Raw genomic sequence first — 558,598 nt, 5'->3', positions numbered from 1 at the left:
GCCCTCAATCAGACCCAGTGTTGACACGTGGCAAGACGCTCCTTGGGGCACGTCTTGCTTGGGCCTCTCTCCTGGAGGCGCTCAGTCAGAACCAGAGGTGACATGTGGCAAGACGCTCCTCGGGGCGCGTCTTGCTAGGGCCTCTCTCCTGGAGGCCCTCCGTCAGACCCAGTGTTGACATGTGGCAAGACGCTCCTCCGGGCGCGTCTTGCTTGGGCCTCTCTCCTGGAGGCGCTCAGTCAGACCCATTGTTGACATATGGCAAGACGCTCCTCGGAGCGCGTCTTGATTGGGCTTCTCTCCTGGAGGCCCTCAGTCAGACCCATTGTTGACATGTGGCAAGACGCTCCTCGGGGCGCGTCTTGCTTGGGCCACTCTCCTGGAGGCGCTCAGTCAGACCGAGTGCTGACATGTGGCAAGACGCTCATCGGGGCACGTCTTGCTGGGGCTTCTCTCATGGAGGCACTCAGTCAGACCCAGTGTTGACATGTGGCAAGACGCTCCTCGGGGCTCGTCTTGCTTGGGCCTCTCTCCTGGAGGCGCTCAGTCAGACCCAGTGGTGACACGTGGCAAGACGCTCCTCGGGGCGCGTCTTGCTTGGGCCTCTCTCCTGGAGGCGCTCAGTCAGACCCAGTGGTGACATGTGGCAAGACGCTCCTCGGGGCGCGTCTTGCTTGGGCCTCTCTCCTGGAGGCGCTCAGTCAGACCCAGTGTTGACACGTGGCAAGATGCTCCTCGGGGCGCATCTTGCTTGGGCCTCTCTGCTGGAGGCGCTCAGTCAGACCCAGACATGTGGCAAGACACTCATCGGGGCGCGTCTTGCTTGGGCCTCTCTCATGGAGGCCCTCTGTCAGACCCAGTGTTGACATGTGTCAAGACGCTCCTCGGGGCGCGTCTTGCTTTGGCCTCTCTCCTGGAGGCCCTCAGTAAGACCCATTGTTGACATGTGGCAAGACGCTCCTCGGGGCGTGTCTTGCTTGGGCTTCTCTCCTGGAGGCCCTCAGTCAGACCCATTGTTGACATGTGGCAAGACGCTCCTCAGGCCGCGTCTTGCTTGGGCCTCTCTCCAGAAGGCCCTCAATAAGACCCAGTGTTGACACGTGGCAAGACGCTCCTCGGGGCGCGTCTTGCTTTGGCCTCTCTCCTGGAGGCGCTCAGTCAGACCGACTGCTGACATGTGGCAAGAAGCTCCTCGGGGTGCGTCTTGTTTGGGCTTCTCTCCTCGAGGCCATCATTAAGACCCATTGTTGACATGTGGCAAGACGCTCCTCGGGGCGCGTCTTGCTTGGGCTTCTCTCCTGGAGGCCCTCAGTCAGACCCATTGTTGACATGTGGCAAGACGCTCCTCGGGGCGCATCTTGCTTGGGCCTCTCTCCAGAAGGCCCTCAATCAGACCCAGTGTTGACACGTGGCAAGACGTTCCTCGGGGCGCGTCTTGCTTGGGCCTCTCTCCTGGAGGCGCTCAGTCAGACTGAGTAGTGACATGTGGCCTGACGCTCCTCGGGGCGCGTCTTGCTTGGGCCTCTCTCCTGGAGGCGCTCAGTCAGACCCAGTGTTGACATTTGGCAAGACGCTCCTCGGGGCGCTTCTTGCTTGGGCCTCTCGCCTGGAGGTGCTCAGTCAGACCCAGTGTTGACATGTGGCAAGACGCTCCTCGGGACGCGTCTTACTTGGGCCTCTCTCCTGGAGGCGCTCAGTCAGACCCAGTGGTGACATGTGGCAAGACGCTCCTCGGGGCACGTATTGCTTGGGCCTCTCTCCTGGAGGCCCTCTGTCAGACCCAGTGTTGACATGTGGCAAGACGCTCCTCGGGGCGCGTCTTGCTTGGGCTTTTCTCATTGAGGCCCTCAGTCAGACCCAGTGTTGACATGTGTCAAGACGCTCCTCGGGGCGTGTCTTGCTTGGGCCTCTCTCCTGGAGGCGCTCAGTAAGACCAAGTGCTGACATGTGGCAAGACGCTCCTCGGTGCGCGTCTTGCTTGGGCCTCTCTCCTGGAGGCGCTCAGTCAGACCCAGTGTTGACATGTGGCAAGACACTCCTCGGGGCGCGTCTTGCTTGGGCCTCTCTCCTGGAGGCGCTCAGTCAGACCAAGTGCTGACATGTGGCAAGACGCTCCTCGGTGCGCGTCTTGCTTGGGCCTCTCTCCTGGAGGCGCTCAGTCAGACCCAGTGTTGACATTTGGCAAGACGCTCCTCGGTGCGCGTCTTGCTTCGGCCTCTCTCCTGGAGGCGCTCAGTCAGACCCAGTGTTGACATGTGGCAAGACACTCCTCGGGGCGCGTCTTGCTTGGGCCTCTCTCCTGGAGGCCCTCTGTCAGACCCAGTGTTGACATGTGGCAAGACGCTCCTAGGGGCGCGTCTTGCTTGGCTCTCTCTCCTGGAGGCGCTCAGTCAGACCGAGTGCTGACATGTGGCAAGACGCTCCTCGGGGCGCGTCTTGCTTGGGCCTCTCTCCTGGAGGCGCTCAGTCAGACCCAGTGGTGACGTATGGCAAGACGCTCCTCGGGGCGCGTATTGCTTGGGCCTCTCTCCTGGAGGCCCTCTGTCAGACCCAGTGTTGACATGTGGCAAGACACTCCTCGGGGCGCGTCTTGCTTGGGCTTCTCTCATGGAGGCCCTCAGTCAGACCCAGTGTTGACAAGTGTCAAGACACTCCTCGGGGCGCGTCTTGCTTGGGCCTCTCTCCTGGAGGCCCTCAGTCAGACCCATTGTTGACATGTGGCAAGACGCTCCTCGGGGCGCTTCTTGCTTGGGCCTCTCTCCTGGAGGGGCTCAGTCAGACCCAGTGATGACATGTGGCAAGACACTCCTCGGGGCGCGTCTTGCTTGGGCCTCTCTCCTGGAGGCCCTCTGTCAGACCCAGTGTTGACATGTGGCAAGACACTCCTCGGGGAGCGTCTTGCTTGGGCCTCTCTCATGGAGGCCCTCAGTCAGACCAAGTGTTGACAAGTGTCAAGACGCTCCTCGGGGCACGTCTTGCTTGGGCCTCTCTCCTGGAGGCACTCAGTCAGACCCATTGTTGACATGTGGCAAGACGCTCCTCTGGGCGCGTCTTGCTTGGGCTTCTCTCCTGGAGGCCCTCAGTAAGACCCATTGTTGACAAGAGGCAAGACGCTCCTCGGGGCGCTTCTTGCTTGGGCCTCTCTCCTGGAGGCGCTCAGTCAGACCCAGTGTTGACATGTGGCAAGACGCTCCTCGGGGCACGTCTTGCTTGGGCCTCTCTCCTGGAGGCGCTCAGTCAGACCCAGTGTTGACATGTGGCAAGACGCTCCTCGGGGCGCTTCTTGCTTGGGCCTCTCTCCTGGAGGCGCTCAGTCAGACCCAGTGGTGACATGTAGCAAGACGCTCCTCGGGGCGCGTCTTACTTGGGCCTCTCTCCTGGAGGCGCTCAGTCAGACCCAGTGGTGACATGTGGCAAGACGCTCCTCGGGGCACGTATTGCTTGGGCCTCTCTCCTGGAGGCCCTCTGTCAGACCCAGTGTTGACATGTGGCAAGACGCTCCTCGGGGCGCGTCTTGCTTGGGCTTCTCTCATTGAGGCCCTCAGTCAGACCCAGTGTTGACATGTGTCAAGACGCTCCTCGGGGCGTGTCTTGCTTGGGCCTCTCTCCTGGAGGCGCTCAGTCAGACCCAGTGTCGACATGTGGCAAGACACTCCTCGGGGCGCGTCTTGCTTGGGCCTCTCTCCTGGAGGCCCTCTGTCAGACCCAGTGTTGACATGTGGCAAGACGCTCCTCGGGGCGCGTCTTGCTTGGGCCTCTCTCATGGAGGCCCTCAGTCAGACCCAGTGTTGACAAGTGTCAAGACGCTCCTCAGGGCGCGTCTTGCCCTCAGTCAGACCCATTGTTGACATGTGGCAAGACGCTCCTCGGGGCGCTTCTTGCTTGGGACTCTCTCCTGGAGGCGCTCAGTCAGACCCAGTGTTGACATGTGGCAAGACGCTCCTCGGGGCACGTCTTGCTTGGGCCTCTCTCCTGGAGGCCCTCTGTCAGACCCAGTGTTGACATGTGGCAAGACGCTCCTAGGGGCGCGTCTTGCTTGGGCCTCTCTCCTGGAGGCGCTCAGTCAGACCAAGTGCTGACATGTGGCAAGACGCTCCACGGTGCGCGTCTTGCTTGGGCCTCTCTCCTGGAGGCGCTCAGTCAGATCCAGTGTTGACATGTGGCAAGACGCTCCTCGGTGCGCGTCTTGCTTGGGCCTCTCTCCTGGAGGCGCTCAGTCAGACCCAGTGTTGACATGTGGCAAGACACTCCTCGGGGCGCGTCTTGCTTGGGCCTCTCTCCTGGAGGCCCTCTGTCAGACCCAGTGTTGACATGTGGCAAGACGCTCCTAGGGGCGCGTCTTGCTTGGCTCTCTCTACTGGAGGCGCTCAGTCAGACCGAGTGCTGACATGTGGCAAGACGCTCCTCGGGGCGCGTCTTGCTTGGGGCTCTCTCCTGGAGGCGCTCAGTCAGACCCAGTGGTGACGTATGGCAAGACGCTCCTCGGGGCGCGTATTGCTTGGGCCTCTCTCCTGGAGGCCCTCTGTCAGACCCAGTGTTGACATGTGGCAAGACACTCCTCGGGGCGCGTCTTGCTTGGGCTTCTCTCATGGAGGCCCTCAGTCAGACCCAGTGTTGACAAGTGTCAAGACACTCCTCGGGGCGCGTCTTGCTTGGGCCTCTCTCCTGGAGGCGCTCAGTCAGACCCATTGTTAACATGTGGCAAGACGCTCCTCGGGGCGCGTCTTGCTTTGGCTTCTCTCCTGGAGGCCCTCAGTCAGACCCATTGTTGACATGTGGCAAGACGCTCCTCGGGGCGCTTCTTGCTTGGGCCTCTCTCCTGGAGGCGCTCAGTCAGACCCAGTGTTGACCTGTGGCAAGACTCTCCTCGGGGCGCTTCTTGCTTGGGCCATCTCCTGGAGGCGCTCAGTCAGACCCAGTGTTGACATGTTGCAAGACGCTCCTCGGGGCACATCTTGCTTGGGCCACTCTCCTGGAGGCGCTCAGTCAGACCCAGTGTTGACATGTGGCAAGACGCTCCTCGGGGCGCGTCTTGCTTGGGCCTCTCTCCTGGAGGCGCTCAGTCAGACCCAGTGTTGACATGTGGCAAGACGCTCCTCGGGGCGCGTCTTACTTGGGCCTCTCTCCTGGAGGCGCTCAGTCAGACCCAGTGTTGACATGTGGCAAGACGCTCCTCGGGGCGCGTCTTGCTTGGGCCTCTCTCCTGGAGGCTCTCAGTCAGACCCAGTGGTGACATGTGGCAAGACGCTCCTCGGGGCGCGTCTTGCTTGGCTCTCTCTCCTGGAGGCGCTCAGTCAGACCGAGTGCTGACATGTGGCAAGACGCTCCTCGGGGCGCGTCTTGCTTGGGCCTCTCTCCTGGAGGCGCTCAGTCAGACCCAGTGGTGATGTATGGCAAGACGCTCCTCGGGGCGCGTATTGCTTGGGCCTCTCTCCTGGAGGCCCTCTGTCAGACCCAGTGTTGACATGTGTCAAGACGCTCCTCGGGGCGTGTCTTGCTTGGGCCTCTCTCCTGGAGGCGCTCAGTCAGACCCAGTGGTGACATGTGGCAAGACGCTCCTCGGGGCACGTATTGCTTGGGCCTCTCTCCTGGAGGCCCTCTGTCAGACCCAGTGTTGACATGTGGCAAGACGCTCCTCGGGGCGCGTCTTGCTTGGGCTTCTCTCATTGAGGCCCTCAGTCAGACCCAGTGTTGACATGTGTCAAGACGCTCCTCGGGGCGTGTCTTGCTTGGGCCTCTCTCCAGGAGGCGCTCAGTCAGACCCAGTGTCGACATGTGGCAAGACACTCCTCGGGGCACGTCTTGCTTGGGCCTCTCTCCTGGAGGCCCTCTGTCAGACCCAGTGTTGACATGTGGCAAGACGCTCCTCGGGGCGCGTCTTGCTTGGGCCTCTCTCATGGAGGCCCTCAGTCAGACCCAGTGTTGACATGTGGCAAGACGCTCCTCGGGGCGCGTCTTGCTTGGGCCTCTCTCATGGAGGCCCTCAGTCAGACCCAGTGTTGACAAGTGTCAAGACGCTCCTCAGGGCGCGTCTTGCCCTCAGTCAGACCCATTGTTGACATAAGGCAAGACGCTCCTCGGGGCGCATATTGCTTGGGCCTCTCTCCTGGAGGCGCTCAGTCAGACCCAGTGTTGACATGTGGCAAGACGCTCCTCGGGGCACGTCTTGCTTGGGCCTCTCTCCTGGAGGCCCTCTGTCAGACCCAGTGTTGACATGTGGCAAGACGCTCCTAGGGGCGCGTCTTGCTTGGGCCTCTCTCCTGGAGGCGCTCAGTCAGACCAAGTGCTGAGATGTGGCAAGACGCTCCTCGGTGCGCGTCTTGCTTGGGCCTCTCTCCTGGAGGCGCTCAGTCAGATCCAGTGTTGACATGTGGCAAGACGCTCCTCGGTGCGCGTCTTGCTTGGGCCTCTCTCCTGGAGGCGCTCAGTCAGACCCAGTGTTGACATGTGGCAAGACACTCCTCGGGGCGCGTCTTGCTTGGGCCTCTCTCCTGGAGGCCCTCTGTCAGACCCAGTGTTGACATGTGGCAAGACGCTCCAAGGGGCGCGTCTTGCTTGGCTCTCTCTACTGGAGGCGCTCAGTCAGACCGAGTGCTGACATGTGGCAAGACGCTCCTCGGGGCGCGTCTTGCTTGGGCCTCTCTCCTGGAGGCGCTCAGTCAGACCCAGTGGTGACGTATGGCAAGACGCTCCTTGGGGCACGTATTGCTTGGGCCTCTCTCCTGGAGGCCCTCTGTCAGACCCAGTGTTGACAAGTGTCAAGACACTCCTCGGGGCGCGTCTTGCTTGGGCCTCTCTCCTGGAGGCGCTCAGTCAGAACCATTGTTAACATGTGGCAAGACGCTCCTCGGGGCGCGTCTTGCTTTGGCTTCTCTCCTGGAGGCCCTCAGTCAGACCCATTGTTGACATGTGGCAAGACGCTCCTCGGGGCGCTTCTTGCTTGGGCCTCTCTCCTGGAGGCGCTCAGTCAGACCCAGTGTTGACATGTGGCAAGACGCTCCTCGGGGCACATCTTGCTTGGGCCACTCTCCTGGAGGCGCTCAGTCAGACCCAGTGTTGACATGTGGCAAGACGCTCCTCGGGGCGCGTCTTGCTTGGGCCTCTCTCCTGGAGGCGCTCAGTCAGACCCAGTGTTGACATGTGGCAAGACGCTCCTCGGGGCGCGTCTTACTTGGGCCTCTCTCCTGGAGGCGCTCAGTCAGACCCAGTGTTGACATGTGGCAAGACGCTCCTCGGAGCGCGTCTTGCTTGGGCCTCTCTCCTGGAGGCTCTCAGTCAGACCCAGTGGTGACATGTGGCAAGACGCTCCTCGGGGCGCGTCTTGCTTGGCTCTCTCTCCTGGAGGCGCTCAGTCAGACCGAGTGCTGACATGTGGCAAGACGCTCCTCGGGGCGCGTCTTGCTTGGGCCTCTCTCCTGGAGGCGCTCAGTCAGACCCAGCGGTGACGTATGGCAAGAAGCTCCTCGGGGCGCGTATTGCTTGGGCCTCTCTCCTGGAGGCCCTCTGTCAGACCCAGTGTTGACATGTGGCAAGACACTCCTCGGGGCGCGTCTTGCTTGGGCTTCTCTCATGGAGGCCCTCAGTCAGACCCAGTGTTCACAAGTGTCAAGACACTCCTCGGGGCACGTCTTGCTTGGGCCTCTCTCCTGGAGGCCCTCAGTCAGACCCATTGTTGACATGTGGCAAGACGCTCCTCGGGGCGCTTCTTGCTTGGGCCTCTCTCCTGGAGGGGCTCAGTCAGACCCAGTGATGACATGTGGCAAGACACTCCTCGGGGCGCGTCTTGCTTGGGCCTCTCTCCTGGAGGCCCTCTGTCAGACCCAGTGTTGACATGTGGCAAGACACTCCTCGGGGCGCGTCTTGCCTGGGCCTCTCTCATGGAGGCCCTCAGTCAGACCCAGTGTTGACAAGTGTCAAGACGCTCCTCGGGGCGCGTCTTGCTTGGGCCTCTCTCCTGGAGGCACTCAGTCAGACCCATTGTTGACATGTGGCAAGACGCTCCTCGGGGCGCTTCTTGCTTGGGCCTCTCTCCTGGAGGCGCTCAGTCAGACCCAGTGGTGACATGTGGCAAGACGCTCCTCAGGGCGCGTCTTACTTGGGCCTCTCTCCTGGAGGCGCTCAGTCAGACCCAGTGGTGACATGTGGCAAGACGCTCCTCGGGGCACGTATTGCTTGGGCCTCTCTCCTGGAGGCCCTCTGTCAGACCCAGTGGTGACATGTGGCAAGACGCTCCTCGGGGCGCGTCTTGCTTGGGCTTCTCTCATTGAGGCCCTCAGTCAGACCCAGTGTTGACATGTGTCAAGACGCTCCTCGGGGCGTGTCTTGCTTGGGCCTCTGTCCTGGAGGCGCTCAGTCAGACCCAGTGTTGACATGTGGCAAGGAACTCCTCGGGGCGCGTCTTGCTTGGGCCTCTCTCCTGGAGGCCCTCTGTCAGACCAAGTGTTGACATATGGCAAGACGCTCCTCGGGGCGCGTCTTGCTTGGGCTTCTCTCCTGGAGGCCCTCAGTCAGACCCATTGTTGACATGTGGCAAGACGCTCCTCGGGGCGCATCTTGCTTGGGCCTCTCTCCAGAAGGCCCTCAATCAGACCCAGTGTTGACACGTGGCAAGACGTTCCTCGGGGCGCGTCTTGCTTGGGCCTCTCTCCTGGAGGCGCTCAGTCAGACTGAGTAGTGACATGTGGCCTGACGCTCCTCGGGGCGCGTCTTGCTTGGGCCTCTCTCCTGGAGGCCCTCAGTCAGACCCATTGTTGACATGTGGCAAGACGCTCCTCGGGGCGCATCTTGCTTGGGCCTCTCTCCAGAAGGCCCTCAATCAGACCCAGTGTTGACACGTGGCAAGACACTCCTCGGGGCGAGTCTTGCTTGGGCCTCTCTCCTGGAGGCGCTCAGTCAGACCCAGTGTTGACATGTGGCAAGACGCTCCTCGGGGCGCCTCTTGCTTGGGCCTCTCTCCTGGAGGCGCTCAGTCAGAACCAGAGGTGACATGTGGCAAGACGCTCCTCGGGGCGCGTCTTGCTAGGGCCTCTCTCCTGGAGGCCCTCCGTCAGACCCAGTGTTGACATGTGGCAAGACGCTCCTCCGGGCGCGTCTTGCTTGGGCCTCTCTCCTGGAGGCGCTCAGTCAGACCCAGTGTTGACATATGGCAAGACGCTCCTCGGAGCGCGTCTTGATTGGGCTTCTCTCCTGGAGGCCCTCAGTCAGACCCATTGTTGACATGTGGCAAGACGCTCCTCGGGGCGCGTCTTGCTTGGGCCACTCTCCTGGAGGCGCTCAGTCAGACCGAGTGCTGACATGTGGCAAGACGCTCATCGGGGCACGTCTTGCTGGGGCTTCTCTCATGGAGGCACTCAGTCAGACCCAGTGTTGACATGTGGCAAGACGCTCCTCGGGGCTCGTCTTGCTTGGGCCTCTCTCCTGGAGGCGCTCAGTCAGACCCAGTGGTGACACGTGGCAAGACGCTCCTCGGGGCGCGTCTTGCTTGGGCCTCTCTCCTGGAGGCGCTCAGTCAGACCCAGTGGTGACATGTGGCAAGACGCTCCTCGGGGCGCGTCTTGCTTGGGCCTCTCTCCTGGAGGCGCTCAGTCAGACCCAGTGTTGACACGTGGCAAGATGCTCCTCGGGGCGCATCTTGCTTGGGCCTCTCTGCTGGAGGCGCTCAGTCAGACCCAGACATGTGGCAAGACACTCATCGGGGCGCGTCTTGCTTGGGCCTCTCTCATGGAGGCCCTCTGTCAGACCCAGTGTTGACATGTGTCAAGACGCTCCTCGGGGCGCGTCTTGCTTTGGCCTCTCTCCTGGAGGCCCTCAGTAAGACCCATTGTTGACATGTGGCAAGACGCTCCTCGGGGCGTGTCTTGCTTGGGCTTCTCTCCTGGAGGCCCTCAGTCAGACCCATTGTTGACATGTGGCAAGACGCTCCTCAGGCCGCGTCTTGCTTGGGCCTCTCTCCAGAAGGCCCTCAATAAGACCCAGTGTTGACACGTGGCAAGACGCTCCTCGGGGCGCGTCTTGCTTTGGCCTCTCTCCTGGAGGCGCTCAGTCAGACCGACTGCTGACATGTGGCAAGAAGCTCCTCGGGGTGCGTCTTGTTTGGGCTTCTCTCCTCGAGGCCATCATTAAGACCCATTGTTGACATGTGGCAAGACGCTCCTCGGGGCGCGTCTTGCTTGGGCTTCTCTCCTGGAGGCCCTCAGTCAGACCCATTGTTGACATGTGGCAAGACGCTCCTCGGGGCGCATCTTGCTTGGGCCTCTCTCCAGAAGGCCCTCAATCAGACCCAGTGTTGACACGTGGCAAGACGTTCCTCGGGGCGCGTCTTGCTTGGGCCTCTCTCCTGGAGGCGCTCAGTCAGACTGAGTAGTGACATGTGGCCTGACGCTCCTCGGGGCGCGTCTTGCTTGGGCCTCTCTCCTGGAGGCGCTCAGTCAGACCCAGTGTTGACATTTGGCAAGACGCTCCTCGGGGCGCTTCTTGCTTGGGCCTCTCGCCTGGAGGTGCTCAGTCAGACCCAGTGTTGACATGTGGCAAGACGCTCCTCGGGGCGCGTCTTACTTGGGCCTCTCTCCTGGAGGCGCTCAGTCAGACCCAGTGGTGACATGTGGCAAGACGCTCCTCGGGGCACGTATTGCTTGGGCCTCTCTCCTGGAGGCCCTCTGTCAGACCCAGTGTTGACATGTGGCAAGACGCTCCTCGGGGCGCGTCTTGCTTGGGCTTTTCTCATTGAGGCCCTCAGTCAGACCCAGTGTTGACATGTGTCAAGACGCTCCTCGGGGCGTGTCTTGCTTGGGCCTCTCTCCTGGAGGCGCTCAGTAAGACCAAGTGCTGACATGTGGCAAGACGCTCCTCGGTGCGCGTCTTGCTTGGGCCTCTCTCCTGGAGGCGCTCAGTCAGACCCAGTGTTGACATGTGGCAAGACACTCCTCGGGGCGCGTCTTGCTTGGGCCTCTCTCCTGGAGGCGCTCAGTCAGACCAAGTGCTGACAGGTGGCAAGACGCTCCTCGGTGCGCGTCTTGCTTGGGCCTCTCTCCTGGAGGCGCTCAGTCAGACCCAGTGTTGACATTTGGCAAGACGCTCCTCGGTGCGCGTCTTGCTTGGGCCTCTCTCCTGGAGGCGCTCAGTCAGACCCAGTGTTGACATGTGGCAAGACACTCCTCGGGGCGCGTCTTGCTTGGGCCTCTCTCCTGGAGGCCCTCTGTCAGACCCAGTGTTGACATGTGGCAAGACGCTCCTAGGGGCGCGTCTTGCTTGGCTCTCTCTCCTGGAGGCGCTCAGTCAGACCGAGTGCTGACATGTGGCAAGACGCTCCTCGGGGCGCGTCTTGCTTGGGCCTCTCTCCTGGAGGCGCTCAGTCAGACCCAGTGGTGATGTATGGCAAGACGCTCCTCGGGGCGCGTATTGCTTGGGCCTCTCTCCTGGAGGCCCTCTGTCAGACCCAGTGTTGACATGTGGCAAGACACTCCTCGGGGCGCGTCTTGCTTGGGCTTCTCTCATGGAGGCCCTCAGTCAGACCCAGTGTTGACAAGTGTCAAGACACTCCTCGGGGCGCGTCTTGCTTGGGCCTCTCTCCTGGAGGCCCTCGGTCAGACCCATTGTTGACATGTGGCAAGACGCTCCTCGGGGCGCTTCTTGCTTGGGCCTCTCTCCTGGAGGGGCTCAGTCAGACCCAGTGATGACATGTGGCAAGACACTCCTCGGGGCGCGTCTTGCTTGGGCCTCTCTCCTGGAGGCCCTCTGTCAGACCCAGTGTTGACATGTGGCAAGACACTCCTCGGGGAGCGTCTTGCTTGGGCCTCTCTCATGGAGGCCCTCAGTCAGACCCAGTGTTGACAAGTGTCAAGACGCTCCTCGGGGCACGTCTTGCTTGGGCCTCTCTCCTGGAGGCACTCAGTCAGACCCATTGTTGACATGTGGCAAGACGCTCCTCTGGGCGCGTCTTGCTTGGGCTTCTCTCCTGGAGGCCCTCAGTCAGACCCATTGTTGACAAGAGGCAAGACGCTCCTCGGGGCGCTTCTTGCTTGGGCCTCTCTCCTGGAGGCGCTCAGTCAGACCCAGTGTTGACATGTGGCAAGACGCTCCTCGGGGCACGTCTTGCTTGGGCCTCTCTCCTGGAGGCGCTCAGTCAGACCCAGTGTTGACATGTGGCAAGACGCTCCTCGGGGCGCTTCTTGCTTGGGCCTCTCTCCTGGAGGCGCTCAGTCAGACCCAGTGGTGACATGTAGCAAGACGCTCCTCGGGGCGCGTCTTACTTGGGCCTCTCTCCTGGAGGCGCTCAGTCAGACCCAGTGGTGACATGTGGCAAGACGCTCTTCGGGGCACGTATTGCTTGGGCCTCTCTCCTGGAGGCCCTCTGTCAGACCCAGTGTTGACATGTGGCAAGACGCTCCTCGGGGCGCGTCTTGCTTGGGCTTCTCTCATTGAGGCCCTCAGTCAGACCCAGTGTTGACATGTGTCAAGACGCTCCTCGGGGCGTGTCTTGCTTGGGTCTCTCTCCTGGAGGCGCTCAGTCAGACCCAGTGTCGACATGTGGCAAGACACTCCTCGGGGCGCGTCTTGCTTGGGCCTCTCTCCTGGAGGCCCTCTGTCAGACCCAGTGTTGACATGTGGCAAGACGCTCCTCGGGGCGCGTCTTGCTTGGGCCTCTCTCATGGAGGCCCTCAGTCAGACCCAGTGTTGACAAGTGTCAAGACGCTCCTCAGGGCGCGTCTTGCCCTCAGTCAGACCCATTGTTGACATGTGGCAAGACGCTCCTCGGGGCGCTTCTTGCTTGGGACTCTCTCCTGGAGGCGCTCAGTCAGACCCAGTGTTGACATGTGGCAAGACGCTCCTCGGGGCACGTCTTGCTTGGGCCTCTCTCCTGGAGGCCCTCTGTCAGACCCAGTGTTGACATGTGGCAAGACGCTCCTAGGGGCGCGTCTTGCTTGGGCCTCTCTCCTGGAGGCGCTCAGTCAGACCAAGTGCTGACATGTGGCAAGACGCTCCACGGTGCGCGTCTTGCTTGGGCCTCTCTCCTGGAGGCGCTCAGTCAGATCCAGTGTTGACATGTGGCAAGACGCTCCTCGGTGCGCGTCTTGCTTGGGCCTCTCTCCTGGAGGCGCTCAGTCAGACCCAGTGTTGACATGTGGCAAGACACTCCTCGGGGCGCGTCTTGCTTGGGCCTCTCTCCTGGAGGCCCTCTGTCAGACCCAGTGTTGACATGTGGCAAGACGCTCCTAGGGGCGCGTCCTTCTTGGCTCTCTCTACTGGAGGCGCTCAGTCAGACCGAGTGCTGACATGTGGCAAGACGCTCCTCGGGGCGCGTCTTGCTTGGGGCTCTCTCCTGGAGGCGCTCAGTCAGACCCAGTGGTGACGTATGGCAAGACGCTCCTCGGGGCGCGTATTGCTTGGGCCTCTCTCCTGGAGGCCCTCTGTCAGACCCAGTGTTGACATGTGGCAAGACACTCCTCGGGGCGCGTCTTGCTTGGGCTTCTCTCATGGAGGCCCTCAGTCAGACCCAGTGTTGACAAGTGTCAAGACACTCCTCGGGGCGCGTCTTGCTTGGGCCTCTCTCCTGGAGGCGCTCAGTCAGACCCATTGTTAACATGTGGCAAGACGCTCCTCGGGGCGCGTCTTGCTTTGGCTTCTCTCCTGGAGGCCCTCAGTCAGACCCATTGTTGACATGTGGCAAGACGCTCCTCGGGGCGCTTCTTGCTTGGGCCTCTCTCCTGGAGGCGCTCAGTCAGACCCAGTGTTGACCTGTGGCAAGACTCTCCTCGGGGCGCTTCTTGCTTGGGCCATCTCCTGGAGGCGCTCAGTCAGACCCAGTGTTGACATGTTGCAAGACGCTCCTCGGGGCACATCTTGCTTGGGCCACTCTCCTGGAGGCGCTCAGTCAGACCCAGTGTTGACATTTGGCAAGACGCTCCTCGGGGCGCGTCTTGCTTGGGCCTCTCTCCTGGAGGCGCTCAGTCAGACCCAGTGTTGACATGTGGCAAGACGCTCCTCGGGGCGCGTCTTACTTGGGCCTCTCTCCTGGAGGCGCTCAGTCAGACCCAGTGTTGACATGTGGCAAGACGCTCCTCGGGGCGCGTCTTGCTTGGGCCTCTCTCCTGGAGGCTCTCAGTCAGACCCAGTGGTGACATGTGGCAAGACGCTCCTCGGGGCGCGTCTTGCTTGGCTCTCTCTCCTGGAGGCGCTCAGTCAGACCGAGTGCTGACATGTGGCAAGACGCTCCTCGGGGCGCGTCTTGCTTGGGCCTCTCTCCTGGAGGCGCTCAGTCAGACCCAGTGGTGACGTATGGCAAGACGCTCCTCGGGGCGCGTATTGCTTGGGCCTCTCTCCTGGAGGCCCTCTGTCAGACCCAGTGTTGACATGTGTCAAGACGCTCCTCGGGGCGTGTCTTGCTTGGGCCTCTCTCCTGGAGGCGCTCAGTCAGACCCAGTGGTGACATGTGGCAAGACGCTCCTCGGGGCACGTATTGCTTGGGCCTCTCTCCTGGAGGCCCTCTGTCAGACCCAGTGTTGACATGTGGCAAGACGCTCCTCGGGGCGCGTCTTGCTTGGGCTTCTCTCATTGAGGCCCTCAGTCAGACCCAGTGTTGACATGTGTCAAGACGCTCCTCGGGGCGTGTCTTGCTTGGGCCTCTCTCCTGGAGGCGCTCAGTCAGACCCAGTGTCGACATGTGGCAAGACACTCCTCGGGGCACGTCTTGCTTGGGCCTCTCTCCTGGAGGCCCTCTGTCAGACCCAGTGTTGACATGTGGCAAGACGCTCCTCGGGGCGCGTCTTGCTTGGGCCTCTCTCATGGAGGCCCTCAGTCAGACCCAGTGTTGACATGTGGCAAGACGCTCCTCGGGGCGCGTCTTGCTTGGGCCTCTCTCATGGAGGCCCTCAGTCAGACCCAGTGTTGACAAGTGTCAAGACGCTCCTCAGGGCGCGTCTTGCCCTCAGTCAGACCCATTGTTGACATAAGGCAAGACGCTCCTCGGGGCGCTTATTGCTTGGGCCTCTCTCCTGGAGGCGCTCAGTCAGACCCAGTGTTGACATGTGGCAAGACGCTCCTCGGGGCACGTCTTGCTTGGGCCTCTCTCCTGGAGGCCCTCTGTCAGACCCAGTGTTGACATGTGGCAAGACGCTCCTAGGGGCGCGTCTTGCTTGGGCCTCTCTCCTGGAGGCGCTCAGTCAGACCAAGTGCTGAGATGTGGCAAGACGCTCCTCGGTGCGCGTCTTGCTTGGGCCTCTCTCCTGGAGGCGCTCAGTCAGATCCAGTGTTGACATGTGGCAAGACGCTCCTCGGTGCGCGTCTTGCTTGGGCCTCTCTCCTGGAGGCGCTCAGTCAGACCCAGTGTTGACATGTGGCAAGACGCTCCTAGGGGCGCGTCTTGCTTGGCTCTCTCTACTGGAGGCGCTCAGTCAGACCGAGTGCTGACATGTGGCAAGACGCTCCTCGGGGCGCGTCTTGCTTGGGCCTCTCTCCTGGAGGCGCTCAGTCAGACCCAGTGGTGACGTATGGCAAGACGCTCCTTGGGGCGCGTATTGCTTGGGCCTCTCTCCTGGAGGCCCTCTGTCAGACCCAGTGTTGACAAGTGTCAAGACACTCCTCGGGGCGCGTCTTGCTTGGGCCTCTCTCCTGGAGGCGCTCAGTCAGAACCATTGTTAACATGTGGCAAGACGCTCCTCGGGGCGCGTCTTGCTTTGGCTTCTCTCCTGGAGGCCCTCAGTCAGACCCATTGTTGACATGTGGCAAGACGCTCCTCGGGGCGCTTCTTGCTTGGGCCTCTCTCCTGGAGGCGCTCAGTCAGACCCAGTGTTGACATGTGGCAAGACGCTCCTCGGGGCACATCTTGCTTGGGCCACTCTCCTGGAGGCGCTCAGTCAGACCCAGTGTTGACATGTGGCAAAACGCTCCTCGGGGCGCGTCTTGCTTGGGCCTCTCTCCTGGAGGCGCTCAGTCAGACCCAGTGTTGACATGTGGCAAGACGCTCCTCGGGGCGCGTCTTACTGGGGCCTCTCTCCTGGAGGCGCTCAGTCAGACCCAGTGTTGACATGTGGCAAGACGCTCCTCGGAGCGCGTCTTGCTTGGGCCTCTCTCCTGGAGGCTCTCAGTCAGACCCAGTGGTGACATGTGGCAAGACGCTCCTCGGGGCGCGTCTTGCTTGGCTCTCTCTCCTGGAGGCGCTCAGTCAGACCGAGTGCTGACATGTGGCAAGACGCTCCTCGGGGCGCGTCTTTCTTGGGCCTCTCTCCTGGAGGCGCTCAGTCAGACCCAGTGGTGACGTATGGCAAGAAGCTCCTCGGGGCGCGTATTGCTTGGGCCTCTCTCCTGGAGGCCCTCTGTCAGACCCAGTGTTGACATGTGGCAAGACACTCCTCGGGGCGCGTCTTGCTTGGGCTTCTCTCATGGAGGCCCTCAGTCAGACCCAGTGTTCACAAGTGTCAAGACACTCCTCGGGGCACGTCTTGCTTGGGCCTCTCTCCTGGAGGCCCTCAGTCAGACCCATTGTTGACATGTGGCAAGACGCTCCTCGGGGCGCTTCTTGCTTGGGCCTCTCTCCTGGAGGGGCTCAGTCAGACCCAGTGATGACATGTGGCAAGACACTCCTCGGGGCGCGTCTTGCTTGGGCCTCTCTCCTGGAGGCCCTCTGTCAGACCCAGTGTTGACATGTGGCAAGACACTCCTCGGGGCGCGTCTTGCCTGGGCCTCTCTCATGGAGGCCCTCAGTCAGACCCAGTGTTGACAAGTGTCAAGACGCTCCTCGGGGCGTGTCTTGCTTGGGCCTCTCTCCTGGAGGCACTCAGTCAGACCCATTGTTGACATGTGGCAAGACGCTCCTCGGGGCGCTTCTTGCTTGGGCCTCTCTCCTGGAGGCGCTCAGTCAGACCCAGTGGTGACATGTGGCAAGACGCTCCTAGGGGCGCGTCTTACTTGGGCCTCTCTCCTGGAGGCGCTCAGTCAGACCCAGTGGTGACATGTGGCAAGACGCTCCTCGGGGCACGTATTGCTTGGGCCTCTCTCCTGGAGGCCCTCTGTCAGACCCAGTGGTGACATGTGGCAAGACGCTCCTCGGGGCGCGTCTTGCTTGGGCTTCTCTCATTGAGGCCCTCAGTCAGACCCAGTGTTGACATGTGTCAAGACGCTCCTCGGGGCGTGTCTGTCTTGGGCCTCTGTCCTGGAGGCGCTCAGTCAGACCCAGTGTTGACATGTGGCAAGGAACTCCTCGGGGCGCGTCTTGCTTGGGCCTCTCTCCTGGAGGCCCTCTGTCAGACCAAGTGTTGACATATGGCAAGACGCTCCTCGGGGCGCGTCTTGCTTGGGCCTCTCTCATGGAGGCCCTCAGTCAGACCCAGTGTTGACAAGTGTCAAGATGCTCCTCAGGGCGCGTCTTGCTTGGGCCTCTCTCCTGGAGGCCCTCAGTCAGACCCATTGTTGACATGTGGCAAGACGCTCCTCGGGGCGCTTCTTGCTTGGGCCTCTCTCCTGGAAGCGCTCAGTCAGACTCAGTGTTGACATGTGGCAAGACGCTCCTCGGTGCGCGTCTTGCTTGGGCCTCTCTCCTGGAGGCGCTCAGTCAGACCCAGTGTTGACATGTGGCAAGAGACTCCTCGGGGCGCGTCTTGATTGGGCCTCTCTCCTGGAGGCCCTCTGTCAGACCCAGTGTTGACATGTGGCAAGACACTCCTCGGGGCGCGTCTTGCTTGGGCTTCTCTCATGGAGGCCCTCAGTCAGACCCAGTGTTAACAAGTGTCAAGACACTCTTCGGGGCGCGTCTTGCTTGGGCTTTTCTCCTGGAGGCGCTCAGTCAGACCGAGTGCTGACATGTGGCAAGACGCTCCTCGGGGCGCGTCTTGCTTGGGCCTCTCTCCTGGAGGCGCTCAGTCAGACCCAGTGGTGACGTATGGCAAGACGCTCCTCGGGGCGCGTATTGCTTGTGCCTCTCTCCTGAAGGCCCTCTGTCAGACCCAGTGTTGACATGTGGCAAGACACTCCTCGGGGCGCGTCTTGCTTGGGCTTCTCTCATGGAGGCCCTCAGTCAGACCCAGTGTTGACAAGTGTCAAGACACTCCTCGGGGCGCGTCTTGCTTGGGCCTCTCTCCTGGAGGCGCTCAGTCAGACCCATTGTTGACATGTGGCAAGACGCTCCTCGGGGCGCGTCTTGCTTTGGCTTCTCTCCTGGAGGCCCTCAGTCAGACCCATTGTTGACATGTGGCAAGACTCTCCTCGGGGCGCTTCTTGCTTGGGCCTCTCTCCTGGAGGCGCTCAGTCAGACCCAGTGTTGACATGTGGCAAGACGCTCCTCGGTGCGCGTCTTGCTTGGGCCTCTCTCCTGGAGGCGCTCAGTCACACCCAGTGTTGACATGTGGCAAGACACTCCTCGGGGCGCGTCTTGATTGGGCCTCTCTCCTGGAGGCCCTCTGTCAGACCCAGTGTTGACATGTGGCAAGACACTCCTCGGGGCGCGTCTTGCTTGGGCTTCTCTCATGGAGGCCCTCAGTCAGACCCAGTGTTAACAAGTGTCAAGACACTCCTCGGGGCGCGTCTTGCTTGGGCCTCTCTCCTGGAGGCGCTCAGTCAGACCGAGTGCTGACATGTGGCAAGACGCTCCTCGGGGCGCGTCTTGCTTGGGCCTCTCTCCTGGAGGCGCTCAGTCAGACCCAGTGGTGACGTATGGCAAGACGCTCCTCGGGGCGCGTATTGCTTGGGCCTCTCTCCTGGAGGCCCTCTGTCAGACCCAGTGTTGACATGTGGCAAGACACTCCTCGGGGCGCGTCTTGCTTGGGCTTCTCTCATGGAGGCCCTCAGTCAGACCCAGTGTTGACAAGTGTCAAGACACTCCTCGGGGCGCGTCTTGCTTGGGCCTCTCTCCTGGAGGCCCTCAGTCAGACCCATTGTTGACATGTGGCAAGACGCTCCTCGGGGCGCTTCTTGCTTGGGCCTCTCTCCTGGAGGGGCTCAGTCAGACCCAGTGATGACATGTGGCAAGACACTCCTCGGGGCGCGTCTTGCTTGGGCCTCTCTCCTGGAGGCCCTCTGTCAGACCCAGTGTTGACATGTGGCAAGACACTCCTCGGGGCACGTCTTGCTTGGGCCTCTCTCATGGAGGCCCTCAGTCAGACCCAGTGTTGACAAGTGTCAAGACGCTCCTCGGGGCACGTCTTGCTTGGGCTTCTCTCCTGGAGGCCCTCAGTCAGACCCATTGTTGACAAGAGGCAAGACGCTCCTCGGGGCGCTTCTTGCTTGGGCCTCTCTCCTGGAGGCGCTCAGTCAGACCCAGTGTTGACATGTGGCAAGACGCTCCTCGGGGCACGTCTTGCTTGGGCCTCTCTCATGGAGGCGCTCATTCAGACCCAGTGTTGACATGTGGCAAGACGCTCCTCGGGGCGCTTCTTGCTTGTGCCTCTCTCCTGGAGGCGCTCAGTCAGACCCAGTGGTGACATGTGGCAAGACGCTCCTCGGGGCGCGTCTTACTTGGGCCTCTCTCCTGGAGGCGCTCAGTCAGACCCAGTGGTGACATGTGGCAAGACGCTCCTCGGGGCACGTATTGCTTGGGCCTCTCTCCTGGAGGCCCTCTGTCAGACCCAGTGTTGACATGTGGCAAGACGTTCCTCGGGGCGCGTCTTGCTTGGGCTTCTCTCATTGAGGCCCTCAGTCAGACCCAGTGTTGACATGTGTCAAGACGCTCCTCGGGGCGTGTCTTGCTTGGGCCTCTCTCCTGGAGGCGCTCAGTCAGACCCAGTGTCGACATGTGGCAAGACACTCCTCGGGGCGCGTCTTGCTTGGGCCTCTCTCCTGGAGGCCCTCTGTCAGACCCAGTGTTGACATGTGGCAAGACGCTCCTCGGGGCGCGTCTTGCTTGGGCCTCTCTCATGGAGGCCCTCAGTCAGACCCAGTGTTGACAAGTGTCAAGACGCTCCTCAGGGCGCGTCTTGCCCTCAGTCAGACCCATTGTTGACATGTGGCAAGACGCTCCTCGGGGCGCTTCTTGCTTGGGACTCTCTCCTGGAGGCGCTCAGTCAGACCCAGTGTTGACATGCGGCAAGACGCTCCTCGGGGCACGTCTTGCTTGGGCCTCTCTCCTGGAGGCCCTCTGTCAGACCCAGTGTTGACATGTGGCAAGACGCTCCTAGGGGCGCGTCTTGCTTGGGCCTCTCTCCTGGAGGCGCTCAGTCAGACCAAGTGCTGACATGTGGCAAGACGCTCCTCGGTGCGCGTCTTGCTTGGGCCTCTCTCCTGGAGGCGCTCAGTCAGATCCAGTGTTGACATGTGGCAAGACGCTCCTCGGTGCGCGTCTTGCTTGGGCCTCTCTCCTGGAGGCGCTCAGTCAGACCCAGTGTTGACATGTGGCAAGACACTCCTCGAGGCGCGTCTTGCTTGGGCCTCTCTCCTGGAGGCCGTCTGTCAGACCCAGTGTTGACATGTGGCAAGACGCTCCTAGGGGCGCGTCTTGCTTGGGCCTCTCTCCTGGAGGCGCTCAGTCAGACCCAGTGGTGACGTATGGCAAGACGCTCCTCGGGGCGCGTATTGCTTGGGCCTCTCTCCTGGCGGCCCTCTGTCAGACCCAGTGTTGACATGTGGCAAGACACTCCTCGGGGCGCGTCTTGCTTGGGCTTCTCTCATGGAGGCCCTCAGTCAGACCCAGTGTTGACAAGTGTCAAGACACTCCTCGGGGCGCGTCTTGCTTGGGCCTCTCTCCTGGAGGCGCTCAGTCAGACCCATTGTTAACATGTGGCAAGACGCTCCTCGGGGCGCGTCTTGCTTTGGCTTCTCTCCTGGAGGCCCTCAGTCAGACCCATTGTTGACATGTGGCAAGACGCTCCTCGGGGCGCTTCTTGCTTGGGCCTCTCTCCTGGAGGCGCTCAGTCAGACACAGTGTTGACCTGTGGCAAGACTCTCCTCGGGGCGCTTCTTGCTTGGGCCATCTCCTGGAGGCGCTCAGTCAGACCCAGTGTTGACATGTGGCAAGACGCTCCTCGGGGCACATCTTGCTTGGGCCACTCTCCTGGAGGCGCTCAGTCAGACCCAGTGTTGACATGTGGCAAGACGCTCCTCGGGGCGCGTCTTGCTTGGGCCTCTCTCCTGGAGGCGCTCAGTCAGACCCAGTGTTGACATGTGGCAAGACGCTCCTCGGGGCGCGTCTTACTTGGGCCTCTCTCCTGGAGGCGCTCAATCAGACCCAGTGTTGACATGTGGCAAGACGCTCCTCGGGGCGCGTCTTTCTTGGGCCTCTCTCCTGGAGGCTCTCAGTCAGACCCAGTGGTGACATGTGGCAAGACGCTCCTCGGGGCGCGTCTTGCTTGGCTCTCTCTCCTGGAGGCGCTCAGTCAGACCGAGTGCTGACATGTGGCAAGACGCTCCTCGGGGCGCGTCTTGCTTGGGCCTCTCTCCTGGAGGCGCTCAGTCAGACCCAGTGGTGACGTATGGCAAGACGCTCCTCGGGGCGCGTATTGCTTGGGCCTCTCTCCTGGAGGCCCTCTGTCAGACCCAGTGTTGACATGTGGCAAGACACTCCTCGGGGCGCGTCTTGCTTGGGCTTCTCTCATGGAGGCCCTCAGTCAGACCCAGTGTTCACAAGTGTCAAGACACTCCTCGGGGCACGTCTTGCTTGGGCCTCTCTCCTGGAGGCCCTCAGTCAGACCCATTGTTGACATGTGGCAAGACGCTCCTCGGGGCGCTTCTTGCTTGGGCCTCTCTCCTGGAGGGGCTCTGTCAGACCCAGTGATGACATGTGGCAAGACACTCCTCGGGGCGCGTCTTGCTTGGGCCTCTCTCCTGGAGGCCCTCTGTCAGACCCAGTGTTGACATGTGGCAAGACACTCCTCGGGGCGCGTCTTGCTTGGGCCTCTCTCATGGAGGCCCTCAGTCAGACCCAGTGTTGACAAGTGTCAAGACGCTCCTCGGGGCGCGTCTTGCTTGGGCCTCTCTCCTGGAGGCACTCAGTCAGACCCATTGTTGACATGTGGCAAGACGCTCCTCGGGGCGCTTCTTGCTTGGGCCTCTCTCCTGGAGGCGCTCAGTCAGACCCAGTGATGACATGTGGCAAGACGCTCCTCGGGGCGCGTCTTACTTGGGCCTCTCTCCTGGAGGCGCTCAGTCAGACCCAGTGGTGACATGTGGCAAGATGCTCCTCGGGGCACGTATTGCTTGGGCCTCTCTCCTGGAGGCCCTCTGTCAGACCCAGTGGTGACATGTGGCAAGACGCTCCTCGGGGCGCGTCTTGCTTGGGCTTCTCTCATTGAGGCCCTCAGTCAGACCCATTGTTGACATGTGGCAAGACGCTCCTCGGGGCGCTTCTTGCTTGGGCCTCTCTCCTGGAGGCGCTCAGTCAGACCCAGTGTTGACCTGTGGCAAGACTCTCCTCGGGGCGCTTCTTGCTTGGGCCATCTCCTGGAGGCGCTCAGTCAGACCCAGTGTTGACATGTGGCAAGACGCTCCTCGGGGCACATCTTGCTTGGGCCACTCTCCTGGAGGCGCTCAGTCAGACCCAGTGTTGACATGTGGCAAGACGCTCCTCGGGGCGCGTCTTGCTTGGGCCTCTCTCCTGGAGGCGCTCAGTCAGACCCAGTGTTGACATGTGGCAAGACGCTCCTCGGGGCGTGTCTTACTTGGGCCTCTCTCCTGGAGGCGCTCAATCAGACCCAGTGTTGACATGTGGCAAGACGCTCCTCGGGGCGCGTCTTGCTTGGGCCTCTCTCCTGGAGGCTCTCAGTCAGACCCAGTGGTGACATGTGGCAAGACGCTCCTCGGGGCGCGTCTTGCTTGGCTCTCTCTCCTGGAGGCGCTCAGTCAGACCGAGTGCTGACATGTGGCAAGACGCTCCTCGGGGCGCGTCTTGCTTGGGCCTCTCTCCTGTAGGCGCTCAGTCAGACCCAGTGGTGACGTATGGCAAGACGCTCCTCGGGGCGCGTATTGCTTGGAACTCTCTCCTGGAGGCCCTCTGTCAGACCCAGTGTTGACATGTGGCAAGACACTCCTCGGGGCGCGTCTTGCTTGGGCTTCTCTCATGGAGGCCCTCAGTCAGACCCAGTGTTCACAAGTGTCATGACACTCCTCGGGGCACGTCTTGCTTGGGCCTCTCTCCTGGAGGCCCTCAGTCAGACCCATTGTTGACATGTGGCAAGACGCTCCTCGGGGCGCTTCTTGCTTGGGCCTCTCTCCTGGAGGGGCTCAGTCAGACCCAGTGATGACATGTGGCAAGACACTCCTCGGGGCGCGTCTTGCTTGGGCCTCTCTCATGGAGGCCCTCAGTCAGACCCAGTGTTGACAAGTGTCAAGACGCTCCTCGGGGCGCGTCTTGCTTGGGCCTCTCTCCTGGAGGCACTCAGTCAGACCCATTGTTGACATGTGGCAAGACGCTCCTCGGGGCGCTTCTTGCCTGGGCCTCTCTCCTGGAGGCGCTCAGTCAGACCCAGTGATGACATGTGGCAAGACGCTCCTCGGGGCGCGTCTTACTTGGGCCTCTCTCCTGGAGGCGCTCAGTCAGACCCAGTGGTGACATGTGGCAAGACGCTCCTCGGGGCACGTATTGCTTGGGCCTCTCTCCTGGAGGCCCTCTGTCAGACCCAGTGGTGACATGTGGCAAGACGCTCCTCGGGGCGCGTCTTGCTTGGGCTTCTCTCATTGAGGCCCTCAGTCAGACCCAGTGTTGACATGTGTCAAGACGCTCCTCGGGGCGTGTCTTGCTTGGGCCTCTGTCCTGGAGGCGCTCAGTCAGACCCAGTGTTGACATGTGGCAAGACACTCCTCGGGGCGCGTCTTGCTTGGGCCTCTCTCCTGGAGGCCCTCTGTCAGACCCAGTGTCGACATATGGCAAGACGCTCCTCGGGGCGCGTCTTGCTTGGGCGTCTCTCATGGAGGCCCTCAGTCAGACCCAGTGTTGACAAGTGTCAAGACGCTCCTCAGGGCGCGTCCTGCTTGGGCCTCTCTCCTGGAGGCCCTCAGTCAGACCCATTGTTGACATGTGGCAAGATGCTCCTCGGGGCGCTTCTTGCTTGGGCCTCTCTCCTGGAAGCGCTCAGTCAGACCCAGTGTTGACATGTGGCAAGACGCTCCTCGGTGCGCGTCTTGCTTGGGCCTCTCTCCTGGAGGCGCTCAGTCAGACCCAGTGTTGACATGTGGCAAGACACTCCTCGGGGCGCGTCTTGCTTGGGCTTCTCTCATGGAGACCCTCAGTCAGACCCAGTGTTAACAAGTGTCAAGACACTCCTCGGGGCGCGTCTTGCTTGGGTCTCTCCTGGAGGCGCTCAGTCAGACCGAGTGCTGACATGTGGCAAGACGCTCCTCGGGGCGCGTCTTGCTTGGGCCTCTCTCCTGGAGGCGCTCAGTCAGACCCAGTGATGACATGTGGCAAGACGCTCCTCGGGGCGCGTCTTACTTGGGCCTCTCTCCTGGAGGCGCTCAGTCAGACCCAGTGGTGACATGTGGCAAGACGCTCCTCGGGGCACGTATTGCTTGGGCCTCTCTCCTGGAGGCCCTCTGTCAGACCCAGTGGTGACATGTGGCAAGACGCTCCTCGGGGCGCGTCTTGCTTGGGCTTCTCTCATTGAGGCCCTCAGTCAGACCCAGTGTTGACATGTGTCAAGACGCTCCTCGGGGCGTGTCTTGCTTGGCCCTCTGTCCTGGAGGCGCTCAGTCAGACCCAGTGTTGACATGTGGCAAGACACTCCTCGGGGCGCGTCTTGCTTGGGCCTCTCTCCTGGAGGCCCTCTGTCAGACCCAGTGTCGACATATGGCAAGACGCTCCTCGGGGCGCGTCTTGCTTGGGCGTCTCTCATGGAGGCCCTCAGTCAGACCCAGTGTTGACAAGTGTCAAGACGCTCCTCAGGGCGCGTCCTGCTTGGGCCTCTCTCCTGGAGGCCCTCAGTCAGACCCATTGTTGACATGTGGCAAGACGCTCCTCGGGGCGCTTCTTGCTTGGGCCTCTCTCCTGGAAGCGCTCAGTCAGACCCAGTGTTGACATGTGGCAAGACGCTCCTCGGTGCGCGTCTTGCTTGGGCCTCTCTCCTGGAGGCGCTCAGTCAGACCCAGTGTTGACATGTGGCAAGACACTCCTCGGGGCGCGTCTTGCTTGGGCTTCTCTCATGGAGACCCTCAGTCAGACCCAGTGTTAACAAGTGTCAAGACACTCCTCGGGGCGCGTCTTGCTTGGGTCTCTCCTGGAGGCGCTCAGTCAGACCGAGTGCTGACATGTGGCAAGACGCTCCTCGGGGCGCGTCTTGCTTGGGCCTCTCTCCTGGAGGCGCTCAGTCAGACCCAGTGTTGACATGTGGCAAGACGCTCCTCAGGGCACGTCTTGCTTGGGCCTCTCTCCTGGAGGCGCTCAGTCAGACCCAGTGTTGACATGTGGCAAGACGCTCCTCGGGGCGCGTCTTGCTTGGGCCTCTCTCCTGGAGGCCCTCTGTCAGACCCAGTGTTGACATGTGGCAAGACGCTCCTAGGGGCGCTTCTTGCTTGGGCCTCTCTCCTGGAGGCGCTCAGTCAGACCAAGTGCTGACATGTGGCAAGACGCTCCTCGGTGCGCGTCTTGCTTGGGCCTCTCTTCTGGAGGCGCTCAGTCAGACCCAGTGTTGACATGTGGCAAGACGCTCCTCGGTGCGCGTCTTGCTTGGGCCTCTCTCCTGGAGGCGCTCAGTCAGACCCAGTGTTGACATGTGGCAAGACACTCCTCGGGGCGCGTCTTGCTTGGGCCTCTCTCCTGGAGGCGCTCAGTCAGACCAAGTGCTGACATGTGGCAAGACGCTCCTCGGTGCGCGTCTTGCTTGGGCCTCTCTCCTGGAGGCGCTCAGTCAGACCCAGTGTTGACATTTGGCAAGACGCTCCTCGGTGCGTGTCTTGCTTGGGCCTCTCTCCTGGAGGCGCTCAGTCAGACCCAGTGTTGACATGTGGCAAGACACTCCTCGGGGCGCGTCTTGCTTGGGCCTCTCTCCTGGAGGCCCTCTGTCAGACCCAGTGTTGACATGTGGCAAGACGCTCCTAGGGGCGCGTCTTGCTTGGCTCTCTCTCCTGGAGGCGCTCAGTCAGACCGAGTGCTGACATGTGGCAAGACGCTCCTCGGGGCGCGTCTTGCTTGGGCCTCTCTCCTGGAGGCGCTCAGTCAGACCCAGTGGTGACGTATGGCAAGACGCTCCTCGGGGCGCGTATTGCTTGGGCCTCTCTCCTGGAGGCCCTCTGTCAGACCCAGTGTTGACATGTGGCAAGACACTCCTCGGGGCGCGTCTTGCTTGGGCTTCTCTCATGGAGGCCCTCAGTCAGACCCAGTGTTGACAAGTGTCAAGACACTCCTCGGGGCGCGTCTTGCTTGGGCCTCTCTCCTGGAGGCCCTCAGTCAGACCCATTGTTGACATGTGGCAAGACGCTCCTCGGGGCGCTTCTTGCTTGGGCCTCTCTCCTGGAGGGGCTCAGTCAGACCCAGTGATGACATGTGGCAAGACACTCCTCGGGGCGCGTCTTGCTTGGGCCTCTCTCATGGAGGCCCTCAGTCAGACCCAGTGTTGACAAGTGTCAAGACGCTCCTCGGGGCGCGTCTTGCTTGGGCCTCTCTCCTGGAGGCACTCAGTCAGACCCATTGTTGACATGTGGCAAGACACTCCTCTGGGCGCGTCTTGCTTGGGCTTCTCTCCTGGAGGCCCTCAGTCAGACCCATTGTTGACAAGAGGCAAGACGCTCCTCGGGGCGCTTCTTGCTTTGGCCTCTCTCCTGGAGGCGCTAAGTCAGACCCAGTGTTGACATGTGGCAAGACGCTCCTCGGGGCACGTCTTGCTTGGGCCTCTCTCCTGGAGGCGCTCAGTCAGACCCAGTGTTGACATGTGGCAAGACGCTCCTCGGGGCGCTTCTTGCTTAGCCTCTCTCCTGGAGGCGCTCAGTCAGACCCAGTGGTGACATGTGGCAAGACGCTCCTCGGGGCGCGTCTTACTTGGGCCTCTCTCCTGGAGGCGCTCAGTCAGACCCAGTGGTGACATGTGGCAAGACGCTCCTCGGGGCACGTATTGCTTGGGCCTCTCTCCTGGAGGCCCTCTGTCAGACCCAGTGTTGACATGTGGCAAGACGCTCCTCGGGGCGTGTCTTGCTTGGGCCTCTCTCCTGGAGGCGCTCAGTAAGACCAAGTGCTGACATGTGGCAAGACGCTCCTCGGTGTGCGTCTTGCTTGGGCCTCTCTCCTGGAGGCGCTCAGTCAGACCCAGTGTTGACATGTGGCAAGACACTCCTCGGGGCGCGTCTTGCTTGGGCCTCTCTCCTGGAGGCGCTCAGTCAGACCAAGTGCTGACATGTGGCAAGACGCTCCTCGGTGCGCGTCTTGCTTGGGCCTCTCTCCTGGAGGCGCTCAGTCAGACCCAGTGTTGACATTTGGCAAGACGCTCCTCGGTGCGCGTCTTGCTTGGGCCTCTCTCCTGGAGGCGCTCAGTCAGACCCAGTGTTGACATGTGGCAAGACACTCCTCGGGGCGAGCCTTGCTTGGGCCTCTCTCCTGGAGGCACTCAGTCAGACCCAGTGTTGACATGTGGCAAGACGCTCCTCGGGGCGCTTCTTGCTTGGGCCTCTCTCCTGGAGGGGCTCAGTCAGACCCAGTGATGACATGTGGCAAGACACTCCTCGGGGCGCGTCTTGCTTGGGCCTCTCTCCTGGAGGCCCTCTGTCAGACCCAGTGTTGACATGTGGCAAGACACTCCTCGGGGAGCGTCTTGCTTGGGCCTCTCTCATGGAGGCCCTCAGTCAGACCCAGTGTTGACAAGTGTCAAGACGCTCCTCGGGGCACGTCTTGCTTGGGCCTCTCTCCTGGAGGCACTCAGTCAGACCCATTGTTGACATGTGGCAAGACGCTCCTCTGGGCGCGTCTTGCTTGGGCTTCTCTCCTGGAGGCCCTCAGTCAGACCCATTGTTGACAAGAGGCAAGACGCTCCTCGGGGCGCTTCTTGCTTGGGCCTCTCTCCTGGAGGCGCTCAGTCAGACCCAGTGTTGACATGTGGCAAGACGCTCCTCGGGGCACGTCTTGCTTGGGCCTCTCTCCTGGAGGCGCTCAGTCAGACCCAGTGTTGACATGTGGCAAGACGCTCCTCGGGGCGCTTCTTGCTTGGGCCTCTCTCCTGGAGGCGCTCAGTCAGACCCAGTGGTGACATGTAGCAAGACGCTCCTCGGGGCGCGTCTTACTTGGGCCTCTCTCCTGGAGGCGCTCAGTCAGACCCAGTGGTGACATGTGGCAAGACGCTCCTCGGGGCACGTATTGCTTGGGCCTCTCTCCTGGAGGCCCTCTGTCAGACCCAGTGTTGACATGTGGCAAGACGCTCCTCGGGGCGCGTCTTGCTTGGGCTTCTCTCATTGAGGCCCTCAGTCAGACCCAGTGTTGACATGTGTCAAGACGCTCCTCGGGGCGTGTCACGCTTGGGCCTCTCTCCTGGAGGCGCTCAGTCAGACCCAGTGTCGACATGTGGCAAGACACTCCTCGGGGCGCGTCTTGCTTGGGCCTCTCTCCTGGAGGCCCTCTGTCAGACCCAGTGTTGACATGTGGCAAGACGCTCCTCGGGGCGCGTCTTGCTTGGGCCTCTCTCATGGAGGCCCTCAGTCAGACCCAGTGTTGACAAGTGTCAAGACGCTCCTCAGGGCGCGTCTTGCCCTCAGTCAGACCCATTGTTGACATGTGGCAAGACGCTCCTCGGGGCGCTTCTTGCTTGGGACTCTCTCCTGGAGGCGCTCAGTCAGACCCAGTGTTGACATGTGGCAAGACGCTCCTCGGGGCACGTCTTGCTTGGGCCTCTCTCCTGGAGGCCCTCTGTCAGACCCAGTGTTGACATGTGGCAAGACGCTCCTAGGGGCGCGTCTTGCTTGGGCCTCTCTCCTGGAGGCGCTCAGTCAGACCAAGTGCTGACATGTGGCAAGACGCTCCACGGTGCGCGTCTTGCTTGGGCCCCTCTCCTGGAGGCGCTCAGTCAGATCCAGTGTTGACATGTGGCAAGACGCTCCTCGGTGCGCGTCTTGCTTGGGCCTCTCTCCTGGAGGCGCTCAGTCAGACCCAGTGTTGACATGTGGCAAGACACTCCTCGGGGCGCGTCTTGCTTGGGCCTCTCTCCTGGAGGCCCTCTGTCAGACCCAGTGTTGACATGTGGCAAGACGCTCCTAGGGGCGCGTCTTGCTTGGCTCTCTCTACTGGAGGCGCTCAGTCAGACCGAGTGCTGACATGTGGCAAGACGCTCCTCGGGGCGCGTCTTGCTTGGGGCTCTCTCCTGGAGGCGCTCAGTCAGACCCAGTGGTGACGTATGGCAAGACGCTGCTCGGGGCGCGTATTGCTTGGGCCTCTCTCCTGGAGGCCCTCTGTCAGACCCAGTGTTGACATGTGGCAAGACACTCCTCGGGGCGCGTCTTGCTTGGGCTTCTCTCATGGAGGCCCTCAGTCAGACCCAGTGTTGACAAGTGTCAAGACACTCCTCGGGGCGCGTCTTGCTTGGGCCTCTCTCCTGGAGGCGCTCAGTCAGACCCATTGTTAACATGTGGCAAGACGCTCCTCGGGGCGCGTCTTGCTTTGGCTTCTCTCCTGGAGGCCCTCAGTCAGACCCATTGTTGACATGTGGCAAGACGCTCCTCGGGGCGCTTCTTGCTTGGGCCTCTCTCCTGGAGGCGCTCAGTCAGACCCAGTGTTGACCTGTGGCAAGACTCTCCTCGGGGCGCTTCTTGCTTGGGCCATCTCCTGGAGGCGCTCAGTCAGACCCAGTGTTGACATGTTGCAAGACGCTCCTCGGGGCACATCTTGCTTGGGCCACTCTCCTGGAGGCGCTCAGTCAGACCCAGTGTTGACATGTGGCAAGACGCTCCTCGGGGCGCGTCTTGCTTGGGCCTCTCTCCTGGAGGCGCTCAGTCAGATCCAGTGTTGACATGTGGCAAGACGCTCCTCGGTGCGCGTCTTGCTTGGGCCTCTCTCCTGGAGGCGCTCAGTCAGACCCAGTGTTGACATGTGGCAAGACACTCCTCGGGGCGCGTCTTGCTTGGGCCTCTCTCCTGGAGGCCCTCTGTCAGACCCAGTGTTGACATGTGGCAAGACGCTCCTAGGGGCGCGTCTTGCTTGGCTCTCTCTACTGGAGGCGCTCAGTCAGACCGAGTGCTGACATGTGGCAAGACGCTCCTCGGGGCGCGTCTTGCTTGGGGCTCTCTCCTGGAGGCGCTCAGTCAGACCCAGTGGTAACGTATGGCAAGACGCTGCTCGGGGCGCGTATTGCTTGGGCCTCTCTCCTGGAGGCCCTCTGTCAGACCCAGTGTTGACATGTGGCAAGACACTCCTCGGGGCGCGTCTTGCTTGGGCTTCTCTCATGGAGGCCCTCAGTCAGACCCAGTGTTGACAAGTGTCAAGACACTCCTCGGGGCGCGTCTTGCTTGGGCCTCTCTCCTGGAGGCGCTCAGTCAGACCCATTGTTAACATGTGGCAAGACGCTCCTCGGGGCGCGTCTTGCTTTGGCTTCTCTCCTGGAGGCCCTCAGTCAGACCCATTGTTGACATGTGGCAAGACGCTCCTCGGGGCGCTTCTTGCTTGGGCCTCTCTCCTGGAGGCGCTCAGTCAGACCCAGTGTTGACCTGTGGCAAGACTCTCCTCGGGGCGCTTCTTGCTTGGGCCATCTCCTGGAGGCGCTCAGTCAGACCCAGTGTTGACATGTTGCAAGACGCTCCTCGGGGCACATCTTGCTTGGGCCACTCTCCTGGAGGCGCTCAGTCAGACCCAGTGTTGACATGTGGCAAGACGCTCCTCGGGGCGCGTCTTGCTTGGGCCTCTCTCCTGGAGGCGCTCAGTCAGACCCAGTGTTGACATGTGGCAAGACGCTCCTCGGGGGGCGTCTTACTTGGGCCTCTCTCCTGGAGGCGCTCAGTCAGACCCAGTGTTGACATGTGGCAAGACGCTCCTCGGGGCGCGTCTTGCTTGGGCCTCTCTCCTGGAGGCTCTCAGTCAGACCCAGTGGTGACATGTGGCAAGACGCTCCTCGGGGCGCGTCTTGCTTGGCTCTCTCTCCTGGAGGCGCTCAGTCAGACCGAGTGCTGACATGTGGCAAGACGCTCCTCGGGGCGCGTCTTGCTTGGGCCTCTCTCCTGGAGGCGCTCAGTCAGACCCAGTGGTGACGTATGGCAAGACGCTCCTCGGGGCGCGTATTGCTTGGGCCTCTCTCCTGGAGGCCCTCTGTCAGACCCAGTGTTGACATGTGTCAAGACGCTCCTCGGGGCGTGTCTTGCTTGGGCCTCTCTCCTGGAGGCGCTCAGTCAGACCCAGTGTCGACATGTGGCAAGACACTCCTCGGGGCACGTCTTGCTTGGGCCTCTCTCCTGGAGGCCCTCTGTCAGACCCAGTGTTGACATGTGGCAAGACGCTCCTCGGGGCGCGTCTTGCTTGGGCCTCTCTCATGGAGGCCCTCTGTCAGACCCATTGTTGACATGTGGCAAGACGCTCCTCGGGGCGCTTCTTGCTTGGGCCTCTCTCCTGGAGGGGCTCAGTCAGACCCAGTGATGACATGTGGCAAGACACTCCTCGGGGCGCGTCTTGCTTGGGCCTCTCTCATGGAGGCCCTCAGTCAGACCCAGTGTTGACAAGTGTCAAGACGCTCCTCGGGGCGCGTCTTGCTTGGGCCTCTCTCCTGGAGGCACTCAGTCAGACCCATTGTTGACATGTGGCAAGACACTCCTCTGGGCGCGTCTTGCTTGGGCTTCTCTCCTGGAGGCCCTCAGTCAGACCCATTGTTGACAAGAGGCAAGACGCTCCTCGGGGCGCTTCTTGCTTGGGCCTCTCTCCTGGAGGCGCTAAGTCAGACCCAGTGTTGACATGTGGCAAGACGCTCCTCGGGGCACGTCTTGCTTGGGCCTCTCTCCTGGAGGCGCTCAGTCAGACCCAGTGTTGACATGTGGCAAGACGCTCCTCGGGGCGCTTCTTGCTTGGGCCTCTCTCCTGGAGGCGCTCAGTCAGACCCAGTGGTGACATGTGGCAAGACGCTCCTCGGGGCGCGTCTTACTTGGGCCTCTCTCCTGGAGGCGCTCAGTCAGACCCAGTGGTGACATGTGGCAAGACGCTCCTCGGGGCACGTATTGCTTGGGCCTCTCTCCTGGAGGCCCTCTGTCAGACCCAGTGTTGACATGTGGCAAGACGCTCCTCGGGGCGTGTCTTGCTTGGGCCTCTCTCCTGGAGGCGCTCAGTAAGACCAAGTGCTGACATGTGGCAAGACGCTCCTCGGTGCGCGTCTTGCTTGGGCCTCTCTCCTGGAGGCGCTCAGTCAGACCCAGTGTTGACATGTGGCAAGACACTCCTCGGGGCGCGTCTTGCTTGGGCCTCTCTCCTGGAGGCGCTCAGTCAGACCAAGTGCTGACATGTGGCAAGACGCTCCTCGGTGCGCGTCTTGCTTGGGCCTCTCTCCTGGAGGCGCTCAGTCAGACCCAGTGTTGACATTTGGCAAGACGCTCCTCGGTGCGCGTCTTGCTTGGGCCTCTCTCCTGGAGGCGCTCAGTCAGACCCAGTGTTGACATGTGGCAAGACACTCCTCGGGGCGCGTCTTGCTTGGGCCTCTCTCCTGGAGGCACTCAGTCAGACCCAGTGTTGACATGTGGCAAGACGCTCCTCGGGGCGCTTCTTGCTTGGGCCTCTCTCCTGGAGGGGCTCAGTCAGACCCAGTGATGACATGTGGCAAGACACTCCTCGGGGCGCGTCTTGCTTGGGCCTCTCTCCTGGAGGCCCTCTGTCAGACCCAGTGTTGACATGTGGCAAGACACTCCTCGGGGAGCGTCTTGCTTGGGCCTCTCTCATGGAGGCCCTCAGTCAGACCCAGTGTTGACAAGTGTCAAGACTCTCCTCGGGGATCGTCTTGCTTGGGCCTCTCTCCTGGAGGCACTCAGTCAGACCCATTGTTGACATGTGGCAAGACGCTCCTCTGGGCGCGTCTTGCTTGGGCTTCTCTCCTGGAGGCCCTCAGTCAGACCCATTGTTGACAAGAGGCAAGACGCTCCTCGGGGCGCTTCTTGCTTGGGCCTCTCTCCTGGAGGCGCTCAGTCAGACCCAGTGTTGACATGTGGCAAGACGCTCCTCGGGGCACGTCTTGCTTGGGCCTCTCTCCTGGAGGCGCTCAGTCAGACCCAGTGTTGACATGTGGCAAGACGCTCCTCGGGGCGCGTCTTGCTTGGGCCTCTCTCCTGGAGGCCCTCTGTCAGACCCAGTGTTGACATGTGGCAAGACGCTCCTCGGGGCGCGTCTTGCTTGGGCCTCTCTCCTGGAGGCGCTCAGTCAGACCCAGTGTTGACAAGTGTCAAGACGCTCCTCAGGGCGCGTCTTGCCCTCAGTCAGACCCATTGTTGACATGTGGCAAGACGCTCCTCGGGGCGCTTCTTGCTTGGGACTCTCTCCTGGAGGCGCTCAGTCAGACCCAGTGTTGACATGTGGCAAGACGCTCCTCGGGGCACGTCTTGCTTGGGCCTCTCTCCTGGAGGCCCTCTGTCAGACCCAGTGTTGACATGTGGCAAGACGCTCCTAGGGGCGCGTCTTGCTTGGGCCTCTCTCCTGGAGGCGCTCAGTCAGACCAAGTGCTGACATGTGGCAAGACGCTCCACGGTGCGCGTCTTGAATGGGCCCCTCTCCTGGAGGCGCTCAGTCAGATCCAGTGTTGACATGTGGCAAGACGCTCCTCGGTGCGCGTCTTGCTTGGGCCTCTCTCCTGGAGGCGCTCAGTCAGACCCAGTGTTGACATGTGGCAAGACACTCCTCGGGGCGCGTCTTGCTTGGGCCTCTCTCCTGGAGGCCCTCTGTCAGACCCAGTGTTGACATGTGGCAAGACGCTCCTAGGGGCGCGTCTTGCTTGGCTCTCTCTACTGGAGGCGCTCAGTCAGACCGAGTGCTGACATGTGGCAAGACGCTCCTCGGGGCGCGTCTTGCTTGGGGCTCTCTCCTGGAGGCGCTCAGTCAGACCCAGTGGTGACGTATGGCAAGACGCTCCTCGGGGCGCGTATTGCTTGGGCCTCTCTCCTGGAGGCCCTCTGTCAGACCCAGTGTTGACATGTGGCAAGACACTCCTCGGGGCGCGTCTTGCTTGGGCTTCTCTCATGGAGGCCCTCAGTCAGACCCAGTGTTGACAAGTGTCAAGACACTCCTCGGGGCGCGTCTTGCTTGGGCCTCTCTCCTGGAGGCGCTCAGTCAGACCCATTGTTAACATGTGGCAAGACGCTCCTCGGGGCGCGTCTTGCTTTGGCTTCTCTCCTGGAGGCCCTCAGTCAGACCCATTGTTGACATGTGGCAAGACGCTCCTCGGGGCGCTTCTTGCTTGGGCCTCTCTCCTGGAGGCGCTCAGTCAGACCCAGTGTTGACCTGTGGCAAGACTCTCCTCGGGGCGCTTCTTGCTTGGGCCATCTCCTGGAGGCGCTCAGTCAAACCCAGTGTTGACATGTTGCAAGACGCTCCTCGGGGCACATCTTGCTTGGGCCACTCTCCTGGAGGCGCTCAGTCAGACCCAGTGTTGACATGTGGCAAGACGCTCCTCGGGGCGCGTCTTGCTTGGGCCTCTCTCCTGGAGGCGCTCAGTCAGACCCAGTGTTGACATGTGGCAAGACGCTCCTCGGGGCGCGTCTTACTTGGGCCTCTCTCCTGGAGGCGCTCAGTCAGACCCAGTGTTGACATGTGGCAAGACGCTCCTCGGGGCGCGTCTTGCTTGGGCCTCTCTCCTGGAGGCTCTCAGTCAGACCCAGTGGTGACATGTGGCAAGACGCTCCTCGGGGCGCGTCTTGCTTGGCTCTCTCTCCTGGAGGCGCTCAGTCAGACCGAGTGCTGACATGTGGCAAGACGCTCCTCGGGGCGCGTCTTGCTTGGGCCTCTCTCCTGGAGGCGCTCAGTCAGACCCAGTGGTGACGTATGGCAAGACGCTCCTCGGGGCGCGTATTGCTTGGGCCTCTCTCCTGGAGGCCCTCTGTCAGACCCAGTGTTGACATGTGTCAAGACGCTCCTCGGGGCGTGTCTTGCTTGGGCCTCTCTCCTGGAGGCGCTCAGTCAGACCCAGTGGTGACATGTGGCAAGACGCTCCTCGGGGCACGTATTGCTTGGGCCTCTCTCCTGGAGGCCCTCTGTCAGACCCAGTGTTGACATGTGGCAAGACGCTCCTCGGGGCGCGTCTTGCTTGGGCTTCTCTCATTGAGGCCCTCAGTCAGACCCAGTGTTGACATGTGTCAAGACGCTCCTCGGGGCGTGTCTTGCTTGGGCCTCTCTCCTGGAGGCGCTCAGTCAGACCCAGTGTCGACATGTGGCAAGACACTCCTCGGGGCACGTCTTGCTTGGGCCTCTCTCCTGGAGGCCCTCTGTCAGACCCAGTGTTGACATGTGGCAAGACGCTCCTCGGGGCGCGTCTTGCTTGGGCCTCTCTCATGGAGGCCCTCAGTCAGACCCAGTGTTGACATGTGGCAAGACGCTCCTCGGGGCGCGTCTTGCTTGGGCCTCTCTCATGGAGGCCCTCAGTCAGACCCAGTGTTGACAAGTGTCAAGACGCTCCTCAGGGCGCGTCTTGCCCTCAGTCAGACCCATTGTTGACATAAGGCAAGACGCTCCTCGGGGCGCTTATTGCTTGGGCCTCTCTCCTGGAGGCGCTCAGTCAGACCCAGTGTTGACATGTGGCAAGACGCTCCTCGGGGCACGTCTTGCTTGGGCCTCTCTCCTGGAGGCCCTCTGTCAGACCCAGTGTTGACATGTGGCAAGACGCTCCTAGGGGCGCGTCTTGCTTGGGCCTCTCTCCTGGAGGCGCTCAGTCAGACCAAGTGCTGAGATGTGGCAAGACGCTCCTCGGTGCGCGTCTTGCTTGGGCCTCTCTCCTGGAGGCGCTCAGTCAGATCCAGTGTTGACATGTGGCAAGACGCTCCTCGGTGCGCGTCTTGCTTGGGCCTCTCTCCTGGAGGCGCTCAGTCAGACCCAGTGTTGACATGTGGCAAGACACTCCTCGGGGCGCGTCTTGCTTGGGCCTCTCTCCTGGAGGCCCTCTGTCAGACCCAGTGTTGACATGTGGCAAGACGCTCCTAGGGGCGCGTCTTGCTTGGCTCTCTCTACTGGAGGCGCTCAGTCAGACCGAGTGCTGACATGTGGCAAGACGCTCCTCGGGGCGCGTCTTGCTTGGGCCTCTCTCCTGGAGGCGCTCAGTCAGACCCAGTGGTGACGTATGGCAAGACGCTCCTTGGGGCGCGTATTGCTTGGGCCTCTCTCCTGGAGGCCCTCTGTCAGACCCAGTGTTGACAAGTGTCAAGACACTCCTCGGGGCGCGTCTTGCTTGGGCCTCTCTCCTGGAGGCGCTCAGTCAGAACCATTGTTAACATGTGGCAAGACGCTCCTCGGGGCGCGTCTTGCTTTGGCTTCTCTCCTGGAGGCCCTCAGTCAGACCCATTGTTGACATGTGGCAAGACGCTCCTCGGGGCGCTTCTTGCTTGGGCCTCTCTCCTGGAGGCGCTCAGTCAGACCCAGTGTTGACATGTGGCAAGACGCTCCTCGGGGCACATCTTGCTTGGGCCACTCTCCTGGAGGCGCTCAGTCAGACCCAGTGTTGACATGTGGCAAGACGCTCCTCGGGGCGCGTCTTGCTTGGGCCTCTCTCCTGGAGGCGCTCAGTCAGACCCAGTGTTGACATGTGGCAAGACGCTCCTCGGGGCGCGTCTTACTTGGGCCTCTCTCCTGGAGGCGCTCAGTGAGACCCAGTGTTGACATGTGGCAAGACGCTCCTCGGAGCGCGTCTTGCTTGGGCCTATCTCCTGGAGGCTCTCAGTCAGACCCAGTGGTGACATGTGGCAAGACGCTCCTCGGGGCGCGTCTTGCTTGGCTCTCTCTCCTGGAGGCGCTCAGTCAGACCGAGTGCTGACATGTGGCAAGACGCTCCTCGGGGCGCGTCTTGCTTGGGCCTCTCTCCTGGAGGCACTCAGTCAGACCCAGTGGTGACGTATGGCAAGAAGCTCCTCGGGGCGCGTATTGCTTGGGCCTCTCTCCTGGGGGCCCTCTGTCAGACCCAGTGTTGACATGTGGCAAGACACTCCTCGGGGCGCGTCTTGCTTGGGCTTCTCTCATGGAGGCCCTCAGTCAGACCCAGTGTTCACAAGTGTCAAGACACTCCTCGGGGCACGTCTTGCTTGGGCCTCTCTCCTGGAGGCCCTCAGTCAGACCCATTGTTGACATGTGGCAAGACGCTCCTCGGGGCGCTTCTTGCTTGGGCCTCTCTCCTGGAGGGGCTCAGTCAGACCCAGTGATGACATGTGGCAAGACACTCCTCGGGGCGCGTCTTGCTTGGGCCTCTCTCCTGGAGGCCCTCTGTCAGACCCAGTGTTGACATGTGGCAAGACGCTCCTCGGGGCGCGTCTTGCTTGGGCTTCTCTCATTGAGGCCCTCAGTCAGACCCAGTGTTGACATGTGTCAAGACGCTCCTCGGGGCGTGTCTTGCTTGGGCCTCTGTCCTGGAGGCGCTCAGTCAGACCCAGTGTTGACATGTGGCAAGGAACTCCTCGGGGCGCGTCTTGCTTGGGCCTCTCTCATGGAGGCCCTCAGTCAGACCCAGTGTTGACAAGTGTCAAGACGCTCCTCAGGGCGCGTCTTGCTTGGGCCTCTCTCCTGGAGGCCCTCAGTCAGACCCATTGTTGACATGTGGCAAGACGCTCCTCGGGGCGCTTCTTGCTTGGGCCTCTCTCCTGGAAGCGCTCAGTCAGACCCAGTGTTGACATGTGGCAAGACGCTCCTCGGTGCGCGTCTTGCTTGGGCCTCTCTCCTGGAGGCGCTCAGTCAGACCCAGTGTTGACATGTGGCAAGACACTCCTCGGGGCGCGTCTTGATTGGGCCTCTCTCCTGGAGGCCCTCTGTCAGACCCAGTGTTGACATGTGGCAAGACACTCCTCGGGGCGCGTCTTGCTTGGGCTTCTCTCATGGAGGCCCTCAGTCAGACCCAGTGTTAACAAGTGTCAAGACACTCTTCGGGGCGCGTCTTGCTTGGGCTTTTCTCCTGGAGGCGCTCAGTCAGACCGAGTGCTGACATGTGGCAAGACGCTCCTCGGGGCGCGTCTTGCTTGGGCCTCTCTCCTGGAGGCGCTCAGTCAGACCCAGTGGTGACGTATGGCAAGACGCTCCTCGGGGCGCGTATTGCTTGTGCCTCTCTCCTGAAGGCCCTCTGTCAGACCCAGTGTTGACATGTGGCAAGACACTCCTCGGGGCGCGTCTTGCTTGGGCTTCTCTCATGGAGGCCCTCAGTCAGACCCAGTGTTGACAAGTGTCAAGACACTCCTCGGGGCGCGTCTTGCTTGGGCCTCTCTCCTGGAGGCGCTCAGTCAGACCCATTGTTGACATGTGGCAAGACGCTCCTCGGGGCGCGTCTTGCTTTGGCCTCTCTCCTGGAGGCGCTCAGTCAGACCCAGTGGTGACATGTGGCAAGACGCTCCTCGGTGCACGTATTGCTTGGGCCTCTCTCCTGGAGGCCCTCTGTCAGACCCAGTGTTGACATGTGGCAAGACGCTCCTCGGGGCGCGTCTTGCTTGGGCCTCTCTCCTGGAGGCCCTCTGTCAGACCCAGTGTTGACATGTGGCAAGACGCTCCTCGGGGCGCGTCTTGCTTGGGCCTCTCTCCTGGAGGCGCTCAGTCAGACCGAGTGCTGACATGTGGCAAGACGCTCCTCGGTGCGCGTCTTGCTTGGGCCTCTCTCCTGGAGGCGCTCAGTCAGACCCAGTGTTGACATGTGGCAAGACGCTCCTCGGGGCGCGTCTTACTTGGGCCTCTCTCCTGGAGGCGCTCAGTCAGACCCAGTGTTGACATGTGGCAAGACACTCCTCGGGGCGCGTCTTGCTTGGGCCTCTCTCCTGGAGGCCCTCTGTCAGACCCAGTGTTGACATGTGGCAAGACGCTCCTAGGGGCGCGTCTTGCTTGGCTCTCTCTCCTGGAGGCGCTCCGTCAGACCGAGTGCTGACATGTGGCAAGACGCTCCTCGGGGCCCGTCTTGCTTGGGCCTCTCTCCTGGAGGCGCTCAGTAAGACCCAGTGGTGACGTATGGCAAGACGCTCCTCGGGGCGCGTATTGCTTGGGCCTCTCTCCTGGAGGCCCTCTGTCAGACCCAGTGTTGACATGTAACAAGACACTCCTCGGGGCGCGTCTTGCTTGGGCTTCTCTAATGGAGGCCCTCAGTCAGACCCAGTGTTGACAAGTGTCAAGACACTCCTCGGGGCGCGTCTTGCTTGGGCCTCTCTCCTGGAGGCGCTCAGTCAGACCCATTGTTGACATGTGGCAAGACGCTCCTCGGGGCGCGTCTTGCTTGGGCTTCTCTCCTGGAGGCCCTCAGTCAGACCCATTGTTGACATGTGGCAAGACGCTCCTCGGGGCGCTTCTTGCTTGGGCCTCTCTCCTGGAGGCGCTCAGTCAGACCCAGTGTTGACATGTGGCAAGACTCTACTCGGGGCGCTTCTTGCTTGGGCCTCTCTCCTGGAGGCGCTCAGTCAGACCCAGTGTTGACAAGTGGCAAGACGCTCCTCGGGGCACGTCTTGCTTGGGCCTCTCTCCTGGAGGCGCTCAGTCAGACCCAGTGTTGACATGTGGCAAGACGCTCCTCGGGGCGCGTCTTACTTGGGCCTCTCTCCTGGAGGCGCTCAGTCAGACCCAGTGTTGACATGTGGCAAGACGCTCCTCGGGGCGCGTCTTGCTTGGGCCTCTCTCCTGGAGGCTCTCAGTCAGACCCAGTGGTGACATGTGGCAAGAGGCTCCTCGGGGCGCGTCTTGCTTGGGCCTCTCTCCTGGAGGCGCTCAGTCAGACCCAGTGTTGACATGTTTTAAGACACTCCTCGGGGCGCGTCTTGCTTGGGCCTCTCTCCTGGAGGCGCTCAGTCAGACCCAGTGTTGACATGTGGCAAGACGCTCCTCGGGGCACGTCTTGCTTGGGCCTCTCTCCTGGAGGCGCTCAGTCAGACCCAGTGTTGACATGTGGCAAGACGCTCCTCGGGGCGCGTCTTGATTGGGCTTCTCTCCTGGAGGCCCTCAGTCAGACCCAGTGTTGACATGTGGCAAGACGCTCCTCGGGGCGCGTCTTGATTGGGGACTCTCTCCTGGAGGCGCTCAGTCAGACCCAGTGTTGACATGTGGCAAGACGCTCCTCGGGGCGCTTCTTGCTTGGGCCTCTCGCCTGGAGGTGCTCAGTCAGACCCAGTGTTGACATGTGGCAAGACGCTCCTCGGGGCGCGTCTTGCTTGGGCCTCTCTCCTGGAGGCGCTCAGTCAAACCTCACTGTTGACATGTGGCAAGACGCTCCTCGGGGCGCGTCTTGCTTGGGCTTCTCTCCTGGAGGCCCTCAGTCAGACCCATTGTTGACATGTGGCAAGACGCTCCTCGGGGTGCGTCTTGCTTGGGCCTCTCTCCTGGAGGCGCTCAGTCAGACCGAGTAGTGACATGTGGCAAGGTGCTCCTCGGGGCGCGTCTTTCTTGGGCCTCTCTCCTGGAGGCGCTCAGTCAGACCGAGTGCTGACATGTGGCAAGACGCTCCTCGGGGCGCGTCTTGCTGGGGCTTCTGTCATGGAGGCACTCAGTCAGACCCAGTGTTGACATGTGGCAAGACACTCCTCGGGGCGCGTCTTGCTTGGGCCTCTCTCCTGGAGGCGCTCAGTCAGACCCAGTGGTGACATATGGCAAGACGCTCCTTCGGGGCGCGTGTTGCTTGGGCCTCTCTCCTGGAGCCCCTCTGTCAGACCCAGTGTTGACATGTGGCAAGACGCTCCACGGGGCGCGTCTTGCTTGGGCCTCTCTCCTGGAGGCGCTCAGTCAGACCCAGTGTTGACATGTGGCAAGACGCTCCTGGGGGCGTGTCTTGCCTGGGCCTCTCTCCTGGAGGCGCTCAGTCAGACCGAGTGCTGACATGTGGCAAGACGCTCCTCAGGGCGCGTCTTGCTTGGGCCTCTCTCCTGGAGGCGCTCAGTCAGACCCAGTGGTGACATATGGCAAGACACTCCTCGGGGCGCGTATCGCTTGGGCCTCTCTCCTGGATGCCCTCTGTCAGACCCAGTGTTCACATGTGGCAAGACACTCCTCGTGGCGCGTCTTGCTTGGGCCTCTCTCCTGGAGGCCCTCTGTCAGACCCAGTGTTGACATGTGGCAAGACGCTCCTAGGGGCGCATCTTGCTTGGGCCTCTCTCCTGGAGGCGCTCAGTCAGACCGAGTGCTTACATGTGGCAAGACGCTCCTCGGGGTCCGTCTTGCTTGGGCCTCTCTCCTGGAGGCGCTCAGTCAGACCCAGTGGTGACATATGGCAAGACGCTCCTCGGGGCGCGTCTTGGTTGGGCCTCTCTCCTGGAGGCGCTCAGTCAGACCCAGTGGTGACATGTGGCAAGACGCTCCTCGGGGCGCGTCTTACTTGGGCCTCTCTCCTGGAGGCGCTCAGTCAGACCCAGTGATGACATGTGGCAAGACGCTCCTCGGGGCACGTATTGCTTGGGCCTCTCTCCTGGAGGCCCTCTGTCAGACCCAGTGTACACATGTGGCAAGACGCTCCTCGGGGCGCGTCTTGCTTGGGCTTCTCTCATTGAGGCCCTCAGTCAGACCCAGTGTTGACATGTGTCAAGACGCTCCTCGGGGCGCGTCTTGCTTGGGCCTCTCTCATGGAGGCGCTCAGTCAGACCCAGTGTTGACATGTGGCAAGACACTCCTCGGGGCGCGTCTTGCTTGGGCCTCTCTCATGGAGGCCCTCAGTCAGACCCAGTGTTGACAAGTGTCAAGACGCTCCTCAGGGCGCCTCTTGCTTGGGCCTCTCTACTGGAGGCGCTCAGTCAGACCCATTGTTGACATGTGGCAAGACGCTCCTCGGGGCGCGTCTTGCTTGGGCTTCTCTCCTGGAGGCCCTCAGTCAGACCCATTGTTGACATGTGGCAAGACGCTCCTCGGGGCGCTTCTTGCTTGGGCCTCTCTCCTGGAGGCGCTCAGTCAGACCCAGTGTTGACATGTGGCAAGACGCCCTCGGGGCACGTCTTGCTTGGGCCTCTCTCCTGGAGGCGCTCAGTCAGACCCAGTGTTGACATGTGGCAAGACGCTCCTCGGGGCATATCTTGCTTGGGCCTCTCTCCTGGAGGCCATCTGTCAGACCCAGTGTTGACATGTGGCAAGACGCTCCAAGGGGCGCGTATTGCTTGGGCCTCTCTCCTGGAGGCCCTCTGTCAGACCCAGTGTTCACATGTGGCAAGACACTCCTCGGGGCGCGTCTTGCTTGGGCCTCTCTCCTGGAGGCCCTCTGTCAGACCCAGTGTTGACATGTGGCAAGACGCTCCTCGGGGCGCGTCTTGCTTGGGCCTCTCTCCTGGAGGCGCTCAGTCAGACCCAGTGTTGACATGTGGCATGACGCTCCTCGGGGCTCGTCTTGCTTGGGCCTCTCTCCTGGAGGCGCTCAGTCAGACTCAGTGGTGACATGTGGCAAGACGCTCCTCGGGGCGCGTCTTGCTTGGGCCTCTCTCCTGGAGGCGCTCAGTCAGACCCAGTGGTGACATATGGCAAGACGCTCCTTCGGGGCGCGTGTTGCTTGGGCCTCTCTCCTGGAGGCCCTCTGTCAGACCCAGTGTTGACATGTGGCAAGACGCTCCTCGGGGCGCGTCTTGCTTGGGCCTCTCTCCTGGAGGCGCTCAGTCAGAGCCAGTGTTGACATGTGGCAAGACGCTCCTAGGGGCGCGTCTTGCTTGGGCCTCTCTCCTGGAGGCGCTCAGTCAGACCGAGTGCTGACATGTGGCAAGACGCTCCTCGGGGCGCGTCTTGCTTGGGTCTCTCTCCTGGAGGCGCTCAGTCAGACCCAGTGGTGACATGTGGCAAGATACTCCTCGGGGCGCGTCTTGCTTGGGCCTCTCTCCTGGAGGCCCTCTGTCAGACCCAGTGTTGACATGTGGCAAGACGCTCCTCGGGGCGCGTCTTGCTTGGGCCTCTCTCATGGAGGCCCTCGTTCAGACCCAGTGTTGACAAGTGTCAAGACGCTCCTCGGGGCGAGCCTTGCTTCGGCCTCTCTCCTGGAGGCGCTCAGTCAGACCCATTGTTGACATGTGGCAAGACGCTCCTCGGGGCGCGTCTTGCTTGGGCCTCTCTTATGGAGGCCCTCAGTCAGACCCAGTGTTGACATGTGGCAAGACGCTCCTCGGGGCACGTCTTGCTTGGGCTTCTCTCCTGGAGGCGCTCAGTCAGACCCAGTGTTGACATGTGGCAAGACGCTCCTCGGGGCGCGTCTTGCTTGGGCCTCTCTCCTGGAGGCGCTCAGTTAGACCCAGTGGTGACGTATGGCAAGACACTCCTCGGGGCGCGCATTGCTTGGGCCTCTCTCCTGGAGGCCCTCTGTCAGACCCAGTGTTGACATGTAACAAGACACTCCTCGGGGCGCGTCTTGCTTGGGCTTCTCTCCTGGAGGCGCTCAGTCAGACCCAGTGTTGACATGTGGCAAGACGCTCGTCGGGGCGCGTCTTACTTGGGCCTCTCTCCTGGAGGCGCTCAGGCAGACCCAGTGTTGACATGTGGCAAGACACTCCTCGGGGCGCGTCTTGCTTGGGCCTCACTCCTGGAGGCCCTCTGTCAGACCCAGTGTTGACATGTGGCAAGACGCTCCTAGGGGCGCGTCTTGCTTGGCTCTCTCTCCTGGAGGCGCTCAGTCAGACCGAGTGCTGACATGTGGCAAGACGCTCCTCGGGGCGCGTCTTGCTTGGGCCTCTCTCCTGGAGGCGCTCAGTCAGACCCAGTGGTGACGTATGGCAAGACGCTCCTCGGGGCGCGTATTGCTTGGGCCTCTCTCCTGGAGGCCCTCTGTCAGACCCAGTGTTGACATGTAACAAGACACTCCTCGGGGCGCGTCTTGCTTGGGCTTCTCTCATGGAGGCCCTCAGTCAGACCCAGTGTTGACAAGTGTCAAGACACTCCTCGGGGCGCGTCTTGCTTGGGCCTCTCTCCTGGAGGCGCTCAGTCAGACCCATTGTTGACATGTGGCAAGACGCTCCTCGGGGCGCATCTTGCTTGGGCTTCTCTCCTGGAGGCCCTCAGTCAGACCCATTGTTGACATGTGGCAAGACGCTCCTCGGGGCGCTTCTTGCTTGGGCCTCTCTCCTGGAGGCCCTCTGTCAGACCCAGTGTTGACATGTGGCAAGACGCTCCAAGGGGCGCGTCTTGCTTGGGCCTCTCTCCTGGAGGCGCTCAGTCAGACCGAGTGCTGACATGTGGCAAGACGCTCCTCGGTGCGCGTCTTGCTTGGGCCTCTCTCCTGGAGGCGCTCAGTCAGACCCAGTGTTGACATGTGGCAAGACGCTCCTCGGGGCGCGTCTTACTTGGGCCTCTCTCCTGGAGGCGCTCAGTCAGACCCAGTGTTGACATGTGGCAAGACACTCCTCGGGGCGCGTCTTGCTTGGGCCTCTCTCCTGGAGGCCCTCTGTCAGACCCAGTGTTGACATGTGGCAAGACGCTCCTAGGGGCGCGTCTTGCTTGGCTCTCTCTCCTGGAGGCGCTCCGTCAGACCGAGTGCTGACATGTGGCAAGACGCTCCTCGGGGCGCGTCTTGCTTGGGCCTCTCTCCTGGAGGCGCTCAGTCAGACCCAGTGGTGACGTATGGCAAGACGCTCCTCGGGGCGCGTATTGCTTGGGCCTCTCTCCTGGAGGCCCTCTGTCAGACCCAGTGTTGACATGTAACAAGACACTCCTCGGGGCGCGTCTTGCTTGGGCTTCTCTAATGGAGGCCCTCAGTCAGACCCAGTGTTGACAAGTGTCAAGACACTCCTCGGGGCGCGTCTTGCTTGGGCCTCTCTCCTGCAGGCGCTCAGTCAGACCCATTGTTGACATGTGGCAAGACGCTCCTCGGGGCACGTCTTGCTTGGGCTTCTCTCCTGGAGGCCCTCAGTCAGACCCATTGTTGACATGTGGCAAGACGCTCCTCGGGGCGCTTCTTGCTTGGGCCTCTCTCCTGGAGGCGCTCAGTCAGACCCAGTGTTGACATGTGGCAAGACTCTCCTCGGGGCGCTTCTTGCTTGGGCCTCTCTCCTGGAGGCGCTCAGTCAGACCCAGTGTTGACAAGTGGCAAGACGCTCCTCGGGGCACGTCTTGCTTGGGCCTCTCTCCTGGAGGCGCTCAGTCAGACCCAGTGTTGACATGTGGCAAGACGCTCCTCGGGGCGCGTCTTGCTTGGGTCTCTCTCCTGGAGGCGCTCAGTCAGACCCAGTGGTGACATGTGGCAAGATACTCCTCGGGGCGCGTCTTGCTTGGGCCTCTCTCCTGGAGGCCCTCTGTCAGACCCAGTGTTGACATGTGGCAAGACGCTCCTCGGGGCGCGTCTTGCTTGGGCCTCTCTCATGGAGGCCCTCGTTCAGACCCAGTGTTGACAAGTGTCAAGACGCTCCTCGGGGCGAGCCTTGCTTCGGCCTCTCTCCTGGAGGCGCTCAGTCAGACCCATTGTTGACATGTGGCAAGACGCTCCTCGGGGCGCGTCTTGCTTGGGCCTCTCTTATGGAGGCCCTCAGTCAGACCCAGTGTTGACATGTGGCAAGACGCTCCTCGGGGCACGTCTTGCTTGGGCCTCTCTCCTGGAGGCGCTCAGTCAGACCCAGTGTTGACATGTGGCAAGACGCTCCTCGGGGCGCGTCTTGCTTGGGCCTCTCTCCTGGAGGCGCTCAGTTAGACCCAGTGGTGACGTATGGCAAGACGCTCCTCGGGGCGCGCATTGCTTGGGCCTCTCTCCTGGAGGCCCTCTGTCAGACCCAGTGTTGACATGTAACAAGACACTCCTCGGGGCGCGTCTTGCTTGGGCTTCTCTCCTGGAGGCGCTCAGTCAGACCCAGTGTTGACATGTGGCAAGACGCTCGTCGGGGCGCGTCTTACTTGGGCCTCTCTCCTGGAGGCGCTCAGGCAGACCCAGTGTTGACATGTGGCAAGACACTCCTCGGGGCGCGTCTTGCTTGGGCCTCACTCCTGGAGGCCCTCTGTCAGACCCAGTGTTGACATGTGGCAAGACGCTCCTAGGGGCGCGTCTTGCTTGGCTCTCTCTCCTGGAGGCGCTCAGTCAGACCGAGTGCTGACATGTGGCAAGACGCTCCTCGGGGCGCGTCTTGCTTGGGCCTCTCTCCTGGAGGCGCTCAGTCAGACCCAGTGGTGACGTATGGCAAGACGCTCCTCGGGGCGCGTATTGCTTGGGCCTCTCTCCTGGAGGCCCTCTGTCAGACCCAGTGTTGACATGTAACAAGACACTCCTCGGGGCGCGTCTTGCTTGGGCTTCTCTCATGGAGGCCCTCAGTCAGACCCAGTGTTGACAAGTGTCAAGACACTCCTCGGGGCGCGTCTTGCTTGGGCCTCTCTCCTGGAGGCGCTCAGTCAGACCCATTGTTGACATGTGGCAAGACGCTCCTCGGGGCGCATCTTGCTTGGGCTTCTCTCCTGGAGGCCCTCAGTCAGACCCATTGTTGACATGTGGCAAGACGCTCCTCGGGGCGCTTCTTGCTTGGGCCTCTCTCCTGGAGGCCCTCTGTCAGACCCAGTGTTGACATGTGGCAAGACGCTCCAAGGGGCGCGTCTTGCTTGGGCCTCTCTCCTGGAGGCGCTCAGTCAGACCGAGTGCTGACATGTGGCAAGACGCTCCTCGGTGCGCGTCTTGCTTGGGCCTCTCTCCTGGAGGCGCTCAGTCAGACCCAGTGTTGACATGTGGCAAGACGCTCCTCGGGGCGCGTCTTGCTTGGGCCTCTCTCCTGGAGGCCCTCTGTCAGACCCAGTGTTGACATGTGGCAAGACGCTCCTAGGGGCGCGTCTTGCTTGGCTCTCTCTCCTGGAGGCGCTCCGTCAGACCGAGTGCTGACATGTGGCAAGACGCTCCTCGGGGCGCGTCTTGCTTGGGCCTCTCTCCTGGAGGCGCTCAGTCAGACCCAGTGGTGACGTATGGCAAGACGCTCCTCGGGGCGCGTATTGCTTGGGCCTCTCTCCTGGAGGCCCTCTGTCAGACCCAGTGTTGACATGTAACAAGACACTCCTCGGGGCGCGTCTTGCTTGGGCTTCTCTAATGGAGGCCCTCAGTCAGACCCAGTGTTGACAAGTGTCAAGACACTCCTCGGGGCGCGTCTTGCTTGGGCCTCTCTCCTGGAGGCGCTCAGTCAGACCCATTGTTGACATGTGGCAAGACGCTCCTCGGGGCACGTCTTGCTTGGGCTTCTCTCCTGGAGGCCCTCAGTCAGACCCATTGTTGACATGTGGCAAGACGCTCCTCGGGGCGCTTCTTGCTTGGGCCTCTCTCCTGGAGGCGCTCAGTCAGACCCAGTGTTGACATGTGGCAAGACTCTCCTCGGGGCGCTTCTTGCTTGGGCCTCTCTCCTGGAGGCGCTCAGTCAGACCCAGTGTTGACAAGTGGCAAGACGCTCCTCGGGGCACGTCTTGCTTGGGCCTCTCTCCTGGAGGCGCTCAGTCAGACCCAGTGTTGACATGTGGCAAGACGCTCCTCGGGGCGCGTCTTACTTGGGCCTCTCTCCTGGAGGCGCTCAGTCAGACCCAGTGTTGACATGTGGCAAGACGCTCCTCGGGGCGCGTCTTGCTTGGGCCTCTCTCCTGGAGGCTCTCAGTCAGACCCAGTGGTGACTGGTGGCAAGACGCTCCTCGGGGCGCGTCTTGCTTGGGCCTCTCTCCTGGAGGCGCTCAGTCAGACACAGTGTTGACATGTTTCAAGACACTCCTCGGGGTGCGTCTTGCTTGGGCCTCTCTCCTGGAGGCGCTCAGTCAGACCCAGTGTTGACATGTGGCAAGACGCTCCTCGGGGCACGTCTTGCTTGGGCCTCTCTCCTGGAGGCGCTCAGTCAGACCCAGTGTAGACATGTGGCAAGACGCTCCTCGGGGCGCGTCTTGATTGGGCTTCTCTCCTGGAGGCCCTCAGTCAGACCCAGTGTTGACATGTGGCAAGACGCTCCTCGGGGCGCGTCTTGATTGGGGACTCTCTCCTGGAGGCGCTCAGTCAGACCCAGTGTTGACATGTGGCAAGACGCTCCTCGGGGCGCTTCTTGCTTGGGCCTCTTGCCTGGAGGTGCTCAGTCAGACCCAGTGTTGACATGTGGCAAGACGCTCCTCGGGGCGCGTCTTGCTTGGGCCTCTCTCCTGGAGGCGCTCAGTCAAACCTCACTGTTGACATGTGGCAAGACGCTCCTCGGGGCGCGTCTTGCTTGGGCTTCTCTCCTGGAGGCCCTCAGTCAGACCCATTGTTGACATGTGGCAAGACGCTCCTCGGGGTGCGTCTTGCTTGGGCCTCTCTCCTGGAGGCGCTCAGTCAGACCGAGTAGTGACATGTGGCAAGGTGCTCCTCGGGGCGCGTCTTTCTTGGGCCTCTCTCCTGGAGGCGCTCAGTCAGACCGAGTGCTGACATGTGGCAAGACGCTCCTCGGGGCGCGTCTTGCTGGGGCTTCTGTCATGGAGGCACTCAGTCAGACCCAGTGTTGACATGTGGCAAGACACTCCTCGGGGCGCGTCTTGCTTGGGCCTCTCTCCTGGAGGCGCTCAGTCAGACCCAGTGGTGACATATGGCAAGACGCTCCTTCGGGGCGCGTGTTGCTTGGGCCTCTCTCCTGGAGGCCCTCTGTCAGACCCAGTGTTGACATGTGGCAAGACGCTCCACGGGGCGCGTCTTGCTTGGGCCTCTCTCCTGGAGGCGCTCAGTCAGACCCAGTGTTGACATGTGGCAAGACGCTCCTGGGGGCGTGTCTTGCCTGGGCCTCTCTCCTGGAGGCGCTCAGTCAGACCGAGTGCTGACATGTGGCAAGACGCTCCTCAGGGCGCGTCTTGCTTGGGCCTCTCTCCTGGAGGCGCTCAGTCAGACCCAGTGGTGACATATGGCAAGACACTCCTCGGGGCGCGTATCGCTTGGGCCTCTCTCCTGGAGGCCCTCTGTCAGACCCAGTGTTCACATGTGGCAAGACACTCCTCGTGGCGCGTCTTGCTTGGGCCTCTCTCCTGGAGGCCCTCTGTCAGACCCAGTGTTGACATGTGGCAAGACGCTCCTAGGGGCGCATCTTGCTTGGGCCTCTCTCCTGGAGGCGCTCAGTCAGACCGAGTGCTGACATGTGGCAAGACGCTCCTCGGGGTCCGTCTTGCTTGGGCCTCTCTCCTGGAGGCGCTCAGTCAGACCCAGTGGTGACATATGGCAAGACGCTCCTCGGGGCGCGTCTTGCTTGGGCCTCTCTCCTGGAGGCGCTCAGTCAGACCCAGTGTTGACATGTGGCAAGACACTCCTCGGGGCGCGTCTTGCTTGGGCCTCTCTCCTGGAGGCCCTCTGTCAGACCCAGTGTTGACATGTGGCAAGACGCTCCTCGGGGCGCGTCTTGCTTGGGCCTCTCTCATGGAGGCCCTCAGTCAGACCCAGTGTTGACAAGTGTCAAGACGCTCCTCAGGGCGCCTCTTGCTTGGGCCTCTCTCCTGGAGGCGCTCAGTCAGACCCATTGTTGACATGTGGCAAGACGCTCCTCGGGGCGCGTCTTGCTTGGGCTTCTCTCCTGGAGGCCCTCAGTCAGACCCATTGTTTACATGTGGCAAGACGCTCCTCGGGGCGCTTCTTGCTTGGGCCTCTCTCCTGGAGGCGCTCAGTCAGACCCAGTGTTGACATGTGGCAAGACGCCCTCGGGGCGCGTCTTGCTTGGGCCTCTCTCCTGGAGGCGCTCAGTCAGACCCAGTGTTGACATGTGGCAAGACGCTCCTCGGGGCATATCTTGCTTGGGCCTCTCTCCTGGAGGCCCTCTGTCAGACCCAGTGTTGACATGTGGCAAGACGCTCCAAGGGGCGCGTATTGCTTGGGCCTCTCTCCTGGAGGCCCTCTGTCAGACCCAGTGTTCACATGTGGCAAGACACTCCTCGGGGCGCGTCTTGCTTGGGCCTCTCTCCTGGAGGCCCTCTGTCAGACCCAGTGTTGACATGTGGCAAGACGCTCCTCGGGGCGCGTCTTGCTTGGGCCTCTCTCCTGGAGGCGCTCAGTCAGACCCAGTGTTGACATGTGGCAAGACGCTCCTCGGGGCTCGTCTTGCTTGGGCCTCTCTCCTGGAGGCGCTCAGTCAGACTCAGTGGTGACATGTGGCAAGACGCTCCTCGGGGCGCGTCTTGCTTGGGCCTCTCTCCTGGAGGCGCTCAGTCAGACCCAGTGGTGACATATGGCAAGACGCTCCTTCGGGGCGCGTATTGCTTGGGCCTCACTCCTGGAGGCCCTCTGTCAGACCCAGTGTTGACATGTGGCAAGACGCTCCTCGGGGCGCGTCTTGCTTGGGCCTCTCTCCTGGAGGCGCTCAGTCAGAGCCAGTGTTGACATGTGGCAAGACGCTCCTAGGGGGCGCGTCTTGCTTGGGCCTCTCTCCTGGAGGCGCTCAGTCAGACCGAGTGCTGACATGTGGCAAGACGCTCCTCGGGGCGCGTCTTGCTTGGGCCTCTCTCCTGGAGGCGCTCAGTCAGACCCAGTGGTGACATGTGGCAAGATACTCCTCGGGGCGCGTCTTGCTTGGGCCTCTCTCCTGGAGGCCCTCTGTCAGACCCAGTGTTGACATGTGGCAAGACGCTCCTCGGGGCGCGTCTTGCTTGGGCCTCTCTCCTGGAGGCGCTCAGTCAGACCCAGTGGTGACATGTGGCAAGACACTCCTCGGGGCGCGTCTTGCTTGGGCCTCTCTCCTGGAGGCCCGCTATCAGACGCAGTGTTGACATGTGGCAAGACGCTCCTAGGGGCGCATCTTGCTTGGGCCTCTCTCCTGGAGGCGCTCAGTCAGACTGAGTGCTGACATGTGGCAAGACGCTCCTCGGAGTCCGTCTTGCTTGGGCCTCTCTCCTGGAGGCGCTCAGTCAGACCCAGTGGTGACATATGGCAGGACGCTCCTCGGGGCGCGTGTTGCTTGGGCCTCTCTCCTGGAGAACCTCTGTAAGACCCAGTGTTGACATGTGGCAAGACACTCCTCGGGGCGCGTCTTGCTTGGGCCTCTCTCTTGGAGGCGCTCAGTCAGACCCAGTGTTGACATGTGGCAAGACGCTCCTAGGGGTGCGTCTTGCTTGGGCCTCTCTCCTGGAGGCGCTCAGTCAGACCGAGTGCTGACATGTGGCAAGACGCTCCTCGGGGCGCGTCTTGCTTGGGCCTCTCTCCTGGAGGCGCTCAGTCAGACCCAGTGGTGACATTTGGCAAGACGCTCCTCGGGGCGCGTATTGCTTGGGCCTCTCTCCTGGAGGCCCTCTGTCAGACCCAGTGTTGACATGTGGCAGGACACTCCTCGGGGCACGTCTTGCTTAGGCTTCTCTCATGGAGGCCCTCAGTCAGACCCAGTGTTGACAAGTGTCAAGACGCTCCTCGGGGCGCGTCTTGCTTGGGCCTCTCTCCTGGAGGCGCTCAGTCAGACCGAGTGCTGACATGTGGCAAGACGCTCCCCGGGGCGCGTCTTGCTTGGGCCTCTCTCCTGGAGGCGCTCAGTCAGACCCAGTGGTGACATATGGCAAGACGCTCCTCGGGGCGCGTATTGCTTGGGCCTCTCTCCTGGAGGCCCTCTGTCAGACCCAGTGTTGACATGTGGCAGGACACTCCTCGGGGCGCGTCTTGCTTGGTCTTCTCTCATGGAGGCCCTCAGTCAGACCCATTGTTGAAAAGTGTCAAGACGCTCCTCGGGGCGCGTCTTGCTTGGGCCTCTCTCCTGGAGGGGCTCAGTCAGACCCATTGGTGACATGTGGCAAGACGCTCCTTGGGGCGCGTCTTGCTTGGGCCTCTCTCCTGGAGGCTCTCAGTCAGACCGAGTGGTGACATGTGGCAAGACGCTCCTCGGGGCGCATCTTGCTTGTGCCTCTCTCCTGGAGGCGCTCAGTCACACCGAGTGCTGACATGTGGCAAGACGCTCCTCGGGGTGCGTCTTGCTTGGGCCTCTCTCCTGGAGGCCCTCTGTCAGACCCAGTGTTGACATGTGGCAAGACGCTCCTCGGGGCGCTTCTTGCTCTGGCCTCTCTCCTGGAGGCCCTCAATCACACCCAGTGTTGACACGTGGCAAGACACTCCTCGGGGCGTGTCTTGCTTGGGCCTATCTCCTGGAGGCGCTCAGTCAGACCCAGTGTTGACATGTGGCAAGACGCTCCTCGGGGCGCGTCTTGCTTGGGCTGCTCTCCTGGAGTCCCTCAGTCAGACCCATTGTTGACATGTGGCAAGTTGCTCCTCGGGGCGCGTCTTGCTTGGGCCTCTCTCCTGGAGGCACTCAGTCAGACCGAGTGCTGACATAAGGCAAGACGCTCCTCGGGGTGCGTCTTGCTGGGGACTCTCTCCTGGAGGCGCTCAGTCAGACCCAGTGTTGACATGTGGCAAGACGCTCCTCGGGGCGCTTCTTGCTTGGGCCTCTCGCCTGGAGGTGCTCAGTCAGACCCAGTGTTGACATGTGTCAAGACGCTCCTCGGGGCGCGTCTTGCTTGGGCCTCTCTCCTGGAGGCGCTCAGTCAGACCCAGTGTTGACATGTGGCAAGACGCTCCTCGGGGCGCGTCTTGCTGGGGCCTCTCTCCTGGAGGCGCTCAGTCAGACCCAGAGTTGACATGTGGCAAGACGCTCCTCGGGGCGCGTCTTGCTTAAGCCTCTCTCCTGGAGGCGCTCAGTCAGACCCAGTGTTGACATGTGGCAAGACGCTCCTCGGGGCGCGTCTTGCTTGGGCCTCTCTCCTGGAGGCTCTCAGTCAGACCCAGTGGTGACATGTGGCAAGACGCTCCTCTGGGCGCGTATTGCTTGGGCCTCTCTACTGGAAGCCCTCAATCAGACCCAGTGTTGACATGTGGCAAGACGCGCCTCGGGGCGCGTCTTGGTTGGGCCTCTCTACTGGAAGCCCTCAATCAGACCCAGTGTTGACACGTTGCAAGATGCTCCTCGGGGCGCGTCTTGCTTGTGCCTCTCTCCTGGAGGCGCTCAGTCAGACCCAGTGTTGACATGTGGCAAGACGCTCCTCGGGGCTCGTCTTGCTTGGGCCTCTCTCCTGGAGGCGCTCAGTCAGACTCAGTGGTGACATGTGGCAAGACGCTCCTCGGGGCGCGTCTTGCTTGGGCCTCTCTCCTGGAGGCGCTCAGTCAGACCCAGTGGTGACATGTGGCAAGACACTCCTCGGAGCGCGTCTTGCTTGGGCCTCTCTCCCGGAGGCCCTCTGTCAGACCCAGTGTTGTCATGTGTCAAGACGCTCCTCGGGGCGCGTCTTGCTTGGGCCTCTCTCCTGGAGGCGCTCAGTCAGACCGAGTGCTGACATGTGGCAAGACGCTCCTCGGGGCGCGTCTTGCTTGGGCTTTTCTCCTGGAGGCGCTCAGTCAGATCCATTGTTGACATGTGGCAAGATGCTCCTCGGGGCGCGTCTTGCTTGGGCCTCTCTCCTGGAGGCCCTCTGTCAGACCCAGTGTTGACATGTGGCAAGATGCTCCTCGGGGCGCGTCTTGCTTGGGCCTCTCTCCTGGAGGCCCTCAATCAGTCCCAGTGTTGACACGTGGCAAGACACTCCTCGGGGCGTGTCTTGCTTGGGCCTCTCTCCTGGAGGCGCTCAGTCAGACCCAGTGTTGACATGTGGCAAGACGCTCCTCGGGGCTCGTCTTGCTTGGGCCTCTCTCCTGGAGGCGCTCAGTCAGACTCAGTGGTGACATGTGGCAAGACGCTCCTCGGGGCGCGTCTTGCTTGGGCCTCTCTCCTGGAGGCGCTCAGTCAGACCCAGTGGTGACATATGGCAAGACGCTCCTTCGGGGCGCGTGTTGCTTGGGCTTCTCTCCTGGAGGCCCTCAGTCAGACCCATTGTTGACATGTTTCAAGACACTCCTCGGGGCGCGTCTTGCTTGGGCCTCTCTCCTGGAGGCGCTCAGTCAGACCCATTGTTGACATGTGGCAAGACGCTCCTCGGGGCGCTTCTTGCTTGGGCCTCTCTCATGGAGGCCCTCAGTCAGACCCAGTGTTGACAAGTGTCAAGACGCTCCTCGGGGCGCGTCTTGCTTGGGCCTCTCTCCTGGAGGCACTCAGTCAGACCCATTGTTGACATGTGGCAAGACGCTCCTCGGGGCGCGTCTTGCTTGGGCTTCTCTCCTGGAGTCCCTCAGTCAGACCCATTGTTGACAAGAGGCAAGACGCTCCTCGGGGCGCTTCTTGCTTGGGCCTCTCTCCTGGAGGCGCTCAGTCAGACCCAGTGTTGACCTGTGGCAAGACGCTCCTCGGGGCACGTCTTGCTTGGGCCTCTCTCCTGGAGGCGCTCAGTCATACCCAGTTTTGACATGTGGCAAGACGCTCCTCGGGGCGCGTCTTGCTTGGGCCTCTCTCCTGGAGGCGCTCAGTCAGACCCAGTGTTGACATGTGGCAAGACGCTCCTCGGGGCGCGTCTTGCTTGGGCCTCTCTCCTGGAGGCGCTCAGTCAGACCCAGTGGTGACATGTGGCAAGACGCTCCTCGGGGCGCGTCTTACTTGGGCCTCTCTCCTGGAGGCGCTCAGTCAGACCCAGTGGTGACATGTGGCAAGACGCTCCTCGGGGCACGTATTGCTTGGGCCTCTCTCCTGGAGGCCCTCTGTCAGACCCAGTGTTGACATGTGGCAAGACGCTCCTCGGGGCTCGTCTTGCTTGGGCTTCTCTCATTGAGGCCCTCAGTCAGACCCAGTGTTGACATGTGTCAAGACGCTCCTCGGGGCGTGTCTTGCTTGGGCCTCTCTCCAAGAGGCGCTCAGTCAGACCCATTGTTGACAATTGGCAAGACGCTCCTCGGGGCGCGTCTTGCTTGTGCTTCTCTCCTGGAGGCGCTCAGTCAGACCCAGTGTTGACATGTGGCAAGACGCTCCTCGGGGAACGTCTTGCTTGGGCTTCTCTCCTGGAGGCCCTCAGTCAGACCCAGTGTTGACAAGTGTCAAGACGCTCCTCGGGGCACGTCTTGCTTGGGCCTCTCTGCTGGAGGCGCTCAGTCAGACCGAGTGCTGACATGTGGCAGACCGCTCCTCGGTGCGCGTCTTGCTTGGGCCTCTCTCCTGGAGGCGCTCAGTCAGACCCAGTGGTGACATATGGCAAGACGCTCCTCGGGGCGCGTGTTGCGTGGGCCTTTCTCCTGGAGGCCCTCTGTCAGACCCAGTGTTGACATGTGGCAAGACACTCCTCGGGGCGCGACTTGCTTGGGCTTCTCTCCTGGAGGCCCTCAGTCAGACCCAGTGTTGACAAGTGTCAAGACGCTCCTCGGGGCACGTCTTTCTTGGGCCTCTCTCCTGGAGGCGCTCAGTCAGACCCATTGTTGACATGTGGCAAGACGCTCCTCGGGGCGCTTCTTGCTTGGGCCTCTCTCCTGGAGGCGCTCAGTCAGACCCAGTGTTGACATTTGGCAAGACGCTCCTCGGGGCGCGTCTTGCTTGGGCCTCTCTCCTGGAGGCGCTCAGTCAGACCCAGTGGTGACATATGGCAAGACGCTCCTCGGGGCGCGTCTTGCTTGGGCCTCTCTCCTGGAGGCCCTCTGTCAGACCCAGTGTTGACATGTGGCAAGACACTCCTCGGGGCGTGTCTTTCTTGGGCCTCTCTCCTGGAGGCCCTCTGTCAGACCCAGTGTTGACATGTGGCAAGACGCTCCTAGGGGTGCGTCTTGCTTGGCTCTCTCTCCTGGAGGCGCTCAGTCAGACCGAGTGCTGACATGTGGCAAGACGCTCCTCAGGGCGTGTCTTGCTTGGGCCTCTCTCCTGGAGGCGCTCAGTCAGACCCAGTGGTGACATATGGCAAGACGCTCCTCGGGGCGCATATTGCTTGGGCCTCTCTCCTGGAGGCCCTCTGTCAGACCCAGTGTTGACATGTGGCAAGACACTCCTCGGGGCACGTCTTGCTTGGGCTTCTCTCATGGAGGCCCTCTGTAAGACCCAGTGTTAACAAGTGTCAAGACACTCCTCGGGGAGCGTCTTGCTTGGGCCTCTCTCCTGGAGGCGCTCAGTCAGACCCAGTGGTGACATGTGGCAAGACACTCCTCGGGGCGCGTCTTGCTTGGGCCTCTCTCCTGGAGGCCCTCTGTCAGACCCAGTGTTGACATGTAGCAAGACGCTTCTCTGTGCGCGTCTTGCTTGGGCCTCTCTCATGGAGGCCCTCAGTCAGACCCAGTGTTGACAAGTGTCAAGACGCTCCTCGGGGCGCGTCTTGCTTGGGCCTCTCTCCTGGAGGCGCTCAGTCAGACCCAGTGTTGACATGTGGCAAGACGCTCCTCGGTGCGCGTGTTACTTGGGCCTCTCTCCTGGAGGCGCTCAGTCAGACCCAGTGTTGACATGTGGCAAGACGCTCATCGGGGCGCGTCTTACTTGGGCCTCTCTCCTGGAGGCGCTCTGTCAAACCCAGTGTTGACATGTGGCAAGACGCTCCTCGGGGCGCGTCTTGCTTGGGCCTCTCTCCTGGAGGCGCTCAGTCAGACCGAGTGCTGACATGTGGCAAGACGCTCCTCGGGGCGCGTCTTGCTTGGGCCTCTCTCCTGGAGGCCCTCTGTCAGACCCAGTGTTGACATGTGGCAAGACGCTCCTCGGGGCGCGTCTTGCTTGGGCCTCTCTCCTGGAGGCCCTCAATCAGACCCAGTGGTGACATGTGGCAAGACACTCCTCGGGGCGAGTCTTGCTTGGGCCTCTCTCCTGGAGGCCCTCTGTCAGACCCAGTGTTGACATGTAGCAAGACGCTCCTCGGGGCGTGTCTTGCTTGGGCCTCTCTCATGGAGGCCCTCAGTCAGACCCAGTGTTGACAAGTGTCAAGACGCTCCTCGGGACGCTTCTTGCTTGGGCCTCTCTCCTGGAGGCACTCAGTCAGACCCATTGTTGACATGTGGCAAGATGCTCCTCGGGGCGCGTCTTGCTTGGGCTTCTCTCCTGGAGGCCCTCAGTCAGACCCATTGTTGACACGTGGCAAGACGCTCCTCGTGGCGCTTCATGCTTGGGCCTCTCTCCTGGAGGCGCTCAGTCAGACCCAGTTTTGACATGTGGCAAGATGCTCCTCGGGGCGCGTCTTGCTTGGCCCTCTCTCCTGGAGGCGCTCAGTCAGACCCAGTGGTGACATGTGGCAAGACGCTCCGCGCGGCGCGTCTTACTTGGGCCTCTCTCCTGGAGGCGCTCAGTCAAACCCAGTGGTGACATGGAGCAAGACACTCCTCGGGGCACGTATTGCTTGGGCCTCTCTCCTGGAGGCCCTCTGTCAGACCCAGTGTTGACATGTGGCAAGACGCTCCTCGGGGCGCTTCTTGCTTGGGCTTCTCTCATTGAGGCCCTCAGTCAGACCCAGTGTTGACATGTGTCAAGACGCTCCTCGGGGCGTGTCTTGCTTGGGCCTCTCTCCTGGAGGCGCTCAGTCAGACCCAGTGTTGACATGTGGCAAGACACTCCCCGGGGCGCGTCTTGCTTGGGCCTCTCTCCTGGAGGCCCTCTGTCAGACCCAGTGTTGACATGTGGCAAGACGCTCCTCGGGGCGCGTCTTGCCTGGGCCTCTCTCATGGAGGCCCTCAGTCAGACCCAGTGTTGACAAGTGTCAAGACGCTCCTCGGGGCGCGTCTTGCTTGGGCCTCATTCCTGGAGGCGCTCAGTCAGACCCATTGTTGACATGTGGCAAGACGCTCCTCGGGGCGCGTCTTGCTTGGGCCTCATTCCTGGAGGCGCTCAGTCAGACCCATTGTTGACATGTGGCAAGACGCTCCTCGGGGCGCGTCTTGCTTGGGCTTCTCTCCTGGAGGCCCTCAGTCAGACCCATTGTTGACATGTGGCAAGACGCTCCTCGGGGCGCTTCTTGCTTGGGCCTCTCTCCTGGAGGCGCTCAGTCAGACCCAGTGTTGACATGTGGCACGACGCTCCTCGGGGCGCGTCTTACTTGGGCCTCTCTCCTGGAGGCCCTCTGTCAGACCCAGTGTTGACATGTGGCATGACGCTCCTAGGGGCGCGTCTTGCTTGGCTCTCTCTCCTGGAGGCGCTCAGTCAGACCGAGTGCTGACATGTGGCAAGACGCTCCTCGGGGCGCGTCTTGCTTGGGCCTCTCTCCTGGAGGCGCTCAGTCAGACCCAGTGGTGACGTATGGCAAGACGCTCCTCGGGGCGCGTATTGCTTGGGCCTCTCTCCTGGAGGCCCTCTGTCAGACCCAGTGTTGACATGTAACAAGACACTCCTCGGGGCGCGTTTTGCTTGGGCTTCTCTCATGGAGGCCCTCAGTCAGACCCAGTGTTGACAAGTGTCAAGACACTCCTCGGGGCGCGTCTTGCTTGGGCCTCTCTCCTGGAGGCGCTCAGTCAGACCCATTGTTGACATGTGGCAAGACGCTCCTCGGGGCGCGTCTTGCTTGGGCTTCTCTCCTGGAGGCCCTCAGTCAGACCCATTGTTGACATGTGGCAAGACGCTCCTCGGGGCGCTTCTTGCTTGGGCCTCTCTCCTGGAGGCGCTCAGTCAGGCCCAGTGTTGACATGTGGCAAGACTCTCCTCGGGGCGCTTCTTGCTTGGGCCTCTCTCCTGGAGGCGCTCAGTCAGACCAAGTGTTGACATGTGGCAAGACGCTCCTCGGGGCACGTCTTGCTTGGGCCTCTCTCCTGGAAGCGCTCAGTCAGACCCAGTGTTGACATGTGGCAAGACGCTCCTCGGGGCGCGTCTTACTTGGGCCTCTCTCCTGGAGGCGCTCAGTCAGACCCAGTGTTGACATGTGGCAAGACGCTCCTTGGGGCGCGTCTTGATTGGGCTTCTCTCCTGGAGGCCCTCAGTCAGACCCAGTGTTGACATGTGGCAAGACGCTCCTCGGGGCGCGTCTTGATTGGGCTTCTCTCCTGGAGGCTCTCAGTCAGACCCAGTGGTGACATGTGGCAAGACGCTCCTCGGGGCGCGTCTTGCTTGGCTCTCTCTCCTGGAGGCGCTCAGTCAGACCGAGTGCTGACATGTGGCAAGACGCTCCTCGGGGCTCGTCTTGCTTGGGCCTCTCTCCTGGAGGCGCTCAGTCAGACCCAGTGGTGACATATGGCAAGATGCTTCTCGGGGCGCGTATTGCTTGGGCCTCTCTCCTGGAGGCCCTCTGTCAGACCCAGTGTTGACATGTGGCAAGACACTCCTCGGGGCGCGTCTTGCTTGGGCTTCTCTCATGGAGGCCCTCAGTCAGACCCAGTGTTGACAAGTGTCAAGACACTCCTCGGGGCGCGTCTTGCTTGGGCCTCTCTCCTGGAGGCGCTCAGTCAGACCCATTGTTGACATGTGGCAAGACTCTCCTCGGGGCGCGTCTTGCTTGGGCCTCTCTCCTGGAGGCGCTCAGTCAGACCCAGTGGTGACATGTGGCAAGACGCTCCTCGGTGCACGTATTGCTTGGGCCTCTCTCCTGGAGGCGCTCAGTCAGACCCAGTGGTGACGTATGGCAAGACGCTCCTCGGGGCGCGTATTGCTTGGGCCTCTCTCCTGGAGGCCCTCTGTCAGACCCAGTGTTGACATGTAACAAGACACTCCTCGGGGCGCGTTTTGCTTGGGCTTCTCTCATGGAGGCCCTCAGTCAGACCCAGTGTTGACAAGTGTCAAGACACTCCTCGGGGCGCGTCTTGCTTGGGCCTCTCTCCTGGAGGCGCTCAGTCAGACCCATTGTTGACATGTGGCAAGACGCTCCTCGGGGCGCGTCTTGCTTGGGCTTCTCTCCTGGAGGCCCTCAGTCAGACCCATTGTTGACATGTGGCAAGACGCTCCTCGGGGCGCTTCTTGCTTGGGCCTCTCTCCTGGAGGCGCTCAGTCAGGCCCAGTGTTGACATGTGGCAAGACTCTCCTCGGGGCGCGTCTTGCTTGGGCCTCTCTCCTGGAGGCGCTCAGTCAGACCCAGTGTTGACATGTGGCAAGACGCTCCTCGGGGCACGTCTTGCTTGGGCCTCTCTCCTGGAAGCGCTCAGTCAGACCCAGTGTTGACATGTGGCAAGACGCTCCTCGGGGCGCGTCTTACTTGGGCCTCTCTCCTGGAGGCGCTCAGTCAGACCCAGTGTTGACATGTGGCAAGACGCTCCTCGGGGCGCGTCTTGCTTGGGCCTCTCTCCTGGAGGCTCTCAGTCAGACCCAGTGGTGACATGTGGCAAGACGCTCCTCGGGGCGCGTCTTGCTTGGCTCTCTCTCCTGGAGGCGCTCAGTCAGACCGAGTGCTGACATGTGGCAAGACGATCCTCGGGGCGCGTCTTGCTTGGGCCTCTCTCCTGGAGGCGCTCAGTCAGACCCAGTGGTGACATATGGCAAGACGCTCCTCGGGGCGCGTATTGCTTGGGCCTCTCTCCTGGAGGCCCTCTGTCAGACCCAGTGTTGACATGTGGCAAGACACTCCTCGGGGCGCGTCTTGCTTGGGCTTCTCTCATGGAGGCCCTCAGTCAGACCCAGTGTTGACAAGTGTCAAGACACTCCTCGGGGCGCGTCTTGCTTGGGCCTCTCTCCTGGAGGCCCTCTGTCAGACCCAGTGTTGACATGTAGCAAGACGCTTCTCTGTGCGCGTCTTGCTTGGGCCTCTCTCATGGAGGCCCTCAGTCAGACCCAGTGTTGACAAGTGTCAAGACGCTCCTCGGGGCGCGTCTTGCTTGGGCCTCTCTCCTGGAGGCGCTCAGTCAGACCCAGTGTTGACATGTGGCAAGACGCTCCTCGGTGCGCGTCTTACTTGGGCCTCTCTCCTGGAGGCGCTCAGTCAGACCCAGTGTTGACATGTGGCAAGACGCTCCTCGGGGCGCGTCTTAATTGGGCCTCTCTCCTGGAGGCTCTCAGTCAGACCCAGTGGTGACATGTGGCAAGACGCTCCTCGGGGCGCGTCTTGCTTGGGCCTCTCTCCTGGAGGCGCTCAGTCAGACCGAGTGCTGACATGTGGCAAGACGCTCCTCGGGGCGCGTCTTGCTTGGGCCTCTCTCCTGGAGGCGCTCAGTCAGACCCAGTGGTGACATGTGGCAAGACGCTCCTCGGGGCACGTCTTGCTTGGGCCTCTCTCCTGGAGGCCCTCAATCAGACCCAGTGTTGACACGTGGCAAGACGCTCCTCGGGGAGCGTCTTGCTTGGGCCTCTCTCCTGGAGGCGCTCAGTCAGACCCAGTGTTGACATGTGGCAAGACGCTCATCGGGGCGCGTCTTACTTGGGCCTCTCTCCTGGAGGCGCTCAGTCAAACCCAGTGTTGACATGTGGCAAGACGCTCCTCGGGGCGCGTCTTGCTTGGGCCTCTCTCCTGGAGGCGCTCAGTCAGACCGAGTGCTGACATGTGGCAAGACGCTCCTCGGGGGGCGTCTTGCTTGGGCCTCTCTCCTGGAGGCCCTCTGTCAGACCCAGTGTTGACATGTGGCAAGACGCTCCTCGGGGCGCGTCTTGCTTGGGCCTCTCTCCTGGAGGCCCTCAATCAGACCCAGTGGTGACATGTGGCAAGACACTCCTCGGGGCGAGTCTTGCTTGGGCCTCTCTCCTGGAGGCCCTCTGTCAGACCCAGTGTTGACATGTAGCAAGACGCTCCTCGGGGCGTGTCTTGCTTGGGCCTCTCTCATGGAGGCCCTCAGTCAGACCCAGTGTTGACAAGTGTCAAGACGCTCCTCGGGACGCTTCTTGCTTGGGCCTCTCTCCTGGAGGCACTCAGTCAGACCCATTGTTGACATGTGGCAAGATGCTCCTCGGGGCGCGTCTTGCTTGGGCTTCTTTCCTGGAGGCCCTCAGTCAGACCCATTGTTGACACGTGGCAAGACGCTCCTCGTGGCGCTTCATGCTTGGGCCTCTCTCCTGGAGGCGCTCAGTCAGACCCAGTTTTGACATGTGGCAAGATGCTCCTCGGGGCGCGTCTTGCTTGGCCCTCTCTCCTGGAGGCGCTCAGTCAGACCCAGTGGTGACATGTGGCAAGACGCTCCGCGCGGCGCGTCTTACTTGGGCCTCTCTCCTGGAGTCGCTCAGTCAAACCCAGTGGTGACATGGAGCAAGACGCTCCTCGGGGCACGTATTGCTTGGGCCTCTCTCCTGGAGGCCCTCTGTCAGACCCAGTGTTGACATGTGGCAAGACGCTCCTCGGGGCCCTTCTTGCTTGGGCTTCTCTCATTGAGGCCCTCAGTCAGACCCAGTGTTGACATGTGTCAAGACGCTCCTCGGGGCGTGTCTTGCTTGGGCCTCTCTCCTGGAGGCGCTCAGTCAGACCCAGTGTTGACATGTGGCAAGACACTCCCCGGGGCGCGTCTTGCTTGGGCCTCTCTCCTGGAGGCCCTCTGTCAGACCCAGTGTTGACATGTGGCAAGACGCTCCTCGGGGCGCGTCTTGCCTGGGCCTCTCTCATGGAGGCCCTCAGTCAGACCCAGTGTTGACAAGTGTCAAGACGCTCCTCGGGGCGCGTCTTGCTTGGGCCTCATTCCTGGAGGCGCTCAGTCAGACCCATTGTTGACATGTGGCAAGACGCTCCTCGGGGCGCGTCTTGCTTGGGCCTCATTCCTGGAGGCGCTCAGTCAGACCCATTGTTGACATGTGGCAAGACGCTCCTCGGGGCGCGTCTTGCTTGGGCTTCTCTCCTGGAGGCCCTCAGTCAGACCCATTGTTGACATGTGGCAAGACGCTCCTCGGGGCGCTTCTTGCTTGGGCCTCTCTCCTGGAGGCGCTCAGTCAGACCCAGTGTTGACATGTGGCACGACGCTCCTCGGGGCGCGTCTTACTTGGGCCTCTCTCCTGGAGGCCCTCTGTCAGACCCAGTGTTGACATGTGGCATGACGCTCCTAGGGGCGCGTCTTGCTTGGCTCTCTCTCCTGGAGGCGCTCAGTCAGACCGAGTGCTGACATGTGGCAAGACGCTCCTTGGGGCGCGTCTTGCTTGGGCCTCTCTCCTGGAGGCGCTCAGTCAGACCCAGTGGTGATGTATGGCAAGACGCTCCTCCGGGCGCGTATTGCTTGGGCCTCTCTCCTGGAGGCCCTCTGTCAGACCCAGTGTTGACATGTAACAAGACACTCCTCGGGGCGCGTTTTGCTTGGGCTTCTCTCATGGAGGCCCTCAGTCAGACCCAGTGTTGACAAGTGTCAAGACACTCCTCGGGGCGCGTCTTGCTTGGGCCTCTCTCCTGGAGGCGCTCAGTCAGACCCATTGTTGACATGTGGCAAGACGCTCCTCGGGGCGCGTCTTGCTTGGGCTTCTCTCCTGGAGGCCCTCAGTCAGACCCATTGTTGACATGTGGCAAGACGCTCCTCGGGGCGCTTCTTGCTTGGGCCTCTCTCCTGGAGGCGCTCAGTCAGGCCCAGTGTTGACATGTGGCAAGACTCTCCTCGGGGCGCTTCTTGCTTGGGCCTCTCTCCTGGAGGCGCTCAGTCAGACCAAGTGTTGACATGTGGCAAGACGCTCCTCGGGGCACGTCTTGCTTGGGCCTCTCTCCTGGAAGCGCTCAGTCAGACCCAGTGTTGACATGTGGCAAGACGCTCCTCGGGGCGCGTCTTACTTGGGCCTCTCTCCTGGAGGTGCTCAGTCAGACCCAGTGTTGACATGTGGCAAGACGCTCCTCGGGGCGCGTCTTGCTTGGGCCTCTCTCCTGGAGGCTCTCAGTCAGACCCAGTGGTGACATGTGGCAAGACGCTCCTCGGGGCGCGTCTTGCTTGGGCCTCTCTCCTGGAGGCTCTCAGTCAGACCCAGTGGTGACATGTGGCAAGACGCTCCTCGGGGCGCGTCTTGCTTGGCTCTCTCTCCTGGAGGCGCTCAGTCAGACCGAGTGCTGACATGTGGCAAGACGCTCCTCGGGGCTCGTCTTGCTTGGGCCTCTCTCCTGGAGGCGCTCAGTCAGACCCATTGTTGACATGTGGCAAGACGCTCCTCGGGGCGCGTCTTGCTTGGGCCTCTCTCCTGGAGGCGCTCAGTCAGACCCAGTGGTGACATGTGGCAAGACGCTCCTCGGTGCACGTATTGCTTGGGCCTCTCTCCTGGAGGCGCTCAGTCAGACCCAGTGGTGACGTATGGCAAGACGCTCCTCGGGGCGCGTATTGCTTGGGCCTCTCTCCTGGAGGCCCTCTGTCAGACCCAGTGTTGACATGTAACAAGACACTCCTCGGGGCGCGTTTTGCTTGGGCTTCTCTCATGGAGGCCCTCAGTCAGACCCAGTGTTGACAAGTGTCAAGACACTCCTCGGGGCGCGTCTTGCTTGGGCCTCTCTCCTGGAGGCGCTCAGTCAGACCCATTGTTGACATGTGGCAAGACGCTCCTCGGGGCGCGTCTTGCTTGGGCTTCTCTCCTGGAGGCCCTCAGTCAGACCCATTGTTGACATGTGGCAAGACGCTCCTCGGGGCGCTTCTTGCTTGGGCCTCTCTCCTGGAGGCGCTCAGTCAGGCCCAGTGTTGACATGTGGCAAGACTCTCCTCGGGGCGCTTCTTGCTTGGGCCTCTCTCCTGGAGGCGCTCAGTCAGACCCAGTGTTGACATGTGGCAAGACGCTCCTCGGGGCACGTCTTGCTTGGGCCTCTCTCCTGGAAGCGCTCAGTCAGACCCAGTGTTGACATGTGGCAAGACGCTCCTCGGGGCGCGTCTTGCTTGGGCCTCTCTCCTGGAGGCGCTCAGTCAGACCCAGTGTTGACATGTGGCAAGACGCTCCTCGGGGCGCGTCTTGCTTGGGCCTCTCTCCTGGAGGCTCTCAGTCAGACCCAGTGGTGACATGTGGCAAGACGCTCCTCGGGGCGCGTCTTGCTTGGCTCTCTCTCCTGGAGGCGCTCAGTCAGACCGAGTGCTGACATGTGGCAAGACGCTCCTCGGGGCGCGTCTTGCTTGGGCCTCTCTCCTGGAGGCGCTCAGTCAGACCCAGTGGTGACATATGGCAAGACGCTCCTCGGGGCACGTATTGCTTGGGCCTCTCTCCTGGAGGCCCTCTGTCAGACCCAGTGTTGACATGTGGCAAGACACTCCTCGGGGCGCGTCTTGCTTGGGCTTCTCTCATGGAGGCCCTCAGTCAGACCCAGTGTTGACAAGTGTCAAGACACTCCTCGGGGCGCGTCTTGCTTGGGCCTCTCTCCTGGAGGCGCTCAGTCAGACCCATTGTTGACATGTGGCAAGACGCTCCTCGGGGCGCGTCTTGCTTGGGCCTCTCTCCTGGAGGCGCTCAGTCAGACCCAGTGGTGACATGTGGCAAGACGCTCCTCGGTGCACGTATTGCTTGGGCCTCTCTCCTGGAGGCCCTCTGTCAGACCCAGTGTTGACATGTGGCAAGACGCTCCTCGGGGCGCATCTTGCTTGGGCTTCTCTCATTGAGGCCCTCAGTCAGACCCAGTGTTGACATGTGTCAAGACTCTCCTCGGGGCGTGTCTTGCTTGGGCCTCTCTCCTGGAGGCACTCAGTCAGACCCAGTGTTGACATGTGGCAAGACACTCCTCGGGGCGCGTCTTGCTTGGGCCTCTCTCCTGGAGGTCCTCTGTCTGACCCAGTGTTGACATGTGGCAAGACGCTCCTCGGGGCGCGTCTTACTTGGGCCTCTCTCCTGGAGGCCCTCTGTCAGACCCAGTGTTGACATGTGGCATGCCGCTCCTAGGGGCGCGTCTTGCTTGGCTCTCTCTCCTGGAGGCGCTCAGTCAGACCGAGTGCTGACATGTGGCAAGACGCTCCTCGGGGCGCGTATTGCTTGGGCCTCTCTCCTGGAGGCCCTCTGTCAGACCCAGTGTTGACATGTAACAAGACACTCCTCGGGGCGCGTCTTGCTTGGGCTTCTCTCATGGAGGCCCTCAGTCAGACCCAGTGTTGACAAGTGTCAAGACACTCCTCGGGGCGCGTCTTGCTTGGGCCTCTCTCCTGGAGGCGCTCAGTCAGACCCATTGTTGACATGTGGCAAGACGCTCCTCGGGGCGCGTCTTGCTTGGGCTTCTCTCCTGGAGGCCCTCAGTCAGACTCATTGTTGACATGTGGCAAGACGCTCCTCGGGGTGCTTCTTGCTTGGGCCTCTCTCCTGGAGGTGCTCAGTCAGGCCCAGTGTTGACATGTGGCAAGACTCTCCTCGGGGCGCTTCTTGCTTGGGCCTCTCTCCTGGAGGCGCTCAGTCAGACCCAGTGTTGACATGTGGCAAGACGCTCCTCGGGGCACGTCTTGCTTGGGCCTCTCTCCTGGAAGCGCTCAGTCAGACCCAGTGTTGACATGTGGCAAGACGCTCCTCGGGGCGCGTCTTACTTGGGCCTCTCTCCTGGAGGCGCTCAGTCAGACCGAGTGCTGACATGTGGCAAGACGCTCCTCGGGGCGCGTCTTGCTTGGGCCTCTCTCCTGGAGGCGCTCAGTCAGACCCAGTGGTGACATATGGCAAGACGCTCCTCGGGGCGCGTATTGCTTGGGCCTCTCTCCTGGAGGCCCTCTGTCAGACCCAGTGTTGACATGTGGCAAGACACTCCTCGGGGCGCGTCTTGCTTGGGCTTCTCTCATGGAGGCCCTCTGTCAGACCCAGTGTTGACATGTGGCAAGACGCTCCTCGGGGCGCGTCTTGCTTGGGCCTCTCTCCTGGAGGCGCTCAGTTAGACCCAGTGGTGACGTATGGCAAGACGCTCCTCGGGGCGCGTATTGCTTGGGCCTTTCTCCTGGAGGCCCTCTGTCAGACCCAGTGTTGACATGTAACAAGACACTCCTCGGGGCGCGTCTTGCTTGGGCTTCTCTCCTGGAGGCGCTCAGTCAGACCCAGTGTTGACATGTGGCAAGACGCTCCTCGGGGCGCGTCTTACTTGGGCCTCTCTCCTGGAGGCGCTCAGTCAGACCCAGTGTTGACATGTGGCAAGACACTCCTCGGGGCGCGTCTTGCTTGGGCCTCTCTCCTGGAGGCCCTCTGTCAGACCCAGTGTTGACATGTGGCAAGACGCTCCTAGGGGCGCGTCTTGCTTGGCTCTCTCTCCTGGAGGCGCTTAATCAGACCGAGTGCTGACATGTGGCAAGACGCTCCTCGGGGCGCGTCTTGCTTGGGCCTCTCTCCTGGAGGCGCTCAGTCAGACCCAGTGGTGATGTATGGCAAGACGCTCCTCGGGGCGCGTATTGCTTGGGCCTCTCTCCTGGAGGCGCTCAGTCAGACCCAGTTTTGACATGTGGCAAGATGCTCCTCGGGGCGCGTCTTGCTTGGCCCTCTCTCCTGGAGGCGCTCAGTCAGACCCAGTGGTGACATGTGGCAAGACGCTCCGCGCGGCGCGTCTTACTTGGGCCTCTCTCCTGGAGGCGCTCAGTCAAACCCAGTGGTGACATGGAGCAAGACGCTCCTCGGGGCACGTATTGCTTGGGCCTCTCTCCTGGAGGCCCTCTGTCAGACCCAGTGTTGACATGTGGCAAGACGCTCCTCGGGGCGCTTCTTGCTTGGGCTTCTCTCATTGAGGCCCTCAGTCAGACCCAGTGTTGACATGTGGCAAGACGCTCCTCGGGGCGCGTCTTGCTTGGCTCTCTCTCCTGGAGGCGCTCAGTCAGACCGAGTGCTGACATGTGGCAAGACGCTCCTCGGGGCTCGTCTTGCTTGGGCCTCTCTCCTGGAGGCGCTCAGTCAGACCCAGTGGTGACATATGGCAAGATGCTCCTCGGGGCGCGTATTGCTTGGGCCTCTCTCCTGGAGGCCCTCTGTCAGACCCAGTGTTGACATGTGGCAAGACACTCCTCGGGGCGCGTCTTGCTTGGGCTTCTCTCATGGAGGCCCTCAGTCAGACCCAGTGTTGACAAGTGTCAAGAAACTCCTCGGGGCGCGTCTTGCTTGGGCCTCTCTCCTGGAGGCGCTCAGTCAGACCCATTGTTGACATGTGGCAAGACGCTCCTCGGGGCGCGTCTTGCTTGGGCCTCTCTCCTGGAGGCGCTCAGTCAGACCCAGTGGTGACATGTGGCAAGACGCTCCTCGGTGCACGTATTGCTTGGGCCTCTCTCCTGGAGGCGCTCAGTCAGACCCAGTGGTGACGTATGGCAAGACGCTCCTCGGGGCGCGTATTGCTTGGGCCTCTCTCCTGGAGGCCCTCTGTCAGACCCAGTGTTGACATGTAACAAGACACTCCTCGGGGCGCGTTTTGCTTGGGCTTCTCTCATGGAGGCCCTCAGTCAGACCCAGTGTTGACAAGTGTCAAGACACTCCTCGGGGTGCGTCTTGCTTGGGCCTCTCTCCTGGAGGCGCTCAGTCAGACCCATTGTTGACATGTGGCAAGACGCTCCTCGGGGCGCGTCTTGCTTGGGCTTCTCTCCTGGAGGCCCTCAGTCAGACCCATTGTTGACATGTGGCAAGACGCTCCTCGGGGCGCTTCTTGCTTGGGCCTCTCTCCTGGAGGCGCTCAGTCAGGCCCAGTGTTGACACGTGGCAAGACTCTCCTCGGGGCGCGTCTTGCTTGGGCCTCTCTCATGGAGGCCCTCAGTCAGACCCAGTGTTGACAAGTGTCAAGACGCTCCTCGGGGCGCGTCTTGCTTGGGCCTCATTCCTGGAGGCGCTCAGTCAGACCCATTGTTGACATGTGGCAAGACGCTCCTCGGGGCGCGTCTTGCTTGGGCCTCATTCCTGGAGGCGCTCAGTCAGACCCATTGTTGACATGTGGCAAGACGCTCCTCGGGGCGCGTCTTGCTTGGGCTTCTCTCCTGGAGGCCCTCAGTCAGACCCATTGTTGACATGTGGCAAGACGCTCCTCGGGGCGCTTCTTGCTTGGGCCTCTCTCCTGGAGGCGCTCAGTCAGACCCAGTGTTGACATGTGGCACGACGCTCCTCGGGGTGCGTCTTACTTGGGCCTCTCTCCTGGAGGCCCTCTGTCAGACCCAGTGTTGACATGTGGCATGACGCTCCTAGGGGCGCGTCTTGCTTGGCTCTCTCTCCTGGAGGCGCTCAGTCAGACCGAGTGCTGACATGTGGCAAGACGCTCCTCGGGGCGCGTCTTGCTTGGGCCTCTCTCCTGGAGGCGCTCAGTCAGACCCAGTGGTGACGTATGGCAAGACGCTCCTCGGGGCGCGTATTGCTTGGGCCTCTCTCCTGGAGGCCCTCTGTCAGACCCAGTGTTGACATGTAACAAGACACTCCTCGGGGCGCGTTTTGCTTGGGCTTCTCTCATGGAGGCCCTCAGTCAGACCCAGTGTTGACAAGTGTCAAGACACTCCTCGGGGCGCGTCTTGCTTGGGCCTCTCTCCTGGAGGCGCTCAGTCAGACCCATTGTTGACATGTGGCAAGACGCTCCTCGGGGCGCGTCTTGCTTGGGCTTCTCTCCTGGAGGCCCTCAGTCAGACCCATTGTTGACATGTGGCAAGACGCTCCTCGGGGCGCTTCTTGCTTGGGCCTCTCTCCTGGAGGCGCTCAGTCAGGCCCAGTGTTGACATGTGGCAAGACTCTCCTCGGGGCGCTTCTTGCTTGGGCCTCTCTCCTGGAGGCGCTCAGTCAGACCCAGTGTTGACATGTGGCAAGACGCTCCTCGGGGCACGTCTTGCTTGGGCCTCTCTCCTGGAGGCGCTCAGTCAGACCCAGTGTTGACATGTGGCAAGACGCTCCTCGGGGCGCGTCTTGCTTGGGCCTCTCTCCTGGAGGCTCTCAGTCAGACCCAGTGGTGACATGTGGCAAGACGCTCCTCGGGGCGCGTCTTGCTTGGCTCTCTCTCCTGGAGGCGCTCAGTCAGACCGAGTGCTGACATGTGGCAAGACGCTCCTCGGGGCGCATCTTGCTTGAGCCTCTCTCCTGGAGGCGCTCAGTCAGACCCAGTGGTGACATATGGCAAGATGCTCCTCGGGGCGCGTATTGCTTGGGCCTCTCTCCTGGAGGCCCTCTGTCAGACCCAGTGTTGACATGTGGCAAGACACTCCTCGGGGCGCGTCTTGCTTGGGCTTCTCTCATGGAGGCCCTCAGTCAGACCCAGTGTTGACAAGTGTCAAGACACTCCTCGGGGCGCGTCTTGCTTGGGCCTCTCTCCTGGAGGCGCTCAGTCATACCCATTGTTGACATGTGGCAAGACGCTCCTCGGGGCGCGTCTTGCTTGGGCCTCTCTCCTGGAGGCGCTCAGTCAGACCCAGTGGTGACATGTGGCAAGACGCTCCTCGGTGCACGTATTGCTTGGGCCTCTCTCCTGGAGGCCCTCTGTCAGACCCAGTGTTGACATGTGGCAAGACGCTCCTCGGGGCGCATCTTGCTTGGGCTTCTCTCATTGAGGCCCTCAGTCAGACCCAGTGTTGACATGTGTCAAGACGCTCCTCGGGGCGTGTCTTGCTTGGGCCTCTCTCCTGGAGGCACTCAGTCAGACCCAGTGTTGACATGTGGCAAGACAATCCTCGGGGAGCGTCTTGCTTGGGCCTCTCTCCTGGAGGTCCTCTGTCAGACCCAGTGTTGACATGTGGCAAGACGCTCCTCGGGGCGCGTCTTACTTGGGCCTCTCTCCTGGAGGCCCTCTGTCAGACCCAGTGTTGACATGTGGCATGCCGCTCCTAGGGGCGCGTCTTGCTTGGCTCTCTCTCCTGGAGGCGCTCAGTCAGACCGAGTGCTGACATGTGGCAAGACGCTCCTCGGGGCGCGTATTGCTTGGGCCTCTCTCCTGGAGGCCCTCTGTCAGACCCAGTGTTGACATGTAACAAGACACTCCTCGGGGCGCGTCTTGCTTGGGCTTCTCTCATGGAGGCCCTCAGTCAGACCCAGTGTTGACAAGTGTCAAGACACTCCTCGGGGCGCGTCTTGCTTGGGCCTCTCTCCTGGAGGCGCTCAGTCAGACCCATTGTTGACATGTGGCAAGACGCTCCTCGGGGCGCGTCTTGCTTGGGCTTCTCTCCTGGAGGCCCTCAGTCAGACTCATTGTTGACATGTGGCAAGACGCTCCTCGGGGCGCTTCTTGCTTGGGCCTCTCTCCTGGAGGTGCTCAGTCAGGCCCAGTGTTGACATGTGGCAAGACTCTCCTCGGGGCGCTTCTTGCTTGGGCCTCTCTCCTGGAGGCGCTCAGTCAGACCCAGTGTTGACATGTGGCAAGACGCTCCTCGGGGCACGTCTTGCTTGGGCCTCTCTCCTGGAAGCGCTCAGTCAGACCCAGTGTTGACATGTGGCAAGACGCTCCTCGGGGCGCGTCTTACTTGGGCCTCTCTCCTGGAGGCGCTCAGTCAGACCGAGTGCTGACATGTGGCAAGACGCTCCTCGGGGCGCGTCTTGCTTGGGCCTCTCTCCTGGAGGCGCTCAGTCAGACCCAGTGGTGACATATGGCAAGACGCTCCTCGGGGCGCGTTTTGCTTGGGCCTCTCTCCTGGAGGCCCTCTGTCAGACCCAGTGTTGACATGTGGCAAGACACTCCTCGGGGCGCGTCTTGCTTGGGCTTCTCTCATGGAGGCCCTCAGTCAGACCCAGTGTTGACAAGTGTCAAGACACTCCTCGGGGCGCGTCTTGCTTGGGCCTCTCTCCTGGAGGCGCTCAGTCAGACCCATTGTTGACATGTGGCAAGACGCTCCTCGGGGCGCGTCTTGCTTGGGCCTCTCTCCTGGAGGCGCTCAGTCAGACCCAGTGGTGACATGTGTCAAGACGCTCCTCGGGGCGTGTCTTGCTTGGGCCTCTCTCCTGGAGGCACTCAGTCAGACCCAGTGTTGACATGTGGCAAGACACTCCTCGGGGCGCGTCTTGCTTGGGCCTCTCTCCTGGAGGTCCTCTGTCAGACCCAGTGTTGACATGTGGCAAGACGCTCCTCGGGGCGCGTCTTGCTTGGGCCTCTCTCCTGGAGGCTCTCAGTCAGACCCAGTGGTGACATGTGGCAAGACGCTCCTCGGGGCGCGTCTTGCTTGGCTCTCTCTCCTGGAGGCGCTCAGTCAGACCGAGTGCTGACATGTGGCAAGACGCTCCTCGGGGCGCGTCTTGCTTGGGCCTCTCTCCTGGAGGCGCTCAGTCAGACCCAGTGGTGACATATGGCAAGATGCTCCTCGGGGCGCGTATTGCTTGGGCCTCTCTCCTGGAGGCCCTCTGTCAGACCCTGTGTTGACATGTGGCAAGACACTCCTCGGGGCGCGTCTTGCTTGGGCTTCTCTCATGGAGGCCCTCAGTCAGACCCAGTGTTGACAAGTGTCAAGACACTCCTCGGGGCGCGTCTTGCTTGGGCCTCTCTCCTGGAGGCGCTCAGTCAGACCCATTGTTGACATGTGGCAAGACGCTCCTCGGGGCGCGTCTTGCTTGGGCCTCTCTCCTGGAGGCGCTCAGTCAGACCCAGTGGTGACATGTGGCAAGACGCTCCTCGGTGCACGTATTGCTTGGGCCTCTCTCCTGGAGGCCCTCTGTCAGACCCATTGTTGACATGTGGCAAGACGCTCCTCGGGGCGCATCTTGCTTGGGCTTCTCTCATTGAGGCCCTCAGTCAGACCCAGTGTTGACATGTGTCAAGACGCTCCTCGGGGCGCGTCTTGCTTGGGCCTCTCTCCTGGAGGTCCTCTGTCAGACCCAGTGTTGACATGTGGCAAGACGCTCCTCGGGGCGCGTCTTACTTGGGCCTCTCTCCTGGAGGCCCTCTGTCAGACCCAGTGTTGACATGTGGCATGCCGCTCCTAGGGGCGCGTCTTGCTTGGCTCTCTCTCCTGGAGGCGCTCAGTCAGACCGAGTGCTGACATGTGGCAAGACGCTCCTCGGGGCGCGTATTGCTTGGGCCTCTCTCCTGGAGGCCCTCTGTCAGACCCAGTGTTGACATGTAACAAGACACTCCTCGGGGCGCGTCTTGCTTGGGCTTCTCTCATGGAGGCCCTCAGTCAGACCCAGTGTTGACAAGTGTCAAGACACTCCTCGGGGCGCGTCTTGCTTGGGCCTCTCTCCTGGAGGCGCTCAGTCAGACCCATTGTTGACATGTGGCAAGACGCTCCTCGGGGCGCGTCTTGCTTGGGCTTCTCTCCTGGAGGCCCTCAGTCAGACTGATTGTTGACATGTGTGCAAGACGCTCCTCGGGGCGCTTCTTGCTTGGGCCTCTCTCCTGGAGGTGCTCAGTCAGGCCCAGTGTTGACATGTGGCAAGACTCTCCTCGGGGCGCTTCTTGCTTGGGCCTCTCTCCTGGAGGCGCTCAGTCAGACCCAGTGTTGACATGTGGCAAGACGCTCCTCGGGGCACGTCTTGCTTGGGCCTCTCTCCTGGAAGCGCTCAGTCAGACCCAGTGTTGACATGTGGCAAGACGCTCCTCGGGGCGCGTCTTACTTGGGCCTCTCTCCTGGAGGCGCTCAGTCAGACCGAGTGCTGACATGTGGCAAGACGCTCCTCGGGGCGCGACTTGCTTGAGCCTCTCTCCTGGAGGCGCTCAGTCAGACCCAGTGGTGACATATGGCAAGACGCTCCTCGGGGCGCGTATTGCTTGGGCCTCTCTCCTGGAGGCCCTCTGTCAGACCCAGTGTTGACATGTGGCAAGACACTCCTCGGGGCGCGTCTTGCTTGGGCTTCTCTCATGGAGGCCCTCAGTCAGACCCAGTGTTGACAAGTGTCAAGACACTCCTCGGGGCGCGTCTTGCTAGGGCCTCTCTCCTGGAGGCGCTCAGTCAGACCCATTGTTGACATGTGGCAAGACACTCCTCGGGGCGCGTCTTGCTTGGGCCTCTCTCCTGGAGGCGCTCAGTCAGACCCAGTGGTGACATGTGTCAAGACGCTCCTCGGGGCGTGTCTTGCTTGGGCCTCTCTCCTGGAGGCACTCAGTCAGACCCAGTGTTGACATGTGGCAAGACACTCCTCGGGGCGCGTCTTGCTTGGGCCTCTCTCCTGGAGGTCCTCTGTCAGACCCAGTGTTGACATGTGGCAAGACGCTCCTCGGGGCGCGTCTTGCTTGGGCCTCTCTCATGGAGGCCCTCAGTCAGACCCAGTGTTGACAAGTGTCAAGACGCTCCTCGGGGCGCGTTTTGCTTGGGCCTCTCTCCTGGAGGCGCTCAGTCAGACCCATTGTTGACATGTGGCAAGACTCTCCTCGGGGCACGTCTTGCTTGGGCTTCTCTCCTGGAGGCCCTCTGTCAGACCCAGTGTTGACATGTGGCAAGACGCTCCAAGGGGCGCGTCTTGCTTGGGCCTCTCTCCTGGAGGCCCTCTGTCAGACCCAGTGTTGACATGTGGCAAGACGCTCCTCGGGGCGCGTCTTGCTTGGGCCTCTCTCCTGGAGGCGCTCAGTTAGACCCAGTGGTGACGTATGGCAAGACGCTCCTCGGGGCGCGTATTGCTTGGGCCTCTCTCCTGGAGGCCCTCTGTCAGACCCAGTGTTGACATGTAACAAGACACTCCTCGGGGCGCGTCTTGCTTGGGCTTCTCTCCTGGAGGCGCTCAGTCAGACCCAGTGTTGACATGTGGCAAGACGCTCCTCGGGGCGCGTCTTACTTGGGCCTCTCTCCTGGAGGCGCTCAGTCAGACCCAGTGTTGACATGTGGCAAGACACTCCTCGGTGCGCGTCTTGCTTGGGCCTCTCTCCTGGAGGCCCTCTGTCAGACCCAGTGTTGACATGTGGCAAGACGCTCCTAGGGGCGCGTCTTGCTTGGCTCTCTCTCCTGGAGGCGCTTAATCAGACCGAGTGCTGACATGTGGCAAGACGCTCCTCGGGGCGCGTCTTGCTTGGGCCTCTCTCCTGGAGGCGCTCAGTCAGACCCAGTGGTGACGTATGGCAAGACGCTCCTCGGGGCGCGTATTGCTTGGGCCTCTCTCCTGGAGGCCCTCTGTCAGACCCAGTGTTGACATGTAACAAGACACTCCTCGGGGCGCGTCTTGCTTGGGCTTCTCTCATGGAGGCCCTCAGTCAGACCCAGTGTTGACAAGTGTCAAGACACTCCTCGGGGCGCGTCTTGCTTGGGCCTCTCTCCTGGAGGCGCTCAGTCAGACCCATTGTTGACATGTGGCAAGACGCTCCTCGGGCGCGTCTTGCTTGGGCTTCTCTCCTGGAGGCCCTCAGTCAGACCCATTGTTGACATGTGGCAAGACACTCCTCGGGGCGCTTCTTGCTTGGGCCTCTCTCCTGGAGGCCCTCTGTCAGACCCAGTGTTGACATGTGGCAAGACGCTCCAAGGGGCGCATCTTGCTTGGGCCTCTCTCCTGGAGGCGCTCAGTCAGACCGAGTGCTGACATGTGGCAAGACGCTCCTCGGTGCGCGTCTTGCTTGGGCCTCTCTCCTGGAGGTGCTCAGTCAGACCCAGTGTTGACATGTGGCAAGACGCTCCTCGGGGCGTGTCTTACTTGGGCCTCTCTCCTGGAGGCGCTCAGTCAGACCCAGTGTTGACATGTGGCAAGACACTCCTCGGGGCGCGTCTTGCTTGGGCCTCTCTCCTGGAGGCCCTCTGTCAGACCCAGTGTTGACATGTGGCAAGACGCTCCTAGGGGCGCGTCTTGCTTGGCTCTCTCTCCTGGAGGCGCTCAGTCAGACCGAGTGCTGACATGTGGCAAGACGCTCCTCGGGGCGCGTCTTGCTTGGGCCTCTCTCCTGGAGGCGCTCAGTCAGACCCAGTGGTGACGTAATGCAAGACGCTCCTCGGGGCGCGTATTGCTTGGGCCTCTCTCCTGGAGGCCCTCTGTCAGACCCAGTGTTGACATGTAACAAGACACTCCTCGGGGCGCGTCTTGCTTGGGCTTCTCTCATGGAGGCCCTCAGTCAGACCCAGTGTTGACAAGTGTCAAGACACTCCTCGGGGCGCGTCTTGCTTGGGCCTCTCTCCTGGAGGCGCTCAGTCAGACCCATTGTTGACATGTGGCAAGACGCTCCTCGGGGCGCGTCTTGCTTGGGCTTCTCTCCTGGAGGCCCTCAGTCAGACCCATTGTTGACATGTGGCAAGACGCTCCTCGGGGCGCTTCTTGCTTGGGCCTCTCTCCTGGAGGCGCTCAGTCAGACCCAGTGTTGACATGTTGCAAGACTCTCCTCGGGGCGCTTCTTGGTTGGGCCTCTCTCCTGGAGGCGCTCAGTCAGACCCAGTGTTGACATGTGGCAAGACGCTCCTCGGGGCACGTCTTGCTTGGGCCTCTCTCCTGGAGGCGCTCAGTCAGACCCAGTGTTGACATGTGGCAAGACGCTCCTCGGGGCGCGTCTTACTTGGGCCTCTCTCCTGGAGGCGCTCAGTCAGACCCAGTGTTGACATGTGGCAAGACGCTCCTCGGGGCGCGTCTTGCTTGGGCCTCTCTCCTGGAGGCTCTCAGTCAGACCCAGTGTTGACATGTGGCAAGACACTCCTCGGGGCGCGTCTTGCTTGGGCCTCTCTCCTGGAGGCGCTCAGTCAGACCCAGTGTTGACATGTGGCAAGACGCTCCTCGGGGCACGTCTTGCTTGGGCCTCTCTCCTGGAGGCGCTCAGTCAGACCCAGTGTTGACATGTGGCAAGACGCTCCTCGGGGCGCGTCTTGCTTGGGCCTCTCTCCTGGAGGCGCTCAGTCAGACCCAGTGGTGACATGTGGCAAGACGCTCCTCGGGGCGCGTCTTACTTGGGCCTCTCTCCTGGAGGCGCTCAGTCAGACCCAGTGTTGACATGTGGCAAGACACTCCTCGGGGCGCATCTTGCTTGGGCCTCTCTCCTGGAGGCCCTCTGTCAGACCCATTGTTGACATGTGGCAAGACGCTCCTCGGGGCGCGTCTTGCTTCGTCCTCTCTCATGGAGGCCCTCAGTCAGACCCAGTGTTGACAAGTGTCAAGACGCTCCTCGGGGCGCGTCTTGCTTGGGCCTCTCTCCTGGAGGCGCTCAGTCAGACCCATTGTTGACATGTGGCAAGACGCTCCTCGGGGCGCGTCTTGCTTGGGCTTCTCTCCTGGAGGCCCTCAGTCAGACCCATTGTTGACATGTGGCAAGACGCTCCTCGGGGCGCTTCTTGCTTGGGCCTCTCTCCTGGAGGCGCTCAGTCAGACCCAGTGTTGACATGTGGCAAGACGCTCCTCGGGGCACGTCTTGCTTGGGCCTCTCTCCTGGAGGCGCTCAGTCAGATCCAGTGTTGACATGTGGCAAGACGCTCCTTGGGGCGCATCTTGCTTGGGCCTCTCTCCTGGAGGCCCTCTGTCAGACCCAGTGTTGACATGTGGCAAGACGCTCCAAGGGGCGCGTCTTGCTTGGGCCTCTCTCCTGGAGGCGCTCAGTCAGACCGAGTGCTGACATGTGGCAAGACGCTCCTCGGTGCGCGTCTTGCTTGGGCCTCTCTCCTGGAGGCGCTCAGTCAGACCCAGTGTTGACATGTGGCAAGACGCTCCTCGGGGCGCGTCTTACTTGGGCCTCTCTCCTGGAGGCGCTCAGTCAGACCCAGTGTTGACATGTGGCAAGACACTCCTCGGGGCGCGTCTTGCTTGGGACTCTCTCCTGGAGGCCCTCTGTCAGACCCAGTGTTGACATGTAACAAGACACTCCTCGGGGCGCTTCTTGCTTGGGCCTCTCTCCTGGAGGCCCTCTGTCAGACCCAGTGTTGACATGTGGCAAGACACTCCTCGGGGCGCGTCTTGCTTGGGCTTCTCTCATTGAGGCCCTCAGTCAGACCCAGTGTTGACATGTGTCAAGACGCTCCTCGGGGCGTGTCTTGCTTGGGCCTCTCTCCTGGAGGCACTCAGTCAGACCCAGTGTTGACATGTGGCAAGACACTCCTCGGGGCGCGTCTTGCTTGGGCCTCTCTCCTGGAGGCCCTCTGTCAGACCCAGTGTTGACATGTGGCAAGACGCTCCTCGGGGCGCGTCTTGCTTGGGCCTCTCTCATGGAGGCCCTCAGTCAGACCCAGTGTTGACAAGTGTCAAGACGCTCCTCGGGGCGCGTTTTGCTTGGGCCTCTCTCCTGGAGGCGCTCAGTCAGACCCATTGTTGACATGTGGCAAGACGCTCCTCGGGGCGCGTCTTGCTTGGGCTTCTCTCCTGGAGGCCCTCTGTCAGACCCAGTGTTGACATGTGGCAAGACGCTCCAAGGGGCGCGTCTTGCTTGGGCCTCTCTCCTGGAGGCCCTCTGTCAGACCCAGTGTTGACATGTGGCAAGACGCTCCTCGGGGCGCGTCTTGCTTGGGCCTCTCTCATGGAGGCCCTCATTCAGACCCAGTGTTGTCAAGTGTCAAGACGCTCCTCGGGGCGAGCCTTGCTTCGGCCTCTCTCCTGGAGGCGCTCAGTCAGACCCATTGTTGACATGTGGCAAGACGCTCCTCGGGGCGCGTCTTGCTTGGGCCTCTCTTATGGAGGCCCTCAGTCAGACCCAGTGTTGACATGTGGCAAGACGCTCCTCGGGGCACGTCTTGCTTGGGCCTCTCTCCTGGAGGCGCTCAGTCAGACCCAGTGTTGACATGTGGCAAGACGCTCCTCGGGGCGCGTCTTGCTTGGGCCTCTCTCCTGGAGGCGCTCAGTTAGACCCAGTGGTGACGTATGGCAAGACGCTCCTCGGGGCGCGCATTGCTTGGGCCTCTCTCCTGGAGGCCCTCTGTCAGACCCAGTGTTGACATGTAACAAGACACTCCTCGGGGCGCGTCTTGCTTGGGCTTCTCTCCTGGAGGCGCTCAGTCAGACCCAGTGTTGACATGTGGCAAGACGCTCGTCGGGGCGCATCTTACTTGGGCCTCTCTCCTGGAGGCGCTCAGTCAGACCCAGTGTTGACATGTGGCAAGACACTCCTCGGGGCGCGTCTTGCTTGGGCCTCACTCCTGGAGGCCCTCTGTCAGACCCAGTGTTGACATGTGGCAAGACGCTCCTAGGGGCGCGTCTTGCTTGGCTCTCTCTCCTGGAGGCGCTCAGTCAGACCGAGTGCTGACATGTGGCAAGACGCTCCTCGGGGCGCGTCTTGCTTGGGCCTCTCTCCTGGAGGCGCTCAGTCAGACCCAGTGGTGACGTATGGCAAGACGCTCCTCGGGGCGCGTATTGCTTGGGCCTCTCTCCTGGAGGCCCTCTGTCAGACCCAGTGTTGACATGTAACAAGACACTCCTCGGGGCGCGTCTTGCTTGGGCTTCTCTCATGGAGGCCCTCAGTCAGACCCAGTGTTGACAAGTGTCAAGACACTCCTCGGGGCGCGTCTTGCTTGGGCCTCTCTCCTGGAGGCGCTCAGTCAGACCCATTGTTGACATGTGGCAAGACGCTCCTCGGGGCGCATCTTGCTTGGGCTTCTCTCCTGGAGGCCCTCAGTCAGACCCATTGTTGACATGTGTCAAGACGCTCCTCGGGGCGCTTCTTGCTTGGGCCTCTCTCCTGGAGGCCCTCTGTCAGACCCAGTGTTGACATGTGGCAAGACGCTCCAAGGGGCGCGTCTTGCTTGGGCCTCTCTCCTGGAGGCGCTCAGTCAGACCGAGTGCTGACATGTGGCAAGACGCTCCTCGGTGCGCGTCTTGCTTGGGCCTCTCTCCTGGAGGCGCTCAGTCAGACCCAGTGTTGACATGTGGCAAGACGCTCCTCGGGGCGCGTCTTACTTGGGCCTCTCTCCTGGAGGCGCTCAGTCAGACCCAGTGTTGACATGTAGCAAGACACTCCTCGGGGCGCGTCTTGCTTGGGCCTCTCTCCTGGAGGCCCTCTGTCAGACCCCAAGCAAGAAGCGCCCCGAGGAGCGTCTTGCCACATGTCAACAATGAGTCTGACTGAGGGCCTCCAGGAGAGAAGCCCAAGCAAGACGCGCCCCGAGGAGCGTCTTGCCACATGTCAACAATGGGTCTGACTGAGCGCCTCCAGGAGAGAGGCCCAAGCAAGACGCGCCCCGAGGAGTGTCTTGACACTTGTCAACACTGGGTCTGACTGAGGGCCTCCATGAGAGAAGCCCAAGCAAGACGCGCCCCGAGGAGTGTCTTGTTACATGTCAACACTGGGTCTGACAGAGGGCCTCCAGGAGAGAGGCCCAAGCAATACGCGCCCCGAGGAGCGTCTTGCCACATGTCAGCACTCGGTCTGACTGAGCGCCTCCAGGAGAGAGAGCCAAGCAAGACGCGCCCCTAGGAGCGGCATGCCACATGTCAACACTGGGTCTGACAGAGGGCCTCCAGGAGAGAGGCCCAAGTAAGACGCGCCCCGAGGAGCGTCTTGCCACATGTCAACACTGGGTCTGACAGAGGACCTCCAGGAGAGAGGCCCAAGCAAGACGCTCCCCGAGGAGTGTCTTGCCACATGTCAACACTGGGTCTGACTGAGTGCCTCCAGGAGAGAGGCCCAAGCAAGACACGCCCCGAGGAGCGTCTTGACACATGTCAACACTGGGTCTGACTGAGGGCCTCAATGAGAGAAGCCCAAGCAAGATGCGCCCCGAGGAGCGTCTTGCCACATGTCAACACTGGGTCTGACAGAGGGCCTCCAGGAGAGAGGCCCAAGCAATACGTGCACCGAGGAGCGTCTTGCCACATGTCACCATATTGAGTTGTAAGTGATCTGAACGTTTCAAGATGATCGCACATTCCTATAGGGGGTCAAACCATGTCCCAAAGGTCACCGGGCCAAGTGTCACTTTAAAGAAGTAGTCCAGTTACACCTTTGTGGGCTTATAACTTGGCTTCTGAATGTCCTAGAGAGATCAGGTTTGTTTTAATTTACTCCAATCAACAGCCCCTACAACCACAAAAAGGAATGGAGTCATTAGCACTTATGATTTGTAAATGGCACCCAGAATTATGTTGCACGAAGCACAATTTCACATCATTCTGGGTTCATTTGTGTGAAAACAAGGTCCAATCAGGCTGAAATGTTACAGGAAGGTAGAATCTATTGAGTTGTAAGTGATCTGAACGTTTCATGATGATAGCACTTTCCTAAGGGGGTCAAACCATGTCCCAAATGTCACCGGATCGGGTGTCAATTTAAAGAAGTAGTCCAGTTACATATTTGTGGGCTTAAAACTTGGCTTCTGAATGTCCTAGAGAGATCAGATTTGTTTTAGTGTACTCCAATGAACAGCCCCTACAACCACAAAAAGGAATGGAGTCATTAGCACTTATGGTTTGTAAATGGCACCCAGAATTATGTTGCACGAAGCACAATTTCACTTCATTCTGGGTCCATTTGTGTGAAAACAAGGTCCAATCAGGCTGAAACGCTACAAGAAGGTAGAATCTATTGAGTTGTAAGTGATCTGAACGTTTCAAGATGATCGTACATTCCTATAGGGGGTCAAACCATGTCCCAAAGGTCACCGGGCCTGGTGTCACTTTAAAGAAGTAGTCCAGTTACATCTTTGTGGGCTTATAACTTGGCTTCTGAATGTCCTAGAGAGATCAGGTTTGTTTTAGTGTACTCCAATCAACAGCCCCTACAACCACAAAAAGGAATGGAGTCATTAGCACTTATGGTTTGTAAATGGCACCCAGAATTATGTTGCACGAAGCACAATTTCACATCATTCTGGGTCCATTTGTGTGAAAACAAGGTCCAATCAGGCTGAAACGTTACAAGAAGGTAGAATCTATTGAGTTGTAAGTGATCTGAACGTTTCATGATGATCGCACAATCCTATAGGGGGTCAAACCATGTCCCAAAGGTCACCGGGCCTGGTGTCACTTTAAAGAAGTAGTCCAGTTACACCTTTGTGGGCTTATAACTTGGCTTCTGAATGTCCTAGAGAGTTTAGGTTTGTTTTAGTGTACTCCAATCAAAAGCCCCTACAACCACAAAAAGGAATGGAGTCATTAGCACTTATGGTTTGTAAATGGCACCCAGAATTATGTTGCACGAAGCACAATTTCACATCTTTCTGGGTTCATTTGTATGAAAACAAGGTCCAATCAGGCTGAAACGTTACAGGAAGGTAGAATCTATTGAGTTGTAAGTGATCTGAACGTTTCATGATGATAGCACTTTCCTAAGGGGGTCAAACCATGTACCAAAGGTCATCGGATCTGGTGTCAATTTAAAGAAGTAGTCCAGTTACACATTTGTGGGCTTATAACTTGGCTTCTGAATGTCCTAGAGAGATCAGGTTTGTTTTAATGTACTCCAATCAACAGCCCCTACAACCACAAAAAGGAATGGAGTCATTAGCACTTATGGTTTGTAAGTGAAACCCAGAATTATGTTGCACGAAGCACAATTTCACATCATTCTGTGTCCATTTGTGTGAAAACAAGGTCCAATCCGGCTGAAACGCTACAAGAAGGTAGAATCTATTGAGTTGTAAGTGATCTGAACGTTTCAAGATGAACACACATTCCTATAGGGGGTCAAACCATGTCCCAAAGGTCACCGGGCCAAGTGTCACTTTAAAGAAGTAGTCCAGTTACACCTTTGTGGGCTTATAACTTGGCTTCTGAATGTCCTAGAGAGGTTAGGTTTGTTTTAGTGTACTCCAATCAACAGCCCCTACAACCACAAAAAGGAATGGAGTCATTAGCACTTATGGTTTGTAAATGGCACCCAGAATTATGTTGCACGAAGCACAATTTCACATCATTCTGGGTCCATTTGTGTGAAAACAAGGCCCAATAATGCTGAAACGTTACAAGAAGGTAGAATCTATTGAGTTGTAAGTGATCTGAACGTTTCATGATGATCGCACATTCCTATAAGGGGTCAAACCATGTCCCAAAAGTCACCGGATCTGGTGTCAATTTAAAGAAGTAGTCCAGTTACACATTTGTGGGCTTATAACTTGGCTTCTGAATGTCCTAGAGAGATCAGGTTTGTTTTAGTGTACTCCAATCAAAAGCCCCTACAACCACAAAAAGGAATGGAGTCATTAGCACTTATTGTTTGTAAATGGCACCCAGAATTATGTTGCACGAAGCACAATTTCACATCATTCTGGGTCCATTTGTGTGAAAACAAGGTCCAATCAGGCTGAAACGTTACAGGAAGGTAGAATCTATTGAGTTGTAAGTGATCTGAACGTTTCATGATAATAGCACTTTCCTAAGGAGGTCAAACCATGTCCCAAAGGTCACAGGATCTGGTGTCAATTTAAAGAAGTAGTCCAGTTACACATTTGTGGGCTTATAACTTGGCTTCTGAATGTCCTAGAGAGATCAGGTTTGTTTTAGTGTACTCCAATCAACAGCCCCTACAACCACAAAAAGGAATGGAGTCATTAGCACTTATGCTTTTTAAATGGCACCCAGAATTATGTTGCACGAAGCACAATTTCACATCATTCTGGGTTCATTTGTGTGAAAACAAGGTCCAATCAGGCTGAAACGTTACAGGAAGGTAGAATCTATTGAGTTGTAAGTGATCTGAACGTTTCATGATGATAGCACTTTCGTGAGGGGGTCAAACCATGTCCCAAAGGTCACCGGATCTGGTGTCGATTTAAAGAAGTAGTCCAGTTACACATTTGTGGGCTTATAACTTGGCTTCTGAATGTCCTAGAGAGATCAGGTTTGTTTTAGTGTACTCCAATCAACAGCCCCTACAACCACAAAAAGGAATGGAGTCATTAGCACTTATGGTTTGTAAATGGCACCCAGAATTATGTTGCACGAAGCACAATTTCACTTCATTCTGGGTCCATTTGTGTGAAAACAAGGTCCAATCAGGCTGAAACGCTACAAGAAGGTAGAATCTATTGAGTTGTAAGTGATCTGAACGTTTCAAGAAGATCATACATTCCTATAGGGGGTCAAACCATGTCCCAAAGGTCACCGGGCCTGGTGTCACTTTAAAGAAGTAGTCCAGTTACATCTTTGTGGGCTTATAACTTGGCTTCTGAATGTCCTAGACAGGTTAGGTTTGTTTTAGTGTAGTCCAATCAACAGCCCCTACAACCACAAAAAGGAATGGAGTCATTAGCACTTATGGTTTGTAAATGGCACCCAGAATTATGTTGCACGAAGCACAATTTCACATCATTCTGGGTCCATTTGTGTGAAAACAAGGTCCAATCAGGCTGAAACGTTACAAGACGGTAGAATCTATTGAGTTGTAAGTGATTTGAACGTTTCATGATGATAGCACTTTCCTAAGGGGGTCAAACCATGTCCCAAAGGTCACCGGATCTGGTGTCAATTTAAAGAAGTACTCCAGTTACACATTTGTGGGCTTATAACTTGGCTTCTGAATTTCCTAGAGAGATCAGGTTTGTTTTATTGTACCCCAATCAAAAGCCCCTACAACCACAAAAAGGAATGGAGTCATTAGCACTTATGGTTTGTAAATGGCACCCAGAATTATGTTGCACGAAGCACAATTTCACATCATTCTGGGTCCATTTGTGTGAAAAAAGGTCCAATAAGGCTGAAACGCTACAAGAAGGTAGAATCTATTGAGTTGTAAGTGATCTGAACGTTTCAAGATGATCGCACATTCCTATAGGGGGTAAAACTATGTCCCAAAGGTCACCGGGCCTGGTGTCACTTTAAAGAAGTAGTCCAGTTACACCTTTGTGGGCTTATAACTTGGCTTCTGAATGTCCTAGAGAGGTTAGGTTTGTTTTAGTGTACTCCAATCAACAGCCCCTACAACCACAAAAAGGAATGGAGTCATTAGCACTTATGGTTTGTAAATGGCACCCAGAATTATGTTGCACGAAGCACAATTTCACATCATTCTGGGTCCATTTGTGTGAAAACAAGGTCCAATCAGGCTGAAACGTTACAGGAAGGTAGAATCTATTGAGTTGTAAGTGATCTGAACATTTCATGATGATAGCACTTTCCTAAGGGGGTCAAACCATGTCCCAAAGGTCATCGGATCTGGTGTCAATTTAAAGAAGTAGTCCAGTTACACATTTGTGGGCTTATAACTTGGCTTCTGAATGTCCTAGAGAGATCAGGTTTGTTTTAATGTACTCCAATCAACAGCCCCTACAACCACAAAAAGGAATGGAGTCATTAGCACTTATGGTTTGTAAATGGCACCCAGAATTATGTTGCACGAAGCACAATTTCACATCATTCTGGGTCCATTTGTGTGAAAACAAGGTCCAATCAGGCTGAAACGTTACAAGACGGTAGAATCTATTGAGTTGTAAGTGATCTGAACGTTTCATGATAATAGCACTTTCCTAAGGAGGTCAAACCATGTCCCAAAGGTCACAGGATCTGGTGTCAATTTAAAGAAGTAGTCCAGTTACACATTTGTGGGCTTATAACTTGGCTTCTGAATGTCCTAGAGAGATCAGGTTTGTTTTAGTGTACTCCAATCAACAGCCCCTACAACCACAAAAAGGAATGGAGTCATTAGCACTTATGGTTTGTAAATGGCACCCAGAATTATGTTGCACGAAGCACAATTTCACTTCATTCTGGGTCCATTTGTGTGAAAACAAGGTCCAATCAGGCTGAAACGCTACAAGAAGGTAGAATCTATTGAGTTGTAAGTGATCTGAACGTTTCAAGAAGATCATACATTCCTATAGGGGGTCAAACCATGTCCCAAAGGTCACCGGGCCTGGTGTCACTTTAAAGAAGTAGTCCAGTTACATCTTTGTGGGCTTATAACTTGGCTTCTGAATGTCCTAGACAGGTTAGGTTTGTTTTAGTGTAGTCCAATCAACAGCCCCTACAACCACAAAAAGGAATGGAGTCATTAGCACTTATGGTTTGTAAATGGCACCCAGAATTATGTTGCACGAAGCACAATTTCACATCATTCTGGGTCCATTTGTGTGAAAACAAGGTCCAATCAGGCTGAAACGTTACAGGAAGGTAGAATCTATTGAGTTGTAAGTGATCTGAACATTTCATGATGATAGCACTTTCCTAAGGGGGTCAAACCATGTCCCAAAGGTCACCGGATCTGGTGTCAATTTAAAGAAGTACTCCAGTTACACATTTGTGGGCTTATAACTTGGCTTCTGAATTTCCTAGAGAGATCAGGTTTGTTTTATTGTACCCCAATCAAAAGCCCCTACAACCACAAAAAGGAATGGAGTCATTAGCACTTATGGTTTGTAAATGGCACCCAGAATTATGTTGCACGAAGCACAATTTCACATCATTCTGGGTCCATTTGTGTGAAAAAAGGTCCAATAAGGCTGAAACGCTACAAGAAGGTAGAATCTATTGAGTTGTAAGTGATCTGAACGTTTCAAGATGATCGCACATTCCTATAGGGGGTAAAACTATGTCCCAAAGGTCACCGGGCCTGGTGTCACTTTAAAGAAGTAGTCCAGTTACACCTTTGTGGGCTTATAACTTGGCTTCTGAATGTCCTAGAGAGGTTAGGTTTGTTTTAGTGTACTCCAATCAACAGCCCCTACAACCACAAAAAGGAATGGAGTCATTAGCACTTATGGTTTGTAAATGGCACCCAGAATTATGTTGCACGAAGCACAATTTCACATCATTCTGGGTCCATTTGTGTGAAAACAAGGTCCAATCAGGCTGAAACGTTACAGGAAGGTAGAATCTATTGAGTTGTAAGTGATCTGAACATTTCATGATGATAGCACTTTCCTAAGGGGGTCAAACCATGTCCCAAAGGTCATCGGATCTGGTGTCAATTTAAAGAAGTAGTCCAGTTACACATTTGTGGGCTTATAACTTGGCTTCTGAATGTCCTAGAGAGATCAGGTTTGTTTTAATGTACTCCAATCAACAGCCCCTACAACCACAAAAAGGAATGGAGTCATTAGCACTTATGGTTTGTAAGTGGCACCCAGAATTATGTTGCACGAAGCACAATTTCACATCATTCTGGGTCCATTTGTGTGAAAACAAGGTCCAATCCGGCTGAAACGCTACAAGAAGGTAGAATCTATTGAGTTGTAAGTGATCTGAACGTTTCAAGATGATCGCACATTCCTATAGGGGGTCAAACCATGTCCCAAAGGTCACCGGGCCAAGTGTCACTTTAAAGAAGTAGTCCAGTTACACCTTTGTGGGCTTATAACTTGGCTTCTGAATGTCCTAGAGAGAACAGGTTTGTTTTAATGTACTCCAATCAACAGCCCCTACAACCACAAAAAGGAATGGAGTCATTAGCACTTATGATTTGTAAATGGCACCCAGAATTATGTTGCACGAAGCACAATTTCACATCATTCTGGGTTCATTTGTGTGAAAACAAGGTCCAATCAGGCTGAAATGTTACAGGAAGGTAGAATCTATTGAGTTGTAAGTGATCTGAACGTTTCATGATGATAGCACTTTCCTAAGGGGGTTAAACCATGTCCCAAATGTCACCGGATCTGGTGTCAATTTAAAGAAGTAGTCCAGTTACATATTTGTGGGCTTAAAACTTGGCTTCTGAATGTCCTAGAGAGATCAGATTTGTTTTAGTGTACTCCAATGAACAGCCCCTACAACCACAAAAAGGAATGGAGTCATTAGCACTTATGGTTTGTAAATGGCACCCAGAATTATGTTGCACGAAGCACAATTTCACTTCATTCTGGGTCCATTTGTGTGAAAACAAGGTCCAATCAGGCTGAAACGCTACAAGAAGGTAGAATCTATTGAGTTGTAAGTGATCTGAACGTTTCAAGATGATCGTACATTCCTATAGGGGGTCAAACCATGTCCCAAAGGTCACCGGGCCTGGTGTCACTTTAAAGAAGTAGTCCAGTTACATCTTTGTGGGCTTATAACTTGGCTTCTGAATGTCCTAGAGAGATCAGGTTTGTTTTAGTGTACTCCAATCAACAGCCCCTACAACCACAAAAAGGAATGGAGTCATTAGCACTTATGGTTTGTAAATGGCACCCAGAATTATGTTGCACGAAGCACAATTTCACATCATTCTGGGTCCATTTGTGTGAAAACAAGGTCCAATCAGGCTGAAACATTACAAGAAGGTAGAATCTATTGAGTTGTAAGTGATCTGAACGTTTCATGATGATCACACAATCCTATAGGGGGTCAAACCATGTCCCAAAGGTCACCGGGCCTGGTGTCACTTTAAAGAAGTAGTCCAGTTACACCTTTGTGGGCTTATAACTTGGCTTCTGAATGTCCTAGAGAGGTCAGGTTTGTTTTAGTGTACTCCAATCAACAGCCCCTACAACCACAAAAAGGAATGGAGTCATTAGCACTTATGGTTTGTAAATGGCACCCAGAATTATTTTGCACGAAGCACAATTTCACATCATTCTGGGTTCATTTGTGTGAAAACAAGGTCCAATCAGGCTGAAACGTTACAGGAAGGTAGAATCTATTGAGTTGTAAGTGATCTGAACGTTTCATGATGATAGCACTTTCCTAAGGAGGTCAAACCATGTCCCAAAGGTCACCGGATCTGGTGTCAATTTAAAGAAGTAGTCCAGTTACACATTTGTGGGCTTATAACTTGGCTTCTGAATGTCCTAGAGAGATCAGGTTTGTTTTAGTATACTCCAATCAACAGCCCCTACAACCACAAAAAGTAATGGAGTCATTAGCACTTATGGTTTTTAAATGGCACCCAGAATTATGTTGCACGAAGCACAATTTCACATCATTCTGGGTTCATTTGTGTGAAAACAAGGTCCAATCAGGCTGAAACGTTACAGGAAGGTAGAATCTACTGAGTTGTAAGTGATCTGAACATTTCATGATGATAGCACTTTCCTAAGGGGTCAAACCATGTCCCAAAGATCACCGGATCTGGTGTCAATTTAAAGAAGTAGTCCAGTTACACATTTGTGTGCTTATAACTTGGCTTCTGAATGTCCTAGAGAGATCAGGTTTGTTTTAGTGTACTCCAATCAACAGCCCCTACAACCACAAAAAGGAATGGAGTCATTAGCACTTATGGTTTGTAAATGGCACCCAGAATTATGTTGCACGAAGCACAATTTCACATCATTCTGGGTCCATTTGTGTGAAAACAAGGTCCAGTCAGGCTGAAACGTTACAAGTAGGTAGAATCTATTGAGTTGTAAGTGATCTGAACGTTTCATGATAATCGCACATTGCTATAGGGGGTAAAACCATGTCCCAAAGGTCACCGGGCCTGGTGTCACTTTAAAGAAGTAGTCCAGTTACACCTTTGTGGGCTTATAACTTGGCTTCTGAATGTCCTAGAGAGATCAGGTTTGTTTTAATGTACTCCAATCAACAGCCCCTACAACCACAAAAAGGAATGGAGTCATTAGCACTTATGATTTGTAAATGGCACCCAGAATTATGTTGCACGAAGCACAATTTCACATCATTCTGGGTCCATTTGTGTGAAAAAAGGTCCAATAAGGCTGAAACGCTACAAGAAGGTAGAATCTATTGAGTTGTAAGTGATCTGAACGTTTCAAGATGATCGCACATTCCAATAGGGGGTAAAACCATGTCCCAAAGGTCACCGGGCCTGGTGTCACTTTAAAGAAGTAGTCCAGTTACACCTTTGTGGGCTTATAACTTGGCTTCTGAATGTCCTAGAGAGGTTAGGTTTGTTTTAGTGTACTCCAATCAACAGCCCCTACAACCACAAAAAGGAATGGAGTCATTAGCACTTATGGTTTGTAAATGGCACCCAGAATTATGTTGCACGAAGCACAATTTCACATCATTCTGGGTCCATTTGTGTGAAAACAAGGTCCAATCAGGCTGAAACGTTACAGGAAGGTAGAATCTATTGAGTTGTAAGTGATCTGAACATTTCATGATGATAGCACTTTCCTAAGGGGGTCAAACCATGTCCCAAAGGTCATCGGATCTGGTGTCAATTTAAAGAAGTAGTCCAGTTACACATTTGTGGGCTTATAACTTGGCTTCTGAATGTCCTAGAGAGATCAGGTTTGTTTTAATGTACTCCAATCAACAGCCCCTACAACCACAAAAAGGAATGGAGTCATTAGCACTTATGGTTTGTAAGTGGCACCCAGAATTATGTTGCACGAAGCACAATTTCACATCATTCTGGGTCCATTTGTGTGAAAACAAGGTCCAATCCGGCTGAAACGCTACAAGAAGGTAGAATCTATTGAGTTGTAAGAGATCTGAACGTTTCAAGATGATCGCACATTCCTATAGGGGGTCAAACCATGTCCCAAAGGTCACCGGGCCAAGTGTCACTTTAAAGAAGTAGTCCAGTTACACCTTTGTGGGCTTATAACTTGGCTTCTGAATGTCCTAGAGAGATCAGGTTTGTTTTAATGTACTCCAATCAACAGCCCCTACAACCACAAAAAGGAATGGAGTCATTAGCACTTATGATTTGTAAATGGCACCCAGAATTATGTTGCACGAAGCACAATTTCACTTCATTCTGGGTCCATTTGTGTGAAAACAAGGTCCAATCAGGCTGAAACGCTACAAGAAGGTAGAATCTATTGAGTTGTAAGTGATCTGAACGTTTCAAGATGATCGTACATTCCTATAGGGGGTCAAACCATGTCCCAAAGGTCACCGGGCCTGGTGTCACTTTAAAGAAGTAGTCCAGTTACATCTTTGTGGGCTTATAACTTGGCTTCTGAATGTCCTAGAGAGATCAGGTTTGTTTTAGTGTACTCCAATCAACAGCCCCTACAACCACAAAAAGGAATGGAGTCATTAGCACTTATGGTTTGTAAACGGCACCCAGAATTATGTTGCACGAAGCACAATTTCACATCATTCTGGGTCCATTTGTGTGAAAACAAGGTCCAATCAGGCTGAAACGTTACAAGAAGGTAGAATCTATTGAGTTGTAAGTGATCTGAACGTTTCATGATGATCGCACAATCCTATAGGGGGTCAAACCATGTCCCAAAGGTCACCGGGCCTGGTGTCACTTTAAAGAAGTAGTCCAGTTACACCTTTGTGGGCTTATAACTTGGCTTCTGAATGTCCTAGAGAGGTCAGGTTTGTTTTAGTGTACTCCAATCAACAGCCCCTACAACCACAAAAAGGAATGGAGTCATTAGCACTTATGGTTTGTAAATGGCACCCAGAATTATTTTGCACGAAGCACAATTTCACATCATTCTGGGTTCATTTGTGTGAAAACAAGGTCCAATCAGGCTGAAACGTTACAGGAAGGTAGAATCTATTGAGTTGTAAGTGATCTGAACGTTTCATGATGATAGCACTTTCCTAAGGAGGTCAAACCATGTCCCAAAGGTCACCGGATCTGGTGTCAATTTAAAGAAGTAGTCCAGTTACACATTTGTGGGCTTATAACTTGGCTTCTGAATGTCCTAGAGAGATCAGGTTTGTTTTAGTATACTCCAATCAACAGCCCCTACAACCACAAAAAGTAATGGAGTCATTAGCACTTATGGTTTTTAAATGGCACCCAGAATTATGTTGCACGAAGCACAATTTCACATCATTCTGGGTTCATTTGTGTGAAAACAAGGTCCAATCAGGCTGAAACGTTACAGGAAGGTAGAATCTACTGAGTTGTAAGTGATCTGAACATTTCATGATGATAGCACTTTCCTAAGGGGTCAAACCATGTCCCAAAGATCACCGGATCTGGTGTCAATTTAAAGAAGTAGTCCAGTTACACATTTGTGTGCTTATAACTTGGCTTCTGAATGTCCTAGAGAGATCAGGTTTGTTTTAGTGTACTCCAATCAACAGCCCCTACAACCACAAAAAGGAATGGAGTCATTAGCACTTATGGTTTGTAAATGGCACCCAGAATTATGTTGCACGAAGCACAATTTCACATCATTCTGGGTCCATTTGTGTGAAAACAAGGTCCAATCAGGCTGAAACGTTACAAGTAGGTAGAATCTATTGAGTTGTAAGTGATCTGAACGTTTCATGATAATCGCACATTGCTATAGGGGGTAAAACCATGTCCCAAAGGTCACCGGGCCTGGTGTCACTTTAAAGAAGTAGTCCAGTTACACCTTTGTGGGCTTATAACTTGGCTTCTGAATGTCCTAGAGAGATCAGGTTTGTTTTAATGTACTCCAATCAACAGCCCCTACAACCACAAAAAGGAATGGAGTCATTAGCACTTATGATTTGTAAATGGCACCCAGAATTATGTTGCACGAAGCACAATTTCACATCATTCTGGGTTCATTTGTGTGAAAACAAGGTCCAATCAGGCTGAAATGTTACAGGAAGGTAGAATCTATTAAGTTGTAAGTGATCTGAACGTTTCATGATGATAGCACTTTCCTAAGGGGGTCAAACCATGTCCCAAATGTCACCGGATCTGGTGTCAATTTAAAGAAGTAGTCCAGTTACATATTTGTGGGCTTATAACTTGGCTTCTGAATGTCCTAGAGAGATCAGATTTGTTTTAGTGTACTCCAATGAACAGCCCCTACAACCACAAAAAGGAATGGAGTCATTAGCACTTATGGTTTGTAAATGGCACCCAGAATTATGTTGCACGAAGCACAATTTCACTTCATTCTGGGTCCATTTGTGTGAAAACAAGGTCCAATCAGGCTGAAACGCTACAAGAAGGTAGAATCTATTGAGTTGTAAGTGATCTGAACGTTTCAAGATGATCGTACATTCCTATAGGGGGTCAAACCATGTCCCAAAGGTCACCGGGCCTGGTGTCACTTTAAAGAAGTAGTCCAGTTACATCTTTGTGGGCTTATAACTTGGCTTCTGAATGTCCTAGACAGGTTAGGTTTGTTTTAGTGTAGTCCAATCAACAGCCCCTACAACCACAAAAAGGAATGGAGTCATTAGCACTTATGGTTTGTAAATGGCACCCAGAATTATGTTGCACGAAGCACAATTTCAAATCATTCTGGGTTCATTTGTGTGAAAACAAGGTCCAATCAGGCTGAAACGTTACAAGAAGGTAGAATCTATTGAGTTGTAAGTGATCTGAACGTTTCATGATGATCGCACATTCCTATAGGGGGTCAAACCATGTCCCAAAGGTCACCGGGCCTGGTGTCACTTTAAAGAAGTAGTCCAGTTACACATTTGTGGGCTTATAACTTGGCTTCTGAATGTCCTAGAGAGATCAGGTTTGTTTTAGTGTACTCCAATCAACAGCCCCTACAACCACAAAAAGGAATGGAGTCATTAGCACTTATGGTTTGTAAATGGCACCCAGAATTATGTTGCACGAAGCACAATTTCACATCATTCTGGGTCCATTTGTGTGAAAACAAGGTCCAATCAGGCTGAAACGTTACAAGAAGGTAGAATCTATTGAGTTGTAAGTGATCTGAACGTTTCATGATGATCGCACAATGCTATAGGGGGTCAAACCATGTCCCAAAGGTCACCGGGCCTGGTGTCAATTTAAAGAAGTAGTCCAGTTACACCTTTGTGGGCTTATAACTTGGCTTCTGAATGTCCTAGAGAGGTCAGGTTTGTTTTAGTGTACTCCAATCAACAGCCCCTACAACCACAAAAAGGAATGGAGTCATTAGCACTTATGGTTTGTAAATGGCACCCAGAATTATTTTGCACGAAGCACAATTTCACATCATTCTGGGTTCATTTGTGTGAAAACAAGGTCCAATCAGGCTGAAACGTTACAGGAAGGTAGAATCTATTGAGTTGTAAGTGATCTGAACGTTTCATGATGATAGCACTTTCCTAAGGAGGTCAAACCATGTCCCAAAGGTCACCGGATCTGGTGTCAATTTAAAGAAGTAGTCCAGTTACACATTTGTGGGCTTATAACTTGGCTTCTGAATGTCCTAGAGAGATCAGGTTTGTTTTAGTATACTCCAATCAACAGCCCCTAAAACCACAAAAAGGAATGGAGTCATTAGCACTTATGGTTTTTAAATGGCACCCAGAATTATGTTGCACGAAGCACAATTTCACATCATTCTGGGTTCATTTGTGTGAAAACAAGGTCCAATAAGGCTGAAACGTTACAGGAAGGTAGAATCTATTGAGTTGTAAGTGATCTGAACATTTCATGATGATAGCACTTTCCTAAGGGGGTCAAACCATGTCCCAAAGATCACCGGATCTGGTGTCAATTTAAAGAAGTAGTCCAGTTACACATTTGTGTGCTTATAACTTGGCTTCTGAATGTCCTAGAGAGATCAGGTTTGTTTTAGTGTACTCCAATCAACAGCCCCTACAACCACAAAAAGGAATGGAGTCATTAGCACTTATGGTTTGTAAATGGCACCCAGAATTATTTTGCACGAAGCACAATTTCACATCATTCTGGGTTCATTTGTGTGAAAACAAGGTCCAATCAGGCTGAAACGTTACAGGAAGGTAGAATCTATTGAGTTGTAAGTGATCTGAACGTTTCATGATGATAGCACTTTCCTAAGGAGGTCAAACCATGTCCCAAAGGTCACCGGATCTGGTGTCAATTTAAAGAAGTAGTCCAGTTACACATTTGTGGGCTTATAACTTGGCTTCTGAATGTCCTAGAGAGATCAGGTTTGTTTTAGTATACTCCAATCAACAGCCCCTACAACCACAAAAAGGAATGGAGTCATTAGCACTTATGGTTTTTAAATGGCACCCAGAATTATGTTGCACGAAGCACAATTTCACATCATTCTGGGTTCATTTGTGTGAAAACAAGGTCCAATAAGGCTGAAACGTTACAGGAAGGTAGAATCTATTGAGTTGTAAGTGATCTGAACATTTCATGATGATAGCACTTTCCTAAGGGGGTCCAACCATGTCCCAAAGATCACCGGATCTGGTGTCAATTTAAAGAAGTAGTCCAGTTACACATTTGTGTGCTTATAACTTGGCTTCTGAATGTCCTAGAGAGATCAGGTTTGTTTTAGTGTACTCCAATCAACAGCCCCTACAACCACAAAAAGGAATGGAGTCATTAGCACTTATGGTTTGTAAATGGCACCCAGAATTATGTTGCACGAAGCACAATTTCACATCATTCTGGGTCCATTTGTGTGAAAACAAGGTCCAATCAGGCTGAAACGTTACAAGAAGGTAGAATCTATTGAGTTGTAAGTGATCTGAACGTTTCATGATGATCGCACATTGCTATAGGGGGTAAAACCATGTCCCAAAGGTCACCGGGCCTGGTGTCACTTTAAAGAAGTAGTCCAGTTACACCTTTGTTGGCTTATAACTTGGCTTCTGAATGTCCAAGAGAGGTCAGGTTTGTTTTAGTGTAGTCCAATCAACAGCCCCTACAACCACAAAAAGGAATGGAGTCATTAGCACTTATGGTTTGTAAATGGCACCCAGAATTATGTTGCACGAAGCACAATTTCACATCATTCTGGGTTCATTTGTGTGAAAACAAGGTCCAATCAGGCTGAAACGTTACAAGAAGGTAGAATCTATTGAGTTGTAAGTGATCTGAACGTTTCATGATGATCGCACATTCCTATAGGTGGTCAAACCATGTCCCAAAGGTCACCGGGCCTGGTGTCACTTTAAAGAAGTAGTCCAGTTACACATTTGTGGGCTTATAACTTGGCTTCTGAATGTCCAAGAGAGGTCAGGTTTGTTTTAGTGTAGTCCAATCAACAGCCCCTACAACCACAAAAAGGAATGGAGTCATTAGCACTTATGGTTTGTAAATGGCACCCAGAATTATGTTGCACGAAGCACAATTTCACATCATTCTGGGTCCATTTGTGTGAAAACAAGGTCCAATCAGGCTGAAACATTACAAGAAGGTAGAATCTATTGAGTTGTAAGTGATCTGAACGTTTCATGATGATCGCACAATCCTATAGGGGGTCAAACCATGTCCCAAAGGTCACCGGGCCTGGTGTCACTTTAAAGAAGTAGTCCAGTTACACCTTTGTGGGCTTATAACTTGGCTTCTGAATGTCCTTGAGAGGTCAGGTTTGTTTTAGTGTACTCCAATCAACAGCCCCTACAAACACAAAAAGGAATGGAGTCATTAGCACTTATGATTTGTAAATGGCACCCAGAATTATTTTGCACGAAGCACAATTTCACATCATTCTGGGTTCATTTGTGTGAAAACAAGGTCCAATCAGGCTTAAACGTTACAGGAAGGTAGAATCTATTGAGTTGTAAGTGATCTGAACGTTTCATGATGATAGCACTTTCCTAAGGAGGTCAAACCATGTCCCAAAGGTCACCGGATCTGGTGTCAATTTAAAGAAGTAGTACAGTTACACATTTGTGTGCTTATAACTTGGCTTCTGAATGTCCTAGAGAGATCAGGTTTGTTTTAGTGTACTCCAATCAACAGCCCCTACAACCACAAAAAGGAATGGAGTCATTAGCACTTATGGTTTGTAAATGGCACCCAGAATTATGTTGCACGAAGCACAATTTCACATCATTCTGGGTCCATTTGTGTGAAAACAAGGTCCAATCAGGCTGAAACGTTACAAGAAGGTAGAATCTATTGAGTTGTAAGTGATCTGAACGTTTCATGATGATCGCACATTCCTATAGGGGGTCAAACCATGTCCCAAAGGTCACCGGGCCTGGTGTCACTTTAAAGAAGTAGTCCAGTTACACCTTTGTGGGCTTATAACTTGGCTTCTGAATGTCCTAGAGAGGTCAGTTTTGTTTTAGTGTACTCCAATCAACAGCCCCTACAACCACAAAAAGGAATGGAGTCATTAGCACTTATGGTTTGTAAATGGCACCCAGAATTATGTTGCACGAAGCACAATTTCACATCATTCTGGGTCCATTTGTGTGAAAACAAGGTCCAATCAGGCTGAAACATTACAGGAAGGTAGAATCTATTGAGTTGTAAGTGATCTGAATGTTTCATGATGATAGCACTTTCCTAAGGGGCTCAAACCATGTCCCAAAGGTCACCGGATCTGGTGTCAATTTAAAGAAGTAGTCCAGTTACACATTTGTGGGCTTATAACTTGGCTTCTGAATGTCCTAGAGAGATCAGGTTTGTTTTAGTATACTCCAATCAACAGCCCCTACAATCACAAAGAGGAATGGAGTCATTAGCACTTATGGTTTGTAAATGGCACCCAGAATTATGTTGCACGAAGCACAATTTCACATCATTCTGGGTTCATTTGTGTGAAAACAAGGTCCAATCAGGCTGAAACGTTACAGGAAGGTAGAATCTATTGAGTTGTAAGTGATCTGAACGTTTCATGATGATAGCACTTTCCTAAGGGGGTCAAACCATGTCCCAAAGGTCACCGGATCAGGTGTCAATTTAAAGAAGTAGTCCAGTTACACATTTGTGGGCTTATAACTTGGCTTATGAATGTCCTAGAGAGATCAGGTTTGTTTTAGTGTACTCCAATCAACAGCCCCTACAACCACAAAAAGGAATGGAGTCATTAGCACTTATGGTTTGTAAATGGCACCCAGAATTATGTTGCACGAAGCACAATTTCACATCATTCTGGGTCCATTTGTGTGAAAACAAGGTCCAATCAGGCTGAAACGTTACAAGAAGGTAGAATCTATTGAGTTGTAAGTGATCTGAACGTTTCATGATGATCGCACATTGCTATAGGGGGTAAAACCATGTCCCAAAGGTCACCGGGCCTGGTGTCACTTTAAAGAAGTAGTCCAGTTACACCTTTGTTGGCTTATAACTTGGCTTCTGAATGTCCAAGAGAGGTCAGGTTTGTTTTAGTGTAGTCCAATCAACAGCCCCTACAACCACAAAAAGGAATGGAGTCATTAGCACTTATGGTTTGTAAATGGCACCCAGAATTATGTTGCACGAAGCACAATTTCACATCATTCTGGGTTCATTTGTGTGAAAACAAGGTCCAATCAGGCTGAAACGTTACAAGAAGGTAGAATCTATTGAGTTGTAAGTGATCTGAACGTTTCATGATGATCGCACATTCCTATAGGTGGTCAAACCATGTCCCAAAGGTCACCGGGCCTGGTGTCACTTTAAAGAAGTAGTCCAGTTACACATTTGTGGGCTTATAACTTGGCTTCTGAATGTCCAAGAGAGGTCAGGTTTGTTTTAGTGTAGTCCAATCAACAGCCCCTACAACCACAAAAAGGAATGGAGTCATTAGCACTTATGGTTTGTAAATGGCACCCAGAATTATGTTGCACGAAGCACAATTTCACATCATTCTGGTTCCATTTGTGTGAAAACAAGGTCCAATCAGGCTGAAACATTACAAGAAGGTAGAATCTATTGAGTTGTAAGTGATCTGAACGTTTCATGATGATCGCACAATCCTATAGGGGGTCAAACCATGTCCCAAAGGTCACCGGGCCTGGTGTCACTTTAAAGAAGTAGTCCAGTTACACCTTTGTGGGCTTATAACTTGGCTTCTGAATGTCCTTGAGAGGTCAGGTTTGTTTTAGTGTACTCCAATCAACAGCCCCTACAAACACAAAAAGGAATGGAGTCATTAGCACTTATGATTTGTAAATGGCACCCAGAATTATTTTGCACGAAGCACAATTTCACATCATTCTGGGTTCATTTGTGTGAAAACAAGGTCCAATCAGGCTGAAACGTTACAGGAAGGTAGAATCTATTGAGTTGTAAGTGATCTGAACGTTTCATGATGATAGCACTTTCCTAAGGAGGTCAAACCATGTCCCAAAGGTCACCGGATCTGGTGTCAATTTAAAGAAGTAGTACAGTTACACATTTGTGTGCTTATAACTTGGCTTCTGAATGTCCTAGAGAGATCAGGTTTGTTTTAGTGTACTCCAATCAACAGCCCCTACAACCACAAAAAGGAATGGAGTCATTAGCACTTATGGTTTGTAAATGGCACCCAGAATTATGTTGCACGAAGCACAATTTCACATCATTCTGGGTCCATTTGTGTGAAAACAAGGTCCAATCAGGCTGAAACGTTACAAGAAGGTAGAATCTATTGAGTTGTAAGTGATCTGAACGTTTCATGATGATCGCACATTCCTATAGGGGGTCAAACCATGTCCCAAAGGTCACCGGGCCTGGTGTCACTTTAAAGAAGTAGTCCAGTTACACCTTTGTGGGCTTATAACTTGGCTTCTGAATGTCCTAGAGAGGTCAGTTTTGTTTTAGTGTACTCCAATCAACAGCCCCTACAACCACAAAAAGGAATGGAGTCATTAGCACTTATGGTTTGTAAATGGCACCCAGAATTATGTTGCACGAAGCACAATTTCACATCATTCTGGGTCCATTTGTGTGAAAACAAGGTCCAATCAGGCTGAAACATTACAGGAAGGTAGAATCTATTGAGTTGTAAGTGATCTGAATGTTTCATGATGATAGCACTTTCCTAAGGGGCTCAAACCATGTCCCAAAGGTCACCGGATCTGGTGTCAATTTAAAGAAGTAGTCCAGTTACACATTTGTGGGCTTATAACTTGGCTTCTGAATGTCCTAGAGAGATCAGGTTTGTTTTAGTATACTCCAATCAACAGCCCCTACAATCACAAAGAGGAATGGAGTCAATAGCACTTATGGTTTGTAAATGGCACCCAGAATTATGTTGCACGAAGCACAATTTCACATCATTCTGGGTTCATTTGTGTGAAAACAAGGTCCAATCAGGCTGAAACGTTACAGGAAGGTAGAATATATTGAGTTGTAAGTGATCTGAACGTTTCATGATGATAGCACTTTCCTAAGGGGGTCAAACCATGTCCCAAAGGTCACCGGATCAGGTGTCAATTTAAAGAAGTAGTCCAGTTACACATTTGTGGGCTTATAACTTGGCTTATGAATGTCCTAGAGAGATCAGGTTTGTTTTAGTGTACTCCAATCAAAAGCCCCTACAACCACAAAAAGGAATGGAGTCATTAGCACTTATTGTTTGTAAATGGCACCCAGACTTATGTTGCACAAAGCACAATTTCACATCATTCTGGGTTCATTTGTGTGAAAACAAGGTCCAATCAGGCTGAAACGTTACAGGAAGGTAGAATCTATTGAGTTGTAAGTGATTTGAACGTTTCATGATGATAGCACTTTCCTAAGGGGGTCAAACCATGTCCCAAAGGTCACCGGATCTGGTGTCAATTTAAAGAAGTAGTCCAGTTACACATTTGTGGGCTTATAACTTGGCTTCTGAATGTCCTAGAGAGATCAGGTTTGTTTTAGTGTACTCCAATCAAAAGCCCCTACAACCACAAAAAGGAATGGAGTCATTAGCACTTATGGTTTGTAAATGGCACCCAGAATTATGTTGCACGAAGCACAATTTCAAATCATTCTGGGTCCATTTGTGTGAAAACAAGGTCCAAGAAGGCTGAAACGCTACAAGAAGGTAGAATCTATTGAGTTGTACGTGATCTGAACGTTTCAAGATGATCGCACATTCCTATAGGGGGTAAAACCATGTCCCAAAGGTCACCGGGCCTGGTGTCACTTTAAAGAAGTAGTCCAGTTACACCTTTGTGGGCTTATAACTTGGCTTCTTAATGTCCTAGAGAGGTTAGGTTTGTTTTAGTGTACTCCAATCAACAGCCCCTACAACCACAAAAAGGAATGGAGTCATTAGCACTTATGGTTTGTAAATGGCACCCAGAATTATGTTGCACGAAGCACAATTTCACATCATTCTGGGTCCATTTGTGTGAAAACAAGGTCCAATCCGGCTGAAACGCTACAGGAAGGTAGAATCTATTGAGTTGTAAGTGATCTGAACGTTTCAAGATGATCGCACATTCCTATAGGGGGTCAAACCATGTCCCAAAGGTCACCGGGCCAAGTGTCACTTTAAAGAAGTAGTCCAGTTACACCTTTGTGGGCTTATAACTTGGCTTCTTAATGTCCTAGAGAGGTTAGGTTTGTTTTAGTGTACTCCAATCAACAGCCCCTACAACCACAAAAAGGAATGGAGTCATTAGCACTTATGGTTTGTAAATGGCACCCAGAATTATGTTGCACGAAGCACAATTTCACATCATTCTGGGTCCATTTGTGTGAAAACAAGGTCCAATCAGGCTGAAACGTTACAAGAAGGTAGAATCTATTGAGTTGTAAGTGATCTGAACGTTTCATGATGATCGCACATTCCTATAGGGGGTCAAACCATGTCCCAAAGGTCACCGGGCCTGGTTTCACTTTAAAGAAGTAGTCCAGTTACACCTTTGTGGGCTTATAACTTGGCTTCTGAATGTCCTAGAGAGGTCAGGTTTGTTTTAGTGTACTCCAATCAACAGCCCCTACAACCACAAAAAGGAATGGAGTCATTAGCACTTATGATTTGTAAATGGCACCCATAATTATGTTGCACGAAGCACAATTTCACATCATTCTGGGTCCATTTGTGTGAAAACAAGGTCCAATCAGGCAGAAACATTACAGGAAGGTAGAATCTATTGAGTTGTAAGTGATCTGAATGTTTCATGATGATAGCACTTTCCTAAGGGGCTCAAACCATGTCCCAAAGGTCACCGGATCTGGTTTCAATTTAAAGAAGTAGTCCAGTTACACATTTGTGGGCTTATAACTTGGCTTCTGAATGTCCTAGAGAGATCAGGATGGTTTTAGTGTACTCCAATCAACAGCCCCTACAATCACAAAAAGGAATGGAGTCATTAGCACTTATGGTTTGTAAATGGCACCCAGAATTATGTTGCACGAAGCACTATTTCACATCATTCTGGGTTCATTTTTGTGAAAACAAGGTCCAATCAGGCTGAAACGTTACAGGAAGGTAGAATCTATTGAGCTGTAAGTGATCTGAACGTTTCATGATGATAGCACTTTCGTAAGGGGGTCAAACCATGTCCCAAAGGTCACCGGATCTGGTGTCAATTTAAAGAAGTAGTCCAGTTACACATTTGTGGGCTTATAACTTGGCTTCTGAATGTCCTAGAGAGATCAGGTTTGTTTTAGTGTACTCCAATCAAAAGCCCCTAACAACCACAAAAAGGAATGGAGTCATTAGCATTTATTGTTTGTAAATGGCACCCAGAATTATGTTGCACAAAGCACAAAGTCACATCATTCTGGGTCCATTTGTGTGAAAACAAGGTCCAATCAGGCTGAAACGTTACAGGAAGGTAGAATCTATTGAGTTGTAAGTGATCTGAACGTTTCATGATGATAGCACTTTCCTAAGGAGGTCAAACCATGTCCCAAAGGTCACCGGATCTGGTGTCAATTTAAAGAAGTAGTCCAGTTACACATTTGTAGGCTTATAACTTGGCTTCTGAATGTCCAAGAGAGATCAGGTTTGTTTTAGTATACTCCAATCAACAGCCCCTACAACCACAAAAAGGAATGGAGTCATTAGCACTTATGCTTTTTAAATGGCACCCAGAATTATGTTGCACGAAGCACAATTTCACATCATTCTGGGTTCATTTGTGTGAAAACAAGGTCCAATCAGGCTGAAACATTACAGGAAGGTAGAATCTATTGAGTTGTAAGTGATTTGAACGTTTCATGATGATAGCACTTTCCTAAGGGGGTCAAACCATGTCCCAAAGGTCACCGGATCTGGTGTCAATTTAAAGAAGTAGTCCAGTTACACATTTGTGGGCTTATAACTTGGCTTCTGAATGTCCAAGAGAGATCAGGTTTGTTTTAGTGTACTCCAATCAAAAGCCCCTACAACCACAAAAAGGAATGGAGTCATTAGCACTTATGGTTTGTAAATGGCACCCAGAATTATGTTGCACGAAGCAAAATTTCACATCATTCTGGGTTCATTTGTGTGAAAACAAGGTCCAATCAGGCTGAAATGTTACAGGAAGGTAGAATCTATTGAGTTGTAAGTGATCTGAACGTTTCATGATGATAGCACTTTCCTAAAGGGGTCAAACCATGTCCCAAATGTCACCGGATCTGGTTTCAATTTAAAGAAGTAGTCCAGTTACATATTTGTGGGCTTATAACTTGGCTTCTGAATGTCCTAGAGAGATCAGGTTTGTTTTAGTGTACTCCAATCAACAGCCCCTACAACCACAAAAAGGAATGGAGTCATTAGCACTTATGGTTTGTAAATGGCACCCAGAATTATGTTGCACGAAGCACAATTTCACTTCATTCTGGGTCCATTTGTGTGAAAACAAGGTCCAATCAGGCTGAAACGCTACAAGAAGGTAGAATCTATTGAGTTGTAAGTGATCTGAACGTTTCAAGATGATCGTACATTCCTATAGGGGGTCAAACCATGTCCCAAAGGTCACTGGGCCTGGTGTCACTTTAAAGAAGTAGTCCAGTTACATCTTTGTGGGCTTATAACTTGGCTTCTGAATGTCCTAGACAGGTTAGGTTTGTTTTAGTGTACTCCAATCAACAGCCCCTACAACCAAAAAAAGGAATGGAGTCATTAGCACTTATGGTTTGTAAATGGCACCCAGAATTATGTTGCACGAAGCACAATTTCACATCATTCTGGGTTCATTTGTGTGAAAACAAGGTCCAATCAGGCTGAAACGTTACAAGAAGGTAGAATCTATTGAGTTGTAAGTGATCTGAACGTTTCATGATGATCGCACATTCCTATAGGGGGTCAAACCATGTCCCAAAGGTCACCGGGCCTGGTGTCACTTTAAAGAAATAGTCCAGTTACACATTTGTGGGCTTATAACTTGGCTTCTGAATGTCCTAGAGAGGTCAGGTTTGTTTTAGTGTACTCCAATCAACAGCCCCTACAAGCACAAAAAGGAATGGAGTCATTAGCACTTATGGTTTGTAAATGGCACCCAGAATTATGTTGCACGAAGCACAATTTCACATCATTCTGGGTTCATTTGTGTGAAAACAAGGTCCAATCAGGCTGAAACGTTACAAGAAGGTAGAATCTATTGAGTTGTAAGTGATCTGAACGTTTCATGATGATCGCACATTCCTATAGGGGGTCAAACTATGTCCCAAAGGTCACCGGGCCTGGTGTCACTTTAAAGAAGTAGTCCAGTTACACATTTGTGGGCTTATAACTTGGCTTCTGAATGTCCTAGAGAGGTCAGTTTTGTTTTAGTGTACTCCAATCAACAGCCCCTACAACCACAAAAAGGAATGGAGTCATTAGCACTTATGGTTTGTAAATGGCACCCAGAATTATGTTGCACGAAGCACAATTTCACATCATTCTGGGTTCATTTGTGTGAAAACAAGGTCCAATAAGGCTGAAACGTTACAGGAAGGTAGAATCTATTGAGTTGTAAGTGATCTGAATGTTTCATGATGATAGCACTTTCCTAAGGAGGTCAAACCATGTCCCAAAGGTCACCGGATCTGGTGTCAATTTAAAGAAGTAGTCCAGTTACACATTTGTGGGCTTATAACTTGGCTTCTGAATGTCCTAGAGAGATCAGGTTTGTTTTAGTATACTCCAATCAACAGCCCCTACAACCACAAAAAGGAATGGAGTCATTAGCACTTATGGTTTTTAAATGGCACCCAGAATTATGTTGCACGAAGCACAATTTCACATCATTCTGGGTTCATTTGTGTGAAAACAAGGTCCAATCAGGCTGAAACGTTACAGGAAGGTAGAATCTATTGAGTTGTAAGTGATCTGAACGTTTCATGATGATAGCACTTTCCTAAGGGGGTCAAACCATGTCCCAAAGTTCACCGGATCTGGTGTCAATTTAAAAAAGTAGTCCAGTTACACATTTGTGGGCTTATAACTTGGCATCTGAATGTCCTAGAGAGATCAGGTTTGTTTTAGTGTACTCCAATCAACAGCCCCTACAACCACAAAAAGGAATGGAGTCATTAGCACTTATTGTTTGTAAATGACACCCAGAATTATGTTGCACGAAGCACAATTTCACATCATTCTGGGTCCATTTGTGTGAAAACAAGGTCCAATCAGGCTGAAACGCTACAAGAAGGTAGAATCTATTGAGTTGTAAGTGATCTGAACGTTTCATGATGATCGCACATTCCTATAGGGGGTCAAACCATGTCCCAAAGTTCACCGGATCTGGTGTCAATTTAAAGAAGTAGTCCAGTTACACATTTGTGGGCTTATTACTTGGCTTCTGAATGTCCTAGAGAGATCAGGTTTGTTTTAGTATACTCCAATCAACAGCCCCTACAACCACAAAAAGGAATGGAGTCATTAGCACTCATGGTTTGTAAATGGCACCCAGAATTATGTTGCACGAAGCACAATTTCACATCATTCTGGGTTCATTTGTGTGAAAACAAGGTCCAATCAGGCTGAAACGTTACAGGAAGGTAGAATCTATTGAGTTGTAAGTGATCTGAACGTTTCATGATGATAGCACTTTCCTATAGGGGGTCAAACCATGTCCCAAAGGTCACCGGATCTGGTGTCAGTTTAAAGAAGTAGTCCAGTTACACCTTTGTGGGCTTATAACTTGGCTTCTGAATGTCCTAGAGAGGTCAGGGTTGTTTTAGTGTACTCCAATCAACAGCCCCTACAACCACAAAAAGCAATGGAGTCATTAGCACTTATGGTTTGTAAATGGCACCCAGAATTATGTTGCACGAAGCACAATTTCACATCATTCTGGGTCCATTTGTGTGAAAACAAGGTCAAATCAGGCTGAAACGTTACAGGAAGGTAGAATCTATTGAGTTGTAAGTGATCTGAACGTTTCATGATGATAGCACTTTCCTAAGGGGGTCACACCATGTCCCAAAGGTCACGGGATCTGGTGTCAATTTAAAGAAGTAGTCCAGTTACACATTTGTGGGCTTATAACTTGGCTTCTGAATGTCCTAGAGAGATCAGGTGTGTTTTAGTGTACTCCAATCAACAGCCCCTACAACCACAAAAAGGAATGGAGTCATTAGCACTTATGGTTTGTAAATGGCACCCAGAATTATGTTGCACGAAGCACAATTTCACATCATTCTGGGTCCATTTGTGTGAAAACAAGGTCCAATAAGGCTGAAACGCTACAAGAAGGTAGAATCTATTGAGTTGTAAGTGATCTGAACGTTTCAAGATGATCGCACATTCCTATAGGGGGTAAAACCATGTCCCAAAGGTCACCGGGACTGGTGTCACTTTAAAGAAGTAGTCCAGTTACACCTTTGTGGGCTTATAACTTGGCTTCTGAATGTCCTAGAGAGGTTAGGTTTGTTTTAGTGTACTCCAATCAACAGCCCCTACAACCACAAAAAGGAATGGAGTCATTAGCACTTATGGTTTGTAAATGGCACCCAGAATTATGTTGCACGAAGCACAATTTCACATCATTCTGGGTCCATTTGTGTGAAAACAAGGTCCAATCAGGCTGAAACGTTACAGGAAGGTAGAATCTATTGAGTTGTAAGTGATCTGAACGTTTCATGATGATAGCACTTTCCTAAGGGGGTCAAACCATGTCCCAAAGGTCATCGGATCTGGTGTCAATTTAAAGAAGTAGTCCAGTTACACATTTGTGGGCTTATAACTTGGCTTCTGAATGTCCTAGAGAGATCAGGTTTGTTTTAATGTACTCCAATCAACAGCCCCTACAACCACAAAAAGTAATGGAGTCATTAGCACTTATGGTTTGTAAGTGGCACCCAGAATTATGTTGCACGAAGCACAATTTCACATCATTCTGGGTCCATTTGTGTGAAAACAAGGTCCAATCCGGCTGAAACGCTACAAGAAGGTAGAATCTATTGAGTTGTAAGTGATCTGAACATTTCAAGATGATCGCACATTCCTATAGGGGGTCAAACCATGTCCCAAAGGTCACCGGGCCAAGTGTCACTTTAAAGAAGTAGTCCAGTTACACCTTTGTGGGCTTATAACTTGGCTTCTGAATGTCCTAGAGAGGTTAGGTTTGTTTTAGTGTACTCCAATCAACGGCCCCTACAACCACAAAAAGGAATGGAGTCATTAGCACTTATGGTTTGTAAATGGCACCCAGAATTATTTTGCACGAAGCACAATTTCACATCATTCTGGGTTCATTTGTGTGAAAACAAGGTCCAATCAGGCTGAAACGTTACAGGAAGGTAGAATCTATTGAGTTGTAAGTGATCTGAACGTTTCATGATGATAGCGCTTTCCTAAGGGGGTCAAACCATGTCCCAAAGGTCACCGGATCTGGTGTCAATTTAAAGAAGTAGTCCAGTTACACATTTGTGGGCTTATACCTTGGCTTCTGAATGTCCTAGAGAGATCAGGTTTGTTTTAGTGTACTCCAATCAACAGCCCCTACAACCACAAAAAGGAATGGAGTCATTAGCACTTATGGTTTGTAAATGGCACCCAGAATTATGTTGCACGAAGCACAATTTCACATCATTCTGGGTCCATTTGTGTGAAAACAAGGTCCAATCAGGCTGAAACGTTACAAGCAGGTAGAATCTATTGAGTTGTAAGTGATCTGAACGTTTCAAGATGATCGTACATTCCTATAGGGGGTCAAACCATGTCCCAAAGGTCACTGGGCCTGGTGTCACTTTAAAGTAGTAGTCCAGTTACATCTTTGTGGGCTTATAACTTGGCTTCTGAATGTCCTAGACAGGTTAGGTTTGTTTTAGTGTACTCCAATCAACAGCCCCTACAACCACAAAAAGGAATGGAGTCATTAGCACTTATGGTTTGTAAATGGCACCCAGAATTATGTTGCACGAAGCACAATTTCACATCATTCTGGGTTCATTTGTGTGAAAACAAGGTCCAATCAGGCTGAAACGTTACAAGAAGGTAGAATCTATTGAGTTGTAAGTGATCTGAACGTTTCATGATGATCGCACATTCCTATAGGGGGTCAAACCATGTCCCAAAGGTCACCGGGCCTGGTGTCACTTTAAAGAAATAGTCCAGTTACACATTTGTGGGCTTATAACTTGGCTTCTGAATGTCCTAGAGAGGTCAGGTTTGTTTTAGTGTACTCCAATCAACAGCCCCTACAAGCACAAAAAGGAATGGAGTCATTAGCACTTATGGTTTGTAAATGGCACCCAGAATTATGTTGCACGAAGCACAATTTCACATCATTCTGGGTTCATTTGTGTGAAAACAAGGTCCAATCAGGCTGAAACGTTACAAGAAGGTAGAATCTATTGAGTTGTAAGTGATCTGAACGTTTCATGATGATCGCACATTCCTATAGGGGGTCAAACCATGTCCCAAAGGTCACCGGGCCTGGTGTCACTTTAAAGAAGTAGTCCAGTTACACATTTGTGGGCTTATAACTTGGCTTCTGAATGTCCTAGAGAGGTCAGTTTTGTTTTAGTGTTACCCAATCAACAGCCCCTACAACCACAAAAAGGAATGGAGTCATTAGCACTTATGGTTTGTAAATGGCACCCAGAATTATGTTGCACGAAGCACAATTTCACATCATTCTGGGTTCATTTGTGTGAAAACAAGGTCCAATAAGGCTGAAACGTTACAGGAAGGTAGAATCTATTGAGTTGTAAGTGATCTGAATGTTTCATGATGATAGCACTTTCCTAAGGAGGTCAAACCATGTCCCAAAGGTCACCGGATCTGGTGTCAATTTAAAGAAGTAGTCCAGTTACACATTTGTGGGCTTATAACTTGGCTTCTGAATGTCCTAGAGAGATCAGGTTTGTTTTAGTATACTCCAATCAACAGCCCCTACAACCACAAAAAGGAATGGAGTCATTAGCACTTATGGTTTTTAAATGGCACCCAGAATTATGTTGCACGAAGCACAATTTCACATCATTCTGGGTTCATTTGTGTGAAAACAAGGTCCAATCAGGCTGAAACGTTACAGGAAGGTAGAATCTATTGAGTTGTAAGTGATCTGAACGTTTCATGATGATAGCACTTTCCTAAGGGGGTCAAACCATGTCCCAAAGTTCACCGGATCTGGTGTCAATTTAAAAAAGTAGTCCAGTTACACATTTGTGGGCTTATAACTTGGCATCTGAATGTCCTAGAGAGATCAGGTTTGTTTTAGTGTACTCCAATCAACAGCCCCTACAACCACAAAAAGGAATGGAGTCATTAGCACTTATTGTTTGTAAATGACACCCAGAATTATGTTGCACGAAGCATAATTTCACATCATTCTGGGTCCATTTGTGTGAAAACAAGGTCCAATCAGGCTGAAACGCTACAAGAAGGTAGAATCTATTGAGTTGTAAGTGATCTGAACGTTTCATGATGATCGCACATTCCTATAGGGGGTCAAACCATGTCCCAAAGTTCACCGGATCTGGTGTCAATTTAAAGAAGTAGTCCAGTTACACATTTGTGGGCTTATTACTTGGCTTCTGAATGTCCTAGAGAGATCAGGTTTGTTTTAGTATACTCCAATCAACAGCCCCTACAACCACAAAAAGGAATGGAGTCATTAGCACTCATGGTTTGTAAATGGCACCCAGAATTATGTTGCACGAAGCACAATTTCACATCATTCTGGGTTCATTTGTGTGAAAACAAGGTCCAATCAGGCTGAAACGTTACAGGAAGGTAGAATCTATTGAGTTGTAAGTGATCTGAACGTTTCATGATGATAGCACTTTCCTAAGGGGGTCAAACCATGTCCCAAAGGTCACCGGATCTGGTGTCAGTTTAAAGAAGTAGTCCAGTTACACCTTTGTGGGCTTATAACTTGGCTTCTGAATGTCCTAGAGAGGTCAGGGTTGTTTTAGTGTACTCCAATCAACAGCCCCTACAACCACAAAAAGCAATGGAGTCATTAGCACTTATGGTTTGTAAATGGCACCCAGAATTATGTTGCACGAAGCACAATTTCACATCATTCTGGGTCCATTTGTGTGAAAACAAGGTCAAATCAGGCTGAAACGTTACAGGAAGGTAGAATCTATTGAGTTGTAAGTGATCTGAACGTTTCATGATGATAGCACTTTCCTAAGGGGGTCACACCATGTCCCAAAGGTCACGGGATCTGGTGTCAATTTAAAGAAGTAGTCCAGTTACACATTTGTGGGCTTATAACTTGGCTTCTGAATGTCCTAGAGAGATCAGGTGTGTTTTAGTGTACTCCAATCAACAGCCCCTACAACCACAAAAAGGAATGGAGTCATTAGCACTTATGGTTTGTAAATGGCACCCAGAATTATGTTGCACGAAGCACAATTTCACATCATTCTGGGTCCATTTGTGTGAAAACAAGGTCCAATAAGGCTGAAACGCTACAAGAAGGTAGAATCTATTGAGTTGTAAGTGATCTGAACGTTTCAAGATGATCACACATTCCTATAGGGGGTAAAACCATGTCCCAAAGGTCACCGGGACTGGTGTCACTTTAAAGAAGTAGTCCAGTTACACCTTTGTGGGCTTATAACTTGGCTTCTGAATGTCCTAGAGAGGTTAGGTTTGTTTTAGTGTACTCCAATCAACAGCCCCTACAACCACAAAAAGGAATGGAGTCATTAGCACTTATGGTTTGTAAATGGCACCCAGAATTATGTTGCACGAAGCACAATTTCACATCATTCTGGGTCCATTTGTGTGAAAACAAGGTCCAATCAGGCTGAAACGTTACAGGAAGGTAGAATCTATTGAGTTGTAAGTGATCTGAACGTTTCATGATGATAGCACTTTCCTAAGGGGGTCAAACCATGTCCCAAAGGTCATCGGATCTGGTGTCAATTTAAAGAAGTAGTCCAGTTACACATTTGTGGGCTTATAACTTGGCTTCTGAATGTCCTAGAGAGATCAGGTTTGTTTTAATGTACTCCAATCAACAGCCCCTACAACCACAAAAAGTAATGGAGTCATTAGCACTTATGGTTTGTAAGTGGCACCCAGAATTATGTTGCACGAAGCACAATTTCACATCATTCTGGGTCCATTTGTGTGAAAACAAGGTCCAATCTGGCTGAAACGCTACAAGAAGGTAGAATCTATTGAGTTGTAAGTGATCTGAACGTTTCAAGATGATCGCACATTCCTATAGGGGGTCAAACCATGTCCCAAAGGTCACCGGGCCAAGTGTCACTTTAAAGAAGTAGTCCAGTTACACCTTTGTGGGCTTATAACTTGGCTTCTGAATGTCCTAGAGAGGTTAGGTTTGTTTTAGTGTACTCCAATCAACGGCCCCTACAACCACAAAAAGGAATGGAGTCATTAGCACTTATGGTTTGTAAATGGCACCCAGAATTATTTTGCACGAAGCACAATTTCACATCATTCTGGGTTCATTTGTGTGAAAACAAGGTCCAATCAGGCTGAAACGTTACAGGAAGGTAGAATCTATTGAGTTGTAAGTGATCTGAACGTTTCATGATGATAGCGCTTTCCTAAGGGGGTCAAACCATGTCCCAAAGGTCACCGGATCTGGTGTCAATTTAAAGAAGTAGTCCAGTTACACATTTGTGGGCTTATACCTTGGCTTCTGAATGTCCTAGAGAGATCAGGTTTGTTTTAGTGTACTCCAGTCAACAGCCTCTACAACCACAAAAAGGAATGGAGTCATTAGCACTTATGGTTTGTAAATGGCACCCAGAATTATGTTGCACGAAGCACAATTTCACATCATTCTGGGTCCATTTGTGTGAAAACAAGGTCCAATCAGGCTGAAACGTTACAAGCAGGTATAATCTATTGAGTTGTAAGTGATCTGAACGTTTCATGATGATCGCACATTCCTATAGGGGGTCAAACCATGTCCCAAAGGTCACCGGGCCTGGTGTCACTTTAAAGAAGTAGTCCAGTTACACCTTTGTGGGCTTATAACTTGGCTTCTGAATGTCCTAGAGAGGTCAGGTTTGTTTTAATGTACTCCAATCAACAGCCCCTACAACCACAAAAAGTAATGGAGTCATTAGCACTTATGGTTTGTAAATGGCACCCAGAATTATGTTGCACGAAGCACAATTTCACATCATTCTGGGTTCATTTGTGTGAAAACAAGGTCCAATCAGGCTGAAATGTTACAGGAAGGTAGAATCTATTAAGTTGTAAGTGATCTGAACGTTTCATGATGATAGCACTTTCCTAAGGGGGTCAAACCATGTCCCAAATGTCACCGGATCTGGTGTCAATTTAAAGAAGTAGTCCAGTTACATATTTGTGGGCTTATAACTTGGCTTCTGAATGTCCTAGAGAGATCAGATTTGTTTTAGTGTACTCCAATGAACAGCCCCTACAACCACAAAAAGGAATGGAGTCATTAGCACTTATGGTTTGTAAATGGCACCCAGAAATATGTTGCACGAAGCACAATTTCACTTCATTCTGGGTCCATTTGTGTGAAAACAAGGTCCAATCAGGCTGAAACGCTACAAGAAGGTAGAATCTATTGAGTTGTAAGTGATCTGAACGTTTCAAGATGATCGTACATTCCTATAGGGGGTCAAACCATGTCCCAAAGGTCACCGGGCCTGGTGTCACTTTAAAGAAGTAGTCCAGTTACATCTTTGTGGGCTTATAACTTGGCTTCTGAATGTCCTAGACAGGTTAGGTTTGTTTTAGTGTAGTCCAATCAACAGCCCCTACAACCACAAAAAGGAATGGAGTCATTAGCACTTATGGTTTGTAAATGGCACCCAGAATTATGTTGCACGAAGCACAATTTCAAATCATTCTGGGTTCATTTGTGTGAAAACAAGGTCCAATCAGGCTGAAACGTTACAAGAAGGTAGAATCTATTGAGTTGTAAGTGATCTGAACGTTTCATGATGATCGCACATTGCTATAGGGGGTCAAACCATGTCCCAAAGGTCACCGGGCCTGGTGTCACTTTAAAGAAGTAGTCCAGTTACACATTTGTGGGCTTATAACTTGGCTTCTGAATGTCCTAGAGAGATCAGGTTTGTTTTAGTGTACTCCAATCAACAGCCCCTACAACCACAAAAAGGAATGGAGTCAGTAGCACTTATGGTTTGTAAATGGCACCCAGAATTATGTTGCACGAAGCACAATTTCACATCATTCTGGGTCCATTTGTGTGAAAACAAGGTCCAATCAGGCTGAAACGTTACAAGAAGGTAGAATCTATTGAGTTGTAAGTGATCTGAACGTTTCATGATGATCGCACAATGCTATAGGGGGTCAAACCATGTCCCAAAGGTCACCGGGCCTGGTGTCAATTTAAAGAAGTAGTCCAGTTACACATTTGTGGGCTTATAACTTAAGTTAAGTGGGCCTCTCTCCTGGAGGCGCTCAGTCAGACCCAGTGGTGACATGTGGCAAGACACTCCTCGGGGCGCGTCTTGCTTGGGCCTCTCTCCTGGAGAACCTCAGTCAGACCCATTGTTGACATGTGGCAAGACGCTCCTAGGGGCGCATCTTGCTTGGGCCTCTCTCCAGAAGGCCCTCAATCAGATCCAGTGTTGACACGTGTCAAGATGTTCCTCGGGGCGCGTCTTGCTTGGGCCTCTCTCCTGGAGGCGCTCAGTCAGACTGAGTAGTGACATGTGGCCTGACGCTCCTCGGGGCGCGTCTTGCTTGGGCCCCTCACATGGAGGCGCTCAGTCAGACCCAGTGGTGACATGTGGCAAGACACTCTTCGGGGCGCGTCTTGCTTGGGCCCCTCTCCTGGAGGCCCTCTGTCAGACCCAGTGTTGACATGTGTCAAGACGCTCCTCGGGGCGCGTCTTGCTTGGGCTTCTCTCCTGGAGGCCCTCAGTCAGACCCATTGTTGACATGTGTCAAGACGCTCCTCGGGGCGCGTCTTGCTTGTGCTTCTCTCCTGGAGGCGTTCAGACAGACCCAGTGTTGACATGTGACAAGTTGCTCCTCGGGGCGCGTCTTGCTTGGGCCTCTCTCATGGAGGCGCTCAGTCAGAACTAGAGGTGACATGTGGCAAGACGCTCCTCGGTGCGCATCTTGCTTGGGCCTCTCTCCAGAAGGCCCTCAATCAGACCCAGTGTTGACACGTGGCAAGACGTTCCTCGGGGCGCGTCTTGCTTGGGCCTCTCTCCTGGAGGCGCTCAGTCAGACTGAGTAGTGACATGTGGCCTGACTCTCCTCGGGGCGCGTCTTGCTTGGGCCTCTCTCCTGGAGGCGCTCAGTCAGACCCAGTGGTGACATATGGCAAGACACTCCTCGGGGCGCGTCTTGCTTGGGCCTCTCTCCTGGAGGCCCTCTGTCAGACCCAGTGTTGACATGTGTCAAGACGCTCCTCGGGGCGCATCTTGCTTGGGCTTCTCTCCTGGAGGCCCTCAGTCAGACCCATTGTTGACATGTGGCAAGACGCTCCTCGGTGCACGTCTTGCTTGGGCCTCTCTCCTGGAGGCGCTCAGTCAGACCGAGTGCTGTCATAAGGCAAGACGCTCCTCGGGGCGCGTCTTGCTGGGGACTCTCTACTGGAGGCGCTCAGTCAGACCCAGTTCTGACATGTGGCAAGACGCTCCTCGGGGCGCATCTTGCTTGGGCCTCTCTTCTGGAGGCGCTCAGTCAGACCCAGTGTTGACATGTGGCAAAACGCTCCTCGGGGCGCATCTTGCTTGGGCCTCTCTCCAGAAGGCCCTCAATCAGACCCAGTGTTGACACGTGGCAAGACGTTCCTCGGGGCGCATCTTGCTTGGGCCTCTCTCCTGGAGGCGCTCAGTCAGACCCAGTGGTGACATGTGGCAAGACACTCCTCGGGGCGCATCTTGCTTGGGCCTCTCTCCTAGAGGCCCGCTGTCAGACCCAGTGTTGACATGTGTCAAGACGCTCCTCGGGGCGCGTCTTGCTTTGGCATCTCTCCTGGAGGCCCTCAGTAAGACCCATTGTTGACATGTGGCAAGACGCTCCTCGGGGCGTGTCTTGCTTGGGCTTCTCTCCTGGAGGCCCTCAGTCAGACCCATTGTTGACGTGTGGCAAGACGCTCCTCGGGCGCGTCTTGCTTGGGCCTCTCTGCAGAAGGCCCTCAATCAGACCCAGTGTTGACACGTGGCAAGACGCTCCTCGGGGCGCGTCTTGCTTGGGCCTCTCTCCAGAAGGCCCTCAATCAGACCCAATGTTGACACGTGGCAAGACGCTCCTCGGGGCGCGTCTTGCTTGGGCCTCTCTCCTGGAGGCGCTCAGTCAGACTGAGTAGTGACAAATGGCCTGACGCTCCTCGAAGCGCGTCTTGCTTGGGCCTCTCTCATGGAGGCGCTCAGTCAGACCCAGTGGTGACATGTGGCAAGACACTCTTCGGGGAGCGTCTTGCTTGGGCCTCTCTCCTGGAGGCCCTCTGTCAGACCCAGTGTTGACATGTGTCAAGACGCTCCTCGGGGCGCGTCTTGCTTGGGCTTCTCTCCTGGAGGCCCTCAGTCAGACCCATTGTTGACATGTGGCAAGACGCTCCTCGGGGCGCATCTTGCTTGGGCCTCTCTCCAGAAGGCCCTCAATCAGACCCAGTGTTGACCCGTGTCAAGACGTTCCTCGGGGCGCGTATTGCTTGGGCCTCTCTCCTGGAGGCGCTCAGTCAGACTGAGTAGTGACATGTGGCCTGATGCTCCTCGGGGCGCGTCTTGCTTGGGCCTCTCTCCTGGAGGCGCTCAGTCAGACCCAGTGGTGACATGTGGCAAGACACTCCTCGGGGCGCGTCTTGCTTGGGCCTCTCTCCTGGAGGCCCTCTGTCAGACCCAGTGTTTACATGTGTCAAGATGCTCCTTGGGGCGCGTCTTGCTTGGGCTTCTCTCCTGGAGGCCCTCAGAAGAACCCAGTGTTGACATGTGACAAGACGCTCCTCGGTGCACGTCTTGCTTGGGCCTCTCTCCTGGAGGCGCTCAGTCAGACCGAGTGCTGTCAAAAGGCAAGACGCTCCTCGGGGCGCGTCTTGCTAGGGACTCTCTCCTGGAGGCGCTCAGTCAGACCCAGTTCTGACATGTGGCAAGACGCTCCTCGGGGCGCGTCTTGCTTGGGCCTCTCTCCTGGAGGCGCTCAGTCAGACCCAGTGTTGACATGTGGCAAGACGCTCTTCGGGGCGCGTCTTGCTTGGGCCTCTCGCCTGGAGGCGCTCAGTCAGACCCAGTGTTGACATGTGGCAAGACGCTCCTCGGGGCGCATCTTGCTTGGGCTTCGCTCCTGGAGGCGCTCAGTCAGACCCAGTGTTGACATGTGGCAAGACACTCCTCGGGGCGCGTCTTGCTTGGGCTTCTCTCCTGGAGGCCCTCAGTCAGACCCATTGTTGACAAGTGGCAAGACGCTCCTCGGGGCGCATCTTGCTTGGGCCTCTCTCCTGCAGGCGCTGAGTCAGACCGAGTAGTGACATGTGGCAAGAAGCTCCTCGGGGCGCGTCTTGCTTGGGCCTCTCTCCTGGAGGCGCTCAGTCAGACCGAGTGCTGACATGTGGCAAGACGCTCCTCGGGGCGCGTCTTGCTTGGGCCTCTCTCCTGGAGGCGCTCAGTCAGACCGAGTGCTGACATAAGGCAAGACGCTCCTCGGGGCGCGTCTTGCTGGGGCCTCTCTCCTGGAGGCGCTCAGTCAGACCCAGTGCTGACATGTGGCAAGACGCTCCTCGGGGCGCGTCTTGCTGGGGCCTCTCTCCTGGAGGCCCTCAATCAGACCCAGTGTTGACACGTGGCAAGACGCTCCTCGGGGCGTGTCTTGCTTGGGTCTCTCTCCTGGAGGCCCTCAGTCAGACCCATTGTTGACATGTGGCAAGACGCTCCTCGGGGCGCGTCTTGCTTGGGCCTCTCTGCAGAAGGCCCTCAATCAGACCCAGTGTTGACACGTGGCAAGACGCTCCTCGGGGCGCGTCTTGCTTGGGCCTCTCTCCAGAAGGCCCTCAATCAGACCCAGTGTTGACACGTGGCAAGACGCTCCTCGGGGCGCGTCCTGCTTGGGCCTCTCTCCTGGAGGCGCTCAGTCAGACTGAGTAGTGACATGTGGCCTGACGCTCCTCGGGGCGCGTCTTGCTTGGGCCTCTCACATGGAGGCGCTCGGTCAGACCCAGTGGTGACATGTGGCAAAACACTCTTCGGGGCGCGTCTTGCTTGGGCCCCTCTCCTGGAGGCCCTCTGTCAGACCCAGTGTTGACATGTGTCAAGACGCTCCTCGGGGCGCGTCTTGCTTGGGCTTCTCTCCTGGAGGCCCTCAGTCAGACCCATTGTTGACATGTGGCAAGACGCTCCTCGGGGCGCGTCTTGCTTGTGCTTCTCTCCTGGAGGCGCTCAGACAGACCCAGTGTTGACATGTGACAAGACGCTCCTCGGGGCGCGTATTGCTTGGGCCTCTCTCCTGGAGGCGCTCAGTCAGAACTAGAGGTGACATGTGGCAAGACGCTCCTCGGTGCGCATCTTTCTTGGGCCTCTCTCCAGAAGGCCCTCAATCAGACCCAGTGTTGACACGTGGCAAGACGTTCCTCGGGGCGCGTCTTGCTTGGGCCTCTCTCCAGAAGGCCCTCAATCAGACCCAGTGTTGACACGTGGCAAGACGCTCCTCGGGGCGCGTCCTGCTTGGGCCTCTCTCCTGGAGGCGCTCAGTCAGACTGAGTAGTGACATGTGGTCTGACGCTCCTCGGGGCGCGTCTTGCTTGGGCCTCTCACATGGAGGCGCTCAGTCAGACCCAGTGGTGACATGTGGCAAGACACTCTTCGGGGCGCGTCTTGCTTGGGCCCCTCTCCTGGAGGCCCTCTGTCAGACCCAGTGTTGACATGTGTCAAGACGCTCCTCGGGGCGCGTCTTGCTTGGGCTTCTCTCCTGGAGGCCCTCAGTCAGACCCATTGTTGACATGTGGCAAGACGCTCCTCGGGGCGCGTCTTGCTTGTGCTTCTCTCCTGGAGGCGTTCAGACAGACCCAGTGTTGAAATGTGACAAGACGCTCCTCGGGGCGCGTCTTGCTTGGGCCTCTCTCCTGGAGGCGCTCAGTCAGAACTAGAGGTGACATGTGGCAAGACGCTCCTCGGTGCGCATCTTGCTTGGGCCTCTCTCCAGAAGGCCCTCAATCAGACCCAGTGTTGACACGTGGCAAGACGTTCCTCGGGGCGCGTCTTGCTTGGGCCTCTCTCCTGGAGGCGCTCAGTCAGAAAGAGTAGTGACATGTGGCCTGACGCTCCTCGGGGCGCGTCTTGCTTGGGCCTCTCTCCTGGAGGCGCTCAGTCAGACCCAGTGGTGACATGTGGCAAGACACTCCTCGGGGCGCGTCTTGCTTGGGCCTCTCTCCTGGAGGCCCTCTGTCAGACCCAGTGTTGACATGTGTCAAGACGCTCCTCGGGGCGCGTCTTGCTTGGGCTTCTCTCCTGGAGGCCCTCAGTCAGACCCATTGTTGACATGTGGCAAGACACTCCTCGGGGCGCGTCTTGCTTGGGCTTCTCTCCTGGAGGCGCTCAAAAGAACCCAGTGTTGACATGTGACAAGACGCTCCTCGGTGCACGTCTTGCTTGGGCCTCTCTCCTGGAGGCGCTCAGTCAGACCGAGTGCTGTCATAAGGCAAGACGCTCCTCTGGGCGCGTCTTGCTGGGGACTCTCTCCTGGAGGCGCTCAGTCAGACCCAGTTCTGACATGTGGCAAGACGCTCCTCGGGGCGCGTCTTGCTTGGGCCTCTCTCCTGGAGGCGCTCAGTCAGACCCAGTGTTGGCATGTGGCAAGACGCTCCTCGGGGCGCATCTTGCTTGGGCCTCTCTCCAGAAGGCCCTCAATCAGACCCAGTGTTGACACGTGGCAAGACGTTCCTCGGGGCGCATCTTGCTTGGGCCTCTCTCCTGGAGGCGCTCAGTCAGACTGAGTAGTGACATGTGGCCTGACGCTCCTCGGGGCGCGTCTTGCTTGGGTCTCTCTCCTGGAGGCGCTCAGTCAGACCCAGTGGTGACATGTGGCAAGACACTCCTCGGGGCGCATCTTGCTTGGGCCTCTCTCCTGGAGGCCCTCTGTCAGACCCAGTGTTGACATGTTTCAAGACGCTCCTCGGGGCGCGTCTTGCTTTGGCCTCTCTCCTGGAGGCCCTCAGTAAGACCCATTGTTTACATGTGGCAAGACGCTCCTCGGGGCGTGTCTTGCTTGGGCTTCTCTCCTGGAGGCCCTCAGTCAGACCCATTGTTGACGTGTGGCAAGACGCTCCTCGGGCGCGTCTTGCTTGGGCCTCTCTGCAGGAGGCCCTCAATCAGACCCAGTGTTGACATGTGGCAAGACGCTCCTCGGGGCGCGTCTTGCTTGGGCCTCTCTCCAGAAGGCCCTCAATCAGACCCAGTGTTGACACGTGGCAAGACGCTCCTCGGGGCGCGTCTTGCTTGGGCCTCTCTCCTGGAGGGGCTCAGTCAGACTGAGTAGTGACAAGTGGCCTGACGCTCCTCAGGGCGCGTCTTGCTTGGGCCTCTCTCATGGAGGCGCTCAGTCAGACCCAGTGGTGACATGTGGCAAGACACTCCTCGGGGCGCGTCTTGCTTGGGCCTCTCTCCTGGAGGCCCTCTGTCAGACCCAGTGTTGACATGTGTCAAGATGCTCCTTGGGGCGCGTCTTGCTTGGGCTTCTCTCCTGGAGGCCCTCAGTCAGACCCATTGTTGACATGTGGCAAGACGCTCCTCGGGGCGCGTCTTGCTTGGGCTTCTCTCCTGGAGGCGCTCAGAAGAACCCAGTGTTGACATGTGACAAGACGCTCCTTGGTGCACGTCTTGCTTGGGCCTCTCTCCTGGAGGCGCTCAGTCAGACCGAGTGCTGTCATAAGGCAAGACGCTCCTCGGGGCGCGTCTTGCTGGGGACTCTCTCCTGGAGGCGCTCAGTCAGACCCAGTTCTGACATGTGGCAAGACGCTCCTCGGGGCGCGTCTTGCTTGGGCCTCTCTCCTGGAGGCGCTCAGTCAGACCCAGTGTTGACATGTGGCAAGACGCTCTTCGGGGCGCGTCTTGCTTGGGCCTCTCGCCTGGAGGCGCTCAGTCAGACCCAGTGTTGACATGTGGCAAGACGCTCCTCGGGGCGCATCTTGCTTGGGCTTCGCTCCTGGAGGCGCTCAGTCAGACCCAGTGTTGACATGTGGCAAGACACTCCTTGGGGCGCGTCTTGCTTGGGCTTCTCTCCTGGAGGCCCTCAGTCAGACCCATTGTTGACACGTGGCAAGACGTTCCTCGGGGCGCATCTTGCTTGGGCCTCTCTCCTGGAGGCGCTCAGTCAGACTGAGTAGTGACATGTGGCCTGACGCTCCTCGGGGCGCGTCTTGCTTGGGCCTCTCTCCTGGAGGCGCTCAGTCAGACCCAGTGGTGACATGTGGCAAGACACTCCTCGGGGCGCATCTTGCTTGGGCCTCTCTCCTGGAGGCCCTCTGTCAGACCCAGTGTTGACATGTGTCAAGACGCTCCTCGGGGCGCGTCTTGCTTGGGCTTCTCTCATGGAGGCCCTCAGTCAGACCCATTGTTGACGTGTGGCAAGACGCTCCTCGGGCGCGTCTTGCTTGGGCCTCTCTGCAGAAGGCCCTCAATCAGACCCAGTGTTGACACGTGGCAAGACGCTCCTCGGGGCGCGTCTTGCTTGGGCTTCTCTCCTGGAGGCCCTCAGTCAGACCCATTGTTGACGTGTGGCAAGACGCTCCTCGGACGCGTCTTGCTTGGGCCTCTCTGCAGAAGGCCCTCAATCAGACCCAGTGTTGACACGTGGCAAGACGCTCCTCGGGGCGCGTCTTGCTTGGGCCTCTCTCCAGAAGGCCCTCAATCAGACCCAGTGTTGACACGTGGCAAGACGCTCCTCGGGGCGCGTCTTGCTTGGGCCTCTCTCCTGGAGGGGCTCAGTCAGACTGAGTAGTGACAAGTGGCCTGACGCTCCTCGGGGCGCGTCTTGCTTGGGCCTCTCTCATGGATGCGCTCAGTCAGACCCAGTGGTGACATGTGGCAAGACACTCTTCGGGGCGCGTCTTGCTTGGGCCTCTCTCCTGGAGGCCCTCTGTCAGACCCAGTGTTGACATGTGTCAAGACGCTCCACGGGGCGCGTCTTGCTTGGGCTTCTCTCCTGGAGGCCCTCAGTCAGACCCATTGTTGACATGTGGCTAGACGCTCCTCGGGGCGCGTCTTGCTTGGGCTTCTCTCCTGGAGGCGCTCAGACAGACCCAGTGTTTACATGTGACAAGACGCTCCTCGGGGCGCGTCTTGCTTGGGCCTCTCTCCTGGAGGCGCTCAGTCAGAACCAGAGGTGACATGTGGCAAGACGCTCCTCGGGGCGCGTCTTGCTTGGGCTTCTCTCCTGGAGAACCTCAGTCAGACCCATTGTTGACATGTGGCAAGACGCTCCTCGGGGCGCATCTTGCTTGGGCCTCTCTCCAGAAGGCCCTCAATCAGACCCAGTGTTGACACGTGTCAAGACGTTCCTCGGGGCGCGTCTTGCTTGGGCCTCTCTCCTGGAGGCGCTCAGTCAGACCCAGTGGTGACATGTGGCAAGACACTCCTCGGGGCGCGTCTTGCTTGGGCCTCTCACCTGGAGGCCCTCTGTCAGACCCAGTGTTGACATGTGTCAAGATGCTCCTTGGGGCGCGTCTTGCTTGGGCTTCTCTCCTGGAGGCCCTCAGTCAGACCCATTGTTGACATGTGGCAAGTCGCTCCTTGGGGCGCGTCTTGCTTGGGCTTCTCTCCTGGAGGCGCTCAGAAGAACCCAGTGTTGACATGTGACAAGACGCTCCTCGGTGCACGTCTTGCTTGGGCCTCTCTCCTGGAGGCGCTCAGTCAGACCGAGTGCTGTCATAAGGCAAGACGCTCCTCGGGGCGCGTCTTGCTGGGGACTCTCTCCTGGAGGCGCTCAGTCAGACCCAGTTCTGACATGTGGCAAGACGCTCCTCGGGGCGCGTCTTGCTTGGGCCTCTCTCCAGAAGGCCCTCAATCAGACCCAGTGTTGACACGTGGCAAGACGCTCCTCGGGGCGCGTCCTGCTTGGGCCTCTCTCCTGGAGGCGCTCAGTCAGACTGAGTAGTGACATGTGGCCTGACGCTCCTCGGGGCGCGTCTTGCTTGGGCCTCTCACATGGAGGCGCTCAGTCAGACCCAGTGGTGACATGTGGCAAAACACTCTTCGGGGCGCGTCTTGCTTGGGCCCCTCTCCTGGAGGCCCTCTGTCAGACCCAGTGTTGACATGTGGCAAGACGCTCCTCAGGGCGCGTCTTGCTTGGGCCTCTCACATGGAGGCGCTCAGTCAGACCCAGTGGTGACATGTGGCAAAACACTCTTCGGGGCGCGTCTTGCTTGGGCCCCTCTCCTGGAGGCCCTCTGTCAGACCCAGTGTTGACATGTGTCAAGACGCTCCTCGGGGCGCGTCTTGCTTGGGCTTCTCTCCTGGAGGCCCTCAGTCAGACCCATTGTTGACATGTGGCAAGACGCTCCTCGGGGCGCGTCTTGCTTGTGCTTCTCTCCTGGAGGCGCTCAGACAGACCCAGTGTTGACATGTGACAAGACGCTCCTCGGGGCGCGTCTTGCTTGGGCCTCTCTCCTGGAGGCGCTCAGTCAGAACTAGAGGTGACATGTGGCGAGACGCTCCTCGGTGCGCATCTTGCTTGGGCCTCTCTCCAGAAGGCCCTCAATCAGACCCAGTGTTGACACGTGGCAAGACGTTCCTCGGGGCGCGTCTTGCTTGGGCCTCTCTCCAGAAGGCCATGAATCAGACCCAGTGTTGACACGTGGCAAGACGCTCCTCGGGGCGCATCCTGTTTGGGCCTCTCTCCTGGAGGCGCTCAGTCAGACTGAGTAGTGACATGTGGCCTGACGCTCCTCGGGGCGCGTCTTGCTTGGGCCTCTCACATGGAGGCGCTCAGTCAGACCCAGTGGTGACATGTGGCAAGACACTCTTCGGGGCGCGTCTTGCTTGGGCCTCTCTCCTGGAGGCCCTCTGTCAGACCCAGTGTTGACATGTGTCAAGACGCTCCTCGGGGCGCGTCTTGCTTGGGCTTCTCTCCTGGAGGCCCTCAGTCAGACCCATTGTTGACATGTGGCAAGACGCTCCTCGGGGCGCATCTTGCTTGGGCCTCTCTCCAGAAGGCCCTCAATCAGACCCAGTGTTGACACGTGTCAAGACGTTCCTCGGGGCGCGTATTGCTTGGGCCTCTCTCCTGGAGGCGCTCAGTCAGACTGAGTAGTGACATGTGGCCTGACGCTCCTCGGGGCGCGTCTTGCTTGGGCCTCTCTCCTGGAGGCGCTCAGTCAGACCCAGTGGTGACATGTGGCAAGACACTCCTCGGGGCGCGTCTTGCTTGGGCCTCTCTCCTGGAGGCCCTCTGTCAGACCCAGTGTTGACATGTGTCAAGATGCTCCTTGGGGCGCGTCTTGCTTGGGCTTCTCTCCTGGAGGCCCTCAGAAGAACCCAGTGTTGACATGTGACAAGACGCTCCTCGGTGCACGTCTTGCTTGGTCCTCTCTCCTGGAGGCGCTCAGTCAGACCGAGTGCTGTCATAAGGCAAGACGCTCCTCGGGGCGCGTCTTGCTAGGGACTCTCTCCTGGAGGCGCTCAGTCAGACCCAGTTCTGACATGTGGCAAGACGCTCCTCGGGGCGCGTCTTGCTTGGGCCTCTCTCCTGGAGGCGCTCAGTCAGACCCAGTGTTGACATGTGGCAAGACGCTCTTCGGGGCGCGTCTTGCTTGGGCCTCTCGCCTGGAGGCGCTCAGTCAGACCCAGTGTTGACATGTGGCAAGACGCTCCTCGGGGCGCATCTTGCTTGGGCTTCGCTCCTGGAGGCGCTCAGTCAGACCCAGTGTTGACATGTGGCAAGACACTCCTCGGGGCGCGTCTTGCTTGGGCTTCTCTCCTGGAGGCCCTCAGTCAGACCCATTGTTGACAAGTGGCAAGACGCTCCTCGGGGCGCATCTTGCTTGGGCCTCTCTCCTGCAGGCGCTCAGTCAGACCGAGTAGTGACATGTGGCAAGAAGCTCCTCGGGGCGCGTCTTGCTTGGGCCTCTCTCCTGGAGGCGCTCAGTCAGACCGAGTGCTGACATGTGGCAAGACGCTCCTCGGGGCGCGTCTTGCTTGGGCCTCTCTCCTGGAGGCGCTCAGTCAGACCGAGTGCTGACATAAGGCAAGACGCTCCTCGGGGCGCGTCTTGCTGGGGCCTCTCTCCTGGAGGCGCTCAGTCAGACCCAGTGCTGACATGTGGCAAGACGCTCCTCGGGGCGCGTCTTGCTGGGGCCTCTCTCCTGGAGGCCCTCAATCAGACCCAGTGTTGACACGTGGCAAGACGCTCCTCGGGGCGTGTCTTGCTTGGGTCTCTCTCCTGGAGGCCCTCAGTCAGACCCATTGTTGACATGTGGCAAGACGCTCCTCGGGGCGCGTCTTGCTTGGGCCTCTCTGCAGAAGGCCCTCAATCAGACCCAGTGTTGACACGTGGCAAGACGCTCCTCGGGGCGCGTCTTGCTTGGGCCTCTCTCCAGAAGGCCCTCAATCAGACCCAGTGTTGACACGTGGCAAGACGCTCCTCGGGGCGCGTCCTGCTTGGGCCTCTCTCCTGGAGGCGCTCAGTCAGACTGAGTAGTGACATGTGGCCTGACGCTCCTCGGGGCGCGTCTTGCTTGGGCCTCTCACATGGAGGCGCTCGGTCAGACCCAGTGGTGACATGTGGCAAAACACTCTTCGGGGCGCGTCTTGCTTGGGCCCCTCTCCTGGAGGCCCTCTGTCAGACCCAGTGTTGACATGTGTCAAGACGCTCCTCGGGGCGCGTCTTGCTTGGGCTTCTCTCCTGGAGGCCCTCAGTCAGACCCATTGTTGACATGTGGCAAGACGCTCCTCGGGGCGCGTCTTGCTTGTGCTTCTCTCCTGGAGGCGCTCAGACAGACCCAGTGTTGACATGTGACAAGACGCTCCTCGGGGCGCGTATTGCTTGGGCCTCTCTCCTGGAGGCGCTCAGTCAGAACTAGAGGTGACATGTGGCAAGACGCTCCTCGGTGCGCATCTTTCTTGGGCCTCTCTCCAGAAGGCCCTCAATCAGACCCAGTGTTGACACGTGGCAAGACGTTCCTCGGGGCGCGTCTTGCTTGGGCCTCTCTCCAGAAGGCCCTCAATCAGACCCAGTGTTGACACGTGGCAAGACGCTCCTCGGGGCGCGTCCTGCTTGGGCCTCTCTCCTGGAGGCGCTCAGTCAGACTGAGTAGTGACATGTGGTCTGACGCTCCTCGGGGCGCGTCTTGCTTGGGCCTCTCACATGGAGGCGCTCAGTCAGACCCAGTGGTGACATGTGGCAAGACACTCTTCGGGGCGCGTCTTGCTTGGGCCCCTCTCCTGGAGGCCCTCTGTCAGACCCAGTGTTGACATGTGTCAAGACGCTCCTCGGGGCGCGTCTTGCTTGGGCTTCTCTCCTGGAGGCCCTCAGTCAGACCCATTGTTGACATGTGGCAAGACGCTCCTCGGGGCGCGTCTTGCTTGGGCCTCTCTCCTGGAGGCGCTCAGTCAGAACTAGAGGTGACATGTGGCAAGACGCTCCTCGGTGCGCATCTTGCTTGGGCCTCTCTCCAGAAGGCCCTCAATCAGACCCAGTGTTGACACGTGGCAAGACGTTCCTCGGGGCGCGTCTTGCTTGGGCCTCTCTCCTGGAGGCGCTCAGTCAGAAAGAGTAGAGACATGTGGCCTGACGCTCCTCGGGGCGCGTCTTGCTTGGGCCTCTCTCCTGGAGGCGCTCAGTCAGACCCAGTGGTGACATGTGGCAAGACACTCCTCGGGGCGCGTCTTGCTTGGGCCTCTCTCCTGGAGGCCCTCTGTCAGACCCAGTGTTGACATGTGTCAAGACGCTCCTCGGGGCGCGTCTTGCTTGGGCTTCTCTCCTGGAGGCCCTCAGTCAGACCCATTGTTGACATGTGGCAAGACGCTCCTCGGGGCGCGTCTTGCTTGGGCTTCTCTCCTGGAGGCGCTCAAAAGAACCCAGTGTTTACATGTGACAAGACGCTCCTCGGTGCACGTCTTGCTTGGGCCTCTCTCCTGGAGGCGCTCAGTCAGACCGAGTGCTGTCATAAGGCAAGACGCTCCTCTGGGCGCGTCTTGCTGGGGACTCTCTCCTGGAGGCGCTCAGTCAGACCCAGTTCTGACATGTGGCAAGACGCTCCTCGGGGCGCGTCTTGCTTGGGCCTCTCTCCTGGAGGCGCTCAGTCAGACCCAGTGTTGACATGTGGCAAGACGCTCCTCGGGGCGCATCTTGCTTGGGCCTCTCTCCAGAAGGCCCTCAATCAGACCCAGTGTTGACACGTGGCAAGACGTTCCTCGGGGCGCATCTTGCTTGGGCCTCTCTCCTGGAGGCGCTCAGTCAGACTGAGTAGTGACATGTGGCCTGACGCTCCTCGGGGCGCGTCTTGCTTGGGTCTCTCTCCTGGAGGCGCTCAGTCAGACCCAGTGGTGACATGTGGCAAGACACTCCTCGGGGCGCATCTTGCTTGGGCCTCTCTCCTGGAGGCCCTCTGTCAGACCCAGTGTTGACATGTTTCAAGACGCTCCTCGGGGCGCGTCTTGCTTTGGCCTCTCTCCTGGAGGCCCTCAGTAAGACCCATTGTTGACATGTGGCAAGACGCTCCTCGGGGCGTGTCTTGCTTGGGCTTCTCTCCTGGAGGCCCTCAGTCAGACCCATTGTTGACGTGTGGCAAGACGCTCCTCGGGCGCGTCTTGCTTGGGCCTCTCTGCAGAAGGCCCTCAATCAGACCCAGTGTTGACATGTGGCAAGACGCTCCTCGGGGCGCGTCTTGCTTGGGCCTCTCTCCAGAAGGCCCTCAATCAGACCCAGTGTTGACACGTGGCAAGACGCTCCTCGGGGCGCGTCTTGCTTGGGCCTCTCTCCTGGAGGGGCTCAGTCAGACTGAGTAGTGACAAGTGGCCTGACGCTCCTCGGGGCGCGTCTTGCTTGGGCTTCTCTCCTGGAGGCGCTCAGAAGAACCCAGTGTTGACATGTGACAAGACGCTCCTTGGTGCACGTCTTGCTTGGGCCTCTCTCCTGGAGGCGCTCAGTCAGACCGAGTGCTGTCATAAGGCAAGACGCTCCTCGGGGCGCGTCTTGCTGGGGACTCTCTCCTGGAGGCGCTCAGTCAGACCCAGTTCTGACATGTGGCAAGACGCTCCTCGGGGCGCGTCTTGCTTGGGCCTCTCTCCTGGAGGCGCTCAGTCAGACCCAGTGTTGACATGTGGCAAGACGCTCTTCGGGGCGCGTCTTGCTTGGGCCTCTCGCCTGGAGGCGCTCAGTCAGACCCAGTGTTGACATGTGGCAAGACGCTCCTCGGGGCGCATCTTGCTTGGGCTTCGCTCCTGGAGGCGCTCAGTCAGACCCAGTGTTGACATGTGGCAAGACACTCCTTGGGGCGCGTCTTGCTTGGGCTTCTCTCCTGGAGGCCCTCAGTCAGACCCATTGTTGACACGTGGCAAGACGTTCCTCGGGGCGCATCTTGCTTGGGCCTCTCTCCTGGAGGCGCTCAGTCAGACTGAGTAGTGACATGTGGCCTGACGCTCCTCGGGGCGCGTCTTGCTTGGGCCTCTCTCCTGGAGGCGCTCAGTCAGACCCAGTGGTGACATGTGGCAAGACACTCCTCGGGGCGCATCTTGCTTGGGCCTCTCTCCTGGAGGCCCTCTGTCAGACCCAGTGTTGACATGTGTCAAGACGCTCCTCGGGGCGCGTCTTGCTTGGGCTTCTCTCATGGAGGCCCTCAGTCAGACCCATTGTTGACGTGTGGCAAGACGCTCCTCGGGCGCGTCTTGCTTGGGCCTCTCTGCAGAAGTCCCTCAATCAGACCCAGTGTTGACACGTGGCAAGACGCTCCTCGGGGCGCGTCTTGCTTGGGCTTCTCTCCTGGAGGCCCTCAGTCAGACCCATTGTTGACGTGTGGCAAGACGCTCCTCGGACGCGTCTTGCTTGGGCCTCTCTGCAGAAGGCCCTCAATCAGACCCAGTGTTGACACGTGGCAAGACGCTCCTCGGGGCGCGTCTTGCTTGGGCCTCTCTCCAGAAGGCCCTCAATCAGACCCAGTGTTGACACGTGGCAAGACGCTCCTCGGGGCGCGTCTTGCTTGGGCCTCTCTCCTGGAGGGGCTCAGTCAGACTGAGTAGTGACAAGTGGCCTGACGCTCCTCGGGGCGCGTCTTGCTTGGGCCTCTCTCATGGATGCGCTCAGTCAGACCCAGTGGTGACATGTGGCAAGATACTCTTCGGGGCGCGTCTTGCTTGGGCCTCTCTCCTGGAGGCCCTCTGTCAGACCCAGTGTTGACATGTGTCAAGACGCTCCACGGGGCGCGTCTTGCTTGGGCTTCTCTCCTGGAGGCCCTCAGTCAGACCCATTGTTGACATGTGGCTAGACGCTCCTCGGGGCGCGTCTTGCTTGGGCTTCTCTCCTGGAGGCGCTCAGACAGACCCAGTGTTTACATGTGACAAGACGCTCCTCGGGGCGCGTCTTGCTTGGGCCTCTCTCCTGGAGGCGCTCAGTCAGAACCAGAGGTGACATGTGGCAAGACGCTCCTCGGGGCGCGTCTTGCTTGGGCTTCTCTCCTGGAGAACCTCAGTCAGACCCATTGTTGACATGTGGCAAGACGCTCCTCGGGGCGCATCTTGCTTGGGCCTCTCTCCAGAAGGCCCTCAATCAGACCCAGTGTTGACACGTGTCAAGACGTTCCTCGGGGCGCGTCTTGCTTGGGCCTCTCTCCTGGAGGCGCTCAGTCAGACTGAGTAGTGACATGTGGCCTGACGCTCCTCGGGGCGCGTCTTGCTTGGGCCTCTCTCCTGGAGGCGCTCAGTCAGACCCAGTGGTGACATGTGGCAAGACACTCCTCGGGGCGCGTCTTGCTTGGGCCTCTCTCCTGGAGGCCCTCTGTCAGACCCAGTGTTGACATGTGTCAAGATGCTCCTTGGGGCGCGTCTTGCTTGGGCTTCTCTCCTGGAGGCCCTCAGTCAGACCCATTGTTGACATGTGGCAAGTCGCTCCTTGGGTCGCGTCTTGCTTGGGCTTCTCTCCTGGAGGCGCTCAGAAGAACCCAGTGTTGACATGTGACAAGACGCTCCTCGGTGCACGTCTTGCTTGGGCCTCTCTCCTGGAGGCGCTCAGTCAGACCGAGTGCTGTCATAAGGCAAGACGCTCCTCGGGGCGCGTCTTGCTGGGGACTCTCTCCTGGAGGCGCTCAGTCAGACCCAGTTCTGACATGTGGCAAGACGCTCCTCGGGGCGCGTCTTGCTTGGACCTCTCTCCAGAAGGCCCTCAATCAGACCCAGTGTTGACACGTGGCAAGACGCTCCTCGGGGCGCGTCCTGCTTGGGCCTCTCTCCTGGAGGCGCTCAGTCAGACTGAGTAGTGACATGTGGCCTGACGCTCCTCGGGGCGCGTCTTGCTTGGGCCTCTCACATGGAGGCGCTCAGTCAGACCCAGTGGTGACATGTGGCAAAACACTCTTTGGGGCGCGTCTTGCTTGGGCCCCTCTCCTGGAGGCCCTCTGTCAGACCCAGTGTTGACATGTGGCAAGACGCTCCTCGGGGCGCGTCTTGCTTGGGCCTCTCACATGGAGGCGCTCAGTCAGACCCAGTGGTGACATGTGGCAAAACACTCTTCGGGGTGCGTCTTGCTTGGGCCCCTCTCCTGGAGGCCCTCTGTCAGACCCAGTGTTGACATGTGTCAAGACGCTCCTCGGGGCGCGTCTTGCTTGGGCTTCTCTCCTGGAGGCCCTCAGTCAGACCCATTGTTGACATGTGGCAAGACGCTCCTCGGGGCGCGTCTTGCTTGTGCTTCTCTCCTGGAGGCGCTCAGACAGACCCAGTGTTGACATGTGACAAGACGCTCCTCGGGGCGCGTCTTGCTTGGGCCTCTCTCCTGGAGGCGCTCAGTCAGAACTAGAGGTGACATGTGGCGAGACGCTCCTCGGTGCGCATCTTGCTTGGGCCTCTCTCCAGAAGGCCCTCAATCAGACCCAGTGTTGACACGTGGCAAGACGTTCCTTGGGGCGCGTCTTGCTTGGGCCTCTCTCCAGAAGGCCCTCAATCAGACCCAGTGTTGACACGTGGCAAGACGCTCCTCGGGGCGCGTCCTGTTTGGGCCTCTCTCCTGGAGGCGCTCAGTCAGACTGAGTAGTGACATGTGGCCTGACGCTCCTCGGGGCGCGTCTTGCTTGGGCCTCTCAGATGGAGGCGCTCAGTCAGACCCAGTGGTGACATGTGGCAAGACACTCTTCGGGGCGCGTCTTGCTTGGGCCCCTCTCCTGGAGGCCCTCTGTCAGACCCAGTGTTGACATGTGTCAAGACGCTCCTCGGGGCGCGTCTTGCTTGGGCTTCTCTCCTGGAGGCCCTCAGTCAGACCCATTGTTGACATGTGGCAAGACGCTCCTCGGGGCGCGTCTTGCTTGTGTTTCTCTCCTGGAGGCGCTCAGTCAGAACTAGAGGTGACATGTGGCAAGACGCTCCTCGGTGCGCATCTTGCTTGGGCCTCTCTCCAGAAGGCCCTCAATCAGACCCAGTGTCTACACGTGGCAAGACGTTCCTCGGGGCACGTCTTGCTTGGGCCTCTCTCCTGGAGGCGCTCAGTCAGACTGAGTAGTGACATGTGGCCTGACGCTCCTCGGGGCGCGTCTTGCTTGGGCCTCTCTCCTGGAGGCGCTCAGTCAGACCCAGTGTTGACATGTGTCAAGACGCTCCTCGGGGCGCGTCTTGCTTGGGCTTCTCTCCTGGAGGCCCTCAGTCAGACCCATTGTTGACATGTGGCAAGACGCTCCTCGGGGCGCGTCTTGCTTGGGCTTCTCTCCTGGAGGCGCTCAGAAGAACCCAGTGTTGACATGTGACAAGACGCTCCTCGGTGCACGTCTTGCTTGGGCCTCTCTCCTGGAGGCGCTCAGTCAGACCGAGTGCTGTCATAAGGCAAGACGCTCCTCGGGGCGCGTCTTGCTGGGGACTCTCTCCTGGAGGCGCTCAGTCAGACCCAGTTCTGACATGTGGCAAGACGCTCCTCGGGGCGCGTCTTGCTTGGGCCTCTCTCCTGGAGGCGCTCAGTCAGACCCAGTGTTGACCTGTGGCAAGACGCTCCTCGGTGCGCATCTTGCTTGGGCCTCTCTCCAGAAGGCCCTCAATCAGACCCAGTGTTGACACGTGGCAAGACGTTCCTCGGGGCGCATCTTGCTTGGGCCTCTCTCCTGGAGGCGCTCAGTCAGACTGAGTAGTGACATGTGGCCTGACGCTCCTCGGGGCGCGTCTTGCTTGGGCCTCTCTCCTGGAGGCGCTCAGTCAGACCCAGTGGTGACATGTGGCAAGACACTCCTCGGGGCGCATCTTGCTTGGGCCTCTCTCCTGGAGGCCCTCTGTCAGACCCAGTGTTGACATGTGTCAAGACGCTCCTCGGGGCGCGTCTTGCTTTGGCCTCTCTCCTGGAGGCCCTCAGTAAGACCCATTGTTGACATGTGGCAAGACGCTCCTCGGGGCGTGTCTTGCTTGGGCTTCTCTCCTGGAGGCCCTCAGTCAGACCCATTGTTGACGTGTGGCAAGACGCTCCTCGGGCGCGTCTTGCTTGGGCCTCTCTGCAGAAGGCCCTCAATCAGACCCAGTGTTGACACGTGGCAAGACGCTCCTCGGGGCGTGTCTTGCTTGGGCCTCTCTCCAGAAGGCCCTCAATCAGACCCAGTGTTGACACGTGGCAAGACGCTCCTCGGGGCGCGTCTTGCTTGGGGCTCACTCCTGGAGGGGCTCAGTCAGACTGAGTAGTGACAAGTGGCCTGACGCTCCTCGGGGCGCGTCTTGCTTGGGCCTCTCTCATGGAGGCGCTCAGTCAGACCCAGTGGTGACATGTGGCAAGACACTCTTCGGGGCGCGTCTTGCTTGGGCCTCTCTCCTGGAGGCCCTCTGTCAGACCCAGTGTTGACATGTGTCAAGACGCTCCTCGGGGCGCGTCTTGCTTGGGCTTCTCTCCTGGAGGCCCTCAGTCAGACCCATTGTTGACATGTGGCAAGACGCTCCTCGGGGCGCGTCTTGCTTGGGCTTCTCTCCTGGAGGCGCTCAGACAGACCCAGTGTTTACATGTGACAAGACGCTCCTCGGGGCGCGTCTTGCTTGGGCCTCTCTCCTGGAGGCACTCAGTCAGAACCAGAGGTGACATGTGGCAAGACGCTCCTCGGGGCGCGTCTTGCTTGGGCTTCTCTCCTGGAGAACCTCAGTCAGACCCATTGTTGACATGTGGCAAGACGCTCCTCGGGGCGCATCTTGCTTGGGCCTCTCTCCAGAAGGCCCTCAATCAGACCCAGTGTTGACACGTGTCAAGACGTTCCTCGGGGCGAGTCTTGCTTGGGCCTCTCTCCTGGAGGCGCTCAGTCAGACTGAGTAGTGACATGTGTCCTGACGCTCCTCGGGGCGCGTCTTGCTTGGGTCTCTCTCCTGGAGGCGCTCAGTCAGACCCAGTGGTGACATGTGGCAAGACACTCCTCGGGGCGCGTCTTGCTTGGGCCTCTCTCCTGGAGGCCCTCTGTCAGACCCAGTGTTGACATGTGTCAAGATGCTCCTTGGGGCGCGTCTTGCTTGGGCTTCTCTCCTGGAGGCCCTCAGTCAGACCCATTGTTGACATGTGGCAAGACGCTCCTCGGGGCGCGTCTTGCTGGGGACTCTCTCCTGGAGGCGCTCAGTCAGACCCAGTTCTGACATGTGGCAAGACGCTCCTCGGGGCGCGTCTTGCTTGGGCCTCTCTCCTGGAGGCGCTCAGTCAGACCCAGTGTTGACATGTGGCAAGACGCTCTTCGGGGCGCATCTTGCTTGGGCCTCTCGCCTGGAGGCGCTCAGTCAGACCCAGTGTTGACATGTGGCAAGACGCTCCTCGGGGCGCATCTTGCTTGGGCTTCGCTCCTGGAGGCGCTCAGTCAGACCCAGTGTTGACATGTGGCAAGACACTCCTCGGGGCGCGTCTTGCTTGGGCTTCTCTCCTGGAGGCCCTCAGTCAGACCCATTGTTGACACGTGGCAAGACGTTCCTCGGGTCGCATCTTGCTTGGGCCTCTCTCCTGGAGGCGCTCAGTCAGACTGAGTAGTGACATGTGGCCTGACGCTCCTCGGGGCGCGTCTTGCTTGGGCCTCTCTCCTGGAGGCGCTCAGTCAGACCCAGTGGTGACATGTGGCAAGAAACTCCTCGGGGCGCATCTTGCTTGGGCCTCTCTCCTGGAGGCCCTCTGTCAGACCCAGTGTTGACATGTGTCAAGACGCTCCTCGGGGCGCGTCTTGCTTTGGCCTCTCTCCTGGAGGCCCTCAGTAAGACCCATTGTTGACATGTGGCAAGACGCTCCTCGGGGCGTGTCTTGCTTGGGCTTCTCTCCTGGAGGCCCTCAGTCAGACCCATTGTTGACGTGTGGCAAGACGCTCCTCGGGCGCGTCTTGCTTGGGCCTCTCTGCAGAAGGCCCTCAATCAGACCCAGTGTTGACATGTGGCAAGATGCTCCTCGGGGCGCGTCTTGCTTGGGCCTCTCCCCAGAAGGCCCTCAATCAGACCCAGTGTTGACACGTGGCAAGATGCTCCTCGGGGTGCGTCTTGCTTGGGCCTCTCTCCTGGAGGGGCTCAGTCAGACTGAGTAGTGACAAGTGGCCTGACGCTCCTCGGGGCGTGTCTTGCTTGGGCCTCTCTCATGGAGGCGCTCAGTCAGACCCAGTGGTGACATGTGGCAAGACACTCTTCGGGGCGCGTCTTGCTTGGGCCTCTCTCCTGGAGGCCCTCTGTCAGACCCAGTTTTGACATGTGTCAAGACGCTCCTCGGGGCGTGTCTTGCTTGGGCTTCTCTCCTGGAGGCGCTCAGTCAGACCCAGTGGTGACATGTGGCAAGACACTCTTCGGGGCGCGTCTTGCTTGGGCCTCTCTCCTGGAGGCCCTCTGTCAGACCCAGTGTTGACATGTGTCAAGACGCTCCTCGGGGCGCGTCTTGCTTGGGCTTCTCTCCTGGAGGCCCTCAGTCAGACCCATTGTTGACATGTGGCAAGACGCTCCTCGGGGCGCGTCTTGCTTGGGCTTCTCTCCTGGAGGCGCTCAGACAGACCCAGTGTTTACATGTGACAAGACGCTCCTCGGGGCGCGTCTTGCTTGGGCCTCTCTCCTGGAGGCGCTCAGTCAGAACCAGAGGTGACATGTGGCAAGACGCTCCTCGGGGCGCGTCTTGCTTGGGCTTCTCTCCTGGAGAACCTCAGTCAGACCCATTGTTGACATGTGGCAAGACGCTCCTCGGGGCGCATCTTGCTTGGGCCTCTCTCCAGAAGGCCCTCAATCAGACCCAGTGTTGACACGTGTCAAGACGTTCCTCGGGGCGAGTCTTGCTTGGGCCTCTCTCCTGGAGGCGCTCAGTCAGACTGAGTAGTGACATGTGTCCTGACGCTCCTCGGGGCGCGTCTTGCTTGGGTCTCTCTCCTGGAGGCGCTCAGTCAGACCCAGTGGTGACATGTGGCAAGACACTCCTCGGGGCGCGTCTTGCTTGGGCCTCTCTCCTGGAGGCCCTCTGTCAGACCCAGTGTTGACATGTGTCAAGATGCTCCTTGGGGCGCGTCTTGCTTGGGCTTCTCTCCTGGAGGCCCTCAGTCAGACCCATTGTTGACATGTGGCAAGACGCTCCTCGGGGCGCGTCTTGCTGGGGACTCTCTCCTGGAGGCGCTCAGTCAGACCCAGTTCTGACATGTGGCAAGACGCTCCTCGGGGCGCGTCTTGCTTGGGCCTCTCTCCTGGAGGCGCTCAGTCAGACCCAGTGTTGACATGTGGCAAGACGCTCTTCGGGGCGCATCTTGCTTGGGCCTCTCGCCTGGAGGCGCTCAGTCAGACCCAGTGTTGACATGTGGCAAGACGCTCCTCGGGGCGCATCTTGCTTGGGCTTCGCTCCTGGAGGCGCTCAGTCAGACCCAGTGTTGACATGTGGCAAGACACTCCTCGGGGCGCGTCTTGCTTGGGCTTCTCTCCTGGAGGCCCTCAGTCAGACCCATTGTTGACACGTGGCAAGACGTTCCTCGGGTCGCATCTTGCTTGGGCCTCTCTCCTGGAGGCGCTCAGTCAGACTGAGTAGTGACATGTGGCCTGACGCTCCTCGGGGCGCGTCTTGCTTGGGCCTCTCTCCTGGAGGCGCTCAGTCAGACCCAGTGGTCACATGTGGCAAGAAACTCCTCGGGGCGCATCTTGCTTGGGCCTCTCTCCTGGAGGCCCTCTGTCAGACCCAGTGTTGACATGTGTCAAGACGCTCCTCGGGGCGCGTCTTGCTTTGGCCTCTCTCCTGGAGGCCCTCAGTAAGACCCATTGTTGACATGTGGCAAGACGCTCCTCGGGGCGTGTCTTGCTTGGGCTTCTCTCCTGGAGGCCCTCAGTCAGACCCATTGTTGACGTGTGGCAAGACGCTCCTCGGGCGCGTCTTGCTTGGGCCTCTCTGCAGAAGGCCCTCAATCAGACCCAGTGTTGACACGTGGCAAGATGCTCCTCGGGGCGCGTCTTGCTTGGGCCTCTCTCCAGAAGGCCCTCAATCAGACCCAGTGTTGACACGTGGCAAGACGCTCCTCGGGGTGCGTCTTGCTTGGGCCTCTCTCCTGGAGGGGCTCAGTCAGACTGAGTAGTGACAAGTGGCCTGACGCTCCTCGGGGCGTGTCTTGCTTGGGCCTCTCTCATGGAGGCGCTCAGTCAGACCCAGTGGTGACATGTGGCAAGACACTCTTCGGGGCGCGTCTTGCTTGGGCCTCTCTCCTGGAGGCCCTCTGTCAGACCCAGTTTTGACATGTGTCAAGACGCTCCTCGGGGCGTGTCTTGCTTGGGCTTCTCTCCTGGAGGCCCACAGTCAGACCCATTGTTGACATGTGGCAAGATGCTCCTCGGGGCGCGTCTTGCTTGGGCTTCTCTCCTGGAGGCGCTCAGACAGACCCAGTGTTTACATGTGACAAGACGCTCCTCGGGGCGTGTCTTGCTTGGGCCTCTCTCCTGGAGGCGCTCAGTCAGAACCAGAGGTGACATGTGGCAAGACGCTCCTCGGGGCGTGTCTTGCTTGGGCTTCTCTCCTTGAGAACCTCAGTCAGACCCATTGTTGACATGTGGCAAGACGCTCCTCGGGGCGCATCTTGCTTGGGCCTCTCTCCAGAAGGCCCTCAATCAGACCCAGTGTTGACACGTGTCAAGACGTTCCTCGGGGCGCGTCTTGCTTGGGCCTCTCTCCTGGAGGCGCTCAGTCAGACTGAGTAGTGACATGTGGCCTGACGCTCCTCGGGGCGCGTCTTGCTTGGGCCTCTCTCCTGGAGGCGCTCAGTCAGACAAAGTGGTGACATGTGGCAAGACACTCCTCGGGGCGCGTCTTGCTTGGGCCTCTCTCCTGGAGGCCCTCTGTCAGACCCAGTGTTGACATGTGTCAAGATGCTCCTTGGGGCGCGTCTTGCTTGGGCTTCTCTCCTGGAGGCCCTCAGTCAGACCCATTGTTGAGATGTGGCAAGACGCTCCTCGGGGCGCGTCTTGCTTGGGCTTCTCTCCTGGAGGCGCTCAGAAGAACCCAGTGTTGACATGTGACAAGACGCTCCTCGGTGCACGTCTTGCTTGGGCCTCTCTCCTGGAGGCGCTCAGTCAGACCGAGTGCTGTCATAAGGCAAGACGCTCCTCGGGGCGCGTCTTGCTGGGGACTCTCTCCTGGAGGCGCTCAGTCAGAACCAGTTCTGACATGTGGCAAGACGCTCCTCGGGGCGCGTCTTGCTTGGGCCTCTCTCCTGGAGGCGCTCAGTCAGACCCAGTGTTGACATGTGGCAAGACGCTCTTCGGGGCGCGTCTTGCTTGGGCCTCTCGCCTGGAGGCGCTCAGTCAGACCCAGTGTTGACATGTGGCAAGACGCTCCTCGGGGCGCATCTTGCTTGGGCTTCGCTCCTGGAGGCGCTCAGTCAGACCCTGTGTTGACATGTAGCAAGACACTCCTCGGGGCGCGTCTTGCTTGGGCTTCCCTCCTGGAGGCCCTCAGTCAGACCCATTGTTGACAAGTGGCAAGACGCTCCTCGGGGCGCGTCTTGCTTGGGCCTCTCTCCTGCAGGCGCTCAGTCAGACCGAGTAGTGACATGTGGCAAGAAGCTCCTCGGGGCGCGTCTTGCTTGGGCCTCTCTCCTGGAGGCGCTCAGTCAGACCGAGTGCTGACATGTGGCAAGACGCTCCTCGGGGCGCGTCTTGCTGGGGCTTCTCTCATGGAGGCACTCAGTCAGACCCAGTGTTGACATGTGGCAAGATGCTCCTCGGGGCTCGTCTTGCTTGGGCCTCTCTCCTGGAGGCGCTCAGTCAGACCGAGTGCTGACATAAGGCAAGACGCTCCTCGGGGCGCGTCTTGCTGGGGCCTCTCTCCTGGAGGCGCTCAGTCAGACCAAGTGCTGACATGTGGCAAGACGCTCCTCGGGGCGCGTCTTGCTGGGGCCCCTCTCCTGGAGGCCCTCAATCAGACCCAGTGTTGACACGTGGCAAGACGCTCCTCGGGGAGTGTCTTGCTTGGGTCTCTCTCCTGGAGGCCCTCAGTCAGACCCATTGTTGACATGTGACAAGATGCTCCTAGGGGCGCGTCTTGCTTGGGCCTCTCTGCAGAAGGCCCTCAATCAGACCCAGTGTTGACACGTGGCAAGACGCTCCTCGGGGCGCGTCTTGCTTGGGCCTCTCTCCAGAAGGCCCTCAATCACACCCAGTGTTGACACGTGGCAAGACGCTCCTCGGGGCGCGTCCTGCTTCGGCCTCTCTCCTGGAGGCGCTCAGTCAGACTGAGTAGTGACATGTGGCCTGACGCTCCTCGGGGCGCGTCTTGCTTGGGCCTCTCACATGGAGGCGCTCAGTCAGACCCAGTGGTGACATGTGGCAAGACACTCTTCGGGGCGCGTCTTGCTTGGGCCCCTCTCCTGGAGGCCCTCTGTCAGACCCAGTGTTGACATGTGTCAAGACGCTCCTCGGGGCGCGTCTTGCTTGGGCTTCTCTCCTGGAGGCCCTCAGTCAGACCCATTGTTGACATGTGGCAAGACGCTCCTCGGGGCGCGTCTTGCTTGTGCTTCTCTCCTGGAGGCGCTCAGACAGACCCAGTGTTGACATGTGACAAGACGCTCCTCGGGGCGCGTCTTGCTTGGGCCTCTCTCCTGGAGGCGCTCAGTCAGAACTAGAGGTGACATGTGGCAAGACGCTCCTCGGTGCGCATCTTGCTTGGGCCTCTCTCCAGAAGGCCCTCAATCAGACCCAGTGTTGACACGTGGCAAGACATTCCTCGTGGCGCGTCTTGCTTGGGCCTCTCTCCTGGAGGCGCTCAGACAGACCCATTGTTGACATGTGGCAAGACACTCCTAGGGGCGCGTCTTGCTTGGGCTTCTTTCCTGGAGAACCTCAGTCGGACCCATTGTTGACATGTGGCAAGACACTCCTAGGGGCGCGTCTTGCTTGGGCCTCTCTCCTGGAGGCGCTCAGTCAGACTGAGTAGTGACATGTGGCCTGACGCTCCTCGGGGCGCGTCTTGCTTGGGCCTCTCTCCTGGAGGCGCTCAGTCAGACCCAGTGGTGACATGTGGCAAGACACTCCTCGGGGCGCTTCTTGCTTGGGCCTCTCTCCTGGAGGCCCTCTGTCAGACCCAGTGTTGACATGTGTCAAGATGCTCCTTGGGGCGCGTCTTGCTTGGGCTTCTCTCCTGGAGGCCCTCAGTCAGACCCATTGTTGACATGTGGCAAGACGCTCCTCGGGGCGCGTCTTGCTTGGGCTTCTCTCCTGGAGGCGCTCAGAAGAACCCAGTGTTGACATGTGACAAGACGCTCCTCGGTGCACGTCTTGCTTTGGCCTCTCTCCTGGAGGCGCTCAGTCAGACCGAGTGCTGTCATAAGGCAAGACTCTCCTCGGGGCGCTTCTTGCTTGGGCCATCTCCTGGAGGCGCTCAGTCAGACCTAGTGTTGACATGTGGCAAGACGCTCCTCGGGGCACATCTTGCTTGGGCCTCTCTCCTGGAGGCGCTCAGTCAGACCCAGTGTTGACATGTGGCAAGACGCTCCTCGGGGCGCGTCTTACTTGGGCCTCTCTCCTGGAGGCGCTCAGTCAGACCCAGTGTTGACATGTGGCAAGACGCTCCTCTGGGCGTGTCTTGCTTGGGCCTCTCTCCTGGAGGCTCTCAGTCAGACCCAGTGGTGACATGTGGCAAGACGCTCCTCGGGGCGCGTCTTGCTTGGGCCTCTCTCCTGGAGGCGCTCAGTCAGACCCAGTGTTGACATGTGGCAAGACACTCCTCGGGGCGCGTCTTGCTTGGGCCTCTCTCCTGGAGGCCCTCTGTCAGACCCAGTGTTGACATGTGGCAAGACACTCCTCGGGGCGCGTCTTGCTTGGGCTTCTCTCATGGAGGCCCTCAGTCAGACCCAGTGTTGACAAGTGTCAAGACACTCCTCGGGGCGCATCTTGCTTGGGCCTCTCTCCTGGAGGCGCTCAGTCAGACCCATTGTTGACATGTGGCAAGACGCTCCTCGGGGCGCGTCTTGCTTGGGCTTCTCTCCTGGAGGCCCTCAGTCAGACCCATTGTTGACATGTGGCAAGACGCTCCTCGGGGCGCTTCTTGCTTGGGCCTCTCTCCTGGAGGCGCTCAGTCAGACCCAGTGTTGACATGTGGCAAGACTCTACTCGGGGCGCTTCTTGCTTGGGCCTCTCTCCTAGAGGCGCTCAGTCAGACCCAGTGATGACATGTGGCAAGACGCTCCTCGGGGCACGTCTTGCTTGGGCCTCTCTCCTGGAGGCGCTAAGTCAGACCCAGTGGTAACATGTGGCTAGACGCTCCTCGGGGCACGTATTGCTTGGGCCTCTCTCCTGGAGGCCCTCTGTCAGACCCAGTGTTGACATGTGGCAAGACGCTCCTCGGGGCGCGTCTTGCTTGGGCCTCTCTCCTGGAGGCCCTCAATCAGACCCAGTGTTGACACGTGGCAAGATGCTCCTCGGGGCGCGTCTTGCTTGGGCCTCTCTCCTGGAGGCGCTCAGTCAGACCGAGTAGTGACATGTGGCATGACGCTCCTCGGGGCGCGTCTTGCTTGGGCCTCTCTCCTGGAGGCGCTCAGTCAGACCCAGTGGTGACATGTGGCAAGACACTCCTCGGGGCGCGTCTTGCTTCGGCCTCTCTCCTGGAGGCCCGCTGTCAGAACCAGTGTTGACATGTGGCAAGACGCTCCTCGGGGCGCGTCTTGCTTGGGCCTCTCTCCTGGAGGCGCTCAGTCAGACCGAGTAGTGACATGTGGCATGACGCTCCTCGGGGCGCGTCTTGCTTGGGCCTCTCTCCTGGAGGCCCTCTGTCAGACCCAGTGTTGACATGTGGCAAGACACTCCTCGGGGCGCGTCTTGCTTGGGCTTCTCTCATGGAGGCCCTAAGTCAGACCCAGTGTTGACAAGTGTCAAGACACTCCTCGGGGCGCGTCTTGCTTGGGCCTCTCTCCTGGAGTCGCTCAGTCAGACCCATTGTTGACATGTGGCAAGACGCTCCTCGGGGCGCGTCTTGCTTTGGCTTCTCTCCTGGAGGCCCTCAGTCAGACCCATTGTTGACATGTGGCAAGACGCTCCTCGGGGCGCTTCTTGCTTGGGCCTCTCTCCTGGAGGCGCTCAGTCAGACCCAGTGTTGACATGTGGCAAGACTCTCCTCGGGGCGCTTCTTGCTTGGGCCATCTCCTGGAGGCGCTCAGTCAGACCCAGTGTTGACATGTGGCAAGACGCTCCTCGGGGCACATCTTGCTTGGACCTCTCTCCTGGAGGCGCTCAGTCAGACCCAGTGTTGACATGTGGCAAGACGCTCCTCGGGGCGCGTCTTGCTTGGGCCTCTCTCCTGGAGGCGCTCAGTCAGACCCAGTGTTGACATGTGGCAAGACGCTCCTCGGGGCGCGTCTTACTTGGGCCTCTCTCCTGGAGGCGCTCAGTCAGACCCAGTGTTGACATGTGGCAAGACGCTCCTCGGGGCGCGTCTTGCTTGGGCCTCTCTCCTGGAGGCTCTCAGTCAGACCCAGTGGTGACATGTGGCAAGACGCTCCTCGGGGCGCGTCTTGCTTGGGCCTCTCTCCTGGAGGCGCTCAGTCAGACCCAGTGGTGACGTATGGCAAGACGCTCCTCGGGGCGCGTATTGCTTGGGCCTCTCTCCTGGAGGCCCTCTGTCAGACCCAGTGTTGACATGTTGCAAGACACTCCTCGGGGCGCGTCTTGCTTGGGCTTCTCTCATGGAGGCCCTCAGTCTGACCCAGTGTTGACAAGTGTCAAGACACTCCTCGGGGCGCGTCTTGCTTGGGCCTCTCTCCTGGAGGCCCTCAGTCAGACCCATTGTTGACATGTGGCAAGACGCTCCTCGGGGCGCTTCATGCTTGGGCCTCTCTCCTGGAGGGGCTCAGTCAGACCCAGTGTTGACATGTGCCAAGACACTCCTCGGGGCGCGTCTTGCTTGGGCCTCTCTCATGGAGGCCCTCAGTCAGACCCAGTGTTGACAAGTGTCAAGACGCTCCTCGGGGCGCGTCTTGCTTGGGCCTCTCTCCTGGAGGCACTCAGTCAGACCCATTGTTGACATGTGGCAAGACGCTCCTCGGGGCGCGTCTTGCTTGGGCTTCTCTCCTGGAGGCCCTCTGTCAGACCCATTGTTGACAAGAGGCAAGACGCTCCTCGGGGCGCTTCTTGCTTGGGCCTCTCTCCTGGAGGCGCTTAGTCAGACCCAGTGTTGACATGTGGCAAGACGCTCCTCGGGGCACGTCTTGCTTGGGCCTCTCTCCTGGAGGCGCTCAGTCAGACCCAGTGTTGACATGTGGCAAGACGCTCCTCGGGGCGCTTCTTGCTTGGGCCTCTCTCCTGGAGGCGCTCAGTCAGACCCAGTGGTGACATGTGGCAAGACGCTCCTCGGGGCGCGTCTTACTTGGGCCTCTCTCCTGGAGGCGCTCAGTCAGACCCAGTGGTGACATGTGGCAAGACGCTCCTCGGGGCACGTATTGCTTGGGCCTCTCTCCTGGAGGCCCTCTGTCAGACCCAGTGTTGACATGTGGCAAGACGCTCCTCGGGGCGCGTCTTGCCTGGGCCTCTCTCCTGGAGGCGCTCAGTCAGACCCAGTGTTGACATGTGGCAAGACACTCCTCGGGGCGCATCTATCTTGGGCATCTCTCCTGGAGGCCCTCTGTCAGACACAGTGTTGACATGTGGCAAGACGCTCCTCGGGGCGCGTCTTGCTTGGGCCTCTCTCATGGAGGCCCTCAGTCAGACCCAGTGTTGACAAGTGTCAAGACGCTCCTCAGGGCGCGTCTTGCTTGGGCCTCTCTCCTGGAGGCCCTCAGTCAGACCCATTGTTGACATGTGGCAAGACGCTCCTCGGGGCGCTTCTTGCTTGGGCCTCTCTCCTGGAGGCGCTCAGTCAGACCCAGTGTTGACATGTTGCAAGACGCTCCTCGGGGCACGTCTTGCTTGGGCCTCTCTCCTGGAGGCGCTCAGTCAGACCCAGTGTTGACATGTGGCAAGACGCTCCTCGGGGCGCGTCTTGCTTGGGCCTCTCTCCTGGAGGCCCTCTGTCAGACCCAGTGTTGACATGTGGCAAGACGCTCCTAGGGGCGCGTCTTGCTTGGGCCTCTCTCCTGGAGGCGCTCAGTCAGACCAAGTGCTGACATGTGGCAAGACGCTCCTCGGTGCGCGTCTTGCTTGTGCCTCTCTCCTGGAGGCGCTCAGTCAGACCCAGTGTTGACATGTGGCAAGACGCTCCTCGGTGCGCGTCTTGCTTGGGCCTCTCTCCTGGAGGCGCTCAGTCAGACCCAGTGTTGACATGTGGCAAGACACTCCTCGGGGCGCGTCTTGCTTGGGCCTCTCTCCTGGAGGCCGTCTGTCAGACCCAGTGTTGACATGTGTCAAGACGCTCCTCGGGGAGTGTCTTGCTTGGGCCTCTCTCCTGGAGGCGCTCAGTCAGACCCAGTGTTGACATGTGGCAAGACACTCCTCGGGGCGCATCTTGCTTGGGCCTCTCTCCTGGAGGCCCTCTGTCAGACCCAGTGTTCACATGTGGCAAGACGCTCCTCGGGGCCCGTCTTGCTTGGGCCTCTCTCATGGAGGCCCTCAGTCAGACCCAGTGTTGACAAGTGTCAAGACGCTCCTCAGGGTGCGTCTTGCTTGGGCCTCTCTCCTGGAGGACCTCAGTCAGACCCAGTGTTGACATGTGGCAAGACGCTCCTCGGGGCACGTCTTGCTTGGGCCTTTCTCCTGGAGGCGCTCAGTCAGACCCAGTGTTGACATGTGGCAAGACGCTCCTCGGGGCGCGTCTTGCTTGGGCCTCTCTCCTGGAGGCCCTCTGTCAGACCCAGTGTTGACATGTGGCAAGACGCTCCTAGGGGCGCGTCTTGCTTGGGCCTCTCTCCTGGAGGCGCTCAGTCAGACCAAGTGCTGACATGTGGCAAGACGCTCCTCGGTGCGCGTCTTGCTTGTGCCTCTCTCCTGGAGGCGCTCAGTCAGACCCAGTGTTGACATGTGGCAAGACGCTCCTCGGTGCGCGTCTTGCTTGGGCCTCTCTCCTGGAGGCGCTCAGTCAGACCCAGTGTTGACATGTGGCAAGACACTCCTCGGGGCGCGTCTTGCTTGGGCCTCTCTCCTGGAGGCCCTCTGTCAGACCCAGTGTTGACATGTGGCAATACGCTCCTAGGGGTGCGTCTTGCTTGGCTCTCTCTCCTGGAGGCGCTCAGTCAGACCGAGTGCTGACATGTGGCAAGACGCTCCTTGGGGCGCGTCTTGCTTGGGCCTCTCTCCTGGAGGCGCTCAGTCAGACCCAGTGGTGACGTATGGCAAGACGCTCCTCGGGGCGCGTATTGCTTGGGCCTCTCTCCTGGAGGCCCTCTGTCAGACCCAGTGTTGACATGTGGCAAGACACTCCTCGGGGAGCGTCTTGCTTGGGCTTCTCTCATGGAGGCCCTCAGTCAGACCCAGTGTTGACAAGTGTCAAGACACTCCTCGGGGCGCGTCTTGCTTGGGCTTCTCTCCTGGAGGCGCTCAGTCAGACCCATTGTTGACATGTGGCAAGACGCTCCTCGGGGCGCGTCTTGCTTTGGCTTCTCTCCTGGAGGCCCTCAGTCAGACCCATTGTTGACATGTGGCAAGACGCTCCTCGGGGCGCTTCTTGCTTGGGCCTCTCTCCTGGAGGCGCTCAGTCAGACCCAGTGTTGACATGTGGCAAGACTCTCCTCGGGGCGCTTCTTGCTTGGGCCATCTCCTGGAGGCGCTCAGTCAGACCCAGTGTTGACATGTGGCAAGACGCTTCTCGGGGCACATCTTGCTTGGGCCTCTCTCCTGGAGGCGCTCAGTCAGACCCAGTGTTGACATGTGGCAAGACGCTCCTCGGGGCGCGTCTTACTTGGGCCTCTCTCCTGGAGGCGACAGTCAGACCCAGTGTTGACATGTGGCAAGACGCTCCTCTGGGCGTGTCTTGCTTGGGCCTCTCTCCTGGAGGCTCTCAGTCAGACCCAGTGGTGACATGTGGCAAGACGCTCCTCGGGGCGCGTCTTGCATGGGCCTCTCTCCTGGAGGCGCTCAGTCAGACCCAGTGTTGACATGTGGCAAGACACTCCTCGGGGCGCGTCTTGCTTGGGCCTCTCTCCTGGAGGCCCTCTGTCAGACCCAGTGTTGACATGTGGCAAGACACTCCTCGGGGCGCGTCTTGCTTGGGCTTCTCTCATGGAGGCCCTCAGTCAGACCCAGTGTTGACAAGTGTCAAGACACTCCTCGGGGCGCATCTTGCTTGGGCCTCTCTCCTGGAGGCGCTCAGTCAGACCCATTGTTGACATGTGGCAAGACGCTCCTCGGGGCGCGTCTTGCTTGGGCTTCTCTCCTGGAGGCCCTCAGTCAGACCCATTGTTGACATGTGGCAAGACGCTCCTCGGGGCGCTTCTTGCTTGGGCCTCTCTCCTGGAGGAGCTCAGTCAGACCCAGTGTTGACATGTGGCAAGACTCTACTCGGGGCGCTTCTTGCTTGGGCCTCTCTCCTAGAGGCGCTCAGTCAGACCCAGTGATGACATGTGGCAAGACGCTCCTCGGGGCACGTCTTGCTTGGGCCTCTCTCCTGGAGGCGCTAAGTCAGACCCAGTGGTAACATGTGGCTAGACGCTCCTCGGGGCACGTATTGCTTGGGCCTCTCTCCTGGAGGCCCTCTGTCAGACCCAGTGTTGACATGTGGCAAGACGCTCCTCGGGGCGCGTCTTGCTTGGGCCTCTCTCCTGGAGGCCCTCAATCAGACCCAGTGTTGACACGTGGCAAGATGCTCCTCGGGGCGCGTCTTGCTTGGGCCTCTCTCCTGGAGGCGCTCAGTCAGACCGAGTAGTGACATGTGGCATGACGCTCCTCGGGGCGCGTCTTACTTGGGCCTCTCTCCTGGAGGCGCTCAGTCAGACCCAGTGGTGACATGTGGCAAGACACTCCTCGGGGCGCGTCTTGCTTCGGCCTCTCTCCTGGAGGCCCGCTGTCAGACCCAGTGCTGACATGTGGCAAGACGCTCCTAGGGGCGCGTCTTGCTTGGGCCTCTCTCCTGGAGGCGCTCAGTAAGACCGAGTGCTGACATGTGGCAAGACGCTCCTCGGGGCGCGTCTTGCTTGGGCCTCTCTCCTGGAGGCGCTCAGTCAGACCCAGTGGTGACATATGGCAAGACACTCCTCGGGGCGCGTATTGCTTGGGCCTCTCTCCTGGAGGCCCTCAGTCAGACCCAGTGTTGACAGGTGGCAAGACACTCCTCGGGGCGCGTCTTGCTAGGGCCTCTCTCCTGGAGGCCAGCTGTCAGACCCAGTGTTGACATGTGGCAAGACGCTCCTAGGGGCGCATCTTGCTTGGGCCTCTCTCCTGGAGGCGCTCAGTCAGACCGAGTGCTGACATGTGGCAAGACGCTCCTCGGGGCGCGTCTTGCTTGGGCTTCTCTCATGGAGGCGCTCAGTCAGACCCAGTGGTGACATATGGCAAGACGCTCCTCGGGGCGCGTGTTGCTTGGGCCTCTCTCCTGGAGGCCCTCTGTCAGACCCAGTGTTGACATGTGGCAAGACACTCCTCGGGGCGCGTCTTGCTTGGGCCTCTCTCCTGGAGGCGCTCAGTCAGACCCAGTGTTGACATGTGGCAAGACGCTCCTAGGGGCGCGTCTTGCTTGGGCCTCTCTCCTGGAGGCGCTCAGTCAGACCCAGTGTTGACATGTGGCAAGACGCTCCTCGGGGCGCGTCTTGCTTGGGCCTCTCTCCTGGAGGCCCTCTGTCAGACCCAGTGTTGACATGTGGCAAGACGCTCCTAGGGGCGCGTCTTGCTTGGGCCTCTCTCCTGGAGGCGCTCAGTCAGACCAAGTGCTGACATGTGGCAAGACGCTCCTCGGTGCGCGTCTTGCTTGTGCCTCTCTCCTGGAGGCGCTCAGTCAGACCCAGTGTTGACATGTGGCAAGACGCTCCTCGGTGCGCGTCTTGCTTGGGCCTCTCTCCTGGAGGCGCTCAGTCAGACCCAGTGTTGACATGTGGCAAGACACTCCTCGGGGCGCGTCTTGCTTGGGCCTCTCTCCTGGAGGCCCTCTGTCAGACCCAGTGTTGACATGTGTCAAGACGCTCCTCGGGGAGAGTCTTGCTTGGGCCTCTCTCCTGGAGGCGCTCAGTCAGACCCAGTGTTGACATGTGGCAAGACACTCCTCGGGGCGCATCTTGCTTGGGCCTCTCTCCTGGAGGCCCTCTGTCAGACCCAGTGTTGACATGTGGCAAGACGCTCCTCGGGGCCCGTCTTGCTTGGGCCTCTCTCATGGAGGCCCTCAGTCAGACCCAGTGTTGACAAGTGTCAAGACGCTCCTCAGGGCGCTTCTTGCTTGGGCCTCTCTCCTGGAGGACCTCAGTCAGACCCATTGTTGACATGTGGCAAGACGCTCCTCGGGGCGCTTCTTGCTTGGGCCTCTCTCCTGGAGGCGCTCAGTCAGACCCAGTGTTGACATGTGGCAAGACGCTCCTCGGGGCACGTCTTGCTTGGGCCTCTCTCCTGGAGGCGCTCAGTCAGACCCAGTGTTGACATGTGGCAAGACGCTCCTCGGGGCGCGTCTTGCTTGGGCCTCTCTCCTGGAGGCCCTCTGTCAGACCCAGTGTTGACATGTGGCAAGACGCTCCTAGGGGCGCGTCTTGCTTGGGCCTCTCTCCTGGAGGCGCTCAGTCAGACCAAGTGCTGACATGTGACAAGACGCTCCTCGGTGCGCGTCTTGCTTGTGCCTCTCTCCTGGAGGCGCTCAGTCAGACCCAGTGTTGACATGTGGCAAGACGCTCCTCGGTGCGTGTCTTGCTTGGGCCTCTCTCCTGGAGGCGCTCAGTCAGACCCAGTGTTGACATGTGGCAAGACACTCCTCGGGGCGCGTCTTGCTTGGGCCTCTCTCCTGGAGGCCCTCTGTCAGACCCAGTGTTGACATGTGGCAAGACGCTCCTAGGGGCGCGTCTTGCTTGGCTCTCTCTCCTGGAGGCGCTCAGTCAGACCGAGTGCTGACATGTGGCAAGACGCTCCTCGGGGCGCGTCTTGCTTGGGCCTCTCTCCTGGAGGCGCTCAGTCAGACCCAGTGGTGACGTATGGCAAGACGCTCCCCGGGGCGCGTATTGCTTGGGCCTCTCTCCTGGAGGCCCTCTGTCAGACCCAGTGTTGACATGTGGCAAGACACTCCTCGGGGAGCGTCTTGCTTGGGCTTCTCTCATGGAGGCCCTCAGTCAGACCCAGTGTTGACAAGTGTCAAGACACTCCTCGGGGCGCGTCTTGCTTGGGCCTCTCTCCTGGAGGCGCTCAGTCAGACCCATTGTTGACATGTGGCAAGACGCTCCTCGGGGCGCGTCTTGCTTTGGCTTCTCTCCTGGAGGCCCTCAGTCAGACCCATTGTTGACATGTGGCAAGACGCTCCTCGGGGCGCTTCTTGCTTGGGCCTCTCTCCTGGAGGCCCTCTGTCAGACCCAGTGTTGACATGTGGCAAGACGCTCCTATGGGCGCGTCTTGCTTGGGCCTCTCTCCTGGAGGCGCTCAGTCAGACCAAGTGCTGACATGTGGCAAGACGCTCCTCGGTGCGCGTTTTGCTTGTGCCTCTCTCCTGGAGGCGCTCAGTCAGACCCAGTGCTGACATGTGGCAAGACGCTCCTCGGTGCGCGTCTTGCTGGTGCCTCTCTCCTGGAGGCGCTCAGTCAGACCCAGTGTTGACATGTGGCAAGACGCTCCTCGGTGCGCGTCTTGCTTGGGCCTCTCTCCTGGAGGCCCTCTGTCAGACCCAGTGTTGACATGTGGCAAGACGCTCCTAGGGGCGCATCTTGCTTGGGCCTCTCTCCTGGAGGCGCTCAGTCAGACCAAGTGCTGACATGTGGCAAGACGCTCCTCGGTGCGCGTCTTGCTTGTGCCTCTCTCCTGGAGGCGCTCAGTCAGACCCAGTGTTGACATGTGGCAAGACGCTCCTCGGTGCGCGTCTTGCTTGGGCCTCTCTCCTGGAGGCGCTCAGTCAGACCCAGTGTTGACATGTGGCAAGACACTCCTCGGGGCGCGTCTTGCTTGGGCCTCTCTCCTAGAGGCCCTCTGTCAGACCCAGTGTTGACATGTGTCAAGACGCTCCTCGGGGAGAGTCTTGCTTGGGCCTCTCTCCTGGAGGCTCTCAGTCAGACCCAGTGTTGACATGTGGCAAGACACTCCTCGGGGCGCATCTTGCTTGGGCCTCTCTCCTGGAGGCCCTCTGTCAGACCCAGTGTTGACATGTGGCAAGACGCTCCTCGGGGCCCGTCTTGCTTGGGCTTCTCTCCTGGAGGCCCTCAGTCAGACCCATTGTTGACATGTGGCAAGACACTCCTCGGGGCGCTTCTTGCTTGGGCCTCTCTCCTGGAGGCGCTCAGTCAGACCCAGTGTTGACATGTGGCAAGACTCTCCTCGGGGCGCGTCTTGCTTGGGCCATCTCCTGGAGGCGCTCAGTCAGACCCAGTGTTGACATGTGGCAAGACGCTCCTCGGGGCACATCTTGCTTGGGCCTCTCTCCTGGAGGCGCTCAGTCAGACCCAGTGTTGACATGTGGCAAGACGCTCCTCGGGGCGCGTCTTACTTGGGCCTCTCTCCTGGAGGCGCTCAATCAGACCCAGTGGTGACATGTGGCAAGACGCTCCTCGGGGCGCGTCTTGCTTGGGCCTCTCTCCTGGAGGCGCTCAGTCAGACCCAGTGTTGACATGTGGCAAGACACTCCTCGGGGCGCGTCTTGCTTGGGCCTCTCTCCTGGAGACCCTCTGTCAGACCCAGTGTTGACATGTGGCAAGACACTCCTCGGGGCGCGTCTTGCTTGGGCTTCTCTCATGGAGGCCCTCAGTCAGACCCAGTGTTGACAAGTGTCAAGACACTCCTCGGGGCGCATCTTGCTTGGGCCTCTCTCCTGGAGGCGCTCAGTCAGACCCATTGTTGACATGTGGCAAGACGCTCCTCGGGGCGCGTCTTGCTTGGGCTTCTCTCCTGGAGGCCCTCAGTCAGACCCTATTTTTGACATGTGGCAAGACGCTCCTCGGGGCGCTTCTTGCTTGGGCCTCTCTCCTGGAGGCGCTCAGTCAGACCCAGTGTTGACATGTGGCAAGACTCTACTCGGGGCGCTTCTTGCTTGGGCCTCTCTCCTAGAGGCGCTCAGTCAGACCCAGTGATGACATGTGGCAAGACGCTCCTCGGGGCACGTCTTGCTTGGGCCTCTCTCCTGGAGGCGCTAAGTCAGACCCAGTGGTAACATGTGGCTAGACGCTCCTCGGGGCACGTATTGCTTGGGCCTCTCTCCTGGAGGCCCTCTGTCAGACCCATTGTTGACATGTGGCAAGACGCTCCTCGGGGCGCGTCTTGCTTGGGCCTCTCTCCTGGAGGCCCTCAATCAGACCCAGTGTTGACACGTGGCAAGATGCTCCTCGGGGCGCGTCTTGCTTGGGCCTCTCTCCTGGAGGCGCTCAGTCAGACCGAGTAGTGACATGTGGCATGACGCTCCTCGGGGCGCGTCTTGCTTGGGCCTCTCTCCTGGAGGCGCTCAGTCAGACCCAGTGGTGACATGTGGCAAGACACTCCTCGGGGCGCGTCTTGCTTCGGCCTCTCTCCTGGAGGCCCGCTGTCAGACCCAGTGTTGACATGTGGCAAGACGCTCCTAGGGGCGCGTCTTGCTTGGGCCTCTCTCCTGGAGGCGCTCAGTCAGACCCAGTGGTGACATATGGCAAGACGCTCCTCGGGGCGCGTGTTGCTTGGGCCTCTCTCCTGGAGGCCCTCTGTCAGACCCAGTGTTGACATGTGGCAAGACGCTCCTCGGGGCGCGTCTTGCTTGGGCCTCTCTCCTGGAGGCGCTCAGTCAGACCCAGTGTTGACATGTGGCAAGACGCTCCTAGGGGCGCGTCTTGCTTGGGCCTCTCTCCTGGAGGCGCTCAGTCAGACCCAGTGGTGACATATGGCAAGACACTCCTCGGGGCGCGTATTGCTTGGGCCTCTCTCCTGGAGGCCCTCAGTCAGACCCAGTGTTGACAGGTGGCAAGACACTCCTCGGGGCGCGTCTTGCTTGGGCCTCTCTCCTGGAGGCCCGCTGTCAGACCCAGTGTTGACATGTGGCAAGACGCTCCTAGGGGCGCATCTTGCTTGGGCTTCTCTCATGGAGGTGCTCAGTCAGACCCAGTGGTGACATATGGCAAGACGCTCCTCGGGGCGCGTGTTGCTTGGGCCTCTCTCCTGGAGGCCCTCTGTCAGACCCAGTGTTGACATGTGGCAAGACACTCCTCGGGGCGCGTCTTGCTTGGGCCTCTCTCCTGGAGGCGCTCAGTCAGACCCAGTGTTGACATGTGGCAAGACGCTCCTAGGGGCGCGTCTTGCTTGGGCCTCTCTCCTGGAGGCGCTCAGTCAGACCCAGTGTTGACATGTGGCAAGACGCTCCTCGGGGCGCGTCTTGCTTGGGCCTCTCTCCTGGAGGCGCTCAGTCATACCCATTGTTGACATGTGGCAAGACGCTCCTCGGGGCGCTTCTTGCTTGGGCCTCTCTCCTGGAGGCGCTCAGTCAGACCCAGTGTTGACATGTGGCAAGACGCGCCTCGGGGCGCGTCTTGCTTGGGCCTCTCTCCTGGAGGCGCTCAGTCAGACCCAGTGTTGACATGTGGCAAGACGCTCCTCGGGGCACGTCTTGCTTGGGCCTCTCTCCTGGAGGCGCTCAGTCAAACCCAGTGTTGACATGTGGCAAGACGCTCCTCGGGGCACGTCTTGCTTGGGCCTCTCTCCTGGAGGCGCTCAGTCAGACCCAGTGTTGACATGTGGCAAGACGCTCCTCGGGGTGCGTCTTCCTTGGGCCTCTCTCCTGGAGGCCCTCTGTCAGACCCAGTGTTGACATGTGGCAAGACGCTCCTAGGGGCGCGTCTTGCTTGGGCCTCTCTCCTGGAGGCGCTCAGTCAGACCAAGTGCTGACATGTGGCAAGATGCTCCTCGGTGCGCGTCTTGCTTGGGCCTCTCTCCTGGAGGCGCTCAGTCAGACCCAGTGTTGACGTGTGGCAAGACGCTCCTCGGTGCGCGTCTTGCTTGGGCCTCTCTCCTGGAGGCGCTCAGTCAGACCCAGTGTTGACATGTGGCAAGACACTCCTCGGGGCGCGTCTTGCTTGGGCCTCTCTCCTGGAGGCCCTCTGTCAGACCCAGTGTTGACATGTGTCAAGACGCTCCTCGGGGCGCGTCTTGCTTGGGCTTCTCTCCTGGAGGCCCTCAGTCAGACCCATTGTTGACATGTGGCAAGACGCTCCTCGGTGCACGTCTTGCTTGGGCCTCTCTCCTGGAGGCGCTCAGTCAGACCGAGTGCTGTCATAAGGCAAGACGCTCCTCGGGGCGCGTCTTGCTGGGGACTCTCTACTGGAGGCGCTCAGTCAGACCCAGTTCTGACATATGGCAAGACGCTCCTCGGGGCGCATCTTGCTTGGGCCTCTCTTCTGGAGGCGCTCAGTCAGACCCAGTGTTGACATGTGGCAAGACGCTCCTCGGGGCGCATCTTGCTTGGGCCTCTCTCCAGAAGGCCCTCAATCAGACCCAGTGTTGACACGTGGCAAGACGTTCCTCGGGGCGCATCTTGCTTGGGCCTCTCTCCTGGAGGCGCTCAGTCAGACCCAGTGGTGACATGTGGCAAGACACTCCTCGGGGCGCATCTTGCTTGGGCCTCTCTCCTGGAGGCCCGCTGTCAGACCCAGTGTTGACATGTGTCAAGACGCTCCTCGGGGCGCGTCTTGCTTTGGCCTCTCTCCTGGAGGCCCTCAGTAAGACCCATTGTTGACATGTGGCAAGACACTCCTCGGGGCGTGTCTTGCTTGGGCTTCTCTCCTGGAGGCCCTCAGTCAGACCCATTGTTGACGTGTGGCAAGACGCTCCTCGGGCGCGTCTTGCTTGGGCCTCACTGCAGAAGGCCCTCAATCAGACCCAGTGTTGACACGTGGCAAGACGCTCCTCGGGGCGCGTCTTGCTTGGGCCTCTCTCCAGAAGGCCCTCAATCAGACCCAGTGTTGACACGTGGCAAGACGCTCCTCGGGGCGCGTCTTGCTTGGGCCTCTCTCCTGGAGGCGCTCAGTCAGACTGAGTAGTGACAAATGGCCTGACGCTCCTCGGGGCGCGTCTTGCTTGGGCCTCTCTCATGGAGGCGCTCAGTCAGACCCAGTGGTGACATGTGGCAAGACACTCTTCGGGGCGCGTCTTGCTTGGGCCTCTCTCCTGGAGGCCCTCTGTCAGACCCAGTGTTGACATGTGTCAAGACGCTCCTCGGGGCGCGTCTTGCTTGGGCTTCTCTCCTGGAGGCCCTCAGTCAGACCCGTTGTTGACATGTGGCAAGACGCTCCTCGGGGCGCATCTTGCTTGGGCCTCTCTCCAGAAGGCCCTCAATCAGACCCAGTGTTGACACGTGTCAAGACGTTCCTCGGGGCGCGTCTTGCTTGGGCCACTCTCCTGGAGGCGCTCAGTCAGACCGAGTGCTGACATAAGGCAAGACGCTCATCGGGGCGTGTCTTGCTGGGGACTCTCTCCTGGAGGCGCTCAGTCAGACCCAGTGCTGACATGTGGCAAGACGCACCTCGGGGCGCGTCTTGCTTGGGCCTCTCTCCTGGAGGCGCTCAGTCAGACCCAGTGTTGACATGTGGCAAGACGCTCCTCGGGGCGCGTCTTGCTTGGGCTTCTCTCCTGGAGGCCCTCAGTCAGACCCATTGTTGACATGTGGCAAGACGCTCCTCGGGGTGCGTCTTGCTTGGGCCTCTCTCCTGGAGGCGCTCAGTCAGACCGAGTAGTGACATGTGGCAAGATGCTCCTCGGGGCGCTTCTTGCTTGGGCTTCTCTCATGGAGGCACTCAGTCAGACCCAGTGTTGACACGTGGCAAGACGCTCCTCGGGGCTCGTCTTGCTTGGGCCTCTCTCCTGGAGGCGCTCAGTCAGACCCAGTGGTGACACGTGGCAAGACGCTCCTCGGGGCGCGTCTTGCTTCGGCCTCTCTCCTGGAGGTGCTCAGTCAGACCGAGTGCTGACATGTGGCAAGAAGCTCCTCGGGGCGCGTCTTGCTTGGGCTTCTCTCCTGGAGGCCCTCAGTAAGACCCATTGTTGACATGTGGCAAGACGCTCCTCGGGGCGCGTCTTGCTTGGGCTTCTCTCCTGGAGGCCCTCAGTCAGACCCATTGTTGACATGTGGCAAGATTCTCCTCGGGGCGCATCTTGCTTGGGCATCTCTCCAGAAGGCCCTCAATCAGACCCAGTGTTGACATGTGGCAAGACGCTCCTCGGGGCGCGTCTTGCTTGGGCCTCTCTCCTGGAGGCGCTCAGTCAGACTGAGTAGTGACATGTGGCCTGACGCTCCTCGGGGCGCGTCTTGCTTGGGCCTCTCTCCTGGAGGCGCTCAGTCAGACCCAGTTGTGACATGTGGCAAGAATCTCCTCGGGGCGCGTCTTGCTTGGGCCTCTCTCCTGGAGGCCCTCTGTCAGACCCAGTGTTGACATGTGGCAAGACGCTCCTCGGGGTGCGTCTTGCTTGGGCATCTCTCCAGAAGGCCCTCAATCAGACCCAGTGTTGACATGTGGCAAGACACTCCTCGGGGCGCGTCTTGCTTGGGCCTCTCTCCTGGAGGCGCTCAGTCAGACCCAGTGGTGACATGTGGCAAGACGCTCCTCAGGCCGCGTCTTGCTTGGCCTCTCTCCAGAAGGCCCTCAATCAGACCCAGTGTTGACACATGGCAAGACGCTCCTCGGGGCGCGTCTTGCTTGGGCCTCTCTCCTGGAGGCGCTCAGTCAGACTGAGTAGTGACATGTGGCCTGACGCTCCTCGGGGCGCGTCTTGCTTGGGCCTCTCTCATGGAGGCGCTCAGTCAGACCCAGTGGTGACATGTGGCAAGACACTCTTCGGGGCGCGTCTTGCTTGGTCCTCTCTCCTGGAGGCCCTCTGTCAGACCCAGTGTTGACATGTGTCAAGACGCTCCTCGGGGCGCGTCTTGCTTGGGCTTCTCTCCTGGAGGCCCTCAGTCAGACCCATTGTTGACATGTGGCAAGACGCTCCTCGGGGCGCGTCTTGCTTGGGCTTCTCTCCTGGAGGCGCTCAGTCAGAACCAGAGGTGACATGTGGCAAGACGCTCCTCGGTGCGCGTCTTGCTTTGGCTTCTCTCCTGGAGGCCCTCAGTCAGACCCATTGTTGACATGTGGCAAGACGCTCCTCGGGGCGCATCTTGCTTGGGCCTCTCTCCAGAAGGCCCTCAATCAGACCCAGTGTTGACACGTGGCAAGACGTTCCTCGGGGCGCGTCTTGCTTGGGCCTCTCTCCTGGAGGCGCTCAGTCAGACTGAGTAGTGACATGTGGCCTGACGCTCCTCGGGGCGCGTCTTGCTTGGGCCTCTCTCCTGGAGGCGCTCAGTCAGACCCAGTGGTGACATGTGGCAAGACACTCCTCGGGGCGCGTCTTGCTTGGGCCTCTCTCCTGGAGGCCCTCTGTCAGACCCAGTGTTGACATGTGTCAAGACGCTCCTCGGGGCGCGTCTTGCTTGGGCTTCTCTCCTGGAGGCCCTCAGTCAGACCCATTGTTGACATGTGGCAAGACGCTCCTCGGGGCGCGTCTTGCTTGGGCTTCTCTCCTGGAGGCGCTCAGACAGACCCAGTGTTGACATGTGACAAGATGCTCCTCGGTGCACGTCTTGCTTGGGCCTCTCTCCTGGAGGCGCTCAGTCAGACCGAGTGCTGTCATAAGGCAAGACGCTCCTCGGGGCGCGTCTTGCTGGGGACTCTCTCCTGGAGGCGCTCAGTCAGACCCAGTTCTGACATGTGGCAAGACACTCCTCGGGGCGCGTCTTGCTTGGGCCTCTCTCCTGGAGGCCCTCTGTCAGACCCAGTGTTGACATGTGTCAAGACGCTCCTCGGGGCGCGTCTTGCTTGGGCCTCTCGCCTGGAGGCGCTCAGTCAGACCCAGTGTTGACATGTGGCAAGACGCTCCTCGGGGCGCGTCTTGCTTGGGCTTCTCTCCTGGAGGCCCTCAATCAGACCCAGTGTTAACACGTGGCAAGACGCTCCTCGGGGCGCGTCTTGCTAGGGCCTCTCTCCAGAAGGCCCTCAATCAGACCCAGTGTTGACACGTGGCAAGACGCTCCTCGGGGCGCGTCTTGCTTGGGCCTCTCTCCTGGAGGCGCTCAGTCAGACTGAGTAGTGACATGTGGCCTGACGCTCGTCGGGGCGCGTCTTGCTTGGGCCTCTCTCATGGAGGCGCTCAGTCAGACCCAGTGGTGACATGTGGCAAGACACTCTTCGGGGCGCGTCTTGCTTGGGCCTCTCTCCTGGAGGCCCTCTGTCAGACCCATTGTTGACATGTGGCAAGACGCTCCTCGGGGCGCGTCTTGCTTGGGCCTCTCTCCTGGAGGCGCTCAGTCAGACCCAGAGTTGACATGTGGCAAGACGCTCCTCGGGGCGCGTCTTGCTTGGGCCTCTCGCCTGGAGGCGCTCAGTCAGACCCAGTGTTGACATGTGGCAAGACGCTCCTCGGGGCGCGTCTTGCTTGGGCTTCTCTCCTGGAGGCCCTCAGTCAGACCCATTGTTGACATGTGGCAAGACGCTCCTCGGGGCGCATCTTGCTTGGGGCTCTCTCCAGAAGGCCCTCAATCAGACCCAGTGTTGACACGTGGCAAGACGTTCCTCGGGGCGCGTCTTGCTTGGGCCTCTCTCCTGGAGGCGCTCAGTCAGACCGAGTAGTGACAATGTGGCCTGACGCTCCTCGGGGCGCGTCTTGCTTGGGCCTCTCTCCTGGAGGCGCTCAGTCAGACCCAGTGGTGATATGTGGCAAGACACTCCTCGGGGCGCGTCTTGCTTGGGCCTCTCTCCTGGAGGCCCTCTGTCAGACCCAGTGTTGACATGTGTCAAGACGCTCCTCGGGGCGCTCTTGCTTGGGCCTCTCGCCTGGAGGCGCTCAGTCAGACCCAGTGTTGACATGTGGCAAGACGCTCCTCGGGGCGCGTCTTGCTTGGGCTTCTCTCCTGGAGGCCCTCAATCAGACCCAGTGTTGACACGTGGCAAGACACTCCTCGGGGCGCGTCTTGCTAGGCTCTCTCTCCAGAAGGCCCTCAATCAGACCCAGTGTTGACACGTGGCAAGACGCTCCTCGGGGCGCGTCTTGCTTGGGCCTCTCTCCTGGAGGCGCTCAGTCAGACTGATTAGTGACATGTGGCCTGACGCTCGTCGGGGCGCGTCTTGCTTGGGCCTCTCTCATGGAGGCGCTCAGTCAGACCCAGTGGTGACATGTGGCAAGACACTCTTCGGGGCGCGTCTTGCTTGGGCCTCTCTCCTGGAGGCCCTCTGTCAGACCCAGTGTTGACATGTGTCAAGACGCTCCTCGGGTCGCGTCTTGCTTGGGCTTCTCTCCTGGAGGCCCTCAGTCAGACCCATTGTTGACATGTGGCAAGACGCTCCTCGGGGCGCGTCTTGCTTGGGCTTCTCTCCTGGAGGCGCTCAGACAGACCCAGTGTTGACATATGACAAGACGCTCCTCGGGGCACGTCTTGCTTGGGCCTCTCTCCTGGAGGCGCTCAGTCAGAACCAGAGGTGACATGTGGCAAGACGCTCCTCGGGGCGCGTCTTGCTTGGGCTTCTCTCCTGGAGGCCCTCAGTCAGACCCATTGTTGACATGTGGCAAGACGCTCCTCGGGGCGCATCTTGATTGGGCCTCTCTCCAGAAGGCCCTCAATCAGACCCAGTGTTGACACGTGGCAAGACGTTCCTCGGGGCGCGTCTTGCTTGGGCCTCTCTCCTGGAGGCGCTCAGTCAGACTGAGTAGTGACATGTGGCCTGACGCTCCTCGGGGCGCGTCTTGCTTGGGCCTCTCTCCTGGAGGCGCTCAGTCAGACCCAGTGGTGATATGTGGCAAGACACTCCTCGGTGCGCGTCTTGCTTGGGCCTCTCTCTTGGAGGCCCTCTGTCAGACCCAGTGTTGACATGTGTCAAGACGCTCCTCGGCGCGCATCTTGCTTGGTCTTCTCTCCTGGAGGCCCTCAGTCAGACCCATTGTTGACATGTGGCAAGAAGCTCCTCGGGGCGCGTCTTGCTTGGGCTTCTCTCCTGGAGGCGCTCAGACTGACCCAGTGTTGACATGTGACAAGACGCTCCTCGGTGCACGTCTTGCTTGGGCCTCTCTCCTGGAGGTGCTCAGTCAGACCGAGTGCTGTCATAAGGCAAGACGCTCCTCGGGGTGCGTCTTGCTGGGGACTCTCTCCTGGAGGCGCTCAGTCAGACCCAGTTCTGACCTGTGGCAAGACGCTCCTCGGGGCGCGTCTTGCTTGGGCCTCTCTCCTGGAGGCGCTCAGTCAGACCCAGTGTTGACATGTGGCAAGACGCTCCTCGGGGCGCATCTTGCTTGGGCCTCTCGCCTGGAGGCGCTCAGTCAGACCCAGTGTTGACATGTGGCAAGACGCTCCTCGGGGCGCGTCTTGCTTGGGCCTCTCTCCTGGAGGCGCTCAGTCAGACCCAGTGTTGACATGTGGCAAGACGCTCCTCGGGGCGCGTCTTGCTTTGGCTTCTCTCCTGGAGGCCCTCAGTCAGACCCATTGTTGACATGTGGCAATACGCTCCCCGGGGCGCGTCTTGCGTGGGCCTCTCTCCTGGAGGCGCTCAGTCAGACCGAGTGCTGACATGTGGCAAGACGCTCCTCGGGGCGCATCTTGCTGGGGCTTCTCTCATGGAGGCACTCAGTCAGACCCAGTGTTGACATGTGGCAAGACGCTCCTCGGGGCTCGTCTTGCTTGGGCCTCTCTCCAGAAGGCCCTCAATCAGACCCAGTGTTGACACGTGGCAAGACGTTCCTCGGGGCGCGTCTTGCTTGGGCCTCTCTCCTGGAGGCGCTCAGTCAGACTGAGTAGTGACATGTGGCCTGACGCTCCTCGGGGCACGTCTTGCTTGAGCCTCTCTCCTGGAGGCCCTCAGTCAGACCCATTGTTGACATGTGGCAAGACGCTCCTCGGGGCGCATCTTGCTTGGGCCTCTCTCCAGAAGGCCCTCAATCAGACCCAGTGTTGACACGTGGCAAGACACTCCTCGGGGCGTGTCTTGCTTGGGCCTCTCTCCTGGAGGCGCTCAGTCAGACCCAGTGTTGACATGTGGCAAGACGCTCCTCGGGGCGCGTCTTGCTTGGGCCTCTCTCCTGGAGGCGCTCAGTCAGAACCAGAGGTGAAATGTGGCAAGACGCTCCTCGGGGCGCGTCTTGCTAGGGCCTCTCTCCTGGAGGCCCTCCGTCAGACCCAGTGTTGACATGTGGCAAGACGCTCCTCCGGGCGCGTCTTGCTTGGCCTCTCTCCTGGAGGCGCTCAGTCAGACCCAGTGTTGACACATGGCAAGACGCTCCTCGGGGCGCGTCTTGATTGGGCTTCTCTCCTGGAGGCCCTCAGTCAGACCCATTGTTGACATGTGGCAAGACGCTCCTCGGGGCGCGTCTTGCTTGGGCCACTCTCCTGGAGGCGCTCAGTCAGACCTGAGTGCTGACATAAGGCAAGACGCTCATCGGGGCGCGTCTTGCTGGGGACTCTCTCCTGGAGGCGCTCAGTCAGACCCAGTGCTGATATGTGGCAAGACGCTCCTCGGGGCGCTTCTTGCTTGGGCTTCTCTCATGGAGGCACTCAGTCAGACCCAGTGTTGACACGTGGCAAGACGCTCCTCGGGGCTCGTCTTGCTTGGGCCTCTCTCCTGGGGGCGCTGAGTCAGACCCAGTGGTGACACGTGGCAAGACGCTCCTCGGGGCGCGTCTTGCTAGGGCCTCTCTCCTGGAGGCCCTCCGTCAGACCCAGTGTTGACATGTGGCAAGACGCTCCTCCGGGCGCGTCTTGCTTGGGCCTCTCTCCTGGAGGCGCTCAGTCAGACCCAGTGTTGACATATGGCAAGACGCTCCTTGGGGCGCGTCTTGATTGGGCTTCTCTCCTGGAGGCCCTCAGTCAGACCCATTGTTGACATGTGGCAAGACGCTCCTCGGGGCGCGTCTTGCTTGGGCCACTCTCCTGGAGGCGCTCAGTCAGACCGAGTGCTGACATAAGGCAAGACGCTCATCGAGCGCGTCTTGCTGGGGACTCTCTCCTGGAGGCGCTCAGTCAGACCCAGTGCTGACATGTGGCAAGACGCTCCTCGGGGCCCTTCTTGCTTGGGCTTCTCTCATGGAGGCACTCAGTCAGACCCAGTGTTGACACGTGGCAAGACGCTCCTCGGGGCTCGTCTTGCTTGGGCCTCTCTCCTGGAGGCGCTCAGTCAGACCCAGTGGTGACACGTGGCAAGACGCTCCTCGGGGCGCGTCTTGCTTGGGCCTCTCTCCTGGAGGCGCTCAGTCAGACCAAGTGCTGACATGTGGCAAGAAGCTCCTCGGGGCGCGTCTTGCTTGGGCTTCTCTCCTGGAGGCCCTCAGTAAGACCCATTGTTGACATGTGGCAAGACGCTCCTCGGGGCGCGTCTTGCTTGGGCTTCTCTCCTGGAGGCCCTCTGTCAGACCCATTGTTCACATGTGGCAAGACGCTCCTCGGGGCGCGTCTTGCTTGGGCCTCTCTCCTGGAGGCGCTCAGTCAGACTGAGTAGTGACATGTGGCCTGACGCTCCTCGGGGCGCGTCTTGCTTGGGCCTCTCTCCTGGAGGCGCTCAGTCAGACGCAGTGGTGACATGTGGCAAGACACTCCTCGGGGCGCGTCTTGCTTGGGCCTCTCTCCTGGAGGCCCTTGTCAGACCCAGTGTTGACATGTGTCAAGACGCTCCTCGGGGCGCGTCTTGCTTGGGCTTCTCTCCTGGAGGCCCTCAGTCAGACCCATTGTTGACATGTGGCAAGACGCTCCTCGGGGCGCGTCTTGCTTGGGCCTCTCTCCTGGAGGCGCTCAGTCAGAACCAGAGGTGACATGTGGCAAGACGCTCCTCGGGGCACGTATTGCTTGGGCCTCTCTCCTGGAGGCCCTCTGTCAGACCCAGTGTTGACATGTGGCAAGACGCTCCTCGGGGCGCGTCTTGCTTGGGCCTCTCTCCTGGAGGCCCTCAATCAGACCCAGTGTTGACACATGGCAAGACGCTCCTCGGGGCGCGTCTTGCTTGGCCCTCTCTCCTGGAGGCGCTCATTCAGACCGAGTAGTGACACGTGGCATGACGCTCCTCGGGGCGCGTCTTGCTTGGGCCTCTCTCCTGGAGGCGCTCAGTCAGACCCAGTGGTGACATGTGGCAAGACACTCCTCGGGGCGCGTCTTGCTTGGGCCTCTCTCCTGGAGGCCCTCTGTCAGACCCAGTGTTGACATGTGGCAAGACGCTTCTAGGGGTGCGTCTTGCTTGGGCCTCTCTCCTGGAGGCGCTCAGTCAGACCGAGTGCTGACATGTGGCAAGACGCTCCTCGGTGCGCGTCTTGCTAGGGCCTCTCTCCTGGAGGCGCTCAGTCAGACCCAGTGGTGACATATGGCAAGACGCTCCTCGGGGCGCGTGTTGCTTGGGCCTCTCTCCTGGAGGCCCTCTGTCAGACCCAGTGTTGACATGTGGCAAGACACTCCTCGGGGCGCGTCTTGCTTGGGCTTCTCTCCTGGAGGCCCTCAGTCAGACCCAGTGTTGACAAGTGTCAAGACGCTCCTCGGGGCACATCTTGCTTGGGCCTCTCTCCTGGAGGCGCTCAGTCAGACCCAGTGGTGACATGTGGCAAGACACTCCTCGGGGCGCGTCTTGCTTGGGCCTCTCTCCCGGAGGCCCTCTGTCAGACCCAGTGTTGTCATGTGTCAAGACGCTCCTCGGGGCGCGTCTTGCTTGGGCCTCTCTCCTGGAGGCGCTCAGTCAGACCGAGTGCTGACATGTGGCAAGACGCTCCTCGGGGCGCGTATTGCTTGGGCTTTTCTCCTGGAGGCGCTCAGTCAGACCCATTGTTGACATGTGGCAAGACGCTCCTCGGGGTGCGTCTTGCTTGGGCCTCTCTCCTGGAGGCCCTCTGTCAGACCCAGTGTTGACATGTGGCAAGACGCTCCTCGGGGCGCGTCTTGCTTGGGCATCTCTCCTGGAGGCCCTCAATCAGACCCAGTGTTGACACGTGGCAAGACACTCCTCGGGGCGTGTCTTGCTTGGGCCTCTCTCCTGGAGGCGCTCAGTAAGAACCAGAGGTGACATGTGGCAAGTTGTCCTCGGGGCGCGTCTTGCTTGGGCCTCTCTCCTGGAGGCGCTCAGTCAGACCCAGTGTTGACATGTGGCAAGACGCTCCTCGGGGCGCGTCTTGCTTGGGCCTCTCTCCTGGAGGCGCTCAGTCAAACCCAGTGTTGACATGCGGCAAGACGCTCCTCGGGGCACGTCTTGCTTGGGCTTCTCTCCTGGAGTCCCTCAGTCAGACCCATTGTTGACATGTGGCAAGACGCTCCTCGGGGCGCGTCTTGCTTTGGCCTCTCTCCTGGAGGCGGTCAGTCAGACCGAGTGCTGACATAAGGCAAGACGCTCCTCGGGGCGCGTCTTGCTGGGGACTCTCTCCTGGAGGCGCTCAGTCAGACCCAGTGTTGACATGTGGCAAGACGCTCCTCGGGGCGCGTCTTGCTTGGGCCTCTCTCCTGGAGGCGCTCAGTCAGACCGAGTGCTGACATGTGGCAAGATGCTCCTCGGGGCGCGTCTTGCTTGGGCCTCTCTCCTGGAGGCGCTCAGTCAGACCGAGTGCTGACATGTGGCAAGACGCTCCTCGGGGCGCGTCTTGCTGGGGCTTCTCTCATGGAGGCACTCAGTCAGACCCAGTGTTGACATGTGGCAAGACGCTCCTCGGGGCTCGTCTTGCTTGGGCCTCTCTCCTGGAGGCGCTCAGTCAGACCCAGTGGTGACATGTGGCAAGACGCTCCTCGGGGCGGGTCTTGCTTGGGCATCTCTCCTGGAGACGCTCAGTCAGACCCAGTGGTGACATATGGCAAGACGCTCCTTCTTTGCGCGTGTTGCTTGGGCCTCTCTCCTGGAGGCCCTCTGTCAGACCCAGTGTTGACATGTGGCAAGACGCTCCTCGGGGCGCGTCTTGCTTGGGCCTCTCTCCTTGAGGCGCTCAGTCAGACCCAGTGTTGACATGTGGCAAGACGCTCCTAGGGGCGCGTCTTGCTTGGGCCTCTCTCCTGGAGGCGCTCAGTCAGACCGAGTGCTGACATGTGGCAAGACGCTCCTCGGGGCGCGTCTTGCTTGGGCCTCTCTCCTGGAGGCGCTCAGTCAGACCGAGTGCTGACATGTGGCAAGACGCTCCTCGGGGCGCGTCTTGCTTGGGCCTCTCTCCTGGAGGCGCTCAGTCAGACCCAGTGGTAACATATGGCAAGACACTCCTCGGGGCACGTCTTGCTTGGGCCTCTCTCCTGGAGGCCCTCTGTCAGACCCAGTGTTCACATGTGGCAAGACACTCCTCGGGGCACGTCTTGCTTGGGCCTCTCTCCAGGAGGCCCGCTGTCAGACGCAGTGATAACTTGTGGCAAGACGCTCCTAGGGGCGCATCTTGCTTGGGCCTCTCTCCTGGAGGCGCTCAGTCAGACCGAGTGCTGACATGTGGCAAGACGCTCCTCGGGGCCCGTCTTGCTTGGGCCTCTCTCCTGGAGGCGCTCAGTCAGACCCAGTGGTGACATATGGCAAGACGCTCCTCGGGGCGCGTGTTGCTTGGGCCTCTCTCCTGGAGGCCCTCTGTCAGACCCAGTGTTGACATGTGGCAAGACACTCCTCGGGGCGCGACTTGCTTGGGCCTCTCTCCTGGAGGCGCTCAGTCAGACCCAGTGTTGACATGTGGCAAGACGCTCCTAGGGGCGCGTCTTGCTTGGGCCTCTCTCCTGGAGGCGCTCAGTCAGACCGAGTGCTGACATGTGGCAAGACGCTCCTCCGGGCGCGTCTTGCTTGGGCCTCTCTCCTGGAGGCGCTCAGTCAGACCCAGTGGTGACATATGGCAAGACGCTCCTCGGGGCGCGTATTGCTTGGGCCTCTCTCCTGGAGGCCCTCTGTCAGACCCAGTGTTGACATGTGGCAGGACACTCCTCGGGCCGCGTCTTGCTTGGGCTTCTCTCATGGAGGCCCTCAGTCAGACCCAGTGTTGACAAGTGTCAAGACGCTCCTCGGGGCGCGTCTTGCTTGGGCCTCTCTCCTGGAGGCGCTCAGTCAGACCCATTGGTGACATGTGGCAAGACGCTCCTTGGGGCGCGTCTTGCTTGGGCCTCTCTCCTGGAGGCTCTCAGTCAGACCCAGTGGTGACATGTGGCAAGACGCTCCTCGGGGCGCGTCTTGCTTGGGCCTCTCTCCTGGAGGCGCTCAGTCACACCGAGTGCTGACATGTGGCTAGACGCTCCTCGGGGCACGTATTGCTTGGGCCTCTCTCCTGGAGGCCCTCTGTCAGACCCAGTGTTGACATGTGGCAAGACGCTCCTCGGGGCGCGTCTTCCTTGGGCCTCTCTCCTGGAGGCCCTCAATCAGACCCAGTGTTGACACGTGGCAAGACGCTCCTCGGGGCGCGTCTTGCTTGGGCCTCTCTCCTGGAGGCGCTCAGTCAGACCGAGTAGTGACATGTGGCATGACGCTCCTCGGGGCGCGTCTTGCTTGGGCCTCTCTCCTGGAGGCGCTCAGTCAGACCCAGTGGTGACATGTGGCAAGACACTCCTCGGGGCGCGTCTTGCTTGGGCCTCTCTCCTGGAGGCCCTCTGTCAGACCCAGTGTTGACATGTGGCAAGACGCTTCTAGGGGCGCGTCTTGCTTGGGCCTCTCTCCTGGAGGCGCTCAGTCAGACACAGTGTTGACATGTGGCAAGACGCTCCTCGGGGCGCGTCTTGCTTGGGCCTCTCTCCTGGAGGCGCTCAGTCAGAACCAGAGGTGACATGTGGCAAGACGCTCCTCGGGGCGCGTCTTGCTTGGGCCTCTCTCCTGGAGGCGCTCAGTCAGACCCAGTGTTGACATGTGGCAAGACGCTCCTAGGGGCGCGTCTTGCTTGGGCCTCTCTCCTGGAGGCGCTCAGTCAGACCGAGTGCTGACATGTGGCAAGACGCTCCTCGGGGCGCGTCTTGCTTGGGCCTCTCTCCTGGAGGCGCTCAGTCAGACCCAGTGGTGACATATGGCAAGACGCTCCTCGGGGCGCGTATTGCTTGGGCCTCTCTCCTGGAGGCCCTCTGTCAGACCCAGTGTTGACATGTGGCAGGACACTCCTCGGGCCGCGTCTTGCTTGGGCTTCTCTCATGGAGGCCCTCAGTCAGACCCAGTGTTGACAAGTGTCAAGACGCTCCTCGGGGCGCGTCTTGCTTGGGCCTCTCTCCTGGAGGCGCTCAGTCAGACCCATTGGTGACATGTGGCAAGACGCTCCTTGGGGCGCGTCTTGCTTGGGCCTCTCTCCTGGAGGCTCTCAGTCAGACCCAGTGGTGACATGTGGCAAGACGCTCCTCGGGGCGCGTCTTGCTTGGGCCTCTCTCTTGGAGGCGCTCAGTCACACCGAGTGCTGACATGTGGCTAGACGCTCCTCGGGGCACGTATTGCTTGGGCTTCTCTCCTGGAGGCCCTCTGTCAGACCCAGTGTTGACATGTGGCAAGACGCTCCTCGGGGCGCGTCTTCCTTGGGCCTCTCTCCTGGAGGCCCTCAATCAGACCCAGTGTTGACACGTGGCAAGACGCTCCTCGGGGCGCGTCTTGCTTGGGCCTCTCTCCTGGAGGCGCTCAGTCAGACCGAGTAGTGACATGTGGCATGACGCTCCTCGGGGCGCGTCTTGCTTGGGCCTCTCTCCTGGAGGCGCTCAGTCAGACCCAGTGGTGACATGTGGCAAGACACTCCTCGGGGCGCGTCTTGCTTGGGCCTCTCTCCTGGAGGCCCTCTGTCAGACCCAGTGTTGACATGTGGCAAGACGCTTCTAGGGGCGCGTCTTGCTTGGGCCTCTCTCCTGGAGGCGCTCAGTCAGACACAGTGTTGACATGTGGCAAGACGCTCCTCGGGGCGCGTCTTGCTTGGGCCTCTCTCCTGGAGGCGCTCAGTCAGAACCAGAGGTGACATGTGGCAAGACGCTCCTCGGGGCGCGTCTTGCTTGGGCCTCTCTCCTGGAGGCGCTCAGTCAGACCCAGTGTTGACATGTGGCAAGACGCTCCTCGGGGCGCGTCTTGATTGGGCTTCTCTCCTGGAGGCCCTCAGTCAGACCCAGTGTTGACATGTGGCAAGACGCTCCTCGGGGCGCGTCTTGATTGGGCTTCTCTCCTGGAGTCTCTCAGTCAGACCCATTGTTGACATGTGGCAAGACGCTCCTCGGGGCGCGTCTTGCTTGGGCCTCTCTCCTGGAGGCGCTCAGTCAGACCAAGTGCTGACATAAGGCAAGACGCTCCTCGGGGCGCGTCTTGCTGGGGACTCTCTCCTGGAGGCGCTCAGTCAGACCCAGTGTTGACATGTGGCAAGACACTCCTCGGGGCGCGTCTTGCTTGGGCCTCTCTCCTGGAGACGCTCAGTCAGACCCAGTGTTGACATGTGGCAAGACGCTCCTCGGGGCGCGTCTTGCTTGGGCCTCTCTCCTGGAGGCGCTCAGTCAGAACCAGAGGTGACATGTGGCAAGACGCTCCTCGGGGCACATATTGCTTGGGCCTCTCTCCTGGAGGCCCTCTGTCAGACCCAGTGTTGACATGTGGCAAGACGCTCCTCGGGGCGCGTCTTGCTTGGCCCTCTCTCCTGGAGGCGCTCAGTCAGACCGAGTAGTGACATGTGGCATGACGATCCTCGGGGCACGTCTTGCTTGGGCCTCTCTCCTGGAGGCGCTCAGTCAGACTTGTGGTGACATGTGGCAAGACACTCCTCGGGGCGCGTCTTGCTTGGGCCTCTCTCCCGGAGGCCCTCTGTCAGACCCAGTGTTGTCATGTGTCAAGACGCTCCTCGGGGCGCGTCTTGCTTGGGCCTCTCTCCTGGAGGCGCTCAGTCAGACCGAGTGCTGACATGTGGCAAGACGCTCCTCGGGGCACGTATTGCTTGGGCTTTTCTCCTGGAGGCCCTCAATCAGACCCAGTGTTGACATGTGGCAAGACGCTCCTCGGGGCGCGTCTTGCTTTGGCCTCTCTCCTGGAGGCGCTCAGTCAGAACCAGAGGTGACATGTGGCAAGACGCTCCTCGGGGCGCGTCTTGCTTGGGCCTCTCTCCTGGAGGCGCTCAGTCAGACCCAGTGTTGACATGTGGCAAGACGCTCCTCGGGGCGCGTCTTGATTGGGCTTCTCTCCTGGAGGCCCTCAGTCAGACCCAGTGTTGACATGTGGCAAGACGCTCCTCGGGGCGCGTCTTGATTGGGCTTCTCTCCTGGAGTCCCTCAGTCAGACCCATTGTTGACATGTGGCAAGACGCTCCTCGGGGCGCGTCTTGCTTGGGCCTCTCTCCTGGAGGCGCTCAGTCAGACCGAGTGCTGACATAAGGCAAGACGCTCCTCGGGGCGCGTCTTGCTGGGGACTCTCTCCTGGAGGCGCTCAGTCAGACCCAGTGTTGACATGTGGCAAGACGCTCCTCGGGGCGTGTCTTGCTTGGGCCTCTCTCCTGGAGGCGCTCAGTCAGACCCAGTGTTGAAATGTGGCAAGTCGCTCCTCGGGGCGCGTCTTGCTTGGGCCTCTCTCCTGGAGGCGCTCAGTCAGAACCAGAGGTGAAATGTGGCAAGACGCTCCTCGGGGCGCGTCTTGCTAGGGCCTCTCTCCAGGAGGCCCTCCGTCAGACCCAGTGTTGACATGTGGCAAGACGCTCCTCCGGGCACGTCTTGCTTGGGCCTCTCTCCTGGAGGCGCTCAGTCAGACCCAGTGTTGACATATGGCAAGACGCTCCTCGGGGCGCGTCTTGATTGGGCTTCTCTCCTGGAGGCCCTCAGTCAGACCCATTGTTGACATGTGGCAAGACGCTCCTCGGGGCGCGTCTTGCTTGGGCCACTCTCCTGGAGGCGCTCAGTCAGACCGAGTGCTGACATAAGGCAAGACGCTCATCGGGGCGCGTCTTGCTGGGGACTCTCTCCTGGAGGCGCTCAGTCAGACCCAGTGCTGACATGTGGCAAGACGCTCCTCGGGGCGCTTCTTGCTTGGGCTTCTCTCATGGGGGCACTCAGTCAGACCCAGTGTTGACACGTGGCAAGACGCTCCTCGGGGCTCGTCTTGCTTGGGCCTCTCTCCTGGAGGCGCTCAGTCAGACCCAGTGGTGACACGTGGCAAGACGCTCCTCGGGGCGCGTCTTGCTTGGGCCTCTCTCCTGGAGGCGCTCAGTCAGACCAAGTGCTGACATGTGGCAAGAAGCTCCTCGGGGCGCGTCTTGCTTGGGCTTCTCTCCTGGAGGCCCTCAGTAAGACCCATTGTTGACATTTGGCAAGACGCTCCTCGGGGCGCGTCTTGCTTGGGCTTCTCTCCTGGAGGCCCTCTGTCAGACCCATTGTTGACATGTGGCAAGACGCTCCTCGGGGCGCGTCTTGCTTGGGCCTCTCTCCTGGAGGCGCTCAGTCAGACTGAGTAGTGACATGTGGCCTGACGCTCCTCGGGGCGTGTCTTGCTTGGGCCTCTCTCCTGGAGGCGCTCAGTCAGACCCAGTGGTGACATTTGGCAAGACACTCCTCGGGGCGCGTCTTGCTTGGGCCTCTCTCCTGGAGGCCCTTGTCAGACCCAGTGTTGACATGTGTCAAGACTCTCCTCGAGGCGCATCTTGCTTGGGCTTCTCTCCTGGAGGCCCTCAGTCAGACCCATTGTTGACATGTGGCAAGACGCTCCTCGGGGCGCGTCTTGCTTGGGCCTCTCTCCTGGAGGCGCACAGTCAGACCGAGTGCTAACATGTGGCAAGACGCTCCTCGGGGCGCGTCTTGCTTGGGCCTCTCTCCTGGAGGCGCTCAGTCAGACCCAGTGGTGACATATGGCAAGACGCTCCTCGGGGCGCGTATTGCTTGGGCCTCTCTCCTGGAGGCCCTCTGTCAGACCCAGTGTTGACATGTGGCAGGACAGTCCTCGGGCCGCGTCTTATTTGGGCTTCTCTCATGGAGGCCGTCAGTCAGACCCAGTGTTGACAAGTGTCAAGACGCTCCTCGGGGCGCGTCTTGCTTGGGCCTCTCTCCTGGAGGCGCTCAGTCAGACCCATTGGTGACATGTGGCAAGACGCTCCTTGGGGCGCGTCTTGCTTGGGCCTCTCTCCTGGAGGCTCTCAGTCAGACCCAGTGGTGACATGTGGCAAGACGCTCCTCGGGGCGCGTCTTGCTTGGGCCTCTCTCCTGGAGGCGCTCAGTCACACCGAGTGCTGACATGTGGCTAGACGCTCCTCGGGGCGCTTCTTGCTTGGACCTCTCTCCTGGAGGCCCTCAATCAGACCCAGTGTTGACACGTGGCAAGACGCTCCTCGGGGCGCGTCTTGCTTGGGCCTCTCTCCTGGAGGCGCTCAGTCAGACCGAGTAGTGACATGTGGCATGACGCTCCTCGGGGCGCGTCTTGCTTGGGCCTCTCTTCTGGAGGCGCTCAGTCAGACCCAGTGGTGACATGTGGCAAGACACTCCTCGGGGCGCGTCTTGCTTGGGCCTCTCTCCTGGAGGCCCTCTGTCAGACCCAGTGTTGACATGTGGCAAGACGCTTCTAGGGGCACGTCTTGCTTGGGCCTCTCTCCTGGAGGCGCTCAGTCAGACCCAGTGTTGACATGTGGCAAGACGCTCCTCGGGGCGCGTCTTGCTTGGGCCTCTCTCCTGGAGGCGCTCAGTCAGAACCAGAGGTGACATGTGGCAAGACGCTCCTCGGGGCGCGTCTTGCTTGGGCCTCTCTCCTGGAGGCGCTCAGTCAGACCCAGTGTTGACATGTGGCAAGACGCTCCTCGGGGCGCGTCTTGATTGGGCTTCTCTCCTGGAGGCCCTCAGTCAGACCCAGTGTTGACATGTGGCAAGACGCTCCTCGGGGCGCGTCTTGATTGGGCTTCTCTCCTGGAGTCCCTCAGTCAGACCCATTATTGACATGTGGCAAGACGCTCCTCGGGGCGCGTCTTGCTTGGGCCTCTCTCCTGGAGGCGCTCAGTCAGACCGAGTGCTGACATAAGGCAAGACGCTCCTCGGGGCGCGTCTTGCTGGGGACTCTCTCCTGGAGGCGCTCAGTCAGACCCAGTGTTGACATGTGGCAAGACGCTCCTCGGGGTGCGTCTTGCTTGGGCCTCTCTCCTGGAGGCGCTCAGTCAGACCCAGTGTTGACATGTGGCAAGACGCTCCTCGGGGCGCGTCTTGCTGGGGACTCTCTCCTGGAGGCGCTCAGTCAGACCCAGTGGTGACATGTGGCAAGACGCTCCTCGGGGCGCGTCTTGCTTGGGCCTCTCTCCTGGAGGCGCTCAGTCACACCGAGTGCTGACATGTGGCTAAAACGCTCCTCGGGGCACGTATTGCTTGGGCCTCTCTCCTGGAGGCCCTCTGTCAGACCCAGTGTTGACATGTGGCAAGACGCTCCTCGGGGCGCGTCTTCCTTGGGCCTCTCTCCTGGAGGCCCTCAATCAGACCCAGTGTTGACACGTGGCAAGACGCTCCTCGGGGCGCGTCTTGCTTGGGCCTCTCTCCTGGAGGCGCTCAGTCAGACCGAGTAGTGACATGTGGCATGATGCTCCTCGGGGCGGGTCTTGCTTGGGCCTCTCTCCTGGAGGCGCTCAGTCAGACCCAGTGGTGACATGTGGCAAGACACTCCTCGGGGCGCGTCTTGCTTGGGCCTCTCTCCTGGAGGCCCTCTGTCAGACCCAGTGTTGACATGTGGCAAGACGCTTCTAGGGGCGCGTCTTGCTTGGGCCTCTCTCCTGGAGGCGCTCAGTCAGACCCAGTGTTGACATGTGGCAAGACGCTCCTCGGGGCGCGTCTTGCTTGGGCCTCTCTCCTGGAGGCGCTCAGTCAGAACCAGAGGTTACATGTGGCAAGACGCTCCTCGGGGCGCGTCTTGCTTGGGCCTCTCTCCTGGAGGCGCTCAGTCAGACCCAGTGTTGACATGTGGCAAGACGCTCCTCGGGGCGCGTCTTGATTGGGCTTCTCTCCTGGAGGCCCTCAGTCAGACCCAGTGTTGACATGTGGCAAGACGCTCCTCGGGGCGCGTCTTGATTGGGCTTCTCTCCTGGAGTCTCTCAGTCAGACCCATTGTTGACATGTGGCAAGACGCTCCTCGGGGCGCGTCTTGCTTGGGCCTCTCTCCTGGAGGCGCTCAGTCAGACCGAGTGCTGACATAAGGCAAGACGCTCCTCGGGGCGCGTCTTGCTGGGGACTCTCTCCTGGAGGCGCTGAGTCAGACCCAGTGTTGACATGTGGCAAGACACTCCTCGGGGCGCGTCTTTCTTGGGCCTCTCTCCTGGAGGCGCTCAGTCAGACCCAGTGTTGACATGTGGCAAGACGCTCCTCGGGGCGCGTCTTGCTTGGGCCTCTCTCCTGGAGGCGCTCAGTCAGAACCAGAGGTGACATGTGGCAAGACGCTCCTCGGGGCACGTATTGCTTGGGCCTCTCTCCTGGAGGCCCTCTGTCAGACCCAGTGTTGACATGTGGCAAGACGCTCCTCGGGGCGCGTCTTGCTTGGGCCTCTCTCCTGGAGGCCCTCAATCAGACCCAGTGTTGACACGTGGCAAGACGCTCCTCGGGGCGCGTCTTGCTTGGCCCTCTCTCCTGGAGGCGCTCAGTCAGACCGAGTAGTGACATGTGGCATGACGCTCCTCGGGGCACGTCTTGCTTGGGCCTCTCTCCTGGAGGCGCTCAGTCAGACCCAGTGGTGACATGTGGCAAGACACTCCTCGGGGCGCGTCTTGCTTGGGCCTCTCTCCCGGAGGCCCTCTGTCAGACCCAGTGTTGTCATGTGTCAAGACGCTCCTCGGGGCGCGTCTTGCTTGGGCCTCTCTCCTGGAGGCGCTCAGTCAGACCGAGTGCTGACATGTGGCAAGACGCTCCTCGGGGCACGTATTGCTTGGGCTTTTCTCCTGGAGGCCCTCAATCAGACCCAGTGTTGACATGTGGCAAGACGCTCCTCGGGGCGCGTCTTGCTTTGGCCTCTCTCCTGGAGGCGCTCAGTCAGAACCAGAGGTGACATGTGGCAAGACGCTCCTCGGGGCGCGTCTTGCTTGGGCCTCTCTCCTGGAGGCGCTCAGTCAGACCCAGTGTTGACATGTGGCAAGACGCTCCTCGGGGCGCGTCTTGATTGGGCTTCTCTCCTGGAGGCCCTCAGTCAGACCCAGTGTTGACATGTGGCAAGACGCTCCTCGGGGCGCGTCTTGATTGGGCTTCTCTCCTGGAGTCCCTCAGTCAGACCCATTGTTGACATGTGGCAAGACGCTCCTCGGGGCGCGTCTTGCTTGGGCCTCTCTCCTGGAGGCGCTCAGTCAGACCGAGTGCTGACATAAGGCAAGACGCTCCTCGGGGCGCGTCTTGCTGGGGACTCTCTCCTGGAGGCGCTCAGTCAGACCCAGTGTTGACATGTGGCAAGACGCTCCTCGGGGAGTTTCTTACTTGGGCCTCTCGCCTGGAGGTGCTCAGTCAGACCCAGTGTTGACATGTGGCAAGACGCTCCTCGGGGCGTGTCTTGCTTGGGCCTCTCTCCTGGAGGCGCTCAGTCAGACCCAGTGTTGAAATGTGGCAAGTCGCTCCTCGGGGCGCGTCTTGCTTGGGCCTCTCTCCTGGAGGCGCTCAGTCAGAACCAGAGGTGAAATGTGGCAAGACGCTCCTCGGGGCGCGTCTTGCTAGGGCCTCTCTCCAGGAGGCCCTCCGTCAGACCCAGTGTTGACATGTGGCAAGACGCTCCTCCGGGCACGTCTTGCTTGGGCCTCTCTCCTGGAGGCGCTCAGTCAGACCCAGTGTTGACATATGGCAAGACGCTCCTCGGGGCGCGTCTTGATTGGGCTTCTCTCCTGGAGGCCCTCAGTCAGACCCATTGTTGACATGTGGCAAGACGCTCCTCGGGGCGCGTCTTGCTTGGGCCACTCTCCTGGAGGCGCTCAGTCAGACCGAGTGCTGACATAAGGCAAGACGCTCATCGGGGCGCGTCTTGCTGGGGACTCTCTCCTGGAGGCGCTCAGTCAGACCCAGTGCTGACATGTGGCAAGACGCTCCTCGGGGCGCTTCTTGCTTGGGCTTCTCTCATGGAGGCACTCAGTCAGACCCAGTGTTGACACGTGGCAAGACGCTCCTCGGGGCTCGTCTTGCTTGGGCCTCTCTCCTGGAGGCGCTCAGTCAGACCCAGTGGTGACACGTGGCAAGACGCTCCTCGGGGCGCGTCTTGCTTGGGCCTCTCTCCTGGAGGCGCTCAGTCAGACCCAGTGGTGACATGTGGCAAGACACTCCTCGGGGCGCGTCTTGCTTGGGCCTCTCTCCTGGAGGCCCTTGTCAGACCCAGTGTTGACATGTGTCAAGACGCTCCTCGAGGCGCATCTTGCTTGGGCTTCTCTCCTGGAGGCCCTCAGTCAGACCCATTGTTGACATGTGGCAAGACGCTCCTCGGGGCGCGTCTTGCTTGGGCCTCTCTCCTGGAGGCGCACAGTCAGACCGAGTGCTAACATGTGGCAAGACGCTCCTCGGGGCGCGTCTTCTTTGGGCCTCTCTCCTGGAGGCGCTCAGTCAGACCCAGTGGTGACATATGGCAAGACTCTCCTCGGGGCGCGTATTGCTTGGGCCTCTCTCCTGGAGGCCCTCTGTCAGACCCAGTGTTGACATGTGGCAGGACAGTCCTCGGGCCGCGTCTTGCTTGGGCTTCTCTCATGGAGGCCGTCAGTCAGACCCAGTGTTGACAAGTGTCAAGACGCTCCTCGGGGCGCGTCTTGCTTGGGCCTCTCTCCTGGAGGCGCTCAGTCAGACCCATTGGTGACATGTGGCAAGACGCTCCTTGGGGCGCGTCTTGCTTGGGCCTCTCTCCTGGAGGCTCTCAGTCAGACCCAGTGGTGACATGTGGCAAGACGCTCCTCGGGGCGCGTCTTGCTTGGGCCTCTCTCCTGGAGGCGCTCAGTCACACCGAGTGCTGACATGTGGCTAGACGCTCCTCGGGGCATGTATTGCTTGGGCCTCTCTCCTGGAGGCCCTCTGTCAGACCCAGTGTTGACATGTGGCAAGACGCTCCTCGGGGCGCGTCTTGCTTGGACCTCTCTCCTGGAGGCCCTCAATCAGACCCAGTGTTGACACGTGGCAAGACGCTCCTCGGGGCGCGTCTTGCTTGGGCCTCTCTCCTGGAGGCGCTCAGTCAGACCGAGTAGTGACATGTGGCATGACGCTCCTCGGGGCGCGTCTTGCTTGGGCCTCTCTTCTGGAGGCGCTCAGTCAGACCCAGTGGTGACATGTGGCAAGACACTCCTCGGGGCGCGTCTTGCTTGGGCCTCTCTCCTGGAGGCCCTCTGTCAGACCCAGTGTTGACATGTGGCAAGACGCTTCTAGGGGCGCGTCTTGCTTGGGCCTCTCTCCTGGAGGCGCTCAGTCAGACCCAGTGTTGACATGTGGCAAGACGCTCCTCGGGGCGCGTCTTGCTTGGGCCTCTCTCCTGGAGGCGCTCAGTCAGAACCAGAGGTGACATGTGGCAAGACGCTCCTCGGGGCGCGTCTTGCTTGGGCCTCTCTCCTGGAGGCGCTCAGTCAGACCCAGTGTTGACATGTGGCAAGACGCTCCTCGGGGCGCGTCTTGATTGGGCTTCTCTCCTGGAGGCCCTCAGTCAGACCCAGTGTTGACATGTGGCAAGACGCTCCTCGGGGCGCGTCTTGATTGGGCTTCTCTCCTGGAGTCCCTCAGTCAGACCCATTGTTGACATGTGGCAAGACGCTCCTCGGGGCGCGTCTTGCTTGGGCCTCTCTCCTGGAGGCGCTCAGTCAGACCGAGTGCTGACATAAGGCAAGACGCTCCTCGGGGCGCGTCTTGCTGGGGACTCTCTCCTGGAGGCGCTCAGTCAGACCCAGTGTTGACATGTGGCAAGACGCTCCTCGGGGTGCGTCTTGCTTGGGCCTCTCTCCTGGAGGCGCTCAGTCAGACCCAGTGTTGACATGTGGCAAGACGCTCCTCGGGGCGCGTCTTGCTGGGGACTCTCTCCTGGAGGCGCTCAGTCAGACCCAGTGTTGACATGTGGCAAGACGCTCCTCGGGGCGCGTCTTGCTTGGGCCTCTCTCCTGGAGGCGCTCAGTCAGAACCAGAGGTGACATGTGGCAAGACGCTCCTCGGGGCACGTATTGCTTGGGCCTCTCTCCTGGAGGCCCTCTGTCAGACCCAGTGTTGACATGTGGCAAGACGCTCCTCGGGGCGCGTCTTGCTTGGGCCTCTCTCCTGGAGACGCTCAGTCAGACCCAGTGTTGACATGTGGCAAGGCGCTCCTCGGGGCGCGTCTTGATTGGGCTTCTCTCCTGGAGGCCCTCAGTCAGACCCAGTGTTGACATGTGGCAAGACGCTCCTCGGGGCGCGTCTTGATTGGGCTTCTCTCCTGGAGTCCCTCAGTCAGACCCATTGTTGACATGTGGCAAGACGCTCCTCGGGGCGCGTCTTGCTTGGGCCTCTCTCCTGGAGGCCCTCAATACGACCCAGTGTTGACACGTGGCAAGACGCTCCTCGGGGCGCGTCTTGCTTGGCCCTCTCTCCTGGAGGCGCTCAGTCAGACCGAGTAGTGACATGTGGCATGACGCTCCTCGGGGCACGTCTTGCTTGGGCCTCTCTCCTGGAGGCGCTCAGTCAGACCCAGTGGTGACATGTGGCAAGACGCTCCTCGGGGCGCGTCTTGCTTGGGCCTCTCTCCTGGAGGCGCTCAGTCAGAACCAGAGGTGACATGTGGCAAGACGCTCCTCGGGGCACGTATTGCTTGGGCCTCTCTCCTGGAGGCCCTCTGTCAGACCCAGTGTTGACATGTGGCAAGACGCTCCTCGGGGCGCGTCTTGCTTGGGCCTCTCTCCTGGAGACGCTCAGTCAGACCCAGTGTTGACATGTGGCAAGGCGCTCCTCGGGGCGCGTCTTGATTGGGCTTCTCTCCTGGAGGCCCTCAGTCAGACCCATTGTTGACATGTGGCAAGACGCTCCTCGGGGCGCGTCTTGATTGGGCTTCTCTCCTGGAGTCCCTCAGTCAGACCCATTGTTGACATGTGGCAAGACGCTCCTCGGGGCGCGTCTTGCTTGGGCCTCTCTCCTGGAGGCCCTCAATACGACCCAGTGTTGACACGTGGCAAGACGCTCCTCGTGGCGCGTCTTGCTTGGCCCTCTCTCCTGGAGGCGCTCAGTCAGACCGAGTAGTGACATGTGGCATGACGCTCCTCGGGGCACGTCTTGCTTGGGCCTCTCTCCTGGAGGCGCTCAGTCAGACCCAGTGGTGACATGTGGCAAGACGCTCCTCGGGGCGCGTCTTGCTTGGGCCTCTCTCCTGGAGGCGCTCAGTCAGAACCAGAGGTGACATGTGGCAAGACGCTCCTCGGGGCACGTATTGCTTGGGCCTCTCTCCTGGAGGCCCTCTGTCAGACCCAGTGTTGACATGTGGCAAGACGCTCCTCGGGGCGCGTCTTGCTTGGGCCTCTCTCCTGGAGGCCCTCAATCAGACCCAGTGTTGACACGTGGCAAGACGCTCCTCGGGGCGCGTCTTGCTTGGCCCTCTCTCCTGGAGGCGCTCAGTCAGACCGAGTAGTGACATGTGGCATGACGCTCCTCGGGGCACGTCTTGCTTGGGCCTCTCTCCTGGAGGCGGTCAGTCAGACCCAGTGGTGACATGTGTCAAGACACTCCTCGGGGCGCGTCTTGCTTGGGCCTCTCTCCCGGAGGCCCTCTGTCAGACCCAGTGTTGTCATGTGTCAAGACGCTCCTCGGGGCGCGTCTTGCTTGGGCCTCTCTCCTGGAGGCGCTCAGTCAGACCGAGTGCTGACATGTGGCAAGACGCTCCTCGGGGCACGTATTGCTTGGGCTTTTCTCCTGGAGGCGCTCAGTCAGACCCATTGTTGACATGTGGCAAGACGCTCCTCGGGGCGCGTCTTGCTTGGGCCTCTCTCCTGGAGGCCCTCTGTCAGACCCAGTGTTGACATGTGGCAAGACGCTCCTCGGGGCGTGTCTTGCTTGGGCCTCTCTCCTGGAGGCCCTCAATCAGACCCAGTGTTGACACGTGGCAAGACACTCCTCGGGGCGTGTCTTGCTTGGGCCTCTCTCCTGTAGGTGCTCAGTCAGACCCAGTGTTGACATGTGGCAAGACGCTCCTCGGGGCGCGTCTTGCTTTGGCCTCTCTCCTGGAGGCGCTCAGTCAGAACCAGAGGTGACATGTGGCAAGACGCTCCTCGGGGCGCGTCTTGCTTGGGCCTCTCTCCTGGAGGCGCTCAGTCAGACCCAGTGTTGACATGTGGCAAGACGCTCCTCGGGGCGCGTCTTGATTGGGCTTCTCTCCTGGAGGCCCTCAGTCAGACCCAGTGTTGACATGTGGCAAGACGCTCCTCGGGGCGCGTCTTGATTGGGCTTCTCTCCTGGAGTCCCTCAGTCAGACCTATTGTTGACATGTGGCAAGACGCTCCTCGGGGCGCGTCTTGCTTGGGCCTCTCTCCTGGAGGCGCTCAGTCAGACCGAGTGCTGACATAAGGCAAGACGCTCCTCGGGGCGCGTCTTGCTGGGGACTCTCTCCTGGAGGCGCTCAGTCAGACCCAGTGTTGACATGTGGCAAGACGCTCCTCGGGGCGTTTCTTACTTGGGCCTCTCGCCTGGAGGTGCTCAGTCAGACCCAGTGTTGACATGTGGCAAGACGCTCCTCGGGGCGTGTCTTGCTTGGGCCTCTCTCCTGGAGGCGCTCAGTCAGACCCAGTGTTGAAATGTGGCAAGTCGCTCCTCGGGGCGCGTCTTGCTTGGGCCTCTCTCCTGGAGGCGCTCAGTCAGAACCTGAGGTGAAATGTGGCAAGACGCTCCTCGGGGCGCGTCTTGCTAGGGCCTCTCTCCTGGAGGCCCTCCGTCAGACCCAGTGTTGACATGTGGCAAGACGCTCCTCCGGGCACGTCTTGCTTGGGCCTCTCTCCTGGAGGCGCTCAGTCAGACCCAGTGTTGACATATGGCAAGACGCTCCTCGGGGCGCGTCTTGATTGGGCTTCTCTCCTGGAGGCCCTCAGTCAGACCCATTGTTGACATGTGGCAAGACGCTCCTCGGGGCGCGTCTTGCTTGGGCCACTCTCCTGGAGGCGCTCAGTCAGACCGAGTGCTGACATAAGGCAAGACGCTCATCGGGGCGCGTCTTGTTGGGGACTCTCTCCTGGAGGCGCTCAGTCAGACCCAGTGCTGACATGTGGCAAAACGCTCCTCGGGGCGCTTCTTGTTTGGGCTTCTCTCATGGAGGCACTCAGTCAGACCCAGTGTTGACACGTGGCAAGACGCTCCTCGGGGCTCGTCTTGCTTGGGCCTCTCTCCTGGAGGCGCTCAGTCAGACCCAGTGGTGACACGTGGCAAGACGCTCCTCGGGGCGCGTCTTGCTTGGGCCTCTCTCCTGGAGGCGCTCAGTCAGACCAAGTGCTGACATGTGGCAAGAAGCTCCTCGGGGCGCGTCTTGCTTGGGCTTCTCTCCTGGAGGCCCTCAGTAAGACCCATTGTTGACATTTGGCAAGACGCTCCTCGGGGCGCGTCTTGCTTGGGCTTCTCTCCTGGAGGCCCTCTGTCAGACCCATTGTTGACATGTGGCAAGACGCTCCTCGGGGCGCGTCTTGCTTGGGCCTCTCTCCTGGAGGCGCTCAGTCAGACTGAGTAGTGACATGTGGCCTGACGCTCCTCGGGGCGTGTCTTGCTTGGGCCTCTCTCCTGGAGGCGCTCAGTCAGACCCAGTGGTGACATGTGGCAAGACACCCCTCGGGGCGCATCTTGCTTGGGCCTCTCTCCTGGAGGCCCTTGTCAGACCCAGTGTTGACATGTGTCAAGACGCTCCTCGAGGCGCATCTTGCTTGGGCTTCTCTCCTGGAGGCCCTCAGTCAGACCCATTGTTGACATGTGGCAAGACGCTCCTCGGGGCGCGTCTTGCTTGGGCCTCTCTCCTGGAGGCGCACAGTCAGACCGAGTGCTAACATGTGGCAAGACGCTCCTCGGGGCGCGTCTTGCTTGGGCCTCTCTCCTGGAGGCGCTCAGTCAGACCCAGTGGTGACATATGGCAAGACGCTCCTCGGGGCGCGTATTGCTTGGGCCTCTCTCCTGGAGGCCCTCTGTCAGACCCATTGTTGACATGTGGCAAGACGCTCCTCGGGGCGCGTCTTGCTTGGGCCTCTCTCCTGGAGGCGCTCAGTCAGACTGAGTAGTGACATGTGGCCTGACGCTCCTCGGGGCGTGTCTTGCTTGGGCCTCTCTCCTGGAGGCGCTCAGTCAGACCCAGTGGTGACATGTGGCAAGACACTCCTCGGGGCGCGTCTTGCTTGGGCCTCTCTCCTGGAGGCCCTTGTCAGACCCAGTGTTGACATGTGTCAAGACGCTCCTCGAGGCGCATCTTGCTTGGGCTTCTCTCCTGGAGGCCCTCAGTCAGACCCATTGTTGACATGTGGCAAGACGCTCCTCGGGGCGCGTCTTGCTTGGGCCTCTCCTGGAGGCGCACAGTCAGACCGAGTGCTAACATGTGGCAAGACGCTCCTCGGGGCGCGTCTTGCTTGGGCCTCTCTCCTGGAGGCGCTCAGTCAGACCCAGTGGTGACATATGGCAAGACGCTCCTCGGGGCGCGTATTGCTTGGGCCTCTCTCCTGGAGGCCCTCTGTCAGACCCAGTGTTGACATGTGGCAGGACAGTCCTCGGGCCGCGTCTTGCTTGGGCTTCTCTCATGGAGGCCGTCAGTCAGACCCAGTGTTGACAAGTGTCAAGACGCTCCTCGGGGCGCGTCTTGCTTGGGCCTCTCTCCTGGAGGCGCTCAGTCAGACTGAGTAGTGACATGTGGCCTGACGCTCCTCGGGGCGTGTCTTGCTTGGGCCTCTCTCCTGGAGGCGCTCAGTCAGACCCAGTGGTGACATGTGGCAAGACACCCCTCGGGGCGCATCTTGCTTGGGCCTCTCTCCTGGAGGCCCTTGTCAGACCCAGTGTTGACATGTGTCAAGACGCTCCTCGAGGCGCATCTTGCTTGGGCTTCTCTCCTGGAGGCCCTCAGTCAGACCCATTGTTGACATGTGGCAAGACGCTCCTCGGGGCGCGTCTTGCTTGGGCCTCTCTCCTGGAGGCGCACAGTCAGACCGAGTGCTAACATGTGGCAAGACGCTCCTCGGGGCGCGTCTTGCTTGGGCCTCTCTCCTGGAGGCGCTCAGTCAGACCCAGTGGTGACATATGGCAAGACGCTCCTCGGGGCGCGTATTGCTTGGGCCTCTCTCCTGGAGGCCCTCTGTCAGACCCATTGTTGACATGTGGCAAGACGCTCCTCGGGGCGCGTCTTGCTTGGGCCTCTCTCCTGGAGGCGCTCAGTCAGACTGAGTAGTGACATGTGGCCTGACGCTCCTCGGGGCGTGTCTTGCTTGGGCCTCTCTCCTGGAGGCGCTCAGTCAGACCCAGTGGTGACATGTGGCAAGACACTCCTCGGGGCGCGTCTTGCTTGGGCCTCTCTCCTGGAGGCCCTTGTCAGACCCAGTGTTGACATGTGTCAAGACGCTCCTCGAGGCGCATCTTGCTTGGGCTTCTCTCCTGGAGGCCCTCAGTCAGACCCATTGTTGACATGTGGCAAGACGCTCCTCGGGGCGCGTCTTGCTTGGGCCTCTCCTGGAGGCGCACAGTCAGACCGAGTGCTAACATGTGGCAAGACGCTCCTCGGGGCGCGTCTTGCTTGGGCCTCTCTCCTGGAGGCGCTCAGTCAGACCCAGTGGTGACATATGGCAAGACGCTCCTCGGGGCGCGTATTGCTTGGGCCTCTCTCCTGGAGGCCCTCTGTCAGACCCAGTGTTGACATGTGGCAGGACAGTCCTCGGGCCGCGTCTTGCTTGGGCTTCTCTCATGGAGGCCGTCAGTCAGACCCAGTGTTGACAAGTGTCAAGACGCTCCTCGGGGCGCGTCTTGCTTGGGCCTCTCTCCTGGAGGCGCTCAGTCAGACCCATTGGTGACATGTGGCAAGACGCTCCTTGGGGCGCGTCTTGCTTGGGCCTCTCTCCTGGAGGCGCTCAGTCACACCGAGTGCTGACATGTGGCTAGACGCTCCTCGGGGCATGTATTGCTTTGGCCTCTCTCCTGGAGGCCCTCTGTCAGACCCAGTGTTGACATGTGGCAAGACGCTCCTCGGGGCGCATCTTGCTTGGACCTCTCTCCTGGAGGCCCTCAATCAGACCCAGTGTTGACACGTGGCAAGACGCTCCTCGGGGCGCGTCTTGCTTGGGCCTCTCTCCTGGAGGCGCTCAGTCAGACCGAGTAGTGACATGTGGCATGACGCTCCTCGGGGCGCGTCTTGCTTGGGCCTCTCTTCTGGAGGCGCTCAGTCAGACCCAGTGGTGACATGTGGCAAGACACTCCTCGGGGCGCGTCTTGCTTGGGCCTCTCTCCTGGAGGCCCTCTGTCAGACCCAGTGTTGACATGTGGCAAGACGCTTCTAGGGGCGCGTCTTGCTTGGGCCTCTCTCCTGGAGGCGCTCAGTCAGACCCAGTGTTGACATGTGGCAAGACGCTCCTCGGGGCGCGTCTTGCTTGGGGCTCTCTCCTGGAGGCGCTCAGTCAGAACCAGAGGTGACATGTGGCAAGACGCTCCTCGGGGCGCGTCTTGCTTGGGCCTCTCTCCTGGAGGCGCTCAGTCAGACCCAGTGTTGACATGTGGCAAGACGCTCCTCGGGGCGCGTCTTGATTGGGCTTCTCTCCTGGAGGCCCTCAGTCAGACCCAGTGTTGACATGTGGCAAGACGCTCCTCGGGGCTTGTCTTGATTGGGCTTCTCTCCTGGAGTCCCTCAGTCAGACCCATTGTTGACATGTGGCAAGACGCTCCTCGGGGCGCGTCTTGCTTGGGCCTCTCTCCTGGAGGCGCTCAGTCAGACCGAGTGCTGACATAAGGCAAGACGCTCCTCGGGGCGCGTCTTGCTGGGGACTCTCTCCTGGAGGCGCTCAGTCAGACCCAGTGTTGACATGTGGCAAGACGCTCCTCGGGGTGCGTCTTGCTTGGGCCTCTCTCCTGGAGGCGCTCAGTCAGACCCAGTGTTGACATGTGGCAAGACGCTCCTCGGGGCGCGTCTTGCTGGGGACTCTCTCCTGGAGGCGCTCAGTCAGACCCAGTGTTGACATGTGGCAAGACGCTCCTCGGGGCGCATCTTGCTTGGGCCTCTCTCCTGGAGGCGCTTAGTCAGTACCAGAGGTGACATGTGGCAAGACGCTCCTCGGGGTGCGTCTTGCTTGGGCCTCTCTCCTGGAGGCCCTCTGTCAGACCCAGTGTTGACATGTGGCAAGACGCTCCTCGGGGCGCGTCTTGCTTGGGCCTCTCTCCTGGAGGCGCTCAGTCAGACCCAGTGTTGACATGTGGCAAGACGCTCCTCGGGGCGCGTCTTGATTGGGCTTCTCTCCTGGAGGCCCTCAGTCAGACCCAGTGTTGACATGTGGCAAGACGCTCCTCGGGGCGCGTCTTGATTGGGCTTCTCTCCTGGAGTCCCTCAGTCAGACCCATTGTTGACATGTGGCAAGACGCTCCTCGGGGCGCGTCTTGCTTGGGCCTCTCTCCTGGAGGCGCTCAGTCAGACCGAGTGCTGACATAAGGCAAGACGCTCCTCGGGGCGCGTCTTGCTGGGGACTCTCTCCTGGAGGCGCTCAGTCAGACCCAGTGTTGACATGTGGCAGGACGCTCCTCGGGGCGCATCTTGCTTGGGCCTCTCTCCTGGAGGCGCTCAGTCAGACCCAGTGTTGACATGTGGCAAGACGCTCCTCGGGGCGCATCTTGCTGGGGACTCTCTCCTGGAGGCGCTCAGTCAGACCCAGTGTTGACATGTGGCAAGACGCTCCTCGGGGCGCGTCTTGCTTGGGCCTCTCTCCTGGAGGCGCTCAGTCAGAACCAGAGGTGACATGTAGCAAGACGCTCCTCGGGGCACGTATTGCTTGGGCCTCTCTCCTGGAGGCCCTCTGTCAGACCCAGTGTTGACATGTGGCAAGACGCTCCTCGGGGCGCGTCTTGCTTGGGCCTCTCTCCTGGAGGCCCTCAATACGACCCAGTGTTGACACGTGGCAAGACGCTCCTCGGGGCGCGTCTTGCTTGGCCCTCTCTCCTGGAGGCGCTCAGTCAGACCGAGTAGTGACATGTGGCATGACGCTCCTCGGGGCACGTCTTGCTTGGGCCTCTCTCCTGGAGGCGCTCAGTCAGACCCAGTGGTGACATGTGGCAAGACACTCCTCGGGGCACGTCTTGCTTGGGCCTCTCTCCCGGAGGCCCTCTGTTAGACCCAGTGTTGTCATGTGTCAAGACGCTCCTCGGGGCGCGTCTTGCTTGGGCCTCTCTCTTGGAGGCGCTCAGTCAGACCGAGTGCTGACATGTGGCAAGACGCTCCTCGGGGCGCGTATTGCTTGGGCTTTTCTCCTGGAGGCGCTCAGTCAGACCCATTGTTGACATGTGGCAAGACGCTCCTCAGAGCGCGTCTTGCTTGGGCCTCTCTCCTGGAGGCCCTCTGTCAGACCCAGTGTTGACATGTGGCAAGACGCTCCTCGGGGCGCGTCTTGCTTGGGCCTCTCTCCTGGAGGCCCTCAATCAGACCCAGTGTTGACACGTGGCAAGACACTCCTCGGGGCGTGTCTTGCTTGGGCCTCTCTCCTGGAGGCGCTCAGTCAGACCCAGTGTTGACATGTGGCAAGACGCTCCTCGTGGCGCGTCTTGCTTGGGCCTCTCTCCTGGAGGCGCTCAGTCAGAACCAGAGGTGACATGTGGCAAGACGCTCCTCGGGGCGCGTCTTGCTTGGGCCTCTCTCCTGGAGGCGCTCAGTCAGACCCAGTGTTGACATGTGGCAAGACGCTCCTCGGGGCGCATCTTGATTGGGCTTCTCTCCTGGAGGCCCTCAGTCAGACCCAGTGTTGACATGTGGCAAGACGCTCCTCAGGGCGCGTCTTGATTGGGCTTCTCTCCTGGAGTCCCTCAGTCAGAGCCATTGTTGACATGTGGCAAGACGCTCCTCGGGGCGCGTCTTGCTTGGGCCTCTCTCCTGGAGGCGCTCAGTCAGACCGAGTGCTGACATAAGGCAAGACGCTCCTCGGGGCGCGTCTTGCTGGGGACTCTCTCTTGGAGGCGCTCAGTCAGACCCAGTGTTGACATGTGGCAAGACGCTCCTCGGGGCGTTTCTTGCTTGGGCCTCTCGCCTGGAGGTGCTCAGTCAGACCCAGTGTTGACATGTGGCAAGACGCTCCTCGGGGCGTGTCTTGCTTGGGCCTCTCTCCTGGAGGCGCTCAGTCAGACCCAGTGTTGACATGTGGCAAGTCGCTCCTCGGGGCGCGTCTTGCTTGGGCCTCTCTCCTGGAGGCGCTCAGTCAGAACCAGAGGTGAAATGTGGCAAGACGCTCCTCGGGGCGCGTCTTGCTAGGGCCTCTCTCCTGGAGGCCCTCCGTCAGACCCAGTGTTGACATGTGGCAAGACGCTCCTCCGGGCACGTCTTGCTTGGGCCTCTCTCCTGGAGGCCTCAGTCAGACCCAGTGTTGACATATGGCAAGACGCTCCTCGGGGCGTGTCTTGATTGGGCTTCTCTCCTGGAGGCCCTCAGTCAGACCCATTGTTGACATGTGGCAAGATGCTCCTCGGGGCGCGTCTTGCTTGGGCCACTCTCCTGGAGGCGCTCAGTCAGACCGAGTGCTGACATAAGGCAAGACGCTCATCGGGGCACGTCTTGCTGGGGACTCTCTCCTGGAGGCGCTCAGTCAGACCCAGTGCTGACATATGGCAAGACGCTCCTCGGGGAGCTTCTTGCTTGGGCTTCTCTCATGGAGGCACTCAGTCAGACCCAGTGTTGACACGTGGCAAGACGCTCCTCGGGGCTCGTCTTGCTTGGGCCTCTCTCCTGGAGGCGCTCAGTCAGACCCAGTGGTGACACGTGGCAAGACGCTCCTCGGGGCGCGTCTTGCTTGGGCCTCTCTCCTAAAGGCGCTCAGTCAGACCAAGTGCTGACATGTGGCAAGAAGCTCCTCGGGGCGCGTCTTGCTTGGGCTTCTCTCCTGGAGGCCCTCAGTAAGACCCATTGTTGACATGTGGCAAGATTCTCCTCGGGGCGCGTCTTGCTTGGGCTTCTCTCCTGGAGGCCCTCTGTCAGACCCATTGTTGACATGTGGCAAGACGCTCCTCGGGGCGCGTCTTGCTTGGGCCTCTCTCCTGGAGGCGCTCAGTCAGACTGAGTAGTGACATGTGGCCTGACGCTCCTCGGGGCGCGTCTTGCTTGGGCCTCTCTCCTGGAGGCGCTCAGTCAGAACCAGAGGTGACATGTGGCAAGACGCTCCTCGGGGCACATATTGCTTGGGCCTCTCTCCTGGAGGCCCTCTGTCAGACCCAGTGTTGACATGTGGCAAGACGCTCCTCGGGGCGCGTCTTGCTTGGGCCTCTCTCCTGGAGGCCCTCAATCAGACCCAGTGTTGACACGTGGCAAGACGCTCCTCGGGGCGCGTCTTGCTTGGCCCTCTCTCCTGGAGGCGCTCAGTCAGACCGAGTAGTGACATGTGGCATGACGCTCCTCGGGGCGCGTCTTGCTTGGGCCTCTCTCCTGGAGAAGCTCAGTCAGACCCAGTGGTGACATGTGGCAAGACACTCCTCGGGGCGCGTATTGCTTGGGCCTCTCTCCTGGAGATCCTCTGTCAGACCCAGTGTTGACATGTGGCAAGACGCTTCTAGGGGTGCGTCTTGCTTGGGCCTCTCTCCTGGAGGCGCTCAGTCAGACCGAGTGCTGACATGTGGCAAGACGCTCCTCGGTGCGCGTCTTGCTAGGGCCTCTCTCCTGGAGGCGCTCAGTCAGACCCAGTGGTGACATATGGCAAGACGCTCCTCGGGGCGCGTGTTGCTTGGGCCTCTCTCCTGGAGGCCCTCTGTCAGACCCAGTGTTGACATGTGGCAAGACACTCCTCGGGGCGCGTCTTGCTTGGGCTTCTCTCCTGGAGGCCCTCAGTCAGACCCAGTGTTGACAAGTGTCAAGACGCTCCTCGGGGCACGTCTTGCTTGGGCCTCTCTCCTGGAGGCGCTCAGTCAGACCGAGTGCTGACATGTGGCAAGACGCTCCTCGGGGCGCGTATTGCTTGGGCTTTTCTCCTGGAGGCACTCAGTCAGACCCATTGTTGACATGTGGCAAGACGCTCCTCGGGGCGCGTCTTGCTTGGGCCTCTCTCCTGGAGGCCCTCAATCAGACCCAGTGTTGACACGTGGCAAGACACTCCTCGGGGCGTGTCTTGCTTGGGCCTCTCTCCTGGAGGCGCTCAGTCAGACCCAGTGTTGACATGTGGCAAGACGCTCCTCGGGGCGCGTCTTGCTTGGGCCTCTCTCCTGGAGGCGCTCATTCAGACCCAGTGTTGACATGTGGCAAGACACTCCTAGGGGCGCGTCTTGCTTGGGCCTCTCTCCTGGAGGCGCTCAGTCAGACCCAGTGTTGACATGTGGCAAGACGCTCCTCGGGGCGCGTCTTGCTTGGGCCTCTCTCCTGGAGACCCTCAATCAGACCCAGTGTTGACACGTGGCAAGACGCTCCTCGGGGCGCGTCTTGCTTGGGCCTCTCTCCTGGAGGCGCTCAGTCAGACCCAGTGGTGACATGTGGCAAGACGCTCCTCGGGGCGCGTCTTGCTTGGGCCTCTCTCCTGGAGGCGCTCAGTCAGAACCAGAGGTGACATGTGGCAAGACGCTCCTCGGGGCGCGTCTTGCTTGGGCCTCTCTCCTGGAGGCGCTCAGTCAGACCCAGTGTTGACATGTGGCAAGACGCTCCTCGGGGCGCGTCTTGATTGGGCTTCTCTCCTGGAGGCCCTCAGTCAGACCCAGTGTTGACATGTGGCAAGACGCTCCTCGGGGCGCGTCTTGATTGGGCTTCTCTCCTGGAGTCCCTCAGTCAGACCCATTGTTGACATGTGGCAAGACGCTCCTCGGGGCGCGTCTTGCTTTGGCCTCTCTCCTGGAGGCGCTCAGTCAGACCGAGTGCTGACAAAAGGCAAGACGCTCCTCGGGGCGCGTCTTGCTGGGGACTCTCTCCTGGAGGCGCTCAGTCAGACCCAGTGTTGACATGTGGCAAGACGCTCCTCGGGGCGCGTCTTGCTTGGGCCTCTCTCCTGGAGGCGCTCAGTCAAACCCAGTGTTGACATGTGGCAAGACGCTCCTCGGGGCACGTCTTGCTTGGGCTTCTCTCCTGGAGGCCCTCAGTCAGACCCATTGTTGACATGTGGCAAGACGCTCCTCGGGGTGCGTCTTGCTTGGGCCTCTCTCCTGGAGGCGCTCAGTCAGACCGAGTAGTGACATGTGGCAAGATGCTCCTCGGGGCGCGTCTTGCTTGGGCCTCTCTCCTGGAGGTGCTCAGTCAGACCGAGTGCTGACATGTGGCAAGACGCTCCTCGGGGCGCGTCTTGCTGGGGCTTCTCTCATGGAGGCACTCAGTCAGACCCAGTGTTGACATGTGGCAAGACGCTCCTCGGGGCTCGTCTTGCTTGGGCCTCTCTCCTGGAGGCGCTCAGTCAGACCCAGTGGTGACATGTGGCAAGACGCTCCTCGGGGCGCGTCTTGCTTGGGCATCTCTCCTGGAGGCGCTCAGTCAGACCCAGTGGTGACATATGGCAAGACGCTCCTTCTTTGCGCAAGTTGCTTGGGCCTCTCTCCTGGAGGCCCTCTGTCAGACCCAGTGTTGACATGTGGCAAGACGCTCCTCGGGGCGCGTCTTGCTTGGGCCTCTCTCCTGGAGGCGCTCAGTCAGACCCAGTGTTGACATGTGGCAAGACGCTCCTCGGGGCGCGTCTTGCTTGGGCCTCTCTCCTGGAGGCGCTCAGTCAGACCGAGTGCTGACATGTGGCAAGACGCTCCTCGGGGCGCGTCTTGCTTGGGCCTCTCTCCTGGAGGCGCTCAGTCAGACCCATTGGTGACATATGGCAAGACACTCCTCGGGACACGTCTTGCTTGGGCCTCTCTCCTGGAGGCCCTCTGTCAGACCCTGTGTTCACATGTGGCAAGACACTCCTCGGGGCGCATCTTGCTCTGGCCTCTCTCCAGGAGGCCCGCTGTCAGACGCAGTGTTTACATGTGGCAAGACGCTCCTAGGGGCGCATCTTGCTTGGGCCTCTCTCCTGGAGGCGCTCAGTCAGACCGAGTGCTGACATGTGGCAAGACGCTCCTCGGGGCCCGTCTTGCTTGGGCCTCTCTCCTGGAGGCGCTCAGTCAGACCCAGTGGTGACATATGGCAAGACGCTCCTCGGGGCGCGTGTTGCTTGGGCCTCTCTCCTGGAGGCCCTCTGTCAGACCCAGTGTTGACATGTGGCAAGACGCTCCTCGGGGCGCGTCTTGCTTGGGCCTCTCTCCTGGAGGCCCTCAATCAGACCCAGTGTTGACACGTGGCAAGACACTCCTCGGGGCGTGTCTTGCTTGGGCCTCTCTCCTGGAGGCGCTCAGTCAGACCCAGTGTTGACATGTGGCAAGACGCTCCTCGGGGCGCGTCTTGCTTGGGCCTCTCTCCTGGAGGCGCTCATTCAGACCCAGTGTTGACATGTGGCAAGACACTCCTAGGGGCGCGTCTTGCTTGGGCCTCTCTCCTGGAGGCGCTCAGTCAGACCCAGTGTTGACATGTGGCAAGACGCTCCTCGGGGCGCGTCTTGCTTGGGCCTCTCTCCTGGAGACCCTCAATCAGACCCAGTGTTGACACGTGGCAAGACGCTCCTCGGGGCGCGTCTTGCTTGGGCCTCTCTCCTGGAGGCGCTCAGTCAGACCCAGTGGTGACATGTGGCAAGACGCTCCTCGGGGCGCGTCTTGCTTGGGCCTCTCTCCTGGAGGCGCTCAGTCAGAACCAGAGGTGACATGTGGCAAGACGCTCCTCGGGGCGCGTCTTGCTTGGGCCTCTCTCCTGGAGGCGCTCAGTCAGACCCAGTGTTGACATGTGGCAAGACGCTCCTCGGGGCGCGTCTTGATTGGGCTTCTCTCCTGGAGGCCCTCAGTCAGACCCAGTGTTGACATGTGGCAAGACGCTCCTCGGGGCGCGTCTTGATTGGGCTTCTCTCCTGGAGTCCCTCAGTCAGACCCATTGTTGACATGTGGCAAGACGCTCCTCGGGGCGCGTCTTGCTTTGGCCTCTCTCCTGGAGGCGCTCAGTCAGACCGAGTGCTGACAAAAGGCAAGACGCTCCTCGGGGCGCGTCTTGCTGGGGACTCTCTCCTGGAGGCGCTCAGTCAGACCCAGTGTTGACATGTGGCAAGACGCTCCTCGGGGCGCGTCTTGCTTGGGCCTCTCTCCTGGAGGCGCTCAGTCAAACCCAGTGTTGACATGTGGCAAGACGCTCCTCGGGGCACGTCTTGCTTGGGCTTCTCTCCTGGAGGCCCTCAGTCAGACCCATTGTTGACATGTGGCAAGACGCTCCTCGGGGTGCGTCTTGCTTGGGCCTCTCTCCTGGAGGCGCTCAGTCAGACCGAGTAGTGACATGTGGCAAGATGCTCCTCGGGGCGCGTCTTGCTTGGGCCTCTCTCCTGGAGGTGCTCAGTCAGACCGAGTGCTGACATGTGGCAAGACGCTCCTCGGGGCGCGTCTTGCTGGGGCTTCTCTCATGGAGGCACTCAGTCAGACCCAGTGTTGACATGTGGCAAGACGCTCCTCGGGGCTCGTCTTGCTTGGGCCTCTCTCCTGGAGGCGCTCAGTCAGACCCAGTGGTGACATGTGGCAAGACGCTCCTCGGGGCGCGTCTTGCTTGGGCATCTCTCCTGGAGGCGCTCAGTCAGACCCAGTGGTGACATATGGCAAGACGCTCCTTCTTTGCGCAAGTTGCTTGGGCCTCTCTCCTGGAGGCCCTCTGTCAGACCCAGTGTTGACATGTGGCAAGACGCTCCTCGGGGCGCGTCTTGCTTGGGCCTCTCTCCTGGAGGCGCTCAGTCAGACCCAGTGTTGACATGTGGCAAGACGCTCCTCGGGGCGCGTCTTGCTTGGGCCTCTCTCCTGGAGGCGCTCAGTCAGACCGAGTGCTGACATGTGGCAAGACGCTCCTCGGGGCGCGTCTTGCTTGGGCCTCTCTCCTGGAGGCGCTCAGTCAGACCCATTGGTGACATATGGCAAGACACTCCTCGGGACACGTCTTGCTTGGGCCTCTCTCCTGGAGGCCCTCTGTCAGACCCTGTGTTCACATGTGGCAAGACACTCCTCGGGGCGCATCTTGCTCTGGCCTCTCTCCAGGAGGCCCGCTGTCAGACGCAGTGTTTACATGTGGCAAGACGCTCCTAGGGGCGCATCTTGCTTGGGCCTCTCTCCTGGAGGCGCTCAGTCAGACCGAGTGCTGACATGTGGCAAGACGCTCCTCGGGGCCCGTCTTGCTTGGGCCTCTCTCCTGGAGGCGCTCAGTCAGACCCAGTGGTGACATATGGCAAGACGCTCCTCGGGGCGCGTGTTGCTTGGGCCTCTCTCCTGGAGGCCCTCTGTCAGACCCAGTGTTGACATGTGGCAAGACGCTCCTCGGGGCGTTTCTTGCTTGGGCCTCTCGCCTGGAGGTGCTCAGTCAGACCCAGTGTTGACATGTGGCAAGACGCTCCTCGGGGCGTGTCTTGCTTGGGCCTCTCTCCTGGAGGCGCTCAGTCAGACCCAGTGTTGACATATGGCAAGACGCTCCTCGGGGCGTGTCTTGATTGGGCTTCTCTCCTGGAGGCCCTCAGTCAGACCCAGTGTTGACATGTGGCAAGACGCTCCTCGGGGCGCATCTTGCTGGGGACTCTCTCCTGGAGGCGCTCAGTCAGACCCAGTGTTGACATGTGGCAAGACGCTCCTCGGGGCGCGTCTTGCTTGGGCCTCTCTCCTGGAGGCGCTCAGTCAGAACCAGAGGTGACATGTGGCAAGACGCTCCTCGGGGCACGTATTGCTTGGGCCTCTCTCCTGGAGGCCCTCTGTCAGACCCAGTGTTGACATGTGGCAAGACGCTCCTCGGGGCGCGTCTTGCTTGGGCCTCTCTCCTGGAGGCCCTCTGTCAGACCCAGTGTTGACATGTGGCAAGACGCTCCTCGGGGCGCGTCTTGCTTGGGCCTCTCTCCTGGAGGCCCTCAATCAGACCCAGTGTTGACACGTGGCAAGACACTCCTCGGGGCGTGTCTTGCTTGGGCCTCTCTCCTGGAGGCGCTCAGTCAGACCCAGTGTTGACATGTGGCAAGACGCTCCTCGGGGCGCGTCTTGCTTGGGCCTCTCTCCTGGAGGCGCTCAGTCAGAACCAGAGGTGACATGTGGCAAGACGCTCCTCGGGGCGCGTCTTGATTGGGCCTCTCTCCTGGAGGCCCTCTGTCAGACCCAGTGTTGACATGTGGCAAGACACTCCTCGGGGCGCGTCTTGCTTGGGCTTCTCTCCTGGAGGCCCTCAGTCAGACCCAGTGTTGACAAGTGTCAAGACGCTCCTCGGGGCACGTCTTGCTTGGGCCTCTCTCCTGGAGGCGCTCAGTCAGACCGAGTGCTGACATGTGGCAAGACGCTCCTCGGGGCGCGTATTGCTTGGGCTTTTCTCCTGGAGGCACTCAGTCAGACCCATTGTTGACATGTGGCAAGACGCTCCTCGGGGCGCGTCTTGCTTGGGCCTCTCTCCTGGAGGCCCTCAATCAGACCCAGTGTTGACACGTGGCAAGACACTCCTCGGGGCGTGTCTTGCTTGGGCCTCTCTCCTGGAGGCGCTCAGTCAGACCCAGTGTTGACAGGTGGCAAGACGCTCCTCGGGGCGCGTCTTGCTTGGGCCTCTCTCCTGGAGGCGCTCATTCAGACCCAGTGTTGACATGTGGCAAGACACTCCTAGGGGCGCGTCTTGCTTGGGCCTCTCTCCTGGAGGCGCTCAGTCAGACCCAGTGTTGACATGTGGCAAGACGCTCCTCGGGGCGCGTCTTGCTTGGGCCTCTCTCCTGGAGACCCTCAATCAGACCCAGTGTTGACACGTGGCAAGACGCTCCTCGGGGCGCGTCTTGCTTGGGCCTCTCTCCTGGAGGCGCTCAGTCAGACCCAGTGGTGACATGTGGCAAGACGCTCCTCGGGGCGCGTCTTGCTTGGGCCTCTCTCCTGGAGGCGCTCAGTCAGAACCAGAGGTGACATGTGGCAAGACGCTCCTCGGGGCGCGTCTTGCTTGGGCCTCTCTCCTGGAGGCGCTCAGTCAGACCCAGTGTTGACATGTGGCAAGACGCTCCTCGGGGCGCGTCTTGATTGGGCTTCTCTCCTGGAGGCCCTCAGTCAGACCCAGTGTTGACATGTGGCAAGACGCTCCTCGGGGCGCGTCTTGATTGGGCTTCTCTCCTGGAGTACCTCAGTCAGACCCATTGTTGACATGTGGCAAGACGCTCCTCGGGGCGCGTCTTGCTTTGGCCTCTCTCCTGGAGGCGCTCAGTCAGACCGAGTGCTGACAAAAGGCAAGACGCTCCTCGGGGCGCGTCTTGCTGGGGACTCTCTCCTGGAGGCGCTCAGTCAGACCCAGTGTTGACATGTGGCAAGACGCTCCTCGGGGCGCGTCTTGCTTGGGCCTCTCTCCTGGAGGCGCTCAGTCAAACCCAGTGTTGACATGTGGCAAGACGCTCCTCGGGGCACGTCTTGCTTGGGCTTCTCTCCTGGAGGCCCTCAGTCAGACCCATTGTTGACATGTGGCAAGACGCTCCTCGGGGTGCGTCTTGCTTGGGCCTCTCTCCTGGAGGCGCTCAGTCAGACCGAGTAGTGACATGTGGCAAGATGCTCCTCGGGGCGCGTCTTGCTTGGGAATCTCTCCTGGAGGTGCTCAGTCAGACCGAGTGCTGACATGTGGCAAGACGCTCCTCGGGGCGCGTCTTGCTGGGGCTTCTCTCATGGAGGCACTCAGTCAGACCCAGTGTTGACATGTGGCAAGACGCTCCTCGGGGCTCGTCTTGCTTGGGCCTCTCTCCTGGAGGCGCTCAGTCAGACCCAGTGGTGACATGTGGCAAGACGCTCCTCGGGGCGCGTCTTGCTTGGGCATCTCTCCTGGAGGCGCTCAGTCAGACCCAGTGGTGACATATGGCAAGACGCTCCTTCTTTGCGCAAGTTGCTTGGGCCTCTCTCCTGGAGGCCCTCTGTCAGACCCAGTGTTGACATGTGGCAAGACGCTCCTCGGGGCGCGTCTTGCTTGGGCCTCTCTCCTGGAGGCGCTCAGTCAGACCCAGTGTTGACATGTGGCAAGACGCTCCTCGGGGCGCGTCTTGCTTGGGCCTCTCTCCTGGAGGCGCTCAGTCAGACCGAGTGCTGACATGTGGCAAGACGCTCCTCGGGGCGCGTCTTGCTTGGGCCTCTCTCCTGGAGGCGCTCAGTCAGACCCAGTGGTGACAGATGGCAAGACACTCCTCGGGACACGTCTTGCTTGGGCCTCTCTCCTGGAGGCCCTCTGTCAGACCCTGTGTTCACATGTGGCAAGACACTCCTCGGGGCGCATCTTGCTCTGGCCTCTCTCCAGGAGGCCCGCTGTCAGACGCAGTGTTTACATGTGGCAAGACGCTCCTAGGGGCGCATCTTGCTTGGGCCTCTCTCCTGGAGGCGCTCAGTCAGACCGAGTGCTGACATGTGGCAAGACGCTCCTCGGGGCCCGTCTTGCTTGGGCCTCTCTCCTGGAGGCGCTCAGTCAGACCCAGTGGTCACATATGGCAAGACGCTCCTCGGGGCGCGTGTTGCTTGGGCCTCTCTCCTGGAGGCCCTCTGTCAGACCCAGTGTTGACATGTGGCAAGACACTCCTTGGGGCGCGTCTTGCTTGGGCCTCTCTCCTGGAGGCGCTCAGTCAGACCCAGTGTTGACATGTGGCAGGACACTCCTTGGGGCGCGTCTTGCTTGGGCTTCTCTCATGGAGGCCCTCGGTCAGACCCAGTGTTGACAAGTGTCAAGACGCTCCTCGGGGCGCGTCTTGCTTGGGCCTCTCTCCTGGAGGCGCTCAGTCAGACCCATTGGTGACAGGTGGCAAGACGCTCCTTGGGGCGCGTCTTGCTTGGGCCTCTCTCCTGGAGGCTCTCAGTCAGACCCAGTGATGACATGTGGCAAGACGCTCCTCGGGGCGCGTCTTGCTTGGGCCTCTCTCCTGGAGGCGCTCAGTCACACCGAGTGCTGACATGTGGCATGACGCTCCTCGGGGCACGTATTGCTTGGGCCTCTCTCCTGGAGGCGCTCATTCAGACCCAGTGTTGACATGTGGCAAGACACTCCTAGGGGCGCGTCTTGCTTGGGCCTCTCTCCTGGAGGCGCTCAGTCAGACCCAGTGTTGACATGTGGCAAGACGCTCCTCGGGGTGCGTCTTGCTTGGGCCTCTCTCCTGGAGACCCTCAATCAGACCCAGTGTTGACACGTGGCAAGACGCTCCTCGGGGCGCGTCTTGCTTGGGCCTCTCTCCTGGAGGCGCTCAGTCAGACCGAGTAGTGACATGTGGCATGACGCTCCTCAGGGCGCGTCTTGCTTGGGCCTCTCTCCTGGAGGCGCTCAGTCAGACCCAGTGGTGACATGTGGCAAGACACTCCTCGGGGCGCGTCTTGCTTGGGCCTCTCTCCTGGAGGCCCTCTGTCAGACCCAGTGTTGACATGTGGCAAGACGCTTCTAGGGGCGCGTCTTGCTTGGGCCTCTCTCCTGGAGGCGCTCAGTCAGACCCAGTGTTGACATGTGGCAAGACACTCCTCGGGGCGCGTCTTGCTTGGGCCTCTCTCCTGGAGGCGCTCAGTCAGAACCAGAGGTGACATGTGGCAAGACGCTCCTCGGGGCGCGTCTTGCTTGGGCCAGTCTCCTGGAGGCGCTCAGTCAGACCCAGTGTTGACATGTGGCAAGACGCTCCTCGGGGCGCGTCTTGATTGGGCTTCTCTCCTGGAGTCCCTCAGTCAGACCCATTGTTGACATGTGGCAAGACGCTCCTCGGGGCGCGTCTTGCTTGGGCCTCTCTCCTGGAGGCGCTCAGTCAGACCGAGTGCTGACATAAGGCAAGACGCTCCTCGGGGCGCGTCTTGCTGGGGACTCTCTCCTGGAGGCGCTCAGTCAGACCCAGTGTTGACATGTGGCAAGACGCTCCTCGGGGCGCGTCTTGCTTGGGCCTCTCTCCTGGAGGCGCTCAGTCAAACCCAGTGTTGACATGTGGCAAGACGCTCCTCGGGGCACGTCTTGCTTGGGCTTCTCTCCTGGAGGCCCTCAGTCAGACCCATTGTTGACATGTGGCAAGACGCTCCTCGGGGTGCGTCTTGCTTGGGCCTCTCTCCTGGAGGCGCTCAGTCAGACCGAGTAGTGACATGTGGCAAGATGCTCCTCGGGGCGCGTCTTGCTTGGGAATCTCTCCTGGAGGTGCTCAGTCAGACCGAGTGCTGACATGTGGCAAGACGCTCCTCGGGGCGCGTCTTGCTGGGGCTTCTCTCATGGAGGCACTCAGTCAGACCCAGTGTTGACATGTGGCAAGACGCTCCTCGGGGCTCGTCTTGCTTGGGCCTCTCTCCTGGAGGCGCTCAGTCAGACCCAGTGGTGACATGTGGCAAGACGCTCCTCGGGGCGCGTCTTGCTTGGGCATCTCTCCTGGAGGCGCTCAGTCAGACCCAGTGGTGACATATGGCAAGACGCTCCTTCTTTGCGCAAGTTGCTTGGGCCTCTCTCCTGGAGGCCCTCTGTCAGACCCAGTGTTGACATGTGGCAAGACGCTCCTCGGGGCGCGTCTTGCTTGGGCCTCTCTCCTGGAGGCGCTCAGTCAGACCCAGTGTTGACATGTGGCAAGACGCTCCTCGGGGCGCGTCTTGCTTGGGCCTCTCTCCTGGAGGCGCTCAGTCAGACCGAGTGCTGACATGTGGCAAGACGCTCCTCGGGGCGCGTCTTGCTTGGGCCTCTCTCCTGGAGGCGCTCAGTCAGACCCAGTGGTGACAGATGGCAAGACACTCCTCGGGACACGTCTTGCTTGGGCCTCTCTCCTGGAGGCCCTCTGTCAGACCCTGTGTTCACATGTGGCAAGACACTCCTCGGGGCGCATCTTGCTCTGGCCTCTCTCCAGGAGGCCCGCTGTCAGACGCAGTGTTTACATGTGGCAAGACGCTCCTAGGGGCGCATCTTGCTTGGGCCTCTCTCCTGGAGGCGCTCAGTCAGACCGAGTGCTGACATGTGGCAAGACGCTCCTCGGGGCCCGTCTTGCTTGGGCCTCTCTCCTGGAGGCGCTCAGTCAGACCCAGTGGTCACATATGGCAAGACGCTCCTCGGGGCGCGTGTTGCTTGGGCCTCTCTCCTGGAGGCCCTCTGTCAGACCCAGTGTTGACATGTGGCAAGACACTCCTTGGGGCGCGTCTTGCTTGGGCCTCTCTCCTGGAGGCGCTCAGTCAGACCCAGTGTTGACATGTGGCAGGACACTCCTTGGGGCGCGTCTTGCTTGGGCTTCTCTCATGGAGGCCCTCGGTCAGACCCAGTGTTGACAAGTGTCAAGACGCTCCTCGGGGCGCGTCTTGCTTGGGCCTCTCTCCTGGAGGCGCTCAGTCAGACCCATTGGTGACAGGTGGCAAGACGCTCCTTGGGGCGCGTCTTGCTTGGGCCTCTCTCCTGGAGGCTCTCAGTCAGACCCAGTGATGACATGTGGCAAGACGCTCCTCGGGGCGCGTCTTGCTTGGGCCTCTCTCCTGGAGGCGCTCAGTCACACCGAGTGCTGACATGTGGCATGACGCTCCTCGGGGCACGTATTGCTTGGGCCTCTCTCCTGGAGGCGCTCATTCAGACCCAGTGTTGACATGTGGCAAGACACTCCTAGGGGCGCGTCTTGCTTGGGCCTCTCTCCTGGAGGCGCTCAGTCAGACCCAGTGTTGACATGTGGCAAGACGCTCCTCGGGGTGCGTCTTGCTTGGGCCTCTCTCCTGGAGACCCTCAATCAGACCCAGTGTTGACACGTGGCAAGACGCTCCTCGGGGCGCGTCTTGCTTGGGCCTCTCTCCTGGAGGCGCTCAGTCAGACCGAGTAGTGACATGTGGCATGACGCTCCTCAGGGCGCGTCTTGCTTGGGCCTCTCTCCTGGAGGCGCTCAGTCAGACCCAGTGGTGACATGTGGCAAGACACTCCTCGGGGCGCGTCTTGCTTGGGCCTCTCTCCTGGAGGCCCTCTGTCAGACCCAGTGTTGACATGTGGCAAGACGCTTCTAGGGGCGCGTCTTGCTTGGGCCTCTCTCCTGGAGGCGCTCAGTCAGACCCAGTGTTGACATGTGGCAAGACACTCCTCGGGGCGCGTCTTGCTTGGGCCTCTCTCCTGGAGGCGCTCAGTCAGAACCAGAGGTGACATGTGGCAAGACGCTCCTCGGGGCGCGTCTTGCTTGGGCCAGTCTCCTGGAGGCGCTCAGTCAGACCCAGTGTTGACATGTGGCAAGACGCTCCTCGGGGCGCGTCTTGATTGGGCTTCTCTCCTGGAGTCCCTCAGTCAGACCCATTGTTGACATGTGGCAAGACGCTCCTCGGGGCGCGTCTTGCTTGGGCCTCTCTCCTGGAGGCGCTCAGTCAGACCGAGTGCTGACATAAGGCAAGACGCTCCTCGGGGCGCGTCTTGCTGGGGACTCTCTCCTGGACGCGCTCAGTCAGACCCAGTGTTGACATGTGGCAAGACGCTCCTCGGGGCGCGTCTTGCTTGGGCCTCTCTCCTGGAGGCGCTCAGTCAAACCCAGTGTTGACATGTGGCAAGACGCTCCTCGGGGCACGTCTTGCTTGGGCTTCTCTCCTGGAGGCCCTCAGTCAGACCCATTGTTGACATGTGGCAAGACGCTCCTCGGGGTGCGTCTTGCTTGGGCCTCTCTCCTGGAGGCGCTCAGTCAGACCGAGTAGTGACATGTGGCAAGATGCTCCTCGGGGCGCGTCTTGCTTGGGCCTCTCTCCTGGAGGCGCTCAGTCAGACCGAGTGCTGACATGTGGCAAGACGCTCCTCGGGGCGCGTCTTGCTGGGGCTTCTCTCATGGAGGCACTCAGTCAGACCTAGTGTTGACATGTGGCAAGACGCTCCTCGGGGCTCGTCTTGCTTGGGCCTCTCTCCTGGAGGCGCTCAGTCAGACCCAGTGGTGACATGTGGCAAGACGCTCCTCGGGGCGCGTATTGCTTGGGCATCTCTCCTGGAGGCGCTCAGTCAGACCCAGTGGTGACATATGGCAAGACGCTCCTTCTTTGCGCGTGTTGCTTGGGCCTCTCTCCTGGAGGCCCTCTGTCAGACCCAGTGTTGACATGTGGCAAGACGCTCCTCGGGGCGCGTCTTGCTTGGGCCTCTCTCCTGGAGGTGTTCAGTCAGACCCAGTGTTGACATGTAGCAAGACGCTCCTAGGGGCGCGTCTTGCTTGGGCCTCTCTCCTGGAGGCGCTCAGTCAGACCGAGTGCTGACATGTGGCAAGACGCTCCTCGGGGCGCGTCTTGCTTGGGCCTCTCTCCTGGAGGCGCTCAGTCAGACCCAGTGGTGACATATGGCAAGACACTCCTCGGGGCACGTCTTGCTTGGGCCTCTCTCCTGGAGGCCCTCTGTCAGACCCAGTGTTCACATGTGGCAAGACACTCCTCGGGGCGCGTCTTGCTTGGGCCTCTCTCCAGGAGGCCCGCTGTCAGACGCAGTGTTGACATGTGGCAAGACGCTCCTAGGGGCGCATCTTGCTTGGGCCTCTCTCCTGGAGGAGCTCAGTCAGACCGAGTGCTGACATGTGGCAAGACGCTCCTCGGGGCCCGTCTTGCTTGGGCCTCTCTCCTGGAGGCGCTAAGTCAGACCCAGTGGTGACATATGGCAAGACTCTCCTCGGGGCGCGTGTTGCTTGGGCCTCTCTCCTGGAGGCCCTCTGTCAGACCCAGTGTTGACATGTGGCAAGACACTCCTCGGGGCGCGTCTTGCTTGGGCCTCTCTCCTGGAGGCGCTCAGTCAGACCCAGTGTTGACATGTGGCAAGACGCTCCTAGGGGCGCGTCTTGCTTGGGCCTCTCTCCTGGAGGCGCTCAGTCAGACCGAGTGCTGACATGTGGCAAGACTCTCCTCGGGGCACGTCTTGCTTGGGCTTCTCTCCTGGAGGCCCTCAGTCAGACCCATTGTTGACATGTGGCAAGACGCTCCTCGGGTTGCGTCTTGCTTGGGCCTCTCTCCTGGAGGCACTCAGTCAGACCGAGTAGTGACATGTGGCAAGACGCTTCTAGGGAAACGTATTGCTTGGGCCTCTCTCCTGGAGGCCCTCTGTCAGACCCAGTGTTGACATGTGGCAAGACGCTCCTCGGGGCGCGTCTTGCTTGGGCCTCTCTCCTGGAGGCCCTCAATCAGACCCAGTGTTGACACGTGGCAAGACGCTCCTCGGGGCGCGTCTTGCTTGGGCCTCTCTCCTGGAGGCGCTTAGTCAGACCCAGTAGTGACATGTGGCATGACGCTCCTAGGGGCGCGTCTTGCTTGGGCCTCTCTCCTGGAGGCGCTCAGTCAGACCCAGTGGTGACATGTGGCAAGACACTCCTCGGGGCGCGTCTTGCTTGGGCCTCTCTCCTGGAGGCGCTCAGTCAGACCCAGTGTTGACATGTGGCAAGACGCTCCTCGGGGCGCGTCTTGCTTGGGCCTCTCTCCTGGAGGCGCTCAGTCAAACCCAGTGTTGACATGTGGCAAGACGCTCCTCGGGGCACATCTTGCTTGGGCTTCTCTCCTGGAGGCCCTCAGTCAGACCCATTGTTGACATGTGGCAAGACGCTCCTCGGGGTGCGTCTTGCTTGGGCCTCTCTCCTGGAGGCGCTCAGTCAGACCGAGTAGTGACATGTGGCAAGATGCTCCTCGGGGCGCGTCTTGCTTGGGCCTCTCTCCTGGAGGCGCTCAGTCAGACCGAGTGCTGACATGTGGCAAGACGCTCCTCAGGGCGCGTCTTGCTGGGGCTTCTCTCATGGAGGCATTCAGTCAGACCCAGTGTTGACATGTGGCAAGACGCTCCTCGGGGCGCGTCTTGCTTGGGCCTCTCTCCTGGAGGCGCTCAGTCAGACCCAGTGGTGACATGTGGCAAGACGCTCCTCGGGGCGCGTCTTGCTTGGGCATCTCTCCTGGAGGCGCTCAGTCAGACCCAGTGGTGACATATGGCAAGACGCTCCTTCTTTGCGCGTGTTGCTTGGGCCTCTCTCCTGGAGGCCCTCTGTCAGACCCAGTGTTGACATGTGGCAAGACGCTCCTAGGGGCGAATCTTGCTTGGGCCTCTCTCCTGGAGGAGCTCAGTCAGACCGAGTGCTGACATGTGGCAAGACGCTCCTCGGGGCCCGTCTTGCTTGGGCTTCTCTCCTGGAGGCCCTCAGTCAGACCCATTGTTGACATGTGGCAAGACGCTCCTCGGGGTGCGTCTTGCTTGGGCCTCTCTCCTGGAGGCGCTCAGTCAGACCGAGTAGTGACATGTGGCAAGATGCTCCTCGGGGCGCGTCTTGCTTGGGCCTCTCTCCTGGAGGCGCTCAGTCAGACCGAGTGCTGACATGTGGCAAGACGCTCCTCGGGGCACGTCTTGCTGGGGCTTCTCTCATGGAGGCACTCAGTCAGACCTAGTGTTGACATGTGGCAAGACGCTCCTCGGGGCTCGTCTTGCTTGGGCCTCTCTCCTGGAGGCGCTCAGTCAGACCCAGTGGTGACATGTGGCAAGACGCTCCTCGGGGCGCGTCTTGCTTGGGCATCTCTCCTGGAGGCGCTCAGTCAGACCCAGTGGTGACATATGGCAAGACGCTCCTTCTTTGCGCGTGTTGCTTGGGCCTCTCTCCTGGAGGCCCTCTGTCAGACCCAGTGTTGACATGTGGCAAGACGCTCCTCGGGGCGCGTCTTGCTTGGGCCTCTCTCCTGGAGGCGTTCAGTCAGACCCAGTGTTGACATGTGGCAAGACGCTCCTAGGGGCGCGTCTTGCTTGGGCCTCTCTCCTGGAGGCGCTCAGTCAGACCGAGTGCTGACATGTGGCAAGACGCTCCTCGGGGCGCGTCTTGCTTGGGCCTCTCTCCTGGAGGCGCTCAGTCAGACCCAGTGGTGACATATGGCAAGACACTCCTCGGGGCACGTCTTGCTTGGGCCTCTCTCCTGGAGGCCCTCTGTCAGACCCAGTGTACACATGTGGCAAGACACTCCTCGGGGCGCGTCTTGCTTGGGCCTCTCTCCAGGAGGCCCGCTGTCAGACGCAGTGTTGACATGTGGCAAGACGCTCCTAGGGGTGCATCTTGCTTGGGCCTCTCTCCTGGAGGAGCTCAGTCAGACCGAGTGCTGACATGTGGCAAGACGCTCCTCGGGGCCCGTCTGGCTTGGGCCTCTCTCCTGGAGGCGCTAAGTCAGACCCAGTGGTGACATATGGCAAGACTCTCCTCGGGGCGCGTGTTGCTTGGGCCTCTCTCCTGGAGGCCCTCTGTCAGACCCAGTGTTGACATGTGGCAAGACACTCCTCGGGGCGCGTCTTGCTTGGGCCTCTCTCCTGGAGGCGCTCAGTCAGACCCAGTGTTGACATGTGGCAAGACGCTCCTAGGGGCGCGTCTTAATTGGGCCTCTCTCCTGGAGGCGCTTAGTCAGACCGAGTGCTGACATGTGGCAAGACTCTCCTCGGGGCACGTCTTGCTTGGGCTTCTCTCCTGGAGGCCCTCAGTCAGACCCATTGTTGACATGTGGCAAGACGCTCCTCGGGTTGCGTCTTGCTTGGGCCTCTCTCCTGGAGGCACTCAGTCCGACCGAGTAGTGACATGTGGCAAGACGCTTCTAGGGGCACGTATTGCTTGGGCCTCTCTCCTGGAGGCCCTCTGTCAGACCCAGTGTTGACATGTGGCAAGACGCTCCTCGGGGCGCGTCTTGCTTGGGCCTCTCTCCTGGAGGCCCTCAATCAGACCCAGTGTTGACACGTGGCAAGACGCTCCTCGGGGCGCGTCTTGCTTGGGCCTCTCTCCTGGAGGCGCTTAGTCAGACCCAGTAGTGACATGTGGCATGACGCTCCTCGGGGCGCGTCTTGCTTGGGCCTCTCTCCTGGAGGCGCTCAGTCAGACCCAGTGGTGACATGTGGCAAGACACTCCTCGGGGCGCGTCTTGCTTGGGCCTCTCTCCTGGAGGCGCTCAGTCAGACCCAGTGTTGACATGTGGCAAGACGCTCCTCGGGGCGCGTCTTGCTTGGGCCTCTCTCCTGGAGGCGCTCAGTCAAACCCAGTGTTGACATGTGGCAAGACGCTCCTCGGGGCACATCTTGCTTGGGCTTCTCTCCTGGAGGCCCTCAGTCAGACCCATTGTTGACATGTGGCAAGACGCTCCTCGGGGTGCGTCTTGCTTGGGCCTCTCTCCTGGAGGCGCTCAGTCAGACCGAGTAGTGACATGTGGCAAGATGCTCCTCGGGGCGCGTCTTGCTTGGGCCTCTCTCCTGGAGGCGCTCAGTCAGACCGAGTGCTGACATGTGGCAAGACGCTCCTCGGGGCGCGTCTTGCTGGGGCTTCTCTCATGGAGGCACTCAGTCAGACCCAGTGTTGACATGTGGCAAGACGCTCCTCGGGGCGCGTCTTGCTTGGGCCTCTCTCCTGGAGGCGCTCAGTCAGACCCAGTGGTGACATGTGGCAAGACGCTCCTCGGGGCGCGTCTTGCTTGGGCATCTCTCCTGGAGGCGCTCAGTCAGACCCAGTGGTGACATATGGCAAGACGCTCCTTCTTTGCGCGTGTTGCTTGGGCCTCTCTCCTGGAGGCCCTCTGTCAGACCCAGTGTTGACATGTGGCAAGACGCTCCTAGGGGCGCATCTTGCTTGGGCCTCTCTCCTGGAGGAGCTCAGTCAGACCGAGTGCTGACATGTGGCAAGACGCTCCTCGGGGCCCGTCTTGCTTGGGCTTCTCTCCTGGAGGCCCTCAGTCAGACCCATTGTTGACATGTGGCAAGACGCTCCTCGGGGTGCGTCTTGCTTGGGCCTCTCTCCTGGAGGCGCTCAGTCAGACCGAGTAGTGACATGTGGCAAGATGCTCCTCGGGGCGCGTCTTGCTTGGGCCTCTCTCCTGGAGGCGCTCAGTCAGACCGAGTGCTGACATGTGGCAAGACGCTCCTCGGGGCACGTCTTGCTGGGGCTTCTCTCATGGAGGCACTCAGTCAGACCTAGTGTTGACATGTGGCAAGACGCTCCTCGGGGCTCGTCTTGCTTGGGCCTCTCTCCTGGAGGCGCTCAGTCAGACCCAGTGGTGACATGTGGCAAGACGCTCCTCGGGGCGCGTCTTGCTTGGGCATCTCTCCTGGAGGCGCTCAGTCAGACCCAGTGGTGACATATGGCAAGACGCTCCTTCTTTGCGCGTGTTGCTTGGGCCTCTCTCCTGGAGGCCCTCTGTCAGACCCAGTGTTGACATGTGGCAAGACGCTCCTCGGGGCGCGTCTTGCTTGGGCCTCTCTCCTGGAGGCGTTCAGTCAGACCCAGTGTTGACATGTGGCAAGACGCTCCTAGGGGCGCGTCTTGCTTGGGCCTCTCTCCTGGAGGCGCTCAGTCAGACCGAGTGCTGACATGTGGCAAGACGCTCCTCGGGGCGCGTCTTGCTTGGGCCTCTCTCCTGGAGGCGCTCAGTCAGACCCAGTGGTGACATATGGCAAGACACTCCTCGGGGCACGTCTTGCTTGGGCCTCTCTCCTGGAGGCCCTCTGTCAGACCCAGTGTACACATGTGGCAAGACACTCCTCGGGGCGCGTCTTGCTTGGGCCTCTCTCCAGGAGGCCCGCTGTCAGACGCAGTGTTGACATGTGGCAAGACGCTCCTAGGGGCGCATCTTGCTTGGGCCTCTCTCCTGGAGGAGCTCAGTCAGACCGAGTGCTGACATGTGGCAAGACGCTCCTCGGGGCCCGTCTGGCTTGGGCCTCTCTCCTGGAGGCGCTAAGTCAGACCCAGTGGTGACATATGGCAAGACTCTCCTCGGGGCGTGTGTTGCTTGGGCCTCTCTCCTGGAGGCCCTCTGTCAGACCCAGTGTTGACATGTGGCAAGACACTCCTCGGGGCGCGTCTTGCTTGGGCCTCTCTCCTGGAGGCGCTCAGTCAGACCCAGTGTTGACATGTGGCAAGACGCTCCTAGGGGCGCGTCTTAATTGGGCCTCTCTCCTGGAGGCGCTTAGTCAGACCGAGTGCTGACATGTGGCAAGACTCTCCTCGGGGCACGTCTTGCTTGGGCTTCTCTCCTGGAGGCCCTCAGTCAGACCCATTGTTGACATGTGGCAAGACGCTCCTCGGGGTGCGTCTTGCTTGGGCCTCTCTCCTGGAGGCACTCAGTCAGACCGAGTAGTGACATGTGGCAAGACACTTCTAGGGGCACGTATTGCTTGGGCCTCTCTCCTGGAGGCCCTCTGTCAGACCCAGTGTTGACATGTGGCAAGACGCTCCTCGGGGCGCGTCTTGCTTGGGCCTCTCTCCTGGAGGCCCTCAATCAGACCCAGTGTTGACACGTGGCAAGACGCTCCTCGGGGCGTGTCTTGCTTGGGCCTCTCTCCTGGAGGCGCTTAGTCAGACCCAGTAGTGACATGTGGCATGACGCTCCTCGGGGCGCGTCTTGCTTGGGCCTCTCTCCTGGAGGCGCTCAGTCAGACCCAGTGGTGACATGTGGCAAGACACTCCTCGGGGCGCGTCTTGCTTTGGGCCTCTCTCCTGGAGGCCCTCTGTCAGACCCAGTGTTGACATGTGGCACGACGCTTCTAGGGGCGCGTCTAGCTTGGGCCTCTCTCCTGGAGGCGCTCAGTCAGACCCAGTGTTGACATGTGGCAAGACGCTCCTCGGGGCGCGTCTTGCTTGGGCCTCTCTCCTGGAGGCGCTCAGTCAGAACCAGAGGTGACATGTGGCAAGACGCTCCTCGGGTCGCGTCTTGCTTGGGCCTCTCTCCTGGAGGCGCTCAGTCAGACCCAGTGTTGACATGTGGCAAGACGCTCCTCGGGGCGCGTCTTGCTTGGGCCTCTCTCCTGGAGGCGCTCAGTCAAACCCAGTGTTGACATGTGGCAAGACGCTCCTCGGGGCGCGTCTTGCTTGGGCTTCTCTCCTGGAGGCCCTCAGTCAGACCCATTGTTGACATGTGGCAAGACGCTCCTCGGGGTGCGTCTTGCTTGGGCCTCTCTCCTGGAGGCGCTCAGTCAGACCGAGTAGTGACATGTGGCAAGATGATCCTCGGGGCGCGTCTTGCTTGGGCCTCTCTCCTGGAGGCGCTCAGTCAGACCGAGTGCTGACATGTGGCAAGACGCTCCTCGGGGCGCGTCTTGCTGGGGCTTCTCTCAAGGAGGCACTCAGTCAGACCCAGTGTTGACATGTGGCAAGACGCTCCTCGGGGCGCATCTTGCTTGGGCCTCTCTCCTGGAGGAGCTCAGTCAGACCGAGTGCTGACATGTGGCAAGACGCTCCTCGGGGCCCATCTTGCTTGGGCCTCTCTCCTGGAGGCGCTCAGTCAGACCCAGTGGAGACATATGGCAAGACGCTCCTCGGGGCGCGTGTTGCTTGGGCCTCTCTCCTGGAGGCGCTCAGTCAGACCCAGTGGTGACATGTGGCAAGACGCTCCTCGGGGCGCGTCTTGCTTGGGCATCTCTCCTGGAGGCGCTCAGTCAGACCCAGTGGTGACATATGGCAAGACGCTCCTTCTTTGCGCGTGTTGCTTGGGCCTCTCTCCTGGAGGCCCTCTGTCAGACCCAGTGTTGACATGTGGCAAGACGCTCCTCGGGGCGCGTCTTGCTTGGGCCTCTCTCCTGGAGGCCCTCAATCAGACCCAGTGTTGACACGTGGCAAGACGCTCCTCGGGGCGTGTCTTGCTTGGGCCTCTCTCCTGGAGGCGCTTAGTCAGACCCAGTAGTGACATGTGGCATGACGCTCCTCGGGGCGCGTCTTGCTTGGGCCTCTCTCCTGGAGGCGCTCAGTCAGACCCAGTGGTGACATGTGGCAAGACACTCCTCGGGGCGCGTCTTGCTTTGGGCCTCTCTCCTGGAGGCCCTCTGTCAGACCCAGTGTTGACATGTGGCACGACGCTTCTAGGGGCGCGTCTAGCTTGGGCCTCTCTCCTGGAGGCGCTCAGTCAGACCCAGTGTTGACATGTGGCAAGACGCTCCTCGGGGCGCGTCTTGCTTGGGCCTCTCTCCTGGAGGCGCTCAGTCAGAACCAGAGGTGACATGTGGCAAGACGCTCCTCGGGTCGCGTCTTGCTTGGGCCTCTCTCCTGGAGGCGCTCAGTCAGACCCAGTGTTGACATGTGGCAAGACGCTCCTCAGGGCGCGTCTTGCTTGGGCCTCTCTCCTGGAGGCGCTCAGTCAAACCCAGTGTTGACATGTGGCAAGACGCTCCTCGGGGCACGTCTTGCTTGGGCTTCTCTCCTGGAGGCCCTCAGTCAGACCCATTGTTGACATGTGGCAAGACGCTCCTCGGGGTGCGTCTTGCTTGGGCCTCTCTCCTGGAGGCGCTCAGTCAGACCGAGTAGTGACATGTGGCAAGATGATCCTCGGGGCGTGTCTTGCTTGGGCCTCTCTCCTGGAGGCGCTCAGTCAGACCGAGTGCTGACATGTGGCAAGACGCTCCTCGGGGCGCGTCTTGCTGGGGCTTCTCTCAAGGAGGCACTCAGTCAGACCCAGTGTTGACATGTGGCAAGACGCTCCTCGGGGCGCATCTTGCTTGGGCCTCTCTCCTGGAGGAGCTCAGTCAGACCGAGTGCTGACATGTGGCAAGACGCTCCTCGGGGCCCATCTTGCTTGGGCCTCTCTCCTGGAGGCGCTCAGTCAGACCCAGTGGAGACATATGGCAAGACGCTCCTCGGGGCGCGTGTTGCTTGGGCCTCTCTCCTGGAGGCGCTCAGTCAGACCCAGTGGTGACATGTGGCAAGACGCTCCTCGGGGCGCGTCTTGCTTGGGCATCTCTCCTGGAGGCGCTCAGTCAGACCCAGTGGTGACATATGGCAAGACGCTCCTTCTTTGCGCATGTTGCTTGGGCCTCTCTCCTGGAGGCCCTCTGTCAGACCCAGTGTTGACATGTGGCAAGACGCTCCTAGGGGCGCATCTTGCTTGGGCCTCTCTCCTGGAGGAGCTCAGTCAGACCGAGTGCTGACATGTGGCAAGACGCTCCTCGGGGCCCATCTTGCTTGGGCCTCTCTCCTGGAGGCGCTCAGTCAGACCCAGTGGAGACATATGGCAAGACGCTCCTCGGGGCGCGTGTTGCTTGGGCCTCTCTCCTGGAGGCCCTCTGTCAGACCCAGTGTTGACATGTGGCAAGACGCTCCTCGGGGCGTGTCTTGCTTGGGCCTCTCTCCTGGAGGCGCTCAGTCAGACCCAGTGTTGACATGTGGCAAGACGCTCCTAGGGGCACGTCTTGCTTGGGCCTCTCTCCTGGAGGCGCTCAGTCAGACCGAGTGCTGACATGTGGCAAGACTCTCCTCGGGGCACGTCTTGCTTGGGCTTCTCTCCTGGAGGCCCTCAGTCAGACCCATTGTTGACATGTGGCAAGACGCTCCTCGGGGTGCGTCTTGCTTGGGCCTCTCTCCTGGAGGCGCTCAGTCAGACCGAGTAGTGACATGTGGCAAGACGCTTCTAGGGGCACGTATTGCTTGGGCCCCTCTCCTGGAGGCCCTCTGTCAGACCCAGTGTTGACATGTGGCAAGACGCTCCTCGGGGCGCGTCTTGCTTGGGCCTCTCTCCTGGAGGCCCTCAATCAGACCCAGTGTTCACACGTGGCAAGACGCTCCTCGGGGCGCGTCTTGCTTGGGCCTCTCTCCTGGAGGCGCTTAGTCAGACCGAGTAGTGACATGTGGCATGACGCTCCTCGGGGCGCGTCTTGCTTGGGCCTCTCTCCTGGAGGCGCTCAGTCAGACCCAGTGGTGACATGTGGCAAGACACTCCTCGGGGCGCGTCTTGCTTGGGCCTCTCTCCTGGAGGCCCTCTGTCAGACCCAGTGTTGACATGTGGCAAGACGCTTCTAGGGGCGCGTCTTGCTTGGGCCTCTCTCCTTGAGGCGCTCAGTCAGACCCAGTGTTGACATGTGGCAAGACGCTCCTCGGGGCGCGTCTTTCTTGGGCCTCTCTCCTGGAGGCGCTCAGTCAGAACCAGAGGTGACATGTGGCAAGACGCTCCTCGGGGCGCGTCTTGCTTGGGCCTCTCTCCTGGAGGCGCTCAGTCAGACCCAGTGTTGACATGTGGCAAGACGCTCCTCGGGGCGCGTCTTGATTGGGCTTCTCTCCTGGAGGCCCTCAGTCAGACCCAGTGTTGACATGTGGCAAGACGCTCCTCGGGGCGCGTCTTGATTGGGCTTCTCTCCTGGAGTCCCTCAGTCAGACCCATTGTTGACATGTGGCAAGACGCTCCTCGGGGCGCGTCTTGCTTGGGCCTCTGTCCTGGAGGCGCTCAGTCAGACCGAGTGCTGACATAAGGCAAGACGCTCCTCGGGGCGCGTCTTGCTGGGGACTCTCTCCTGGAGGCGCTCAGTCAGACCCAGTGTTGACATGTGGCAAGACGCTCCTCGGGGCGCGTCTTGCTTGGGCCTCTCTCCTGGAGGCGCTCAGTCAAACCCAGTGTTGACATGTGGCAAGACGCTCCTCGGGGCACGTCTTGCTTGGGCTTCTCTCCTGGAGGCCCTCAGTCAGACCCATTGTTGACATGTGGCAAGACGCTCCTCGGGGTGCGTCTTGCTTGGGCCTCTCTCCTGGAGGCGCTCAGTCAGACCGAGTAGTGACATGTGGCAAGATGCTCCTCGGGGCGCGTCTTGCTTGGGCCTCTCTCCTGGAGGCGCTCAGTCAGACCGAGTGCTGACATGTGGCAAGACGCTCCTCGGGGCGCGTCTTGCTGGGGCTTCTCTCATGGAGGCACTCAGTCAGACCCAGTGTTGACATGTGGCAAGACGCTCCTCGGGGCTCGTCTTGCTTGGGCCTCTCTCCTGGAGGCGCTCAGTCAGACCCAGTGGTGACATGTGGCAAGACGCTCCTCGGGGCGCGTCTTGCTTGGGCATCTCTCCTGGAGGCGCTCAGTCAGACCCAGTGGTGGCATATGGCAAGACGCTCCTTCTTTGCGCGTGTTGCTTGGGCCTCTCTCCTGGAGGCCCTCTGTCAGACCCAGTGTTGACATGTGGCAAGACGCTCCTCGGGGCGCGTCTTGCTTGGGCCTCTCTCCTGGAGGCGCTCAGTCAGACCCAGTGTTGACATGTGGCAAGACGCTCCTAGGGGCGCGTCTTGCTTGGGCCTCTCTCCTGGAGGCGCTCAGTCAGACCGAGTGCTGACATGTGGCAAGACGCTCCTCGGGGCGCGTCTTGCTTGGGCCTCTCTCCTGGAGGCGCTCAGTCAGACCGTGTGCTGACATGTGGCAAGACGCTCCGCGGGGCGCGTCTTGCTTGGGCCTCTCTCCTGGAGGCGCTCAGTCAGACCCAGTGGTGACATATGGCAAGACACTCCTCGGGGCGCGTGTTGCTTGGGCCTCTCTACAGGAGCCCCGATGTCAGACCCATTGTTGACATGTGGCAAGACGCTCCTCGGGGTGCGTCTTGCTTGGGCCTCTCTCCTGGAGGCGCTCAGTCAGACCGAGTAGTGACATGTGGCAAGACGCTTCTAGGGGCACGTATTGCTTGGGCCTCTCTCCTGGAGGCCCTCTGTCAGACCCAGTGTTGACATGTGGCAAGACGCTCCTCGGGGCGCGTCTTGCTTGGGCCTCTCTCCTGGAGGCCCTCAATCAGACCCAGTGTTGACACGTGGCAAGACGCTCCTCGGGGCGCGTCTTGCTTGGGCCTCTCTCCTGGAGGCGCTTAGTCAGACCGAGTAGTGACATGTGGCATGACGCTCCTCGGGGCGCGTCTTGCTTGGGCCTCTCTCCTGGAGGCGCTCAGTCAGACCCAGTGGTGACATGTGGCAAGACGCTCCTCGGGGCGCGTCTTGCTTGGGCCTCTCTCCTGGAGGCGCTCAGTCAAACCCAGTGTTGACATGTGGCAAGACGCTCCTCGGGGCACATCTTGCTTGGGCTTCTCTCCTGGAGGCCCTCAGTCAGACCCATTGTTGACATGTGGCAAGACGCTCCTCGGGGTGCGTCTTGCTTGGGCCTCTCTCCTGGAGGCGCTCAGTCAGACCGAGTGCTGACATGTGGCAAGACGCTCCTCGGGGCGCGTCTTGCTGGGGCTTCTCTCATGGAGGCACTCAGTCAGACCCAGTGTTGACATGTGGCAAGACGCTCCTCGGGGCGCGTCTTGCTTGGGCCTCTCTCCTGGAGGCGCTCAGTCAGACCCAGTGGTGACATGTGGCAAGACGCTCCTCGGGGCGCGTCTTGCTTGGGCATCTCTCCTGGAGGCGCTCAGTCAGACCCAGTGGTGACATATGGCAAGACGCTCCTTCTTTGCGCGTGTTGCTTGGGCCTCTCTCCTGGAGGCCCTCTGTCAGACCCAGTGTTGACATGTGGCAAGACGCTCCTAGGGGCGCATCTTGCTTGGGCCTCTCTCCTGGAGGAGCTCAGTCAGACCGAGTGCTGACATGTGGCAAGACGCTCCTCGGGGCCCGTCTTGCTTGGGCTTCTCTCCTGGAGGCCCTCAGTCAGACCCATTGTTGACATGTGGCAAGACGCTCCTCGGGGTGCGTCTTGCTTGGGCCTCTCTCCTGGAGGCGCTCAGTCAGACCGAGTGCTGACATGTGGCAAGACGCTCCTCGGGGCGCGTCTTGCTGGGGCTTCTCTCATGGAGGCACTCAGTCAGACCTAGTGTTGACATGTGGCAAGACGCTCCTCGGGGCTCGTCTTGCTTGGGCCTCTCTCCTGGAGGCGCTCAGTCAGACCCAGTGGTGACATGTGGCAAGACGCTCCTTCTTTGCGCGTGTTGCTTGGGCCTCTCTCCTGGAGGCCCTCTGTCAGACCCAGTGTTGACATGTGGCAAGACGCTCCTCGGGGCGCGTCTTGCTTGGGCCTCTCTCCTGGAGGCGTTCAGTCAGACCCAGTGTTGACATGTGGCAAGACGCTCCTAGGGGCGCGTCTTGCTTGGGCCTCTCTCCTGGAGGCGCTCAGTCAGACCGAGTGCTGACATGTGGCAAGACGCTCCTCGGGGCGCGTCTTGCTTGGGCCTCTCTCCTGGAGGCGCTCAGTCAGACCCAGTGGTGACATATGGCAAGACACTCCTCGGGGCACGTCTTGCTTGGGCCTCTCTCCTGGAGGCCCTCTGTCAGACCCAGTGTACACATGTGGCAAGACACTCCTCGGGGCGCGTCTTGCTTGGGCCTCTCTCCAGGAGGCCCGCTGTCAGACGCAGTGTTGACATGTGGCAAGACGCTCCTAGGGGCGCATCTTGCTTGGGCCTCTCTCCTGGAGGAGCTCAGTCAGACCGAGTGCTGACATGTGGCAAGACGCTCCTAGGGGCCCGTCTTGCTTGGGCCTCTCTCCTGGAGGCGCTAAGTCAGACCCAGTGGTGACATATGGCAAGACTCTCCTCGGGGCGCGTGTTGCTTGGGCCTCTCTCCTGGAGGCCCTCTGTCAGACCCAGTGTTGACATGTGGCAAGACACTCCTCGGGGCGCGTCTTGCTTGGGCCTCTCTCCTGGAGGCGCTCAGTCAGACCCAGTGTTGACATGTGGCAAGACGCTCCTAGGGGCGCGTCTTAATTGGGCCTCTCTCCTGGAGGCGCTCAGTCAGACCGAGTGCTGACATGTGGCAAGACTCTCCTCGGGGCACGTCTTGCTTGGGCTTCTCTCCTGGAGGCCCTCAGTCAGACCCATTGTTGACATGTGGCAAGACGCTCCTCGGGGTGCGTCTTGCTTGGGCCTCTCTCCTGGAGGCACTCAGTCAGACCGAGTAGTGACATGTGGCAAGACGCTTCTAGGGGCACGTATTGCTTGGGCCTCTCTCCTGGAGGCCCTCTGTCAGACCCAGTGTTGACATGTGGCAAGACGCTCCTCGGGGCGCGTCTTGCTTGGGCCTCTCTCCTGGAGGCCCTCAATCAGACCCAGTGTTGACACGTGGCAAGACGCTCCTCGGGGCGCGTCTTGCTTGGGCCTCTCTCCTGGAGGCGCTTAGTCAGACCCAGTAGTGACATGTGGCATGACGCTCCTCGGGGCGCGTCTTGCTTGGGCCTCTCTCCTGGAGGCGCTCAGTCAGACCCAGTGGTGACATGTGGCAAGACACTCCTCGGGGCGCGTCTTGCTTTGGGCCTCTCTCCTGGAGGCCCTCTGTCAGACCCAGTGTTGACATGTGGCATGACGCTTCTAGGGGCACGTCTAGCTTGGGCCTCTCTCCTGGAGGCGCTCAGTCAGACCCAGTGTTGACATGTGGCAAGACGCTCCTCGGGGCGCGTCTTGCTTGGGCCTCTCTCCTGGAGGCGCTCAGTCAGAACCAGAGGTGACATGTGGCAAGACGCTCCTCGGGTCGCGTCTTGCTTGGGCCTCTCTCCTGGAGGCGCTCAGTCAGACCCAGTGTTGACATGTGGCAAGACGCTCCTCGGGGCGCGTCTTGCTTGGGCCTCTCTCCTGGAGGCGCTCAGTCAAACCCAGTGTTGACATGTGGCAAGACGCTCCTCGGGGCACGTCTTGCTTGGGCTTCTCTCCTGGAGGCCCTCAGTCAGACCCATTGTTGACATGTGGCAAGACGCTCCTCGGGGCGCATCTTGCTTGGGCCTCTCTCCTGGAGGAGCTCAGTCAGACCGAGTGCTGACATGTGGCAAGACGCTCCTCGGGGCCCATCTTGCTTGGGCCTCTCTCCTGGAGGCGCTCAGTCAGACCCAGTGGAGACATATGGCAAGACGCTCCTCGGGGCGCGTGTTGCTTGGGCCTCTCTCCTGGAGGCGCTCAGTCAGACCGAGTAGTGACATGTGGCAAGATGATCCTCGGGGCGCGTCTTGCTTGGGCCTCTCTCCTGGAGGCGCTCAGTCAGACCGAGTGCTGACATGTGGCAAGACGCTCCTCGGGGCGCGTCTTGCTGGGGCTTCTCTCAAGGAGGCACTCAGTCAGACCCAGTGTTGACATGTGGCAAGACGCTCCTCGGGGCGCATCTTGCTTGGGCCTCTCTCCTGGAGGAGCTCAGTCAGACCGAGTGCTGACATGTGGCAAGACGCTCCTCGGGGCCCATCTTGCTTGGGCCTCTCTCCTGGAGGCGCTCAGTCAGACCCAGTGGAGACATATGGCAAGACGCTCCTCGGGGCGCGTGTTGCTTGGGCCTCTCTCCTGGAGGCCCTCTGTCAGACCCAGTGTTGACATGTGGCAAGACGCTCCTCGGGGCGTGTCTTGCTTGGGCCTCTCTCCTGGAGGCGCTCAGTCAGACCCAGTGTTGACATGTGGCAAGACGCTCCTAGGGGCACGTCTTGCTTGGGCCTCTCTCCTGGAGGCGCTCAGTCAGACCGAGTGCTGACATGTGGCAAGACTCTCCTCGGGGCACGTCTTGCTTGGGCTTCTCTCCTGGAGGCCCTCAGTCAGACCCATTGTTGACATGTGGCAAGACGCTCCTCGGGGTGCGTCTTGCTTGGGCCTCTCTCCTGGAGGCGCTCAGTCAGACCGAGTAGTGACATGTGGCAAGACGCTTCTAGGGGCACGTATTGCTTGGGCCCCTCTCCTGGAGGCCCTCTGTCAGACCCAGTGTTGACATGTGGCAAGACGCTCCTCGGGGCGCGTCTTGCTTGGGCCTCTCTCCTGGAGGCCCTCAATCAGACCCAGTGTTCACACGTGGCAAGACGCTCCTCGGGGCGCGTCTTGCTTGGGCCTCTCTCCTGGAGGCGCTTAGTCAGACCGAGTAGTGACATGTGGCATGACGCTCCTCGGGGCGCGTCTTGCTTGGGCCTCTCTCCTGGAGGCGCTCAGTCAGACCCAGTGGTCACATGTGGCAAGACACTCCTCGGGGCGCGTCTTGCTTGGGCCTCTCTCCTGGAGGCCCTCTGTCAGACCCAGTGTTGACATGTGGCAAGACGCTTCTAGGGGCGCGTCTTGCTTGGGCCTCTCTCCTTGAGGCGCTCAGTCAGACCCAGTGTTGACATGTGGCAAGACGCTCCTCGGGGCGCGTCTTGCTTGGGCCTCTCTCCTGGAGGCGCTCAGTCAGAACCAGAGGTGACATGTGGCAAGACGCTCCTCGGGGCGCGTCTTGCTTGGGCCTCTCTCCTGGAGGCGCTCAGTCAGACCCAGTGTTGACATGTGGCAAGACGCTCCTCGGGGCGCGTCTTGATTGGGCTTCTCTCCTGGAGGCCCTCAGTCAGACCCAGTGTTGACATGTGGCAAGACGCTCCTCGGGGCACGTCTTGCTTGGGCTTCTCTCCTGGAGGCCCTCAGTCAGACCCATTGTTGACATGTGGCAAGACGCTCCTCGGGGTGCGTCTTGCTTGGGCCTCTCTCCTGAAGGCGCTCAGTCAGACCGAGTAGTGACATGTGGCAAGATGCTCCTCGGGGCGCGTCTTGCTTGGGCCTCTCTCCTGGAGGCGCTCAGTCAGACCGAGTGCTGACATGTGGCAAGACGCTCCTCGGGGCGCGTCTTGCTGGGGCTTCTCTCATGGAGGCACTCAGTCAGACCCAGTGTTGACATGTGGCAAGACGCTCCTCGGGGCTCGTCTTGCTTGGGCCTCTCTCCTGGAGGCGCTCAGTCAGACCCAGTGGTGACATGTGGCAAGACGCTCCTCGGGGCGCGTCTTGCTTGGGAATCTCTCCTGGAGGCGCTCAGTCAGACCCAGTGGTGACATATGGCAAGACGCTCCTTCTTTGCGCGTGTTGCTTGGGCCTCTCTCCTGGAGGCCCTCTGTCAGACCCAGTGTTGACATGTGGCAAGACGCTCCTCGGGGCGCGTCTTGCTTGGGCCTCTCTCCTGGAGGCGCTCAGTCAGACCCAGTGTTGACATGTGGCAAGACGCTCCTAGGGGCGCGTCTTGCTTGGGCCTCTCTCCTGGAGGCGCTCAGTCAGACCGAGTGCTGACATGTGGCAAGACGCTCCTCGGGGCGCGTCTTGCTTGGGCCTCTCTCCTGGAGGCGCTCAGTCAGACCGTGTGCTGACATGTGGCAAGACGCTCCTCGGGGCCCATCTTGCTTGTGCCTCTCTCCTGGAGGCGCTCAGTCAGACCCAGTGGAGACATATGGCAAGACGCTCCTCGGGGCGCGTGTTGCTTGGGCCTCTCTCCTGGAGGCGCTCAGTCAGACCCAGTGGTGACATGTGGCAAGACGCTCCTCGGGGCGCGTCTTGCTTGGGCATCTCTCCTGGAGGCGCTCAGTCAGACCCAGTGGTGACATATGGCAAGACGCTCCTTCTTTGCGCGTGTTGCTTGGGCCTCTCTCCTGGAGGCCCTCTGTCAGACCCAGTGTTGACATGTGGCAAGACGCTCCTAGGGGCGCATCTTGCTTGGGCCTCTCTCCTGGAGGAGCTCAGTCAGACCGAGTGCTGACATGTGGCAAGACGCTCCTCGGGGCCCATCTTGCTTGGGCCTCTCTCCTGGAGGCGCTCAGTCAGACCCAGTGGAGACATATGGCAAGACGCTCCTCGGGGCGCGTGTTGCTTGGGCCTCTCTCCTGGAGGCCCTCTGTCAGACCCAGTGTTGACATGTGGCAAGACGCTCCTCGGGGCGTGTCTTGCTTGGGCCTCTCTCCTGGAGGCGCTCAGTCAGACCCAGTGTTGACATGTGGCAAGACGCTCCTAGGGGCACGTCTTGCTTGGGCCTCTCTCCTGGAGGCGCTCAGTCAGACCGAGTGCTGACATGTGGCAAGACTCTCCTCGGGGCACGTCTTGCTTGGGCTTCTCTCCTGGAGGCCCTCAGTCAGACCCATTGTTGACATGTGGCAAGACGCTCCTCGGGGTGCGTCTTGCTTGGGCCTCTCTCCTGGAGGCGCTCAGTCAGACCGAGTAGTGACATGTGGCAAGACGCTTCTAGGGGCACGTATTGCTTGGGCCCCTCTCCTGGAGGCCCTCTGTCAGACCCAGTGTTGACATGTGGCAAGACGCTCCTCGGGGCGCGTCTTGCTTGGGCCTCTCTCCTGGAGGCCCTCAATCAGACCCAGTGTTCACACGTGGCAAGACGCTCCTCGGGGCGCGTCTTGCTTGGGCCTCTCTCCTGGAGGCGCTTAGTCAGACCGAGTAGTGACATGTGGCATGACGCTCCTCGGGGCGCGTCTTGCTTGGGCCTCTCTCCTGGAGGCGCTCAGTCAGACCCAGTGGTGACATGTGGCAAGACACTCCTCGGGGCGCGTCTTGCTTGGGCCTCTCTCCTGGAGGCCCTCTGTCAGACCCAGTGTTGACATGTGGCAAGACGCTTCTAGGGGCGCGTCTTGCTTGGGCCTCTCTCCTTGAGGCGCTCAGTCAGACCCAGTGTTGACATGTGGCAAGACGCTCCTCGGGGCGCGTCTTGCTTGGGCCTCTCTCCTGGAGGCGCTCAGTCAGAACCAGAGGTGACATGTGGCAAGACGCTCCTCGGGGCGCGTCTTGCTTGGGCCTCTCTCCTGGAGGCGCTCAGTCAGACCCAGTGTTGACATGTGGCAAGACGCTCCTCGGGGCGCGTCTTGATTGGGCTTCTCTCCTGGAGGCCCTCAGTCAGACCCAGTGTTGACATGTGGCAAGACGCTCCTCGGGGCGCGTCTTGATTGGGCTTCTCTCCTGGAGTCCCTCAGTCAGACCCATTGTTGACATGTGGCAAGACGCTCCTCGGGGCGCGTCTTGCTTGGGCCTCTGTCCTGGAGGCGCTCAGTCAGACCGAGTGCTGACATAAGGCAAGACGCTCCTCGGGGCGCGTCTTGCTGGGGACTCTCTCCTGGAGGCGCTGAGTCAGACCCAGTGTTGACATGTGGCAAGACGCTCCTCGGGGCGCGTCTTGCTTGGGCCTCTCTCCTGGAGGCGCTCAGTCAAACCCAGTGTTGACATGTGGCAAGACGCTCCTCGGGGCACGTCTTGCTTGGGCTTCTCTCCTGGAGGCCCTCAGTCAGACCCATTGTTGACATGTGGCAAGACGCTCCTCGGGGTGCGTCTTGCTTGGGCCTCTCTCCTGGAGGCGCTCAGTCAGACCGAGTAGTGACATGTGGCAAGATGCTCCTCGGGGCGCGTCTTGCTTGGGCCTCTCTCCTGGAGGCGCTCAGTCAGACCGAGTGCTGACATGTGGCAAGACGCTCCTCGGGGCGCGTCTTGCTGGGGCTTCTCTCATGGAGGCACTCAGTCAGACCCAGTGTTGACATGTGGCAAGACGCTCCTCGGGGCTCGTCTTGCTTGGGCCTCTCTCCTGGAGGCGCTCAGTCAGACCCAGTGGTGACATGTGGCAAGACGCTCCTCGGGGCGCGTCTTGCTTGGGCATCTCTCCTGGAGGCGCTCAGTCAGACCCAGTGGTGGCATATGGCAAGACGCTCCTTCTTTGCGCGTGTTGCTTGGGCCTCTCTCCTGGAGGCCCTCTGTCAGACCCAGTGTTGACATGTGGCAAGACGCTCCTCGGGGCGCGTCTTGCTTGGGCCTCTCTCCTGGAGGCGCTCAGTCAGACCCAGTGTTGACATGTGGCAAGACGCTCCTAGGGGCGCGTCTTGCTTGGGCCTCTCTCCTGGAGGCGCTCAGTCAGACCGAGTGCTGACATGTGGCAAGACGCTCCTCGGGGCGCGTCTTGCTTGGGCCTCTCTCCTGGAGGCGCTCAGTCAGACCGTGTGCTGACATGTGGCAAGACGCTCCGCGGGGCGCGTCTTGCTTGGGCCTCTCTCCTGGAGGCGCTCAGTCAGACCCAGTGGTGACATATGGCAAGACACTCCTCGGGGCGCGTGTTGCTTGGGCCTCTCTACAGGAGCCCCGATGTCAGACCCATTGTTGACATGTGGCAAGACGCTCCTCGGGGTGCGTCTTGCTTGGGCCTCTCTCCTGGAGGCGCTCAGTCAGACCGAGTAGTGACATGTGGCAAGACGCTTCTAGGGGCACGTATTGCTTGGGCCTCTCTCCTGGAGGCCCTCTGTCAGACCCAGTGTTGACATGTGGCAAGACGCTCCTCGGGGCGCGTCTTGCTTGGGCCTCTCTCCTGGAGGCCCTCAATCAGACCCAGTGTTGACACGTGGCAAGACGCTCCTCGGGGCGCGTCTTGCTTGGGCCTCTCTCCTGGAGGCGCTTAGTCAGACCGAGTAGTGACATGTGGCATGACGCTCCTCGGGGCGCGTCTTGCTTGGGCCTCTCTCCTGGAGGCGCTCAGTCAGACCCAGTGGTGACATGTGGCAAGACGCTCCTCGGGGCGCGTCTTGCTTGGGCCTCTCTCCTGGAGGCGCTCAGTCAAACCCAGTGTTGACATGTGGCAAGACGCTCCTCGGGGCACATCTTGCTTGGGCTTCTCTCCTGGAGGCCCTCAGTCAGACCCATTGTTGACATGTGGCAAGACGCTCCTCGGGGTGCGTCTTGCTTGGGCCTCTCTCCTGGAGGCGCTCAGTCAGACCGAGTAGTGACATGTGGCAAGATGCTCCTCGGGGCGCGTCTTGCTTGGGCCTCTCTCCTGGAGGCGCTCAGTCAGACCGAGTGCTGGCATGTGGCAAGACGCTCCTCGGGGCGCGTCTTGCTGGGGCTTCTCTCATGGAGGCACTCAGTCAGACCCAGTGTTGACATGTGGCAAGACGCTCCTCGGGGCGCGTCTTGCTTGGGCCTCTCTCCTGGAGGCGCTCAGTCAGACCCAGTGGTGACATGTGGCAAGACGCTCCTCGGGGCGCGTCTTGCTTGGGCATCTCTCCTGGAGGCGCTCAGTCAGACCCAGTGGTGACATATGGCAAGACGCTCCTTCTTTGCGCGTGTTGCTTGGGCCTCTCTCCTGGAGGCCCTCTGTCAGACCCAGTGTTGACATGTGGCAAGACGCTCCTAGGGGCGCATCTTGCTTGGGCCTCTCTCCTGGAGGAGCTCAGTCAGACCGAGTGCTGACATGTGGCAAGACGCTCCTCGGGGCCCGTCTTGCTTGGGCTTCTCTCCTGGAGGCCCTCAGTCAGACCCATTGTTGACATGTGGCAAGACGCTCCTCGGGGTGCGTCTTGCTTGGGCCTCTCTCCTGGAGGCGCTCAGTCAGACCGAGTGCTGACATGTGGCAAGACGCTCCTCGGGGCGCGTCTTGCTGGGGCTTCTCTCATGGAGGCACTCAGTCAGAACTAGTGTTGACATGTGGCAAGACGCTCCTCGGGGCTCGTCTTGCTTGGGCCTCTCTCCTGGAGGCGCTCAGTCAGACCCAGTGGTGACATGTGGCAAGACGCTCCTTCTTTGCGCGTGTTGCTTGGGCCTCTCTCCTGGAGGCCCTCTGTCAGACCCAGTGTTGACATGTGGCAAGACGCTCCTCGGGGCGCGTCTTGCTTGGGCCTCTCTCCTGGAGGCGTTCAGTCAGACCCAGTGTTGACATGTGGCAAGACGCTCCTAGGGGCGCGTCTTGCTTGGGCCTCTCTCCTGGAGGCGCTCAGTCAGACCGAGTGCTGACATGTGGCAAGACGCTCCTCGGGGCGCGTCTTGCTTGGGCCTCTCTCCTGGAGGCGCTCAGTCAGACCCAGTGGTGACATATGGCAAGACACTCCTCGGGGCACGTCTTGCTTGGGCCTCTCTCCTGGAGGCCCTCTGTCAGACCCAGTGTACACATGTGGCAAGACACTCCTCGGGGCGCGTCTTGCTTGGGCCTCTCTCCAGGAGGCCCGCTGTCAGACGCAGTGTTGACATGTGGCAAGACGCTCCTAGGGGCGCATCTTGCTTGGGCCTCTCTCCTGGAGGAGCTCAGTCAGACCAAGTGCTGACATGTGGCAAGACGCTCCTAGGGGCCCGTCTTGCTTGGGCCTCTCTCCTGGAGGCGCTAAGTCAGACCCAGTGGTGACATATGGCAAGACTCTCCTCGGGGCGCGTGTTGCTTGGGCCTCTCTCCTGGAGGCCCTCTGTCAGACCCAGTGTTGACATGTGGCAAGACACTCCTCGGGGCGCGTCTTGCTTGGGCCTCTCTCCTGGAGGCGCTCAGTCAGACCCAGTGTTGACATGTGGCAAGACGCTCCTAGGGGCGCGTCTTAATTGGGCCTCTCTCCTGGAGGCGCTCAGTCAGACCGAGTGCTGACATGTGGCAAGACTCTCCTCGGGGCACGTCTTGCTTGGGCTTCTCTCCTGGAGGCCCTCAGTCAGACCCATTGTTGACATGTGGCAAGACGCTCCTCGGGGTGCGTCTTGCTTGGGCCTCTCTCCTGGAGGAACTCAGTCAGACCGAGTAGTGACATGTGGCAAGACGCTTCTAGGGGCACGTATTGCTTGGGCCTCTCTCCTGGAGGCCCTCTGTCAGACCCAGTGTTGACATGTGGCAAGACGCTCCTCGGGGCGCGTCTTGCTTGGGCCTCTCTCCTGGAGGCCCTCAATCAGACCCAGTGTTGACACGTGGCAAGACGCTCCTCGGGGCGCGTCTTGCTTGGAACTCTCTCCTGGAGGCGCTTAGTCAGACCCAGTAGTGACATGTGGCATGACGCTCCTCGGGGCGCGTCTTGCTTGGGCCTCTCTCCTGGAGGCGCTCAGTCAGACCCAGTGGTGACATGTGGCAAGACACTCCTCGGGGCGCGTCTTGCTTTGGGCCTCTCTCCTGGAGGCCCTCTGTCAGACCCAGTGTTGACATGTGGCATGACGCTTCTAGGGGCGCGTCTAGCTTGGGCCTCTCTCCTGGAGGCGCTCAGTCAGACCCAGTGTTGACATGTGGCAAGACGCTCCTCGGGGCGCGTCTTGCTTGGGCCTCTCTCCTGGAGGCGCTCAGTCAGAACCAGAGGTGACATGTGGCAAGACGCTCCTCGGGTCGCGTCTTGCTTGGGCCTCTCTCCTGGAGGCGCTCAGTCAGACCCAGTGTTGACATGTGGCAAGACGCTCCTCGGGGCGCGTCTTGCTTGGGCCTCTCTCCTGGAGGCGCTCAGTCAAACCCAGTGTTGACATGTGGCAAGACGCTCCTCGGGGCACGTCTTGCTTGGGCTTCTCTCCTGGAGGCCCTCAGTCAGACCCATTGTTGACATGTGGCAAGACGCTCCTCGGGGTGCGTCTTGCTTGGGCCTCTCTCCTGGAGGCGCTCAGTCAGACCGAGTAGTGACATGTGGCAAGATGATCCTCGGGGCGCGTCTTGCTTGGGCCTCTCTCCTGGAGGCGCTCAGTCAGACCGAGTGCTGACATGTGGCAAGACGCTCCTCGGGGCGCGTCTTGCTGGGGCTTCTCTCAAGGAGGCACTCAGTCAGACCCAGTGTTGACATGTGGCAAGACGCTCCTCGGGGCGCATCTTGCTTGGGCCTCTCTCCTGGAGGAGCTCAGTCAGACCGAGTGCTGACATGTGGCAAGACGCTCCTCGGGGCCCATCTTGCTTGGGCCTCTCTCCTGGAGGCGCTCAGTCAGACCCAGTGGAGACATATGGCAAGACGCTCCTCGGGGCGCGTGTTGCTTGGGCCTCTCTCCTGGAGGCCCTCTGTCAGACCCAGTGTTGACATGTGGCAAGACGCTCCTCGGGGCGTGTCTTGCTTGGGCCTCTCTCCTGGAGGCGCTCAGTCAGACCCAGTGTTGACATGTGGCAAGACGCTCCTAGGGGCACGTCTTGCTTGGGCCTCTCTCCTGGAGGCGCTCAGTCAGACCGAGTGCTGACATGTGGCAAGACTCTCCTCGGGGCACGTCTTGCTTGGGCTTCTCTCCTGGAGGCCCTCAGTCAGACCCATTGTTGACATGTGGCAAGACGCTCCTCGGGGTGCGTCTTGCTTGGGCCTCTCTCCTGGAGGCGCTCAGTCAGACCGAGTAGTGACATGTGGCAAGACGCTTCTAGGGGCACGTATTGCTTGGGCCCCTCTCCTGGAGGCCCTCTGTCAGACCCAGTGTTGACATGTGGCAAGACGCTCCTCGGGGCGCGTCTTGCTTGGGCCTCTCTCCTGGAGGCCCTCAATCAGACCCAGTGTTCACACGTGGCAAGACGCTCCTCGGGGCGCGTCTTGCTTGGGCCTCTCTCCTGGAGGCGCTTAGTCAGACCGAGTAGTGACATGTGGCATGACGCTCCTCGGGGCGCGTCTTGCTTGGGCCTCTCTCCTGGAGGCGCTCAGTCAGACCCAGTGGTCACATGTGGCAAGACACTCCTCGGGGCGCGTCTTGCTTGGGCCTCTCTCCTGGAGGCCCTCTGTCAGACCCAGTGTTGACATGTGGCAAGACGCTTCTAGGGGCGCGTCTTGCTTGGGCCTCTCTCCTTGAGGCGCTCAGTCAGACCCAGTGTTGACATGTGGCAAGACGCTCCTCGGGGCGCGTCTTGCTTGGGCCTCTCTCCTGGAGGCGCTCAGTCAGAACCAGAGGTGACATGTGGCAAGACGCTCCTCGGGGCGCGTCTTGCTTGGGCCTCTCTCCTGGAGGCGCTCAGTCAGACCCAGTGTTGACATGTGGCAAGACGCTCCTCGGGGCGCGTCTTGATTGGGCTTCTCTCCTGGAGGCCCTCAGTCAGACCCAGTGTTGACATGTGGCAAGACGCTCCTCGGGGCACGTCTTGCTTGGGCTTCTCTCCTGGAGGCCCTCAGTCAGACCCATTGTTGACATGTGGCAAGACGCTCCTCGGGGTGCGTCTTGCTTGGGCCTCTCTCCTGGAGGCGCTCAGTCAGACCGAGTAGTGACATGTGGCAAGATGCTCCTCGGGGCGCGTCTTGCTTGGGCCTCTCTCCTGGAGGCGCTCAGTCAGACCGAGTGCTGACATGTGGCAAGACGCTCCTCGGGGCGCGTCTTGCTGGGGCTTCTCTCATGGAGGCACTCAGTCAGACCCAGTGTTGACATGTGGCAAGACGCTCCTCGGGGCTCGTCTTGCTTGGGCCTCTCTCCTGGAGGCGCTCAGTCAGACCCAGTGGTGACATGTGGCAAGACGCTCCTCGGGGCGCGTCTTGCTTGGGCATCTCTCCTGGAGGCGCTCAGTCAGACCCAGTGGTGACATATGGCAAGACGCTCCTTCTTTGCGCGTGTTGCTTGGGCCTCTCTCCTGGAGGCCCTCTGTCAGACCCAGTGTTGACATGTGGCAAGACGCTCCTCGGGGCGCGTCTTGCTTGGGCCTCTCTCCTGGAGGCGCTCAGTCAGACCCAGTGTTGACATGTGGCAAGACGCTCCTAGGGGCGCGTCTTGCTTGGGCCTCTCTCCTGGAGGCGCTCAGTCAGACCGAGTGCTGACATGTGGCAAGACGCTCCTCGGGGCGCGTCTTGCTTGGGCCTCTCTCCTGGAGGCGCTCAGTCAGACCGTGTGCTGACATGTGGCAAGACGCTCCGCGGGGCGCGTCTTGCTTGGGCCTCTCTCCTGGAGGCGCTCAGTCAGACCCAGTGGTGACATATGGCAAGACACTCCTCGGGGCGCGTGTTGCTTGGGCCTCTCTACAGGAGCCCCGATGTCAGACCCATTGTTGACATGTGGCAAGACGCTCCTCGGGGTGCGTCTTGCTTGGGCCTCTCTCCTGGAGGCGCTCAGTCAGACCGAGTAGTGACATGTGGCAAGACGCTTCTAGGGGCACGTATTGCTTGGGCCTCTCTCCTGGAGGCCCTCTGTCAGACCCAGTGTTGACATGTGGCAAGACGCTCCTCGGGGCGCGTCTTGCTTGGGCCTCTCTCCTGGAGGCCCTCAATCAGACCCAGTGTTGACATGTGGCAAGACGCTCCTCGGGGCTCGTCTTGCTTGGGCCTCTCTCCTGGAGGCGATCAGTCAGACCCAGTGGTGACATGTGGCAAGACGCTCCTCGGGGCGCGTCTTGCTTGGGCATCTCTCCTGGAGGCGCTCAGTCAGACCCAGTGGTGACATATGGCAAGACGCTCCTTCTTTGCGCGTGTTGCTTGGGCCTCTCTCCTGGAGGCCCTCTGTCAGACCCAGTGTTGACATGTGGCAAGACGCTCCTCGGGGCGCGTCTTGCTTGGGCCTCTCTCCTGGAGGCGCTCAGTCAGACCCAGTGTTGACATGTGGCAAGACGCTCCTCGGGGCACGTCTTGCTTGGGCCTCTCTCCTGGAGGCGCTCAGTCAGACCGTGTGCTGACATGTGGCAAGACGCTCCGCGGGGCGCGTCTTGCTTGGGCCTCTCTCCTGGAGGCGCTCAGTCAGACCCAGTGGTGACATATGGCAAGACACTCCTCGGGGCGCGTGTTGCTTGGGCCTCTCTACAGGAGCCCCGATGTCAGACCCATTGTTGACATGTGGCAAGACGCTCCTCGGGGTGCGTCTTGCTTGGGCCTCTCTCCTGGAGGCGCTCAGTCAGACCAAGTAGTGACATGTGGCAAGACGCTTCTAGGGGCACGTATTGCTTGGGCCTCTCTCCTGGAGGCCCTCTGTCAGACCCAGTGTTGACATGTGGCAAGACGCTCCTCGGGGCGCGTCTTGCTTGGGCCTCTCTCCTGGAGGCCCTCAATCAGACCCAGTGTTGACACGTGGCAAGACGCTCCTCGGGGCGCGTCTTGCTTGGGCCTCTCTCCTGGAGGCGCTTAGTCAGACCGAGTAGTGACATGTGGCATGACGCTCCTCGGGGCGCGTCTTGCTTGGGCCTCTCTCCTGGAGGCGCTCAGTCAGACCCAGTGGTGACATGTGGCAAGACACTCCTCGGGGCGCGTCTTGCTTGGGCCTCTCTCCTGGAGGCCCTCTGTCAGACCCAGTGTTGACATGTGGCAAGACGCTTCTAGGGTCGCGTCTTGCTTGGGCCTCTCTCCTGGAGGCGCTCAGTCAGACCCAGTGTTGACATGTGGCAAGACGCTCCTCGGGGCTCGTCTTGCTTGGGCCTCTCTCCTGGAGGCGCTCAGTCAGAACCAGAGGTGACATGTGGCAAGACGCTCCTCAGGGCGCGTCTTGCTTGGGCCTCTCTCCTGGAGGCGCTCAGTCAGACCCAGTGTTGACATGTGGCAAGACGCTCCTCGGGGCGCGTCTTGATTGGGCTTCTCTCCTGGAGGCCCTCAGTCAGACCCAGTGTTGACATGTGGCAAGACGCTCCTCGGGGCGCGTCTTGATTGGGCTTCTCTCCTGGAGTCCCTCAGTCAGACCCATTGTTGACATGTGGCAAGACGCTCCTCGGGGCGCGTCTTGCTTGGGCCTCTCTCCTGGAGGCGCTCAGTCAGACCGAGTGCTGACATAAGGCAAGACGCTCCTCGGGGCGCGTCTTGCTGGGGACTCTCTCCTGGAGGCGCTCAGTCAGACCCAGTGTTGACATGTGGCAAGACGCTCCTCGGGGCGCGTCTTGCTTGGGCCTCTCTCCTGGAGGCGCTCAGTCAAACCCAGTGTTGACATGTGGCAAGACGCTCCTCGGGGCACGTCTTGCTTGGGCTTCTCTCCTGGAGGCCCTCAGTCAGACCCATTGTTGACATGTGGCAAGACGCTCCTCGGGGTGCGTCTTGCTTGGGCCTCTCTCCTGGAGGCGCTCAGTCAGACCGAGTAGTGACATGTGGCAAGATGCTCCTCGGGGCGCGTCTTGCTTGGGCCTCTCTCCTTTAGGCGCTCAGTCAGACCGAGTGCTGACATGTGGCAAGACGCTCCTCGGGGCGCGTCTTGCTGGGGCTTCTCTCATGGAGGCACTCAGTCAGACCCAGTGTTGACATGTGGCAAGACGCTCCTCGGGGCTCGTCTTGCTTGGGCCTCTCTCCTGGAGGCGCTCAGTCAGACCCAGTGGTGACATGTGGCATGACGCTCCTCGGGGCGCGTCTTGCTTGGGCCTCTCTCCTGGAGGCGCTCAGTCAGACCCAGTGGTGACATGTGGCAAGACACTCCTCGGGGCGCGTCTTGCTTGGGCCTCTCTCCTGGAGGCCCTCTTTCAGACCCAGTGTTGACATGTGGCAAAACGCTTCTAGGGGCGCGTCTTGCTTGGGCCTCTCTCCTTGAGGCGCTCAGTCAGACCCAGTGTTGACATGTGGCAAGACGCTCCTCGGGGCGCGTCTTGCTTGGGCCTCTCTCCTGGAGGCGCTCAGTCAGAACCAGAGGTGACATGTGGCAAGACGCTCCTCGGGGCGCGTCTTGCTTGGGCTTCTCTCCTGGAGTCCCTCAGTCAGACCCATTGTTGACATGTGGCAAGACGCTCCTCGGGGCGCGTCTTGCTTGGGCCTCTCTCCTGGAGGCGCTCAGTCAGACCGAGTGCTGACATAAGGCAAGACGCTCCTCGGGGCGCGTCTTGCTGGGGACTCTCTCCTGGAGGCGCTCAGTCAGGCCCAGTGTTGACATGTGGCAAGACGCTCCTCGGGGCGCGTCTTGCTTGGGCCTCTCTCCTGGAGGCGCTCAGTCAAACCCAGTGTTGACATGTGGCAAGACGCTCCTCGGGGCACGTCTTGCTTGGGCTTCTCTCCTGGAGGCCCTCAGTCAGACCCATTGTTGACATGTGGCAAGACGCTCCTCGGGGTGCATCTTGCTTGGGCCTCTCTCCTGGAGGCGCTCAGTCAGACCGAGTAGTGACATGTGGCAAGATGCTCCTCGGGGCGCGTCTTGCTTGGGCCTCTCTCCTGGAGGCGCTCAGTCAGACCGAGTGCTGACATGTGGCAAGACGCTCCTCGGGGCGCGTCTTGCTGGGGCTTCTCTCATGGAGGCACTCAGTCAGACCCAGTGTTGACATGTGGCAAGACGCTCCTCGGGGCTCGTCTTGCTTGGGCCTCTCTCCTGGAGGCGCTCAGTCAGACCCAGTGGTGACATGTGGCAAGACGCTCCTCGGGGCGCGTCTTGCTTGGGCATCTCTCCTGGAGGCGCTCAGTCAGACCCAGTGGTGACATATGGCAAGACGCTCCTTCTTTGCGCGTGTTGCTTGGGCCTCTCTCCTGGAGGCCCTCTGTCAGACCCAGTGTTGACATGTGGCAAGACGCTCCTCGGGGCGCGTCTTGCTTGGGCCTCTCTCCTGGAGGCGCTCAGTCAGACCCAGTGTTGACATGTGGCAAGACGCTCCTAGGGGCGCGTCTTGCTTGGGCCTCTCTCCTGGAGGCGCTCAGTCAGACCGAGTGCTGACATGTGGCAAGACGCTCCTCGGGGCGCGTCTTGCTTGGGCCTCTCTCCTGGAGGCGCTCAGTCAGACCGTGTGCTGACATGTGGCAAGACGCTCCTCGGGGCGCGTCTTGCTTGGGCCTCTCTCCTGGAGGCGCTCAGTCAGACCCAGTGGTGACATATGGCAAGACACTCCTCGGGGCGCGTGTTGCTTGGGCCTCTCTCCAGGAGCCCCGATGTCAGACCCATTGTTGACATGTGGCAAGACGCTCCTCGGGGTGCGTCTTGCTTGGGCCTCTCTCCTGGAGGCGCTCAGTCAGACCGAGTAGTGACATGTGGCAAGACGCTTCTAGGGGCACGTATTGCTTGGGCCTCTCTCCTGGAGGCCCTCTGTCAGACCCAGTGTTGACATGTGGCAAGACGCTCCTCGGGGCGCGTCTTGCTTGGGCCTCTCTCCTGGAGGCCCTCAATCAGACCCAGTGTTGACACGTGGCAAGACGCTCCTCGGGGCGCGTCTTGCTTGGGCCTCTCTCCTGGAGGCGCTTAGTCAGACCGAGTAGTGACATGTGGCATCACGCTCCTCGGGGCGCGTCTTGCTTGGGCCTCTCTCCTGGAGGCGCTCAGTCAGACCCAGTGGTGACATGTGGCAAGACACTCCTCGGGGCGCGTCTTGCTTGGGCCTCTCTCCTGGAGGCCCTCTGTCAGACCCAGTGTTGACATGTGGCAAGACGCTTCTAGGGGCGCGTCTTGCTTGGGCCTCTCTCCTGGAGGCGCTCAGTCAGACCCAGTGTTGACATGTGGCAAGACGCTCCTCGGGGCTCGTCTTGCTTGGGCCTCTCTCCTGGAGGCGCTCAGTCAGAACCAGAGGTGACATGTGGCAAGACGCTCCTCAGGGCGCGTCTTGCTTGGGCCTCTCTCCTGGAGGCGCTCAGTCAGACCCAGTGTTGACATGTGGCAAGACGCTCCTCGGGGCGCGTCTTGATTGGGCTTCTCTCCTGTAGGCCCTCAGTCAGACCCAGTGTTGACATGTGGCAAGACGCTCCTCGGGGCGCGTCTTGATTGGGCTTCTCTCCTGGAGTCCCTCAGTCAGACCCATTGTTGACATGTGGCAAGACGCTCCTCGGGGCGCGTCTTGCTTGGGCCTCTCTCCTGGAGGCGCTCAGTCAGACCGAGTGCTGACATAAGGCAAGACGCTCCTCGGGGCGCGTCTTGCTGGGGACTCTCTCCTGGAGGCGCTCAGTCAGACCCAGTTTTGACATGTGGCAAGACGCTCCTCGGGGCGCGTCTTGCTTGGGCCTATCTCCTGGAAGCGCTCAGTCAAACCCAGTGTTGACATGTGGCAAGACGCTCCTCTGGGCACGTCTTGCTTGGGCTTCTCTCCTGGAGACCCTCAGTCAGACCCATTGTTGACATGTGGCAAGACGCTCCTCGGGGCGCGTCTTGCTTGGGCCTCTCTCCTGGAGGCGCTCAGTCAGAACCAGAGGTGACATGTGGCAAGACGCTCCTCGGGGCGCGTCTTGCTTGGGCCTCTCTCCTGGAGGCGCTCAGTCAGACCCAGTGTTGACATGTGGCATAAAGCTCCTCGGGGCGCGTCTTGATTGGGCTTCTCTCCTGGAGGCCCTCAGTCAGACCCAGTGTTGACATGTGGCAAGACGCTCCTCGGGGCGCGTCTTTATTGGGCTTCTCTCCTGGAGTCCCTCAGTCAGACCCATTGTTGACATGTGGCAAGACGCTCCTCGGGGCGCGTCTTGCTTGGGCCTCTCTCCTGGAGGCGCTCAGTCAGACCGAGTGCTGACATAAGGCAAGACGCTCCTCGGGGCGCGTCTTGCTGGGGACTCTCTCCTGGAGGCGCTCAGTCAGACCCAGTGTTGACATGTGGCAAGACGCTCCTCGGGGCGCGTCTTGCTTGGGCCTCTCTCCTGGAGGCGCTCAGTCAAACCCAGTGTTGACATGTGGCAAGACGCTCCTCGGGGCACATCTTGCTTGGGCTTCTCTCCTGGAGGCCCTCAGTCAGACCCATTGTTGACATGTGGCAAGACGCTCCTCGGGGTGCGTCTTGCTTGGGCCTCTCTCCTGGAGGCGCTCAGTCAGACCGAGTAGTGACATGTGGCAAGATGCTCCTCGGGGCGCGTCTTGCTTGGGCCTCTCTCCTGGAGGCGCTCAGTCAGACCGAGTGCTGACATGTGGCAAGACGCTCCTCGGGGCGCGTCTTGCTTGGGCCTCTCTCCTGGAGGCGCTCAGTCAGACCCAGTGGTGACATGTGGCAAGACGCTCCTCGGGGCGCGTCTTATTTGGGCATCTCTCCTGGAGGCGCTCAGTCAGACCCAGTGGTGACATATGGCAAGACGCTCCTTCTTTGCGCGTGTTGCTTGGGCCTCTCTCCTGGAGGCCCTCTGTCAGACCCAGTGTTGACATGTGGCAAGACGCTCCTCGGGGCGCGTCTTGCTTGGGCCTCTCTCCTGGAGGCGCTCAGTCAGACCCAGTGTTGACATGTGGCAAGACGCTCCTAGGGGCGCGTCTTGCTTGGGCCTCTCTCCTGGAGGCGCTCAGTCAGACCGAGTGCTGACATGTGGCAAGACGCTCCTCGGGGCGCGTCTTGCTTGGGCCTCTCTCCTGGAGGCGCTCAGTCAGACCGTGTGCTGACATGTGGCAAGACGCTCCTCGGGGCGCGTCTTGCTTGGGCCTCTCTCCTGGAGGCGCTCAGTCAGACCCAGTGGTGACATATGGCAAGACACTCCTCGGGGCGCGTGTTGCTTGGGCCTCTCTCCAGGAGCCCCGATGTCAGACCCATTGTTGACATGTGGCAAGACGCTCCTCGGGGTGCGTCTTGTTTGGGCCTCTCTCCTGGAGGCGCTCAGTCAGACCGAGTAGTGACATGTGGCAAGACGCTTCTAGGGGCACGTATTGCTTGGGCCTCTCTCCTGGAGGCCCTCTGTCAGACCCAGTGTTGACATGTGGCAAGACGCTCCTCGGGGCGCGTCTTGCTTGGGCCTCTCTCCTGGAGGCCCTCAATCAGACCCAGTGTTGACACGTGGCAAGACGCTCCTCGGGGCGCGTCTTGCTTGGGCCTCTCTCCTGGAGGCGCTTAGTCAGACCGAGTAGTGACATGTGGCATGACGCTCCTCGGGGCGCGTCTTGCTTGGGCCTCTCTCCTGGAGGCGCTCAGTCAGACCCAGTGGTGACATGTGGCAAGACACTCCTCGGGGCGCGTCTTGCTTGGGCCTCTCTCCTGGAGGCCCTCTGTCAGACCCAGTGTTGACATGTGGCAAGACGCTTCTAGGGACGCGTCTTGCTTGGGCCTCTCTCCTGGAGGCGCTCAGTCAGACCCAGTGTTGACATGTGGCAAGACGCTCCTCGGGGCTCGTCTTGCTTGGGCCTCTCTCCTGGAGGCGCTCAGTCAGAACCAGAGGTGACATGTGGCAAGACGCTCCTCAGGGCGCGTCTTGCTTGGGCCTCTCTCCTGGAGGCGCTCAGTCAGACCCAGTGTTGACATGTGGCAAGACGCTCCTCGGGGCGCGTCTTGATTGGGCTTCTCTCCTGGAGGCCCTCAGTCAGACCCAGTGTTGACATGTGGCAAGACGCTCCTCGGGGCGCGTCTTGATTGGGCTTCTCTCCTGGAGTCCCTCAGTCAGACCCATTGTTGACATGTGGCAAGACGCTCCTCGGGGCGCGTCTTGCTTGGGCCTCTCTCCTGGAGGCGCTCAGTCAGACCGAGTGCTGACATAAGGCAAGACGCTCCTCGGGGCGCGTCTTGCTGGGGACTCTCTCCTGGAGGCGCTCAGTCAGACCCAGTGTTGACATGTGGCAAGACGCTCCTCGGGGCGCGTCTTGCTTGGGCTTCTCTCCTGGAGGCCCTCAGTCAGACCCATTGTTGACATGTGGCAAGACGCTCCTCGGGGTGCGTCTTGCTTGGGCCTCTCTCCTGGAGGCGCTCAGTCAGACCGAGTAGTGACATGTGGCAAGATGCTCCTCGGGGCGCGTCTTGCTTGGGCCTCTCTCCTTTAGGCGCTCAGTCAGACCGAGTGCTGACATGTGGCAAGACGCTCCTCGGGGCGCGTCTTGCTTGGGCCTCTCTCCTGGAGGCGCTCAGTCAGACCGAGTGCTGACATAAGGCAAGACGCTCCTCGGGGCGTGTCTTGCTGGGGACTCTCTCCTGGAGGCGCTCAGTCAAACCCAGTGTTGACATGTGGCAAGACGCTCCTCGGGGCGCGTCTTGCTTGGGCTTCTCTCCTGGAGGCCCTCAGTCAGACCCATTGTTGACATGTGGCAAGACGCTCCTCGGGGTGCGTCTTGCTTGGGCCTCTCTCCTGGAGGCGCTCAGTCAGACCGAGTAGTGACATGTGGCAAGATGCTCCTCGGGGCGCGTCTTGCTTGGGCCTCTCTCCTTTAGGCGCTCAGTCAGACCGAGTGCTGACATGTGGCAAGACGCTCCTCGGGGCGCGTCTTGCTTGGGACTCTCTCCTGGAGGCGCTCAGTCAGACCCAGTGGTGACATATGGCAAGACACTCCTCGGGGCACGTCTTGCTTGGGCCTCTCTCCTGGAGGCCCTCTGTCAGACCCAGTGTTCACATGTGGCAAGACACTCCTCGGGGCGCGTCTTGCTTGGTCCTCTCTCCAGGAGGCCCGCTGTCAGACGCAGTGTTGACATGTGGCAAGACGCTCCTAGGGGCGCATCTTGCTTGGGCCTCTCTCCTGGGGGAGCTCAGTCAGACCGAGTGCTGACATGTGGCAAGACGCTCCTCGGGGCCCGTCTTGCTTGGGCCTCTCTCCTGGAGGCGCTCAGTCAGACCCAGTGGTGACATATGGCAAGACGCTCCTCGGGGCGCGTGTTGCTTGGGCCTCTCTCCTGGAGGCCCTCTGTCAGACCCAGTGTTGACATGTGGCAAGACACTCCTCGGGGCGCGTCTTGCTTGGGCCTCTCTCCTGGAGGCGCTCAGTCAGACCCAGTGTTGACATGTGGCAAGACGCTCCTAGGGGCGCGTCTTGCTTGGGCCTCTCTCCTGGAGGCGCTCAGTCAGACCGAGTGCTGACATTTGGCAAGACGCTCCTCGGGGCGCGTCTTGCTTGGGCCTCTCTCCTGGAGGCGCTCAGTCAGACCCAGTGGTGACATATGGCAAGACGCTCCTCGGGGCGCGTATTGCTTGGGCCTCTCTCCTGGAGGCCCTCTGTCAGACCCAGTGTTGACATGTGGCAGGACACTCCTCGGGGCGCGTCTTGCTTGAGCTTCTCTCATGGAGGCCCTCAGTCAGACCCAGTGTTGACAAGTTTCAAGACGCTCCTCGGGGCGCGTCTTGCTTGGGCCTCTCTCCTGGAGGCGCTCAGTCAGACCCATTGGTGACATGTGGCAAGACGCTCCTTGGGGCGCGTCTTGCTTGGGCCTCTCTCCTGGAGGCTCTAAGTCAGACCCAGTGGTGACATGTGGCAAGACGCTCCTCGGGGCGCGTCTTGCTTGGGCCTCTCTCCTGGAGGCGCTCAGTCACACCGAGTGCTGACATTTGGCTAGACGCTCCTCGGGGCACGTATTCCTTGGGCCTCTCTCCTGGAGGCCCTCTGTCAGACCCAGTGTTGACATGTGGCAAGACGCTCCTCGGGGCGGTTCTTGCTTGGGCCTCTCTGCTAGAGGCCCTCAATCAGACCCAGTGTTGACACGTGGCAAGACGCTCCTCGGGGCGCGTCTTGCTTGGGCCTCTCTCCTGGAGGCGCTCAGGTAGACCGAGTAGTGACATGTGGCATGACGCTCCTCGGGGTGCTTCTTGCTTGGGCCTCTCTCCTGGAGGCGCTCAGTCAGACCCAGTGGTGACATGTGGCAAGACACTCCTCGGGGCGCGTCTTGCTTGGGCCTCTCTCCTGGAGGCCCTCTGTCAGACCCAGTGTTGACATGTGGCAAGACGCTTCTAGGGGCGCGTCTTGCTTGGGCCTCTCTCCTGGAGGCGCTCAGTCAGACCGAGTGCTGACATGTGGCAAGACGCTCCTCGGTGCGCGTCTTGCTTGGGCCTCTCTCCTGGAGGCGCTCAGTCAGACCCATTGTTGACATGTGGCAAGACGCTCCTCAGGGCGCGTCTTGCTTGGGCCTCTCTCCTGGAGGCGCTCAGTCAGACCGAGTAGTGACATGTGGCAAGATGCTCCTCGGGGCGCGTCTTGCTTGGGCCTCTCTCCTGGAGGCGCTCAGTCAGACCGAGTGCTGACATGTGGCAAGACGCTCCTCGGGGCGCGTCTTGCTGGGGCTTCTCTCATGGAGGCACTCAGTCAGACCTAGTGTTGACATGTGGCAAGACGCTCCTCGGGGCTCGTCTTGCTTGGGCCTCTCTCCTGGAGGCGCTCAGTCAGACCCAGTGGTGACATGTGGCAAGACGCTCCTCGGGGCGCGTCTTGCTTGGGCATCTCTCCTGGAGGCGCTCAGTCAGACCCAGTGGTGACATATGGCAAGACGCTCCTTCTTTGCGCGTGTTGCTTGGGCCTCTCTCCTGGAGGCCCTCTGTCAGACCCAGTGTTGACATGTGGCAAGACGCTCCTCGGGGCGCGTCTTGCTTGGGCCTCTCTCCTGGAGGCGTTCAGTCAGACCCAGTGTTGACATGTGGCAAGACGCTCCTAGGGGCGCGTCTTGCTTGGGCCTCTCTCCTGGAGGCGCTCAGTCAGACCGAGTGCTGACATGTGGCAAGACGCTCCTCGGGGCGCGTCTTGCTTGGGCCTCTCTCCTGGAGGCGCTCAGTCAGACCCAGTGGTGACATAAGGCAAGACACTCCTCGGGGCACGTCTTGCTTGGGCCTCTCTCCTGGAGGCCCTCTGTCAGACCCAGTGTACACATGTGGCAAGACACTCCTCGGGGCGCGTCTTGCTTGGGCCTCTCTCCAGGAGGCCCGCTGTCAGACGCAGTGTTGACATGTGGCAAGACGCTCCTAGGGGCGCATCTTGCTTGGGCCTCTCTCCTGGAGGAGCTCAGTCAGACCGAGTGCTGACATGTGGCAAGACGCTCCTCGGGGCCCGTCTTGCTTGGGCCTCTCTCCTGGAGGCGCTAAGTCAGACCCAGTGGTGACATATGGCAAGACTCTCCTCGGGGCGCGTGTTGCTTGGGCCTCTCTCCTGGAGGCCCTCTGTCAGACCCAGTGTTGACATGTGGCAAGACACTCCTCGGGGCGCGTCTTGCTTGGGCCTCTCTCCTGGAGGCGCTCAGTCAGACCCAGTGTTGACATGTGGCAAGACGCTCCTAGGGGCGCGTCTTAATTGGGCCTCTCTCCTGGAGGCGCTCAGTCAGACCGAGTGCTGACATGTGGCAAGACTCTCCTCGGGGCACGTCTTGCTTGGGCTTCTCTCCTGGAGGCCCTCAGTCAGACCCATTGTTGACATGTGGCAAGACGCTCCTCGGGGTGCGTCTTGCTTGGGCCTCTCTCCTGGAGGCACTCAGTCAGACCGAGTAGTGACATGTGGCAAGACGCTTCTAGGGGCACGTATTGCTTGGGCCTCTCTCCTGGAGGCCCTCTGTCAGACCCAGTGTTGACATGTGGCAAGACGCTCCTCGGGGCGCGTCTTGCTTGGGCCTCTCTCCTGGAGGCCCTCAATCAGACCCAGTGTTGACACGTGGCAAGACGCTCCTCGGGGCGCGTCTTGCTTGGGCCTCTCTCCTGGAGGCGCTTAGTCAGACCCAGTAGTCACATGTGGCATGACGCTCCTCGGGGCGCGTCTTGCTTGGGCCTCTCTCCTGGAGGCGCTCAGTCAGACCCAGTGGTGACATGTGGCAAGACACTCCTCGGGGCGCGTCTTGCTTTGGGCCTCTCTCCTGGAGGCCCTCTGTCAGACCCAGTGTTGACATGTGGCACAACGCTTCTAGGGGCGTGTCTAGCTTGGGCCTCTCTCCTGGAGGCGCTCAGTCAGACCCAGTGTTGACATGTGGCAAGACGCTCCTCGGGGCGCGTCTTGCTTGGGCCTCTCTCCTGGAGGCACTCAGTCAGAACCAGAGGTGACATGTGGCAAGACGCTCCTCGGGTCGCGTCTTGCTTGGGCCTCTCTCCTGGAGGCGCTCAGTCAGACCCAGTGTTGACATGTGGCAAGACGCTCCTCGGGGCGCGTCTTGCTTGGGCCTCTCTCCTGGAGGCGCTCAGTCAAACCCAGTGTTGACATGTGGCAAGACGCTCCTCGGGGCACGTCTTGCTTGGGCTTCTCTCCTGGAGGCCCTCAGTCAGACCCATTGTTGACATGTGGCAAGACGCTCCTCTGGGTGCGTCTTGCTTGGGCCTCTCTCCTGGAGGCGCTCAGTCAGACCGAGTAGTGACATGTGGCAAGATGATCCTCGGGGCGCGTCTTGCTTGGGCCTCTCTCCTGGAGGCGCTCAGTCAGACCGAGTGCTGACATGTGGCAAGACGCTCCTCGGGGCGCGTCTTGCTGGGGCTTCTCTCAAGGAGGCACTCAGTCAGACCCAGTGTTGACATGTGGCAAGACGCTCCTCGGGGCGCGTCTTGCTTGGGCCTCTCTCCTGGAGGCGCTCAGTCAGACCCAGTGGTGACATGTGGCAAGACGCTCCTCGGGGCGCGTCTTGCTTGGGCATCTCTCCTGGAGGCGCTCAGTCAGACCCAGTGGTGACATATGGCAAGACGCTCCTTCTTTGCGCGTGTTGCTTGGGCCTCTCTCCTGGAGGCCCTCTGTCAGACCCAGTGTTGACATGTGGCAAGACGCTCCTAGGGGCGCATCTTGCTTGGGCCTCTCTCCTGGAGGAGCTCAGTCAGACCGAGTGCTGACATGTGGCAAGACGCTCCTCGGGGCCCATCTTGCTTGGGCCTCTCTCCTGGAGGCGCTCAGTCAGACCCAGTGGAGACATATGGCAAGACGCTCCTCGGGGCGCGTGTTGCTTGGGCCTCTCTCCTGGAGGCCCTCTGTCAGACCCAGTGTTGACATGTGGCAAGACGCTCCTCGGGGCGTGTCTTGCTTGGGCCTCTCTCCTGGAGGCGCTCAGTCAGACCCAGTGTTGACATGTGGCAAGACGCTCCTAGGGGCACGTCTTGCTTGGGCCTCTCTCCTGGAGGCGCTCAGTCAGACCGAGTGCTGACATGTGGCAAGACTCTCCTCGGGGCACGTCTTGCTTGGGCTTCTCTCCTGGAGGCCCTCAGTCAGACCCATTGTTGACATGTGGCAAGACGCTCCTCGGGGTGCGTCTTGCTTGGGCCTCTCTCCTGGAGGCGCTCAGTCAGACCGAGTAGTGACATGTGGCAAGACGCTTCTAGGGGCGCGTCTTGCTGGGGCTTCTCTCAAGGAGGCACTCAGTCAGACCCAGTGTTGACATGTGGCAAGACGCTCCTCGGGGCGCGTCTTGCTTGGGCCTCTCTCCTGGAGGCGCTCAGTCAGACCCAGTGGAGACATATGGCAAGACGCTCCTCGGGGCGCGTGTTGCTTGGGCCTCTCTCCTGGAGGCCCTCTGTCAGACCCAGTGTTGACATGTGGCAAGACGCTCCTCGGGGCGTGTCTTGCTTGGGCCTCTCTCCTGGAGGCGCTCAGTCAGACCCAGTGTTGACATGTGGCAAGACGCTCCTAGGGGCACGTCTTGCTTGGGCCTCTCTCCTGGAGGCGCTCAGTCAGACCGAGTGCTGACATGTGGCAAGACTCTCCTCGGGGCACGTCTTGCTTGGGCTTCTCTCCTGGAGGCCCTCAGTCAGACCCATTGTTGACATGTGGCAAGACGCTCCTCGGGGTGCGTCTTGCTTGGGCCTCTCTCCTGGAGGCGCTCAGTCAGACCGAGTAGTGACATGTGGCAAGACGCTTCTAGGGGCACGTATTGCTTGGGCCCCTCTCCTGGAGGCCCTCTGTCAGACCCAGTGTTGACATGTGGCAAGACGCTCCTCGGGGCGCGTCTTGCTTGGGCCTCTCTCCTGGAGGCCCTCAATCAGACCCAGTGTTCACACGTGGCAAGACGCTCCTCGGGGCGCGTCTTGCTTGGGCCTCTCTCCTGGAGGCGCTTAGTCAGACCGAGTAGTGACATGTGGCATGACGCTCCTCGGGGCGCGTCTTGCTTGGGCCTCTCTCCTGGAGGCGCTCAGTCAGACCCAGTGGTGACATGTGGCAAGACACTCCTCGGGGCGCGTCTTGCTTGGGCCTCTCTCCTGGAGGCCCTCTGTCAGACCCAGTGTTGACATGTGGCAAGACGCTTCTAGGGGCGCGTCTTGCTTGGGCCTCTCTCCTGGAGGCCCTCAATCAGACCCAGTGTTGACACGTGGCAAGACGCTGTGGGTCTGACTGAGGGCCTCCAGGAGAGAAGCCCAAGCAAGACGTGCCCCGAGGAGCGTCTTGCCACATGTCAACACTGGGTTTTACTGAGCGCCTCCAGGAGAGAGGCCCAAGCAAGACGCGCCCCGAGGAGCGTCTTGCCACATGTCACCACTGGGTCTGACTTAGAGCCTCCAGGAGAGAGGCCCCAGCAAGACGCGCCCCGAGGAGCGTCTTGCCTTATGTCAGCACTCGGTCTGACTGAGCGCCTCCAGGAGAGAGGCCCAAGCAAGACGCGCCCCGAGGAGCGTCTTGTCACATGTCAACAATGGGTCTGACTGAGGGACGCCAGGAGAGAAGCCCAATCAAGACGCGCCCCGAGGAGCGTCTTGCCACATGTCAACACTGGGTCTGACTGAGGGCCTCCAGGAGAGAAGCCCAATCAAGACGCGCCCCGAGGAGCGTCTTGCCACATGTCAACACTGGGTCTGACTGAGCGCCTCCAGGAGAGAGGCCCAAGCAAGACGCGCCCTGAGGAGCGTCTTGCCACATGTCACCTCTGGTTCTGACTGAGCGCCTCCAGGAGAGAGGCCCAAGCAAGACGCGCACCGAGGAGCGTCTTGCCACATGTCAGCACTCGGTCTGACTGAGCGCCTCCAGGAGAGAGGCCCAAGCAAGACGCGCCCCTAGAAGCGTCTTGCCACATGTCAACACTGGGTCTGACAGAGGGCTTCCAGGAGAGAGGCCCAAGCAAGACGCGCCCCGAGGAGTGTCTTGCCACATGTCACCACTGGGTCTGACTGAGCGCCTCCAGGAGAGAGGCCCAAGCAAGAAGCACCCCGAGGAGCGTCATGCCACATGTCACTACTCGGTCTACCTGAGCGCCTCCAGGAGAGAGGCCCAAGCAAGACGCGCCCCGAGGAGCGTCTTGCCACGTGTCAACACTGGGTCTGATTGAGGGCCTCTAGCAGAGAGGCCCAAGCAAGAACCGCCCCGAGGAGCGTCTTGCCACATGTCAACACTGGGTCTGACAGAGGGCCTCCAGGAGAGAGGCCCAAGGAATACGTGCCCCGAGGAGCGTCTAGCCAAATGTCAGCACTCGGTGTGACTGAGCGCCTCCAGGAGAGAGGCCCAAGCAAGACGCGCCCCGAGGAGCGTCTTGACACTTGTCAACACTGGGTCTGACTGAGGGCCTCCATGAGAGAAGCCCAAGCAAGACGCGCCCCGAGGAGTGTCCTGCTACATGTCAACACTGGGTCTGACAGAGGGCCTCCAGGAGAGAGGCCCAAGCAATACGCGCCCCGAGGAGCGTCTTGCCATATGTCACCACTGGGTCTGACTGAGCGCCTCCAGGAGAGAGGCCCAAGCAAGACGCGCCCCGAGGAGCGTCTTGCCAAATGTCAGCACTCGGTCTGACTGAGCGCCTCCAGGAGAGAGGCCCAAGCAAGACGCGCCCCTAGGAGCGTCTTGCCACATGTCAACACTGGGTCTGACTGAGCGCCTCCAGGAGAGAGGCCCAAGCAAGACGCGCCCCGAGGAGTGTCTTGCCACATGTCAACACTGGGTCTGACAGAGGGCCTCCAGGAGAGAGGCCCAAGCAACACGCGCCCCGAGGAGCGTCTTGCCATATGTCACCACTGGGTCTGACTGAGCGCCTCCAGGAGAGAGGCCCAAGCAAGACGGGCCCCGAGGAGCGTCTTGCCACATGTCAGCACTCGGTCTGACTGAGCTCCTCCAGGAGAGAGGCCCAAGCAAGATGCGCCCCTAGGAGCGTCTTGCCACATGTCAACACTGCGTCTGACAGCGGGCCTCCTGGAGAGAGGACCAAGCAAGACGCGCCCCGAGGAGTGTCTTGCCACATGTGAACACTGGGTCTGTTAGAGGGCCTCCAGGAGAGAGGCCCAAGCAAGACGTGCCCCGAGGAGTGTCTTGCCATATGTCACCACTGGGTCTGACTGAGCGCCTCCAGGAGAGAGTCCCAAGCAAGACGCGCCCCGAGGAGCGTCTTGCCACATGTCAGCACTCGGTCTGACTGAGCGCCTAAAGGAGAGAGGCCCAAGCAAGACGCGCCCCGAGGAGCATCTTGCCACATGTCACTACTCGGTCTGACTGAGCGCCTCCAGGAGAGAGGCCCAAGCAAGACGCACCCCGAGGAGCGTCTTGCCACATGTCAACAATGGGTCTGACTGAGGGCCTCCAGGAGAGAAGCCCAAGCAAGACGCGCCCCGAGGAGCGTCTTGCCACATGTCAACACTGGGTTTGACTGAGCGCCTCCAGGAGAGAGTCCCCAGCAAGACGCGCCCCGAGGAGCGTCTTGCCTTATGTCAGCACTCGGTCTGACTGAGCGCCTCCAGGAGAGAGGCCCAAGCAAGACGCGCCCCGAGGAGCGTCTTGCCACATGTCAACAATGGGTCTGACTGAGGGACTCCAGGAGAGAAGCCCAATCAAGACGCGCCCCGAGGAGCGTCTTGCCACATGTCAACACTGGGTCTGACTGAGGGCCTCCAGGAGAGAAGCCCAATCAAGACGCGCCCCGAGGAGCGTCTTGCCACATGTCAACACTGGGTCTGACTGAGCGCCTCCAGGAGAGAGGCCCAAGCAAGACGCGCCCTGAGGAGCGTCTTGCCACATGTCACCTCTGGTTCTGACTGAGCGCCTCCAGGAGAGAGGCCCAAGCAAGACGAGCCCCGAGGAGCGTCTTGCCACATGTCAACACTGGGTCTGACTGAGCGCCTCCAGGAGAGAGGCCCAAGCAAGACGCGCCCCTAGAAGCGTCTTGCCACATGTCAACACTGGGTCTGACAGAGGGCCTCCAGGAGAGAGGCCCAAGCAAGACGCGCCCCGAGGAGTGTCTTGCCACATGTCACCACTGGGTCTGACTGAGCGCCTCCAGGAGAGAGGCCCAAGCAAGACGCGCCCCGAGGAGCGTCATGCCACATGTCACTACTCGGTCTGACTAAGCGCCTCCAGGAGAGAGGCCCAAGCAAGACGCGCCCCGAGGAGCGTCTTGCCACGTGTCAACACTGGGTCTGATTGAGGGCCTCCAGGAGAGAGGCCCAAGCAAGACGCGCCCCGAGGAGCGTCTTGCCACATGTCAACACTGGGTCTGACAGAGGGCCTCCAGGAGAGAGGCCCAAGCAATACGTGCCCCTAGAAGCGTCTTGCCACATGTCACTACTCGGTCTGACTGAGCGCCTCCAGGAGAGAGGCCCAAGCAAGATGCACCCCGAGGAGCGTCTTGCCACATGTCAACAATGGGTCTGACATCGGGGCTCCTGGAGAGAGGCCCAAGCAACACGCGCCCCGAGGAGTGTCTTGCCATATGTCACCACTGGGTCTGACTGAGCGCCTCAGGGAGAGAGGCCCAAGCAAGACGCGCCCCGAGGAGCGTCTTGCCACATGTCAGCACAAGGTCTGACTGAGCGCCTCCAGGAGAGAGGCCCAAGCAAGACGCGCCCCGAGGAGCGTCTTGCCACATGTCAGCACTCGGTCTGACTGAGCGCCTCCAGGAGAGAGGCCCAAGCAAGACGCGCCCCTAGGAGCGTCTTGCCACATGTCAACACTGGGTCTGACTGAGCGCCTCCAGGAGAGAGGCCCAAGCAAGACGCGCCCCGAGGAGCGTCTTGCCACATGTCAACACTGGGTCTGACAGAGGGCCTCCAGGAGAGAGGCCCAAGCAACACGCGCAAAGAAGGAGCGTCTTGCCATATGTCACCACTGGGTCTGACTGAGCGCCTCCAGGAGAGATGCCCAAGCAAGACGCGCCCCGAGGAGCGTCTTGCCACATGTCACCACTGGGTCTGACTGAGCGCCTCCAGGAGAGAGGCCCAAGCAAGACGAGCCCCGAGGAGCGTCTTGCCACATGTCAACACTGGGTCTGACTGAGTGCCTCCATGAGAGAAGCCCCAGCAAGACGCGCCCCGAGGAGCGTCTTGCCACATGTCAGCACTCGGTCTGACTGAGCGCCTCCAGGAGAGAGGCCCAAGCAAGACGCGCCCCGAGGAGCATCTTGCCACATGTCACTACTCGGTCTGACTGAGCGCCTCCAGGAGAGAGGCCCAAGCAAGACGTGCCCCGAGGAGCGTCTTGCCACATGTCAACACTGGGTTTGACTGAGCGCCTCCAGGAGAGAGGCCCAAGCAAGACGCGCCCCGAGGAGCGTCTTGCCACATGTCAACACTGGGTCTGACTGAGCGCCTCCAGGAGAGAGTCCCCAGCAAGACGCGCCCCGAGGAGCGTCTTGCCTTATGTCAGCACTCGGTCTGACTGAGCGCCTCCAGGAGAGAGGCCCAAGCAAGACGCGCCCCGAGGAGCGTCTTGCCACATGTCAACAATGGGTCTGACTGAGGGACTCCAGGAGAGAAGCCCAATCAAGACGCGCCCCGAGGAGCGTCTTGCCACATGTCAACACTGGGTCTGACTGAGGGCCTCCAGGAGAGAAGCCCAATCAAGACGCGCCCCGAGGAGCGTCTTGCCACATGTCAACACTGGGTCTGACTGAGCGCCTCCAGGAGAGAGGCCCAAGCAAGACGCGCCCCGAGGAGCGTCTTGCCACATGTCACCTCTGGTTCTGACTGAGCGCCTCCAGGAGAGAGGCCCAAGCAAGACGCGCCCCGAGGAGCGTCTTGCCACATGTCAACAATGGGTCTGACTGAGGGCCTCCAGGAGAGAAGCCCAAGCAAGACGTGCCCCGAGGAGCGTCTTGCCACATGTCAACACTGGGTTTGACTGAGCGCCTCCAGGAGATAGGCCCAAGCAAGACGCGCCCCGAGGAGCGTCTTGCCACATGTCAACACTGGGTCTGACTGAGCGCCTCCAGGAGAGAGTCCCCAGCAAGACGCGCCCCGAGGAGCGTCTTGCCTTATGTCAGCACTCGGTCTGACTGAGCGCCTCCAGGAGAGAGGCCCAAGCAAGACGCGCCCCGAGGAGCGTCTTGCCACATGTCAACAATGGGTCTGACTGAGGGACTCCAGGAGAGAAGCCCAATCAAGACGCGCCCCGAGGAGCGTCTTGCCACATGTCAACACTGGGTCTGACTGAGGGCCTCCAGGAGAGAAGCCCAATCAAGACGCGCCCCGAGGAGCGTCTTGCCACATGTCAACACTGGGTCTGACTGAGCGCCTCCAGGAGAGAGGCCCAAGCAAGACGCGCCCTGAGGAGCGTCTTGCCACATGTCACCTCTGGTTCTGACTGAGCGCCTCCAGGAGAGAGGCCCAAGCAAGACGAGCCCCGAGGAGCGTCTTGCCACATGTCAACACTGGGTCTGACTGAGCGCCTCCAGGAGAGAGGCCCAAGCAAGACGCGCCCCTAGAAGCGTCTTGCCACATGTCAACACTGGGTCTGACAGAGGGCCTCCAGGAGAGAGGCCCAAGCAAGACGCGCCCCGAGGAGTGTCTTGCCACATGTCACCACTGGGTCTGACTGAGCGCCTCCAGGAGAGAGGCCCAAGCAAGACGCGCCCCGAGGAGCGTCATGCCACATGTCACTACTCGGTCTGACTAAGCGCCTCCAGGAGAGAGGCCCAAGCAAGACGCGCCCCGAGGAGCGTCTTGCCACGTGTCAACACTGGGTCTGATTGAGGGCCTCCAGGAGAGAGGCCCAAGCAAGACGCGCCCCGAGGAGCGTCTTGCCACATGTCAACACTGGGTCTGACAGAGGGCCTCCAGGAGAGAGGCCCAAGCAATACGTGCCCCTAGAAGCGTCTTGCCACATGTCACTACTCGGTCTGACTGAGCGCCTCCAGGAGAGAGGCCCAAGCAAGACGCACCCCGAGGAGCGTCTTGCCACATGTCAACAATGGGTCTGACATCGGGGCTCCTGGAGAGAGGCCCAAGCAACACGCGCCCCGAGGAGTGTCTTGCCATATGTCACCACTGGGTCTGACTGAGCGCCTCCAGGAGAGAGGCCCAAGCAAGACGCGCCCCGAGGAGCGTCTTGCCACATGTCAGCACACGGTCTGACTGAGCGCCTCCAGGAGAGAGGCCCAAGCAAGACGCGCCCCGAGGAGCGTCTTGCCACATGTCAGCACTCGGTCTGACTGAGCGCCTCCAGGAGAGAGGCCCAAGCAAGACGCGCCCCTAGGAGCGTCTTGCCACATGTCAACACTGGGTCTGACTGAGCGCCTCCAGGAGAGAGGCCCAAGCAAGACGCGCCCCGAGGAGCGTCTTGCCACATGTCAACACTGGGTCTGACAGAGGGCCTCCAGGAGAGAGGCCCAAGCAACACGCGCAAAGAAGGAGCGTCTTGCCATATGTCACCACTGGGTCTGACTGAGCGCCTCCAGGAGAGATGCCCAAGCAAGACGCGCCCCGAGGAGCGTCTGGCCACATGTCACCACTGGGTCTGACTGAGCGCCTCCAGGAGAGAGGCCCAAGCAAGACGAGCCCCGAGGAGCGTCTTGCCACATGTCAACACTGGGTCTGACTGAGTGCCTCCATGAGAGAAGCCCCAGCAAGACGCGCCCCGAGGAGCGTCTTGCCACATGTCAGCACTCGGTCTGACTGAGCGCCTCCAGGAGAGAGGCCCAAGCAAGACGCGCCCCGAGGAGCATCTTGCCACATGTCACTACTCGGTCTGACTGAGCGCCTCCAGGAGAGAGGCCCAAGCAAGACGCACCCCGAGGAGCGTCTTGCCACATGTCAACAATGGGTCTGACTGAGGGCCTCCAGGAGAGAAGCCCAAGCAAGACGTGCCCCGAGGAGCGTCTTGCCACATGTCAACACTGGGTTTGACTGAGCGCCTCCAGGAGAGAGGCCCAAGCAAGACGCGCCCCGAGGAGCGTCTTGCCACATGTCAACACTGGGTCTGACTGAGCGCCTCCAGGAGAGAGTCCCCAGCAAGACGCGCCCCGAGGAGCGTCTTGCCTTATGTCAGCACTCGGTCTGACTGAGCGCCCCCAGGAGAGAGGCCCAAGCAAGACGCGCCCCGAGGAGCGTCTTGCCACATGTCAACAATGGGTCTGACTGAGGGACTCCAGGAGAGAAGCCCAATCAAGACGCGCCCCGAGGAGCGTCTTGCCACATGTCACCTCTGGTTCTGACTGAGCGCCTCCAGGAGAGAGGCCCAAGCAAGACACGCCCCGAGGAGCGTCTTGCCACATGTCAACACTGGGTCTGACTGAGCGCCTCAAGGAGAGAGGCCCAAGCAAGACGCGCCCCTAGAAGCGTCTTGCCACATGTCAACACTGGGTCTGACAGAGGGCCTCCAGGAGAGAGGCCCAAGCAAGACGCGCCCCGAGGAGTGTCTTGCCACATGTCACCACTGGGTCTGACTGAGCGCCTCCAGGAGAGAGGCCCAAGCAAGACGCGCCCCGAGGAGCGTCTTGCCACATGTCAACACTGGGTCTGACAGAGGGCCTCCAGGAGAGAGGCCCAAGCAACACGCGCAAAGAAGGAGCGTCTTGCCATATGTCACCACTGGGTCTGACTGAGCGCCTCCAGGAGAGATGCCCAAGCAAGACGCGCCCCGAGGAGCGTCTTGCCACATGTCACCACTGGGTCTGACTGAGCGCCTCCAGGAGAGAGGCCCAAGCAAGACGAGCCCCGAGGAGCGTCTTGCCACATGTCAACACTGGGTCTGACTGAGTGCCTCCATGAGAGAAGCCCCAGCAAGACGCGCCCCGAGGAGCGTCTTGCCACATGTCAGCACTCGGTCTGACTGAGCGCCTCCAGGAGAGAGGCCCAAGCAAGACGCGCCCCGAGGAGCATCTTGCCACATGTCACTACTCGGTCTGACTGAGCGCCTCCAGGAGAGAGGCCCAAGCAAGACGCACCCCGAGGAGCGTCTTGCCACATGTCAACAATGGGTCTGACTGAGGGCCTCCAGGAGAGAAGCCCAAGCAAGACGTGCCCCGAGGAGCGTCTTGCCACATGTCAACACTGGGTTTGACTGAGCGCCTCCAGGAGAGAGGCCCAAGCAAGACGCGCCCCGAGGAGCGTCTTGCCACATGTCAACACTGGGTCTGACTGAGCGCCTCCAGGAGAGAGTCCCCAGCAAGACGCGCCCCGAGGAGCGTCTTGCCTTATGTCAGCACTCGGTCTGACTGAGCGCCTCCAGGAGAGAGGCCCAAGCAAGACGCGCCCCGAGGAGCGTCTTGCCACATGTCAACAATGGGTCTGACTGAGGGACTCCAGGAGAGAAGCCCAATCAAGACGCGCCCCGAGGAGCGTCTAGCCACATGTCACCTCTGGTTCTGACTGAGCGCCTCCAGGAGAGAGGCCCAAGCAAGACGCGCCCCGAGGAGCGTCTTGCCACATGTCAACACTGGGTCTGACTGAGCGCCTCAAGGAGAGAGGCCCAAGCAAGACGCGCCCCTAGAAGCGTCTTGCCACATGTCAACACTGGGTCTGACAGAGGGCCTCCAGGAGAGAGGCCCAAGCAAGACGCGCCCCGAGGAGTGTCTTGCCACATGTCACCACTGGGTCTGACTGAGCGCCTCCAGGAGAGAGGCCCAAGCAAGACGCGCCCCGAGGAGCGTCATGCCACATGTCACCACTGGGTCTGACTGAGCGCCTCCAGGAGAGAGGCCCAAGCAAGACGAGCCCCGAGGAGCGTCTTGCCACATGTCAACACTGGGTCTGACTGAGTGCCTCCATGAGAGAAGCCCCAGCAAGACGCGCCCCGAGGAGCGTCTTGCCACATGTCAGCACTCGGTCTGACTGAGCGCCTCCAGGAGAGAGGCCCAAGCAAGACGCACCCCGAGGAGCGTCTTGCCACATGTCAACAATGGGTCTGACTGAGGGCCTCCAGGAGAGAAGCCCAAGCAAGACGTGCCCCGAGGAGCGTCTTGCCACATGTCAACACTGGGTTTGACTGAGCGCCTCCAGGAGAGAGGCCCAAGCAAGACGCGCCCCGAGGAGCGTCTTGCCACATGTCAACACTGGGTCTGACTGAGCGCCTCCAGGAGAGAGTCCCCAGCAAGACGCGCCCCGAGGAGCGTCTTGCCTTATGTCAGCACTCGGTCTGACTGAGCGCCTCCAGGAGAGAGGCCCAAGCAAGACGCGCCCCGAGGAGCGTCTTGCCACATGTCAACAATGGGTCTGACTGAGGGACTCCAGGAGAGAAGCCCAATCAAGACGCGCCCCGAGGAGCGTCTTGCCACATGTCAACACTGGGTCTGACTGAGGGCCTCCAGGAGAGAAGCCCAATCAAGACGCGCCCTGAGGAGCGTCTTGCCACATGTCAACACTGGGTCTGACTGAGCGCCTCCAGGAGAGAGGCCCAAGCAAGACGCGCCCTGAGGAGCGTCTTGCCACATGTCACCTCTGGTTCTGACTGAGCGCCTCCAGGAGAGAGGCCCAAGCAAGACGAGCCCCGAGGAGCGTCTTGCCACATGTCAACACTGGGTCTGACTGAGCGCCTCCAGGAGAGAGGCCCAAGCAAGACGCGCCCCTAGAAGCGTCTTGCCACATGTCAACACTGGGTCTGACAGAGGGCCTCCAGGAGAGAGGCCCAAGCAAGACGCGCCCCGAGGAGTGTCTTGCCACATGTCACCACTGGGTCTGACTGAGCGCCTCCAGGAGAGAGGCCCAAGCAAGACGCGCCCCGAGGAGCGTCATGCCACATGTCACTACTCGGTCTGACTAAGCGCCTCCAGGAGAGAGGCCCAAGCAAGACGCGCCCCGAGGAGCGTCTTGCCACGTGTCAACACTGGGTCTGATTGAGGGCCTCCAGGAGAGAGGCCCAAGCAAGACGCGCCCCGAGGAGCGTCTTGCCACATGTCAACACTGGGTCTGACAGAGGGCCTCCAGGAGAGAGGCCCAAGCAATACGTGCCCCTAGAAGCATCTTGCCACATGTCACTACTCGGTCTGACTGAGCGCCTCCAGGAGAGAGGCCCAAGCAAGACGCACCCCGAGGAGCGTCTTGCCACATGTCAACAATGGGTCTGACATCGGGGCTCCTGTAGAGAGGCCTAAGCAACACGCGCCCCGAGGAGTGTCTTGCCATATGTCACCACTGGGTCTGACTGAGCGCCTCCAGGAGAGATGCCCAAGCAAGACGCGCCCCGAGGAGCGTCTTGCCACATGTCACCACTGGGTCTGACTGAGCGCCTCCAAGAGAGAGGCCCAAGCAAGACGCGCCCCGAGGAGCGTCATGCCACATGTCACTACTCGGTCTGACTAAGCGCCTCCAGGAGAGAGGCCCAAGCAAGACGCGCCCCGAGGAGCGTCTTGCCACGTGTCAACACTGGGTCTGATTGAGGGCCTCCAGGAGAGAGGCCCAAGCAAGACGCGCCCCGAGGAGCGTCTTGCCACATGTCAACACTGGGTCTGACAGAGGGCCTCCAGGAGAGAGGCCCAAGCAATACGTGCCCCTAGAAGCGTCTTGCCACATGTCACTACTCGGTCTGACTGAGCGCCTCCAGGAGAGAGGCCCAAGCAAGACGCACCCCGAGGAGCGTCTTGCCACATGTCAACAATGGGTCTGACATCGGGGCTCCTGTAGAGAGGCCCAAGCAACACGCGCCCCGAGGAGTGTCTTGCCATATGTCACCACTGGGTCTGACTGAGCGCCTCCAGGAGAGAGGCCCAAGCAAGACGCGCCCCGCGGAGCGTCTTGCCACATGTCAGCACACGGTCTGACTGAGCGCCTCCAGGAGAGAGGCCCAAGCAAGACGCGCCCCGAGGAGCGTCTTGCCACATGTCAACACTGGGTCTGACTGAGCGCCTCCAGGAGAGAGGCCCAAGCAAGACGCGCCCCGAGGAGCGTCTTGCCACATGTCAACACTGGGTCTGACAGAGGGCCTCCAGGAGAGAGGCCCAAGCAACACGCGCAAAGAAGGAGCGTCTTGCCATATGTCACCACTGGGTCTGACTGAGCGCCTCCAGGAGAGATGCCCAAGCAAGACGCGCCCCGAGGAGCGTCTTGCCACATGTCACCACTGGGTCTGACTGAGCGCCTCCAGGAGAGAGGCCCAAGCAAGACGAGCCCCGAGGAGCGTCTTGCCACATGTCAACACTGGGTCTGATTGAGGGTCTCCAGGAGAGAGGCCCAAGCAAGACGCGCCCCGAGGAGCGTCTTGCCACATGTCAACACTGGGTCTGACAGAGGGCCTCCAGGAGAGAGGCCCAAGCAATACGTGCCCCTAGAAGCGTCTTGCCACATGTCACTACTCGGTCTGACTGAGCGCCTCCAGGAGAGAGGCCCAAGCAAGACGCACCCCGAGGAGCGTCTTGCCACATGTCAACAATGGGTCTGACATCGGGGCTCCTGTAGAGAGGCCCAAGCAACACGCGCCCCGAGGAGTGTCTTGCCATATGTCACCACTGGGTCTGACTGAGCGCCTCCAGGAGAGAGGCCCAAGCAAGACGCGCCCCGCGGAGCGTCTTGCCACATGTCAGCACACGGTCTGACTGAGCGCCTCCAGGAGAGAGGCCCAAGCAAGACGCGCCCCGAGGAGCGTCTTGCCACATGTCAGCACTCGGTCTGACTGAGCGCCTCCAGGAGAGAGGCCCAAGCAAGACGCGCCCCTGGGAGCGTCTTGCCACATGTCAACACTGGGTCTGACTGAGCGCCTCCAGGAGAGAGGCCCAAGCAAGACGCGCCCCGAGGAGCGTCTTGCCACATGTCAACACTTGGTCTGACAGAGGGCCTCCAGGAGAGAGGCCCAAGCAACACGCGCAAAGAAGGAGCGTCTTGCCATATGTCACCACTGGGTCTGACTGAGCGCCTCCAGGAGAGATGCCCAAGCAAGACACGCCCCGAGGAGCGTCTTGCCACATGTCACCACTGGGTCTGACTGAGCGCCTCCAGGAGAGAGGCCCAAGCAAGACGAGCCCCGAGGAGCGTCTTGCCACATGTCAACACTGGGTCTGACTGAGTGCCTCCATGAGAGAAGCCCCAGCAAGACGCGCCCCGAGGAGCGTCTTGCCACATGTCAGCACTCGGTCTGACTGAGCGCCTCCAGGAGAGAGGCCCAAGCAAGACGCGCCCCGAGGAGCATCTTGCCACATGTCACTACTCGGTCTGACTGAGCGCCTCCAGGAGAGAGGCCCAAGCAAGACACACCCCGAGGAGCGTCTTGCCACATGTCAACAATGGGTCTGACTGAGGGCCTCCAGGAGAGAAGCCCAAGCAAGACGTGCCCCGAGGAGCGTCTTGCCACATGTCAACACTGGGTTTGACTGAGCGCCTCCAGGAGAGAGGCCCAAGCAAGACGCGCCCCGAGGAGCGTCTTGCCACATGTCAACACTGGGTCTGACTGAGCGCCTCCAGGAGAGAGTCCCCAGCAAGACGCGCCCCGAGGAGCGTCTTGCCTTATGTCAGCACTCGGTCTGACTGAGCGCCTCCAGGACAGAGGCCCAAGCAAGACGCGCCCCGAGGAGCGTCTTGCCACATGTCAACAATGGGTCTGACTGAGGGACTCCAGGAGAGAAGCCCAATCAAGACGCGCCCCGAGGAGCGTCTTGCCACATGTCAACACTGGGTCTGACTGAGGGCCTCCAGGAGAGAAGCCCAATCAAGACGCGCCCCAAGGAGCGTCTTGCCACATGTCAACACTGGGTCTGACTGAGCGCCTCCAGGAGAGAGGCCCAAGCAAGACGCGCCCCGAGGAGCGTCTTGCCACATGTCACCTCTGGTTCTGACTGAGCGCCTCCAGGAGAGAGGCCCAAGCAAGACGCGCCCCGAGGAGCGTCTTGCCACATGTCAACACTGGGTCTGACTGAGCGCCTCAAGGAGAGAGGCCCAAGCAAGACGCGCCCCTAGAAGCGTCTTGCCACATGTCAACACTGGGTCTGACAGAGGGCCTCCAGGAGAGAGGCCCAAGCAAGACGCGCCCCGAGGAGTGTCTTGCCACATGTCACCACTGGGTCTGACTGAGCGCCTCCAGGAGAGAGGCCCAAGCAAGACGCGCCCCGAGGAGCGTCATGCTACATGTCACTACTCGGTCTGACTAAGCGCCTCCAGGAGAGAGGCCCAAGCAAGACGCGCCCCGAGGAGCGTCTTGCCACGTGTGAACACTGGGTCTGATTGAGGGCCTCCAGGAGAGAGGCCCAAGCAAGACGCGCCCCGAGGAGCGTCTTGCCACATGTCAACACTGGGTCTGACAGAGGGCCTCCAGGAGAGGGGCCCAAGCAATACGTGCCCCTAGAAGCGTCTTGCCACATGTCACTACTCGGTCTGACTGAGCGCCTCCAGGAGAGAGGCCCAAGCAAGACGCACCCCGAGGAGCGTCTAGCCACATGTCAACAATGGGTCTGACTGAGGGCCTCCAGGAGAGAAGCCCAAGCAAGACGTGCCCCGAGGAGAGTCTTGCCACATGTCAGCACTCGGTCTGACTGAGCGCCTCCAGGAGAGAGGCCCAAGCAAGACGTGCCCCTAGGAGCGTCTTGCCACATGTCAACACTGGGTCTGACTGAGCGCCTCCAGGAGAGAGGCCCAAGCAAGACACGCCCCGAGGAGCGTCTTGCCACATGTCAACACTGGGTCTGACAGAGGGCCTCCAGGAGAGAGGCCCAAGCAACACGCGCCCCGAGGAGCGTCTTGCCATATGTCTCCACTGGGTCTGACTGAGCGCCTCCAGGAGAGAGGCCCAAGCAAGACGCGCCCCGAAAATCATCTTGCCACATGTCACTACTCGGTCTGACTGAGCGCCTCCAGGAGAGAGGCCCAAGCAAGACGCACCCCGAGGAGCGTCTTGCCACATGTCAACAATGGGTCTGACTGAGGGCCTCCAGGAGAGAAGCCCAAGCAAGACGTGCCCCGAGGAGCGTCTTGCCACATGTCAACACTGGGTTTGACTGAGCGCCTCCAGGAGAGAGGCCCAAGCAAGACGCATCCCGAGGAGCGTCTTGCCACATGTCAACACTGGGTCTGACTGAGCGCCTCCAGGAGAGAGGCCCAAGCAAGACGCGACCCGAGGAGCGTCTTGCCACATGTCACCTCTGGTTCTGACTGAGCGCCTCCAGGAGAGAGGCCCAAGCAAGACGCGCCCCGAGGAGCGTCTTGCCACATGTCAACACTGGGACTGACTGAGCGCCTCCAGGAGAGAGGCCCAAGCTAGACGCGCCCCTAGAAGCGTCGTGCCACATGTCAACACTGGGTCTGACAGAGGGCCTCCAGGAGAGAGGCCCAAAGCAAGACGCGCCCCGAGGAGTGTCTTGCCACATGTCACCACTGGGTCTGACTGAGCGCCTCCAGGAGAGAGGCCCAAGCAAGACGCGCCCCGAGGAGCGTCATGCCACATGTCACTACTGGGTCTGACTAAGCGCCTCCAGGAGAGAGGCCCAAGCAAGACGCGCCCCGAGGAGCGTCTTGCCACGTGTCAACACTGGGTCTGATTGAGGGCCTCCAGGAGAGAGGCCCAAGCAAGACGCGCCCCGAGGAGCGTCTTGCCACATGTCAACACTGGGTCTGACAGAGGGCCTCCAGGAGAGAGGCCCAAGCAATACGTGCCCCTAGAAGCGTCTTGCCACATGTCACTACTCGGTCTGACTGAGTGCCTCCAGGAGAGAGGCCCAAGCAAGACGCACCCCGAGGAGCGTCTTGCCACATGTCAACAATGGGTCTGACTGAGGGCCTCCAGGAGAGAAGCCCAAGCAAGACGTGCCCCGAGGAGAGTCTTGCCACATGTCAGCACTCGGTCTGACTGAGCGCCTCCAGGAGAGAGGCCCAATTAAGACACGCCCCTAGGAGCGTCTTGCCACATGTCAACACTGGGTCTGACTGAGCGCCTCCAGGAGAGAGGCCCAAGCAAGACGCGCCCCGAGGAGTGTCTTGCCACATGTCAACACTGGGTCTGACAGAGGGCCTCCAGGAGAGAGGCCCAAGCAACACGCGCCCCGAGGAGAGTCTTGCCATATGTCACCACTGGGTCTGACTTAGCGCCTCCAGGAGAGAGGCCCAAGCAAGACGGGCCCCGAGGAGCGTCTTGCCACATGTCAGCACTCGGTCTGACTGAGCTCCTCCAGGAGAGAGGCCCAAGCAAGATGCGCCCCTAGGAGCGTCTTGCCACATGTCAACACTGCGTCTGACAGCGGGCCTCCTGGAGAGAGGCCCAAGCAAGACGCGCCCCGAGGAGTGTCTTGCCACATGTGTACACTGGGTCTGACAGAGGGCCTCCAGGAGAGAGGCCCAAGCAAGACGTGCCCCGAGGAGTGTCTTGCCATATGTCACCACTGGGTCTGACTGAGCGCCTCCAGGAGAGAGGCCCAAGCAAGACGCGCCCCGAGGAGCGTCTTGCCACATGTCAGCACTCGGTCTGACTGAGTGCCTCCAGGAGAGAGGCCCAAGCAAGACGCGCCCCTAGGAGCGTCTTGCCACATGTCAACACTGGGTCTGACTGAACGCCTCGAGGAGAGAGGCCCAAGCAAGACGCGTCCCGAGGAGCGTCTTGCCCCATGTCAACACTGGGTATGACAGAGGGCCTCCAGGAGAGAGGCCCAAGCAACACGCGCAAAGAAGGAGCGTCTTGCCATATGTCACCACTGGGTCTGACTGAGCGCCTCCAGGAGAGATGCCCAAGCAAGACGCGCCCCGAGGAGCGTCTTGCCACATGTCACCACTGGGTCTGACTGAGCGCCTCCAGGAGAGAGGCCCAAGCAAGACGAGCCCCGAGGAGCGTCTTGCCACATGTCAACACTAGGTCTGACTGAGTGCCTCCATGAGAGAAGCCCCAGCAAGACGCGCCCCGAGGAGCGTCTTGCCACATGTCAGCACTCGGTCTGACTGAGCGCCTCCAGGAGAGAGACCCAAGCAAGACGCGCCCCGAGGAGCATCTTGCCACATGTCACTACTCGGTCTGACTGAGCGCCTCCAGGAGAGAGGAACAAGCAAGACGCACCCCGAGGAGCGTCTTGCCACATGTCAACAATGGGTCTGACTGAGGGCCTCCAGGAGAGAAGCCCAAGCAAGACGGGCCCCGAGGAGCGTCTTGCCACATGTCAGCACTCGGTCTGACTGAGCTCCTCCAGGAGAGAGGCCCAAGCAAGATGCGCCCCTAGGAGCGTCTTGCCACATGTCAACACTGGGTCTGACAGAGGGCCTCCAGGAGAGAGGCCCAAGCAACACGCGCAAAGAAGGAGCGTCTTGCCATATGTCACCACTGGGTCTGACTGAGCGCCTCCAGGAGAGATGCCCAAGCAAGACGCGCCCCGAGGAGCGTCTTGCCACATGTCACCACTGGGTTTGACTGAGCGCCTCCAGGAGAGAGGCCCAAGCAAGACGCGCCCCGAGGAGCGTCTTGCCACATGTCAACACTGGGTCTGACTGAGTGCCTCCATGAGAGAAGCCCCAGCAAGACGCGCCCCGAGGAGCGTCTTGCCACATGTCAGCACTCGGTCTGACTGAGCGCCTCCAGGAGAGAGGCCCAAGCAAGACGCGCCCCGAGGAGCATCTTGCCACATGTCACTACTCGGTCTGACTGAGCGCCTCCAGGAGAGAGGCCCAAGCAAGACGCACCGCGAGGAGCGTCTTGCCACATGTCAACAATGGGTCTGACTGAGGGCCTCCAGGAGAGAAGCCCAAGCAAGATGTGCCCCGAGGAGCGTCTTGCCACATGTCAACACTGGGTTTGACTGAGCGCCTCTAGGAGAGAGGCCCAAGCAAGACGCGCCCCGAGGAGCGTCTTGCCACATGTCACCACTGGGTCTGACTGAGCGCCTCCAGGAGAGAGGCCCAAGCAAGACGCGCCCCGAGGAGCGTCATGCCACATGTCACTACTCGGTCTGACTAAGCGCCTCCAGGAGAGAGGCCCAAGCAAGACGCGCCCCGAGGAGCGTCTTGCCACGTGTCAACACTGGGTCTGATTGAGGGCCTCCAGGAGAGAGGCCCAAGCAAGACGCGCCCCGAGGAGCGTCTTGCCACATGTCAACACTGGGTCTGACAGAGGGCCTCCAGGAGAGAGGCCCAAGCAATACGTGCCCCTAGAAGCGTCTTGCCACATGTCACTACTCGGTCTGACTGAGCGCCTCCAGGAGAGAGGCCCAAGCAAGACGCACCCCGAGGAGCGTCTTGCCACATGTCAACAATGGGTCTGACATCGGGGCTCCTGTAGAGAGGCCCAAGCAACACGCGCCCCGAGGAGTGTCTTGCCATATGTCACCACTGGGTCTGACTGAGCGCCTCCAGGAGAGAGGCCCAAGCAAGACGCGCCCCGCGGAGCGTCTTGCCACATGTCAGCACACGGTCTGACTGAGCGCCTCCAGGAGAGAGGCCCAAGCAAGACGCGCCCCGAGGAGCGTCTTGCCACATGTCAGCACTCGGTCTGACTGAGCGCCTCCAGGAGAGAGGCCCAAGCAAGACCCGCCCCTAGGAGCGTCTTGCCACATGTCAACACTGGGTCTGACTGAGCGCCTCAAGGAGAGAGGCCCAAGCAAGACGCGCCCCGAGGAGCGTCTTGCCACATGTCAACACTGGGTCTGACAGAGGGCCTCCAGGAGAGAGGCCCAAGCAACACGCGCAAAGAAGGAGCGTCTTGCCATATGCCACCACTGGGTCTGACTGAGCGCCTCCAGGAGAGATGCCCAAGCAAGACGCGCCCCGAGGAGCGTCTTGCCACATGTCACCACTGGGTCTGACTGAGCGCCTCCAGGAGAGAGGCCCAAGCAAGACGAGCCCCGAGGAGCGTCTTGCCACATGTCAACACTGGGTCTGACTGAGTGCCTCCATGAGAGAAGCCCCAGCAAGACGCGCCCCGAGGAGCGTCTTGCCACATGTCAGCACTCGGTCTGACTGAGCGCCTCCAGGAGAGAGGCCCAAGCAAGACGCGCCCCGAGGAGCATCTTGCCACATGTCACTACTCGGTCTGACTGAGCGCCTCCAGGAGAGAGGCCCAAGCAGGACGCACCCCGAGGAGCGTCTTGCCACATGTCAACAATGGGTCTGACTGAGGGCCTCCAGGAGAGAAGCCCAATCAAGACGTGCCCCGAGGAGCGTCTTGCCACATGTCAACACTGGGTTTGACTGAGCGCCTCCAGGAGAGAGGCCCAAGCAAGACGCGCCCCGAGGAGCGTCTTGCCACATGTCAACACTGGGTCTGACTGAGCGCCTCCAGGAGAGAGTCCCCAGCAAGACGCGCCCCGAGGAGCGTCTTGCCTTATGTCAGCACTCGGTCTGACTGAGCGCCTCCAGGACAGAGGCCCAAGCAAGACGCGCCCCGAGGAGCATCTTGCCACATGTCAACAATGGGTCTGACTGAGGGACTCCAGGAGAGAAGCCCAATCAAGACGCGCCCCGAGGAGCGTCTTGCCACATGTCAACACTGGGTCTGACTGAGGGCCTCCAGGAGAGAAGCCCAATCAAGACGCGCCCCGAGGAGCGTCTTGCCACATGTCAACACTGGGTCTGACTGAGCGCCTCCAGGAGAGAGGCCCAAGCAAGACGCGCCCCGAGGAGCGTCTTGCCACATGTCACCTCTGGTTCTGACTGAGCGCCTCCAGGAGAGAGGCCCAAGCAAGACGCGCCCCGAGGAGCGTCTTGCCACATGTCAACACTGGGTCTGACTGAGCGCCTCAAGGAGAGAGGCCCAAGCAAGACGCGCCCCTAGAAGCGTCTTGCCACATGTCAACACTGGGTCTGACAGAGGGCCTCCAGGAGAGAGGCCCAAGCAAGACGCGCCCCGAGGAGCGTCTTGCCACATGTCAACACTGGGTCTGACAGAGGGCCTCCAGGAGAGGGGCCCAAGCAATACGTGCCCCTAGAAGCGTCTTGCCACATGTCACTACTCGGTCTGACTGAGCGCCTCCAGGAGAGAGGCCCAAGCAAGACGCACCCCGAGGAGCGTCTTGCCACATGTCAACAATGGGTCTGACTGAGGGCCTCCAGGAGAGAAGCCCAAGCAAGACGTGCCCCGAGGAGAGTCTTGCCACATGTCAGCACTCGGTCTGACTGAGCGCCTCCAGGAGAGAGGCCCAAGCAAGACGTGCCCCTAGGAGCGTCTTGCCACATGTCAACACTGGGTCTGACTGAGCGCCTCCAGGAGAGAGGCCCAAGCAAGACACGCCCCGAGGAGCGTCTTGCCACATGTCAACACTGGGTCTGACAGAGGGCCTCCAGGAGAGAGGCCCAAGCAACACGCGCCCCGAGGAGCGTCTTGCCATATGTCTCCACTGGGTCTGACTGAGCGCCTCCAGGAGAGAGGCCCAAGCAAGATGGGCCCCGAGGAGCGTCTTGCCACATGTCAGCACTCGGTCTGACTGAGCTCCTCCAGGAGAGAGGCCCAAGCAAGATGCGCCCCTAGGAGCGTCTTGCCACATGTCAACACTGGGTCTGACAGAGGGCCTCCAGGAGAGAGGCCCAAGCAACACGCGCAAAGAAGGAGCGTCTTGCCATATGTCACCACTGGGTCTGACTGAGCGCCTCCAGGAGAGATGCCCAAGCAAGACGCGCCCCGAGGAGCGTCTTGCCACATGTCACCACTGGGTCTGACTGAGCGCCTCCAGGAGAGAGGCCCAAGCAAGACGCGCCCCGAGGAGCGTCTTGCCACATGTCAACACTGGGTCTGACTGAGTGCCTCCTTGAGAGAAGCCCCAGCAAGACGCGCCCCGAGGAGCGTCTTGCCACATGTCAGCACTCGGTCTGACTGAGCGCCTCCAGGAGAGAGGCCCAAGCAAGACGCGCCCCGAGGATCATCTTGCCACATGTCACTACTCGGTCTGACTGAGCGCCTCCAGGAGAGAGGCCCAAGCAAGACGCACCCCGAGGAGCGTCTTGCCACATGTCAACAATGGGTCTGACTGAGGGCCTCCAGGAGAGAAGCCCAAGCAAGACGTGCCCCGAGGAGCGTCTTGCCACATGTCAACACTGGGTTTGACTGAGCGCCTCCAGGAGAGAGGCCCAAGCAAGACACGCCCCGAGGAGCGTCTTGCCACATGTCAACACTGGGTCTGACTGAGCGCCTCCAGGAGAGAGGCCCAAGCAAGACGCGACCCGAGGAGAGTCTTGCCACATGTCACCTCTGGTTCTGACTGAGCGCCTCCAGGAGAGAGGCCCAAGCAAGACGCGCCCCGAGGAGTGTCTTGCCACATGTCAACACTGGGTCTGACTGAGCGCCTCCAGGAGAGAGGCCCAAGCTAGACGCGCCCCTAGAAGCGTCGTGCCACATGTCAACACTGGGTCTGACAGAGGGCCTCCAGGAGAGAGGCCCAAAGCAAGACGCGCCCCGAGGAGTGTCTTGCCACATGTCACCACTGGGTCTGACTGAGCGCCTCCAGGAGAGAGGCCCAAGCAAGACGCGCCCCGAGGAGCGTCATGCCACATGTCACTACTGGGTCTGACTAAGCGCCTCCAGGAGAGAGGCCCAAGCAAGACGCGCCCCGAGGAGCGTCTTGCCACGTGTCAACACTGGGTCTGATTGAGGGCCTCCAGGAGAGAGGCCCAAGCAAGACGCGCCCCGAGGAGCGTCTTGCCACATGTCAACACTGGGTCTGACAGAGGGCCTCCAGGAGAGAGGCCCAAGCAATACGTGCCCCTAGAAGCGTCTTGCCACATGTCACTACTCGGTCTGACTGAGTGCCTCCAGGAGAGAGGCCCAAGCAAGACGCACCCCGAGGAGCGTCTTGCCACATGTCAACAATGGGTCTGACTGAGGGCCTCCAGGAGAGAAGCCCAAGCAAGACGTGCCCCGAGGAGAGTCTTGCCACATGTCAGCACTCGGTCTGACTAAGCGCCTCCAGGAGAGAGGCCCAATTAAGACGCGCCCCTAGGAGCGTCTTGCCACATGTCAACACTGGGTCTGACTGAGCGCCTCCAGGAGAGAGGCCCAAGCAAGACGCGCCCCGAGGAGTGTCTTGCCACATGTCAACACTGGGTCTGACAGAGGGCCTCCAGGAGAGAGGCCCAAGCAACACGCGCCCCGAGGAGAGTCTTGCCATATGTCACCACTGGGTCTGACTTAGCGCCTCCAGGAGAGAGGCCCAAGCCAGACGGGCCCCGAGGAGCGTCTTGCCACATGTCAGCACTCGGTCTGACTGAGCTCCTCCAGGAGAGAGGCCCAAGCAAGATGCGCCCCTAGGAGCGTCTTGCCACATGTCAACACTGCGTCTGACAGCGGGCCTCCTGGAGAGAGGCCCAAGCAAGACGCGCCCCGAGGAGTGTCTTGCCACATGTGTACACTGGGTCTGACAGAGGGCCTCCAGGAGAGAGGCCCAAGCAAGACGTGCCCCGAGGAGTGTCTTGCCATATGTCACCACTGGGTCTGACTGAGCGCCTCCAGGAGAGAGGCCCAAGCAAGACGCGCCCCGAGGAGCGTCTTGCCACATGTCAGCACTCGGTCTGACTGAGCGCCTCCAGGAGAGAGGCCCAAGCAAGATGCGCCCCTAGGAGCGTCTTGCCACATGTCAACACTGGGTCTGACTGAACGCCTCCAGGAGAGAGGCCCAAGCAAGACGCGCCCCGAGGAGCGTCTTGCCACATGTCAACACTGGGTCTGACAGAGGGCCTCCAGGAGAGAGGCCCAAGCAACACGCGCAAAGAAGGAGCGTCTTGCCATATGTCACCACTGGGTCTGACTGAGCGCCTCCAGGAGAGATGGCCAAGCAAGACGCGCCCCGAGGAGCGTCTTGCCACATGTCACCACTGGGTCTGACTGAGCGCCTCCAGGAGAGAGGCCCAAGCAAGACGAGCCCCGAGGAGCGTCTTGCCACATGTCAACACTAGGTCTGACTGAGTGCCTCCATGAGAGAAGCCCCAGCAAGACGCGCCCCGAGGAGCGTCTTGCCACATGTCAGCACTCGGTCTGACTGAGCGCCTCCAGGAGAGAGGCCCAAGCAAGACGCGCCCCGAGGAGCATCTTGCCACATGTCACTACTCGGTCTGACTGAGCGCCTCCAGGAGAGAGGCCCAAGCAAGACGCACCCCGAGGAGCGTCTTGCCACATGTCAACAATGGGTCTGACTGAGGGCCTCCAGGAGAGAAGCCCAAGCAAGACGTGCCCCGAGGAGCGTCTTGCCACATGTCAACACTGGGTTTGACTGAGCGCCTCCAGGAGAGAGGCCCAAGCAAGACGCGCCCCGAGGAGCGTCTTGCCACATGTCAACACTGGGTCTGACTGAGCGCCTCCAGGAGAGAGTCCCCAGCAAAACGCGCCCCGAGGAGCGTCTTGCCTTATGTCAGCACTCGGTCTGACTGAGCGCCTCCAGGACAGAGGCCCAAGCAAGACGCGCCCCGAGGAGCATCTTGCCACATGTCAACAATGGGTCTGACTGAGGGACTCCAGGAGAGAAGCCCAATCAAGACGCGCCCCGAGGAGCGTCTTGCCACATGTCAACACTGGGTCTGACTGAGGGCCTCCAGGAGAGAAGCCCAATCAAGACGCGCCCCGAGGAGCGTCTTGCCACATGTCAACACTGGGTCTGACTGAGCGCCTCCAGGAGAGAGGCCCAAGCAAGACGCGCCCCGAGGAGCGTCTTGCCACATGTCACCTCTGGTTCTGACTGAGCGCCTCCAGGAGAGAGGCCCAAGCAAGACGCGCCCCGAGGAGCGTCTTGCCACATGTCAACACTGGGTCTGACTGAGCGCCTCAAGGAGAGAGGCCCAAGCAAGACGCGCCCCTAGAAGCGTCTTGCCACATGTCAACACTGGGTCTGACAGAGGGCCTCCAGGAGAGAGGCCCAAGCAAGACGCGCCCCGAGGAGCGTCTTGCCACATGTCAACACTGGGTCTGACAGAGGGCCTCCAGGAGAGGGGCCCAAGCAATACGTGCCCCTAGAAGCGTCTTGCCACATGTCACTACTCGGTCTGACTGAGCGCCTCCAGGAGAGAGGCCCAAGCAAGACGCACCCCGAGGAGCGTCTTGCCACATGTCAACAATGGGTCTGACTGAGGGCCTCCAGGAGAGAAGCCCAAGCAAGACGTGCCCCGAGGAGAGTCTTGCCACATGTCAGCACTCGGTCTGACTGAGCGCCTCCAGGAGAGAGGCCCAAGCAAGACGTGCCCCTAGGAGCGTCTTGCCACATGTCAACACTGGGTCTGACTGAGCGCCTCCAGGAGAGAGGCCCAAGCAAGACACGCCCCGAGGAGCGTCTTGCCACATGTCAACACTGGGTCTGACAGAGGGCCTCCAGGAGAGAGGCCCAAGCAACACGCGCCCCGAGGAGCGTCTTGCCATATGTCTCCACTGGGTCTGACTGAGCGCCTCCAGGAGAGAGGCCCAAGCAAGATGGGCCCCGAGGAGCGTCTTGCCACATGTCAGCACTCGGTCTGACTGAGCTCCTCCAGGAGAGAGGCCCAAGCAAGATGCGCCCCTAGGAGCGTCTTGCCACATGTCAACACTGGGTCTGACAGAGGGCCTCCAGGAGAGAGGCCCAAGCAACACGCGCAAAGAAGGAGCGTCTTGCCATATGTCACCACTGGGTCTGACTGAGCGCCTCCAGGAGAGATGCCCAAGCAAGACGCGCCCCGAGGAGCGTCTTGCCACATGTCACCACTGGGTCTGACTGAGCGCCTCCAGGAGAGAGGCCCAAGCAAGACGCGCCCCGAGGAGCGTCTTGCCACATGTCAACACTGGGTCTGACTGAGTGCCTCCTTGAGAGAAGCCCCAGCAAGACGCGCCCCGAGGAGCGTCTTGCCACATGTCAGCACTCGGTCTGACTGAGCGCCTCCAGGAGAGAGGCCCAAGCAAGACGCGCCCCGAGGATCATCTTGCCACATGTCACTACTCGGTCTGACTGAGCGCCTCCAGGAGAGAGGCCCAAGCAAGACGCACCCCGAGGAGCGTCTTGCCACATGTCAACAATGGGTCTGACTGAGGGCCTCCAGGAGAGAAGCCCAAGCAAGACGTGCCCCGAGGAGCGTCTTGCCACATGTCAACACTGGGTTTGACTGAGCGCCTCCAGGAGAGAGGCCCAAGCAAGACACGCCCCGAGGAGCGTCTTGCCACATGTCAACACTGGGTCTGACTGAGCGCCTCCAGGAGAGAGGCCCAAGCAAGACGCGACCCGAGGAGAGTCTTGCCACATGTCACCTCTGGTTCTGACTGAGCGCCTCCAGGAGAGAGGCCCAAGCAAGACGCGCCCCGAGGAGTGTCTTGCCACATGTCAACACTGGGTCTGACTGAGCGCCTCCAGGAGAGAGGCCCAAGCTAGACGCGCCCCTAGAAGCGTCGTGCCACATGTCAACACTGGGTCTGACAGAGGGCCTCCAGGAGAGAGGCCCAAAGCAAGACGCGCCCCGAGGAGTGTCTTGCCACATGTCACCACTGGGTCTGACTGAGCGCCTCCAGGAGAGAGGCCCAAGCAAGACGCGCCCCGAGGAGCGTCATGCCACATGTCACTACTGGGTCTGACTAAGCGCCTCCAGGAGAGAGGCCCAAGCAAGACGCGCCCCGAGGAGCGTCTTGCCACGTGTCAACACTGGGTCTGATTGAGGGCCTCCAGGAGAGAGGCCCAAGCAAGACGCGCCCCGAGGAGCGTCTTGCCACATGTCAACACTGGGTCTGACAGAGGGCCTCCAGGAGAGAGGCCCAAGCAATACGTGCCCCTAGAAGCGTCTTGCCACATGTCACTACTCGGTCTGACTGAGTGCCTCCAGGAGAGAGGCCCAAGCAAGACGCACCCCGAGGAGCGTCTTGCCACATGTCAACAATGGGTCTGACTGAGGGCCTCCAGGAGAGAAGCCCAAGCAAGACGTGCCCCGAGGAGAGTCTTGCCACATGTCAGCACTCAGTCTGACTAAGCGCCTCCAGGAGAGAGGCCCAATTAAGACGCGCCCCTAGGAGCGTCTTGCCACATGTCAACACTGGGTCTGACTGAGCGCCTCCAGGAGAGAGGCCCAAGCAAGACGCGCCCCGAGGAGTGTCTTGCCACATGTCAACACTGGGTCTGACAGAGGGCCTCCAGGAGAGAGGCCCAAGCAACACGCGCCCCGAGGAGAGTCTTGCCATATGTCACCACTGGGTCTGACTTAGCGCCTCCAGGAGAGAGGCCCAAGCCAGACGGGCCCCGAGGAGCGTCTTGCCACATGTCAGCACTCGGTCTGACTGAGCTCCTCCAGGAGAGAGGCCCAAGCAAGATGCGCCCCTAGGAGCGTCTTGCCACATGTCAACACTGCGTCTGACAGCGGGCCTCCTGGAGAGAGGCCCAAGCAAGACGCGCCCCGAGGAGTGTCTTGCCACATGTGTACACTGGGTCTGACAGAGGGCCTCCAGGAGAGAGGCCCAAGCAAGACGTGCCCCGAGGAGTGTCTTGCCATATGTCACCACTGGGTCTGACTGAGCGCCTCCAGGAGAGAGGCCCAAGCAAGACGCGCCCCGAGGAGCGTCTTGCCACATGTCAGCACTCGGTCTGACTGAGCGCCTCCAGGAGAGAGGCCCAAGCAAGATGCGCCCCTAGGAGCGTCTTGCCACATGTCAACACTGGGTCTGACTGAACGCCTCCAGGAGAGAGGCCCAAGCAAGACGCGCCCCGAGGAGCGTCTTGCCACATGTCAACACTGGGTCTGACAGAGGGCCTCCAGGAGAGAGGCCCAAGCAACACGCGCAAAGAAGGAGCGTCTTGCCATATGTCACCACTGGGTCTGACTGAGCGCCTCCAGGAGAGATGGCCAAGCAAGACGCGCCCCGAGGAGCGTCTTGCCACATGTCACCACTGGGTCTGGCTGAGCGCCTCCAGGAGAGAGGCCAAAGCAAGACGAGCCCCGAGGAGCGTCTTGCCACATGTCAACACTAGGTCTGACTGAGTGCCTCCATGAGAGAAGCCCCAGCAAGACGCGCCCCGAGGAGCGTCTTGCCACATGTCAGCACTCGGTCTGACTGAGCGCCTCCAGGAGAGAGGCCCAAGCAAGACGCGCCCCGAGGAGCATCTTGCCACATGTCACTACTCGGTCTGACTGAGCGCCTCCAGGAGAGAGGCCCAAGCAAGACGCACCCCGAGGAGCGTCTTGCCACATGTCAACAATGGGTCTGACTGAGGGCCTCCAGGAGAGAAGCCCAAGCAAGACGGGCCCCGAGGAGCGTCTTGCCACATGTCAGCACTCGGTCTGACTGAGCTCCTCCAGGAGAGAGGCCCAAGCAAGATGCGCCCCTAGGAGCGTCTTGCCACATGTCAACACTGGGTCTGACAGAGGGCCTCCAGGAGAGAGGCCCAAGCAACACGCGCAAAGAAGGAGCGTCTTGCCATATGTCACCACTGGGTCTGACTGAGCGCCTCCAGGAGAGATGCCCAAGCAAGACGCGCCCCGAGGAGCGTCTTGCCACATGTCACCACTGGGTCTGACTGAGCGCCTCCAGGAGAGAGGCCCAAGCAAGACGCGCCCCGAGGAGCGTCTTGCCACATGTCAACACTGGGTCTGACTGAGTGCCTCCATGAGAGAAGCCCCAGCAAGACGCGCCCCGAGGAGCGTCTTGCCACATGTCAGCACTCGGTCTGACTGAGCGCCTCCAGGAGAGAGGCCCAAGCAAGACGCGCCCCGAGGAGCATCTTGCCACATGTCACTACTCGGTCTGACTGAGCGCCTCCAGGAGAGAGGCCCAAGCAAGACGCACCCCGAGGAGCGTCTTGCCACATGTCAACAATGGGTCTGACTGAGGGCCTCCAGGAGAGAAGCCCAAGCAAGATGTGCCCCGAGGAGCGTCTTGCCACATGTCAACACTGGGTTTGACTGAGCGCCTCCAGGAGAGAGGCCCAAGCAAGACGCGCCCCGAGGAGCGTCTTGCCACATGTCAACACTGGGTCTGACTGATCGCCTCCAGGAGAGAGGCCCAAGCAAGACGCGCCCCGAGGAGTGTCTTGCCACATGTCACCACTGGGTCTGACTGAGCGCCTCCAGGAGAGAGGCCCAAGCAAGACGCGCCCCGAGGAGCGTCATGCCACATGTCACTACTGGGTCTGACTAAGCGCCTCCAGGAGAGAGGCCCAAGCAAGACGCGCCCCGAGGAGCGTCTTGCCACGTGTCAACACTGGGTCTGATTGAGGGCCTCCAGGAGAGAGGCCCAAGCAAGACGCGCCCCGAGGAGCGTCTTGCCACATGTCAACACTGGGTCTGACAGAGGGCCTCCAGGAGAGAGGCCCAAGCAATACGTGCCCCTAGAAGCGTCTTGCCACATGTCACTACTCGGTCTGACTGAGTGCCTCCAGGAGAGAGGCCCAAGCAAGACGCAACCCGAGGAGCGTCTTGCCACATGTCAACAATGGGTCTGACTGAGGGCCTCCAGGAGAGAAGCCCAAGCAAGACGTGCCCCGAGGAGAGTCTTGCCACATGTCAGCACTCGGTCTGACTGAGCGCCTCCAGGAGAGAGGCCCAAGCAAGACGCGCCCCTAGGAGCGTCTTGCCACATGTCAACACTGGGTCTGACTGAGCGCCTCCAGGAGAGAGGCCCAAGCAAGACGCGCCCCGAGGAGTGTCTTGCCACATGTCAACACTGGGTCTGACAGAGGGCCTCCAGGAGAGAGGCCCAAGCAACACGCGCCCCGAGGAGAGTCTTGCCATATGTCACCACTGGGTCTGACTTAGCGCCTCCAGGAGAGAGGCCCAAGCAAGACGGGCCCCGAGGAGCGTCTTGCCACATGTCAGCACTCGGTCTGACTGAGCTCCTCCAGGAGAGAGGCCCAAGCAAGATGCGCCCCTAGGAGCGTCTTGCCACATGTCAACACTGCGTCTGACAGCGGGCCTCCTGGAGAGAGGCCCAAGCAAGACGCGCCCCGAGGAGTGTCTTGCCACATGTGAACACTGGGTCTGACAGAGGGCCTCCAGGAGAGAGGCCCAAGCAAGACGTGCCCCGAGGAGTGTCTTGCCATATGTCACCACTGGGTCTGACTGAGCGCCTCCAGGAGAGAGGCCCAAGCAAGACGCGCCCCGAGGAGCGTCTTGCCACATGTCAGCACTCGGTCTGACTGAGCGCCTCCAGGAGAGAGGCCCAAGCAAGACGCGCCCCTAGGAGCGTCTTGCTACATGTCAACACTGGGTCTGACTGAACGCCTCCAGGAGAGAGGCCCAAGCAAGACGCGCCCCGAGGAGCGTCTTGCCACATGTCAACACTGGGTCTGACAGAGGGCCTCCAGGAGAGAGGCCCAAGCAACACGCGCAAAGAAGGAGCGTCTTGCCATATGTCACCACTGGGTCTGACTGAGCGCCTCCAGGAGAGATGCCCAAGCAAGACGCGCCCCGAGGAGCGTCTTGCCACATGTCAACACTAGGTCTGACTGAGTGCCTCCATGAGAGAAGCCCCAGCAAGACGCGCCCCGAGGAGCGTCTTGCCACATGTCAGCACTCGGTCTGACTGAGCGCCTCCAGGAGAGAGGCCCAAGCAAGACGCGCCCCGAGGAGCATCTTGCCACATGTCACTACTCGGTCTGACTGAGCGCCTCCAGGAGAGAGGCCCAAGCAAGACGCACCCCGAGGAGCGTCTTGCCACATGTCAACAATGGGTCTGACTGAGGGCCTCCGGGAGAGAAGCCCAAGCAAGACGTGCCCCGAGGAGCGTCTTGCCACATGTCAACACTGGGTTTGACTGAGCGCCTCCAGGAGAGAGGCCCAAGCAAGACGCGCCCCGAGGAGCGTCTTGCCACATGTCAACACTGGGTCTGACTGAGCGCCTCCTGGAGACTGGCCCAAGCAAGACGCGCCCCGAGGAGCGTCTTGCCACATGTCACCTCTGGTTCTGACTGAGCGCCTCCAGGAGAGAGGCCCAAGCAAGACGCGCCCCGAGGAGTGTCTTGCCACATGTCAACACTGGGTCTGACTGAGCGCCTCCAGGAGAGAGGCCCAAGCAAGACGCGCCCCTGGAAGCGTCTTGCCACATGTCAACACTGGGTCTGACAGAGGGCCTCCAGGAGAGAGGCCCAAGCAAGACGCGCCCCGAGGAGTGTCTTGCCACATGTCACCACTGGGTCTGACTGAGCGCCTCCAGGAGAGAGGCCCAAGCAAGACGCGCCCCGAGGAGCGTCATGCCACATGTCACTACTCGGTCTGACTGAGCGCCTCCAGGAGAGAGGCCCAAGCAAGACGCGCCCCGAGGAGCGTCTTGCCACGTGTCAACACTGGGTCTGATTGAGGGTCTCCAGGAGAGAGGCCCAAGCAAGACGCGCCCCGAGGAGCGTCTTGCCACATGTCAACACTGGGTCTGACTGAGCGCCTCCAGGAGAGAGGCCCAAGCAAGACGCGCCCCTAGGAGTGTCTTGCCACATGTCAACACTGGGTCTGAATGAGCGCCTCCAGGAGAGAGGCCCAAGCATTACGTGCCCCGAGGAGCGTCATGCCACATGTCAGCACTCGGTGTGACTGAGCGCCTCCAGGAGAGAGGCCCAAGCAAGACGCACCCCGAGGAGCGTCTTGCCACATGTCACCACTGGGTCTGACTGAGAGCCTCCAGGAGAGAGGCCCAAGCAAGACGCGCCCCAAGGAGCGTCTTGCCACCTGTCACCAATGGGTCTGACTGAGCGCCTCCAGGAGAGAGGCCCAAGCAAGACGCGCCCCGAGGAGCGTCTTGACACTTGTCAACACTGGGTCTGACTGAGGGCCTCCATGAGAGAAGCCCAAGCAAGACGCGCCCCAAGGAGTGTCCTGCCACATGTCAACACTGGGTCTGACAGAGGGCCTCCAGGAGAGAGGCCCAAGCAATACGCGCCCCGAGGAGCGTCTTGCCATATGTCACCACTGGGTCTGACTGAGCGCCTCCAGGAGAGAGGCCCAAGCAAGACGCGCCCCTAGGAGTGTCTTGCCACATGTCAACACTGGGTCTGACTGAGCGCCTCCAGGAGAGAGGCCCAAGCAAGACGCGCCCCAAGGAGTGTCTTGCCACATGTCAACACTGGGTCTGACAGAGGGCCTCCAGGAGAGAGGCCCAAGCAACACGCGCCCCGAGGAGCGTCTTGCCATATGTCACCACTGGGTCTGACTGAGCGCCTCCAGGAGAGAGGCCCAAGCAAGACGGGCCCCGAGGAGCGTCTTGCCACATGTCAGCACTCGGTCTGACTGAGCGCCTCCAGGAGAGAGGCCCAAGCAAGATGCGCCCCTAGGAGCGTCTTGCCACATGTAAACACTGCGTCTGACAGCGGGCCTCCTGGAGAAAGGCCCAAGCAAGATGCGCCCCGAGGAGTGTCTTGCCACATGTGAACACAGGGTCTGACAGAGGGCCTCCAGGAGAGAGGCCCAAGCAAGACGTGTCCCGAGGAGTGTCTTGCCATATGTCACCACTGGGTCTGACTGAGCGCCTCCAGGAGAGAGGCCCAAGCAAGACGCGCCCCGAGGAGCGTCTTGCCACATGTCAGCACTCGGTCTGACTGAGCGCCTCCAGGAGAGAGGCCCAAGCAAGACGCGCCCCGAGGAGCGTCTTGCCACATGTCAGCACTCGGTCTGACTGAGCGCCTCCAGGAGAGAGGCCCAAGCAAGACGCGCCCCTAGGAGCGTCTTGCCACATGTCAACACTGGGTCTGACTGAGCGCCTCCAGGAGAGAGGCCCAAGCAAGACGCGCCCCGAGGAGCGTCTTGCCACATGTCAACACTGGGTCTGACAGAGGGCCTCCAGGAGTGAGGCCCAAGCAACTTGCGCAAAGAAGGAGCGTCTTGCCATATGTCACCACTGGGTCTGACTGAGCGCCTCCAGGAGAGATGCCCAAGCAAGACGCGCCCCGAGGAGCGTCTTGCCACATGTCACCACTGGGTCTGACTGAGCGCCTCCAGGAGAGAGGCCCAAGCAAGACGAGCCCCGAGGAGCGTCTTGCCACATGTCAACACTGGGTCTGACTGAGTGCCTCCATGAGAGAAGCCCCAGCAAGACGCGCCCCGAGGAGCGTCTTGCCACATGTCAGCACTCGGTCTGACTGAGCACCTCCAGGAGAGAGGCCCAAGCAAGACGCGCCCCGAGGAGCATCTTGCCACATGTCACTACTCGGTCTGACTGAGCGCCTCCAGGAGAGAGGCCCAAGCAAGACGCACCCCGAGGAGCGTCTTGCCACATGTCAACAATGGGTCTGACTGAGGGCCTCCAGGAGAGAAGCCCAAGCAAGACGTGCCCCGAGGAGCGTCTTGCCACATGTCAACACTGGGTTTGACTGAGCGCCTCCAGGAGAGAGGCCCAAGCAAGACGCGCCCCGAGGAGCGTCTTGCCACATGTCAACACTGGGTCTGACTGAGCGCCTCCAGGAGAGAGTCCCCAGCAAGACGCGCCCCGAGGAGCGTCTTGCCTTTTGTCAGCACTCGGTCTGACTGAGCGCCTCCAGGAGAGAGGCCAAAGCAAGACGCGCCCCGAGGAGCGTCTTGCCACATGTCAACAATGGGTCTGACTGAGGGACTCCAGGAGAGAAGCCCAATCAAGACGCGCCCCGAGGAGCGTCTTGCCACATGTCAACACTGGGTCTGACTGAGGGCCTCCAGGAGAGAAGCCCAATCAAGACGCGCCCCGAGGAGCGTCTTGCCACATGTCAACACTGGGTCTGACTGAGCGCCTCCAGGAGAGAGGCCCAAGCAAGACGCGCCCCGAGGAGCGTCTTGCCACATGTCACCTCTGGTTCTGACTGAGCGCCTCCAGGAGAGAGGCCCAAGCAAGACGCGCCCCGAGGAGCGTCTTGCCACATGTCAACACTGGGTCTGACTGAGCGCCTCCAGGAGAGAGGCCCAAGCAAGACACGCCCCGAGGAGTGTCTTGCCACGTGTCAACACTGGGTCTGATTGAGGGCCTCCAGGAGAGAGGCCCAAGCAAGACGCGCCCCGAGGAGCGTCTTGCCACATGTCAACAATGGGTCTGACTGAGCGCCTCCAGGAGAAAAGCCCAAGCAATACGCGCCCCGAGGAGCGTCTTGCCACATGTCAGCACTCGGTCTGACTGAGCGCCTCCAGGAGAGAGGCCCAAGCAAGACGTGCCCCGAGGAGCGTCTTGACACTTGTCAACACTGGGTCTGACTGAGGGCCTCCAGGAGAGAAGCCCAAGCAAGACGCGCCCCTCGGAGTGTCTTGCCACATGTCAACACTGGGTCTGACAGAGGGCCTCCAGGAGAGAGGCCCAAGCAACACGCGCCCCGAGGAGCGTCTTGCCATATGTCACCACTGGGTCTGACTGAGCGCCTCCAGGAGAGAGGCCCTAGCAAGACGCGCACCGAGGAGCGTCTTGCCACATGTCAGCACTCGGTCTGACTGAGCGCCTCCAGGAGAGAGGCCCAAGCAAGACACACCCCTAGAAGCGTCTTGCCACATGTCAACACTGGGTCTGACAGAGGGCCTCCAGGAGAGAGGCCCAAGCAATACGCGCCCCGAGGAGTGTCTTGCCACATGTCACCACTGGGTCTGACTGAGCGCCTCCAGGAGAGAGGCCCAAGCAAGACGCGCCCCGAGGAGCGTCATGCCACATGTCACTACTCGGTCTGACTGAGCGCCTCCAGGAGAGAGGGCCAAGCAAGACGCGCCCCGAGGAGCGTCTTGCCACGTGTCAACACTGGGTCTGATTGAGGGCCTCCAGGAGAGAGGCCCAAGCAAGACGCGCCCCGAGGAGCGTCTTGCCACATGTCAACACTGGGTCTGACAGAGGGCCTCCAGGAGAGAGGCCCAAGCAATACGTGCCCCGAGGAGCGTCTTGCCACATGTCACCTCTGGTTCTGACTGAGCGCCTCCAGGAGAGAGGCCCAAGCAAGACGCGCCCCGAGGAGCGTCTTGCCACATGTCAACAATGGGTCTGACTGAGGGCCTCCAGGAGAGAATCCCAAGCAAGACGCGCCCCGAGGAGCGTCTTGACACATGTCAACACTGGGTCTGACAAGGGCCTCCAGGAGAGAGGCCCAAGCAAGACGCGCCCCGAGGAGTGTCTTGCCACATGTCACCACTGGGTCTGACTGAGCGCCTCCAGGAGAGAGGCCCAAGCAAGACGCGCCCCGAGGAGCGTCAGGCCACATGTCACTACTCAGTCTGACTGAGCGCCTCCAGGAGAGAGGCCCAAGCAAGACGCGCCCCGAGGAGCGTCTTGCCACATGTCAACAATGGGTCTGACAGAGGGCCTCCAGGAGAGAAGCCCAAGCAAGACGCGCCCCGAGGAGCGTCTTGCCACATGTCAACAATGGGTCTTACTGAGGGCCTCCAGGAGAGAAGCCCAAGCAAGACGCGCCCCGAGGAGCTTCTTGCCACATGTCAGCACTTGGTCTGACTGAGCGCCTTTAGGAGAGAGGCCCAAGCAAGACGCGCCCCGAGGAGCGTCTTGCCACGTGTCACCACTGGGTCTGACTGAGCGCCTCCAGGAGAGAGGCCCAAGCAAGACGAGCCCCGAGGAGCGTCTTGCCACGTGTCAACACTGGGTCTGACTGAGTGCCTCCATGAGAGAAGCCCAAGCAAGAAGCGCCCCGAGGAGCGTCTTGCCACATGTCAGCACTGGGTCTGACTGAGCGCCTCCAGGAGAGAGTCCCCAGCAAGACGTGCCCCGATGAGCGTCTTGCCTTATGTCAGCACTCGGTCTGACTGAGCGCCTCCAGGAGAGTGGCCCAAGCAAGACGCGCCCCGAGGAGCATCTTGCCACATGTCAACAATGGGTCTGACTGAGGGCCTCCAGGAGAGAAGCCCAATCAAGACGCGCCCCGAGGAGCGTCTTGCCATATGTCAACACTGGGTCTGACTGAGGCCTCCAGGAGAGAGGCCCAAGCAAGACGTTCCCGGAGGAGCGTCTTGCCACATGTCAACACTGGGTCTGACGGAGGGCCTCCAGGAGAGAGGCCCTAGCAAGACGCGCCCCGAGGAGCGTCTTGCCACATTTCACCTCTGGTTCTGACTGAGCGCCTCCAGGAGAGAGGCCCAAGCAAGACGCGCCCCGAGGAGCGACTTGCCACATGTCAACACTGGGTCTGACTGAGCGCCTCCAGGAGAGAGGCCCAAGCAAGACACGCCCCGAGGAGCGTCTTGCCACATGTCAACACTGGGTCTGACTGAGCACCTCCAGGCGAGAGGCCCAAGCAAGAAACGCCCCGAGGAGCGTCTTGCCACATGTCAACACTGGGTCTGACTGAGCGCCTCCAAGAGAGAGTCCCCAGCAAGACGCGCCCCGAGGAGCGTCTTGCCTTATGTCAGCACTCGGTCTGACTGAGCGCCTCCAGGAGAGAGGCCCAAGCAAGACGCGCCCCGAGGAGCGTCTTGCCACATGTCAACAATGGCTCTGACTGAGGGACTCCAGGAGAGAAGCCCAATCAAGACGCGCCCTGAGGAGCGTCTTGCCACATGTCAACACTGGGTCTGACTGAGGGCCTCCAGGAGAGAAGCCCAATCAAGATGCGCCCCGAGGAGCGTCTTGCCACATGTCAACACTGGGTCTGACTGAGCGCCTCCAGGAGAGAGGCCCAAGCAAGACGCGCCCCGAGGAGCGTCTTGCCACATGTCACCTCTGGTTCTGACTGAGCGCCTCCAGGAGAGAGGCCCAAGCAAGACGCGCCCCGAGGAGCGTCTTGCCACATGTCAACACTGGGTCTGACTGAGCGCCTCCAGGAGAGAGGCCCAAGCAAGACACGCCCCGAGGAGTGTCTTGCCACGTGTCAACACTGGGTCTGATTGAGGGCCTCCAGGAGAGAGGCCCAAGCAAGACGCGCCCCGAGGAGCGTCTTGCCACATGTCAACACTGGGTCTGACAGAGGGCCTCCAGGAGAGAGGCCCAAGCAAGACGCGCCCCGAGGAGCGTCTTGCCACATGTCAACAATGGGTCTGACTGAGCGCCTCCAGGAGAAAAGCCCAAGCAATACGCGCCCCGAGGAGCGTCTTGCCACATGTCAGCACTCGGTCTGACTGAGCGCCTCCAAGAGAGAGGCCCAAGCAAGACGCGCCCCGAGGAGCGTCTTGACACATGACAACACTGGGTCTAACAGAGGGCCTCCGGGAGAGAGGCCCAAGCAAGACGTGCCCCGAGGAGTGTCTTGCCACATGTCACCACTGGGTCTGACTGAGCGCCTCCAGGAGAGAGGCCCAAGCAAGACGTGCCCCGAGGAGCGTCATGCCACATGTCACTACTCGGTCTGACTGAGCGCCTCCAGGAGAGAGGGCCAAGCAAGACGCGCCCCGAGGAGCGTCTTGCCACGTGTCAACACTGGGTCGTATTGAGGGCCTCCAGGAGAGAGTCCCAAGCAAGACGCGCCCCGAGGAGCGTCTTGCCACATGTCAACACTGGGTCTGACAGAGGGCCTCCAGGAGAGAGGCCCAAGCAATACGTGCCCCGAGGAGCGTCTTGCCACATGTCACCTCTGGTTCTGACTGAGCGCCTCCAGGAGAGAGGCCCAAGCAAGACGCGCCCCGAGGAGCGTCTTGCCACATGTCAACACTGGGTCTGACTGAGCGCCTCCAGGAGAGAGTCCCCAGCAAGATGCGCCCCGAGGAGCGTCTTGCCACATGTCAACACTGGGTCTGACTGAGCGCCTCCAGGAGAGAGGCCCAAGCAAGATGCGCCCCGAGGAGCGTCCTGCCACATGTCAACACTGGGTCTGACTGAGCGCCTCCAGGAGAGAGTCCCCAGCAAGACGCGCCCCGAGGAGCGTCTTGCCTTATGTCAGCACTCGGTCTGACTGAGCGCCTCCAGGAGAGAGGCCCAAGCAAGACGCGCCCCGAGGAGCGTCTTGCCACATGTCAACAATGGGTCTGACTGAGGGACTCCAGGAGAGAAGCCCAATCAAGACGCGCCCCGAGGAGCGTCTTGCCACATGTCAACACTGGGTCTGACTGAGGGCCTCCAGGAGAGAAGCCCAATCAAGACGCGCCCCGAGGAGCGTCTTGCCACATGTCAACACTGGGTCTGACTGAGCGCCTCCAGGAGAGAGGCCCAAGCAAGACGCGCCCCGAGGAGCGTCTTGCCACATGTCAACAATGGGTCTGACTGAGGGCCTCCAGGAGAGAATCCCACGCAAGACGCGCCCCGAGGAGCGTCTTGACACATGTCAACACTGGGTCTGACAAGGGCCTCCAGGAGAGAGGCCCAAGCAAGACGCGCCCCGAGGAGTGTCTTGCCACATGTCACCACTGGGTCTGACTGAGCGCCTCCAGGAGAGAGGCCCAAGCAAGACGCGCCCCGAGGAGCGTCAGGCCACATGTCACTACTCAGTCTGACTGAGCGCCTCCAGGAGAGAGGCCCAAGCAAGACGCGCCCCGAGGAGCGTCTTGCCACATGTCAACAATGGGTCTGACAGAGGGCCTCCAGGAGAGAAGCCCAAGCAAGACGCGCCCCGAGGAGCGTCTTGCCACATGTCAACAATGGGTCTTACTGAGGGCCTCCAGGAGAGAAGCCCAAGCAAGACGCGCCCCGAGGAGCTTCTTGCCACATGTCAGCACTTGGTCTGACTGAGCGCCTTTAGGAGAGAGGCCCAAGCAAGACGCGCCCCGAGGAGCGTCTTGCCACGTGTCACCACTGGGTCTGACTGAGCGCCTCCAGGAGAGAGGCCCAAGCAAGACGAGCCCCGAGGAGCGTCTTGCCACGTGTCAACACTGGGTCTGACTGAGTGCCTCCATGAGAGAAGCCCAAGCAAGAAGCGCCCCGAGGAGCGTCTTGCCACATGTCAGCACTGGGTCTGACTGAGCGCCTCCAGGAGAGAGTCCCCAGCAAGACGTGCCCCGATGAGCGTCTTGCCTTATGTCAGCACTCGGTCTGACTGAGCGCCTCCAGGAGAGTGGCCCAAGCAAGACGCGCCCCGAGGAGCATCTTGCCACATGTCAACAATGGGTCTGACTGAGGGCCTCCAGGAGAGAAGCCCAATCAAGACGCGCCCCGAGGAGCGTCTTGCCATATGTCAACACTGGGTCTGACTGAGGCCTCCAGGAGAGAGGCCCAAGCAAGACGTTCCCGGAGGAGCGTCTTGCCACATGTCAACACTGGGTCTGACGGAGGGCCTCCAGGAGAGAGGCCCTAGCAAGACGCGCCCCGAGAAGCGTCTTGCCACATTTCACCTCTGGTTCTGACTGAGCGCCTCCAGGAGAGAGGCCCAAGCAAGACGCGCCCCGAGGAGCGACTTGCCACATGTCAACACTGGGTCTGACTGAGCGCCTCCAGGAGAGAGGCCCAAGCAAGACACGCCCCGAGGAGCGTCTTGCCACATGTCAACACTGGGTCTGACTGAGCACCTCCAGGCGAGAGGCCCAAGCAAGAAACGCCCCGAGGAGCGTCTTGCCACATGTCAACACTGGGTCTGACTGAGCGCCTCCAAGAGAGAGTCCCCAGCAAGACGCGCCCCGAGGAGCGTCTTGCCTTATGACAGCACTCGGTCTGACTGAGCGCCTCCAGGAGAGAGGCCCAAGCAAGACGCGCCCCGAGGAGCGTCTTGCCACATGTCAACAATGGCTCTGACTGAGGGACTCCAGGAGAGAAGCCCAATCAAGACGCGCCCTGAGGAGCGTCTTGCCACATGTCAACACTGGGTCTGACTGAGGGCCTCCAGGAGAGAAGCCCAATCAAGATGCGCCCCGAGGAGCGTCTTGCCACATGTCAACACTGGGTCTGACTGAGCGCCTCCAGGAGAGAGGCCCAAGCAAGACGCGCCCCGAGGAGCGTCTTGCCACATGTCACCTCTGGTTCTGACTGAGCGCCTCCAGGAGAGAGGCCCAAGCAAGACGCGCCCCGAGGAGCGTCTTGCCACATGTCAACACTGGGTCTGACTGAGCGCCTCCAGGAGAGAGGCCCAAGCAAGACACGCCCCGAGGAGTGTCTTGCCACGTGTCAACACTGGGTCTGATTGAGGGCCTCCAGGAGAGAGGCCCAAGCAAGACGCGCCCCGAGGAGCGTCTTGCCACATGTCAACACTGGGTCTGACAGAGGGCCTCCAGGAGAGAGGCCCAAGCAAGACGCGCCCCGAGGAGCGTCTTGCCACATGTCAACAATGGGTCTGACTGAGCGCCTCCAGGAGAAAAGCCAAAGCAATACGCGCCCCGAGGAGCGTCTTGCCACATGTCAGCACTCGGTCTGACTGAGCGCCTCCAAGAGAGAGGCCCAAGCAAGACGCGCCCCGAGGAGCGTCTTGACACATGACAACACTGGGTCTAACAGAGGGCCTCCGGGAGAGAGGCCCAAGCAAGACGTGCCCCGAGGAGTGTCTTGCCACATGTCACCACTGGGTCTGACTGAGCGCCTCCAGGAGAGAGGCCCAAGCAAGACGTGCCCCGAGGAGCGTCATGCCACATGTCACTACTCGGTCTGACTGAGCGCCTCCAGGAGAGAGGGCCAAGCAAGACGCGCCCCGAGGAGCGTCTTGCCACGTGTCAACACTGGGTCGTATTGAGGGCCTCCAGGAGAGAGGCCCAAGCAAGACGCGCCCCGAGGAGCGTCTTGCCACATGTCAACACTGGGTCTGACAGAGGGCCTCCAGGAGAGAGGCCCAAGCAATACGTGCCCCGAGGAGCGTCTTGCCACATGTCACCTCTGGTTCTGACTGAGCGCCTCCAGGAGAGAGGCCCAAGCAAGACGCGCCCAGAGGAGCGTCTTGCCACATGTCAACACTGGGTCTGACTGAGCGCCTCCAGGAGAGAGTCCCCAGCAAGATGCGCCCCGAGGAGCGTCTTGCCACATGTCAACACTGGGTCTGACTGAGCGCCTCCAGGAGAGAGGCCCAAGCAAGATGCGCCCCGAGGAGCGTCCTGCCACATGTCAACACTGGGTCTGACTGAGCGCCTCCAGGAGAGAGTCCCCAGCAAGACGCGCCCCGAGGAGCGTCTTGCCTTATGTCAGCACTCGGTCTGACTGAGCGCCTCCAGGAGAGAGGCCCAAGCAAGACGCGCCCCGAGGAGCGTCTTGCCACATGTCAACAATGGGTCTGACTGAGGGACTCCAGGAGAGAAGCCCAATCAAGACGCGCCCCGAGGAGCGTCTTGCCACATGTCAACACTGGGTCGTATTGAGGGCCTCCAGGAGAGAGGCCCAAGCAAGACGCGCCCCGAGGAGCGTCTTGCCACATGTCAACACTGGGTCTGACAGAGGGCCTCCAGGAGAGAGGCCCAAGCAATACGTGCCCCGAGGAGCGTCTTGCCACATGTCACCTCTGGTTCTGACTGAGCGCCTCCAGGAGAGAGGCCCAAGCAAGACGCGCCCCGAGGAGCGTCTTGCCACATGTCAACACTGGGTCTGACTGAGCGCCTCCAGGAGAGAGTCCCCAGCAAGATGCGCCCCGAGGAGCGTCTTGCCACATGTCAACACTGGGTCTGACTGAGCGCCTCCAGGAGAGAGGCCCAAGCAAGATGCGCCCCGAGGAGCGTCCTGCCACATGTCAACACTGGGTCTGACTGAGCGCCTCCAGGAGAGAGTCCCCAGCAAGACGCGCCCCGAGGAGCGTCTTGCCTTATGTCAGCACTCGGTCTGACTGAGCGCCTCCAGGAGAGAGGCCCAAGCAAGACGCGCCCCGAGGAGCGTCTTGCCACATGTCAACAATGGGTCTGACTGAGGGACTCCAGGAGAGAAGCCCAATCAAGACGCGCCCCGAGGAGCGTCTTGCCACATGTCAACACTGGGTCTGACTGAGGGCCTCCAGGAGAGAAGCCCAATCAAGACGCGCCCCGAGGAGCGTCTTGCCACATGTCAACACTGGGTCTGACTGAGCGCCTCCAGGAGAGAGGCCCAAGCAAGACGCGCCCCGAGGAGCGTCTTGCCACATGTCAACACTGGGTCTGACAGAGGGCCTCCAGGAGAGAGGCCCAAGCAATACGTGCCCCGAGGAGCGTCTTGCCACATGTCACCTCTGGTTCTGACTGAGCGCCTCCAGGAGAGAGGCCCAAGCAAGATGCGCCCCGAGGAGCGTCTTGCCACATGTCAACACTGGGTCTGACTGAGCGCCTCCAGGAGAGAGTCCCCAGCAAGACGCGCCCCGAGGAGCGTCTTGCCACATGTCAACACTGGGTCTGACTGAGCGCCTCCAGGAGAGAGGCCCAAGCAAGACGCACCCCGAGGAGCGTCTTGCCACATGTCAACACTGGGTCTGACTGAGCGCCTCCAGGAGAGAATCCCCAGCAAGACGCGCCCCGAGGAGCGTCTTGCCTTATGTCAGCACTCGGTCTGACTGAGCGCCTCCAGGAGAGAGGCCAAAGCAAGACGCGCCCCGAGGAGCGTCTTGCCACATGTCAACAATGGGTCTGACTGAGGGACTCCAGGAGAGAAGCCCAATCAAGACAAGCCCCGAGGAGCGTCTTGCCACATGTCAACACTGGGTCTGACTGAGGGCCTCCAGGAGAGAAGCCCAATCAAGACGCGCCCCGAGGAGCGTCTTGCCACATGTCAACACTGGGTCTGACTGAGCGCCTCCAGGAGAGAGGCCCAAGCAAGACGCGCCCCGAGGAGCGTCTTGCCACATGTCACCTCTGGTTCTGACTGAGCGCCTCCAGGAGAGAGGCCCAAGCAAGACGCGCCCCGAGGAGCGTCTTGCCACATGTCAACACTGGGTCTGACTGAGCGCCTCCAGGAGAGAGGCCCAAGCAAGACGCGCCCCTAGAAGCGTCTTGCCACATGTCAACACTGGGTCTGACAGAGGGCCTCCAGGAGAGAGGCCCAAGCAAGACGCGCCCCGAGGAGTGTCTTGCCACATGTCACCACTGGGTCTGACTGAGCGCCTCCAGAAGAGAGGCCCAAGCAAGACGCGCCCCGAGGAGCGTCATGCCACATGTCACTACTCGGTCTGACTGAGCGCCTCCAGGAGAGAGGCCCAAGCAAGACGCGCCCCGAGGAGCGTCTTGCCACGTGTCAACACTGGGTCTGATTGAGGGCCTCCAGGAGAGAGGTCCAAGCAAGATGCGCCCCGAGGAGCGTCTTGCCACATGTCAACACTGGGTCTGACAGAGGGCCTCCAGGAGAGAGGCCAAAGCAATACATGCCCCGAGGAGCGTCTAGCCACATGTCAGCACTCGGTGTGACTGAGCGCCTCCAGGAGAGAGGCCCAAGCAAGACGCGCCCCAAGGAGCGTCTTGCCACATGTCACCAATGGGTCTGACTGAGCGCCTCCAGGAGAGAGGCCCAAGCAAGACGCGCCCCGAGGAGCGTCTTGACACTTGTCAACACTGGGTCTGACTGACGGCCTCCATGAGAGAAGCCCAAGCAAGACACGGCCCGAGGACTGTCCTGCCACATGTCAACACTGGGTCTGACAGAGGGCCTCCAGGAGAGAGGCCCAAGCAATACGCGCCCCGAGGAGCGTCTTGCCATATGTCACCACTGGGTCTGACTGAGCGCCTCCAGGAGAGAGGCCCAAGCAAGACGCGCCCCGAGGAGCGTCTTGCCACATGTTAGCACTCGGTCTGACTGTGCGCCTCCAGGAGAGAGGCCCAAGCAAGACGCGCCCCGAGGAGCGTCTTGCCACATGTCAACAATGGGTCTGACTGAGGGCCTCCAGGAGAGAAGCCCAAGCAAGATGCGCCTCGAGGAGCGTCTTGACACATGTCAACACTGGGTCTGACAAGGGCCTCCAGGAGAGAGGCCCAAGCAAGACGCGCCCCGAGGAGTGTCTTGCCACATGTCACCACTGGGTCTGACTGAGCGCCTCCAGGAGAGAGGCCCAAGCAAGACACGCCCCGAGGAGCGTCAGGCCACATGTCACTACTCAGTCTGACTGAGCGCCTCCAGGAGAGAGGCCCAAGCAAGACGCGCCCCGAGGAGCGTCTTGCCACATGTCAACAATGGGTCTGACAGAGGGCCTCCAGGAGAGAGGCCCAAGCAATACGCGCCCCGAGGAGCGTCTTGCCATATGTCACCACTGGGTCTGACTGAGCGCCTCCAGGAGAGAGGCCCAAGCAAGACGCGCCCCGAGGAGCGTCTTGCCACATGTTAGCACTCGGTCTGACTGTGCGCCTCCAGGAGAGAGGCCCAAGCAAGACGCGCCCCGAGGAACGTCTTGCCACATGTCAACAATGGGTCTGACTGAGGGCCTCCAGGAGAGAAGCCCAAGCAAGATGCGCCTCGAGGAGCGTCTTGACACATGTCAACACTGGGTCTGACAAGGGCCTCCAGGAGAGAGGCCCAAGCAAGATGCGCCCCGAGGGGTGTCTTGCCACATGTCACCACTGGGTCTGACTGAGCGCCTCCAGGAGAGAGGCCCAAGCAAGACACGCCCCGAGGAGCGTCAGGCCACATGTCACTACTCAGTCTGACTGAGCACCTCCAGGAGAGAGGCCCAAGCAAGACGCGCCCCGAGGAGCGTCTTGCCACATGTCAACAATGGGTCTGACAGAGGGCCTCCAGGAGAGAAGCCCAAGCAAGACGCGCCCCGAGGAGCGTCTTGCCAAATGTCAACAATGGGTCTTACTGAGGGCCTCCAGGAGAGAAGCCCAAGCAAGACGCGCCCCGAGGAGCTTCTTGCCACATGTCAGCACTTGGTCTGACTGAGCGCCTCCAGGAGAGAGGCCCAAGCAAGACGCGCCCCGAGGAGCGTCTTGCCACGTGTCACCACTGGGTCTGACTGAGCGCCTCCAGGAGAGAGGCCCAAGCAAGACGAGCCCCGAGGAGCGTCTTGCCACGTGTCAACACTGGGTCTGACTGAGTGCCTCCATGAGAGAAGCCCAAACAAGAAGCGCCCTGAGGAGCGTTTTGCCACATGTCAGCACTGAGTCTGACTGAGCGCCTCCAGGAGAGAGTCCCCAGCAAGACGCGCCCCGATGAGCGTCTTGCCTTATGTCAGCACTCGGTCTGACTGAGCGCCTCCAGGAGAGTGGCCCAAGCAAGACGCGCCCCGAGGAGCGTCTTGCCACATGTCAACAATGGGTCTGACTGAGGGCCTCCAGGAGAGAAGCCCAATCAAGACGCGCCCCGAGGAGCGTCTTGCCACATGTCAACAATGGGTCTGACAGAGGGCCTCCAGGAGAGAAGCCCAAGCAAGACGCGCCCCGAGGAGCGTCTTGCCAAATGTCAACAATGGGTCTTACTGAGGGCCTCCAGGAGAGAAGCCCAAGCAAGACGCGCCCCGAGGAGCTTCTTGCCACATGTCAGCACTTGGTCTGACTGAGCGCCTCCAGGAGAGAGGCCCAAGCAAGACGCGCCCCGAGGAGCGTCTTGCCACGTGTCACCACTGGGTCTGACTGAGCGCCTCCAGGAGAGAGGCCCAAGCAAGACGAGCCCCGAGGAGCGTCTTGCCACGTGTCAACACTGGGTCTGACTGAGTGCCTCCATGAGAGAAGCCCAAACAAGAAGCGCCCCGAGGAGCGTTTTGCCACATGTCAGCACTGGGTCTGACTGAGCGCCTCCAGGAGAGAGTCCCCAGCAAGACGCGCCCCGATGAGCGTCTTGCCTTATGTCAGCACTCGGTCTGACTGAGCGCCTCCAGGAGAGTGGCCCAAGCAAGACGCGCCCCGAGGAGCGTCTTGCCACATGTCAACAATGGGTCTGACTGAGGGCCTCCAGGAGAGAAGCCCAATCAAGACGTGCCCCGAGGAGCGTCTTGCCATATGTCAACACTGGGTCTGACGGAGGGCCTCCAGGAGAGAGGCCCTAGAAAGACGCGCCCCGAGGAGCGTCTTGCCACATTTCACCTCTGGTTCTGACTGAGCGCCTCCAGGAGAGAGGCCCTAGCAAGACGGGCCCCGAGGAGCGTCTTGCCTTATGTCAACAATGGGTCTGACTGAGGGCCTCCAGGAGAGAAGCCCAATCAAGACGTGCCCCGAGGAGCGTCTTGCCACATGTCAACACTGGGTCTGACTGAGGGCCTCCAGGAGAGAAGCCCAATCAAGACGCGCCCCGAGGAGCGTCTTGCCACATGTCAACACTGGGTCTGACTGAGCGCCTCCAGGAGAGAGGCCCAAGCAAGACGCGCCCCGAGGAGCGTCTTGCCACATGTCAACACTGGGTCTGACAGAGGGCCTCCAGGAGAGAGGCCCAAGCAATACGTGCCCCGAGGAGCATCTTGTCACATGTCACCTCTGGTTCTGACTGAGCGCCTCCAGGAGAGAGGCCCAAGCAAGATGCGCCCCGAGGAGCGTCTTGCCACATGTCAACACTGGGTCTGACTGAGCGCCTCCAGGAGAGAGTCCCCAGCAAGACGCGCCCCGAGGAACGTCTTGCCACATGTCAACACTGGGTCTGACTGAGCGCCTCCAGGAGAGAGGCCCAAGCAAGACGCACCCCGAGGAGCGTCTTGCCACATGTCAACACTGGGTCTGACTGAGCGCCTCCAGGAGAGAGTCCCCAGCAAGACGCGCCCCGAGGAGCGTCTTGCCTTATGTCAGCACTCGGTCTGACTGAGCGCCTCCAGGAGAGAAGCCCAATCAAGACGCGCCCCGAGGAGCGTCTTGCCACATGTCAACACTGGGTCTGACTGAGCGCCTCCAGGAGAGAGGCCCAAGCAAGACGCGCCCCGAGGAGCGTCTTGCCACATGTCACCTCTGGTTCTGACTGAGCGCCTCCAGGAGAGAGGCCCAAGCAAGACGCGCCCCGAGGAGCGTCTTGCCACATGTCAACACTGGGTCTGACTGAGCGCCTCCAGGAGAGAGGCCCAAGCAAGACGCGCCCCTAGAAGCGTCTTGCCACATGTCAACACTGGGTCTGACAGAGGGCCTCCAGGAGAGAGGCCCAAGCAAGACGCGCCCCGAGGAGTGTCTTGCCACATGTCACCACTGGGTCTGACTGAGCGCCTCCAGAAGAGAGGCCCAAGCAAGACGCGCCCCGAGGAGCGTCATGCCACATGTCACTACTCGGTCTGACTGAGCGCCTCCAGGAGAGAGGCCCAAGCAAGACGCGCCCCGAGGAGCGTCTTGCCACGTGTCAACACTGGGTCTGATTGAGGGCCTCCAGGAGAGAGGTCCAAGCAAGATGCGCCCCGAGGAGCGTCTTGCCACATGTCAACACTGGGTCTGACAGAGGGCCTCCAGGAGAGAGGCCAAAGCAATACATGCCCCGAGGAGCGTCTAGCCACATGTCAGCACTCGGTGTGACTGAGCGCCTCCAGGAGAGAGGCCCAAGCAAGACGCGCCCCAAGGAGCGTCTTGCCATATGTCACCAATGGGTCTGACTGAGCGCCTCCAGGAGAGAGGCCCAAGCAAGACGCGCCCCGAGGAGCGTCTTGACACTTGTCAACACTGGGTCTGACTGACGGCCTCCATGAGAGAAGCCCAAGCAAGACGCGGCCCGAGGACTGTCCTGCCACATGTCAACACTGGGTCTGACAGAGGGCCTCCAGGAGAGAGGCCCAAGCAATACGCGCCCCGAGGAGCGTCTTGCCATATGTCACCACTGGGTCTGACTGAGCGCCTCCAGGAGAGAGGCCCAAGCAAGACGCGCCCCGAGGAGCGTCTTGCCACATGTTAGCACTCGGTCTGACTGTGCGCCTCCAGGAGAGAGGCCCAAGCAAGACGCGCCCCGAGGAGCGTCTTGCCACATGTCAACAATGGGTCTGACTGAGGGCCTCCAGGAGAGAAGCCCAAGCAAGATGCGCCTCGAGGAGCGTCTTGACACATGTCAACACTGGGTCTGACAAGGGCCTCCAGGAGAGAGGCCCAAGCAAGACGCGCCCCGAGGAGTGTCTTGCCACATGTCACCACTGGGTCTGACTGAGCGCCTCCAGGAGAGAGGCCCAAGCAAGACACGCCCCGAGGAGCGTCAGGCCACATGTCACTACTCAGTCTGACTGAGCGCCTCCAGGAGAGAGGCCCAAGCAAGACGCGCCCCGAGGAGCGTCTTGCCACATGTCAACAATGGGTCTGACAGAGGGCCTCCAGGAGAGAGGCCCAAGCAATACGCGCCCCGAGGAGCGTCTTGCCATATGTCACCACTGGGTCTGACTGAGCGCCTCCAGGAGAGAGGCCCAAGCAAGACGCGCCCCGAGGAGCGTCTTGCCACATGTTAGCACTCGGTCTGACTGTGCGCCTCCAGGAGAGAGGCCCAAGCAAGACGCGCCCCGAGGAGCGTCTTGCCACATGTCAACAATGGGTCTGACTGAGGGCCTCCAGGAGAGAAGCCCAAGCAAGATGCGCCTCGAGGAGCGTCTTGACACATGTCAACACTGGGTCTGACAAGGGCCTCCAGGAGAGAAGCCCAAGCAAGATGCGCCCCGAGGGGTGTCTTGCCACATGTCACCACTGGGTCTGACTGAGCGCCTCCAGGAGAGAGGCCCAAGCAAGACACGCCCCGAGGAGCGTCAGGCCACATGTCACTACTCAGTCTGACTGAGCGCCTCCAGGAGAGAGGCCCAAGCAAGACGCGCCCCGAGGAGCGTCTTGCCACATGTCAACAATGGGTCAGACAGAGGGCCTCCAGGAGAGAAGCCCAAGCAAGACGCGCCCCGAGGAGCGTCTTGCCAAATGTCAACAATGGGTCTTACTGAGGGCCTCCAGGAGAGAAGCCCAAGCAAGACGCGCCCCGAGGAGCTTCTTGCCACATGTCAGCACTTGGTCTGACTGAGCGCCTCCAGGAGAGAGGCCCAAGCAAGACGCGCCCCGAGGAGCGTCTTGCCACGTGTCACCACTGGGTCTGACTGAGCGCCTCCAGGAGAGAGGCCCAAGCAAGACGAGCCCCGAGGAGCGTCTTGCCACGTGTCAACACTGGGTCTGACTGAGTGCCTCCATGAGAGAAGCCCAAACAAGAAGCGCCCCGAGGAGCGTTTTGCCACATGTCAGCACTGGGTCTGACTGAGCGCCTCCAGGAGAGAGTCCCCAGCAAGACGCGCCCCGATGAGCGTCTTGCCTTATGTCAGCACTCGGTCTGACTGAGCGCCTCCAGGAGAGTGGCCCAAGCAAGACGCGCCCCGAGGAGCGTCTTGCCACATGTCAACAATGGGTCTGACTGAGGGCCTCCAGGAGAGAAGCCCAATCAAGACGCGCCCCGAGGAGCGTCTTGCCATATGTCAACACTGGGTCTGACTGAGCGCCTCCAGGAGAGAGGCCCAAGCAAGACGTGCCCGGAGGAGCGTCTTGCCACATGTCAACACTGGGTCTGACGGAGGGCCTCCAGGAGAGAGGCCCTAGCAAGACGCGCCCCGAGGAGCGTCTTGCCACATTTCACCTCTGGTTCTGACTGAGCGCCTCCAGGAGAGAGGCCCAAGCAAGACGCGCCCCGAGGAGCGACTTGCCACATTTCAACACTGGGTCTGACTGAGCGCCTCCAGGAGAGAGGCCCAAGCAAGACACGCCCCGAGGAGCGTCTTGCCACATGTCAACACTGGGTCTGACTGAGTACCTCCAGGCGAGAGGCCCAAGTAAGAAACGCCCCGAGGAGCGTCTTGCCACATGTCAACACTGGGTCTGACTGAGCGCCTCCAGGAGAGAGTCCCCAGCAAGACGCGCCCCGAGGAGCGTCTTGCCTTATGTCAGCACTCGGTCTGACTGAGCGCCTCCACGAGAGAGGCCCAAGCAAGACGCACCCCGAGGAGCGTCTTGCCACATGTCAACAATGGGTCTGACTGAGGGACTCCAGGAGAGAAGCCCAATCAAGACGCGCCCCGAGGAGCGTCTTGCCACATGTCAACACTGGGTCTGACTGAGCGCCTCCAGGAGAGAGGCCCAAGCAAGACGCGCCCCGAGGAGCGTCTTGCCACATGTCACCTCTGGTTCTGACTGAGCGCCTCCAGGAGAGAGGCCAAAGCAAGACGCGCCCCGAGGAGCGTCTTGCCACATGTCAACACTGGGTCTGACTGAGCACCTACAGGAGAGAGGCCCAAGCAAGACACGCCCCGAGGAGTGTCTTGCCACGTGTCAACACTGGGTCTGATTGAGGGCCTCCAGGAGAGAGGCCCAAGCAAGACACGCCCCGAGGAGCGTCTTGCCACATGTCAACACTGGGTCTGACAGAGGGCCTCCAGGAGAGAGGCCCAAGCAAGACGCGCCCCGAGGAGCGTCTTGCCACATGTCAACAATGGGTCTGACTGAGCGCCTCCAGGAGAAAAGCCCAAGCAATACGTGCCCCGAGGAGCGTCTTGCCACATGTCAGCACTCGGTCTGACTGAGCGCCTCCAGGAGAGAGGCCCAAGCAAGACGCGCCCCGAGGAGCGTCTTGACACATGACAACACTGGGTCTGACAGAGGGCCTCCGGGAGAGAGGCCCAAGCAAGACGCGCCCCGAGGAGTGTCTTGACACATGTCACCACTGGGTCTGACTGACCGCCTCCAGGAGAGAGGCCCAAGCAAGACGTGCCCCGAGGAGCGTCATGCCACATGTCACTACTCGGTCTGACTGAGCGCCTCCAGGAGAGAGGGCCAAGCAAGACGCGCCCCGAGGAGCGTCTTGCCACGTGTCAACACTGGGTCTGAGTGAGGGCCTCCAGGAGAGAGGCCCAAGCAAGACGCGCCCCGAGGAGCGTCTTGCCACATGTCAACACTGGGTCTGACAGAGGGCCTCCAGGAGAGAGGCCCAAGCAATACGTGCCCCGAGGAGCGTCTTGCCACATGTCACCTCTGGTTCTGACTGAGCGCCTCCAGGAGAGAGGCCCAAGCAAGACGCGCCCCGAGGAGCGTCTTGCCACATGTCACCACTGGGTCTGACTGAGCGCCTCCAGGAGAGAGGCCCAAGCAAGACGTGCCCCGAGGAGCGTCATGCCACATGTCACTACTCGGTCTGACTGAGCGCCTCCAGGAGAGAGGGCCAAGCAAGACGCGCCCCGAGGAGCGTCTTGCCACGTGTCAACACTGGGTCGTATTGAGGGCCTCCAGGAGAGAGGCCCAAGCAAGACGCGCCCCGAGGAGCGTCTTGCCACATGTCAACAATGGGTCTGACTGAGGGACTCCAGGAGAGAAGCCCAATCAAGACGCGCCCCGAGGAGCGTCTTGCCACATGTCAACACTGGGTCTGACTGAGGGCCTCCAGGAGAGAAGCCCAATCAAGACGCGCCCCGAGGAGCGTCTTGCCACATGTCAACACTGGGTCTGACTGAGCGTCTCCAGGAGAGAGGCCCAAGCAAGACGCGCCCCGAGGAGCGTCTTGCCACATGTCAACACTGGGTCTGACAGAGGGCCTCCAGGAGAGAGGCCCAAGCAATACGTGCCCCGAGGAGCGTCTTGCCACATGTCACCTCTGGTTCTGACTGAGCGCCTCCAGGAGAGAGGCCCAAGCAAGACGCGCCCCGAGGAGCGTCTTGCCACATGTCAACACTGGGTCTGACTGAGCGCCTCCAGGAGAGAGTCCCCAGCAAGACGCGCCCCGAGGAGCGTCTTGCCACATGTCAACACTGGGTCTGACTGAGCGCCTCCAGGAGAGAGGCCCAAGCAAGACGCACCCCGAGGAGCGTCTTGCCACATGTCAACACTGGGTCTGACTGAGCGCCTCCAGGAGAGAGTCCCCAGCAAGACGCGCCCCGAGGAGCGTCTTGCCTTATGTCAGCACTCGGTCTGACTGAGCGCCTCCAGGAGAGAGGCCCAAGCAAGACGCGCCCCGAGGAGCGTCTTGCCACATGTCAACAATGGGTCTGACTGAGGGACTCCAGGAGAGAAGCCCAATCAAGACGCGCCCCGAGGAGCGTCTTGCCACATGTCAACACTGGGTCTGACTGAGGGCCTCCAGGAGAGAAGCCCAATCAAGACGCGCCCCGAGGAGCGTCTTGCCACATGTCAACACTGGGTCTGACTGAGCGCCTCCAGGAGAGAGGCCCAAGCAAGACGCGCCCCGAGGAGCGTCTTGCCACATGTCACCTCTGGTTCTGACTGAGCGCCTCCAGGAGAGAGGCCCAAGCAAGACGCGCCCCGAGGAGCGTCTTGCCACATGTCAACACTGGGTCTGACTGAGCGCCTCCAGGAGAGAGGCCCAAGCAAGACGCGCCCCTAGAAGCGTCTTGCCACATGTCAACACTGGGTCTGACAGAGGGCCTCCAGGAGAGAGGCCCAAGCAAGACGCGCCCCGAGGAGTGTCTTGCCACATGTCACCACTGGGTCTGACTGAGCGCCTCCAGAAGAGAGGCCCAAGCAAGACGCGCCCCGAGGAGCGTCATGCCACATGTCACTACTCGGTCTGACTGAGCGCCTCCAGGAGAGAGGCCCAAGCAAGACGCGCCCCGAGGAGCGTCTTGCCACGTGTCAACACTGGGTCTGATTGAGGGCCTCCAGGAGAGAGGTCCAAGCAAGACGCGCCCCGAGGAGCGTCTTGCCACATGTCAACACTGGGTCTGACAGAGGGCCTCCAGGAGAGAGGCCCAAGCAATACATGCCCCGAGGAGCGTCTAGCCACATGTCAGCACTCGGTGTGACTGAGCGCCTCCAGGAGAGAGGCCCAAGCAAGACGCGCCCCGAGGAGCGTCTTGCCACATGTCACCACTGGGTCTGACTGAGAGCCTCCAGGAGAGAGGCCCAAGCAAGACGCGCCCCAAGGAGCGTCTTGCCACATGTCACCAATGGGTCTGACTGAGCGCCTCCAGGAGAGAGGCCCAAGCAAGACGCGCCCCGAGGAGCGTCTTGACACTTGTCAACACTGCGTCTGACTGACGGCCTCCATGAGAGAAGCCCAAGCAAGATGCGCCTCGAGGAGCGTCTTGACACATGTCAACACTGGGTCTGACAAGGGCCTCCAGGAGAGAGGCCCAAGCAAGACGCGCCCCGAGGAGTGTCTTGCCACATGTCACCACTGGGTCTGACTGAGCGCCTCCAGGAGAGAGGCCCAAGCAAGACACGCCCCGAGGAGCGTCAGGCCACATGTCACTACTCAGTCTGACTGAGCGCCTCCAGGAGAGAGGCCCAAGCAAGACGCGCCCCGAGGAGCGTCTTGCCACATGTCAACAATGGGTCTGACAGAGGGCCTCCAGGAGAGAAGCCCAAGCAAGACGCGCCCCGAGGAGCGTCTTGCCAAATGTCAACAATGGGTCTTACTGAGGGCCTCCAGGAGGGAAGCCCAAGCAAGACGCGCCCCGAGGAGCTTCTTGCCACATGTCAGCACTTGGTCTGACTGAGCGCCTCCAGGAGAGAGGCCCAAGCAAGACGCGCCCCGAGGAGCGTCTTGCCACGTGTCACCACTGGGTCTGACTGAGCGCCTCCAGGAGAGAGGCCCAAGCAAGACGAGCCCCGAGGAGCGTCTTGCCACGTGTCAACACTGGGTCTGACTGAGTGCCTCCATGAGAGAAGCCCAAGCAAGAAGCGCCCCGAGGAGCGTCTTGCCACATGTCAGCACTGGGTCTGACTGAGCGCCTCCAGGAGAGAGTCCCCAGCAAGACGCGCCCCGATGAGCGTCTTGCCTTATGTCAGCACTCGGTCTGACTGAGCGCCTCCAGGAGAGTGGCCCAAGCAAGACGCGCCCCGAGGAGCGTCTTGCCACATGTCAACAATGGGTCTGACTGAGGGCCTCCAGGAGAGAAGCCCAATCAAGACGCGCCCCGAGGAGGGTCTTGCCATATGTCAACACTGGGTCTGACTGAGCGCCTCCAGGAGAGAGGCCCAAAAAGACGTGCCCGGAGGACTGTCCTGCCACATGTCAACACTGGGTCTGACAGAGGGCCTCCAGGAGAGAGGCCCAAGCAATACGCGCCCCGAGGAGCGTCTTGCCATATGTCACCACTGGGTCTGACTGAGCGCCTCCAGGAGAGAGGCCCAAAGAAGACGCGCCCCGAGGAGCGTCTTGCCACATGTTAGCACTCGGTCTGACTGTGCGCCTCCAGGAGAGAGGCCCAAGCAAGACGCGCCCCGAGGAGCGTCTTGCCACATGTCAACAATGGGTCTGACTGAGGGCCTCCAGGAGAGAAGCCCAAGCAAGATGCGCCTCGAGGAGCGTCTTGACACATGTCAACACTGGGTCTGACAAGGGCCTCCAGGAGAGAGGCCCAAGCAAGACGCGCCCCGAGGAGTGTCTTGCCACATGTCACCACTGGGTCTGACTGAGCGCCTCCAGGAGAGAGGCCCAAGCAAGACACGCCCCGAGGAGCGTCAGGCCACATGTCACTACTCAGTCTGACTGAGCGCCTCCAGGAGAGAGGCCCAAGCAAGACGCGCCCCGAGGAGCGTCTTGCCACATGTCAACAATGGGTCTGACAGAGGGCCTCCAGGAGAGAAGCCCAAGCAAGACGCGCCCCGAGGAGCGTCTTGCAAAATGTCAACAATGGGTCTTACTGAGGGCCTCCAGGAGAGAAGCCCAAGCAAGACGCGCCCCGAGGAGCTTCTTGCCACATGTCAGCACTTGGTCTGACTGAGCGCCTCCAGGAGAGAGGCCCAAGCAAGATGCGCCCCGAGGAGCGTCTTGCCACGTGTCACCACTGGGTCTGACTGAGCGCCTCCAGGAGAGAGGCCCAAGCAAGACGAGCCCCGAGGAGCGTCTTGCCACGTGTCAACACTGGGTCTGACTGAGTGCCTCCATGAGAGAAGCCCAAGCAAGAAGCGCCCCGAGGAGCGTCTTGCCACATGTCAGCACTGGGTCTGACTGAGCGCCTCCAGGAGAGAGTCCCCAGCAAGACGCGCCCCGATGAGCGTCTTGCCTTATGTCAGCACTCGGTCTGACTGAGCGCCTCCAGGAGAGTGGCCCAAGCAAGACGCGCCCCGAGGAGCGTCTTGCCACATGTCAACAATGGGTCTGACTGAGGGCCTCCAGGAGAGAAGCCCAATCAAGACGCGCCCCGAGGAGGGTCTTGCCATATGTCAACACTGGGTCTGACTGAGCGCCTCCAGGAGAGAGGCCCAAAAAGACGTGCCCGGAGGAGCGTCTTGCCACATGTCAACACTGGGTCTGACGGAGGGCCTCCTGGAGAGAGGCCCTAGCAAGACGCGCCCCGAGGAGCGTCTTGCCACATTTCACCTCTGGTTCTGACTGAGCGCCTCCAGGAGAGAGGCCCAAGCAAGACGCGCCCCGAGGAGCGACTTGCCACATTTCAACACTGGGTCTGACTGAGCGCCTCCAGGAGAGAGGCCCAAGCAAGACACGCCCCGAGGAGCGTCTTGCCACATGTCAACACTGGGTCTGACTGAGCACCTCCAGGCGAGAGGCCCAAGTAAGAAACTCCCCGAGGAGCGTCTTGCCACATGTCAACACTGGGTCTGACTGAGCGCCTCCAGGAGAGAGTCCCCAGCAAGACGCGCCCCGAGGAGCGTCTTGCCTTATGTCAGCACTCGGTCTGACTGAGCGCCTCCAGGAGAGAGGCCCAAGCAAGACGCGCCCCGAGGAGCGTCTTGCCACATGTCAACAATGGGTCTGACTGAGGGACTCCAGGAGAGAAGCCCAATCAAGACGCGCCCCGAGGAGCGTCTTGCCACATGTCAACACTGGGTCTGACTGAGGGCCTCCAGGAGTGAAGCCCAATCAAGACGCGCCCCGAGGAGCGTCTTGCCACATGTCAACACTGGGTCTGACTGAGCGCCTCCAGGAGAGAGGCCCAAGCAAGACGCGCCCCGAGGAGCGTCTTGCCACATGTCACCTCTGGTTCTGACTGAGCGCCTCCAGGAGAGAGGCCAAAGCAAGACGCGCCCCGAGGAGCGTCTTGCCACATGTCAACACTGGGTCTGATTGAGGGCCTCCAGGAGAAAAGCCCAAGCAATACGTGCCCCGAGGAGCGTCTTGCCACATGTCAGCACTCGGTCTGACTGAGCGCCTCCAGGAGAGAGGCCCAAGCAAGACGCGCCCCGAGGAGCGTCTTGACACATGACAACACTGGGTCTGACAGAGGGCCTCCGGGAGAGAGGCCCAAGCAAGACGCGCCCCGAGGAGTGTCTTGCCACATGTCACCACTGGGTCTGACTGAGCGCCTCCAGGAGAGAGGCCCAAGCAAGACGTGCCCCGAGGAGCGTCATGCCACATGTCACTACTCGGTCTGACTGAGCGCCTCCAGGAGAGAGGGCCAAGCAAGACGCGCCCCGAGGAGCGTCTTGCCACGTGTCAACACTGGGTCTGATTGAGGGCCTCCAGGAGAGAGGCCCAAGCAAGACGCGCCCCGAGGAGCGTCTTGCCACATGTCAACACTGGGTCTGACAGAGGGCCTCCAGGAGAGAGGCCCAAGCAATACGTGCCCCGAGGAGCGTCTTGCCACATGTCACCTCTGGTTCTGACTGAGCGCCTCCAGGAGAGAGGCCCAAGCAAGACGCGCCCCGAGGAGCGTCTTGCCACATGTCAACACTGGGTCTGACTGAGCGCCTCCAGGAGAGAGGCCCAAGCAAGACGCGCCCCGAGGAGTGTCTTGCCACATGTCAACACTGGGTCTGACTCAGCGCCTCCAGGAGAGAGTCCCCAGCAAGACGCGCCCCGAGGAGCGTCTTGCCTTATGTCAGCACTCGGTCTGACTGAGCGCCTCCAGGAGAGAGGCCCAAGCAAGACGCGCCCCGAGGAGCGTCTTGCCACATGTCAACAATGGGTCTGACTGAGAGACTCCAGGAGAGAAGCCCAATCAAGACGCGCCCCGAGGAGCGTCTTGCCACATGTCAACACTGGGTCTGACTGAGGGCCTCCAGGAGAGAAGCCCAATCAAGACGCGCCCCGAGGAGCGTCTTGCCACATGTCAACACTGGGTCTGACTGAGCGCCTCCAGGAGAGAGGCCCAAGCAAGACGCGCCCCGAGGAGCGTCTTGCCACATGTCACCTCTGGTTCTGACTGAGCGCCTCCAGGAGAGAGGCCCAAGCAAGACGCGCCCCGAGGAGCGTCTTGCCACATGTCAACACTGGGTCTGACTGAGCGCCTCCAGGAGAGAGGCCCAAGCAAGACGCGCCCCTAGAAGCGTCTTGCCACATGTCAACACTGGGTCTGACAGAGGGCCTCCAGGAGAGAGGCCCAAGCAAGACGCGCCCCGAGGAGTGTCTTGCCACATGTCACCACTGGGTCTGACTGAGCGCCTCCAGGAGAGAGGCCCAAGCAAGACGCGCCCCGAGGAGCGTCTTGCCACGTGTCAACACTGGGTCTGATTGAGGGCCTCCAGGAGAGAGGCCCAAGGAAGACGCGCCCCGAGGAGCGTCTTGCCACATGTCAACACTGGGTCTGACAGAGGGCCTCCAGGAGAGAGGCCCAAGCAATACGTGCCCCGAGGAGCGTTTTAGCCACATGTCAGCACTCGGTGTGACTGAGCGCCTCCAGGAGAGAGGCCCAAGCAAGACGCGCCCCGAGGAGCGTCTTGCCACATGTCACCACTGGGTCTGACTGAGCGCCTCCAGGAGAGAGTCCCCAGCAAGACGCGCCCCGAGGAGCGTCTTGCCACATGTCAACACTGGGTCTGACTGAGCGCCTCCAGGAGAGAGGCCCAAGCAAGACGCACCCCGAGGAGCGTCTTGCCACATGTCAACACTGGGTCTGACTGAGCGCCTCCAGGAGAGAGTCCCCAGCAAGACGCGCCCCGAGGAGCGTCTTGCCTTATGTCAGCACTCGGTCTGACTGAGCGCCTCCAGGAGAGAGGCCCAAGCAAGACGCGCCCCGAGGAGCGTCTTGCCACATGTCAATAATCGGTCTGACTGAGGGACTCCAGGAGAGAAGCCCAATCAAGACGCGCCCCGAGGAGCGTCTTGCCACATGTCAACACTGGGTCTGACTGAGGGCCTCCAGGAGAGAAGCCCAATCAAGACGCGCCCCGAGGAGCGTCTTGCCACATGTCAACACTGGGTCTGACTGAGCGCCTCCAGGAGAGAGGCCCAAGCAAGATGCGCCCCGAGGAGCGTCTTGCCACGTGTCACCACTGGGTCTGACTGAGCGCCTCCAGGAGAGAGGCCCAAGCAAGACGAGCCCCGAGGAGCGTCTTGCCACGTGTCAACACTGGGTCTGACTGAGTCCCTCCATGAGAGAAGCCCAAGCAAGAAGCGCCCCGAGGAGCGTCTTGCCACATGTCAGCACTGGGTCTGACTGAGCGCCTCCAGGAGAGAGTCCCCAGCAAGACGCGCCCCGATGAGCGTCTTGCCTTATGTCAGCACTCGGTCTGACTGAGCGCCTCCAGGAGAGTGGCCCAAGCAAGACGCGCCCCGAGGAGCGTCTTGCCACATGTCAACAATGGGTCTGACTGAGGGCCTCCAGGAGAGAAGCCCAATCAAGACGCGCCCCGAGGAGGGTCTTGCCATATGTCAACACTGGGTCTGACTGAGCGCCTCCAGGAGAGAGGCCCAAAAAGACGTGCCCGGAGGAGCGTCTTGCCACATGTCAACACTGGGTCTGACGGAGGGCCTCCTGGAGAGAGGCCCTAGCAAGACGCGCCCCGAGGAGCGTCTTGCCACATTTCACCTCTGGTTCTGACTGAGCGCCTCCAGGAGAGAGGCCCAAGCAAGACGCGCCCCGAGGAGCGACTTGCCACATTTCAACACTGGGTCTGACTGAGCGCCTCCAGGAGAGAGGCCCAAGCAAGACACGCCCCGAGGAGCGTCTTGCCACATGTCAACACTGGGTCTGACTGAGCACCTCCAGGCGAGAGGCCCAAGTAAGAAACTCCCCGAGGAGCGTCTTGCCACATGTCAACACTGGGTCTGACTGAGCGCCTCCAGGAGAGAGTCCCCAGCAAGACGCGCCCCGAGGAGCGTCTTGCCTTATGTCAGCACTCGGTCTGACTGAGCGCCTCCAGGAGAGAGGCCCAAGCAAGACGCGCCCCGAGGAGCGTCTTGCCACATGTCAACAATGGGTCTGACTGAGGGACTCCAGGAGAGAAGCCCAATCAAGACGCGCCCCGAGGAGCGTCTTGCCACATGTCAACACTGGGTCTGACTGAGGGCCTCCAGGAGTGAAGCCCAATCAAGACGCGCCCCGAGGAGCGTCTTGCCACATGTCAACACTGGGTCTGACTGAGCGCCTCCAGGAGAGAGGCCCAAGCAAGACGCGCCCCGAGGAGCGTCTTGCCACATGTCACCTCTGGTTCTGACTGAGCGCCTCCAGGAGAGAGGCCAAAGCAAGACGCGCCCCGAGGAGCGTCTTGCCACATGTCAACACTGGGTCTGATTGAGGGCCTCCAGGAGAAAAGCCCAAGCAATACGTGCCCCGAGGAGCGTCTTGCCACATGTCAGCACTCGGTCTGACTGAGCGCCTCCAGGAGAGAGGCCCAAGCAAGACGCGCCCCGAGGAGCGTCTTGACACATGACAACACTGGGTCTGACAGAGGGCCTCCGGGAGAGAGGCCCAAGCAAGACGCGCCCCGAGGAGTGTCTTGCCACATGTCACCACTGGGTCTGACTGAGCGCCTCCAGGAGAGAGGCCCAAGCAAGACGTGCCCCGAGGAGCGTCATGCCACATGTCACTACTCGGTCTGACTGAGCGCCTCCAGGAGAGAGGGCCAAGCAAGACGCGCCCCGAGGAGCGTCTTGCCACGTGTCAACACTGGGTCTGATTGAGGGCCTCCAGGAGAGAGGCCCAAGCAAGACGCGCCCCGAGGAGCGTCTTGCCACATGTCAACACTGGGTCTGACAGAGGGCCTCCAGGAGAGAGGCCCAAGCAATACGTGCCCCGAGGAGCGTCTTGCCACATGTCACCTCTGGTTCTGACTGAGCGCCTCCAGGAGAGAGGCCCAAGCAAGACGCGCCCCGAGGAGCGTCTTGCCACATGTCAACACTGGGTCTGACTGAGCGCCTCCAGGAGAGAGGCCCAAGCAAGACGCGCCCCGAGGAGTGTCTTGCCACATGTCAACACTGGGTCTGACTCAGCGCCTCCAGGAGAGAGTCCCCAGCAAGACGCGCCCCGAGGAGCGTCTTGCCTTATGTCAGCACTCGGTCTGACTGAGCGCCTCCAGGAGAGAGGCCCAAGCAAGACGCGCCCCGAGGAGCGTCTTGCCACATGTCAACAATGGGTCTGACTGAGAGACTCCAGGAGAGAAGCCCAATCAAGACGCGCCCCGAGGAGCGTCTTGCCACATGTCAACACTGGGTCTGACTGAGGGCCTCCAGGAGAGAAGCCCAATCAAGACGCGCCCCGAGGAGCGTCTTGCCACATGTCAACACTGGGTCTGACTGAGCGCCTCCAGGAGAGAGGCCCAAGCAAGACGCGCCCCGAGGAGCGTCTTGCCACATGTCACCTCTGGTTCTGACTGAGCGCCTCCAGGAGAGAGGCCCAAGCAAGACGCGCCCCGAGGAGCGTCTTGCCACATGTCAACACTGGGTCTGACTGAGCGCCTCCAGGAGAGAGGCCCAAGCAAGACGCGCCCCTAGAAGCGTCTTGCCACATGTCAACACTGGGTCTGACAGAGGGCCTCCAGGAGAGAGGCCCAAGCAAGACGCGCCCCGAGGAGTGTCTTGCCACATGTCACCACTGGGTCTGACTGAGCGCCTCCAGGAGAGAGGCCCAAGCAAGACGCGCCCCGAGGAGCGTCTTGCCACGTGTCAACACTGGGTCTGATTGAGGGCCTCCAGGAGAGAGGCCCAAGGAAGACGCGCCCCGAGGAGCGTCTTGCCACATGTCAACACTGGGTCTGACAGAGGGCCTCCAGGAGAGAGGCCCAAGCAATACGTGCCCCGAGGAGCGTTTTAGCCACATGTCAGCACTCGGTGTGACTGAGCGCCTCCAGGAGAGAGGCCCAAGCAAGACGCGCCCCGAGGAGCGTCTTGCCACATGTCACCACTGGGTCTGACTGAGCGCCTCCAGGAGAGAGTCCCCAGCAAGACGCGCCCCGAGGAGCGTCTTGCCACATGTCAACACTGGGTCTGACTGAGCGCCTCCAGGAGAGAGGCCCAAGCAAGACGCACCCCGAGGAGCGTCTTGCCACATGTCAACACTGGGTCTGACTGAGCGCCTCCAGGAGAGAGTCCCCAGCAAGACGCGCCCCGAGGAGTGTCTTGCCTTATGTCAGCACTCGGTCTGACTGAGCGCCTCCAGGAGAGAGGCCCAAGCAAGACGCGCCCCGAGGAGCGTCTTGCCACATGTCAATAATGGGTCTGACTGAGGGACTCCAGGAGAGAAGCCCAATCAAGACGCGCCCCGAGGAGCGTCTTGCCACATGTCAACACTGGGTCTGACTGAGGGCCTCCAGGAGAGAAGCCCAATCAAGACGCGCCCCGAGGAGCGTCTTGCCACATGTCAACACTGGGTCTGACTGAGCGCCTCCAGGAGAGAGGCCCAAGCAAGACGCGCCCCGAGGAGCGTCTTGCCACATGTCACCTCTGGTTCTGACTGAGCGCCTCCAGGAGAGAGGCCCAAAAAGACGTGCCCGGAGGAGCGTCTTGCCACATGTCAACACTGGGTCTGACGGAGGGCCTCCTGGAGAGAGGCCCTAGCAAGACGCGCCCCGAGGAGCGTCTTGCCACATTTCACCTCTGGTTCTGACTGAGCGCCTCCAGGAGAGAGGCCCAAGCAAGACGCGCCCCGAGGAGCGACTTGCCACATTTCAACACTGGGTCTGACTGAGCGCCTCCAGGAGAGAGGCCCAAGCAAGACACGCCCCGAGGAGCGTCTTGCCACATGTCAACACTGGGTCTGACTGAGCACCTCCAGGCGAGAGGCCCAAGTAAGAAACTCCCCGAGGAGCGTCTTGCCACATGTCAACACTGGGTCTGACTGAGCGCCTCCAGGAGAGAGTCCCCAGCAAGACGCGCCCCGAGGAGCGTCTTGCCTTATGTCAGCACTCGGTCTGACTGAGCGCCTCCAGGAGAGAGGCCCAAGCAAGACGCACCCCGAGGATCGTCTTGCCACATGTCAACAATGGGTCTGACTGAGGGACTCCAGGAGAGAAGCCCAATCAAGACGCGCCCCGAGGAGCGTCTTGCCACATGTCAACACTGGGTCTGACTGAGCGCCTCCAGGAGAGAGGCCCAAGCAAGACGCGCCCCGAGGAGCGTCTTGCCACATGTCACCTCTGGTTCTGACTGAGCGCCTCCAGGAGAGAGGCCAAAGCAAGACGCGCCCCGAGGAGCGTCTTGCCACATGTCAACACTGGGTCTGATTGAGGGCCTCCAGGAGAAAAGCCCAAGCAATACGTGCCCCGAGGAGCGTCTTGCCACATGTCAGCACTCGGTCTGACTGAGCGCCTCCAGGAGAGAGGCCCAAGCAAGACGCGCCCCGAGGAGCGTCTTGACACATGACAACACTGGGTCTGACAGAGGGCCTCCGGGAGAGAGGCCCAAGCAAGACGCGCCCCGAGGAGTGTCTTGCCACATGTCACCACTGGGTCTGACTGAGCGCCTCCAGGAGAGAGGCCCAAGCAAGACGTGCCCCGAGGAGCGTCATGCCACATGTCACTACTCGGTCTGACTGAGCGCCTCCAGGAGAGAGGGCCAAGCAAGACGCGCCCCGAGGAGCGTCTTGCCACGTGTCAACACTGGGTCTGATTGAGGGCCTCCAGGAGAGAGGCCCAAGCAAGACGCGCCCCGAGGAGCGTCTTGCCACATGTCAACACTGGGTCTGACAGAGGGCCTCCAGGAGAGAGGCCCAAGCAATACGTGCCCCGAGGAGCGTCTTGCCACATGTCACCTCTGGTTCTGACTGAGCGCCTCCAGGAGAGAGGCCCAAGCAAGACGCGCCCCGAGGAGCGTCTTGCCACATGTCAACACTGGGTCTGACTGAGCGCCTCCAGGAGAGAGGCCCAAGCAAGACGCGCCCCGAGGAGTGTCTTGCCACATGTCAACACTGGGTCTGACTCAGCGCCTCCAGGAGAGAGTCCCCAGCAAGACGCGCCCCGAGGAGCGTCTTGCCTTATGTCAGCACTCGGTCTGACTGAGCGCCTCCAGGAGAGAGGCCCAAGCAAGACGCGCCCCGAGGAGCGTCTTGCCACATGTCAACAATGGGTCTGACTGAGAGACTCCAGGAGAGAAGCCCAATCAAGACGCGCCCCGAGGAGCGTCTTGCCACATGTCAACACTGGGTCTGACTGAGGGCCTCCAGGAGAGAAGCCCAATCAAGACGCGCCCCGAGGAGCGTCTTGCCACATGTCAACACTGGGTCTGACTGAGCGCCTCCAGGAGAGAGGCCCAAGCAAGACGCGCCCCGAGGAGCGTCTTGCCACATGTCACCTCTGGTTCTGACTGAGCGCCTCCAGGAGAGAGGCCCAAGCAAGACGCGCCCCGAGGAGCGTCTTGCCACATGTCAACACTGGGTCTGACTGAGCGCCTCCAGGAGAGAGGCCCAAGCAAGACGCGCCCCTAGAAGCGTCTTGCCACATGTCAACACTGGGTCTGACAGAGGGCCTCCAGGAGAGAGGCCCAAGCAAGACGCGCCCCGAGGAGTGTCTTGCCACATGTCACCACTGGGTCTGACTGAGCGCCTCCAGGAGAGAGGCCCAAGCAAGACGCGCCCCGAGGAGCGTCTTGCCACGTGTCAACACTGGGTCTGATTGAGGGCCTCCAGGAGAGAGGCCCAAGGAAGACGCGCCCCGAGGAGCGTCTTGCCACATGTCAACACTGGGTCTGACAGAGGGCCTCCAGGAGAGAGGCCCAAGCAATACGTGCCCCGAGGAGCGTTTTAGCCACATGTCAGCACTCGGTGTGACTGAGCGCCTCCAGGAGAGAGGCCCAAGCAAGACGCGCCCCGAGGAGCGTCTTGCCACATGTCACCACTGGGTCTGACTGAGCGCCTCCAGGAGAGAGTCCCCAGCAAGACGCGCCCCGAGGAGCGTCTTGCCACATGTCAACACTGGGTCTGACTGAGCGCCTCCAGGAGAGAGGCCCAAGCAAGACGCACCCCGAGGAGCGTCTTGCCACATGTCAACACTGGGTCTGACTGAGCGCCTCCAGGAGAGAGTCCCCAGCAAGACGCGCCCCGAGGAGCGTCTTGCCTTATGTCAGCACTCGGTCTGACTGAGCGCCTCCAGGAGAGAGGCCCAAGCAAGACGCGCCCCGAGGAGCGTCTTGCCACATGTCAATAATGGGTCTGACTGAGGGACTCCAGGAGAGAAGCCCAATCAAGACGCGCCCCGAGGAGCGTCTTGCCACATGTCAACACTGGGTCTGACTGAGGGCCTCCAGGAGAGAAGCCCAATCAAGACGCGCCCCGAGGAGCGTCTTGCCACATGTCAACACTGGGTCTGACTGAGCGCCTCCAGGAGAGAGGCCCAAGCAAGACGCGCCCCGAGGAGCGTCTTGCCACATGTCACCTCTGGTTCTGACTGAGCGCCTCCAGGAGAGAGGCCCAAAAAGACGTGCCCGGAGGAGCGTCTTGCCACATGTCAACACTGGGTCTGACGGAGGGCCTCCTGGAGAGAGGCCCTAGCAAGACGCGCCCCGAGGAGCGTCTTGCCACATTTCACCTCTGGTTCTGACTGAGCGCCTCCAGGAGAGAGGCCCAAGCAAGACGCGCCCCGAGGAGTGACTTGCCACATTTCAACACTGGGTCTGACTGAGCGCCTCCAGGAGAGAGGCCCAAGCAAGACACGCCCCGAGGAGCGTCTTGCCACATGTCAACACTGGGTCTGACTGAGCACCTCCAGGCGAGAGGCCCAAGTAAGAAACTCCCCGAGGAGCGTCTTGCCACATATCAACACTGGGTCTGACTGAGCGCCTCCAGGAGAGAGTCCCCAGCAAGACGCGCCCCGAGGAGCGTCTTGCCTTATGTCAGCACTCGGTCTGACTGAGCGCCTCCAGGAGAGAGGCCCAAGCAAGACGCGCCCCGAGGAGCGTCTTGCCACATGTCAACAATGGGTCTGACTGAGGGACTCCAGGAGAGAAGCCCAATCAAGACGCGCCCCGAGGAGCGTCTTGCCACATGTCAACACTGGGTCTGACTGAGGGCCTCCAGGAGTGAAGCCCAATCAAGACGCGCCCCGAGGAGCGTCTTGCCACATGTCAACACTGGGTCTGACTGAGCGCCTCCAGGAGAGAGGCCCAAGCAAGACGCGCCCCGAGGAGCGTCTTGCCACATGTCACCTCTGGTTCTGACTGAGCGCCTCCAGGAGAGAGGCCAAAGCAAGACGCGCCCCGAGGAGCGTCTTGCCACATGTCAACACTGGGTCTGATTGAGGGCCTCCAGGAGAAAAGCCCAAGCAATACGTGCCCCGAGGAGCGTCTTGCCACATGTCAGCACTCGGTCTGACTGAGCGCCTCCAGGAGAGAGGCCCAAGCAAGACGCGCCCCGAGGAGCGTCTTGACACATGACAACACTGGGTCTGACAGAGGGCCTCCGGGAGAGAGGCCCAAGCAAGACGCGCCCCGAGGAGTGTCTTGCCACATGTCACCACTGGGTCTGACTGAGCGCCTCCAGGAGAGAGGCCCAAGCAAGACGTGCCCCGAGGAGCGTCATGCCACATGTCACTACTCGGTCTGACTGAGCGCCTCCAGGAGAGAGGGCCAAGCAAGACGCGCCCCGAGGAGCGTCTTGCCACGTGTCAACACTGGGTCTGATTGAGGGCCTCCAGGAGAGAGGCCCAAGCAAGACGCGCCCCGAGGAGCGTCTTGCCACATGTCAACACTGGGTCTGACAGAGGGCCTCCAGGAGAGAGGCCCAAGCAATACGTGCCCCGAGGAGCGTCTTGCCACATGTCACCTCTGGTTCTGACTGAGCGCCTCCAGGAGAGAGGCCCAAGCAAGACGCGCCCCGAGGAGCGTCTTGCCAGATGTCAACACTGGGTCTGACTGAGCGCCTCCAGGAGAGAGGCCCAAGCAAGACGCGCCCCGAGGAGTGTCTTGCCACATGTCAACACTGGGTCTGACTCAGCGCCTCCAGGAGAGAGTCCCCAGCAAGACGCGCCCCGAGGAGCGTCTTGCCTTATGTCAGCACTCGGTCTGACTGAGCGCCTCCAGGAGAGAGGCCCAAGCAAGACGCGCCCCGAGGAGCGTCTTGCCACATGTCAACAATGGGTCTGACTGAGAGACTCCAGGAGAGAAGCCCAATCAAGACGCGCCCCGAGGAGCGTCTTGCCACATGTCAACACTGGGTCTGACTGAGGGCCTCCAGGAGAGAAGCCCAATCAAGACGCGCCCCGAGGAGCGTCTTGCCACATGTCAACACTGGGTCTGACTGAGCGCCTCCAGGAGAGAGGCCCAAGCAAGACGCGCCCCGAGGAGCGTCTTGCCACATGTCACCTCTGGTTCTGACTGAGCGCCTCCAGGAGAGAGGCCCAAGCAAGACGCGCCCCGAGGAGCGTCTTGCCACATGTCAACACTGGGTCTGACTGAGCGCCTCCAGGAGAGAGGCCCAAGCAAGACGCGCCCCTAGAAGCGTCTTGCCACATGTCAACACTGGGTCTGACAGAGGGCCTCCAGGAGAGAGGCCCAAGCAAGACGCGCCCCGAGGAGCGTCTTGCCACGTGTCAACACTGGGTCTGATTGAGGGCCTCCAGGAGAGAGGCCCAAGCAAGACGCGCCCCGAGGAGCGTCTTGCCACATGTCAACACTGGGTCTGACTGAGCGCCTCCAGGAGAGAGGCCCAAGCAAGACGCGCCCCGAGGAGCGTCTTGCCACATGTCACCTCTGGTTCTGACTGAGCGCCTCCAGGAGAGAGGCCCAAGCAAGACGCGCCCCGAGGAGCGTCTTGCCACATGTCAACACTGGGTCTGACTGAGCGCCTCCAGGAGAGAGGCCCAAGCAAGACGCGCCCCTAGAAGCGTCTTGCCACATGTCAACACTGGGTCTGACAGAGGGCCTCCAGGAGAGAGGCCCAAGCAAGACGCGCCCCGAGGAGCGTCTTGCCACGTGTCAACACTGGGTCTGACAGAGGGCCTCCAGGAGAGAGGCCCAAGCAATACGTGCCCCGAGGAGCGTTTTAGCCACATGTCAGCACTCGGTGTGACTGAGCGCCTCCAGGAGAGAGGCCCAAGCAAGACGCGCCCCGAGGAGCGTCTTGCCACATGTCACCACTGGGTCTGACTGAGCGCCTCCAGGAGAGAGTCCCCAGCAAGACGCGCCCCGAGGAGCGTCTTGCCACATGTCAACACTGGGTCTGACTGAGCGCCTCCAGGAGAGAGGCCCAAGCAAGACGCACCCCGAGGAGCGTCTTGCCACATGTCAACACTGGGTCTGACTGAGCGCCTCCAGGAGAGAGTCCCCAGCAAGACGCGCCCCGAGGAGCGTCTTGCCTTATGTCAGCACTCGGTCTGACTGAGCGCCTCCAGGAGAGAGGCCCAAGCAAGACGCGCCCCGAGGAGCGTCTTGCCACATGTCAATAATGGGTCTGACTGAGGGACTCCAGGAGAGAAGCCCAATCAAGACGCGCCCCGAGGAGCGTCTTGCCACATGTCAACACTGGGTCTGACTGAGGGCCTCCAGGAGAGAAGCCCAATCAAGACGCGCCCCGAGGAGCGTCTTGCCACATGTCAACACTGGGTCTGACTGAGCGCCTCCAGGAGAGAGGCCCAAGCAAGACGCGCCCCGAGGAGCGTCTTGCCACATGTCACCTCTGGTTCTGACTGAGCGCCTCCAGGAGAGAGGCCCAAGCAAGACGCGCCCCGAGGAGCGTCTTGCCACATGTCAACACTGGGTCTGACTGAGCGCCTCCAGGAGAGAGGCCCAAGCAAGACGCGCCCCGAGGAGCGTCTTGCCACATGTCACCTCTGGTTCTGACTGAGCGCCTCCAGGAGAGAGGCCCAAGCAAGACGCGCCCCGAGGAGCGTCTTGCCACATGTCAACACTGGGTCTGACTGAGCGCCTCCAGGAGAGAGGCCCAAGCAAGACGCGCCCCTAGAAGCGTCTTGCCACATGTCAACACTGGGTCTGACAGAGGGCCTCCAGGAGAGAGGCCCAAGCAAGACGCGCCCCTAGAAGCGTCTTGCCACATGTCAACACTGGGTCTGACAGAGGGCCTCCAGGAGAGAGTCCCCAGCAAGACGCGCCCCGAGGAGCGTCTTGCCTTATGTCAGCACTCGGTCTGACTGAGCGCCTCCAGGAGAGAGGCCCAAGCAAGACGCGCCCCGAGGAGCGTCTTGCCACATGTCAATAATGGGTCTGACTGAGGGACTCCAGGAGAGAAGCCCAATCAAGACGCGCCCCGAGGAGCGTCTTGCCACATGTCAACACTGGGTCTGACTGAGGGCCTCCAGGAGAGAAGCCCAATCAAGACGCGCCCCGAGGAGCGTCTTGCCACATGTCAACACTGGGTCTGACTGAGCACCTCCAGGAGAGAGGCCCAAGCAAGACGCGCCCCGAGGAGCGTCTTGCCACATGTCACCTCTGGTTCTGACTGAGCGCCTCCAGGAGAGAGGCCCAAGCAAGACGTGCCCCGAGGAGCGTCTTGCCACATGTCACCTCTGGTTCTGACTGAGCGCCTCCAGGAGAGAGGCCCAAGCAAGACGCGCCCCGAGGAGCGTCTTGACACTTGTCAACACTGGGTCTGACTGACGGCCTCCATGAGAGAAGCCCAAATAAGACGCGGCCCGAGGACTGTCCTGCCACATGTCAACACTGGGTCTGACAGAGGGCCTCCAGGAGAGAGGCCCAAGCAATACGCGCCCCGAGGAGCGTCTTGCCATATGTCACCACTGGGTCTGACTGAGCGCCTCCAGGAGAGAGGCCCAAGCAAGACGCGCCCCGAGGAGCGTCTTGCCACATGTTATCACTCGGTCTGACTGTGCGCCTCCAGGAGAGAGGCCCAAGCAAGACGCGCCCCGAGGAGCGTCTTGCCACATGTCAACAATGGGTCTGACTGAGGGCCTCCAGGAGAGAAGCCCAAGCAAGACGCGCCCCGAGGAGTGTCTTGCCAAATGTCACCACTGGGTCTGACTGAGCGCCTCCAGGAGAGAGGCCCAAGCAAGACACGCCCCGAGGAGCGTCAGGCCACATGTCACTACTCAGTCTGACTGAGCGCCTCCAGGAGAGAGGCCCAAGCAAGACGCGCCCCGAGGAGCGTCTTGCCACATGTCAACAATGGGTCTGACAGAGGGCCTCCAGGAGAGAAGCCCAAGCAAGACGCGCCCCGAGGAGCGTCTTGCCAAATGTCAACAATGGGTCTTACTGAGGGCCTCCAGGAGAGAAGCCCAAGCAAGACGCGCCCCGAGGAGCTTCTTGCCACATGTCAGCACTTGGTCTGACTGAGCGCCTCCAGGAGAGAGGCCCAAGCAAGACGCGCCCCGAGGAGCGTCTTGCCACGTGTCACCACTGGGTCTGACTGAGCGCCTCCAGGAGAGAGGCCCAAGCAAGACGAGCCCCGAGGAGCGTCTTGCCACGTGTCAACACTGGGTCTGACTGAGTGCCCCCATGAGAGAAGCCCAAGCAAGAAGCGCCCCGAGGAGCGTCTTGCCACATGTCAGCACTGGGTCTGACTGAGCGCCTCCAGGAGAGAGTCCCCAGCAAGACGCGCCCCGATGAGCGTCTTGCCTTATGTCAGCACTCGGTCTGACTGAGCGCCTCCAGGAGAGTGGCCCAAGCAAGACGCGCCCCGAGGAGCGTCTTGCCACATGTCAACAATGGGTCTGACTGAGGGCCTCCAGGAGAGAAGCCCAATCAAGACGCGCCCCGAGGAGCGTCTTGCCATATGTCAACACTGGGTCTGACTGAGCGCCTCCAGGAGAGAGGCCCAAGCAAGACGTGCCCGGAGGAGCGTCTTGCCACATGTCAACACTGGGTCTGACGGAGGGCCTCCTGGAGAGAGGCCCTAGCAAGACGCGCCCCGAGGAGCGTCTTGCCACATTTCACCTCTGGTTCTGACTGAGCGCCTCCAGGAGAGAGGCCCAAGCAAGACGCGCCCCGAGGAGCGACTTGCCACATTTCAACACTGGGTCTGACTGAGCGCCTCCAGGAGAGAGGCCCAAGCAAGACACGCCCCGAGGAGCGTCTTGCCACATGTAAACACTGGGTCTGACTGAGCGCCTCCAGGAGAGAGTCCCCAGCAAGACGCGCCCCGAGGAGCGTCTTGCCTTATGTCAGCACTCGGTCTGACTGAGCGCCTCCAGGAGAGAGGCCCAAGCAAGACGCGCCCCGAGGAGCGTCTTGCCACATGTCAACAATGGGTCTGACTGAGGGACTCCAGGAGAGAAGCCCAATCAAGACGCGCCCCGAGGAGCGTCTTGCCACATGTCAACACTGGGTCTGACTGAGGGCCTCCAGGAGAGAAGCCCAATCAAGACGCGCCCCGAGGAGCGTCTTGCCACATGTCAACACTGGGTCTGACTGAGCGCCTCCAGGAGAGAGGCCCAAGCAAGACGCGCCCCGAGGAGCGTCTTGCCACATGTCACCTCTGGTTCTGACTGAGCGCCTCCAGGAGAGAGGCCAAAGCAAGACGCGCCCCGAGGAGCGTCTTGCCACATGTCAACACTGGGTCTGATTGAGGGCCTCCAGGAGAAAAGCCCAAGCAATACGTGCCCCGAGGAGCGTCTTGCCACATGTCAGCACTCGGTCTGACTGAGCGCCTCCAGGAGAGAGGCCCAAGCAAGACGCGCCCCGAGGAGCGTCTTGACACATGACAACACTGGGTCTGACAGAGGGCCTCCGGGAGAGAGGCCCAAGCAAGACGCGCCCCGAGGAGTGTCTTGCCACATGTCACCACTGGGTCTGACTGAGCGCCTCCAGGAGAGAGGCCCAAGCAAGACGTGCCCCGAGGAGCGTCATGCCACATGTCACTACTCGGTCTGACTGAGCGCCTCCAGGAGAGAGGGCCAAGCAAGACGCGCCCCGAGGAGCGTCTTGCCACATGTCAACACTGGGTCTGACAGAGGGCCTCCAGGAGAGAGGCCCAAGCAATACGTGCCCCGAGGAGCGTCTTGCCACATGTCACCTCTGGTTCTGACTGAGCGCCTCCAGGAGAGAGGCCCAAGCAAGACGCGCCCCGAGGAGCGTCTTGCCACATGTCAACACTGGGTCTGACTGAGCGTCTCCAGGAGAGAGGCCCAAGCAAGACGCGCCCCGAGGAGTGTCTTGCCACATGTCAACACTGGGTCTGACTGAGCGCCTCCAGGAGAGAGTCCCCAGCAAGACGCGCCCCGAGGAGCGTCTTGCCTTATGTCAGCACTTGGTCTGACTGAGCGTCTCCAGGAGAGAGGCCCAAGCAAAACGCGCCCCGAGGAGCGTCTTGCCACATGTCAACAATGGGTCTGACTGAGAGACTCCAGGAGAGAAGCCCAATCAAGACGCGCCCCGAGGAGCGTCTTGCCACATGTCAACACTGGGTCTGACTGAGGGCCTCCAGGAGAGAAGCCCAATCAAGACGCGCCCCGAGGAGCGTCTTTCCACATGTCAACACTGGGTCTGACTGAGCGCCTCCAGGAGAGAGGCCCAAGCAAGACGCGCCCCGAGGAGCGTCTTGCCACATGTCACCTCTGGTTCTGACTGAGCGCCTCCAGGAGAGAGGCCCAAGCAAGACGCGCCCCGAGGAGCGTCTTGCCACATGTCAACACTGTGTCTGACTGAGCGCCTCCAGGAGAGAGGCCCAAGCAAGACGCGCCCCTAGAAGCGTCTTGCCACATGTCAACACTGGGTCTGACAGAGGGCCTCCAGGAGAGAGGCCCAAGCAAGACGCGCCCCGAGGAGTGTCTTGCCACATGTCACCACTGGGTCTGACTGAGCGCCTCCAGGAGAGAGGCCCAAGCAAGACGCGCCCCGAGGAGCGTCATGCCACATGTCACTACTCGGTCTGACTGAGCGCCTCCAGGAGAGAGGCCCAAGCAAGAAGCGCCCCGAGGAGCGTCTTGCCACGTGTCAACACTGGGTCTGATTGAGGGCCTCCAGGAGAGAGGCCCAAGGAAGACGCGCCCCGAGGAGCGTCTTGCCACATGTCAACACTGGGTCTGACAGAGGGCCTCCAGGAGAGAGGCCCAAGCAATACGTGCCCCGAGGAGCGTCTAGCCACATGTCAGCACTCGGTGTGACTGAGCGCCTCCAGGAGAGAGGCCCAAGCAAGACGCGCCCCGAGGAGCGTCTTGCCACATGTCACCACTGGGTCTGACTGAGAGCCTCCAGGAGAGAGGCCCAAGCAAGACGCGCCCCAAGGAGCGTCTTGCCACATGTCACCAATGGGTCTGACTGAGCGCCTCCAGGAGAGAGGCCCAAGCAAGACGCGCCCCGAGGAGCGTCTTGACACTTGTCAACACTGGGTCTGACTGAGGGCCTCCATGAGAGAAGCCCAAGCAAGACGCGGCCCGAGGAGTGTCCTGCCACATGTCAACACTGGGTCTGACAGAGGGCCTCCAGGAGAGAGGCCCAAGCAAACCGCGCCCCGAGGAGCGTCTTGCCATATGTCACCACTGGGTCTGACTGAGCGCCTCCAGGAGAGAGGCCCAAGCAAGACGCGCCCCGAGGAGCGTCTTGCCACATGTCAGCACTCGGTCTGACTGAGCGCCTCCCGGAGAGAGGCCCAAGCAAGACGCGCCCCTAGGAGCGTCTTGCCACATGTCAACACTGGGTCTGACTGAGCGCCTCCAGGAGAGAGGCCCAAGCAAGACGCGCCCCGAGGAGCGTCTTGCCACATGTCACCTCTGGTTCTGACTGAGCGCCTCCAGGAGAGAGGCCCAAGCAAGACGCGCCCCGAGGAGCGTCTTGCCACATGTCAACACTGTGTCTGACTGAGCGCCTCCAGGAGAGAGGCCCAAGCAAGACGCGCCCCTAGAAGCGTCTTGCCACATGTCAACACTGGGTCTGACAGAGGGCCTCCAGGAGAGAGGCCCAAGCAAGACGCGCCCCGAGGAGTGTCTTGCCACATGTCACCACTGGGTCTGACTGAGCGCCTCCAGGAGAGAGGCCCAAGCAAGACGCGCCCCGAGGAGCGTCATGCCACATGTCACTACTCGGTCTGACTGAGCGCCTCCAGGAGAGAGGCCCAAGCAAGACGCGCCCCGAGGAGCGTCTTGCCACGTGTCAACACTGGGTCTGATTGAGGGCCTCCAGGAGAGAGGCCCAAGGAAGACGCGCCCCGAGGAGCGTCTTGCCACATGTCAACACTGGGTCTGACAGAGGGCCTCCAGGAGAGAGGCCCAAGCAATACGTGCCCCGAGGAGCGTCTAGCCACATGTCAGCACTCGGTGTGACTGAGCGCCTCCAGGAGAGAGGCCCAAGCAAGACGCGCCCCGAGGAGCGTCTTGCCACATGTCACCACTGGGTCTGACTGAGAGCCTCCAGGAGAGAGGCCCAAGCAAGACGCGCCCCAAGGAGCGTCTTGCCACATGTCACCAATGGGTCTGACTGAGCGCCTCCAGGAGAGAGGCCCAAGCAAGACGCGCCCCGAGGAGCGTCTTGACACTTGTCAACACTGGGTCTGACTGAGGGCCTCCATGAGAGAAGCCCAAGCAAGACGCGGCCCGAGGAGTGTCCTGCCACATGTCAACACTGGGTCTGACAGAGGGCCTCCAGGAGAGAGGCCCAAGCAATACGCGCCCCGAGGAGCGTCTTGCCATATGTCACCACTGGGTCTGACTGAGCGCCTCCAGGAGAGAGGCCCAAGCAAGACGCGCCCCGAGGAGCGTCTTGCCACATGTCAGCACTCGGTCTGACTGAGCGCCTCCAGGAGAGAGGCCCAAGCAAGACGCGCCCCTAGGAGCGTCTTGCCACATGTCAACACTGGGTCTGACTGAGCGCCTCCAGGAGAGAGGCCCAAGCAAGTCGCGCCCCGAGGAGTGTCTTGCCACATGTCAACACTGGGTCTGACAGAGGGCCTCCAGGAGAGAGGCCCAAGCAACACGCGCCCCGAGGAGCGTCTTGCCATATGTCACCACTGGGTCTGACTGAGCGCCTCCAGGAGAGAGGCCCAAGCAAGACGGGCCCCGAGGAGCGTCTTGCCACATGTCAGCACTCGGTCTGACTGAGCGCCTCCAGGAGAGAGGCCCAAGCAAGATGCGCCCCTAGGAGCGTCTTGCCACAAGTTATCACTGCGTCTGACAGCGGGCCTCCTGGAGAGAGGCCCAAGCAAGACGCGCCCCGAGGAGTGTCTTGCCACATGTGAACACTGGGTCTGACAGAGGGCCTCCAGGAGAGAGGCCCAAGCAAGACGTGCCCCGAGGAGTGTCTTGCCATATGTTACCACTGGGTCTGACTGAGCGCCTCCAGGAGAGAGGCCCAAGCAAGACGCGCCCCGAGGAGCGTCTTGCCACATGTCAGCACTCGGTCTGACTGAGCGCCTCCAGGAGAGAGGCCCAAGCAAGACGCGCCCCGAGGAGCGTCTTGCCACATGTCAGCACTCGGTCTGACTGAGCGCCTCCAGGAGAGAGGCCCAAGCAAGACGCGCCCCTAGGAGCGTCTTGCCACATGTCAACACTGGGTCTGACTGAGCGCCTCCAGGAGAGAGGCCCAAGCAAGACGCGCCCCGAGGAGCGTCTTGCCACATGTCAACACTGGGTCTTACAGAGGGCCTCCAGGAGAGAGGCCCAAGCAACACGCGCAAAGAAGGAGCGTCTTGCCATATGTCACCACTGGGTCTGACTGAGCGTCTCCAGGAGAGATGCCCAAGCAAGACCCGCCCCGAGGAGCGTCTTGCCACATGTCACCACTGGGTCTGACTGAGCGCCTCCAGGAGAGAGGCCCAAGCAAGACGAGCCCCGAGGAGCGTCTTGCCACATGTCAACACTGGGTCTGACTGAGTGCCTCCATGAGAGAAGCCCCAGCAAGACGCGCCCCGAGGAGCGTCTTGCCACATGTCAGCACTCGGTCTGACTGAGCGCCTCCAGGAGAGAGGCCCAAGCAAGACGCGCCCCGAGGAGCATCTTGCCACATGTCAGCACTCGGTCTGACTGAGCGCCTCCAGGAGAGAGGCCCAAGCAAGACGCGCCCCGAGGAGCGTCTTGCCACATGTCAACACTGGGTCTGACTGAGCGCCTCCAGGAGAGAGTCCCCAGCAAGACGCGCCCCGAGGAGCGTCTTGCCTTATGTCAGCACTCGGTCTGACTGACCGCCTCCAGGAGAGAGGCCAAAGCAAGACGCGCCCCGAGGAGCGTCTTGCCACATGTCAACAATGGGTCTGACTGAGGGACTCCAGGAGAGAAGCCCAAGCAAGACGTGCCCCGAGGAGCGTCTTGCCGCATGTCAACACTGGGTTTGACTGAGCGCCTCCAGGAGAGAGGCCCAAGCAAGACGCGCCCCGAGGAGCGTCTTGCCACATGTCAACACTGGGTCTGACTGAGCGCCTCCAGGAGAGAGTCCCCAGCAAGACGCGCCCCGAGGAGCGTCTTGCCTTATGTCAGCACTCGGTCTGACTGAGCGCCTCCAGGAGAGAGGCCAAAGCAAGACGCGCCCCGAGGAGCGTCTTGCCACATGTCAACAATGGGTCTGACTGAGGGACTCCAGGAGAGAAGCCCAATCAAGACGCGCCCCGAGGAGAGTCTTGCCACATGTCAACACTGGGTCTGACTGAGGGCCTCCAGGAGAGAAGCCCAATCAAGACGCACCCCGAGGAGCGTCTTGCCACATGTCAACACTGGGTCTGACTGAGCGCCTCCAGGAGAGAGGCCCAAGCAAGACGCGCCCCGAGGACAACTTGCCACATGTCACCTCTGGTTCTTACTGAGCGCCTCCAGGAGAGAAGCCCAATCAAGACGCGCCCCGAGGAGAGTCTTGCCACATGTCAACACTGGGTCTGACTGAGGGCCTCCAGGAGAGAGGCCCAAGCAAGACGCACCCCGAGGAGCGTCTTGCCACATGTCAACAATGGGTCTGACTGAGCGCCTCCAGGAGAAAAGCCCAAGCAATACGCGCCCCGAGGAGCGTCTTGCCACATGTCAGCACTCGGTCTGACTGAGCGCCTCCAGGAGAGAGGCCCAAGCAAGACGCGCCCCGAGGAGCGTCTTGACACATGACAACACTGGGTCTGACAGAGGGCCTCCGGGAGAGAGGCCCAAGCAAGACGCGCCCCGAGGAGTGTCTTGCCACATGTCACCACTGGGTCTGACTGAGCGCCTCCAGGAGAGAGGCCCAAGCAAGATGTGCCCCGAGGAGCGTCTTGACACTTGTCAAAACTGGGTCAGACTGAGGGCCTCCAGGAGAGAAGCCCAAGCAAGACGCGCCCCGAGGAGTGTCTTGCCACATGTCAACACTGGGTCTGACAGAGGGCCTCCAGGAGAGAGGCCCAAGCAACACGCGCCCCGAGGAGCGTCTTGCCATATGTCACCACTGGGTCTGACTGAGCGCCTCCAGGAGAGAGGCCCTAGCAAGACGCGCACCGAGGAGCGTCTTGCCACATGTCAGCACTCGGTCTGACTGAGCGCCTCCAGGAGAGAGGCCCAAGCAAGACGCACCCCTAGAAGCGTCTTGCCACATGTCAACACTGGGTCTGACAGAGGGCCTCCAGGAGAGAGGCCCAAGCAAGACGCGCCCCGAGGAGTGTCTTGCCACATGTCACCACTGGGTCTGACTGAGCGCCTCCAGGAGAGAGGCCCAAGCAAGACGCGCCCCGAGGAGCGTCATGCCACGTGTCACTACTCGGTCTGAATGAGCGCCTCCAGGAGAGAAGGCCAAGCAAGACGCGCCCCGAGGAGCGTCTTGCCATGTGTCAACACTGGGTCTGATTGAGGGCCTCCAGGAGAGAGGCCCAAGCAAGACGCGCCCCGAGGAGCGTCTTGCCACATGTCAACACTGGGTCTGACAGAGGGCCTCCAGGAGAGAGGCCCAAGCAATACGTGCCCCGAGGAGCGTCTTGCCACATGTCACCTCTGGTTCTGACTGAGCGCCTCCAGGAGAGAGGCCCAAGCAAGACGCGCCCCGAGGAGCGTCTTGCCACATGTCAACAATGGGTCTGACTGAGGGCCTCCAGGAGAGAAGCCCAAGCAAGACGCGCCCCGAGGAGCGTCTTGACACATGTCAACACTGGGTCTGACAAGGGCCTCCAGGAGAGAGGCCCAAGCAAGACGCGCCCCGAGGAGTGTCTTGCCACATGTCACCACTGGGTCTGACTGAGCGCCTCCAGGAGAGAGGCCCAAGCAAGACGCGCCCCGAGGAGCGTCAGGCCACATGTCACTACTCAGTCTGACTGAGCGCCTCCAGGAGAGAGGCCCAAGCAAGACGCGCCCCGAGGAGCGTCTTGCCACATGTGAACAATGGGTCTGACAGAGGGCCTCCAGGAGAGAAGCCCAAGCAAGACGCGCCCCGAGGAGCGTCTTGCCACATGTCAACAATGGGTCTTACTGAGGGCCTCCAGGAGAGAAGCCCAAGCAAGACGCGCCCCGAGGAGCTTCTTGCCACATGTCAGCACTTGGTCTGACTGAGCGCCTCCAGGAGAGAGGCCCAAGCAAGACGCGCCCCGAGGAGCGTCTTGCCACATGTCAACAATGGGTCTGACTGAGGGCCTCCAGGAGAGAAGCCCAATCAAGACGCGCCCCAAGGAGCGTCTTGCCATATGTCAACACTGGGTCTGACTGAGCGCCTCCAGGAGAGAGGCCCAAGCAAGACGCGCCCGGAGGAGCGTCTTGCCACATGTCAACACTGGGTCTGACGGAGGGCCTCCAGGAGAGAGGCCCTAGCAAGACGCGCCCCGAGGAGCGTCTTGCCACGTGTCACCACTGGGTCTGACTCTGCGCCCCCAGGAGAGAGGCCCAAGCAAGACGAGCCCCGAGGAGCGTCTTGCCACGTGTCAACACTGGGTCTGACTGAGTGCCTCCATGAGAGAAGCCCAAGCAAGAAGCGCCCCGAGGAGCGTCTTGCCACATATCAGCACTGGGTCTGACTGAGCGCCTCCAGGAGAGAGTCCCCAGCAAGACGCGCCCCGATGAGCGTCTTGCCTTATGTCAGCACTCGGTCTGACTGAGCGCCTCCAGGAGAGTGGCCCAAGCAAGACGCGCCCCGAGGAGCGTCTTGCCACATTTCACCTCTGGTTCTGACTGAGCGCCTCCAGGAGAGAGGCCCAAGCAAGACGCGCCCCGAGGAGCGTCTTGCCACATGTCAACACTGGGTCTGACTGAGCGCCTCCAGGAGAGAGGCCCAAGCAAGACACGCCCCGAGGAGTGTCTTGCCACGTGTCAACACTGGGTCTGATTGAGGGCCTTCTGGAGAGAGGCCCAAGCAAGATGCGCCCCGAGGAGCGTCTTGCCACATGTCAACAATGGGTCTGACTGAGGGCCTCCAGGAGAGAGGCTCAAGCAAGACGTGCCCCGAGGAGCGTCAGGCCACATGTCACTACTCAGTCTGACTGAGCGCCTCCAGGAGAGAGGCCCAAGCAAGACGCGCCCCGAGGAACGTCTTGCCACGTGTCAACACTGGGTCTGATTGAGGGCCTTCTGGAGAGAGGCCCAAGCAAGACGAGCCCCGAGGAGCGTCTTGCCACATGTCAACACTGGGTCTGACTGAGTGCCTCCATGAGAGAAGCCCCAGCAAGATGCGCCCCGAGGAGCGTCTTGCCACATGTCAGCACTCGGTCTGACTGAGCGCCTCCAGGAGAGAGGCCCAAGCAAGACGCGCCCCGGGGAGCGTATTGCCACATGTCAACAATGGGTCTGACTGAGGGCCTCCAGGAGAGAAGCCAAAGCAAGACGCGCCCCGAGGAGCGTCTTGCCACATGTCAACACTGGGTCTGACTGAGCGCCTCCAGGAGAGAGGCCCAAGCAAGACGCGCCCCGAGGAGCGTCTTGCCACATGTCAACACTGGGTCTGACTGAGCGCCTCCAGGCGAGAGGCCCAAGCAAGATGCGCCCCGAGGAGCGTCTTGCCACATGTCAACACTGGGTCTGACTGAGCGCCTCCAGGAGAGAGGCCCAAGCAAGACGCGCCCCGAGGAGCGTCTTGCCACATGTCACCTCTGGTTCTGACTGAGCGCCTCCAGGAGAGAGGCCAAAGCAAGACGCGCCCCGAGGAGCGTCTTGCCACATGTCAACACTGGGTCTGACTGAGCACCTACAGGAGAGAGGCCCAAGCAAGACACGCCCCGAGGAGTGTCTTGCCACGTGTCAACACTGGGTCTGATTGAGGGCCTCCAGGAGAGAGGCCCAAGCAAGACACGCCCCGAGGAGCGTCTTGCCACATGTCAACACTGGGTCTGACAGAGGGCCTCCAGGAGAGAGGCCCAAGCAAGACGCGCCCCGAGGAGCGTCTTGCCACATGTCAACAATGGGTCTGACTGAGCGCCTCCAGGAGAAAAGCCCAAGCAATACGTGCCCCGAGGAGCGTCTTGCCACATGTCAGCACTCGGTCTGACTGAGCGCCTCCAGGAGAGAGGCCCAAGCAAGACGCGCCCCGAGGAGCGTCTTGACACATGACAACACTGGGTCTGACAGAGGGCCTCCGGGAGAGAGGCCCAAGCAAGACGCGCCCCGAGGAGTGTCTTGACACATGTCACCACTGGGTCTGACTGACCGCCTCCAGGAGAGAGGCCCAAGCAAGACGTGCCCCGAGGAGCGTCATGCCACATGTCACTACTCGGTCTGACTGAGCGCCTCCAGGAGAGAGGGCCAAGCAAGACGCGCCCCGAGGAGCGTCTTGCCACGTGTCAACACTGGGTCTGAGTGAGGGCCTCCAGGAGAGAGGCCCAAGCAAGACGCGCCCCGAGGAGCGTCTTGCCACATGTCAACACTGGGTCTGACAGAGGGCCTCCAGGAGAGAGGCCCAAGCAATACGTGCCCCGAGGAGCGTCTTGCCACATGTCACCTCTGGTTCTGACTGAGCGCCTCCAGGAGAGAGGCCCAAGCAAGACGCGCCCCGAGGAGCGTCTTGCCACATGTCACCACTGGGTCTGACTGAGCGCCTCCAGGAGAGAGGCCCAAGCAAGACGTGCCCCGAGGAGCGTCATGCCACATGTCACTACTCGGTCTGACTGAGCGCCTCCAGGAGAGAGGGCCAAGCAAGACGCGCCCCGAGGAGCGTCTTGCCACGTGTCAACACTGGGTCGTATTGAGGGCCTCCAGGAGAGAGGCCCAAGCAAGACGCGCCCCGAGGAGCGTCTTGCCACATGTCAACAATGGGTCTGACTGAGGGACTCCAGGAGAGAAGCCCAATCAAGACGCGCCCCGAGGAGCGTCTTGCCACATGTCAACACTGGGTCTGACTGAGGGCCTCCAGGAGAGAAGCCCAATCAAGACGCGCCCCGAGGAGCGTCTTGCCACATGTCAACACTGGGTCTGACTGAGCGTCTCCAGGAGAGAGGCCCAAGCAAGACGCGCCCCGAGGAGCGTCTTGCCACATGTCAACACTGGGTCTGACAGAGGGCCTCCAGGAGAGAGGCCCAAGCAATACGTGCCCCGAGGAGCGTCTTGCCACATGTCACCTCTGGTTCTGACTGAGCGCCTCCAGGAGAGAGGCCCAAGCAAGACGCGCCCCGAGGAGCGTCTTGCCACATGTCAACACTGGGTCTGACTGAGCGCCTCCAGGAGAGAGTCCCCAGCAAGACGCGCCCCGAGGAGCGTCTTGCCACATGTCAACACTGGGTCTGACTGAGCGCCTCCAGGAGAGAGGCCCAAGCAAGACGCACCCCGAGGAGCGTCTTGCCACATGTCAACACTGGGTCTGACTGAGCGCCTCCAGGAGAGAGTCCCCAGCAAGACGCGCCCCGAGGAGCGTCTTGCCTTATGTCAGCACTCGGTCTGACTGAGCGCCTCCAGGAGAGAGGCCCAAGCAAGACGCGCCCCGAGGAGCGTCTTGCCACATGTCAACAATGGGTCTGACTGAGGGACTCCAGGAGAGAAGCCCAATCAAGACGCGCCCCGAGGAGCGTCTTGCCACATGTCAACACTGGGTCTGACTGAGGGCCTCCAGGAGAGAAGCCCAATCAAGACGCGCCCCGAGGAGCGTCTTGCCACATGTCAACACTGGGTCTGACTGAGCGCCTCCAGGAGAGAGGCCCAAGCAAGACGCGCCCCGAGGAGCGTCTTGCCACATGTCACCTCTGGTTCTGACTGAGCGCCTCCAGGAGAGAGGCCCAAGCAAGACGCGCCCCGAGGAGCGTCTTGCCACATGTCAACACTGGGTCTGACTGAGCGCCTCCAGGAGAGAGGCCCAAGCAAGACGCGCCCCTAGAAGCGTCTTGCCACATGTCAACACTGGGTCTGACAGAGGGCCTCCAGGAGAGAGGCCCAAGCAAGACGCGCCCCGAGGAGTGTCTTGCCACATGTCACCACTGGGTCTGACGGAGGGCCTCCAGGAGAGAGGCCCTAGCAAGACGCGCCCCGAGGAGCGTCTTGCCACGTGTCACCACTGGGTCTGACTCTGCGCCCCCAGGAGAGAGGCCCAAGCAAGACGAGCCCCGAGGAGCGTCTTGCCACGTGTCAACACTGGGTCTGACTGAGTGCCTCCATGAGAGAAGCCCAAGCAAGAAGCGCCCCGAGGAGCGTCTTGCCACATATCAGCACTGGGTCTGACTGAGCGCCTCCAGGAGAGAGTCCCCAGCAAGACGCGCCCCGATGAGCGTCTTGCCTTATGTCAGCACTCGGTCTGACTGAGCGCCTCCAGGAGAGTGGCCCAAGCAAGACGCGCCCCGAGGAGCGTCTTGCCACATGTCAACAATGGGTCTGACTGAGGGCCTCCAGGAGAGAAGCCCAATCAAGACGCGCCCCGAGGAGCGTCTTGCCATGTGTCAACACTGGGTCTGACTGAGCGCCTCCAGGAGAGAGGCCAAGCAAGACGCGCCCGGAGGAGCGTCTTGCCACATGTCAACACTGGGTCTGACGGAGGGCCTCCAGGAGAGAGGCCCTAGCAAGACGCGCCCCGAGGAGCGTCTTGCCACATTTCACCTCTGGTTCTGACTGAGCGCCTCCAGGAGAGAGGCCCAAGCAAGACGCGCCCCGAGGAGCGTCTTGCCACATGTCAACACTGGGTCTGACTGAGCGCCTCCAGGAGAGAGGCCCAAGCAAGACACGCCCCGAGGAGTGTCTTGCCACGTGTCAACACTGGGTCTGATTGAGGGCCTTCTGGAGAGAGGCCCAAGCAAGATGCGCCCCGAGGAGCGTCTTGCCACATGTCAACAATGGGTCTGACTGAGGGCCTCCAGGAGAGAGGCTCAAGCAAGACGTGCCCCGAGGAGCGTCAGGCCACATGTCACTACTCAGTCTGACTGAGCGCCTCCAGGAGAGAGGCCCAAGCAAGACGCGCCCCGAGGAACGTCTTGCCACGTGTCAACACTGGGTCTGATTGAGGGCCTTCTGGAGAGAGGCCCAAGCAAGACGAGCCCCGAGGAGCGTCTTGCCACATGTCAACACTGGGTCTGACTGAGTGCCTCCATGAGAGAAGCCCCAGCAAGATGCGCCCCGAGGAGCGTCTTGCCACATGTCAGCACTCGGTCTGACTGAGCGCCTCCAGGAGAGAGGCCCAAGCAAGACGCGCCCCGGGGAGCGTATTGCCACATGTCAACAATGGGTCTGACTGAGGGCCTCCAGGAGAGAGGCCCAAGCAAGACGCGCCCCGAGGAGCGTCTTGCCACATGTCACCTCTGGTTCTGACTGAGCGCCTCCAGGAGAGAGGCCAAAGCAAGACGCGCCCCGAGGAGCGTCTTGCCACATGTCAACACTGGGTCTGACTGAGCACCTACAGGAGAGAGGCCCAAGCAAGACACGCCCCGAGGAGTGTCTTGCCACGTGTCAACACTGGGTCTGATTGAGGGCCTCCAGGAGAGAGGCCCAAGCAAGACACGCCCCGAGGAGCGTCTTGCCACATGTCAACACTGGGTCTGACAGAGGGCCTCCAGGAGAGAGGCCCAAGCAAGACGCGCCCCGAGGAGCGTCTTGCCACATGTCAACAATGGGTCTGACTGAGCGCCTCCAGGAGAAAAGCCCAAGCAATACGTGCCCCGAGGAGCGTCTTGCCACATGTCAGCACTCGGTCTGACTGAGCGCCTCCAGGAGAGAGGCCCAAGCAAGACGCGCCCCGAGGAGCGTCTTGACACATGACAACACTGGGTCTGACAGAGGGCCTCCGGGAGAGAGGCCCAAGCAAGACGCGCCCCGAGGAGTGTCTTGACACATGTCACCACTGGGTCTGACTGACCGCCTCCAGGAGAGAGGCCCAAGCAAGACGTGCCCCGAGGAGCGTCATGCCACATGTCACTACTCGGTCTGACTGAGCGCCTCCAGGAGAGAGGGCCAAGCAAGACGCGCCCCGAGGAGCGTCTTGCCACGTGTCAACACTGGGTCTGAGTGAGGGCCTCCAGGAGAGAGGCCCAAGCAAGACGCGCCCCGAGGAGCGTCTTGCCACATGTCAACACTGGGTCTGACAGAGGGCCTCCAGGAGAGAGGCCCAAGCAATACGTGCCCCGAGGAGCGTCTTGCCACATGTCACCTCTGGTTCTGACTGAGCGCCTCCAGGAGAGAGGCCCAAGCAAGACGCGCCCCGAGGAGCGTCTTGCCACATGTCACCACTGGGTCTGACTGAGCGCCTCCAGGAGAGAGGCCCAAGCAAGACGTGCCCCGAGGAGCGTCATGCCACATGTCACTACTCGGTCTGACTGAGCGCCTCCAGGAGAGAGGGCCAAGCAAGACGCGCCCCGAGGAGCGTCTTGCCACGTGTCAACACTGGGTCGTATTGAGGGCCTCCAGGAGAGAGGCCCAAGCAAGACGCGCCCCGAGGAGCGTCTTGCCACATGTCAACAATGGGTCTGACTGAGGGACTCCAGGAGAGAAGCCCAATCAAGACGCGCCCCGAGGAGCGTCTTGCCACATGTCAACACTGGGTCTGACTGAGGGCCTCCAGGAGAGAAGCCCAATCAAGACGCGCCCCGAGGAGCGTCTTGCCACATGTCAACACTGGGTCTGACTGAGCGTCTCCAGGAGAGAGGCCCAAGCAAGACGCGCCCCGAGGAGCGTCTTGCCACATGTCAACACTGGGTCTGACAGAGGGCCTCCAGGAGAGAGGCCCAAGCAATACGTGCCCCGAGGAGCGTCTTGCCACATGTCACCTCTGGTTCTGACTGAGCGCCTCCAGGAGAGAGGCCCAAGCAAGACGCGCCCCGAGGAGCGTCTTGCCACATGTCAACACTGGGTCTGACTGAGCGCCTCCAGGAGAGAGTCCCCAGCAAGACGCGCCCCGAGGAGCGTCTTGCCACATGTCAACACTGGGTCTGACTGAGCGCCTCCAGGAGAGAGGCCCAAGCAAGACGCACCCCGAGGAGCGTCTTGCCACATGTCAACACTGGGTCTGACTGAGCGCCTCCAGGAGAGAGTCCCCAGCAAGACGCGCCCCGAGGAGCGTCTTGCCTTATGTCAGCACTCGGTCTGACTGAGCGCCTCCAGGAGAGAGGCCCAAGCAAGACGCGCCCCGAGGAGCGTCTTGCCACATGTCAACAATGGGTCTGACTGAGGGACTCCAGGAGAGAAGCCCAATCAAGACGCGCCCCGAGGAGCGTCTTGCCACATGTCAACACTGGGTCTGACTGAGGGCCTCCAGGAGAGAAGCCCAATCAAGACGCGCCCCGAGGAGCGTCTTGCCACATGTCAACACTGGGTCTGACTGAGCGCCTCCAGGAGAGAGGCCCAAGCAAGACGCGCCCCGAGGAGCGTCTTGCCACATGTCACCTCTGGTTCTGACTGAGCGCCTCCAGGAGAGAGGCCCAAGCAAGACGCGCCCCGAGGAGCGTCTTGCCACATGTCAACACTGGGTCTGACTGAGCGCCTCCAGGAGAGAGGCCCAAGCAAGACGCGCCCCTAGAAGCGTCTTGCCACATGTCAACACTGGGTCTGACAGAGGGCCTCCAGGAGAGAGGCCCAAGCAAGACGCGCCCCGAGGAGTGTCTTGCCACATGTCACCACTGGGTCTGACTGAGCGCCTCCAGAAGAGAGGCCCAAGCAAGACGCGCCCCGAGGAGCGTCATGCCACATGTCACTACTCGGTCTGACTGAGCGCCTCCAGGAGAGAGGCCCAAGCAAGACGCGCCCCGAGGAGCGTCTTGCCACGTGTCAACACTGGGTCTGATTGAGGGCCTCCAGGAGAGAGGTCCAAGCAAGACGCGCCCCGAGGAGCGTCTTGCCACATGTCAACACTGGGTCTGACAGAGGGCCTCCAGGAGAGAGGCCCAAGCAATACATGCCCCGAGGAGCGTCTAGCCACATGTCAGCACTCGGTGTGACTGAGCGCCTCCAGGAGAGAGGCCCAAGCAAGACGCGCCCCGAGGAGCGTCTTGCCACATGTCACCACTGGGTCTGACTGAGAGCCTCCAGGAGAGAGGCCCAAGCAAGACGCGCCCCAAGGAGCGTCTTGCCACATGTCACCAATGGGTCTGACTGAGCGCCTCCAGGAGAGAGGCCCAAGCAAGACGCGCCCCGAGGAGCGTCTTGACACTTGTCAACACTGCGTCTGACTGACGGCCTCCATGAGAGAAGCCCAAGCAAGATGCGCCTCGAGGAGCGTCTTGACACATGTCAACACTGGGTCTGACAAGGGCCTCCAGGAGAGAGGCCCAAGCAAGACGCGCCCCGAGGAGTGTCTTGCCACATGTCACCACTGGGTCTGACTGAGCGCCTCCAGGAGAGAGGCCCAAGCAAGACACGCCCCGAGGAGCGTCAGGCCACATGTCACTACTCAGTCTGACTGAGCGCCTCCAGGAGAGAGGCCCAAGCAAGACGCGCCCCGAGGAGCGTCTTGCCACATGTCAACAATGGGTCTGACAGAGGGCCTCCAGGAGAGAAGCCCAAGCAAGACGCGCCCCGAGGAGCGTCTTGCCAAATGTCAACAATGGGTCTTACTGAGGGCCTCCAGGAGGGAAGCCCAAGCAAGACGCGCCCCGAGGAGCTTCTTGCCACATGTCAGCACTTGGTCTGACTGAGCGCCTCCAGGAGAGAGGCCCAAGCAAGACGCGCCCCGAGGAGCGTCTTGCCACGTGTCACCACTGGGTCTGACTGAGCGCCTCCAGGAGAGAGGCCCAAGCAAGACGAGCCCCGAGGAGCGTCTTGCCACGTGTCAACACTGGGTCTGACTGAGTGCCTCCATGAGAGAAGCCCAAGCAAGAAGCGCCCCGAGGAGCGTCTTGCCACATGTCAGCACTGGGTCTGACTGAGCGCCTCCAGGAGAGAGTCCCCAGCAAGACGCGCCCCGATGAGCGTCTTGCCTTATGTCAGCACTCGGTCTGACTGAGCGCCTCCAGGAGAGTGGCCCAAGCAAGACGCGCCCCGAGGAGCGTCTTGCCACATGTCAACAATGGGTCTGACTGAGGGCCTCCAGGAGAGAAGCCCAATCAAGACGCGCCCCGAGGAGGGTCTTGCCATATGTCAACACTGGGTCTGACTGAGCGCCTCCAGGAGAGAGGCCCAAAAAGACGTGCCCGGAGGACTGTCCTGCCACATGTCAACACTGGGTCTGACAGAGGGCCTCCAGGAGAGAGGCCCAAGCAATACGCGCCCCGAGGAGCGTCTTGCCATATGTCACCACTGGGTCTGACTGAGCGCCTCCAGGAGAGAGGCCCAAAGAAGACGCGCCCCGAGGAGCGTCTTGCCACATGTTAGCACTCGGTCTGACTGTGCGCCTCCAGGAGAGAGGCCCAAGCAAGACGCGCCCCGAGGAGCGTCTTGCCACATGTCAACAATGGGTCTGACTGAGGGCCTCCAGGAGAGAAGCCCAAGCAAGATGCGCCTCGAGGAGCGTCTTGACACATGTCAACACTGGGTCTGACAAGGGCCTCCAGGAGAGAGGCCCAAGCAAGACGCGCCCCGAGGAGTGTCTTGCCACATGTCACCACTGGGTCTGACTGAGCGCCTCCAGGAGAGAGGCCCAAGCAAGACACGCCCCGAGGAGCGTCAGGCCACATGTCACTACTCAGTCTGACTGAGCGCCTCCAGGAGAGAGGCCCAAGCAAGACGCGCCCCGAGGAGCGTCTTGCCACATGTCAACAATGGGTCTGACAGAGGGCCTCCAGGAGAGAAGCCCAAGCAAGACGCGCCCCGAGGAGCGTCTTGCCAAATGTCAACAATGGGTCTTACTGAGGGCCTCCAGGAGAGAAGCCCAAGCAAGACGCGCCCCGAGGAGCTTCTTGCCACATGTCAGCACTTGGTCTGACTGAGCGCCTCCAGGAGAGAGGCCCAAGCAAGATGCGCCCCGAGGAGCGTCTTGCCACGTGTCACCACTGGGTCTGACTGAGCGCCTCCAGGAGAGAGGCCCAAGCAAGACGAGCCCCGAGGAGCGTCTTGCCACGTGTCAACACTGGGTCTGACTGAGTGCCTCCATGAGAGAAGCCCAAGCAAGAAGCGCCCCGAGGAGCGTCTTGCCACATGTCAGCACTGGGTCTGACTGAGCGCCTCCAGGAGAGAGTCCCCAGCAAGACGCGCCCCGATGAGCGTCTTGCCTTATGTCAGCACTCGGTCTGACTGAGCGCCTCCAGGAGAGTGGCCCAAGCAAGACGCGCCCCGAGGAGCGTCTTGCCACATGTCAACAATGGGTCTGACTGATGGCCTCCAGGAGAGAAGCCCAATCAAGACGCGCCCCGAGGAGGGTCTTGCCATATGTCAACACTGGGTCTGACTGAGCGCCTCCAGGAGAGAGGCCCAAAAAGACGTGCCCGGAGGAGCGTCTTGCCACATGTCAACACTGGGTCTGACGGAGGGCCTCCTGGAGAGAGGCCCTAGCAAGACGCGCCCCGAGGAGCGTCTTGCCACATTTCACCTCTGGTTCTGACTGAGCGCCTCCAGGAGAGAGGCCCAAGCAAGACGCGCCCCGAGGAGCGACTTGCCACATTTCAACACTGGGTCTGACTGAGCGCCTCCAGGAGAGAGGCCCAAGCAAGACACGCCCCGAGGAGCGTCTTGCCACATGTCAACACTGGGTCTGACTGAGCACCTCCAGGCGAGAGGCCCAAGTAAGAAACTCCCCGAGGAGCGTCTTGCCACATGTCAACACTGGGTCTGACTGAGCGCCTCCAGGAGAGAGTCCCCAGCAAGACGCGCCCCGAGGAGCGTCTTGCCTTATGTCAGCACTCGGTCTGACTGAGCGCCTCCAGGAGAGAGGCCCAAGCAAGACGCGCCCCGAGGAGCGTCTTGCCACATGTCAACAATGGGTCTGACTGAGGGACTCCAGGAGAGAAGCCCAATCAAGACGCGCCCCGAGGAGCGTCTTGCCACATGTCAACACTGGGTCTGACTGAGGGCCTCCAGGAGTGAAGCCCAATCAAGACGCGCCCCGAGGAGCGTCTTGCCACATGTCAACACTGGGTCTGACTGAGCGCCTCCAGGAGAGAGGCCCAAGCAAGACGCGCCCCGAGGAGCGTCTTGCCACATGTCACCTCTGGTTCTGACTGAGCGCCTCCAGGAGAGAGGCCAAAGCAAGACGCGCCCCGAGGAGCGTCTTGCCACATGTCAACACTGGGTCTGATTGAGGGCCTCCAGGAGAAAAGCCCCAGCAATACGTGCCCCGAGGAGCGTCTTGCCACATGTCAGCACTCGGTCTGACTGAGCGCCTCCAGGAGAGAGGCCCAAGCAAGACGCGCCCCGAGGAGCGTCTTGACACATGACAACACTGGGTCTGACAGAGGGCCTCCGGGAGAGAGGCCCAAGCAAGACGCGCCCCGAGGAGTGTCTTGCCACATGTCACCACTGGGTCTGACTGAGCGCCTCCAGGAGAGAGGCCCAAGCAAGACGTGCCCCGAGGAGCGTCATGCCACATGTCACTACTCGGTCTGACTGAGCGCCTCCAGGAGAGAGGGCCAAGCAAGACGCGCCCCGAGGAGCGTCTTGCCACGTGTCAACACTGGGTCTGATTGAGGGCCTCCAGGAGAGAGGCCCAAGCAAGACGCGCCCCGAGGAGCGTCTTGCCACATGTCAACACTGGGTCTGACAGAGGGCCTCCAGGAGAGAGGCCCAAGCAATACGTGCCCCGAGGAGCGTCTTGCCACATGTCACCTCTGGTTCTGACTGAGCGCCTCCAGGAGAGAGGCCCAAGCAAGACGCGCCCCGAGGAGCGTCTTGCCACATGTCAACACTGGGTCTGACTGAGCGCCTCCAGGAGAGAGGCCCAAGCAAGACGCGCCCCGAGGAGTGTCTTGCCACATGTCAACACTGGGTCTGACTCAGCGCCTCCAGGAGAGAGTCCCCAGCAAGACGCGCCCCGAGGAGCGTCTTGCCTTATGTCAGCACTCGGTCTGACTGAGCGCCTCCAGGAGAGAGGCCCAAGCAAGACGCGCCCCGAGGAGCGTCTTGCCACATGTCAACAATGGGTCTGACTGAGAGACTCCAGGAGAGAAGCCCAATCAAGACGCGCCCCGAGGAGCGTCTTGCCACATGTCAACACTGGGTCTGACTGAGGGCCTCCAGGAGAGAAGCCCAATCAAGACGCGCCCCGAGGAGCGTCTTGCCACATGTCAACACTGGGTCTGACTGAGCGCCTCCAGGAGAGAGGCCCAAGCAAGACGCGCCCCGAGGAGCGTCTTGCCACATGTCACCTCTGGTTCTGACTGAGCGCCTCCAGGAGAGAGGCCCAAGCAAGACGCGCCCCGAGGAGCGTCTTGCCACATGTCAACACTGGGTCTGACTGAGCGCCTCCAGGAGAGAGGCCCAAGCAAGACGCGCCCCTAGAAGCGTCTTGCCACATGTCAACACTGGGTCTGACAGAGGGCCTCCAGGAGAGAGGCCCAAGCAAGACGCGCCCCGAGGAGTGTCTTGCCACATGTCACCACTGGGTCTGACTGAGCGCCTCCAGGAGAGAGGCCCAAGCAAGACGCGCCCCGAGGAGCGTCTTGCCACGTGTCAACACTGGGTCTGATTGAGGGCCTCCAGGAGAGAGGCCCAAGGAAGACGCGCCCCGAGGAGCGTCTTGCCACATGTCAACACTGGGTCTGACAGAGGGCCTCCAGGAGAGAGGCCCAAGCAATACGTGCCCCGAGGAGCGTTTTAGCCACATGTCAGCACTCGGTGTGACTGAGCGCCTCCAGGAGAGAGGCCCAAGCAAGACGCGCCCCGAGGAGCGTCTTGCCACATGTCACCACTGGGTCTGACTGAGCGCCTCCAGGAGAGAGTCCCCAGCAAGACGCGCCCCGAGGAGCGTCTTGCCACATGTCAACACTGGGTCTGACTGAGCGCCTCCAGGAGAGAGGCCCAAGCAAGACGCACCCCGAGGAGCGTCTTGCCACATGTCAACACTGGGTCTGACTGAGCGCCTCCAGGAGAGAGTCCCCAGCAAGACGCGCCCCGAGGAGCGTCTTGCCTTATGTCAGCACTCGGTCTGACTGAGCGCCTCCAGGAGAGAGGCCCAAGCAAGACGCGCCCCGAGGAGCGTCTTGCCACATGTCAATAATCGGTCTGACTGAGGGACTCCAGGAGAGAAGCCCAATCAAGACGCGCCCCGAGGAGCGTCTTGCCACATGTCAACACTGGGTCTGACTGAGGGCCTCCAGGAGAGAAGCCCAATCAAGACGCGCCCCGAGGAGCGTCTTGCCACATGTCAACACTGGGTCTGACTGAGCGCCTCCAGGAGAGAGGCCCAAGCAAGATGCGCCCCGAGGAGCGTCTTGCCACGTGTCACCACTGGGTCTGACTGAGCGCCTCCAGGAGAGAGGCCCAAGCAAGACGAGCCCCGAGGAGCGTCTTGCCACGTGTCAACACTGGGTCTGACTGAGTGCCTCCATGAGAGAAGCCCAAGCAAGAAGCGCCCCGAGGAGCGTCTTGCCACATGTCAGCACTGGGTCTGACTGAGCGCCTCCAGGAGAGAGTCCCCAGCAAGACGCGCCCCGATGAGCGTCTTGCCTTATGTCAGCACTCGGTCTGACTGAGCGCCTCCAGGAGAGTGGCCCAAGCAAGACGCGCCCCGAGGAGCGTCTTGCCACATGTCAACAATGGGTCTGACTGAGGGCCTCCAGGAGAGAAGCCCAATCAAGACGCGCCCCGAGGAGGGTCTTGCCATATGTCAACACTGGGTCTGACTGAGCGCCTCCAGGAGAGAGGCCCAAAAAGACGTGCCCGGAGGAGCGTCTTGCCACATGTCAACACTGGGTCTGACGGAGGGCCTCCTGGAGAGAGGCCCTAGCAAGACGCGCCCCGAGGAGCGTCTTGCCACATTTCACCTCTGGTTCTGACTGAGCGCCTCCAGGAGAGAGGCCCAAGCAAGACGCGCCCCGAGGAGCGACTTGCCACATTTCAACACTGGGTCTGACTGAGCGCCTCCAGGAGAGAGGCCCAAGCAAGACACGCCCCGAGGAGCGTCTTGCCACATGTCAACACTGGGTCTGACTGAGCACCTCCAGGCGAGAGGCCCAAGTAAGAAACTCCCCGAGGAGCGTCTTGCCACATGTCAACACTGGGTCTGACTGAGCGCCTCCAGGAGAGAGTCCCCAGCAAGACGCGCCCCGAGGAGCGTCTTGCCTTATGTCAGCACTCGGTCTGACTGAGCGCCTCCAGGAGAGAGGCCCAAGCAAGACGCGCCCCGAGGAGCGTCTTGCCACATGTCAACAATGGGTCTGACTGAGGGACTCCAGGAGAGAAGCCCAATCAAGACGCGCCCCGAGGAGCGTCTTGCCACATGTCAACACTGGGTCTGACTGAGGGCCTCCAGGAGTGAAGCCCAATCAAGACGCGCCCCGAGGAGCGTCTTGCCACATGTCAACACTGGGTCTGACTGAGCGCCTCCAGGAGAGAGGCCCAAGCAAGACGCGCCCCGAGGAGCGTCTTGCCACATGTCACCTCTGGTTCTGACTGAGCGCCTCCAGGAGAGAGGCCAAAGCAAGACGCGCCCCGAGGAGCGTCTTGCCACATGTCAACACTGGGTCTGATTGAGGGCCTCCAGGAGAAAAGCCCAAGCAATACGTGCCCCGAGGAGCGTCTTGCCACATGTCAGCACTCGGTCTGACTGAGCGCCTCCAGGAGAGAGGCCCAAGCAAGACGCGCCCCGAGGAGCGTCTTGACACATGACAACACTGGGTCTGACAGAGGGCCTCCGGGAGAGAGGCCCAAGCAAGACGCGCCCCGAGGAGTGTCTTGCCACATGTCACCACTGGGTCTGACTGAGCGCCTCCAGGAGAGAGGCCCAAGCAAGACGTGCCCCGAGGAGCGTCATGCCACATGTCACTACTCGGTCTGACTGAGCGCCTCCAGGAGAGAGGGCCAAGCAAGACGCGCCCCGAGGAGCGTCTTGCCACGTGTCAACACTGGGTCTGATTGAGGGCCTCCAGGAGAGAGGCCCAAGCAAGACGCGCCCCGAGGAGCGTCTTGCCACATGTCAACACTGGGTCTGACAGAGGGCCTCCAGGAGAGAGGCCCAAGCAATACGTGCCCCGAGGAGCGTCTTGCCACATGTCACCTCTGGTTCTGACTGAGCGCCTCCAGGAGAGAGGCCCAAGCAAGACGCGCCCCGAGGAGCGTCTTGCCACATGTCAACACTGGGTCTGACTGAGCGCCTCCAGGAGAGAGGCCCAAGCAAGACGCGCCCCGAGGAGTGTCTTGCCACATGTCAACACTGGGTCTGACTCAGCGCCTCCAGGAGAGAGTCCCCAGCAAGACGCGCCCCGAGGAGCGTCTTGCCTTATGTCAGCACTCGGTCTGACTGAGCGCCTCCAGGAGAGAGGCCCAAGCAAGACGCGCCCCGAGGAGCGTCTTGCCACATGTCAACAATGGGTCTGACTGAGAGACTCCAGGAGAGAAGCCCAATCAAGACGCGCCCCGAGGAGCGTCTTGCCACATGTCAACACTGGGTCTGACTGAGGGCCTCCAGGAGAGAAGCCCAATCAAGACGCGCCCCGAGGAGCGTCTTGCCACATGTCAACACTGGGTCTGACTGAGCGCCTCCAGGAGAGAGGCCCAAGCAAGACGCGCCCCGAGGAGCGTCTTGCCACATGTCACCTCTGGTTCTGACTGAGCGCCTCCAGGAGAGAGGCCCAAGCAAGACGCGCCCCGAGGAGCGTCTTGCCACATGTCAACACTGGGTCTGACTGAGCGCCTCCAGGAGAGAGGCCCAAGCAAGACGCGCCCCTAGAAGCGTCTTGCCACATGTCAACACTGGGTCTGACAGAGGGCCTCCAGGAGAGAGGCCCAAGCAAGACGCGCCCCGAGGAGTGTCTTGCCACATGTCACCACTGGGTCTGACTGAGCGCCTCCAGGAGAGAGGCCCAAGCAAGACGCGCCCCGAGGAGCGTCTTGCCACGTGTCAACACTGGGTCTGATTGAGGGCCTCCAGGAGAGAGGCCCAAGGAAGACGCGCCCCGAGGAGCGTCTTGCCACATGTCAACACTGGGTCTGACAGAGGGCCTCCAGGAGAGAGGCCCAAGCAATACGTGCCCCGAGGAGCGTTTTAGCCACATGTCAGCACTCGGTGTGACTGAGCGCCTCCAGGAGAGAGGCCCAAGCAAGACGCGCCCCGAGGAGCGTCTTGCCACATGTCACCACTGGGTCTGACTGAGCGCCTCCAGGAGAGAGTCCCCAGCAAGACGCGCCCCGAGGAGCGTCTTGCCACATGTCAACACTGGGTCTGACTGAGCGCCTCCAGGAGAGAGGCCCAAGCAAGACGCACCCCGAGGAGCGTCTTGCCACATGTCAACACTGGGTCTGACTGAGCGCCTCCAGGAGAGAGTCCCCAGCAAGACGCGCCCCGAGGAGCGTCTTGCCTTATGTCAGCACTCGGTCTGACTGAGCGCCTCCAGGAGAGAGGCCCAAGCAAGACGCGCCCCGAGGAGCGTCTTGCCACATGTCAATAATGGGTCTGACTGAGGGACTCCAGGAGAGAAGCCCAATCAAGACGCGCCCCGAGGAGCGTCTTGCCACATGTCAACACTGGGTCTGACTGAGGGCCTCCAGGAGAGAAGCCCAATCAAGACGCGCCCCGAGGAGCGTCTTGCCACATGTCAACACTGGGTCTGACTGAGCGCCTCCAGGAGAGAGGCCCAAGCAAGACGCGCCCCGAGGAGCGTCTTGCCACATGTCACCTCTGGTTCTGACTGAGCGCCTCCAGGAGAGAGGCCCAAAAAGACGTGCCCGGAGGAGCGTCTTGCCACATGTCAACACTGGGTCTGACGGAGGGCCTCCTGGAGAGAGGCCCTAGCAAGACGCGCCCCGAGGAGCGTCTTGCCACATTTCACCTCTGGTTCTGACTGAGCGCCTCCAGGAGAGAGGCCCAAGCAAGACGCGCCCCGAGGAGCGACTTGCCACATTTCAACACTGGGTCTGACTGAGCGCCTCCAGGAGAGAGGCCCAAGCAAGACACGCCCCGAGGAGCGTCTTGCCACATGTCAACACTGGGTCTGACTGAGCACCTCCAGGCGAGAGGCCCAAGTAAGAAACTCCCCGAGGAGCGTCTTGCCACATGTCAACACTGGGTCTGACTGAGCGCCTCCAGGAGAGAGTCCCCAGCAAGACGCGCCCCGAGGAGCGTCTTGCCTTATGTCAGCACTCGGTCTGACTGAGCGCCTCCAGGAGAGAGGCCCAAGCAAGACGCGCCCCGAGGATCGTCTTGCCACATGTCAACAATGGGTCTGACTGAGGGACTCCAGGAGAGAAGCCCAATCAAGACGCGCCCCGAGGAGCGTCTTGCCACATGTCAACACTGGGTCTGACTGAGCGCCTCCAGGAGAGAGGCCCAAGCAAGACGCGCCCCGAGGAGCGTCTTGCCACATGTCACCTCTGGTTCTGACTGAGCGCCTCCAGGAGAGAGGCCAAAGCAAGACGCGCCCCGAGGAGCGTCTTGCCACATGTCAACACTGGGTCTGATTGAGGGCCTCCAGGAGAAAAGCCCAAGCAATACGTGCCCCGAGGAGCGTCTTGCCACATGTCAGCACTCGGTCTGACTGAGCGCCTCCAGGAGAGAGGCCCAAGCAAGACGCGCCCCGAGGAGCGTCTTGACACATGACAACACTGGGTCTGACAGAGGGCCTCCGGGAGAGAGGCCCAAGCAAGACGCGCCCCGAGGAGTGTCTTGCCACATGTCACCACTGGGTCTGACTGAGCGCCTCCAGGAGAGAGGCCCAAGCAAGACGTGCCCCGAGGAGCGTCATGCCACATGTCACTACTCGGTCTGACTGAGCGCCTCCAGGAGAGAGGGCCAAGCAAGACGCGCCCCGAGGAGCGTCTTGCCACGTGTCAACACTGGGTCTGATTGAGGGCCTCCAGGAGAGAGGCCCAAGCAAGACGCGCCCCGAGGAGCGTCTTGCCACATGTCAACACTGGGTCTGACAGAGGGCCTCCAGGAGAGAGGCCCAAGCAATACGTGCCCCGAGGAGCGTCTTGCCACATGTCACCTCTGGTTCTGACTGAGCGCCTCCAGGAGAGAGGCCCAAGCAAGACGCGCCCCGAGGAGCGTCTTGCCACATGTCAACACTGGGTCTGACTGAGCGCCTCCAGGAGAGAGGCCCAAGCAAGACGCGCCCCGAGGAGTGTCTTGCCACATGTCAACACTGGGTCTGACTCAGCGCCTCCAGGAGAGAGTCCCCAGCAAGACGCGCCCCGAGGAGCGTCTTGCCTTATGTCAGCACTCGGTCTGACTGAGCGCCTCCAGGAGAGAGGCCCAAGCAAGACGCGCCCCGAGGAGCGTCTTGCCACATGTCAACAATGGGTCTGACTGAGAGACTCCAGGAGAGAAGCCCAATCAAGACGCGCCCCGAGGAGCGTCTTGCCACATGTCAACACTGGGTCTGACTGAGGGCCTCCAGGAGAGAAGCCCAATCAAGACGCGCCCCGAGGAGCGTCTTGCCACATGTCAACACTGGGTCTGACTGAGCGCCTCCAGGAGAGAGGCCCAAGCAAGACGCGCCCCGAGGAGCGTCTTGCCACATGTCACCTCTGGTTCTGACTGAGCGCCTCCAGGAGAGAGGCCCAAGCAAGACGCGCCCCGAGGAGCGTCTTGCCACATGTCAACACTGGGTCTGACTGAGCGCCTCCAGGAGAGAGGCCCAAGCAAGACGCGCCCCTAGAAGCGTCTTGCCACATGTCAACACTGGGTCTGACAGAGGGCCTCCAGGAGAGAGGCCCAAGCAAGACGCGCCCCGAGGAGTGTCTTGCCACATGTCACCACTGGGTCTGACTGAGCGCCTCCAGGAGAGAGGCCCAAGCAAGACGCGCCCCGAGGAGCGTCTTGCCACGTGTCAACACTGGGTCTGATTGAGGGCCTCCAGGAGAGAGGCCCAAGGAAGACGCGCCCCGAGGAGCGTCTTGCCACATGTCAACACTGGGTCTGACAGAGGGCCTCCAGGAGAGAGGCCCAAGCAATACGTGCCCCGAGGAGCGTTTTAGCCACATGTCAGCACTCGGTGTGACTGAGCGCCTCCAGGAGAGAGGCCCAAGCAAGACGCGCCCCGAGGAGCGTCTTGCCACATGTCACCACTGGGTCTGACTGAGCGCCTCCAGGAGAGAGTCCCCAGCAAGACGCGCCCCGAGGAGCGTCTTGCCACATGTCAACACTGGGTCTGACTGAGCGCCTCCAGGAGAGAGGCCCAAGCAAGACGCACCCCGAGGAGCGTCTTGCCACATGTCAACACTGGGTCTGACTGAGCGCCTCCAGGAGAGAGTCCCCAGCAAGACGCGCCCCGAGGAGCGTCTTGCCTTATGTCAGCACTCGGTCTGACTGAGCGCCTCCAGGAGAGAGGCCCAAGCAAGACGCGCCCCGAGGAGCGTCTTGCCACATGTCAATAATGGGTCTGACTGAGGGACTCCAGGAGAGAAGCCCAATCAAGACGCGCCCCGAGGAGCGTCTTGCCACATGTCAACACTGGGTCTGACTGAGGGCCTCCAGGAGAGAAGCCCAATCAAGACGCGCCCCGAGGAGCGTCTTGCCACATGTCAACACTGGGTCTGACTGAGCGCCTCCAGGAGAGAGGCCCAAGCAAGACGCGCCCCGAGGAGCGTCTTGCCACATGTCACCTCTGGTTCTGACTGAGCGCCTCCAGGAGAGAGGCCCAAAAAGACGTGCCCGGAGGAGCGTCTTGCCACATGTCAACACTGGGTCTGACGGAGGGCCTCCTGGAGAGAGGCCCTAGCAAGACGCGCCCCGAGGAGCGTCTTGCCACATTTCACCTCTGGTTCTGACTGAGCGCCTCCAGGAGAGAAGCCCAAGCAAGACGCGCCCCGAGGAGTGACTTGCCACATTTCAACACTGGGTCTGACTGAGCGCCTCCAGGAGAGAGGCCCAAGCAAGACACGCCCCGAGGAGCGTCTTGCCACATGTCAACACTGGGTCTGACTGAGCACCTCCAGGCGAGAGGCCCAAGTAAGAAACTCCCCGAGGAGCGTCTTGCCACATATCAACACTGGGTCTGACTGAGCGCCTCCAGGAGAGAGTCCCCAGCAAGACGCGCCCCGAGGAGCGTCTTGCCTTATGTCAGCACTCGGTCTGACTGAGCGCCTCCAGGAGAGAGGCCCAAGCAAGACGCGCCCCGAGGAGCGTCTTGCCACATGTCAACAATGGGTCTGACTGAGGGACTCCAGGAGAGAAGCCCAATCAAGACGCGCCCCGAGGAGCGTCTTGCCACATGTCAACACTGGGTCTGACTGAGGGCCTCCAGGAGTGAAGCCCAATCAAGACGCGCCCCGAGGAGCGTCTTGCCACATGTCAACACTGGGTCTGACTGAGCGCCTCCAGGAGAGAGGCCCAAGCAAGACGCGCCCCGAGGAGCGTCTTGCCACATGTCACCTCTGGTTCTGACTGAGCGCCTCCAGGAGAGAGGCCAAAGCAAGACGCGCCCCGAGGAGCGTCTTGCCACATGTCAACACTGGGTCTGATTGAGGGCCTCCAGGAGAAAAGCCCAAGCAATACGTGCCCCGAGGAGCGTCTTGCCACATGTCAGCACTCGGTCTGACTGAGCGCCTCCAGGAGAGAGGCCCAAGCAAGACGCGCCCCGAGGAGCGTCTTGACACATGACAACACTGGGTCTGACAGAGGGCCTCCGGGAGAGAGGCCCAAGCAAGACGCGCCCCGAGGAGTGTCTTGCCACATGTCACCACTGGGTCTGACTGAGCGCCTCCAGGAGAGAGGCCCAAGCAAGACGTGCCCCGAGGAGCGTCATGCCACATGTCACTACTCGGTCTGACTGAGCGCCTCCAGGAGAGAGGGCCAAGCAAGACGCGCCCCGAGGAGCGTCTTGCCACGTGTCAACACTGGGTCTGATTGAGGGCCTCCAGGAGAGAGGCCCAAGCAAGACGCGCCCCGAGGAGCGTCTTGCCACATGTCAACACTGGGTCTGACAGAGGGCCTCCAGGAGAGAGGCCCAAGCAATACGTGCCCCGAGGAGCGTCTTGCCACATGTCACCTCTGGTTCTGACTGAGCGCCTCCAGGAGAGAGGCCCAAGCAAGACGCGCCCCGAGGAGCGTCTTGCCACATGTCAACACTGGGTCTGACTGAGCGCCTCCAGGAGAGAGGCCCAAGCAAGACGCGCCCCGAGGAGTGTCTTGCCACATGTCAACACTGGGTCTGACTCAGCGCCTCCAGGAGAGAGTCCCCAGCAAGACGCGCCCCGAGGAGCGTCTTGCCTTATGTCAGCACTCGGTCTGACTGAGCGCCTCCAGGAGAGAGGCCCAAGCAAGACGCGCCCCGAGGAGCGTCTTGCCACATGTCAACAATGGGTCTGACTGAGAGACTCCAGGAGAGAAGCCCAATCAAGACGCGCCCCGAGGAGCGTCTTGCCACATGTCAACACTGGGTCTGACTGAGGGCCTCCAGGAGAGAAGCCCAATCAAGACGCGCCCCGAGGAGCGTCTTGCCACATGTCAACACTGGGTCTGACTGAGCGCCTCCAGGAGAGAGGCCCAAGCAAGACGCGCCCCGAGGAGCGTCTTGCCACATGTCACCTCTGGTTCTGACTGAGCGCCTCCAGGAGAGAGGCCCAAGCAAGACGCGCCCCGAGGAGCGTCTTGCCACATGTCAACACTGGGTCTGACTGAGCGCCTCCAGGAGAGAGGCCCAAGCAAGACGCGCCCCTAGAAGCGTCTTGCCACATGTCAACACTGGGTCTGACAGAGGGCCTCCAGGAGAGAGGCCCAAGCAAGACGCGCCCCGAGGAGCGTCTTGCCACGTGTCAACACTGGGTCTGATTGAGGGCCTCCAGGAGAGAGGCCCAAGCAAGACGCGCCCCGAGGAGCGTCTTGCCACATGTCAACACTGGGTCTGACTGAGCGCCTCCAGGAGAGAGGCCCAAGCAAGACGCGCCCCGAGGAGCGTCTTGCCACATGTCACCTCTGGTTCTGACTGAGCGCCTCCAGGAGAGAGGCCCAAGCAAGACGCGCCCCGAGGAGCGTCTTGCCACATGTCAACACTGGGTCTGACTGAGCGCCTCCAGGAGAGAGGCCCAAGCAAGACGCGCCCCTAGAAGCGTCTTGCCACATGTCAACACTGGGTCTGACAGAGGGCCTCCAGGAGAGAGGCCCAAGCAAGACGCGCCCCGAGGAGCGTCTTGCCACGTGTCAACACTGGGTCTGACAGAGGGCCTCCAGGAGAGAGGCCCAAGCAATACGTGCCCCGAGGAGCGTTTTAGCCACATGTCAGCACTCGGTGTGACTGAGCGCCTCCAGGAGAGAGGCCCAAGCAAGACGCGCCCCGAGGAGCGTCTTGCCACATGTCACCACTGGGTCTGACTGAGCGCCTCCAGGAGAGAGTCCCCAGCAAGACGCGCCCCGAGGAGCGTCTTGCCACATGTCAACACTGGGTCTGACTGAGCGCCTCCAGGAGAGAGGCCCAAGCAAGACGCACCCCGAGGAGCGTCTTGCCACATGTCAACACTGGGTCTGACTGAGCGCCTCCAGGAGAGAGTCCCCAGCAAGACGCGCCCCGAGGAGCGTCTTGCCTTATGTCAGCACTCGGTCTGACTGAGCGCCTCCAGGAGAGAGGCCCAAGCAAGACGCGCCCCGAGGAGCGTCTTGCCACATGTCAATAATGGGTCTGACTGAGGGACTCCAGGAGAGAAGCCCAATCAAGACGCGCCCCGAGGAGCGTCTTGCCACATGTCAACACTGGGTCTGACTGAGGGCCTCCAGGAGAGAAGCCCAATCAAGACGCGCCCCGAGGAGCGTCTTGCCACATGTCAACACTGGGTCTGACTGAGCGCCTCCAGGAGAGAGGCCCAAGCAAGACGCGCCCCGAGGAGCGTCTTGCCACATGTCACCTCTGGTTCTGACTGAGCGCCTCCAGGAGAGAGGCCCAAGCAAGACGCGCCCCGAGGAGCGTCTTGCCACATGTCAACACTGGGTCTGACTGAGCGCCTCCAGGAGAGAGGCCCAAGCAAGACGCGCCCCGAGGAGCGTCTTGCCACATGTCACCTCTGGTTCTGACTGAGCGCCTCCAGGAGAGAGGCCCAAGCAAGACGCGCCCCGAGGAGCGTCTTGCCACATGTCAACACTGGGTCTGACTGAGCGCCTCCAGGAGAGAGGCCCAAGCAAGACGCGCCCCTAGAAGCGTCTTGCCACATGTCAACACTGGGTCTGACAGAGGGCCTCCAGGAGAGAGGCCCAAGCAAGACGCGCCCCTAGAAGCGTCTTGCCACATGTCAACACTGGGTCTGACAGAGGGCCTCCAGGAGAGAGTCCCCAGCAAGACGCGCCCCGAGGAGCGTCTTGCCTTATGTCAGCACTCGGTCTGACTGAGCGCCTCCAGGAGAGAGGCCCAAGCAAGACGCGCCCCGAGGAGCGTCTTGCCACATGTCAATAATGGGTCTGACTGAGGGACTCCAGGAGAGAAGCCCAATCAAGACGCGCCCCGAGGAGCGTCTTGCCACATGTCAACACTGGGTCTGACTGAGGGCCTCCAGGAGAGAAGCCCAATCAAGACGCGCCCCGAGGAGCGTCTTGCCACATGTCAACACTGGGTCTGACTGAGCGCCTCCAGGAGAGAGGCCCAAGCAAGACGCGCCCCGAGGAGCGTCTTGCCACATGTCACCTCTGGTTCTGACTGAGCGCCTCCAGGAGAGAGGCCCAAGCAAGACGTGCCCCGAGGAGCGTCTTGCCACATGTCACCTCTGGTTCTGACTGAGCGCCTCCAGGAGAGAGGCCCAAGCAAGACGCGCCCCGAGGAGCGTCTTGACACTTGTCAACACTGGGTCTGACTGACGGCCTCCATGAGAGAAGCCCAAATAAGACGCGGCCCGAGGACTGTCCTGCCACATGTCAACACTGGGTCTGACAGAGGGCCTCCAGGAGAGAGGCCCAAGCAATACGCGCCCCGAGGAGCGTCTTGCCATATGTCACCACTGGGTCTGACTGAGCGCCTCCAGGAGAGAGGCCCAAGCAAGACGCGCCCCGAGGAGCGTCTTGCCACATGTTATCACTCGGTCTGACTGTGCGCCTCCAGGAGAGAGGCCCAAGCAAGACGCGCCCCGAGGAGCGTCTTGCCACATGTCAACAATGGGTCTGACTGAGGGCCTCCAGGAGAGAAGCCCAAGCAAGACGCGCCCCGAGGAGTGTCTTGCCAAATGTCACCACTGGGTCTGACTGAGCGCCTCCAGGAGAGAGGCCCAAGCAAGACACGCCCCGAGGAGCGTCAGGCCACATGTCACTACTCAGTCTGACTGAGCGCCTCCAGGAGAGAGGCCCAAGCAAGACGCGCCCCGAGGAGCGTCTTGCCACATGTCAACAATGGGTCTGACAGAGGGCCTCCAGGAGAGAAGCCCAAGCAAGACGCGCCCCGAGGAGCGTCTTGCCAAATGTCAACAATGGGTCTTACTGAGGGCCTCCAGGAGAGAAGCCCAAGCAAGACGCGCCCCGAGGAGCTTCTTGCCACATGTCAGCACTTGGTCTGACTGAGCGCCTCCAGGAGAGAGGCCCAAGCAAGACGCGCCCCGAGGAGCGTCTTGCCACGTGTCACCACTGGGTCTGACTGAGCGCCTCCAGGAGAGAGGCCCAAGCAAGACGAGCCCCGAGGAGCGTCTTGCCACGTGTCAACACTGGGTCTGACTGAGTGCCCCCATGAGAGAAGCCCAAGCAAGAAGCGCCCCGAGGAGCGTCTTGCCACATGTCAGCACTGGGTCTGACTGAGCGCCTCCAGGAGAGAGTCCCCAGCAAGACGCGCCCCGATGAGCGTCTTGCCTTATGTCAGCACTCGGTCTGACTGAGCGCCTCCAGGAGAGTGGCCCAAGCAAGACGCGCCCCGAGGAGCGTCTTGCCACATGTCAACAATGGGTCTGACTGAGGGCCTCCAGGAGAGAAGCCCAATCAAGACGCGCCCCGAGGAGCGTCTTGCCATATGTCAACACTGGGTCTGACTGAGCGCCTCCAGGAGAGAGGCCCAAGCAAGACGTGCCCGGAGGAGCGTCTTGCCACATGTCAACACTGGGTCTGACGGAGGGCCTCCTGGAGAGAGGCCCTAGCAAGACGCGCCCCGAGGAGCGTCTTGCCACATTTCACCTCTGGTTCTGACTGAGCGCCTCCAGGAGAGAGGCCCAAGCAAGACGCGCCCCGAGGAGCGACTTGCCACATTTCAACACTGGGTCTGACTGAGCGCCTCCAGGAGAGAGGCCCAAGCAAGACACGCCCCGAGGAGCGTCTTGCCACATGTAAACACTGGGTCTGACTGAGCGCCTCCAGGAGAGAGTCCCCAGCAAGACGCGCCCCGAGGAGCGTCTTGCCTTATGTCAGCACTCGGTCTGACTGAGCGCCTCCAGGAGAGAGGCCCAAGCAAGACGCGCCCCGAGGAGCGTCTTGCCACATGTCAACAATGGGTCTGACTGAGGGACTCCAGGAGAGAAGCCCAATCAAGACGCGCCCCGAGGAGCGTCTTGCCACATGTCAACACTGGGTCTGACTGAGGGCCTCCAGGAGAGAAGCCCAATCAAGACGCGCCCCGAGGAGCGTCTTGCCACATGTCAACACTGGGTCTGACTGAGCGCCTCCAGGAGAGAGGCCCAAGCAAGACGCGCCCCGAGGAGCGTCTTGCCACATGTCACCTCTGGTTCTGACTGAGCGCCTCCAGGAGAGAGGCCAAAGCAAGACGCGCCCCGAGGAGCGTCTTGCCACATGTCAACACTGGGTCTGATTGAGGGCCTCCAGGAGAAAAGCCCAAGCAATACGTGCCCCGAGGAGCGTCTTGCCACATGTCAGCACTCGGTCTGACTGAGCGCCTCCAGGAGAGAGGCCCAAGCAAGACGCGCCCCGAGGAGCGTCTTGACACATGACAACACTGGGTCTGACAGAGGGCCTCCGGGAGAGAGGCCCAAGCAAGACGCGCCCCGAGGAGTGTCTTGCCACATGTCACCACTGGGTCTGACTGAGCGCCTCCAGGAGAGAGGCCCAAGCAAGACGTGCCCCGAGGAGCGTCATGCCACATGTCACTACTCGGTCTGACTGAGCGCCTCCAGGAGAGAGGGCCAAGCAAGACGCGCCCCGAGGAGCGTCTTGCCACATGTCAACACTGGGTCTGACAGAGGGCCTCCAGGAGAGAGGCCCAAGCAATACGTGCCCCGAGGAGCGTCTTGCCACATGTCACCTCTGGTTCTGACTGAGCGCCTCCAGGAGAGAGGCCCAAGCAAGACGCGCCCCGAGGAGCGTCTTGCCACATGTCAACACTGGGTCTGACTGAGCGTCTCCAGGAGAGAGGCCCAAGCAAGACGCGCCCCGAGGAGTGTCTTGCCACATGTCAACACTGGGTCTGACTGAGCGCCTCCAGGAGAGAGTCCCCAGCAAGACGCGCCCCGAGGAGCGTCTTGCCTTATGTCAGCACTTGGTCTGACTGAGCGTCTCCAGGAGAGAGGCCCAAGCAAAACGCGCCCCGAGGAGCGTCTTGCCACATGTCAACAATGGGTCTGACTGAGAGACTCCAGGAGAGAAGCCCAATCAAGACGCGCCCCGAGGAGCGTCTTGCCACATGTCAACACTGGGTCTGACTGAGGGCCTCCAGGAGAGAAGCCCAATCAAGACGCGCCCCGAGGAGCGTCTTTCCACATGTCAACACTGGGTCTGACTGAGCGCCTCCAGGAGAGAGGCCCAAGCAAGACGCGCCCCGAGGAGCGTCTTGCCACATGTCACCTCTGGTTCTGACTGAGCGCCTCCAGGAGAGAGGCCCAAGCAAGACGCGCCCCGAGGAGCGTCTTGCCACATGTCAACACTGTGTCTGACTGAGCGCCTCCAGGAGAGAGGCCCAAGCAAGACGCGCCCCTAGAAGCGTCTTGCCACATGTCAACACTGGGTCTGACAGAGGGCCTCCAGGAGAGAGGCCCAAGCAAGACGCGCCCCGAGGAGTGTCTTGCCACATGTCACCACTGGGTCTGACTGAGCGCCTCCAGGAGAGAGGCCCAAGCAAGACGCGCCCCGAGGAGCGTCATGCCACATGTCACTACTCGGTCTGACTGAGCGCCTCCAGGAGAGAGGCCCAAGCAAGAAGCGCCCCGAGGAGCGTCTTGCCACGTGTCAACACTGGGTCTGATTGAGGGCCTCCAGGAGAGAGGCCCAAGGAAGACGCGCCCCGAGGAGCGTCTTGCCACATGTCAACACTGGGTCTGACAGAGGGCCTCCAGGAGAGAGGCCCAAGCAATACGTGCCCCGAGGAGCGTCTAGCCACATGTCAGCACTCGGTGTGACTGAGCGCCTCCAGGAGAGAGGCCCAAGCAAGACGCGCCCCGAGGAGCGTCTTGCCACATGTCACCACTGGGTCTGACTGAGAGCCTCCAGGAGAGAGGCCCAAGCAAGACGCGCCCCAAGGAGCGTCTTGCCACATGTCACCAATGGGTCTGACTGAGCGCCTCCAGGAGAGAGGCCCAAGCAAGACGCGCCCCGAGGAGCGTCTTGACACTTGTCAACACTGGGTCTGACTGAGGGCCTCCATGAGAGAAGCCCAAGCAAGACGCGGCCCGAGGAGTGTCCTGCCACATGTCAACACTGGGTCTGACAGAGGGCCTCCAGGAGAGAGGCCCAAGCAAACCGCGCCCCGAGGAGCGTCTTGCCATATGTCACCACTGGGTCTGACTGAGCGCCTCCAGGAGAGAGGCCCAAGCAAGACGCGCCCCGAGGAGCGTCTTGCCACATGTCAGCACTCGGTCTGACTGAGCGCCTCCCGGAGAGAGGCCCAAGCAAGACGCGCCCCTAGGAGCGTCTTGCCACATGTCAACACTGGGTCTGACTGAGCGCCTCCAGGAGAGAGGCCCAAGCAAGACGCGCCCCGAGGAGCGTCTTGCCACATGTCACCTCTGGTTCTGACTGAGCGCCTCCAGGAGAGAGGCCCAAGCAAGACGCGCCCCGAGGAGCGTCTTGCCACATGTCAACACTGTGTCTGACTGAGCGCCTCCAGGAGAGAGGCCCAAGCAAGACGCGCCCCTAGAAGCGTCTTGCCACATGTCAACACTGGGTCTGACAGAGGGCCTCCAGGAGAGAGGCCCAAGCAAGACGCGCCCCGAGGAGTGTCTTGCCACATGTCACCACTGGGTCTGACTGAGCGCCTCCAGGAGAGAGGCCCAAGCAAGACGCGCCCCGAGGAGCGTCATGCCACATGTCACTACTCGGTCTGACTGAGCGCCTCCAGGAGAGAGGCCCAAGCAAGACGCGCCCCGAGGAGCGTCTTGCCACGTGTCAACACTGGGTCTGATTGAGGGCCTCCAGGAGAGAGGCCCAAGGAAGACGCGCCCCGAGGAGCGTCTTGCCACATGTCAACACTGGGTCTGACAGAGGGCCTCCAGGAGAGAGGCCCAAGCAATACGTGCCCCGAGGAGCGTCTAGCCACATGTCAGCACTCGGTGTGACTGAGCGCCTCCAGGAGAGAGGCCCAAGCAAGACGCGCCCCGAGGAGCGTCTTGCCACATGTCACCACTGGGTCTGACTGAGAGCCTCCAGGAGAGAGGCCCAAGCAAGACGCGCCCCAAGGAGCGTCTTGCCACATGTCACCAATGGGTCTGACTGAGCGCCTCCAGGAGAGAGGCCCAAGCAAGACGCGCCCCGAGGAGCGTCTTGACACTTGTCAACACTGGGTCTGACTGAGGGCCTCCATGAGAGAAGCCCAAGCAAGACGCGGCCCGAGGAGTGTCCTGCCACATGTCAACACTGGGTCTGACAGAGGGCCTCCAGGAGAGAGGCCCAAGCAATACGCGCCCCGAGGAGCGTCTTGCCATATGTCACCACTGGGTCTGACTGAGCGCCTCCAGGAGAGAGGCCCAAGCAAGACGCGCCCCGAGGAGCGTCTTGCCACATGTCAGCACTCGGTCTGACTGAGCGCCTCCAGGAGAGAGGCCCAAGCAAGACGCGCCCCTAGGAGCGTCTTGCCACATGTCAACACTGGGTCTGACTGAGCGCCTCCAGGAGAGAGGCCCAAGCAAGTCGCGCCCCGAGGAGTGTCTTGCCACATGTCAACACTGGGTCTGACAGAGGGCCTCCAGGAGAGAGGCCCAAGCAACACGCGCCCCGAGGAGCGTCTTGCCATATGTCACCACTGGGTCTGACTGAGCGCCTCCAGGAGAGAGGCCCAAGCAAGACGGGCCCCGAGGAGCGTCTTGCCACATGTCAGCACTCGGTCTGACTGAGCGCCTCCAGGAGAGAGGCCCAAGCAAGATGCGCCCCTAGGAGCGTCTTGCCACAAGTTATCACTGCGTCTGACAGCGGGCCTCCTGGAGAGAGGCCCAAGCAAGACGCGCCCCGAGGAGTGTCTTGCCACATGTGAACACTGGGTCTGACAGAGGGCCTCCAGGAGAGAGGCCCAAGCAAGACGTGCCCCGAGGAGTGTCTTGCCATATGTTACCACTGGGTCTGACTGAGCGCCTCCAGGAGAGAGGCCCAAGCAAGACGCGCCCCGAGGAGCGTCTTGCCACATGTCAGCACTCGGTCTGACTGAGCGCCTCCAGGAGAGAGGCCCAAGCAAGACGCGCCCCGAGGAGCGTCTTGCCACATGTCAGCACTCGGTCTGACTGAGCGCCTCCAGGAGAGAGGCCCAAGCAAGACGCGCCCCTAGGAGCGTCTTGCCACATGTCAACACTGGGTCTGACTGAGCGCCTCCAGGAGAGAGGCCCAAGCAAGACGCGCCCCGAGGAGCGTCTTGCCACATGTCAACACTGGGTCTTACAGAGGGCCTCCAGGAGAGAGGCCCAAGCAACACGCGCAAAGAAGGAGCGTCTTGCCATATGTCACCACTGGGTCTGACTGAGCGTCTCCAGGAGAGATGCCCAAGCAAGACCCGCCCCGAGGAGCGTCTTGCCACATGTCACCACTGGGTCTGACTGAGCGCCTCCAGGAGAGAGGCCCAAGCAAGACGAGCCCCGAGGAGCGTCTTGCCACATGTCAACACTGGGTCTGACTGAGTGCCTCCATGAGAGAAGCCCCAGCAAGACGCGCCCCGAGGAGCGTCTTGCCACATGTCAGCACTCGGTCTGACTGAGCGCCTCCAGGAGAGAGGCCCAAGCAAGACGCGCCCCGAGGAGCATCTTGCCACATGTCAGCACTCGGTCTGACTGAGCGCCTCCAGGAGAGAGGCCCAAGCAAGACGCGCCCCGAGGAGCGTCTTGCCACATGTCAACACTGGGTCTGACTGAGCGCCTCCAGGAGAGAGTCCCCAGCAAGACGCGCCCCGAGGAGCGTCTTGCCTTATGTCAGCACTCGGTCTGACTGACCGCCTCCAGGAGAGAGGCCAAAGCAAGACGCGCCCCGAGGAGCGTCTTGCCACATGTCAACAATGGGTCTGACTGAGGGACTCCAGGAGAGAAGCCCAAGCAAGACGTGCCCCGAGGAGCGTCTTGCCGCATGTCAACACTGGGTTTGACTGAGCGCCTCCAGGAGAGAGGCCCAAGCAAGACGCGCCCCGAGGAGCGTCTTGCCACATGTCAACACTGGGTCTGACTGAGCGCCTCCAGGAGAGAGTCCCCAGCAAGACGCGCCCCGAGGAGCGTCTTGCCTTATGTCAGCACTCGGTCTGACTGAGCGCCTCCAGGAGAGAGGCCAAAGCAAGACGCGCCCCGAGGAGCGTCTTGCCACATGTCAACAATGGGTCTGACTGAGGGACTCCAGGAGAGAAGCCCAATCAAGACGCGCCCCGAGGAGAGTCTTGCCACATGTCAACACTGGGTCTGACTGAGGGCCTCCAGGAGAGAAGCCCAATCAAGACGCACCCCGAGGAGCGTCTTGCCACATGTCAACACTGGGTCTGACTGAGCGCCTCCAGGAGAGAGGCCCAAGCAAGACGCGCCCCGAGGACAACTTGCCACATGTCACCTCTGGTTCTTACTGAGCGCCTCCAGGAGAGAAGCCCAATCAAGACGCGCCCCGAGGAGAGTCTTGCCACATGTCAACACTGGGTCTGACTGAGGGCCTCCAGGAGAGAGGCCCAAGCAAGACGCACCCCGAGGAGCGTCTTGCCACATGTCAACAATGGGTCTGACTGAGCGCCTCCAGGAGAAAAGCCCAAGCAATACGCGCCCCGAGGAGCGTCTTGCCACATGTCAGCACTCGGTCTGACTGAGCGCCTCCAGGAGAGAGGCCCAAGCAAGACGCGCCCCGAGGAGCGTCTTGACACATGACAACACTGGGTCTGACAGAGGGCCTCCGGGAGAGAGGCCCAAGCAAGACGCGCCCCGAGGAGTGTCTTGCCACATGTCACCACTGGGTCTGACTGAGCGCCTCCAGGAGAGAGGCCCAAGCAAGATGTGCCCCGAGGAGCGTCTTGACACTTGTCAAAACTGGGTCAGACTGAGGGCCTCCAGGAGAGAAGCCCAAGCAAGACGCGCCCCGAGGAGTGTCTTGCCACATGTCAACACTGGGTCTGACAGAGGGCCTCCAGGAGAGAGGCCCAAGCAACACGCGCCCCGAGGAGCGTCTTGCCATATGTCACCACTGGGTCTGACTGAGCGCCTCCAGGAGAGAGGCCCTAGCAAGACGCGCACCGAGGAGCGTCTTGCCACATGTCAGCACTCGGTCTGACTGAGCGCCTCCAGGAGAGAGGCCCAAGCAAGACGCACCCCTAGAAGCGTCTTGCCACATGTCAACACTGGGTCTGACAGAGGGCCTCCAGGAGAGAGGCCCAAGCAAGACGCGCCCCGAGGAGTGTCTTGCCACATGTCACCACTGGGTCTGACTGAGCGCCTCCAGGAGAGAGGCCCAAGCAAGACGCGCCCCGAGGAGCGTCATGCCACGTGTCACTACTCGGTCTGAATGAGCGCCTCCAGGAGAGAAGGCCAAGCAAGACGCGCCCCGAGGAGCGTCTTGCCATGTGTCAACACTGGGTCTGATTGAGGGCCTCCAGGAGAGAGGCCCAAGCAAGACGCGCCCCGAGGAGCGTCTTGCCACATGTCAACACTGGGTCTGACAGAGGGCCTCCAGGAGAGAGGCCCAAGCAATACGTGCCCCGAGGAGCGTCTTGCCACATGTCACCTCTGGTTCTGACTGAGCGCCTCCAGGAGAGAGGCCCAAGCAAGACGCGCCCCGAGGAGCGTCTTGCCACATGTCAACAATGGGTCTGACTGAGGGCCTCCAGGAGAGAAGCCCAAGCAAGACGCGCCCCGAGGAGCGTCTTGACACATGTCAACACTGGGTCTGACAAGGGCCTCCAGGAGAGAGGCCCAAGCAAGACGCGCCCCGAGGAGTGTCTTGCCACATGTCACCACTGGGTCTGACTGAGCGCCTCCAGGAGAGAGGCCCAAGCAAGACGCGCCCCGAGGAGCGTCAGGCCACATGTCACTACTCAGTCTGACTGAGCGCCTCCAGGAGAGAGGCCCAAGCAAGACGCGCCCCGAGGAGCGTCTTGCCACATGTGAACAATGGGTCTGACAGAGGGCCTCCAGGAGAGAAGCCCAAGCAAGACGCGCCCCGAGGAGCGTCTTGCCACATGTCAACAATGGGTCTTACTGAGGGCCTCCAGGAGAGAAGCCCAAGCAAGACGCGCCCCGAGGAGCTTCTTGCCACATGTCAGCACTTGGTCTGACTGAGCGCCTCCAGGAGAGAGGCCCAAGCAAGACGCGCCCCGAGGAGCGTCTTGCCACATGTCAACAATGGGTCTGACTGAGGGCCTCCAGGAGAGAAGCCCAATCAAGACGCGCCCCAAGGAGCGTCTTGCCATATGTCAACACTGGGTCTGACTGAGCGCCTCCAGGAGAGAGGCCCAAGCAAGACGCGCCCGGAGGAGCGTCTTGCCACATGTCAACACTGGGTCTGACGGAGGGCCTCCAGGAGAGAGGCCCTAGCAAGACGCGCCCCGAGGAGCGTCTTGCCACGTGTCACCACTGGGTCTGACTCTGCGCCCCCAGGAGAGAGGCCCAAGCAAGACGAGCCCCGAGGAGCGTCTTGCCACGTGTCAACACTGGGTCTGACTGAGTGCCTCCATGAGAGAAGCCCAAGCAAGAAGCGCCCCGAGGAGCGTCTTGCCACATATCAGCACTGGGTCTGACTGAGCGCCTCCAGGAGAGAGTCCCCAGCAAGACGCGCCCCGATGAGCGTCTTGCCTTATGTCAGCACTCGGTCTGACTGAGCGCCTCCAGGAGAGTGGCGCAAGCAAGACGCGCCCCGAGGAGCGTCTTGCCACATGTCAACAATGGGTCTGACTGAGGGCCTCCAGGAGAGAAGCCCAATCAAGACGCGCCCCGAGGAGCGTCTTGCCATGTGTCAACACTGGGTCTGACTGAGCGCCTCCAGGAGAGAGGCCAAGCAAGACGCGCCCGGAGGAGCGTCTTGCCACATGTCAACACTGGGTCTGACGGAGGGCCTCCAGGAGAGAGGCCCTAGCAAGACGCGCCCCGAGGAGCGTCTTGCCACATTTCACCTCTGGTTCTGACTGAGCGCCTCCAGGAGAGAGGCCCAAGCAAGACGCGCCCCGAGGAGCGTCTTGCCACATGTCAACACTGGGTCTGACTGAGCGCCTCCAGGAGAGAGGCCCAAGCAAGACACGCCCCGAGGAGTGTCTTGCCACGTGTCAACACTGGGTCTGATTGAGGGCCTTCTGGAGAGAGGCCCAAGCAAGATGCGCCCCGAGGAGCGTCTTGCCACATGTCAACAATGGGTCTGACTGAGGGCCTCCAGGAGAGAGGCTCAAGCAAGACGTGCCCCGAGGAGCGTCAGGCCACATGTCACTACTCAGTCTGACTGAGCGCCTCCAGGAGAGAGGCCCAAGCAAGACGCGCCCCGAGGAACGTCTTGCCACGTGTCAACACTGGGTCTGATTGAGGGCCTTCTGGAGAGAGGCCCAAGCAAGACGAGCCCCGAGGAGCGTCTTGCCACATGTCAACACTGGGTCTGACTGAGTGCCTCCATGAGAGAAGCCCCAGCAAGATGCGCCCCGAGGAGCGTCTTGCCACATGTCAGCACTCGGTCTGACTGAGCGCCTCCAGGAGAGAGGCCCAAGCAAGACGCGCCCCGGGGAGCGTATTGCCACATGTCAACAATGGGTCTGACTGAGGGCCTCCAGGAGAGAAGCCAAAGCAAGACGCGCCCCGAGGAGCGTCTTGCCACATGTCAACACTGGGTCTGACTGAGCGCCTCCAGGAGAGAGGCCCAAGCAAGACGCGCCCCGAGGAGCGTCTTGCCACATGTCAACACTGGGTCTGACTGAGCGCCTCCAGGCGAGAGGCCCAAGCAAGATGCGCCCCGAGGAGCGTCTTGCCACATGTCAACACTGGGTCTGACTGAGCGCCTCCAGGAGAGAGGCCCAAGCAAGACGCGCCCCGAGGAGCGTCTTGCCACAGGTCAGAACTGGGTCTGACTGAGCGCCTCCAGGAGAGAGTCCCCAGCAAGACGCACCCCGAGGAGCGTCTTGCCTTATGACAGCACTCGGTCTGACTGAGCACCTCCAGGAGAGAGGCCCAAGCAAGACGTGCACCGAGGAGCGTCTTGTCACATGTCAACACTGGGTCTGTCTGAGCTCCTCCAGGAGAGAAGCCCAAGCAAGACGCGCCCCGAGGAGCTTCTTGCCACATGTCAACAATGGGTCTGACTGAGGGCCTCCAGGAGAGAAGACCAAGCAAGATGCGCGCTGAGGAGCGTCTTGACACATGTCAACACTGGGTCTGACAGAGGGCCTCCAAGAGAGAGGCCCAAGCAAGACGCGCACCGAGGAGTGTCTTGCCACATATCACCACTGGGTCTGACTGAGCGCCTCCAGGAGAGAGGCCCAAGCAAGACGCGCCCCGAGGAGCGTCAGGCCACATGTCACTACTCAGTCTGACTGAGCGCCTCCAGGAGAGAGGCCCAAGCAAGACGCGCCCCGAGGAACGTCTTGCCACGTGTCAACACTGGGTCTGATTGAGGGCCTTCTGGAGAGAGGCCCAATCAAGATGCGCCCCGAGGAGCGTCTTGCCACATGTCAACAATGGGTCTGACTGAGGGCCTCCAGGAGAGAAGCCCAAGCAAGACGCGCCCCGAGGAGCGTCTTGCCACATGTCACCTCTGGTTCTGACTGAGCGCCTCCAGGAGAGAGGCCCAAGCAAGACGTGCCCCGAGGAGCGTCTTGTCATATGTCAACACTGGGTCTGTCTGAGCGCCTCCAGGAGAGAAGCCCAAGCAAGACGCGCCCCGAGGAGCGTCTTGCCACATGTCAACAATGGGTCTGACTGAGGGCCTCCAGGAGAGAAGCCCAAGCAAGACGCGACCCGAGGAGCGTCTTGACACATGTCAACACTGGGTCTGACAGAGGGCCTCCAGGAGAGAGGCCCAAGCAAGACGCGCCCCGAAGAGTGTCTTGCCACATGTCACCACTGGGTCTGACTGAGCGCCTCCATGAGAGAGGCCCAAGCAAGACGCGCCCCGACGAGCGTCAGGCCACATGTCACTAATCAGTCTGACTGAGCGCCTCCAGGAGAGAGGCCCAAGCAAGACGCGCCCCGAGGAGCGTCTTGCCACGTGTCAACACTGGGTCTGATTGAGGGCCTTCTGGAGAGAGGCCCTAGCAAGACGCGCCCCGAGGAGTGTCTTGCCACGTGTAAACACTGGGTCTGATTGAGGGCCTCCAGGAGAGAAGCCCAAGCAAGACGCGCCCCGAGGAGCGTCTTGCCACATGTCAACACTGGGTCTGACTGAGCGCCTCCAGGCGAGAGGCCCAAGCAAGAGCGCCCCGAGGAGCGTCTTGACACATGTCAACACTGGGTCTGACAGAGGGCCTCCAGGAGAGAGGCCCAAGCAAGACGCGCCCCGAGGAGTGTCTTGCCACATATCACCACTGGGTCTGACTGAGCGCCTCCAGGAGAGAGGCCCAAGCAAGACGCGCCCCGAGGAGCGTCAGGCCACATTGTCACTACTCGGTCTGACTGAGCGCCTCCAGGAGAGAGGCCCAAGCAAGACGCGCCCCGAGGAACGTCTTGTCACGTGTCAACACTGGGTCTGATTGAGGGCCTTCTGGAGAGAGCCCCAAGCAAGATGCGCCCCGAGGAGCGTCTTGCCACATGTCAACAATGGGTCTGACTGAGGGCCTCCAGGAGAGAAGCCCAAGCAAGACGCGCCCCGAGGAGCGTCTTGCCACATGTCAACACTGGGTCTGACTGAGCGCCTCCAGGCGAGAGGCCCAAGCAAGACGCGCCCCGAGGAGCGTCTTGCCACATGTCAACTCTGGGTCTGACTGAGCGCCTCCAGGAGAGAGGCCCAAGCAAGACGCGCCCCGAGGAGCGTCTTGCCACATGTCAACAATGGGTCTGACAGAGGGCCTCCAGGAGAGAGGCCCAAGCAAGACGCGCCCCGAAGAGTGTCTTGCCACATGTCACCACTGGGTCTGACTGAGCGCCTCCATGAGAGAGGCCCAAGCAAGACGCGCCCCGACGAGCGTCAGGCCACATGTCACTACTCAGTCTGACTGAGCGCCTCCAGGAGAGAGGCCCAAGCAAGACGCGCCCCGAGGAGCGTCTTGCCACGTGTCAACACTGGGTCTGATTGAGGGCCTTCTGGAGAGAGGCCCTAGCAAGACGCGCCCCGAGGAGCGTCTTGCCACGTGTCAACACTGGGTCTGATTGAGGGCCTCCAGGAGAGAAGCCCAAGCAAGACGCGCCCCGAGGAGCGTCTTGCCACATGTCAACACTGGGTCTGACTGAGCGCCTCCAGGCGAGAGGCCCAAGCAAGACGCGCCCCGAGGAGCGTCTTGACACATGTCAACACTGGGTCTGACAGAGGGCCTCCAGGAGAGAGGCCCAAGCAAGACGCGCCCCGAGGAGTGTCTTGCCACATGTCAGAACTGGGTCTGACTGAGCGCCTCCAGGAGAGAGTCCCCAGCAAGACGCGCCCCGAGGAGCGTCTTGCCTTATGACAGCACTCGGTCTGACTGAGCGCCTCCAGGAGAGAGGCCCAAGCAAGACGTGCACCGAGGAGCATCTTGTCACATGTCAACACTGGGTCTGTCTGAGCGCCTCCAGGAGAGAAGCCCAAGCAAGACGCGCCCCGAGGAGCGTCTTGCCACATGTCAACAATGGGTCTGACTGAGGGCCTCCAGGAGAGAAGCCCAAGCAAGACGCGCCCCGAGGAGCGTCTTGACACATGTCAACACTGGGTCTGACAGAGGGCCTCCAGGAGAGAGGCCCAAGCAAGACGCGCCCCGAGGAGTGTCTTGCCACATGTCACCACTGGGTCTGACTGAGCGCCTCCAGGAGAGAGTCCCAAGCAAGACGCGCCCCGAGGAGCGTCAGGCCACATGTCACTACTCAGTCTGACTGAGCGCCTCCAGGAGAGAGGCCCAAGCAAGACGCGCCCCGAGGAACGTCTTGCCACGTGTCAACACTGGGTCTGATTGAGGGCCTTCTGGAGAGAGGCCCAAGCAAGATGCGCCCCGAGGAGCGTCTTGCCACATGTCAACAATGGGTCTGACTGAGGGCCTCCAGGAGAGAAGCCAAAGCAAGACGCGCACCGAGGAGCGTCTTGCCACATGTCACCTCTGGTTCTGACTGAGCGCCTCCAGGAGAGAAGCCCAAGCAAGACGCGCCCCGAGGAGCGTCTTGCCACATGTCAACAATGGGTCTGACTGAGGGCCTCCAGGAGAGAAGCCCAAGCAAGACGCGCCCCGAGGAGCGTCTTGACACATGTCAACACTGGGTCTGACAGAGGGCCTCCAGGAGAGAGGACCAAGCAAGACGCGCCCCGAAGAGTGTCTTGCCACATGTCACCACTGGGTCTGACTGAGCGCCTCCATGAGAGAGGCCCAAGCAAGACGCGCCCCGAGGAGCGTCAGGCCACATGTCACTACTCAGTCTGACTGAGCGCCTCCAGGAGAGAGGCCCAAGCAAGACGCGCCCCGAGGAGCGTCTTGCCACGTGTCAACACTGGGTCAGATTGAGGGCCTTCTGGAGAGAGGCCCTAGCAAGACGCGCCCCGAGGAGCGTCTTGCCATGTGTCAACACTGGGTCTGATTGAGGGCCTTCTGGAGAGAGGCCAAGCAAGACGCGGCCTGAGGAGCGTCTTGCCACATGTCACCACTGGGTCTGACTGAGCGCCTCCAGGAGAGAGGCCCAAGCAAGACGCGCCCCGAGGAGTGTCTTGCCACATGTCAACACTGGGTCTGATTGAGGGCCTTCTGGAGAGATGCCCAAGCAAGACGCACCCCGAGGAGCGTCTTGCCACATGTCAACACTGGGTCTGACAGAGGGCCTCCAGGAGAGAAGCCCAAGCAAGACGCGCCCCGAGGAGCGTCTTGCCACATGTCAACAATGGGTCTTACTGAGGGCCTCCAGGAGAGAAGCCCAAGCAAGACGCGCCCCGAGGAGCTTCTTGCCACATGTCAGCACTCGGTCTGACTGAGCACCTCCAGGAGAGAGGCCGAAGCAAGACGCGCCCCGAGGAGCGTCTTGCCACGTGTCACCACTGGGTCTGACTGAGCGCCTCCAGGAGAGAGGCCCAAGCAAGACGAGCCCCGAGGAGCGTCTTGCCACGTGTCAACACTGGGTCTGACTGAGTGCCTCCATGAGAGAAGCCCAAGCAAGAAGCGCCCCGAGGAGCATCTTGCCACATGTCACTACTCGGTCTGACTGAGCGCCTCCAGGAGAGAGGCCCAAGCAAGACGCACCCCGAGGAGCGTCTTGCCACATGTCAACAATGGGTCTGACTGAGGGCCTCCAGGAGAGAGGCACTAGCAAGACGCGCCCCGAGGAGCATCTTGCCACATGTCACCTCTGGTTCTGACTGAGTGCCTCCAGGAGAGAGGCCCAAGCAAGACGCGCCCCGAGGAGTGTCTTGCCACGTGTCAACACTGGGTCTGATTGAGGGCCTTCTGGAGAGAGGCCCAAAAATGATGCGCCCCGAGGAGCGTCAGGCCACATGTCACTATTCAGTCTGACTGAGCGCCTCCAGGAGAGAGGCCCAAGCAAGACGCGCCCCGAGGAACGTCTTACCACATGTCAACACTGGGTCTGATTGAGGGCCTTCTGGAGAGAGGCCCAAGCAAGACGCGCCCCAAGGAGCGTCTTGCCACGTGTCAACACTGGGTCTGACTGAGCACCTCCAGGAGAGAGGCCCAAGCAAGACGCGCCCCGAGGAGCGTCTTGCCACATGTCACCACTGGGTCTGACTGAGCGCCTCCAGGAGAGAGGCCCAAGCAAGACGCGCCCCGAGGAGCGTCTTGCCACGTTTCACCACTGGGTCTGACTGAGCGCCTCCAGGAGAGAGGCCCAAGCAATACGAGCCCCGAGGAGCGTCTTGCCACATGTCAACACTGGGTCTGACTGAGTGCCTCCATGAGAGAAGCCCCAGCAAGACGCGCCCCGAGGAGCGTCTTGCCACATGTCAGCACTCGGTCTGACTGAGCGCCTCCAGGAGAGAGGCCCAAGCAAGACGCGCCCCGAGGAGCTTCTTGCCACATGTCACTACTCGTTCTGACTGAGCGCCTCCAGGAGAGAGGCCCAAGCAAGACGCGCCCCGAGGAGCGTCTTGCCACATGTCAACAATGGGTCTGACTGAGGGCCTCCAGGAGAGAAGCCCAAGCAAGACGCGCCCCGAGGAGCGTCTTGCCACATGTCAACACTGGGTCTGACTGAGCGCCTCCAGGAGAGAGGCCCAAGCAAGACGCGCCCCGAGGAGCGTCTTGCCACATGTCAACACTGGGTCTGACTGAGCGCCTCCAAGCGAGAGGCCCAAGCAAGACGCGCCCCGAGGATCATCTTGCCACATGTCAACACTGGGTCTGACTGAGCGCCTCCAGGAGAGAAGCCCAAGCAAGACGCGCCCCGAGGAGCGTCTTGCCACATGTCAGAACTGGGTCTGACTGAGCGCCTCCAGGAGAGAGGCCCAAGCAAGACGTGCACCGAGGAGCGTCTTGTCACATGTCAACACTGGGTCTGTCTGAGCTCCTCCAGGAGAGAAGCCCAAGCAAGACGCGCCCCGAGGAGCGTCTTGCCACATGTCAACAATGGGTCTGACTGAGGGCCTCCAGGAGAGAAGCCCAAGCAAGACGCGCCCCGAGGAGCGTCTTGACACATGTCAACACTGGGTCTGACAGAGGGCCTCCAGGAGAGAGGCGCAAGCAAGACGCGCCCGAGGAGTGTCTTGCCACATGTCACCACTGGGTCTGACTGAGCGCCTCCAGGAGAGAGGCCCAAGCAAGACGCGCCCCGAGGAGCGTCAGGCCACATGTCACTACTCAGTCTGACTGAGCGCCTCCAGGAGAGAGGCCCAAGCAAGACGCGCCCCGAGGAACGTCTTGCCACGTGTCAACACTGGGTCTGATTCAGGGCCTTCTGGAGAGAAGCCCAAGCAAGACGCGCCCCTAGGAGCGTCTGGACACATGTCAACACTGGGTCTGACAGAGGGCCTCCAGGAGAGAGGCCCAAGCAAGACGCGCCCCGAAGAATGTCTTGCCACATGACACCACTGGGTCTGACTGAGCGCCTCCATGAGAGAGGCCCAAGCAAGACGATCCCCGAGGAGCGTCAGGCCACATGCCACTACTCAGTCTGACTCAGCGCCTCCAGGAGAGAGGCCCAAGCAAGACGCGCACCGAGGAGCGTCTTGCCACGTGTTAACACTGGGTCTGATTGAGGGCCTTCTGGAGAGAGGCCCAAGCAAGACGCGCCCCGAGGAGCGTCTTGCCACGTGTCAACACTGGGTCTGATTGAGGGCCTTCTGCAGAGAAGCCCAAGCAAGACACGCCCCGAGGAGCGTCTTGCCACATGTCAACAATGGGTCTTACTGAGGGCCTCCAGGAGAGAGGCCAAAGCAAGACACGCCCCGAGGAGCGTCTTGCCACATGTCACCACTGGGTCTGACTGAGCGCCTCCTTGAGAGAGGCCCAAGCAAGATGATCCCCGAGGAGCGTCAGGCCACATGTCACTACTCAGTCTGACTCAGCGCCTCCAGGAGAGAGGCCCAAGCAAGACGCGCACCGAGGAGCGTCTTGCCACGTGTCAACACTGGGTCTGATTGAGGGCCTTCTGGAGAGAGGCCCAAGCAAGACGAGCCCCGAGGAGCGTCTTGCCACATGTCAACACTGGGTCTGACTGAGTGCCTCCATGAGAGAAGCCCCAGCAAGATGCGCCCCGAGGAGCGTCTTGCCACATGTCAGCACTCGGTCTGACTGAGCGCCTCCAGGAGAGAGGCCCAAGCAAGACGCGCCCCGGGGAGCGTATTGCCACATGTCAACAATGGGTCTGACTGAGGGCCTCCAGGAGAGAAGCCAAAGCAAGACGCGCCCCGAGGAGCGTCTTGCCACATGTCAACACTGGGTCTGACTGAGCGCCTCCAGGAGAGAGGCCCAAGCAAGACGCGCCCCGAGGAGCGTCTTGCCACATGTCAACACTGGGTCTGACTGAGCGCCTCCAGGCGAGAGGCCCAAGCAAGATGCGCCCCGAGGAGCGTCTTGCCACATGTCAACACTGGGTCTGACTGAGCGCCTCCAGGAGAGAGGCCCAAGCAAGACGCGCCCCGAGGAGCGTCTTGCCACAGGTCAGAACTGGGTCTGACTGAGCGCCTCCAGGAGAGAGTCCCCAGCAAGACGCACCCCGAGGAGCGTCTTGCCTTATGACAGCACTCGGTCTGACTGAGCACCTCCAGGAGAGAGGCCCAAGCAAGACGTGCACCGAGGAGCGTCTTGTCACATGTCAACACTGGGTCTGTCTGAGCGCCTCCAGGAGAGAAGCCCAAGCAAGACGCGCCCCGAGGAGCTTCTTGCCACATGTCAACAATGGGTCTGACTGAGGGCCTCCAGGAGAGAAGACCAAGCAAGATGCGCGCTGAGGAGCGTCTTGACACATGTCAACACTGGGTCTGACAGAGGGCCTCCAAGAGAGAGGCCCAAGCAAGACGCGCACCGAGGAGTGTCTTGCCACATATCACCACTGGGTCTGACTGAGCGCCTCCAGGAGAGAGGCCCAAGCAAGACGCGCCCCGAGGAGCGTCAGGCCACATGTCACTACTCAGTCTGACTGAGCGCTTCCAGGAGAGAGGCCCAAGCAAGACGCGCCCCGAGGAACGTCTTGCCACGTGTCAACACTGGGTCTGATTGAGGGCCTTCTGGAGAGAGGCCCAATCAAGATGCGCCCCGAGGAGCGTCTTGCCACATGTCAACAATGGGTCTGACTGAGGGCCTCCAGGAGAGAAGCCCAAGCAAGACGCGCCCCGAGGAGCGTCTTGCCACATGTCACCTCTGGTTCTGACTGAGCGCCTCCAGGAGAGAGGCCCAAGCAAGACGTGCCCCGAGGAGCGTCTTGTCATATGTCAACACTGGGTCTGTCTGAGCGCCTCCAGGAGAGAAGCCCAAGCAAGACGCGCCCCGACGAGCGTCAGGCCACATGTCACTAATCAGTCTGACTGAGCGCCTCCAGGAGAGAGGCCCAAGCAAGACGCGCCCCGAGGAGCGTCTTGCCACGTGTCAACACTGGGTCTGATTGAGGGCCTTCTGGAGAGAGGCCCTAGCAAGACGCGCCCCGAGGAGTGTCTTGCCACGTGTAAACACTGGGTCTGATTGAGGGCCTCCAGGAGAGAAGCCCAAGCAAGACGCGCCCCGAGGAGCGTCTTGCCACATGTCAACACTGGGTCTGACTGAGCGCCTCCAGGCGAGAGGCCCAAGCAAGAGCGCCCCGAGGAGCGTCTTGACACATGTCAACACTGGGTCTGACAGAGGGCCTCCAGGAGAGAGGCCCAAGCAAGACGCGCCCCGAGGAGTGTCTTGCCACATATCACCACTGGGTCTGACTGAGCGCCTCCAGGAGAGAGGCCCAAGCAAGACGCGCCCCGAGGAGCGTCAGGCCACATTGTCACTACTCGGTCTGACTGAGCGCCTCCAGGAGAGAGGCCCAAGCAAGACGCGCCCCGAGGAACGTCTTGCCACGTGTCAACACTGGGTCTGATTGAGGGCCTTCTGGAGAGAGCCCCAAGCAAGATGCGCCCCGAGGAGCGTCTTGCCACATGTCAACAATGGGTCTGACTGAGGGCCTCCAGGAGAGAAGCCCAAGCAAGACGCGCCCCGAGGAGCGTCTTGCCACATGTCAACACTGGGTCTGACTGAGCGCCTCCAGGCGAGAGGCCCAAGCAAGACGCGCCCCGAGGAGCGTCTTGCCACATGTCAACTCTGGGTCTGACTGAGCGCCTCAGGGAGAGAGGCCCAAGCAAGACGCGCCCCGAGGAGCGTCTTGCCACATGTCAACAATGGGTCTGACAGAGGGCCTCCAGGAGAGAGGCCCAAGCAAGACGCGCCCCGAAGAGTGTCTTGCCACATGTGACCACTGGGTCTGACTGAGCGCCTTCATGAGAGAGGCCCAAGCAAGACGCGCCCCGACGAGCGTCAGGCCACATGTCACTACTCAGTCTGACTGAGCGCCTCCAGGAGAGAGGCCCAAGCAAGACGCGCCCCGAGGAGCGTCTTGCCACGTGTCAACACTGGGTCTGATTGAGGGCCTTCTGGAGAGAGGCCCTAGCAAGACGCGCCCCGAGGAGCGTCTTGCCACGTGTCAACACTGGGTCTGATTGAGGGCCTCCAGGAGAGAAGCCCAAGCAAGACGCGCCCCGAGGAGCGTCTTGCCACATGTCAACACTGGGTCTGACTGAGCGCCTCCAGGCGAGAGGCCCAAGCAAGACGCGCCCCGAGGAGCGTCTTGACACATGTCAACACTGGGTCTGACAGAGGGCCTCCAGGAGAGAGGCCCAAGCAAGACGCGCCCCGAGGAGTGTCTTGCCACATGTCAGAACTGGGTCTGACTGAGCGCCTCCAGGAGAGAGTCCCCAGCAAGACGCGCCCCGAGGAGCGTCTTGCCTTATGACAGCACTCGGTCTGACTGAGCGCCTCCAGGAGAGAGGCCCAAGCAAGACGTGCACCGAGGAGCATCTTGTCACATGTCAACACTGGGTCTGTCTGAGCGCCTCCAGGAGAGAAGCCCAAGCAAGACGCGCCCCGAGGAGCGTCTTGCCACATGTCAACAATGGGTCTGACTGAGGGCCTCCAGGAGAGAAGCCCAAGCAAGACGCGCCCCGAGGAGCGTCTTGACACATGTCAACACTGGGTCTGACAGAGGGCCTCCAGGAGAGAGGCCCAAGCAAGACGCGCCCCGAGGAGTGTCTTGCCACATGTCACCACTGGGTCTGACTGAGCGCCTCCAGGAGAGAGTCCCAAGCAAGACGCGCCCCGAGGAGCGTCAGGCCACATGTCACTACTCAGTCTGACTGAGCGCCTCCAGGAGAGAGGCCCAAGCAAGACGCGCCCCGAGGAACGTCTTGCCACGTGTCAACACTGGGTCTGATTGAGGGCCTTCTGGAGAGAGGCCCAAGCAAGATGCGCCCCGAGGAGCGTCTTGCCACATGTCAACAATGGGTCTGACTGAGGGCCTCCAGGAGAGAAGCCAAAGCAAGACGCGCACCGAGGAGCGTCTTGCCACATGTCACCTCTGGTTCTGACTGAGCGCCTCCAGGAGAGAAGCCCAAGCAAGACGCGCCCCGAGGAGCGTCTTGCCACATGTCAACAATGGGTCTGACTGAGGGCCTCCAGGAGAGAAGCCCAAGCAAGACGCGCCCCGAGGAGCGTCTTGACACATGTCAACACTGGGTCTGACAGAGGGCCTCCAGGAGAGAGGACCAAGCAAGACGCGCCCCGAAGAGTGTCTTGCCACATGTCACCACTGGGTCTGACTGAGCGCCTCCATGAGAGAGGCCCAAGCAAGACGCGCCCCGAGGAGCGTCAGGCCACATGTCACTACTCAGTCTGACTGAGCGCCTCCAGGAGAGAGGCCCAAGCAAGACGCGCCCCGAGGAGCGTCTTGCCACGTGTCAACACTGGGTCAGATTGAGGGCCTTCTGGAGAGAGGCCCTAGCAAGACGCGCCCCGAGGAGCGTCTTGCCATGTGTCAACACTGGGTCTGATTGAGGGCCTTCTGGAGAGAGGCCAAGCAAGACACGCCCCGATGAGCGTCTTGCCTTATGTCAGCACTCGGTCTGACTGAGCGCCTCCAGGAGAGTGGCCCAAGCAAGACGCGCCCCGAGGAGCTTCTTGCCACATGTCAACGATGGGTCTGACTGAGGGCCTCCAGGAGAGAAGCCCAATCAAGACGCGCCCCGAGGAGCGTCTTGCAACATGTCAACACTGGGTCTGACGGAGGGCCTCCAGGAGAGAGGCCCTAGCAAGATACGCCCCGAGGAGCATCTTGCCACATGTCACCTCTGGTTCTGACTGAGTGCCTCCAGGAGAGAGGCCCAAGCAAGACGCGCCCCGAGGAGTGTCTTGCCACGTGTCAACACTGGGTCTGATTGAGGGCCTTCTGGAGAGAGGCCCAAAAATGATGCGCCCCGAGGAGCGTCAGGCCACATGTCACTATTCAGTCTGACTGAGCGCCTCCAGGAGAGAGGCCCAAGCAAGACGCGCCCCGAGGAACGTCTTACCACATGTCAACACTGGGTCTGATTGAGGGCCTTCTGGAGAGAGGCCCAAGCAAGACGCGCCCCAAGGAGCGTCTTGCCACGTGTCAACACTGGGTCTGACTGAGCACCTCCAGGAGAGAGGCCCAAGCAAGACGCGCCCCGAGGAGCGTCTTGCCACATGTCACCACTGGGTCTGACTGAGCGCCTCCAGGAGAGAGGCCCAAGCAAGACGCGCCCCGAGGAGCGTCTTGCCACGTTTCACCACTGGGTCTGACTGAGCGCCTCCAGGAGAGAGGCCCAAGCAATACGAGCCCCGAGGAGCGTCTTGCCACATGTCAACACTGGGTCTGACTGAGTGCCTCCATGAGAGAAGCCCCAGCAAGACGCGCCCCGAGGAGCGTCTTGCCACATGTCAGCACTCGGTCTGACTGAGCGCCTCCAGGAGAGAGGCCCAAGCAAGACGCGCCCCGAGGAGCTTCTTGCCACATGTCACTACTCGTTCTGACTGAGCGCCTCCAGGAGAGAGGCCCAAGCAAGACGCGCCCCGAGGAGCGTCTTGCCACATGTCAACAATGGGTCTGACTGAGGGCCTCCAGGAGAGAAGCCCAAGCAAGACGCGCCCCGAGGAGCGTCTTGCCACATGTCAACACTGGGTCTGACTGAGCGCCTCCAAGCGAGAGGCCCAAGCAAGACGCGCCCCGAGGATCATCTTGCCACATGTCAACACTGGGTCTGACTGAGCGCCTCCAGGAGAGAAGCCCAAGCAAGACGCGCCCCGAGGAGCGTCTTGCCACATGTCAGAACTGGGTCTGACTGAGCGCCTCCAAGCGAGAGGCCCAAGCAAGACGCGCCCCGAGGATCATCTTGCCACATGTCAACACTGGGTCTGACTGAGCGCCTCCAGGAGAGAAGCCCAAGCAAGACGCGCCCCGAGGAGCGTCTTGCCACATGTCAGAACTGGGTCTGACTGAGCGCCTCCAGGAGAGAGGCCCAAGCAAGACGTGCACCGAGGAGCGTCTTGTCACATGTCAACACTGGGTCTGTCTGAGCTCCTCCAGGAGAGAAGCCCAAATAAGACGCGCCCCGAGGAGCGTCTTGCCACATGTCAACAATGGGTCTGACTGAGGGCCTCCAGGAGAGAAGCCCAAGCAAGACGCGCCCCGAGGAGCGTCTTGACACATGTCAACACTGGGTCTGACAGAGGGCCTCCAGGAGAGAGGCGCAAGCAAGACGCGCCCGAGGAGTGTCTTGCCACATGTCACCACTGGGTCTGACTGAGCGCCTCCAGGAGAGAGGCCCAAGCAAGACGCGCCCCGAGGAGCGTCAGGCCACATGTCACTACTCAGTCTGACTGAGCGCCTCCAGGAGAGAGGCCCAAGCAAGACGCGCCCCGAGGAACGTCTTGCCACGTGTCAACACTGGGTCTGATTCAGGGCCTTCTGGAGAGAAGCCCAAGCAAGACGCGCCCCTAGGAGCGTCTGGACACATGTCAACACTGGGTCTGACAGAGGGCCTCCAGGAGAGAGGCCCAAGCAAGACGCGCCCCGAAGAATGTCTTGCCACATGACACCACTGGGTCTGACTGAGCGCCTCCATGAGAGAGGCCCAAGCAAGACGATCCCCGAGGAGCGTCAGGCCACATGCCACTACTCAGTCTGACTCAGCGCCTCCAGGAGAGAGGCCCAAGCAAGACGCGCACCGAGGAGCGTCTTGCCACGTGTTAACACTGGGTCTGATTGAGGGCCTTCTGGAGAGAGGCCCAAGCAAGACGCGCCCCGAGGAGCGTCTTGCCACGTGTCAACACTGGGTCTGATTGAGGGCCTTCTGCAGAGAGGCCCAAGCAAGACGCGCCCCGAGGAGCGTCTTGCCACATGTCAACAATGGGTTTGACTGAGGGCCTCCAGGAGAGAAGCCCAAGCAAGACACGCCCCGAGGAGCGTCTTGCCACATGTCAACAATGGGTCTTACTGAGGGCCTCCAGGAAAGAGGCCAAAGCAAGACACGCCCCGAGGAGCGTCTTGCCACATGTCACCACTGGGTCTGACTGAGCGCCTCCTTGAGAGAGGCCCAAGCAAGATGATCCCCGAGGAGCGTCAGGCCACATGTCACTACTCAGTCTGACTCAGCGCCTCCAGGAGAGAGGCCCAAGCAAGACGCGCACCGAGGAGCGTCTTGCCACGTGTCAACACTGGGTCTGATTGAGGGCCTTCTGGAGAGAGGCCCAAGCAAGACGCGCCCCGAGGAGCGTCTTGCCACGTGTCAACACTGGGTCTGATTGAGGGCCTTCTGCAGAGAGGCCCAAGCAAGACGCGCCCCGAGGAGCGTCTTGCCACATGTCAACAATGGGTTTGACTGAGGGCCTCCAGGAGAGAAGCCCAAGCAAGACACGCCCCGAGGAGCGTCTTGCCACATGTCAACAATGGGTCTTACTGAGGGCCTCCAGGAGAGAGGCCAAAGCAAGACACGCCCCGAGGAGCGTCTTGACACATGTCAACACTGGGTCTGACAGTGGGCCTCCAGGAGAGAGGCCCAAGCATGACGCGCCCCGAGGAGTGTCTTGCCACATGTCACCACTGGGGCTGACTGAGCGCCTCCAGGAGAGAGGCCCAAGCAAGACGCGCCCCGAGGAGCGTCAGGCCACATGTCAACACTGGGTCTGACTGAGCGCCTCCATGAGAGAGGCCCAAGCAAGACGTGCCCCGATGAGAGTCTTGCCACATGTCAACACTGGGTCTGACTGAGCGCCTCCAGGAGAGAGGCCCAAGCAACAAGCGCCCCGGGGAGAGTCTTGCCACATGTAAACACTGGGCCTGACTGAGCGCCTCCAGGAGAGAGGCCCAAGCAAGAAGCGCCCCGAGGAGCGTCTTGCCACATGTCAACAATGGGTCTGACTGAGGGCCTCCAGGAGAGAAGCCCAAGCAAGACGCGCCCCGAGGAGCGTCTTGCCACATGTCAACAATGGGTCTGACTGAGCGCCTCCAGGAGAGAGGCCCAAGTAAGACGCGCCCCGAGGAGCGTCTTGCCACATGTCAACACTGGGTCTGACTGAGCGCCTCCAGGAGAGAGGCCCAAGCAAGACGCGCCCCGAGGAGTGTCTTGCCACATGTCAACACTGGGTCTGACTGAGCGCCTCCAGGAGAGAGGCCCAAGTAAGAAGCGCCCCGAGGAGCGTCTTGCCACATGTCAACACTGGGTCTGACTGAGCGCCTCCAGGAGAGAGGCCCAAGCAAGACGCACACCGAGGAGCGTCTTGCCACATGTCAGCACTCGGTCTGACTGAGCGCCTCCAGGAGAGAGGCCCAAGCAAGACGCGCCCCTTGGAGCGTCTTGCCACATGTCAACACTGGGTCTGACAGAGGGCCTCCAGGAGAGAGGCCCAACCAAGACGCGCCCCGAGGAGCGTATTGCCACATGTCAACAATGGGTCTGACTGAGCGCCTCCAGGAGAGAGGCCCAAGCAAGACGTGCCCCGAGGAGCATCTTGCCACATGTCAACACTGGGTCTGACTGAGCGCCTCCAGGAGAGAGGCCCAAGGAAGAAGCGCCCCGAGGAGCGTCTTGCCACATGTCAACAATGGGTCTGACTGAGCGCCTCCAGGAATGAGGCCCAAGCAAGACGCGCCCCGAGGAGCGTCTTGACACTTGTCAACACTGGGTCTGACTGAGGGCCTCCATGAGAGAGGCCCAAGCAAGACGCGCCCCGAGGAGCGTCTTGCCACATGTCAACACTGGGTCTGACAGAGGGCCTCCAGGAGAGAGGCCCAAGCAAGACGCGCCCCGAGGAGTGTCTTGCCACATGTCAACACTGGGTCTGACTGAGCGCCTCCAGGAGAGAGGCCCAAGCAAGACACGCCCCGAGGAGCGTCTTGACACATGTCAACACTGGGTCTGACTGAGGGCCTCAATGAGAGAAGCCCAAGCAAGACGCGCCCCGAGGAGCGTCTTGCCACATGTCAACACTGGGTCTGACAGAGGGCCTCCAGGAGAGAGGCCCAAGCAATACGTGCCCCGAGGAGCGTCTTGCCACATGTCACCACTGGGTCTGACTGAGCGCCTCCAGGAGAGAGGCCCAAGTAAGACGCGCCGCGAGGAGCGTCTTGCCACATGTCACCACTGGGTCTGACTGAGCGCCTCCAGGAGAGAGGCCCAAGCAAGACGCGCCCCGAGGAGCGTCTTGCCACATGTCAACACTGGGTTTGACTGAGCGCCTCCAGGAGAGAGGCCCAAGCAAGACGTTCCCCGAGCAGCGTCTTGCCACATGTCAACACTGGGTCTGACTGAGCGCCTCCAGGAGAGAGGCCCAAGCAAGAAGCGCCCCGAGGAGCGTCTTGCCTCTTGTCAACAATGGGTCTGACTGAGGGCTTCCAGGAGAGAAGCCCAAGCAAGACGCGCCCCGAGGAGCGTCTTGCCACATGTCAACAATGGGTCTGACTGAGTGCCTCCAGGAGAGAGGCCCAAGCAAGACGCGCCCCGAGGAGCGCCTTGACACTTGTCAACACTGGGTCTGACTGAGGGCCTCCATGAGAGAGGCCCAAGCAAGACACGCCCCGAGGAGCGTCTTGCCACATGTCAACACTGGGTCTGACAGAGGGCCTCCAGGAGAGAGGCCCAAGCAAGACTCGCCCCGAGGAGTGTCTTGCCACATGTCACCACTGGGTCTGACTGAGCGCCTCTAGGAGAGAGGCCCAAGCAAGACGCGCCCCGAGGAGCGTCATGCCACATGTCACTACTCGGTTTGACTGAGCGCCTCCAGGAGAGAGGCCCAAGCAAGACGCGCCCCGAGAAGCGTCTTGCCACGTGTCAACACTGTGTCTGATTGAGGGCCTCCAGGAGAGAGGCCCAAGGAAGACGTGCCCCGAGGAGCGTCTTGCCACATGTCAACACTGGGTCCGACAGAGGACCTCCAGGAGAGAGGCCCAAGCAAGACACGCCCCGAGGAGCGTCTTGCCACATGTCAGCACTCGGTCTGACTGAGCGCCTCCAGGAGAGAGGCCCAAGCAAGATGCGCCCCGAGGAGCGTCTTGCCACATGTCAACACTGGGTCTGACTGAGCGCCTCCAGGAGAGAGGCCCAAGTAAGACGCGCCCCGAGGAGCGTCTTGCCACATGTCAACACTGGGTCTGACTGAGCGCCTCCAGGAGAGAGGCCCAAGCAAGACGAGCCCCGAGGAGCGTCTTGCCACGTGTCAACACTGGGTCTGATTGAGGGCCTCCAGGAGAGAGGCCCAAGCAAGACGTGCCCCGAGGAGCGTCTTGCCACATGTCACCACTGGGTCTGACTGAGCGGCTCCAGGAGAGAGGCCCAAGCAAGACGCGCCCCGAGGAGCGTCTTGCCACATGTCAGCACTGGGTCTGACTGAGAGCCTCCAGGAGAGAGGCCCAAGCAAGACGCGCCCCGAGGAGCGTCTTGCCACATGTCAACACTGGGTCTGACTGAGCGCCTCCAGGAGAGAGGCCCAAGTAAGACGCGCCCCGAGGAGCGTCTTGCCACATGTCAACACTGGGTCTGACTGAGCGCCTCCAGGAGAGAGGCCCAAGCAAGACGCGCCCCGAGGAGCGTCTTGACACTTGTCAACACTGGGTCTGACTGAGGGCCTCCATGAGAGAGGCCCAAGCAAGACGCGCCCAGAGAAGCGTCTTGCTATATGTCAACACTGGGTCTGACAGAGGGCCTCCAGGAGAGAGGCCCAAGCAAGACGCGCCCCGAGGAGTGTCTTGCCACATGTCACCACTGGGTCTGACTGAGCGCCTCTAGGAGAGAGGCCCAAGCAAGATGCGCCCCGAGGAGCGTCATGCCACATGTCACTACTCGGTCTGACTGAGCGCCTCCAGGAGAGAGGCCCAAGCAAGACGCGCACCGAGGAGCGTCTTGCCACATGTCAACACTGGGTCTGACAGAGGGCCTCCAGGAGAGAGGCCCAACCAAGACGCGTTCCGAGGAGCGTCTTGCCACATGTCAACACTGGGTCTGACTGAGCGCCTCCAGGAGAGAGGCCCAAGCAAGACGTGCCCCGAGGAGCATCTTGCCACATGTCAACACTGGGTCTGACTGAGTGCCTCCAGGAGAGAGGCCCAAGCAAGAAGCGCCCCGAGGAGGACCTTGCCACATGTCAACAATGGGTCTGTCTGAGGGCCTCCAGGAGAGAAGCCCAAGCAAGACGCGCCCCGAGGAGGAGTCTTGCCACATGTCAACAATGGGTCTGACTGAGCGCCTCCAGGAATGAGGCCCAAGCAAGACGCGCCCCGAGGAGCGTCTTGACACTTGTCAACACTGGGTCTGACTGAGGGCCTCCATGAGAGAGGCCCAAGCAAGACGTGCCCCGAGGAGCGTCTTGCCACATGTCAACACTGGGTCTGACAGAGGGCCTCCAGGAGAGAGGCCCAAGCAATACGTGCCCCGAGGAGCGTCTTGCCATATGTCACCACTGGGTCTGACTGAGCGCTTCCAGGAGAGAGCCCCAAGTATGACGCGCCGCGAGGAGCGTCTTGCCACATGTCACCACTGGGTCTGACTGAGCGCCTCCAGGAGAGAGGCCCAAGCAAGACGCGCCCCGAGGAGCGTCTTGCCACATGTCAACACTGGGTTTGACTGAGCGCCTCCAGGAAAGAGGCCCAAGCAAGACGTGCCCCGAGGAGCGTCTTGCCACATGTCAACACTGGGTCTGACTGAGTGCCTCCAGGAGAGAGGCCCAAGCAAGAAGCGCCCCGAGGAGCGTCTTGCCTCTTGTCAACAATGGGTCTGACTGAGGGCCTCCAGGAGAGAAGCCCAAGCAAGACGCGCCCCGAGGAGCGTCTTGCCACATGTCAACAATGGGTCTGACTGAGTGCCTCCAGGAGAGAGGCCCAAGCAAGACGCGCCCCGAGGAGCGTCTTGACACTTGTCAACACTGGGTCTGACTGAGGGCCTCCATGAGAGAGGCCCAAGCAAGACACGCCCCGAGGAGCGTCTTGCCACATGTCAACACTGGGTCTGACAGAGGGCCTCCAGGAGAGAGGCCCAAGCAAGACTCGCCCCGAGGAGTGTCTTGCCACATGTCACCACTGGGTCTGACTGAGCGCCTCTAGGAGAGAGGCCCAAGCAAGACGCGCCCCGAGGAGCGTCATGTCACTACTCGGTTTGACTGAGCGCCTCCAGGAGAGAGGCCCAAGCAAGACGCGCCCCGAGGAGCGTCTTGCCACGTGTCAACACTGGGTCTGATTGAGCGCCTCTAGGAGAGAGGCCCAAGCAAGACGCGCCCCGAGGAGCGTCATGTCACTACTCGGTTTGACTGAGCGCCTCCAGGAGAGAGGCCCAAGCAGGACGCGCCCCGAGGAGCGTCTTGCCACATGTCAACACTGGGTCTGACAGAGGGCCTCCAGGAGAGAGGCCCAAGCAAGACGCGCCCCGAGGAGCGTCTTGCCACATGTCAGCACTCGGTCTGACTGAGCGCCTCCAGGAGAGAGGCCCAAGTAAGACGCGCCCCGAGGAGCGTCGTGCCACGTGTCAACACTGGGTCTGACTGAGCGCCTCCAGGAGAGAGGCCCAAGTAAGACGCGCCCCGAGGAGCGTCTTGCCACATGTCAGCACTCGGTCTGACTGAGCGCCTCCAGGAGAGAGGCCCAAGCAAGACGCGCCCCGAGGAGCGTCTTGCCACATGTCACCACTGGGTCTGACTGAGAGCCTCCAGGAGAGAGGCCCAAGCAAGACGCGCCCCGAGGAGCGTCTTGCCACATGTCAACACTGGGTCTGACTGAGCGCCTCCAGGAGAGAGGCCCAAGTAAGACGCGCCCCGAGGAGCGTCTTGCCACATGTCAACACTGGGTCTGACTGAGCGCCTCCAGGAGAGAGGCCCAAGCAAGACGCGCCCCGAGGAGCGTCTTGACACTTGTCAACACTGGGTATGACTGAGGGCCTCCATGAGAGAGGCCCAAGCAAGACGCGCCCAGAGAAGCGTCTTGCTACATGTCAACACTGGGTCTGACAGAGGGCCTCCAGGAGAGAGGCCCAAGCAAGACGCGCCCCGAGGAGTGTCTTGCCACATGTCACCACTGGGTCTGACTGAGCGCCTCTAGGAGAGAGGCCCAAGCAAGACGCGCCCCGAGGAGCGTCATGCCTCATGTCACTACTCGGTCTGAATGAGCGCCTCCAGGAGAGAGGCCCAAGCAAGACGCGTCCCGAGGAGTGTCTTGACACTTGTTAACACTGGGTCTGACTGAGGGCCTCCATGAGAGAAGCCCAAGCAAGACGTGCCCCGAGGAGTGTCTTGCCACATGTCAACACTGGGTCTGACAGAGGGCCTCCAGGAGAGAGGCCCAAGCAATATGCGCCCCGAGGAGCGTCTTGCCATATGTCACCACTGGGTCTGACTGAGCGCCTCCAGGAGAGAGGCCCAAGCAAGACACGCCCCGAGGAGCGTCTTGCCACATGTCAGCACTCGGTCTGACTGAGCGCCTCCAGGAGAGAGAGCCAAGCAAGACGCGCCCCTAGGAGCGTCTTGCCACATGTCAACACTGGGTCTAACAGAGGGCCTCCAGGAGAGAGGCCCAAGCAAGACGCGCCCCGAGGAGTGTCTTGCCACATGTCAACACTGGGTCTGACAGAGGGCCTCCAGGAGAGAGGCCCAAGCAAGACGCGCCCCGAGGAGCGTCTTGCCACATGTCACCACTGGGTCTGACTGAGAGCCTCCAGGAGAGAGGCCCAAGCAAGACGCGCCCCGAGGAGCGTCTTGCCACATGTCAACACTGGGTCTGACTGAGCGCCTCCAGGAGAGAGGCCCAAGTAAGACGCGCCCCGAGGAGCGTCTTGCCACATGTCAACACTGGGTCTGACTGAGCGCCTCCAGGAGAGAGGCCCAAGCAAGACGCGCCCCGAGGAGCGTCTTGACACTTGTCAACACTGGGTATGACTGAGGGCCTCCATGAGAGAGGCCCAAGCAAGACGCGCCCAGAGAAGCATCTTGCTACATGTCAACACTGGGTCTGACAGAGGGCCTCCAGGAGAGAGGCCCAAGCAAGACGCGCCCCGAGGAGTGTCTTGCCACATGTCACCACTGGGTCTGACTGAGCGCCTCTAGGAGAGAGGCCCAAGCAAGACGCGCCCCGAGGAGCGTCATGCCTCATGTCACTACTCGGTCTGAATGAGCGCCTCCAGGAGAGAGGCCCAAGCAAGACGCGCCCCGAGGAGTGTCTTGACACTTGTTAACACTGGGTCTGACTGAGGGCCTCCATGAGAGAAGCCCAAGCAAGACGTGCCCCGAGGAGCGTATTGCCACATGTCAACACTGGGTCTAACAGAGGGCCTCCAGGAGAGAGGCCCAAGCAATATGCGCCCCGAGGAGCGTCTTGCCATATGTCACCACTGGGTCTGACTGAGCGCCTCCAGGAGAGAGGCCCAAGCAAGACACGCCCCGAGGAGCGTCTTGCCACATGTCAGCACTCGGTCTGACTGAGCGCCTCCAGGAGAGAGAGCCAAGCAAGACGCGCCCCTAGGAGCGTCTTGCCACATGTCAACACTGGGTCTAACAGAGGGCCTCCAGGAGAGAGGCCCAAGCAATACGCGCCCTGAGGAGCGTCTTGCCATATGTCACCACTGGGTCTGACTGAGCGCCTCCAGGAGAGAGGCCCAAGCAAGACGCGCCCCGAGGAGCGTCTTGCCAAATGTCAACACTGGGTCTGACTGAGCGCCTCCAGGAGAGAGGCCCAAGCAAGAAGCGCCCCGAGGAGCGTCTTGCCACATGTCAACAATGGGTCTGACTGAGCGCCTCCAGGAGAGAGGCCCAAGAAAGACGTGCCCCGAGGAGCGTCTTGACACTTGTCAACACTGGGTCTGACTGAGGGCCTCCAGGAGAGAAGCCCAAGCAAGACGCGCCCCGAGGAGTGTCTTGCCACATGGCAACACTGGGTCTGACAGAGGGCCTCCAGGAGAGAGGCCCACGCAACACGCGCCCGGAGGAGCATCTTGCCATATGTCACCACTGGGTCTGACTGAGCGCCTCCAGGAGAGAGGCCCAAGCAAGACGCGCACCGAGGAGCGTCTTGCCACATGTCAGCACTCGGTCTGACTGAGCGCCTCCAGGAGAGAGGCCCAAGCAAGACGTGCCCCGAGGAGCGTCTTGACACTTGTCAACACTGAGTCTGACTGAGGGCCTCCAGGAGAGAAGCCCAAGCAAGACGTGCCCCGAGGAGCGTCTTGCCACATGTCAACACTGGGTCTGACTGAGCGCCTCCAGGAGAGAAGCCCAAGCAAGACGCGCCCCGAGGAGCGTCTTGCCACATGTCAACAATGGGTCTGACTGAGCGCCTCCAGGAATGAGGCCCAAGCAAGACGCGCCCCGAGGAGCGTCTTGACACTTGTCAACACTGGGTCTGACTGAGGGCCTCCATGAGAGAGGCCCAAGCAAGACGCGCCCCGAGGAGCGTCTTGCCACATGTCAACACTGGGTCTGACAGAGCGCCTCCAGGAGAGAGGCCCAAGCAAGACGCGCCCCGAGGAGTGTCTTGCCACATGTCAACACTGGGTCTGACTGAGCGCCTCCAGGAGAGAGGCCCAAGCAAGACACGCCCCGAGGAGCGTCTTGACACATGTCAACACTGGGTCTGACTGAGGGCCTCAATGAGAGAAGCCCAAGCAAGACGCGCCCCGAGGAGCGTCTTGCCACATGTCAACACTGGGTCTGACAGAGGGCCTCCAGGAGAGAGGCCCAAGCAATACGTGCCCCGAGGAGCGTCTTGCCACATGTCACCACTGGGTCTGACTGAGCGCCTCCAGGAGAGAGGCCCAAGTAAAACGCGCCCCGAGGAGCGTCTTGACACATGTCACCACTGGGTCTGACTGAGCGCCTCCAGGAGAGAGGCCCAAGTAGGACATGCCCCGAGGAGCGTCTTGCCACATGTCAACACTGGGTCTGACTGAGCGCCTCCAGGAGAGAGGCCCAAGCAATATGCGCCCCGAGGAGCGTCTTGCCATATGTCACCACTGGGTCTGACTGAGCGCCTCCAGGAGAGAGGCCCAAGCAAGACACGCCCCGAGGAGCGTCTTGCCACATGTCAAAACTGGGTCTAACAGAGGGCCTCCAGGAGAGAGGCCCAAGCAAGACGCGCCCCGAGGAGTGTCTTGCCACATGTCAACACTGGGTCTGACAGAGGGCCTCCAGGAGAGAGGCCCAAGCAATACGCGCCCTGAGGAGCGTCTTGCCATATGTCACCACTGGGTCTGACTGAGCGCCTCCAGGAGAGAGGCCAAAGCAAGACGCGCCCCGAGGAGCGTCTTGCCAAATGTCAACACTGGGTCTGACTGAGCGCCTCCAGGAGAAAGGCCCAAGCAAGAAGCGCCCCGAGGAGCGTCTTGCCACATGTCAACAATGGGTCTGACTGAGCGCCTCCAGGAGAGAGGCCCAAGAAAGACGTGCCCCGAGGAGCGTCTTGACACTTGTCAACACTGGGTCTGAATGAGGGCCTCCAGGAGAGAAGCCCAAGCAAGACGCGCCCCGAGGAGTGTCTTGCCACATGTCAACACTGGGTCTGACAGATGGCCTCCAGGAGAGAGGCCCACGCAACACGCGCCCCGAGGAGCGTCTTGCCATACGTCACCACTGGGTCTGACTGAGCGCCTCCAGGAGAGAGGCCCAAGAAAGACGTGCCCCGAGGAGCGTCTTGCCACATGTCAGCACTCGGTCTGACTGAGCGCCTCCAGGAGAGAGGCCCAAGCAAGACGTGCCCTGAGGAGCGTCTTGACACTTGTCAACACTGGGTCTGACTGAGGGCCTCCAGGAGAGAAGCCCAAGCAAGACGTGCCCCGAGGAGCGTCTTGCCACATGTCACCACTGGGTCTGACTGAGCGCCTCTAGGAGAGTGGCCCAAGCAAGACGTGCCCCGAGGAGTGTCTTGCCACATGGCAACACTGGGTCTGACAGAGGGCCTCCAGGAGAGAGGCCCACGCAACACGCGCCCCGAGGAGCGTCTTGCCATATGTCACCACTGGGTCTGACTGAGCGCCTCCAGGAGAGAGGCCCAAGCAAGACGTGCCCCGAGGAGCGTCTTGACACTTGTCAACACTGGGTCTGACTGAGGGCCTCCAGGAGAGAAGCCCAAGCAAGACGTGCCCCGAGGAGCGTCTTGCCACATGTCACCACTGGGTCTGACTGAGCGCCTCTAGGAGAGAGGCCCAAGCAAGACGCGCCCCGAGGAGCGTCATGCCTCATGTCACTACTCGGTCTGACTGAGCGCCTCCATGAGAGAGGCCCAAGCAAGACGCGCCCCGAGGAGTGTCTTGACACTTGTTAACACTGGGTCTGACTGAGGGCCTCCATGAGAGAAGCCCAAGCAAGACGTGCCCCGAGGAGTGTCTTGCCACATGTCAACACTGGGTCTGACAGAGGGCCTCCAGGAGAGAGGCCCAAGCAATATGCGCCCCGAGGAGCGTCTTGCCATATGTCACCACTGGGTCTGACTGAGCGCCTCCAGGAGAGAGGCCCAAGCAAGACACGCCCCGAGGAGCGTCTTGCCACATGTCAGCACTCGGTCTGACTGAGCGCCTCCAGGAGAGAGAGCCAAGCAAGACGCGCCCCTAGGAGCGTCTTGCCACATGTCAACACTGGGTCTAACAGAGGGCCTCCAGGAGAGAGGCCCAAGCAAGACACGCCCCGAGGAGTGTCTTGCCACATGTCAACACTGGGTCTGACAGAGGGCCTCCAGGAGAGAGGCCCAAGCAATACGCGCCCTGAGGAGCGTCTTGCCATATGTCACCACTGGGTCTGACTGAGCGCCTCCAGGAGAGAGTCCCAAGCAAGACGCGCCCCGAGGAGCGTCTTGCCAAATGTCAACACTGGGTCTGACTGAGCGCCTCCAGGAGAGAGGCCCAAGCAAGAAGCGCCCCGAGGAGCGTCTTGCCACATGTCAACAATGGGTCTGACTGAGCGCCTCCAGGAGAGAGGCCCAAGAAAGACGTGCCCCGAGGAGCGTCTTGACACTTGTCAACACTGGGTCTGACTGAGGGCCTCCAGGAGAGAAGCCCAAGCAAGACGCGCCCCGAGGAGTGTCTTGCCACATGGCAACACTGGGTCTGACAGAGGGCCTCCAGGAGAGAGGCCCACGCAACACGCGCCCCGAGGAGCGTCTTGCCATATGTCACCACTGGGTCTGACTGAGCGCCTCCAGGAGAGAGGCCCAAGCAAGACGCGCACCGAGGAGCGTCTTGCCACATGTCAGCACTCGGTCTGACTGAGCGCCTCCAGGAGAGAGGCCCAAGCAAGACGTGCCCCGAGGAGCGTCTTGACACTTGTCAACACTGGGTCTGACTGAGGGCCTCCAGGAGAGAAGCCCAAGCAAGACGTGCCCCGAGGAGCGTCTTGCCACATGTCAACACTGGGTCTGACTGAGCGCCTCCAGGAGAGAAGCCCAAGCAAGACGCGCCCCGAGGAGCGTCTTGCCACATGTCAACAATGGGTCTGACTGAGCGCCTCCAGGAATGAGGCCCAGGCAAGACGCGCCCCGAGGAGCGTCTTGACACTTGTCAACACTGGGTCTGACTGAGGGCCTCCATGAGAGAGGCCCAAGCAAGATGCGCCCCGAGGAGCGTCTTGCCACATGTCAACACTGGGTCTGACAGAGCGCCTCCAGGAGAGAGGCCCAAGCAAGACGCGCCCCGAGGAGTGTCTTGCCACATGTCAACACTGGGTCTGACTGAGCGCCTCCAGGAGAGAGGCCCAAGCAAGACACGCCCCGAGGAGCGTCTTGACACATGTCAACACTGGGTCTGACTGAGGGCCTCAATGAGAGAAGCCCAAGCAAGACGCGCCCCGAGGAGCGTCTTGCCACATGTCAACACTGGGTCTGACAGAGGGCCTCCAGGAGAGAGGCCCAAGCAATACGTGCCCCGAGGAGCGTCTTGCCACATGTCACCACTGGGTCTGACTGAGCGCCTCCAGGAGAGAGGCCCAAGTAAAACGCGCCCCGAGGAGCGTCTTGCCACATGTCACCACTGGGTCTGACTGAGCGCCTCCAGGAGAGAGGCCCAAGCAAGACATGCCCCGAGGAGCGTCTTGCCACATGTCAACACTGGGTCTGACTGAGCGCCTCCAGGAGAGAGGCCCAAGCAATATGCGCCCCGAGGAGCGCCTTGCCATATGTCACCACTGGGTCTGACTGAGCGCCTCCAAGAGAGAGGCCCAAGCAAGACACGCCCCGAGGAGCGTCTTGCCACATGTCAAAACTGGGTCTAACAGAGGGCCTCCAGGAGAGAGGCCCAAGCAAGACGCGCCCCGAGGAGTGTCTTGCCACATGTCAACACTGGGTCTGACAGAGGGCCTCCAGGAGAGAGGCCCAAGCAATACGCGCCCTGAGGAGCGTCTTGCCATATGTCACCACTGGGTCTGACTGAGCGCCTCCAGGAGAGAGGCCCAAGCAAGACGCGCCCCGAGGAGCGTCTTGCCAAATGTCAACACTGGGTCTGACTGAGCGCCTCCAGGAGAGAGGCCCAAGCAAGAAGCGCCCCGAGGAGCGTCTTGCCACATGTCAACAATGGGTCTGACTGAGCGCCTCCAGGAGAGAGGCCCAAGAAAGACGTGCCCCGAGGAGCGTCTTGACACTTGTCAACACTGGGTCTGAATGAGGGCCTCCAGGAGAGAAGCCCAAGCAAGACGCGCCCCAAGGAGTGTCTTGCCACATGTCAACACTGGGTCTGACAGATGGCCTCCAGGAGAGAGGCCCACGCAACACGCGCCCCGAGGAGCGTCTTGCCATACGTCACCACTGGGTCTGACTGAGCGCCTCCAGGAGAGAGGCCCAAGCAAGACGCGCACCGAGGAGCGTCTTGCCACATGTCCGCACTCGGTCTGACTGAGCGCCTCCAGGAGAGAGGCCCAAGCAAGACGTGCCCCGAGGAGCGTCTTGACACTTGTCAACACTGGGTCTGACTGAGGGCCTCCAGGAGAGAAGCCCAAGCAAGACGTGCCCCGAGGAGCGTCTTGCCATATGTCAACACTGGGTCTGACTGAGCGCCTCCAGGAGAGAAGCCCAAGCAAGACGCGCCCCGAGGAGCGTCTTGCCACAAGTCAACAATGGGTCTGACTGAGCGCCTCCAGGAATGAGGCCCAAGCAAGACGTGCCCCGAGGAGCGTCTTGACACTTGTCAACACTGGGTCTGACTGAGGGCCTCCATGCGAGAGGCCCAAGCAAGACGCGCCCCGAGGAGCGTCTTGCCACATGTCAACACTGGGTCTGACAGAGCGCCTCCAGGAGAGAGGCCCAAGCAAGACGCGCCCCGAGGAGTGTCTTGCCACATGTCAACACTGGGTCTGACTGAGCGCCTCCAGGAGAGAGGCCCAAGCAAGACACGCCCCGAGGAGCGTCTTGACACATGTCAACACTGGGTCTGACTGAGGGCCTCAATGAGAGAAGCCCAAGCAAGACGCGCCCCGAGGAGCGTCTTGCCACATGTCAACTCTGGGTCTGACAGAGGGCCTCCAGGAGAGAGGCCCAAGCAATACGTGCCCCGAGGAGCGTCTTGCCACATGTCACCACTGGGTCTGACTGAGCGCCTCCAGGAGAGAGGCCCAAGCAAGACATGCCCCGAGGAGCGTCTTGCCACATGTCAACACTGGGTCTGACTGAGCGCCTCCAGGAGAGAGGCCCAAGCAAGACGTGCCCCGAGGAGCGTCTTGCCATATGTCAACACTGGGTCTGACTGAGCGCCTCCAGGAGAGAGGCCCAAGCAAGAAGCGCCCCGAGGAGCGTCTTGCCTCTTGTCAACAATGGGTCTGACTGAGGGCCTCCAGGAGAGAAGCCCAAGCAAGACGCGCCCCGAGGAGCGTCTTGCCACATGTCAACAATGGGTCTGACTGAGTGCCTCCAGGAGAGAGGCCCAAGCAAGACGCGCCCCGAGGAGCGTCTTGACACTTGTCAACACTGGGTCTGACTGAGGGCCTCCATGAGAGAGGCCCAAGCAAGACATGCCCCGAGGAGCGTCTTGCCACATGTCAACACTGGGTCTGACAGAGGGCCTCCAGGAGAGAGGCCCAAGCAAGACTCGCCCCGAGGAGTGTCTAGCCACATGTCACCACTGGGTCTGACTGAGCGCCTCTAGGAGAGAGGCCCAAGCAAGACGCGCCCCGAGGAGAGTCATGCCACATGTCACTACTCGGTTTGACTGAGCGCCTCCAGGAGAGAGGCCCAAGCAAGACGCGCCCCGAGGAGCGTCTTGCCACGTGTCAACATTGTGTCTGATTGAGGGCCTCCAGGAGAGAGGCCCAAGCAAGACGCACCCCGAGGAGCGTCTTGCCACATGTCAACACTGGGTCTGACAGAGGGCCTCCAGGAGAGAGGCCCAAGCAAGACGCGCCCCGAGGAGCGTCTTGCCACATGTCAGCACTCGGTCTGACTGAGCGCCTCCAGGAGAGAGGCCCAAGCAAGACGCGCCCCGAGGAGCGTCTTGCCACATGTCAACACTGGGTCGGACTGAGCGCCTCCAGGAGAGAGGCCCAAGTAAGACGCGCCCCGAGGAGCGTCTTGCCACATGTCAACACTGGGTCTGACTGAGCGCCTCCAGGAGAGAGGCCCAAGCAAGACGCGCCCCGAGGAGCGTCTTGCCACGTGTCAACACTGGGTCTGATTGAGGGCCTCCAGGAGAGAGGCCCAAGCAAGACGTGCCCCGAGGAGCGTCTTGCCACATGTGACCACTGGGTCTGACTGAGCGCCTCCAGGAGAGAGGCCCAATCAAGACGCGCCCCGAGGAGCGTCTTGCCACATGTCAGCACTCGGTCTCACTGAGCGCCTCCAGGAGAGACGCCCAAGCAAGACGTGCCCCGAGGAGCGTCTTGCCACATGTCACCACTGGGTCTGACTGAGAGCCTCCAGGAGAGAGGCCCAAGCAAGACGCGCCCCGAGGAGCGTCTTGCCACATGTCAACACTGGGTCTGACTGAGCGCCTCCAGGAGAGAGGCCCAAGTAAGACGCGCCCCGAGGAGCGTCTTGCCACATGTCAACACTGGGTCTGACTGAGCGCCTCCAGGAGAGAGGCCCAAGCAAGACGCGCCCCGAGAAGCGTCTTGACACTTGTCAACACTGGGTCTGACTGAGGGCCTCCATGAGAGAGGCCCAAGCAAGACGCGCCCAGAGAAGCGTCGTGCTACATGTCAACACTGGGTCTGACAGAGGGCCTCCAGGAGAGAGGCCCAAGCAAGACGCGCCCCGAGGAGTGTCTTGCCACATGTCACCACTGGGTCTGACTGAGCTCCTCTAGGAGAGAGGACCAAGCAAGACGCGCCCCGAGGAGCGTCATGCCACAGGTCACTACTCGGTCTGACTGAGCGCCTCCAGGAGAGAGGCCCAAGCAAGACGCGCCCCGAGGAGTGTCTTGACACTTGTTAACACTGGGTCTGACTGAGGGCCTCCATGAGAGAAGCCTAAGCAAGACGTGCCCCGAGGAGTGTCTTGCCACATGTCAACACTGGGTCTGACAGAGGGCCTCCAGGAGAGAGGCCCAAGCAAGACGCGCCCCGAGGAGCATCTTGCCATATGTCACCACTGGGTCTGACTGAGCGCCTCCAGGAGAGAGGCCCAAGCAAGACGCGCCCCTAGGAGCGTCTTGCCACATGTCAACACTGGGTCTGACAGAGGGCCTCCAGGAGAGAGGCCCAAGCAAGACGCGCCCCGAGGAGTGTCTTGCCACATGTCAACACTGGGTCTGACAGAGGGCCTCCAGGAGAGAGGCCCAAGCAATACGCGCCCTGAGGAGCGTCTTGCCATATGTCACCACTCGGTCTGACTGAGCACCTCCAGGAGAGAGGCCCAAGCAAGACGCCTCCCGAGGAGCGTCTTGACAAATGTCAACACTGGGTCTGACTGAGGGCCTCCAGGAGAGAAGCCCAAGCAAGACGTGCCCCGAGGAGCGTCTTGCCATATGTCAACACTGGGTCTGACTGAGCGCCTCCAGGAGAGAAGCCAAAGCAAGACGCGCCCCGAGGAGCGTCTTGCCACAAGTCAACAATGGGTCTGACTGAGCGCCTCCAGGAATGAGGCCCAAGCAAGACGTGCCCCGAGGAGCGTCTTGACACTTGTCAACACTGGGTCTGACTGAGGGCCTCCATGCGAGAGGCCCAAGCAAGACGCGCCCCGAGGAGCGTCTTGCCACATGTCAACACTGGTTCTGACTGAGCGCCTCCAGGAGAGAGGCCCAAGCAAGACGTGCCCCGAGGAGCGTCTTGACACTTGTCAACACTGGGTCTGACTGAGGGCCTCCAGGAGAGAAGCCCAAGCAAGACGTGCCCCGAGGAGCGTCTTGCCATATGTCAACACTGGGTCTGACTGAGCGCCTCCAGGAGAGAAGCCCAAGCAAGACGCGCCCCGAGGAGCGTCTTGCCACAAGTCAACAATGGGTCTGACTGAGCGCCTCCAGGAATGAGGCCCAAGCAAGACGTGCCCCGAGGAGCGTCTTGACACTTGTCAACACTGGGTCTGACTGAGGGCCTCCATGCGAGAGGCCCAAGCAAGACGCGCCCCGAGGAGCGTCTTGCCACATGTCAACACTGGGTCTGACAGAGCGCCTCCAGGAGAGAGGCCCAAGCAAGACGCGCCCCGAGGAGTGTCTTGCCACATGTCAACACTGGGTCTGACTGAGCGCCTCCAGGAGAGAAGCCCAAGCAAGACACGCCCCGAGGAGCGTCTTGACACATGTCAACACTGGGTCTGACTGAGGGCCTCAATGAGAGAAGCCCAAGCAAGACGCGCCCCGAGGAGCGTCTTGCCACATGTCAACTCTGGGTCTGACAGAGGGCCTCCAGGAGAGAGGCCCAAGCAATACGTGCCCCGAGGAGCGTCTTGCCACATGTCACCACTGGGTCTGACTGAGCGCCTCCAGGAGAGAGGCCCAAGTAAGACGCGCCCCGAGGAGCGTCTTGCCACATGTCACCACTGGGTCTGACTGAGCGCCTCCAGGAGAGAGGCCCAAGCAAGACATGCCCCGAGGAGCGTCTTGCCACATGTCAACACTGGGTCTGACTGAGCGCCTCCAGGAGAGAGGCCCAAGCAAGACGTGCCCCGAGGAGCGTCTTGCCATATGTCAACACTGGGTCTGACTGAGCGCCTCCAGGAGAGAGGCCCAAGCAAGAAGCGCCCCGAGGAGCGTCTTGCCTCTTGTCAACAATGGGTCTGACTGAGGGCCTCCAGGAGAGAAGCCCAAGCAAGACGCGCCCCGAGGAGCGTCTTGCCACATGTCAACAATGGGTCTGACTGAGTGCCTCCAGGAGAGAGGCCCAAGCAAGACGCGCCCCGAGGAGCGTCTTGACACTTGTCAACACTGGGTCTGACTGAGGGCCTCCATGAGAGAGGCCCAAGCAAGACATGCCCCGAGGAGCGTCTTGCCACATGTCAACACTGGGTCTGACAGAGGGCCTCCAGGAGAGAGGCCCAAGCAAGACTCGCCCCGAGGAGTGTCTAGCCACATGTCACCACTGGGTCTGACTGAGCGCCTCTAGGAGAGAGGCCCAAGCAAGACGCGCCCCGAGGAGAGTCATGCCACATGTCACTACTCGGTTTGACTGAGCGCCTCCAGGAGAGAGGCCCAAGCAAGACGCGCCCCGAGGAGCGTCTTGCCACGTGTCAACATTGTGTCTGATTGAGGGCCTCCAGGAGAGAGGCCCAAGCAAGACGCACCCCGAGGAGCGTCTTGCCACATGTCAACACTGGGTCTGACAGAGGGCCTCCAGGAGAGAGGCCCAAGCAAGACGCGCCCCGAGGAGCGTCTTGCCACATGTCAGCACTCGGTCTGACTGAGCGCCTCCAGGAGAGAGGCCCAAGCAAGACGCGCCCCGAGGAGCGTCTTGCCACATGTCAACACTGGGTCGGACTGAGCGCCTCCAGGAGAGAGGCCCAAGTAAGACGCGCCCCGAGGAGCGTCTTGCCACATGTCAACACTGGGTCTGACTGAGCGCCTCCAGGAGAGAGGCCCAAGCAAGACGCGCCCCGAGGAGCGTCTTGCCACGTGTCAACACTGGGTCTGATTGAGGGCCTCCAGGAGAGAGGCCCAAGCAAGACGTGCCCCGAGGAGCGTCTTGCCACATGTGACCACTGGGTCTGACTGAGCGCCTCCAGGAGAGAGGCCCAAGCAAGACGCGCCCCGAGGAGCGTCTTGCCACATGTCAGCACTCGGTCTCACTGAGCGCCTCCAGGAGAGACGCCCAAGCAAGACGTGCCCCGAGGAGCGTCTTGCCACATGTCACCACTGGGTCTGACTGAGAGCCTCCAGGAGAGAGGCCCAAGCAAGACGCGCCCCGAGGAGCGTCTTGCCACATGTCAACACTGGGTCTGACTGAGCGCCTCCAGGAGAGAGGCCCAAGTAAGACGCGCCCCGAGGAGCGTCTTGCCACATGTCAACACTGGGTCTGACTGAGCGCCTCCAGGAGAGAGGCCCAAGCAAGACGCGCCCCGAGAAGCGTCTTGACACTTGTCAACACTGGGTCTGACTGAGGGCCTCCATGAGAGAGGCCCAAGCAAGACGCGCCCAGAGAAGCGTCGTGCTACATGTCAACACTGGGTCTGACAGAGGGCCTCCAGGAGAGAGGCCCAAGCAAGACGCGCCCCGAGGAGTGTCTTGCCACATGTCACCACTGGGTCTGACTGAGCTCCTCTAGGAGAGAGGACCAAGCAAGACGCGCCCCGAGGAGCGTCATGCCACAGGTCACTACTCGGTCTGACTGAGCGCCTCCAGGAGGGAGGCCCAAGCAAGACGCGCCCCGAGGAGTGTCTTGACACTTGTTAACACTGGGTCTGACTGAGGGCCTCCATGAGAGAAGCCTAAGCAAGACGTGCCCCGAGGAGTGTCTTGCCACATGTCAACACTGGGTCTGACAGAGGGCCTCCAGGAGAGAGGCCCAAGCAAGACGCGCCCCGAGGAGCATCTTGCCATATGTCACCACTGGGTCTGACTGAGCGCCTCCAGGAGAGAGGCCCAAGCAAGACGCGCCCCTAGGAGCGTCTTGCCACATGTCAACACTGGGTCTGACAGAGGGCCTCCAGGAGAGAGGCCCAAGCAAGACGCGCCCCGAGGAGTGTCTTGCCACATGTCAACACTGGGTCTGACAGAGGGCCTCCAGGAGAGAGGCCCAAGCAATACGCGCCCTGAGGAGCGTCTTGCCATATGTCACCACTCGGTCTGACTGAGCACCTCCAGGAGAGAGGCCCAAGCAAGACGCCTCCCGAGGAGCGTCTTGACAAATGTCAACACTGGGTCTGACTTAGCGCCTCCAGGAGAGAGGCCCAAGCAAGAAGCGCCCCGAGGAGCGTCTTGCCACATGTCAACAATGGGTCTGACTGAGCGCCTCCAGGAGAGAGGCCCAAGAAAGACGTGCCCCGAGGAGCGTCTTGACACTTGTCCACACTGGGTCTGAATGAGGGCCTCCAGGAGAGAAGCCCAAGCAAGACGCGCCCCGAGGAGTGTCTTGCCACATGTCAACACTGGGTCTGACAGAGGGCCTCCAGGAGAGAGGCCCACGCAACACGCGCCCCGAGGAGCGTCTTGCCATATGTCACCACTGGGTCTGACTGAGCGCCTCCAGGAGAGAGGCCCAAGCAAGACGCGCACCGAGGAGCGTCTTGCCACATGTCAACACTGGGTCTGACTGAGGGCCTCCAGGAGAGAAGCCCAAGCAATACGCGCCCCGAGGAGTGTCTTGCCACATGTCACCACTGGGTCTGACTGAGCGCCTCCAGGAGAGAGGCCCAAGCAAGACGCGCCCCGAGGAGCGTCTTGCCACATGTCAGCACTCGGTCTGACTGAGCGCCTCCAGGAGAGAGGCCCAAGCAAGACGCGCCCCTAGGAGCGTCTTGCCGCATGTCAACACTGGGTCTGACTGAGCGCCTCCAGGAGAGAGGCCCAAGCAAGACGCGCCCCGAGGAGCGTCTTGCCACATGTCAACACTGGGTCTGACAGAGGGCCTCCAGGAGAGAGGCCCAAGTAAGACGCGCCCCGAGGAGCGTCTTGCCACATGTCAACACTGGGTCTGACTGAGCGCCTCCAGGAGAGAGGCCCAAGCAAGACGCGCACCGAGGAGCGTCTTGCCACATGTCAGCACTCGGTCTGACTGAGCGCCTCCAGGAGAGAGGCCCAAGCAAGACGCGCCCCGAGGAGTGTCTTGCCACATGTCAACACTGGGTCTGACTGAGCGCCTCCAGGAGAGAGGCCCAAGTAAGACGCGCCCCGAGGAGCGTCTTGCCACATGTCAACACTGGGTCTGACTGAGCGCCTCCAGAAGAGAGGCCCAAGCAAGACGCGCACCGAGGAGCGTCTTGCCACATGTCAGCACTCGGTCTGACTGAGCGGCTCCAGGAGAGAGGCCCAAGCAAGACGCGCCCCTTGGAGCGTCTTGCCACATGTCAACACTGGGTCTGACAGAGGTCCTCCAGGAGAGAGGCCCAACCAAGACGCGCCCCGAGGAGCATCTTGCCACATGTCAACACTGGGTCTGACTGAGCGCCTCCAGGAGAGAGGCCCAAGCAAGAAGCGCCCCGAGGAGCGTCTTGCCACATGTCAACAATGGGTCTGTCTGAGGGCTTCCAGGAGAGAAGCCCAAGCAAGACGCGCCCAGAGGAGCGTCTTGCCACATGTCAACAATGGGTCTGACTGAGCGCCTCCAGGAATGAGGCCCAAGCAAGACGCGCCCCGAGGAGCGTCTTGACACTTGTCAACACTGGGTCTGACTGAGGGCCTCCATGAGAGAGGCCCAAGCAAGACGCGCCCCGAGGAGCGTCTTGCCACATGTCAACACTGGGTCTGACAGAGGGCCTCCAGGAGAGAGGCCCAAGCAAGACGCGCCCCGAGGAGTGTCTTGCCACATGTCAACACTGGGTCTGACTTAGCGCCTCCAGGAGAGAGGCCCAAGCAAGACACGCCCCGAGGAGCGTCTTGACACATGTCAACACTGGGTCTGACTGAGGGCCTCAATGAGAGAAGCCCAAGCAAGACGCGCCCCGAGGAGCGTCTTGCCACATGTCAACACTGGGTCTGACAGAGGGCCTCCAGGAGAGAGGCCCAAGCAATACGTGCCCCGAGGAGCGTCTTGCCACATGTCACCACTGGGTCTGACTGAGCGCCTCCAGGAGAGAGGCCCAAGTAAGACGCGCCGCGAGGAGCGTCTTGCCACCTGTCACCACTGGGTCTGACTGAGCGCCTCCAGGAGAGAGGCCCAAGCAACACGCGCCCCGAGGAGCGTCTTGCCACATGTCAACACTGGGTTTGACTGAGCGCCTCCAGGAGAGAGGCCCAAGCAAGACGTGCCCCGAGGAGCGTCTTGCCACATGTCAACACTGGGTCTGACTGAGCGCCTCCAGGAGAGAGGCCCAAGCAAGACGCGCCCCGAGGAGTGTCTTGTTACATGTCAACACTGGGTCTGACTGAGCGCCTCCAGGAGAGAGGCCCAAGTAAGACGCGCCCCGAGGAGCGTCTTGCCACATGTCAACACTGGGTCTGACTGAGCGCCTCCAGGAGAGAGGCCCAAGCAAGACGCGCACCGAGGAGCGTCTTGCCACATGTCAGCACTCGGTCTGACTGAGCGCCTCCAGGAGAGAGGCCCAAGCAAGACGCGCCCCTTGGAGCGTCTTGCCACATGTCAACACTGGGTCTGACAGAGGTCCTCCAGGAGAGAGGCCCATCCAAGACGCGCCCCGAGGAGCATCTTGCCACATGTCAACACTGGGTCTGACTGAGGGCTTCCAGGAGAGAAGCCCAAGCAAGACGCGCCCAGAGGAGCGTCTTGCCACATGTCAACAATGGGTCTGACTGAGCGCCTCCAGGAATGAGGCCCAAGCAAGACGCGCCCCGAGGAGCGTCTTGACACTTGTCAACACTGGGTCTGACTGAGGGCCTCCATGAGAGAGGCCCAAGCAAGACGCGCCCCGAGGAGCGTCTTGCCACATGTCAACACTGGGTCTGACAGAGGGCCTCCAGGAGAGAGGCCCAAGCAAGACGCGCCCCGAGGAGTGTCTTGCCACATGTCAACACTGGGTCTGACTTAGCGCCTCCAGGAGAGAGGCCCAAGCAAGACACGCCCTGAGGAGCGTCTTGACACATGTCAACACTGGGTCTGACTGAGGGCCTCAATGAGAGAAGCCCAAGCAAGACGCGCCCCGAGGAGCGTCTTGCCACATGTCAACACTGGGTCTGACAGAGGGCCTCCAGGAGAGAGGCCCAAGCAATACGTGCCCCGAGGAGCGTCTTGCCACATGTCACCACTGGGTCTGACTGAGCGCCTCCAGGAGAGAGGCCCAAGCAAGACGCGCCGCGAGGAGCGTCTTGCCACCTGTCACCACTGGGTCTGACTGAGCGCCTCCAGGAGAGAGGCCCAAGCAAGACGCGCCCCGAGGAGCGTCTTGCCACATGTCAACACTGGGTTTGACTGAGCGCCTCCAGGAGAGAGGCCCAAGCAAGACGTGCCCCGAGGAGCGTCTTGCCACATGTCAACACTGGGTCTGACTGAGCGCCTCCAGGAGAGAGGCCCAAGCAAGAAGCGCCCCGAGGAGCGTCTTGCCTCTTGTCAACAATGGGTCTGACTGAGGGCCTCCAGGAGAGAAGCCCAAGCAAGACGCGCCCCGAGGAGCGTCTTGCCACATGTCAACAATGGGTCTGACTGAGTGCCTCCAGGAGAGAGGGCCAAGCAAGACGCGCCCCGAGGAGTGTCTTGCCACATGTCACCACTGGGTCTGACTGAGCTCCTCTAGGAGAGAGGACCAAGCAAGACGCGCCCCGAGGAGCGTCATGCCACAGGTCACTACTCGGTCTGACTGAGCGCCTCCAGGAGAGAGGCCCAAGCAAGACGCGCCCCGAGGAGTGTCTTGACACTTGTTAACACTGGGTCTGACTGAGGGCCTCCATGAGAGAAGCCTAAGCAAGACGTGCCCCGAGGAGTGTCTTGCCACATGTCAACACTGGGTCTGACAGAGGGCCTCCAGGAGAGAGGCCCAAGCAAGACGCGCCCCGAGGAGCATCTTGCCATATGTCACCACTGGGTCTGACTGAGCGCCTCCAGGAGAGAGGCCCAAGCAAGACGCGCCCCTAGGAGCGTCTTGCCACATGTCAACACTGGGTCTGACAGAGGGCCTCCAGGAGAGAGGCCCAAGCAAGACGCGCCCCGAGGAGTGTCTTGCCACATGTCAACACTGGGTCTGACAGAGGGCCTCCAGGAGAGAGGCCCAAGCAATACGCGCCCTGAGGAGCGTCTTGCCATATGTCACCACTCGGTCTGACTGAGCACCTCCAGGAGAGAGGCCCAAGCAAGACGCCTCCCGAGGAGCGTCTTGACAAATGTCAACACTGGGTCTGACTTAGCGCCTCCAGGAGAGAGGCCCAAGCAAGAAGCGCCCCGAGGAGCGTCTTGCCACATGTCAACAATGGGTCTGACTGAGCGCCTCCAGGAGAGAGGCCCAAGAAAGACGTGCCCCGAGGAGCGTCTTGACACTTGTCCACACTGGGTCTGAATGAGGGCCTCCAGGAGAGAAGCCCAAGCAAGACGCGCCCCGAGGAGTGTCTTGCCACATGTCAACACTGGGTCTGACAGAGGGCCTCCAGGAGAGAGGCCCACGCAACACGCGCCCCGAGGAGCGTCTTGCCATATGTCACCACTGGGTCTGACTGAGCGCCTCCAGGAGAGAGGCCCAAGCAAGACGCGCACCGAGGAGCGTCTTGCCACATGTCAACACTGGGTCTGACTGAGGGCCTCCAGGAGAGAAGCCCAAGCAATACGAGCCCCGAGGAGTGTCTTGCCACATGTCACCACTGGGTCTGACTGAGCGCCTCCAGGAGAGAGGCCCAAGCAAGACGCGCCCCGAGGAGCGTCTTGCCACATGTCAGCACTCGGTCTGACTGAGCGCCTCCAGGAGAGAGGCCCAAGCAAGACGCGCCCCTAGGAGCGTCTTGCCGCATGTCAACACTGGGTCTGACTGAGCGCCTCCAGGAGAGAGGCCCAAGCAAGACGCGCCCCGAGGAGCGTCTTGCCACATGTCAACACTGGGTCTGACAGAGGGCCTCCAGGAGAGAGGCCCAAGTAAGACGCGCCCCGAGGAGCGTCTTGCCACATGTCAACACTGGGTCTGACTGAGCGCCTCCAGGAGAGAGGCCCAAGCAAGACGCGCACCGAGGAGCGTCTTGCCACATGTCAGCACTCGGTCTGACTGAGCGCCTCCAGGAGAGAGGCCCAAGCAAGACGCGCCCCGAGGAGTGTCTTGCCACATGTCAACACTGGGTCTGACTGAGCGCCTCCAGGAGAGAGGCCCAAGTAAGACGCGCCCCGAGGAGCGTCTTGCCACATGTCAACACTGGGTCTGACTGAGCGCCTCCAGAAGAGAGGCCCAAGCAAGACGCGCACCGAGGAGCGTCTTGCCACATGTCAGCACTCGGTCTGACTGAGCGGCTCCAGGAGAGAGGCCCAAGCAAGACGCGCCCCTTGGAGCGTCTTGCCACATGTCAACACTGGGTCTGACAGAGGTCCTCCAGGAGAGAGGCCCAACCAAGACGCGCCCCGAGGAGCATCTTGCCACATGTCAACACTGGGTCTGACTGAGCGCCTCCAGGAGAGAGGCCCAAGCAAGAAGCGCCCCGAGGAGCGTCTTGCCACATGTCAACAATGGGTCTGTCTGAGGGCTTCCAGGAGAGAAGCCCAAGCAAGACGCGCCCAGAGGAGCGTCTTGCCACATGTCAACAATGGGTCTGACTGAGCGCCTCCAGGAATGAGGCCCAAGCAAGACGCGCCCCGAGGAGCGTCTTGACACTTGTCCACACTGGGTCTGAATGAGGGCCTCCAGGAGAGAAGCCCAAGCAAGACGCGCCCCGAGGAGTGTCTTGCCACATGTCAACACTGGGTCTGACAGAGGGCCTCCAGGAGAGAGGCCCACGCAACACGCGCCCCGAGGAGCGTCTTGCCATATGTCACCACTGGGTCTGACTGAGCGCCTCCAGGAGAGAGGCCCAAGCAAGACGCGCACCGAGGAGCGTCTTGCCACATGTCAACACTGGGTCTGACTGAGGGCCTCCAGGAGAGAAGCCCAAGCAATACGCGCCCCGAGGAGTGTCTTGCCACATGTCACCACTGGGTCTGACTGAGCGCCTCCAGGAGAGAGGCCCAAGCAAGACGCGCCCCGAGGAGCGTCTTGCCACATGTCAGCACTCGGTCTGACTGAGCGCCTCCAGGAGAGAGGCCCAAGCAAGACGCGCCCCTAGGAGCGTCTTGCCGCATGTCAACACTGGGTCTGACTGAGCGCCTCCAGGAGAGAGGCCCAAGCAAGACGCGCCCCGAGGAGCGTCTTGCCACATGTCAACACTGGGTCTGACAGAGGGCCTCCAGGAGAAAGGCCCAAGTAAGACGCGCCCCGAGGAGCGTCTTGCCACATGTCAACACTGGGTCTGACTGAGCGCCTCCAGGAGAGAGGCCCAAGCAAGACGCGCACCGAGGAGCGTCTTGCCACATGTCAGCACTCGGTCTGACTGAGCGCCTCCAGGAGAGAGGCCCAAGCAAGACGCGCCCCGAGGAGTGTCTTGCCACATGTCAACACTGGGTCTGACTGAGCGCCTCCAGGAGAGAGGCCCAAGTAAGACGCGCCCCGAGGAGCGTCTTGCCACATGTCAACACTGGGTCTGACTGAGCGCCTCCAGAAGAGAGGCCCAAGCAAGACGCGCACCGAGGAGCGTCTTGCCACATGTCAGCACTCGGTCTGACTGAGCGGCTCCAGGAGAGAGGCCCAAGCAAGACGCGCCCCTTGGAGCGTCTTGCCACATGTCAACACTGGGTCTGACAGAGGTCCTCCAGGAGAGAGGCCCAACCAAGACGCGCCCCGAGGAGCATCTTGCCACATGTCAACACTGGGTCTGACTGAGCGCCTCCAGGAGAGAGGCCCAAGCAAGAAGCGCCCCGAGGAGCGTCTTGCCACATGTCAACAATGGGTCTGTCTGAGGGCTTCCAGGAGAGAAGCCCAAGCAAGACGCGCCCAGAGGAGCGTCTTGCCACATGTCAACAATGGGTCTGACTGAGCGCCTCCAGGAATGAGGCCCAAGCAAGACGCGCCCCGAGGAGCGTCTTGACACTTGTCAACACTGGGTCTGACTGAGGGCCTCCATGAGAGAGGCCCAAGCAAGACGCGCCCCGAGGAGCGTCTTGCCACATGTCAACACTGGGTCTGACAGAGGGCCTCCAGGAGAGAGGCCCAAGCAAGACGCGCCCCGAGGAGTGTCTTGCCACATGTCAACACTGGGTCTGACTTAGCGCCTCCAGGAGAGAGGCCCAAGCAAGACACGCCCCGAGGAGCGTCTTGACACATGTCAACACTGGGTCTGACTGAGGGCCTCAATGAGAGAAGCCCAAGCAAGACGCGCCCCGAGGAGCGTCTTGCCACATGTCAACACTGGGTCTGACAGAGGGCCTCCAGGAGAGAGGCCCAAGCAATACGTGCCCCGAGGAGCGTCTTGCCACATGTCACCACTGGGTCTGACTGAGCGCCTCCAGGAGAGAGGCCCAAGTAAGACGCGCCGCGAGGAGCGTCTTGCCACCTGTCACCACTGGGTCTGACTGAGCGCCTCCAGGAGAGAGGCCCAAGCAACACGCGCCCCGAGGAGCGTCTTGCCACATGTCAACACTGGGTTTGACTGAGCGCCTCCAGGAGAGAGGCCCAAGCAAGACGTGCCCCGAGGAGCGTCTTGCCACATGTCAACACTGGGTCTGACTGAGCGCCTCCAGGAGAGAGGCCCAAGCAAGACGCGCCCCGAGGAGTGTCTTGTTACATGTCAACACTGGGTCTGACAGAGGGCCTCCAGGAGAGAGGCCCAAGTAAGACGCGCCCTGAGGAGCGTCTTGCCACATGTCAACACTGGGTCTGACTGAGCGCCTCCAGGAGAGAGGCCCAAGCAAGACGCGCACCGAGGAGCGTCTTGCCACATGTCAGCACTCGGTCTGACTGAGCGCCTCCAGGAGAGAGGCCCAAGCAAGACGCGCCCCGAGGAGTGTCTTGCCACATGTCAACACTGGGTCTGACTGAGCGCCTCCAGGAGAGAGGCCCAAGTAAGACGCGCCCCGAGGAGCGTCTTGCCACATGTCAACACTGGGTCTGACTGAGCGCCTCCAGGAGAGAGGCCCAAGCAAGACGCGCACCGAGGAGCGTCTTGCCACATGTATGCACTCGGTCTGACTGAGCGCCTCCAGGAGAGAGGCCCAAGCAAGACGCGCCCCTTGGAGCGTCTTGCCACATGTCAACACTGGGTCTGACAGAGGTCCTCCAGGAGAGAGGCCCATCCAAGACGCGCCCCGAGGAGCATCTTGCCACATGTCAACACTGGGTCTGACTGAGGGCTTCCAGGAGAGAAGCCCAAGCAAGACGCGCCCAGAGGAGCGTCTTGCCACATGTCAACAATGGGTCTGACTGAGCGCCTCCAGGAATGAGGCCCAAGCAAGACACGCCCCGAGGAGCGTCTTGACACTTGTCAACACTGGGTCTGACTGAGGGCCTCCATGAGAGAGGCCCAAGCAAGACGCGCCCCGAGGAGCGTCTTGCCACATGTCAACACTGGGTCTGACAGAGGGCCTCCAGGAGAGAGGCCCAAGCAAGACGCGCCCCGAGGAGTGTCTTGCCACATGTCAACACTGGGTCTGACTTAGCGCCTCCAGGAGAGAGGCCCAAGCAAGACACGCCCTGAGGAGCGTCTTGACACATGTCAACACTGGGTCTGACTGAGGGCCTCAATGAGAGAAGCCCAAGCAAGACGCGCCCCGAGGAGCGTCTTGCCACATGTCAACACTGGGTCTGACAGAGGGCCTCCAGGAGAGAGGCCCAAGCAATACGTGCCCCGAGGAGCGTCTTGCCACATGTCACCACTGGGTCTGACTGAGCGCCTCCAGGAGAGAGGCCCAAGCAAGACGCGCCGCGAGGAGCGTCTTGCCACCTGTCACCACTGGGTCTGACTGAGCGCCTCCAGGAGAGAGGCCCAAGCAAGACGCGCCCCGAGGAGCGTCTTGCCACATGTCAACACTGGGTTTGACTGAGCGCCTCCAGGAGAGAGGCCCAAGCAAGACGTGCCCCGAGGAGCGTCTTGCCACATGTCAACACTGGGTCTGACTGAGCGCCTCCAGGAGAGAGGCCCAAGCAAGAAGCGCCCCGAGGAGCGTCTTGCCTCTTGTCAACAATGGGTCTGACTGAGGGCCTCCAGGAGAGAAGCCCAAGCAAGACGCGCCCCGAGGAGCGTCTTGCCACATGTCAACAATGGGTCTGACTGAGTGCCTCCAGGAGAGAGGGCCAAGCAAGACGCGCCCCGAGGAGCGTCTTGACACTTGTCAACACTGGGTCTGACTGAGGGCCTCCATGAGAGAGGCCCAAGCAAGACACGCCCCGAGGAGCGTCTTGCCACATGTCAACACTGGGTCTGACAGAGGGCCTCCAGGAGAGAGGCCCAAGCAGGACTCGCCCCGAGGAGTGTCTTGCCACATGTCACCACTGGGTCTGACTGAGCGCCTCTAGGAGAGAGGCCCAAGCAAGACGCGCCCCGAGGAGTGTCATGCCACATGTCACTACTCGGTTTGACTGAGCGCCTCCAGGAGAGAGGCCCAAGCAAGACGCGCCCCGAGGAGCGTCTTGCCACGTGTCAACACTGGGTCTGATTGAGGGCCTCCAGGAGAGAGGCCCAAGGAAGACGTGCCCCGAGGAGCGTCTTGCCACATGTCAACACTGGGTCTGACAGAGGGCCTCCAGGAGAGAGGCCCAAGCAAGACACGCCCCGAGGAGCGTCTTGCCACATGTCAGCACTCGGTCTGACTGAGCGCCTCCAGGAGAGAGGCCCAAGCAAGACGCGCCCCGAGGAGCGTCTTGCCACATGTCAACACTGGGTCTGACTGAGCGCCTCCAGGAGAGAGGCCCAAGCAAGACGCGCCCCGAGTAGCGTCTTGCCACTTGTCAACACTGGGTCTGATTGAGGGCCTCCAGGAGAGAGGCCCAAGCAAGACGTGCCCCGAGGAGCGTCTTGACACTTGTCAACACTGGGTCTGAATGAGGGCCTCCAGGAGAGAAGCCCAAGCAAGACGCGCCCCGAGGAGTGTCTTGCCACATGTCAACACTGGGTCTGACAGAGGGCCTCCAGGAGAGAGGCCCACGCAACACGCGCCCCGAGGAGCGTCTTGCCATATGTCACCACTGGGTCTGACTGAGCGCCTCCAGGAGAGAGGCCCAAGCAAGACGCGCACCGAGGAGCGTCTTGCCACATGTCAACACTGGGTCTGACAGAGGGCCTCCAGGAGAGAGGCCCAAGCAAGACGCGCCCCGAGGAGTGTCTTGCCACATGTCACCACTGGGTCTGACAGAGGGCCTCCAGGAGAGAGGCCCAAGCAATACGCGCCCCGAGGAGCGTCTTGCCACATGTCACCACTGGGTCTGACTGAGCGCCTCCAGGAGAGAGGCCCAAGTAAGACGCGCCGCGAGGAGCGTCTTGCCACCTGTCACCACTGGGTCTGACTGAGCGCCTCCAGGAGAGAGGCCCAAGCAACACGCGCCCCGAGGAGCGTCTTGCCACATGTCAACACTGGGTTTGACTGAGCGCCTCCAGGAGAGAGGCCCAAGCAAGACGTGCCCCGAGGAGCGTCTTGCCACATGTCAACACTGGGTCTGACTGAGCGCCTCCAGGAGAGAGGCCCAAGCAAGACGCGCCCCGAGGAGTGTCTTGTTACATGTCAACACTGGGTCTGACAGAGGGCCTCCAGGAGAGAGGCCCAAGTAAGACGCGCCCTGAGGAGCGTCTTGCCACATGTCAACACTGGGTCTGACTGAGCGCCTCCAGGAGAGAGGCCCAAGCAAGACGCGCACCGAGGAGCGTCTTGCCACATGTCAGCACTCGGTCTGACTGAGCGCCTCCAGGAGAGAGGCCCAAGCAAGACGCGCCCCGAGGAGTGTCTTGCCACATGTCAACACTGGGTCTGACTGAGCGCCTCCAGGAGAGAGGCCCAAGTAAGACGCGCCCCGAGGAGCGTCTTGCCACATGTCAACACTGGGTCTGACTGAGCGCCTCCAGGAGAGAGGCCCAAGCAAGACGCGCACCGAGGAGCGTCTTGCCACATGTCAGCACTCGGTCTGACTGAGCGCCTCCAGGAGAGAGGCCCAAGCAAGACGCGCCCCTTGGAGCGTCTTGCCACATGTCAACACTGGGTCTGACAGAGGTCCTCCAGGAGAGAGGCCCATCCAAGACGCGCCCCGAGGAGCATCTTGCCACATGTCAACACTGGGTCTGACTGAGGGCTTCCAGGAGAGAAGCCCAAGCAAGACGCGCCCAGAGGAGCGTCTTGCCACATGTCAACAATGGGTCTGACTGAGCGCCTCCAGGAATGAGGCCCAAGCAAGACGCGCCCCGAGGAGCGTCTTGACACTTGTCAACACTGGGTCTGACTGAGGGCCTCCATGAGAGAGGCCCAAGCAAGACGCGCCCCGAGGAGCGTCTTGCCACATGTCAACACTGGGTCTGACAGAGGGCCTCCAGGAGAGAGGCCCAAGCAAGACGCGCCCCGAGGAGTGTCTTGCCACATGTCAACACTGGGTCTGACTTAGCGCCTCCAGGAGAGAGGCCCAAGCAAGACACGCCCTGAGGAGCGTCTTGACACATGTCAACACTGGGTCTGACTGAGGGCCTCAATGAGAGAAGCCCAAGCAAGACGCGCCCCGAGGAGCGTCTTGCCACATGTCAACACTGGGTCTGACAGAGGGCCTCCAGCAGAGAGGCCCAAGCAATACGTGCCCCGAGGAGCGTCTTGCCACATGTCACCACTGGGTCTGACTGAGCGCCTCCAGGAGAGAGGCCCAAGCAAGACGCGCCGCGAGGAGCGTCTTGCCACCTGTCACCACTGGGTCTGACTGAGCGCCTCCAGGAGAGAGGCCCAAGCAAGACGCGCCCCGAGGAGCGTCTTGCCACATGTCAACACTGGGTTTGACTGAGCTCCTCCAGGAGAAAGGCCCAAGCAAGACGTGCCCCGAGGAGCGTCTTGCCACATGTCAACACTGGGTCTGACTGAGCGCCTCCAGGAGAGAGGCCCAAGCAAGAAGCGCCCCGAGGAGCGTCTTGCCTCTTGTCAACAATGGGTCTGACTGAGGGCCTCCAGGAGAGAAGCCCAAGCAAGACGCGCCCCGAGGAGCGTCTTGCCACATGTCAACAATGGGTCTGACTGAGTGCCTCCAGGAGAGAGGGCCAAGCAAGACGCGCCCCGAGGAGCGTCTTGACACTTGTCAACACTGGGTCTGACTGAGGGCCTCCATGAGAGAGGCCCAAGCAAGACACGCCCCGAGGAGCGTCTTGCCACATGTCAACACTGGGTCTGACAGAGGGCCTCCAGGAGAGAGGCCCAAGCAGGACTCGCCCCGAGGAGTGTCTTGCCACATGTCACCACTGGGTCTGACTGAGCGCCTCTAGGAGAGAGGCCCAAGCAAGACGCGCCCCGAGGAGTGTCATGCCACATGTCACTACTCGGTTTGACTGAGCGCCTCCAGGAGAGAGGCCCAAGCAAGACGCGCCCCGAGGAGCGTCTTGCCACGTGTCAACACTGGGTCTGATTGAGGGCCTCCAGGAGAGAGGCCCAAGGAAGACGTGCCCCGAGGAGCGTCTTGCCACATGTCAACACTGGGTCTGACAGAGGGCCTCCAGGAGAGAGGCCCAAGCAAGACACGCCCCGAGGAGCGTCTTGCCACATGTCAGCACTCGGTCTGACTGAGCGCCTCCAGGAGAGAGGCCCAAGCAAGACGCGCCCCGAGGAGCGTCTTGCCACATGTCAACACTGGGTCTGACTGAGCGCCTCCAGGAGAGAGGCCCAAGCAAGACGCGCCCCGAGTAGCGTCTTGCCACTTGTCAACACTGGGTCTGATTGAGGGCCTCCAGGAGAGAGGCCCAAGCAAGACGTGCCCCGAGGAGCGTCTTGACACTTGTCAACACTGGGTCTGAATGAGGGCCTCCAGGAGAGAAGCCCAAGCAAGACGCGCCCCGAGGAGTGTCTTGCCACATGTCAACACTGGGTCTGACAGAGGGCCTCCAGGAGAGAGGCCCACGCAACACGCGCCCCGAGGAGCGTCTTGCCATATGTCACCACTGGGTCTGACTGAGCGCCTCCAGGAGAGAGGCCCAAGCAAGACGCGCACCGAGGAGCGTCTTGCCACATGTCAACACTGGGTCTGACAGAGGGCCTCCAGGAGAGAGGCCCAAGCAAGACGCGCCCCGAGGAGTGTCTTGCCACATGTCACCACTGGGTCTGACAGAGGGCCTCCAGGAGAGAGGCCCAAGCAATACGCGCCCCGAGGAGCGTCTTGCCATATGTCACCACTGGGTCTGACTGAGCGCCTCCAGGAGAGAGGCCCAAGCAAGACGCGCCCCGAGGAGCGTCTTGCCACATGTCATCACTCGGTCTGACTGAGCGCCTCCAGGAGAGAGGCCCAAGCAAGACGCGCCCCTAGGAGCGTCTTGCCACATGTCAACACTGGGTCTGACTGAGCGCCTCCAGGAGAGTGGCCCAAGCAAGATGCGCCCCGAGGAGTGTCTTGCCACATGTCAACACTGGGTCTGACAGAGGGCCTCCAGGAGAGAGGCCCAAGCAACACGCGCCCCGAGGAGCGTCTTGCCATATGTCACCACTGGGTCTGACTGAGCGCCTCCAGGAGAGAGGCCCAAGCAAGACGCGCCCCTAGGAGCGTCTTGCCACATGTCAACACTGGGTCTGACAGCGGGCCTCCAGGAGAGAGGCCCAAGCAAGACGCGCCCCGAGGAGTGTCTTGCCACCTGTCAACACTGGGTCTGACTGAGGGCCTCCAGGAGAGAGGCCCAAGCAATACGCGCCCCGAGGAGTGTCTTGCCACATGTCACCACTGGGTCTGACTGAGCGCCTCCAGGAGAGAGGCCCAAGCAAGACGCGCCCCGAGGAGCGTCTTGCCACATGTCAGCACTCGGTCTGACTGAGCGCCTCCAGGAGAGAGGCCCAAGCAAAACGCGCCCCTAGGAGCGTCTTGCCGCATGTCAACACTGGGTCTGACTGAGCGCCTCCAGGAGAGAGGCCCAAGCAAGACGCGCCCCGAGGAGCGTCTTGCCACATGTCAACACTGGGTCTGACAGAGGGCCTCCAGGAGAGAGGCCCATGCAATACGTGCCCCGAGGAGTGTCTAGCCACATGTTACCACTGGGTCTGACTGAGCGCCTCCAGGAGAGAGGCCCAAGCAAGACGCGCCCCGAGGAGTGTCTTGTTACATGTCAACACTGGGTCTGACAGAGGGCCTCCAGGAGAGAGGCCCAAGTAAGACGCGCCCCGAGGAGCGTCTTGCCACATGTCAACACTGGGTCTGACTGAGCGCCTCCAGGAGAGAGGCCCAAGCAAGACGCGCCCCTAGGAGCGTCTTGCCACATGTCAACACTGGGTCTGACAGCGGGCCTCCAGGAGAGAGGCCCAAGCAAGACGCGCCCCGAGGAGTGTCTTGCCACCTGTCAACACTGGGTCTGACTGAGGGCCTCCAGGAGAGAGGCCCAAGCAATACGCGCCCCGAGGAGTGTCTTGCCACATGTCACCACTGGGTCTGACTGAGCGCCTCCAGGAGAGAGGCCCAAGCAAGACGCGCCCCGAGGAGCGTCTTGCCACATGTCAGCACTCGGTCTGACTGAGCGCCTCCAGGAGAGAGGCCCAAGCAAAACGCGCCCCTAGGAGCGTCTTGCCGCATGTCAACACTGGGTCTGACTGAGCGCCTCCAGGAGAGAGGCCCAAGCAAGACGCGCCCCGAGGAGCGTCTTGCCACATGTCAACACTGGGTCTGACAGAGGGCCTCCAGGAGAGAGGCCCATGCAATACGTGCCCCGAGGAGTGTCTAGCCACATGTTACCACTGGGTCTGACTGAGCGCCTCCAGGAGAGAGGCCCAAGCAAGACGCGCCCCGAGGAGTGTCTTGTTACATGTCAACACTGGGTCTGACAGAGGGCCTCCAGGAGAGAGGCCCAAGTAAGACGCGCCCCGAGGAGCGTCTTGCCACATGTCAACACTGGGTCTGACTGAGCGCCTCCAGGAGAGAGGCCCAAGCAAGACGCGCACCGAGGAGCGTCTTGCCACATGTCAGCACTCGGTCTGACTGAGCGCCTCCAGGAGAGAGGCCCAAGCAAGACTCGCCCCGAGGAGTGTCTTGCCACATGTCAACACTGGGTCTGACTGAGCGCCTCCAGGAGAAAGGCCCAAGTAAGACGCTGTTCTAAAATAAAATGTTTTATTTTATTTTAATTACCTTAAAAGACTCAAAGTCTCTTTTTACACTTTATATTTATTTAATCAGGATCGTTGTCAAGTCGACGCCAGAAACAATGAAACACAACTTGAATATTAGAGGAACAACAAGGCTTTATTCAACCAGCATTCATACAAGTTATCAATCATGAACAAAACATTTCTCTTACCGTTGCTTATGGGTGGAGAGCTGAACACCCCAGTTAGAAAACGTAATCCATGATAACACATGTAATCCAAGAACCTCGTCAGGTAGAATCCAACAAGCAGCTCTAACAGCTCTGAGCTCTGCTCTGCTCCTTATACATTCCCTGATGTGCGTGCAAAGCTGCACACCTCCACCAGGATTACCTTGATTACATCCTCATGATCACATTATGTTCGGCTCTCCTTGATTACATCCTCATGATAAGTGTGATTGACAAACAGTAGTGATCAATAACTTGTATAAAGCAATTATACAACAGATGACAAGTTCATTTTTATTACATTCCACTCTTGAACTTTTCATCTAATTTATGTAACATATCCATCACCATTTCCCCATCAAAACCAACGTCATTTATAACATACCTTGTAGTTCCACTTTAATTTTCATCGTAGTCTTTGCATTATTACCCAATTTATTTCTCTTCTTAATCGAATAACATACCAACAAATAATAAGATTACACAATGTTAGAATGCTGATTATAATTAATGCTGCAATCATAGGTGGAATTAGCACTTTATTAGCGGTACTCGACATGCCTGTAAATATATCCCACCAATGATGAGCGGAAGCCTGTTCAATCAATGTAGCAACATGTTTTATTTCCCCTTGTGCCACAAGAGTAGACACCATAAGCCTGGAAAGGTTGGACCTATGAGAGTCAATCAATTTTGCCACTTCAGTGGAACCATCCAATGCGCATTTGAATCGTTCCAGTGAGAGTGTCCAAGGGGAGTGTAAAACCTCCCATTGTATCTTAGTCAGCCGACTAGACACAGTGTAATTACTCAACCAATAGGTCACGTTATTCCATTCCCACATATGTATACCCTTGAGACAACCTGAAAAGGGAACTGAAGGTACCTGTGGGGAATTGGTCATTGTAGCCACGCATAAGGTGTTAGGACCCACCTGCCAAAACTGTTCCTCTGGGGGTGTGACCGTCCAATCACAGAGTACGACCCTTGAATCAGTGAAACATGGATTGCTATGTCCTTTTACCAATGGGCAGGCTAAACCCTTATCAGTCTCATCACAGTGTTTTACTTCATATGTTCGATTTGTTTTAACATCCCACCACTCTCCACTAACATGGAGATACCAAAACCCTTTAGTGGTTATCACCGGCAGTATCTGATATCTACACACAGTCATTACTGATGTCATATTATACTGATCCCAGTATCCAGTACACATAGATTTATTACAAATCGTCATTTCTGCATGTAGCTGTAGCCATAATGAACTACTGATGTTCCATAATGTTCGCCATGCATGATAGTTATTACTCATTACCTGTATTTGAAACCTATTTCTCTGTGTCTCAGCATGAATAGTCTGCAAGGAACAGACTGTCCAATTACCTATGTGTGACAAATTATGCAATGCATCATAAGTTTCATTCCAAAGCTTTAGATTCCATTTAAATACACTTTTCCACACATCACTTCCTTCTAGCTGACTAGATACAGTCGAAGGCATCCATCTTGCAGTCTTGGTGACAGCTTGTGCGGTGTATTCTCCAGTGTTGGACAGCATAGTTCGTGTCACCTCATTGTCTGCTGTGTTAGCCAGACCATACAAAGTTCCAGTTCCTCCTAGCACGGTGTCATACCATGCTCGCCTCCTCCTGTTACAAGGCGGAATAGGAGGGAATTTCACAGTCCATCGCACATATTCGGCTACCCTTATTTGTCCCATTTGTTGACAAGTGTGAACCAGGGGAGCTACAGCTGTCTGCGTAGCTCTAGCTGTGTCGGGCAGCACCCAGAATATGTACAAATAGGCGCGTCCTCCTGTGATTACAGTTCCATTCCTGATCCGGAAATCGCGATCAACCTTCATACTCCAATTTGTGCCATTTTGTATGCAAGTACCATTCCCCTGATGGTATGCACAGATGCACGCTGCAGAATTAAAGGTTACTGTTGATCCTTGAACCAACACCCCCGGGCTGATCACCCTTCCTCGGATTTTAAGACATCCTCTGCACCGGTACATCTTACCGGTAGATGTTAGGTTTCCCAAGTAGCAAGCGTCATTTGCTCTGCATGTGAATGTGCCTTGAGTGCGGTTGGACATACTGCTAACCAATTCCAGATGGCCCATGACCCCTTCTTCCAACACTTGTCCTTCCGTGAGCCCCCAACAGAAATGTGCCCTCAGTGCGATGACAGCGAGGACATGGAGGACGATGACCAAACATCCGACACCACCAGGTCCGCGGAGCCCATCCATCGCCTCGACAAGGGTTCAATCCTTTTGTAGGGGAAGGGGACCCAGTCAACCACCGTCACTCAGACACCCGCCTATGGGATACATATAAAACTGCAGATAGAATGACAAGCATTAATTTTCTCTCCTGTAACATTTGTTTATCGGAATATTAATCCATTTTTCCTCTCCGGGGAACAATACACTTACCACAGCATCTTTTCCCTGTGCAATAATCTCTCCAGCTCTGGGAGGACCATTGAGCTGCTCCACCCACACTTTTGCCCCCGCAGTAAAGTCTGATGATCCGAACCCAGTTTCACCCCTCTGAGTGATAGTGGTAGGTTTAGTAATCTCTTCAACTTTGGACATTACACACCGTTTGATTACTAACTGAGCTATCTTGTCTCCTTTTTCCAGTACCAACGGTTCTTTACCTGTATGCTGACACACCACACCTATTTCCCCTTGATAGTCTGAGTCTATTACCCCAGCTAAAATGGTTAGACCCCTCAAAGCTAAACCACTTCTTGGACACACATGAGCATAAGTTCCTGGTGGACATTGTATTCCCAATCCTGTTTTTACCACTGTCACTTTATTGGTTACTAAAGTGATGCTTTCCAAGATTTTAAGATCTAATCCCACAGAGCCCGCAGTTGCTCTAACAGGGAGTTCTGCCTCAGAAGTTAGTTTCCACATTCGTATAGGAGGGTCAGTAGAAGTTGTTTCCCTTCCTGCCCTGGCAACCATTAGCATCAGTGGAGTAACTCCATCCCCCACGGGTCTGTTATTTAACTGATGTACTGCCCTAGTCAGATTTTCTCTCCATTTGTCCAAAGAATTAATAACCGATAGTTTCCTTAGTTTCTCTTTCAGTAACCCATTCATTCTCTCAATGAGTCCACTAGCTTTCGGGTGATATGCTACATGATAGATCCATTCTACCGCGTTGTTCTCTGCCCATTCTTTGACCTTATTTCCAGTGAAATGGGTACCATTATCAGTCTGAACCTGCAAAGGTAGTCCATAATAGGTCTCTATTAATGACAGACATTTCAATGTAGCCTCCTGATTGGCGTTATGACACGGATGCACCACCAGTACCCCTGACACCGTATCCACGGCTGTGCATGCATACTTACAGTTTTTACTTTTTGGCAATGGTCCAATGAAATCAATCTGCCAACACTGTCCCGCTTGTTTACCTCGATGTATCTGTCCCTGTATATGTCGAGGGATTCTCTTTTTCTGATGTTGACAAGGTTCACAATCTTCTATGGCAGTTTTAATATCATCAATGATGAGATCTATTCCTCTGTCCCTCGCCCATTTCAATGTTCCCTGCACACCCCAATGTCCAGCAGTAACGTGAGCCCATTTGGCTAATCCAGGACTTGATTGTCTTACAGCCTGAATTTTCACTATCTTATCTACAGTCTGATTATGCAGGGATTCAGGATCATTGTTATTAGTATGAGCATCCACATGTAATACTGACACAGGAATATTTTGGCATTTCTCCCAAATGTCCTTCCATAGGTCAGCTCCCCAAACCTCTTTTGAATGTATCTTCCATTGTGTAGCATGCCAAGTTGGCATCCAAGTTAACATTCCTTGGGCTACTGACCAGGAGTCAGTATAAATACTTACTCCCTGCACCCCAGCCGTCATTATTACCATGTGTACTACTTTCAACTCCGCCCATTGACTACTCTTTCCTGTCCCTGTGAGTTCCATAACTTGTTGTGTACCAGGGTTAAATGCCCCAGCCTTCCATTTCCTGGTTCCTGCCACATATTGACAGGAACCATCAGTGAACCAGGCTCGCTCCTGCTGCTCTGGGGTGAGTTCGCTCCATCTTACCCCCAGTTTCACAGGAGAATCCTGGATTGGTTTTACCTCAAAAGGCACTTCATCCATTTCTGGAACGTCTGCCACTTGCTCGTGGAGCATTGATACTCCTTTTTCTACAATGTTTCCCTTTATTTTATCAGGATTGCCATGAATTACCGAGGCCTCCGCCCCAGTGTCAACCAATGCCATTACTGTCTGTACTGATTTTTTCCAATAAATCTGTAATTCCACATGTGGTCTGATATCATTTACTGACCATCCTGAGGCACTGGCAACAACCCGAGCTTGACCTTCATCCTATTCATCATCATGTTCCCTTCGGTGCTGTTTTTTCTTTCTACGCTTCACTGCCGCCACCTGATAACACTCATCTGAACTCTCCTCCTCTGAAGATTCCTTGGGAGGGGCGGAAGGTTCAGCAGGCTTCGACGCCACCTCCCTGATCACATTCTGCAACATTCCAACCAATTCTGACACAGACATCCTGTCGTCCTTTTCAGGACAATGTCTGAACTGACAATGGACCTTCAGTCCCATTTGGCTGCATTTCTCCATCAATGCATTAGTGGGCAATCCATCAATCTCCTCAAACGGCACTCCCGCTTGTCGCAGTGCCCTCCACAGATCTGTTCTAGAGGGGCCCATTGCCCCCCCCTTTACGACCCCTTGAATGTGGATCAATCCTGGGTTTATTTTCAGTTCTAGCTCCCTCTCTCCTCGTCTCAGACCAATCACCCAGCGTGGTGAGTTCGCCAAGACGATCTTTTATCGCGGCAAAAGTCTGGTCTGCCGCGCCAAACAACAAGCTGGTCACCATGGGTTTATAATGTGGTGGGGCATGTCTGATGAGGTGATCTCTAGTTGCCTTAGAGATGTTACAGTCCACCACTCCAGCTCCCCCGTTTCGAGCCACTTGCTCTCTAATAGTGAGTCTGGTGAGCCGCTGAATGGCATCTCTCACTGTCTGCCATTGCCCTTTAATCTCAGACCAGTCCGCCGTGGTAGGATAGATTACATGACATGCCAGAGCATATGCATCCCCCACATTGAAATCTTCATCAGCTGGCAATGCCCGGACTGTAGCCCTGTATTCAGCATTTATCTGTGCATCAGTACTTAATCCTGAAAATCTCATGGCATCACCGGCATCTATGGCTATATCACACGCGCCATCCTCCATAAGGCGATTAAGCCAGGAGTCAGTTGGTTCGCCTGGGCGCTGTTTCAGCTTCCCATTCATGTGATTTAACTCATCTTGTGAATAATCCTCTAGCGTTGTTAGCAGCCTAGGGGCGGGTTGTGGCTGCTGTTGTAACATCCTTCTTATATTACCCGCCTCATCGAGTTCCGGCCGTCCCTGATCATCCACCATATCTACCAGTATTGGTGGAATAATTTGCTGTTCTCGCCGACGCCTAGTAATAGGTCTTTGTTCTGACATCTTTATCCTCTGTAATGATGGATACAAGGGCTGAGGTGGTGGGTCAGGTTTAATCACCCACTCCTCCTCCTCATCATCCCCCCAAAGATCCCCGTTCCATTTCTGCGGGTCCCAATCTTCACCAACATTCTTTACAAACGCCCGGATCTGAGCAGGACCTGTTCTACGAGGTCGCTTCTTTTCCTTCCTTTGCGCTCGAGACACAAAAGTCAGCGTTTTATCCAAAACATTCTGAGCATGCTTTAGCTCTTTCCCCATCACACACACTCTCTGCTCAAACTCTGAGCATGATTTCTCAACTTCTTCAGCATGGATTTTCTCCTGCGCCGCTCGCTCTCTACAACTGCTCAATTCTAACTCCTGTTTTTTCCATGCTTCTGCAAAAAGCCACATCATATCTCTCACTCCTGCCAGCGGCGCTTTTTTTTTAACTTCTATCCGCGTCAAACGGTCCAGCACCACGGCGGGGCTGACCACTCCATTTAACTCTCCCCACGGCCCAGGGCGTCCACCGCGCTGCCTTAACATATCACCAATGGATCGGAACTCCTCCGTTTCCCAGCCGGGAATCGGCACGGGAATCGGCGTTCCCTCCCCAGAAGCACTCGGCTCCTTTTTGCTTCTCCAAAAACACTTCATTGTTGCTGGAATAGCTTGACTGATCCTGTTCGTGACGCCAAAAATGTTCTAAAATAAAATGTTTTATTTTATTTTAATTACCTTAAAAGACTCAAAGTCTCTTTTTACACTTTATATTTATTTAATCAGGATCGTTGTCAAGTCGACGCCAGAAACAATGAAACACAACTTGAATATTAGAGGAACAACAAGGCTTTATTCAACCAGCATTCATACAAGTTATCAATCATGAACAAAACATTTCTCTTACCATTGCTTATGGGTGGAGAGCTGAACACCCCAGTTAGAAAACGTAATCCATGATAACACATGTAATCCAAGAACCTCGTCAGGTAGAATCCAACAAGCAGCTCTAACAGCTCTGAGCTCTGCTCTGCTCCTTATACATTCCCTGATGTGCGTGCAAAGCTGCACACCTCCACCAGGATTACCTTGATTACATCCTCATGATCACATTATGTTCGGCTCTCCTTGATTACATCCTCATGATAAGTGTGATTGACAAACAGTAGTGATCAATAACTTGTATAAAGCAATTATACAACAGATGACAAGTTCATTTTTATTACAGACGCGCCCCGAGGAGCGTCTTGCCACATGTCAACACTGGGTCTGACTGAGCGCCTGCAGGAGAGAGGCCCAAGCAAGACGCGCACCGAGGAGCGTCTTGCCACATGTCAGCACTCGGTCTGACTGAGCGCCTCCAGGAGAGAGGCCCAAGCAAGACGCGCCCCTTGGAGCGTCTTGCCACATGTCAACACTGGGTCTGACAGAGGTCCTCCAGGAGAGAGGCCCAACCAAGACACGCCCCGAGGAGCATCTTGCCACATGTCAACACTGGGTCTGACTGAGCGCCTCCAGGAGAGAGGCCCAAGCAAGAAGCGCCCCGAGGAGCGTCTTGCCACATGTCAACAATGGGTCTGTCTGAGGGCTTCCAGGAGAGAAGCCCAAGCAAGACGCGCCCAGAGGAGCGTCTTGCCACATGTCAACAATGGGTCTGACTGAGCGCCTCCAGGAATGAGGCCCAAGCAAGACGCGCCCCGAGGAGCGTCTTGACACTTGTCAACACTGGGTCTGACTGAGGGCCTCCATGAGAGAGGCCCAAGCAAGACGCGCCCCGAGGAGCGTCTTGCCACATGTCAACACTGGGTCTGACAGAGGGCCTCCAGGAGAGAGGCCCAAGCAAGACGCGCCCCGAGGAGTGTCTTGCCACATGTCAACACTGGGTCTGACTTAGCGCCTCCAGGAGAGAGGCCCAAGCAAGACACGCCCCAAGGAGCGTCTTGACACATGTCAACACTGGGTCTGACTGAGGGCCTCAATGAGACAAGCCCAAGCAAGACGCGCCCCGAGGAGCGTCTTGCCACATGTCAACACTGGGTCTGACAGAGGGCCTCCAGGAGAGAGGCCCAAGCAATACGTGCCCCGAGGAGCGTCTTGCCACATGTCACCACTGGGTCTGACTGAGCGCCTCCAGGAGAGAGGCCCAAGTAAGACGCGCCGCGAGGAGCGTCTTGCCACCTGTCACCACTGGGTCTGACTGAGCGCCTCCAGGAGAGAGGCCCAAGCAAGACGCGCCCCGAGGAGCGTCTTGCCACATGTCAACACTGGGTTTGACTGAGTGCCTCCAGGAGAGAGGCCCAAGCAAGACGTGCCCCGAGGAGCGTCTTGCCACATGTCAACACTGGGTCTGACTGAGCGCCTCCAGGAGAGAGGCCCAAGCAAGACGCGCCCCGAGGAGTGTCTTGTTACATGTCAACACTGGGTCTGACAGAGGGCCTCCAGGAGAGAGGCCCAAGTAAGACGCGCCCTGAGGAGCGTCTTGCCACATGTCAACACTGGGTCTGACTGAGCGCCTCCAGGAGAGAGGCCCAAGCAAGACGCGCACCGAGGAGCGTCTTGCCACATGTCAGCACTCGGTCTGACTGAGCGCCTCCAGGAGAGAGGCCCAAGCAAGACGCGCCCCGAGGAGCGTCTTACCACGTGTCAACACTGGGTCTGATTGAGGGCCTCCAGGAGAGAGGCCCAAGGAAGACGCGCCCCGAGGAGCGTCTTGCCACATGTCAACACTGGGTCTGACAGAGGGCCTCCAGGAGAGAGGCCCAAGCAAGACGCGCCCCGAGGAGCGTCTTGCCAAATGTCAGCACTCGGTCTGACTGAGCGCCTCCAGGAGAGAGGCCCAAGCAAGACGCGCCCCGAGGAGCGTCTTGCCACATGTCAACACTGGAGCCCCAAGGAGCGTCATGTCACTACTCGGTTTGACTGAGCGCCTCCAGGAGAGAGGCCCAAGCAAGACGCGCCCCGAGGAGCGTCTTACCACGTGTCAACACTGGGTCTGATTGAGGGCCTCCAGGAGAGAGGCCCAAGGAAGACGCGCCCCGAGGAGCGTCTTGCCACATGTCAACACTGGGTCTGACAGAGGGCCTCCAGGAGAGAGGCCCAAGCAAGACGCGCCCCGAGGAGCGTCTTGCCAAATGTCAGCACTCGGTCTGACTGAGCGCCTCCAGGAGAGAGGCCCAAGCAAGACGCGCCCCGAGGAGCGTCTTGCCACATGTCAACACTGGGTCTGACTGAGCGCCTCCAGGAGAGAGGCCCAAGCAAGACACGCCCCGAGGAGCGTCTTGACACATGTCAGCACTCGGTCTGACTGAGCGCCTCCAGGAGAGAGGCCCAAGCAAGACGCCAGTGGTGACAAATGGCAAGACGCTCCTCGGGGCGCATGTTGCGTGGGCCTCTCTCCTGGAGGCCCTCTGTCAGACCCAGTGTTGACATGTGGCAAGACACTCCTCGGGGCGCGTCTTGCTTGGGCTTCTCTCCTGGAGGCCCTCAGTCAGACCCAGTGTTGACAAGTGTCAAGACGCTCCTCGGGGCACGTCTTGCTTGGGCCTCTCTCCTGGAGGCGCTCAGTCAGACCGAGTGCTGACATGTGGCAAGACGCTCCTCGGTGCGCGTCTTGCTTGGGCCTCTCTCCTGGAGGCGCTCAGTCAGACCCAGTGGTGACATATGGCAAGACGCTCCTCGGGGCGCGTGTTGCGTGGGCCTCTCTCCTGGAGGCCCTCTGTCAGACCCAGTTTTGACATGTGGCAAGACACTCCTCGGGGCGCGTCTTGCTTGGGCTTCTCTCCTGGAGGCCCTCAGTCAGACCCAGTGTTGACAAGTGTCAAGACGCTCCTCGGGGCGCGTCTTGCTTGGGCCTCTCTCCTGGAGGCGCTCAGTCAGACCCAGTGGTGACATATGGCAAGACGCTCCTCAGGGCACGTATTGCTTGGGCCTCTCTCCTGGAGGCCCTCTGTCAGACCCAGTGTTGACATGTGGCAAGACACTCCTCGGGGCGCGTCTTGCTTGGGCCTCTCTCCTGGAGGCCCTCTGTCAGACCCAGTGTTGACATGTGGCAAGACGCTCCTAGGGGCGCGTCTTGCTTGGCTCTCTCTCCCGGAGGCGCTCAGTCAGACCGAGTGCTGACATGTGGCAAGACGCTCCTCGGGGCGTGTCTTGCTTGGGCCTCTCTCCTGGAGGCGCTCAGTCAGACCCAGTGTTAACAAGTGTCAAGACAATCCTCGGGGCGCGTCTTGCTTGGGCCTCTCTCCTGGAGGCGCTCAGTCAGACCCAGTGTTGACATGTGGCAAGACGCTCCTCGGGGCGCGTCTTACTTGGGCCTCTCTCCTGGAGGCGCTCAGTCAGACCCAGTGTTGACATGTGGCAAGACGCTCCTCGGGGCGCGTCTTGCTTGGGCCTCTCTCCTGGAGGCTCTCAGTCAGACCCAGTGTTGACATGTGGCAAGACGCTCCTCGGGGCGCGTCTTGCTTGGGCCTCTCTCCTGGAGGCGCTCAGTCAGACCGAGTGCTGACATGTGGCAAGACGCTCCTCGGGGCGCGTCTTGCTTGGGCCTCTCTCCTGGAGGCCCTCTGTCAGACCCAGTGTTGACATGTGGCAAGACGCTCCTCGGGTCGCGTCTTGCTTGGGCCTCTCTCCTGGAGGCCCTCAATCAGACCCAGTGTTGACACGTGGCAAGACGCTCCTCGGGGCGCATCTTGCTTGGGCCTCTCTCCTGGAGGCGCTCAGTCAAACCGAGTATTGACATGTGGCATGACGCTCCTCGGGGCGCGTCTTGCTTGGGCCTCTCTCCTGGAGGCCCTCTGTCAGACCCAGTGTTGACATGTGGCAAGACACTCCTCGGGGCGCGTCTTGCTTGGGCTTCTCTCATGGAGGCCCACAGTCAGACCCAGTGTTGACAAGTGTCAAGACACTCCTCGGGGCGCATCTTGCTTGGGCCTCTCTCCTGGAGGCGCTCAGTCAGACCCATTGTGGACATGTGGCAAGACGCTCCTCGGGGCGCGTCTTGCTCGGGCTTCTCTCCTGGAGGCCCTCAGTCAGACCCATTGTTGACCTGTGGCAAGACGTTCCTCGGGGCGCTTCTTGCTTGGGCCTCTCTCCTGGAGGCGCTCAGTCAGACCCAGTGTTGACATGTGGCAAGACTCTACTCGGGGCGCTTCTTGCTTGGGCCTCTCTCCTGGAGGCGCTCAGTCAGACCCAGTGTTGACATGTGGCAAGACGCTCCTCGGGGCACGTCTCGCTTGGGCCTCTCTCCTGGAGGCGCTCAGTCAGACCCAGTGATAACATGTGGCTAGACGCTCCTCGGGGCACGTATTGCATGGGCCTCTCTCCTGGAGGCCCTCTGTCAGACCCAGTGTTGACACGTGGCAAGACCCTCCTCGGGGCGCGTCTTGCTTGGGCCTCTCTCCTGGAGGCCCTCAATCGGACCCAGTGTTCACACGTGGCAAGATGCTCCTCGGGGCGCGTCTTGCTTGGGCCTCTCTCCTGGAGGCGCTCAGTCAGACCCAGTGGTGACATGTGGCAAGACACTCCTCGAGGCGCGTCTTGCTTCGGCCTCTCTCCTGGAGGCCCGCTGTCAGACCCAGTGGTGACATATGGCAAGACGCTTCTCGGGGCGCGTGTTGCTTGGGCCTCTCTCCTGGAGGCGCTCAGTCAGACCCAGTGGTGACATATGGCAAGACACTCCTCGGGGCGCGTATTGCTTGGGCCTCTCTCCTGGAAGCCCTCTGTCAGACCCAGTGGTGACATGTGGCAAGACACTCCTCGGGGCGCGTCTTGCTTGGGCCTCTCTCCTGGAGGCCCTCTGTCAGACCCAGTGTTGACATGTGGCAAGACGCTCCTAGGGGCGCGTCTTGCTTGGGCCTCTCTCCTGGAGGCGCTCAGTCAGACCGAGTGCTGACATGTGGCAAGACGCTCATCGGTGCGCGTCTTGCTTTGGCCTCTCTCCTGGAGGCGCTCAGTCAGACCCAGTGGTGACATATGGCAAGACGCTCCTCGGGGCGCGTGTTGCGTGGGCCTCTCTCCTGGAGGCCCTCTGTCAGACCCAGTGTTGACATGTGGCAAGACACTCCTCGGGGCGCGTCTTGCTTGGGCTTCTCTCCTGGAGGCCCTCAGTCAGACCCAGTTTTGACAAGTGTCAAGACGCTCCTCGGGGCACGTCTTGCTTGGGCCTCTCTCCTGGAGGCGCTCAGTCAGACCGAGTGCTGACATGTGGCAAGACGCTCCTCGGTGCGCATCTAGCTTGGGCCTCTCTCCTGGAGGCGCTCAGTCAGACCCAGTGGTGACATATGGCAAGACGCTCCTCGGGGCGCGTGTTGCGTGGGCCTCTCTCCTGGAGGCCCTCTGTCAGACCCAGTGTTGACATGTGGCAAGACACTCCTCGGGGTGCGTCTTGCTTGGGCTTCTCTCCTGGAGGCCCTCAGTCAGACCCAGTGTTGACAAGTGTCAAGACGCTCCTCGGGGCACGTCTTTCTTGGGCCTCTCTCCTGGAGGCGCTCAGTCAGACCTATTGTTGACATGTGGCAAGACGCTCCTCGTGGCGCTTCTTGCTTGGGCCTCTCTCCTGGAGGCGCTCAGTCAGACCCAGTGTTGACATTTGGCAAGACGCTCCTCGGGGCGCGTCTTGCTTGGGCCTCTCTCCTGGAGGCGCTCAGTCAGACCCAGTGGTGACATATGGCAAGACGCTCCTCAGGGTGCGTATTGCTTGGGCCTCTCTCCTGGAGGCCCTCTGTCAGACCCAGTGTTGACATGTGGCAAGACACTCCTCGGGGCGCGTCTTGCTTGGGCCTCTCTCCTGGAGGCCCTCTGTCAGACCCAGTGTTGACATGTGGCAAGACGCTCCTAGGGGCGCGTCTTGCTTGGCTCTCTCTCCTGGAGGCGCTCAGTCAGACCGAGTGCTGACATGTGGCAAGACGCTCCTCGGGGCGCGTCTTACTTGGGCCTCTCTCCTGGAGGCGCTCAGTCAGACCCATTGTTGACATGTGGCAAGACGCTCCTCGGGGCGCGTCTTGCTTGGGCCTCTCTCCTGGAGGCTCTCAGTCAGACCCAGTGGTGACATGTGGCAAGACGCTCCTCGGGGCGCGTCTTGCTTGGGCCTCTCTCCTGGAGGCGCTCAGTCAGACCGAGTGCTGACATGTGGCAAGACGCTCCTTGGGGCGCGTCTTGCTTGGGCCTCTCTCCTGGAGGCCCTCTGTCAGACCCAGTGTTGACATGTGGCAAGACGCTCCTCGAGGCGCATCTTGCTTGGGCCTCTCTCCTGGAGGCCCTCAATCAGACCCAGTGTTGACACGTGGCAAGACGCTCCTCGGGGCGCGTCTTGCTTGGGCCTCTCTCCTGGAGGAGCTCAGTCAAACCGAGTAGTGACATGTGGCATGACGCTCCTCGGGGCGCGTCTTACTTGGGCCTCTCTCCTAGAGGCCCTCTGTCAGACCCAGTGTTGACATGTGGCAAGACGCTCCTCGGGGCGTGTCTTGCTTGGGCCTCTCTCATGGAGGCCCTCAGTCAGACCCAGTGTTGACAAGTGTCAAGACGCTCCTCGGGGCGCGTCTTGCTTGGGCCTCTCTCCTGGAGGCACTCAGTCAGACCCATTGTTGAATGTGGCAAGACGCTCCTCGGGGCGCGTCTTGCTTGGGCTTCTCTCCTGGAGGCCCTCAGTCAGACCTATTGTTGACAAGAGGCAAGACGCTCCTCGGGGCGCTTCTTGCTTGGGCCTCTCTCCTGGAGGCGCTCAGTCAGACCCAGTGTTGACATGTGGCAAGACGCTCCTCGGGGCACGTCTTGCTTGGGCCTCTCTCCTGGAGGCGCTCAGTCAGACCCAGTGTTGACATGTGGCAAGACGCTCCTCGGGGCGCGTCTTGCTTGGGCCTCTCTCCTGGAGGCGCTCAGTCAGACCCAGTGGTGATATTTGGCAAGACGCTCCTCGGGGCGCTTCTTACTTGGGCCTCTCTCCTGGAGGCGCTCAGTCAGACCCATTGTTGACATGTGGCAAGACGCTCCTCGGGGCGCGTCTTGCTTGGGCTTCTCTCATTGAGGCCCTCAGTCAGACCCAGTGTTGACATGTGTCAAGACGCTCCTCGGGGCGTGTCTTGCTTGGGCCTCTCTCCTGGAGGCGCTCAGTCAGACCCAGTGTTGACATGTGGCAAGACACTCCTCGGGGCACGTCTTGCTTGGGCCTCTCTCCTGGAGGCCCTCTGTCAGACCCAGTGTTGACATGTGGCAAGACGCTCCTCGGGGCGTGTCTTGCTTGGGCTTCTCTCCTGGAGGCGCTCAGTCAGACCCAGTGTTGACATGTGGCAAGACGCTCCTCGGGGCACGTCTTGCTTGGGCTTCTCTCCTGGAGGCCCTCAGTCAGACCCAGTGTTGACAAGTGTCAAGACGCTCCTCGGGGCACGTCTTGCTTGGGCCTCTCTCCTGAAGGCGCTTAGTCAGACCCAGTGTTGACATGTGGCAAGACGCTCCTCGGGGCGCGTCTTGCTTGGGCCTCTCTCCTGGAGGCTCTCAGTCAGACCCAGTGGTGACATGTGGCAAGACGCTCCTCGGTGCGCCGTCTTGCTTGGGCCTCTCTCCTGGAGGCGCTCAGTCAGACCCAGTGTTGACATGTGGCAAGACACTCCTCGGGGCGCGTCTTGCTTGGGCCTCTCTACTGGAGGCCCTCTGTCAGACCCAGTGTTGACATGTGGCAAGAAACTCCTCGGGGCGCGTCTTGCTTGGGCTTCTCTCATGGAGGCCCTCAGTCAGACCCAGTGTTGACAAGTGTCAAGACACTCCTCGGGGCGCATCTTGCTTGGGCCTCTCTCCTGGAGGCCCTCTGTCAGACCCAGTGTTGACATATGGCAAGACACTCCTCGGGGATCGTCTTGCTTGGGCCTCTCTCCTGGAGGCCCTCTGTCAGACCCAGTGTTGACATGTGGCAAGACGCTCCTAGGGGCGCGTCTTGCTTGGCTCTCTCTCCTGGAGGCGCTCAGTCAGACCGAGTGCTGACATGTGGCAAGACGCTCCTCGGGGCGTGTCTTGCTTGGGCCTCTCTCCTGGAGGCGCTCAGTCAGACCCAGTGGTGACATATGGCAAGACGCTCCTCGGGACGCGTATTGCTTGGGCCTCTCTCCTGGAGGCCCTCTGTCAGACCCAGTGTTGACATGTGGCAAGACACTCCTCGGGGCATGTCTTGCTTGGGCTTCTCTCATGGAGGCCCTCAGTCAGACCCAGTGTTAACAAGTGTCAAGACACTCCTCGGGGCGCGTCTTGCTTGGGCCTCTCTCCTGGAGGCGCTCAGTCAGACCCAGTGTTGACATGTGGCAAGACGCTCCTCGGGGCGCGTCTTACTTGGGCCTCTCTCCTGGAGGCGCTCAGTCAGACCCAGTGTTGACATGTGGCAAGACGCTCCTCGGGGCGCGTCTTGCTTGGGCCTCTCTCCTGGAGGCTCTCAGTCAGACCCAGTGGTGACATGTGGCAAGACGCTCCTCGGGGCGTGTCTTGCTTGGGCCTCTCTCCTGGAGGCGCTCAGTCAGACCGAGTGCTGACATGTGGCAAGACGCTCCTCGGGGCACGTCTTGCTTGGGCCTCTCTCCTGGAGGCCCTCAATCAGACCCAGTGTTGACACGTGGCAAGACGCTCCTCGGGGCGCATCTTGCTTGGGCCTCTCTCCTGGAGGCGCTCAGTTAGACCCAGTGTTGACATTGGGCAAGACGCTCCTCGGGGCGCGTCTTCCTTGGGCCTCTCTCCTGGAGGCGCTCAGTCAGACCCAGTGTTGACATGTGGCAAGACGCTCCTCGGGGCACGTCTTGCTTGGGCCTCTCTCCTGGAGGCGCTCAGTCAGACCCAGTGTTGACATGTGGCAAGACGCTCCTCGGGGCGCGTCTTGCTTGGGCCTCTCTCCTGGAGGCGCTCAGTCAGACCCAGTGGTGACATGTGGCAAGACGCTCCTAGGGGCGCGTCTTACTTGGGCCTCTCTCCTGGAGGCGCTCAGTAAGACCCAGTGGTGACATGTGGCAAGACGCTCTTCGGGGCACGTATTGCTTGGGCCTCTCTCCTGGAGGCCCTCTGTCAGACCCAGTGTTGACATGTGGCAAGACGCTCCTCGGGGCGCGTCTTGCTTGGGCCTCTCTCCTGGAGGCGCTCAGTCAGACCCAGTGGTGACATGTGGCAAGACGCTCCTCGGGGCGCGTCTTACTTGGGCCTCTCTCCTGGAGGCGCTCAGTCAGACCCAGTGGTGACATGTGGCAAGACGCTCTTCGGGGCACGTATTGCTTGGGCCTCTCTCTTGGAGGCCCTCTGTCAGACCCAGTGTTGACATGTGGCAAGACGCTCCTCGGGGCTCGTCTTGCTTGGGCCTCTCTCCTGGAGGCGCTCAGTTAGACCCAGTGTTGACATTGGGCAAGACGCTCCTCGGGGCGCGTCTTCCTTGGGCCTCTCTCCTGGAGGCGCTCAGTCAGACCCAGTGTTGACATGTGGCAAGACGCTCCTCGGGGCACGTCTTGCTTGGGCCTCTCTCCTGGAGGCGCTCAGTCAGACCCAGTGTTGACATGTGGCAAGACGCTCCTCGGGGCGCGTCTTGCTTGGGCCTCTCTCCTGGAGGCGCTCAGTCAGACCCAGTGGTGACATGTGGCAAGACGCTCCTCGGGGCGCGTCTTACTTGGGCCTCTCTCCTGGAGGCGCTCAGTCAGACCCAGTGGTGACATGTGGCAAGACGCTCTTCGGGGCACGTATTGCTTGGGCCTCTCTCTTGGAGGCCCTCTGTCAGACCCAGTGTTGACATGTGGCAAGACGCTCCTCGGGGCGCGTCTTGCTTGGGCCTCTCTCCTGGAGGCCCTCAATCAGACCCAGTGTTGACACGTGGCAAGACGCTCCTCGGGGCGCGTCTTGCTTGGGCCTCTCTCCTGGAGGCGCTCAGTCAGACCCAGTGTTGACATTTGGCAAGACGCTCCTCGGGGCGCGTCTTCCTTGGGCCTCTCTCCTGGAGGCCCTCAGTCAGACCCATTGTTGACAAGAGGCAAGACGCTCCTCGGGGCGCTTCTTGCTTGGGCCTCTCTCCTGGAGGCGCTCAGTCAGACCCAGTGTTGACATGTGGCAAGACGCTCCTCGGGGCACGTCTTGCTTGGGCCTCTCTCCTGGAGGCGCTCAGTCAGACCCAGTGTTGACATGTGGCAAGACGCTCCTCGGGGCGCGTCTTGCTTGGGCCTCTCTCCTGGAGGCGCTCAGTCAGACCCAGTGGTGACATGTGGCAAGACGCTCCTCGGGGCGCGTCTTACTTGGGCCTCTCTCCTGGAGGCGCTCAGTCAGACCCAGTGGTGACATGTGGCAAGACGCTCCTCGGGGCACGTATTGCTTGGGCCTCTCTCCTGGAGGCCCTCTGTCAGACCCAGTGTTGACATGTGGCAAGACGCTCCTCGGGGCGCGTCTTGCTTGGGCTTCTCTCATTGAGGCCCTCAGTCAGACCCAGTGTTGACATGTGTCAAGACGCTCCTCGGGGCGTGTCTTGCTTGGGCCTCTCTCCTGGAGGCGCTCAGTCAGACCCAGTGTTGACATGTGGCAAGACGCTCCTCGGGGCACGTCTTGCTTGGGCTTCTCTCCTGGAGGCCCTCAGTCAGACCCAGTGTTGACAAGTGTCAAGACGCTCCTCGGGGCACGTCTTGCTTGGGCCTCTCTCCTGGAGGTGCACAGTCAGACCCAGTGTTGACATGTGGCAAGACGCTCCTCGGAGCGCGTCTTGCTTGGGCCTCTCTCCTGGAGGCTCTCAGTCAGACCCAGTGGTGACATGTGGCAAGACGCTCCTCGGGGCGCGTCTTGCTTGGGCCTCTCTCCTGGAGGCGCTCAGTCAGACCCAGTGTTGACATGTGGCAAGACACTCCTCGGGGCGCGTCTTGCTTGGGCCTCTCTCCTGGAGGCCCTCTGACAGACCCAGTGTTGACATGTGGCAAGACCCTCCTCGGGGCGCGTCTTGCTTGGGCCTCTCTCCTGGAGGCCCTCAATCGGACCCAGTGTTGACACGTGGCAAGATGCTCCTCGGGGCGCGTCTTGCTTGGGCCTCTCTCCTGGAGGCGCTCAGTCAGACCGAGTAGTGACATGTGGCATGACGCTCCTCGGGCAAGTCTTGCTTGGGCCTCTCTCCTGGAGGCGCTCAGTCAGACCCAGTGGTGACATGTGGCAAGACACTCCTCGAGGCGCGTCTTGCTTCGGCCTCTCTCCTGGAGGCCCGCTGTCAGACCCAGTGTTGACATGTGGCAAGACGCTCCTAGGGGCGCGTCTTGCTTGGGTCTCTCTCCTGGAGGCGCTCAGTCAGACCGAGTGCTGACATGTGGCAAGACGCTCCTCGGGGCGCGTCTTGCTTGGGCCTCTCTCCTGGAGGCGCTCAGTCAGACCCAGTGGTGACATATGGCAAGATGCTTCTCGGGGCGCGTGTTGCTTGGGCCTCTCTCCTGGAGGCCCTCTGTCAGACCCAGTGTTGACATGTGGCAAGACGCTCCTCGGGGCGCGTCTTGCTTGGGCTTCTCTCCTGGAGGCCCGCTGTCAGACCCAGTGTTGACATGTGGCAAGATACTCTTAGGGGCGCATCTTGCTTGGGCCTCTCTCCTGGAGGCGCTCCGTCAGACCGAGTGCTGACATGTGGCAAGACGCTCCTCGGGGCGCGTCTTGCTTGGGCCTCTCTCCTTGAGGCGCTCAGTCAGACCCAGTGGTGACATATGGCAAGACGCTCCTCGGGGCGTGTGTTGCTTGGGCCTCTCTCCTGGAGGCCCTCTGTCAGACCCAGTGTTGACATGTGGCAAGACACTCCTCGGGGCGCGTCTTGCTTGGGCTTCTCTCCTGGAGACGCTCAGTCAGACCCAGTGTTGACATGTGGCAAGACGCTCCTAGGGGCGCGTCTTGCTTGGGCCTCTCTCCTGGAGGCGCTCAGTCAGACCGAGTGCTGACATGTGGCAAGACGCTCCTCGGTGCGCGTCTTGCTTTGGCCTCTCTCCTGGAGGAGCTCAGTCAGACCCTGTGGTGACATATGGCAAGACGCTCCTCGGGGCGCGTGTTGCGTGGGCCTCTCTCCTGGAGGCCCTCTGTCAGACCCAGTGTTGACATGTGGCAAGACACTCCTCGGGGCGCGTCTTGCTTGGGCTTCTCTCCTGGAGGCCCTCAGTCAGACCCAGTGTTGACAAGTGTCAAGACGCTCCTCGGGGCACGTCTTGCTTGGGCCTCTCTCCTGGAGGCGCTCAGTCAGAACGAGTGCTGACATGTGGCAAGGCGCTCCTCGGTGCGCGTCTTGCTTGGGCCTCTCTCCTGGAGGCGCTCAGTCAGACCCAGTGGTGACATATGGCAAGACGCTCCTCGGGGCGCGTGTTGCGTGGGCCTCTCTCCTGGAGGCCCTCTGTCAGACCCAGTGTTGACATGTGGCAAGACAGTCCTCGGGGCGCGTCTTGCTTGGGCTTCTCTCCTGGAGGCCCTCAGTCAGACCCAGTGTTGACAAGTGTCAAGACGCTCCTCGGGGCTCGTCTTTCTTGGGCCTCTCTCCTGGAGGCGCTCAGTCAGACCCATTGTTGACATGTGGCAAGACGCTCCTCGTGGCGCTTCTTGCTTGGGCCTCTCTCCTGGAGGCGCTCAGTCAGACCGAGTGCTGACATGTGGCAAGACGCTCCTCGGGGCGTGTCTTGCTTGGGCCTCTCTCCTAGAGGCGCTCAGTCAGACCCAGTGGTGACATATGGCAAGACGCTCCTCGGGGCGCGTATTGCTTGGGCCTCTCTCCTGGAGGCCCTCTGTCAGACCCAGTGTTGACATGTGGCAAGACACTCCTCGGGGCATGTCTTGCTTGGGCTTCTCTCATGGAGGCCCTCAGTCAGACCCAGTGTTAACAAGTGTCAAGACACTCCTCGGGGCGCGTCTTGCTTGGGCCTCTCTCCTGGAGGCGCTCAGTCAGACCCAGTGTTGACATGTGGCAAGACTCTCCTCGGGGCGCGTCTTACTTGGGCCTCTCTCCTGGAGGCGCTCAGTCAGACCCAGTGTTGACATGTGGCAAGACGCTCCTCGGGGCGCGTCTTGCTTGGGCCTCTCTCCTGGAGGCTCTCAGTCAGACCCAGTGGTGACATGTGGCAAGACGCTCCTCGGGGCGCGTCTTGCTTGGGCCTCTCTCCTGGAGGCGCTCAGTCAGACCGAGTGCTGACATGTGGCAAGACGCTCCTCGGGGCGCGTCTTGCTTGGGCCTCTCTCCTGGAGGCGCTCAGTCAGACCCAGTGGTGACATGTGGCAAGACGCTCCTCGGGGCACGTCTTGCTTGGGCCTCTCTCCTGGAGGCCCTCAATCAGACCCAGTGTTGACACGTGGCAAGACGCTCCTCGGGGCGCGTCTTACTTGGGCCTCTCTCCTGGAGGCGCTCAGTCAGACCGAGTGCTGACATGTGGCAAGACGCTCCTCGGGGCGCGTCTTGCTTGGGCCTCTCTCCTGGAGGCCCTCTGTCAGACCCAGTGTTGACATGTGGCAAGACGCTCCTCGGGGCGCATCTTGCTTGGGCCTCTCTCCTGGAGGCCCTCAATCAGACCCAGTGTTGACACGTGGCAAGACGCTCCTCGGGGCGCGTCTTGCTTGGGCCTCTCTCCTGGAGGCGCTCAGTCAAACCGAGTAGTGACATGTGGCATGACGCTCCTCGGGGCGCGTCTTGCTTGGGCCTCTCTCCTAGAGGCGCTCAGTCAGACCCAGTGTTGACATGTGGCAAGACGCTCCTCGGGGCACGTCTCGCTTGGGCCTCTCTCCTGGAGGCGCTCAGTCAGACCCAGTGATAACATGTGGCTAGACGCTCCTCGGGGCACGTATTGCATGGGCCTCTCTCCTGGAGGCCCTCTGTCAGACCCAGTGTTGACACGTGGCAAGACCCTCCTCGGGGCGCGTCTTGCTTGGGCCTCTCTCCTGGAGGCCCTATATCGGACCCAGTGTTCACACGTGGCAAGATGCTCCTCGGGGCGCGTCTTGCTTGGGCCTCTCTCCTGGAGGCGCTCAGTCAGACCCAGTGGTGACATGTGGCAAGACACTCCTCGAGGCGCGTCTTGCTTCGGCCTCTCTCCTGGAGGCCCTCTGTCAGACCCAGTGTTGACATGTGGCAAGACGCTCCTCGGGGCATGTCTTGCTTGGGCCTCTCTCATGGAGGCCCTCAGTCAGACCCAGTGTTGACAAGTGTCAAGACGCTCCTCGGGGCGCGTCTTGCTTGGGCCTCTCTCCTGGAGGCCCTCAGTCAGACCCATTGTTGAATGTGGCAAGACGCTCCTCGGGGCGCGTCTTGCTTGGGCTTCTCTCCTGGAGGCCCTCAGTCAGACCCATTGTTGACAAGAGGCAAGACGCTCCTCGGGGCGCTTCTTGCTTGGTGCCTCTCTCCTGGAGGCGCTCAGTCAGACCCAGTGTTGACATGTGGCAAGACGCTCCTCGGGGCACGTCTTGCTTGGGCCTCTCTCCTGGAGGCGCTCAGTCAGACCCAGTGTTGACATGTGGCAAGACGCTCCTCGGGGCGCGTCTTGCTTGGGCCTCTCTCCTGGAGGCGCTCAGTCAGACCCAGTGTTGACATGTGGCAAGACGCTCCTCGGGGCGCGTCTTGCTTGGGCCTCTCTCATGGAGGCCCTCAGTCAGACCCAGTGTTGACAAGTGTCAAGACGCTCCTCGGGGCTCGTCTTGCTTGGGCCTCATTCCTGGAGGCGCTCAGTCAGACCCATTGTTGACATGTGGCAAGACGCTCCTCGGGGCGCGTCTTGCTTGGGCTTCTCTCCTGGAGGCGCTCAGTCAGACCCAGTGTTGACATGTGGCAAGACGCTCCTCGGGGCACGTCTTGCTTGGGCTTCTCTCCTGGAGGCCCTCAGTCAGACCCAGTGTTGACAAGTGTCAAGACGCTCCTCGGGGCACGTCTTGCTTGGGCCTCTCTCCTGGAGGCGCTCAGTCAGACCCAGTGTTGACATGTGGCAAGACGCTCCTCGGGGCGCGTCTTGCTTGGGCTTCTCTCCTGGAGGCGCTCAGTCAGACCCAGTGTTGACATGTGGCAAGACGCTCCTCGGGGCACGTCTTGCTTGGGCTTCTCTCCTGGAGGCCCTCAGTCAGACCCAGTGTTGACAAGTGTCAAGACGCTCCTCGGGGCACGTCTTGCTTGGGCCTCTCTCCTGGAGGCGCTCAGTCAGACCCAGTGTTGACATGTGGCAAGACGCTCCTCGGGGCGCGTCTTGCTTGGGCCTCTCTCCTGGAGGCTCTCAGTCAGACCCAGTGGTGACATGTGGCAAGACGCTCCTCGGTGCGCCGTCTTGCTTGGGCCTCTCTCCTGGAGGCCCTCTGTCAGACCCAGTGTTGACATGTGGCAAGACGCTCCTAGGGGCGCGTCTTGCTCTGCTCTCTCTCCTGGAGGCGCTCAGTCAGACCGAGTGCTGACATGTGGCAAGACGCTCCTCGGGGCGTCTCTTGCTTGGGCCTCTCTCCTGGAGGCGCTCAGTCAGACCCAGTGGTGACATGTGGCAAGACACTCCTCGAGGCGCGTCTTGCTTCGGCCTCTCTCCTGGAGGCCCTCTGTCAGACCCAGTGTTGACATGTGGCAAGACGCTCCTCGGGGCATGTCTTGCTTGGGCCTCTCTCATGGAGGCCCTCAGTCAGACCCAGTGTTGACAAGTGTCAAGACGCTCCTCGGGGCGCGTCTTGCTTGGGCCTCTCTCCTGGAGGCCCTCAGTCAGACCCATTGTTGAATGTGGCAAGACGCTCCTCGGGGCGCGTCTTGCTTGGGCTTCTCTCCTGGAGGCCCTCAGTCAGACCCATTGTTGACAAGAGGCAAGACGCTCCTCGGGGCGCTTCTTGCTTGGTGCCTCTCTCCTGGAGGCGCTCAGTCAGACCCAGTGTTGACATGTGGCAAGACGCTCCTCGGGGCACGTCTTGCTTGGGCCTCTCTCCTGGAGGCGCTCAGTCAGACCCAGTGTTGACATGTGGCAAGACGCTCCTCGGGGCGCGTCTTGCTTGGGCCTCTCTCCTGGAGGCGCTCAGTCAGACCCAGTGTTGACATGTGGCAAGACGCTCCTCGGGGCGCGTCTTGCTTGGGCCTCTCTCATGGAGGCCCTCAGTCAGACCCAGTGTTGACAAGTGTCAAGACGCTCCTCGGGGCTCGTCTTGCTTGGGCCTCATTCCTGGAGGCGCTCAGTCAGACCCATTGTTGACATGTGGCAAGACGCTCCTCGGGGCGCGTCTTGCTTGGGCTTCTCTCCTGGAGGCGCTCAGTCAGACCCAGTGTTGACATGTGGCAAGACGCTCCTCGGGGCACGTCTTGCTTGGGCTTCTCTCCTGGAGGCCCTCAGTCAGACCCAGTGTTGACAAGTGTCAAGACGCTCCTCGGGGCACGTCTTGCTTGGGCCTCTCTCCTGGAGGCGCTCAGTCAGACCCAGTGTTGACATGTGGCAAGACGCTCCTCGGGGCGCGTCTTGCTTGGGCCTCTCTCCTGGAGGCTCTCAGTCAGACCCAGTGGTGACATGTGGCAAGACGCTCCTCGGTGCGCCGTCTTGCTTGGGCCTCTCTCCTGGAGGCGCTCAGTCAGACCCAGTGTTGACATGTGGCAAGACACTCCTCGGGGCGCGTCTTGCTTGGGCCTCTCTCCTGGAGGCCCTCTGTCAGACCCAGTGTTGACATGTGGCAAGAAACTCCTCGGGGCGCGTCTTGCTTGGGCTACTCTCATGGAGGCCCTCAGTCAGACCCAGTGTTGACAAGTGTCAAGACACTCCTCGGGGCGCATCTTGCTTGGGCCTCTCTCCTGGAGGCCCTCTGTCAGACCCAGTGTTGACATGTGGCAAGACACTCCTCGGGGATCGTCTTGCTTGGGCCTCTCTCCTGGAGGCCCTCTGTCAGACCCAGTGTTGACATGTGGCAAGACGCTCCTAGGGGCGCGTCTTGCTCTGCTCTCTCTCCTGGAGGCGCTCAGTCAGACCGAGTGCTGACATGTGGCAAGACGCTCCTCGGGGCGTCTCTTGCTTGGGCCTCTCTCCTGGAGGCGCTCAGTCAGACCCAGTGGTGACATATGGCAAGACGCTCCTTGGGACGCGTATTGCTTGGGCCTCTCTCCTGGAGGCCCTCTGTCAGACCCAGTGTTGACATGTGGCAAGACACTCCTCGGGGCATGTCTTGCTTGGGCTTCTCTCATGGAGGCCCTCAGTCAGACCCAGTGTTAACAAGTGTCAAGACACTCCTCGGGGCGCGTCTTGCTTGGGCCTCTCTCCTGGAGGCGCTCAGTCAGACCCAGTGTTGACATGTGGCAAGACGCTCCTCGGGGCGCGTCTTGCTTGGGCCTCTCTCCTGGAGGCTCTCAGTCAGACCCAGTGGTGACATGTGGCAAGACGCTCCTCGGGGCGCGTCTTGCTTGGGCCTCTCTCCTGGAGGCGCTCTGTCAGACCGAGTGCTGACATGTGGCAAGACGCTCCTCGGGGCGCGTCTTGCTTGATTCTCTCTCCTGGAGGCGCTCAGTCAGACCCAGTGGTGACATGTGGCAAGACGCTCCTCGGGGCACGTCTTGCTTGGGCCTCTCTCCTGGAGGCCCTCAATCAGACCCAGTGTTGACACGTGGCAAGACGCTCCTCGGGGCGCATCTTGCTTGGGCCTCTCTCCTGGAGGCGCTCAGTTAGACCCAGTGTTGACATTTGGCAAGACGCTCCTCGGGGCGCGTCTTCCTTGGGCCTCTCTCCTGGAGGCGCTCAGTCAGACCCAGTGTTGACATGTGGCAAGACGCTCCTCGGGGCGCGTCTTGCTTGGGCCTCTCTCCTGGAGGCGCTCAGTCAGACCGAGTGCTGACATGTGGCAAGACGCTACTCGGGGCGCGTCTTGCTTGGGCCTCTCTCCTGGAGGCCCTCTGTCAGACCCAGTGTTGACACGTGGCAAGACGCTCCTCGGGGCGCGTCTTGCTTGGGCCTCTCTCCTGGAGGCGCTCAGTCAGACCCAGTGGTGACAAATGGCAAGACGCTCCTCGGGGCGCATGTTGCGTGGGCCTCTCTCCTGGAGGCCCTCTGTCAGACCCAGTGTTGACATGTGGCAAGACACTCCTCGGGGCATGTCTTGCTTGGGCTTCTCTCATGGAGGCCCTCAGTCAGACCCAGTGTTAAAAGGTGTCAAGACACTCCTCGGGGCGCGTCTTGCTTGGGCCTCTCTCCTGGAGGCGCTCAGTCAGACCCAGTGTTGACATGTGGCAAGATGCTCCTCGGGGCGCGTCTTGCTTGGGCCTCTCTCCTGGAGGCTCTCAGTCAGACCCAGTGGTGACATGTGGCAAGACGCTCCTCGGGGCGCGTCTTGCTTGGGCCTCTCTCCTGGAGGCGCTCTGTCAGACCGAGTGCTGACATGTGGCAAGACGCTCCTCGGGGCGCGTCTTGCTTGATTCTCTCTCCTGGAGGCGCTCAGTCAGACCCAGTGGTGACATGTGGCAAGACGCTCCTCGGGGCACGTCTTGCTTGGGCCTCTCTCCTGGAGGCCCTCAATCAGACCCAGTGTTGACACGTGGCAAGACGCTCCTCGGGGCGCATCTTGCTTGGGCCTCTCTCCTGGAGGCGCTCAGTTAGACCCAGTGTTGACATTTGGCAAGACGCTCCTCGGGGCGCGTCTTCCTTGGGCCTCTCTCCTGGAGGCGCTCAGTCAGACCCAGTGTTGACATGTGGCAAGACGCTCCTCGGGGCGCGTCTTGCTTGGGCCTCTCTCCTGGAGGCGCTCAGTCAGACCGAGTGCTGACATGTGGCAAGACGCTACTCGGGGCGCGTCTTGCTTGGGCCTCTCTCCTGGAGGCCCTCTGTCAGACCCAGTGTTGACACGTGGCAAGACGCTCCTCGGGGCACGTCTTGCTTGGGCCTCTCTCCTGGAGGCGCTCAGTCAGACCCAGTGGTGACAAATGGCAAGACGCTCCTCGGGGCGCATGTTGCGTGGGCCTCTCTCCTGGAGGCCCTCTGTCAGACCCAGTGTTGACATGTGGCAAGACACTCCTCGGGGCGCGTCTTGCTTGGGCTTCTCTCCTGGAGGCCCTCAGTCAGACCCAGTGTTGACAAGTGTCAAGACGCTCCTCGGGGCACGTCTTGCTTGGGCCTCTCTCCTGGAGGCGCTCAGTCAGACCGAGTGCTGACATGTGGCAAGACGCTCCTCGGTGCGCGTCTTGCTCGGGCCTCTCTCCTGGAGGCGCTCAGTCAGACCCAGTGGTGACATATGGCAAGACGCTCCTCGGGGCGCGTGTTGCGTGGGCCTCTCTCCTGGAGGCCCTCTGTCAGACCCAGTGTTGACATGTGGCAAGACACTCCTCGGGGCGCGTCTTGCTTGGGCTTCTCTCCTGGAGGCCCTCAGTCAGACCCAGTGTTGACAAGTGTCAAGACGCTCCTCGGGGCGCGTCTTGCTTGGGCCTCTCTCCTGGAGGCGCTCAGTCAGACCCAGTGGTGACATATGGCAAGACGCTCCTCAGGGCACGTATTGCTTGGGCCTCTCTCCTGGAGGCCCTCTGTCAGACCCAGTGTTGACATGTGGCAAGACACTCCTCGGGGCGCGTCTTGCTTGGGCCTCTCTCCTGGAGGCCCTCTGTCAGACCCAGTGTTGACATGTGGCAAGACGCTCCTAGGGGCGCGTCTTGCTTGGCTCTCTCTCCCGGAGGCGCTCAGTCAGACCGAGTGCTGACATGTGGCAAGACGCTCCTCGGGGCGTGTCTTGCTTGGGCCTCTCTCCTGGAGGCGCTCAGTCAGACCCAGTGTTAACAAGTGTCAAGACACTCCTCGGGGCGCGTCTTGCTTGGGCCTCTCTCCTGGAGGCGCTCAGTCAGACCCAGTGTTGACATGTGGCAAGACGCTCCTCGGGGCACGTCTTACTTGGGCCTCTCTCCTGGAGGCGCTCAGTCAGACCCAGTGTTGACATGTGGCAAGACGCTCCTCGGGGCGCGTCTTGCTTGGGCCTCTCTCCTGGAGGCTCTCAGTCAGACCCAGTGTTGACATGTGGCAAGACGCTCCTCGGGGCGCGTCTTGCTTGGGCCTCTCTCCTGGAGGCGCTCAGTCAGACCGAGTGCTGACATGTGGCAAGACGCTCCTCGGGGCGCGTCTTGCTTGGGCCTCTCTCCTGGAGGCCCTCTGTCAGACCCAGTGTTGACATGTGGCAAGACGCTCCTCGGGTCGCGTCTTGCTTGGGCCTCTCTCCTGGAGGCCCTCAATCAGACCCAGTGTTGACACGTGGCAAGACGCTCCTCGGGGCGCATCTTGCTTGGGCCTCTCTCCTGGAGGCGCTCAGTCAAACCGAGTATTGACATGTGGCATGACGCTCCTCGGGGCGCGTCTTGCTAGGGCCTCTCTCCTGGAGGCCCTCTGTCAGACCCAGTGTTGACATGTGGCAAGACACTCCTCGGGGCGCGTCTTGCTTGGGCTTCTCTCATGGAGGCCCACAGTCAGACCCAGTGTTGACAAGTGTCAAGACACTCCTCGGGGCGCATCTTGCTTGGGCCTCTCTCCTGGAGGCGCTCAGTCAGACCCATTGTGGACATGTGGCAAGACGCTCCTCGGGGCGCGTCTTGCTCGGGCTTCTCTCCTGGAGGCCCTCAGTCAGACCCATTGTTGACATGTGGCAAGACGTTCCTCGGGGCGCTTCTTGCTTGGGCCTCTCTCCTGGAGGCGCTCAGTCAGACCCAGTGTTGACATGTGGCAAGACTCTACTCGGGGCGCTTCTTGCTTGGGCCTCTCTCCTGGAGGCGCTCAGTCAGACCCAGTGTGGACATGTGGCAAGACGCTCCTCGGGGCACGTCTCGCTTGGGCCTCTCTCCTGGAGGCGCTCAGTCAGACCCAGTGATAACATGTGGCTAGACGCTCCTCGGGGCACGTATTGCATGGGCCTCTCTCCTGGAGGCCCTCTGTCAGACCCAGTGTTGACACGTGGCAAGACCCTCCTCGGGGCGCGTCTTGCTTGGGCCTCTCTCCTGGAGGCCCTCAATCGGACCCAGTGTTCACACGTGGCAAGATGCTCCTCGGGGCGCGTCTTGCTTGGGCCTCTCTCCTGGAGGCGCTCAGTCAGACCCAGTGGTGACATGTGGCAAGACACTCCTCGAGGCGCGTCTTGCTTCGGCCTCTCTCCTGGAGGCCCGCTGTCAGACCCAGTGTTGACATGTGGCAAGACGCTCCTAGGGGCGCGTCTTGCTTGGGTCTCTCTCCTGGAGGCGCTCAGTCAGACCGAGTGCTGACATGTGGCAAGACGCTCCTCGGGGCGTGTCTTGCTTGGGCCTCTCTCCTGGAGGCGCTCAGTCAGACCCAGTGGTGACATATGGCAAGACGCTTCTCGGGGCGCGTGTTGCTTGGGCCTCTCTCCTGGAGGCGCTCTGTCAGACCCAGTGGTGACATATGGCAAGACACTCCACGGGGCGCGTATTGCTTGGGCCTCTCTCCTGGAAGCCCTCTGTCAGACCCAGTGGTGACATGTGGCAAGACACTCCTCGGGGCGCGTCTTGCTTGGGCCTCTCTCCTGGAGGCCCTCTGTCAGACCCAGTGTTGACATGTGGCAAGACGCTCCTAGGGGCGCGTCTTGCTTGGGCCTCTCTCCTGGAGGCGCTCAGTCAGACCGAGTGCTGACATGTGGCAAGACGCTCATCGGTGCGCGTCTTGCTTTGGCCTCTCTCCTGGAGGCGCTCAGTCAGACCCAGTGGTGACATATGGCAAGACGCTCCTCGGGGCGCGTGTTGCGTGGGCCTCTCTCCTGGAGGCCCTCTGTCAGACCCAGTGTTGACATGTGGCAAGACACTCCTCGGGCGCGTCTTGCTTGGGCTTCTCTCCTGGAGGCCCTCAGTCAGACCCAGTTTTGACAAGTGTCAAGACGCTCCTCGGGGCACGTCTTGCTTGGGCCTCTCTCCTGGAGGCGCTCAGTCAGACCGAGTGCTGACATGTGGCAAGACGCTCCTCGGTGCGCGTCTTGCTTGGGCTTCTCTCCTGGAGGCCCTCAGTCAGACCCAGTTTTGACAAGTGTCAAGACGCTCCTCGGGGCACGTCTTGCTTGGGCCTCTCTCCTGGAGGCGCTCAGTCAGACCGAGTGCTGACATGTGGCAAGACGCTCCTCGGTGCGCATCTAGCTTGGGCCTCTCTCCTGGAGGCGCTCAGTCAGACCCAGTGGTGACATATGGCAAGACGCTCCTCGGGGCGCGTGTTGCGTGGGCCTCTCTCCTGGAGGCCCTCTGTCAGACCCAGTGTTGACATGTGGCAAGACACTCCTCGGGGCACGTCTTGCTTGGGCTTCTCTCCTGGAGGCCCTCAGTCAGATCCAGTGTTGACAAGTGTCAAGACGCTCCTCGGGGCACGTCTTTCTTGGGCCTCTCTCCTGGAGGCGCTCAGTCAGACCTATTGTTGACATGTGGCAAGACGCTCCTCGTGGCGCTTCTTGCTTGGGCCTCTCTCCTGGAGGCGCTCAGTCAGACCCAGTGTTGACATTTGGCAAGACGCTCCTCGGGGCGCGTCTTGCTTGGGCCTCTCTCCTGGAGGCGCTCAGTCAGACCCAGTGGTGACATATGGCAAGACGCTCCTCAGGGCGCGTATTGCTTGGGCCTCTCTCCTGGAGGCCCTCTGTCAGACCCAGTGTTGACATGTGGCAAGACACTCCTCGGGGCGAGTCTTGCTTGGGCCTCTCTCCTGGAGGCCCTCTGTCAGACCCAGTGTTGACATGTGGCAAGACGCTCCTAGGGGCGCGTCTTGCTTGGCTCTCTCTCCTGGAGGCGCTCAGTCAGACCGAGTGCTGACATGTGGCAAGACGCTCCTCGGGGCGCGTCTTACTTGGGCCTCTCTCTTGGAGGCGCTCAGTCAGACCCATTGTTGACATGTGGCAAGACGCTCCTCGGGGCGCGTCTTGCTTGGGCCTCTCTCCTGGAGGCTCTCAGTCAGACCCAGTGGTGACATGTGGCAAGACGCTCCTCGGGGCGCGTCTTGCTTGGGCCTCTCTCCTGGAGGCGCTCAGTCAGACCGAGTGCTGACATGTGGCAAGACGCTCCTCGGGGCGCGTCTTGCTTGGGCCTCTCTCCTGGAGGCCCTCTGTCAGACCCAGTGTTGACATGTGGCAAGACGCTCCTCGAGGCGCATCTTGCTTGGGCCTCTCTCCTGGAGGCCCTCAATCAGACCCAGTGTTGACACGTGGCAAGACGCTCCTCGGGGCGCGTCTTGCTTGGGCCTCTCTCCTGGAGGAGCTCAGTCAAACCGAGTAGTGACATGTGGCATGACGCTCCTCGGGGCGCGTCTTGCTTGGGCCTCTCTCCTAGAGGCCCTCTGTCAGACCCAGTGTTGACATGTGGCAAGACGCTCCTCGGGGCGTGTCTTGCTTGGGCCTCTCTCATGGAGGCCCTCAGTCAGACCCAGTGTTGACAAGTGTCAAGACGCTCCTCGGGGCGCGTCTTGCTTGGGCCTCTCTCCTGGAGGCACTCAGTCAGACCCATTGTTGAATGTGGCAAGACGCTCCTCGGGGCGCGTCTTGCTTGGGCTTCTCTCCTGGAGGCCCTCAGTCAGACCTATTGTTGACAAGAGGCAAGACGCTCCTCGGGGCGCTTCTTGCTTGGGCCTCTCTCCTGGAGGCGCTCAGTCAGACCCAGTGTTGACATGTGGCAAGACGCTCCTCGGGGCACGTCTTGCTTGGGCCTCTCTCCTGGAGGCGCTCAGTCAGACCCAGTGTTGACATGTGGCAAGACGCTCCTCGGGGCGCGTCTTGCTTGGGCCTCTCTCCTGGAGGCGCTCAGTCAGACCCAGTGGTGATATTTGGCAAGACGCTCCTCGGGGCGCTTCTTACTTGGGCCTCTCTCCTGGAGGCGCTCAGTCAGACCCATTGTTGACATGTGGCAAGACGCTCCTCGGGGCGCGTCTTGCTTGGGCTTCTCTCATTGAGGCCCTCAGTCAGACCCAGTGTTGACATGTGTCAAGACGCTCCTCGGGGCGTGTCTTGCTTGGGCCTCTCTCCTGGAGGCGCTCAGTCAGACCCAGTGTTGACATGTGGCAAGACACTCCTCGGGGCGCGTCTTGCTTGGGCCTCTCTCCTGGAGGCCCTCTGTCAGACCCAGTGTTGACATGTGGCAAGACGCTCCTCGGGGCGCGTCTTGCTTGGGCTTCTCTCCTGGAGGCGCTCAGTCAGACCCAGTGTTGACATGTGGCAAGACGCTCCTCGGGGCACGTCTTGCTTGGGCTTCTCTCCTGGAGGCCCTCAGTCAGACCCAGTGTTGACAAGTGTCAAGACGCTCCTCGGGGCACGTCTTGCTTGGGCCTCTCTCCTGGAGGCGCTTTGTCAGACCCAGTGTTGACATGTGGCAAGACGCTCCTCGGGGCGCGTCTTGCTTGGGCCTCTCTCCTGGAGGCTCTCAGTCAGACCCAGTGGTGACATGTGGCAAGACGCTCCTCGGTGCGCCGTCTTGCTTGGGCCTCTCTCCTGGAGGCGCTCAGTCAGACCCAGTGTTGACATGTGGCAAGACACTCCTCGGGGCGCGTCTTGCTTGGGCCTCTCTCCTGGAGGCCCTCAGTCAGACCCAGTGTTGACAAGTGTCAAGACACTCCTCGGGGCGCATCTTGCTTGGGCCTCTCTCCTGGAGGCCCTCTGTCAGACCCAGTGTTGACATGTGGCAAGACACTCCTCGGGGATCGTCTTGCTTGGGCCTCTCTCCTGGAGGCCCTCTGTCAGACCCAGTGTTGACATGTGGCAAGACGCTCCTAGGGGCGCGTCTTGCTTGGCTCTCTCTCCTGGAGGCGCTCAGTCAGACCGAGTGCTGACATGTGGCAAGACGCTCCTCGGGGCGTGTCTTGCTTGGGCCTCTCTCCTGGAGGCGCTCAGTCAGACCCAGTGGTGACATATGGCAAGACGCTCCTCGGGACGCGTATTGCTTGGGCCTCTCTCCTGGAGGCCCTCTGTCAGACCCAGTGTTGACATGTGGCAAGACACTCCTCGGGGCATGTCTTGCTTGGGCTTCTCTCATGGAGGCCCTCAGTCAGACCCAGTGTTAACAAGTGTCAAGACACTCCTCGGGGCGCGTCTTGCTTGGGCCTCTCTCCTGGAGGCGCTCAGTCAGACCCAGTGTTGACATGTGGCAAGACGCTCCTCGGGGCGCGTCTTACTTGGGCCTCTCTCCTGGAGGCGCTCAGTCAGACCCAGTGTTGACATGTGGCAAGACGCTCCTCGGGGCGCGTCTTGCTTGGGCATCTCTCCTGGAGGCTCTCAGTCAGACCCAGTGGTGACATGTGGCAAGACGCTCCTCGGGGCGCGTCTTGCTTGGGCCTCTCTCCTGGAGGCGCTCAGTCAGACCGAGTGCTGACATGTGGCAAGACGCTCCTCGGGGCGCGTCTTGCTTGGGCCTCTCTCCTGGAGGCGCTCAGTCAGACCCAGTGGTGACATGTGGCAAGACGCTCCTCGGGGCACGTCTTGCTTGGGCCTCTCTCCTGGAGGCCCTCAATCAGACCCAGTGTTGACACGTGGCAAGACGCTCCTCGGGGCGCATCTTGCTTGGGCCTCTCTCCTGGAGGCGCTCAGTTAGACCCAGTGTTGACATTGGGCAAGACGCTCCTCGGGGCGCGTCTTCCTTGGGCCTCTCTCCTGGAGGCGCTCAGTCAGACCCAGTGTTGACACGTGGCAAGACGCTCCTCGGGGCACGTCTTGCTTGGGCCTCTCTCCTGGAGGCGCTCAGTCAGACCCAGTGTTGACATGTGGCAAGACGCTCCTCGGGGCGCGTCTTGCTTGGGCCTCTCTCCTGGAGGCGCTCAGTCAGACCCAGTGGTGACATGTGGCAAGACGCTCCTAGGGGCGCGTCTTACTTGGGCCTCTCTCCTGGAGGCGCTCAGTAAGACCCAGTGGTGACATGTGGCAAGACGCTCTTCGGGGCACGTATTGCTTGGGCCTCTCTCCTGGAGGCCCTCTGTCAGACCCAGTGTTGACATGTGGCAAGACGCTCCTCGGGGCGCGTCTTGCTTGGGCCTCTCTCCTGGAGGCCCTCAATCAGACCCAGTGTTGACACATGGCAAGACGCTCCTCGGGGCGCGTCTTGCTTGGGCCTCTCTCCTGGAGGCGCTCAGTCAGACCCAGTGTTGACAGTTGGCAAGACGCTCCTCGGGGCGCATCTTCCTTGGGCCTCTCTCCTGGAGGCGCTCAGTCAGACCCAGTGTTGACATGTGGCAAGACGCTCCTCGGGGCGCGTCTTGCTTGGGCCTCTCTCCTGGAGGCGCTCAGTCAGACCCAGTGGTGACATGTCGCAAGACGCTCCTCGGGGCGCGTCTTACTTGGGCCTCTCTCCTGGAGGCGCTCAGTCAGACCCAGTGGTGACATGTGGCAAGACGCTCTTCGGGGCACGTATTGCTTGGGCCTCTCTCTTGGAGGCCCTCTGTCAGACCCAGTGTTGACATGTGGCAAGACGCTCCTCGGGGCGCGTCTTGCTTGGGCCTCTCTCCTGGAGGCCCTCAATCAGACCCAGTGTTGACACGTGGCAAGACGCTCCTCGGGGCGCGTCTTGCTTGGGCCTCTCTCCTGGAGGCGCTCAGTCAGACCCAGTGTTGACATTTGGCAAGACGCTCCTCGGGGCGCGTCTTCCTTGGGCCTCTCTCCTGGAGGCCCTCAGTCAGACCCATTGTTGACAAGAGGCAAGACGCTCCTCGGGGCGCTTCTTGCTTGGGCCTCTCTCCTGGAGGCGCTCAGTCAGACCCAGTGTTGACATGTGGCAAGACGCTCCTCGGGGCACGTCTTGCTTGGGCCTCTCTCCTGGAGGCGCTCAGTCAGACCCAGTGTTGACATGTGGCAAGACGCTCCTCGGGGCGCGTCTTGCTTGGGCCTCTCTCCTGGAGGCGCTCAGTCAGACCCAGTGGTGACATGTGGCAAGACGCTCCTCGGGGCGCGTCTTACTTGGGCCTCTCTCCTGGAGGCGCTCAGTCAGACCCAGTGGTGACATGTGGCAAGACGCTCCTCGGGGCACGTATTGCTTGGGCCTCTCTCCTGGAGGCCCTCTGTCAGACCCAGTGTTGACATGTGGCAAGACGCTCCTCGGGGCGCGTCTTGCTTGGGCTTCTCTCATTGAGGCCCTCAGTCAGACCCAGTGTTGACATGTGTCAAGACGCTCCTTGGGGCGTGTCTTGCTTGGGCCTCTCTCCTGGAGGCGCTCAGTCAGACCCAGTGTTGACATGTGGCAAGACGCTCCTCGGGGCACGTCTTGCTTGGGCTTCTCTCCTGGAGGCCCTCAGTCAGACCCAGTGTTGACAAGTGTCAAGACGCTCCTCGGGGCACGTCTTGCTTGGGCCTCTCTCCTGGAGGTGCACAGTCAGACCCAGTGATGACATGTGGCAAGACGCTCCTCGGGGCGCGTCTTGCTTGGGCCTCTCTCCTGGAGGCTCTCAGTCAGACCCAGTGGTGACATGTGGCAAGACGCTCCTCGGGGCGCGTCTTGCTTGGGCCTCTCTCCTGGAGGCGCTCAGTCAGACCCAGTGTTGACATGTGGCAAGACACTCCTCGGGGCGCGTCTTGCTTGGGCCTCTCTCCTGGAGGCCCTCTGACAGACCCAGTGTTGACATGTGGCAAGACCCTCCTCGGGGCGCGTCTTGCTTGGGCCTCTCTCCTGGAGGCCCTCAATCGGACCCAGTGTTGACACGTGGCAAGATGCTCCTCGGGGCGCGTCTTGCTTGGGCCTCTCTCCTGGAGGCGCTCAGTCAGACCGAGTAGTGACATGTGGCATGACGCTCCTCGGGCAAGTCTTGCTTGGGCCTCTCTCCTGGAGGCGCTCAGTCAGACCCAGTGGTGACATGTGGCAAGACACTCCTCGAGGCGCGTCTTGCTTCGGCCTCTCTCCTGGAGGCCCGCTGTCAGACCCAGTGTTGACATGTGGCAAGACGCTCCTAGGGGCGCGTCTTGCTTGGGTCTCTCTCCTGGAGGCGCTCAGTCAGACCGAGTGCTGACATGTGGCAAGACGCTCCTCGGGGCGCGTCTTGCTTGGGCCTCTCTCCTGGAGGCGCTCAGTCAGACCCAGTGGTGACATATGGCAAGATGCTTCTCGGGGCGCGTGTTGCTTGGGCCTCTCTCCTGGAGGCCCTCTGTCAGACCCAGTGTTGACATGTGGCAAGACGCTCCTCGGGGCGCGTCTTGCTTGGGCTTCTCTCCTGGAGGCCCGCTGTCAGACCCAGTGTTGACATGTGGCAAGATACTCTTAGGGGCGCATCTTGCTTGGGCCTCTCTCCTGGAGGCGCTCCGTCAGACCGAGTGCTGACATGTGGCAAGACGCTCCTCGGGGCGCGTCTTGCTTGGGCCTCTCTCCTTGAGGCGCTCAGTCAGACCCAGTGGTGACATATGGCAAGACGCTCCTCGGGGCGTGTGTTGCTTGGGCCTCTCTCCTGGAGGCCCTCTGTCAGACCCAGTGTTGACATGTGGCAAGACACTCCTCGGGGCGCGTCTTGCTTGGGCTTCTCTCCTGGAGACGCTCAGTCAGACCCAGTGTTGACATGTGGCAAGACGCTCCTAGGGGCGCGTCTTGCTTGGGCCTCTCTCCTGGAGGCGCTCAGTCAGACCGAGTGCTGACATGTGGCAAGACGCTCCTCGGTGCGCGTCTTGCTTTGGCCTCTCTCCTGGAGGAGCTCAGTCAGACCCTGTGGTGACATATGGCAAGACGCTCCTCGGGGCGCGTGTTGCGTGGGCCTCTCTCCTGGAGGCCCTCTGTCAGACCCAGTGTTGACATGTGGCAAGACACTCCTCGGGGCGCGTCTTGCTTGGGCTTCTCTCCTGGAGGCCCTCAGTCAGACCCAGTGTTGACAAGTGTCAAGACGCTCCTCGGGGCACGTCTTGCTTGGGCCTCTCTCCTGGAGGCGCTCAGTCAGAACGAGTGCTGACATGTGGCAAGACGCTCCTCGGTGCGCGTCTTGCTTGGGCCTCTCTCCTGGAGGCGCTCAGTCAGACCCAGTGGTGACATATGGCAAGACGCTCCTCGGGGCGCGTGTTGCGTGGGCCTCTCTCCTGGAGGCCCTCTGTCAGACCCAGTGTTGACATGTGGCAAGACAGTCCTCGGGGCGCGTCTTGCTTGGGCTTCTCTCCTGGAGGCCCTCAGTCAGACCCAGTGTTGACAAGTGTCAAGACGCTCCTCGGGGCTCGTCTTTCTTGGGCCTCTCTCCTGGAGGCGCTCAGTCAGACCCATTGTTGACATGTGGCAAGACGCTCCTCGTGGCGCTTCTTGCTTGGGCCTCTCTCCTGGAGGCGCTCAGTCAGACCGAGTGCTGACATGTGGCAAGACGCTCCTCGGGGCGTGTCTTGCTTGGGCCTCTCTCCTAGAGGCGCTCAGTCAGACCCAGTGGTGACATATGGCAAGACGCTCCTCGGGGCGCGTATTGCTTGGGCCTCTCTCCTGGAGGCCCTCTGTCAGACCCAGTGTTGACATGTGGCAAGACACTCCTCGGGGCATGTCTTGCTTGGGCTTCTCTCATGGAGGCCCTCAGTCAGACCCAGTGTTAAAAAGTGTCAAGACACTCCTCGGGGCGCGTCTTGCTTGGGCCTCTCTCCTGGAGGCGCTCAGTCAGACCCAGTGTTGACATGTGGCAAGACGCTCCTCGGGGCGCGTCTTACTTGGGCCTCTCTCCTGGAGGCGCTCAGTCAGACCCAGTGTTGACATGTGGCAAGACGCTCCTCGGGGCGCGTCTTGCTTGGGCCTCTCTCCTGGAGGCTCTCAGTCAGACCCAGTGGTGACATGTGGCAAGACGCTCCTCGGGGCGCGTCTTGCTTGGGCCTCTCTCCTGGAGGCGCTCAGTCAGACCGAGTGCTGACATGTGGCAAGACGCTCCTCGGGGCGCGTCTTGCTTGGGCCTCTCTCCTGGAGGCGCTCAGTCAGACCCAGTGGTGACATGTGGCAAGACGCTCCTCGGGGCACGTCTTGCTTGGGCCTCTCTCCTGGAGGCCCTCAATCAGACCCAGTGTTGATACGTGGCAAGACGCTCCTCGGGGCGCGTCTTACTTGGGCCTCTCTCCTGGAGGCGCTCAGTCAGACCGAGTGCTGACATGTGGCAAGACGCTCCTCGGGGCGCGTCTTGCTTGGGCCTCTCTCCTGGAGGCCCTCTGTCAGACCCAGTGTTGACATGTGGCAAGACGCTCCTCGGGGCGCATCTTGCTTGGGCCTCTCTCCTGGAGGCCCTCAATCAGACCCAGTGTGACACGTGGCAAGACGCTCCTCGGGGCGCGTCTTGCTTGGGCCTCTCTCCTGGAGGCGCTCAGTCAAACCGAGTAGTGACATGTGGCATGACGCTCCTCGGGGCGCGTCTTGCTTGGGCCTCTCTCCTAGAGGCGCTCAGTCAGACCCAGTGGTGACATGTGGCAAGACACTCCTCGGGGCGAGTCTTGCTTGGGCCTCTCTCCTGGAGGCCCTCTGTCAGACCCAGTGTTGACATGTGGCAAGACGCTCCTCGGGGCGTGTCTTGCTTGGGCCTCTCTCATGTAGGCCCTCAGTCAGACCCAGTGTTGACAAGTGTCAAGACGCTCCTCGGGGCGCTTCTTGCTTGGGCCTCTCTCCTGGAGGCACTCAGTCAGACCCATTGTTGAATGTGGCAAGACGCTCCTCGGGGCGCGTCTTGCTTGGGCTTCTCTCCTGGAGGCCCTCAGTCAGACCCATTGTTGACAAGAGGCAAGACGCTCCTCGGGGCGCTTCTTGCTTGGGCCTCTCTCCTGGAGGCGCTCAGTCAGACCCAGTGTTGACATGTGGCAAGACGCTCCTCGGGGCACGTCTTGCTTGGGCCTCTCTCCTGGAGGCGCTCAGTCAGACCCAGTGTTGACATGTGGCAAGACGCTCCTCGGGGCGCGTCTTGCTTGGGCCTGTCTCCTGGAGGCGCTCAGTCAGACCCAGTGGTGACATGTGGCAAGACGCTCCTCGGGGCGCTTCTTACTTGGGCCTCTCTCCTGGAGGCGCTCAGTCAGACCCAGTGGTGACATGTGGCAAGACGCTCCTCGGGGCACGTATTGCTTGGGCCTCTCTCCTGGAGGCCCACTGTCAGACCCAGTGTTGACATGTGGCAAGACGCTCCTCGGGGCGCGTCTTGCTTGGGCTTCTCTCATTGAGGCCCTCAGTCAGACCCAGTGTTGACATGTGTCAAGACGCTCCTCGGGGCTTGTCTTGCTTGGGCCTCTCTCCTGGAGGCGCTCAGTCAGACCCAGTGTTGACATGTGGCAAGACACTCCTCGGGGCGCGTCTTGCTTGGGCCTCTCTCCTGGAGGCCCTCTGTCAGACCCAGTGTTGACATGTGGCAAGACGCTCCTCGGGGCGCGTCTTGCTTGGGCCTCTCTCATGGAGGCCCTCAGTCAGACCCAGTGTTGACAAGTGTCAAGACGCTCCTCGGGGCGCGTCTTGCTTGGGCCTCATTCCTGGAGGCGCTCAGTCAGACCCATTGTTGACATGTGGCAAGACGCTCCTCGGGGCGCGTCTTGCTTGGGCTTCTCTCCTGGAGGCGCTCAGTCAGACCCAGTGTTGACATGTGGCAAGACGCTCCTCGGGGCACGTCTTGCTTGGGCTTCTCTCCTGGAGGCCCTCAGTCAGACCCAGTGTTGACAAGTGTCAAGACGCTCTTCGGGGCACATCTTGCTTGGGCCTCTCTCCTGGAGGCGCTCAGTCAGACCCAGTGTTGACATGTGGCAAGACGCTCCTCGGGGCGCGTCTTGCTTGGGCCTCTCTCCTGGAGGCTCTCAGTCAGACCCAGTGGTGACATGTGGCAAGACGCTCCTCGGTGCGCCGTCTTGCTTGGGCCTCTCTCCTGGAGGCGCTCAGTCAGACCCAGTGTTGACATGTGGCAAGACACTCCTCGGGGCGCGTCTTGCTTGGGCCTCTCTCCTGGAGGCCCTCTGTCAGACCCAGTGTTGACATGTGGCAAGAAACTCCTCGGGGCGCGTCTTGCTTGGGCTTCTCTCATGGAGGCCCTCAGTCAGACCCAGTGTTGACAAGTGTCAAGACACTCCTCGGGGCGCATCTTGCTTGGGCCTCTCTCCTGGAGGCCCTCTGTCAGACCCAGTGTTGACATGTGGCAAGACACTCCTCGGGGCGCATCTTGCTTGGGCCTCTCTCCTGGAGGCCCTCTGTCAGACCCAGTGTTGACATGTGGCAAGACACTCCTCGGGGAGCGTCTTGCTTGGGCCTCTCTCCTGGAGGCCCTCTGTCAGACCCAGTGTTGACATGTGGCAAGACGCTCCTAGGGGCGCGTCTTGCTTGGCTCTCTCTCCTGGAGGCACTCAGTCAGACCGAGTGCTGACATGTGGCAAGACGCTCCTCGGGGCGTGTCTTGCTTGGGCCTCTCTCCTGGAGGCGCTCAGTCAGACCCAGTGGTGACATATGGCAAGACGCTCCTCGGGACGCGTATTGCTTGGGCCTCTCTCCTGGAGGCCCTCTGTCAGACCCAGTGTTGACATGTGGCAAGACACTCCTCGGGGCATGTCTTGCTTGGGCTTCTCTCATGGAGGCCCTCAGTCAGACCCAGTGTTAACAAGTGTCAAGACACTCCTCGGGGCGCGTCTTGCTTGGGCTTCTCTCCTGGAGGCGCTCAGTCAGACCCAGTGTTGACATGTGGCAAGACGCTCCTCGGGGCGCGTCTTACTTGGGCCTCTCTCCTGGAGGCGCTCAGTCAGACCCAGTGTTGACATGTGGCAAGACGCTCCTCGGAGCGCGTCTTGCTTGGGCCTCTCTCCTGGAGGCGCTCAGTCAGACCGAGTGTTGACATGTGGCAAGACGCTCCTCGGGGCGCGTCTTGCTTGGGCCTCTCTCCTGGAGGCGCTCAGTCAGACCCAGTGGTGACATGTGGCAAGACGCTCCTCGGGGCACGTCTTGCTTGGGCCTCTCTCCTGGAGGCCCTCAATCAGACCCAGTGTTGACACGTGGCAAGACGCTCCTCGGGGCGCGTCTTGCTCGGGCCTCTCTCCTGGAGGCGCTCAGTTAGACCCAGTGTTGACATTTGGCAAGACGCTCCTCGGGGCGTGTCTTCCTTGGGCCTCTCTCCTGGAGGTGCTCAGTCAGACCCAGTGTTGACATGTGGCAAGACGCTCCTCGGGGCGCGTCTTGCTTGGGCCTCTCTCCTGGAGGCGCTCAGTCAGACCGAGTGCTGACATGTGGCAAGACGCTACTCGGGGCGCGTCTTGCTTGGGCCTCTCTCCTGGAGGCCCTCTGTCAGACCCAGTGTTGACACGTGGCAAGACGCTCCTCGGGGCGTGTCTTGCTTGGGCCTCTCTCCTGGAGGCGCTCAGTCAAACCGAGTAGTGACATGTGGCATGACGCTCCTCGGGGCGCGTCTTGCTTGGGCCTCTCTCCTAGAGGCGCTCAGTCAGACCCAGTGGTGACATGTGGCAAGACACTCCTCGGGGCGAGTCTTGCTTGGGCCTCTCTCCTGGAGGCCCTCTGTCAGACCCAGTGTTGACATGTGGCAAGACGCTCCTCGGGGCGTGTCTTGCTTGGGCCTCTCTCATGGAGGCCCTCAGTCAGACCCAGTGTTGACAAGTGTCAAGACGCTCCTCGGGGCGCGTATTGCTTGGGCCTCTCTCCTGGAGGCACTCAGACAGACCCATTGTTGACATGTGGCAAGACGCTCCTCGGGGTGCGTCTTGCTTGGGCTTCTCTCCTGGAGGCCCTCAGTCAGACCCATTGTTGACAAGAGGCAAGACGCTCCTCGGGGCGCTTCTTGCTTGGGCCTCTCTCCTGGAGGCGCTCAGTCAGACCCAGTGTTGACATGTGGCAAGACGCTCCTCGGGGCACGTCTTGCTTGGGCCTCTCTCCTGGAGGCGCTCAGTCAGACCCAGTGTTGACATGTGGCAAGACACTCCTCGGGGCGCGTCTTGCTTGGGCCTCTCTCCTGGAGGCCCTCTGTCAGACCCAGTGTTGACATGTGGCAAGACGCTCCTCGGGGCGCGTCTTGCTTGGGCCTCTCTCATGGAGGCCCTCAGTCAGACCCAGTGTTGACAAGTGTCAAGACGCTCCTCGGGGCGCGTCTTGCTTGGGCCTCATTCCTGGAGGCGCTCAGTCAGACCCATTGTTGACATGTGGCAAGACGCTCCTCGGGGCGCGTCTTGCTTGGGCTTCTCTCCTGGAGGCGCTCAGTCAGACCCAGTGTTGACATGTGGCAAGACGCTCCTCGGGGCACGTCTTGCTTGGGCTTCTCTCCTGGAGGCCCTCAGTCAGACCCAGTGTTGACAAGTGTCAAGACGCTCTTCGGGGCACATCTTGCTTGGGCCTCTCTCCTGGAGGCGCTCAGTCAGACCCAGTGTTGACATGTGGCAAGACGCTCCTCGGGGCGCGTCTTGCTTGGGCCTCTCTCCTGGAGGCTCTCAGTCAGACCCAGTGGTGACATGTGGCAAGACGCTCCTCGGTGCGCCGTCTTGCTTGGGCCTCTCTCCTGGAGGCGCTCAGTCAGACCCAGTGTTGACATGTGGCAAGACACTCCTCGGGGCGCGTCTTGCTTGGGCCTCTCTCCTGGAGGCCCTCTGTCAGACCCAGTGTTGACATGTGGCAAGAAACTCCTCGGGGCGCGTCTTGCTTGGGCTTCTCTCATGGAGGCCCTCAGTCAGACCCAGTGTTGACAAGTGTCAAGACACTCCTCGGGGCGCATCTTGCTTGGGCCTCTCTCCTGGAGGCCCTCTGTCAGACCCAGTGTTGACATGTGGCAAGACACTCCTCGGGGCGCATCTTGCTTGGGCCTCTCTCCTGGAGGCCCTCTGTCAGACCCAGTGTTGACATGTGGCAAGACACTCCTCGGGGAGCGTCTTGCTTGGGCCTCTCTCCTGGAGGCCCTCTGTCAGACCCAGTGTTGACATGTGGCAAGACGCTCCTAGGGGCGCGTCTTGCTTGGCTCTCTCTCCTGGAGGCACTCAGTCAGACCGAGTGCTGACATGTGGCAAGACGCTCCTCGGGGCGTGTCTTGCTTGGGCCTCTCTCCTGGAGGCGCTCAGTCAGACCCAGTGGTGACATATGGCAAGACGCTCCTCGGGACGCGTATTGCTTGGGCCTCTCTCCTGGAGGCCCTCTGTCAGACCCAGTGTTGACATGTGGCAAGACACTCCTCGGGGCATGTCTTGCTTGGGCTTCTCTCATGGAGGCCCTCAGTCAGACCCAGTTTTAACAAGTGTCAAGACACTCCTCGGGGCGCGTCTTGCTTGGGCCTCTCTCCTGGAGGCGCTCAGTCAGACCCAGTGTTGACATGTGGCAAGACGCTCCTCGGGGCGCGTCTTACTTGGGCCTCTCTCCTGGAGGCGCTCAGTCAGACCCAGTGTTGACATGTGGCAAGACGCTCCTCGGGGCGCGTCTTGCTTGGGCCTCTCTCCTGGAGGCTCTCAGTCAGACCCAGTGGTGACATGTGGCAAGACGCTCCTCGGAGCGCGTCTTGCTTGGGCCTCTCTCCTGGAGGCGCTCAGTCAGACCGAGTGTTGACATGTGGCAAGACGCTCCTCGGGGCGCGTCTTGCTTGGGCCTCTCTCCTGGAGGCGCTCAGTCAGACCCAGTGGTGACATGTGGCAAGACGCTCCTCGGGGCACGTCTTGCTTGGGCCTCTCTCCTGGAGGCCCTCAATCAGACCCAGTGTTGACACGTGGCAAGACGCTCCTCGGGGCGCGTCTTGCTTGGGCCTCTCTCCTGGAGGCGCTCAGTTAGACCCAGTGTTGACATTTGGCAAGACGCTCCTCGGGGCGTGTCTTCCTTGGGCCTCTCTCCTGGAGGCGCTCAGTCAGACCCAGTGTTGACATGTGGCAAGACGCTCCTCGGGGCGCGTCTTGCTTGGGCCTCTCTCCTGGAGGCGCTCAGTCAGACCGAGTGCTGACATGTGGCAAGACGCTACTCGGGGCGCGTCTTGCTTGGGCCTCTCTCCTGGAGGCCCTCTGTCAGACCCAGTGTTGACACGTGGCAAGACGCTCCTCGGGGCGTGTCTTGCTTGGGCCTCTCTCCTGGAGGCGCTCAGTCAAACCGAGTAGTGACATGTGGCATGACGCTCCTCGGGGCGCGTCTTGCTTGGGCCTCTCTCCTAGAGGCGCTCAGTCAGACCCAGTGGTGACATGTGGCAAGACACTCCTCGGGGCGAGTCTTGCTTGGGCCTCTCTCCTGGAGGCCCTCTGTCAGACCCAGTGTTGACATGTGGCAAGACGCTCCTCGGGGCGTGTCTTGCTTGGGCCTCTCTCATGGAGGCCCTCAGTCAGACCCAGTGTTGACAAGTGTCAAGACGCTCCTCGGGGCGCGTCTTGCTTGGGCCTCTCTCCTGGAGGCACTCAGACAGACCCATTGTTGACATGTGGCAAGACGCTCCTCGGGGTGCGTCTTGCTTGGGCTTCTCTCCTGGAGGCCCTCAGTCAGACCCATTGTTGACAAGAGGCAAGACGCTCCTCGGGGCGCTTCTTGCTTGGGCCTCTCTCCTGGAGGCGCTCAGTCAGACCCAGTGTTGACATGTGGCAAGACGCTCCTCGGGGCACGTCTTGCTTGGGCCTCTCTCCTGGAGGCGCTAAGTCAGACCCAGTGTTGACATGTGGCAAGACGCTCCTCGGGGCGCGTCTTGCTTGGGCCTCTCTCCTGGAGGCGCTCAGTCAGACCCAGTGGTGACATGTGGCAAGACGCTCCTCGGGGGCGTCTTACTTGGGCCTCTCTCCTGGAGGCGCTCAGTCAGACCCAGCGGTGACATGTGGCAAGATGCTCCTCGGGGCACGTATTGCTTGGGCCTCTCTCCTGGAGGCCCTCTGTCAGACCCAGTGTTGACATGTGGCAAGACGCTCCTCGGGGCGCGTCTTGCTTGGGCCTCTCTCCTGGAGGCCCTCAATCAGACCCAGTGTTGACACGTGGCAAGACGCTCCTCGGGGCGCGTCTTGCTTGGGCCTCTCTCCTGGAGGCGCTCAGTCAGACCCAGTGTTGACATTTGGCAAGACGCTCCTCGGGGCGCGTCTTCCTTGGGCCTCTCTCCTGGAGGCGCTCAGTCAGACCCAGTGTTGACATGTGGCAAGACGCTCCTCGGGGCGCGTCTTGCTTGGGCCTCTCTCCTGGAGGCGCTCAGTCAGACCGAGTGCTGACATGTGGCAAGACGCTCCTCGGGGCGCGTCTTGCTTGGGCCTCTCTCCTGGAGGCCCTCTGTCAGACCCAGTGTTTACACGTGGCAAGACGCTCCTCGGGGCGCCTCTTGCTTGGGCCTCTCTCCTGGAGGCGCTCAGTCAAACCGAGTAGTGACATGTGGCATGACGCTCCTCGGGGCGCGTCTTGCTTGGGCCTCTCTCCCAGAGGCGCTCAGTCAGACCCAGTGGTGACATGTGGCAAGACACTCCTCGGGGTGAGTCTTGCTTGGGCCTCTCTCCTGGAGGCCCTCTGTCAGACCCAGTGTTGACATGTGGCAAGACGCTCCTCGGGGCGTGTCTTTCTTGGGCCTCTCTCATGGAGGCCCTCAGTCAGACCCAGTGTTGACAAGTGTCAAGATGCTCCTCGGGGCGCGTCTTGCTTGGGCCTCTCTCCTGGAGGCACTCAGTCAGACCCATTGTTGACATGTGGCAAGACGCTCCTCGGGGTGCGTCTTGCTTGGGCTTCTCTCCTGGAGGCCCTCAGTCAGACCCATTGTTGACAAGAGGCAAGACGCTCCTCGGGGTGCTTCTTGCTTGGGCCTCTCTCCTGGAGGCGCTCAGTCAGACCCAGTGTTGACATGTGGCAAGACGCTCCTCGGGGCACGTCTTGCTTGGGCCTCTCTCCTGGAGGCGCTCAGTCAGACCCAGTGTTGACATGTGGCAAGACGCTCCTCGGGGCGCGTCTTGCTTGGGCCTCTCTCCTGGAGGCGCTCAGTCAGACCCAGTGGTGACATGTGGCAAGACGCTCCTCGGGGCGCGTCTTACTTGGGCCTCTCTCCTGGAGGCGCTCAGTCAGACCCAGTGGTGACATGTGTCAAGACGCTCCTCGGGGCACGTATTGCTTGGGCCTCTCTCCTGGAGGCCCTCTGTCAGACCCAGTGTTGACATGTGGCAAGACGCTCCTCGGGGCGCGTCTTGCTTGGGCTTCTCTCATTGAGGCCCTCAGTCAGACCCAGTGTTGACATGTGTCAAGACGCTCCTCGGGGCGTGTATTGCTTGGGCCTCTCTCCTGGAGGCGCTCAGTCAGACCCAGTGTTGACATGTGGCAAGACGCTCCTCGGGGCACGTCTTGCTTGGGCTTCTCTCCTGGAGGCCCTCAGTCAGACCCAGTGTTGACAAGTGTCAAGACGCTCCTCGGGGCACGTCTTGCTTGGGCCTCTCTCCTGGAGGCTCACAGTCAGACCCAGTGTTGACAAGAGTCAAGACACTCCTCGGGGCGCATCTTGCTTGGGCCTTTTTCCTGGAGGCCCTCTGTCAGACCCAGTGATGACATGTGGCAAGACACTCCTCGGGGCGCGTCTTGCTTGGGCCTCTCTCCTGGAGGCCCTCTGTCAGACCCAGTGTTGACATGTGGCAAGACGCTCCTAGGGGCGCGTCTTGCTTGGCTCTCTCTCTTGGAGGCGCTCAGTCAGATCAAGTGCTGACATGTGGCAAGACGCTCCTCGGGGCGCGTCTTTCTTGGGCCTCTCTCCTGGAGGCGCTCAGTCAGACCCAGTGGTGACATATGGCAAGACGCTCCTCGGGGCACGTCTTGCTTGGGCCTCTCTCCTGGAGGCCCTCAATCAGACCCAGTGTTGACACGTGGCAAGACGCTCCTCGGGGCGCGTCTTGCTTGGGCCTCTCTCCTGGAGGCGCTCAGTCAGACCCAGTGTTGACAAGTGGCAAGACGCTCCTCGGGGCGCGTCTTTCTTGGGCCTCTCTCCTGGAGGCGCTCAGTCAGACCCAGTGTTGACATGTGGCAAGACGCACCTCGGGGCGTGTCTTGCTTGGGCCTCTCTCCTGGAGGCGCTCAGTCAGACCGAGTGCTGACATGTGGCAAGACGCTCCTCGGGTCGCGTCTTGCTTGGGCCTCTCTCCTGGAGGCCCTCTGTCAGACCCAGTGTTGACATGTGGCAAGACGCTCCTCGGGGCCCGTCTTGCTTGGGCCTCTCTCCTGGAGGCCCTCAATCAGCTCCAGTGTTGACACGTGGCAAGACGCTCCTCGGGGCGCGTCTTGCTTGGGCCTCTCTCCTGGAGGCGCTCAGTCAAACCGAGTAGTGACATGTGGCATGACGCTCCTCGGGGCGCGTCTTGCTTGGGCCTCTCTCCTAGAGGCGCTCAGTCAGACCCAGTGGTGACATGTGGCAAGACACTCCTCGGGGCGAGTCTTGCTTGGGCCTCTCTCCTGGAGGCCCTCTGTCAGACCCAGTGTTGACATGTGGCAAGACGCTCCTCGGGGCGTGTCTTGCTTGGGCCTCTCTCATGGAGGCCCTCAGTCAGACCCAGTGTTGACAAGTGTCAAGACACTCCTCGGGGCGCATCTTGCTTGGGCCTCTCTCCTGGAGGCCCTCTGTCAGACCCAGTGTTGACATGTGGCAAGACACTCCTCGGGGTGCGTCTTGCTTGGGCCTCTCTCCTGGAGGCCCTCTGTCAGACCCAGTGTTGACATGTGGCAAGACACTCCTCGGGGCATGTCTTGCTTGGGCTTCTCTCATGGAGGCCCACAGTCAGACCCAGTGTTAACAAGTGTCAAGAAACTCCTCGGGGCGCGTCTTGCTTGGGCCTCTCTCCTGGAGGCGCTCAGTCAGACCCAGTGTTGACATGTGGCAAGACACTCCTCGGGGCGAGTCTTGCTTGGGCCTCTCTCCTGGAGGCCCTCTGTCAGACCCAGTGTTGACATGTGGCAAGACGCTCCTCGGGGCGTGTCTTGCTTGGGCCTCTCTCATGGAGGCCCTCAGTCAGACCCAGTGTTGACAAGTGTCAAGACGCTCCTCGGGGCGCGTCTTGCTTGGGCCTCTCTCCTGGAGGCACTCAGACAGACCCATTGTTGACATGTGGCAAGACGCTCCTCGGGGTGCGTCTTGCTTGGGCTTCTCTCCTGGAGGCCCTCAGTCAGACCCATTGTTGACAAGAGGCAAGACGCTCCTCGGGGCGCTTCTTGCTTGGGCCTCTCTCCTGGAGGCGCTCAGTCAGACCCAGTGTTGACCTTTGGCAAGACGCTCCTCGGGGCACGTCTTGCTTGGGCCTCTCTCCTGGAGGCGCTCAGTCAGACCCAGTGTTGACATGTGGCAAGACGCTCCTCGGGGCGCGTCTTGCTTGGGCCTCTCTCCTGGAGGCGCTCAGTCAGACCCAATGGTGACATGTGGCAAGACGCTCCTCGGGGCGCGTCTTACTTGGGCCTCTCTCCTGGAGGCGCTCAGTCAGACCCAGTGGTGACATGTGGCAAGACGCTCCTCGGGGCACGTATTGCTTGGGCCTCTCTCCTGGAGGCCCTCTGTCAGACCCAGTGTTGACATGTGGCAAGACGCTCCTCGGGGCGCGTCTTGCTTGGGCCTCTCTCCTGGAGGCCCTCAATCAGACCCAGTGTTGACACGTGGCAAGACGCTCCTCGGGGCGCGTCTTGCTTGGGCCTCTCTCCTGGAGGCGCTCAGTCAGACCCAGTGTTGACATTTGGCAAGACGCTCCTCGGGGCGCGTCTTCCTTGGGCCTCTCTCCTGGAGGCGCTCAGTCAGACCCAGTGTTGACATGTGGCAAGACGCTCCTCGGGGCGCGTCTTGCTTGGGCCTCTCTCCTGGAGGCCCTCTGTCAGACCCAGTGTTGACACGTGGCAAGACGCTCCTCGGGGCGCGTCTTGCTTGGGCCTCTCTCCTGGAGGCGCTCAGTCAAACCGAGTAGTGACATGTGGCATGATGCTCCTCGGGGCGCGTCTTGCTTGGACCTCTCTCCTAGAGGCGCTCAGTCAGACCCAGTGGTGACATGTGGCAAGACGCTCCTCGGGGCGAGTCTTGCTTGGGCCTCTCTCATGGAGGCCCTCAGTCAGACCCAGTGTTGACAAGTGTCAAGACGCTCCTCGGGGCGCGTCTTGCTTTGGCCTCTCTCCTGGAGGCACTCAGTCAGACCCATTGTTGACATGTGGCAAGACGCTCCTCGGGGTGTGTCTTGCTTGGGCTTCTCTCCTGGAGGCCCTCAGTCAGACCCATTGTTGACAAGAGGCAATACGCTCCTCGGGGCGCTCCTTGCTTGGGCCTCTCTCCTGGAGGCGCTCAGTCAGACCCAGTGTTGACATGTGGCAAGACGCTCCTCGGGGCACGTCTTGCTTGGGCCTCTCTCCTGGAGGCGCTCAGTCAGACCCAGTGTTGACATGTGGCAAGACGCTCCTCGGGGCGCGTCTTGCTTGGGACTCTCTCCTGGAGGCGCTCAGTCAGACCCAGTGGTGACATGTGGCAAGACGCTCCTCGGGGCGCGTCTTACTTGGGCCTCTCTCCTGGAGGCGCTCAGTCAGACCCAGTGGTGACATGTGGCAAGACGCTCCTCGGGGCAGTTATTGCTTGGGCCTCTCTCCTGGAGGCCCTCTGTCAGACCCAAAGTTGACACGTGGCAAGACGCTCCTCGGGGCGCGTCTTCCTTGGGCCTCTCTCCTGGAGGCGCTCAGTCAAACCGAGTAGTGACATGTGGCATGACGCTCCTCGGGGCGCGTCTTGCTTGGGCCTCTCTCCTAGAGGCGCTCAGTCAGACCCAGTGGTGACATGTGGCAAGACGCTCCTCGGGGCGCGTCTTGCTTGGGCCTCTCTCCTGGAGGCGCTCAGTCAGACCGAGTGCTGACATGTGGCAAGACGCTCCTCGGGGCGCGTCTTGCTTGGGCCTCTCTCCTGGAGGCCCTCTGTCAGACCCAGTGTTGACACGTGGCAAGACGCTCCTCGGGGCGCGTCTTGCTTGGGCCTCTCTCCTGGAGGCGCTCAGTCAAACCGAGTAGTGACATGTGGCATGACGCTCCTCGGGGCGCGTCTTGCTTGGGCCTCTCTCCTAGAGGCGCTCAGTCAGACCCAGTGGTGACATGTGGCAAGACGCTCCTCGGGGCACGTCTTGCTTGGGCCTCTCTCCTGGAGGCGCTCAGTCAGACCCAGTGTTGACATGTGGCAAGACGCTCCTCGGGGCGCGTCTTGCTTGGGCCTCTCTCCTGGAGGCGCTCAGTCAGACCCAATGGTGACATGTGGCAAGACGCTCCTCGGGGCGCGTCTTACTTGGGCCTCTCTCCTGGAGGCGCTCAGTCAGACCCAGTGGTGACATGTGGCAAGACGCTCCTCGGGGCACGTATTGCTTGGGCCTCTCTCCTGGAGGCCCTCTGTCAGACCCAGTGTTGACATGTGGCAAGACGCTCCTCGGGGCGCGTCTTGCTTGGGCCTCTCTCCTGGAGGCCCTCAATCAGACCCAGTGTTGACACGTGGCAAGACGCTCCTCGGGGCGCGTCTTGCTTGGGCCTCTCTCCTGGAGGCGCTCAGTCAGACCCAGTGTTGACATTTGGCAAGACGCTCCTCGGGGCGCGTCTTCCTTGGGCCTCTCTCCTGGAGGCGCTCAGTCAGACCCAGTGTTGACATGTGGCAAGACGCTCCTCGGGGCGCGTCTTGCTTGGGCCTCTCTCCTGGAGGCGCTCAGTCAGACCGAGTGCTGACATGTGGCAAGACGCTCCTCGGGGCGCGTCTTGCTTGGGACTCTCTCCTGGAGGCGCTCAGTCAGACCCAGTGGTGACATGTGGCAAGACGCTCCTCGGGGCGCGTCTTACTTGGGCCTCTCTCCTGGAGGCGCTCAGTCAGACCCAGTGGTGACATGTGGCAAGACGCTCCTCGGGGCAGTTATTGCTTGGGCCTCTCTCCTGGAGGCCCTCTGTCAGACCCAAAGTTGACACGTGGCAAGACGCTCCTCGGGGCGCATCTTGCTTGGGCCTCTCTCCTGGAGGCGCTCAGTCAAACCGAGTAGTGACATGTGGCATGACGCTCCTCGGGGCGCGTCTTGCTTGGGCCTCTCTCCTAGAGGCGCTCAGTCAGACCCAGTGGTGACATGTGGCAAGACACTCCTCGGGGCGAGTCTTGCTTGGGCCTCTCTCCTGGAGACCCTCTGTCAGACCCAGTGTTGACATGTGGCAAGACGCTCCTCGGGGCGTGTCTTGCTTGGGCCTCTCTCATTGAGGCCCTCAGTCAGACCCAGTGTTGACATGTGGCAAGACGCTCCTCGGGGCACGTCTTGCTTGGGCTTCTCTCCTGGAGGCCCTCAGTCAGACCCAGTGTTGACAAGTGTCAAGACGCTCCTCGGGGCACGTCTTGCTTGGGCCTCTCTCCTGGAGGTGCACAGTCAGACCCAGTGTTGACATGTGGCAAGACGCTCCTCGGGGCGCGTCTTGCTTGGGCCTCTCTCCTGGAGGCTCTCAGTCAGACCCAGTGGTGACATGTGGCAAGACGCTCCTCGGGGCGCGTCTTGCTTGGGCCTCTCTCCTGGAGGCGCTCAGTCAGACCCAGTGTTGACATGTGACAAGACACTCCTCGGGGCGCGTCTTGCTTGGGCCTCTCTCCTGGAGGCCCTCTGACAGACCCAGTGTTGACATGTGGCAAGAAACTCCTCGGGGCGCGTCTTGCTTGGGCTTCTCTCATGGAGGCCCTCAGTCAGACCCAGTGTTGACAAGAGTCAAGACACTCCTCGGGGCGCATCTTGCTTGGGCCTTTTTCCTGGAGGCCCTCTGTCAGACCCAGTGATGACATGTGGCAAGACACTCCTCGGGGCGCGTCTTGCTTGGGCCTCTCTCCTGGAGGCCCTCTGTCAGACCCAGTGTTGACATGTGGCAAGACGCTCCTAGGGGCGCGTCTTGCTTGGCTCTCTCTCCTGGAGGCGCTCAGTCAGATCGAGTGCTGACATGTGGCAAGACGCTCCTCGGGGCGTGTCTTGCTTGGGCCTCTCTCCTGGAGGCGCTCAGTCAGACCCAGTGGTGACATATGGCAAGACGCTCCTCGGGGCGCGTATTGCTTGGGCCTCTCTCCTGGAGTCCCTCTGTCAGACCCAGTGTTGACATGTGGCAAGACACTCCTCGGGGCATGTCTTGCTTGGGCTTCTCTCATGGAGGCCCTCAGTCAGACCCAGTGTTAACAAGTGTCAAGACACTCCTCGGGGCGCGTCTTGCTTGGGCCTCTCTCCTGGAGGCGCTCAGTCAGACCCAGTGTTGACATGTGGCAAGACGCTCCTCGGGGCGCGTCTTACTTGGGCCTCTCTCCTGGAGGCGCTCAGTCAGACCCAGTGTTGACATGTGGCAAGACGCTCCTCGGGGCTCGTCTTGCTTGGGCCTCTCTCCTGGAGGCTATCAGTCAGACCCAGTGGTGACATGTGGCAAGACGCTCCTCGGGGCGCGTCTTGCTTGGGCCTCTCTCCTGGAGGCGCTCAGTCAGACCGAGTGCTGACATGTGGCAAGACGCTCCTCGGGGCGCGTCTTGCTTGGGCCTCTCTCCTTGAGGCGCTCAGTCAGACCCAGTGGTGACATGTTGCAAGACGCTCCTCGGGGCACGTCTTGCTTGGGCCTCTCTCCTGGAGGCCCTCAATCAGACCCAGTGTTGACACGTGGCAAGACGCTCCTCGGGGCGCGTCTTGCTTGGGCCTCACTCCTGGAGGTGCTCAGTCAGACCCAGTGTTGACATGTGGCAAGACGCTCCTCGGGGCCCGTCTTACTTGGGCCTCTCTCCTGGAGGCGCTCAGTCAGACCCAGTGTTGACATGTGGCAAGACGCTCCTCGGGGCGCGTCTTGCTTGGGCCTCTCTCCTGGAGGCTCTCAGTCAGACCCAGTGGTGACATGTGGCAAGACGCTCCTCGGGGCGCGTCTTGCTTGGGCCTCTCTCCTGGAGGCGCTCAGTCAGACCGAGTGCTGACATGTGGCAAGACGCTCCTCGGGGCGCGTCTTGCTTGGGCCTCTCTCCTTGAGGCGCTCAGTCAGACCCAGTGGTGACATGTTGCAAGACGCTCCTCGGGGCACGTCTTGCTTGGGCCTCTCTCCTGGAGGCCCTCAATCAGACCCAGTGTTGACACGTGGCAAGACGCTCCTCGGGGCGCGTCTTGCTTGGGCCTCTCTCCTGGAGGCGCTCAGTCAGACCCAGTGTTGACATGTGGCAAGACGCTCCTCGGGGCGCGTCTTACTTGGGCCTCTCTCCTGGAGGCGCTCAGTCAGACCCAGTGTTGACATGTGGCAAGACGCTCCTCGGGGCGCGTCTTGCTTGGGCCTCTCTCCTGGAGGCGCTCAGTCAGACCGAGTGCTGACATGTGGCAAGACGCTCCTCGGGGCGCGTCTTGCTTGGGCCTCTCTCCTGGAGGCCCTCTGTCAGACCCAGTGTTGACATGTGGCAAGAAGCTCCTCGGGGCGCGTCTTGCTTGGGCCTCTCTCCTGGAGGCGCTCAGTCAAACCGAGTAGTGACATGTGGCATGACGCTCCTCGGGGCGCGTCTTGCTTGGGCCTCTCTCCTGGAGGCCCTCTGTCAGACCCAGTGTTGACATGTGGCAAGACGCTCCTCGGGGCGTGTCTTGCTTGGGCCTCTCTCCTGGAGGCCCTCTGTCAGACCCAGTGTTGACATGTGGCAAGACGCTCCTCGGGCGCGTCTTGCTTGGGCCTCTCTCCTGGAGGCGCTCAGTCAGACCCAGTGTTGACATGTGGCAAGACGCTCCTCGGGGCGCGTCTTACTTGGGCCTCTCTCCTGGAGGTGCTCAGTCAGACCGAGTGCTGACATGTGGCAAGACGCTCCTCGGGGCACGTCTTGCTTGGGCCTCTCTCCTGGAGGCCCTCAATCAGACCCAGTGTTGACACATGGCAAGACGCTCCTCGGGGCGCGTCTTGCTTGGGCCTCTCTCCTGGAGGCGCTCAGTCAGACCCAGTGTTGACATGTGGCAAGACGCTCCTCGGGGCGCGTCTTGCTTGGGCCTCTCTCCTGGAGGCGCTCAGTCAGACCGAGTGCTGACATGTGGCAAGACGCTCCTCGGGGCGCGTCTTTCTTGGGCCTCTCTCCTAGAGGCCCTCTGTCAGACCCAGTGTTGACATGTGGCAAGACGCTCCTCGGGGCGCGTCTTGCTTGGGCCTCTCTCCTGGAGGCACTCAGTCAGACCCATTGTTGACATGTGGCAAGACGCTCCTCGGGGCGCGTCTTGCTTGGGCTTCTCTCCTGGAGGCCCTCAGTCAGACCCATTGTTGACAAGAGGCAAGACGCTCCTCGGGGCGCTTCTTGCTTGGGCCTCTCTCCTGGAGGCGCTCAGTCAGACCCAGTGTTGACATGTGGCAAGACGCTCCTCGGGGCACGTCTTGCTTGGGCCTCTCTCCTGGAGGCGCTCAGTCAGACCCAGTGTTGACATGTGGCAAGACGCTCCTCGGGGCACGTCTTGCTTGGGCCTCTCTCCTGGAGGCGCTCAGTCAGACCCAGTGTTGACATGTGGCAAGACGCTCCTCGGGGCACGTCTTGCTTGGGCCTCTCTCCTGGAGGCGCTCAGTCAGACCCAGTGTTGACATGTGGCAAGACGCTCCTCGGGGCGCGTCTTGCTTGGGCCTCTCTCCTGGAGGCTCTCAGTCAGACCCAGTGGTGACATGTGGCAAGACGCTCCTCGGGGCGCGTCTTGCTTGGGACTCTCTCCTGGAGGCGCTCAGTCAGACCCAGTGTTGACATGTGGCAAGACACTCCTCGGGGCGCGTCTTGCTTGGGCCTCTCTCCTGGAGGCCCTCTGTCAGACACAGTGTTGACATGTGGCAAGAAACTGCTCGGGGCGCGTCTTGCTTGGGCTTCTCTCATGGAGGCCCTCAGTCAGACCCAGTGTTGACAAGTGTCAAGACACTCCTCGGGGCACATCTTGCATGGGCCTCTCTCCTGGAGGCCCTCTGTCAGACCCAGTGTTGACATGTGGCAAGACACTCCTCGGGGCGCGTCTTGCTTGGGCCTCTCTCCTGGAGGCCCTCTGTCAGACCCAGTGTTGACATGTGGCAAGACGCTCCTAGGGGCGCGTCTTGCTTGGCTCTCTCTCCTGGAGGCGCTCAGTCAGACCGAGTGCTGACATGTGGCAAGACGCTCCTCGGGGCGTGTCTTGCTTGGGCCTCTCTCCTGGAGTCGCTCAGTCAGACCCAGTGGTGACATATGGCAAGACGCTCCTCGGGGCGCGTATTGCTTGGGCCTCTCTCCTGGAGGCCCTCTGTCAGACCCAGTGTTGACATGTGGCAAGACACTCCTCGGGGATGTCTTGCTTGGGCTTCTCTCATGGAGGCCCTCAGTCAGACCCAGTGTTAACAAGTGTCAAGACACTCCTCGGGGCGCGTCTTGCTTGGGCCTCTCTCCTGGAGGCGCTCAGTCAGACCCAGTGTTGACATGTGGCAAGACGCTCCTCGGGGCGCGTCTTACTTGGGCCTCTCTCCTGGAGGAGCTCAGTCAGACCTAGTGTTGACATGTGGCAAGACGCTCCTCGGGGCGCGTCTTGCTTGGGCCTCTCTCCTGGAGGCTCTCAGTCAGACCCAGTGGTGACATGTGGCAAGACGCTCCTCGGGGCGCGTCTTGCTTGGGCCTCTCTCCTGGAGGCGCTCAGTCAGACCGAGTGCTGACATGTGGCAAGACGCTCCTCGGGGCGCGTCTTGCTTGGGCCTCTCTCCTGGAGGCGCTCAGTCAGACCCAGTGGTGACATGTGGCAAGACGCTCCTCGGGGCACGTCTTGCTTGGGCCTCTCTCCTGGAGGCCCTCAATCAGACCCAGTGTTGACACGTGGCAAGACGCTCCTCCTGGCGTATCTTGCTTGGGCCTCTCTCCTGGAGGCGCTCAGTCAGACCCAGTGTTGACATGTGGCAAGACGCTCCTCGGGGCGCGTTTTACTTGGGCCTCTCTCCTGGAGGCGCTCAGTCAGACCGAGTGCTGACATGTGGCAAGACGCTCCTCGGGGCGCGTCTTGCTTGGGCCTCTCTCCTGGAGGCCCTCTGTCAGACCCAGTGTTGACATGTGGCAAGACGCTCCTCGGGGCGCGTCTTGCTTGGGCCTCTCTCCTGGAGGCCCTCAATCAGACCCAGTGTTGACACGTGGCAAGACGCTCCTCGGGGCGCGTCTTGCTCTGGCCTCTCTCCTGGAGGCCCTCAGTCAAACCGAGTAGTGACATGTGGCATGACGCTCCTCGGGGCGCGTCTTGCTTGGGCCTCTCTCCTAGAGGCGCTCAGTCAGACCCAGTGGTGACATGTGGCAAGACACTCCTCGGGGCGAGTCTTGCTTGGGCCTCTCTCCTGGAGGCCCTCTGTCAGACCCAGTGTTGACATGTGGCAAGACGCTCCTCGGGGCGTGTCTTGCTTGGGCCTCTCTCATGGAGGCCCTCAGTCAGACCCAGTGTTGACAAGTGTCAAGACGCTCCTCGGGGCGCGTCTTGCTTGGGCCTCTCTCCTGGAGGCACTCAGTCAGACCCATTGTTGACATGTGGCAAGACGCTCCTCGGGGCGCGTCTTGCTTGGGCTTCTCTCCTGGAGGCCCTCAGTCAGACCCATTGTTGACAAGAGGCAAGACGCTCCTCGGGGCGCTTCTTGCTTGGGCCTCTCTCCTGGAGGCACTCAGTCAGACCCATTGTTGACATGTGGCAAGACGCTCCTCGGGGCGCGTCTTGCTTGGGCTTCTCTCCTGGAGGCCCTCAGTCAGACCCATTGTTGACAAGAGGCAAGACGCTCCTCGGGGCGCTTCTTGCTTGGGCCTCTCTCCTGGAGGCGCTCAGTCAGACCCAGTGTTGACATGTGGCAAGACGCTCCTCGGGGCACGTCTTGCTTGGGCCTTTCTCCTGGAGGCGCTCAGTCAGACCCAGTGTTGACATGTGGCAAGACGCTCCTCGGGGCACGTCTTGCTTGGGCCTCTCTCCTGGAGGCGCTCAGTCAGACCCAGTGTTGACTTGTGGCAAGACGCTCCTCGGGGCACGTCTTGCTTGGGCCTCTCTCCTGGAGGCGCTCAGTCAGACCCAGTGTTGACATGTGGCAAGACGCTCCTCGGGGCGCGTCTTGCTTGGGCCTCTCTCCTGGAGGCTCTCAGTCAGACCCAGTGGTGACATGTGGCAAGACGCTCCTCGGGGCGCGTCTTGCTTGGGACTCTCTCCTGGAGGCGCTCAGTCAGACCCAGTGTTGACATGTGGCAAGACACTCCTCGGGGCGCGTCTTGCTTGGGCCTCTCTCCTGGAGGCCCTCTGTATGACACAGTGTTTACATGTGGCAAGAAACTCCTCGGGGCGCGTCTTGCTTGGGCTTCTCTCATAGAGGCCCTCAGTCAGACCCAGTGTTGACAAGTGTCAAGACACTCCTCGGGGCACATCTTGCTTGGGCCTCTCTCCTGGAGGCCCTCTGTCAGACCCAGTGTTGACATGTGGCAAGACACTCCTCGGGGCGCGTCTTGCTTGGGCCTCTCTCCTGGAGGCCCTCTGTCAGACCCAGTGTTGACATGTGGCAAGACGCTCCTAGGGGCGCGTCTTGCTTGGCTCTCTCTCCTGGAGGCGCTCAGTCAGACAGAGTGCTGACATGTGGCAAGACGCTCCTCGGGGTGTGTCTTGCTTGGGCCTCTCTCCTGGAGGTGCTCAGTCAGACCCAGTGGTGACATATGGCAAGACGCTCCTCGGGGCGCGTATTGCTTGGGCCTCTCTCCTGGAGGCCCTCTGTCAGACCCAGTGTTGACATGTGGCAAGACACTCCTCGGGGCATGTCTTGCTTGGGCTTCTCTCATGGAGGCCCTCAGTCAGACCCAGTGTTAACAAGTGTCAAGACACTCCTCGGGGCGCGTCTTGCTTGGGCCTCTCTCCTGGAGGCGCTCAGTCAGACCCAGTGTTGACATGTGGCAAGACGCTCCTCGGGGCGCGTCTTACTTGGGCCTCTCTCCTGGAGGAGCTCAGTCAGACCTAGTGTTGACATGTGGCAAGACGCTCCTCGGGGCGCGTCTTGCTTAGGCCTCTCTCCTGGAGGCTCTCAGTCAGACCCAGTGGTGACATGTGGCAAGACGCTCCTCGGGGCGCGTCTTGCTTGGGCCTCTCTCCTGGAGGCGCTCAGTCAGACCGAGTGCTGACATGTGGCAAGACGCTCCTCGGGGCGCGTCTTGCTTGGGCCTCTCTCCTGGAGGCGCTCAGTCAGACCCAGTGGTGACATGTGGCAAGACGCTCCTCGGGGCACGTCTTGCTTGGGCCTCTCTCCTGGAGGCCCTCAATCAGACCCAGTGTTGACACGTGGCAAGACGCTCCTCCTGGCGTGTCTTGCTTGGGCCTCTCTCCTGGAGGCGCTCAGTCAGACCCAGTGTTGACATGTGGCAAGACGCTCCTCGGGGCGCGTCTTACTTGGGCCTCTCTACTGGAGGAGCTCAGTCAGACCCAGTGTTGACATGTGGCAAGACGCTCCTCGGGGCGCGTCTTGCTTGGGCCTCTCTCCTGGAGGCGCTCAGTCAGACCGAGTGCTGACATGTGGCAAGACGCTCCTCGGGGCGCGTCTTGCTTGGGCCTCTCTCCTGGAGGCCCTCTGTCAGACCCAGTGTTGACATGTGGCAAGACGCTCCTCGGGGCGCGTCTTGCTTGGGCCTCTCTCCTGGAGGCCCTCAATCAGACCCAGTGTTGACACGTGGCAAGACGCTCCTCGGGGCGCGTCTTGCTTGGGCCTCTCTCCTGGAGGCGCTCAGTCAAACCGAGTAGTGACATGTGGCATGACGCTCCTCGGGGCGCGTCTTGCTTGGGCCTCTCTCCTAGAGGCGCTCAGTCAGACCCAGTGGTGACATGTGGCAAGACACTCCTCGGGGCGAGTCTTGCTTGGGCCTCTCTCCTGGAGGCCCTCTGTCAGACCCAGTGTTGACATGTGGCAAGACGCTCCTCGGGGCGTGTCTTGCTTGGGCCTCTCTCATGGAGGCCCTCAGTCAGACCCAGTGTTGACAAGTGTCAAGACGCTCCTCGGGGCGCGTCTTGCTTGGGCCTCTCTCCTGGAGGCACTATGTCAGACCCATTGTTGACATGTGGCAAGACGCTCCTCGGGGCGCGTCTTGCTTGGGCTTCTCTCCTGGAGGCCCTCAGTCAGACCCATTGTTGACAAGAGGCAAGACGCTCCTCGGGGCGCTTCTTGCTTGGGCCTCTCTCCTGGAGGCGCTCAGTCAGACCCAGTGTTGACATGTGGCAAGACGCTCCTCGGGGCACGTCTTGCTTGGGCCTCTCTCCTGGAGGCCCTCTGTCAGACCCAGTGTTGACATTTGGCAAGACGCTCCTCGGGGCACGTCTTGCTTGGGCCTCTCTCCTGGAGGCCCTCTGTCAGACCCAGTGTTGACATTTGGCAAGACGCTCCTCGGGGCACGTCTTGCTTGGGCTTCTCTCATTGAGGCCCTCAGTCAGACCCAGTGTTGACATGTGTCAAGACGCTCCTCGGGGCGTGTCTTGCTTGGGCCTCTCTCCTGGAGGCGCTCAGTCAGACCCAGTGTTGACATGTGTCAAGACGCTCCTCGGGGCGTGTCTTGCTTGGGCCTCTCTCCTGGAGGCCCTCTGTCAGACCCAGTGTTGACATGTGGCAAGACGCTCCTCGGGGCGCGTCTTGCTTGGGCCTCTCTCATGGAGGCCCTCAGTCAGACCCAGTGTTGACAAGTGTCAAGACGCTCCTCGGGGCGCGTCTTGCTTGGGCCTCATTCCTGGAGGCGCTCAGTCAGACCCATTGTTGACATGTGGCAAGACGCTCCTTGGGGCGCGTCTTGCTTGGGCTTCTCTCCTGGAGGCCCTCTGTCAGACCCAGTGTTGACATGTGGCAAGACGCTCCTCGGGGCGCTTCTTGCTTGGGCCTCTCTCCTGGAGGCGCTCAGTCAGACCCAGTGTTGACATGTGGCAAGACGCTCCTCGGGGCACGTCTTGCTTGGGCCTTTCTCCTGGAGGCGCTCAGTCAGACCCAGTGTTGACATGTGGCAAGACGCTCCTCGGGGCACGTCTTGCTTGGGCCTCTCTCCTGGAGGCGCTCAGTCAGACCCAGTGTTGACTTGTGGCAAGACGCTCCTCGGGGCACGTCTTGCTTGGGCCTCTCTCCTGGAGGCGCTCAGTCAGACCCAGTGTTGACATGTGGCAAGACGCTCCTCGGGGCGCGTCTTGCTTGGGCCTCTCTCCTGGAGGCTCTCAGTCAGACCCAGTGGTGACATGTGGCAAGACGCTCCTCGGGGCGCGTCTTGCTTGGGACTCTCTCCTGGAGGCGCTCAGTCAGACCCAGTGTTGACATGTGGCAAGACACTCCTCGGGGCGCGTCTTGCTTGGGCCTCTCTCCTGGAGGCCCTCTGTATGACACAGTGTTTACATGTGGCAAGAAACTCCTCGGGGCGCGTCTTGCTTGGGCTTCTCTCATAGAGGCCCTCAGTCAGACCCAGTGTTGACAAGTGTCAAGACACTCCTCGGGGCACATCTTGCTTGGGCCTCTCTCCTGGAGGCCCTCTGTCAGACCCAGTGTTGACATGTGGCAAGACACTCCTCGGGGCGCGTCTTGCTTGGGCCTCTCTCCTGGAGGCCCTCTGTCAGACCCAGTGTTGACATGTGGCAAGACGCTCCTAGGGGCGCGTCTTGCTTGGCTCTCTCTCCTGGAGGCGCTCAGTCAGACAGAGTGCTGACATGTGGCAAGACGCTCCTCGGGGTGTGTCTTGCTTGGGCCTCTCTCCTGGAGGTGCTCAGTCAGACCCAGTGGTGACATATGGCAAGACGCTCCTCGGGGCGCGTATTGCTTGGGCCTCTCTCCTGGAGGCCCTCTGTCAGACCCAGTGTTGACATGTGGCAAGACACTCCTCGGGGCATGTCTTGCTTGGGCTTCTCTCATGGAGGCCCTCAGTCAGACCCAGTGTTAACAAGTGTCAAGACACTCCTCGGGGCGCGTCTTGCTTGGGCCTCTCTCCTGGAGGCGCTCAGTCAGACCCAGTGTTGACATGTGGCAAGACGCTCCTCGGGGCGCGTCTTACTTGGGCCTCTCTCCTGGAGGAGCTCAGTCAGACCTAGTGTTGACATGTGGCAAGACGCTCCTCGGGGCGCGTCTTGCTTAGGCCTCTCTCCTGGAGGCTCTCAGTCAGACCCAGTGGTGACATGTGGCAAGACGCTCCTCGGGGCGCGTCTTGCTTGGGCCTCTCTCCTGGAGGCGCTCAGTCAGACCGAGTGCTGACATGTGGCAAGACGCTCCTCGGGGCGCGTCTTGCTTGGGCCTCTCTCCTGGAGGCGCTCAGTCAGACCCAGTGGTGACATGTGGCAAGACGCTCCTCGGGGCACGTCTTGCTTGGGCCTCTCTCCTGGAGGCCCTCAATCAGACCCAGTGTTGACACGTGGCAAGACGCTCCTCCTGGCGTGTCTTGCTTGGGCCTCTCTCCTGGAGGCGCTCAGTCAGACCCAGTGTTGACATGTGGCAAGACGCTCCTCGGGGCGCATCTTACTTGGGCCTCTCTACTGGAGGAGCTCAGTCAGACCCAGTGTTGACATGTGGCAAGACGCTCCTCGGGGCGCGTCTTGCTTGGGCCTCTCTCCTGGAGGCGCTCAGTCAGACCGAGTGCTGACATGTGGCAAGACGCTCCTCGGGGCGCGTCTTGCTTGGGCCTCTCTCCTGGAGGCCCTCTGTCAGACCCAGTGTTGACATGTGGCAAGACGCTCCTCGGGGCGCGTCTTGCTTGGGCCTCTCTCCTGGAGGCCCTCAATCAGACCCAGTGTTGACACGTGGCAAGACGCTCCTCGGGGCGCGTCTTGCTTGGGCCTCTCTCCTGGAGGCGCTCAGTCAAACCGAGTAGTGACATGTGGCATGACGCTCCTCGGGGCGCGTCTTGCTTGGGCCTCTCTCCTAGAGGCGCTCAGTCAGACCCAGTGGTGACATGTGGCAAGACACTCCTCGGGGCGAGTCTTGCTTGGGCCTCTCTCCTGGAGGCCCTCTGTCAGACCCAGTGTTGACATGTGGCAAGACGCTCCTCGGGGCGTGTCTTGCTTGGGCCTCTCTCATGGAGGCCCTCAGTCAGACCCAGTGTTGACAAGTGTCAAGACGCTCCTCGGGGCGCGTCTTGCTTGGGCCTCTCTCCTGGAGGCACTATGTCAGACCCATTGTTGACATGTGGCAAGACGCTCCTCGGGGCGCGTCTTGCTTGGGCTTCTCTCCTGGAGGCCCTCAGTCAGACCCATTGTTGACAAGAGGCAAGACGCTCCTCGGGGCGCTTCTTGCTTGGGCCTCTCTCCTGGAGGCGCTCAGTCAGACCCAGTGTTGACATGTGGCAAGACGCTCCTCGGGGCACGTCTTGCTTGGGCCTCTCTCCTGGAGGCCCTCTGTCAGACCCAGTGTTGACATGTGGCAAGACGCTCCTCGGGGCACGTCTTGCTTGGGCTTCTCTCATTGAGGCCCTCAGTCAGACCCAGTGTTGACATGTGTCAAGACGCTCCTCGGGGCGTGTCTTGCTTGGGCCTCTCTCCTGGAGGCGCTCAGTCAGACCCAGTGTTGACATGTGGCAAGACACTCCTCGGGGCGCGTCTTGCTTGGGCCTCTCTCCTGGAGGCCCTCTGTCAGACCCAGTGTTGACATGTGGCAAGACGCTCCTCGGGGCGCGTCTTGCTTGGGCCTCTCTCATGGAGGCCCTCAGTCAGACCCAGTGTTGACAAGTGTCAAGACGCTCCTCGGGGCGCGTCTTGCTTGGGCCTCATTCCTGGAGGCGCTCAGTCAGACCCATTGTTGACATGTGGCAAGACGCTCCTTGGGGCGCGTCTTGCTTGGGCTTCTCTCCTGGAGGCGCTCAGTCAGACCCAGTGTTGACATGTGGCAAGACGCTCCTCGGGGCACGTCTTGCTTGGGCTTCTCTCCTGGAGGCCCTCAGTCAGACCGAGTGTTGACAAGTGTCAAGACGCTCCTCGGGGCACGTCTTGCTTGGGCCTCTCTCCTGGAGGCGCTCAGTCAGACCCAGTGTTGACATGTGGCAAGACACTCCTCGGGGCGCGTCTTGCTTGGGCCTCTCTCCTGGAGGCCCTCTGTCAGACCCAGTGTTGACATGTGGCAAGAAACTCCTCGGGGCGCGTCTTGCTTGGGCCTCTCTCATGGAGGCCCTCAGTCAGACCCAGTGTTGACAAGTGTCAAGACACTCCTCGGGGCGCATCTTGCTTGGGCCTCTCTCTTGGAGGCGCTCAGTCAGACCCATTGTTGACATGTGGCAAGACGCTCCTCGGGGCGCGTCTTGCTTGGGCTTCTCTCCTGGAGGCCCTCATTCAGACCCATTGTTGACAAGTGGCAAGACGCTCCTCGGGGCGCTTCTTGCTTGGGCCTCTCTCCTGGAGGCGCTCAGTCAGACCCAGTGTTGACATGTGGCAAGACTCTACTCGGGGCGCTTCTTGCTTGGGCCTCTCTCCTGGAGGCGCTCAGTCAGACCCAGTGTTGACATGTGGCAAGACGCTCCTCGGGGCACGTCTTGCTTGGGCCTCTCTCCTGGAGGCGCTCAGTCAGACCCAGTGGTAACATGTGGCTAGACGCTCCTCGGGCAAGTCTTGCTTGGGCCTCTCTCCTGGAGGCGCTCAGTCAGACCCAGTGGTGACATGTGGCAAGACGCTCCCCGGGGCGCGTCTTGCTTCGGCCTCTCTCCTGGAGGCCCGCTGTCAGACCCAGTGTTGACATGTGGCAAGACGCTCCTAGGGGCGCGTCTTGCTTGGGCCTCTCTCCTGGAGGCGCTCAGTCAGACCGAGTGCTGACATGTGGCAAGACGCTCCTCGGGGTGCGTCTTGCTTGGGCCTCTCTCCTGTAGGCGCTCAGTCAGACCCAGTGGTGACATATGGCAAGACGCTCCTCGGGGCGCGTGTTGCTTGGGCCTCTCTCCTGGAGGCCCTCTGTCAGACCCAGTGTTGACATGTGGCAAGACGCTCCTCGGGGCGCGTCTTGCTTGGGCCTCTCTCCTGGAGGCGCTCAGTCAGACCCAGTGTTGACATGCGGCAAGACGCTCCTAAGGGCTCGTCTTGCTTGGGCCTCTCTCCTGGAGGCGCTCAGTCAGACCGAGTGCTGACATGTGGCAAGACGCTCCTCGGGGCGCGTCTTGCTTGGGCCTCTCTCCTGGAGGCGCTCAGTCAGACCCAGTGGTGACATATGGCAAGACACTCCTCGGGGCGCGTATTGCTTGGGCCTCTCTCCTGGAGGCCCTCAGTCAGACCCAGTGTTGACAGGTGGCAAGACACTCCTCGGGGCGCATCTTGCTTGGGCCTCTCTCCTGGAGGCCCGCTGTCAGACCCAGTGTTGATATGTGGCAAGACGCTCCTAGGGGCGCATCTTGCTTGGGCCTCTCTCCTGGAGGCGCTCAGTCAGACCGAGTGCTGACATGTGGCAAGACGCTCCTCGGGGCGCGTCTTGCTTGGGCCTCTCTCCTTGAGGCCCTCAGTCAGACCCAGTGGTGACATATGGCAAGACGCTCCTCGGGGCGAGTGTTGCTTTGGCCCCTCTCCTGGAGGCCCTCTGTCAGACCCAGTGTTGACATTTGGCAAGACACTCCTCGGGGCGCATCTTTCTTGGGCCTCTCTCCTGGAGGCGCTCAGTCAGACCCAGTGTTGATATGTGGCAAGACGCTCCTAGGGGCGCGTCTTGCTTGGGCCTCTCTCCTGGAGGCGCTCAGTCAGACTGAGTGATGACATGTGGCAAGACGCTCCTCGGGGCGCGTCTTGCTTGGGCCTCTCTCCTGGAGGCGCTCAGTCAGACCCAATGGTGACATATGGCAAGACGCTCCTCAGGGCGCATATTGCTTGGGCCTCTCTCCTGGAGGCCCTCTGTCAGACCCAGTGGTGACATGTTGCAAGACACTCCTCGGGGCGCGTCTTGCTTGGGCCTCTCTCCTGGAGGCCCTCTGTCAGACCCAGTGTTGACATGTGGCAAGACGCTCCTAGGGGCGCGTCTTGCTTGGGCCTCTCTCCTGGATGCGCTCAGTCAGACCGAGTGGTGACATGTGGCAAGATGCTCCTCGGTGCGTGTCTTGCTTGGGCCTCTCTCCTGGAGGCGCTCAGTCAGACCCAGTGGTGACATATGGCAAGACTCTCCTCGGGGCGCGTGTTGCTTGCGCCTCTCTCCTGGAGGCCCTCTGTCAGACCCAGTGTTGACATGTGGCAAGACACTCCTCGGGGCGCGTCTTGCTTGGGCTTCTCTCCTGGAGGCCCTCAGTCAGACCCAGTGTTGACAAGTGTCAAGACGCTCCTCGGGGCACGTCTTGCTTGGGCCTCTCTCCTGGAGGCGCTCAGTCAGACCGAGTGCTGACATGTGGCAAGACGCTCCTCGGTGCGCGTCTTGCTTGGGCCTCTCTCCTGGAGGCGCTCAGTCAGACCGAGTGGTGACATATGGCAAGACGCTCCTCGGGGCGCGTGTTGCGTGGGCCTCTCTCCTCGAGGCCCTCTGTCAGACCCAGTGTTGACATGTGGCAAGACACTCCTCGGGGCGCGTCTTGCTTGGGCTTCTCTCCTGGAGGCCCTCAGTCAGACCCAGTGTTGACAAGTGTCAAGACGCTCCTCGGGGCACGTCTTTCTTGGGCCTCTCTCCTGGAGGCGCTCAGTCAGACCCATTGTTGACATGTGGCAAGACGGTCCTCGGGGCGCTTCTTGCTTGGGCCTCTCTCCTGGAGGCGCTCAGTCAGACCCAGTGTTGACATTTGGCAAGACGCTCCTCGGGGCGCGTCTTGCTTGGGCCTCTCTCCTGGAGGCGCTCAGTCAGACCCAGTGGTGACATATGGCAAGACGCTCCTCAGGGCGCGTATTGCTTGGGCCTCTCTCCTGGAGGCCCTCTGTCAGACCCAGTGTTGACATGTGGCAAGACACTCCTCGGGGCGCGTCTTGCTTGGGCCTCTCTCCTGGAGGCCCTCTGTCAGACCCAGTGTTGACATGTGGCAAGACGCTCCTAGGGGCGCGTCTTGCTTGGCTCTCTCTCCTGGAGGCGCTCAGTCAGACCGAGTGCTGACATGTGGCAAGACGCTCCTCGGGGCGTGTCTTGCTTGGGCCTCTCTCCTGGAGGCGCTCAGTCAGACCCAGTGGTGACATATGGCAAGACGCTCCTCGGGGCGCGTATTGCTTGGGCCTCTCTCCTGGAGGCCCTCTGTCAGACCCAGTGTTTACATGTGGCAAGACACTCCTCTGGGCACGTCTTGCTTGGGCTTCTCTCATGGAGGCCCTCAGTCAGACCCAGTGTTAACAAGTGTCAAGACACTCCTCGGGGCGCGTCTTGCTTGGGCCTCTCTCCTGGAGGCGCTCAGTCAGACCGAGTGCTGACATGTGGCAAGACGCTCCTCGGGGCGCGTCTTGCTTGGGCCTCTCTCCTAGAGGCGCTCAGTCAGACCCAGTGGTGACATGTGGCAAGACACTCCTCGGGGCGCGTCTTGCTTGGGCCTCTCTCCTGGAGGCCCTCTGTCAGACCCAGTGTTGACATGTAGCAAGACGCTTCTCTGGGCGCGTCTTGCTTGGGCCTCTCTCATGGAGGCCCTCAGTCAGACCCAGTGTTGACAAGTGTCAAGACGCTCCTCGGGGTGCGTCTTGCTTGGGCCTCTCTCCTGGAGGCGCTCAGTCAGACCCAGTGGTGACATGTGGCAAGACGCTCCTCGGGGCACGTCTTGCTTGGGCCTCTCTCCTGGAGGCCCTCAATCAGACCCAGTGTTGACACGTGGCAAGACGCTCCTCGGGGCGCGTCTTGCTTGGGCCTCTCTCCTGGGGGCGCTCAGTCAGACCCAGTGTTGACACGTGGCAAGACGCTCCTCGGGGCGCGTCTTGCTTGGGCCTCTCTCCTGGAGGCGCTCAGTCAGACCCAGTGGTGACATGTGGCAAGACGCTCCTCGGGGCGCGTATTGCTTGGGCCTCTCTCCTTGAGGCGCTCAGTCAGACCCAGTGGTGACATATGGCAAGACGCTCCTCGGGGCGAGTGTTGCTTGGGCCTCTCTCCTGGAGGCCCTCTGACAGACCCAGTGTTGACATGTGGCAAGACACTCCTCGGGGCGCGTCTTGCTTGGGCCTCTCTCCTGGAGGCGCTCAGTCAGACCCAGTGTTGACATGTGGCAAGACGCTCCTAGGGGCGCGTCTTGCTTGGGCCTCTCTCCTGGAGGTGCTCAGTCAGACCGAGTGATGACATGTGGCAAGACGATCCTCGGGGCGCGTCTTGCTTGGGCCTCTCTCCTGGTGGCGCTCAGTCAGACCCAATGGTGACATATGGCAAGACGCTCCTCGGGGCGCATATTGCTTGGGCCTCTCTCCTGGAGGCCCTCTGTCAGACCCAGTGGTGACATGTTGCAAGACACTCCTCGGGGCGCGTCTTGCTTGGGCCTCTCTCCTGGAGGCGCTCAGTCAGACCGAGTTCTGACATGTGGCAAAACGCTCCCAGGGGCGCGTCTTGCTTGGGCCTCTCTCCTGGAGGCGCTCAGTCAGACCGAGTGCTGACATGTGGCAAGACGCTCCTCGGTGCGCGTCTTGCTTGGGCCTCTCTCCTGGAGGCGCTCAGTCAGACCCAGTGGTGACATATGGCAAGACGCTCCTCGGGGCGCGTGTTGCTTGGGCCTCTCTCCTGGAGGCCCTCTGTCAGATCCAGTGGTGACATGTGGCAAGACACTCCTCGGGGCGCGTCTTGCTTGGGCATCTCTCCTGGAGGCCCTCAGTCAGACCCAGTGTTGACAAGTGTCAAGACGCTCCTCGGGGCACGTCTTGCTTGGGCCTCTCTCCTGGAGGCGCTCAGTCAGACCGAGTGCTGACATGTGGCAAGACGCTCCTCGGTGCGCGTCTTGCTTGGGCCTTTCTCCTGGAGGCGCTCAGTCAGACCCAGTGGTGACATATGGCAAGACGCTCCTCGGGGCGCGTGTTGCGTGGGCCTCTCTCCTGGAGGCCCTCTGTCAGACCCAGTGTTGACATGTGGCAAGACACTCCTCGGGGCACGTCTTGCTTGGGCTTCTCTCCTGGAGGCCCTCAGTCAGACCCAGTGTTGACAAGTGTCAAGACGCTCCTCGGGGCACGTCTTTCTTGGGCCTCTCTCCTGGAGGCGCTCAGTCAGACGTATTGTTGACATGTGGCAAGACGGTCCTCGGGGCGCTTCTTGCATGGGCCTCTCTCCTGGAGGCGCTCAGTCAGACCTAGTGTTGACATTTGGCAAGACGCTCCTCGGGGCGCGTCTTGCTTGGGCCTCTCTCCTGGAGGTGCTCAGTCAGACCAAGTGGTGACATATGGCAAGACGCTCCTCAGGGCGCGTATTGCTTGGGCCTCTCTCCTGGAGGCCCTCTGTCAGACCCAGTGTTGACATGTGGCAAGACGCTCCTAGGGGCGCGTCTTGCTTGGCTCTCTCTCCTGGAGGCGCTCAGTCAGACCGAGTGCTGACATGTGGCAAGACGCTCCTCGGGGCGTGTCTTGCTTGGGCCTCTCTCCTGGAGGCGCTCAGTCAGACCCAGTGGTGACATATGGCAAGACGCTCCTCGGGGCGCGTATTGCTTGGGCCTCTCTCCTGGAGGCCCTCTGTCAGACCCAGTGTTGACATGTGGCAAGACACTCCTCGGGGCACGTCTTGCTTGGGCTTCTCTCATGGAGGCCCTCAGTCAGACCCAGTGTTAACAAGTGGCAAGCCACTCCTCGGGGCACGTCTTGCTTGGGCCTCTCTCCTAGAGGCGCTCAGTCAGACCCAGTGGTGACATGTGGCAAGACACTCCTCGGGGCGCGTCTTGCTTGGGCCTCTCTCCTGGAGGCCCTCTGTCAGACCCAGTGTTGACATGTAGCAAGACGCTTCTCTGGGCGCGTCTTGCTTGGGCCTCTCTCATGGAGGCCCTCAGTCAGACCCAGTGTTGACAAGTGTAAAGACGCTCCTCGGGGCGCGTCTTGCTTGGGCCTCTCTCCTGGAGGCGCTCAGTCAGACCCAGTGTTGACATGTGGCAAGACGCTCCTCGGGGCGCGTCTTACTTGGGCCTCTCTCCTGGAGGCGCTCAGTCAGACCCAGTGTTGACATTTGGCAAGACGCTCCTCGGGGCGCGTCTTGCTTGGGCCTCTCTCCTGGAGGCTCTCAATCAGACCCAGTGGTGACATGTGGCAAGACGCTCCTCGGGGCGCGTCTTGCTTGGGCCTCTCTCCTGGAGGCGCTCAGTCAGACCGAGTGCTGACATGTGGCAAGACGCTCCTCGGGGCGCGTCTTGCTTGGGCCTCTCTCCTGGAGGCGCTCAGTCAGACCCAGTGGTGACATGTGGCAAGACGCTCCTCGGGGCACGTCTTGCTTGGGCATCTCTCCTGGAGGCCCTCAATCAGACCCAGTGTTGACACGTGGCAAGACGCTCCTCGGGGCGCGTCTTGCTTGGGCCTCTCTCCTGGAGGCCCTCTGTCAGACCCAGTGTTGACATGTGGCAAGACGCTCCTCGGGGCGCGTCTTGCTTGGGCCTCTCTCCTGGAGGCCCTCAATCAGACCCAGTGTTGACACGTGGCAAGACGCTCCTCGGGGCGCGTCTTGCTTGGGCCTCTCTCCTGGAGGCGCTCAGTCAAACCGAGTGCTGACATGTGGCAAGACACTCCTCGGGGCGAGTCTTGCTTGGGCCTCTCTCCTGGAGGCCCTCTGTCAGACCCAGTGTTGACATGTGGCAAGACGCTCCTCGGGGCGTGTCTTGCTTGGGCCTCTCTCCTGGAGGCACTCAGTCAGACCCATTGTTGACATGTGGCAAGACGCTCCTCGGGGCGCGTGTTGCTTGGGCTTCTCTCCTGGAGGCCCTCAGTCAGACCCATTGTTGACAAGAGGCAAGACGCTCCTCGGGGCGCTTCTTGCTTGGGCCTCTCTCCTGGAGGCGCTCAGTCAGACCCAGTGTTGACATGTGGCAAGACGCTCCTCGGGGCACGTCTTGCTTGGGCCTCTCTCCTGGAGGCGCTCAGTCAGACCCAGTGTTGACATGTGGCAAGACGCTCCTCGGGGCGCGTCTTGCTTGGGCCTCTCTCCTGGAGGCGCTCAGTCAGACCCAGTGGTGACATGTGGCAAGACGCTCCTCGGGGCGCGTCTTACTTGGGCCTCTCTCCTGGAGGCGCTCAGTCAGACCCAGTGGTGACATGTGGCAAGACGCTCCTCGGGGCACGTATTGCTTGGGCCTCTCTCCTGGAGACCCTCTGTCAGACCCAGTGTTGACATGTGGCAAGACGCTCCTCGGGGCGCGTCTTGCTTGGGCTTCTCTCATTGAGGCCCTCAGTCAGACCCAGTGTTGACATGTGTCAAGACGCTCATCGGGGCATGTCTTGCTTGGGCCTCTCTCCTGGAGGCGCTCAGTCAGACCCAGTGTTGACATGTGGCAAGACACTCCTCGGGGCGCGTCTTGCTTGGGCCTCTCTCCTGGAGGCCCTCTGTCAGACCCAGTGTTGACATGTGGCAAGACGCTCCTCGGGGCGCGTCTTGCTTGGGCCTCTCTCATGGAGGCCCTCAGTCAGACCCAGTGTTGACAAGTGTCAAGACGCTCCTCGGGGCGCATCTTGCTTGGCCCTCATTCCTGGAGGCGCTCAGTCAGACCAATTGTTGACAATTGGCAAGACGCTCCTCAGGGCGCGTCTTGCTTGGGCTTCTCTCCTGGAGGCGCTCAGTCAGACCCAGTGTTGACATGTGGCAAGACGCTCCTCGGGGCACGTCTTGCTTGGGCTTCTCTCCTGGAGGCCCTCAGTCAGACCCAGTGTTGACAAGTGTAAAGACGCTCCTCGGGGCGCGTCTTGCTTGGGCCTCTCTCCTGGAGGCGCTCAGTCAGACCGAGTGCTGACATGTGGCAAGACGCTCCTCGGTGCGCGTCTTGCTTGGGCCTCTCTCCTGGAGGCGCTCAGTCAGACCCAGTGGTGACATATGGCAAGACGCTCCTCGGGGCGCGTGTTGCGTGGGCCTTTCTCCTGGAGGCCCTCTGTCAGACCCAGTGTTGACATGTGGCAAGACACTCCTCGGGGCGCGTCTTGCTTGGGCTTCTCTCCTGGAGGCCCTCAGTCAGACCCAGTGTTGACAAGTGTCAAGACGCTTCTCTGGGCGCGTCTTGCTTGGGCCTCTCTCATGGAGGCCCTCAGTCAGACCCAGTGTTGACAAGTGTAAAGACGCTCCTCGGGGCGCGTCTTGCTTGGGCCTCTCTCCTGGAGGCGCTCAGTCAGACCCAGTGTTGACATGTGGCAAGACGCTCCTCGGGGCGCGTCTTACTTGGGCCTCTCTCCTGGAGGCGCTCAGTCAGACCCAGTGTTGACATTTGGCAAGACGCTCCTCGGGGCGCGTCTTGCTTGGGCCTCTCTCCTGGTGGCTCTCAGTCAGACCCAGTGGTGACATGTGGCAAGACGCTCCTCGGGGCGCGTCTTGCTTGGGCCTCTCTCCTGGAGGCGCTCTGTCAGACCGAGTGCTGACATGTGGCAAGACGCTCCTCGGGGCGCGTCTTGCTTGGGCCTCTCTCCTGGAGGCGCTCAGTCAGACCCAGTGGTGACATGTGGCAAGACGCTCCTCGGGGCACGTCTTGCTTGGGCATCTCTCCTGGAGGCCCTCAATCAGACCCAGTGTTGACACGTGGCAAGACGCTCCTCGGGGCGCGTCTTGCTTGGGCCTCTCTCCTGGAGGCCCTCTGTCAGACCCAGTGTTGACATGTGGCAAGACGCTCCTCGGGGCGCGTCTTGCTTGGGCCTCTCTCCTGGAGGCCCTCAATCAGACCCAGTGTTGACACGTGGCAAGACGCTCCTCGGGGCGCGTCTTGCTTGGGCCTCTCTCCTGGAGGCGCTCAGTCAAACCGAGTGCTGACATGTGGCAAGACACTCCTCGGGGCGAGTCTTGCTTGGGCCTCTCTCCTGGAGGCCCTCTGTCAGACCCAGTGTTGACATGTGGCAAGACGCTCCTCGTTGCGTGTCTTGCTTGGGCCTCTCTCCTGGAGGCACTCAGTCAGACCCATTGTTGACATGTGGCAAGACGCTCCTCGGGGCGCGTGTTGCTTGGGCTTCTCTCCTGGAGGCCCTCAGTCAGACCCATTGTTGACAAGAGGCAAGACGCTCCTCGGGGCGCTTCTTGCTTGGGCCTCTCTCCTGGAGGCGCTCAGTCAGACCCAGTGTTGACATGTGGCAAGACGCTCCTCGGGGCACGTCTTGCTTGGGCCTCTCTCCTGGAGGCGCTCAGTCAGACCCAGTGTTGACATGTGGCAAGACGCTCCTCGGGGCGCGTCTTGCTTGGGCCTCTCTCCTGGAGGCGCTCAGTCAGACCCAGTGGTGACATGTGGCAAGACGCTCCTCGGGGCGCGTCTTACTTGGGCCTCTCTCCTGGAGGCGCTCAGTCAGACCCAGTGGTGACATGTGGCAAGACGCTCCTCGGGGCACGTATTGCTTGGGCCTCTCTCCTGGAGACCCTCTGTCAGACCCAGTGTTGACATGTGGCAAGACGCTCCTCGGGGCGCGTCTTGCTTGGGCTTCTCTCATTGAGGCCCTCAGTCAGACCCAGTGTTGACATGTGTCAAGACGCTCATCGGGGCATGTCTTGCTTGGGCCTCTCTCCTGGAGGCGCTCAGTCAGACCCAGTGTTGACATGTGGCAAGACACTCCTCGGGGCGCGTCTTGCTTGGGCCTCTCTCCTGGAGGCCCTCTGTCAGACCCAGTGTTGACATGTGGCAAGACGCTCCTCGGGGCGCGTCTTGCTTGGGCCTCTCTCATGGAGGCCCTCAGTCAGACCCAGTGTTGACAAGTGTCAAGACGCTCCTCGGGGCGCGTCTTGCTTGGCCCTCATTCCTGGAGGCGCTCAGTCAGACCAATTGTTGACAATTGGCAAGACGCTCCTCAGGGCGCGTCTTGCTTGGGCTTCTCTCCTGGAGGCGCTCAGTCAGACCCAGTGTTGACATGTGGCAAGACGCTCCTCGGGGCACGTCTTGCTTGGGCTTCTCTCCTGGAGGCCCTCAGTCAGACCCAGTGTTGACAAGTGTAAAGACGCTCCTCGGGGCGCGTCTTGCTTGGGCCTCTCTCCTGGAGGCGCTCAGTCAGACCGAGTGCTGACATGTGGCAAGACGCTCCTCGGTGCGCGTCTTGCTTGGGCCTCTCTCCTGGAGGCGCTCAGTCAGACCCAGTGGTGACATATGGCAAGACGCTCCTCGGGGCGCGTGTTGCGTGGGCCTTTCTCCTGGAGGCCCTCTGTCAGACCCAGTGTTGACATGTGGCAAGACACTCCTCGGGGCGCGTCTTGCTTGGGCTTCTCTCCTGGAGGCCCTCAGTCAGACCCAGTGTTGACAAGTGTCAAGACGCTCCTCGGGGCACGTCTTTCTTGGGCCTCTCTCCTGGAGGCGCTCAGTCAGACCCATTGTTGACATGTGGCAAGACGCTCCTCGGGGCACTTCTTGCTTGGGCCTCTCTCCTGGAGGCGCTCAGTCAGACCCAGTGTTGACATTTGGCAAGACGCTCCTCGGGGCGCGTCTTGCTTGGGCCTCTCTCCTGGAGGCGGTCAGTCAGACCCAGTGGTGACATATGGCAAGACGCTCCTCGGGGCGCGTCTTGCTTGGGCCTCTCTCCTGGAGGCCCTCTGTCCGACCCAGTGTTGACATGTGGCAAGACACTCCTCGGGGCGCGTCTTTCTTGGGCCTCTCTCCTGGAGGCCCTCTGTCAGACCCAGTGTTGACATGTGGCAAGACGCTCCTAGGGGTGCGTCTTGCTTGGCTCTCTCTCCTGGAGGCGCTCAGTCAGACCGAGTGCTGACATGTGGCAAGACGCTCCTCGGGGCGTGTCTTGCTTGGGCCTCTCTCCTGGAGGCGCTCAGTCAGACCCAGTGGTGACATATGGCAAGACGCTCCTCGGGGCGCATATTGCTTGGGCCTCTCTCCTGGAGGCCCTCTGTCAGACCCAGTGTTGACATGTGGCAAGACACTCCTCGGGGCACGTCTTGCTTGGGATTCTCTCATGGAGGCCCTCAGTCAGACCCAGTGTTAACAAGTGTCAAGACACTCCTCGGGGAGCGTCTTGCTTGGGCCTCTCTCCTGGAGGCGCTCAGTCAGACCCAGTGGTGACATGTGGCAAGACACTCCTCGGGGCGCGTCTTGCTTGGGCCTCTCTCCTGGAGGCCCTCTGTCAGACCCAGTGTTGACATGTAGCAAGAAGCTTCTCTGGGCGCGTCTTGCTTGGGCCTCTCTCATGGAGGCCCTCAGTCAGACCCAGTGTTGACAAGTGTCAAGACGCTCCTCGGGGCGCGTCTTGCTTGGGCCTCTCTCCTGGAGGCGCTCAGTCGGACCCAGTGTTGACATGTGGCAAGACGCTCCTCGGGGCGCGTCTTACTTGGGCCTCTCTCCTGGAGGCGCTCAGTCAGACCCAGTGCTGACATGTGGCAAGACGCTCCTCGGGGCGCGTCTTGCTTGGGCCTCTCTCCTTGAGGCCCTCAGTCAGACCCAGTGGTGACATATGGCAAGACGCTCCTCGGGGCGAGTGTTGCTTTGGCCCCTCTCCTGGAGGCCCTCTGTCAGACCCAGTGTTGACATTTGGCAAGACACTCCTCGGGGCGCATCTTGCTTGGGCCTCTCTCCTGGAGGCGCTCAGTCAGACCCAGTGTTGATATGTGGCAAGACGCTCCTAGGGGCGCGTCTTGCTTGGGCCTCTCTCCTGGAGGCGCTCAGTCAGACTGAGTGATGACATGTGGCAAGACGCTCCTCGGGGCGCGTCTTGCTTGGGCCTCTCTCCTGGAGGCGCTCAGTCAGACCCAATGGTGACATATGGCAAGACGCTCCTCGGGGCGCATATTGCTTGGGCCTCTCTCCTGGAGGCCCTCTGTCAGACCCAGTGGTGACATGTTGCAAGACACTCCTCGGGGCGCGTCTTGCTTGGGCCTCTCTCCTGGAGGCCCTCTGTCAGACCCAGTGTTGACATGTGGCAAGACGCTCCTAGGGGCGCGTCTTGCTTGGGCCTCTCTCCTGGATGCGCTCAGTCAGACCGAGTGGTGACATGTGGCAAGATGCTCCTCGGTGCGTGTATTGCTTGGGCCTCTCTCCTGGAGGCGCTCAGTCAGACCCAGTGGTGACATATGGCAAGACTCTCCTCGGGGCGCGTGTTGCTTGCGCCTCTCTCCTGGAGGCCCTCTGTCAGACCCAGTGTTGACATGTGGCAAGACACTCCTCGGGGCGCGTCTTGCTTGGGCTTCTCTCCTGGAGGCCCTCAGTCAGACCCAGTGTTGACAAGTGTCAAGACGCTCCTCGGGGCACGTCTTGCTTGGGCCTCTCTCCTGGAGGCGCTCAGTCAGACCGAGTGCTGACATGTGGCAAGACGCTCCTCGGTGCGCGTCTTGCTTGGGCCTCTCTCCTGGAGGCGCTCAGTCAGACCGAGTGGTGACATATGGCAAGACGCTCCTCGGGGCGCGTGTTGCGTGGGCCTCTCTCCTGGAGGCCCTCTGTCAGACCCAGTGTTGACATGTGGCAAGACACTCCTCGGGGCGCGTCTTGCTTGGGCTTCTCTCCTGGAGGCCCTCAGTCAGACCCAGTGTTGACAAGTGTCAAGACGCTCCTCGGGGCACGTCTTTCTTGGGCCTCTCTCCTGGAGGCGCTCAGTCAGACCCATTGTTGACATGTGGCAAGACGGTCCTCGGGGCGCTTCTTGCTTGGGCCTCTCTCCTGGAGGCGCTCAGTCAGACCCAGTGTTGACATTTGGCAAGACGCTCCTCGGGGCGCGTCTTGCTTGGGCCTCTCTCCTGGAGGCGCTCAGTCAGACCCAGTGGTGACATATGGCAAGACGCTCCTCAGGGCGCGTATTGCTTGGGCCTCTCTCCTGGAGGCCCTCTGTCAGACCCAGTGTTGACATGTGGCAAGACACTCCTCGGGGCGCGTCTTGCTTGGGCCTCTCTCCTGGAGGCCCTCTGTCAGACCCAGTGTTGACATGTGGCAAGACGCTCCTAGGGGCGCGTCTTGCTTGGCTCTCTCTCCTGGAGGCGCTCAGTCAGACCGAGTGCTGACATGTGGCAAGACGCTCCTCGGGGCGTGTCTTGCTTGGGCCTCTCTCCTGGAGGCGCTCAGTCAGACCCAGTGGTGACATATGGCAAGACGCTCCTCGGGGCGCGTATTGCTTGGGCCTCTCTCCTGGAGGCCCTCTGTCAGACCCAGTGTTTACATGTGGCAAGACACTCCTCTGGGCACGTCTTGCTTGGGCTTCTCTCATGGAGGCCCTCAGTCAGACCCAGTGTTAACAAGTGTCAAGACACTCCTCGGGGCGCGTCTTGCTTGGGCCTCTCTCCTGGAGGCGCTCAGTCAGACCGAGTGCTGACATGTGGCAAGACGCTCCTCGGGGCGCGTCTTGCTTGGGCCTCTCTCCTGGAGGCCCTCTGTCAGACCCAGTGTTGACATGTAGCAAGACGCTTCTCTGGGCGCGTCTTGCTTGGGCCTCTCTCATGGAGGCCCTCAGTCAGACCCAGTGTTGACAAGTGTCAAGACGCTCCTCGGGGCGCGTCTTGCTTGGGCCTCTCTCCTGGAGGCGCTCAGTCGGACCCAGTGTTGACATGTGGCAAGACGCTCCTCGGGGCGCGTCTTACTTGGGCCTCTCTCCTGGAGGCGCTCAGTCAGACCCAGTGCTGACATGTGGCAAGACGCTCCTCGGGGCGCGTCTTGCTTGGGCCTCTCTCCTTGAGGCCCTCAGTCAGACCCAGTGGTGACATATGGCAAGACGCTCCTCGGGGCGAGTGTTGCTTTGGCCCCTCTCCTGGAGGCCCTCTGTCAGACCCAGTGTTGACATTTGGCAAGACACTCCTCGGGGCGCATCTTGCTTGGGCCTCTCTCCTGGAGGCGCTCAGTCAGACCCAGTGTTGATATGTGGCAAGACGCTCCTAGGGGCGCGTCTTGCTTGGGCCTCTCTCCTGGAGGCGCTCAGTCAGACCCAGTGGTGACATGTGGCAAGACGCTCCTCGGGGCACGTCTTGCTTGGGCCTCTCTCCTGGAGGCCCTCAATCAGACCCAGTGTTGACACGTGGCAAGACGCTCCTCGGGGCGCGTCTTGCTTGGGCCTCTCTCCTGGAGGCGCTCAGTCAGACCCAGTGTTGACACGTGGCAAGACGCTCCTCGGGGCGCGTCTTGCTTGGGCCTCTCTCCTGGAGGCGCTCAGTCAGACCCAGTGGTGACATGTGGCAAGACGCTCCTCGGGGCGCGTATTGCTTGGGCCTCTCTCCTTGAGGCGCTCAGTCAGACCCAGTGGTGACATATGGCAAGACGCTCCTCGGGGCGAGTGTTGCTTGGGCCTCTCTCCTGGAGGCCCTCTGACAGACCCAGTGTTGACATGTGGCAAGACACTCCTCGGGGCGCGTCTTGCTTGGGCCTCTCTCCTGGAGGCGCTCAGTCAGACCCAGTGTTGACATGTGGCAAGACGCTCCTAGGGGCGTGTCTTGCTTGGGCCTCTCTCCTGGAGGTGCTCAGTCAGACCGAGTGATGACATGTGGCAAGACGATCCTCGGGGCGCGTCTTGCTTGGGCCTCTCTCCTGGTGGCGCTCAGTCAGACCCAATGGTGACATATGGCAAGACGCTCCTCGGGGCGCATATTGCTTGGGCCTCTCTCCTGGAGGCCCTCTGTCAGACCCAGTGGTGACATGTTGCAAGACACTCCTCGGGGCGCGTCTTGCTTGGGCCTCTCTCCTGGAGGCGCTCAGTCAGACCGAGTGCTGACATGTGGCAAAACGCTCCTAGGGGCGCGTCTTGCTTGGGCCTCTCTCCTGGAGGCCCTCAGTCAGACCCAGTGTTGACAAGTGTCAAGACGCTCCTCGGGGCACGTCTTGCTTGGGCCTCTCTCCTGGAGGCGCTCAGTCAGACCGAGTGCTGACATGTGGCAAGACGCTCCTCGGTGCGCGTCTTGCTTGGGCCTTTCTCCTGGAGGCGCTCAGTCAGACCCAGTGGTGACATATGGCAAGACGCTCCTCGGGGCGCGTATTGCTTGGGCCTCTCTCCTGGAGGCCCTCTGTCAGACCCAGTGTTGACATGTGGCAAGACACTCCTCGGGGCGAGTCTTGCTTGGGCCTCTCTCCTGGAGGCCCTCTGTCAGACCCAGTGTTGACATGTGGCAAGACGCTCCTCGGGGCGTGTCTTGCTTGGGCCTCTCTCCTGGAGGCACTCAGTCAGACCCATTGTTGACATGTGGCAAGACGCTCCTCGGGGCGCGTGTTGCTTGGGCTTCTCTCCTGGAGGCCCTCAGTCAGACCCATTGTTGACAAGAGGCAAGACGCTCCTCGGGGCGCTTCTTGCTTGGGCCTCTCTCCTGGAGGCGCTCAGTCAGACCCAGTGTTGACATGTGGCAAGACGCTCCTCGGGGTACGTCTTGCTTGGGCCTCTCTCCTGGAGGCTCTCAGTCAGACCCAGTGTTGACATGTGGCAAGACGCTCCTCGGGGCGCGTCTTGCTTGGGCCTCTCTCCTGGAGGCGCTCAGTCAGACCCAGTGGTGACATGTGGCAAGACGCTCCTCGGGGCGCGTCTTACATGGGCCTCTCTCCTGGAGGCGCTCAGTCAGACCCAGTGGTGACATGTGGCAAGACGCTCCTCGGGGCACGTATTGCTTGGGCCTCTCTCCTGGAGACCCTCTGTCAGACCCAGTGTTGACATGTGGCAAGACGCTCCTCGGGGCGCGTCTTGCTTGGGCTTCTCTCATTGAGGCCCTCAGTCAGACCCAGTGTTGACATGTGTCAAGACGCTCATCGGGGCATGTCTTGCTTGGGCCTCTCTCCTGGAGGCGCTCAGTCAGACCCAGTGTTGACATGTGGCAAGACACTCCTCGGGGCGCGTCTTGCTTGGGCCTCTCTCCTGGAGGCCCTCTGTCAGACCCAGTGTTGACATGTGGCAAGACGCTCCTCGGGGCGCGTCTTGCTTGGGCCTCTCTCATGGAGGCCCTCAGTCAGACCCAGTGTTGACAAGTGTCAAGACGCTCCTCGGGGCGCGTCTTGCTTGGCCCTCATTCCTGGAGGCGCTCAGTCAGACCAATTGTTGACAATTGGCAAGACGCTCCTCAGGGCGCGTCTTGCTTGGGCTTCTCTCCTGGAGGCGCTCAGTCAGACCCAGTGTTGACATGTGGCAAGACGCTCCTCGGGGCACGTCTTGCTTGGGCTTCTCTCCTGGAGGCCCTCAGTCAGACCCAGTGTTGACAAGTGTAAAGACGCTCCTCGGGGCACGTCTTGCTTGGGCCTCTCTCCTGGAGGCGCTCAGTCAGACCGAGTGCTGACATGTGGCAAGACGCTCCTCGGTGCGCGTCTTGCTTGGGCCTCTCTCCTGGAGGCGCTCAGTCAGACCCAGTGGTGACATATGGCAAGACGCTCCTCGGGGCGCGTGTTGCGTGGGCCTTTCTCCTGGAGGCCCTCTGTCAGACCCAGTGTTGACATGTGGCAAGACACTCCTCGGGGCGCGTCTTGCTTGGGCTTCTCTCCTGGAGGCCCTCAGTCAGACCCAGTGTTGACAAGTGTCAAGACGCTCCTCGGGGCACGTCTTTCTTGGGCCTCTCTCCTGGAGGCGCTCAGTCAGACCCATTGTTGACATGTGGCAAGACGCTCCTCGGGGCGCTTCTTGCTTGGGCCTCTCTCCTGGAGGCGCTCAGTCAGACCCAGTGTTGACATTTGGCAAGACGCTCCTCGGGGCGCGTCTTGCTTGGGCCTCTCTCCTGGAGGCGCTCAGTCAGACCCAGTGGTGACATATGGCAAGACGCTCCTCGGGGCGCGTCTTGCTTGGGCCTCTCTCCTGGAGGCCCTCTGTCAGACCCAGTGTTGACATGTGGCAAGACACTCCTCGGGGCGCGTCTTTCTTGGGCCTCTCTCCTGGAGGCCCTCTGTCAGACCCAGTGTTGACATGTGGCAAGACGCTCCTAGGGGTGCGTCTTGCTTGGCTCTCTCTCCTGGAGGCGCTCAGTCAGACCGAGTGCTGACATGTGGCAAGACGCTCCTCGGGGCGTGTCTTGCTTGGGCCTCTCTCCTGGAGGCGCTCAGTCAGACCCAGTGGTGACATATGGCAAGACGCTCCTCGGGGCGCATATTGCTTGGGCCTCTCTCCTGGAGGCCCTCTGTCAGACCCAGTGTTGACATGTGGCAAGACACTCCTCGGGGCACGTCTTGCTTGGGATTCTCTCATGGAGGCCCTCAGTCAGACCCAGTGTTAACAAGTGTCAAGACACTCCTCGGGGAGCGTCTTGCTTGGGCCTCTCTCCTGGAGGCGCTCAGTCAGACCCAGTGGTGACATGTGGCAAGACACTCCTCGGGGCGCGTCTTGCTTGGGCCTCTCTCCTGGAGGCCCTCTGTCAGACCCAGTGTTGACATGTAGCAAGAAGCTTCTCTGGGCGCGTCTTGCTTGGGCCTCTCTCATGGAGGCCCTCAGTCAGACCCAGTGTTGACAAGTGTCAAGACGCTCCTCGGGGCGCGTCTTGCTTGGGCCTCTCTCCTGGAGGCGCTCAGTCGGACCCAATGTTGACATGTGGCAAGACGCTCCTCGGGGCGCGTCTTACTTGGGCCTCTCTCCTGGAGGCGCTCAGTCAGACCCAGTGTTGACATGTGGCAAGACGCTCCTCGGGGCGCGTCTTGCTTGGGCCTCTCTCCTGGAGGCTCTCAGTCAGACCCAGTGGTGACATGTGGCAAGACGCTCCTCGGGGCGCGTCTTGCTTGGGCCTCTCTCCTGGAGGCGCTCAGTCAGACCGAGTGCTGACATGTGGCAAGACGCTCCTCGGGGTGCGTCTTTCTTGGGCCTCTCTCCTGGAGGCGCTCAGTCAGACCCAGTGGTGACATGTGGCAAGACGCTCCTCGGGGCACGTCTTGCTTGGGCCTCTCTCCTGGAGGCCCTCAATCAGACCCAGTGTTGACACGTGGCAAGACGCTCCTCGGGGCGCGTCTTGCTTGGGCCTCTCTCCTCGAGGCGCTCAGTCAGACCCAGTGTTGACATGTGGCAAGACGCTCCTCGGGGCGCGTCTTACTTGGGCCTCTCTCCTGGAGGCGCTCAGTCAGACACAGTGTTGACATGTGGCAAGACGCTCCTCGGGGCGTGTCTTGCTTGGGCCTCTCTCATGGAGGCCCTCAGTCAGACCCAGTGTTGACAAGTTTCAAGACGCTCCTCGGGGCGCGTCTTGCTTGGGCCTCTCTCCTGGAGGCACTCAGTCAGACCCATTGTTGACATGTGGCAAGACGCTCCTCGGGGCGCGTCTTGCTTGGGCCTCTCTCCTGGAGGCCCTCTGTCAGACCCAGTGTTGACATGTGGCAAGACGCTCCTCGGGGCGTGTCTTGCTTGGGCCTCTCTCATGGAGGCCCTCAGTCAGACCCAGTGTTGACAAGTTTCAAGACGCTCCTCGGGGCGCGTCTTGCTTGGGCCTCTCTCCTGGAGGCACTCAGTCAGACCCATTGTTGACATGTGGCAAGACGCTCCTCGGGGCGCGTCTTGCTTGGGCTTCTCTCCTGGAGGCCCTCAGTCAGACCCATTGTTGACAAGAGGCAAGACGCTCCTCGGGGCGCTTCTTGCTTGGGCCTCTCTCCTGGAGGCGCTCAGTCAGACCCAGTGTTGACATGTGGCAAGACGCTCCTCGGGGCGCGTCTTGCTTGGGCCTCTCTCCTGGAGGCGCTCAGTCAGACCCAGTGTTGACATGTGGCAAGACGCTCCTCGGGGCGCTTCTTGCTTGGGCCTCTCTCCTGGAGGCGCTCAGTCAGACCCAGTGTTGACATGTGGCAAGACACTCCTCGGGGCGCGTCTTTCTTGGGCCTCTCTCCTGGAGGCCCTCTGTCAGACCCAGTGTTGACATGTGGCAAGACGCTCCTAGGGGTGCGTCTTGCTTGGCTCTCTCTCCTGGAGGCGCTCAGTCAGACCGAGTGCTGACATGTGGCAAGACGCTCCTCGGGGCGTGTCTTGCTTGGGCCTCTCTCCTGGAGGCGCTCAGTCAGACCCAGTGGTGACATATGGCAAGACGCTCCTCGGGGCGCATATTGCTTGGGCCTCTCTCCTGGAGGCCCTCTGTCAGACCCAGTGTTGACATGTGGCAAGACACTCCTCGGGGCACGTCTTGCTTGGGATTCTCTCATGGAGGCCTTCAGTCAGACCCAGTGTTAACAAGTTTCAAGACACTCCTCGGGGAGCGTCTTGCTTGGGCCTCTCTCCTGGAGGCGCTCAGTCAGACCCAGTGGTGACATGTGGCAAGACACTCCTCGGGGCGCGTCTTGCTTGGGCCTCTCTCCTGGAGGCCCTCTGTCAGACCCAGTGTTGACATGTAGCAAGAAGCTTCTCTGGGCGCGTCTTGCTTGGGCCTCTCTCATGGAGGCCCTCAGTCAGACCCAGTGTTGACAAGTGTCAAGACGCTCCTCGCGGCGCGTCTTGCTTGGGCCTCTCTCCTGGAGGCGCTCAGTCGGACCCAGTGTTGACATGTGGCAAGACGCTCCTCGGGGCGCGTCTTACTTGGGCCTCTCTCCTGGAGGCGCTCAGTCAGACCCAGTGTTGACATGTGGCAAGACGCTCCTCGGGGCGCGTCTTGCTTGGGCCTCTCTCCTGGAGGCTCTCAGTCAGACCCAGTGGTGACATGTGGCAAGACGCTCCTCGGGGCGCGTCTTGCTTGGGCCTCTCTCCTGGAGGCGCCCAGTCAGACCGAGTGCTGACATGTGGCAAGACGCTCCTCGGGGTGCGTCTTTCTTGGGCCTCTCTCCTGGAGGCGCTCAGTCAGACCCAGTTGTGACATGTGGCAAGACGCTCCTCGGGGCACGTCTTGCTTGGGCCTCTCTCCTGGAGGCCCTCAATCAGACCCAGTGTTGACACGTGGCAAGACGCTCCTCGGGGCGCGTCTTGCTTGGGCCTCTCTCCTCGAGGCGCTCAGTCAGACCCAGTGTTGACATGTGGCAAGACGCTCCTCGGGGCGCGTCTTACTTGGGCCTCTCTCCTGGAGGCGCTCAGTCAGACCCAGTGTTGACATGTGGCAAGACGCTCCTCGGGGCGCGTCTTTCTTGGGCCTCTCTCCTGGAGGCCCTCTGTCAGACCCAGTGTTGACATGTGGCAAGACGCTCCTCGGGGCGTGTCTTGCTTGGGCCTCTCTCATGGAGGCCCTCAGTCAGACCCAGTGTTGACAAGTTTCAAGACGCTCCTCGGGGCGCGTCTTGCTTGGGCCTCTCTCCTGGAGGCACTCAGTCAGACCCATTGTTGACATGTGGCAAGACGCTCCTCGGGGCGCGTCTTGCTTGGGCTTCTCTCCTGGAGGCCCTCAGTCAGACCCATTGTTGACAAGAGGCAAGACGCTCCTCGGGGCGATTCTTGCTTGGGCCTCTCTCCTGGAGGTGCTCAGTCAGACCCAGTGTTGACATGTGGCAAGACGCTCCTCGGGGCGCGTCTTGCTTGGGCCTCTCTCCTGGAGGCGCTCAGTCAAACCGAGTAGTGACATGTGGCATGACGCTCCTCGGGGCGCGTCTTGCTTGGGCCTCTCTCCTAGAGGCGCTCAGTCAGACCCAGTGGTGACATGTGGCAAGACACTCCTCGGGGCGAGTCTTGCTTGGGCCTCTCTCCTGGAGGCCCTCTGTCAGACCCAGTGTTGACATGTGGCAAGACGCTCCTCGGGGCGCGTCTTGCTTGGGCCTCTCTTCTGGAGGCACTCAGTCAGACCCATTGTTGACATGTGGCAAGACGCTCCTCGGGGCGCGTCTTGCTTGGGCTTCTCTCCTGGAGTCCCTCAGTCAGACCCATTGTTGACAAGAGGCAAGACGCTCCTCGGCGCGCTTCTTGCTTGGGCCTCTCTCCTGGAGGCGCTCAGTCAGACCCAGTGTTGACATGTGGCAAGACGCTCCTCGGGGCACGTCTTGCTTGGGCCTCTCTCCTGGAGGCGCTCAGTCATACCCAGTTTTGACATGTGGCAAGACGCTCCTCGGGGCGCGTCTTGCTTGGGCAACTCTCCTGGAGGCGCTCAGTCAGACCCAGTGTTGACATGTGGCAAGACGCTCCTCGGGGCGCGTCTTGCTTGGGCCTCTCTCCTGGAGGCGCTCAGTCAGACCCAGTGGTGACATGTGGCAAGACGCTCCTCGGGGCGCGTCTTACTTGGGCCTCTCTCCTGGAGGCGCTCAGTCAGACCCACTGGTGACATGTGGCAAGACGCTCCTCGGGGCACGTATTGCTTGGGCCTCTCTCCTGGAGGCCCTCTGTCAGACCCAGTGTTGACATGTGGCAAGACGCTCCTCGGGGCTCGTCTTGCTTGGGCTTCTCTCATTGAGGCCCTCAGTCAGACCCAGTGTTGACATGTGTCAAGACGCTCCTCGGGGCGTGTCTTGCTTGGGCCTCTCTCCTGGAGGCGCTCAGTCAGACCCAGTGTTGACATGTGGCAAGACACTCCTCGGGGCGCGTCTTGCTTGGGCCTCTCTCCTGGAGGCCCTCTGTCAGACCCAGTGTTGACATGTGGCAAGACGCTCCTCGGGGCGCGTCTTGCTTGGGCCTCTCTCATGGAGGCCCTCAGTCAGACCCAGTGTTGACAAGTGTCAAGACGCTCCTCGGGGCGCGTCTTGCTTGGGCCTCATTCCTGGAGGCGCTCAGTCAGACCCATTGTTGACAATTGGCAAGACGCTCCTCGGGGCGCGTCTTGCTTGGGCTTCTCTCCTGGAGGCGCTCAGTCAGACCCAGTGTTGACATGTGGCAAGACGCTCCTCGGGGAACGTCTTGCTTGGGCTTCTCTCCTGGAGGCCCTCTGTCAGACCCAGTGTTGACAAGTGTCAAGACGCTCCTCGGGGCACGTCTTGCTTGGGCCTCTCTGCTGGAGGCGCTCAGTCAGACCGAGTGCTGACATGTGGCAGACCGCTCCTCGGTGCGCGTCTTGCTTGGGCCTCTCTCCTGGAGGCGCTCAGTCAGACCCAGTGGTGACATATGGCAAGACGCTCCTCGGGGCGCGTGTTGCGTGGGCCTTTCTCCTGGAGGCCCTCTGTCAGACCCAGTGTTGACATGTGGCAAGACACTCCTCGGGGCGCGACTTGCTTGGGCTTCTCTCCTGGAGGCCCTCAGTCAGACCCAGTGTTGACAAGTGTCAAGACGCTCCTCGGGGCACGTCTTTCTTGGGCCTCTCTCCTGGAGGCGCTCAGTCAGACCCATTGTTGACATGTGGCAAGACGCTCCTCGGGGCGCTTCTTGCTTGGGCCTCTCTCCTGGAGGCGCTCAGTCAGACCCAGTGTTGACATTTGGCAAGACGCTCCTCGGGGCGCGTCTTGCTTGGGCCTCTCTCCTGGAGGCGCTCAGTCAGACCCAGTGGTGACATATGGCAAGACGCTCCTCGGGGCGCGTCTTGCTTGGGCCTCTCTCCTGGAGGCCCTCTGTCAGACCCAGTGTTGACATGTGGCAAGACACTCCTCGGGGCGTGTCTTTCTTGGGCCTCTCTCCTGGAGGCCCTCTGTCAGACCCAGTGTTGACATGTGGCAAGACGCTCCTAGGGGTGCGTCTTGCTTGGCTCTCTCTCCTGGAGGCGCTCAGTCAGACCGAGTGCTGACATGTGGCAAGACGCTCCTCAGGGCGTGTCTTGCTTGGGCCTCTCTCCTGGAGGCGCTCAGTCAGACCCAGTGGTGACATATGGCAAGACGCTCCTCGGGGCGCATATTGCTTGGGCCTCTCTCCTGGAGGCCCTCTGTCAGACCCAGTGTTGACATGTGGCAAGACACTCCTCGGGGCACGTCTTGCTTGGGCTTCTCTCTTGGAGGCCCTCTGTCAGACCCCGTGTTAACAAGTGTCAAGACACTCCTCGGGGAGCGTCTTGCTTGGGCCTCTCTCCTGGAGGCGCTCAGTCAGACCCAGTGGTGACATGTGGCAAGACACTCCTCGGGGCGCGTCTTGCTTGGGCCTCTCTCCTGGAGGCCCTCTGTCAGACCCAGTGTTGACATGTAGCAAGACGCTTCTCTGTGCGCGTCTTGCTTGGGCCTCTCTCATGGAGGCCCTCAGTCAGACCCAGTGTTGACAAGTGTCAAGACGCTCCTCGGGGCGCGTCTTGCTTGGGCCTCTCTCCTGGAGGCGCTCAGTCAGACCCAGTGTTGACATGTGGCAAGACGCTCCTCGGTGCGCATCTTACTTGGGCCTCTCTCCTGGAGGCGCTCAGTCAGACCCAGTGTTGACATGTGGCAAGACGCTCCTCGGGGCGCGTCTTAATTGGGCCTCTCTCCTGGAGGCTCTCAGTCAGACCCAGTGGTGACATGTGGCAAGACGCTCCTCGGGGCGCGTCTTGCTTGGGCCTCTCTCCTGGAGGCGCTCAGTCAGACCGAGTGCTGACATGTGGCAAGACGCTCCTCGGGGCGCGTCTTGCTTGGGCCTCTCTCCTGGAGGCGCTCAGTCAGACCCAGTGGTGACATGTGGCAAGACGCTCCTCGGGGCACGTCTTGCTTGGGCCTCTCTCCTGGAGGCCCTCAATCAGACCCAGTGTTGACACGTGGCAAGACGCTCCTCGTGGAGCGTCTTGTTTGGGCCTCTCTCCTGGAGGCGCTCAGTCAGACCCAGTGTTGACATGTGGCAAGACGCTCATCGGGGCGCGTCTTACTTGGGCCTCTCTCCTGGAGGCGCTCAGTCAAACCCAGTGTTGACATGTGGCAAGACGCTCCTCGGGGCGCGTCTTGCTTGGGCCTCTCTCCTGGAGGCGCTCAGTCAGACCGAGTGCTGACATGTGGCAAGACGCTCCTCGGGGCGCGTCTTGCTTGGGCCTCTCTCCTGGAGGCCCTCTGTCAGACCCAGTGTTGACATGTGGCAAGACGCTCCTCGGGGCGCGTCTTGCTTGGGCCTCTTTCCTGGAGGCCCTCAATCAGACCCAGTGTTTACACGTGGCAAGACGCTCCTCGGGGCGCGTCTTGCTTGGGCCTCTCTCCTGGAGGCGCTCAGTCAAACCGAGTAGTGACATGTGGCATGACGCTCCTCGGGGCGCGTCTTGCTTGGGCCTCTCTTCTAGAGGCGCTCAGTCAGACCCAGTGGTGACATGTGGCAAGACACTCCTCGGGGCGAGTCTTGCTTGGGCCTCTCTCCTGGAGGCCCTCTGTCAGACCCAGTGTTGACATGTAGCAAGACGCTCCTCGGGGCGTGTCTTGCTTGGGCCTCTCTCATGGAGGCCCTCAGTCAGACCCAGTGTTGACAAGTGTCAAGACGCTCCTCGGGACGCTTCTTGCTTGGGCCTCTCTCCTGGAGGCACTCAGTCAGACCCATTGTTGACATGTGGCAAGATGCTCCTCGGGGCGCGTCTTGCTTGGGCTTCTCTCCTGGAGGCCCTCAGTCAGACCCATTGTTGACACGTGGCAAGACGCTCCTCTTGGCGCTTCATGCTTGGGCCTCTCTCCTGGAGGCGCTCAGTCAGACCCAGTTTTGACATGTGGCAAGATGCTCCTCGGGGCGCGTCTTGCTTGGCCCTCTCTCCTGGAGGCGCTCAGTCAGACCCAGTGGTGACATGTGGCAAGACGCACCGCGCGGCGCGTCTTACTTGGGCCTCTCTCCTGGAGGCGCTCAGTCAAACCCAGTGGTGACATGGAGCAAGACGCTCCTCGGGGCACGTATTGCTTGGGCCTCTCTCCTGGAGGCCCTCTGTCAGACCCAGTGTTGACATGTGGCAAGACGCTCCTCGGGGCGCTTCTTGCTTGGGCTTCTCTCATTGAGGCCCTCAGTCAGACCCAGTGTTGACATGTGTCAAGACGCTCCTCGGGGCGTGTCTTGCTTGGGCCTCTCTCCTGGAGGCGCTCAGTCAGACCCAGTGTTGACATGTGGCAAGACACTCCTCGGGGCGCGTCTTCCTTGGGCCTCTCTCCTGGAGGCCCTCTGTCAGACCCAGTGTTGACATGTGGCAAGACGCTCCTCGGGGCGCGTCTTGCTTGGGCCTCTCTCATGGAGGCCCTCAGTCAGACCCAGTGTTGACAAGTGTCAAGACGCTCCTCGGGGCGCGTCTTGCTTGGGCCTCATTCCTGGAGGCGCTCAGTCAGACCCATTGTTGACATGTGGCAAGACGCTCCTCGGGGCGCGTCTTGCTTGGGCCTCATTCCTGGAGGCGCTCAGTCAGACCCATTGTTGACATGTGGCAAGACGCTCCTCGGGGCGCGTCTTGCTTGGGCTTCTCTCCTGGAGGCCCTCAGTCAGACCCATTGTTGACATGTGGCAAGACGCTCCTCGGGGCGCTTCTTGCTTGGGCCTCTCTCCTGGAGGCGCTCAGTCAGACCCAGTGTTGACATGTGGCACGACGCTCCTCGGGGCGCGTCTTACTTGGGCCTCTCTCCTGGAGGCCCTCTGTCAGACCCAGTGTTGACATGTGGCATGACGCTCCTAGGGGCGCGTCTTGCTTGGCTCTCTCTCCTGGAGGCGCTCAGTCAGACCGAGTGCTGACATGTGGCAAGACGCTCCTCGGGGCGCGTCTTGCTTGGGCCTCTCTCCTGGAGGCGCTCAGTCAGACCCAGTGGTGACGTATGGCAAGACGCTCCTCGGGGCGCGTATTGCTTGGGCCTCTCTCCTGGAGGCCCTCTGTCAGACCCAGTGTTGACATGTAACAAGACACTCCTCGGGGCGCGTTTTGCTTGGGCTTCTCTCATGGAGGCCCTCAGTCAGACCCAGTGTTGACAAGTGTCAAGACACTCCTCGGGGCGCGTCTTGCTTGGGCCTCTCTCCTGGAGGCGCTCAGTCAGACCCATTGTTGACATGTGGCAAGACGCTCCTCGGGGCGCGTCTTGCTTGGGCTTCTCTCCTGGAGGCCCTCAGTCAGACCCATTGTTGACATGTGGCAAGACGCTCCTCGGGGCGCTTCTTGCTTGGGCCTCTCTCCTGGAGGCGCTCAGTCAGGCCCAGTGTTGACATGTGGCAAGACTCTCCTCGGGGCGCTTCTTGCTTGGGCCTCTCTCCTGGAGGCGCTCAGTCAGACCCAGTGTTGACATGTCGCAAGACGCTCCTCGGGGCACGTCTTGCTTGGGCCTCTCTCCTGGAAGCGCTCAGTCAGACCCAGTGTTGACATGTGGCAAGACGCTCCTCGGGGCGCATCTTACTTGGGCCTCTCTCCTGGAGGAGCTCAGTCAGACCCAGTGTTGACATGTGGCAAGACGCTCCTCGGGGCGCTTCTTGCTTGGGCTTCTCTCATTGAGGCCCTCAGTCAGACCCAGTGTTGACATGTGTCAAGACGCTCCTCGGGGCGTGTCTTGCTTGGGCCTCTCTCCTGGAGGCGCTCAGTCAGACCCAGTGTTGACATGTGGCAAGACACTCCTCGGGGCGCGTCTTGCTTGGGCCTCTCTCCTGGAGGCCCTCTGTAAGACCCAGTGTTGACATGTGGCAAGACTCTCCTCGGGGCGCTTCTTGCTTGGGCCTCTCTCCTGGAGGCGCTCAGTCAGACCCAGTGTTGACATGTCGCAAGACGCTCCTCGGGGCACGTCTTGCTTGGGCCTCTCTCCTGGAAGCGCTCAGTCAGACCCAGTGTTGACATGTGGCAAGACGCTCCTCGGGGCGCATCTTACTTGGGCCTCTCTCCTGGAGGAGCTCAGTCAGACCCAGTGTTGACATGTGGCAAGACGCTCCTCGGGGCGCTTCTTGCTTGGGCCTCTCTCATGGAGGCCCTCAGTCAGACCCAGTGTTGACAAGTGTCAAGACGCTCCTCGGGGCGCGTCTTGCTTGGGCCTCATTCCTGGAGGCGCTCAGTCAGACCCATTGTTGACATGTGGCAAGACGCTCCTCGGGGCGCGTCTTGCTTGGGCCTCATTCCTGGAGGCGCTCAGTCAGACCCATTGTTGACATGTGGCAAGACGCTCCTCGGGGCGCGTCTTGCTTGGGCTTCTCTCCTGGAGGCCCTCAGTCAGACCCATTGTTGACATGTGGCAAGACGCTCCTCGGGGCGCTTCTTGCTTGGCTCTCTCTCCTGGAGGCGCTTAGTCAGACCGAGTGCTGACATGTGGCAAGACGCTCCTCGGGGCGCGTCTTGCTTGGGCCTCTCTCCTGGAGGCGCTCAGTCAGACCCAGTGGTGACGTATGGCAAGACGCTCCTCGGGGCGCGTATTGCTTGGGCCTCTCTCCTGGAGGCCCTCTGTCAGACCCAGTGTTGACATGTAACAAGACACTCCTCGAAGCGCGTTTTGCTTGGGCTTCTCTCATGGAGGCCCTCAGTCAGACCCAGTGTTGACAAGTGTCAAGACGCTCCTCGGGACGCTTCTTGCTTGGGCCTCTCTCCTGGAGGCACTCAGTCAGACCCATTGTTGACATGTGGCAAGATGCTCCTCGGGGCGCGTCTTGCTTGGGCTTCTCTCCTGGAGGCCCTCAGTCAGACCCATTGTTGACACGTGGCAAGACGCTCCTCTTGGCGCTTCATGCTTGGGCCTCTCTCCTGGAGGCGCTCAGTCAGACCCAGTTTTGACATGTGGCAAGATGCTCCTCGGGGCGCGTCTTGCTTGGCCCTCTCTCCTGGAGGCGCTCAGTCAGACCCAGTGGTGACATGTGTCAAGACGCTCCTCGGGGCGTGTCTTGCTTGGGCCTCTCTCCTGGAGGCGCTCAGTCAGACCCAGTGTTGACATGTGGCAAGACACTCCTCGGGGCGCGTCTTGCTTGGGCCTCTCTCCTGGAGGCCCTCTGTCAGACCCAGTGTTGACATGTGGCAAGACGCTCCTCGGGGCGCGTCTTGCTTGGGCCTCTCTCATGGAGGCCCTCAGTCAGACCCAGTGTTGACAAGTGTCAAGACGCTCCTCGGGGCGCGTCTTGCTTGGGCCTCATTCCTGGAGGCGCTCAGTCAGACCCATTGTTGACATGTGGCAAGACGCTCCTCGGGGCGCGTCTTGCTTGGGCCTCATTCCTGGAGGCGCTCAGTCAGACCCATTGTTGACATGTGGCAAGACGCTCCTCGGGGCGCGTCTTGCTTGGGCTTCTCTCCTGGAGGCCCTCAGTCAGACCCATTGTTGACATGTGGCAAGACGCTCCTCGGGGCGCTTCTTGCTTGGGCCTCTCTCCTGGAGGCGCTCAGTCAGACCCAGTGTTGACATGTGGCACGACGCTCCTCGGGGCGCGTCTTACTTGGGCCTCTCTCCTGGAGGCCCTCTGTCAGACCCAGTGTTGACATGTGGCATGACGCTCCTAGGGGCGCGTCTTGCTTGGCTCTCTCTCCTGGAGGCGCTCAGTCAGACCGAGTGCTGACATGTGGCAAGACGCTCCTCGGGGCGCGTCTTGCTTGGGCCTCTCTCCTGGAGGCGCTCAGTCAGACCCAGTGGTGACGTATGGCAAGACGCTCCTCGGGGCGCGTATTGCTTGGGCCTCTCTCCTGGAGGCCCTCTGTCAGACCCAGTGTTGACATGTAACAAGACACTCCTCGGGGCGCGTTTTGCTTGGGCTTCTCTCATGGAGGCCCTCAGTCAGACCCAGTGTTGACAAGTGTCAAGACACTCCTCGGGGCGCGTCTTGCTTGGGCCTCTCTCCTGGAGGCGCTCAGTCAGACCCATTGTTGACATGTGGCAAGACGCTCCTCGGGGCGCGTCTTGCTTGGGCTTCTCTCCTGGAGGCCCTCAGTCAGACCCATTGTTGACATGTGGCAAGACGCTCCTCGGGGCGCTTCTTGCTTGGGCCTCTCTCCTGGAGGCGCTCAGTCAGGCCCAGTGTTGACATGTGGCAAGACTCTCCTCGGGGCGCTTCTTGCTTGGGCCTCTCTCCTGGAGGCGCTCAGTCAGACCCAGTGTTGACATGTGGCAAGACGCTCCTCGGGGCACGTCTTGCTTGGGCCTCTCTCCTGGAAGCGCTCAGTCAGACCCAGTGTTGACATGTGGCAAGACGCTCCTCGGGGCGCATCTTACTTGGGCCTCTCTCCTGGAGGAGCTCAGTCAGACCCAGTGTTGACATGTGGCAAGACGCTCCTCGGGGCGCTTCTTGCTTGGGCTTCTCTCATTGAGGCCCTCAGTCAGACCCAGTGTTGACATGTGTCAAGACGCTCCTCGGGGCGTGTCTTGCTTGGGCCTCTCTCCTGGAGGCGCTCAGTCAGACCCAGTGTTGACATGTGGCAAGACACTCCTCGGGGCGCGTCTTGCTTGGGCCTCTCTCCTGGAGGCCCTCTGTAAGACCCAGTGTTGACATGTGGCAAGACGCTCCTCGGGGCGCGTCTTGCTTGGGCCTCTCTCATGGAGGCCCTCAGTCAGACCCAGTGTTGACAAGTGTCAAGACGCTCCTCGGGGCGCGTCTTGCTTGGGCCTCATTCCTGGAGGCGCTCAGTCAGACCCATTGTTGACATGTGGCAAGACGCTCCTCGGGGCGCGTCTTGCTTGGGCCTCATTCCTGGAGGCGCTCAGTCAGACCCATTGTTGACATGTGGCAAGACGCTCCTCGGGGCGCGTCTTGCTTGGGCTTCTCTCCTGGAGGCCCTCAGTCAGACCCATTGTTGACATGTGGCAAGACGCTCCTCGGGGCGCTTCTTGCTTGGCTCTCTCTCCTGGAGGCGCTTAGTCAGACCGAGTGCTGACATGTGGCAAGACGCTCCTCGGGGCGCGTCTTGCTTGGGCCTCTCTCCTGGAGGCGCTCAGTCAGACCCAGTGGTGACGTATGGCAAGACGCTCCTCGGGGCGCGTATTGCTTGGGCCTCTCTCCTGGAGGCCCTCTGTCAGACCCAGTGTTGACATGTAACAAGACACTCCTCGAAGCGCGTTTTGCTTGGGCTTCTCTCATGGAGGCCCTCAGTCAGACCCAGTGTTGACAAGTGTCAAGACACTCCTCGGGGCGCGTCTTGCTTGGGCCTCTCTCCTGGAGGCGCTCAGTCAGACCCATTGTTGACATGTGGCAAGACGCTCCTCGGGGCGCGTCTTGCTTGGGCTTCTCTCCTGGAGGCCCTCAGTCAGACCCATTGTTGACATGTGGCAAGACACTCCTCGGGGCGCTTCTTGCTTGGGCCTCTCTCCTGGAGGCGCTCAGTCAGACCCAGTGTTGACATGTGGCAAGACGCTCCTCGGGGCACGTCTTGCTTGGGCCTCTCTCCTGGAAGCGCTCAGTCAGACCCAGTGTTGACATGTGGCAAGACGCTCCTCGGGGCGCGTCTTACTTGGGCCTCTCTCCTGGAGGCGCTCAGTCAGACCCAGTGTTGACATGTGGCAAGACGCTCCTCGGGGCGCGTCTTGCTTGGGCCTCTTTCCTGGAGGCTCTCAGTCAGACCCAGTGGTGACATGTGGCAAGACGCTCCTCGGGGCGCGTCTTGCTTGGCTCTCTCTCCTGGAGGCGCTCAGTCAGACCGAGTGCTGACATGTGGCAAGACGCTCCTCGGAGCGCGTCTTGCTTGGGCCTCTCTCCTGGAGGCGCTCAGTCAGACCCAGTGGTGACATATGGCAAGACGCTCCTCGGGGCGCGTATTGCTTGGGCCTCTCTCCTGGAGGCCCTCTGTCAGACCCAGTGTTGACATGTGGCAAGACACTCCTCGGGGCGCGTCTTGCTTGGGCTTCTCTCATGGAGGCCCTCAGTCAGACCCAGTGTTGACAAGTGTCAAGACACTCCTCGGGGCGCGTCTTGCTTGGGCCTCTCTCCTGGAGGCGCTCAGTCAGACCCATTGTTGACATGTGGCAAGACGCTCCTCGGGGCGCGTCTTGCTTGGGCCTCTCTCCTGGAGGCGCTCAGTCAGACCCAGTGGTGACATGTGGCAAGACGCTCCTCGGGGCGTGTCTTGCTTGGGCCTCTCTCCTGGAGGCGCTCAGTCAGACCCAGTGGTGACGTATGGCAAGACGCTCCTCGGGGCGCGTATTGCTTGGGCCTCTCTCCTGGAGGCCCTCTGTCAGACCCAGTGTTGACATGTAACAAGACACTCCTCGGGGCGCGTTTTGCTTGGGCTTCTCTCATGGAGGCCCTCAGTCAGACCCAGTGTTGACAAGTGTCAAGACACTCCTCGGGGCGCGTCTTGCTTGGGCCTCTCTCCTGGAGGCGCTCAGTCAGGCCCAGTGTTGACATGTGGCAAGACTCTCCTCGGGGCGCTTCTTGCTTGGGCCTCTCTCCTGGAGGCGCTCAGTCAGACCCAGTGTTGACATGTGGCAAGACGCTCCTCGGGGCACGTCTTGCTTGGGCCTCTCTCCTGGAAGCGCTCAGTCAGACCCAGTGTTGACATGTGGCAAGACGCTCCTCGGGGCGCGTCTTACTTGGGCCTCTCTCCTGGAGGCGCTCAGTCAGACCCAGTGTTGACATGTGGCAAGACGCTCCTCGGGGCGCGTCTTGCTTGGGCCTCTCTCCTGGAGGCTCTCAGTCAGACCCAGTGGTGACATGTGGCAAGACACTCCTCGGGGCGCGTCTTGCTTGGGCATCTCTCCTGGAGGCCCTCAGTCAGACCCAGTGTTGACAAGTGTCAAGACGCTCCTCGGGGCACGTCTTGCTTGGGCCTCTCTCCTGGAGGCGCTCAGTCAGACCGAGTGCTGACATGTGGCAAGACGCTCCTCGGTGCGCGTCTTGCTTGGGCCTTTCTCCTGGAGGCGCTCAGTCAGACCCAGTGGTGACATATGGCAAGACGCTCCTCGGGGCGCGTGTTGCGTGGGCCTCTCTCCTGGAGGCCCTCTGTCAGACCCAGTGTTGACATGTGGCAAGACACTCCTCGGGGCACGTCTTGCTTGGGCTTCTCTCCTGGAGGCCCTCAGTCAGACCCAGTGTTGACAAGTGTCAAGACGCTCCTCGGGGCACGTCTTTCTTGGGCCTCTCTCCTGGAGGCGCTCAGTCAGACGTATTGTTGACATGTGGCAAGACGGTCCTCGGGGCGCTTCTTGCTTGGGCCTCTCTCCTGGAGGCGCTCAGTCAGACCTAGTGTTGACATTTGGCAAGACGCTCCTCGGGGCGCGTCTTGCTTGGGCCTCTCTCCTGGAGGTGCTCAGTCAGACCCAGTGGTGACATATGGCAAGACGCTCCTCAGGGCGCGTATTGCTTGGGCCTCTCTCCTGGAGGCCCTCTGTCAGACCCAGTGTTGACATGTGGCAAGACGCTCCTAGGGGCGCGTCTTGCTTGGCTCTCTCTCCTGGAGGCGCTCAGTCAGACCGAGTGCTGACATGTGGCAAGACGCTCCTCGGGGCGTGTCTTGCTTGGGCCTCTCTCCTGGAGGAGCTCAGTCAGACCCAGTGGTGACATATGGCAAGACGCTCCTCGGGGCGCGTATTGCTTGGGCCTCTCTCCTGGAGGCCCTCTGTCAGACCCAGTGTTGACATGTGGCAAGACACTCCTCGGGGCACGTCTTGCTTGGGCTTCTCTCATGGAGGCCCTCAGTCAGACCCAGTGTAAACAAGTGGCAAGCCACTCCTCGGGGCACGTCTTGCTTGGGCCTCTCTCCTAGAGGCGCTCAGTCAGACCCAGTGGTGACATGTGGCAAGACACTCCTCGGGGCGCGTCTTGCTTGGGCCTCTCTCCTGGAGGCCCTCTGTCAGACCCAGTGTTGACATGTAGCAAGACGCTTCTCTGGGCGCGTCTTGCTTGGGCCTCTCTCATGGAGGCCCTCAGTCAGACCCAGTGTTGACAAGTGTAAAGACGCTCCTCGGGGCGCGTCTTGCTTGGGCCTCTCTCCTGGAGGCGCTCAGTCAGACCCAGTGTTGACATGTCGCAAGACGCTCCTCGGGGCGCGTCTTACTTGGGCCTCTCTCCTGGAGGCGCTCAGTCAGACCCAGTGTTGACATTTGGCAAGACGCTCCTCGGGGCGCGTCTTGCTTGGGCCTCTCTCCTGGAGGCTCTCAGTCAGACCCAGTGGTGACATGTGGCAAGACGCTCCTCGGGGCGCGTCTTGCTTGGGCCTCTCTCCTGGAGGCGCTCAGTCAGACCGAGTGCTGACATGTGGCAAGACGCTCCTCGGGGCGCGTCTTGCTTGGGCCTCTCTCCTGGAGGCGCTCAGTCAGACCCAGTGGTGACATGTGGCAAGACGCTCCTCGGGGCACGTCTTGCTTGGGCATCTCTCCTGGAGGCCCTCAATCAGACCCAGTGTTGACACGTGGCAAGACGCTCCTCGGGGCGCGTCTTGCTTGGGCCTCTCTCCTGGAGGCCCTCTGTCAGACCCAGTGTTGACATGTGGCAAGACGCTCCTCGGGGCGCGTCTTGCTTGGGCCTCTCTCCTGGAGGCCCTCAATCAGACCAAGTGTTGACACGTGGCAAGACGCTCCTCGGGGCGCGTCTTGCTTGGGCCTCTCTCCTGGAGGCGCTCAGTCAAACCGAGTGCTGACATGTGGCAAGACACTCCTCGGGGCGAGTCTTGCTTGGGCCTCTCTCCTGGAGGCCCTCTGTCAGACCCAGTGTTGACATGTGGCAAGACGCTCCTCGGGGCGTGTCTTGCTTGGGCCTCTCTCCTGGAGGCACTCAGTCAGACCCATTGTTGACATGTGGCAAGACGCTCCTCGGGGCGCGTGTTGCTTGGGCCTCTCTCCTGGAGGCGCTCAGTCAGACCCAGTGTTGACATGTGGCAAGACGCTCCTCGGGGTACGTCTTGCTTGGGCCTCTCTCCTGGAGGCGCTCAGTCAGACCCAGTGTTGACATGTGGCAAGACGCTCCTCGGGGCGCGTCTTGCTTGGGCCTCTCTCCTGGAGGCGCTCAGTCAGACCCAGTGGTGACATGTGGCAAGACGCTCCTCGGGGCGCGTCTTACATGGGCCTCTCTCCTGGAGGCGCTCAGTCAGACCCAGTGGTGACATGTGGCAAGACGCTCCTCGGGGCACGTATTGCTTGGGCCTCTCTCCTGGAGACCCTCTGTCAGACCCAGTGTTGACATGTGGCAAGACGCTCCTCGGGGCGCGTCTTGCTTGGGCTTCTCTCATTGAGGCCCTCAGTCAGACCCAGTGTTGACATGTGTCAAGACGCTCATCGGGGCATGTCTTGCTTGGGCCTCTCTCCTGGAGGCGCTCAGTCAGACCCAGTGTTGACATGTGGCAAGACACTCCTCGGGGCGCGTCTTGCTTGGGCCTCTCTCCTGGAGGCCCTCTGTCAGACCCAGTGTTGACATGTGGCAAGACGCTCCTCGGGGCGCGTCTTGCTTGGGCCTCTCTCATGGAGGCCCTCAGTCAGACCCAGTGTTGACAAGTGTCAAGACGCTCCTCGGGGCGCGTCTTGCTTGGCCCTCATTCCTGGAGGCGCTCAGTCAGACCAATTGTTGACAATTGGCAAGACGCTCCTCAGGGCGCGTCTTGCTTGGGCTTCTCTCCTGGAGGCGCTCAGTCAGACCCAGTGTTGACATGTGGCAAGACGCTCCTCGGGGCACGTCTTGCTTGGGCTTCTCTCCTGGAGGCCCTCAGTCAGACCCAGTGTTGACAAGTGTAAAGACGCTCCTCGGGGCACGTCTTGCTTGGGCCTCTCTCCTGGAGGCGCTCAGTCAGACCGAGTGCTGACATGTGGCAAGACGCTCCTCGGTGCGCGTCTTGCTTGGGCCTCTCTCCTGGAGGCGCTCAGTCAGACCCAGTGGTGACATATGGCAAGACGCTCCTCGGGGCGCGTGTTGCGTGGGCCTTTCTCCTTGAGGCCCTCTGTCAGACCCAGTGTTGACATGTGGCAAGACACTCCTCGGGGCGCGTCTTGCTTGGGCTTCTCTCCTGGAGGCCCTCAGTCAGACCCAGTGTTGACAAGTGTCAAGACGCTCCTCGGGGCACGTCTTTCTTGGGCCTCTCTCCTGGAGGCGCTCAGTCAGACCCATTGTTGACATGTGGCAAGACGCTCCTCGGGGCGCTTCTTGCTTGGGCCTCTCTCCTGGAGGCGCTCAGTCAGACCCAGTGTTGACATTTGGCAAGACGCTCCTCGGGGCGCGTCTTGCTTGGGCCTCTCTCCTGGAGGCGCTCAGTCAGACCCAGTGGTGACATATGGCAAGACGCTCCTCGGGGCGCGTCTTGCTTGGGCCTCTCTCCTGGAGGCCCTCTGTCAGACCCAGTGTTGACATGTGGCAAGACACTCCTCGGGGCGCGTCTTTCTTGGGCCTCTCTCCTGGAGGCCCTCTGTCAGACCCAGTGTTGACATGTGGCAAGACGCTCCTAGGGGTGCGTCTTGCTTGGCTCTCTCTCCTGGAGGCGCTCAGTCAGACCGAGTGCTGACATGTGGCAAGACGCTCCTCGGGGCGTGTCTTGCTTGGGCCTCTCTCCTGGAGGCGCTCAGTCAGACCCAGTGGTGACATATGGCAAGACGCTCCTCGGGGCGCATATTGCTTGGGCCTCTCTCCTGGAGGCCCTCTGTCAGACCCAGTGTTGACATGTGGCAAGACACTCCTCGGGGCACGTCTTGCTTGGGATTCTCTCATGGAGGCCCTCAGTCAGACCCAGTGTTAACAAGTGTCAAGACACTCCTCGGGGAGCGTCTTGCTTGGGCCTCTCTCCTGGAGGCGCTCAGTCAGACCCAGTGGTGACATGTGGCAAGACACTCCTCGGGGCGCGTCTTGCTTGGGCCTCTCTCCTGGAGGCCCTCTGTCAGACCCAGTGTTGACATGTAGCAAGAAGCTTCTCTGGGCGCGTCTTGCTTGGGCCTCTCTCATGGAGGCCCTCAGTCAGACCCAGTGTTGACAAGTGTCAAGACGCTCCTCGGGGCGCGTCTTGCTTGGGCCTCTCTCCTGGAGGCGCTCAGTCGGACCCAATGTTGACATGTGGCAAGACGCTCCTCGGGGCGCGTCTTACTTGGGCCTCTCTCCTGGAGGCGCTCAGTCAGACCCAGTGTTGACATGTGGCAAGACGCTCCTCGGGGCGCGTCTTGCTTGGGCCTCTCTCCTGGAGGCTCTCAGTCAGACCCAGTGGTGACATGTGGCAAGACGCTCCTCGGGGCGCGTCTTGCTTGGGCCTCTCTCCTGGAGGCGCTCAGTCAGACCGAGTGCTGACATGTGGCAAGACGCTCCTCGGGGTGCGTCTTTCTTGGGCCTCTCTCCTGGAGGCGCTCAGTCAGACCCAGTGGTGACATGTGGCAAGACGCTCCTCGGGGCACGTCTTGCTTGGGCCTATCTCCTGGAGGCCCTCAATCAGACCCAGTGTTGACACGTGGCAAGACGCTCCTCGGGGCGCGTCTTGCTTGGGCCTCTCTCCTCGAGGCGCTCAGTCAGACCCAGTGTTGACATGTGGCAAGACGCTCCTCGGGGCGCGTCTTACTTGGGCCTCTCTCCTGGAGGCGCTCAGTCAGACACAGTGTTGACATGTGGCAAGACGCTCCTCGGGGCGTGTCTTGCTTGGGCCTCTCTCATGGAGGCCCTCAGTCAGACCCAGTGTTGACAAGTTTCAAGACGCTCCTCGGGGCGCGTCTTGCTTGGGCCTCTCTCCTGGAGGCACTCAGTCAGACCCATTGTTGACATGTGGCAAGACGCTCCTCGGGGCGCGTCTTGCTTGGGCCTCTCTCCTGGAGGCCCTCTGTCAGACCCAGTGTTGACATGTGGCAAGACGCTCCTCGGGGCGTGTCTTGCTTGGGCCTCTCTCATGGAGGCCCTCAGTCAGACCCAGTGTTGACAAGTTTCAAGATGCTCCTCGGGGCGCGTCTTGCTTGGGCCTCTCTCCTGGAGGCACTCAGTCAGACCCAGTGTTGACATGTGGCAAGACGCTCCTCGGGGCGCGTCTTGCTTGGGCTTCTCTCCTGGAGGCCCTCAGTCAGACCCATTGTTGACAAGAGGCAAGACGCTCCTCGGGGCGCTTCTTGCTTGGGCCTCTCTCCTGGAGGCGCTCAGTCAGACCCAGTGTTGACATGTGGCAAGACGCTCCTCGGGGCGCGTCTTGCTTGGGCCTCTCTCCTGGAGGCGCTCAGTCAGACCCAGTGTTGACATGTGGCAAGACGCTCCTCGGGGCGCTTCTTGCTTGGGCCTCTCTCCTGGAGGCGCTCAGTCAGACCCAGTGTTGACATGTGGCAAGACACTCCTCGGGGCGCATCTTTCTTGGGCCTCTCTCCTGGAGGCCCTCTGTCAGACCCAGTGTTGACATGTGGCAAGACGCTCCTAGGGGTGCGTCTTGCTTGGCTCTCTCTCCTGGAGGCGCTCAGTCAGACCGAGTGCTGACATGTGGCAAGACGCTCCTCGGGGCGTGTCTTGCTTGGGCCTCTCTCCTGGAGGCGCTCAGTCAGACCCAGTGGTGACATATGGCAAGACGCTCCTCGGGGCGCATATTGCTTGGGCCTCTCTCCTGGAGGCCCTCTGTCAGACCCAGTGTTGACATGTGGCAAGACACTCCTCGGGGCACGTCTTGCTTGGGATTCTCTCATGGAGGCCTTCAGTCAGACCCAGTGTTAACAAGTTTCAAGACACTCCTCGGGGAGCGTCTTGCTTGGGCCTCTCTCCTGGAGGCGCTCAGTCAGACCCAGTGGTGACATGTGGCAAGACACTCCTCGGGGCGCGTCTTGCTTGGGCCTCTCTCCTGGAGGCCCTCTGTCAGACCCAGTGTTGACATGTAGCAAGAAGCTTCTCTGGGCGCGTCTTGCTTGGGCCTCTCTCATGGAGGCCCTCAGTCAGACCCAGTGTTGACAAGTGTCAAGACGCTCCTCGGGGCGCGTCTTGCTTGGGCCTCTCTCCTGGAGGCGCTCAGTCGGACCCAGTGTTGACATGTGGCAAGACGCTCCTCGGGGCGCGTCTTACTTGGGCCTCTCTCCTGGAGGCGCTCAGTCAGACCCAGTGTTGACATGTGGCAAGACGCTCCTCGGGGCGCGTCTTGCTTGGGCCTCTCTCCTGGAGGCTCTCAGTCAGACCCAGTGGTGACATGTGGCAAGACGCTCCTCGGGGCGCGTCTTGCTTGGGCCTCTCTCCTGGAGGCGCCCAGTCAGACCGAGTGCTGACATGTGGCAAGACGCTCCTCGGGGTGCGTCTTTCTTGGGCCTCTCTCCTGGAGGCGCTCAGTCAGACCCAGTTGTGACATGTGGCAAGACGCTCCTCGGGGCACGTCTTGCTTGGGCCTCTCTCCTGGAGGCCCTCAATCAGACCCAGTGTTGACACGTGGCAAGACGCTCCTCGGGGCGCGTCTTGCTTGGGCCTCTCTCCTCGAGGCGCTCAGTCAGACCCAGTGTTGACATGTGGCAAGACGCTCCTCGGGGCGCGTCTTACTTGGGCCTCTCTCCTGGAGGCGCTCAGTCAGACCCAGTGTTGACATGTGGCAAGACGCTCCTCGGGGCGCGTCTTGCTTGGGCCTCTCTCCTGGAGGCCCTCTGTCAGACCCAGTGTTGACATGTGGCAAGACGCTCCTCGGGGCGTGTCTTGCTTGGGCCTCTCTCATGGAGGCCCTCAGTCAGACCCAGTGTTGACAAGTTTCAAGACGCTCCTCGGGGCGCGTCTTGCTTGGGCCTCTCTCCTGGAGGCACTCAGTCAGACCCATTGTTGACATGTGGCAAGACGCTCCTCGGGGCGCGTCTTGCTTGGGCTTCTCTCCTGGAGGCCCTCAGTCAGACCCATTGTTGACAAGAGGCAAGACGCTCCTCGGGGCGATTCTTGCTTGGGCCTCTCTCCTGGAGGCGCTCAGTCAGACCCAGTGTTGACATGTGGCAAGACGCTCCTCGGGGCGCGTCTTGCTTGGGCCTCTCTCCTGGAGGCGCTCAGTCAAACCGAGTAGTGACATGTGGCATGACGCTCCTCGGGGCGCGTCTTGCTTGGGCCTCTCTCCTAGAGGCGCTCAGTCAGACCCAGTGGTGACATGTGGCAAGACACTCCTCGGGGCGAGTCTTGCTTGGGCCTCTCTCCTGGAGGCCCTCTGTCAGACCCAGTGTTGACATGTGGCAAGACGCTCCTCGGGGCGCGTCTTGCTTGGGCCTCTCTCCTGGAGGCACTCAGTCAGACCCATTGTTGACATGTGGCAAGACGCTCCTCGGGGCGCGTCTTGCTTGGGCTTCTCTCCTGGAGTCCCTCAGTCAGACCCATTGTTGACAAGAGGCAAGACGCTCCTCGGCGCGCTTCTTGCTTGGGCCTCTCTCCTGGAGGCGCTCAGTCAGACCCAGTGTTGACATGTGGCAAGACGCTCCTCGGGGCACGTCTTGCTTGGGCCTCTCTCCTGGAGGCGCTCAGTCATACCCAGTTTTGACATGTGGCAAGACGCTCCTCGGGGCGCGTCTTGCTTGGGCAACTCTCCTGGAGGCGCTCAGTCAGACCCAGTGTTGACATGTGGCAAGACGCTCCTCGGGGCGCGTCTTGCTTGGGCCTCTCTCCTGGAGGCGCTCAGTCAGACCCAGTGGTGACATGTGGCAAGACGCTCCTCGGGGCGCGTCTTACTTGGGCCTCTCTCCTGGAGGCGCTCAGTCAGACCCACTGGTGACATGTGGCAAGACGCTCCTCGGGGCACGTATTGCTTGGGCCTCTCTCCTGGAGGCCCTCTGTCAGACCCAGTGTTGACATGTGGCAAGACGCTCCTCGGGGCTCGTCTTGCTTGGGCTTCTCTCATTGAGGCCCTCAGTCAGACCCAGTGTTGACATGTGTCAAGACGCTCCTCGGGGCGTGTCTTGCTTGGGCCTCTCTCCTGGAGGCGCTCAGTCAGACCCAGTGTTGACATGTGGCAAGACACTCCTCGGGGCGCGTCTTGCTTGGGCCTCTCTCCTGGAGGCCCTCTGTCAGACCCAGTGTTGACATGTGGCAAGACGCTCCTCGGGGCGCGTCTTGCTTGGGCCTCTCTCATGGAGGCCCTCAGTCAGACCCAGTGTTGACAAGTGTCAAGACGCTCCTCGGGGCGCGTCTTGCTTGGGCCTCATTCCTGGAGGCGCTCAGTCAGACCCATTGTTGACAATTGGCAAGACGCTCCTCGGGGCGCGTCTTGCTTGGGCTTCTCTCCTGGAGGCGCTCAGTCAGACCCAGTGTTGACATGTGGCAAGACGCTCCTCGGGGAACGTCTTGCTTGGGCTTCTCTCCTGGAGGCCCTCAGTCAGACCCAGTGTTGACAAGTGTCAAGACGCTCCTCGGGGCACGTCTTGCTTGGGCCTCTCTGCTGGAGGCGCTCAGTCAGACCGAGTGCTGACATGTGGCAGACCGCTCCTCGGTGCGCGTCTTGCTTGGGCCTCTCTCCTGGAGGCGCTCAGTCAGACCCAGTGGTGACATATGGCAAGACGCTCCTCGGGGCGCGTGTTGCGTGGGCCTTTCTCCTGGAGGCCCTCTGTCAGACCCAGTGTTGACATGTGGCAAGACACTCCTCGGGGCGCGACTTGCTTGGGCTTCTCTCCTGGAGGCCCTCAGTCAGACCCAGTGTTGACAAGTGTCAAGACGCTCCTCGGGGCACGTCTTTCTTGGGCCTCTCTCCTGGAGGCGCTCAGTCAGACCCATTGTTGACATGTGGCAAGACGCTCCTCGGGGCGCTTCTTGCTTGGGCCTCTCTCCTGGAGGCGCTCAGTCAGACCCAGTGTTGACATTTGGCAAGACGCTCCTCGGGGCGCGTCTTGCTTGGGCCTCTCTCCTGGAGGCGCTCAGTCAGACCCAGTGGTGACATATGGCAAGACGCTCCTCGGGGCGCGTCTTGCTTGGGCCTCTCTCCTGGAGGCCCTCTGTCAGACCCAGTGTTGACATGTGGCAAGACACTCCTCGGGGCGTGTCTTTCTTGGGCCTCTCTCCTGGAGGCCCTCTGTCAGACCCAGTGTTGACATGTGGCAAGACGCTCCTAGGGGTGCGTCTTGCTTGGCTCTCTCTCCTGGAGGCGCTCAGTCAGACCGAGTGCTGACATGTGGCAAGACGCTCCTCAGGGCGTGTCTTGCTTGGGCCTCTCTCCTGGAGGCGCTCAGTCAGACCCAGTGGTGACATATGGCAAGACGCTCCTCGGGGCGCATATTGCTTGGGCCTCTCTCCTGGAGGCCCTCTGTCAGACCCAGTGTTGACATGTGGCAAGACACTCCTCGGGGCACGTCTTGCTTGGGCTTCTCTCTTGGAGGCCCTCTGTCAGACCCAGTGTTAACAAGTGTCAAGACACTCCTCGGGGAGCGTCTTGCTTGGGCCTCTCTCCTGGAGGCGCTCAGTCAGACCCAGTGGTGACATGTGGCAAGACACTCCTCGGGGCGCGTCTTGCTTGGGCCTCTCTCCTGGAGGCCCTCTGTCAGACCCAGTGTTGACATGTAGCAAGACGCTTCTCTGTGCGCGTCTTGCTTGGGCCTCTCTCATGGAGGCCCTCAGTCAGACCCAGTGTTGACAAGTGTCAAGACGCTCCTCGGGGCGCGTCTTGCTTGGGCCTCTCTCCTGGAGGCGCTCAGTCAGACCCAGTGTTGACATGTGGCAAGACGCTCCTCGGTGCGCATCTTACTTGGGCCTCTCTCCTGGAGGCGCTCAGTCAGACCCAGTGTTGACATGTGGCAAGACGCTCCTCGGGGCGCGTCTTAATTGGGCCTCTCTCCTGGAGGCTCTCAGTCAGACCCAGTGGTGACATGTGGCAAGACGCTCCTCGGGGCGCGTCTTGCTTGGGCCTCTCTCCTGGAGGCGCTCAGTCAGACCGAGTGCTGACATGTGGCAAGACGCTCCTCGGGGCGCGTCTTGCTTGGGCCTCTCTCCTGGAGGCGCTCAGTCAGACCCAGTGGTGACATGTGGCAAGACGCTCCTCGGGGCACGTCTTGCTTGGGCCTCTCTCCTGGAGGCCCTCAATCAGACCCAGTGTTGACACGTGGCAAGACGCTCCTCGTGGAGCGTCTTGTTTGGGCCTCTCTCCTGGAGGCGCTCAGTCAGACCCAGTGTTGACATGTGGCAAGACGCTCATCGGGGCGCGTCTTACTTGGGCCTCTCTCCTGGAGGCGCTCAGTCAAACCCAGTGTTGACATGTGGCAAGACGCTCCTCGGGGCGCGTCTTGCTTGGGCCTCTCTCCTGGAGGCGCTCAGTCAGACCGAGTGCTGACATGTGGCAAGACGCTCCTCGGGGCGCGTCTTGCTTGGGCCTCTCTCCTGGAGGCCCTCTGTCAGACCCAGTGTTGACATGTGGCAAGACGCTCCTCGGGGCGCGTCTTGCTTGGGCCTCTTTCCTGGAGGCCCTCAATCAGACCCAGTGTTTACACGTGGCAAGACGCTCCTCGGGGCGCGTCTTGCTTGGGCCTCTCTCCTGGAGGCGCTCAGTCAAACCGAGTAGTGACATGTGGCATGACGCTCCTCGGGGCGCGTCTTGCTTGGGCCTCTCTTCTAGAGGCGCTCAGTCAGACCCAGTGGTGACATGTGGCAAGACACTCCTCGGGGCGAGTCTTGCTTGGGCCTCTCTCCTGGAGGCCCTCTGTCAGACCCAGTGTTGACATGTAGCAAGACGCTCCTCGGGGCGTGTCTTGCTTGGGCCTCTCTCATGGAGGCCCTCAGTCAGACCCAGTGTTGACAAGTGTCAAGACGCTCCTCGGGACGCTTCTTGCTTGGGCCTCTCTCCTGGAGGCACTCAGTCAGACCCATTGTTGACATGTGGCAAGATGCTCCTCGGGGCGCGTCTTGCTTGGGCTTCTCTCCAGGAGGCCCTCAGTCAGACCCATTGTTGACACGTGGCAAGACGCTCCTCTTGGCGCTTCATGCTTGGGCCTCTCTCCTGGAGGCGCTCAGTCAGACCCAGTTTTGACATGTGGCAAGATGCTCCTCGGGGCGCGTCTTGCTTGGCCCTCTCTCCTGGAGGCGCTCAGTCAGACCCAGTGGTGACATGTGGCAAGACGCTCCGCGCGGCGCGTCTTACTTGGGCCTCTCTCCTGGAGGCGCTCAGTCAAACCCAGTGGTGACATGGAGCAAGACGCTCCTCGGGGCACGTATTGCTTGGGCCTCTCTCCTGGAGGCCCTCTGTCAGACCCAGTGTTGACATGTGGCAAGACGCTCCTCGGGGCGCTTCTTGCTTGGGCTTCTCTCATTGAGGCCCTCAGTCAGACCCAGTGTTGACATGTGTCAAGACGCTCCTCGGGGCGTGTCTTGCTTGGGCCTCTCTCCTGGAGGCGCTCAGTCAGACCCAGTGTTGACATGTGGCAAGACACTCCTCGGGGCGCGTCTTGCTTGGGCCTCTCTCCTGGAGGCCCTCTGTCAGACCCAGTGTTGACATGTGGCAAGACGCTCCTCGGGGCGCGTCTTGCTTGGGCCTCTCTCATGGAGGCCCTCAGTCAGACCCAGTGTTGACAAGTGTCAAGACGCTCCTCGGGGCGCGTCTTGCTTGGGCCTCATTCCTGGAGGCGCTCAGTCAGACCCATTGTTGACATGTGGCAAGACGCTCCTCGGGGCGCGTCTTGCTTGGGCCTCATTCCTGGAGGCGCTCAGTCAGACCCATTGTTGACATGTGGCAAGACGCTCCTCGGGGCGCGTCTTGCTTGGGCTTCTCTCCTGGAGGCCCTCAGTCAGACCCATTGTTGACATGTGGCAAGACGCTCCTCGGGGCGCTTCTTGCTTGGGCCTCTCTCCTGGAGGCGCTCAGTCAGACCCAGTGTTGACATGTGGCACGACGCTCCTCGGGGCGCGTCTTACTTGGGCCTCTCTCCTGGAGGCCCTCTGTCAGACCCAGTGTTGACATGTGGCATGACGCTCCTAGGGGCGCGTCTTGCTTGGCTCTCTCTCCTGGAGGCGCTCAGTCAGACCGAGTGCTGACATGTGGCAAGACGCTCCTCGGGGCGCGTCTTGCTTGGGCCTCTCTCCTGGAGGCGCTCAGTCAGACCCAGTGGTGACGTATGGCAAGACGCTCCTCGGGGCGCGTATTGCTTGGGCCTCTCTCCTGGAGGCCCTCTGTCAGACCCAGTGTTGACATGTAACAAGACACTCCTCGGGGCGCGTTTTGCTTGGGCTTCTCTCATGGAGGCCCTCAGTCAGACCCAGTGTTGACAAGTGTCAAGACACTCCTCGGGGCGCGTCTTGCTTGGGCCTCTCTCCTGGAGGCGCTCAGTCAGACCCATTGTTGACATGTGGCAAGACGCTCCTCGGGGCGCGTCTTGCTTGGGCTTCTCTCCTGGAGGCCCTCAGTCAGACCCATTGTTGACATGTGGCAAGACGCTCCTCGGGGCGCTTCTTGCTTGGGCCTCTCTCCTGGAGGCGCTCAGTCAGGCCCAGTGTTGACATGTGGCAAGACTCTCCTCGGGGCGCTTCTTGCTTGGGCCTCTCTCCTGGAGGCGCTCAGTCAGACCCAGTGTTGACATGTGGCAAGACGCTCCTCGGGGCACGTCTTGCTTGGGCCTCTCTCCTGGAAGCGCTCAGTCAGACCCAGTGTTGACATGTGGCAAGACGCTCCTCGGGGCGCATCTTACTTGGGCCTCTCTCCTGGAGGAGCTCAGTCAGACCCAGTGTTGACATGTGGCAAGACGCTCCTCGGGGCGCTTCTTGCTTGGGCTTCTCTCATTGAGGCCCTCAGTCAGACCCAGTGTTGACATGTGTCAAGACGCTCCTCGGGGCGTGTCTTGCTTGGGCCTCTCTCCTGGAGGCGCTCAGTCAGACCCAGTGTTGACATGTGGCAAGACACTCCTCGGGGCGCGTCTTGCTTGGGCCTCTCTCCTGGAGGCCCTCTGTAAGACCCAGTGTTGACATGTGGCAAGACGCTCCTCGGGGCGCGTCTTGCTTGGGCCTCTCTCATGGAGGCCCTCAGTCAGACCCAGTGTTGACAAGTGTCAAGACGCTCCTCGGGGCGCGTCTTGCTTGGGCCTCATTCCTGGAGGCGCTCAGTCAGACCCATTGTTGACATGTGGCAAGACGCTCCTCGGGGCGCGTCTTGCTTGGGCCTCATTCCTGGAGGCGCTCAGTCAGACCCATTGTTGACATGTGGCAAGACGCTCCTCGGGGCGCGTCTTGCTTGGGCTTCTCTCCTGGAGGCCCTCAGTCAGACCCATTGTTGACATGTGGCAAGACGCTCCTCGGGGCGCTTCTTGCTTGGCTCTCTCTCCTGGAGGCGCTTAGTCAGACCGAGTGCTGACATGTGGCAAGACGCTCCTCGGGGCGCGTCTTGCTTGGGCCTCTCTCCTGGAGGCGCTCAGTCAGACCCAGTGGTGACGTATGGCAAGACGCTCCTCGGGGCGCGTATTGCTTGGGCCTCTCTCCTGGAGGCCCTCTGTCAGACCCAGTGTTGACATGTAACAAGACACTCCTCGAAGCGCGTTTTGCTTGGGCTTCTCTCATGGAGGCCCTCAGTCAGACCCAGTGTTGACAAGTGTCAAGACACTCCTCGGGGCGCGTCTTGCTTGGGCCTCTCTCCTGGAGGCGCTCAGTCAGACCCATTGTTGACATATGGCAAGACGCTCCTCGGGGCGCGTCTTGCTTGGGCTTCTCTCCTGGAGGCCCTCAGTCAGACCCATTGTTGACATGTGGCAAGACACTCCTCGGGGCGCTTCTTGCTTGGGCCTCTCTCCTGGAGGCGCTCAGTCAGGCCCAGTGTTGACATGTGGCAAGACTCTCCTCGGGGCGCTTCTTGCTTGGGCCTCTCTCCTGGAGGCGCTCAGTCAGACCCAGTGTTGACATGTGGCAAGACGCTCCTCGGGGCACGTCTTGCTTGGGCCTCTCTCCTGGAAGCGCTCAGTCAGACCCAGTGTTGACATGTGGCAAGACGCTCCTCGGGGCGCGTCTTACTTGGGCCTCTCTCCTGGAGGCGCTCAGTCAGACCCAGTGTTGACATGTGGCAAGACGCTCCTCGGGGCGCGTCTTGCTTGGGCCTCTTTCCTGGAGGCTCTCAGTCAGACCCAGTGGTGACATGTGGCAAGACGCTCCTCGGGGCGCGTCTTGCTTGGCTCTCTCTCCTGGAGGCGCTCAGTCAGACCGAGTGCTGACATGTGGCAAGACGCTCCTCGGGGCGCGTCTTGCTTGGGCCTCTCTCCTGGAGGCGCTCAGTCAGACCCAGTGGTGACATATGGCAAGACGCTCCTCGGGGCGCGTATTGCTTGGGCCTCTCTCCTGGAAACCCTCTGTCAGACCCAGTGTTGACATGTGGCAAGACACTCCTCGGGGCGCGTCTTGCTTGGGCTTCTCTCATGGAGGCCCTCAGTCAGACCCAGTGTTGACAAGTGTCAAGACACTCCTCGGGGCGCGTCTTGCTTGGGCCTCTCTCCTGGAGGCGCTCAGTCAGACCCATTGTTGACATGTGGCAAGACGCTCCTCGGGGCGCGTCTTGCTTGGGCCTCTCTCCTGGAGGCGCTCAGTCAGACCCAGTGGTGACATGTGGCAAGACGCTCCTCGGTGCACGTATTGCTTGGGCCTCTCTCCTGGAGGCGCTCAGTCAGACCCAGTGGTGACGTATGGCAAGACGCTCCTCGGGGCGCGTATTGCTTGGGCCTCTCTCCTGGAGGCCCTCTGTCAGACCCAGTGTTGACATGTAACAAGACACTCCTCGGGGCGCGTTTTGCTTGGGCTTCTCTCATGGAGGCCCTCAGTCAGACCCAGTGTTGACAAGTGTCAAGACACTCCTCGGGGCGCGTCTTGCTTGGGCCTCTCTCCTGGAGGCGCTCAGTCAGGCCCAGTGTTGACATGTGGCAAGACTCTCCTCGGGGCGCTTCTTGCTTGGGCCTCTCTCCTGGAGGCGCTCAGTCAGACCCAGTGTTGACATGTGGCAAGACGCTCCTCGGGGCACGTCTTGCTTGGGCCTCTCTCCTGGAAGCGCTCAGTCAGACCCAGTGTTGACATGTGGCAAGACGCTCCTCGGGGCGCGTCTTACTTGGGCCTCTCTCCTGGAGGCGCTCAGTCAGACCCAGTGTTGACATGTGGCAAGACGCTCCTCGGGGCGCGTCTTGCTTGGGCCTCTCTCCTGGAGGCTCTCAGTCAGACCCAGTGGTGACATGTGGCAAGACGCTCCTCGGGGCGCGTCTTGCTTGGCTCTCTCTCCTGGAGGCGCTCAGTCAGACCGAGTGCTGACATGTGGCAAGACGCTCCTCGGGGCGCGTCTTGCTTGGGCCTCTCTCCTGGAGGCGCTCAGTCAGACCCAGTGGTGACATATGGCAAGACGCTCCTCGGGGCGCGTATTGCTTGGGCCTCTCTCCTGGAGGCCCTCTGTCAGACCCAGTGTTGACATGTGGCAAGACACTCCTCGGGGCGCGTCTTGCTTGGGCTTCTCTCATGGAGGCCCTCAGTCAGACCCAGTGTTGACAAGTGTCAAGACACTCCTCGGGGCGCGTCTTGCTTGGGCCTCTCTCCTGGAGGCGCTCAGTCAGACCCATTGTTGACATGTGGCAAGACGCTCCTCGGGGCGCGTCTTGCTTGGGCCTCTCTCCTGGAGGCGCTCAGTCAGACCCAGTGGTGACATGTGGCAAGACGCTCCTCGGTGCACGTATTGCTTGGGCCTCTCTCCTGGAGGCCCTCTGTCAGACCCAGTGTTGACATGTGGCAAGACGCTCCTCGGGGCGCATCTTGCTTGGGCTTCTCTCATTGAGGCCCTCAGTCAGACCCAGTGTTGACATGTGTCAAGACTCTCCTCGGGGCGTGTCTTGCTTGGGCCTCTCTCCTGGAGGCACTCAGTCAGACCCAGTGTTGACATGTGGCAAGACACTCCTCGGGGCGCGTCTTGCTTGGGCCTCTCTCCTGGAGGTCCTCTGTCAGACCCAGTGTTGACATGTGGCAAGACGCTCCTCGGGGCGCGTCTTACTTGGGCCTCTCTCCTGGAGGCCCTCTGTCAGACCCAGTGTTGACATGTGGCATGCCGCTCCTAGGGGCGCGTCTTGCTTGGCTCTCTCTCCTGGAGGCGCTCAGTCAGACCGAGTGCTGACATGTGGCAAGACGCTCCTCGGGGCGCGTATTGCTTGGGCCTCTCTCCTGGAGGCCCTCTGTCAGACCCAGTGTTGACATGTAACAAGACACTCCTCGGGGCGCGTCTTGCTTGGGCTTCTCTCATGGAGGCCCTCAGTCAGACCCAGTGTTGACAAGTGTCAAGACACTCCTCGGGCGCGTCTTGCTTGGGCCTCTCTCCTGGAGGCGCTCAGTCAGACCCATTGTTGACATGTGGCAAGACGCTCCTCGGGGCGCGTCTTGCTTGGGCTTCTCTCCTGGAGGCCCTCAGTCAGACTCATTGTTGACATGTGGCAAGACGCTCCTCGGGGCGCTTCTTGCTTGGGCCTCTCTCCTGGAGGTGCTAAGTCAGGCCCAGTGTTGACATGTGGCAAGACTCTCCTCGGGGCGCTTCTTGCTTGGGCCTCTCTCCTGGAGGCGCTCAGTCAGACCCAGTGTTGACATGTGGCAAGACGCTCCTCGGGGCACGTCTTGCTTGGGCCTCTCTCCTGGAAGCGCTCAGTCAGACCCAGTGTTGACATGTGGCAAGACGCTCCTCGGGGCGCGTCTTACTTGGGCCTCTCTCCTGGAGGCGCTCAGTCAGACCGAGTGCTGACATGTGGCAAGACGCTCCTCGGGGCGCGTCTTGCTTGGGCCTCTCTCCTGGAGGCGCTCAGTCAGACCCAGTGGTGACATATGGCAAGACGCTCCTCGGGGCGCGTATTGCTTGGGCCTCTCTCCTGGAGGCCCTCTGTCAGACCCAGTGTTGACATGTGGCAAGACACTCCTCGGGTCGCGTCTTGCTTGGGCTTCTCTCATGGAGGCCCTCAGTCAGACCCAGTGTTGACAAGTGTCAAGACACTCCTCGGGGCGCGTCCTTCTTGGGCCTCTCTCCTGGAGGCGCTCAGTCAGACCCATTGTTGACATGTGGCAAGACGCTCCTCGGGGCGCGTCTTGCTTGGGCCTCTCTCCTGGAGGCGCTCAGTCAGACCCAGTGGTGACAAGTGTCAAGAAGCTCCTCGGGGCGTGTCTTGCTTGGGCCTCTCTCCTGGAGGCACTCAGTCAGACCCAGTGTTGACATGTGGCAAGACACTCCTCGGGGCGCGTCTTGCTTGGGCCTCTCTCCTGGAGGTCTTCTGTCAGACCCAGTGTTGAACTGTGGCAAGACGCACCTCGGGGCGCGTCTTGCTTGGGCCTCTCTCATGGAGGCCCTCAGTCAGACCCAGTGCTGACAAGTGTCAAGACGCTCCTCGGGGCGCGTTTTGCTTGGGCCTCTCTCCTGGAGGCGCTCAGTCAGACCCATTGTTGACATGTGGCAAGACGCTCCAAGGGGCGCGTCTTGCTTGGGCCTCTCTCCTGGAGGCCCTCTGTCAGACCCAGTGTTGACATGTGGCAAGACGCTCCTCGGGGCGCGTCTTGCTTGGGCCTCTCTCCTGGAGGCGCTCAGTTAGACCCAGTGGTGACGTATGGCAAGACGCTCCTCGGGGCGCGTATTGCTTGGGCCTTTCTCCTGGAGGCCCTCTGTCAGACCCAGTGTTGACATGTAACAAGACACTCCTCGGGGCGCGTCTTGCTTGGGCTTCTCTCCTGGAGGCGCTCAGTCAGACCCAGTGTTGACATGTGGCAAGACGCTCCTCGGGGCGCGTCTTACTTGGGCCTCTCTCCTGGAGGCGCTCAGTCAGACCCAGTGTTGACATGTGGCAAGACACTCCTCGGGGCGCGTCTTGCTTGGGCCTCTCTCGTGGAGGCCCTCTGTCAGACCCAGTGTTGACATGTGGCAAGATGCTCCTAGGGGCGCGTCTTGCTTGGCTCTCTCTCCTGGAGGCGCTTAATCAGACCGAGTGCTGACATGTGGCAAGACGCTCCTCGGGGCGCGTCTTGCTTGGGCCTCTCTCCTGGTGGCGCTGAGTCAGACCCAGTGGTGACGTATGGCAAGACGCTCCTCGGGGCGCGTATTGCTTGGGCCTCTCTCCTGGAGGCGCTCAGTCAGACCCAGTTTTGACATGTGGCAAGATGCTCCTCGGGGCGCGTCTTGCTTGGCCCTCTCTCCTGGAGGCGCTCAGTCAGACCCAGTGGTGACATGTGGCAAGACGCTCCGCGCGGCGCGTCTTACTTGGGCCTCTCTCCTGAAGGCGCTCAGTCAAACCCAGTGGTGACATGGAGCAAGACGCTCCTCGGGGCACGTATTGCTTGGGCCTCTCTCCTGGAGGCCCTCTGTCAGACCCAGTGTTGACATGTGGCAAGACGCTCCTCGGGGCGCTTCTTGCTTGGGCTTCTCTCATTGAGGCCCTCAGTCAGACCCAGTGTTGACATGTGTCAAGACGCTCCTCGGGGCGTGTCTTGCTTGGGCCTCTCTCCTGGAGGCGCTCAGTCAGACCCAGTGTTGACATGTGGCAAGACACTCCTCGGGGCGCGTCTTGCTTGGGCCTCTCTCCTGGAGGCCCTCTGTCAGACCCAGTGTTGACATGTGGCAAGACGCTCCTCGGGGCGCGTCTTGCTTGGGCCTCTCTCATGGAGGCCCTCAGTCAGACCCAGTGTTGACAAGTGTCAAGACGCTCCTCGGGGCGCGTCTTGCTTGGGCCTCATTCCTGGAGGCGCTCAGTCAGACCCATTGTTGACATGTGGCAAGACGCTCCTCGGGGCGCGTCTTGCTTGGGCCTCATTCCTGGAGGCGCTCAGTCAGACCCATTGTTGACATGTGGCAAGACGCTCCTCGGGGCGCGTCTTGCTTGGGCTTCTCTCCTGGAGGCCCTCAGTCAGACCCATTGTTGACATGTGGCAAGACGCTCCTCGGGGCGCTTCTTGCTTGGGCCTCTCTCCTGGAGGCGCTCAGTCAGACCCAGTGTTGACATGTGGCACGACGCTCCTCGGGGCGCGTCTTACTTGGGCCTCTCTCCTGGAGGCCCTCTGTCAGACCCAGTGTTGACATGTGGCATGACGCTCCTAGGGGCGCGTCTTGCTTGGCTCTCTCTCCTGGAGGCGCTCAGTCAGACCGAGTGCTGACATGTGGCAAGACGCTCCTCGGGGCGCGTCTTGCTTGGGCCTCTCTCCTGGAGGCGCTCAGTCAGACCCAGTGGTGACGTATGGCAAGACGCTCCTCGGGGCGCGTATTGCTTGGGCCTCTCACCTGGAGGCCCTCTGTCAGACCCAGTGTTGACATGTAACAAGACACTCCTCGGGGCGCGTTTTGCTTGGGCTTCTCTCATGGAGGCCCTCAGTCAGACCCAGTGTTGACAAGTGTCAAGACACTCCTCGGGGCGCGTCTTGCTTGGGCCTCTCTCCTGGAGGCGCTCAGTCAGACCCATTGTTGACATGTGGCAAGACGCTCCTCGGGGCGCGTCTTGCTTGGGCTTCTCTCCTGGAGGCCCTCAGTCAGACCCATTGTTGACATGTGGCAAGACGCTCCTCGGGGCGCTTCTTGCTTGGGCCTCTCTCCTGGAGGCGCTCAGTCAGGCCCAGTGTTGACATGTGGCAAGACTCTCCTCGGGGCGCTTCTTGCTTGGGCCTCTCTCCTGGAGGCGCTCAGTCAGACCCAGTGTTGACATGTGGCAAGACGCTCCTCGGGGCACGTCTTGCTTGGGCCTCTCTCCTGGAAGCGCTCAGTCAGACCCAGTGATGACATGTGGCAAGACGCTCCTCGGGGCGCGTCTTACTTGGGCCTCTCTCCTGGAGGCGCTCAGTCAGACCCAGTGTTGACATGTGGCAAGACGCTCCTCGGGGCGCGTCTTGCTTGGGCCTCTCTCCTGGAGGCTCTCAGTCAGACCCAGTGGTGACATGTGGCAAGACGCTCCTCGGGGCGCGTCTTGCTTGGCTCTCTCTCCTGGAGGCGCTCAGTCAGACCGAGTGCTGACATGTGGCAAGACGCTCCTCGGGGCGCGTCTTGCTTGGGCCTCTCTCCTGGAGGCGCTCAGTCAGACCCAGTGGTGACATATGGCAAGATGCTCCTCGGGGCGCGTATTGCTTGGGCCTCTCTCCTGGAGGCCCTCTGTCAGACCCAGTGTTGACATGTGGCAAGACACTCCTCGGGGCGCGTCTTGCTTGGGCTTCTCTCATGGAGGCCCTCAGTCAGACCCAGTGTTGACAAGTGTCAAGACACTCCTCGGGGCGCGTCTTGCTTGGGCCTCTCTCCTGGAGGCGCTCAGTCAGACCCATTGTTGACATGTGGCAAGACGCTCCTCGGGGCGCGTCTTGCTTGGGCCTCTCTCCTGGAGGCGCTCAGTCAGACCCAGTGGTGACATGTGGCAAGACGCTCCTCGGTGCACGTATTGCTTGGGCCTCTCTCCTGGAGGCCCTCTGTCAGACCCAGTGTTGACATGTGGCAAGACGCTCCTCGGGGCGCATCTTGCTTGGGCTTCTCTCATTGAGGCCCTCAGTCAGACCCAGTGTTGACAAGTGTCAAGACACTCCTCGGGCGCGTCTTGCTTGGGCCTCTCTCCTGGAGGCGCTCAGTCAGACCCATTGTTGACATGTGGCAAGACGCTCCTCGGGGCGCGTCTTGCTTGGGCTTCTCTCCTGGAGGCCCTCAGTCAGACTCATTGTTGACATGTGGCAAGACGCTCCTCGGGGCGCTTCTTGCTTGGGCCTCTCTCCTGGAGGTGCTAAGTCAGGCCCAGTGTTGACATGTGGCAAGACTCTCCTCGGGGCGCTTCTTGCTTGGGCCTCTCTCCTGGAGGCACTCAGTCAGACCCAGTGTTGACATGTGGCAAGACGCTCCTCGGGGCACGTCTTGCTTGGGCCTCTCTCCTGGAAGCGCTCAGTCAGACCCAGTGTTGACATGTGGCAAGACGCTCCTCGGGGCGCGTCTTACTTGGGCCTCTCTCCTGGAGGCGCTCAGTCAGACCGAGTGCTGACATGTGGCAAGACGCTCCTCGGGGCGCGTCTTGCTTGGGCCTCTCTCCTGGAGGCGCTCAGTCAGACCCAGTTGTGACATATGGCAAGACGCTCCTCGGGGCGCGTATTGCTTGGGCCTCTCTCCTGGAGGCCCTCTGTCAGACCCAGTGTTGACATGTGGCAAGACACTCCTCGGGGCGCGTCTTGCTTGGGCTTCTCTCATGGAGGCCCTCAGTCAGACCCAGTGTTGACAAGTGTCAAGACACTCCTCGGGGCGCGTCCTTCTTGGGCCTCTCTCCTGGAGGCGCTCAGTCAGACCCATTGTTGACATGTGGCAAGACGCTCCTCGGGGCGCGTCTTGCTTGGGCCTCTCTCCTGGAGGCGCTCAGTCAGACCCAGTGGTGACATGTGTCAAGAAGCTCCTCGGGGCGTGTCTTGCTTGGGCCTCTCTCCTGGAGGCACTCAGTCAGACCCAGTGTTGACATGTGGCAAGACACTCCTCGGGGCGCGTCTTGCTTGGGCCTCTCTCCTGGAGGTCTTCTGTCAGACCCAGTGTTGAACTGTGGCAAGACGCACCTCGGGGCGCGTCTTGCTTGGGCCTCTCTCATGGAGGCCCTCAGTCAGACCCAGTGCTGACAAGTGTCAAGACGCTCCTCGGGGCGCGTTTTGCTTGGGCCTCTCTCCTGGAGGCGCTCAGTCAGACCCATTGTTGACATGTGGCAAGACTCTCCTCGGGGCGCGTCTTGCTTGGGCTTCTCTCCTGGAGGCCCTCTGTCAGACCCAGTGTTGACATGTGGCAAGACGCTCCAAGGGGCGCGTCTTGCTTGGGCCTCTCTCCTGGAGGCCCTCTGTCAGACCCAGTGTTGACATGTGGCAAGACGCTCCTCGGGGCGCGTCTTGCTTGGGCCTCTCTCCTGGAGGCGCTCAGTTAGACCCAGTGGTGACGTATGGCAAGACGCTCCTCGGGGCGCGTATTGCTTGGGCCTTTCTCCTGGAGGCCCTCTGTCAGACCCAGTGTTGACATGTAACAAGACACTCCTCGGGGCGCGTCTTGCTTGGGCTTCTCTCCTGGAGGCGCTCAGTCAGACCCAGTGTTGACATGTGGCAAGACGCTCCTCGGGGCGCGTCTTACTTGGGCCTCTCTCCTGGAGGCGCTCAGTCAGACCCAGTGTTGACATGTGGCAAGACACTCCTCGGGGCGCGTCTTGCTTGGGCCTCTCTCCTGGAGGCCCTCTGTCAGACCCAGTGTTGACATGTGGCAAGACGCTCCTAGGGGCGCATCTTGCTTGGCTCTCTCTCCTGGAGGCGCTTAATCAGACCGAGTGCTGACATGTGGCAAGACGCTCCTCTGGGCGCGTCTTGCTTGGGCCTCTCTCCTGGTGGCGCTGAGTCAGACCCAGTGGTGACGTATGGCAAGACGCTCCTCGGGGCGCGTATTGCTTGGGCCTCTCTCCTGGAGGCGCTCAGTCAGACCCAGTTTTGACATGTGGCAAGATGCTCCTCGGGGCGCGTCTTGCTTGGCCCTCTCTCCTGGAGGCGCTCAGTCAGACCCAGTGGTGACATGTGGCAAGACGCTCCGCGCGGCGCGTCTTACTTGGGCCTCTCTCCTGGAGGCGCTCAGTCAAACCCAGTGGTGACATGGAGCAAGACGCTCCTCGGGGCACGTATTGCTTGGGCCTCTCTCCTGGAGGCCCTCTGTCAGACCCAGTGTTGACATGTGGCAAGACGCTCCTCGGGGCGCTTCTTGCTTGGGCTTCTCTCATTGAGGCCCTCAGTCAGACCCAGTGTTGACATGTGTCAAGACGCTCCTCGGGGCGTGTCTTGCTTGGGCCTCTCTCCTGGAGGCGCTCAGTCAGACCCAGTGTTGACATGTGGCAAGACACTCCTCGGGGCGCGTCTTGCTTGGGCCTCTCTCCTGGAGGCCCTCTGTCAGACCCAGTGTTGACATGTGGCAAGACGCTCCTCGGGGCGCGTCTTGCTTGGGCCTCTCTCATGGAGGCCCTCAGTCAGACCCAGTGTTGACAAGTGTCAAGACGCTCCTCGGGGCGCGTCTTGCTTGGGCCTCATTCCTGGAGGCGCTCAGTCAGACCCTTTGTTGACATGTGGCAAGACGCTCCTCGGGGCGCGTCTTGCTTGGGCCTCATTCCTGGAGGCGCTCAGTCAGACCCATTGTTGACATGTGGCAAGACGCTCCTCGGGGCGCGTCTTGCTTGGGCTTCTCTCCTGGAGGCCCTCAGTCAGACCCATTGTTGACATGTGGCAAAACGCTCCTCGGGGCGCTTCTTGCTTGGGCCTCTCTCCTGGAGGCGCTCAGTCAGACCCAGTGTTGACATGTGGCACGACGCTCCTCGGGGCGCGTCTTACTTGGGCCTCTCTCCTGGAGGCCCTCTGTCAGACCCAGTGTTGACATGTGGCATGACGCTCCTAGGGGCGCGTCTTGCTTGGCTCTCTCTCCTGGAGGCGCTCAGTCAGACCGAGTGCTGACATGTGGCAAGACGCTCCTCGGGGCGCGTCTTGCTTGGGCCTCTCTCCTGGAGGCGCTCAGTCAGACCCAGTGGTGACGTATGGCAAGACGCTCCTCGGGGCGCGTATTGCTTGGGCCTCTCTCCTGGAGGCCCTCTGTCAGACCCAGTGTTGACATGTAACAAGACACTCCTCGGGGCGCGTTTTGCTTGGGCTTCTCTCATGGAGGCCCTCAGTCAGACCCAGTGTTGACAAGTGTCAAGACACTCCTCGGGGCTGTTGAGGGTCTGACCTCATGAGGAAATTACTATGCAGTGATTTTCTCCAAAATGACTGTGCTTAAATTGCTCTGAAAAGCAAATAATCACATCAGCGCCAAGAAACTTCATTTCCCATGATGCTTTGCACACGGAAGCATTGTGATGACGCCACCGCCTAGTACCAGAAACACGTTCTGCGCATGTGCGGGAAGCCGTGGAGCTTTTCCCGCGAACTAAGACCATAAATCTTCAGCAGAGACAAAGAAACCTCGTTCTTTTGCCCAGGATACCTGGCGGTAAGGACACGCTTGTCAACGCTCCGACAACTTGAGCACGCGGAAGCTCTAAGTGCCAAGTTGAGCCACGGAACTGCTGGAAACTAAACTGCAAGCCCATCAGATCTGCTCGTTTCTGCTCCCCTCCAGCTGATGTTTGAGGACACAGAACTGCGGAGGAAAGCAACAACTCCATCAAGCACGCTGTAAGTTATAACTCAGCACAGAAAGAAACTTTGCTGTCTCTGTCCAGCCCGTGGAGAAACACTCGTGAACGCCAAACAACGGAGAAAGCATCAAACCGACGGATGACGCTGGAAACGGCGGAGAAACACGGAGAACCGTCAAATCAAAACAGTGAGGGACGCTTCACTGTTCTGGTGATCAGAAACTCATCTCTTTCTCTCATTCTTTCCTTCTCCCGTTTCCTCTATAGTCTCGAATAAGCAATAAACCGCGTCTATTGCTTAAAAAGTAGCTTCGTGCTTTCCTCTTTCGTCCCAAACACGTCAGTCGGGTCATTTTGAAAGAATAAACTGCTTATTGATCATTGTTTGGTATCTTTAAATGTTTTCTGCTTGGCCACGTGGTTAAACTAAAAGATATTATTCGTGATTAATCTTTTGTGTTGTTTCATGATCTTTTGAAATGTTTTGAGTGATTTAAGGTTAAGTTACTACTGATTCTAAGTGCTTTGGAAGTTAAAGTGCAAGTTGCCACCCACACTTTAGCCAGACAAAGGGGTCAGCCATCTTGTATTCAAGACTCCATTTTGAATCCATACACACACACACACACACACACACACACACTACTCCTTTGTGAGAACAAAGGACCCCATTCATACATCCTCCATCACATGCAAACACATCCATCTTCAATCATATCACATGGTTATTATTCATCTATTCCACTGTTTATTCATTTGACAAATTGTTAATTAAATGTTATAAAATTCAGATTTTTGTGTCCAGTAGCTTTGTTGTGTCGAAGAGAAGTCTCTGCTCCAAGGATTCTACGAACTTCAAGAAAGACTGATAAGAGTTTTGGATTCAATTTTTCCCCGGTAAAAGGGGAATGGTGCCCCGTATATCTAAGAATATCTTAATTAATTAATAAATCAGTAAATATTCCCATATTTACAGAATTTATTGAAGAATCCAAAAGTAAGTTGAAGCTTACTAATTGTTCGCTCCTAATAACCCCAACATTTTATTGGTGCCCCGTGTGAGGCTTGGATACACAGAGATTTCTATCCAGCACAAACAAACAAATAAATCCAAAGAGCTTGAATTAAAAATAATCCGTTGTTCAGCCTTGAACCAGCAACAGAGTGGTGCTGATTTCGCTGAGCAGGAAGCTGCATCGAACTCTCACCAGTAACTCAGTGCTTCTTTAAAGGTGCAACGTGTAAATTAATTCTGGTTGACCTTTTAGGTTAAAAATTCAGTTTTTCCTTAAAGGTGCAACGTGTAAATTAATTCTGGTTGACCTTTTAGGTTAAAAATTCAGTTTTTCCTTAAAGGTGCAACGTGTAATTAATTCTGGCTAACCTTTTAGGTTAAAATTCAGTTTTTCCTTAAAGGTGCAACGTGTAATTAATTCTGGCTAACCTTTTAGGTTAAAATTCAGTTCCTCATTAAAGGTGCAGTGTGTAAGTAATTCTGACTAACCCTTTTAGGCTAAAATTAACTGCTACTTTAGCGACTTTAACTCACAGTGGCTATTATAACTAACTGAAACCTTCACTCAAAGACTGATAACACATTGTTTGCTAATATTCTGAAGGAATAACTAGCATATTTAACACTGCAAGTGTTGTAAGACGTTGCTACGGCAACGCACCAGCTTTTGCTAAAATACTGAAAGGGATAGTATTTTAGGCGTTAGTCACGGCATTCCGTGCAATCTTAAAACGCTAAAACCTGTGCGCACAAAGGTTAATTTAGTGTTTTTCTGCTACAAAGCTAGCAGTTGCTGCCCAAAAGGTGCAGTTTGAGCTATCTGCAGAAGCTCTACTAGGCTATTTTTGGTTCGGTTGTTAAAATGGAGGGACAGAGTAGTGACCTGACCAACTCCCAGCAACCAGGTGGCGCTGCGGCCCACGACTATGAACCTGGCCTACTTTCTGGACAAATATTGTCCAAACTGGTCGCGGTTGCTCGAGAACCCGACTACCCTTCTAGGGATTTCACTGAAGAACAGCGTAGCGACGAGCTAGAAGCTGTAATTGATCAAATAGAAAACCCGGATGGTACAAAACCAATCCAGGTTCACTTAGCTAAGTTAGCCCTGATCCTCTATCAGAGAGAACTCCAACATGATCGAGAGATCATGAAGCTCCAGAGCATGCTAGCTGAAAGGCAGCAAAATGGAAGGCAGAAGGATGACGAGGAGGAAGCCAGCACCGATTCTGGGGAAGATGGGGAGAAGACCCCGCCCCCTTCTGCTGATGACAACAGACAGTGGGAAGGGGGGGGAACACCGTGACTCTGAGGCTGAGCCAGAGTGCTCTCCCACACCGGTACGAAAGCAAGCCGGCAAAGCCAACCAGGGTCCGCCCAGGACGATCGCCAAAGACCAATTGGTTTCCTCCACCCAAGGTAGCGAGGGACCGCCGTCCCGCCGTAAAGGTAGGCTACCTCCTGATACGGCTCCATACGATAATCAACAGTATGTGGTGTGGGACTCTCTGGACGGACGCACGCCGCAGGGGAGAGATGAAGCTTATCTGTCCCAACCTTCGGCCCCGTTCCCTACACACACTATAGGGCATTCAGGACCACCTAGGGGCCGAGAGCAGTTCACCCTCGAATCCCAGGTTGGACCCTCATCTTCACGGCCTTCTCAATCAGTGAGAAGTCGACCAGCCGAGCGGCACCTCTATTTAGACCGCTCCCCCAGTCCACGAAGGGTGCAAGGTGCCGGCTGGGGTTATCCACAAGCCCAACCTGCACCTCAACCATCCACCCATCCAAGCTACTCCGGTATTCGGCATGCCGATAACCAGCTGCAGGACAAAGCATCATACGCCAGTCCGTACCCGGACAGAGCGTATTACGCAGAAGCCCCAGTTGAAAGACGCAGGCTGCACTTCGCAGACGTGCCCCGGGAGGAGGACCTCCCAGGACACCCACGTGACGTGCCAGCAGCCCGCCACAGCATGCCGAACCCCGATTTGGGCCCCAGGAGTCAACATTGGGAGCCCAGAGTACACCAGCGATATCCAGCGCCTTCTGAGACAGACCGTGGGTCAGAGTCAGAGGATGACGCGCCGTACCGTGAGTCAGGGCTCCGTGTACGTCAAATTGAATCGCTAGCTAAAGACATAGAACGCTTTGATCCTAACACCAATGAATCCAACGTTGACGATTATCTCAGGGAGATAGAACGTTGTCTGCTTGATCTTCCAGCACCCTCTTCAAGGGAAAAGCTCAAGCTAATTTGGAAAACCACATCTAGAACGGTGCACGGTTTCATGGAAATTCTACCACCTGACATTCGAGATCGGTACTCCTCGCTCTGCCGAGCGTTGAGGGATGAATACGCCACTTATGCAGACTCTGCGTCAGCTACAATGGGGGCCTTCTCCATCAAACACGGGAGGAACGAACCCCCCAGAGAGTATTATCGCAGACTCAAAAGTGCTTATTTCCAAGGTCGAAACGGCCCTGGGCTCGAGGAAGACCCTGCCTTCAGATCCCTGTTCATTCACAACCTGCACGAGTGTGTTCGATCCGAAGTCTCAATGTATTGTCGGATGAAAAAACTGACAACTCAGGAGATTAGGAGATACGCTCAACAGGCTTGGGAAGCCGGCGGAAAGCCCCAAAAGCCTGACGCACATCACCGCGTCATGCACCTAGCTCCCGACGCCGAGCCGCGTTTGGAGCTCGAAGGAACAGAAGCTCCACCCACTAAGCCAAAATCTGCTAAACCTAGACCTGCTAAACCGCGAGAGCAGTCCCAATCTCCTCAACAGGGGAAGGGGGGTGCTGATTGGCTGCCTAGGTCTGGACAATCAGACAGGAAGTGGCCCAACCAAAACCAACGGCAAGCTGGTCGGAACAGTGGAAGGTTTAAGGAGCGCCGCCCACAGGTAGGTCCCGAACACAAGTCCGCAGGTGAGTACTTGACCAAAGCCGACCTCCAGGAGATGCTTCAGCAGTTCCTAGCTAAACAGAAGGAACAGCTGAGATCTGCAGATGAGACCCCTGCACCAAAGTCCGCTTCTAAGAAGCCAGACCCAGAGCCAACGTCCGCATGACTAGGCGTGGCTCAACCTCCCAGCGTGGCCAGGACCTACCTGATCAGCTGGGGGAACACTACTGGTAGATCACAGGAGTCTCCTGAAATCTACCCCCCAGAGAAACCTGATACTAAATTTCTGAAGTTCCTTGGTGACTTAACAAACCATGATCATGCTCGCCGTTTGTACTGTAGCACCAACGTAGGTGGATGCATACAGGTTGATGCTCTGCTGGATACCGGCTCAGAAATCACCCTGATGTGCTCCACGCTGTTCCATCGCGTGTCTGACACCATGCGGTCACTCGGGAAACCAGTCCAGGTAGAGCCCTGTGACCTGAAAATCACCAGCTACACCCAGACCCGGGAGTGTATCACTCACCGGGCGTGGCTGGATATCACCTTCCAAGACATGACTCTGGTTCACCCGTTTTATGTCTGCCAGCTAGACACTGAACCACTTCTCATTGGTCAGGACCTGCTTGAACGTCTAGCTCCCCTCATCGACTGCCAGAAGGGTCAACTGTGGGCCCAGGTGGAAACACCTAAGCCCTGGAACCCGGATAGCAGCCGACCATCCTCCATTCTTGAAGTCAGCCTAAGTGAGCCACAAAACCCTTGTTCCAAGGTCATGCCCCTCCCTACAGCTCCCACAGACGATGTCCGGCTGCAAAGGCATGAAACCGCTCCTGGAACTCCGTTCCGCACACATTCATCTTTTCTCTGCTCGCTGAAGAACGTCAGCCTGCAGCCATATGCACCACACATAGTTGGTGGTCTTACCATCAACTGCACCCACATCTCAGATGCTCGCCTTGCTCTTTGGTCTGAAAAGTCAGCCATCAGCCAGCAGACGTTTGAACACCTGCGTCAGAAGGACCCCCTTCTGGTCAGTGTGACACGTAGCCATCGGCTCTTGTCACCTACTTGGCCGCAGAGGCTCCTGAAAGCGCCAGAGGTCTGCTCTCTGACTATCCAACTTGGAGCAAGACAGCTCACACATACATTCAGCATCATACCACAGCTTGATCCACCTGCACTCATTGGAGCAGATCTGCTGGTTCGACTAGGTGCCCAGCTGGACACTTGCAATCAAGTCCTTTGGGCCCGGGCCACACCATCCTCTGAGCCTGGCTCAGAAGGCCGTGAACACTTGCTGTCCGGACAGACCATTCCACAGGCCTGCCGTGCAGTGGTTGAGGCCAGCACGGTTCTGCCCCCACTGGTCAAAGGAGTGCCTGTTCGTCTGACTCTGATGAAGCATCAGAAGCTGCCAGGCACACAGGCCTTCTTCCAGCCATCACCACACTTCTTGGAGCTCAACTTAGCCGTCTGTGGCACGCCACTCTTGGAGCTGAACAATCGTTCTGCCTACTTGTTGGTCGAAAATCCGACCCGGAGTCCTATCCACATGCCGGCAGGAAAGCCCTTGGGCATGCTGATAGATAGCTCATTCCATGACTTCGAACTTTCAGTCCCCGTGATCGGACAACTTCCGTTGTTCTTGAACGACAGACAGGTTGGTGTAGACACATTCAGTACTTTCCCTTCACAAATGATTACCATCAAGCGGCATGAAGCCCTTCCTGAGGAACCTATTTGCAGTGCAACCTTAGATACTGACTGCGGTCAGTGTCTAACGGTTTTTGCAATAAATACTCAACCCTCTGAGTCACCGGTTGAAAGCCCGGAACATCAGAGACCCTCCTCCTCTGAACCTTATGACGGCTTCGAGGCCGAAGTCAGCCAGCAGCTTGACAAAGCGGATGCGCTGGAGTCAGAGGAGCAGAGAGCAGCGCTTAGAAGCCTGTTCTATGAGTTTCAGTCCATCTTATCCAGGGACTCCCTGGACTGTGGACTCACAAACCTGCACACGGTTCGCATTCCGACGAACCCGAATGCCCCTCCTACTTTTGTACGTCAGTACAAGATTCCCCTCGCTGCTTATGAGTCGATCCAGGAGATCCTCGATCAGCTGAAGGAGAAAAACATCATCAGAGAGTGTAACTCCACTTACAACTCTCCCATCTGGCCGGTTCTGAAACCGACTGGGAAATGGCGTCTCACCATAGACTATCGTGCACTGAACAAACAAGTACCTCTCTCCAGGTGGCCTATGATCCATTTAGATCAGGAGCTAGCCAGAGTCAGAGATGCTCGTTTCTTCTCTACGGTTGACGTAGCCAACGGCTTCTGGACCATGAAGGTTGAGCCGGCGGACCAGTATAAACTGGCTTTCTCCTTTGGAAATCGCCAATATACTTGGATTCGCTGCCCCTTTGGCTACTCTAACTCACCTGCCGAGTTCAACATCTTCCTCCACAAAGCCATGTCAGATGCTGCTTCCCGAGGGAACCTCATATATGTCGATGACATCTTGATGAGGAGTCGTACCTTCGAGGAGCACCTGGCCGAACTCCGTCACGTGCTGCAACAGCTCGCTGACGCCGGAGCTAAATTGGCGATTCTCAAGGGACAGTGGTGTCTAACCAAAGTGGAGTATGTTGGACTGCTGGTTGGCCCTAATGGAGTCGAGCCCCAAGCGGGACGCATTAGAGCCATTCAGGACATCAAAGCCCCAGCTAATCTGACTGAACTCAGGAGCTTCCTCGGAGTCTGCAACTACTCCAGGCAGTTCATTGAGGAGTACGCTGAAACAGCGAGGCCCCTCACTGAGCTGCTTCGGAACGACACACCTTTCGTGTGGGACAGACCCCAAGAACACTCCTTCCAGTTCCTAAAACAGAAGTTGGCGTCCGCACCCTGTCTGGCTTACCCAGACAAGGATAAAGAGTTCTACATAGAGGCGACTTTCTCCTCTCACTGCCTGAGCGCTGCTTTGAAGCAGAAACACGACCAGGACATGAGAGTTGTGGCATACGCCAGCAAGCCTCTGAGCAAGGTGGAACTCCAGTTCTCAGACTGCGAGAGAGCTCTCCTCTCTACAGTCTGGGCCGTCGAACACTTTCGTAGTTACATCGGTGGACAGAAAGTGATCATTGAAACGTGTCATCAGCCTGTCACCTTCCTAAACAGCCAGCGACTGCGCGAAGGAAGAGTGTCAAACAGCCGCATTGCGACGTGGATGATGGTGCTCCAAGGATACAACATTGAGGTCAAGTATGGTCAGAACACCAAGCTAGCACTAGGACAAGGGCTAGCAGGCTGCCAGCACTGTGACTCTGACTCCGTCAGGGGCCCCCTGGACACACCTGCTGCAGTCTACCCAACCGCATCCAATCATCGCTACTTTGATGAGAATGTTTGCCAAGGGCTTCCGAAGGTTTACACTGACGGATGCGCCTACCTTCACGAAGGCCAGCTCCGTGCTGGGGTTGGAGTCGTTTGGGTGGACTGTGACACCAAGCAACCAAATCACTACCGGTTGGGCCAAAAGTCTAGTCAGTACGCCGAAATTGCTGCAGTGTTGATAACCCTCCAGCAGGCGGCAGCCTTGGACATCACTCAGATCGTCCTTTGCTCTGATTCAAACTACGCTAGACACAGTTTCATCTCTCACTTCCCCATGTGGAAGGAGAATCACATGAAAAACGCCAGGAACAGAGACGTGAAACACTCGGAGTTATTCCTAGCGTGTGATCTGCTCACCACTGAGAAAGGCATAATGGTCTACTGGAAAAAGGTCAAAGGTCACTCCAGGACCATAGGTCCAGAGAAAGATGGTAATGACGAAGCTGACCGCCTTGCTATGCTCGGTGCTGACCAGGGAACCTGCTGGGAATTCAAAGACGAGTGGCTTCCACCCAAGGCCGTTCACGAGGTCTGCGCGATTACTCGTCGCCATGCTAAACAGGCAGACGAACCTCAGAACGTTGGGGTACCCGTGTTTCTAGGCAGACAACCACATGATGCGGACCTAGTCACCATGCAGGAACAAGATCCTGACCTGAAGCTCATCCGCGAGCTTCTCCAAAAGGGCCCGATGTCTAATCAACCGTCACCACCTACTGGCGCAAGCCGAGATTTGGTAACCCTGCATCGTCAACTCGCGCATCTGAAACTACAAAACGATTTGTTAGTTTACATACGTGACGATCACAGCCCGCCGCGCTGGGTTGTTCCACTCGACCACAGGGGAGTGATGCTTGCCTACGCCCACGACACTCCGGTTGGAGGTCACCGCGGAACAAAAGCTACCCTCGCGTCACTGACAGAAGTAGCATATTGGCCATCGATGTCCAAGGATGTACACAGCTATGTCCAAGGCTGCCTCATCTGTGCCCAGTTTCAACCCTCCCAGCCGCTTGCTAGAGCACCACTGCAACGCAGGGGAATAACCTTCCCTTGGTCCCACCTGCAGATCGACTGGGTTGGACCGGTTCCCAAATCGGCAAGAGGAAACAAATATATGCTAACTGTAACTTGCAGTTTCACAAAGTGGGTTGAGTGCCTTCCAGCGCCAAACGATACAGCCGTCACAACCGCTGTACTGCTGATTAACCACGTTTTCAGTCGATGGGGACTTCCACTCTGCATTGACTCTGACCGGGGAACTCATTTCACATCCAGTGTAATGACGTCCCTGTTTGAACTTCTGGGAGTGGAAGTGAGATTCCACCTCCCCTATCACCCACAGTCATCCGGACAGGTCGAACGGATGAACCGCACGGTCGTCTCTATGCTCAAAAAGTACGTCTGCTCCACTGGGAAGGACTGGGACGTCAAGCTCCCTCTGGTCCTGATGGCCATACGGTCCACTCCACAGCGATCCACGGGGGTTACGCCCTTTGAGATGATGACCGGCAGACTGATGACTCTACCAATGCACCTCCTGTATCACCCAGAGGATGTCAGTGTTGCCACTGCCTATACCGCTCATCAGTATGTGGCAGACTTGAAAACACACCTCAGAGCTACGTTCGCGCACGCTCAGAAGAAACTGGAGACCAACGTAGAAGGCGCTAAAGCCTACTACGACCAAAAGACAACCAGCCGCGAATACGAGGTGGGTGACAAAGTATTCTACTTTCGGTTCGCCCAACCGGCACGCAAACCTAAGAAGTTCCTGCCCTGCTGGTCAGGACCATTTGAGATCGTGGCAAAACTCTCTCCAGTTGCATACAGGTTACGCATCACCAAAGCGAGACAGGAGCCTGTCTACAAATGGGTGCATGCAAACCAAATCAAACCCTACGTCAAACCATCCCCGCGGGTACAGAGACCAGACTCCCCGCAGGAGGTAGACGTAGTCTCGACATAGTTCTATGCATGGAAATGGAAAAGGGGGGAAAGTGCACGTTTAACCCACTAACATGTACTAACCGACAAAGAACCAAGCCCCCCCCCCCCCCCCCCCCCCCGCCGTCATTTTCACTAACCAAGAGAAACTCCTCCTAGAACGCTAACAGGAAGTACTTACTAAAACCTTACAGGGCACTCTTGTAACTGTCAACCTACATTCTGCTCTGATTAATGAATCTCTACGTGCAATCAAGACTTTGTCTGAAACCATACATCAGGATATTGTGTACACATGAGTGGTGAGAGATTTGATGTAGGACCTGCTCAGGGAAGTAAGTTCCACGCTGGACAGCTTGGTTGAAAGTCGTATTTCCCCGTACTTGGTACCACTGGACCTGCTCAAAGATAGCTTGACAGCTGCTACCCCTCTACTGTGCACCTTTCACAAATCCACCTAGCGTACAGCCTAAGTAGTGCAATGCCCATTCACGTTGGAAAAAAAAATTAGAACTCGGTTTCCTGTTAAACGTTCCCATAATTGTGACACCTCACATCTATAGGTTTAAGTCGATGCTGAACATTGGTATTTGAAAGGACGGTAGGCATTTCCACTTTGAACTAGAAACCTGACACTCCATCACCTCAACCTCGAACAGCATGACTCAGAGATTGAGATCATGGACGCTTTCCGGGGTTGTAACTTTGCCTTCGATTTAGAAATTGACCAACAATTACTGATTGAAGGAACCAAATTTGCTACGTTCACACAACACCCGCGTGAACTTACTTTGACGCCCAAGACGCTACATTGACACAGATTATACGACTTCAATCTGCACATTGGTCGCCCTGGGGATGGAATGGCCCATCACGGCCGTGATAGCTTATTCCGCCTACAGGCGTGTTAATAAACTCCAAGATAAGATGCACTTGCTCACCTACGGTGTGCCTCGTAACCGCGTTCGGGGAGACTCCAAGCGTGAATGTACCACACCTGTCTAAAGGGGGTGAGCAACATTTTCTTTGTTATTCTGTAAACCTAAGAGTAGTTCTCAATTTAGTCTACCTCACATATTTATCTGAGTGTTGCAGTATGTCACATTCTTTATTTTGAATACACACTGACTGTATGACCTAAGAATGTATTTTATGAGACCTCAAGGTTGCTATGAATTTTCTTGGATGTTATATGTTTTTTTTTTGGGTTTTCTGTATTTTTGTTTCTTACTTGGTCACATATTAACTAGTGGTTATGTGCCGGCCCAGCTCAGTCTGTCAATGACTCTGTCTGACGCACCAGCACATTGTAGTACCTCTTAGTTTTATGGTCCTTGTTTTAGCCCAAAGACTGTCCTGATCCACCCTTTGGACCAAAAAGGGGGGAATCTTGGGACCACATAGGTCAATGCGCGTTTGCGAACTATGGACCTCGTACATCACCGCGTGCTCCATAAACTGAACTGTATGGCCGGCGGTGAGATGCCTTTGTGTCCACTCGTGGAGTTAACCGCCCACCGACCTTCCTCCTTCTACACTACTACCTCTCGCATGGACGACATCATCATTGCGTACCACTTGCGTGAGTGGCTTCTTCTCGTTATGCGCGTTGGGGACTATCCCGTTTCCTATCCTCTTTGTGCCTGACCAGGATCAAAGACCAAAGGCGCCAGGATCCAAGACAAAGACCAAAGACAAAGGCGTCCAAGGAGACCAACGTCCTAAGGGACAAACCCACCTGTGCTTCCGACAATCAAGTCGACCTACGTTCATGAGGAACAAACCCATCTGTGCTTCCGACGATCGAGCTTTGGGCGCGATCCCCGAAACCAAAAGGGGGAATGTTGAGGGTCTGACCTCATGAGGAAATTACTATGCAGTGATTTTCTCCAAAATGACTGTGCTTAAATTGCTCTGAAAAGCAAATAATCACATCAGCGCCAAGAAACTTCATTTCCCATGATGCTTTGCACACGGAAGCATTGTGATGACGCCACCGCCTAGTACCAGAAACACGTTCTGCGCATGTGCGGGAAGCCGTGGAGCTTTTCCCGCGAACTAAGACCATAAATCTTCAGCAGAGACAAAGAAACCTCGTTCTTTTGCCCAGGATACCTGGCGGTAAGGACACGCTTGTCAACGCTCCGACAACTTGAACACGCGGAAGCTCTAAGTGCCAAGTTGAGCCACGGAACTGCTGGAAACTAAACTGCAAGCCCATCAGATCTGCTCGTTTCTGCTCCCCTCCAGCTGATGTTTGAGGACACAGAACTGCGGAGGAAAGCAACAACTCCATCAAGCACGCTGTAAGTTATAACTCAGCACAGAAAGAAACTTTGCTGTCTCTGTCCAGCCCGTGGAGAAACACTCGTGAACGCCAAACAACGGAGAAAGCATCAAACCGACGGATGACGCTGGAAACGGCGGAGAAACACGGAGAACCGTCAAATCAAAACAGTGAGGGACGCTTCACTGTTCTGGTGATCAGAAACTCATCTCTTTCTCTCATTCTTTCCTTCTCCCGTTTCCTCTATAGTCTCGAATAAGCAATAAACCGCGTCTATTGCTTAAAAAGTAGCTTCGTGCTTTCCTCTTTCGTCCCAAACACGTCAGTCGGGTCATTTTGAAAGAATAAACTGCTTATTGATCATTGTTTGGTATCTTTAAATGTTTTCTGCTTGGCCACGTGGTTAAACTAAAAGATATTATTCGTGATTAATCTTTTGTGTTGTTTCATGATCTTTTGAAATGTTTTGAGTGATTTAAGGTTAAGTTACTACTGATTCTAAGTGCTTTGGAAGTTAAAGTGCAAGTTGCCACCCACACTTTAGCCAGACAAAGGGGTCAGCCATCTTGTATTCAAGACTCCATTTTGAATCCATACACACACACACACACACACACACACACACTACTCCTTTGTGAGAACAAAGGACCCCATTCATACATCCTCCATCACATGCAAACACATCCATCTTCAATCATATCACATGGTTATTATTCATCTATTCCACTGTTTATTCATTTGACAAATTGTTAATTAAATGTTATAAAATTCAGATTTTTGTGTCCAGTAGCTTTGTTGTGTCGAAGAGAAGTCTCTGCTCCAAGGATTCTACGAACTTCAAGAAAGACTGATAAGAGTTTTGGATTCAATTTTTCCCCGGTAAAAGGGGAATGGTGCCCCGTATATCTAAGAATATCTTAATTAATTAATAAATCAGTAAATATTCCCATATTTACAGAATTTATTGAAGAATCCAAAAGTAAGTTGAAGCTTACTAATTGTTCGCTCCTAATAACCCCAACAGGGCGCGTCTTGCTTGGGCCTCTCTCCTGGAGGCGCTCAGTCAGACCCATTGTTGACATGTGGCAAGACGCTCCTCGGGGCGCGTCTTGCTTGGGCTTCTCTCCTGGAGGCCCTCAGTCAGACCCATTGTTGACATGTGGCAAGACGCTCCTCGGGGCGCTTCTTGCTTGGGCCTCTCTCCTGGAGGCGCTCAGTCAGGCCCAGTGTTGACATGTGGCAAGACTCTCCTCGGGGCGCTTCTTGCTTGGGCCTCTCTCCTGGAGGCGCTCAGTCAGACCCAGTGTTGACATGTGGCAAGACGCTCCTCGGGGCACGTCTTGCTTGGGCCTCTCTCCTGGAAGCGCTCAGTCAGACCCAGTGATGAGATGTGGCAAGACGCTCCTCGGGGCGCGTCTTACTTGGGCCTCTCTCCTGGAGGCGCTCAGTCAGACCCAGTGTTGACATGTGGCAAGACGCTCCTCGGGGCGCGTCTTGCTTGGGCCTCTCTCCTGGAGGCTCTCAGTCAGACCCAGTGGTGACATGTGGCAAGACGCTCCTCGGGGCGCGTCTTGCTTGGCTCTCTCTCCTGGAGGCGCTCAGTCAGACCGAGTGCTGACATGTGGCAAGACGCTCCTCGGGGCGCGTCTTGCTTGGGCCTCTCTCCTGGAGGCGCTCAGTCAGACCCAGTGGTGACATATGGCAAGATGCTCCTCGGGGCGCGTATTGCTTGGGCCTCTCTCCTGGAGGCCCTCTGTCAGACCCAGTGTTGACATGTGGCAAGACACTCCTCGGGGCGCGTCTTGCTTGGGCTTCTCTCATGGAGGCCCTCAGTCAGACCCAGTGTTGACAAGTGTCAAGACACTCCTCGGGGCGCGTCTTGCTTGGGCCTCTCTCCTGGAGGCGCTCAGTCAGACCCATTGTTGACATGTGGCAAGACGCTCCTCGGGGCGCGTCTTGCTTGGGCCTCTCTCCTGGAGGCGCTCAGTCAGACCCAGTGGTGACATGTGGCAAGACGCTCCTCGGTGCACGTATTGCTTGGGCCTCTCTCCTGGAGGCCCTCTGTCAGACCCAGTGTTGACATGTGGCAAGACGCTCCTCGGGGCGCATCTTGCTTGGGCTTCTCTCATTGAGGCCCTCAGTCAGACCCAGTGTTGACATGTGTCAAGACGCTCCTCGGGGCGTGTCTTGCTTGGGCCTCTCTCCTGGAGGCACTCAGTCAGACCCAGTGTTGACATGTGGCAAGACACTCCTCGGGGCGCGTCTTGCTTGGGCCTCTCTCCTGGAGGTCCTCTGTCAGACCCAGTGTTGACATGTGGCAAGATGCTCCTCGGGGCGCGTCTCACTTGGGCCTCTCTCCTGGAGGCCCTCTGTCAGACCCAGTGTTGACATGTGGCATGCCGCTCCTAGGGGCGCGTCTTGCTTGGCTCTCTCTCCTGGAGGCGCTCAGTCAGACCGAGTGCTGACATGTGGCAAGACGCTCCTCGGGGCGCGTATTGCTTGGGCCTCTCACCTGGAGGCCCTCTGTCAGACCCAGTGTTAACATGTAACAAGACACTCCTCGGGGCGCGTCTTGCTTGGGCTTCTCTCATGGAGGCCCTCAGTCAGACCCAGTGTTGACAAGTGTCAAGACACTCCTCGGGGCGCGTCTTGCTTGGGCCTCTCTCCTGGAGGCGCTCAGTCAGACCCATTGTTGACATGTGGCAAGACGCTCCTCGGGGCGCGTCTTGCTTGGGCTTCTCTCCTGGAGGCCCTCAGTCAGACTCATTGTTGACATGTGGCAAGACGCTCCTCGGGGCGCTTCTTGCTTGGGCCTCTCTCCTGGAGGTGCTCAGTCAGGCCCAGTGTTGACATGTGGCAAGACTCTCCTCGGGGCGCTTCTTGCTTGGGCCTCTCTCCTGGAGGCGCTCAGTCAGACCCAGTGTTGACATGTGGCAAGACGCTCCTCGGGGCACGTCTTGCTTGGGCCTCTCTCCTGGAAGCGCTCAGTCAGACCCAGTGTTGACATGTGGCAAGACGCTCCTCGGGGCGCGTCTTACTTGGGCCTCTCTCCTGGAGGCGCTCAGTCAGACCGAGTGCTGACATGTGGCAAGACGCTCCTCGGGGCGCATCTTGCTTGGGACTCTCTCCTGGAGGCGCTCAGTCAGACCCAGTGGTGACATATGGCAAGACGCTCCTCGGGGCGCGTATTGCTTGGGCCTCTCTCCTGGAGGCCCTCTGTCAGACCCAGTGTTGACATGTGGCAAGACACTCCTCGGGGCGCGTATTGCTTGGGCTTCTCTCATGGAGGCCCTCAGTCAGACCCAGTGTTGACAAGTGTCAAGACACTCCTCGGGGCGCGTCTTGCTTGGGCCTCTCTCCTGGAGGCGCTCAGTCAGACCCATTGTTGACATGTGTCAAGACGCTCCTCGGGGCGCGTTTTGCTTGGGCCTCTCTCCTGGAGGCGCTCAGTCAGACCCATTGTTGACATGTGGCAAGACTCTCCTCGGGGCGCGTCTTGCTTGGGCTTCTCTCCTGGAGGCCCTCTGTCAGACCCAGTGTTGACATGTGGCAAGACGCTCCAAGGGGCGCGTCTTGCTTGGGCCTCTCTCCTGGAGGCCCTCTGTCAGACCCAGTGTTGACATGTGGCAAGACGCTCCTCGGGGCGCGTCTTGCTTGGGCCTCTCTCCTGGAGGCGCTCAGTTAGACCCAGTGGTGACGTATGGCAAGACGCTCCTCGGGGCGCGTATTTCTTGGGCCTCTCTCCTGGAGGCCCTCTGTCAGACCCAGTGTTGACATGTAACAAGACACTCCTCGGGGCGCGTCTTGCTTGGGCTTCTCTCCTGGAGGCGCTCAGTCAGACCCAGTGTTGACATGTGGCAAGACGCTCCTCGGGGCGCGTCTTACTTGGGCCTCTCTCCTGGAGGCGCTCAGTCAGACCCAGTGTTGACATGTGGCAAGACACTCCTCGGTGCGCGTCTTGCTTGGGCCTCTCTCCTGGAGGCCCTCTGTCAGACCCAGTGTTGACATGTGGCAAGACGCTCCTAGGGGCGCGTCTTGCTTGGCTCTCTCTCGTGGAGGCGCTTAATCAGACCGAGTGCTGACATGTGGCAAGACGCTCCTCGGGGCGCGTCTTGCTTGGGCCTCTCTCCTGGAGGCGCTCAGTCAGACCCAGTGGTGACGTATGGCAAGACGCTCCTCGGGGCGCGTATTGCTTGGGCCTCTCTCCTGGAGGCCCTCTGTCAGACCCAGTGTTGACATGTAACAAGACACTCCTCGGGGCGCGTCTTGCTTGGGCTTCTCTCATGGAGGCCCTCAGTCAGACCCAGTGTTGACAAGTGTCAAGACACTCCTCGGGGCGCGTCTTGCTTGGGCCTCTCTCCTGGAGGCGCTCAGTCAGACCCATTGTTGACATGTGGCAAGACGCTCCTCGGGGCGCGTCTTGCTTGGGCTTCTCTCCTGGAGGCCATCAGTCAGACCCATTGTTGACATGTGGCAAGACACTCCTCGGGGCGCTTCTTGCTTGGGCCTCTCTCCTGGAGGCCCTCTGTCAGACCCAGTGTTGACATGTGGCAAGACGCTCCAAGGGGCGCATCTTGCTTGGGCCTCTCTCCTGGAGGCGCTCAGTCAGACCGAGTGCTGACATGTGGCAAGACGCTCCTCGGTGCGCGTCTTGCTTGGGCCTCTCTCCTGGAGGTGCTCAGTCAGACCCAGTGTTGACATGTGGCAAGACGCTCCTCGGGGCGTGTCTTACTTGGGCCTCTCTCCTGGAGGCGCTCAGTCAGACCCAGTGTTGACATGTGGCAAGACACTCCTCGGGGCGCGTCTTGCTTGGGCCTCTCTCCTGGAGGCACTCTGTCAGACCCAGTGTTGACATGTGGCAAGACGCTCCTAGGGGCGCGTCTTGCTTGGCTCTCTCTCCTGGAGGCGCTCAGTCAGACCGAGTGCTGACATGTGGCAAGACGCTCCTCGGGGCGCGTCTTGCTTGGGCCTCTCTCCTGGAGGCGCTCAGTCAGACCCAGTGGTGACGTAATGCAAGACGCTCCTCGGGGCGCGTATTGCTTGGGCCTCTCTCCTGGAGGCCCTCTGTCAGACCCAGTGTTGACATGTAACAAGACACTCCTCGGGGCGCGTCTTGCTTGGGCTTCTCTCATGGAGGCCCTCAGTCAGACCCAGTGTTGACAAGTGTCAAGACACTCCTCGGGGCGCGTCTTGCTTGGGCCTCTCTCCTGGAGGCGCTCAGTCAGACCCATTGTTGACATGTGGCAAGACGCTCCTCGGGGCGCGTCTTGCTTGGGCTTCTCTCCTGGAGGCCCTCAGTCAGACCCATTGTTGACATGTGGCAAGACGCTCCTCGGGGCGCTTCTTGCTTGGGCCTCTCTCCTGGAGGCGCTCAGTCAGACCCAGTGTTGACATGTTGCAAGACTCTCCTCGGGGCGCTTCTTGCTTGGGCCTCTCTCCTGGAGGCGCTCAGTCAGACCCAGTGTTGACATGTGGCAAGACGCTCCTTGGGGCACGTCTTGCTTGGGCCTCTCTCCTGGAGGCGCTCAGTCAGACCCAGTGTTGACATGTGGCAAGACGCTCCTCGGGGCGCGTCTTACTTGGGCCTCTCTCCTGGAGGCGCTCAGTCAGACCCAGTGTTGACATGTGGCAAAACGCTCCTCGGGGCGCGTCTTGCTTGGGCCTCTCTCCTGGAGGCTCTCAGTCAGACCCAGTGTTGACATGTGGCAAGACACTCCTCGGGGCGCGTCTTGCTTGGGCCTCTCTCCTGGAGGCGCTCAGTCAGACCCAGTGTTGACATGTGGCAAGACGCTCCTCGGGGCACGTCTTGCTTGGGCCTCTCTCCTGGAGGCGCTCAGTCAGACCCAGTGTTGACATGTGGCAAGACGCTCCTCGGGGCGCGTCTTGCTTGGGCCTCTCTCCTGGAGGCGCTCAGTCAGACCCAGTGGTGACATGTGGCAAGACGCTCCTCTGGGCGCGTCTTACTTGGGCCTCTCTCCTGGAGGCGCTCAGTCAGACCCAGTGTTGACATGTGGCAAGACACTCCTCGTGGCGCGTCTTGCTTGGGCCTCTCTCCTGGAGGCCCTCTGTCAGACCCAGTGTTGACATGTGGCAAGACGCTCCTCGGGGCGCGTCTTGCTTCGTCCTCTCTCATGGAGGCCCTCAGTCAGACCCAGTGTTGACAAGTGTCAAGACGCTCCTCGGGGCGCGTCTTGCTTGGGCCTCTCTCCTGGAGGCGCTCAGTCAGACCCATTGTTGACATGTGGCAAGACGCTCCTCGGGGCGCGTCTTGCTTGGGCTTCTCTCCTGGAGGCCCTCAGTCAGACCCATTGTTGACATGTGGCAAGACGCTCCTCGGGGCGCTTCTTGCTTGGGCCTCTCTCCTGGAGGCGCTCAGTCAGACCCAGTGTTGACATGTGGCAAGACGCTCCTCGGGGCACGTCTTGCTTGGGCCTCTCTCCTGGAGCCGCTCAGTCAGATCCAGTGTTGACATGTGGCAAGACGCTCCTCGGGGCGCATCTTGCTTGGGCCTCTCTCCTGGAGGCCCTCTGTCAGACCCAGTGTTGACATGTGGCAAGACGCTCCAAGGGGCGCGTCTTGCTTGGGCCTCTCTCCTGGAGGCGCTCAGTCAGACCGAGTGCTGACATGTGGCAAGACGCTCCTCGGTGCGCGTCTTGCTTGGGCCTCTCTCCTGGAGGCGCTCAGTCAGACCCAGTGTTGACATGTGGCAAGACGCTCCTCGGGGCGCGTCTTAATTGGGCCTCTCTCCTGGAGGCGCTCAGTCAGACCCAGTGTTGACATGTGGCAAGACACTCCTCGGGGCGCGTCTTGCTTGGGACTCTCTCCTGGAGGCCCTCTGTCAGACCCAGTGTTGACATGTAACAAGACACTCCTCGGGGCGCTTCTTGCTTGGGCCTCTCTCCTGGAGGCCCTCTGTCAGACCCAGTGTTGACATGTGGCAAGACACTCCTCGGGGCGCGTCTTGCTTGGGCTTCTCTCATTGAGGCCCTCAGTCAGACCCAGTGTTGACATGTGTCAAGACGCTCCTCGGGGCGTGTCTTGCTTGGGCCTGTCTCCTGGAGGCACTCAGTCAGACCCAGTGTTGACATGTGGCAAGACGCTCCTCGGGGCACGTCTTGCTTGGGCCTCTCTCCTGGAGGCGCTCAGTCAGACCCAGTGTTGACATGTGGCAAGACGCTCCTCGGGGCGCGTCTTGCTTGGGCCTCTCTCCTGGAGGCGCTCAGTTAGACCCAGTGGTGACGTATGGCAAGACGCTCCTCGGGGCGCGCATTGCTTGGGCCTCTCTCCTGGAGGCCCTCTGTCAGACCCAGTGTTGACATGTAACAAGACACTCCTCGGGGCGCGTCTTGCTTGGGCTTCTCTCCTGGAGGCGCTCAGTCAGACCCAGTGTTGACATGTGGCAAGACGCTCGTCGGGGCGCATCTTACTTGGGCCTCTCTCCTGGAGGCGCTCAGTCAGACCCAGTGTTGACATGTTGCAAGACACTCCTCGGGGCGCGTCTTGCTTGGGCCTCACTCCTGGAGGCCCTCTGTCAGACCCAGTGTTGACATGTGGCAAGACGCTCCTAGGGGCGCGTCTTGCTTGGCTCTCTCTCCTGGAGGCGCTCAGTCAGACCGAGTGCTGACATGTGGCAAGACGCTCCTCGGGGCGCGTCTTGCTTGGGCCTCTCTCCTGGAGGCGCTCAGTCAGACCCAGTGTTGACATGTGGCAAGACGCTGCTCGGGGCGCTTCTTGCTTGGGCCTCTCGCCTGGAGGTGCTCAGTCAGACCCAGTGTTGACATGTGGCAAGACGCTCCTCGGGGCGCGTCTTGCTTGGGCCTCTCTCCTGGAGGCGCTCAGTCAAACCTCACTGTTGACATGTGGCAAGACGCTCCTCGGGGCGCGTCTTGCTTGGGCTTCTCTCCTGGAGGCCCTCAGTCAGACCCATTGTTGACATGTGGCAAGACGCTCCTCGGGGTGCGTCTTGCTTGGGCCTCTCTCCTGGAGGCGCTCAGTCAGACCGAGTAGTGACATGTGGCAAGGTGCTCCTCGGGGCGCGTCTTTCTTGGGCCTCTCTCCTGGAGGCGCTCAGTCAGACCGAGTGCTGACATGTGGCAAGACGCTCCTCGGGGCGCGTCTTGCTGGGGCTTCTGTCATGGAGGCACTCAGTCAGACCCAGTGTTGACATGTGGCAAGACACTCCTCGGGGCGCGTCTTGCTTGGGCCTCTCTCCTGGAGGCGCTCAGTCAGACCCAGTGGTGACATATGGCAAGACGCTCCTTCGGGGCGCGTGTTGCTTGGGCCTCTCTCCTGGAGGCCCTCTGTCAGACCCAGTGTTGACATGTGGCAAGACGCTCCACGGGGCGCGTCTTGCTTGGGCCTCTCTCCTGGAGGCGCTCAGTCAGACCCAGTGTTGACATGTGGCAAGACGCTCCTGGGGGCGTGTCTTGCCTGGGCCTCTCTCCTGGAGGCGCTCAGTCAGACCGAGTGCTGACATGTGGCAAGACGCTCCTCAGGGCGCGTCTTGCTTGGGCCTCTCTCCTGGAGGCGCTCAGTCAGACCCAGTGGTGACATATGGCAAGACACTCCTCGGGGCGCGTATTGCTTGGGCCTCTCTCCTGGAGGCCCTCTGTCAGACCCAGTGTTCACATGTGGCAAGACACTCCTCGTGGCGCGTCTTGCTTGGGCCTCTCTCCTGGAGGCCCTCTGTCAGACCCAGTGTTGACATGTGGCAAGACGCTCCTCGGGGCGCGTCTTGCTTGGGCCTTCATCCTGGATGCGCTCAGTCAGACCCAGTGGTGACATGTGGCAAGACACTCCTCGGGGCGCGTCTTGCGTGGGCCTCTCTCCTGGAGGCCCGCTGTCAGACGCAGTGTTGACATGTGGCAAGACGCTCCTAGGGGCGCATCTTGCTTGGGCCTCTCTCCTGGAGGCGCTCAGTCAGACCGAGTGCTGACATGTGGCAAGACGCTCCTCGGGGTCCGTCTTGCTTGGGCCTCTCTCCTGGAGGCGCTCAGTCAGACCCAGTGGTGACATATGGCAAGACGCTCCTCGGGGCGCGTCTTGGTTGGGCCTCTCTCCTGGAGGCGCTCAGTCAGACCCAGTGTTGACATGTGGCAAGACACTCCTCGGGGCGCGTCTTGCTTGGGCTTCTCTCATTGAGGCCCTCAGTCAGACCCAGTGTTGACATGTGTCAAGACGCTCCTCGGGGCGTGTCTTGCTTGGGCCTCTCTCCTGGAGGCACTCAGTCAGACCCAGTGTTGACATGTGGCAAGACACTCCTCGGGGCGCGTCTTGCTTGGGCCTCTCTCCTGGAGGCCCTCTGTCAGACCCAGTGTTGACATGTGGCAAGACGCTCCTCGGGGCGCGTCTTGCTTGGGCCTCTCTCATGGAGGCCCTCAGTCAGACCCAGTGTTGACAAGTGTCAAGACGCTCCTCGGGGCGCGTTTTGCTTGGGCCTCTCTCCTGGAGGCGCTCAGTCAGACCCATTGTTGACATGTGGCAAGACGCTCCTCGGGGCGCGTCTTGCTTGGGCTTCTCTCCTGGAGGCCCTCTGTCAGACCCAGTGTTGACATGTGGCAAGACGCTCCAAGGGGCGCGTCTTGCTTGGGCCTCTCTCCTGGAGGCCCTCTGTCAGACCCAGTGTTGACATGTGGCAAGACGCTCCTCGGGGCGCGTCTTGCTTGGGCCTCTCTCATGGAGGCCCTCGTTCAGACCCAGTGTTGACAAGTGTCAAGACGCTCCTCGGGGCGAGCCTTGCTTCGGCCTCTCTCCTGGAGGCGCTCAGTCAGACCCATTGTTGACATGTGGCAAGACGCTCCTCGGGGCGCGTCTTGCTTGGGCCTCTCTTATGGAGGCCCTCAGTCAGACCCAGTGTTGACATGTGGCAAGACGCTCCTCGGGGCACGTCTTGCTTGGGCCTCTCTCCTGGAGGCGCTCAGTCAGACCCAGTGTTGACATGTGGCAAGACGCTCCTCGGGGCGCGTCTTGCTTGGGCCTCTCTCCTGGAGGCGCTCAGTTAGACCCAGTGGTGACGTATGGCAAGACGCTCCTCGGGGCGCGCATTGCTTGGGCCTCTCTCCTGGAGGCCCTCTGTCAGACCCAGTGTTGACATGTAACAAGACACTCCTCGGGGCGCGTCTTGCTTGGGCTTCTCTCCTGGAGGCGCTCAGTCAGACCCAGTGTTGACATGTGGCAAGACGCTCGTCGGGGCGCGTCTTACTTGGGCCTCTCTCCTGGAGGCGCTCAGTCAGACCCAGTGTTGACATGTGGCAAGACACTCCTCGGGGCGCGTCTTGCTTGGGCCTCACTCCTGGAGGCCCTCTGTCAGACCCAGTGTTGACATGTGGCAAGACGCTCCTAGGGGCGCGTCTTGCTTGGCTCTCTCTCCTGGAGGCGCTCAGTCAGACCGAGTGCTGACATGTGGCAAGACGCTCCTCGGGGCGCGTCTTGCTTGGGCCTCTCTCCTGGAGGCGCTCAGTCAGACCCAGTGGTGACGTATGGCAAGACGCTCCTCGGGGCGCGTATTTCTTGGGCCTCTCTCCTGGAGGCCCTCTGTCAGACCCAGTGTTGACATGTAACAAGACACTCCTCGGGGCGCGTCTTGCTTGGGCTTCTCTCATGGAGGCCCTCAGTCAGACCCAGTGTTGACAAGTGTCAAGACACTCCTCGGGGCGCGTCTTGCTTGGGCCTCTCTCCTGGAGGCGCTCAGTCAGACCCATTGTTGACATGTGGCAAGACGCTCCTCGGGGCGCATCTTGCTTGGGCTTCTCTCCTGGAGGCCCTCAGTCAGACCCATTGTTGACATGTGGCAAGACGCTCCTCGGGGCGCTTCTTGCTTGGGCCTCTCTCCTGGAGGCCCTCTGTCAGACCCAGTGTTGACATGTGGCAAGACGCTCCTCGGGGCGCGTCTTGCTTGGGCCTCTCTCCTGGAGGCGCTCAGTCAGACCGAGTGCTGACATGTGGCAAGACGCTCCTCGGTGCGCGTCTTGCTTGGGCCTCTCTCCTGGAGGCGCTCAGTCAGACCCAGTGTTGACATGTGGCAAGACGCTCCTCGGGGCGCGTCTTACTTGGGCCTCTCTCCTGGAGGCGCTCAGTCAGACCCAGTGTTGACATGTGGCAAGACACTCCTCGGGGCGCGTCTTGCTTGGGCCTCTCTCCTGGAGGCCCTCTGTCAGACCCAGTGTTGATATGTGGCAAGACGCTCCTAGGGGCGCGTCTTGCTTGGCTCTCTCTCCTGGAGGCGCTCCGTCAGACCGAGTGCTGACATGTGGCAAGACGCTCCTCGGGGCCCGTCTTGCTTGGGCCTCTCTCCTGGAGGCGCTCAGTAAGACCCAGTGGTGACGTATGGCAAGACGCTCCTCGGGGCGCGTATTGCTTGGGCCTCTCTCCTGGAGGCCCTCTGTCAGACCCAGTGTTGACATGTAACAAGACACTCCTCGGGGCGCGTCTTGCTTGGGCTTCTCTAATGGAGGCCCTCAGTCAGACCCAGTGTTGACAAGTGTCAAGACACTCCTCGGGGCGCGTCTTGCTTGGGCCTCTCTCCTGGAGGCGCTCAGTCAGACCCATTGTTGACATGTGGCAAGACGCTCCTCGGGGCGCGTCTTGCTTGGGCTTCTCTCCTGGAGGCCCTCAGTCAGACCCATTGTTGACATGTGGCAAGACGCTCCTCGGGGCGCTTCTTGCTTGGGCCTCTCTCCTGGAGGCGCTCAGTCAGACCCAGTGTTGACATGTGGCAAGACTCTCCTCGGGGCGCTTCTTGCTTGGGCCTCTCTCCTGGAGGCGCTCAGTCAGACCCAGTGTTGACAAGTGGCAAGACGCTCCTCGGGGCACGTCTTGCTTGGGCCTCTCTCCTGGAGGCGCTCAGTCAGACCCAGTGTTGACATGTGGCAAGACGCTCCTCGGGGCGCGTCTTACTTGGGCCTCTCTCCTGGAGGCGCTCAGTCAGACCCAGTGTTGACATGTGGCAAGACGCTCCTCGGGGCGCGTCTTGCTTGGGCCTCTCTCCTGGAGGCTCTCAGTCAGACCCAGTGGTGACATGTGGCAAGAGGCTCCTCGGGGCGCGTCTTGCTTGGGCCTCTCTCCTGGAGGCGCTCAGTCAGACCCAGTGTTGACATGTTTTAAGACACTCCTCGGGGCGCGTCTTGCTTGGGCCTCTCTCCTGGAGGCGCTCAGTCAGACCCAGTGTTGACATGTGGCAAGACGCTCCTCGGGGCACGTCTTGCTTGGGCCTCTCTCCTGGAGGCGCTCAGTCAGACCCAGTGTTGACATGTGGCAAGACGCTCCTCGGGGCGCGTCTTGATTGGGCTTCTCTCCTGGAGGCCCTCAGTCAGACCCAGTGTTGACATGTGGCAAGACGCTCCTCGGGGCGCGTCTTGATTGGGGACTCTCTCCTGGAGGCGCTCAGTCAGACCCAGTGTTGACATGTGGCAAGACGCTCCTCGGGGCGCTTCTTGCTTGGGCCTCTCGCCTGGAGGTGCTCAGTCAGACCCAGTGTTGACATGTGGCAAGACGCTCCTCGGGGCGCGTCTTGCTTGGGCCTCTCTCCTGGAGGCGCTCAGTCAAACCTCACTGTTGACATGTGGCAAGACGCTCCTCGGGGCGCGTCTTGCTTGGGCTTCTCTCCTGGAGGCCCTCAGTCAGACCCATTGTTGACATGTGGCAAGACGCTCCTCGGGGTGCGTCTTGCTTGGGCCTCTCTCCTGGAGGCGCTCAGTCAGACCGAGTAGTGACATGTGGCAAGGTGCTCCTCGGGGCGCGTCTTTCTTGGGCCTCTCTCCTGGAGGCGCTCAGTCAGACCGAGTGCTGACATGTGGCAAGACGCTCCTCGGGGCGCGTCTTGCTGGGGCTTCTGTCATGGAGGCACTCAGTCAGACCCAGTGTTGACATGTGGCAAGACACTCCTCGGGGCGCGTCTTGCTTGGGCCTCTCTCCTGGAGGCGCTCAGTCAGACCCAGTGGTGACATATGGCAAGACGCTCCTTCGGGGCGCGTGTTGCTTGGGCCTCTCTCCTGGAGGCCCTCTGTCAGACCCAGTGTTGACATGTGGCAAGACGCTCCACGGGGCGCGTCTTGCTTGGGCCTCTCTCCTGGAGGCGCTCAGTCAGACCCAGTGTTGACATGTGGCAAGACGCTCCTGGGGGCGTGTCTTGCCTGGGCCTCTCTCCTGGAGGCGCTCAGTCAGACCGAGTGCTGACATGTGGCAAGACGCTCCTCAGGGCGCGTCTTGCTTGGGCCTCTCTCCTGGAGGCGCTCAGTCAGACCCAGTGGTGACATATGGCAAGACACTCCTCGGGGCGCGTATTGCTTGGGCCTCTCTCCTGGAGGCCCTCTGTCAGACCCAGTGTTCACATGTGGCAAGACACTCCTCGTGGCGCGTCTTGCTTGGGCCTCTCTCCTGGAGGCCCTCTGTCAGACCCAGTGTTGACATGTGGCAAGACGCTCCTCGGGGCGCGTCTTGCTTGGGCCTTCATCCTGGATGCGCTCAGTCAGACCCAGTGGTGACATGTGGCAAGACACTCCTCGGGGCGCGTCTTGCGTGGGCCTCTCTCCTGGAGGCCCGCTGTCAGACGCAGTGTTGACATGTGGCAAGACGCTCCTAGGGGCGCATCTTGCTTGGGCCTCTCTCCTGGAGGCGCTCAGTCAGACCGAGTGCTGACATGTGGCAAGACGCTCCTCGGGGTCCGTCTTGCTTGGGCCTCTCTCCTGGAGGCGCTCAGTCAGACCCAGTGGTGACATATGGCAAGACGCTCCTCGGGGCGCGTCTTGGTTGGGCCTCTCTCCTGGAGGCGCTCAGTCAGACCCAGTGTTGACATGTGGCAAGACACTCCTCGGGGCGCGTCTTGCTTGGGCTTCTCTCATTGAGGCCCTCAGTCAGACCCAGTGTTGACATGTGTCAAGACGCTCCTCGGGGCGTGTCTTGCTTGGGCCTCTCTCCTGGAGGCACTCAGTCAGACCCAGTGTTGACATGTGGCAAGACACTCCTCGGGGCGCGTCTTGCTTGGGCCTCTCTCATGGAGGCCCTCAGTCAGACCCAGTGTTGACAAGTGTCAAGACGCTCCTCGGGGCGCGTTTTGCTTGGGCCTCTCTCCTGGAGGCGCTCAGTCAGACCCATTGTTGACATGTGGCAAGACGCTCCTCGTTGCGCGTCTTGCTTGGGCTTCTCTCCTGGAGGCCCTCTGTCAGACCCAGTGTTGACATGTGGCAAGACGCTCCAAGGGGCGCGTCTTGCTTGGGCCTCTCTCCTGGAGGCCCTCTGTCAGACCCAGTGTTGACATGTGGCAAGACGCTCCTCGGGGCGCGTCTTGCTTGGGCCTCTCTCATGGAGGCCCTCGTTCAGACCCAGTGTTGACAAGTGTCAAGACGCTCCTCGGGGCGAGCCTTGCTTCGGCCTCTCTCCTGGAGGCGCTCAGTCAGACCCATTGTTGACATGTGGCAAGACGCTCCTCGGGGCGCGTCTTGCTTGGGCCTCTCTTATGGAGGCCCTCAGTCAGACCCAGTGTTGACATGTGGCAAGACGCTCCTCGGGGCACGTCTTGCTTGGGCCTCTCTCCTGGAGGCGCTCAGTCAGACCCAGTGTTGACATGTGGCAAGACGCTCCTCGGGGCGCGTCTTGCTTGGGCCTCTCTCCTGGAGGCGCTCAGTTAGACCCAGTGGTGACGTATGGCAAGACGCTCCTCGGGGCGCGCATTGCTTGGGCCTCTCTCCTGGAGGCCCTCTGTCAGACCCAGTGTTGACATGTAACAAGACACTCCTCGGGGCGCGTCTTGCTTGGGCTTCTCTCCTGGAGGCGCTCAGTCAGACCCAGTGTTGACATGTGGCAAGACGCTCGTCGGGGCGCGTCTTACTTGGGCCTCTCTCCTGGAGGCGCTCAGTCAGACCCAGTGTTGACATGTGGCAAGACACTCCTCGGGGCGCGTCTTGCTTGGGCCTCACTCCTGGAGGCCCTCTGTCAGACCCAGTGTTGACATGTGGCAAGACGCGCCTAGGGGCGCGTCTTGCTTGGCTCTCTCTCCTGGAGGCGCTCAGTCAGACCGAGTGCTGACATGTGGCAAGACGCTCCTCGGGGCGCGTCTTGCTTGGGCCTCTCTCCTGGAGGCGCTCAGTCAGACCCAGTGGTGACGTATGGCAAGACGCTCCTCGGGGCGCGTATTTCTTGGGCCTCTCTCCTGGAGGCCCTCTGTCAGACCCAGTGTTGACATGTAACAAGACACTCCTCGGGGCGCGTCTTGCTTGGGCTTCTCTCATGGAGGCCCTCAGTCAGACCCAGTGTTGACAAGTGTCAAGACACTCCTCGGGGCGCGTCTTGCTTGGGCCTCTCTCCTGGAGGCGCTCAGTCAGACCCATTGTTGACATGTGGCAAGACGCTCCTCGGGGCGCATCTTGCTTGGGCTTCTCTCCTGGAGGCCCTCAGTCAGACCCATTGTTGACATGTGGCAAGACGCTCCTCGGGGCGCTTCTTGCTTGGGCCTCTCTCCTGGAGGCCCTCTGTCAGACCCAGTGTTGACATGTGGCAAGACGCTCCTCGGGGCGCGTCTTGCTTGGGCCTCTCTCCTGGAGGCGCTCAGTCAGACCGAGTGCTGACATGTGGCAAGACGCTCCTCGGTGCGCGTCTTGCTTGGGCCTCTCTCCTGGAGGCGCTCAGTCAGACCCAGTGTTGACATGTGGCAAGACGCTCCTCGGGGCGCGTCTTACTTGGGCCTCTCTCCTGGAGGCGCTCAGTCAGACCCAGTGTTGACATGTGGCAAGACACTCCTCGGGGCGCGTCTTGCTTGGGCCTCTCTCCTGGAGGCCCTCTGTCAGACCCAGTGTTGACATGTGGCAAGACGCTCCTAGGGGCGCGTCTTGCTTGGCTCTCTCTCCTGGAGGCGCTCCGTCAGACCGAGTGCTGACATGTGGCAAGACGCTCCTCGGGGCCCGTCTTGCTTGGGCCTCTCTCCTGGAGGCGCTCAGTAAGACCCAGTGGTGATGTATGGCAAGACGCTCCTCGGGGCGCGTATTGCTTGGGCCTCTCTCCTGGAGGCCCTCTGTCAGACCCAGTGTTGACATGTAACAAGACACTCCTCGGGGCGCGTCTTGCTTGGGCTTCTCTAATGGAGGCCCTCAGTCAGACCCAGTGTTGACAAGTGTCAAGACACTCCTCGGGGCGCGTCTTGCTTGGGCCTCTCTCCTGGAGGCGCTCAGTCAGACCCATTGTTGACATGTGGCAAGACGCTCCTCGGGGCGCGTCTTGCTTGGGCTTCTCTCCTGGAGGCCCTCAGTCAGACCCATTGTTGACATGTGGCAAGACGCTCCTCGGGGCGCTTCTTGCTTGGGCCTCTCTCCTGGAGGCGCTCAGTCAGACCCAGTGTTGACATGTGGCAAGACTCTCCTCTGGGCGCTTCTTGCTTGGGCCTCTCTCCTGGAGGCGCTCAGTCAGACCCAGTGTTGACAAGTGGCAAGACGCTCCTCGGGGCACGTCTTGCTTGGGCCTCTCTCCTGGAGGCGCTCAGTCAGACCCAGTGTTGACATGTGGCAAGACGCTCCTCGGGGCGCGTCTTACTTGGGCCTCTCTCCTGGAGGCGCTCAGTCAGACCCAGTGTTGACATGTGGCAAGACGCTCCTCGGGGCGCGTCTTGCTTGGGCCTCTCTCCTGGAGGCTCTCAGTCAGACCCAGTGGTGACATGTGGCAAGAGGCTCCTCGGGGCGCGTCTTGCTTGGGCCTCTCTCCTGGAGGCGCTCAGTCAGACCCAGTGTTGACATGTTTTAAGACACTCCTCGGGGCGCGTCTTGCTTGGGCCTCTCTCCTGGAGGCGCTCAGTCAGACCCAGTGTTGACATGTGGCAAGACGCTCCTCGGGGCACGTCTTGCTTGGGCCTCTCTCCTGGAGGCGCTCAGTCAGACCCAGTGTTGACATGTGGCAAGACGCTCCTCGGGGCGCGTCTTGATTGGGCTTCTCTCCTGGAGGCCCTCAGTCAGACCCAGTGTTGACATGTGGCAAGACGCTCCTCGGGGCGCGTCTTGATTGGGGACTCTCTCCTGGAGGCGCTCAGTCAGACCCAGTGTTGACATGTGGCAAGACGCTCCTCGGGGCGCTTCTTGCTTGGGCCTCTCGCCTGGAGGTGCTCAGTCAGACCCAGTGTTGACATGTGGCAAGACGCTCCTCGGGGCGCGTCTTGCTTGGGCCTCTCTCCTGGAGGCGCTCAGTCAAACCTCACTGTTGACATGTGGCAAGACGCTCCTCGGGGCGCGTCTTGCTTGGGCTTCTCTCCTGGAGGCCCTCAGTCAGACCCATTGTTGACATGTGGCAAGACGCTCCTCGGGGTGCGTCTTGCTTGGGCCTCTCTCCTGGAGGCGCTCAGTCAGACCGAGTAGTGACATGTGGCAAGGTGCTCCTCGGGGCGCGTCTTTCTTGGGCCTCTCTCCTGGAGGCGCTCAGTCAGACCGAGTGCTGACATGTGGCAAGACGCTCCTCGGGGCGCGTCTTGCTGGGGCTTCTGTCATGGAGGCACTCAGTCAGACCCAGTGTTGACATGTGGCAAGACACTCCTCGGGGCGCGTCTTGCTTGGGCCTCTCTCCTGGAGGCGCTCAGTCAGACCCAGTGGTGACATATGGCAAGACGCTCCTTTGGGGCGCGTGTTGCTTGGGCCTCTCTCCTGGAGGCCCTCTGTCAGACCCAGTGTTGACATGTGGCAAGACGCTCCACGGGGCGCGTCTTGCTTGGGCCTCTCTCCTGGAGGCGCTCAGTCAGACCCAGTGTTGACATGTGGCAAGACGCTCCTGGGGGCGTGTCTTGCCTGGGCCTCTCTCCTGGAGGCGCTCAGTCAGACCGAGTGCTGACATGTGGCAAGACGCTCCTCAGGGCGCGTCTTGCTTGGGCCTCTCTCCTGGAGGCGCTCAGTCAGACCCAGTGGTGACATATGGCAAGACACTCCTCGGGGCGCGTATCGCTTGGGCCTCTCTGCTGGAGGCCCTCTGTCAGACCCAGTGTTCACATGTGGCAAGACACTCCTCGTGGCGCGTCTTGCTTGGGCCTCTCTCCTGGAGGCCCTCTGTCAGACCCAGTGTTGACATGTGGCAAGACGCTCCTAGGGGCGCATCTTGCTTGGGCCTCTCTCCTGGAGGCGCTCAGTCAGACCGAGTGCTGACATGTGGCAAGACGCTCCTCGGGGTCCGTCTTGCTTGGGCCTCTCTCCTGGAGGCGCTCAGTCAGACCCAGTGGTGACATATGGCAAGACGCTCCTCGGGGCGCGTCTTGGTTGGGCCTCTCTCCTGGAGGCGCTCAGTCAGACCCAGTGGTGACATGTGGCAAGACGCTCCTCGGGGCGCGTCTTACTTGGGCCTCTCTCCTGGAGGCGCTCAGTCAGACCCAGTGATGACATGTGGCAAGACGCTCCTCGGGGCACGTATTGCTTGGGCCTCTCTCCTGGAGGCCCTCTGTCAGACCCAGTGTACACATGTGGCAAGACGCTCCTCGGGGCGCGTCTTGCTTGGGCTTCTCTCATTGAGGCCCTCAGTCAGACCCAGTGTTGACATGTGTCAAGACGCTCCTCAGGGCGCGTCTTGCTTGGGCCTCTCTCATGGAGGCGCTCAGTCAGACCCAGTGTTGACATGTGGCAAGACACTCCTCGGGGCGCGTCTTGCTTGGGCCTCTCTCATGGAGGCCCTCAGTCAGACCCAGTGTTGACAAGTGTCAAGACGCTCCTCAGGGCGCCTCTTGCTTGGGCCTCTCTACTGGAGGCGCTCAGTCAGACCCATTGTTGACATGTGGCAAGACGCTCCTCGGGGCGCGTCTTGCTTGGGCTTCTCTCCTGGAGGCCCTCAGTCAGACCCATTGTTGACATGTGGCAAGACGCTCCTCGGGGCGCTTCTTGCTTGGGCCTCTCTCCTGGAGGCGCTCAGTCAGACCCAGTGTTGACATGTGGCAAGACGCCCTTGGGGCACGTCTTGCTTGGGCCTCTCTCCTGGAGGCGCTCAGTCAGACCCAGTGTTGACATGTGGCAAGACGCTCCTCGGGGCATATCTTGCTTGGGCCTCTCTCCTGGAGGCCATCTGTCAGACCCAGTGTTGACATGTGGCAAGACGCTCCAAGGGGCGCGTATTGCTTGGGCCTCTCTCCTGGAGGCCCTCTGTCAGACCCAGTGTTCACATGTGGCAAGACACTCCTCGGGGCGCGTCTTGCTTGGGCCTCTCTCCTGGAGGCCCTCTGTCAGACCCAGTGTTGCCATGTGGCAAGACGCTCCTCGGGGCGCGTCTTGCTTGGGCCTCTCTCCTGGAGGCGCTCAGTCAGACCCAGTGTTGACATGTGGCATGACGCTCCTCGGGGCTCGTCTTGCTTGGGCCTCTCTCCTGGAGGCGCTCAGTCAGACTCAGTGGTGACATGTGGCAAGACGCTCCTCGGGGCGCGTCTTGCTTGGGCCTCTCTCCTGGAGGCGCTCAGTCAGACCCAGTGGTGACATATGGCAAGACGCTCCTTCGGGGCGCGTGTTGCTTGGGCCTCTCTCCTGGAGGCCCTCTGTCAGACCCAGTGTTGACATGTGGCAAGACGCTCCTCGGGGCGCGTCTTGCTTGGGCCTCTCTCCTGGAGGCGCTCAGTCAGAGCCAGTGTTGACATGTGGCAAGACGCTCCTAGGGGCGCGTCTTGCTTGGGCCTCTCTCCTGGAGGCGCTCAGTCAGACCGAGTGCTGACATGTGGCAAGACGCTCCTCGGGGCGCGTCTTGCTTGGGCCTCTCTCCTGGAGGCGCTCAGTCAGACCCAGTGGTGACATGTGGCAAGATACTCCTCGGGGCGCGTCTTGCTTGGGCCTCTCTCCTGGAGGCCCTCTGTCAGACCCAGTGTTGACATGTGGCAAGATGCTCCTCGGGGCGCGTCTTGCTTGGGCCTCTCTCATGGAGGCCCTCGTTCAGACCCAGTGTTGACAAGTGTCAAGACGCTCCTCGGGGCGAGCCTTGCTTCGGCCTCTCTCCTGGAGGCGCTCAGTCAGACCCATTGTTGACATGTGGCAAGACGCGCCTCGGGGCGCGTCTTGCTTGGGCCTCTCTCCTGGAGGCGCTCAGTCAGACCCAGTGTTGACATGTGGCAAGACGCTCCTCGGGGCGCGTCTTGCTTGGGCCTCTCTCCTGGAGGCGCTCAGTTAGACCCAGTGGTGACGTATGGCAAGACGCTCCTCGGGGCGCGCATTGCTTGGGCCTCTCTCCTGGAGGCCCTCTGTCAGACCCAGTGTTGACATGTAACAAGACACTCCTCGGGGCGCGTCTTGCTTGGGCTTCTCTCCTGGAGGCGCTCAGTCAGACTCAGTGTTGACATGTGGCAAGACGCTCGTCGGGGCGCGTCTTACTTGGGCCTCTCTCCTGGAGGCGCTCAGGCAGACCCAGTGTTGACATGTGGCAAGACACTCCTCGGGGCGCGTCTTGCTTGGGCCTCACTCCTGGAGGCCCTCTGTCAGACCCAGTGTTGACATGTGGCAAGACGCTCCTAGGGGCGCGTCTTGCTTGGCTCTCTCTCCTGGAGGCGCTCAGTCAGACCGAGTGCTGACATGTGGCAAGACGCTCCTCGGGGCGCGTCTTGCTTGGGCCTCTCTCCTGGAGGCGCTCAGTCAGACCCAGTGGTGACGTATGGCAAGACGCTCCTCGGGGCGCGTATTGCTTGGGCCTCTCTCCTGGAGGCCCTCTGTCAGACCCAGTGTTGACATGTAACAAGACACTCCTCGGGGCGCGTCTTGCTTGGGCTTCTCTCATGGAGGCCCTCAGTCAGACCCAGTGTTGACAAGTGTCAAGACACTCCTCGGGGCGCGTCTTGCTTGGGCCTCTCTCCTGGAGGCGCTCAGTCAGACCCATTGTTGACATGTGGCAAGACGCTCCTCGGGGCGCATCTTGCTTGGGCTTCTCTCCTGGAGAACCTCAGTCAGACCCATTGTTGACATGTGGCAAGACGCTCCTCGGGGCGCTTCTTGCTTGGGCCTCTCTCCTGGAGGCCCTCTGTCAGACCCAGTGTTGACATGTGGCAAGACGCTCCAAGGGGCGCGTCTTGCTTGGGCCTCTCTCCTGGAGGCGCTCAGTCAGACCGAGTGCTGACATGTGGCAAGACGCTCCTCGGTGCGCGTCTTGCTTGGGCCTCTCTCCTGGAGGCGCTCAGTCAGACCCAGTGTTGACATGTGGCAAGACGCTCCTCGGGGCGCGTCTTACTTGGGCCTCTCTCCTGGAGGCGCTCAGTCAGACCCAGTGTTGAAATGTGGCAAGACACTCCTCGGGGCGCGTCTTGCTTGGGCCTCTCTCCTGGAGGCCCTCTGTCAGACCCAGTGTTGACATGTGGCAAGACGCTCCTAGGGGCGCGTCTTGCTTGGCTCTCTCTCCTGGAGGCGCTCCGTCAGACCGAGTGCTGACATGTGGCAAGACGCTCCTCGGGGCGCGTCTTGCTTGGGCCTCTCTCCTGGAGGCGCTCAGTCAGACCCAGTGGTGACGTATGGCAAGACGCTCCTCGGGGCGCGTATTGCTTGGGCCTCTCTCCTGGAGGCCCTCTGTCAGACCCAGTGTTGACATGTAACAAGACACTCCTCGGGGCGCGTCTTGCTTGGGCTTCTCTAATGGAGGCCCTCAGTCAGACCCAGTGTTGACAAGTGTCAAGACACTCCTCGGGGCGCGTCTTGCTTGGGCCTCTCTCCTGGAGGCGCTCAGTCAGACCCATTGTTGACATGTGGCAAGACGCTCCTCGGGGCACGTCTTGCTTGGGCTTCTCTCCTGGAGGCCCTCAGTCAGACCCATTGTTGACATGTGGCAAGACGCTCCTCGGGGCGCTTCTTGCTTGGGCCTCTCTCCTGGAGGCGCTCAGTCAGACCCAGTGTTGACATGTGGCAAGACTCTCCTCGGGGCGCTTCTTGCTTGGGCCTCTCTCCTGGAGGCGCTCAGTCAGACCCAGTGTTGACAAGTGGCAAGACGCTCCTCGGGGCACGTCTTGCTTGGGCCTCTCTCCTGGAGGCGCTCAGTCAGACCCAGTGTTGACATGTGGCAAGACGCTCCTCGGGGCGCGTCTTACTTGGGCCTCTCTCCTGGAGGCGCTCAGTCAGACCCAGTGTTGACATGTGGCAAGACGCTCCTCGGGGCGCGTCTTGCTTGGGCCTCTCTCCTGGAGGCTCTCAGTCAGACCCAGTGGTGACATGTGGCAAGACGCTCCTCGGGGCGCGTCTTGCTTGGGCCTCTCTCCTGGAGGCGCTCAGTCAGACCCAGTGTTGACATGTTTCAAGACACTCCTCGGGGTGCGTCTTGCTTGGGCCTCTCTCCTGGAGGCGCTCAGTCAGACCCAGTGTTGACATGTGGCAAGACGCTCCTCGGGGCACGTCTTGCTTGGGCCTCTCTCCTGGAGGCGCTCAGTCAGACCCAGTGTAGACATGTGGCAAGACGCTCCTCGGGGCGCGTCTTGATTGGGCTTCTCTCCTGGAGGCCCTCAGTCAGACCCAGTGTTGACATGTGGCAAGACGCTCCTCGGGGCGCGTCTTGATTGGGGACTCTCTCCTGGAGGCGCTCAGTCAGACCCAGTGTTGACATGTGGCAAGACGCTCCTCGGGGCGCTTCTTGCTTGGGCCTCTCGCCTGGAGGTGCTCAGTCAGACCCAGTGTTGACATGTGGCAAGATGCTCCTCGGGGCGCGTCTTGCTTGGGCCTCTCTCCTGGAGGCGCTCAGTCAAACCTCACTGTTGACATGTGGCAAGACGCTCCTCGGGGCGCGTCTTGCTTGGGCTTCTCTCCTGGAGGCCCTCAGTCAGACCCATTGTTGACATGTGGCAAGACGCTCCTCGGGGTGCGTCTTGCTTGGGCCTCTCTCCTGGAGGCGCTCAGTCAGACCGAGTAGTGACATGTGGCAAGGTGCTCCTCGGGGCGCGTCTTTCTTGGGCCTCTCTCCTGGAGGCGCTCAGTCAGACCGAGTGCTGACATGTGGCAAGACACTCCTCGGGGCGCGTCTTGCTGGGGCTTCTGTCATGGAGGCACTCAGTCAGACCCAGTGTTGACATGTGGCAAGACACTCCTCGGGGCGCGTCTTGCTTGGGCCTCTCTCCTGGAGGCACTCAGTCAGACCCAGTGGTGACATATGGCAAGACGCTCCTTCGGGGTGCGTGTTGCTTGGGCCTCTCTCCTGGAGGCCCTCTGTCAGACCCAGTGTTGACATGTGGCAAGACGCTCCACGGGGCGCGTCTTGCTTGGGCCTCTCTCCTGGAGGCGCTCAGTCAGACCCAGTGTTGACATGTGGCAAGACGCTCCTGGGGGCGTGTCTTGCCTGGGCCTCTCTCCTGGAGGCGCTCAGTCAGACCGAGTGCTGACATGTGGCAAGACGCTCCTCAGGGCGCGTCTTGCTTGGGCCTCTCTCCTGGAGGCGCTCAGTCAGACCCAGTGGTGACATATGGCAAGACACTCCTCGGGGCGCGTATCGCTTGGGCCTCTCTCCTGGAGGCCCTCTGTCAGACCCAGTGTTCACATGTGGCAAGACACTCCTCGTGGCGCGTCTTGCTTGGGCCTCTCTCCTGGAGGCCCTCTGTCAGACCCAGTGTTGACATGTGGCAAGACGCTCCTAGGGGCGCATCTTGCTTGGGCCTCTCTCCTGGAGGCGCTCAGTCAGACCGAGTGCTGACATGTGGCAAGACGCTCCTCGGGGTCCGTCTTGCTTGGGCCTCTCTCCTGGAGGCGCTCAGTCAGACCCAGTGGTGACATATGGCAAGACGCTCCTCGGGGCGCGTCTTGGTTGGGCCTCTCTCCTGGAGGCGCTCAGTCAGACCCAGTGGTGACATGTGGCAAGACGCTCCTCGGGGCGCGTCTTACTTGGGCCTCTCTCCTGGAGGCGCTCAGTCAGACCCAGTGATGACATGTGGCAAGACGCTCCTCGGGGCACGTATTGCTTGGGCCTCTCTCCTGGAGGCCCTCTGTCAGACCCAGTGTACACATGTGGCAAGACGCTCCTCGGGGCGCGTCTTGCTTGGGCTTCTCTCATTGAGGCCCTCAGTCAGACCCAGTGTTGACATGTGTCAAGACGCTCCTCGGGGCGCGTCTTGCTTGGGCCTCTCTCCTGGAGGCGCTCAGTCAGACCCAGTGTTGACATGTGGCAAGACACTCCTCGGGGCGCGTCTTGCTTGGGCCTCTCTCCTGGAGGCCCTCTGTCAGACCCAGTGTTGACATGTGGCAAGACGCTCCTCGGGGCGCGTCTTGCTTGGGCCTCTCTCATGGAGGCCCTCAGTCAGACCCAGTGTTGACAAGTGTCAAGACGCTCCTCAGGGCGCCTCTTGCTTGGGCCTCTCTCCTGGAGGCGCTCAGTCAGACCCATTGTTGACATGTGGCAAGACGCTCCTCGGGGCGCGTCTTGCTTGGGCTTCTCTCCTGGAGGCCCTCAGTCAGACCCATTGTTGACATGTGGCAAGACGCTCCTCGGGGCGCTTCTTGCTTGGGCCTCTCTCCTGGAGGCGCTCAGTCAGACCCAGTGTTGACATGTGGCAAGACGCCCTCGGGGCACGTCTTGCTTGGGCCTCTCTCCTGGAGGCGCTCAGTCAGACCCAGTGTTGACATGTGGCAAGACGCTCCTCGGGGCATATCTTGCTTGGGCCTCTCTCCTGGAGGCCCTCTGTCAGACCCAGTGTTGACATGTGGCAAGACGCTCCAAGGGGCGCGTATTGCTTGGGCCTCTCTCCTGGAGGCCCTCTGTCAGACCCAGTGTTCACATGTGGCAAGACACTCCTCGGGGCGCGTCTTGCTTGGGCCTCTCTCCTGGAGGCCCTCTGTCAGACCCAGTGTTGACATGTGGCAAGACGCTCCTCGGGGCGCGTCTTGCTTGGGCCTCTCTCCTGGAGGCGCTCAGTCAGACCCAGTGTTGACATGTGGCAAGACGCTCCTCGGGGCTCGTCTTGCTTGGGCCTCTCTCCTGGAGGCGCTCAGTCAGACTCAGTGGTGACATGTGGCAAGACGCTCCTCGGGGCGCGTCTTGCTTGGGCCTCTCTCCTGGAGGCGCTCAGTCAGACCCAGTGGTGACATATGGCAAGACGCTCCTTCGGGGCGCGTGTTGCTTGGGCCTCACTCCTGGAGGCCCTCTGTCAGACCCAGTGTTGACATGTGGCAAGACGCTCCTCGGGGCGCGTCTTGCTTGGGCCTCTCTCCTGGAGGCGCTCAGTCAGAGCCAGTGTTGACATGTGGCAAGACGCTCCTAGGGGCGCGTCTTGCTTGGGCCTCTCTCCTGGAGGCGCTCAGTCAGACCGAGTGCTGACATGTGGCAAGACGCTCCTCGGGGCGCGTCTTGCTTGGGCCTCTCTCCTGGAGGCGCTCAGTCAGACCCAGTGGTGACATGTGGCAAGATACTCCTCGGGGCGCGTCTTGCTTGGGCCTCTCTCCTGGAGGCCCTCTGTCAGACCCAGTGTTGACATGTGGCAAGACGCTCCTCGGGGCGCGTCTTGCTTGGGCCTCTCTCCTGGAGGCGCTCAGTCAGACCCAGTGGTGACATGTGGCAAGACACTCCTCGGGGCGCGTCTTGCTTGGGCCTCTCTCCTGGAGGCCCGCTATCAGACGCAGTGTTGACATGTGGCAAGACGCTCCTAGGGGCGCATCTTGCTTGGGCCTCTCTCCTGGAGGCGCTCAGTCAGACTGAGTGCTGACATGTGGCAAGACGCTCCTCGGAGTCCGTCTTGCTTGGGCCTCTCTCCTGGAGGCGCTCAGTCAGACCCAGTGGTGACATATGGCAAGACGCTCCTCGGGGCGCGTGTTGCTTGGGCCTCTCTCCTGGAGAACCTCTGTAAGACCCAGTGTTGACATGTGGCAAGACACTCCTCGGGGCGCGTCTTGCTTGGGCCTCTCTCTTGGAGGCGCTCAGTCAGACCCAGTGTTGACATGTGGCAAGACGCTCCTAGGGGTGCGTCTTGCTTGGGCCTCTCTCCTGGAGGCGCTCAGTCAGACCGAGTGCTGACATGTGGCAAGACGCTCCTCGGGGCGCGTCTTGCTTGGGCCTCTCTCCTGGAGGCGCTCAGTCAGACCCAGTGGTGACTTTTGGCAAGACGCTCCTCGGGGCGCGTATTGCTTGGGCCTCTCTCCTGGAGGCCCTCTGTCAGACCCAGTGTTGACATGTGGCAGGACACTCCTCGGGGCACGTCTTGCTTAGGCTTCTCTCATGGAGGCCCTCAGTCAGACCCAGTGTTGACAAGTGTCAAGACGCTCCTCGGGGCGCGTCTTGCTTGGGCCTCTCTCCTGGAGGCGCTCAGTCAGACCGAGTGCTGACATGTGGCAAGACGCTCCCCGGGGCGCGTCTTGCTTGGGCCTCTCTCCTGGAGGCGCTCAGTCAGACCCAGTGGTGACATATGGCAAGACGCTCCTCGGGGCGCGTATTGCTTGGGCCTCTCTCCTGGAGGCCCTCTGTCAGACCCAGTGTTGACATGTGGCAGGACACTCCTCGGGGCGCGTCTTGCTTGGTCTTCTCTCATGGAGGCCCTCAGTCAGACCCATTGTTGAAAAGTGTCAAGACGCTCCTCGGGGCGCGTCTTGCTTGGGCCTCTCTCCTGGAGGCGCTCAGTCAGACCCATTGGTGACATGTGGCAAGACGCTCCTTGGGGCGCGTCTTGCTTGGGCCTCTCTCCTGGAGGCTCTCAGTCAGACCGAGTGGTGACATGTGGCAAGACGCTCCTCGGGGCGCATCTTGCTTGTGCCTCTCTCCTGGAGGCGCTCAGTCACACCGAGTGCTGACATGTGGCAAGACGCTCCTCGGGGTGCGTCTTGCTTGGGCCTCTCTCCTGGAGGCCCTCTGTCAGACCCAGTGTTGACATGTGGCAAGACGCTCCTCGGGGCGCTTCTTGCTCTGGCCTCTCTCCTGGAGGCCCTCAATCAGACCCAGTGTTGACACGTGGCAAGACACTCCTCGGGGCGTGTCTTGCTTGGGCCTCTCTCCTGGAGGCGCTCAGTCAGACCCAGTGTTGACATGTGGCAAGACGCTCCTCGGGGCGCGTCTTGCTTGGGCTGCTCTCCTGGAGTCCCTCAGTCAGACCCATTGTTGACATGTGGCAAGTTGCTCCTCGGGGCGCGTCTTGCTTGGGCCTCTCTCCTGGAGGCACTCAGTCAGACCGAGTGCTGACATAAGGCAAGACGCTCCTCGGGGTGCGTCTTGCTGGGGACTCTCTCCTGGAGGCGCTCAGTCAGACCCAGTGTTGACATGTGGCAAGACGCTCCTCGGGGCGCTTCTTGCTTGGGCCTCTCGCCTGGAGGTGCTCAGTCAGACCCAGTGTTGACATGTGTCAAGACGCTCCTCGGGGCGCGTCTTGCTTGGGCCTCTCTCCTGGAGGCGCTCAGTCAGACCCAGTGTTGACATGTGGCAAGACGCTCCTCGGGGCGCGTCTTGCTGGGGCCTCTCTCCTGGAGGCGCTCAGTCAGACCCATAGTTGACATGTGGCAAGACGCTCCTCGGGGCGCGTCTTGCTTAAGCCTCTCTCCTGGAGGCGCTCAGTCAGACCCAGTGTTGACATGTGGCAAGACGCTCCTCGGGGCGCGTCTTGCTTGGGCCTCTCTCCTGGAGGCTCTCAGTCAGACCCAGTGGTGACATGTGGCAAGACGCTCCTCTGGGCGCGTATTGCTTGGGCCTCTCTACTGGAAGCCCTCAATCAGACCCAGTGTTGACATGTGGCAAGACGCGCCTCGGGGCGCGTCTTGGTTGGGCCTCTCTACTGGAAGCCCTCAATCAGACCCAGTGTTGACACGTTGCAAGATGCTCCTCGGGGCGCGTCTTGCTTGTGCCTCTCTCCTGGAGGCGCTCAGTCAGACCCAGTGTTGACATGTGGCAAGACGCTCCTCGGGGCTCGTCTTGCTTGGGCCTCTCTCCTGGAGGCGCTCAGTCAGACTCAGTGGTGACATGTGGCAAGACGCTCCTCGGGGCGCGTCTTGCTTGGGCCTCTCTCCTGGAGGCGCTCAGTCAGACCCAGTGGTGACATGTGGCAAGACACTCCTCGGAGCGCGTCTTGCTTGGGCCTCTCTCCCGGAGGCCCTCTGTCAGACCCAGTGTTGTCATGTGTCAAGACGCTCCTCGGGGCGCGTCTTGCTTGGGCCTCTCTCCTGGAGGCGCTCAGTCAGACCGAGTGCTGACATGTGGCAAGACGCTCCTCGGGGCGCATCTTGCTTGGGCTTTTCTCCTGGAGGCGCTCAGTCAGATCCATTGTTGACATGTGGCAAGATGCTCCTCGGGGCGCGTCTTGCTTGGGCCTCTCTCCTGGAGGCCCTCTGTCAGACCCAGTGTTGACATGTGGCAAGACGCTCCTCGGGGCGCGTCTTGCTTGGGCCTCTCTCCTGGAGGCCCTCAATCAGACCCAGTGTTGACACGTGGCAAGACACTCCTCGGGGCGTGTCTTGCTTGGGCCTCTCTCCTGGAGGCGCTCAGTCAGACCCAGTGTTGACATGTGGCAAGACGCTCCTCGGGGCTCGTCTTGCTTGGGCCTCTCTCCTGGAGGCGCTCAGTCAGACTCAGTGGTGACATGTGGCAAGACGCTCCTCGGGGCGCGTCTTGCTTGGGCCTCTCTCCTGGAGGCGCTCAGTCAGACCCAGTGGTGACATATGGCAAGACGCTCCTTCGGGGCGCGTGTTGCTTGGGCTTCTCTCCTGGAGGCCCTCAGTCAGACCCATTGTTGACATGTTTCAAGACACTCCTCGGGGCGCGTCTTGCTTGGGCCTCTCTCCTGGAGGCGCTCAGTCAGACCCATTGTTGACATGTGGCAAGACGCTCCTCGGGGCGCTTCTTGCTTGGGCCTCTCTCATGGAGGCCCTCAGTCAGACCCAGTGTTGACAAGTGTCAAGACGCTCCTCGGGGCGCGTCTTGCTTGGGCCTCTCTCCTGGAGGCACTCAGTCAGACCCATTGTTGACATGTGGCAAGACGCTCCTCGGGGCGCGTCTTGCTTGGGCTTCTCTCCTGGAGTCCCTCAGTCAGACCCATTGTTGACAAGAGGCAAGACGCTCCTCGGGGCGCTTCTTGCTTGGGCCTCTCTCCTGGAGGCGCTCAGTCAGACCCAGTGTTGACATGTGGCAAGACGCTCCTCGGGGCACGTCTTGCTTGGGCCTCTCTCCTGGAGGCGCTCAGTCATACCCAGTTTTGACATGTGGCAAGACGCTCCTCGGGGCGCGTCTTGCTTGGGCCTCTCTCCTGGAGGCGCTCAGTCAGACCCAGTGTTGACATGTGGCAAGACGCTCCTCGGGGCGCGTCTTGCTTGGGCCTCTCTCCTGGAGGCGCTCAGTCAGACCCAGTGGTGACATGTGGCAAGACGCTCCTCGGGGCGCGTCTTACTTGGGCCTCTCTCCTGGAGGCGCTCAGTCAGACCCAGTGGTGACATGTGGCAAGACGCTCCTCGGGGCACGTATTGCTTGGGCCTCTCTCCTGGAGGCCCTCTGTCAGACCCAGTGTTGACATGTGGCAAGACGCTCCTCGGGGCTCGTCTTGCTTGGGCTTCTCTCATTGAGGCCCTCAGTCAGACCCAGTGTTGACATGTGTCAAGACGCTCTTCGGGGCGTGTCTTGCTTGGGCCTCTCTCCTGGAGGCGCTCAGTCAGACCCAGTGTTGACATGTGGCAAGACACTCCTCGGGGCGCGTCTTGCTTGGGCCTCTCTCCTGGAGGCCCTCTGTCAGACCCAGTGTTGACATGTGGCAAGACGCTCCTCGGGGCGCGTCTTGCTTGGGCCTCTCTCATGGAGGCCCTCAGTCAGACCCAGTGTTGACAAGTGTCAAGACGCTCCTCGGGGCGCGTCTTGCTTGGGCCTCATTCCTGGAGGCGCTCAGTCAGACCCATTGTTGACAATTGGCAAGACGCTCCTCGGGGCGCGTCTTGCTTGGGCTTCTCTCCTGGAGGCGCTCAGTCAGACCCAGTGTTGACATGTGGCAAGACGCTCCTCGGGGAACGTCTTGCTTGGGCTTCTCTCCTGGAGGCCCTCAGTCAGACCCAGTGTTGACAAGTGTCAAGACGCTCCTCGGGGCACGTCTTGCTTGGGCCTCTCTGCTGGAGGCGCTCAGTCAGACCGAGTGCTGACATGTGGCAGACCGCTCCTCGGTGCGCGTCTTGCTTGGGCCTCTCTCCTGGAGGCGCTCAGTCAGACCCAGTGGTGACATATGGCAAGACGCTCCTCGGGGCGCGTGTTGCGTGGGCCTTTCTCCTGGAGGCCCTCTGTCAGACCCAGTGTTGACATGTGGCAAGACACTCCTCGGGGCGCGACTTGCTTGGGCTTCTCTCCTGGAGGCCCTCAGTCAGACCCAGTGTTGACAAGTGTCAAGACGCTCCTCGGGGCACGTCTTTCTAGGGCCTCTCTCCTGGAGGCGCTCAGTCAGACCCATTGTTGACATGTGGCAAGACGCTCCTCGGGGCGCTTCTTGCTTGGGCCTCTCTCCTGGAGGCGCTCAGTCAGACCCAGTGTTGACATTTGGCAAGACGCTCCTCGGGGCGCGTCTTGCTTGGGCCTCTCTCCTGGAGGCGCTCAGTCAGACCCAGTGGTGACATATGGCAAGACGCTCCTCGGGGCGCGTCTTGCTTGGGCCTCTCTCCTGGAGGCCCTCTGTCAGACCCAGTGTTGACATGTGGCAAGACACTCCTCGGGGCGTGTCTTTCTTGGGCCTCTCTCCTGGAGGCCCTCTGTCAGACCCAGTGTTGACATGTGGCAAGACGCTCCTAGGGGTGCGTCTTGCTTGGCTCTCTCTCCTGGAGGCGCTCAGTCAGACCGAGTGCTGACATGTGGCAAGACGCTCCTCAGGGCGTGTCTTGCTTGGGCCTCTCTCCTGGAGGCGCTCAGTCAGACCCAGTGGTGACATATGGCAAGACGCTCCTCGGGGCGCATATTGCTTGGGCCTCTCTCCTGGAGGCCCTCTGTCAGACCCAGTGTTGACATGTGGCAAGACACTCCTCGGGGCACGTCTTGCTTGGGCTTCTCTCATGGAGGCCCTCTGTAAGACCCAGTGTTAACAAGTGTCAAGACACTCCTCGGGGAGCGTCTTGCTTGGGCCTCTCTCCTGGAGGCGCTCAGTCAGACCCAGTGGTGACATGTGGCATGACACTCCTCGGGGCGCGTCTTGCTTGGGCCTCTCTCCTGGAGGCCCTCTGTCAGACCCAGTGTTGACATGTAGCAAGACGCTTCTCTGTGCGCGTCTTGCTTGGGCCTCTCTCATGGAGGCCCTCAGTCAGACCCAGTGTTGACAAGTGTCAAGACGCTCCTCGGGGCGCGTCTTGCTTGGGCCTCTCTCCTGGAGGCGCTCAGTCAGACCCAGTGTTGACATGTGGCAAGACGCTCCTCGGTGCGCGTCTTACTTGGGCCTCTCTCCTGGAGGCGCTCAGTCAGACCCAGTGTTGACATGTGGCAAGACGCTCCTCGGGGCGCGTCTTAATTGGGCCTCTCTCCTGGAGGCTCTCAGTCAGACCCAGTGGTGACATGTGGCAAGACGCTCCTCGGGGCGCGTCTTGCTTGGGCCTCTCTCCTGGAGGCGCTCAGTCAGACCGAGTGCTGACATGTGGCAAGACGCTCCTCGGGGCGCGTCTTGCTTGGGCCTCTCTCCTGGAGGCGCTCAGTCAGACCCAGTGGTGACATGTGGCAAGACGCTCCTCGGGGCACGTCTTGCTTGGGCCTCTCTCCTGGAGGCCCTCAATCAGACCCAGTGTTGACACGTGGCAAGACGCTCCTCGGGGAGCGTCTTGCTTGGGCCTCTCTCCTGGAGGCGCTCAGTCAGACCCAGTGTTGACATGTGGCAAGACGCTCATCGGGGCGCGTCTTACTTGGGCCTCTCTCCTGGAGGCGCTCAGTCAAACCCAGTGTTGACATGTGGCAAGACGCTCCTCGGGGCGCGTCTTGCTTGGGCCTCTCTCCTGGAGGCGCTCAGTCAGACCGAGTGCTGACATGTGGCAAGACGCTCCTCGGGGCGCGTCTTGCTTGGGCCTCTCTCCTGGAGGCCCTCTGTCAGACCCAGTGTTGACATGTGGCAAGACGCTCCTCGGGGCGCGTCTTGCTTGGGCCTCTCTCCTGGAGGCCCTCAATCAGACCCAGTGGTGACATGTGGCAAGACACTCCTCGGGGCGAGTCTTGCTTGGGCCTCTCTCCTGGAGGCCCTCTGTCAGACCCAGTGTTGACATGTAGCAAGACGCTCCTCGGGGCGTGTCTTGCTTGGGCCTCTCTCATGGAGGCCCTCAGTCAGACCCAGTGTTGACAAGTGTCAAGACGCTCCTCGGGACGCTTCTTGCTTGGGCCTCTCTCCTGGAGGCACTCAGTCAGACCCATTGTTGACATGTGGCAAGATGCTCCTCGGGGCGCGTCTTGCTTGGGCTTCTCTCCTGGAGGCCCTCAGTCAGACCCATTGTTGACACGTGGTAAGACGCTCCTCGTGGCGCTTCATGCTTGGGCCTCTCTCCTGGAGGCGCTCAGTCAGACCCAGTTTTGACATGTGGCAAGATGCTCCTCGGGGCGCGTCTTGCTTGGCCCTCTCTCCTGGAGGCGCTCAGTCAGACCCAGTGGTGACATGTGGCAAGACGCTCCGCGCGGCGCGTCTTACTTGGGCCTCTCTCCTGGAGGCGCTCAGTCAAACCCAGTGGTGACATGGAGCAAGACACTCCTCGGGGCACGTATTGCCTGGGCCTCTCTCCTGGAGGCCCTCTGTCAGACCCAGTGTTGACATGTGGCAAGACGCTCCTCGGGGCGCTTCTTGCTTGGGCTTCTCTCATTGAGGCCCTCAGTCAGACCCAGTGTTGACATGTGTCAAGACGCTCCTCGGGGCGTGTCTTGCTTGGGCCTCTCTCCTGGAGGCGCTCAGTCAGACCCAGTGTTGACATGTGGCAAGACACTCCCCGGGGCGCGTCTTGCTTGGGCCTCTCTCCTGGAGGCCCTCTGTCAGACCCAGTGTTGACATGTGGCAAGACGCTCCTCGGGGCGCGTCTTGCCTGGGCCTCTCTCATGGAGGCCCTCAGTCAGACCCAGTGTTGACAAGTGTCAAGACGCTCCTCGGGGCGCGTCTTGCTTGGGCCTCATTCCTGGAGGCGCTCAGTCAGACCCATTGTTGACATGTGGCAAGACGCTCCTCGGGGCGCGTCTTGCTTGGGCCTCATTCCTGGAGGCGCTCAGTCAGACCCATTGTTGACATGTGGCAAGACGCTCCTCGGGGCGCGTCTTGCTTGGGCTTCTCTCCTGGAGGCCCTCAGTCAGACCCATTGTTGACATGTGGCAAGATGCTCCTCGGTTGCGCTTCTTGCTTGGGCCTCTCTCCTGGAGGCGCTCAGTCAGACCCAGTGTTGACATGTGGCACGACGCTCCTCGGGGCGCGTCTTACTTGGGCCTCTCTCCTGGAGGCCCTCTGTCAGACCCAGTGTTGACATGTGGCATGACGCTCCTAGGGGCGCGTCTTGCTTGGCTCTCTCTCCTGGAGGCGCTCAGTCAGACCGAGTGCTGACATGTGGCAAGACGCTCCTCGGGGCGCGTCTTGCTTGGGCCTCTCTCCTGGAGGCGCTCAGTCAGACCCAGTGGTGACGTATGGCAAGACGCTCCTCGGGGCGCGTATTGCTTGGGCCTCTCTCCTGGAGGCCCTCTGTCAGACCCAGTGTTGACATGTAACAAGACACTCCTCGGGGCGCGTTTTGCTTGGGCTTCTCTCATGGAGGCCCTCAGTCAGACCCAGTGTTGACAAGTGTCAAGACACTCCTCGGGGCGCGTCTTGCTTGGGCCTCTCTCCTGGAGGCGCTCAGTCAGACCCATTGTTGACATGTGGCAAGACGCTCCTCGGGGCGCGTCTTGCTTGGGCTTCTCTCCTGGAGGCCCTCAGTCAGACCCATTTTTGACATGTGGCAAGACGCTCCTCGGGGCGCTTCTTGCTTGGGCCTCTCTCCTGGAGGCGCTCAGTCAGGCCCAGTGTTGACATGTGGCAAGACTCTCCTCGGGGCGCTTCTTGCTTGGGCCTCTCTCCTGGAGGCGCTCAGTCAGACCAAGTGTTGACATGTGGCAAGACGCTCCTCGGGGCACGTCTTGCTTGGGCCTCTCTCCTGGAAGCGCTCAGTCAGACCCAGTGTTGACATGTGGCAAGACGCTCCTCGGGGCGCGTCTTACTTGGGCCTCTCTCCTGGAGGCGCTCAGTCAGACCGAGTGTTGACATGTGGCAAGACGCTCCTCGGGGCGCGTCTTGCTTGGGCCTCTCTCCTGGAGGCTCTCAGTCAGACCCAGTGGTGACATGTGGCAAGACGCTCCTCGGGGCGCGTCTTGCTTGGCTCTCTCTCCTGGAGGCGCTCAGTCAGACCGAGTGCTGACATGTGGCAAGACGCTCCTCGGGGCTCGTCTTGCTTGGGCCTCTCTCCTGGAGGCGCTCAGTCAGACCCAGTGGTGACATATGGCAAGATGCTTCTCGGGGCGCGTATTGCTTGGGCCTCTCTCCTGGAGGCCCTCTGTCAGACCCAGTGTTGACATGTGGCAAGACACTCCTCGGGGCGCGTCTTGCTTGGGCTTCTCTCATGGAGGCCCTCAGTCAGACCCAGTGTTGACAAGTGTCAAGACACTCCTCGGGGCGCGTCTTGCTTGGGCCTCTCTCCTGGAGGCGCTCAGTCAGACCCATTGTTGACATGTGGCAAGACGCTCCTCGGGGCGCGTCTTGCTTGGGCCTCTCTCCTGGAGGCGCTCAGTCAGACCCAGTGGTGACATGTGGCAAGACGCTCCTAGGTGCACGTATTGCTTGGGCCTCTCTCCTGGAGGCGCTCAGTCAGACCCAGTGGTGACGTATGGCAAGATGCTCCTCGGGGCGCGTATTGCTTGGGCCTCTCTCCTGGAGGCCCTCTGTCAGACCCAGTGTTGACATGTAACAAGACACTCCTCGGGGCGCGTTTTGCTTGGGCTTCTCTCATGGAGGCCCTCAGTCAGACCCAGTGTTGACAAGTGTCAAGACACTCCTCGGGGCGCGTCTTGCTTGGGCCTCTCTCCTGGAGGCGCTCAGTCAGACCCATTGTTGACATGTGGCAAGACGCTCCTCGGGGCGCGTCTTGCTTGGGCTTCTCTCCTGGAGGCCCTCAGTCAGACCCATTGTTGACATGTGGCAAGACGCTCCTCGGGGCGCTTCTTGCTTGGGCCTCTCTCCTGGAGGCGCTCAGTCAGGCCCAGTGTTGACATGTGGCAAGACTCTCCTCGGGGCGCTTCTTGCTTGGGCCTCTCTCCTGGAGGCGCTCAGTCAGACCCAGTGTTGACATGTGGCAAGACGCTCCTCGGGGCACGTCTTGCTTGGGCCTCTCTCCTGGAAGCGCTCAGTCAGACCCAGTGTTGACATGTGGCAAGACGCTCCTCGGGGCGCGTCTTACTTGGGCCTCTCTCCTGGAGGCGCTCAGTCAGACCCAGTGTTGACATGTGGCAAGACGCTCCTCGGGGCGCGTCTTGCTTGGGCCTCTCTCCTGGAGGCTCTCAGTCAGACCCAGTGGTGACATGTGGCAAGACGCTCCTCGGGGCGCGTCTTGCTTGGCTCTCTCTCCTGGAGGCGCTCAGTCAGACCGAGTGCTGACATGTGGCAAGACGCTCCTCGGGGCGCGTCTTGCTTGGGCCTCTCTCCTGGAGGCGCTCAGTCAGACCCAGTGGTGACATATGGCAAGACGCTCCTCGGGGCGCGTATTGCTTGGGCCTCTCTCCTGGAGGCCCTCTGTCAGACCCAGTGTTGACATGTGGCAAGACACTCCTCGGGGCGCGTCTTGCTTGGGCTTCTCTCATGGAGGCCCTCAGTCAGACCCAGTGTTGACAAGTGTCAAGACACTCCTCGGGGCGCGTCTTGCTTGGGCCTCTCTCCTGGAGGCCCTCTGTCAGACCCAGTGTTGACATGTAGCAAGACGCTTCTCTGTGCGCGTCTTGCTTGGGCCTCTCTCATGGAGGCCCTCAGTCAGACCCAGTGTTGACAAGTGTCAAGACGCTCCTCGGGGCGCGTCTTGCTTGGGCCTCTCTCCTGGAGGCGCTCAGTCAGACCCAGTGTTGACATGTGGCAAGACGCTCCTCGGTGCGCGTCTTACTTGGGCCTCTCTCCTGGAGGCGCTCAGTCAGACCCAGTGTTGACATGTGGCAAGACGCTCCTCGGGGCGCGTCTTAATTGGGCCTCTCTCCTGGAGGCTCTCAGTCAGACCCAGTGGTGACATGTGGCAAGACGCTCCTCGGGGCGCGTCTTGCTTGGGCCTCTCTCCTGGAGGCGCTCAGTCAGACCGAGTGCTGACATGTGGCAAGACGCTCCTCGGGGCGCGTCTTGCTTGGGCCTCTCTCCTGGAGGCGCTCAGTCAGACCCAGTGGTGACATGTGGCAAGACGCTCCTCGGGGCACGTCTTGCTTGGGCCTCTCTCCTGGAGGCCCTCAATCAGACCCAGTGTTGACACGTGGCAAGACGCTCCTCGGGGAGCGTCTTGCTTGGGCCTCTCTCCTGGAGGCGCTCAGTCAGACCCAGTGTTGACACGTGGCAAGACGCTCATCGGGGCGCGTCTTACTTGGGCCTCTCTCCTGGAGGCGCTCAGTCAAACCCAGTGTTGACATGTGGCAAGACGCTCCTCGGGGCGCGTCTTGCTTGGGCCTCTCTCCTGGAGGCGCTCAGTCAGACCGAGTGCTGACATGTGGCAAGACGCTCCTCGGGGCGCGTCTTGCTTGGGCCTCTCTCCTGGAGGCCCTCTGTCAGACCCAGTGTTGACATGTGGCAAGACGCTCCTCGGGGCGCGTCTTGCTTGGGCCTCTCTCCTGGAGGCCCTCAATCAGACCCAGTGGTGACATGTGGCAAGACACTCCTCGGGGCGAGTCTTGCTTGGGCCTCTCTCCTGGAGGCCCTCTGTCAGACCCAGTGTTGACATGTAGCAAGACGCTCCTCGGGGCGTGTCTTGCTTGGGCCTCTCTCATGGAGGCCCTCAGTCAGACCCAGTGTTGACAAGTGTCAAGACGCTCCTCGGGACGCTTCTTGCTTGGGCCTCTCTCCTGGAGGCACTCAGTCAGACCCATTGTTGACATGTGGCAAGATGCTCCTCGGGGCGCGTCTTGCTTGGGCTTCTTTCCTGGAGGCCCTCAGTCAGACCCATTGTTGACACGTGGCAAGACGCTCCTCGGGGCGCGTCTTGCTTGGCCCTCTCTCCTGGAGGCGCTCAGTCAGACCCAGTGGTGACATGTGGCAAGACGCTCCGCGCGGCGCGTCTTACTTGGGCCTCTCTCCTGGAGGCGCTCAGTCAAACCCAGTGGTGACATGGAGCAAGACGCTCCTCGGGGCACGTATTGCTTGGGCCTCTCTCCTGGAGGCCCTCTGTCAGACCCAGTGTTGACATGTGGCAAGACGCTCCTCGGGGCGCTTCTTGCTTGGGCTTCTCTCATTGAGGCCCTCAGTCAGACCCAGTGTTGACATGTGTCAAGACGCTCCTCGGGGCGTGTCTTGCTTGGGCCTCTCTCCTGGAGGCGCTCAGTCAGACCCAGTGTTGACATGTGGCAAGACACTCCCCGGGGCGCGTCTTGCTTGGGCCTCTCTCCTGGAGGCCCTCTGTCAGACCCAGTGTTGACATGTGGCAAGACGCTCCTCGGGGCGCGTCTTGCCTGGGCCTCTCTCATGGAGGCCCTCAGTCAGACCCAGTGTTGACAAGTGTCAAGACGCTCCTCGGGGCGCGTCTTGCTTGGGCCTCATTCCTGGAGGCGCTCAGTAAGACCCATTGTTGACATGTGGCAAGACGCTCCTCGGGGCGCGTCTTGCTTGGGCCTCATTCCTGGAGGCGCTCAGTCAGACCCATTGTGACATGTGGCAAGACGCTCCTCGGGGCGCGTCTTGCTTGGGCTTCTCTCCTGGAGGCCCTCAGTCAGACCCATTGTTGACATGTGGCAAGACGCTCCTCGGGGCGCTTCTTGCTTGGGCCTCTCTCCTGGAGGCGCTCAGTCAGACCCAGTGTTGACATGTGGCACGACGCTCCTCGGGGCGCGTCTTACTTGGGCCTCTCTCCTGGAGGCCCTCTGTCAGACCCAGTGTTGACATGTGGCATGACGCTCCTAGGGGCGCGTCTTGCTTGGCTCTCTCTCCTGGAGGCGCTCAGTCAGACCGAGTGCTGACATGTGGCAAGACGCTCCACGGGGCGCGTCTTGCTTGGGCCTCTCTCCTGGAGGCGCTCAGTCAGACCCAGTGGTGACGTATGGCAAGACGCTCCTCGGGGCGCGTATTGCTTGGGCCTCTCTCCTGGAGGCCCTCTGTCAGACCCAGTGTTGACATGTAACAAGACACTCCTCGGGGCGCGTTTTGCTTGGGCTTCTCTCATGGAGGCCCTCAGTCAGACCCAGTGTTGACAAGTGTCAAGACACTCCTCGGGGCGCGTCTTGCTTGGGCCTCTCTCCTGGAGGCGCTCAGTCAGACCCATTGTTGACATGTGGCAAGACGCTCCTCGGGGCGCGTCTTGCTTGGGCTTCTCTCCTGGAGGCCCTCAGTCAGACCCATTGTTGACATGTGGCAAGACGCTCCTCGGGGCGCTTCTTGCTTGGGCCTCTCTCCTGGAGGCGCTCAGTCAGGCCCAGTGTTGACATGTGGCAAGACTCTCCTCGGGGCGCTTCTTGCTTGGGCCTCATTCCTGGAGGCGCTCAGTCAGACCAAGTGTTGACATGTGGCAAGACGCTCCTCGGGGCACGTCTTGCTTGGGCCTCTCTCCTGGAAGCGCTCAGTCAGACCCAGTGTTGACATGTGGCAAGACGCTCCTCGGGGCGCGTCTTACTTGGGCCTCTCTCCTGGAGGCGCTCAGTCAGACCCAGTGTTGACATGTGGCAAGACGCTCCTCGGGGCGCGTCTTGCTTGGGCCTCTCTCCTGGAGGCTCTCAGTCAGACCCAGTGGTGACATGTGGCAAGACGCTCCTCGGGGCGCGTCTTGCTTGGCTCTCTCTCCTGGAGGCGCTCAGTCAGACCGAGTGCTGACATGTGGCAAGACGCTCCTCGGGGCTCGTCTTGCTTGGGCCTCTCTCCTGGAGGCGCTCAGTCAGACCCAGTGGTGACATATGGCAAGATGCTTCTCGGGGCGCGTATTGCTTGGGCCTCTCTCCTGGAGGCCCTCTGTCAGACCCAGTGTTGACATGTGGCAAGACACTCCTCGGGGCGCGTCCTGCTTTGGCTTCTCTCATGGAGGCCCTCAGTCAGACCCAGTGTTGACAAGTGTCAAGACACTCCTCGGGGCGCGTCTTGCTTGGGCCTCTCTCCTGGAGGCGCTCAGTCAGACCCATTGTTGACATGTGGCAAGACGCTCCTCGGGGCGCGTCTTGCTTGGGCCTCTCTCCTGGAGGCGCTCAGTCAGACCCAGTGGTGACATGTGGCAAGACGCTCCTCGGTGCACGTATTGCTTGGGCCTCTCTCCTGGAGGCGCTCAGTCAGACCCAGTGGTGACGTATGGCAAGACGCTCCTCGGGGCGCGTATTGCTTGGGCCTCTCTCCTGGAGGCCCTCTGTCAGACCCAGTGTTGACATGTAACAAGACACTCCTCGGGGCGCGTTTTGCTTGGGCTT

The sequence above is a fragment of the Nothobranchius furzeri genome, chromosome 3 (assembly GCF_043380555.1).
Source record: "Nothobranchius furzeri strain GRZ-AD chromosome 3, NfurGRZ-RIMD1, whole genome shotgun sequence".
Classification (NCBI taxonomy): domain Eukaryota; kingdom Metazoa; phylum Chordata; class Actinopteri; order Cyprinodontiformes; family Nothobranchiidae; genus Nothobranchius; species Nothobranchius furzeri.
This window is presented reverse-complemented; position numbering follows the sequence as displayed.